The 576,716-nt window shown below is 41.3% G+C and overlaps 2 protein-coding genes, 1 non-coding gene and 1 pseudogene across 3 annotated transcripts; 3 read left to right on the top strand and 1 right to left on the bottom strand.

Annotated features, from left to right (window-relative positions):
• Window positions 1-51,111: 51,111 nt before the first annotated feature.
• LOC124557550 lies at window positions 51,112-51,229 on the top strand (annotated as a pseudogene).
• A 60,929-nt stretch (window positions 51,230-112,158) lies between these two features.
• Window positions 112,159-112,233, top strand: Trnaa-ugc. The gene has a single exon. It is a non-coding gene; the product is annotated as a tRNA-Ala (tRNA).
• Window positions 112,234-160,465: 48,232 nt separating this feature from the next.
• LOC124555340 (neugrin) lies at window positions 160,466-178,471 on the top strand. Its single transcript, XM_047129219.1, has 4 exons — window positions 160,466-160,827; window positions 161,308-161,500; window positions 167,379-167,553; window positions 177,974-178,471. Exons 1-4 carry the CDS (start codon window positions 160,592-160,594, stop codon window positions 178,192-178,194), a joined length of 825 nt encoding a protein of 274 aa, XP_046985175.1. The 5' UTR covers window positions 160,466-160,591; the 3' UTR covers window positions 178,195-178,471.
• A 43,440-nt stretch (window positions 178,472-221,911) lies between these two features.
• Window positions 221,912-480,262, bottom strand: LOC124555399 (dedicator of cytokinesis protein 7). The gene is made up of 39 exons (XM_047129295.1): window positions 480,141-480,262; window positions 454,946-455,033; window positions 446,691-446,869; window positions 432,762-432,978; window positions 421,740-421,922; window positions 421,336-421,457; window positions 412,278-412,557; window positions 411,297-411,465; window positions 403,146-403,339; window positions 394,486-394,666; window positions 390,213-390,338; window positions 388,049-388,187; window positions 387,795-387,936; window positions 380,768-380,956; window positions 372,454-372,554; window positions 359,157-359,325; window positions 355,158-355,342; window positions 354,949-355,046; window positions 353,178-353,307; window positions 349,520-349,688; window positions 347,769-347,927; window positions 331,753-332,009; window positions 328,458-328,639; window positions 320,287-320,420; window positions 316,994-317,170; window positions 304,807-304,933; window positions 304,295-304,488; window positions 292,111-292,245; window positions 287,799-287,951; window positions 284,119-284,277; window positions 273,806-273,982; window positions 272,627-272,887; window positions 271,232-271,326; window positions 268,366-268,537; window positions 249,173-249,353; window positions 240,874-241,019; window positions 240,188-240,314; window positions 226,850-226,976; window positions 221,912-226,697 (listed from the first exon to the last, which is right to left on the bottom strand). Exons 1-39 carry the CDS (start codon window positions 480,179-480,181, stop codon window positions 226,541-226,543), a joined length of 6,222 nt encoding a protein of 2,073 aa, XP_046985251.1. The 5' UTR covers window positions 480,182-480,262; the 3' UTR covers window positions 221,912-226,540.
• Between the last annotated feature and the right edge of the window lie 96,454 nt (window positions 480,263-576,716).

The raw sequence follows: 576,716 nt of genomic DNA, 5'->3' as shown, positions 1-576,716 counted from the left end.
TGTACCATTAATTGTTTTTTATCCCCTATTCGATGTAGTATCTCCTCGTTAATTATTCGATCTACCCATCCTGTCTTCATCATTTTTCTTCAGTTCTTAGGAACATCATCTCTACATTTTTTGAATCTTATTTCCTAATCTAATTCCCTCATCATTACATTCCATTATCCTTGTTTCACTTTTGTTGATGTTCATCTATTAGAATCTTTACAAGACACTATCCATTCCGTTCAACTGCAGAAATACAGTGTCATTGACAAACCTTAAAACTTGTCATTCTTTTCTCGGAACCTAAATCCCCTTTGGAGATTTCTCCTTGGATTCTTACACAACTTGCTCAGAGTTAGAATTAAATAACATTATGCAAACTCGTCTCACTTCCTTCTCAACTGCTGCTGCCTTTTGATGTCTTTCGACTTCTGTAACAGCACTCTGGTCTCTGTGCAAGTTATGGATAATCTTTTGCCCCCTTTACTTTATCCCTGCTGCCTTCAGAATTTCAAGGGGTGTTTCCCAGTCAACATTGCCAAACCCAGTACGGTCAACAGAAATGTCATCGAAGAGGAAATTTTAAATGATTCCATGATATCTGCTACAGATCCCACGAGTTCATAACTAAGAATATCTGTTGGGTATAATGTTAGAATTCCTAACCTCTAAACATTTTTTTACTGTAGTTTTGATGAAATTCCACAGAGACTCGATCAGATAGCTCCTTTTGTGAGCTGTACGTAAGTACTCCAAAATGACTGTTTCAGACCCAGGCTTTGAGTTTTTTCGTCATCAATGTACTTTACATCCCTTTTCACTCTATATTACTATTTTTTGTAGACTGATCAGACAGAAAATGATTACTACCGACCTCCTATCGATATAAACCCGTCCACGCGGTAGCAGCGTCATCTGGCGAGGAAAGACTGCTAGTCAGACACACACACGGTGCACGCAGTATCAGTCAGCGTGCTGTCTGCGTGTAGAATGGGGAAGGCGCACGATCTATCTCAGTTTGACCGAGCAACCGAGCAAGATTGTGATGGCCGGGAGGCTTGGTACGAGCATTGCTGACACTGCACGACTTGTTGGATGTTCGATGAGTGCTGTGGTGAGTGTCTTCAATATGTCGTGAAACCAAGGTGAAACAACGTCCAGTTGTCGTGGGTTGCGCGGCCACCCCTCGTTACAGATGTCGGACGTCGTATGCTGGGCAGACTGGTAAAACAGGACAGGTGGCAAAGTGTGGCGGAACTAACATCAGACTTTAATGCTGGACAGAGTACAAGAGGATCTGAACACAAAGTGCACCGGTCACTCCTAACGGTGGGTCTCTGCATCTGACGACCCGTTCATGTACCAATGCCAGAGCCGTGGCATCAGCAACTACAACTTAAATGGGCACGTGACGATTGGCAGTGGACGTTGGCGCAGTGGCAGTGCTTTGCAGGGTGTGCTGAATCCCGATACCTCTTTCATTATGCCAGTGGGAGATTGCGAACCCGCAGTCTTCGCGGGTAACAGCTCCTTGACATCTATATTGCGGGACGATAACAAGCTGGCAGTGGCTGCGTTATGCTCTGGGGAACATTCATGTGGGTACCCATGGGTCCGGTGGAGTTCGCGCAAGGCGCTGTGACGGCCAAGGAGTGCCGTACACTGGTTGCAGACCACGTACACCCCTCCATGACGATCCTGTTTTCCAATGGAAGTGGCATTTTTCAACAAGATAAAGTACCATGTCACAGGGCCAGGAGTGTGATGGAGTGGTTTGAGGAACATCGTGGCGAGTTTCAGTTGGTATTATGGCCCCCTAACTCGCCAGATGTGAACCCGATCGAACACATCTGGGATGTGACTGAACGTGGCGTCTGAGCTCATTGCCATCCTCCCCAGAATGTATGGGAATTACATGACGTGTGTGCGGATGTGGCGCCAACTCTCTCCAGCGACCTATCAAGGCCTCATTGCTTTCATGCTAGGACGCGTCGTCGCTGTTATCTGTGCCAAAGGTGGACATACCGGCTATTAGGTTGATCAGTCGTTGTTTAGCATGCTCAGAACTCTTTACCGGCGTATGCCAACCTATCTACAGTTATGTGTTATTAGTTGCAAGTGCAACGAACCTCAGTGAGCTCTACATACAATGAGGCTTTTCTAGCATAATACCTCGTTCGATGATCGAGAACAGTTACCCCAAGAATCGTATTTCATCCCATGTATTAATTCTCCATACGATCATCACCTTAAACTTTTTAACACATTCGTAGACTGCCGATGGCACACAAATAATCTGATTGCGCTACCATTTTCATAATTGAAGGATCAAATTGCGAGTTGAGTGAGTAACTTCCAATCTCTATGCACGCTGACCTGCGATGATGAGGGGTAGCTCTTTTACACCATAGCAAGGCTGAAGTCCCAGAAGATGAGACTGGTACGAATTGTTGACATTTAACTCAGAATTTACAAATACTGTACTCAGCTTTGGTCCGTTTATGTACTGGTGGCATTCCGTTTAGTTCACACGTTGCTGTCTAGGTCTCCTGACTCTGATTGTAACAGATTTGCCTAAATCTAGGTTCTCGAAAGTCCTCAGAAATGTAGCCCAGAAACTACCATTTTCAGAATGAATTCGAAGGTGCAGCACCGACGATCTTGTCTCCAACATATGTAATGTTGCATTTTGCCCATCACGTGCGCAACTACCTCAGATGGCGAGTATAAATTGCGACAACACAGGTTCGTGCTCCGCTGAAGTATTCCATTCATCGAACTGACAGCAACACATCGACACGGAAACTACCTCTAACTTACACGGTGATAATTATTGAACTATATTAAATAAAATCCTCATAACTTCTGAACGGTTTGTGTTAGGACGTTCAAACAGCACTGTTGACCACGGGTCATGATGGGAATTAGCTTGCATGCTTTGGTTTAGAAACGAAGCCCACTTTCATTTGAATTGGTTCGTCAATGAGCAAAATTGGTGCATTTGGGGGGCTGAGAATCCGCATTCAGCGATCGAGAAATCTCTTCATCCTCAGCGTTTGACTGTGTAGTGTGCAATATCCAGTCACGGAATAATAGATACGATATTCCTTGATGGCACGGTGACTACCGAAGGTGAAGGTTTTGGATGATGATTTCGTCCCCATTATCCAAAATGACCCTGATTTCGACAAGATGTGGTTCATGCAAGACGGAGCTCAACCCCATCGAAGCAGGAGAGTGTTTGATGTCCTGGAGGGTCACTTCGGGGACCACATTCTGGCTCTGGGCTACCCAGAGGCCACTGGCATGGGTCTCTACTGGCCGCCATGTTCTCCGGATCTGGACACATGCGACACTTCGGCGGGTCATGCTGAATTTCGCTATTCGTCTTCGCCACATCATTACCAATGATGGCAGGCGTATCGAACATGTCGTAACCTAATGAGAATATCTGTAGTGACGTTTATATGTTGAATAAGGTGTGGGCACGTCGTAGTTTGTAACTAATTTACGTTTTTTTAATATATTTCAGTAATTTTCACCCAGTACATGCTCATCGCTGTAATTACGTGAGGGGAGCCAGTTGAACGCATAATTACGTGCGGGGAGGCAGTTCAACACACTATTTTAACCCTGGCTTACTTCGTTTTCTGCTGAATTGGTATTAGTGCAGCACAGTGACTGCAATTTACTCTTCACTTAGTTATTCGAGACCGCTGTCTGTCAAACATTTTTTTTTTTTCATTCTGTAGAGATATATGATGCTGGAGTGGAAGTGCTGTCGTTCCACACCTCCTGTAATATGGCAAATTTTAGAGTTTTTTGCTTGACTATTTCTCTATAGCTATCACACCGTAAAACTAGTTAAATAGTGACTTAAAACTACGTTATTACTTTCGAGACCCCATGCAGTATATCGACTGGATCGCGGGCTTTGGGGTGTACCATAGTTAAAATACGCCTAAACTTCTCTGCTCGCCCAGATGGACTCATTAGTTACCTGTTGATAGTTTTATTTATTTAACAACTTTATGTACTGTTCTAGATTCTTCATTTCCCTATAGTCATTGACTACTTCTTTCATCGCTCGTATCAACTCAGTTCTTCGAACCTCTAGTAATTTCATACTCACTACAACATTATTTTTATCAGTCTGTCTACGGTGCCCAATGGTATAATGCTTTAAGAAGATTGAGTATCTCTTCCTTATAGTCTCGTCACATCTTAACGCCAACTTGCCGCAGTTCAGAATCAATAACATAATTAATTTTTCATTGGGATCATCGCCCCCTCAAACAAATGACACTCAACAAGATGCTGCTAAAATTCAACTTAAGTGTACGTGATGGTGTGTGTGTGGTAAGATAACTTTGTGTAAGAAATCGTTATGTGTTAACTTTATAGTTAAGCAACATTTTATACACAGATCTCTTTAGTCATGGTGACAATGATGCTAAGTATTGAAAAACAATGAATGACAATCGTTCACTATCACTGTTGGGGAGAAATATTTGAGGAATAAGTAACATGATTAACTCCTGATAGTAACGAGTACACACACCCACAATAGAAAATAAGAATGGAGTGGTGGGCCACAAATGTTTATAGGTACATTTAGCTCCCTGAGTACAGAGCCCACCCACACATATATACAGCAATGAAATTAAAATTATATAATGGTGGTAATTAATTCCATTCCAGAAGGGTATAAAATAAATATACAGGTGTTAGTCGTAAAAAATAAGACACGAGTAAAAGAAATACATAACAAGATACTGACTTGGGATTTCGGAGCGTCTCACGAAATTTAATCATTTCACTACACTCCTGTCTCATGAGTATAAAATAATTGAAACAAGTAAGGACCACTGGGGCGAATTCCTTCTAACAGTACTTAGAGGATGGCATGAGGGAAGTGGTAAGTCTGACAAAATGAGCTGGCCTGCCGGCCGCGGTGGTCTCGCGGTTCTAGGCGCGCAGTCCGGAACCGTGCGACTGCTACGGTCGCAGGTTCGAATCCTGCCTCGGGCATGGATGTGTGTGATGTCCTTAGGTTAGTTAGGTTTAAGTAGTTCTAAGTTCTAGGGGACTGATGACCACAGCAGTTGAGTCCCATAGTGCTCAGAGCCATTTTGAGCTGGCCTGTAGTCTCTTGAATTCGTCTTCGCTATCGCCGCAATCAACTTTTTGAGCACTGTCTCTCCTCTGTTAAACACAGACCCTTCGGTTCATATGCCGCAGACGCTAATGACTCTCTCAACTTAGTGACAACTTCCAAGATAACCCTTCACAGTCTCAACCTTCTTTATTTAACCGACAAAGTCCATGTGATAACTGGATGCATTACCGCTAGTAGGCTTCATGGCTCTGAAGAATGTAAAAAGTACATGAATGGTTGCTAGCAACCCAATTTGTAGAAAGTGGCCTCTAACGTGCTTGTGCTGAGTATCATTTTTATAACATTTAATAGAGCGATGCAGTTACCATGTTGTTGTACACAGAGCAAAGTTCAGGATAAGATCTTAAAATGGGTCACTGTAGTCTGGATCCTTCTGTAAAATTACGGAATATGGCTACTTTTTACTTGTAATTAAGAGTGATTTGAAAATGACATGGAATACAGATGTTACAAACGCGCTTGACAATGACGCTTAGTCGAAATTAGCTGATCGCACGACTAAATGAACATCGAGTTACAGCCTACTACGGACCCTATTTACGTTTATTAAGCATCTGGAAGCTGTTGATCCCCACAAATACAAAATTTTAATACACAGTTATTGTTTTACTTTAATACCCAAACAAGTTTCGCTACAGTTGTGGCATTCTCAGTGAGTTTTTCCTGAAATATATACATACATTTTATTTATAGTGAGAAATATGTTCCATCGGATTTTGTTGTTATTTAAAACTTTGTGCACTTTACCATTTATTTAAATTGTGTGTGTCCTGTGGCAGCAAATAGAAATCTGTCAAAGGTCTAAAGAAATACATCATGTCTTCAGCCAACGTAATGGACATTATGGTATCGACTGCACTGAATTTTCGCGAACAACGACATTAAGGCTTAATCGTCATGATTATGTATCAAGTAGCACCGGAAAGTCGTTATGGGTGAATGTAGAGCCTGATTTACCAGCTGCTATGTTGTGAATAGTGGAACTGCTAAGGGTACTGAGGTATTGAATACAGCATATTGTTTGGTGAGACGTATACAAGAGGGAGGGAGACCCTGACTTTGAACTGTGAATTTTCGTTAGTAAAATGTTATCTGACTTCACGGCGATATGATTAACGATTAACGTTTGTACACTGCAGATTTCCAGGTTAAGCGTGATCTAAGGTCATTTTATATCTTAACCTAAGGCTAAATGCTTTATACAGTAGATTGTTAATCAACAGGACTATGCTTGATACTACAGAACCTAAATTTCATTCAACAGCTAGTACGTCGGAGGTTACAATGTTGAATGTGACACAGCCAAAGCTGTATTGGCCACATGAACCTTTAGAGACATTATCCAAACAAAACCTTACCTTTCTTTATAACCCCTGGGAATCAAGCCTGGACCATTCACTACGTCGGATGATGGCAGCACAGGAGGGGTCGATCACTCTCAAAGTAATTGTTGCAACGTGTGGAACAGTATCAAGATGCTAGACGTAAGACAATTGTGACCTTTAGTGTCACAATAGCTCTGATTTTGCTCTGCCTAGTGCTTACGCACTTGAAAGGACAAGCTGAGCGGAAACCCGATTCAAGGGTAATTAGAGTTCCCACAGGCTATATTCCCTGAGCAAGGGATGAAAAATAGATTCACGAAGTTGAAGATTAATACAATATTTGTGTAGTAATTAGGAATAGCGAATCTAGTAGCATGTACCTATATTACAGAAGGTAATTTCAATAGCATTAGAGAACTGGGCTGAAGCGAGGCCCGAGGAACCTGGTCTTCTCCATAGAGGCGGTGGAGGGGGGGGGGGGGGGGGTAAGTGTAAGTGTAGTGTAGTATTGCTACCCAGTCTTCTCGTAAAAGTAATAAGTAGTGAGAAGGCCAGCGTGAAGTAGCATTAGCAAACGCAGGCCGGTAGTCGCAGTTTGACGACATTTGGATCAGAATAACGTACACATAAAGGGATGGAGAGACAAGGCTAGCAGCACTCAGCGGAAAATGGCACTGCACAGCGGTAATTACCCTGGGCGGATCCATGTCACCACACCGGGGTAAGTAAGTCTCATGTTACAGGCGACGTGACCAGGTGTCAGGTTTTGATGAAACAAATGCTCCTCAGAGTGATGTAAGTATTGCTGAATTTTGAGGCAGAAGCACTTCTCATCGCCGAGGTCCAGCAAAAAAAATGAAATGAAATGAGCGTATGGCATCGTTGGCCGGGAGGCCCCGTCTGGGATAGTTTGACCGCCAAGTGCAAGTCTTATTTCATTCGACGCAACATCGGGTGACTTGCGCGCCGGTGATGAGAATGAAATTATGATGAGGACAACACAACAAAAAAAAAAAAGAATGTTCAAATGTGTGTGAAATCTTATGGGACTTAACTGGTAAGGTTATCAGTCCCTAAGCTTACACACTACTTAACCTAAATTATCCTAAGGACAAACACACACATCCATGTCCGAGAGAGGACTCGAACCTCCGCCGGGACCACCCGTACAGTCCATGACTGCAGTGTCCTAGACCGCTCGGCTAATCCCGTGCGGCACAACACAACAACCAGTCCCCGAGCGGAGAAAACCTCCAACCCGTCTTCGAGTCGAACCCGAGCCCGCTTGCTTGGAAGGCGAGCACGTTACCATCCAGCTAAGCAGGCGAGGTCCAGCAGCACTACCACGATGTCAAGGCCACGCCAGACAGCAAGACGACTGGGCATCACCAGTAGCAGCCATGGGCTCCAGACCAGTCTGCACTTACAGCCACCATCACTAAGTTCCTGTCGCGGCTTTGTGCCACAGCTTCGTCAACCTGCCGTCTGCAGCTGCTGAGATCAACACTGAGTTACATGCTGAGGACTTAGTGCCACAGCGACAGCCGTCGTCTGACTCCTGCCAGAGAGCAGCGAGTCAAAACCCACGCGCAGCTGTTTCCGCAGCACCGCAGTGAATGTGTGCAGAGCCGAGGGACTGTCCCAGGTACCGTCATTAGTGCAGCAGCAGCGCGCCACTGACGTCATGCTCATGGCCTAAGGAGGCCACCGACCGTCCACGGGCCTCCCGTCAGCTTTGCGGGAAACCTATCTAGCATCCTCTCCTCAGGGCAGAAGCCGCACTCCGTACTTCAGTGCCGCTCAGGGTCAACAGGGTGAAGCTTGTTCTGCCTCGCTGAGCCATGACAAAGCACGTACTGAGATTGAATAAAAGTCTTGTTTATTCTCAGCAGTCATTCCACTGGGCCCTCCGGTTCGTCACCATCACCACTCACCTCTCTGAGTGCAACTGCATACATCAGTAATCAAAGGACTAAATTATTTCGAATTTAAAGATTAATTCTACGTCCAACAGAAAGGTCTCGCTATGAGATCATCCACAAGTGGCTTGCTGGAAAACCATAACAGTAGAAAGTAATATATTGGTACTGTTATGTTGATGACGTTATTTTCTTCGTAAATGAAACACAGGACCGGATACTACAGCTGCACAGAGACTTCAGTACCGCCCACACAAAAGTCCACTTCAAACTTGCAAACTGAAACGGACGAAAAATAAATAAATAAATAATTTCCTATCCATCACAATAGAGAGCGAAAACTAAAACACCGGTTATCAATATGCAAAAACCCACATCAGCCAGTATAATTATTCACAACAGGTCAATCTACCTGACAGCCCACAAACCGATTTTTTTTTTCTTTATTGTATTTCAATTCCCCATCGGGGCGGGCTGGCAGCAGCATATGCGCTGCTCTTCAGCCGAAAGACATAGAACAAAACAATAGAAGACATTTAAAAACAGCAAAGGAGAGAAGAAGGCGAACATAGATATAAAAAAGGGAGAACATCATGGAAGGCAATAGACAAAAAAAAAAAACGGGGTGACTGTAAAATGGAGATAAAAAACTGTTTAAAAGTAGCACACACAAAAAGCCTCACACTGCGACGATTAAAAGAACACAAGGCACAGTATGACTGGAGCATAAAGGTGTTGACGGATGGCATAGCACATAACGTAACACTGACGGCGAACCTCAAGGCAGTACACAATTAAAATCACACCTCTTGACGCACACGAGAAACAGCACTAAACACAACACTGATGTGGCACACTGATGATGATCAATACAGAGGATCTGCCAGGTTCTAGGAGAGGAGGGAGACCTGAAGAAGGGAGGGAGGGGAAGAGATGGGGGAGGGGAATGGGGGGCTCGCGGAAGAGGGCCAGGTAGGGAGGGATGTGGGAAGGAGAGAGGCAAGTATGGGGTGCAGGGTCTCAGGGGAGGGGGGGATGGAGGAAAATCCGCTCTGGGAGAAGGAGGAAAGAGGAGAAGGAGGCCCTGGGGAGGGGGGGGGGAACAAGGCCAGGTTATAGTTGGAAGGAAGGATAGATGTCACGGCGAAGTTCGTCATCCGGGAGGGGGAGGCGTTGGAAATTGCCCTGATGAAGGAGATGGAGGGTGTGGAGGTGGAGAGAGGGAGGGATACAGCGATAGAGGCGCGGCAACGGGCGAGGGTGGAGAGGAAGGAGGAAACCAGAGGGTGGGGGGGATCAACCCTGCGAACAATGTAAAGGATGCGGAGATGTTGGAGGAACAAGAGGAGGTGGGGGAAGGGGATCAGTTCATACAGGAGCCGTGTGGGGGAAGGAAGGCGGATACGGAAGGCAAGGCGGAGCGCATGGCGTTCAAGGATTTGGAGGGCCTTGTAAAAGCGGGTGGGGGCAGAGATCCAGGCGACGCTGGCATAACAGAGGATAGGATGGATGAGGGATTTGTAGGTGTGGAGGATGGTAGAAGGATGCAATCCCCATGTCTGGCCGGACAGGAGTTTCAGCAGGTGGAGGCGGGAATGGGCTTTCTGCTGGATGGTCAGGAGATGAGGGGTCCAGGTGAGGTGTCGGTCAAGGGTGAGGCCAAGGTATTTCAGGGTGGGGGTGAGTTGGATAGGACGACCATAAAGGGTGAGGTAGAAATCATGGAGGCGAAAGGAGCGAGTGGTGCGGCCTATGATGATTGCCTGGGTATTGGAGGGGTTGAGACGGATGAACCACTGGTTACACCAAGTGGTGAACTGGTTAAGGTGGGTTTGGAGGGTACGTTGAGACCGTTGAAGGGTAGGATAGAGAGCCAGGAAGGCGGTGTCATCAGCATATTGGAGAAGGTGGACTGGTGGGGGTGGCTGGGGCATATCAGCTGTATACAAGAGATAAAGGAGAGGGGAGAGGATAGAACCCTGGGGGACGCCAGCCATGGGATAAAAGATACGGGAGTTGGTGTTGTGGAGGGTGACATAGGAAGGACAGTGCGAGAGGAAGGAAGCGACCAGACGGACAAAATTGATAGGCAAGGCGTAGGTTTGGAGTTTAAAGAGGAGACCGGGATGCCATATACGGTCATAGGCATTTTGGAGGTCAAGGGAAACAAAAATGGCGGAGCGACGGGAGTTGAGCTGGAGGGACAGAAGGTGAACAAGGTTGAGGAGTTGGTCGTCAGCAGAGAAGGAGGGTCGGAAGCCACACTGGGTAAGGGGGAGGAGGTGGTGTTGAGCAAGGTGCCGATGGATACGGTGGGAGAGGATGGATTCAAAGACCTTACTGAAGACGGAGGTGAGGCAGATGGGATGATAGGAAGAGGCGGCAGAAGGGGGTTTGTTGGGTATGAGGAATAGGAGGACGCGGGAGGTCTTCCACAGGTCAGGGTAGAAGCCAGTAGAGAGGATGACATTATAGAGATGGGCGAGGACAGTTAGGAAGGAATAGGGGCTTTCTCGAAGGTGACGGTAGGTGACACAGTCGTGACCAGGGGCCGTGTTGCATTTGGACTGGAGGAGAAGTTTAATGGCTTGTGCTGTGATGGGAGTGTTGACGTCGGAGGGGGGCAACTGCCCCAAGTACTGGAGACTACGAGCAAGTGGAGCGACCGAGGTATCAGCACGTTCCATGACGGTGGGGAAAAGAGAATAATCAAAGTGGGGATCATCGGGGATGGAGAAGACCTCAGAAAGGTGGGAAGCGAAGTGGTTGGCCTTACTGAGGTTGTCTGGAAGGGGGCGATCGTTATGGAGAAGGGGTTAGTGGGGAGCGGAAAGGGAACCAGTAAGACGATGGAAGGTGGACCAGTACTTGGAGGAGTTGATAGGGAGGGTGGCATTGAGTCGCGTGCAGGTCTGGCGCCAGTCCCGGCGTTTCGTTGCTGTAATAAGGTTCCATACGTGTCGCTGTATTTGCCGGTGGCGTTGGAGTGTATCCCTGTCACGAGTGCGCAGGAAGGAGCGATAGAGGCGGCGGGATTCACGGAGGAGGAGGACAGCCCGCGGAGGGAGAGTGGAACGGTGTGGGTGGATGGTTTTAGTAGGAACATGGGCCTCCACGGCGTCAGTAATTACCGTCTGAAGGAAGGACGAGGCGCGGATGATGTCGTCAGGATGGCGATAGGTAAGAGGGTGGCTTTCGACCTGGGTGGAGATCCCAGTTGGCACGGCGATAGTCATGGACGACCTTGGGAGGGGGTGCAGGTTGCGGAGCCGGAGGGGGGCGGTTTGCAGACGTTATGGTGAGAAGGACAGGGAGGTGATCGCTACCTGTGAGGTGAAGGACGGCGACAGTGATACGCCCAAGGAGGTTGGCTGAGGCAATGACAACATCGGGGGTGGTGTTACTTTCGGGTCGGGTGTGCTGGGGAATGGGAACAAGGTCACCCTGGATTGTGGAGAGTAACTGATGCCACCGCCGAAGGGCAGCAGGAGTACGGCTATGGATGTTGAGGTCGGCGGCAATCACATAGGTGGAGAAGGTGTGGTCAATGTGTGAGATGAAGTCATAAGGAAGAGGAGCAGTGGAGCAGACATAGATGGTGGCACAGGTAATGGTGAGGGAGGGGAAGAAGACGCTAAGGATAAGGTGTTCAGTGGGGTCATAGAGGAGAGGTTGTGACCGGACGGGGATATGCTTAAGGTGGCCAATCGCGACTCCACCCTGCGCACGAGGACCAGGAGCATCAGTGCGGTGGAGGATATAGGGGGAGGTGCGGATAGAATGGTGGGGCTGGAGAAAGGTTTCGTTCAAGAGGAAGGTGTCGACCTGGTGGTGGGAGAGGGTGTGCATGAGGAGGAATTTGTTGGAGCGGAAGGAGCGAATGTTCTGGAAGAGGATGCGAGACTCGTGCCGCGCCATGACGGGAAGGAGGGGGGGAAGAGAGGGAAGGGAAGAGACTTAAACTAGGGTGTCGAGGCGGGTGAAGGTGAAGTGGGCTTGGTTGTGGGAGTAAGTGGCGAAGGTGTTCAGGTGGAAAACAGAGCGAGCAGCAAGGGATATTTGTTGGAAGGTGTGCGGGCGCTGAAAAGGGTGAATGTTTTGGAGTACAACGGTAATGAACCGGATGATGTCCTCGGCCGTGGAGGGTGGACAGAGGGAATTGTTAGGATGGACAGGAGGATCGACGGGACGAACTGGGACTGTAAGTTCAGGGGTGGCTGGAGGGGGTTTAGCTTTACACTTGTGGGAGTATGTGGGATGGGGGCCATTGCAGGTATTACAGGAAGGAGGAGCAGCGAGGTTGGGGCAGTTCTTGAGAAAGTGGGAGGCCTTGCAATGGGGACAGGTGGGGGGGTTTTTGCAGTTGGGAGTCAGGTGGTCATTGTACATCAGGCACCGCTGGCAACGGTAGGATTGGGGAGGGGATTTGGAGGCTTCAACAGGGTGGCGACGGTGGCATATCAGGGCACCCTGGGTGAGGAGATGGTCTATGGATGGGGCGGACTCTGAGAATACCCGCATGAGGTAGGTGGGACCAGAGGCATTGTGGATACGGCGGGCAGAGCGGATTTCCAAGTCCGGGTGGGAGTTCAGTTCTACCAACACTTCATCCTCTGTGACCACCGGGCTGAGCTTGGTGATCACAGCGGTGTAGGTGGGGGGGCGACGGGGAGGCTGGGGCTGACGAGGAGTGGAAGCGGAAAGGAAGGGTGTCAGAGAGGCGTGGGGGCCAAACATAACTCGTGAAAGTTTTCGCAGGAGGTCTGCGTGAAAGGATGGGGACTTGATAAGGACTGAGTCCCTGCGGGGAATGAGTTGGGAGATGGGAGCACCAGGTAAGTACTTTCGTATTTCCTTGGTGAGGGTACGAGCATCGAGGAACTTAGGATCGGGAGTTGACAGGACAAAGGTGTGGAGGGTGGGGGCCAAGGTAGGGGTGGCAGGAGGAGGGGTGGTGTCCATGGTGACAGCAGGGGGAGGGGGAGGTGGTGTTGATTTTTTGTGGGAAGTGGCGGGAGCAGAGTCGGTAAGGACGCGCTTTTGGGGTTTTTTGGAGACTGGAGGCTGGGAGGAGGGGAGAGGAACGGGGAGGAGAGGGAGGTGGCGGGTGGCAGATCCCTGTGGCGTAGTGGAGGCACCGGGAGAAGCAGCTGGTTCAGTGGTGGCGATGGTGGCTTGGCGACAACGTGATGCGTGCGGGAGATGCAGAAGACGAAGCGACGGGGTCGGTGAGAGAGGGGAAGCCAACCACCTGAGGGGCGGCAGCAGAGGCGGCAACAGAGGCGTACGTGAGGGCGGGGGTAGTAGTGGGAGCTGTTGAGGGTGTGGAGGCTGGAGGAAGTGTGTAGAGGTGTGGGTATACAGCAGGGGAGGAGATAGGGGGATGGGTAAGTGGGGGAAGGGAAGGGGAGGTGGAAGGAGGGAGGCCAGGGGCGGCACTCCAGGAAGTGACTGTGGGAGAGGGGGAGGGGGAGGTGTAGATGACGGTGGAGGTGGGAGTAATCATTGCAGACGAACGGCGACGGACAGACGGACGTGCAGCAGGCGGCGTCGGCATCGGCGATGGGCAGCGGTGAACAGACGGACGAACAGCAGGCGGTGTCGGCGTCGGCGGCGAACAGACGGACGAACAGCAGGCGGCGGCGGCGGCAGCGGTTACGACGACGGCGATGGACAGCCAGCAGGCAGGCGGACGGACGGACGGACGGACTAACAGCGACAGCAGCAAGCGGCGGGCAGACCGACAGACAGACAGACAAACACACACAATCTTCGAAGACGGAGATTCCACCCTGAGAGTAGCCCAGACTTTGCAATCTGACGCTTTCGAAGGAGGGGATCCAACCCTCTAGATGCACAAACCGATCGGGCTCAGAAACTTCATACAGAAACTGAACAGAATTCCAATGGACAAAGACATCTATATGGAAGAACTATACATAATCAGATTGCCACAAAAATGGTTACAAAATAAACGCTATACAGGGTGGTCCATTGATAGTGACCGGGCCAAATATCTCACGAAGTAAGCATCAAACGAAAAACCTACAAAGAACGAAACTCGCCTAGTCTGTAGGGGGAAACCAGATGGTGCTATGGTTGGCCCGCTAGATGGCGCTGCCAGAGGTCAAACGGATATCAACTGCGTTTTTTTTAAATAGGGACCCTCATTTTTATTACATATTCGTGTAGTACGTAAAGAAATATGAATGTTTTAGTTGGACCACTTTTTTCCCTTTGTGATAGATGGCGTTGTAATAGTCACAAACGTATAAGTACGTGGTATCAAGTAACATTCCGCCAGTGCGGACGTTATTTGCTTCGTGATACATTACCCTTGTTAAAATGGACCGTTTACCAATTGCGGAAGAGGTCGATATCGTGTTGATGTATGGCTATTGTGATCAAAATGCCCAACGGACGTGTGCTATGTATGCTGCTCGATATCCTGGACGACATCATCTAAGTGTAAGGACCGTTCGCCAGATAGTTACGTTATTTAAGCAAACAGGGAGTGTTCAGCCACATGTGAAACGTCAACCACAACCTGCAACAAATGATGATGCCCAAGGAGGTGTTTCAGCTGCTGTAGCGGCTAATCCGCACATCAGTAGCAGACAAACTGCGCCAGAATCGGGAATCTCAAAAACGTCGCTGTTGAGAATGCTACATCAACATCGATTGCACCCGTACCATATTTCTATGCACCAGGAATTGCATGGCGACAGCTTTGAACGTCGTGTACAGTTCTGCCACTGGGCACAAAAGAAATTACGGGACTATGACAGATTTTTTGCACGCGTTCTATTTAGCGACGAAGAGTCATTCACCAACAGCGGTAACGTAAACCGGCTTAATATGCACTATTGGGCAACGGAAAAGCCACGATGGCTGCGACAAGTGGAACATCAGCGACCTTGGCGGGTTAATGTATGGTGCGGCATTATGCGAGGAAGGATAATTGGCTCCCATTTTATCGATGACAATCTAAATGGTGGCGGTGTCTTCAAACTGCGACGTTTCGACGAGTGACATACTCATCATCTTCTGGCGAAGTGCCGAGACTTTGCGGATGCCGGTCCCTTTATACCTGCGGTGTGCCTCCCACCACCTGGCCGCGGGAGGCTGGGTCCAGAGGAGCCGGCGGGCGGGGTGGAGGGGGAAGCGGGTGTGCCGTTCGTGTCTCCGTCAGAGCATTCTGATCGCGTCTCGTGAGCTGGACGGTTCTTGTTGCGTTCCTGGCGTATTGCGGCTAATGCTGGATTCCAGGCCGCGCTCAGTTGATAGCCTTCGTCCCTGTTCACAAGATTCTCGTGGACCCGTATTTCTATTGATTCTTTAATGACGCTATCCCAATAGCTCCCGGCTCGGCACAGCACTCTGGTGTTTTCGAAATCAAAGGTGTGGTTTTCTTTGATGCTATGTTCAGCTATAGCAGATTTCTCTATCTGTCCAAGTCGAACATGCCTGATGTGTTCCTCGCACCTTTTAGAGATGGAGCGCTGCGTTTGACCAATGTACTGCACACCACATTCGCAGGCATTGCTGTATATACCAGGTGTGTTTAGTTTGAGTGGGTCTTTGGCTGAGCCCAGCAGCTCTTTCGTCTTCGGCGGTGGTCGGAAGACGGTATTTATGTTTGATTTTCTTAATAGCCTCCCGATTTTGGCTGATGTGGGCCCCAAATATGGAAGAAAGGCGAGTCTCTTGTTAACTTCCTCTTCCTCTTCCTGAAATTTGTCGGCCTGTCTCCTCTTGAAGGCCCTGCCAATCTGTGTTTCACTGTACCCGTTTTTCCGAAATACCTCTCTTAGGTGGTGTAATTCGTCTGAGAGGCTTTCTTTGTCACAAATGACGTGCGCCCTATGTACCAAGGTGGTCAGTACTGACTGGCGTTGCGCCGGATGGTGGCAGCTGGTTGCATGGAGTTACAGGTCTGTGTGCGTCTTTTTTCTATATACTGAATGGCCCAGCGTGCCATCCGCTTTCATCCTGATCAGTATGTCCAGGAATGGAATACAGCCATTCTCTTCTACTTCCATCGTGAAGGTGATATTCTTATGTATGCCGTTTAGGTGGTCCACAAACTCCTCCAGTGCCTGCCTGCCATGCTGCCAAATCACGAAAGTGTCGTCCACATAGCGGAAGAAGTGCCTGGGTTTACGGTGAGCAGTTTGTAGTGCCACCTCCTCAAAGTGTTCCATATAAAGATTCGCGATACCTGGAGCAAGGGGAGATCCCATGGCCACTCCATCCACTTGTTCATAATGCTCTCCATTGCACTTGAAGTAGGTGGTCGTAAGTGCATATTCAAAGAGCTTCACTGTTTCAGGCTCGAAGTGCTGATTAAGGAGCGCCAAGGCGTCCTGTAGCGGTACTTTCGTGAACAAGGAGGTGACGTCGAAGCTCACGAGTAGGCCATCACTCTGTATTCGGATGTCCTTCAGTATTCTAACGAAACCTGCGGAGTTTTTCACGTGATGAATGCAGTGTCCCACCAGTGGTTTCAATAGTGTCGCCAGGTATTTGGCCAGTCCATAACTGTGCGAGTTGATAGTGTCCAGAGTCGGCCGTAGAGGCACCCCATCTTTGTGAATCTTGGGCAATCCATACAGGCGCGGTGTCGTTGGCGCTCTGGGATACAGCCGTTTCTGCACTGCCTCTGGTAGATCTGAGTCCTTCAGTAGCGTCACGGTTTTCCTGGTCATCGTCGATGTAGGGTCCTTGTTGAGTTTCCTGTAGGCTGGGTCTTGCAGCAGAGAGCAGATTTTCTGTTGGTAGTCGACTGTGCGAATCAGCACCGTCGCATTTCCCTTGTCTGCTGGGAGGACCATGATGTCAGCATCATCCCTCAGTGCGCGGATAGCCTCTCGCTCCGGCGCAGTAATGTTGGCTTTAGGGAGTCGTGACTTGTCGATGATCCTGCAGGTCCCCCTTCGGATCTGCTCAGCTTCCTCCTTGGGTAGGCCCCGGATTGCTTCCTCTACGCTGCTGATGATGTCCCGTTTCGGTATGGTCCTTGGTACAGGTGCAAAGTTCAACCCTTTCGTGAGGACAGAAGTTGTGGCTGCATCTTCCACCTTATCTGTCAAATTTACAATAGCTCTGGTGCTATTTGTCACCTTATGGGTGACACGTATTGCCAAATGCATTGAGGTTGACGGACATCATTTTGAGCATTTATTGCATTAATGTGGTATTTACAGGTAATCACGCTGCCGAAATAAAATGTTCAAACGTACCTACGTTCTGTATTTTAATTTAAAAAACCTACCTGTTACCAACTGTTCGTCTAAAATTGTGAGCCATATGTTTGTGACTATTACAGCGCCATCTATCACAAAGCGAAAAAAGTAGCCCAACTAAAACATTCATATTTCTTTACGTACTGCACGAATATGTAATAAAAATGGGGGTTCCTATTTAAAAAAACGTAGTTGATATCCGTTTGACCTATGGCAGCGCCATCTAGCGGGCCAAACATAGCGCCATCTGGTTTCCCCCTTCAAGCTAGATAAGTTTAGTTCTTTGTAGTTTTTTCGTTTGACGCTTATTTCGTGAGATATTTGGCCCGGTGACGATCAATGGACCCTGTAGACAAACTTAACTATAACATAAGAGCATAACTGATACCAAACACACACAACAGTATTACAGCACAACATACCAGTAACAACCACCAACAGAGAACACACAAAAAACGCAAGACGAAGAAACTACAGTCAACAGGAAAACATGGCACACAGTGAAATTTGACAACAAAATAGGAAGCATTGTGAGAAAACAGGGTACAAATATAGCATATAGAACAGACAATACTATGCAGAAAAGATTAAAAATATCTAACACCACCATAGATGAATACGACTAACCAGGTATATACCAACTAACTTGCAGAGACTGTAACTGAGTACACGTCGGACAGACATCTAGAAATTTCAGGATAAAATACTCACAACATTTGAGACCTCTGAAAAGTGACAGCACACTCTTCACATTTGCAGACCACTTCATCGAAAAGAATTAACACCCCAGTGGCATAGAAACAGACCTCCAGATCATAAAACACAGTAATCAACTGTACCATTTTTTAACAACATAAATAAATTCCCCACGATGACACGATGAATCATGGACCTTGCCGTTGATGGGGAGGCTTGCGTGCCTCAGCGACACAGACAGCCGTACCGTAGGTGCAACCACGATGGAGGGGTATCTGATGAGAGGCCAAACAAACGAGTGCTTCCTGAAGAGGGCAGCAGCCTTCCCAAAAGTTGCAGGGGCAACAATCTGGATGATTGACTGATCTGGCCTGTAACATCAACCAAAACGGTCTTGCTGTGCTGGTAATGTGAACGGCTGAAAGCAAGGAGAACCTGCAGACGTAAATTTTCCCGAGGGCATGCAGCTCTACTGTATGGTTCAATGATGAAGGCATCTTCTTGTGTAAAATATTATGGAGTTAATATAGTCCCCCATTCGGATCTCCGGGCGAGGACTACTCAAGAGGACGTCGTCACCAGGAGAAACAAAATGGCATTCTACGGATCGGAGTGTGGAGTGTCAGATCACTTAATCAGGCAGGTAGGTTAGAAAACTAAAAAGGGAAATGGATAGCTTACAAATAGATTAGTGGGAGTTACTGAAGTTCGGTGGCAGAAGGAACAGGACTTCTGGTCAGGTGAATACAGGGTTATAAATACAAAATCAAATAGGGGTGATGCAGGAGTAAGTTAAATAACGAATAAAAAATAGGAACGTGGATCAGCTACTATGAAGAGCATAGTGAACGCATTGTTGTAGACACGAAGGTCACATCCAGCACAGCAGCACAAGTTTTTTCCAGATAGTTCAAGGGCACGAAGATTTAATAGTTATGGGGGACTAGAATTCGATGGGAGGAAAAGGAAGAGAAGAAAAGTAGGTGCATACGGACTGGAGGAAAGGAATGAAAGGGGAAGCCGCCTGGTAGGATTTTTCACAGAACATGATATGATCATACCTAACATTTGGTTTAAGAATCATGAAAGAAGGTTGTATACGTGGAGGAGAGGCTAGTGGAAATCCACGGGAAACACAAGAGATATTGAAATTAGCAAATGAAAGGAGAAAATGTAAAAATGCAGTAGATGAAGTAGGCAAAATGGAATATAAACGTCTAAAAAATGATGTCAGGAAGTGAAAAATGGTTAAGCTAGAGCGGCTAGAGGACAAATGTAAGGATTTAGAAGCATATATCACTTAGGGAAACATATATGCCGCCTACAGGAAAATTTAAGAGACCTTTGGAGAAAAGAGAACCACCTGTATGAATATCAAGAGCTCGGATGGAACACCAGTCCTAAGCAAAGAAAAGAAAGCAGAAAGGTGGGAGGAGTATATAGAAGGTATATACAAGGGAGATGAACTTGAAGGCAATATTATAGAAATGGAAGAGGACGTAGATGAAGATGAGATGGGAGAGACGATACTGCATGAAGAATTTGACAAAGAACTGAAAGTTAAAATAAGGCCCTGGGAGTAAACAACATTCCGTTTGAACTATCGAGAGCCTTGGAAGAGCCAGCCATGACAAAACTCCTCCTTCTGATGAGCAAGATGTATGACAAAGGCGAAATACCCTCAGACTTCAAAAAGAACATAGTAAGTCCAATTCCAAAGAAAGCAGTTGCTGACACGTGTGGAAATTACAGAACTATCAGTTTAGTAAGTCGTTGTTGCAAAATACTAACGCGAATTCTTTGCACAAGAATGGGAAAACTGGTAGAGGCTGACCTCGGGGAACATCAGTTTGGATTCCGGAAAAATGTAGGAACACGCGAGGCCATACTGATCTTACGACTTATTTTAGAAGGTAGGTTAAGGAAAGGCAAATCTACGTTACTAGTCTTTGTAGATCTAGAGAAAGCTTTTGACGATGCTGACTGGATAACTCTGTTTCAAATTCCAAAGGTGGCAGGGGAAACATATAGGGAGCGAAAGGCTATCTATAATTTGTACAGAAACCAGGTGGCAGTCGAGCGGCATAAAAGGGATGCAATGATTGAGAAGGGAGTGGGACAGTGTTATAGCCTGTCCCCGATGTTAGCCAATTTGTACATCGAACAAGCAGTAAAGGAAACCAAAGACAAATTTGAAGTAGGAATTAAAGTCCATGGAGACGAAATAAAAACTTTCAGGTTTGCCGATGACACCGAAATTCTGTCAGAGACAGCAAAGCACCTGGAAGAGCAGTTGAACGGAACTGGCAGTGTCTTGAAAGGAGGATGTAAGATGAACATCAACAAAAGTAAAACGAGGATAATGAAAAGTAGTCGAATTAAATCGGGTAATGCTGAGGGAATTAGATTAACAAATGAGACGCTTAAAGTAGTAGATGAGTTCTGCTATTTGGGCTGCAAAATAACTCATGATGGTCGAAGTAGAAAGGATACGAAATGTAGACTGGCAGTAGTAAGAAAAGCGTTCCTGACGGAGAGAAATTTGTTAACTTCCAGTATAGATTTAAGTGTCTGGAAGTCTTTTCTGAAAGTATTTGTATGGAGAGTAGCGATGTATGGAAGTGAAACATGGGCGATAAACAGATTAGACAAGAAGAGAATACAATCTTTTGAAATTTTGTGCTACAGAAGAATGCTGAAGATTGGACGGGTAGATCATGTAACTAATGAAGAGGTACTGAACAGAAGTGGGGAGAAAAGAAATTTCTGCCACAACCTGACTAGAAGAAGAGATCATTTGGTAGGACACATTCTGAGACATCAAGAGATAACCAATTTCGTACTGGTGGGATGCATGGGGGGGGGGGGGGGGAGGGGGTAAAAATCGTAGACGGTGACCAAGGGATAAATACAGCAAACAGATTCAGAGGGATGTAGACTGCAGTAATTACTCGGAGATGAAGAGGCTTGCACAGGACAGAGTAGCATGGAGAGCTGCATCAAACCAGCCTTCAGACTGAAGACCACAACATCAACAACAGAAGGAAATAACCACATCCCAAGACCTATGACACAGGGCAAGAAAATCATCAATGACCAAACAGTACTCTGCAACAAATTTATTTTTCAGTGTATTTTTCAACACATTCAATACTGTCAAACAACACACACACACACACACACACACACACACACACTCTTACAGGAGAACCGCAAACGAGCGGGACAAATTCAAATTTTGCGGCCTTCAATCCAAAACTAAACAGTAAAACAAACGACTGTCAAAGGTGCATCAAAAATCGTAAATCGTGCAGTCAAATATGTGTCTAAGCCACAGCAACGTAACAGGACGCACAATACACCAATGAACAGCAAAAAACTTGAGTAAACGGTGCTACAATACGGAATATAATCCATAAATAATCAAACCACATCAAACAAGTTCCCCATACCAAATCCGCAAAAAAATAAATAAAAACGGATTACCGGTATCGACATGTCTTTCTAAACACACAAACAACAACAAAAACACCGTTGGCGGAAAAATAAAAACCAGACACAGCACAGGCAAGCCAAATACATCAATGGTAAGGCTAAAGAGGTGCGTCTGTCACGATTGTACCGGAATATGTATTTTAAAGTATGTGTTTCTAAACGAAAATTCAGTGCAGACAATACCACAACATCCCCTATGTTTGCTGGTAACATGCTGTATTAATTTAGACCTGTGGATGATTTCAGTATGTGGCCACAGGACACACACACAATTTACGTAAAAGGTAGAGTGCGGAAGTTCTTTAAGTGACGACAAATTCAGATGTAACGTATTTCTTACCCAAACTAAAATGTATGTATGAATTTCAAGATAAATAAAAGAAAAACCCCAATAAGGATGCAACAGCTGTGGCAAAATATGCTTGGGTATTAAAGCAAACAGGAGCACCCATCTTTAATTCATTATTATTTTTCCGTAAGAAAAGGAACAGAGTTTACAATTCCAGTATGATATAAGAGAAACGTTTCAAAGGAATGCCCATCTCAGTTTATCCAAACCTCAAGGAAAATAAACGTCGTGTCCCGGTACAAGTCATTAATAACATCATCACTAAAAACATGTCAAAGAAAATCAATTTTCAGAACAGTGTGCATTCTAGATCATCCATCCGTCATCCACGCGCCGACATTGTGCTACAATACGCAAACTAGTAGACACAGGTAGCGTGTAGCGATTCTCATTTTGTCGTCCTACGCACAGGAAAAACGGCAGCTTCCAGCCTGCCCCCTCCACAGCAGGTAGTAAGGATCCGGTTAAGCAACGCCTGGACACAAGTTTCCTGTGCATTCTCGTGTTGCTGGGCAGGCAGGGGTCGCCCTTGGGAGTGCCACACGGCTACTACGGACGTCATTCAGTCAACTGGTACATGGTTGCCAGAGGCAGGTGTGAGAGGCATCGCTATCAGCTGGTCACTCAAAAACAAGATTCACGGCGAGAGTCAGGCGGTCGCTGGGTTGCGTGCCGGAAAGTGAACGCCCATTCCGCGTCAGCTTTTTTACTCCGCTCGTCGCTAATCTGGGTCCCGTGACATCGCAGGGAGGTCGTCTCAGGTGACAGCCCGTTGTGTAACCATATCTCAGGCTCTCTATCTCTCAACTCCTTGGACTCAACGCTATTACATGAAACAACTTATTCCTATTTGACACTCTGCTGTGGTTCAAAACACATCAAATCAGAAATGAAGCTCTAAACCTCATGTATACGCCTAATCGAAAAGTTATTTACTTTACAACGCTTGTACAATAACACTGAGTTAGAATATCTCTAACATACATGTGCTCTCCACAGATAGGATGAGACTCACAACAGTGTCTGTACATACAGATAAAGCCAAATCTAAGTACTGTCATGTACTAATGAGTGCTTCTCTCCTCAGAAAGAAGATAAATGGTATGGGAGGGTTAGGAGAGATTTTGGTCTGCTACTATTTACTCACTTTCGTGCCACTAACTGATCCCCGTGCATCTAGTCAAATGCTACCATATGTCCGCTGACACAGGCATGGGCATCCCGATTCAATAGATACATGTCCACAACTGATCTCTGCTAATCAAACAAGGCTACCACAACTACGACAACAATCAGTATACACTACTGGCCATTAAAATTTCTACACCACGAATATGATGTGCTACAGACGCGAAATTTAACCAACAGGAAGAAGATGCTGTCATATGCAAATGATTAGCTTTTCAGAGCATTCACACAAAGTTGGCGCCGGTGGCGACACCTACAACGTGCTGACATGACGAAAGTTTCCAACCGATTTCTCATACACAAACGCCAGTTGACCGGTGTTGCCTGGTGAAACGTTGTTGTGATGCCTCGTGTAAGGAGGAGAAATGCGTGCCATCACGTTTCCGACTTTGATAAAGATCGAATTGTAGCCTATCGCGATTGCGGTTTATCGTATCGCGGCATTGCTGCTCGCGCTGGTCGAGATCCAATGACTGTTAGCAGAATATGGAGTCGGTGGGTTCAGGAGGGTAATACAGAACGCCGTGCTGGATCCCAACGGCCTTGTACCACTAGCTGTCGAGATGTCAGGCATCTTATCCGCATGGCTGTAACGGATCGTGAAGCCACGTCTCGATCGCTGAATTAACAGATGGGGACGTTTGCAAGACAACAACCATTTGATCGAACAGTTCGACGACGTTTGCAGCAGCATGGACTATCGGCTCGGAGACCATGGCTGCGGTTACCCTTGACGCTGTATGACAGACAGGAGCGCCTGCGATGGTGCACGCAACGACGAACCTGAGTGCACGAATGGCAAAACGTCATTTTCTCGGATGAATCCAGGTTCTGTTTACAGCATAATGATGATCGCATCCGTGTTTGGTGACCGTGATGGCATGGGCATGCCATTGGTTACACGTCTCGGTCATCTCTTGTTCTCATTGACGGCACTTTGAACAGTGGACGTTACATTTCAGAAGTGTTACGACCCGTGGCTCTACTCTTCATTCGATCCCTGCGAAACCCTACATTTCAGCAGGATAATGCACGACCGCATGTTGCAGGTCCTGTACGGGCCTTTCAGGATATAGAAAATGTTCGACTGCTGCCCTGGCCAGCACATTCTCCAGATCTCTCACCAACTGAAAACGTCTGGTCAATGGTGGCCGAGCAACTGGCTCGTCACAATACACCAGTCACTACTCTTAATGAACTGTGGTATCGTGTTGGAGATGCATGGGCAGCTGTACCTGTACAAGCCATCCAAGCTCTGTCTGACTCAATGCCCAGGCGTATCAAGGCCGTTATTACGGCCAGAGGTGGTTGTTCTGGGTACTGATTTCTCAGGATCTATGTACCCAAATTGCGTGAAAATGTAATCACATTCAGTTCTAGTATAATATATTTGTCCAATGAATACCCGTTTATCATCTGCATTTCTTCTTGGTGTAGCAATTTTAATGACCAGTAGTGTACATCGCTCTACAGTGGGGCTCCCAGGCTACACTATCCCCATCATACCATCTTTCTTTTTCTCGTCTTGACATGATTTTTTTGTCGACGTCTTTGGTGAGACTCCTCAAAACGTCTCCAGCAAATCACCTTAACAGAATCTCGTAATATTATCTGCAAGTTACCGCATCATTCAGGGTCTATTCAGTTATTGTTAATTTGTCTCCTGTAACATAGTAACATCCTCATAATAGCTGTTGAAAGAAAATTATCATTAGATTGATCCCTAGGAATAACATTCGTTAATACATATCACCGTTCATCGTAACATTCAACAAAACATGTCCTTACCCAACATGGTAGCAGAAGATTGGCTACTCTTCTTACAATCTTCCAGAACCTGACATCTCTCGTCTTTGTCATTCCTTGTGGCAACCTGGGCTTTAGTTTACTGGCCATCTTCACTTCTATTGTCAGCCATCGCTAGTCGTAGTTGATACCCTCATCTCATATCACAACTTTATTACTCACTGTTGACCGTGATTTTCTCCATGACATTTATTCTGCTAATGACAAGAAATCATCAAACATTTCCGAACAGACACAAAGCCTCAGCACAAGACTCAAAAACCGCATAGATCCTAATACACATCTATACACTCGTCTCAGGAGGTACGTTCCTCAGCTCAAAAATTAATCTGCTTCTCCACCTGCACATAGCATAACTAGCAGCTGGTAACTTTAATACTCCACTCTCACAGCTCACTTCAGTCTCTGTGGCATCAAAAAAATATATTTATTTACTTATGCCGCAAAACTTAAATCTGTCTTTACACAATATTCATACTTCATAATCTCTCTCGTTCTTCTTGCCCTGTAGTTACTATGATACCTTATCCTTTCAAGTTTCTGATAATTCACATCAGTAAATGAAAAGGATCTTTTTTCAAAACTCGCTTTCTGCAAAACTGGCCAAAATGAGTTTTTTACGATATTTACTATTTACTATTTAGCCTCTCTTATTCACATAACAGTTTTTTCAGAAGCCAATTACTTCCATGGTTAGTAGCTGCCAAATGTCCTCCATTATGAAAAATCTCGTGTTCTACCACGGAACTGATATAGCAAAACTCGCTTTCTGTTGCTAGTTTTTGTAGGGAGATTAGTATTTTGATTTTAATAATGCCATTTTCAATGTTCGTGTTGGTCCTTTGTGAACTGCACTGCAACCTTGGCTGTCTCCACAGCGACGAGTCCTTCACTGAGGATGTTGGTCCACTTGAAATTCGGGTTGTCGATGTAATCTCTTTTGCCATAACACACATCCCACTCGTAAATTATATTAATTTCACGATATTCTCTAAGATTTTCCATAGTTTTTCCGAAAATTGAATTATTCATTAACTTGTAAAGATATTGTTCTGAGTGGCACGTTGCGAGAGCCCTACTTTCTGTGGTTACGTAAATGTACTTTACCAACTAGTAAAGCTACTTGAATGAAATGTCGCGCGCCGGCCGAAGTGGCCGTGCGGCTCTAGGCGCATCAGTTTGGAACTGCGGGACCGCTACGGTCGCAGGTTCGAATCCTGCCTCTGGCATGGATGTGTGTAATGTCCTTAGGTTAGATAGGTTTAAGTAGTTCTAAGTTCGAGGGGACTGATGACGAAAGAAGTCCCATAGTGCTCAGAGCCACTTGAACCATTTCTGCAATGTCGCGGGTGATACTAACATGTTCCATCCCTAACCTGTGACATTTCTGGGGGCTTCTGTAGTGCAGAACACATGCTGCTTATTCTCCAGCGTTGTCAACAGCTTCGGGGTGGAAGCATTTCGCAGGACTAGGAACTTCGGACACAGCGACAGATTGCAGTTGGTCCTGTATATGAATGCATCCAAAGAATGGAGGTCAGCAGCCCTGCAAGACAAAAGGATGGCTCTGGAGCTAGTAAGCCCAACAATGTGTCCACAAAGTATTTTATGAATCACGGTGATGGCAGATGCGTATATTTCTGCGCAAAATCATTTCAAGCTATCACAAGAGCATCACGAGATAGGCTTTCTCGTACTGCGCTATGCTTACTAATAAATAAAAAAATCCTGGAGGGAATCGCAGCGGTTCCCGAGTAACAACAGAGAGAATGGAAACTACACAAGCAGTTATAAATCACGTAAAGAAGTGCGGACACTCTCATTACAGTCGTAAGAAGTACACACGGAGCATACCTGCCTGCAGGTCTTAACTTAAATAACATACACGCTCAGTTCAGCCAAGAGAGAACATTGGGAAGGAAGCATGAATGTTCATTGTCAAAGGGCAAGCAAATTTTCTGTAATAAATTCAGTTTGGGTTTTGGAAATCCCCACTCTGATATATGCCCCACTTGAAAAGAATATTTGTCAAAAATCAAGGACCCCAAAAACAATTAAATCAGGAGGAAAAGGCAAGAATTGAATGCATACTACACAAATTAAGTGCAATCATTTTTTTAATTTTGTAGGAAACAATTGAGACTAACACTGATAATAGTATTTGATATGCAGCAAAACCACCCCCTTCCTAAGGTTTAAGTATGACAAGTATTTTATCTGAGGTAGATGTGGTTGTACAATTTGTGTATCAAGACCAATGAAACGCCAGTGGATAAGGCCAAAATAATCTTTTACACATGGGTGAAAACACAAATAGTACGTGTAGCTAATGAATTTGCCACAGGGGAGAAGGACTGCGTTGAACGCCTGGAAAATAATCTTCGAAGGGGAGGGGTTCAAAATAGATTTCTAAGTCTTTCCTCTGATTAATGTATTTCACAAAACAAGACCAGTATTTTAATGGTAACTTTATCAAGATTCCTTGAAATGTCATTACTTCCCAATCCGGGGCACAGTTATTTGGATCCTGAAGGGGTGTTCGGTAATATGCGGAAAAATACACTCCTGGAAATTGAAATAAGAACACCGTGAATTCATTGTCCCAGGAAGGGGAAACTTTATTGACACATTCCTGGGGTCAGATACATCACATGATCACACTGACAGAACCACAGGCACATAGACACAGGCAACAGAGCATGCACAATGTCGCCACTAGTACAGTGTATATCCACCTTTCGCAGCAATGCAGGCTGCTATTCTCCCATGGAGACGATCGTAGAGATGCTGGATGTAGTCCTGTGGAACGGCTTGCCATGCCATTTCCACCTGGCGCCTCAGTTGGACCAGCGTTCGTGCTGGACGTGCAGACCGCGTGAGACGACGCTTCATCCAGTCCCAAACATGCTCAATGGGGGACAGATCCGGAGATCTTGCTGGCCAGGGTAGTTGACTTACACCTTCTAGAGCACGTTGGGTGGCACGGGATACATGCGGACGTGCATTGTCCTGTTGGAACAGCAAGTTCCCTTGCCGGTCTAGGAATGGTAGAACGATGGGTTCGATGACTGTTTGGATGTACTGTGCACTATTCAGTGTCCCCTCGACGATCACCAGTGGTGTACGGCCAGTGTAGGAGATCGCTCCCCACACCATGATGCCGGGTGTTGGCCCTGTGTGCCTCGGTCGTATGCAGTCCTGATTGTGGCGCTCACCTGCACGGCGCCAAACACGCATACGACCATCATTGGCACCAAGGCAGAAGCGACTCTCATCGCTGAAGACGACACGTCTCCATTCGTCCCTCCATTCACGCCTGTCGCGACACCACTGGAGGCGGGCTGCACGATGTTGGGGCGTGAGCGGAAGACGGCCTAACGGTGTGCGGGACCGTAGCCCAGCTTCATGGAGACGGTTGCGAATGGTCCTCGCCGATACCCCAGGAGCAACAGTGTCCCTAATTTGCTGGGAAGTGGCGGTGCGGTCCCCTACGGCACTGCGTAGGATCCTACGGTCTTGGCGTGCATCCGTGCGTCGCTGTGGTCCGGTCCCAGGTCGACGGGCACGTGCACCTTCCACCGACCACTGGCGACAACATCGATGTACTGTGGAGACCTCACGCCCCACGTGTTGAGCAATTCGGCGGTGCGTCCACCCGGCCTCCCGCATGCCCACTATACGCCCTCGCTCAAAGTCCGTCAACTGCACATACGGTTCACGTCCACGCTGTCGCGGCATGCTACCAGTGTTAAAGACTGCGATGGAGCTCCGTATGCCACGGCAAACTGGCTGACACTGACGGCGGCGGTGCACAAATGCTGCGCAGCTAGCGCCATTCGACGGCCAACACCGCGGCTCCTGGTGCGTCCGCTGTGCTGTGCGTGTGATCATTGCTTGTACAACCCTCTCGCAGTGTCCGGAGCAAGTATGGTGGGTCTGACACACCGGTGTCAATGTGTTCTTTTTTCCATTTCCAGGAGTGTACATAGAGAAAGAATAAATTATATCACCTAAGCAGTATCATGACATCCTCTGAAACCATGGTGCCGTCAAAGCATTGCAAAATGACAGGAATATGTATAATCTCAAATAGAAGTATAGCAGTATTTTAAAGTCCACATTGCCTTTCAGCACTGTCAAATCCCGAGTTATTCAGTACAAAAAGCATTGCAACTTCAAGCTTGAGATTTCTGTTAGACACACATATTGTGGGGAGTGAACTGTAGCAGGGATCCTCCAAAAGGAACAAAAATCATTTACAACCATGGACGCTGCCCAAAAAGTGAAAGCGATGGATCAAGTCTGTAAATAAAAGAGTCTAGATATAGCAAAGCTTCTGAGATTCACTGAAATACCCAATGAGTTCTATGAAAATATATTTAGGTCGAACAGTGCTGTGGATAGTGCAAATATAAGTGGTGTGATAGAAAAATGTAGATGTTGGGGAAACAAAGTACGACACTGGACTACAAACATATTAATTGGATTTACTTAAAATACTTAAATATTTGTCTCAATGTAATTACTGCATACTACGAAACTTCAGATGGTTCAGATGGCTCTGAGCACTATGGGACTTAACATCTGTGGTCATCAGTCCCCTAGAACTTAGAACTACTTAAACCTAACTAACCTAAGGACATCACACACATCCATGCCCGAGGCAGGATTCGAACCTGCGACCGTAGCAGTCGCGCGGTTCCGGACCGAGCGCCTAGAACCGCTAGACCACCGCGGCCGGCACTACGAAACTTCCTAACAGATAAAATCTGTATCGAACTCGGGACCTTTGCCTTTCGCGGGAAAGTGCTCTACCAACTGAGCTACCCAAGCACGACTAGCCGGCCGAAGTGGCCGTGCGGTTAAAGGCGCTGCAGTCTGGAGCCGCAAGACCGCTACGGTCGCAGGTTCGAATCCTGCCTCGGGTATGGATGTTTGTGATGTCCTTAGGTTAGTTAGGTTTAACTAGTTCTAAGTCCTAGGGGACTAATGACCTCAGCAGTTGCGTCCCATAGTGCTCAGAGCCATTTGAACCAAGCACGACTCCCGACCGCTCCTCAGAGCTTCAATTCTGCCGGTACCTCGTCTCCTACCTTCCAAACTTCACAGAAGCTCTTCTGCGAACCTTGCAGAGCTAGCACTCCTGGAAGAAAGGATATTGCGGAGACATGGCTTAGCCACAGCCTAGGGGATGTTTCCAGAATTCTACTGTATGCTACGTCAGTAATACTTAAAAATATATATTTAATATACTTGTTTACCGTGTTTTCTTGCCTGATAAAGAAAGTTGTACATCAATATGTTATGTAGAAAGCAAGTTTTGCAACAATTTGATATGTTCATGGTTCTTTTAAAATATACGTATGCAGATTGTTCTTCTGATTTATGGGAGTATCAATTGCTATTTGTAAATTAACACATTACGTATGAAGTTTGGAAAATTTTCATCCATATACAACCCTAAACAGTCTTTTGCGTTTCCTGCAAATTTACAAATTTACAAAAAGCGAGTTTTGAAAACACGTAACAAGAGTCTTCACCTTGCAATATTCTCAAAGAAAATGAATTCATGGCTAAATCGACTGGAATTGTCGCATGTACCAAGGAACAAGACACACAGTCACAGACAGTAGTTCACTAGAGCATCTCATATAGAAAGTCAAATCATTACCCATCTGGACATACACTTAATTTCATTTCCTAGGCTTTTTAACGCTGGAAATTGATTCCGATCCCTCGATCTCCTGGTTCTAAACATTACAATTTCAACGACGTGACGAATTATTTTCTTTGCGCAGAACGTTCCACAGTGACGACATCTACTATCATCTTAAGATTTACAACATAATTCCAGACGAAATGTTTCAGGTTCTTCCTCCTCAGCTTCCCTAGCTGGAGTAACACAGTTAAGAGTTGACCATCTCCACTCCCTCAGCACATAATGTTATCAATGCATGAACAAGCCAAAAGGAAAGTGTTCCTCGTGTCAAAATCCTACAACTAACACAATAAAAATTGCTTCTCGATCATGTAATCTAGTACTGTTACATACACAGGACAAATGGTTACCAATTATATAATTTACAGTTAACGTGACAAGAAAGTGATTCCCACGAACAGATAAGAACGACGCAGAGTAGAGTCATGATCATGACAAGTAAAGGAAGGCCCCTTAACTGTCATCAAAAACAGCTCCATTATCGAAGAATTGAATCTTAAACATAGAAATGCACAGATAACTGTGAATGAAGCAGGCAATCCTATTACGAAGGAAGAAACACTACCGTGCAAATATCATTAGAGGCACTGGCTCTGGCTCTGAGCACTATGGGACTCAACTGCTGAGGTCATTAGTCCCCTAGAACTTAGAACTAGTTAAACCTAACTAACCTAAGGACATCACAAACATCCATGCCCGAGGCAGGATTCGAACCTGCGACCGTAGCGGTCTTGCGGTTCCAGACTGCAGCGCCTTTAACCGCACGGCCACTTCGGCCGGCTAGAGGCACTCGTCACACCGCTGGACAGCAAAACACTCACACACTCACAGACTGACATTCTGGTTTTCATCGCCTCATATGCATATCAACTACACAACACTCTGACAAGAAAGGAGGAAATTGCTTAAGACATTTAAGAGAATTTGTTATTCTTCGTGTTTTACTGTCTACGTTAATTCACATCGATAAAGCAAATGACGCATTGGACTAATTTAGGACTGCTCTATCGAATGGGCATGTAAAATTCGATTTTACAAATCATTTTGTTTGCAGCCGGAAACAAACCATCGCTTCCCGTCGACACTACGCGTCGCATGAAGGACGCCGTGAGCAACATTTGCTAAGGCAAACTACTGCTACGCATTGCAAAAACGAAACTGCAAAATATCTGCCGAAATATAATAGCCAAAACATTATGACCACTGTCCAGTGCGAATTTGTATGCTTCCTTGTGGCGCAGATGGCACGTCATGCGGTAATAGAAGTAATCAGCGTAGCATATAGGAATGGGAAATCATTCTAGCGACGATAAGTGGCGCAAATGCGGAAATCCGCCGACTCAAGCGACTTTGACAAACGCCAGATTGTTGTGGTCCGGTGTCTGGGAGCGAGCATCTCGGAAACGACAAAGCTGAAAGACTGTTCGCGTGCTATTGTCGTGAACATCTATGGAAAGTGGCTGAAGAATGCTGAAATCAAGATTACGCGACAAGAAGTTGGACGTCTATACCACATCACAGAACGTATGGATCGGAGACTGGCCCTCTCTCTAAAGCAGGGTAGGCGGCGATCTGTGCCAGATCTGATTACGGAGTACAGTGCTGGTGCAGGCACAACTGTTTTGGAGCACACCGTTCAGCACACAGTGCTCAACATGGTGTTCCGCAGCATAACACCCCTAGGTGTTCCCATTTTGATCCAATAACATACTCAATTATGATTACAGTGGGCACGGAATAATCGAGATTGGACCTCGGATCAATGAAATCGTGTCGCCTGATCAGATGAATCACGTTTATTGTTAAACTAGGTCGATGGTCGTGTCCAGTCACGCTGCCATCCAGGCGAATGACTGCTTGAAACGTTTAGTGCGCCACGGACGCAGGCCGGTGGGGGCAGTAGTATGTTATGAGGGACATTCACCTGGGCTTTCATGAGACCTGCGGTCGTAATTGAATGAATCATGGCAGCTGTGGACTCTGTGATCATTATTAAGGACCACCTGTAACCTCTAATACTTGATGTCTTCCTCAACAGCGATGGCATCTTCCAGCAGGTTAATTGTTCGTGCTGCAATGATTTGAGGAGGATGATAGTGAACTCACGTTGATGTCTTGGCCATAAAATTCGGTTTATCTTAATCCGATGATATCCAACTGGGACGCTATCGGACGCCAGCTCTGTGTCCACAAACCAACCGCTCGTAAATTACGGGAAGCGTGTGACCTGTACGTAGGCATATAGTGCCACAAAACTCTGGAAACCTGTCACGTACTTTTCGAATGCATGGATGCATGGCGTGCAGAATCATTGCTGAATTGCGTTCCTGAAGTGGACCAACACGCTTTTAAGTAGCTGGTCACAAAGATTTGGCTTATCAATGTATAAGGAGCGTTCAAAAAAAAAAAAAAAAAAAAGAAAGAGCAGGAGGCATAATCACAGAAACCAGTACCTGTATGTTAGAAATATTGACCCTGGCTGTTGAGGCACTTGTCCCACTGCTGTGACACAAGGCCGTGAATGGCTGCCTCATAAAATTCCTGGGGCTGCGATGTTAACCAGTCCCGCACGTACAGCTGGACGTCGTCGTCAACACGAGTGCAGGAAAGGCCATGCTGACGTTGTTCTTTGACCAAGGTGGCTCCCTTCTGATTCACTTCCTGCAGCACGGGACAATAGTGAATGCCCAGCGTTACTCACAAACCTTGACCATCCTTTGCCAAGCGATCAAATCAAAGCGACCAGGCAATCTCACCAGTGGCCCCATTCTGCTCCATGACAATGCAAAACCTCATACGGCCAACACGGTCCCGGCACTCCTTCATAAATTCAAATGGGAGGTTATCGGCCACCCTCCATACAGTCCGGATCTTTCTACCTGTGAGTATGCCATTTTTGGTCCCCTTAAAAAGGTTCTGAGGGGCAAACGATTCCCCGCGGGCGACGACGTGTTCTGGCAACTTGACTGAAGTGTGTGGGTGTTCGATAGCAAACCACATACGTCCACGGACTGCAAGTGGCACCTCCTCCAGTAAATCCGTCAGCACTTCCCGGATTAACGTTGTATGCTGCCACCTGTGAGATGAGAGGGAAGCATGTAGGGGGCAGTCAAGTAATCGTGGACCATTCCGGCCCATATATTGATGGTGAATTTTTCCTCATTACCTCGTTCAAGGATGGCTAGGAGGTTCGCCTCCACCCACACTTGGAAATTGTGGGCGTTGAAGACACCCTAACGGTTTAAGGAGGCCTCTTCCGTGAACAACGCATACACTATGTAATGCAGCTACCCGCCGCGACGATGCAGAGACCACTGCTCGAACTCTAGACGAGGAGCAAAATCGAGGGTCAACAGTTCCTTTGTCTTCTGAAGATGGGATTGATATCTTCTTTCCTCATGCAGCTCCCACCAAGCTGAGTGGGGGCTTTTCATTCCGAGTGCCACAGCGTAGGTGCTTGCGGATGGGTCTGCGTCGATCCTATCTAGTACATCCTCCGCAAATCGTAGCGTGCGTACGCTTCGCGCGTGACCTCTGTCGTATCGATGATGTGTGATACCACCTGTTTCACCCAGACGCCGATGGATGGCCGCAAACGTGGAATTGTGCAGTTGACGCCTATTGGAATATCGTTGCCCATAGATACGTTATGCTGTGCGCCCATTGCCTCTCGTTTCACTACACGCAAAATACATATCGCGCTGCTGGGCACAGCTGAAAGTCTGAGTGATGCGGCACGCTCCCCCCGTCGGACGTTCGAGTCCTCCCTCGGGCATGGGTGTATGCGTTGTCCATAGCGTAAGTTAGTTTAAGTTAGATTAAGTAGTGTGTAAGCTTAGGGACCGATGACCTAAACAGTTTGACCTCATAAGAAAGAAATAAAAAATAAAAAAGTACAAATAAAAAATGATGCGGCACACCAGCACGCGACAAACTATCATTGAGCGCTGTGTTTCTACTACATAGTCTGTTGGTCCCCTCTGCCGTTACCGTGTTAGCGGTCCCTACAGTGCTGGTGCGACAGTCGTGACGACATTCAGCACCACCTAACGTCCAGACTGCTGTCAGATACACTGCTAGGCGCTCTGCTCGCGGTGCGTTCGCGTACAGTCACGTCTGCTGCCGAAGGGAAGGCGTAGCGGGAGGCGCCGGCGTCTGTTAGCTTCGACGTCCGGTAGCGTCGTTGGGTACCGCTTCCAGACACGGGTTCCTATCCTCATTTTGTTCCCCAAGACACCTTCTAAATCTCGTCGATTTTCGTCGGCGTAAGTTTGAAGCACCTTTGAATATACAGGGTCCTGGAATCCGTCAGCTTTGTATTTTAAAATGCGAACTCCCCCATTTTTGTTGCATTTTCGGATTCTCCACCAAAAAATACGTACGGTTTGCTCAACTCATTGTTTTCCTTTCGTGGTAAATGGTGCTGTAATCGACACTTTTTAAGTGCGCCTATTTTTGCAATTAAGAACCGACGCATTTCATTCTACACTCCCGGAAATGGAAAAAAGAACACATTGACACCGGTGTGTCAGACCCACCATACTTGCTCCGGACACTGCGAGAGGGCTGTACAAGCAATGATCACACGCACGGCACAGCGGACACACCAGGAACCGCGGTGTTGGCCGTCGAATGGCGCTAGCTGCGCAGCATTTGTGCACCGCCGCCGTCAGTGTCAGCCAGTTTGCCGTGGCATACGGAGCTCCATCGCAGTCTTTAACACTGGTAGCATGCCGCGACAGCGTGGACGTGAACCGTATGTGCAGTTGACGGACTTTGAGCGAGGGCGTATAGTGGGCATGCGGGAGGCCGGGTGGACGTACCGCTGAATTGCTCAACACGTGGGGCGTGAGGTCTCCACAGTACATCGATGTTGTCGCCAGTGGTCGGCGGAAGGTGCACGTGCCCGTCGACCTGGGACCGGACCGAAGCGACGCACGGATGCACGCCAAGACCGTAGGATCCTACGCAGTGCCGTAGGGGACCGCACCACCACTTCCCAGCAAATTAGGGACACTGTTGCTCCTGGGGTATCGGCGAGGACCATTCGCAACCGTCTCCATGAAGCTGGGCTACGGTCCCGCACACCGTTAGGCCGTCTTCCGCTCACGCCCCAACATCGTGCAGCCCGCCTCCAGTGGTGTCGCGACAGGCGTGAATGGAGGGACGAATGGAGACGTGTCGTCTTCAGCGATAAGAGTCGCTTCTGCCTTGGTGCCAATGATGGTCGTATGCGTGTTTGGCGCCGTGCAGGTGAGCGCCACAATCAGGAATGCATACGACCGAGGCACACAGGGCCAACACCCGGCATCATGGTGTGGGGAGCGATCTCCTACACTGGCCGTACACCACTGGTGATCGTCGAGGGGACACTGAACCTATCGTTCTACCATTCCTAGACCGGCAAGGGAACTTGCTGTTCCAACAGGACAATGCACGTCCGCATGTATCCCGTGCCACCCAACGTGCTCTAGAAGGTGTAAGTCAACTACCCTGGCCAGCAAGATCTCCGGATCTGTCCCCCATTGAGCATGTTTGGGACTGGATGAAGCGTCGTCTCACGCGGTCTGCACGTCCAGCACGAACGCTGGTCCAACTGAGGCGCCAGGTGGAAATGGCATGGCAAGCCGTTCCACAGGATTACATCCAGCACCTCTACGATCGTCTCCATGGGAGAATAGCAGCCTGCATTGCTGCGAAAGGTGGATATACACTGTACTAGTGCCGACATTGTGCATGCTCTGTTGCCTGTGTCTATGTGCCTGTGGTTCTGTCAGTGTGATCATGTGATGTATCTGACCCCAGGAATGTGTCAATAAAGTTTCCCCTTCCTGGGACAATGAATTCACGGTGTTCTTATTTCAATTTCCAGGAGTGTACATTTAATTTACGATGTAAATGTAAACTTTCTTGTTCTACGGTTGATATTAACGTTCGAAATTTTCTTTAGTGTAGCCAATTTGACTGCACAGTACAATATGGTTAGTTATTTCAATGCCCAGTGAGAAACTATGTTTAGTATGATCCAGGAACAACTATGTGGATGTAATAGTTTCCTGTTCCCATCGGGATGTTTAATATGGGTGAGTAACCTTGCATCTCGCGATTGGGTGCTTGCTTTCGCTGAGTATCCATGTCAGATGCTCCTGTCACTATCACTTCATGGGCATTTTGCCTTATTACAATGGTTGTGGTTTGCAACCTACCAGTAGCCACATAGCGGCCAGCGAGGTAATTACAGCGTTTGGATAGAAACATACAACGAAATTAGTCACCCTGCTGGCGTGGTCCGAGGGCGGCCACCGAAATCAAGTATTCCAGTGGTTTGGGGACTCATCACAATCAACCCTGTGGGGAAAAGAAAACTACATTACCATACAGGTAGCTTTCTTACCAGAAAAACCAATGTCTAGAGATATTATTTGTACGCCACTGTCACATTTTTAACACTCAAGTAACGTTTGAACATCAGTACCAACCGTTAGAACACAAAGATTTACATTTACATCGAAAATGAAATGAAAAGCCAAATGTATCGGTTATTAGTTGCAAAAACAGGCACACTTGATATTTTTTGATTACAGCGCTAGCTACCACGAATAGATAACAATGGTTTGAGTAAACTGTACGCATTTTTAGCGTGGAATCCGAAAATGCAATGAAATTTGGGGCGTTCTCATTTGAAAATATAAAAATGACCCCGCCCTCGCAGGGAGGGTGGGTATCAGGTAGCCAATTGCAGCGCAGATGGAAGTCCCATTTACCAGCATTAACCTTTCACTTAGAACAAGTTTTTCGTACGATGCCTCGTTTTGGAGACAGTTGTCTCAGGTTAGAGCAAGCTAGATCATTTTGTTTATTAAGGGGAATTTTGAAACTGTCACAGGCCCTTTCCGCAAGTGATACACGAGCCCTGAAATATCTAGTTGCATTTCGTGCTGCATAAAACCTCGAGAATCGCTAATAAAATAAAAGTTTCCGAGTATTAGCAGTTCACTAAAATTCCCACATCCCAATAAAAGTGAAATGTAGTCAGTCAAAACTGTGTTTAATTAGTATCTTCATACGAATTTCTGGTAACTTGTAATTAATTAAAGTATATATGTGTAAATAATTGGCCGGCCGCGGTGGTCTAGCGGTTCTAGGCGCTCAGTCCGGAACCGCGAGACTGCTACGGTCGCGGGTTCGAATCCTGCCTCGGGCATGGATGTGTGTGATGTCCTTAGGTTAGTTAGGTTTAAGTAGTTCTAAGTTCTAGGGGACTGATGACCACAGACGTTAAGTCCCATAGTGCTCAGAGCCATTTGAACCATTTGTAAATAATTAACACAGTTGGTCACAGAAGTATGCTGACCCAACAAATCAACTGAAATATTTTCTTTCACTTCACTTACATTCATCTCAGACATGCCTCCACAAAGGTACACAAAAGCCTAATGATGTGGTTTTTTTTTACAAAAACAGTATTTGCAGGTTCACTTGGACGTGCAACTAGTTTATTACATCAAAAAGTGATTTATGTCACTTCACAGATACTACAGACCAAAAAATAATTTTCGGAACTGAACTGACTTCTGTATCTAGCTAGAATTATCCAAACACTGAAGATAACTTCCAGTGGGAGCGCGCGCGCGAACGCGCGCGTACGCGTGTGTGTGTGAGAGTGTGTTTGTGTTTGTGTGTGTGTGTGTGTGTGTGTGTGTGTGTGTCGTGAACAAAGACACGAACAGCTGGTCGCTCTAGAAGTATCCGCAACATTCAGGAAATTGCATCACATATCGGAGGTGTTGGTAGCTTCATGTAGAATCTCCAACACTAGCGCTGTAAAACAGTTAATCGCGCTTTTACTTGCTTCACTTCCGTACAATGCGAGTTAGCTACACCCGGTATTAAGAGGTTCAAACATAAAATGAAGCCATGGACCTGCAACAGTGGACAAGTCAAGGACCACAATATGAATACATCCAGGAGAACTGTGGGTCTGAGATCTGCTGATTGAGGCACACCTTTTGTAAATGAAACAATTAAGTACAGGTAATTCATTAATTACGAAAAACCGATTAACGCATTACTGGAATAAGGACAAACTTCTAAGTGAATCAGTTTGGTTTTGTGGTAGAAGTACAGAATCAGACATGGTAGAATTCACAAAAATTGTTTGTTACAGTCGTATTTTTAAATCTTTCCAAGACTTTTGATGCTTTGACCGTCAGATTCTACTAAATGAGGCAGAAGTGTTAGGAATAAGAGGTGTAGCTAATGACAGGTGCCAATCATACCTTGCAAATAGGGTACTAACAGTCAGATAACACATACCTCAAATAGGTCTAGGCTTTATTAAAACACTTGTCACAACCAAAATACATTAATCTACCTCAGGGTTGCATGCTAGGGGGAACACTGCTCCTGATACACATCAATGACTTTCCCAAAAGTGTTAGTCATTGGGAAAAAAATCTCTTTGGTGATGACAGCAACATTGCAGTCAAGGAGAAAAATAGAGAACCCTTGTGGGGAAAGCAAATGAAACCCTCAAGGAAGTATACAGTTGATCAATATGCGATGAAGTGACTTTCAACGTAAGAAAAACAAATGCCATTAATTTCAATATGAAGAGGGGAAAATGACACTGTTAAATTAAAAGAAGATAGCACTTCTACAGATTGTGTAACAAACACAATTTTTCAAGGAATGGAACTATCACATAATCTTAGTCGTGGGTAATGCAGGTAGCAGACTTCGATTTACTGGTAGAATACTAGGGGAATGCAACCATTTCACAAAGGAGATTACTTACAAATCACTCGTGCGACCCATCCTAGAATAGTGCTCAAGTGTGTGGGTTCCGTATCAAATAGGGCTGACAAGGGACTGTCACAGAGATGTTGAAAGAATTGAACTGGTAGACTCTTGAAGATACACAGAACATAACCCCAGAAACTCTGTTAAAAAGTTTCAAGAACCGGCTTTAAATGATGATTCTAGGAATTACTGCAAACCCCTACATTTGCCTCCAATAGGAATCATGAGGACAAGATTAGATTAAGTGCAGCACACACAGAGACATTTAAACATCATCTTTCCCGTGCTCCATATGTGAATGGACAGGGGAAAGTCCTAATAAGTGGTACAATAGGACGTATCCACTGCCATTCGCCGCATAGTGGTTTGCAGAGTGTAGATACAGAGCTAGAGGTACATGTAAAATGAACATAGATTCTCAACTGAAGTGGTGTGAACACACAAAGGTACTTGCAGACAGTATGTCATCGGCATGTTATGCCCTTAGAGTCATGTGATCAGTATATAACAAGCAGCATCTTTTAGTTACGTGCTGTTCATATGTACACTCAGTTCTTAGCTGCGGAATTCGTTTCTGAGGAACAAACGCACAAAATATGAACACAGTTTTCAAACTACTGAAAAGAGCCATAAGGATAATAGCAGAAAATAGTAACAGAGCTCATTGTAAAGATTAGTAAAGATTACTTCAAAACACTGGGGATTTTGACTACGCGATGTGAGCGCGTTTATCAATTAGCTGTACTCATCAAAAATAACCTTGATAATTACTGCACAAACCTCTCCGCCCATGACCATGGACCAAGAGCTAGACTAAAATAATATTTAACAAGAAATAATAAACATAAAACTCAAAACAGCGTTTTCTACCAAATAACAAAACTGTGGAATAAATTGCCCAAGCAGATTAAAGACCACTAAAACAAACTTCATAAAAAGGCAGTTATAATACCTGTTAAGCAATACACTTTGTGCATTGAAGGATTACTTAGATAACACGGGGTAGGTATTTGGTAAACATTGTAGCAAATAAACAAGAATAACGATGATAAAACATATATCATTTCACACAACACTTTCACACTGTGTTTTTTCCTCCTTTTTTCCTTTTCTGGAAAAACTTGCTCTTAAGCCTAATCGTTGTATAATACTGACATCTTACGTTCTTTCTAAACTCAACAACTCACTCGTTATAGAGGGATCCAGACTCAGTTTTTGAAGCTGCGGTACACAGAAAGAAGGCTAGACATCTTCGTTGTGGTCCTGACATCAGCTGACAGTGCAAGTAGTGTCACATAATGAAACAATGTGTGTATAGTGTGTTTAGCGGGTGCATTGTCTGGAAGCGAGAAATGAATGAAGAGTGTAGCACTAGCATTTCTCTGTATAACGGTATTGTACACTAGGGAACCTAATGAGGAAGCAATATTTTAAACAGACTGGCCTTATATTCGGAAGGGTGCAGGCTCCAATCTTCATCCGGCCATCCTGATTCAGGTTTTCTATGATTTCCCTAAATTACTTGAAGTTAATGCCGGGATGGTTTCTGCTATAAGGCCAACTACCTGTCCCATCCCTGTCAAACTATACTTTTGCGTATGTAAATGACTGTATATATGAATTGCCTTATTTTTGTTGTACTTAAATTGTAATACCAAGACATGTCTTGCATCCTTGTAAAAGTGGTGTACGGATGAATAGAACTACTACCACTCTTGCTACTACTACGACTAGATCTCACTACCAAAATGTAACGTAAACATTTTACGTTTTTGCTATGATGAAAGGTTGCGTAACAAAACAGCCATCTTTCACACCTTAGGTAGTGAAGTGACGGCAGAAGATTTCGTGGGCAAAGAGACCGAACCTGTTCCATCCATCAAACGTTCGTGAAGACATGTCTCTAGACGACCTGTAACCGAATGTTTGGTGATATATGTTTAAGCGGATGTTCATACACATCCACGTGAAACGATTAACTGCGTAAATTTAAAGAAACGACAGATGCTTGCTTTTGTTCTTATTTCAGTCCTGACCTACAAGATCCCAAGCTGGAGCAAAAAGGACTCATCTGTTACATGAACATCTTCAACAGCAACCAGAGGTGTGAAGTGGCTATCTCATTTCCCAGTCCGAAACCAACAGAGCGGGACTGAAACGCTCTCAGGAGCGTTACCGCCCGCAGTCTTTTATCTCCAGTCCATTACCACTCTGAAGACAGCTTTCTGAGAAGAGTAACTTTCGCTTCCAATGGAGCTCATAGGCACCATCATCGATAGTATCATATATTACTGTAAGTCAAGTAATGCAGAGAGAACTAATCTCTCTCTCTTAACTGGTGTCACTTTTGAAATAAAAATGTAACTCATTAGTTCCTTGCGTTTCAAGCGTGAATTACGCATAGTCGAGATTCCTTAGTTTTGAATATATGACCTTGGACCTCTTATAAAACCCACTAGAATACGACCATGTTACAACAGATAAGTAATTTTTAATGATAGTTCTATACAATCCTCTTGTCGAAACATTAAGTGTTTATTGTGTTTGTTTTAATTAAATCATGACACTACTGCATTCATTTATGTGATTGCAGCCGTGAAATATTGTAATTGTCAGTTTCATTTTTCATTTCATTTTGTGCTTATGATGTCTATCTCCATGAGTTTTCTTTGGAAAGAATGTGTTAAGAGCAAACATGTGGCTGTCATCAGTAAGTTATATTTCTGCTGAATCTGTACCATTTCAGCTGTAATACCCAAAATTTCCTACTGAAGAATCATCATTTTGTTATTCTCTTACTTTTTGATTCAACTGCCTCGATATCTTCATGTAGTTTCTGTACCTCTTTGCAGAGGTTTTCTACCTCATCATCAGAACTGCTTAAGACAGAGACACCCATTCTAGACGAGTTTCGCTAAATCAGTTAAAGCAGGTGCCTGAGATTTTCTCATAAAAAAAACACGGCTCATTTCTAGCACCACTTTCGTCCATTCTGAGATAATCACCTAGTCGTCAACAGGCAAATCTTCTTTCCTTGGCCGCGCGGGATTAGCCGAGCGGTCTAGGGTGCTGCAGTCATGGACTGCGCGGCTGGTCCCGGCGGAGGTTCGAGTCCGCCCTTGGGCGTGGGTGTGTGTGTTTGTCCTTGGGATAATTTAGATTAAGTAGTGTGTAAGCTTAGGGACTGATGACCTTAGTAGTTAAGTCCCATAAGATTTCACACACCTTTGAACATTTTCCTTCCTTGTCTCTTCTAAGGTTCAACACTAATTCTGCATTCTTGTTGTTTTTTTTTTTTTTTTTATACTGTGTTATATGTTCCACAGTTAGGCCAAGTTTCATCCGCTTCAGTGTATAATTTTAAAGCTGTAATATTCGTGTATGACGATATGGAGGAGAAACTGATCGAAAAATAGTAACAGTAACTCAAGTTTTCCAAAGTCAGAGTCATGGACGAGCTGTTGTCAGCCGATGTGGCGATCAGTGGTTAACAAAGGAAATAAAAGTCAGTTATGCTGTATGAGAGTATGACGTTCATATTTACCAAACATGTCACAGTTGTATCTAGTATGGGAATATTAAACGTCTTACACCTAACAGTTTTCATTTTCATTTTATATTTTGCAGCTCTTATTGTGGAAATACGCTCGCGAGTAATCGGAGAGAAATTAGTTCAAATGGCTCTGAGCACTATGGGACTTAACTTCTGAGGTCATCAGTCCCCTAGACTTAGAACTACTTAAACCTAACTAACCTAAGGACATCACACACATCCATGCCCTAGGCAGGATTCGAACCTGCGACCGTAGCAGCAGCGAGGTTCCGGACTGAAGCGCCTAGAACCGCTCGACCACAACAGCCGGCAATAGGAGAGAGACTGAGTTCCTGTCACCATGATAAACAGAATAGTTATCTATGTATTCCATCACTCACGGATAACGGCATGTTTTCCACCACAGAAGATATCGACGTTATCGCGTCAAAGACGTTGCGGGCGTGGCAGTTCAGGGAAGATGGCGCTCCCGGTGAATCACCAGGTTTCGCCACCTAGACGCCAGAATATCTTTACAAGCTGTAACTGGGAGTTCCACAGTCAGTTCGTTCACCGAGTGAAGACTGCAGACGTCATCCTCATAACACGCAATTCGAATCTGGCTACTTGCTATGGACTGAACAACGGATTCGTATAGGGACTATTTATTGCTGTGATGATAACACTTTTGCTAGGACTTACGGACTTTCTGGTATCATCCTTCCACCACAAAGATTTCTCCTCACGTCAGCCCAGCTCTTTCAGGTTTTTCTGAATTGTAAGTTGTACTTCAGTTTTTTAAATTTTATATTAATAAAATCCATAACGTTGATACAAAGGAGTCGAACAAGTGTGTACAAAAGTGTGTCTCATGACTGGAATGTCGTCAGGCCTTACACTGATCGCTGGCGAACGCAATAAGGGTAAAATGCACAATTTCAGTGCGTTTGAGCGCCGACGGGCTATGGTTACCCAACGCATGGCAGACTCCATTTCTGAAGACATTCACGCGTTTGGCTCTTCTCGTGCCACCGTGTCTGTATCATCAGTACAGCAGTTTGGAGAAAACCCCCACCGCAGACATACCACACTGAACCACCCTCTCGCCACCGCACCGGGTACAGAATCCAGTCTCCCACAAGAATACCTCTGCTCTCAGCGCGTCACGGCACTTAAACGGCATGGACACAGGAACACTACCGATGGATGCTCAAAGCATAGAAAAACATTTGATGTATTGATTTCGATATCGTTAGTATTCGCTGCTAACAGTAATAAAATATGATTATACAAAAAATCAGTCCAGCTGTGTAATTGGATTGAAGAGTTCTTAGCAAACAAAATTCCGTGGGTAGGTCTTGCGCCTACGTAGCCGGCAACCAACATTACATGTGAGTGCAGCGGTCACAAAGCTCCTAGGTGCCAGCTTTCCCGCAGACAGTCGCAACTCTGCCACGGTCCGCCCGGGCACCAGACTTCATCCCAGGCGTTGACACAAACACATCCTGCGAGACCTCACTTTAGTGAAGACCAACACTTACGCAAAGATGGCAGTAGACCTTTTGTGTTAGCCATCATGCCGGTGTGGGCGTGGAGGGGTTCCAGTCTTCTTTCTTTTTTAAAAAAAAAGAAAGAAAGAAAGAAAGAAAGAAAAAGAAAGGCGTTGACAGACGTCGTGAGCCCCACAGATCCATTTTCTCCCTCGGGCCAGGTGACTGAAAGCAATACCTACAGTATCCTGGCGCCTGGGCTGTATATAGGCCAGCGCTCGAGCCACGACGAGAGTGTGTGCAGTGCGTCGAAGATCATCGTCAGTGTGTTCTGTGCAGTGTTTCTCCGTTCCAGTGCAATTGTGTCTCTTCAGTGTCCTCCATCGTTCGACAGTATACCCATTGTGCCTTCGTGTACGTTTGCACTTGCTTATGCAATTCACTGTCTTCAGTTCGAACGTCTTCGTTTTTATCATTATGTGTGTCACCTGTTGTTTCATGTCAATATTTTTTGTATATCTGTCTACATCTTATCTGTTCTATGGTTTTCTGTGGCCGAAGAGCGGCGTAGATAGGCCCCTGCCGGCCTACCTTTTGTACAAGGTATTAAAATAACAATAAAGGAAAAAAAACCGCGACGAGCAGTTCACTCCGAGTGGGCTTCCTGGGCCAGGCGCTGAATGCAGTCACATTCCATCAGTCACGAACTCATTTTGGAGCGCCGCAACTACAACGCCGTGCTTCATGAGTCATCAGCTAGTGGACTTGTAAGATTTCTTGTCTTTGTATCTACCCCGGACTTGACTGTTTTACCATACTGGACTGTTCTTCTGCAACTTTAACCCGTACTAAGTTTAAGAGCACAGAACTTTGACTATGAACTGTCCCACTAGGACTTGCATTTTGGCTAGTGTAGTGCACTGTGTATTTACTAGTTAGTGATCATTGCTAGCGGTGTTTTATTTTCTTCCTAAAGGCTTCAGACAATATTAATGTTTATTAGTTCTTCCGCAAGCAGTGACAGTTACGTTCAGGTCTTCGGCCTCTATATAAATACATTGACGGAAAAAAATTTGCAGCACTAAAAAGTAATTAATGTACAATAATTAAATTTCGGGAATTTGTGACCCTGTGACAGTTCTGCCAATGCAATGCCATTTTATATCTGGTGTACGCGATACTACCACCGGCACCGGCCGAGATGGCCGAGCGGTTCTAGGCGCTAGAGTCTGGAACCGTGTGACCGCTACGGTCGTAGGTTCGAATCCTTCCTTGGGCATGGATGTGTGTGATGTTCTAGGGGACTGATGACATCAGAAGTTAAGTCCCATAGTGCTCAGAGCCATTTGAACCATTTTTGATACTACCGCCATATGTATACGAGCGTATCGCTATTCCACGACTTTTGTCACCTCAATATAAAATGTCTACATGTTCTGACATGCCTACCCCCTAGGAGTGAACTCTGCAACTACGCCACCGCACGTCTTACGAATCGAAACTTCGACAGATTCTCTGTCTCCTTACATGGGTCATTTTTTGTACGTTTTGTGGTTTTCACGCGGTTGTCTTCTGGAACGTCAGAGGTACTTACGAAGAACGTGTACATAAATGACCTAGTGGATAACTTCGGATGTTCCCTGAGGCTTTTCACTGATGATGCTGTTGTATACAGAGAAATCGCAACTATAGAAAATTGTAGTGAAAAGCAGGAAGACATGCAGAGGATCTTCGCCTGGCGCAGGGAATGGTAGTGGGCTCCAACATAAACAAATGTAATGTCTTGCACATAAATTGAAACAAGAGCTCATTATATTATGATCACACGTTTGCAGAACAATCACTGGAAGCTGTCACATTATTAAATATCTAGAAGTATGCTTACTGGGCTATTTAAAGAGGACAGACTAGACAAAATTATGTGCAAGTAACGCAGATGCCAAACAGAGATTCATTGGAAGAATACGCAGAAGGTGTAGTTCACCCACAAAGGAAGCAGCTTAAAAACACTCGTTCGACTAATAACACTCGTCAGTATGGGATGTGCACTATGCAAGATTCATAGAGGAAATAGAGTAGATCCAAAGAAGAGCAGCGCGTTTCGTTACAGATTTATTTAGTAAGCGCGAAAACGTCACGAAAATGGTCAGACAACCCCAATGGCAGACCCTACAAGAGAGGCGTCGTGCGTCACACTCCTAGAGAATATGTTTCCAGAAGAGTCTACCAGTATATCGTTTCCTCCTGCGTATATCTCATAAAATGAATATGAAAGTAGAATTAGAGAGTTTTGAACTTATACTTTCTACCTAAGGACAATTCGCCACAGGAAGGGGAAACGGGTAAGTAACAATGGTACACAAATATCCTCCACCACACACCATGAGTTGGCTGGCTGTGTATAGATGTTGATGTAGCAATGAAACCGACATGATACAATGCATCTCGTTTGTCAACAGAGCAGAGTTGAGGGAGGTATTTGAGGTATTCCCGTGTGGGGGCTGAAATAGAGCCACTGATATATCTGCTATCGTCTCTCCCCGGCGAAGATCCTGGCCGCTCATGTGCATCCATTTGTTTCCCTACTGAACAGTGAAGTCGACCCGCAACTTCAGTAAAATAATTCCCCACCTAGTCAATCCCGAACTGTGTCCGAATGGGTTGAGGAATGCTGCACGGAACTGAAAATACAGTATGTATGCTGTCCACGTGGCAAGCTGTCTTCAGTCCTGCTAAAGACATCGGGGACGCCACTGAGCGAGATCTAAGGACTTTGAACCCAGCTGCGACATATTTCCATGATAGGGTGGTACCGGTTGAATGGTCATGGATCAGGACAGCTCCCCAACACATTCGGTGTTTTATGGAATCAGGGCGAAAAGGGTTACTAAATCCTACTAAATCGGTTTCTAATCCAGTTAATCGCAAGAGTAGTTGTTTGATAGATGTACACACCTCAAACCCAGCTGCAAACAATGTCCGTGAGTTGTGCCAGTGGTTGAACGAACATGTATCAGGATAACTCCCCACCATGGTTCAGGATGACTCGCCAACATAATCGATGTTTCATGGAGTTTCATATAGTCACACCGACAGGGAGTACTAAAAGCCACTACATCAGTGTCTAATTCAGTTATTTGCGAGAGTAATTGGTTGGCTCTGAGCACTATGGGACTCAACTGCTGTGGTCATAAGTCCCCTAGAACTTAGAACTACTTAAACCTAACTAACCTAAGGACAGCACACAACACCCAGCCATCACGAGGCAGAGAAAATCCCTGACCCCGCCGGGAATCGAACCCGGGAACCCGGGCGTGGGAAGCGAGAACGCTACCGCACGACCACGAGATGCGGGCTGCGAGAGTAATTGTTTTGTGGGATTTGATAGCGTAAGTAAGAAAGAATGCTCTAGATTAGATGCGCAGATTGAATAACGAAGACCTATCACTGCCAATGGCCTTACCACTTTGGATACACCGCTTCCCCTCCCGTCACCGAAGTTATGTAACTTCGGGCCTAGTTGGTACTTGAATAGGTGACAGTCTGGGGAACACCAAATGCAATTGACTGAGGGTCACGTAAGATACCGAAGTGGCATCCACATGAGGGACATGCACCAGGCCGTTGAGCCTCGTGGCGTTACTATTAGCTACTGAATCTAACTTAGCAGAAAACAAATTTATTGCACAAGAGGTGACTGTTTGATAGAATACATAGTGAGGAATCGGGGATAGTCAGTTTCACAACTGGAAGAGGGGGGGGGGGGGAGAAATATAGGTTAAAAATGGTTTAGGGAGGCAAAGTATAGATTACAGTGAACAGGTGCAAATGGATGTGGGTTACAACTGTTATGCAGAGGTGAAAAACCTTGCACAGAGTAGACTAGCATGGAGATGTGCATCAAACTAGGCTTCAGACTGAATATCACAACAACAATAATAAAAGTACATAATTATAAGGTTCAATCAAACACAACCATATTACCGGTGAGAAAAAAACCTGTAGGTAACTTAAGCTGCTCTTGGGATTGACCTGAAACGACAATCAGATCTCCTCCAGCTGCTAGAAACTATAGTCAACCACTTATTGGTAAACTATATACGTATCGTACATCTTCATTTTCTAACTAATCAGGTTAGGAAGAGAATAGTTAATCAACAGCAATGACTTTCTGTTGTTAATACCGCAACAATAACATCGAGTAATTTTGAATTATCTCTTTATTGCAGCGATAACTGGTTAACAAATAAACGTGCGAAACCGTTTTTAAAATGTGTGTATTGTGAACACGACTGTCAAAAATTTGATGAATAATTTTTGATTAATGGAAACTAGAGTATACAACGTCAGTCCAAAAATTTCATAGACTGATTTTATTCCTGGTGTATAAGCGGCGTCAGCGCAGTAACTGCGGTAGCAACTTGAAACAACAGATGTGCAATCGAGCAGTCAGTTGCGAGCAGGCGATGTTAAATAGTGGACATGTGATTGTAGAGTGTCAGAATTGTTCTGTCACAAATAGCAACACTTCTAAATCAAGTGTGCACCCCAGAACGATTTGAAGAAGAGAAAAGTGAGAGCAAAGTTGGATGTACACTCCTTGACTCCAAAACAAAAACGACACGTGGACACTTGCGTACTACATAATTGAAATGAAACATGTGGACGATTCTTTTCTGGAAAAAATTCGTTGTGGCTAAGAAGACTTACTGTTAGCAGCACCAGCATGATACAAAACAAGGTGCTGAAATTCTTATAACGGATCTCCACTTTGACGACATTACCGATATTCAAGTCAATGTGAAGCGCGAGTTGAACATCCCAAAGACGGTTTCACATGGCTGAAAGTGGGGGAAGACTACGTAAAACAAGTAAAGCCTTACAACCTCCACTCTAACGTTACCGTCTTTCTTATTAATCTTGTCTAGAAACTTTATGGACTGACAGGGTAGACCATAAAAAGTAATGGCCCTTTTATATTTCCCTGGTGCAGACACAAGGTGAAACCTATGTGTGGTTATGACATGCCGTCCCATCGGTGGCACGTGGCAAGAAGCGCGGACAGAGGGCAGCGAGACGTCAGCGGCAGGACACGCCACGCCAGCGAGGCGAGCGGCCGCGCCACGGCACAGCCGCGCCGGTCGATATTGCAGATTCAGACCGACCCTGCGTTCGAAGCCGGTCTGGCGCTGACAACTGCGGCAGCGCCGATACCGTCTGGATAGCCCGCCGGCACCATCCACTCGCGCAGTTCACACATGCTGAGCACACTCGGAGAGCCGTCTACCGATATACTCTTCCACCTGGCGGTGAAACGCCGTCTTCTTTGGTCAGAAACAAACATACGTGTGTGAACCCTATCAAACTCTTCCGGAATGAGAAGATGCCATCCCGGAAGTGCAGTTCTGGCAGGCTGCAAAGTATCCACTCACGCCTTTTGTAAACTCTTCACTAGACTCACAACGATTTCCAGTTACAACTTTCTTTTTCCATAAATCGAGTGAGCGGAATAAAGTGCCAGTCTACGAGAGGTAGTCATAAAATATTAATTATCGCCTTCAGAAAGTAAAGATACGTAATTAATTTTTTTATTGTTCGCAGGTACGTGTCTATCCTCCTGGTACACATTGGATTCCTCACGGCACAGTACTAGAGGAGCCGAAAACAAAATGGCGCAGCCTACCAAAACTTTATCAGCTAGTTCAAAATTGGTTCAAATGGCTCTGAGCACTATGGGACTTAACATCTGTGGTCATAGTCCCCTAGAACTTAGAACTACTTAAACCTAACTTACCTAAGGACATCACACACATCCATGCCCGAGGCAGGATTCGAACCTGCGACCGTAGCATATCAGCTAGTTCCGCCACTTCGGTTTTTCTTCTCTAGTGTCCTGCTACGGTACTGTGAAGTGGGAATTTCAAAATGTATCAGTAGTACCATCACCTGCAAATGTACAAAAAATTGATGACGAAACTTTATTTCTCAAAGTGATAACTCAAATTTTATGATTATCCTGGTAGTGAGTAGGGAAAATGTTCCAAGAAGTCGTTATTTCAGGTCCCTCAGTTTTCTTTCAAAGAAACCATCCCTAATGGCCTCGTTGTCGACGGGACATTAAACACTAGTCTTCCTCCTTCCTTTCAATAAAACACCATTAGTGATAATTACCTATCCGTGTTCATTTCTGTTGCAAACAAGGCCTCGTCTCGTGCAATTTTGCAGCCAGTGGGACCAGAGGACTTACATAGTATTTGCCACGTACTAGTTCATTCTTTGAAAGACAACCAGTAGGAAGAATCCCCACCGCATCTCAGAAAACACGGTCCATAATCTTTAAGGCGGATGAAATCTATTTCGCCATTATTTCGATGCGTCGGCAACGGCCTTGCCGCCGAGGATACAACGGTTCCCGTCAGATCACCGAAGTTAAGCGCTGTCGGGCGTGGCCGGCATTTGGATGGGTGACCATCCGGGCTGCCATGTGCTGTTGCCATTTTTCAGGGTGCACTCAGTCTCGTGATGGCAACTGAGGAGCCAGTCGACCGAATAACAGCGACTCCGGTCAAAGAAAGAGGTGTGCTGACCACACGGCCCTCCTATCCGCATCCTCAGCTGAGGATGATATGGCAGTTGGATGGTCCCGATGGGCCACTTGTGGCCTGAAAACGGAGTGCTTTATTATTTCGATGCAATCGACTCCTCCCCGCTGTCGTTGTTGCTGTTTCATTTGTGGTATAAGTGGTGAACTATCGCGTCATCCACAGCAACAGCTTTGCGTACAAAATTAGTTGGATTCTTCAAACATTGCTGATCGATTAATTTACAAATTTGCGAATGTTCGCCATTCTACAAATGCGACACACACTTTGCACAGTGCCTTCACTTAGGTGACTGGTCGTGTAAAAAATACCTTCTCGTATGCGTATGATGTCAGCGACTTCGTACACTTTTAACTGCAGATCATCCAAGCCAATATCGCGCGCTTTCTCGAGGTTCTCATCCACGGTTATAGTATTAGAGAGCTCTTTACGTGTATCATCTTCAAGAGAAGTGCAATCGTATTTTAATGCAGCCACTAATTTCATTTAAAAGACAACAGTGGAATGAGAAAAACAAGCTATACTACTCTCTGCTTTAGAGCGAAGTACACCTATTGTAAGACTCTGTCTACAAAAATGAAATGTCTGGCAGACGGAAGTAGAATTTTGAAATGCAAAGTAAGGTTCTCACACTGAAGACTTTAGTATGATACAGAAATTCTTGAACTAAAATAAACGGTCAACTACAGATCTGCAAACGGCCAATGTATAGGGAAATACTTATATCTGTTTAAAGAAACGTGTGAAACTGTTCTTTCGTTAACGCACAGCCGGCCGTTGTGGCCGTCTGGTTCTAGGCGCTTCAGTCCGGAACCGCGCTACTGCTACGGTCACAGGTTCGAATCCTGCCTCGGGCATGGATGTGTGTGATGTCCTTAGGTTAGTTAGGTTTAAGTAGTTCTTCGTCTAAGGGACTGATGAACTCAGATGTTAAGTCTCATGTTGCTTAGAGCCATCTGAACCATTTTTACGTTAACGCACTCTGCTTCATAACGTTTAAAGTGCATATTACTCATGGAAAAATCGGGCGCTGATAACCACGCAGTTGAGCGCCCCACAAACCAAACATCATCATCATCACTCATGGAAAAGGGAACTAATTATCTAAGTGGACTGTCATAGCACGCTTATTGGACCTACATTTTTTGTTCCGTAAGTTCCAAAACTTGGTTAATTACATCAGTCGTCCGTGGCCAAATTATCAGCCCAAAAAAATTCATTGCTAATCGCTCATGACCAAATGAGTATCCTTAACGTATTGCGCTAATAATACAGCAGTTTACGATTGCGTTAGATTAACTATCCTTACTGAACAAAACAGATGTCGCCCGGGGCCTTTAATTTCATCTGGTAGCAACTGCTATATCTAGTTGTGCAAGTTTCTTATGGTATTATGGATTTAATGGGTTCCAACACGAATTTCAAATTTACAGTCATAAAACAGTAGTGCAGCTCTTTTCTTAATAATCGTTTACCCAATGAATAACATGCAAGAATGAAACAAACTTATTACATTAATCTACATAAATAATGTTACATTGATCATCAAATTTTGTCTTACATGCTCAGTCAAGTCCTGTTTTTATTATAGTATGCGATTTATGTGTAAATTTTGCCACTTATAGTTGTAACCCGACCCCTGGGACCACAGTAATTCAACGGTCTTAATCAACAAGTGCATATTTCTCACAAGAAAAATTAATTACGTAAAATTGCCTGTACTGCCACGCGCGTAAAATTCAGAGTGTTTCACAGTTCCTATAAGAGATTCTGGAGTTTGTGAAGGGGACTTAGAAGATGCAATGTTAACATAGAACCCTTATCCGTAAGTGTACCGTTTGGCTGTAAAATATGTTTGAAGATCGGATTACTTTCCAATCTCCCGCGTCACGGTACGCCCACAGCAGTGACAATGAGATCTGACTTGTGCGTCCTTTAGGAGACCATGACATTTGCAATGTTTCGGGTACTCGTCGTCGGGTTCTCTTCTGTGTGACGAAGGACGTTCTCTTCAAAGTCGAGAGTGTGTCGCGTCCGTGATGCATCACAGTCGACCGCCATAGTTACAAACGTACCAGTTTCTCGTAACCGTTCTCGTAGTCGGACGGCAATGGCAGGTGATATCATGCTTAAAACAGCGAATGACTGTAGCGCTCTCTTCTTAGTTTTGTGCGCACCGTGAGGCACGTAACGCAATCTAAATTCACGTACAGTATTTTTCATACCTTTTCATAATTTATACGAGAAATTGCTCATACCAACAATACTCTTGTTTCAGGGGAAGCCATGCGACATATCTGAATGAACATACGCAATGCAGTAATTGTTAGTAGTTTTAAAGTGATCATTGATCGTGATATTGTAAGGGACGCATCTAAGGTTTAATAGTTTTCAATCAGTAAAATAAATATAGATATGAACAGGATCCACTTTGGGTTATCCTCTCAGCGGGCAAGGTGGCCTTGCGACGCCGAGCCCTTTGCAAAGCAATGGAAAAGACAGGCAGAGGGAGAGTCGATATCTGTTCTCACTATAGTAATGTTGAGAATTCTGAATTACTGCAACCAGTACTAATATTCAAAAGTGACAGGGGCAGATGTATGGAAAAATTCGTCTCTATTGTTTAAGTTGAAGAATGCAAGAGCTTACGAACTGAAATTGTTGACAACGTTGGGTGCACATAGAAAGAGTATAATGGCGTCAACGGGTACAGTGGTTTGTTACAATTTTACAATAATAGACAACGATACTGAGACGTGAAGACATCAGTTACCTGCCACTTCATCTCTAACAGCCGCAACTCGGAATCTACTTATTCAAGACAAGAAAGTTATTACGTTTATTAACCGTTTTCAGAATTGTCAGAGAGCTCAGTCAACATTTCAAAATATGTAATGCAGTTTAGGAAAATAGAGGAGGTTAAAGTAATTACTTTAAATTGTTATTCACCTTAGAAAGACCTGTTTTCTCTATTTGAGTAAATTTAACTAATAATAAGTGTTTTTACGACGTTTAGGATTATGATAAAAACTTGTAGTCATAAACATCGTAAGAACACGATATCGCACGCTCCCTCAGAGCTAAACAATAGTTACTACATTCAAGATCGCTTTTCTTATTTGACTTTGAAAGAATTTTCTAAAGTGACTAGTAATGTGACAATCTTTTTTGGTCACACAGCACGTCAGAATTTGCGTTAATAGCATGTGTACTACAATTACATTAAAGACAGCATATCCATCTCATGTTTGAGTTTTCAGAAAGATTAATGTAGAATACATAATTATTTCAGTTAAAAGTACAGTTTTATTTAAACAAAGAATTCAGATAAATATAAATTTAACAATTTAATTACATTCGCGTTTCCATTAGAAAAGTAGACTGACAGTTGCTCCATAAGAGCTGGCGACCAATCTCCGCAATTTCCATTCGATTTTCAGGGGAATTCTTAAGGTAAGTTACCATAGCTCTCGTCGAGCTAACTGCTGTTGCGGAAACTGATTGGAACCACAAACGCACAGAAGCTGTGCGTATGGTAGACAATGAATTTTTTCGAGTGACTATTAAGGCTTTGTTCTATCTTGGATCAAACCACCCAATCCACTCTGCCCTCTGGTGATAAAGTACGATAGTATAATGTGCCTTTTCAAATTAGGAAAATACATTTGGAATATCGGTCAAGAGTTCAATAAATATTTGATGACCTAAAAGGCGAGAAAGATTTTGTTTTGTTAAGTGTAGAAATACGCATAGCCTCAACTGGGCGAAGACAGGTGGAAGCCACAGGGCAGTGACATGGAGAAGGCAGGGCAGGCGGCTATTTCTTGTGACTAATGGTCGCGTGGCTGGCCTCAGCGGCATAAAAACGCCGGACGTGCCGGCAACGTTTGCAGTGTCAGACTACAGATCCTGTTAACTCCCTCCAAGGCAGAGAAAAATTCTTCACTTCATACAGTCCTATCAATGAACATGGCTGTAAGTGCACTGGCACGTAAGGCACAGTCGTTTCGTAGTGAGAAAGAGAAATAGTACTACGAAAGGAAAAAGGTGGTTCGCACTCTTTTGAACTTAAGACTGTTAACTCTTCAGGTATGAGATCACGTATGATTGATAGGTATGTGTGTATTCGACAACATGTGGCGTCACAGTTGTAAAGTTGCGATGAACAGTTCGATTTCTCGTGATATTGCATGAAAGGACTTAGTCAAATTTTGATTTAAGTAACCTTCAGTGTCGTAAATTTGGCCTTGTAAACTGGATACCAAAATTTGTAGGTTCATGGCGACAACCTGTAAAACAGTAGATAACCCAGTTCGAAACGTGGAGCAAGATATGCTTCGGCTATCAACTGAAACTGGATCGAATCTAACAATGGAGGCAGTACAACTGGAAACTGTTGCCGATTTAGTGAGTTACCAATCAGATGGAAACCAAAATGAAACAGTTGGAAACCGATAGTGAAGCAAGGAATCTGAAATTGAAAAAATGGAGTCAAGAATCAGATGAAGAGTGAACATACAAAGCTTTCTCGAAAAATTGATGCGAATTTAGCCAATTTGAAAACGCAAACACAGAGATAAGTAAATCAATAGGTAACATGGAAACTGAAATAACCAAAATTCAGACAAGGGTTTCCAAACTTGAGGAAAGGTTCGACTCTGAAATTAAGAGGGTAGAGGATACAGTAGAATCTCTAATTGATAGGAAATACTAGGTACCTGTAGTTAAGATAGAACTTTCGGAAGAAACTACTGCCAAATTTGAAGAGCTGTATATCACTGCGAAGAGTGTGCAATAAAGAGTAGGTTCTTGCGTACAGAAACAAGAAGCAACGAGACTTCGTAAATAGATCAAACTGTTACAAGTCCAGATTCATACACGTAATAGCACTTGAGTAAAGAGCATAAATTTCATAGTCAGGACAAATAAGTAAATTGGCATCCATTTGACTACATAAAAATGCTGAGCGTTGGGGACTGAACTTGGATATATACACTCCTGGAAATGGAAAAAAGAACACATTGACACCGGTGTGTCAGACCCACCATACTTGCTCCGGACACTGCGAGAGGGCTGTACAAGCAATGATCACACGCACGGCACAGCGGACACACCAGGAACCGCGGTGTTGGCCGTCGAATGGCGCTAGCTGCGCAGCATTTGTGCACCGCCGCCGTCAGTGTCAGCCAGTTTGCCGTGGCAGACGGAGCTCCATCGCAGTCTTTAACGCTGGTAGCATGCCGCGACAGCGTGGACGTGAACCGTATGTGCAGTTGACGGACTTTGAGCGAGGGCGTATAGTGGGCATGCGGGAGGCCGGGTGGACGTACCGCCGAATTGCTCAACACGTGGGGCGTGAGGTCTCCACAGTACATCGATGTTGTCGCCAGTGGTCGGCGGAAGGTGCACGTGCCCGTCGACCTGGGACCGGACCGCAGCGACGCACGGATGCACGCCAAGACCGTAGGGTCCTACGCAGTGCCGTAGGGGACCGCACCGCCACTTCCCAGCAAATTAGGGACACTGTTGCTCCTGGGGTATCGGCGAGGACCATTCGCAACCGTCTCCATGAAGCTGGGCTACGGTCCCGCACACCGTTAGGCCGTCTTCCGCTCACGCCCCAACATCGTGCAGCCCGCCTCCAGTGGTGTCGCGACAGGCGTGAATGGAGGGACGAATGGAGACGTGTCGTCTTCAGCGATGAGAGTCGCTTCTGCCTTGGTGCCAATGATGGTCGTATGCGTGTTTGGCGCCGTGCAGGTGAGCGCCACAATCAGGACTGCATACGACCGAGGCACACAGGGCCAACACCCGGCATCATGGTGTGGGGAGCGATCTCCTACACTGGCCGTACACCACTGGTGATCGTCGAGGGGACACTGAATAGTGCACGGTACATCCAAACCGTCATCGAACCCATCGTTCTACCATTCCTAGACCGGCAAGGGAACTTGCTGTTCCAACAGGACAATGCACGTCCGCATGTATCCCGTGCCACCCAACGTGCTCTAGAAGGTGTAAGTCAACTACCCTGGCCAGCAAGATCTCCGGATCCGTCCCCCATTGAGCATGTTTGGGACTGGATGAAGCGTCGTCTCACGCGGTCTGCACGTCCAGCACGAACGCTGGTCCAACTGAGGCGCCAGGTGGAAATGGCATGGCAAGCCGTTCCACAGGACTACATCCAGCATCTCTACGATCGTCTCCATGGGAGAATAGCAGCCTGCATTGCTGCGAAAGGTGGATATACACTGTACTAGTGCCGACATAGTGCATGCTCTGTTGCCTGTGTCTATGTGCCTGTGGTTCTGTCAGTGCGATCATGTGATGTATCTGACCCCAGGAATGTGTCAATAAAGTTTCCCCTTCCTGGGACAATGAATTCACGGTGTTCTTATTTCAATTTCCAGGAGTGTAGAACAAAATTTTCGGATTTCAGAATACATTTCTGGAAGAGTTTTGGTCTATCCAGAAGTAGGGCAGCTTGTGGTGCGAATTTGTCGTTGAAAGAATGCCAGAACATGAACACAGATCCATGAAAGGGTATTGCGACTTGTGCTTCAAGAGGTTGGAGTATTTGAAGAGTAGGAGGTCTGAGTCAGATATCGTATGAGAGCTTTGGAGAAAGCTGCCCGATGATTCTAAATGATACATACAGAGTAATCATCATACTTTTGATGCATTTTTGGAAAAAGTAGAGGACGAGGATAGATCTAAATCTATAGGGATACTCTGCAAATTACATTTAAGTGCCTGGCAGAGGGTTCATCGAACCACCTTCACAATTCTCTATTATTCCAATCTCGTATAGCGCGCGGATTTCCCTTATTTTATCATGGTGATCGTTTCTTCCTATGTACGTCGGCATCAACAAAATATTTTCGCATTCGAAGGGGAAATTTGGTGATTGGAATTTAGCGAGAAAAAAAAAAGTTCAAATGTGTGTGACATCTTATGGGACTTAACTGCTAAGGTCATCAGTACCTAAGCTTACACACTACTTAACCTAAATTATCCTAAGGACAAACACACACGCCCATGCCCGAGGGAGGACTCGAACCTCCGCCGGGCCAGCCGCACAGTCCATGACTGCAGCGCCTTAAACAGCTCGGCTAATCCTGCGCGGCATTTCGCGAGAAAATTTCTCCGCAACGAAGTGGATTTTAAGAATATGGAGCGAAACCCGCAACCAACGAGGGATCAGTAACCAAAACGGACTTGAACGAGGTGAAAGAGACGGACCATAGTTTAATATGAGAAGATGAAGAGGCCGAGAAGGTTATTCTTATCAGGGTAACAGGGTACAAGAAGAAGCAGAAAACAAAGTACCACGCGGGTCAAGGACCTGACACACGCAGGAAAGAAGAAATGGACTAGAAACATAATAGACACTATATGAAGTACTGGGAAAGAGGAAATAGGGGCGAGAATATCAAGCGTTGTTCGCATGAAGAGCAGTTTCGAAACCGAATCTATAAAAGCATTAACTTCGAGATACAGACGGTGGAAAGAGAAGAAGAAACAATCGCTAGTGAAGGGGATGAAATAGAAGTGAACACAGGCTAGAAGTAGAGGAGCTGAAAGATTCTAGGTCAGCAAGTGGAATTAGAGAAGGAGGTGCCAGTCAAGGTGCATGTGATTATAAATGACGTCAACAGAGAACGCAAACAGGGGAAGGAAGCGAGTGATGTTGAGAAGAGTAAAGAATTCGATCAAAAAGTCGAATTGCGACGAGGAGGAATCATAGGGATAGAGAAAGTTAGTAAAAATGTGCACGGTGCAGAGATACATGCATATTCAGAGATATATTTGCACAATATAATCATCATCTCCAGAATCAACTTGCTCAGAAACAGGAGGCTTTCAACGCAGAGATAGCGGAACAAACGCTGGTAGCAGTTACTTCTGTAAAATATCTGGGAGTATGCGTACGGAGCTTTTTGAAGTGGAATCTTCATATAAAATTTATTGTTGATAAGGCTGGTGCCAGGTTGAGATTCATTGGGAGAGTCCTTAGAAAATGTAGTCCATCAACAAAGGAGGTGGCTTACAAAACACTCGTTCGACCTATACTTGAGTATTGCTGATCAGTGTGGGATCCGTACCAGGTCGGGTTGACAGAGTAGATAGAGAAGATCTAAAGAAGAGCGGCGCGTTTCGTCACAGAGTTATTTGGTAAGCGTGATAGCGTTATGCAGATATTTAGCAAACTCAAGTGGCGACTCTGCAAGAGAGGCGCTCTGCATCGCGGTGTAGCTTGCTGTCCAGGTTTCGAGAGGTTGCGTTTCTGGATGAGGTATCGAATATATTGCTTCCCCCTACTTATACCTCCCGAGGAGATCACTAATGTAAAATTAGAGAGATTAGAGCGCGCACGGGGGCTTTCCGGCAGTCGTTCTTCTCGCGAACCATACGCACCTGGAACAGGAAAGGGAGGTAATGACAGTGGCACGTAGAGTGCCCTCCGCCACACACCGTTGGGTGGCTTGCCGAGTGCAAATGTAGATGTAGATGTAGAGATTAATTCTAACCTGGACACGAAGTTAGTAGGACCCATGATGATCTCAATAAATACTCGGTGATAGCAGTAGTACACAGTCACGGAAGTGAATCATGTAATAGAATGGAAGACGAAGTATCCGATATTGTAGAAACTTATAAGCTCGACAGTACTTTCGTAGACGTCTTGTACAAATTAGAACATCCACAGGAAGACAAGGAAGAAGAAAGCAGCAGTGAGAATGAGTTAATTTTTCTAGATAAAGAAGTAGACGGGACTGATTTTAACCTACGTGAGTTATTTAAAGAATAGGTGAGGCAACAACAAGTAGTAGACGACCAAGCATCATTATTGGTTCAAATGGCTCTGAGCACTATGGGACTCAACTGCTGTGGTCATCAGTCCCCTAGAACTTAGAACTACTTAAACCTAACTAACCTAAGGACATCACACTCATCCATGCCCGAGGCAGGATTCGAACCTGCGACCACAGCAGTCGCACGGTTCCGGACTGCGCGCCTAGAACCGCGAGACCACCGCGGCCGGCAAGCATCATTATCATCAGAGAGAACCACTAAAATAGTAGGAGAGGTAGAAATTTCCGAGACCGTGGCAGAGAGGCATAACCTGACGGATAAAGCAGAGGAGGATGTGACAGTAGGAAATGTAGAATAGTTCTACGAGAAAAAGTCGGTCAAGATGTTAAGATGAAGAGGAGAAAAGACCTCTGGATAAGACGTTCCGTGCAAAGACCAGACAGATATCAAGCCAATACCATGCAGTCGAAAACGGAATGTTTAGTGTACGAAGAAGAAGTGAATTCGTGTTTAGGATCTAGGCATGAATGGTATCCACTGAGGACTGGAAGAGGAACGAAAAGAGTCAGATCTACGAATAATGGCAGATCAGACAGTTTGTCGAATACCCAATAAGGAAAATAGCATCAAAGGCAGTGTATGAAAAGATGGTGAGATTATTCCATAAGCAGGGAACGACATATGCGGGAAATAAGCCGTTTATTTACGATCTATTGTCACAGAAACTGTAAGAAATAGGGCATTTACGAAAATGATTGTGAATAAATTATGTATTTATTAACAAAGGAGCGGCCAGACGATGTGGCCGAGCGGTTCTAGGCGCTTTAGTCCGGAACCGCGCTGCTGCTACGGTCGCAGGTTCGAATCCTGCCTCGGGCATGGATGTGTGTGATGTCCTAGGTTAGTTAGGTTTAAGTACTTCTAAGTTTAAGAGACTGATAACTTCAGATGTTAAGTCCCATAGTGCTTAGAGCCATTGGAACCATATTTTTGAACAAAGGAGTGCACTGGTTTCATTCCAGGAGAGGTCCTAAACGAAAGACGAACTAATACATTATTTAAGCAGTTACTTGAGTATCCTCCGCGGGATGAATTAGACATCAGTGTTAAAAAATCGATGCTCAAAGACAAGATGAAAAAGCAAGCTGAGGCTAAAATTCATCAAAACCACGAAATAATTAGGACGCCCAAATGTAAAATAGGTGATCTCGTACACGTATCAAGTTTTAACAGAAAATGTATACTGTGTGTATGTATTCAGTTCGTTTTTTCGGAAGTACCATTCATTTAAGCATCACACCCTAAAAGATTTCTCAAAGTTACAGAAAATGTCAAAAGCAGATTTGTGCACGTCAGTGTGAGAAACTGTGCTTCACGATAAGCCCTTTATACATACCGTGTAAAATACATAGTGCAATGGAAAGAGTAAGCAGAAGAAACACTAGAAAGCAGTAAAAGTAATATGAAAAGAGAAGGACATGCATAAAGGTGAAAAGACACTCATAAAGTATGTCGCCTGCCCAGAAAGTTCAACGATGAGTTGATGGCATTAGAGTATAAAGTGTTTTTGTATATGTGTGTAAAAATATGTGATTGAATTAAAGAGATTGAATTTCATACAAATATGTCACAGAAGGGGGAAAATTTCTGTTTATAAATTATTATATAAGAACTTTTATACAAGGTACACTTACGTAAATGTATAGAGGTAGATATTACTGGTTTTAGTATACAATTGTGGGAAATTTTTTTAGGGTGTGTTATCCTGCTAGAAGACGCCAACTTATAATTGTTGAGCTTATGATGCAAAGAGGAGTTATGAAGTATACTTCTTGCTGAATCATCCCATAAGCATACTTCATCAAGAAACGGCGCGTAAGTGACGTAATCTAAATTTCTGTGAATAAGTTTTCACAACAGTTCGTAATTTGTGTAAGAAATTTCTCATACCAACAATACGGTTGTTTCAGGGGAAAATATGTCACCTAGAAAGTGAAGTCATGCAACATTTCTGAATAAAAATATGCAATGCAATAACTGTAAGTAATTTTAAGTTGATCATTAATTTATGTTTTGTATCTCTGGTTTGATAGTTTTCTATCAGTAAAATAAATGCAGTTACGAAGAGGATCCACTTTGGGTCTTCCTTCCAGCAGACAAAGTGGCTTTGCAACGCCGGTCCATTTGCAAAGTGGTGAAAAATACAGTTGCTGAAAGACAGCCAGAGGCTGCGAACGCGAGTATTGCTCCGTCCATACCATAATGATTTTGAGAACTTTGAATTAGTGCAACCAGTGCTAACACTCAGCAGTGGTCATGGCAGATGATGAAAATGAAATGAAATGAGCGTTTGGCGTCATTGGCCGGGAGGCCCCTCGCGGGGCAGGTCCGGCCGCCATATCGCAGGTCTTATTACATTCGGCGCCACATTGGGCGACCTGCACGCCGGATGGGGATGAAATGATGATGAACACAACACAACACCCAGTCCCTGAGCGGAGAAAATCTCCGACCCAGCCGGGAATCGAACCCGGGCCCAGAGGACGGCAATCCGACACGCTGACCACTCAGCTACTGGGGCGGACACGGCAGATGATTGGGAAAGGCGTCTCTATTGTGTAAGTTGCGGAATGAAAGATTTTATGAACTAAAATAGTTGACAATGTTGGGCACAGCTACGAAGGATACAATGGTATCAGCAAGCACAGTGGCTTGTTGCAGTAATAGCACCATAATGAGATGTGAAGCGATCAGTCTCCCGCCACCTCATCTCAATAGTCCCAACTTACAAGGGAAGGTCACGGCCTATTCTTACATAGCACAGTTAATACAGCAATAAAATATACTACACCACTGCTATGGAGTAGCAGAACAGGAGATATCAATCGTCAAAGCCACGATGAAAATACCGTAAGTATGAATGATTTATTACACAAATGGATTATTTGAGACAAATAGTCAATAATATAACATGGAACACTCTATAATAGTGTTTAATTACGTGACTGTACTATCGGGCGCAAAAATATGTAAGTCAGCTGTAACAGCATGGTCAATGCATAGACAGTTCTCGCAGTGAGCATATTGGATGAAAGCAGGCTGGTCACAGTTCTCATGGAAACATTCTTCCGTTAACCCCTCTTCGAAACCATACTCCAAGGATGTTTGAAATATATCAAGAAAGTCTTTGGTGTAGCCGTGCTGGATAAATGCAAATCTGATTAAGTTGGGGAATCGTGCCGCCGAGGACTGGAAGTACACAGACGACCGAAGGCGTAATAAATGGTCACAACGCCGTATGTTAATATCATCGTCAGACGATACCATAATTGATCTGTGATAAATTTTGCAAAATTTTTGTATGGACAAAAGCAGAAAACGTCGGCAAATTGCACAATGCCTGTGCACTTTGCTGCAATCACCTTCATGAGCTGTAGAGTTATACTGTTTGTATATCTGGCCACATTACTCGTTCTAGGAAGACTTTTACGTCTCTCTTCGTCATATTAGCAGATTTGCTAGCAAACTCCTTAATGTCCGGTAAATTTATATTCATATTTGCAGGACAGTACGGGTAATGTAACTGATGATGATAAACAGAAGGCCGAAATTCTAAACCTAGCTTTCAAAAACTCGTTTACGGTAGAGGACTTCAGCGCCATTCCCCCTTTCAATTATCGAACAAAGGAAAGGATGGCTCACATAGTGTTTAGTGTATCTGGGATTGTAAAACAGTTAAGATCCTTAGACGCCAGGAAGGCATCTGGCCCAGACGGTATTCCCGTAAGATTTTATGTTGACTATGCTACAAATATAGCACCATTCTTATCCATCATCTATCAGAGATCATTGGAACAGCGGGAAGTTCCACGGGACTGGAAGAAGGCCCAGGTCATAGCAATCTATAAAAGGGGTAGAAAATCGGATGCACAAAACTACCGGCCAATTTCACTGACATCGATTTGTTGTAGAATCATGGAACATATTTTGTGTTCAGACATAATGACCTTTCCAGACTCTGAGAAGCTCATCTGCAGAAACCAGCACGGTTTTAGGAAACAGCGGTCATGCGAGACACAGCTGGCCCTCTTTGTGCATAATATACAACAGGCCCTAGATACCGGCTCCCAGGTGATGCCATATTTCTCGACTTTCGAAAGGCGTTCGACTCAGTTCCGCACTGTCGCTTGCTACAAAAAGTGCGCGCTTACGGTCTATCCGATGACATATGCGGTTAGATGGAAAGTTTTCTAACAGACAGGGAGCAGTACGTCGTCCTGAACGGGGTAACTTCAACAGAACCAAGAGTAACTTCAGGTGTGCCCCAGAGCAGCGTAATAGGTCCGCTGCTTTTTACGATTTACATAAACGATCTGGTTGATGGTATTGACAGCGGCATTAGACTGTTTGCCGATGATGCTGTAGTCTACAGGAAAGTAGTATCACACGAAAGTTGTGAACAAAGCAGTGAGGATTTGCAGAAATAAATGCGTGGTTTAATGACTGGCAGTTAGCAGTGTAGCCTACTGCGTATAAGAAGGCGAAAATCCCCATTCATGTACGAGTACAAAATAAATGCCCAGTCTTCGGAAGCGGTAACGTCCGTCAAGTATCTAGGTGTGACTATTCGAAATGATGTCAAATGGAATGATCAGATTACACAAGTAACGGGTAAGGCGAACTCTAGATTGCGGTTTATTGGTAGAATCCTGAAGCGATGCAGTCCTTCAACAAAGGAAATACCTTACAATACGCTAGTTCGTCCAGTCTTGGAGAATTGTTCGTCTGTATGAGACCCTTACCAGTTGGGTCTGATTCAAGAGATTGAGAAGGTCCAAAGAAGAGCGGCAAGATACGTGACTGGTACATTTAGCCACCACGAGAGCATTACAAATCTCATAGAAAGTTTGTAGTGGGACACACTTGCAGATACACGGCGCGCTAAACGGAAGAGGATGCTCACTAAATTCCGAAATCCGATCTTCACCAAGGATGTAGAGCATATATTATTACCGCCAACTTTCAAATCGCACAATGAGCACCATTCAAAGATAAGGGAAATTAGACCTCGTACTGAGGCGTTCAGACAGTTGCTTTTCCCTCGCGCGAGTGGAACAGAGGGGATGGGAGGGGGAGGGGGGGGGGAATATGACTTTGGCGCGGATTGTGCCTTCCGCCACACACCGCTTGGTGGCTAGCGGAGTATATATGTAGATGTAGATGTAGAAAGTGGCCAGTGGGCTCCGATACAAGGACATTCAATTGTTGCAGCAGCGTACCATCCATCACAGTCCCAGACACTATCTGTAAGAGTATGTGGTTGCCTCCATGGATCCAATCGCACCAAAGACATTCCCTTCTCTGCGAGAATCCGTCCAAATCGTAGATCTTTACCAAATCTTTATTGGTCGGCATTAATTACTTGATCTGGTGACAGACGTGTTTCTTCAGTGAGATGTCTGATATCTCTCACGAAATGATAAGCTTTTTGTTTAATATCGGCATCCCCTTCAACCAAGCACTTGATGACTTTGTGGGTTATTTTGCGACAGACAGTCTTATTCTTACATTAAATTTCTTTACCAACGTGTTTGAAGTTGTGAACTGCAGTGAATTGTGAGGATCAATTGTTTTCTTTATTTTCAGGGCCCCATGTCTTAATGTGCGGTCATGTATTGTACAAACTGATAACGTGCAGAATTTCTGGATTTGACGTATGACGTTGTATTAGCCTATTTTCAAAGATTACTAACACAATCTCGCTCCTTATTTTCCTTTTCTGTGCCAACACTGCTGTAATATTCAGGTTCGGTGTCATGTCAGCTGCTAACCCAGGGCGACACAGGTGGGGAATATCGACATTTCCATCTTTTTTTCCCTTGGTTGTTTTGACCATATCTTGTACCATAGGCCTTCTGGAAACTTTTTTCGTTTTCTTGGAGGTGATGACTGACAAGACGAACCACTGCTTCCCTGGAAATCCCCCCCCCCCCCCCTCTGTTGACGTCGCTTCATCCCTCACAGCCATGGCACTATCATTTTCTTCATTTGATGTCTTTTCATCTGATGCCTCTCGATCTCTTAAAAGTATAGTAACCTCTGCTATTACAGCATCCTCTTCTGTCAGCTGATGCTTTATTTGCTCATAAATAACACGCTCTTCTCTTGTAGGTATATTTTCTGTAACACCAAAATACTCCAGCAGCAGTTTCACAGTTACTACCCGTCTCATTGTCTAGTGTGAAACACTTAATAACACTAGATACACACGTCCACACCACAGAGATAATATGATCTACTCTAACAGCAAATACAAACCCATCTGGCATATTGTGACCACTTCTCTGCTTGCAGTGCGATACGTAAATGGGGGGGGGGGGGGGGGCTTTAGTGGAGAGGGGAAACCTATTACCGCCCGACCTATTCCTCCCGATCCTGTCAATACAGTTGCAACGTAGGAGCCAAAACTTTAGAAAGAGTTTTTCTTTCTAGCCAGTAACAAAACAACAGTTTTGTTCTTTTCTTCGAGATGACTACCCTGACCTTCCCTTGTCAGCATCTACGTATAAACTGTTACTTGCCTTAACAAGTTATGTTACTTCTATTTAAGTAAATTTAAGGAATAATTCTGAGTGTATAAATATTTTTCTGAAGTTTAATATTACCAGAAAAACTTGTCATCATAGACATTGTTAGAACACAATGATGAACTCTCTCTCAGGCCTAAGGAATTATTAATACATTAAGGGGTCGTTTAGTTAAACTCTCTGAGAGAAAATTTCAGTTAAAGTAAAGATCCTTGTCAGAATTTTCTAAAGTGACTATTAACACGATAAATTTCTTTGGTCACGTTGCACATTAAAATTTACTCTAGTAGCAAGTGTGCTACAATTACTTTAGTCAGCTTATCCATCTTTTGCTCCTGTTTGAAGGACGTTTAACGTAAAATACGTCATTATTTCAGTTAAAAGAAGTCATTTGACTTAAACAAAGAATTCAGATAAAGATAAGTTTAAAAATTGAATTACGTTTACGTTTCCTTTAGAAACGTTGAATAAAACTTGCTCCATCAGAACCGGCGACCAGCATTCATAGATTTTGTTCTATTATCAAGGGAATTCTTACGGCCAAGTTACCACAGCTCTCGTCGAGTCTCACTGAGGCTAACTGCTGTTGTGGAAGCTGATTGGAACCACAAACTCACTGAAGCTGTGGGTAAGGTAGGCAATGAATTATTTTGTGAAAAGATTAAAGCATTGTTCTACCTGGGGTAGAACTATCCAATCAACTCTGCGCTTTGATGATAGAGTTCTGTAATATAAAGTGCCTTATTAAACTAGAAAAATACATTAGGAACACCAGCTAAAAGTTCAATAAATATTTTGTGGCGTAAAAGTCGAGAAAGATTTAGTTTTATTAAGTGTGGAAATACGTTATGCTCAAGTGGGCGAAGACAGGTGGAAGCCATAGGACAGTGACATAGAGAAGGCAGGGCAGGCGGCTAATTTTTGTGACTAATGGTCGCGGAGCTGGCCTCAGCGGCATAAAAACGCCAGACGTACAGTGTGAGGCCGCAGATTCTGTTAACTTCCATCAAGGTGGAGAAAAATTCTTCGTTAGTACAATCCCATCAATGAATGTGGCAATAAGTGCGCACAGGCATGTAAGCTACTGTCTTTTCGTAGTTAGAAAGAAAAGCAGTACTACGAAAGAAAAAAGCGAGTTGCAGTTCCGTGAAAATAAAAACACTAACCCTTCAGGTACGAGTTCACGTGGGATTTGTAGGCATTTGTGTATCCAGTTACATGTGGCATTATAGTCGTAGAGTAGCAATGAACGTTTCGGTTACAAGCGCGAGCAAAATAAATTTTATATACAAACTGTACATTTCTTGAGACGTATTCCTTATCAAACTTTATCTAATAAGTCCCTTCTAGAACCTCTAGAAGCCTGTACTAGGAATTAGAAACACCCTGCATAACCGCAAGATCTGAATTTCTAGCTGCCCGACTTCTATGCAACTCACTCCCGAAAGTTTCCATATGGGTTTTCGAACCTCTTCATCGTACAGTTGTGTGACTGCGCAGAATTAGTACCACAAGACACCACCAGGGAACACTGCATTACATGGCAGTCGATGCATATGTAGATCAGTACTACCACAGTCCAATATACACAGTCTAATATATACAGTCACGACACTCTTGCTGATTTTTGTTATACACCGCTACAACAGCGCCCCAAGCGGTGGAGAAGTTACACTGCTGAATACGGTATTCAGTAAATGTAAACAGTATCGTTTATATTCATTTTTAAGATGGTTTACACGAAGGGCAGCGTATGTAGCGCAATCAATTGCACTGATAATAGGAAGAAGACACCACATTTGTCATTCTTCAGGTTTCCTAAGGACCTTGAGAGGTATGAAACATCACATTAGAGCGCTCTTTATTTACGATTTTTTTATAAACTGTATCGAAATACTGAATTTGTTCTTCTTTTTTAGGAGCAAGAAATGGTTTATAATAGTAGAAGACAGGACCTGCTGCAAAAAGATGTCCTTTATTTGCACAATAACGTGAAGTTTTGTGCGTTACATTTCGAGTCAAACCAGGTCATGAGCGCGGAAAGGAAGACATTCGTATGGAATGCAGTTCCTACGTTATTTGACGTGCCGAATAAGCCACAACTAGTGATAATGAAGAGAAAATTTCCATAGAAACGTGAAAGTGTTACCGCAAAAACAATAAAACTGTCTTCTGACACAGAAGAAACAACTACCACAAGTGTTACTACACGAGAGACACATATAAAATCACTAACAACGGAATCTGCAATCTGCAACACAGACATCTTTTGAAGATTACGTGAAATTATTCGCGTGTTGGAAAATGGTGTGAAATGTAAAAACGTGCAAATCATTAGACGTCGTACAAAATTACTACGTGACAAGGAAAGTGCCCATCGTAAGAATAAACTGCAACCACAACGTCACAGGACACAAGTAGAAAAGGACAAGCTCATTTTAAAAAGTATTGGTTCCAAGTACTTGAAAAAAGATGCTCTCGATTTATTGATAAGCCAAATCAGTATACCACTGAATGGAAATCGTGGTGCGAGATGGAAAGATGACACTGAATTATTTGCACTTGTTGTTGTTGTGGTCTTCAGTCCTGAGACTGGTTTGATGCAGCTCTCCATGTTACTCCATCCTGTGCAAGCTTCTTCATCTCCCAGTAACTACTGCAACCTTCATCCTTCTGAATCTGCTTAGTGTATTCATCCCTTGGTCTCCCTCTACGATTTTTACCCTCCACGCTGCCCTCCAGTACTAAATTGGTGATCCCTTGATGCCTCAGAACATGTCCTACCAACCGATCCCTTCTTCTAATCAAGTTGTGCCACAAACTTCTCTTCTCCCCAATCCTATTCAATACCTCCTCATTAGTTATGTGATCTACCCAACTAATATTCAGCATTCTTCTGTAGCACCACATTTCAAAAGCTTCTATTTTCTTCTTGTACAAACTATTTATCGTCCATGCTTCACTTCCATACATGGCTACACTCCATACAAATACTTTCAGAAACGACTTCCTGACTCTTAAATCTACACTCGATGTTAACAAATTTCTGTTCTTCAGAAACGCTTTCCTTGCCATTGCCAGTCTACATTTTATATCCTCTTTACTTCGACCATCATCAGTTATTTTGCTCCCCAAATAGCAGAACTCCTTTACTACTTTAAGTGTCTCATTTGCTAATCTAATTCCCTCAGGATCACCCGATTTAATACGACTACATTCCATTATCCTCATTTTGCTTTTGTTGATGTTCATCTTATATCCTCCTTTCAAGACGCTGTCCATTCCGTTCAACTGCTCTTCCAAGTCCTTTGCTGTCTCTGACAGAATTACAATGTCATCGGCGAACCTCAGAGTTTTTATTTCTTCGCCATGGATTTTAATACCTACTCCGAATTTTTCTTTTGTTTCCTTCACTGCTTGCTCAATATACAGATTGAATAACATCGGGGAGAGGCTACAAACCTGTCTCACTCCCTTCCCAACCACTGCTTCCCTTTCGTGTCCCTCGACTCTTATAACTGCCATCTGCTTTCTGTACAAATTGTAAATAGCCTTTCACTACCTGTATTTTACCCCTGCCACCTTCAGAATTTGAAAGAGAGTATTCCAGTCAACATTGTCAAAAGCTTTCTCTAAGTCTACAAATGCTGGAAACGTAGGTTTGCCTTTCATTAATCTAGCTTCTAAGATAAGTCGTAGGGTCAGTATTGCCTCACGTGTTCCTTTATTTCTACGGAATCCAAACTGATCTTCGCCGAGGTCGGTTTCTACTAGTTATTCCGTTCGTCTGTAAAGAATTCGCGTTAGTATTTTGCAGCCGTGAGTTATTAACCTAATCGTTCGGTAAGTTTCACATCTGTCAACACTTGCTTTCTTTGGGATTGGAATTATTATATTCTTCTTGAAGTCTGAGGGTATATCGCCTGTCTCATACGAGGTGCATTCAAGTTCTAAGGCCTCCGATTTTTTTTCTCCAGACTGGAAAGAGATAGAAACATGTGCATTGTTTTAAAATAAGGCCGCATTCATTGTCAATATGTCCCAGAGATGGCAGCAACGTACGGCAGATGGAATTTTACCGCCAGCGGTGAGAATGAGAACTGTTTTAAATACTTAAAATGGCGACGTTTTCCTTACTTGAACAGCGTGCAATCATTCGTTTTCTGAATTTGCGTGGTGTGAAACCAATTGAAATTCATCGACAGTTGAAGGAGACATGTGGTGATGGAGTTATGGATGTGTCGAAAGTGCGTTCGTGGGTGCGACAGTTTAATGAAGGCAGAACATCGTGTGACAACAAACTGAAGCAACCTCGGGCTTGCACAAGCCGGTCTGACGACATGATCGAGAAAGTGGAGAGAATTGTTTTGGGGGATCGCCGAATGACTGTTGAACAGATCGCCTCCAGAGTTGGCATTTCTGTGGGTTCTGTGCACACAATCCTGCATGACGACCTGATAATGCGAAAAGTGTCATCCAGGTGGGTGCCACGAATGCTGACGGACGACCACATGGCTGCCCGTGTGGCATGTTGCCAAGCAATGTTGACGCGCAACAACAGCATGAATGGGACTTTCTTTTCGTCGGTTGTGACAATGGATGAAACGTGGATGCCATTTTTCAATCCAGAAACAAAGCACCAGTCAGCTCAATGGAAGCACACAGATTCACCGCCACCAAAAAAATTTCGGGTAACCGCCAGTGCTGAAAAAATGATGGTGTCCATGTTCTGGGACAGCAAGGGCGTAATCCTTACCCATTACGTTCCAAAAGGCACTACGGTAACAGGTTCATCCTACGAAAATGTTTTGAAGAACAAATTCCTTCCTGCACTGCAACAAAAACGTCCGGGAAGGGCTGTGCGTGTGCTGTTTCACCAAGACAACGCACCCGCACATCGGGCTAACGTTACGCAACAGTTTCTTCGTGATAACAACTTTCAAGTGATTCCTCATGCTCCCTACTCACCTGACCTGGCTCCTAGTGACTTTTGGCTTTTTCCAACAATGAAAGACACTCTCCGTGGCCGCACATTCACCAGCCGTGCTGCTAGTGCCTCAGCGATTTTCCAGTGGACAAAACAGACTCCTAAAGAAGCCTTCGCCGCTGCCATGGAATCATGGCGTCAGCGTTGCGAAAAATGTGTATGTCTGCAGGGTGATTACGTCGAGAAGTAACGCCAGTTTCATCGATTTCGGGTGAGTAGTTAATTAGAAAAAAAATCGGACGCCTTAGAACTTGAATGCACCTCGTATATCTTGCTCACCAGATGGTAGAGTTTTGTCTGGACTGGCTGTCAGTAGTTCTAATGGAATGTTGTCTACTCCCGGGGCATTCTTTCGACTTAGGTCTTTCAGTGCTCTGTCAAACTCTTCACGCAGTATGATATCTCCCATTACATCTTCATCTACATCCACTTCCATTTCTATAACATTGCCCTCAAGGACATCGCCCTTGTATAGACCTTCTATATACTCCTTCCACCTTTCTGCTTTCCCTTCTTTGCTTAGAACTGGGTTTCCATCTGAGCTCTTAATATTCATACAAGTAGTTCTCTTTTCTCCAAAGGTCTCTCTAATTTTCCTCTAGGCAGTATCTATCTTACCGCTCGTGAGATAAGCCTCTACATCCTTACATTTGTCGTCTAGCCATGCCTGCTTAGCCATTTTGCACTTCATGTCGATCTCATTTTTGAGACGTTTGTATTCCTTTTTTCCTGCTTCATTTACTGCATTTTTATATTTTCTCCTTTCGTTAATTAAATTCAATATTTCTTCTGTCACCCAAGGGTTTCTACTGGCCCTCGTCTTTTTACCTACTTGATCCTCTGCTGCCTTCACTACTTCATCCCTCAAGGCTACCCATTCTTCTTCTACTGTATTTCTTTGCCACATTCTTGTCAATTGTTCCCTTATGCTCTCCCTGAAACTCTGTACAACCTCTGGTTTAGTCAGTTTATCCAGGTCCCATCTCCTTAAATTCCCACCTTTTTGCAGTTTCTTCAGTTTTAATCTACAGTTCATAACCAACAGATTGTAGTCAGAGTCCACATCTGCCCCTGGAAATGTGTTACAATTTAAAACCTGGTTCCTAAATCTCTGTCTTACCATTATATAATCTATCTGAAACCTGTCAGTATCTCCAGGCTTCTTCCATGTATACAACCTTCTTTTATGATTCTTGAACCAAGTGTTAGCTATGATTAAGTTGTGCTCTGTGCAAAATTCTACCAGGCGGCTTCCTCTTTAATTTCTTCCCCCCAATCCATATTCACATACTACGTTTCCTTCTCTCCCTCTTCCTATTACCGAATTCTAGAACCCATGACTATCAAATTTTCGTCTCCCTTCACTATCTGAATAATTTCTTTTATTTCATCATACATTTCTTCAATTTCTTCGTCATCTGCAGAGCTAGTTGGCATAAAAACTTGTACTACTGTAGTAGACGTGGGCTTCGTGTCTATCTTGGCCACAATAATGCGTTCACTATGCTGTTTGCAGTAGCTTACCCGCACTCCTGTGTTTTTTTCATTATTAAACCTACTCCTGCATTACCCCTCTTTGATTTTGTATTTATAACCCTGTATTCGCGTGACCAAAAGTCTTGTTCTTCCTGCCACCGAACTTCACTAATTCCCACTATATCTAACTTTAACCTATCCATTGCCCTTTTTAAATTTTCTAACCTACCTGCCCGATTAAGGGATCTGACATTCCACGCTCTGATCCGAAGAAAGCCTGTTTTCTTTCTCCTGATAACGACGTCCTCTTGAGTAGTCCCCGCCCGGAGATCCGAATGGGGGACTATTTTACCTCCGGAATATTTTACCCAAGAGGACGCCATCATCATTTAACCAATACAGTAAAGCTGCATGCCCTCGGGAAAAATTACGGCTGTAGTTTCCCCTTGCTTTCAGCCGTTCGCAGTACCAGCACAGCAAGGCCGTTTTGGTTAGTGCTACAAGGCCAGATCAATCATCCAGACTGTTGCCCCTGCAACTACTGAAAAGGCTGCTGCCCCTCTTCAGGAACCACACGTTTGTCTGGCATCTCAACAGATACCCCTCCGTTGTGGTTGCACCTACGGTAAAGCTATCTGTATCGCTGAGGCACGCAAACCTCACCACCAACGGCAAGGTCCATGGTTCATGGTTCATTGTTGTATTATAGTACTCAGGCATACAGTTTTTTATCACACTGTTTTAGCCTTCCATCAATACGTACCTTAAAAAGGTATGTGGAAGATATACAATTAAATTGTGGGATAAATAATAACAGATTTCGTATTTTAAAGCAGAAAGTGCAGCAGTTACCAGAAACTGATATAATTCTTAATTTGTCTATGGATGAGACTTCACTAATGGAAAATTTGATATATGACAGCTCTAGGGATCGTTTATTGGATTTGAAGACATGGGTTTCATACGTACGTCTGTGGTTGCCAATACTGCATTAGTTATAATGATTAACGGCATCTTCTCAAATTTTAAACAGCCATTAGTATATTATTTCTCCAAAGGACCAGTAGGAGCCACCCATCTGACGCGAATATTTTTTGAAGTTGTCAAAAAACTCACAGAGATTGGTTTGGTTGTAAAAACATGTGTGACTGACCAAGGCTCGGATTTTGTGGAGTGGAGGGACAGACTGGGTATCACACCAGTTAATCCATGCTTAGTACACGAAGGGTGTAAGATCTACTTTTTTTATGACACCCTACACTTGATAAAAAGCATACGTAATAATTTATTCAGGTATAAAATTATCCACACAACAGATGAAGGATGGATTGGCACTACTTCATGGAAGGACATTTGTCAGTTGTACTCAAGTCATTGTGAAAGGAAGCACAAGTTGGCCCCCAAGCTCACTAAAAGAGCTTTCCAACTGCCAGTATTTTCAAAAATGAAGGTAAGCACTGCAGTTCGTGTGTTGAGTCATTGAGCAGCAGGCATTGAGACACTTGTTACTTGTGGCACCATATCATCATCTGCTATTGCTACTGCAGATTTTTGCCAAAAAGTAAACGATATTTTTGACATATTTAATGCATATAGTGTTAACGGGCCTGTATCCTTAAGGAACTGCATTACAAGTGCCTCAAGACATTTGGAAATATTAAAGACACTGAAGCCATGGATACAGTCATGGAAATTTGTAGATGTTGATGGGAAAGATGTTTCAATTAGGATTAAGTGTGTTAAAGGATTTCTGGGTAACATAAGCGCTTTTAACATGTTTGTTGATGATGTTTTGGATGGAGCCAAGTTATATATATTAACATGCAAAATTAATCAAGATCCACTGGAAAACTTTTTCTCAGTGATAAGGCATAAAGGTGGTTTTTGTAGCAACCCATCACCATGACAGTTTTGTGCTGCATCCAGTAATTGTGCTTTAAGCAAATTAATGAACTCACACAGTGTGAGGGAATAAACTGGGGTCAGACAATAGTGGGTATGAAAGCAGCGCCCAAATTACTTGTTTCACCACTGTTGGGCGTCAGTGACACGAGTTCAGTGATCAGACTACCAAATGTGGAAGTCCAAACAGACCTCGGAAAGGCAAACAGCATGAGATACGTGTTTGGTTGTGTATTAAACTGCTTAAAATTCATGACTGTTATAAATGTAGGACAGTACTTGTAGATGGCAGCCAAGACTTAGACGCAAATGAGAAAGTTTATTGTCATTTTAAAAGTTATGAAGGCTACTTTGGAACCCTTATTTATTTGTACAGAAGATGTCAAAGAATTTTTAACTCATTGTGAGACTAAGATGACTTCTACTTTTGATGAATATGCTCACATAAGTAATTGTGGTGCTTTCTTTGTGAATATGTTGATGGACATCCCCAATTTTCCACCTGGGTGCTGTGCTGAAGCCACGCTGCTGTTAATAAGACTGTTTTTCAAAGTGAGACTCTTTTACATTATTAAATTCAGGAATCAAGACTTAGTCTGTAGGAGCAAGAGAAGAAATAAAAAAAGTTATGAAGCTGGCTCATTTGGGTTGCTAAAGTGTTAGGACTGACTCATTCATTTAATTTTATTTTCGTTAAATGTATCAATGGGATATAATAAAGTTTTAAAACAATCATGCTTTTTATTGAGATAACCTGATACCACAAAGAATAAGATGGAAATTGTATTTTTGGAAGCAGGCTTCCTGCAAAGCAGAACGTAATGAAAAGTGATGTGTCGCTTCATTTTTACACAAGGAAGAGCATCTATATACTTCATATGTGGGATATACAGTGTGTATTGTCTCACTTTCAGTGGAATAAGTGCGATTGTAAGCTACTTCTTAATTATTTCTTCAAGAATATGTTGCAGCTTATGTCACTTCATTCAATAGTTCGTGCTCTGTTTACTTATATTTCACGATCATTTATGTCTCTCGCTGTTCTCCTAACACTCGTGACGCAAAAATATACTAACTGTTTTGCAAATTAAGTACAAAACGAATTAAAAACAAACATTATTTTTACGTCGCATCTGCTGTCAGAGGAAGGCGAGCTTCCTGGCCTCTAGGGGCGCTAGTGTCCCTTGAACTGTCAAATGGTAACAAGTTTCACAGCAGTAAGTGTCGCGACTGTATATATTAGACTGTGATACTACGATATTGCAAACATCAGCAAACTCGTTTTTCTTGACGAAACTGTCTTTATTGCCTGTAAACTCAGTTTTCTTACAATTAATGATATTTCAAACACGTTACCACTCCGATCAAAATATACTGAAGTTTCGGAGAGAGAGAGATAATACCTGCAATTCTGCCACACAATTCATTCAGGACGCTTAGTCAAAACTACTTTTTTGTGAGTAAGAGATTTTGCAAGAATCTCTGTAATCTCGAAGTTCAGTAATAATTCGAAGTATTCCTGCTCTTTAAAAGATCTGATGCCTTTTGATGCCATTCCGGTTAAATTATTCTAAGTCTCTGTGCTAATAAAATTATTCGAACGAAAGAAGTGTACGCTCTGAGTGCAGTTTACAGCTGGCTGCACCACAAAAGACGAAACCGAAACTAGTGTGACTCTGTTGCTGTCTTCAAATTCATTCTCAGCACTTACTAGATGTAGTGAAACAGCGTAATTTTAATCGTACTCTTACAATGGACTAACAAATTCAGACGAAATGGCTCAAAATATTTGGGTACCATCATACTCGTAAAGAAAAAGATGAGGCTGCTTGAAATAAAGAAAGTAAAAGTGAGTAGTTCATTGCATTTACCTGTGGTGTGGTCTTAAACCAAGAGACTCCAGGAAGCACATTTGTTCTGTGCAGTAACTTTAATACTGAATTCCAGTACTTGCTATAAAGGTATTGCAACCAGGATTACCATGACGCATTTCTCATTCGAAGCATTTCAGAGAGATGAGGATTTTTATGAGATCGATATCTAAATGAGAAGCAGAAAACAACTACTCACCTGACGCTTCCATAAATTCCGTGGCTTAGGTAAGAACTGTCATGAGTTGCAGTAACATAATATAAAATTTATAGGCTTACATTCAGATTGTAGCAGGAAGATATTCCTGTTATCAACATTATGGTCTCTCTGCACTGAGGTAACTCTGCAGAAGCAGGAGTTAGGTAAGTGACTATTCGCTGGGTATGGAATGGTATGAGAGTGATCAGTTGATTCTACTACAATCCCGACTTGGTTCTTTAAATTAAAGTTGTGCAACTGGTGCGCAAAGCGTTAGCACGATGTGTGTCTGCGAAGTAACATAGCTGCATGAAACTTGGACCATACATAGAACTGCTACAGTATCCTTGTACAGAAGGTAACTGAAAAAAAAACGCAACGGGGAGAACAGAGATGACAGTTTTATTCGAAGACAATAATTACACTGAAGGCACCATGATTCATGCTCGTTCAAATGGTTCAAATGGCTCTGAGCACTATGGGACTTGACATCTATGGTCATCAGTACCCTAGAACTTAGAACTACTTAAACCTAACTAACCTACGGACAGCACACAACACCCAGCCATCACGAGGCAGAGAAAATCCCTGACCCCGCCGGGAATCGAACCCGGGAACCCGGGCGTGGGAAGCGAGAACGCTACCGCACGACCACGAGATGCGGGCAATTCATGATCGTCCCGTGGGCATTACAGAAGATGGGACATGGTTCTTAACAGGATTTGTAAACACCAACTATGGCAATGCGTGCTCTGCAACGTGCTCCCGTACTGACCAAAAGATTGGTAAAGAGTTCTTGTGGTGGGGCGTTCCATTCTTCCACCAGCGCGGCCGTCAACTGCGGATGGTCGTTGGTGTATGTGAACGTGCAGCAATACGCCTCCGCATTGCATCCCATAGCTTCTCAGTGGGATGTAAGTCGGTGTACGTTCAGGCCAGTCCGTTCGTCGAATATCCTCTCATTCCATGAGCTGCTCCACCTGCGCAGTCCGCAGCTCGTGGTCGTGCGGTAGCGTTCTCGCTTCCCGCGCCCGGGTTCCCGGGTTCGATTCCCGGCGGGGTCAGGGATTTTCTCTGCCTCGTGATGACTGGGTGTTGTGTGATGTCCTTAGGTTAGTTAGGTTTACGTAGTTCTAAGTTCTAGGGGACTGATGACCATAGATGTTAAGTCCCATAGTGCACAGAGCCATCTGGATCTGGCCACCTGCGCACTTCGATGCGGCCACGCATCGTCATCCATAAAAATGAGGTCAGAATCGAATATATATTTGAAAAGATGTACATGGGGAAGAAGCACGGTGTCACAATAAGTTGATCGGCGAGTGTACCATGTTCAGTGGGTTGCCGGTCAGTACGCCCATGCAACATTATGTCCCTCCACACCATAACACCTGGACCACCAAAACGATCTGGTTCCGCAATATTCCTGGGGGGCATCACGGGTTCCTACCTCTCGCCTTATGATGATACGAGCAGAATTACAACTCAGACTGAACCTGCTCTCATCCAAGAAGAGCACGCGACGCCTCTCCTCGTTGGTCTAATCTCTATACTGTAGGCAAAATCTCAGAAAACGTCGCTGATGTGTGAGTGTCAACGGAACACAACATACTGGTGGTCGGGCAGAGCACCCACCCCCATGCAGTCGCCACGCCACTGTGGAGCGTGAGAGTCCCTGCATGCAGTGAGGTTTAGAACGCACAGCCCAGACACATTAACCACCTATATTCGACGTCGACGATTAATAACCACTCACAAACGCACGTAGTATGACTAGCAGTGGAGAGTATATAAAGCGCGGTGGGGGAAAGCGGAAAACAATGCAAATGTTGTCGTAATGCGGAAACGGAGCCATTTATTTGACTTCCAACTTCCAAACGGGTATGGATTATTTATGATGAATTTCATTATCGAACATGTGCACTGGGACGCCGTAGTTAAAATGCCTTACTCGTTGAAGAGGTACCTACACGACGTCCGTGGGTGAACATCACATACTATTCTTACTGCTCGCTTTTGTACAATCAACGTTTTCTTACTAAGTGATGAGTTACCCTAGAAAATTATTCAGCACGGCGTAAGAGTACCAAACTTGATAGCATTAATGTCCATACTATGGGGTGCATGATTTCCATGTGTCACAGCGCCACCGTCCCGTTCTAACTATGGCCATCAGGTACCGTGATCAGTCATCTTGAGTCATCGTCTCACACACCTGACCAGTCGCAGTGCACTTGCTGGCGTGTCAACATGAGCTTGGACAAAAGGAGTAGGGAATTATTGGTGAAGTTGTGTTATCAAAAGCCGGCCTCTGTGGCCGAGCGGTTCTGGGCGCTTCAGTCCGGAATCGCGCTGCTGCTAAGGTCGCAAGTTCGAATCCTGCCACGGGCATGGATGTGTGTTATGTCCTTAGGTTAGTCAGGTTGAAGTAGTTCTAAGTCTAGGGGACTGACGACCTCAGATGTTAAGTCCCATAGTGCTTGGAGCCTGTTTTTTTGTTATCAAAACAACAGCAACGCTGCACCTGCGCTTCGAGAATATCGCCGGCTAAAAGGATTACGAAAGGGTCCTCTTTCCCTACCTGGTGTGCGGAGCATGATGAAGATGTTGGAATCAGCTGGAGAACTGGGCGTCGCTACGGAAAGAGGTCGACGACCAGTTGCACCACAGGTGGTTGATGAAATCGCTGTTGCTATGGCAGACAATGCTGCGAGCAATTCCTGATCGTCAGGCAGTGCGCGTGCTGTGTGACGACAGTTGTACATCCTGTGGTCCACTGTACGACAGGTGCTTCGAACCATTCTCAAACGGTATCCGTAAAAGATTCGTATAGTACAGCATCTTGCACCACAGGACGCACAACGATGTGTTGACTTCGCTCTCCACTTTCTCGCAAAGATTGGAGTTGATGAGGGCTGGCCCTGGACCATCCTATGGACAGACGTAGCTCATTTTTCTCTGACAGGTGAGGTGAACACATAGAGTAGCCGAGTGTGGGTATCTTTACCTTCAGTCACTGTGCATGAAGTTCCTCTGTATGGTGAACATGTCACTGAATGGTGTGGCTTCACGCCTAAGTTCATCATTGGCCCATTCTTTTTCTAATAGGCTGGCGCCCAAGGACCAAAGACGTGCAGTGTTACTGGTGAGGATTACTATATGCTTCGCTAGCATGTCATACGCGCCCTACAGGAGAAAGACACATCGAACTCATGCAAGATGGGGCCCCACCGCACATCGCTCGTGAATTGCACCTGCTTCTCCGAACCACTTTTGGAAACGATCGAATTATTAGGCAATCGTTTGCAAATGCTTGGCCGGCACGATCGCCTAATCTAACTCCATGTGATTTCTGGTTGTGGGGCTACCTGTAGGACAGGTTTTACCAGGGGAACATTCACAAATGTGCTGATCTGAAGCGCAGTATATCAAGAGAGACAGAGAAAATACCTACGGACATCCTTCGTTCTGCTGTGCGGAATGCAGTCCTTCGTTTTCAGACTTCTGGACACTGATGTGCGCCATATTGAGCCCCTTTTGCAGCAATAATAGTACCGGTATGTAATGGTATGACGTACCGAAGTACCACATTAAAAGGGTTTCAATTGAACTGTCCGCAGCTCGTGGTCGTGCGGTAGCGTTCTCGCTTCCCGCGTTCCCGGGTTCGATTCCCGGCGGGGTCAGGGATTTTCTCTGCCTCGTGATGACTGGGTGTTGTGTGATGTCCTTGGGTTAGTTAGTTTTAAGTAGTTCTAAGTTCTAGGGGACTGATGACCATAGATGTTAAGTCCCATAGTGCTCAGAGACATTTGAACTTTTTTTTTTTCAATTGAACTGGTTCTGTATTATTTCTCTTCCTCGTGTCCTTGACATTCATGCTATCAAGTTTGGTCCTCGTATGGTAATTAGTTTCTGTGTTATAACGTGTTAAATAGGAAAAGTTTAATTATAACCACCCAGTATATAAGGAATAGGAATGGATCCAAAACTGAACCCTGTGGGACTCCCTTCTTGATTTTTTACCACAGTCACTAAAATTTTCTACCTTTACGACATCGTCTTAATTATTCAGCACATCTTTTTGCATTATGTTGGTCAAGTATGATTCAAACCAACTGTGTGTAAAGCCATCAGTTCCATAAAAGTTTACTTTTCCTAGGAGAGTATCATGACCTACACCATCGAAGACCTCAGAGTGTCACAAAAAATACCAAGTGGCGATACACTACTATTTTAGGCTTTTACTATTTGATGAGTGAAAGCATAAACAGCATTCTCAGTCGAGCAACCTTTCTGGAATCCAAACTGTGACATACTAAGTAAATTGCTTCCACTTACGTGTGCGACTGTTCTTGAGTACATTAATTTTTCGAATATTTTGGGAAAAAATGTCAGTAAAGAAACTGGAAAATAATTGTTTAAGTCTGTCTAGTCACCTTCCTTAGGAAGCGGTTTAATATTTGCATATTTTATTCTGTCTTGAAAAACTCCCTGTGCCCGTAATGCACTGCGTATATCACTAAAGACATTACTTATTAAAATGAAACAACTTTTCAAAATTCTGTTTGAAATACCATCAGCCACACAAGATCTTTTTGTTGTTTTTTTTTTAATTTTATGGTTATATTAATTTCATTGACGGATGTTGGTGCTACTTCTGGTTGCTTAAACTTTTGTGGAATGACATTTTTAATACAGTCTCTTTCTCCTTTTGCTGTACCATTGAATCCTATATTTGCTGCTACGATTAGAAAGTGAATGTTAAAAGTACTTGCAGCTTGTGAATTATCAGTCCCAACATTGTCATTTAGATTGTTATGGAATCTTGTACACTGACTGGCTGTCTTGCCTCCCGTTTGTCAGTGCCCCATACTCTTCTAATCTTACCATCTACATTACACTGAAGTAACAAAAGTCATGGGATCCCACCTAATATCGTGTCGGATCTCCTTCTTCCCTGCGTATTGCAGCACATGGACGTGGCGTGGACTCAACAATTCGTTAGAGGTCCCCTGCAGAAACACTGAGCCATGCAGCCTCTATAGCCGTTCACAATTGCGGAAGTGTCGTCAGTGCAGGGTTTTGTGCACTAACTGGCCTCTCGATTATGTTCAACGGTATTCATGTCAGGCCCTTGAATTATCCAGAGTGTTCTTCAAACCAGTCGTGAACAATTGTGGCCCCGTAACATGGCGCATTGTCATCTGTAAAAGTTCCATCGTTATTTGAGAATATGAAGCCCATGAATGGCTACATATAGTCTCCAACTAGCCGAACACAACGATTTGCAGTAAATGATCGCTTCAGTTGGACCAGGGGAGGCACTCCATTCCATGTAAACACTACCCACGCTGTTATTGTACCACCATCAGCTTGCACAGTGCCTTGTTGGCAAACTAAGTCCATGGCTTCATGAGGTCTGTGCCATATTCGAACCCTACCATCAGCTCTTACCAACTGAAAACGGGACTCATATGTCCAGCATAGGGTTTTTCAGTTGTCTAGAGTCCGATCGATATGGTCACGAGCCCAGGAAAAGCGCTGAGGTAGATGTAGTCCTGTTAGCTAGGGCAGTCGCGTCGATCATCTGCTACCTTAGCCCATTTAAGCCAAATTTTGCCGCAAAGTGCCGAACGGATACGATCGTCGTACGTGCCACATTGATTTCTGCAGTTATTTGACGCAGTGTTACTTGTCTGTTAGTACTGACAATTCTACGCAAACATAACTGTTTTCAGTTGTTAAGTGCAAGTCATAGGTCACTGCGTTGTCCGTGGTGAGAGATAATACCTGAAATTTGGTGTTCTCGACACACCGTTGACACTGTGGATCTTGGAACACTGAATTCTCTAACGATTTTCGAAATGGAATGTCCTCTACGTCTAGCTCTCAACAACCATTCCGCGTTCAAAGTCTGCTAGTTCCCGTCGTGCGGCCATAATCACGTCGGAAACCTTTCCACATGAATCACCTCAGTACAAATGAGAGTTCCACCAATGCACTGCCCTTTTATACCTTGTGTACGTGATACCACTGCCATATGTGCTGCTTGTGTTTCTGTCCCATGACTTCTGTCACCTCAGTGTATTTCCTTGTGTCAGGACATACATTCTTCTGGACATTTTAATGACTTTCCTTGCAATGCTACAGTATTTTTTTCTGGTATATAAGTAACGTCCCATCTTGACTTAGATAAATTTCCCTTTTCTTCTTACATGAGAACTAAATTCCCATAGTTATCCACGGCTTTCTTGTTTTGTTAATGGAACGTTTGGATAATGTTTAGGAAACCAACTTTCAAATAAACTGAGTTTGACATTAGCACATCTTTCTGCATACACTATGTGATCAAAAGCATCCGGGCACCTGGCTGAAAATTTTAAAAGTTCGTGACTACCTCCATCGCTAATGCTAGAATTCAATATGGTGTTGACCCACCCTTAGCCTTGATGATAGCTTCCACTATTGCGGGCATACGTTCAGTCAGGTTTCTGGCAGGTTTCTTGCGAATGGCAGCCCATTCTTCACGGAGTGCTGAACTGAGGAGAGGTATCGATGTCGGCGTTCCAAAACATCCCAAAGGTGTTCTATAGGATTCAGGTCAGCACTCTGTGCAGCCCAGTCCATTACAGAGATGTTATTGTCGTGTATCCACTCCGCCACAGGCCTTGCTTTATGAACAGGTGCTCGATCGTGTTGAAAGATGCAGTCGCCTTTCCCGAATTGCTCTTCAACAGTGGGAAGCAAGAAGGTGCTTAAAATATCAATGTAGGCATGTGCTGTGATAGTGCCACGCAAAACAACAAGGGGTGCAAGCCTCCTCCATGAAAAACATAACCACACCATAACACCACCACTTCCGAATTTTACTGTTGTCACTATACACGATGGCAGATGACGTTCACCGGGTATTTGCCATACCCGACCCTGCCTTCGGATCGCCATATTGTGTACCGTGATTCGCCACTCCACACAACGTATTTCCACTGTTCAATCGTCCAATGTTTACACTCCTTACACCAAGCGAGGCGTCGTTTGGCATTTACCGGCGTGTTGTGTGGTTTATGAGCAGCCGCTCGACCATGAAATCAAAGCTTTCTCACCTCCCGCGTATGTGTCATAGTACTTGCAGTGGATCCTGATGCAGTTTGGAATTCCTGTGTGATGGTCTGGAGAGATGTCTGTCTATTACACATTACGACCCTCTTCAACTGTCGGCGGTCTCTGTCAGTCAACAGACGAGGTCTGCCTGTACGCTTTTATGCTGTACGTGTCCCTTAACGTTTCCACTTCACTGTCACATCGGAAACAGTGGACTTAGGGATGTTTAGGAGTGTGGAAATCTCACGTACAGACATATGGCACAAGTGACACCCAATCACCTGACCACGTTCGAAGTCCGTGAGGACCGTGGAGCGCCCCATTCTGCTCCCTCACGATGTCTAATGAGTACTGAGGTCCCTGATATCGTGTACCTGCCAGTAGGTGGCAGCAAAATGCACCTAATGAGAAAAACCTATGTTTTGGGGGGGGGGGGGGTGTCCGGGTACTTTTGATCACATAGAGTATACCTCATCCCATGTCACTCTTTTTAGCTTAGCATTAAAAGATTGTATCCAGTTCTCATTAATAAGCCCCACTGCTTTGTATGAACCTGAATGCGGATTGTAATATGGCATACTGTTTATTTTCTTTAATTGCGCATCATGATCAAGTAGTCCATTATCAGTTGTGTAGCCACTGTTTCAGCCTGAGCACTGCCTATAAAAATGTTATCAGCCGGTGTCGTACTATTTTGCTGCACACGAGTTGGAAAATTGGCTACTGAATTATATCGAAACACCTAAATAATAATTCCAGTTCGTTTCTCATGCGTTCTATATCCCCTTTCAGTTATAGTTAGTATGAGCGCCCCACGCTTAAAGATGTTTTAAGATGAGGCGCGCATGTAATCATTTTTAGACTTACTGTATTTTCCCAGTTTCCTGCCATTAAAGCGATCTCTGCCACCTGTCTTAACCTACGACTATGTGATCATTCCACTTCATATCCCCACAAATTGTTACACACAACTATTTGTAAGATTTGACAGATTCTAACTGTGTGTCATTGATAATGTAGTCATTTTTAGTTTTTTGTAGTGCATAATTTTAATTTTCTTTAAATTAAGTGCACGTTATCAATCTTTACTTCACTTTTAAGTCTTATCATGATTGGCTGAAATTTATGGAGTCTTTTTTCTAGACAGTACTTCAATGCAGGTAACTGGATTATCTGCAAAAAATCTGATGATACAATGAATATTGTCTGCCATGCCGTTCATACACAACATGAACAACAGGGGACCCAACTCACTTCACAGGGACATGTCTGAAGTTACTTCTACCTCTACGTATAGCTCTCCGTCCATGATAATTTGCTGCGTCCTTCTTACCAAGAAATTCTCAACCAAGTCACAAATTTTGTTTGGCGTACCATATAACCGAGGTTCTGTTAATAATCGTTATGGTACCGAGTCAGTTGCTTTCCGGAATCACGAAATACTGCATCCAACTGATAGCGTTGATCCATAGCTTTCAGGATGTCATGTGAGAAAAGCGCAAGTTGAGTTTCGCACGACCGATGAATGAGGTCATTCTGATCGGCTTTCTGATTGCCATCTTCTGTTTCGGTGCCGTTACGTTCAGTTAGTGGATGAATAGATGATTTTGATCCGTTTATTGACTTACTTAAGATCGAAATTTGTTAGAAATTTTTGTCAGATTGGGTGGCAAAATTAGACTTTAGAATTGTAGCGACACGACTGTTGAAGTCATGCAAGAGATATCTCAATAAACTCCACATATTCCGCCGCCTGATCTAGGGTGACACATAAAGTTCCGCAGCCAAGAAAAGCTGTGAAAAACTATGAATTCATTGCACGTGTTCCTAGACTGACTGCATCATGTTTGCTTTGAAATAGCTAAAAAATTCACTATACTTTTCGGGGTTAGGTTCCTGTATACTTGACTTAATTGTTTTGAAGACTAAATTTTGTATGTTCCCAGACCAGCCAATCACTCTACTTTAATAGTAACTGCAAGTTCCTGGTACACTACTCAAGAATTTATTGTCAGTGATAAATCCACTACAGCTGGAAAAAATATTTATTTCTGGAAAGGAATACACTATCAGTTTTTCGGACACATGTCCCATCTTCAGTTACATAGGCCAATTAAAATATGAATCGATAAATGATGGATAACCATGGTTAAAATAGGTTGAAATGTGTTAAAATAGTGCATCCTTGGTACATGGCATGCAAGAGAATGTCCTTTGCAATCTTAGGTCTGCCAGAAAGCCTCTCGCAGATGAAGACAACGGTCCAGTCTTAGGGGCGCGCCACACATTGGTCTACATGAAGACAGATAGGCGATCTTTCGAACACACTGCTGCGTAGACACCAATCAGACCAGCACGAAGCGCAACCTAAAGTTGAAATCAGCGAGAGGCTTTCTGGCAGATCTAGGACTGCGAAGGCATGCCATGTACCACGGATGCACTATTTTAACCTACTTTAACCTTAATTACCCATCCCTTGTGGACTCACATTTTAATATGCTCCTGAAGATACGACATATGTCCCGAAACGGCGTAATGCTTTCCATTTTAGAAATGAATAATTTTTACAACTGCAGCAGATTTTATCATTGACAATGAATAACAGCTGCGGATGTCCCGTCAAGAGAAACGTCTGTCAAGGATTTCTATTTAAAGTTCAGCTGTAATTTCACATGCAACATTCACAGAAACAGTTAGTAGCGAGTTGAACTCTCGACTTCCTGTTACTAAATCCTGATGTAGTCAATTTATAAACAGACAGATTTCACTCAAAGGTCAGCACGTTGTTATGCTCAGAAAAATACCACACAGTCATGTAGTTTCCAAGCGACTTCAGTTTAATACGTCACACAGTGTTAATAACTTAACTGAACCGCAATTAAAGTAGCATATCATAAACTTTTATATCCTACTGTACGTAGATAGAACACAATTTAGCCGGCCGCTGTGGCCGAACGATTCTAGGCGCTTCAGTCTGGAACCGCGCGACCGGTACGGTCGTAAGTTCGAATCCTTCCTCGGGCATGGATATGTGTCACGTCCTTAGGTTTAAGTAGTTCTAAGTTGTAGGGGACTGATGACCTCAGATGTTGAGTCCCATAGTGCTCGGAGCCAGCCAACACAATTTATGATCACTCGCATGGCGATTGCTGAGGTCAATGACGGAGGAGTGCGCGATGTGGACCGGTAGCCAAAATAAGTCCAGAGCGCAGTAAAGTCGTCACAAGAGCATACAACACTCTAGAAGAAGTCCAAATAACAAAAGAAAGACAAGCAAGGTCAGAACTCTGCTGTTCAGTGGCGCGTAACTGAAGGCTTCAGAGACTAACGGGACACTGTCTAGAAAGAGCCGGGCCACAGTATTTGCTGGCTTACTCTCGCCAGACGCCGGCTCCACGTGACATGCTTGCAACGGCAGCAGCGCTTCGTGCGGAAGGAAGTTGCGGCCTCAGTGTGTAGCCTAAGTGTCTCTGACGTGTCCTCCCTATCGATACTCAGGTTGAGAGGGGAATACGAATCACTATCCGATACTAAACCCTTCCTCCCTTTAATCGGCTCATAAGGCCAGATATGGCCCGACCTGTGTCGACTTCTACGAGGAAGGCCAGAGGAAGATGCTGAGAGCCCCGTAAAAGATTTCTGTGAGAGTTTCTCGATGTGATCGGCTGGACTGGAAGGTGGTGCTGTCTGTGGGAGTACCAGATGATCGATGGTTTCTGGCGCCTAGCTGGGGCCTGCTTGGAGAGGAGTGGGTGTCGGATATGGTGGAAATGGAGAACTGTTGCAGTTCAGCCTCCGTGGGCACCACAACCAGGAAACGTTCATCCTCCACCGATTGTGTAGTGAGGGGGTTGCCGATGTTGATGGGAGCCAGCTGTTGCTTAATGGTTGAAAGTAGTTCCAACTCCATTGGCTCCCATCGCTGGTCATTATCGACCGCCTGCCAACACCAGACATGAGGGCAAAGGCTGTAGCAGTATCAGACAGATTGTTGTGCAAGCGTCTCGTAGGTGTGGTTGTGTAGATCTTGCCCAGTTGGCTACTGAAAAGCCAGACTTAATGCTCCTGGTTGGCGACAACCTCAAGTATTTGCTGCATCCTAGTGCCAAACAGCCAAAAGTGAGAACTCGGATATGGGAGTGTAAGTTGGCCATGGACCTGCGGATATGGACACAGTAGGTCAAAAAGTGTGTGTAATCTGTGGCCGTGTAAAATGTCGACCGGACTTCATCCATTTGTAGGGGTGGACCGAGTAGAAAGTGAGGAAGATAGTGAGTCGGCTGTCGTCATTATATTGTGCATCTGCATTTTCAAGGTCCTAGCCATTTGATCTGCTTTGGAACTGGCTGCAGATGGGAAGAGGTGGTGGTCAGGTGCTTAATGCCATTGTTTACAGAAATCCTGAAATGTAGATACTTCGAATTGAGAGGTATTGTCAATAACCAGGGTGGAAGATGGCCCCTCTATGGGATATGTGATGGTCAGTGCACAGGTAGTAGTGTGGTAGTGGTAGCCATACGTATCACTGGTGGAAAGTTAGAGGGGACATCAACAACTAGCAACCTCATTGCTTCCCAGCATGACGCAGCAAAATCAAAATATTCTCTCTGGCAGAAATGATGAGGGCGTCGCCGGTGCTTGATACGATGTGCTGGGGCTGATTGATTGTGAGCGCTGGCCTGGTAGTTCCAAACAGAATGTTCTACCTGTATGACGGCGTCAACATCATGCCAATACGCATATCGCCGCGCCATTGCCTTCAGTACAGTACATTATGTACAGCAGACAACGCACTGCGTAGGAGCAAATCACAGCCCGTTTCTGCTGCCACTTTGCGCGCCGTAATCGGGAATTCGTCAAGGGTGTGTCGCTTATTTGTGTCTAAGACAAAACACAGAGCTGTACGCTTTACAAACCCTGTATCTGGGTCGCACGGCAAGCGCGGAAGTGTGTCAGCGATTAAGTGCTGCACGGGGGCCGATGACGGATCTGATACATAAAGTTACTTAGGAACAACGCCCCCCATTGCAGTCACTGCGCTGACTTACTATGGAGTTTCGAATGGTGACCGAACAGCAAAATTATGGGCTTGTGATGGGTGATCAGGTAAAACTTAGTACCATAGAAACACACGTAAAAGTTCCTGACGCTATAAATGATTGCCAACGCCTCTTTCTCAATTTGCGAATAATTCCTCCGTGCAGCATTTAATATTTTAGATAAAAAAGAACTGGGCTGTTCCCTGCTGTTATCACATTTTTTGTTCAGCGTGGCGTCAATGGTTCAATCTGTCGCATCAGTGGCAAGCGTCAAACGTTTACCCGGTTGAAACGTTGCTAAACAAGGGCGGACCTAAGCACTTTCCAAGCTGCTAGAAACTCTTCTGACATGCATCTGACCAGACAAATTTAACACTTTTTTTAAGCAGTTCATTTTGCGGGTGGGAACTCTGGGCCACACTGGGAATAAACTTAACATAATGATTAACTTTGCCAAGGAACAACTGAAGTTCTTTGAAGTTCCTAGGAACCTGTAAGTTAGTGTTTGAATCCACATGATCCTGCATGGGTGTGAGCCGGCCGTGGTGGCCGTGCGGTTCTGGCGCTGCAGTCCGGAACCGCGAGGCTGCTACGGTCGCAGGTTCGAATCCTGCCTCGGGCATGGGTGTGTGTGATGTCCTTAGGTTAGTTAGGTTTAAGTAGTTCTAAGTTCTAGGGGACTTATGACCTAAGATGTTGAGTCCCATAGTGCTCAGAGCCATTTGAACCATGGGTGTGAGCCCATCTTTACTTAATATATCCCAGGTACTTGAGAGTCAGCTCAAAGAAACTACATTTGTCGAGGTGGCAACGCAGACATGGACTTGGAGCCGCTCAGACGACATCTGTAGCTTGTACAGATGGTGCTTCTGCGTGGCCTCAGTAATTGTAAAGCTAACTAAATAATTAACGCAATTGGGGATATCTTGGATCAGTTGCTCAAGGTATCTCTGAAATATCGTTGGAGCGCTTACCACCCCAAATGGCGAACTATTATAACGATACATGCCGAACAGCATATTAATCTGTAAAAACTGTTTCGTCTGATCATCTACAGGCAACTTAATGTAGGGGTCAGCGAGATATGTCTTTGAAAAATAATGGCCCCCAACCAATCTTGCCAACATTTCACCTGGTCTAGGAACTGAATACAGATCGATATTTGCTTGGTCAAAATCACCCAAATTCTAAATGATTAATTTGGTTTCTTAACTGTGACCATAACCGCATACCACTGCCTGGCGGTAATTCCGACATATTTTTTTTAAAATTATTGGCTTTCGAGACGTACCCATTCAGCCATCGCAATAGTGGAATGTCAACTATGACGAAACGAACGTAAGGACAACACAATAGTCAATCCCCGAGCGGAGAAAATTTCCGACCCGGCCGGGAATCTAACCTGTGTCCCTACGCTTGGCAATCCGCCGCGCTGAGTGCGCAGCTACCGATTCGGACATTACTCTCATACTTCCCAGCCTATCTAGTTATGCTTTAATTTTCTCACGCATGGAGAATGACTCTGGACGATTTCTACAGAATTTAGACACTGCCGCTTGCTTTAAGGATACTTTTGCCTGGAACCCCATTAAACAACCTAATGTAGGGTCAAACAGTTGCTGAAATTGCACAAACACTGTATTAAGTTCTGTGAATGACAAAGCAGTTGAAATTATATTCATCTGCTCCTGAATTTGAAAACCAAAAAGAACAATAGTACCTAAGCCAAAAATGTTAGTTGTTGTCTAAGAATTGACTACTAACAAGGTTAACTGCTGAGCTACGTTTTCACACTTAGCTTGGACTATGATGCAACCCTACAACGGCCATTGTACATCACCACTCTGATCGGTGGGACCTCAGCTGTCGGGAGTCAACGCGACGGTACGTTTCCTCATTGGTCAGAGACACGGCCGTGCCTGTGTCCAACTGGAAATCCGCCATCTCACAACTAACGTCTACTTGCTATATGAGCCTCTGCATGCCGTCTGTTGCTGCTATGGGCATCAACAAGAGACTGTAGCATGTAGCGTGATGACGATCGATGTTGATGAATGCTGGCTGATGCGGACCATCGCTAGATGCTCTGGTTTGCGGAATGCAAATCAGATGATGCCACGGAAAGGGCAGCGAAGCTGTTGATGCCGTGGGCTGCAATCTGGAAACAATTTGATGACACGAACATTCTTGGTAGTCTTTGATAATAGTAATAATCTTTTGATAATAGCTTAGTGTAGTGACTGAAGCAGAATTAAACCGTTTAGTTTTTACCCATCAGAAAATTTCATTTTACACCTCCGGGATAATTACCCCCAGGTTGTAAACCACTACCTTAGATAGAACATATGGAGAAAATCTGGATACGAACGGTGGTTTTTGTCTCGGTAAGCTGACGAGTGAGCAGTGCTCTTCGTGTGGGAAGTGGCATTTCCCAGAAGAAACCTGCAGCTACCTCGAAGGCACACCAAAGTCAGGTGCACGTTTTCTGTCTGGTACTGCAAAGCAATGTGCCGTGATTTACGTCGATCCTGGTCATGCGATTTTAGTTACCAGCATCAGTCACTTCAATTTATATATTTAGTGATGCGTTTATTTATTCAGGAGTGATGGATAAGCGTACTACATTGCAGGAACACGTGCATAATAAGAAGAAGTGGTAAATGAAGAATAAAGAGCGTTCAGTTCTCTCTAACGTAATTCTAGCTAATCGACACAAAAAGAGCCGTTGGTCAGTTTGACAGTCCCAATTAAATGACTGCAATTTATACGAAAATCAGCTATGTCACAATAGGACATATCAGAAAGGAGAGCGAAAGTGGATGAGTTGGTTTAGTAGAATAGCCGAAAAGGAGCACTAAAAACATGGGGGGAGGGGGAGGGGGGACCCATCGTTACGAACAGCTTTACAAAGTCGGTAACTAATGAACTATGGATGACTTTTACATACATAAAAAAAACGTGATGCATTACACAAATTACTGTAAAATAAAAAAATCCATTTTCCTCGGCAGAAAGACGTTTTGAACAAGACACTACGTGAAATAAGGATAATCTGGGAGAGATATGTAAGTAAAAGAAAGATTCTGATAGAGAGATGGAAATTAAAGGAGCAAAGCAGAAAGTTCTTTTATATCGAGGAAACTTGGGTGGACAAGAACATTACATACAGAAAACGTTGTCATGACCCGGGCATTGATGGCAGTGTTAATGGAAGCATCTGGATTATTGTGGTGAATACTGGATCTAATGCTGGGTTTTTATCCAGCGCACAGTTAATTTATAAAAAGGGTTATGGAACAGCTCTTTTACAGCTGAAACTAAACTAAATATCTGATATGGCTAACACTGAACAGATACTTTTCGGACATCTTTACCAACACAATGAAGAAAAAGTCGTGCAAATCGCACAAATACAATATACAAAAGTACGAATTCCCTCTTACATTTTGAACATTTCTCATATATTAAGAAGGGTTGCATTTCAAAACACACTGTCAAAGAAAATTTCTACCTCTTAGCGGAAACACAACATAGAAATAAACCATATATTCCGCAGAATAGTTGTACTAAATTGCGCTGAATATGCTACCGGGCTCTGTCCATCCGTTTAGGAAGAGCTAGTAGACAAACGTGCATTCAGAGAAACAGGCATTCTGTTCTATATTTGTTCTACTAGTACTTAACACCCCAGAGCCACCAGCCTGCGTACTGAGTTTCAAGGGGGCTACCGTCCGACTCCCGCCAGGGGCAGCGAGTAGCACCCCAAGCAGAGCAGGCTCCACGCCCCGCAATGATGCACGAGCGTGGGCCAGCGGGACCGTCCAGAGAAGCCGATGTCATCACCGAGAGAAGCGGTGCGCCGCTGACGTCACGGCGGTGGCCTAGTAGGCTGGTGGTTGTCCACGGGCCTTCCGTCAGCATTTCTGGGCGCCGAAACAGCAATCCGTGTGGACGTTGGAGCCCATATGTCATCGCCTGCCAGCGCCAAACACAAGAGGCATGTTTGCCTCAATGAGCCTCAAAGCAGTGTGTACCAAAGTCAATAAAGACATTGTTTGTTGTCAACAATGTTTGTCCTGAGCCACTTGGTTCCAACACTCACCACCCCAGGGATCCTTCAGTAGCCTTGTCAGAAAGTTACTGCAAAGCAGAGAGCTTCATCACAGATTTAACCGAAATCAAAACCTTGCTGACAAAAAAAAAAATCGATGCCAAAATGATCTTATGGTGAGATACATGAGTAGCGATCAATGAATTCTGTGGTGTAGCTGTAATTAGTTCAGTCTTAGAAGCAGTTTGGTGGCTCTGAGGATGCTGTACAGAGAGGAGCACAAGTAGTTGTCTCCCATGAAGTGTAATCCGTCACCTAGTTTACTGCAGCATGCGAGCACATAGCGAGAAGCTAAACCATATGCCAGACTGCGATTCTGCTTTCGTTCGTTTTCGTGAGCTGAAGTTAATGAAACTTCGTCCTAAGCACTTACACTGATGTCCAAAATTATAGCAACAAAAGGAAATTTTGCAAGGTTGTGTTTATTTTGCCACAAAATAATACAAACAAGTGATAGTAAAGTAGAAGCAATGTGAAGAATACAGAACGCAAACAACAGAAACATATGTTTCTTCCAACTTAAAGGATTTGCACACACATTCTGACAACTGATTAATGTATTCAGTATGGGGTGTGACCCCTTCAACAGTACAGGCTTGACAACGACTGGGTATGCTGTGATTCATGTCATCAGTCTCATGTTGAGGCAGTAACGCCCAGTCTTCCTGCAGAGCTGCTCGCAGTCTTGGAGGGTGGTTGGTGGATTCTGAAGTGATGCAACCCGTCTCCCTAGTGTATCCCAGACATGCTCTACGGGATTCGATTATAAAGAGCGAGCGTGTCACGCCATGCGTGAACATCTTCCGCTTCCAAGAAAACATCTACCACCCGAGCTCTATGATGTCGAGCATTATAGTCCATGGCTACGGCGTCTGGGTCCACAGCACCACGCAACAACCACAAATGAGGTTCTAAGATCTCGTCACAATACCTGACAGCAGTTAAACCTTTGCCGATTCACCCATACAGTTTCATGAAGAGGGTTTCGAGTGGTAAACATAGTCAGAACCAACAGCATTAGGGATCCTCCTCGATCTTGGTCTCTTTCCACAATGTTTGGGCCCCGAAATCGTGCTCCAAGTTCCCTCGAGATGCAAACTCATTGAGAATCACTCTCCAAACAAAATCGGGACTCATCTGTGAAAACAACATTGGTCCACTGTTCGATCGTCCAGGTGGCATGTTGGTGACTCCACTGTAGACGTTCCCTTATGTGAAGACGCGCCAGGGGTAGACCTACAGCATGCCTCAAACAATAAAAGCCACTCTGCCGAAGCCGTCGGCACACCGTTTGTCTCTATACAACACATCTAGTGGATGCTGCGAGCTCACGTGCCAGTTGCCGCGCAGTACCAAGGCGGTAATGTGGTGCCCTTATAGCCAAATAACGGCCCTCTCTTCTGAAGACACACGTGATCGGCCCTACCCTGGTCTTCAGGATACAGTTTCAGTCTCTGCAAACTGTCGTCACATCCGAGGAACAACGGAGTGATTCACATTAAGCCATCGGGCCAAATGAGTTTGCTAGTGTTCTACTTCCTTTCTTTCTATAGCCCTCCACCACAGAGAGTGTGGTAAGCATCTCCTCTGTGCCACACTGCACCGTCTGTGATCATATACACAGCGATTGTGGATGTGGGGCTACCCAGCAAACACTACCTTGTTTCATAGGTGCCCTGATGTCATCGTTGGCGTGGTTGTCCGTTTACCGGAATGCCATTTTTCGTGCAGAACAGGATCGTACGGACATCTGGTTGACAGTTTGTATGATTATATCGTGAATTATAAACAGGACGGAGAAATAGCGGTTTGTTGCTTTAATTTTGGACACCAGTGTATATAGAAGTATGAATTTACCATATAGACAAGATTTGTTAATAGGTTGGAGGTATAGGAATTCCCTCAGACACAAAATTTTTAGTAGTTTAAAATCAAATTGCAGCTTTATATTATTAGAATGTATGTGGAAGGAATAGAAAGTGTACACTGAGGTGACAAAAGTCATGCAATACCTCCTGATATCATGTCGGACCACCTTTTGCCCGCCGTAGTGCAGCAATTCGATGTGGCATGGAATCAACAAGTCGTTGGAAGTCCCCTGCAAAAATATTGAGCCATGCTACTTCTACAGCTGGCATTAATTTCGGTAGTGTTGACGGTGCAGGATTTTGTGCTCGAACTGACCTCTCGATTATGTCCCATACATGTTTGATGGGATTCATTTCGGGCGATCTGGGTGGTCAAATTATTCGCTCTAAATATCAAGAATGCTCTTCGAACGAGTCGCGAACAACTGTGGTTCGCTGACATGAGATTGTCGTTTTGGAACATGAAATCCATTAATGGCTGCAGATGGTCTCCTAGTAGCCGAACATAAGCATTTCCAGTCAATGGTCAGTTCCGCTGGACCAGACGACGCAGTCCATTCCAGGTAAATGCAGCCCACACCATTATGGAGCAACCAACAGCTTGCAATGTGTCTTGTTGACAACTAGGGAGCAATGCTTCGTGGGATATGCACCACATTCGATCCTTACCGTCAGCTATTTACCAATTAAATTCGAGACTCATCTGACCAGGCCACGATTTTCCAGTCACCTAGGGTCTACCTGATGAGGTCACGAGCCCACGAGAGGCGCTGCATGCGATGTTGTACTGTTAGCAAAGGCACTCGCGTCGCTCGTCTGCTGCTATAGCCCATTAACCCCATATTTCGCAGCATTGTTCTAACGGTTACGTTCTTCGTACGTCCCATCTTCCTTTCTGTAGCTATTTCGCGTGGTGTTGCTTATCTGTTAGCACTGACAACTCTACACAAACGCCACTGCTCTCCGTCCGTGGTGAGAGGTAATGCCTGACATTTGGTATTCTCGGCACACTTTTGACACTATGGCTGTCGGAATACTGAATTCCCTAATGATTTCCAACTACTAACTGCATCTACTTTCCGTGTTCAAAATCGCATTGTGCGGCCATAATCACGTGCGAAACAATTTTCAAACGAATCATTTGAGCACAAATGAAAGCTTCGCCAGTGATTGCACTTCCCTTTTACAACTTGTGTACGTTATACTACCTCCGACTGTGTATCTGCATATCGCTGTCCCATGACTTTATCAACTCAGTGTATGTGAACAACTAATTTTGAATATGTGAGCAATTAACAATATAACTAAATAAATTTAAACTGCACAACTACATCGAATTTTCTTCGAACGGGTGTCAATGTACTTTTACGATTCCTTATTACTTCTGTGTGTTATTTATAGCATAGCTACTGATCGGTACGAGACGAGCGCATCTGTGGGTTTGCAGCTCTGACCTGGAAACAAGCAAGTATTCTCCCACTCATGCCCCTCTAAACGCTTAGGCTATTTCACTCTTTCTCCGCCTCTCTCACTCCCTTGAGACAAGCTGTCTTGCTTCCGAAAAACCGTGAGAAGAAAGAAAATAAGACAATGTAGATAATAATTGTGGTCATTATACGAAAACTTTTCGAGATCTTTCGAGATATGTCGGCCAGGGAATTGAACTTCCGATAGTACTTCTCTGGGTTAATATTCCTAACCTTCGATCTATATGAGCCCACAGTGGCTCCAAATACCTTCAGGGAAGGTATTGTCCTGCATAGGTTGTTTTTATTTTTGCAATGAGCATTTTATTTCATGGCGTGTATTCCATTTGATTTTCAGACCTTGGTCATGCCATGTGGAGTTTTATTTTAAATGTAAACGAGCGGATTTAGTGTGACTGACGCTGGCATGGCGACAAAGGCCCTCATAAGGGTTGCATTTTGCCATTTTACAGATGGAATTCACATCGGCGTAAGTAAATTGTAACGTTATTTGACAGTAATACCAAATTTAATGGATATTGTTATATTTCTTGTGTTAACTATGCTGACTCGTGATGTACATACATGTTGTGCTCGTTACTTTCACGAGCAGTGTCTATTACAAGTACCATCAGGTAGCGCTTCCTTCAAACTGATACGTGGAAAATAAGATATGTGATTATACACTGAGGGAAAAAATTGCAACACCAAAAGGAACAGAGCGATATAAACGAAAATTGGTAGGCGTGTTTCTACACGAGAGATGATGTCTATTCTAATTTCGCGCCAGCCGTATAAGAGTGGAGTTAGTAGCTCCACTATGAGCATGCAGACAAGGTTTGCTTTAAATACTCCTACGGTCGTGAACGTTAGTTGCCTTTGAGATTGGACTTTGTGTTTTGATGTTAGTCAAGAATGCCTTTGAGGCGAGAAAGACGCCGTTATCAACACCTCACTGAATTTGAACGAGGTTGTCTAATACTGCTTGGGAAAACTTGCAGAAAGACTTGGCAGGAATGTAGCAACTGTATCTGATTGCTGGCAGAGGTGGTCATGAGAATGTATAGCTGCAAGGACACCGGGCCTCGGGTAGCCATGTGACACTACCGAGTGGTGAGACAATGGTGTTCGGCGCATAGATCTGGCGCATCATACTGCATCTGCAGCAACAATAGGAGCAGCAGTTGGCACCTCAGCGACGCAACAGACTGTTTTGCAAATCGGTTACTTCAAGTAAAACTGTGAGCTAGATGCCCCGTAAAGTGCATTGCACTGACACCAAACCACCGCCACTACGCCTTCAGTGGTGTCAAGCGTGAGCTCATTCTAGGGCAGGGTGGAAGTCTCTTGCGTTTTCTGATGACAGCTATTTCTACTTCGGTGTCAGTGATGAGGGCAGGGTGGAAGTCTCTTGCGTTTTCTGATGAAAGCTGTTTCTACTTCGGTGCCAGTGATGGCCGTGTGTTGGTTAGAAGGAGGCCAGTTGATGGCCTGCAATCAACCTGTCTGCATGCTAGACACACTGAGCCTTCACCTGGAGTTATGGTCTAGGGTGCGATTTCGTATGACAGCAGTAGCGCTCTCCTGGTTATCCCACGCACCTTGACTGCAAAACTGTACTTCAGTCTGATTATGTGGCCTGTTGTGCTGCCATTCACGAACAGCATTCTAGGGGATGTTTCCCAACAGGATAATGCTCGCCCACATACCGCTGTTGTAATCCAGCATGCTGTACAGATTGTCAACATGTTGCCTTGGCCTGCTCGATCACCAGATCTGTCTCCAATGCTAGCACACAAGGGACATCATCGGATGACAACTCCAGCGTCATCCACAAACAGCATTAACAGTCCCTGTATTGACTGACCAAGTGCAACAGGCATGGAACTCCATCCCACAAACTGACATCAGACACTTGAACAACACATTGCCTGCACGTCTGCATGCTATCATTCAACATTCTGGCGGTTACCCTGTTTGCTAACGTACCAGCATTTCACATTTTCAACGACTTACCTCGCACCTGTCTTCTTGCAATGTTAATAACTGAAATATGTTACCTAGACAAATGTATTCCCGAAATTTGATTATTATGCATTAATTTTTTTAGGTGCTACGGTTTTTTAGTGTAGTTTTCCACTGTGGCGGAGGTGTATATGACGTTTTTGTGTACATTTCCGATTTTATTTTTCCATTCTTGAAGCTGGTGTAACTTTTTATAATTGTTTCACTACCAGGTTGCTTGTAAATGCCCAAGGGGACAAATTTTGTTAATAGAGGTAAATCATGAAATAAAGTGCTTATTTCAAAATGAAAACAGACTATGCAGGGCAATATCTTCCTTGAAAAAAATATACATAACAGTCATCACTGGTGAAATATGCGGGAGAAACAGGCGATTAATAACGGAGCCGGCAGCACTGAAAACAAAACTGCTCTGATACAAGAGATCCCTGGAGATACGGGAAAGTTGGTTACACTAGAGTCTGGTATATCGGGAGAAAGATAAATCTGAAAACAGTCAGTAATTATATCAGAAAAGCACTCTCTTTATGTCAGTCTGTAAGACGAGTCAAGATATGGTTATCTGAAGCATATTTGGCATTTTGGAAATAATATTTTGTCAGTTAACATAAATTACATTTAAAAGTTATGACTGATCAGGCAGGGGATTTTCTTATTTATATGGGGACAGGTACAATTCTTACCGGCCAGCGCCGTAATCAGCCAATCAGAGAAGAGCGCGTTCCCATGGTCTGGAGCCAGGCGTGACACTGCACGAGCTACAGAAGGGGATCGTAATTGAAGGTTGTGTAAGCAGTGGCTCGGGTGAGTATGTTAAAATGTTGCAAAAATGTGTTTTGATTGAAACCAGGAGATCTCGGCCTGCCAGTAGTATACATGTTTAATTAGCATCCGTCAGTGATACGGATTCCCGTCCGAGCTCGAGTATCGTTAGGAAGAGGGCGTCAGAGATACCTGGGCTACACACTCAAGCCGCAGCTTCCTTCCGCCGCCGCTGCAAGCATATCGCGCGGAGCCCACGCGGGTATGCTGGTAGATATCGCTGCCCGGCCCTTGCTAGCCAGCCTCTCGCTAGTCTTTGAAACCTGAGCGCCACTGAGCAGTAGAGTTTTTTATTATTTATTTTATGGCCTTCATTGGACCACTGTAGTCAAAAATACAAAGTTCTAAACAAGTTGTTACACATGGATACAATTTGGTTCGACAATAACTTAATATATTTAGGTAATATAATTATTAGAGGCTATTCTTATATGAAAGGTGTTTTGCTCTTCTGTCTGCCCAATATTTCTTCATTCTTTCAGATATTTTCTTTCTTTCTTCATCTGAGACAACTCTTCCTGTACTCCTTTTATTGATTTTCATTTGTAGTCTGGTTTGCGGGTCTTGCAGTATTCTGGTTTTCTCTGTCTTGTTTTTTAGGTCATCTACTGTAATTTGAAGTTCTTTTATATCTTCCTTAATTTCTGTGATCCATTTAATGTCGCTCTTGCTATTTCACAATTTTTGTATTATTTTTTTTACTGATTCTGTTTTCTGGAGTTCTCATCAGATGTCCAAAGAATGAGATGCGTTTCTTCCTGATTGTGCTCATGACTGGTTCTATTTTCTTATATGCTGTTTCAATTGATGCTATTCTCCAATACCCATTTATTTTATACTGTTTATTTATACATGTCCTAATTATTCTTCTTTCTATTTTTAGTATTCTGTCAATTTCTGCTGTATTAGTTGTTTTGAAGATAGTTTCAGCTGCATATGTTATTTCTGGTTGTGTAACTGTTTTATAGTGTTTTAATTTTGCATCTATAGATAGTTTTTTTTGTTGTATGTAGTTTTGGTAATGTAATTTGCATAGTTCAGTTTTTTTATTCTATTTTGCCATGATGGCTTCTCATTTAGATTGTATGTTATTATTTCGCCTAAATATTTAAATTTATCAACAATTTTGATTTCCTGTTCTCCTATCGTAATTTTCTTTGCAAGTGGTGGATCAGTTAGCATAATCTCCGTTTTTTCAAATGATATTCTAAGGCCTACTTTCTCTGCTATTTCCTGTAGTGTTTTCACTTGTTGCCTGGCTTCTTGAACGGTGTTGGCTAGGAGAGCAAGATCATCAGCGAATCTCAAGCAGTTTAAGCTAATATCATCTTTTACACTTCCAATTCTTATCCTCTTTGGATTGTCCTTGTACCATTCTCTCATTATTTATTCCAGTGCACAGTTGAAAAGTAATGGTGATAGGCACTCACCTTGTCTTAAGCCTGATTTATGAGGAATGGTTCCGAAATTTATCCTCTAAACTTCACTTTTGATTTGGTGTTGGTTAGAGTGAGTTGTATTATTTTAATTAGTTTTGGATGGAGTCCTAGATTTCTTAAAATTTTTAATACTGAAGGTCTGTGGAGACAGTCATATGCCTTCTTAAAATCTACAAATGTTATTGCCAGAGGTTTGTTCCGTTTCTTGTAGTATGCCATAATCAATTTTAAACTAATTATCTGCTCTGCACAGCTTCTCCATGGTCTGAAACCTCCCTGATATTCCCCTAACTCCTGTTCTAATTGCTCCTTGATTCTTTCATATAGGATCTTGGATAGAATTTTATATGTGCAATCTAGGAGAGAGATGCCTCTGTAGTTGTCTGGGTTGCTCTTATCTCCCTTTTTGTGTAGTGGGTGGATGATAGCTGTGGTCCAATGTTCGGGAAATTGTTCTGTCACCCAAATTTTTGTTAGAGCCATGTGTAAGGAGGTCTTGACTGTGTCACTTGCATATTTCCACATTTCAACAAAAACCTGATCTTCTCCACATGCCTTATAATTTTTTTGTAAGAATTTCTTCTACTTCTTGGAAAGTTGGAGGGTCTAGTTTGTTAGGTTTGGTTTTTATTGGCGTATTTATGTTGATTTGTAAGTGTTCTCTGGATTCCTCGCAATTCAGAAGTTTGTAAAATGCTTTTGCCATGATTTCTGCATTTTCCTTGTTACTGTGTGTCATTCTTCCATCTTCATCTTTCAGTATTAGTGTAGGGGCCTCATATTGTTGTAGTTGTTTCCCAAAGATTTTGTAGTAGTTCCTGGAGTTGGTTTTATCATAATTACCTTCTATAGACTTTATAAAATCTTTATGAAATCCACTCTTGATTCTTCTAATACACTCCTGGAAATGGAAAAAAGAACACATCGACACCGGTGTGTCAGACCCACCATACTTGCTCCGGACACTGCGAGAGGGCTGTACAAGCAATGATCACACGCACGGCGCAGCGGACACACCAGGAACCGCGGTGTTGGCCGTCGAATGGCGCTAGCTGCGCAGCATTTGTGCACCGCCGCCGTCACTGTCAGCCAGTTTGCCGTGGCATACGGAGCTCCATCGCAGTCTTTAACACTGGTAGCATGCCGCAACAGCGTGGACGTGAACCGTATGTGCAGTTGACGGACTTTGAGCGAGGGCGTATAGTGGGCATGCGGGAGGCCGGGTGGACGTACCGCCGAATTGCTCAACACGTCGGGCGTGAGGTCTCCACAGTACATCGATGTTGTCGCCAGTGGTCGGCGGAAGGTGCACGTGCCCGTCGACCTGGGACCGGACCGCAGCGACGCACGGATGCACGCCAAGACCGTAGGATCCTACGCAGTGCCGTAGGGGACCGCACCGCCACTTCCCAGCAAATTAGGGACACTGTTGCTCCTGGGGTATCGGCGAGGACCATTCGCAACCGTCTCCATGAAGCTGGGCTACGGTTCCGCACACCGTTAGGCCGTCTTCCGCTCACGCCCCAACATCGTGCAGCCCGCCTCCAGTGGTGTCGCGACAGGCGTGAATGGAGGGACGAATGGAGACGTGTCGTCTTCAGCGATGAGAGTCGCTTCTGCCTTGGTGCCAATGATGGTCGTATGCGTGTTTGGCGCCGTGCAGGTGAGCGCCACAATCAGGACTGCATACGACCGAGGCACACAGGGCCAACACCCGGCATCATGGTGTGGGGAGCGATCTCCTACACTGGCCGTACACCACTGGTGATCGTCGAGGGGACACTGAATAGTGCACGGTACATCCAAACCGTCATCGAACCCATCGTTCTACCATTCCTAGACCGGCAAGGGAACTTGCTGTTCCAACAGGACAATGCACGTCCGCATGTATCCCGTGCCACCCAACGTGCTCTAGAAGGTGTAAGTCAACTACCCTGGCCAGCAAGATCTCCGGATCTGTCCCCCATTGAGCATGTTTGGGACTGGATGAAGCGTTGTCTCACGCGGTCTGCACGTCCAGCACGAACGCTGGTCCAACTGAGGCGCCAGGTGGAAATGGCATGGCAAGCCGTTCCACAGGGCTACATCCAGCATCTCTACGATCGTCTCCATGGGAGAATAGCAGCCTGCATTGCTGCGAAAGGTGGATATACACTGTACTAGTGCCGACATTGTGCATGCTCTGTTGCCTGTGTCTATGTGCCTGTGGTTCTGTCAGTGTGATCATGTGATGTATCTGACCCCAGGAATGTGTCAATAAAGTTTCCCCTTCCTGGGACAATGAATTCACGGTGTTCTTATTTCAATTTCCAGGAGTGTATTTTGAGTGAATTTTTTTCTTTCATATTTTAGGTTGATGGCATTTTCTTCAGTTTTATGTGTTTGAAACTTTAACCATGCTTGGTGTCTATCTTCATGGAATTTGTCACATTCTGATGTCCACCATGCATGTTTCCTTCGTGGATTCAAGGGAGCTAGATTCTCTGCTTCTTTTTTAAGATTAGGCACTAGTTGTTCTAGATCATCTGGTAATTTGATGGTTTGTGTTATTTGTTGGTACTTATTATTTTTAATTAGCTGATGTGGGTCAAACCTCCTTTTTATTTTATTAGTTTTTCCGGTCCTCTTCTTTAAGGGTGTGAATTTGATTTTAATTTTAACCATATAATGGTCTGAGCCTGTGTCTACTCCTCTCAGTACTTTAACGTTGTGGATCTCCTTATGAAAATTTTTGTCCATACAGACATGGTCTAGCTGCCACTCGCCCTTCCTCCAGTCTGGATGTTTCCATGTTTTAAGTTTACTTGGCTTCCTCTTAAAGTATGTTGACTTAGATATAAGGTTGTGTTCTCTGCAGAGTTCTACAAGTCTTTGACCGTTTTTGTTTGTAAATTTATGTGGACTCCATTTTCCAATTATATCTTTATATTTCCTTTCTTTTCCCAACTGAGCATTGAAATCTCCCAATAAGATTTTTATATTCTTTTTATTTACTCTGTTCACAGTCTGTTCTAGAAGGTCCCAAAATTTATCTACCTCTTCCTTTGTTTTTGTTACACAATTTTTTTCATTTGTTGGGGCATGAGCATTTATTATTGTATAGGTTTTATTCATTGTTTTAAAGCTTAGAGTCGCAATTCTTGGTGATACTGCTTGGAAATCCGTTACTGAATCTATTATTTTTATGTTTACTAAAAACCCTGTTCCAAACTGGGAACATTGTTTCATTGCCCTCGGTCTTGGTTTCCCATTATAAATTCTGTATCCTTGTGATTCGAATGGGTCCTCTGTGGTGTTTCTCGTTTCTTGGATCCCTGTTATTAAAATTTTTTGTTTATTTAGTTCATCTGTGAGCTCCATGAGTTTTCCGGTCTGAAGTAATGAGTTTATGTTGTGTGTTGCTATATAATTTATTTGCTCATGTTTAATCTTCTTTTTGTGTTTTAGTGTGCATTTGGATGGTTGCAAACGCTCCGATTCGTTGCTGTCTTCTAGTTGACTACCCACCGAATCCGATGTAGCCTTTTCCTGCCTTTTTGAGCAGGACGGTGGAATTTTTTTCCTAAAAGACCTTTCCATTTTTGACTGTCGAAGGTTGTCAACCTTAGTTGGAGCAAGCTCCGATTTACAACTCCGGTTGTTAACCGCAGAGGGTGTGTTTGGTCCGCGAGTGCTATTTTATTTCACTCAAGTCCGCCAGTAAACCGGTGAGGACTTCCCTATCCGCCACCTGGGACGCGCCACGTAGGAGTATCACCTCTCCTCCTACTATGACAGCATAGTAGGTTCGTGGTGAGCAGTAGAGTATTGACCTTGCCTGTCTTACATTTGTTATATAGACTACTCCCTGGACTGTTGTATACACTTGGCGGCTTTGCTACGCTCGGGACTTGTTTTTGGTAGCCATTCATTTTGTGAACTCGGCGGCTATGGTCGTCAGGAACAGCCTGTTTGTCCCGCCAGTTTCTACATTACCGCCAGTGCGAGTGATCATAAACTTTACTCTACCTAAGCAGAGCAGGATAGAAAAGTGGCGATGAGAAGTTTCTCATGGTACACCTACATAAGTGAAGCGTGCCCACATTCCGAGTTTCTAAAGTTGTGGCATCAGCAGTTGCAGCAACAACGATTGCAACAACAGCACAGCACAGCAACAAAAACAATGGGACTTCCAGCCGCAACAACAATTGTAACACCAGCAAGAACCATAATGGGAATTCCACCAGCAACAGCAGAAATTGCTGTTACAACTGCTGCAGAACCAACAATAGCCGGCAGCTGCAGCTTCGTCGCCTCCCACTCCGCCATTCGCTTACTTCGACGAGGCAACCGAGAGTTGGGAGGTCTATTCACATCGTTTTGTTTTTTACTGTAAGACCAGTCAAATAAGTGACACCGATTGTCAGTGTGCGCTCTTAATATCTTCTAGTAATAAATTGTATGAAGTGGTGTAAAACCCAAGCCCACTGTCAAACCCCAGTATTTTCAGCTTTTCTGATGTTTGTGGTTTGCTGAGTATATATTACGGTCATCAAACCCACGTAGGTACAACTAGATACAAATTCGAACAATGTGCTAAGCTACATAAGTAATCCTACTCATCATGGGCTGCTATCTTGCAAGGCTTGGCGTACAAGTGTTGTTTTCAGTGTAAACAGTGTGGCGTATCGTATGTGGAATCCTTCATCCGTGATGTTATTATGTAATGAGTAAACAAAAGTCATGGCTAGCTCCAAATATCCTATCGGACCTCCTTTTGCCCAGCGCAGTGCAGAAACTCGACGTGGCATGGACTCAAAAAGTCATTGGAAGTTCCCTGCAGAAATATTGAGCCACGCCGCGTCCATAGCCATCCGTAATTTCGGACGTGTTAACGGTCCAGAGTGTTGTGCGCGAACCGACATCTCTGCTATGTCTCATAATTGGTCGATGGGATTCATTTCTGGATGACCAAATCATTCGCTCGAATTGTCCAGAATGTTCTTCTAACCAACTGTGAACAATTGTTGCCTGGTGACATGACGCTGATGTTTTGGAACATGAAGTCCATGAATGGCTGAAAATATTCTCCAAGTAGCTGAGCATAATCATTTCCAGTCAATGGTCGGTTCTGTTGGACTAGAGGACCCAGTCCATTCTAGGTAAACACAGCCCACTCCATTATGGAGCAAACCAACAGCTTGCACTGTGCCTTGTAGACAACTAGGGAGCATTCTTCGTGGGATATGCGCCACATTCGATCCCTACCATCAGTTCTTACCAACTAAATTCGGGACTCATCTAACTAGGCCACTGTTTTCCAGTCGCCTAGTGTCCAACTGATGTGATCAGGAGCCCAGGAGAGGCGCTGTTGTTAGCAAAGGCATTCGCGTCGGTCGTCTGCTGCCGTAGCCCATTAACGCCAAATTCCGCCGTACTGTTCTAAGAGGCTAAGAGGCAGACGGCTACTGTAAAGTTTGGAAGGTAGGAGACGAGGTACTGGCAGAAGTAAAGCTGTGAGGACGGGGCGTGAGTCGTGCTTGGGTAGCTCAGTTGGTAGAGCACTTGCCCGCGAAAGGCAAAGGTCCCGAGTTCGAGTCTCGGTCCGGCACACAGTTTTAATCTGCCAGGAAGTTTAAAAACCGACAAACTGCAGCAACGGATTCCTAACCGGAAATGGAGGAAAAAAGGTACTACGGACATGTCTGGAAATATACGGTGTGCGTGCAGTGACTACAAATCGTCCTGGAACACAGAACAGAGCAGCATCGCATGCATGTCAAAACGGTGTTCAAAGTAGCGTCCATGGGTTTTCAGGTGATAAGGGTATTAGCGGTTGTTATGCAGGACATACATAACCGTACTTTGGCTTACACCGCCACTTGCCTGGAGCTTGTGCTGGGGTTCGTCTCAGTAACAGGTAGAACTCGGTCCTCCAACTCTGGTGTACGCACAGTCTACCGCCTCCCGGTACGTTCGTCTGTCTGAAAGGAGCCATAATGACACGAACGTCTTGTGTGACGTGGTTGATGTCTGTGATGGTACTGATTTTGGTGCAGCCATGCTGCCTCTCGACCGTTTCCATCTGCTTGTCCGTACACGAACACCATCTCGGCTTGTTCCCGACATGAATATTGGACCATTCTGCTGCTTACAGCACGCTGCGTCAATCACACATACCGATAGGATCTTACCTACTCCATTTCCAGTCAGGAATCCGTAGCTGCAGTTTGTCGGTTTTATTAATGTTCACCCTGTATACAGTAAATGCAGAAATCTTGTACTCCGCCGCGCGGTCTCAGGCGCCTTGTCACGGTCCGTGCGGCTCACCCCGGTGGAGGTTCGAGTCCTCCCTCTGGAATGGGTGTGTGTGTTGTCCATAGCGTAAGTTAGTTTAAGTTAGATTAAGTAGTGTGTAGGCTTAGGGACCGATGACCTCAGCAGTTTGGTCCCATAAGACCTTACCACAAATTTCCAAATTTCTAACATCTTGTACTCCGCTTTCCTGTCTAGATTTTTTTCATATTATATGTGTAAGCGTATGTGCAAATTAATAAAGATTTTGCACAAGAAAATTTGTATTCTTATTGCATACCCTATCAGGAGTGGGCTGCTTTCTTTACCATCCAACCCTGATACAGATTCCCCTCCCAGACACAGCATCTACCAAGTCCTTCAAGGAACAATCCCTCCTCTTCTCTCTCCGAATGCCACCCTAAAAATCTGCTACAAACACACACAATGTTAACTGCCAAAGCCACCCCCTTACATACATTAAACACATGGAATGTGTTGGAGTATGTTACAGTGTTACTTATCTTAAATATACCTTCATGTTTACTGATTCTTACAAAATCTCGCCCCATGATCCGCCAACGGAAGTGGACCCAGTCTCACTTTCTCATATCCCATCAACTGCTGCTGTTATTGGCTCCTGCAAACAATGCTTTCCGCAGGTCTTAAGAAAAACAGCCACTGTGTTAAACAGATTTAAACCATTCCCTTAAACCATTTAGATTATAAAACACACACTCTCTCTCTCTCTCTCTCTCTCTCTCTCTCTCACACACACACACACATATATATATATATATATATATATATATATATATATATATATATACATACTTCTGTTGTAATTTAATTGATATATAGCAGTACAAAAACTCTCATGGGTCACATATTGCCGCTTCTGGTGTAGAGGGTGTCTGTATGAGTACCATTGCTCCTCCTGTGACATATAGCGATAAAAATTAGTTTATATGATACTTTGAATATGAATGGAGATTTAGGATTAGGTAGCCATCTTAGTCCTGCTAAAATCTATAACAGTGTCATTCATAACATATAGTGGCCACCACGCTAGAGCAACTTCTGACGTTAACAATTGCCTAGTGTTACCATGTCTTTTACTTCAGCTGTTGTATACTAATGGCTAAGTGAATTGTGCTATTGGCTTGATAGTGTTCTCTCGCTGAAGCTGATACTTTAATAAATATAAGCCGCTAAATCTCCTTCCTAAGCAGGTTTTTTGAGGTGTAGAGTAACACAATCCAGACAAAAAATGCATATTTGTTGCATACCTCATCGATCTTATTAGATGCCTCAATACACATCATCCTGACTAAAGAATATGTTAGTAAGCTGCAATTTATAATTCCATGGTGATGGTATTTTTCCTACAGTGCACCCCATCCCACATTCGTATCTATACATGTTAATAAATATACAATGCGAAAAACGTTCCTCCATATTGTCACCAAAATCGATATGTACAACAGATTCTTTTACAATTTATGATAGTATTCTCAGTTACAGATAAGCAAATGGGATTGTAACAATGTACTCCATGTTACAGCAATATTGTGGCTTCTCCTCTGGCACTAGAATCTTACTGTGAAGACCTATGGGGTATGTAGTGGAATAATACACTCGTTGCAAATTACAATCATTGTGTCGCTGTACTCTCATGGAAAATACATCGCAGTGTTATATGCACGATACAAAAATAAGTTGCATCACCCTCTTGTTTTAAAAAATGGGGTCATTGCTGGTTTTATAAGCAAAGAATCATTGGCAGGATGACAATGCTCTATAAATAATAAAGAGGGGAATGGTTTACTTCGCTTCTAGGAAAAAAACTTCAACGATACACGTTTTAAATGTGTGCTGCATAGTCCACAACACCGATCTGTAACCCCAAAACTCCGCACATCACGCCTGCACCCATAACTTCTGGGTAAGTACACCACCAAGCATACTTAAGAATTCTGGGTGGGTCACCGTATAAGGTAGATCAAACTGGGAAGCTGGAAACGCAACTGACTAATCCCTTAAGTGCAGAAGAAGAAAAAGTTTCAGGTGAACCACCACAGAGTTTATCCTCAAGCGTGTTGTCAGCCATTCACATTACCAGCACCACATATTAAGCTGGATGAGGTGATCATGACGTTGACAGTTCCCTGGGTGAGATGTAATGATTGTATATTTGTCTGGGGGTGACACCTCACTTTAAAATGACACTGAGGCTAATAATTTAAGATATATGACCACTTAAATTTTCACCCTAAGTATATGTAGAATAGTAGTGTGCATACAAAACAGATGCAGACCGATTGTCACAATATACGAGTATGGTCTCAGATATCTAACACGGATTGTAGTTATCAAAACATTGCAAGTACAAGGGTAATCCCAATAGTAAGGCCTCATATTTTTTATAAGTACACAGACCTGTTTATTACTACAATGGTTTACATCAGTTTACAGCTTGAACATTCAGCTATTTTTCGACATAATCACCATTTCTGTCGATGCAATTTTGTAGACGCCGTGGCAGTTTTTGTATGCCCATGTCATACCAGGTCGACTCCATGTTGTTCAGAAAGTTATGAACCTCTTCTTTCACCTCGTCGTCGGAGCTGACTCGCTTTCCGGCCAAATGTTCTTTTAACTTAGGGAACAGATGATAGTCACTGGGCACCAAGGCAGGACTATAGGGTGGGTGGGTGATTATGTTCTGCTGAAACTGTTGCAGGAGAGCCAAGATTTGCCGAGCTATGTGTGGGCGACCGTTGTCATGGAGAATGTGTACGCCCTTGCTCAACATTCCTCTTCTCCGGTTCTGAATTGCTCGTTCGAGTTTTTCAGGGTCTCTCAGTACCTGTCAACGTTAATTGTGATCCCAGTGGGCATAAAGTCGACCAACAATATCCCTTTCTGATCCCAAAAACGGTTGTCATGACTTTACCGGCAGACCATGTTTGTTTGAATTTCCGCGGCTTTGGCGAAGAAGGATGCCGCCACTGGCGTGACTGTTGCTTGGTCTGAGGTGTAAAGTGGTATGCCCAGGTTTCGTCACCCGTGGCAGTTGAGTCCAGAAAGTTGTCCTGTTCGGCTGCAAGGCGGTGAAGAAATGCGCGGGAAGCATCAACTCGTTGCCGCATGTGGTCCTCAGCATGCGTGGCACCCATTTTGCGCACACCTTCCGGTAGTTCAATGTTTCCGTTAAAATTCTGTGAGCGGTGCTTCGGGAAACCTCAGGAAGCAACGTACAAATAGAGTTCTGTACTTATAAAAAAAATAGGAGACCTTACTTTTGGGATTACCCTCGTAGAGTGTGGGGTTTGCAGTTATGTATCGCTTTGAGACATTATTCTCTACAGTACCGTCAAATAGCAGTATTACCAAATTATGATTGGTTCCCACAAATAATGTTAATCTGCAGGTCGCAGGAAAAAGAGCCAATATGTCAAACGGACTTACACCATTCCCTATTAAAGAAATTGCAGCTATAAGTGCAGTTAAAGCACTATGCATATGCAAAAGAAAAGTGAAGATGGAGGAGAGAATGAAAACTGGAGGATATGTGGAAAACAAATATCATAATGGAAGAATGTAAACTGCCACTGGATAAAGAGCAGGTCAGTTATGCTAAGCTATGTATAATTAGAGGCGCACCAACAAGCTCTCTTTGATCATAGTTCTGGGCAACTATTAAAATATCTTCCCCTATATTCTCACAATTAACAAATGTTCCAGTACAACTACAGTCTTGGAGAATTTAGTTTGTCACGCACGTTTTTTTAATAGTATTGGGTGGGCTATTACTGTCTAACCGTGTAGGCAAATATGTGGCGGACTGGGCACTGTACATCTTCTTATTCCATAGATTTTGAGAAAAGCATCCTAAACTGTTACTGTTCCCACAGATACTATTATTGTGCACAGATCTTAACATATTGTGCTGAAAATGAAGAAGAAATTCAGTACTCTTCTGTTACAATACTGCTGGAAAGAGAAAGAGTGCAGAGGGACCTGAAATGGAATGGATACTTGAAGTGACATGCCTGGCTGACAGATTCCTCAAGGAAATGTAGTTCATCAACGAAAGAAGTAGTTTAAAAAACGCTACTCAGTTGTTACAGAGACTGGCTGTAAAGAAAACTAATATACTGTGCATATATAGAAGAAGATATGAGTACTCTTCTATTAGACATTTGCTGGAAACGGTAACTATCCTAGAATACCCAGGAGTAAGCATCTAGAGAGACCCAACGTGGAATGGCTACACAAAGCAGCAGCAGATGCCTGTATGCTGAATGAAATGTAATTCATTCACGGAAAAAATATTTCACAAAATACTATTACTGATCAATCGTATTACTTCATTGGTTATGGCTGATCTGCAAGGCAGCCATATAATTATAAATAATCCAGTGGACAAATTTGGTAGCTCCAGCCAACACCATCGTATATTTGGTGTAAATCATAAGAATAAGATAAAAGAAATGATCATTAAATCAAGACCATAAGCTGTCGAAAGGCGTTGATATACATCAACGGGGACAGTTGAAAATGTGTGCCCCGACCCGGACTCGAACCCGGGATGTCCTGCTTACCTGGTAGACGCTCTATCCATCTGAGACACCGAAGGAACAGAGGATAGGGTGGCTGCAGGGACTTATCCCTTGCACGCTCCCTGTGAGACCCACAATTCCAACTTAATGTCCACACACTACATTCGTAGTGCCCCTGCCCATTACACTCATGTGTGTGTGGACATTAAGTTGGAAATGTGGGTCTCACGGGGAGCGTGCAAGGGTTAAGTCCGTGTAGTCGCTCTATCCTCTGTGCCCTCGGTGGCTCAGATGGATAGAGCGTCTGCCATGCAAGCAGGAGATTCCGGGTTCGAGTCTCGGTCGGGGCACGCATTTTCAACTGTCCCTGTCGATGTACATCAACGCCTCTCGACAGCTTAAGGTTCAGAATGGTTCAAATGGCTCTGAGCACTATGGGACTTAACTTCTAAGGTCATCAGTCTCCTAGAACTTAGAACTACTTAAACCTAACTAACCTAAGGACATCACACACACCCATGCCCGAGGCAGTATTCGAACCTGCGACCTTAGCGATCGCGTGGTTCCAGACTGTAGCGCCTAGAACCGCTCGGCCGGCACAGCTTAAGGTCTTGATTTAATTATAATTTCATTCTAGAGAGCTGCATGGTCACCGATGGTATCTGTGCATGTCCGAAAGTTCAAAGAGGTTAATGTACATACAGGAACATATAGATAATCATTTTTTTCCTCCATCGCTATGTGTGTGTGAAACAGGAACAAAAATCGATAGTACTGTTACAATGTACCCCCCCCCCCCCACCCTTCATGCAATGTATAGTGGCTTGCAGAATATGTGTTTACGTGTAGGCCATTGGCAGACGATGCTGTTTTCTAGGAGGACTGCAATACCAATAAGCTGTAGCGATTTACAGGAAGACCTGCAGGGAATTGGCGATTGGAGCTGAACATAACAAATGTAAAATAATGTATATAAACAGGCATCCGAACCAACCTAGAGTGTAATGCCCACATAAGACAAATAGTAGAAAAATGGGAGCCAAGCAGATTGGAATATTGTCCACGAAAGAAGTGGCTTACAAAACACTTGTTCGATCATTTTTTTAATATTTCACATCAGTCTGCGACCCTTCCTAGGTCAGACGAATAGAAAATGTAGACTAGATCCAATGATGGGTTATGTGCTTTGTCAACGGAACGTTTTGTCGACGCACGATGCTGAACAAACTACCGTGGCTGTTGCTGCAAGAAATGCGTCGCGTATACTGGAGAAGTTTATTGTTGCAAAAATCGGAAGAAATATGCTGTGGGTAATATATTATTCCTCCTCCATATGTCTCACGAAATGACAACAATGCATCGTAAAGTGGATACATTCTTGACGTAGCATAAAATCTGTGTTACACAACTGGCTTTCGATGCAGCCATGATATACTGCATATGGGAAAGCTGTATGGAGCGTGCAGTGTTATAGTATACACGTTCTGTTTAGTTAGGAATTCTCAAGCAGTTGTGTGGTATTAACTACACCTACGTTCTAAAAAGCGTTTCTTTGCTGGAAATATCATGGAGGATTAAGAGGCCCAGTTATAGCAATGAAGTGAATTGAAAACGGATTGCCCACTAACTACTTACAGTGCTCAGGTTGGACACCACCTTCGAGCTAGCAGCCGGCATGTAGAGACAAATGTTATCTGTTCTCCAGCATTGGAGTGGGGGCTTAAATGCTTATGCACAAATGTTCACCACAAACAAGGCTGGTTTATGGTTGTTACAGCGAGAGCATACCGCTTTGTAGGTGTCCCGATATTTTGATCATACAGTATATTCAGAACGCAAATCAAACTAAAAGCAGCTACAAGGGAAACAATTCCATGCAATACACTGCTTCAATAAGTTTTGTAGTTAGAAATGGCTTTGTTGTACTTTATTCTGTGACTATCGCCCTTAATTTAGATGCTGCCTTGGATGGAGCTGTCGACTAAAACAATGGGCTGTCTGTTCTTGCTATTGCTGGGTGGAGTGAGGCGAGATATTTTATTCATGTAGTGTGTGTCTGCTGGGAGTGAGTACTCCCAAGTGCGAATTTACACTGGCTATTATATAGTAGTGCTCGTTGTCGAAAACAAGGGGTGCAACACAGGACTGTCATGACATTGTGCACTTAGAATATACACTACTGACCACGGGAGAAACTCTCCCACATTTTTGTTGTTTATAATAAAGGTGCTGTGAATCGAATGAAACTACATGGTTTCAGAGATCTTTTCAAATCTCAGACATCTGTGACGTATACATGCAGACTGAAGCGATGAATGAAAATTTGTACCAAGGTGAGGATTCGAATCCAGGTCTCCTGATAAGTAGGCTGACGTCATTACTTTAGTCTGCATATATACATTATAGATATCTGAGACCTGGAAATGTCTCCGGAACCATATAGTTTCATCTAATTTGAGCACCTATGGGTGGGATTCAGGCAGGGCGTTTCGTTCGATACCAAGGTGATATTCCAATACAGTTGGAGAGACTCTGCAGTGCTGCTCGAGTTTAGAGAGAATACCAAGTAGGCTGCAGCATGAATCGGAATTTGGATGGAGGAGGGAGACGTGTTATGGTAGTCCACGCAGTTGTTCAAAATGGCTCTAAGCACTATGGGACTTAACATCTTTGGTCATCAGTCCCCTAGAACTTAGAACTACTTAAACCTAACTAACCTAAGGACATCACACACATCCATGCCCGAGGCAGGATTCGAACATGTGACCGTAGCGGTCACGCGGTTCCAGACTGCTGGGCCTAGAACCGCACGGCCACAACGGCCGGCCACGCAGTTGTGCAACGCCACTGTGCCAGAGGGTGACGTATTGGCTAGCACATCTCCCTAGTGAGCAGAAGACACGGCCTTGGTACAAATTTGCATTCGTCGCTTCGATCTGCGTATATTCAAGGGTGTTGTTGTTTTTTGTGTCTTATGCCAGTGGCGGTCGTGGTGGTGGTGGTGGTGGCGGCGGCGTTGGTGACAGCATGAGTGTGGAAAATTGTTTAAAAAGATGGAATACTGGCCGTCCGCAGTGGCCGAGCGGTTTTAGGCACTACAGTCTGGAACCGCGCGACCGCTACGGTCGCAGGTTCGAATCCTGCCTCGGGCATGGATGTGTTTGATGTCCTTAGGTTAGTTAGGTTTAAGTAGTTCTAAGTTCTAGGGGAGTGATGACCACAGCAGTTAAGTCCCATAGTGCTCAGAGCCATTTGAACCATTTGAACCATGCAATACTAGTGTAATTTTATTTATCAAGAGCGTATATGTTAAATAAATCACTGTGGTTGTTGTTAAGCATTAAATTTCTTGTATTATGTGTATATTATGTGTGTCTTTGGATGACGATCTTGATAAGCGGGTGTTTGGAAAACTGGCAGGAAATCGTCTAAATTGCAGCAAATTGTCCCAAAAAGTGTAACTAAGTGCCCCAAAACTGTAAATATAGAAATGGAAGGTGGTCAGTGGTCGGGGTGCTAGAGAAAATCGGCAAAATTGCAATAAATTACCCCTAAACTTTAACTAATAGCCTTAAAACAGTAAAAACTTGACAGAAGCTCTCCTGTATACCTGGTATGCAGGAGAGCTTCTGTGAAGTTTGAAAGGTAGGAGACGAGGCACTGGCGGAATTAAAGCTGTGAGGACGGCTCCTGAGTCGTGCTTGGGTAGCTGAGATGGTAGAGCACTTGCCCGCGAAAGGAAAAGCTCGCGAGTTCGAGTCTCGCCAGGAAGTTTCATCTCAGCACACTGCGCTGCAGAGTGAAAATCTCATTCAAGATTGTGGATATATCGAAACACGTGATCTTTGTCTAAACTCCCAATACCAGTCTGTGGTTATCCAATGGGAACACGAGTACGCCAGGAGCGGAATTTCTTTGCTTAAATAGAATGGATTGGTGATGGTTGTTTCTTTTTTTTTGTGTGTACCCTTGAACTACCTTTGTGTGCTTGTTTTAATGCGGTATCCCATCCTGTTTCCTATTCTTTGTTTCCTATTCTTTGAAAATCACCTTTTGTGCTAATTGAACACCCTCTGAGTAAAATTTTCTTAATTACTTCGCAATAGTAAATAAGGCACCAGCTTTGAGGCAGACTTAGCATGTGTTATACGTTTTATTGAACATTGACGAATTTTAAAATAAATATCGAAGTTTAGACTTACTTTATTTTTCTTTAATTTATTTTTCCCCATCATCTAATTACTTAAAATAATAAAATTACAAAAAAATGAGCTGATAGTGTGGGTGGCTGTTCCACAGATTTAAAAGTTCATAACAGTAGTAAAAATTTGTAAGTCACCCACGCATGCTTTCCACCCTAGGTTCGGAAGGTTTTAAAAGCACTGGGTTCATTATACATGGCGACCCTGCTTTTTGATTCCGCTAGACCTTGGAATTGCTGATATGTTGGATTGCGTAGGATGTACTAATCTAAATTTTTTTCAGCGCTCAAACAACTTCTGCGTTGTTTCTGAGCAAACTTTAGAAAGACTCACGACGTTGTTGAGCGGCGTTGTTGTGTTGTTGATTTTTTCTATAATTACGCGTCTTATATGTACGTACTTTGCTTGTAATTTGCACTGACTGGATGGAGGATATATAATCTTTTTTTTTTTCGCGTATGACAAATTGCGTACTTGGTTGTGTTAAAGGTGTACGTTTGGTGTGACTTGTAATTTTGGGGGGATATATATATTGTAAAATACGGTTTCGCGCAGCGAGTTTAAGTAGAGAAAATAGAGACGCGTAACCAATCTAAGAGTACACGGCGCAACAACTTAAGTAACATGGAACAGGGGGATAATTTAGTTTCTGACACTGACGCGGCGGAAGGATCTAAAAATACAATGGGGAGTACTTCGCATGTTATACAAGCGAACGAACAATTAATGAACCAGATTTCAGCTGTGCTGCCACGATTCTAAACTTAGAAAGTGCGCATACGGCTCCTCCAGCCGGGACTGAAAATCAAAACATTACGAACGGGGTCACAGCTAAGCCAGAAATTAGTTTTCCTCCAAGCAACCAAATTGATTTGGCAGAGATCATGAAAGTCTCGATGCGACAACTAGGTGAGAAATTGACGCAGCAGGCAGAAAAAGTAGATATGTCATTGCGAGAAAATAAAGAATCTTTCGATAATTCGATGCGAGAACTAGACGGGAAACTGCCGCAGCAGACAGAAAAAGTAAGTAAGTCGATGTGGAAACTGTCGGATAATGTCTCAAGGGAATTAAAAAAATCTGGCAGTTGAGATAAAAAAGGATATTATGATAGAAATAGGGAGTAAATTCGACCAAATCGATCAGCGTCTGGACGCTTTAGAAGCGAGTAAGCTGAGCCGCGATGAGGACGTGAAAGAGAGAGAGGGACAGCTGCTCGGGAAATTCCACGAGCTAGAAACGTGACCACGTGCAGGTGTTATCTAAGATTGAGGATGCTGGGACGCATTGTCCCGAGTCCATTAGCAGGGAGATGACAAACAATAGACATGCTATTCTCGTCCTTGAACAGGAGATGGAACAGCTGAAGCAAACTGGGGCGGACGAAAATAAGCAAATACGAGATGAAATCGCTAAATTAGTGGATATCGTAGGGACGATTACGATCGCAGAATGCGATGCCAAGACAACACCGATAGCGGCTGCAGAGACCAAAGAGGTGCGTTCGCTATTAAAATTTCAAAAGGAGACACAGAAATGTCACAGGCGAACTGCAAGAACGCGTGGCCCATCTGGAAAGACGGCTTGGGTGTGGCAAAGAAGTAAGCACCAGCACTAAAAAGAATCGTCCGGACAATACAGATAGGGACTCCGGCCACGACAAGGAATATGACGACAGGAAAGAATGTGCTTCAAGGGGCAGAAAAGGAAGAAGTAGGAACTTTCGGGAGCCGTCTCCCCGGGAGGAAATGCGGGGGCTTGACTTTAAACACTTCTTAACGGTGAGGAAATTCGAAATATCTAGTAATTCTCCAAAAGGGATAAACCCAAGGGCATAGCTAGACCAATTTCAATTTTTTCTTCTCCCCGACTGGGCAAGTTCCCATAAGATTGAAAACATGTGTGGGTACCTACAAGGCGAACCGGCAATACGCATGAGATCCGCAGCGCGACATTGCAACTCAACAAGAGAGTTTCAACAAGCGTTTCTGTCCGCTTGCTGGTCGGAAGCGGCACATGATAGGGTGAAGCACAGCATAATTATGCTTCCAAACTTAAATCAGTCCGGTTTCGGCAGTCCTGCACGTTTGTTTGACCACATGCTGCAGTCGAATCAATTCCTTTATGACCCGTACGGACCCGCGGAGTTAATTCGAATATGCGTCAAAAACTGCCGATGCATTTGCGCCACACCATCCTTGCGGGACGATGCAAGGATGACATGGAAGCCTTTAAAACATTACTTCAGGAGTTGGAATACGATACCAGTGAATGCCCACCTAATCAGGCTCAAGACTATTACGGGGCACGGCAGCGCGACAGCAGTCGCGGGCGAAGTAGGAACCAACGCCCTGACTGGTCAACGCGGCATGACCAGAATAATGATCGGCACCGACCGTATAGAAACTGGAGAAATGGACAAGGAAACAGGAGAACCAACGGCAATGAACGAGAACGCGGGCACTATCGTGGATGAAATAGCTATGGGAACCACAAACGGTACCATGGTGAACAGGGTGGAAATAGAAACGCAGCTGGTGCGCCACCCGAAGTAGAAACTAGATCGGCTAATCCATGGCACGACCAAGCAAACAGGAAAGAGCAAAACCAACAATGACAAGCGGTGAGTGCAGAAGGCGCTCAATCAGAACAAACGATCGAAAGTGCAAATGATTATGTAGGGTTTATAGAGAGGGAAGACATTAGAAAAGATTTGTTGCAAGAGACTTCCAGTGCTAGAATTCCGGCAGTAAATCCAGTCGTGACAGTTTCAATAAAGGAAATATGTCTAGGAGCCCCTTCTCGATTGTTAGCGAGGCAGCACTTCGAAAATGCGAGGGGACGGGGATTTGGCCCATTTTTCAAGTGCGAGGAATGAAGGTGAGGGGCGCAATCTACGGTAAGAGCGTAGAAATGCGAAGGCAGACTCGGCTAAATTTTACTTGCCAGGGAAGAGATTTTGAGTATAATTCTTTTACTCTCCCAATGATGAATGTGGCAATGATTTTAGGAAATGACTTCATGAATGCCCACTATGCATTAATTGATGTGGGTGGAGGAATAATGACAGTTCAAGTTGGCGATCGCCCCATTGGTGTAGTGCTTGACGAATGTACAGTATATTACGCGCCGAGTCGGAAATTAGCTGCCTCTGATTTCTAGCTCACACCGAGTCGCAACCTGAACTGGAGCTACTTGTTAACTATGTAAGTGGGTCGGGTTCTACGGCTGGCCAGCATGGGAGAGATGTTTTTGCTGATGTACTGAGACGAAGCATCGCTGGTGTTAGAACCATGGACAGTGAAAGAGAGAAATTATATTGCTAACTAAAGAATCACGAGTGGGTATTTTCAGAGACTCCTGGGGCGATAAAGGGATTTACCTAAATAAATAAATAAGATGTTGGAACAATGGATAATTGAGCGGGCAGTAAGCTCGGACAACTCACCCCTACTTGTCGTACCAAAACGCGACAGCCCGGTTCGTTTGGTATTAGACTCTAGAGAGATAGACACAGTTATTATGTCAGAAATGGACAGGGCTGAGAGCCTTGAGGAACTTTTACAACGTTTCCATGGGGTAAGGGTACTACTTGACCTGAGATAGAGTTTTTGGCAGATCGTTCTGCACTCGTCTTGCAGGCTATATATGGCATTCCTGTGCAATGGAAATTGTTTCCAATTTCGGCGTCTCCCATTCGGATTGAACGTCTCATCAGCTGCTTTTATAACAGGATTGAACAGCATTCTGCCTGATGATTTACAGCAGCGAGTGACAATTTACGTGGACGACATCTTAATTGTGGAAAAGTCGTGGTCGGACCATAATGACGTCCTGAACAGACTGATGGATGTTTTCGAGAAGGCAGGTGTAACTGTTAACCTAGAAAAGTCACAGTTCGGACGCGAGAACACCAAATTCTTAGGGCATATCGTCTCGGCAAATGGAATACAGCCTGACCCTGAGAAAATTGCGGCGATAGCGGGCTGTGCAATGCCAACGAGTAAAAAATAGTTGAGAGCATTTTTAGGCCTGTGTAATTTTTATAAGCAGTTTATGAATTTTAGTGTGCTTGGTACACCTCGTCTATGTGCATTAACAGGGAAGAACGCCTTATGGGTCTGGGACCAGGAGGGACAGAACGAATTTTGTAAATTGAAAAAGGCGTTGGTAGAGGCACCTAGCCTCGTGCATCCCGACCTGACAAATGAATTCTGTTTAATGACGGACAGTTCCTTGTCTGGACTGGGTGCGGTTCTGTTTCAAACTGATGGAGGTGATGACCCTACCTCTTGGAAGACGATCTCGTTTGGGAGCAGGGTGCTCTCCCGATGTGAAAAAAATTATTCAGTTACTGAGCTCGAGGCACTCGCGATGGTATGGGCATTCACGAAATTTATGTATTTCCTATTTGGGAGGACTACCAGGGTGTAAACTGACCATCGTGCACTCCAATTTCATATGAGCACAAAAATTACGCACGGGAGATTAGGACACTGGGCACTATACCTACAGGAAGGTAATTTTACTGTAGAATACATTCCTGGACAGAAAAATATAATTGCAGACGCTCTGTCACGCGTTCCTGTAGGCCTGGTTCACAAGGATGACCGAGCGAGGTGGCGCAGTGGTTAGCACACTGGACTCGCAATCGGGAGGACGACGGTTCAATCCCGTCTCCGGCCATCCTGATTTAGGTTTTCCGTGATTTCCCTAAATCGCTTCGCCCGCATCTCGTGGTCGTGCGGTAGCGTTCTCGCTTCCCACACCCGGGTTCCCGGGTTCGATTCCCGGCGGGGTCAGGGATTTTCTCTGCCTCGTGATGGCTGGGTGTTGTGTGCTGTCCTTAGGTTAGTTAGGTTTAAGTAGTTCTAAGTTCTAGGGGACTGATGACCATAGATGTTAAGTCCCATAGTGCTCAGAGCCATTTGAACCATTTGAACCTAAATCGCTTCAGGCAAATGCCGGGATGGTTCCTTTGAAAGGGCACGGCCGATTTCCTTCCCCATCCTTCCCTCACCCGAGCTTGCGCTCCGTCTCTAACGACCTCGTTGTCGACGGGACGTTAAACACTAATATCCTCCTCCTCACAAGGATGAAGGGGAACCCGGCGAAAATACTTTCAGCATCTTATACCTATAGAATGTTGCGTTCGAGAACTTTGTTACCGCCTCTCTGGGTAACATGGCGGACGAACAGGATAAGGACGAAATACTGAAAGATATAAAAGAGAAGTGGCATGATAAGGAGATGTGGCGATACGCCAGTACCACCTGGTGCGGAACAGAATCCTGTTCAAGAAACGAGCCCCGGACGACTCCAGATGGCTGTTGACGATTCCGGAAGAACTCGTAAACAAAATCATATGGTATGTACATTTCAGCTATGGGCTCTTTGGGGCACAGAAATATGTTGAGAAGCTGAAGGAAACGTGCTATTTTAACAGCATATTCCGGCGCAATCGTCGTGTGTGGACACCATTGCATCCGATCTTACCAAACAAACTTGGTGACCTGGCGGCCGTGGATCTATTTGGGCCATTAGCACGGTCTAGAGTAGGATTTGCATGTTTTTGTAGCGGTGGAGCTAACCTCCAAGTTTGTATGCTTGACCCCATTGAGACGAGCCACAGGAAAGGCAGTGGCAACTGCATTCTCAAAACAGTATATACATGAAGTTGGGCCTGTGAAAAGGGTTGTCTCAGATAATAGACCACAATTTAGATCGAGATACTGGCAGCGGATGCTTTAGAAAAGGAGAATCAAACCTATTTATATTTCTCTGTTTCATTCCAGTTCGAACACCAGTGAGCGTATTATGCGAGAATTAGAGAAATTATGTAGATTATACTGTAGTCGTGACCACCGATCGTGGGTCACACACTTAAAGACATTCCAGAATATACTAAATGAGTTACCTAATACGTCAACAAGGCTTCCGCCAGTCACTGTGCTGAAAAACAAGGAGCCCCCAAGCAAACTCAAGGACGTGGTGCCCTGGCCACCAGAACCGAGACTACGGCGTGCCGCTATTGTGGACCTAGCATTACGCAACATCAAGAGTGCTGCAGAAGCAAAAGTTAAGGCGTACAAGAAAAACGTGAGGAAGATAGTGTTTCATGTGGGACAAAATATTCTAATTAGATCATAAAAGTTGTCTAATAAAAGGTCAGGTGTGTGTAAGAATTTTTTTAATCTTTTTAACGGTCCATTTCGGGTAAGGAGGATCCCCCATGAAAATGCAATTGAAGCTGAAACCCTTCGATCAAAGAAATCGAAAGGGCTTCATCATGTATCAAATGTGAAGCCATACATTGAGTAAGTAGGACCATGATGAGAAAGAATTTTTTAGGTTTAAATTTTTAATATGCAATTAGAATAATATGTTTGTTCCAATACAGTGATGAAGATTCCAGAATGAGATTTTCACTCTGCAGCGGAGTGTGCGCTGATATGAAACTTCCTGGCAGATTAAAACTGTGTGCCCGACCAAAACTCGAACTCGGGACCTTTGCCTTTCGCGGGCAAGTGCTCCACCATCTGAGCTACCGAAGCACGACTCACGGCCGGTACTCACAGCTTTACTTCTGCCAGTATCTCGTCTCCTACCTTCCAAACTTTACAGAAGCTCTCCTGCGAACGCTGTGAGTACCGGGCGTGAGTCGTGCTTCGGTAGCTCAGATGGTACAGTGATGAAGATGTTTGTTTGTGACTATTTGAAGTGCTGTTTATGGGTTTTGTGGATTGAATTGAGTCCCTCCTGAGTGGAGGAAGATCTGAATTTGATTAACTCACATTATAAAACTCAGTGGAATGTCCGATCTGTGGATATTATGGGCCTGGCAAACTCATGTCCCCAGCTGTTAGTAGCCTTGTTTCCGATTTTCTGTTTTCAGTGCTACTATCTACCTATCACTATTCTCTGTCTGCCGGTATAAATGAGGATCTCTTACTATAGTATGCGTGCTATATGAGCGCTGATGTGCTAATATTGATGATAGATTTTTTTTTTTGCTTATGGCTGGATACGTAAAGTGCTGTCTGTGGATTTCGTCTGTAGATTGATTCCCTTCAAGGTGAAAGAAGAATTGTAGTTTGTGTAATTTAAGTAGCCTTCAAGTATTGTTGTGGTAATCAAACGACGAGCAGTTTTCTAGCAAATGGAGATTGGAACAGAAATATGGGTCTTTTTGTAGTCTTCATTAATGTTGAGCCATAGCCTGGAAGATTATTCTGCGTTAATTGGTGTCCAAGAAAGCTGACGTTTATGTGTTTTGCTGATGATGTGAGCATTACAGTTTATCGTTTTCGCTGGTGCGGGATGCACTGCAGACTATATGTATTGAATTTAAGAAATTTCCCTCTTGAAGATAGAGGAGGATTAAATAATTTTGATTATGGGAATGAAGCAAAGCTTGGTTTAATGTATTAAGGGTGAAGCAAAACATTTGTCATTCAAACTACAGGAGGATTCGGATCTTTTGTGTCAGTCGTAAGTTCATTAGGATGTTAAGATTAAATCGTTTTACAGAATAGAGGAGACCACAATTCTGCCATTAATGAGAAATGAATCCAGCATAACCATCACAGGTGTAATAACTGATTTGGAATCGAATGGTAACTTAAAGAAGTCAAACGAAGTGGAAGCAAAACGGGTCATAAAATGTTGTATAACCTGTATGATGAAAATATTTCTACCTTTCTCAGTCATCTGTGTGATTAATTGTAATGAGGTAAGTTTAGGTGAAATTTCTTACTGTTTTCCCTATAAACATATGAGTGTGGTAAAAGTATAATTGTGAGTCTCTTATCAGGTGTGTCAACTGGTATAAATGTTTTTACGTGTAAATAACCATTGTTCTTTTTACTATGCGTGTTTAAGGAAAGTTCCTCCATATTTACACTACTGGCCATTAAAATTGCTACACCAAGAAGAAATGCAGGTGATAAACGGGTATTCATTGGACAAATATATTATACTAGAACTGACATGTGATTACATTTTCACGCAATTTGGGTGCGTAGATCCTGAGAAATCAGTACCCAGATCAACCACCTCTGGCCGTAATAACGGCCTTGATACGCCTGGGCATTGAGTCAAACAGGGCTTGGATGGCGTGTACAGGTACAGCTGCCCATGCAGCTTCAACACGATACCACAGTTCATTAAGAGTAGTGACTGGCGTATTGTGACGAGCCAGTTGCTCGGCCACCATTGACCAGACGATTTCAATTGGTGAGAGATCTGGAGAATCTGCTGGCCAGGGCAGCAGTCGAACATTTTCTATATCCTGAAAGGCCCGTACAGGACCTGGAACATGCAGTCGTGCATTATCCTGCTGAAATGTAGGGTTTCGCAGGGATCGAATGAAGGTTAGAGCCACCGATCGTAACACATCTGAAATGCAACGTCCACTGTTCAAAGTGCCGTCAATACGAACAAGAGGTGACCGAGACCTGTAACCAATGGCACCCCATACCATCACGCCGGGCGATACGCCAGTATGGCGATGACGAATACATGCTTCCAATGTGCGAGCACTGCGATGTCGCCAAACACGGATGCAACCATCATGATGCTGTAAACAGAACCTGGATTCATCCGAAAAAATGACGTTTTGACATTCGTGCACCCAGTTTCGTCGTTGAGTACACCACTGCAGGCGCTCCTGTCTGTGATGCAGCGTCAAGGGTAACCGCAGCCATGGTCTCCAAGCTGATAGTCCATGCTGCTGCAAACGTCGTCGAACTGTTCGTGCAGATGGTTGTTGTCTTGCAAACTCCCCATCTGTTGACTCAGGGATCGAGACGTGGCTGCACGATCCGTAACAGCAATGCGGATAAGATACCTGTCATCTCGACTGCTGGTGATACGAGGCCGTTAGGATCCAGTACGGCGTTCCGTATTACCCTCCTGAACCCACCGATTCCATATTCTGCTAACAGTCATTGGATCTCGACCAACGTGAGTAGCAATGACGCGATACGATAAACCGCAATCGCGATAGGCTACAATCCGACCTTTATCAAAGTCGGAAACGTGGTGGTACGTATTTCTCCTCCTTCCACGAGGCATCACAACAACGTTTCACGAGGCAACGCCGGTCAACTGCTGTTTGTGTATGAGAAATCGTTTGGAAACTTTCCTCATGTCAGCATGTTGTAGGTGTCGCCAACGGCGCCAGCCTTGTGCGAATGCTCTGAAAAGCTAATAATTTGCATATCACAGCATCTTCTTCCTGTCGGTTAAATTTCGCGTCTGTAGCACGTCATCTTTGTGGTGTAGCAATTTTAATGTATCATGTGACAACACATATGCCGCGAGCATCAAGGAGAGGCCGAATTAAGGACAATGTAGTAGTGTTCTAAAAAATAATAATAATAATTTTAAAACACTGTGTTGAAGTAGCATGTTGGATTAACTAGTAGTGGATTGAATTAAAATTCTGAGTAATTCATGTGTATGGGTAGTTAGTAGAATAGACAACATGTGTGCATGTGTCTGTGTAAATAACATGTGAACCCTATGCTGTCCTGATCTATCCTTGCACAAGGCATAATCCTATTTATTTTAGTGAATAAATAATTAGTGTCTCATTTATTAAAATGGAACTGGAGTGTTTGAGTCGCGCCACATTAGTGATGTGGATTTACATAATTTTATATTGTCAATTCATTTAACTTTTATTTACGAATTTGTCTCACTTTTATTCTTAAAAAATGTGACAAACAGTACTAAGCGGTATAATGTTTGGCGTTTTGTAATCACATAACTATGATGAACAATTTCTGTGAATGCAGTTGAGAAGGAGAAGCGAACCAGCTGACTCTTACGAGACAGGGGGTGCAGCCTGACGAGGAATTAGCCGCAAACATATGGATTTCCCAGCGGGACACGCTGCCAGCCATGCCATTTCTGGACCGCGCTCGACAACAAATGGTTCAAATGGCTCTGAGCACTATGGGACTTAACGTCTGAGGTCATCAGTCCCCTAGACTTAAAACTACTTAAACCTAACTAACCTAAGGACATCACACACATCCATGCCCGAGGCAGGATTCGAACCTGCGACCATAGCGGTCACGCGGTTCCAGGCTGAAGCGCCTAGAACCACTCGGACGCTCGACAACAAAAGAAGGGTGCCGGGAACAAATTTCCCTTACACCTGCAGCTAATGATCGGCCTCTGTGGGGCTGATGACCTGAGACGGCGAGCAGTAGGTCGTGCAGAAATCCATATGCCGGCAGATCACCACGCAGACGCGGCCATGACAAGACGGCCGCAGCAGGTGAGCAAAAGATTGGTACTGTCACAGACCGATAATGAGTGGAAAATCGGCCGGAAAGTGGACGCGCACGACTAGGCTAACCGTCAAAGAGCACTCATAACAGCGGTGAAACGACAGAAGACTGGTGATAAAGGGGCGGGCAGCCCTTTGACAGGTATCGTCTCCAGGAACTTACAGACGTCAACGGTGCCTGTTAACATTTCTGCCGGATGCCTACTGTCAAGCGGCAGTAAACCCTTGGTCGATGTTCTCTGCTTCCACACAAAGAGCCTTTAAGTGCCATCCTTGCGCAGGAATATCAAAACCGGCGAGTCGAAACACGTGATCTTCGTATATCGAAACATGCGATCTTCGTCTAAACTCCCAATACCAGTCTGTGGTTGTTGTTGTTGTTGTTGTTGTGGTCTTCAGTCCTGAGACTGGTTTGATGCAGCTCTCCATGCTACTCTATCCTGTGCAAGCTTCTTCATCTCCCAGTACGTACTGCAGCCTACATCCTTCTGAATCTGCTTAGTGTATTCATCTCTTGGTCTCCCTCTACGATTTTTACCCTCCACTCTGCCCTCCAATACTAAATTGGTGATACCTCGATGCCTCAGAACATGTCCTACCAACCGATCCCTTCTTCTAGTCAAGTTGTGCCAGAAACTCCTCTTCTCCCCAATTCTATTCAATACCTCCTCATTAGTTATGTGATCTATCCATCTAATCTTCAGCATTCTTCTGCAGCACCACATTTCGAAAGCTTCTATTCTCTTCTTGTCCAAACTACACTCCTGGAAATGGAAAAAAGAACACATTGACACCGGTGTGTCAGACCCACCATACTTGCTCCGGACACTGCGAGAGGGCTGTACAAGCAATGATCACACGCACGGCACAGCGGACACACCAGGAACCGCGGTGTTGGCTGTCGAATGGCGCTAGCTGCGCAGCATTTGTGCACCGCCGCCGTCGGTGTCAGCCAGTTTGCCGTGGCATACGGAGCTCCATCGCAGTCTTTAACACTGGTAGTATCCCGCGACAGCGTGGACGTGAACCGTATGTGCAGTTGACGGACTTTGAGCGAGGGCGTATAGTGGGCATGCGGGTGGCCGGGTGGACGTACCGCCGAATTGCTCAACACGTGGGGCGTGAGGTCTCCACAGTACATCGATGTTGTCGCCAGTGGTCGGCGGAAGGTGCACGTGCCCGTCGACCTGGGACCGGAACGCAGCGACGCACGGATGCACGCCAAGACCGTAGGATCCTACGCAGTGCCGTAGGGGACCGCACCGCCACTTCCCAGCAAATTAGGGACACTGTTGCTCCTGGGGTATCGGCGAGGACCATTCGCAACCGTCTCCATGAAGCTGGGCTACGGTCCCGCACACCGTTAGGCCGTCTTCCGCTCACGCCCCAACATCGTGCAGCCCGCCTCCAGTGGCGTCGCGACAGGCGTGAATGGAGGGACGAATGGAGACGTGTCGTCTTCAGCGATGAGAGTCGCTTCTGCCTTGGTGCCAATGATGGTCGTATGCGTGTTTGGCGCCGCGCAGGTGAGCGCCACAATCAGGACTGCATACGACCGAGGCACACAGGGCCAACACCCGGCATCATGGTGTGGGGAGCGATCTCCTACACTGGCCGTACACCACTGGTGATCGTCGAGGGGACACTGAATAGTGCACGGTACATCCAAACCGTCATCGAACCCATCGTTCTACCATTCCTAGACCGGCAAGGGAACTTGCTGTTCCAACAGGACAATGCACGTCCGCATGTATCCCGTGCCACCCAACGTGCTCTAGAAGGTGTAAGTCAACTACCCTGGCCAGCAAGATCTCCGGATCTGTCCTCCATTGAGCATGTTTGGGACTGGATGAAGCGTCGTCTCACGCGGTCTGCACGTCCAGCACGAACGCTGGTCCAACTGAGGCGCCAGGTGGAAATGGCATGGCAAACCGTTCCACAGGACTACATCCAGCATCTCTACGATCGTCTCCATGGGAGAATAGCAGCCTGCATTGCTGCGAAAGGTGGATATACACTGTACTAGTGCCGACATTGTGCATGCACTGTTGCCTGTGTCTATGCGCCTGTGGTTCTGTCAGTGTGATCATGTGATGTATCTGACCCCAGGAATGTGTCAATAAAGTTTCCACTTCCTGGGACAATGAATTCACGGTGTTCTTATTTCAATTTCCAGGAGTGTATTTATCGTCCATGTTTCACTTCCATACATGGCTACACTCCATACAAATACTTTCAAAAACGACTTCCTGACACTTAAATCTATACTCGATGTTAACAAATTTCTCTTCTTCAGAAACGCTTTCCTTGCCATTGCCAGTCTACATTTTATATCCTCTCTACTCCGACCATCATCAGTTATTTTGCTCGCCAAATAGCAAAACTCCTTTACTACTTTAAGTGTCTCATTTCCTAATCTAATTCCCTCAGCATCACCCGACTTAATTCGACTACATTCCATTATCCTCGTTTTGCTTTTGTTGATGTTCATCTTATATCCTCCTTTCAAGACACTGTCCATTCCATTCAGCTGCTCTTCCAAGTCCTTTGCTGTCTCTGACAGAATTACAATGTCATCGGCGAACCTCAAAGTTTTTATTTCTTCTCCATGGATTTTAATACCTACTCCGAATTTTTCTTTTGTTTCTTTAACTGCTTGCTCAATACACAGATTGAACAACATCGGGGAGAGGCTACAACCCTGTCTCACTCCCTTCCCAACCACTGCTTCCCTTTTATGTCCCTCGACTCTTATAACTACCATATGGTTTCTGTACAAATTGTAAATAGCCTTTCGCTCCCTGTATTTTACACCTGCCACCTTCAGAACTTGAAAGAGAGTATTCCAGTCAACATTGTCAAAAACTTTCTCTAATTCTACAAATGCTAGAAACGTAGGTTTGCCTTTTCTTAATCTAGCTTCTAAAATAAGTCGTAGGGTCAGTATTGCCTCACGTGTTCCCATATTTCTACGGAATCCAAACCGATCTTCCCCGAGGTCGGCATCTATCAGTTTTTCCATTCGTCTGTAAAGAATTCGCGTTAGTATTTTGCAGCTGTGACTGATTAAATTGATAGTTCGCTAATTTTCTCATCTGTCAACGCCTGCTTTCTTTGGGATTGGAATTATTATATTCTTCTTGAAGCCTGAGGGTATTTCGCCTGTCTCATACATTTTGCTCACCAGATGGTAGAGTTTTGTCAGGACTGGTTCTCCTAAGGCTGTCAGTAGTTCTAATGGAATGTTGTCTACTCCCGGGGCCTTGTTTCGACTTAGGTCTTTCAGTGCTCTATCAAACTCTTCACGCAGTATGATATCTCCCATTACATCTTCATCTACATCCACTTTCATTTCTATAACATTGCCCTCAAGTACATCGCCCTTGTATAGACCTTCTATATACTTTTTCCATCTTTCTGCTTTCCCTTCTGGGTTTCCGTCTGAGCTCTTAATATTCATACGAGTAGTTCTCTTTTCTCCAAAGGTCTCTTTAATTTTCCTCTAGGCAGTATCTATCTTACTGCTCGTGAGATAAGCCTCTACATCCTTACATTTGTCGTCTAGCCATGCACTTCCTGTCGATCTCATTTTTGAGACGTTTGTATTCCTTTTTTCCTGCTTCATTTACTGCATTTTTATATTTTCTCCTTTCGTCAATTAAATTCAATATTTCTTCTGTCACCCAAGGATTTCTACTAGCCCTCGTCTTTTTACCTACTTGATCCTCTGCTGCCTTCACTACTTCATCCTTCAAGGCTACCCATTCTTCTTCTACTGTATTTCTTTCCCCCATTCTTGTCAATTGTTCCCTTATGCTCTCCCTGAAACTCTGTACAACCTCTGGTTTAGTCAGTTTATCCAAGTCCCATATTCTTAAATTCCCACCTTTTTGCAGTTTCTTCAGTTTTAATCTGCAGTTCATAACCAGTAGATTGTAGTCAGAGTCCACATCTGCCCCTGGAAATGTCTTACAATTTAAAACCTGGTTCCTAAATCTCTGTCTTGCCATTATATAATATATCTGAAACCTGTCAGTATCTCCAGGCTTCTTCCATGTATAAAACCTTCTTTTATGATTCTTGAACCAAGTGGTAGCTATGATTAAGTTGTGCTCTGTGCAAAATTCCACCAGGCGGCTTCCTCTTTCATTTCTTAACCCCAAGCCATATTCACCTACTACGTTTCCTTCTCTTGCTTTTCCTACTATCGAATTCCAGCCACCCATGACTATTAAATTTTCGTCTTCCTTCACTATCTGAATAATTTCTTTTATTTCGTCATACATTTCTTCAATTTCGCCGTCATCTGCAGAGCTAGTAGGCATATAGACTTGTACTACTGTCGTAGGCGTGGGCTTCGTGTCTATCTTGGCCACAACAACGCGTTCGCTGTCCTGTTTGTAGAAGCTTACCCGCATTCCTATTGCTTTATTCATTATTAAACCTACTCCTGCATTACCCCCATTTTATTTTGTATTTATAACCCTGTATTCACCTGACCAAAAGTCTTGTTCATCCTGCCACCAAACTTCACTAATTCCCACTATATCTAACTTTAACCTATCCGTTTCCCTTTTTAAATTTTCTAACCTACCTGCCCGATTAAGGGATCTGACGTTCCACACTCCGATCCGTAGAACGCCAGTTTTCTTTCTCCTGATGACGACGTCCTCCTGAATTGTCCCCGCCCGGAGATCCGAATGGGGGACTATTTTACCTCCGGAATATTTTACCTAAGAGAACTCCATCACCATTTATCCATACAGCAAAGCTGCATGCCCTCGGGAGAAAAATTACGGCCGTAGTTTTCCCTTGCTTTCAGCCGTTCGCAGTACCAGCACAGCAAGGCCGTTTTGGTTAGTGTTACAAGGTCAGATCAGTCAATCATCCAAACTGTTGCCCCTGCAACTACTGAAAAGGCTGCTGCCCCTCTTCGGGAACCATACGTTTCTCTGGCATCTCAACAGATACCCCTCCGTTGTGGTTGCTCCTACGGTTCGGCTATCTGTGTCGCTGAGGCACGCAAGCCTCCCCACCAACGGCAAGGTCTATGGAGGGGGGGGGGGAGTCTGTGGTTATCCAATGGGAACACGACTACGTCAGGAGCCGAATTCCTTTGCTTAAATAGAATGGATTGGTGATGGTTGTTTCTTTTTTTGTATATCCTTGAACTATCTTTGTGTGCTTGTTTGAATGCAGTATCCCATCCTGTTTTCTATTCTTTCAAAATCACGTTTTATGCTAGTTGAACCCCTTCTGAGTAACACTTTTCTTAATTAATTCGCAACAATAAATAAGGCACCACCTTTGAGACAGACTTAGCATGTGTTATACGTTTTATTGAACATTGATGAATTTTAAAATAAATATCAAAGTTTAAACTTACTTTACTTTTCTTTAACTTAATTTTCCCCATCACCTAATTACTTAAAATAATAAAATTTTAAAAAATGAGCTGATAGTGTGGGTCACTATTCCATAGATTTAAAAATTCATAACAGGAGTAAAAATTTGTCAGTCACTCACGCATACTTTCCACCCTATGTTCGGAAGGTTTTAAAAGCACTACGCTCATTATAGTCGGTAAACCAAACCATGCATGCGCATACTAAATCCCACCCGAGCGAGGTGGGGCAATGTTTAGCACACTGGACTCGCATTCGAGAGGACGACGGTTCAATCCTGCGTCCGGCCATTCTGATTTAGGTTTTCCGTGATTTCCCTAACTCACTTCGGGCAAATGCGGGGATGGTTCCTTTGACAGGGCACGGCCGACTTCTTTTTTCATCCTTCCCTAATCCGATGAGACCGATGACCTAGCTGTTTGGTCTCTTCCCCCAAATCAACCCAACTAATTCCCATCATGACCCGTGGCCAACCGTGCAGTTTGAACGTCCTAACGCAAACCGTTCACAAGTTATGACGATATTATTTCATATAGTTCAATAATTGTCACCCTATACATAGGCGGGGAGGGGGGTTCAACAAGTGGACATTCTAATAAAGTGGGTTTGTAATAGAACACAGAATGGCACGAAATATATACTGGGTGTCTCTCGTAAAAGTTGTCAGTTGCATTTTCTCTGGTTTTTTGGCAGAGATTTCCTATTACAGTTTTGCAATGTATAGCTGGAGTCAGCCCAAAACAAATACTGCTCATCAAGTCCTTGGTGCGAGGCCCAGTGTCGACAGAAAGTGTTGATTCGTTTCCCTTTACGAGCAAAATGATTATTGAAGGTGGATTTTATGTGCGCATTCGCTTGAGCGTTCCCAAATCAGTCTAGTGCGATATTTGTTTTATCGATCTGTATTGACAGCGACAGTAAAACAAGGAAAAAACCCTTATTCCAGCAACAGTTACTGAGCAGCACAGCTACGTTGCGATAGCAGTCAGCGCTGGCCAGAGTGGTGCCGTTGCTACTGGAGTACTGGTTATTTTTCGTGTTTTGTTGTCGCTGTCAATAGAGATCGATGAAACAAATATCGCACTAGTCTAATTTGGGACCACTCAGTCGAATGCGCACGTAATATTTCGATTAAAAAATCGTCTTGCTCTTAATAGGAAACAAACCGACGCTTTGAATATGTGTATTTACACCTAAAATTTAGCTAATAAATTATAACATTCATCATCGAGCAGAAATCAGACAGCAAAATTCTTCTGACGATGGTCTCTCCATGGAGATGGGTTTTGTATGGCACTAAACGTTGCTTGGAGATGGCAGTGAACGTCTGTGCATACGTATCGGCAATCCTCGTCTTTCCAGTAAGTGCTATAGTACCGAACAATAACGAATTGGTGAGCGGGCCAAACAGCACAATGCCCATCAAGAGAGAAAAGAATTTCCATCTTCCACACGTTCCACTTCGCAGGCCCATCGATCATCTGCTATGGTAAAAGTAAGGAAGTAAGCTTAATGTTTTATGTCTTGATAACAGCTATGGTTATTATTGTCGAAGCTTTGCTCTGATTTTTTTATTATTCGAGGGAAGGAAAGAGGCCGTTTCCTTTTCAAGGAACCATGCCGACATTCGGCTAGAGAGAATTGGGAATCACGGAAGACCTAAATCTGGATGGCTAGCCCTGGGGTTGAATCCGTCTTTCCCAAGGAGAGTCTCCACCCCGCTCATTGTTATGGTAGGGATGACAAAAAAATGGCTCTAAGCACTATGGGACTTAACATCTGAGGTCATCAATCCCCTAGACTTAGAGCTACTTAAACCTAACTAACCTAAGGACATCACACACATCCATGCCCGAGGCTTGATTCGAACCTGCGACCGTAGCAGCAGCGTGGTTCCGGACTGAAGCGCCTAGAACCGCTCGGTCACAGCGGCCGGCGGTAGGGATGACAGACGAAAATTATAAGGCTTCGTGACAGCGCAGAATAGGAACCTTAATGTTTAAATGTCGTACTTATTAACAGAAGCGCCTAGAACCGCTCGGCCACAGCGGCCGGCGGTAGGGATGACAGACGAAAATTATAAGGCTTCGTGACAGCGCAGAATAGGAACCTTAATGTTTAAATGTCGTACTTATTAACAGTTATGAAAGCATGTTGTAACAGTGTTAGGCGGCTAAGGTTTGCAATGGCCGTTTACTGCACGGACCGACAATACAAAGGACCACACTCGAAATTGCATGTCACAGTTATTAGGTGAAGAAAATTAGACTTTCGCCATCCAAAAATTAGTGTAGTTCTGGAAACAATTGAGTCACTCAAGTCAGCCTCTCATATGAGTAATCTGAGTTTTCCCCGATTTCTAGCCGCGCGGTTAGCGGCGTCTTGTCACGGTGTGCGCGGCTCCTCCCGTCGGAGCTTCGGCTCCTCCCTCGGGCATGGGTGTGTGTGTGTCGTCCTTAGCGTTAAGTTAGTTTAAGTTAGATTAAGTAGTGTGTCAGCTTAGGGACTGACGACCTTAGTAGTTTGGTCCCATAAGATCTTACCACAAACTTCCAAATTTTCCCCGATTTCTGAGTGGAACTTCAGCCGTGCTGAAGAGAAAACCACCGAAATTTCGGACTTTTGGGGTTTTCTCAGATTCTTCCGATATTAAGCGTTTAATCGAAAACATCAAAGTTAGCAAACAGCATCAAATTCTGCACCAAATCATCTATAGCGAGTTTACACGAACATTTCCTTACACATTGTGCTCTAGATTTACTCGTTGAGACAGTAATTAGTTGCGTGTTCGCTTCGAGTTCCTGTGTAAACCACTGTGATAGTCCTTCAGTAAAAATAAAGAAAACGTTTCTTGCGCCAATAAAATTCGGGGTAATTTTGCATTGTTTCATGAAAGATAACATTCTTCAAAGTAAATTGGTGCTGGATGCAAGAATAGAAGTATTAGTCACGGAAGAATATGCTCCGAATATTTCAGTCCCAAGGTTGTAAGATGGCTATAATTTCGCACCTTGCAGGCACTCATCCACATACTTTGCCGTGATCTACAACCACATTAGATATTATCCGATAGTTAGTACATTGTATATATGAATATTTAAAGTAGACTGACACTGTCACATACGCCTTGTAAATAATTGTTAACTTATTGCATGAAAGGAGACGGAGTGTCTTTATTATCATACTAGTAGAGGTTGGAAAGACACTGGAAGTGAAACGGCAGACGGAACTCAAACCCTGGATGGAAGGCCCACACAGGTGTCTTGGCCTCGCTTAAACACAGGAAATAGCAAGACGGACATCGTATCACCTAAGCGCTAGAGCACAATAGAAACGCGACCGGCGATATTGTGGCCGAACCGGAAGGATTGTACTTCGGAAACTACGAAAATCTTGGACGCAGGTGACAGGAACGAAGAAGCGGCACCTCGGAAACCACGCAGGCTGGGTTATTTCCAAGGATTTTTACTCAGAAGCGTACCATTGTACGAGTATAGGTTTTTCCTCGCAAACTTCCCGCGCTGGACGACAGAAGATTAAAAAATGGTTGGTCGGCGTTCGGAAGAATCTGTAGAGAGGGAGAATATTCCATGGTTTCGGGAATATAATTCGTTTTCGGAATTACGATGGTGGGAGCCGAACCTTGCTGGGAGGCCAGCAGTGGAGAGAAGAGCTCTTCCGTTGTGAGCGCCGGTGTGTGACAGTCGCCCAGTATCAGCTTTGTTGGTACAGGCGGTCTTTCTGTCTTTGCTCTCAGGAGTGTTTGTAGTTAGAACGGTTAGGCACTGTACTGTTGCGAACCTATACGATTCTGGACTGCACCTCCGGGTTGGAAGTCGTCGTTGAGTACGCGGCGTTCAGTAATTGAGAGCACCTCTTCAGCCTGTACTTACGTCGAGACGTTATCTGAACTCTGTCCTTGTGGCTGGGAGTTCGCGTTTCTGATCTGTAGAACACAGAGAGGAGAAGACAGTATTAGAGTATATTAGTCAGAGGACTGCCTTCTGCAGTCCTAGTGTTTGAAGGTGTTTATTTATGGCTGGAGTTCTTCCATCATCGCAGACGAGTACGAGAACCATCACTTCGATGCACCGGACGCAGTACATACGGTGATATCTCAAATCACTTCGGCGTATTAGGGCTATAAAAGATAAACAACTGTGATCACGTTATTTTATTCCCACTGAGGTTCCACACCACCGTAGATCATCTTTGAAAGTAGTGTCTTCTACTGCTTGGTACGTAGATGATGTCAGTCATTCCGCGTTATTGATATTAGATCGCGCAGTCATAATAAGGGGCAGAGTTGGCAATTGATTCGCAATTTCACTTAGGAAATGTAAACTTTGTAATATAAAGTTTTTTTTTAATCTACAGTAAATATATAAGCAGGATCAACGTTTATCATTTAGTAGTATTCATTGACTTAATCACTCATTTATGTTTAGGTTGTAATTTATATGTTAAAGTCCATTAAAAGATCCTAAGATCTGCTTCAGGAGGTAGACAGACAGGGCCAAATCTTCATTTTAGCGTTTATTATTTTCCGTTGCGCACATTCAGTTTACACCCACCTGGAGTAGCATCTTGGATATGACGAACCTGCCAGGATCCTACATTGAGTCTTCTGACAGTAGTCATAAAGTAGTTTGAAATCTCGGAAATTTTCAAATAATTTTTTTCCCCATTTAATGTTTAGGTGATATTGATAGTGATCACAGGTTTCAGTGTATAGTTTGTAATGGTAAAGTCGCGTGATAACATTAAAAATAATATTTGTGTCTTAATATATTTCTTTTCAGAGGAGTCGCGCTTCAGCCTGCAGGCTGCAACTTATTGATCTTGTAATGTTATTAATCACTGTATTTTGCTTGTATTGTAACGACACTGCTCGTTCACGACGTTGCCCTTAGTTTAGCGTCTTTGTTGTAGATATTTATCTTACTTGCCGTTACATAATAAATGTGGGTATTGTAAACTGAGTGTATTTTAAGAGAGAATTGCTATCAGGGATCAGTCGATGTTAACTAGGGTGAAAGCGAGCTTAGTGGCACAACACAGCACGAGTTGTAACAATATAGAAATGGCAGATACACGGGGTAGTCAAGAGAGCCTATGGGATGAAAAAGAGTTAGCTATGTTAGCGGCACAAGGCACAGGTAAGGAGAATACCGACCCAAGGGAGTTTTTTGAGGATGATAGACACATTCTAGCCCAAGGTGGGCAATCTGATAGCGAAGATGAGGAACAGAGACACACTGAGGCAATCGTAAAGATACGGGACTACAATGTAAGGAGTGCAAGTGAACGCAGAACAACTAAGAATTGTGGTAGATTACCGTCAGTGACATCGTCACGAGGCAGCATATCAAGGGCACGCGGCAATGACTTTTTAAATGCCAAGAAATGGAAAGGGAAACGGGCAGAAGATCACCTAAGAGTAGAGAAAGTGAAAGCCACAGTAGGAGGGAAGATTTAGATAACGCAGGTGTGTTGGACATCCTTTCATACTTCAAAGAAATGGGAAATTAAAATTCAAGGGGTCAGCTCTGAATTGGGAGAGAAAATAAAAAAGTGGAATGATGAAGTACGCCCTGAATTGGCAGATCAAATAAAAGAGGGAATCATGAAATACGCTCTGAATTGGAAGTACAATTCAAAACGTTAGTGCTGAAATAGGAAGTAAAATTCAAAACGTTAGTGCTGAAATGGAAAGTAAAATTCAAAACGTTAGTGTTGAAATGGGAAGTAAAATTCAGAACGTTAGTGTCGAAATTCGGTCAATAAAACATGAAAGGAGGGAAGCGAAAAATGAGGTAGTGACGCTCCGAACCAAGTTAGAACGAGAGATTGAGGAGGTCAGAAGAACCGCGAACGAGGCACGATTACTAGCGAGGGGCACAAAGCGGATTGCTATTGAAACATTAGAGAAGACAGAAAATACGACAAAGGTAGATAGATGTGCATTAACGAAGTTGCAGAGGCGCGTCAAACAAGCAGGAATAACGCAGCTGCAAAAGACGGAAATTGCACCAAATAAGGCATTGACCTAGGAGCTCTCCCAATTTAAACACAACATAAAGAGCGAAATTAAGCAGTTATCTCAGTAAGTCAGATCGCAACCAAGGCAAAAATCACCTCTCAGAAAAGAAGCAGTAGGCGATTTGGAAACAACAGAAACCGAAAGAGCCTGTTCAAACTCTACACGATCATGCCCAAGCCCAGACGATATTCGAATGTGCTCGAATGTAAGAGTTGCTCGTCAACTACAGACTGAAAGCGTATCTGCAGAGCAACGAAATATCGCTAGAGATATGGTCCCCGCATCTACACACGCCACGACTGGATCGCAAATTGTGAATACGGAGAACAGCAATGAAATATTTCATATGCATAATTGTTATCCGATAATGCACACAACGGTACATTTTTGCAGTGAGGAAATCGTGACAGGGAATAGAAGAGGGGATGCCCAAGGTAACGATAGACAGGGAATGTTAGCGCCAAGTGCGAATGTGATAGGCCGAGCGGGAAGAAACCCTAATGAAATTTTCGATTTTAAGCATTTTATCTCTGAACGAAAATTTCAGCATTACAGTACAGACGAGGGTAATGTTTTACACCGGAAAACCTTTATTGGTCAATCAGATTTATCATTACCTCCTCACTGGGTTCTGCTATACAAACTGGACTTCGTATGTTCACATATCGAGGGAACGACGCCTGAATGCATGCGGAACATTGCAAAAACGTGCACGTTATACGAAGAGTTTCGTGACGCATTTTTAGACAATTACTGGTTCAAGGAGACACGGGATACGATCAAGCAGGAAATAATTATGAGTAGAGACTTGGAGAGTTCAGGGTTCCGTAGTGCGGTGAAGTTTTTCGAAAACTTGACCAAGAAGAATCAGTATTTGGACGACCCTTGCACTCCGGCTGAGATCATAAGATTGTGTTACATGAAGTTGCCAATTTCCTACCATCAAACGCTCATCGGCCGATGTGGAAGTGATGTAGAAAGGTTCAAGGGTATCCTAAGAGAGTTAGAGTTCACTTTCAACGAGCAGCAGGCGCGAGAAAAACGTAGCCAGAGAGACGTGCAAGGTGAAAGAACGGAGAACAACGGAGGGAATAATAGAGGCCATAATTGCAAAACAATGTAAATCGTCCGCCTCACCAAAACATGGACCAGAGAGATCGTATCTTGAATAATGGTCAATGCAGGAACTATGACAGAGAATATAGGCAACAAAATGACCAGAGATGGGAGCCACAAAATAATGGCTCATCATGGGGCGACAATAAAGAAACGTGTCAACGGTGTGATCAATGATGCGGTGGAATGAATAGTAACAGGAATCGGGAACAATCGATTGAAATTAGACCACCTAACCCTGAGAGAGTACGCCAAAATAACATGGAAAATGAACAATGACCAGGCCAGACGACGGGCACTAGAGAAAATGCGCCTGTAAACCATCTCGGAACTAATAATATAAATATTATATTACTTGATGAAAAGGAAACGTTACCCAAACAGGAAATCTACCCGGTGGTAAAAGCACAAATTGAAGGAATTATGGGTACTGCTGTAATAGATAGTGGAAGTGAACTCTCTGCTATTTCAGATAGGCTGTTTGCTAAATGCAAAGATTCAGTTAATCCACCGGTGCTCACACTACATAAAGCAAAAGTACGAGGTGTGTTAGATGGAAAGGGTATGGAAATATCGCAGCAAACATATATAGACCTTGATTGCCAAGGACACCATATGACTGCAGATCTGTTCATATTACCGAAACTAACAGCTGATATAATAATCGGTGTAGATTTTCTTTCAGCACAGAAAGCTATCAACGATCTAGGAATGAATCTAGTGAATGAATCTTAAAATTTTATATTTCATAAATGTCGGTAATGTTGTGTTGTATATTGTATAGTATTTGTTGTAAACCGGAAACTAATTGTGGGCAATAGTGAGCATAGGATGCGCAAAAAAAAAAAACTTTGCGAGACACACTGGAAGGAACAACATGGCGTGCGGACGGAACGGGAGGCTAACGGGACGCCATATGTAAACCAAAGCCCGGTCGCAGACGTGGGCTATTCATCTGCTGCCTGAAGGACTCGGGTGGCGACAACAGAGCAGGTAACAAGCGACCATCGATAGCAGCCCTTTTGATCGGGGCAAGATGGGTGTTTAAACGGTCACTAATGACTTGTCTCCACTGTTGTACTACACGATGGAGACGAGATAAACCAATTGCACACATAATACAGTCAGTTGAGCCTACAACGGAACTGCTAAGAGCTGAAAAGGACTGTGAACTATATTTGCTTTTCTTCTGCAGTCCTCCGCCAGACAGAAGCATAATCTATAGCAGTAAAGAAGCGACATGAAGAACAGAAGAATAGGAACACAAACATAGAAGCATGAAGAACTGAAGACTAGGCACAATTACACTTCTCTTAGCCAACGCAGAAGAATTCTAGGTGACCTAAAACGATCTTACCTGACTGTACCTCCCTCATACTGTGTGCAAATTCGACGAAAACTTGGCTGTTTCAAATCACACACCCACTTACCTGGCTGTATAATCCAAGGATCCTTCCACATCATCAATTCTGCGAGAGACTGGTAACCTGACAAGACCAACAATAGGCTGAGGGTCCAAAGACTGACTAGTAAACGCAACAAATCCCATCTCAAATAGTCTTCACGTCCTAAACTTCACAAAAAAAAAAAATTGTAGCTTCCATCCCCATACACAAATGAAAGTGTGTTTTGAAATCCGAATCAGTGTGTGACTCTTGATAAAAAAAAAGGTGCATATTGTCGTGAAAACTGAACAGCTACACCCAAAAACTAACGGTTTCCGATATCTATCATCGTGTAAACTTTTTGTACTTATTTTTCTGAGTAGTCTTAAGAAAATATTTGTGTATGTATTCATGTAAAAATATTGTCTGATATTACCTTTGATAATGATGCAATGTCCTCCCTGTTTTTTTATATTTGTGTATTTCCATAATTGTATTTGTGTATGTATTTATGTAAAAATTATTGTTTGTCATTTCTTTGTTAATGATGCTATCGGTTTTTAATGTTTATGTATTACATTTAACACACTGTGAACAAACATATTAGTTAAAATTGGTGGTCGATCCGAACTCTTATTACAAATATTAATTGTCACAGTAAATGTAAATGCAGTAGGTCAAAGAACGCTTTAGAGCATAAGATTTTGGAAATGTTTCATGAGTATACACGAAACGGTAACACTAGACTTGGCCAATCAGTTTGTGAAATTATGTTTTTTTTTGTGATGTAGGCCAAGAGCAAAAATATGACCAAGTAAAAATTACGCAGACTGTATTAAAGAATTTTATATATTTGTATAATGAACAATAGATAACCTGTTGAATAATTGATGTAATTGCTTGTCTTGCATATTAATAGCTAAATGAAGCACATGTAATCTATTGGACGACCACTTTGAAAAGGTTAGAATACTTTACTTTAATATTCCTTGCCTCAACCTATGTCTTAGGGATGGATGAATAACAGAGAGCATGGGCCTTAAGTCTAAAGAAAGATGGGAATTGCCATTTTTGAAACAGCTTAAAAAATTTTGTAATGTTAGATAATTTCTTTTGATATTATATTTTCCAGTTGTCACGTCTCGGAAAAATGTCCCAAACATAAAGGGTAGACAGATTATAATAAACATGTAATGAGTAAATTTATGGCAGTAAACCCATGAATGAATGCAGAATGACTGTAGAAGAACATATCATGATTGAAGTGTTCCTCTGTCCTTGTGTGTTTATTAGTTCACTTATACAGACATTGACAGTCATATGATTTTGTACTGGATGATATAATACTAGAAGAATTACCCCATCCTAGTAGAAAATAGTTCGTTAGGTGGGGGTATTGTAAGGTGGCTATAATTTAGCACCTTACAAGCACTCATCCACATACTTTGCCGTGATCTACAACCACATTGGGTATTATTTGATAGGTAGTACATCGTATATATGAATATTTGAAGGAGACTGACATTGTCACATACACCTTGTATTTAATTGTTAACGATTATTGCGTGAAAGATGACGGAGTGTCTTTATTATCATACTAGTAGAGGTTGGGACGGCAGTGGAAATGAAACAGCAGTCGAAACTCAAGCCCTGGGTGGAAGGCCCACACAGGTGTGTTGGTCCTGCTTAAACACAGGAAATAGCAAGACGGACGTCGTAGCACCTACGCGCTGGAGCACAATAGAGTCGCGACCAGCCGAAATTGTAGCCGAACTAGAAGGATTGTACTTCGGAAACTACGAAAATCTTGGACGCAGGTGACAGGAACGAAGAAGCGGCACCTCGGAAACCACGCAGGCTGGGTTATTTCCAAGGATTTTTACTCAGAAGCGTACCATTGCACGAGTATAGGTTTTTCCTCACAAACTTTCCGCGCTGGACGACAGAAGACTAAAATATGGTTGCTCGGCGTTCGGAAGAATCTGTAGAGAGGGAGAATATTCCGTGGTTTCGGGAATATGATTCGTTTTTTGAATTACGATGGTGAGGAGCCGAACCTTGTTGGGAGGCCAGCGGTGGAGAGAAGAGGTCTTCCGTTGTGAGCGCCCATGTGTGACGGTCGCTCGAAATCAGCTTTTGTTGGTACAGACGGACTTGCTGACTTTGCTCTCAGTAGAGTATGTAGTTAAAACAGTTAGGCACTGTACTGTTGCGAACCTATACTATTCTGGACTTCACCTCCAGGCTGGAAGTCGTCGTTGAGAACGCAACGTTCAGTAATTGAGAGCACGTCTTCTGCCTATACTTACGTTGAGACGTTATCTGAACTCTGTCCTTGTGGTTGGGAGTTCGCGTTTCTGATCTGTAGAACACAGAGAGGAGAAGACAGTATTAGAGTATATTAGTCAGAAGACCGCCTTCTGCCGTCCTAGTGTTTGAAAGAGTTTATTTGCGGATGGAATTCTTCCATCGTCGCAGACGAATACGGGAACCACCACTTCGACGCACCGGACGCAGTACATACGGTGAAGCCGAACTTCCCCGGACGGGGCCTCCCGGTCAATAATGCCACATAACCATTTCATATAGCGAGTCGTGGAACGTATTTTGGAAAAACATATTAGAGGCCATAGGAGGGGGAGCGTTAATTGCAGTTGACGAGCATATTTTCTCTATTGAGGTCGAAGCTGAGTGTGACAGTGAAGTCATCTGGTGGCGTATAACAGTTGTAGATTAATTGTCGGACGTTTTTATCGGCCGCCCGATTCTACAGTGACAATTCTAGATTCATTCAAAGAAATTCTACGGTCAGTAGTGCGTAAATATCCAGATGATCCAGTACTGGTGGGAGGCGACTTTAACCTACCGAGTATAGATTGGGATGTCTATGCATTCATTGCGGGGAGGGGGGGTACAGACAAACAGTTATGCGAAATACTTCTGAGCACGTTTTCGGAGAATTGTCTTGAGCAGCTATCTCGGCAACCCACACGGAATAGAAATATCTTAGACCCTGTAGCTACGAATAGGCCGGACTTTATCGATAATGTCGGTATGGAAACGGGATTAGCAGTCATGATGTCATTATAGAAACTGTGATTACGAAAGTTAAGAGATCAGTCAGTAAGGCTAGGAGAATGTTTCTGCTAGATAGAGCAGATAAGCAGGTATTAGCATCTCGCTTAGACAGTGAATTGGCATCACTTAGTTCCAGTAAGATGGGTGTAGAGGAATTATGGGCAAAGTTTAAGCAGGTTGTAAATTGTGGTCTAGAGAGTTATGTGCCTAGTAAGTGGATAAAGGATGGAAACGACCCACCATGGTTTAGCAACGAAATTCGGCGGATACTGAGGAAGCAGAAGCTGTTGCACTATCGGTTCAAGAGGGAACCCATAAATGACGGCAGGCGAAGGTTAGTAGAGATTCGAGTATCGGTGAAAAGATCTATGCGCGAAGCATACAACTACCACCGTTACACCGAAGCAAAAGATCTAGCAGACAACCCGAGAAAATTCTGGTCCCATGTAAAATCGCTAAGCGGGTCTAAGGCTTCAACTCAGTCCCTTGTTGAACAGTATGACACGGCAGTTGAAGATAGCAAAATGAAAGCCGAAGTTTTAAATTTTACATTCAAGAAATCGTTCACACTGGAAAATCGTACAAACATTCCGTCATTTGACCATCAGACAACTCCCAAATGGACGACATAGTAATAACCATACCTGGCGTAGAGAAGCAACTGAAGCATTTGAAAGAAAATAAATCATCAGGTCCGGATGGAATCCCAGTTCGATTTTACAGAGAGTACTCTACGACATTGGACCCATACCTAGCTTGCATTTCTAAGCTGACTGCCGAATTATTCTACTGCCGGCAACATACATTGCGCGTAATGACCACGAAGATAAGGTACGAGAAAGTAGGGTTCATACGGAGGCATACAGACAGTCGTTTTTCCCTGGCTCTATTTGCGAGTGGAACAGGAAAGGAAATGACAACTAGTGGTACAGGGTTCCCTCCGCCATGCATCGTATGGTGGCTGGCGAAGTATGTCTGTAGATGTAGATGTAGAAGGACGGGGTTACCTGAACTTTCCAGCACTCCTGACAAACCACGTTCCTTCCAGCCTCAGTCCATATATTGGTACTAATATTGTCGCCAACGCGAGCTCATTGCTTTCCTTGTTCCTGTTGGGTACTACGCTACAGTGACAATACCCATGATGTGGAAAAATTGGAAATTTGTGGTAAGGTATGGGACCAAACCACTGAGGTCATCGGTTCCTAAGCTTACACACTACTTAATCTAACTTAAACTAACTTACTCTAAGGACGACACACACACCCGTGCCCGAGGGAGGACTCGAACCTCCGACGGGAGGAGCCGCACGGACCGTGACAAGACGCCAAAGACCGCGCGGCTCCCCCGCGCTACTCCCATGGTATGGAAACAGAAATTTTAAAATAAAGATTAAATTGCAATCTATTTTAAGATAACTTCTCCCTTTTTTTTAGCTTCGCCAATATTTCAGGTGAGTTTGAACCCAGATAACTCCCCCTCTGACTACGGTTATGCCCAGATATTCCTATGAGTTGGACAATTCCAACTGTGACTCATTGATATTATAGGATTCCACATTTTTTCGTTTTGTGAAGTGCACAGTTTTTCGTTTCTGAACATTTAGAGCAAGTTTCCAATCTTTGCACCACTTTGAAATCTTATCAAGATCTGATTGAATATTTGTGCAGCTTCTCTTAGTTATTTATTATAGATAACTGCTTCATCTGCAAAAAGTCTTAGGTCGCTATTAATATTGTATGCAAGGTCATTAATGTGCGATATGAATAGCAAGGGTCCTAACATACTTCCGTGGGACATGCCTGAAATTACTTCTACGTCTGTCGATGACTCTACAATCTACATCCAAGATAACTTGGCCCGTCCTCCCTACCAAACGATCCTCAATCCAGTTACAAACTTCACTTGATATCCCGTTCGATCGTACTTTTGATAATAAGTGTTGTTGTGGTACTGAGTCAAACGCTTTCAGGAAATCGAGAAATGCTGCATCTACCTGACTGTGCCGACCGCTGTGACCGAGCGTTTCTAGGCGCTACAGTCCGGAACCGCGCTGCTGCTACGGTCGCAGATTCGAATCCTGCCTCGGGCATGGATGTGTGTGATGTCCTTAGGTTAGTTAGGTTTAAGTAGTTCTAAGTGTAGGGGACTGATGACCTCAGATGTTAAGTCCCATAGTGCTTCGAGCCATTTAAACTACCAGACTGCCTTGATCTTCGTGTTTCAGTAAGTCAAGTGAGAAAAGTGCAGGTTGGACTTCACATAATCAATGTTTTCGGAATCACGCTGATTGACATAGAGAAGGTCATTCTGTTCCAGATACCTCACTACGTCTGAGCTCACAGTGTTTTCTAAAATTCTACAGGAGATGAATGCCAAGTACACTGGACGATATTTTTGTGAATCACTTCTGTTGCCCTTCTTGTAGATGGGTCTGACCTGTCCTTTCTTCCTTCCACTCTGCACAGTTCTTTTTTCGAGGGATCTTTGGTATGTATGGCCAAAAGAAGAGCTAACTCAGTCGCCAATTTTGTATATAATCTGATATAGCCCTAGAGCTTTGTTAAATATTAACGATTTCAGGTGTTTCTCAACACAATTGGCACTAGTAACCATTTCACTCATCTTTACAGTGGTACGAGAACTAAACTGAGGTAATAATCCTCGGCATTCTTGAAAACATTCGACAATATTCTGTTACAGTAATCATGAGGGCTTCACGCATTGTTCTTATGACAGCCAAAAGTCTTTTCTTCAGTATCTCTTAATCTGTAGTTCTTTGATTTGTTCTACAATTTTTATTAATTAGTCTCTATTTCTTTAGACGTTTCCTTACAATGACTATGTATTGTGGAGAGTCCTCTCCCCATCATGAACTGTTTTGCTGAATCCAAATCTAAGCAGCAAGATTTCAGGTGTTTCTCAACAGCATCCAGTACCTGTGTAAGCTCAGATAAACATCAGTCGATGCATCTCATTCCACTAATAAGGAAAGGAAAGGAAGACCTTCGAGGGATAAAGTAAGAGGTATCATGTTACACCTGAAGCAATTGCATTAGTTATCCTCAAGGTCACCCCCATCCCTGCTCCACCAGGAATGCTTAGTCTTGCCCACGCACTTGTATGTGTTACATTCAAAGGCACCCACCTCCTCTCCTCTCTTCCTCACTTGATAAATAAAAATTTAGCTGCCTTTCCCCTTCCTCACCCTTTTCTTACTGTCACAAATGGTAACAAACATGAATTACTCAGAATTTTACTTCAATCCATTACTAGTTAACCCAACAAGCTACTTCAACGCTACTTCAAAATAGTGTTTTATTATTTTTTCATGACACTACAACATTGTCCTTAAATCGGCCTCTTCTTGATGCTCGCGGCATATGTCTTGTCACATGATACACTACTGGCCATTAAAATTGCTACACCACGAAGATGACGTGCTACAGACGCGAAATTTAACCGACAGGAAGAAGATGCTGTGATATGCAAATGATAAGCTTTTCAGAGCATTCACACAAGGTTGGCGCCGGTGGCGACACCTACAACGTGCTGATATGACGAAAGTTTCCAACCGATTTCTCATACACAAACAGCAGTTGACCGGCGTTGCCTCGTGAAACGTTGTTGTGATGCCTCGTGTAAGGAGGAGAAATGCGTACCATCACGTTTCCGACTTTGATAAAGGTCGGATTGTAGCCTATCGCGATTGCGGTTTATCGTATCGCGACATTGCTGCTCGCGTTGGTCGAGATCCAATGACTGTTAGCAGAATATGGAATCGGTGGGTTCAGGAATGTAATACGGAACGCCGTGCTGGATCCCAACGGCCTCGTATCACTAGCAGTCGAGATGACAGGCATCTTATCCGCATGGCTGTAACGGATCGTGTAGCCACGTCTCGATCCCTGAGTCAACAGATGGGGAGTTTGCAAGACAACAACCATCTGCACGAACAGTTCGACGACGTTTGCAGCAGCATGGACTATCAGCTTGGAGACCATGGCTGCGGTTACCCTTGACGCTGCATCACAAACAGGAGCGCCTGCGATGGTGTACTCAACGACGAACCTGGGTGCACGAATGGCAAAACGTCATTTTTTCGGATGAATCCAGGTTCTGTTTACAACATCATGATGGTCGCATCCGTGTTTGGTGACATCGCAGTGAACGCACATTGGAAGCGTGTATTCATCATCGCCACACTGGCGTATCACTCGGTGTGATGGTATGTGGTGCCATTGGTTACACGTCTCGGTCACCTCTTGTTCGCATGGACGGCACTTTGAACAAGTGGACGTTACATTTCAGATGTGTTACGACCCGTGGCTCTACCCTTCATTCAATACCTGCGAAACCCTGTATTTCAGCAGGATAATGCACCATTGCACGTTTTAGGTCCTGTACGGGCCTTTCTGGATACAGAAAATGTTCGACTGCTGCCCTGGCCAGCACATTCTCCAGATTTCTCTCCAATTGAAAAGTCTGGTCAATGGTGGCCGAGCAACTGGCTCGTCACAATACGCCAGTCAATACTCTTGATGAACTGTGGTATCGTGTTGAAGCTGCATGGACAGCTGTACCTGTACACGCTGAAAAGTCCCCTTTGGAAAATTACGAATTACAGTGCTGTTAAACCTCTTAGGTCATTTGGTTTTCAAACAGCTGAGCAGAACTGAACGTATTCAGACATTTCTCTCATTACTTATTCTGATCAACACTAAACTGACACACAATATTTTTAGTGCAACGCAGTCTGACTTTCAATAATCGCTACAAAAGGATGGCCCTGACTAACAATAACCTATACCTTTCATGAATCACTTACCTCACAAAAATCTTCGTTACTCGAACTACTGCAATACAGCAAGCGCCAATACTGCCAGCTAAATAAAGGATTCTAACTACTGAATGCACTAACTACTGATAGGCATAGTTAGCAAACGAAAGATTTTGATAGAGAATAAACAATGTGTTTACCTTAATAATATTCAAAAGTCATCATATATATATCAGTTCATGATATACAGCATTACAAATTTCGTTTTTCTGACGGACACACGTCCAGACCGTCCGCTCTCAAAACTCTGCCATCTCTCTTCCCACATCCACCACTGCTCGCGGCTCACCTCCAACTGCGCAACGCTACACGCTGTTCACATCCAACTGCCCAACACTACAATGGCAAATATTCACACAGCACAGTCAGTGATTTTCATATAGAGCACTAGGTGACGTTACCAACATAAAAATCTAAACAGCCTACTTACATAGCCCCCATGCTCCCCACAAAAAATTTTACAAATTGTTTTGGGCAGTGGCCAATAATGATTTGATAAATTTTTTCATAATTACAATAACAAAGATATCAAATGCACACACTTATTGATGCAATGTTGGTCAAAAGCAAAAATTGATCTCATAAAGACAGTCCTGATCATTCATCACTATAGTAATTGCAGTTTTCTTATTTTTCTCAAAGTCTCAGCAGTAAAGGAAAATGCACACGGAAGTAGTGGATTTCCATGCAGTCTTGAAGAAGTAGTTTTGTCCTTCCAACAGAAAGACAGTGCTGTCTCTTGACATGCAGACAGGTAATGGGCCACAACCGAGCAAACCCACAACAGAGTCAGTTGAAGTTTTGAAGAATATTGGTAGGTAGGTCATCACAGAGCAGACCCACTGTAGTCCTGGTAGAGAGTATGGTATCGGTGGGCCATCAAAGGTGCATACCCACTTCAGTCCTTGTAGAGACGGCCAGCAGCCATCTGTTGCAACTGTGCAGGTGCACAATCACCGTCGAAGAGTCTTGCGGACAATATAGCAAGTCCGTAAACCACCACTTGTGCACCCACAAAGATTTTGGAATTGTCCTTAGAACCAGCAATGCTGTTAACCAGTCCCTCGCTGAATTATCAACACATGTGCGAGCACTAACAGTCCCTTTTTTTCACATATTGTGCATATACTATGACCAGCAGAAACGTGTGCAGTGAAATGAAACTTAATTTGAAGAACTGGTGTCTACACAATAATAAATTTACAACATAAGAATACAATTGCAAAGGTACAAAATACATCATTAAAGAACATAATAATAGCGATAACATTTGTAGTAATACGGGCCTTACAAAAGAATCGAAATAACATATACATCGGTGTTCCAGGAATTATGACATAAGTAAATACATAAAAGATCAGAATAACTTTCGAAACATCAACTTCACACATGAGCGTTAAAACAAAACAGAATAAATAATGTCTAAACATCTTTACAAAGTAAATAACATAATATTAGAAAAAGTTTACAACATAACTCGTATCAGATAAACACATAAAGACAGGAAGAACACAAATACACAAGGGTACACAAACACATAGCGGAATAACACAAAAGGATAGGACAGGGTTTGTTTTACTGCTGTATTTTGCAAATAAAACTTTCTTTACTTCTTGGAGATCTCCCTTCGTTCATCATTATTCCCAAAAAGTCCTATGTATACCTGCTTTCTGTATTCTATTCATATCCTCTTTCAATATAATTATTCTTCATTCTACAGTACATTTTTTTACAAACTTTTTTCATATAACTTCTCAATGCATTTTTTCCAACTCATCGCAACTCGTTCTCTTATATAGCCTACCCCCTCTTAAGCTAACTTAAATCTACTGAGCTCTTATGCATAAACTAACGGTTGAGGCAATGCAGCAGCACACAACAATTAACACAAACAGCAATGACAAAAAAATGCAAATTGGGAAAGCAAGCAGCAGTATATCTAAATTAGCAAAGCAAATGCAATATTACAACTAATATAAGGCAAAGTGCAGCAAACAAGAAAAATAAATCAGTAGCGAAACTGACTTAACAGAGTAATACAAAGTGAAATTCAGTAGCACTATGCCTGGCAAACAGCAGCAGCAAATGCAATAACTTATATCTAAACATGACAAACCCACAAGCAGAAAAAATAGTACACTAAAGACAACAATGCATATAAGGGAAATGTCTATTCACATCTTAATGTCTATGTCATTAAAGTGGTGCACCACAACAACTTATTCTACAAAAAAAATACCAAATACTTGAAAAGAGAATTATGTATGCCGTTACTGTTATTAGTCCCTTCTTATTGCTCTTTCCTTTCCAAGTGCTCTTTTTCTGAGGAATGTGGATCATAAAATTATTATTTAATAGATCTGTTGACAGAAAGTGTTTACATTAGCAAATGCATTTAATTTTGTTTTATAAAACCAATGCTGCAACACAGCTGGAAACCAGATATCAAATGAAATAAGCAACTATGTACAAAGCAAAGCATAAAAACATCATTCAATAGCCATGTGGCATTTCATAAGTCAGTAGAAATTCTCTCAACTCTCGTAGAAAGACACTTGTCATAATCAGGTGTGCAGATGTAAGAATATTTCCCATCATTTCATAAGCATTTCAGTAAGTAGAGCAAAGTACGAGCTGCAAAGTGTGATCATATGTTTCTAAGTAATGAGCGTGTCGTATTTGCAATACTTTCTACGAAGAAATGTCAACAGCGAGGTTAATGGCCTCTTTTTTTCTCCACCTAATGGCTTTTTCTCCAGGCGACTGGCGCAGCTAGGCACCCACAATGCATTATGTCAAGGTCACTTAACTTCCTTACCGAAACATTTACGACAGCAGCTCCACTACAGTGACAGTTTGATACCAACAAAATTTCACTGGTCGAAAAATTACAGAAGAAATGTGTAGAAACGAAATCTCATGAGTAGCAGTGTTGTGATAGATCACGCATGTACAAACGTTTCATATTTCTTAAAGTACGATTCTTGGTTTCAAACATCCTTTTTCACAAATCAGAGTCCCTAACCACTACTCATTATTCCTTACCTTATTTCACATATACATATTCGTCAACACTTCTTCAATATTTCATCATAATAAATACATAACATAATCAAATTCCTCATATAGCATCAGCTTATTGATCATAAACATACCTCAACAGCATAATGCACATCGTCGTCGTAATAATAACATCATAACAGATCAATCACATCTCAAAATCGTCGCAGCTTCTTTCAATAATTTCAAAACCTTCAATAAACTTCAAATGGCTCTGAGCACTATGGGACTTAACATCTATGGTCATCAGTCCCCTAGAACTCAGAACTACTTAAACCTAACTAACCTAAGGACATCACACAACACCCAGTCATCACGAGGCAGGGAAAATCCCTGACCCCGCCGGAAATCTAACCCGGGAACCCGGGCGTGGGAAGCGAGAACGCTACCGCACGACCACGAGCTGCGGACCCTTCAATAAAGTCATCTACCTCAAACGTACTTCAAAAATCATGATCCCTTACCAAATACAACATTCAAAGCTCTCATAGTATCACAATGGTCCCGAAAAAATATGAACAGTTCACAAAGTACAGACAAAATACAATTTCATAAGTGTGAAGTTATCCAACTGTGTAATTGCGTAAACATCTGTCACTGATGTAGAAAAAAAATGTTTGTTTCTCTGTGAAATAATCAGATAGCTGTGGAATTCTGTGTTAGAGAAATATGGTACTGATGTGTAAAGTTGTATAAGCAAATACCATATTAGCTAGGGCTCCTAGCGCCCGCCACACACTTAGCACACCAAGTAGGCGTGTACTCCCTGACGATTAATGTAATTATACCCTCAGGTGTTACAGCTTACATCAATCGAATGAAATGTATAACCGAAAACTTTCTTTGTATCTTTGTGATTCAAAAATCTTTAAAAATATTTTTTTAAGTACAAAAATTAATCACTCAAATGCGTATCCTTTAGTGCTAAATGTGCGTCTTGCTGTAAGATAATTCTGTGGAAGTGTCGTAGTTATCATCCTCCGTAAGGTAAGTTCTGCAGAAGTCAATGTACTTATCTCATCATAAATAAAAGTGAAATGCTTTGCGTATAGATATCATAGTTATTACGTATGTTACTGTCATCAAGAAAGTACTATACTGTAACGTATTGTGTTGCTACGAAAAAGGCTGTCTCATTGTAGCTATACCACAAAAGTTACTACTAAAACATGTTTTACTTTCCAGAAGAATTAAAAAAAAACTCTGGAGACATAAAACAGATACACTGCAAAAGCAACAATGTAAATTGTCACACATTAGTAGATTTGTGATTTAATTGTGTAGCTATCAAATAAACTAACCACTGTGTCATCTGGTATCTCTCAGAAAGTACTTTAAATCCAGAATGTATTTTCAAGTAAACCAAAATGTTGCATTAAAATCTCATTAGCAGTACCGGTATACATTCTAAGTATGTGAGACTTATAGTCGCTACAAAATCGTGCAACTAACAAGGAAGAATGTACACACAATAACACTGCGTCGTCTGTTCACTACAAAAATGCATTCGAAATTACTGTCTAAATAAGTTCCCTAGGTTCTTGCATGTATAGTTGACTTCAAAACATTGTTGTATGTTAATAGTTTCTAAGTGTGACAAAGCATACTAGTAACGTGAAGTGAAAAAGTTTATAGCAAAGATTAAGTAAAAAAGCAGATTATCTTTCAATAAACGGTTGTACATGTGAAATGTGATGCAATCCTTTACCCTTTCTAGTGTGCAGAGTTTCAGCTTCAAAGCAATTATCATGTTGTATACATCGGTAAGGAATGCTGAAATTTCGTCTATGTTATTTTTCTCTGAGCCAGCCGGCGCACGTGGATGCCTGCGGTGCGAATAATTGCCTGTCTCTTTGTTGGCGCGTGTCGTTATTAGGATTAGGAGACCTAACTTCTACAAATTCACCTTGTCGAGGGGGCCCTGCCCTGTTTGAATCCCGCCAGTTCCGATGACATTCAGGTCTGTCGTTATGATTATATCGTCTGTCGTCATCTCGGTAATTTTTTGTAATTTCTTTCTTGTCAGTCACGTGGTGGAGAACTTCTCCCAGAGTCGTAACTGCACAGTTGACCATTGTGTCTGAAGTTATTTTGTCTCCCTTGATAATAATTGGTTTGGTTCCCATATTGTCTGTTTCTGTGGTTGTCTCTGTCACATTCATTACTATGGAAATGTGATCTTTCTCTGTAATTATTTTTACTCTGCCAACGGTTGTCATACGGGTGGCGTCTGTTTCGATCACAATTTGAGTTGTAAGAATAGCCTTGTCGTGTCCAGTTATTATTTCTGTCATCGCGGAATTGTGACGAATGTGACCTGTAATGATTGTCTTCCTGTTTCCGCGTCCTGCAGTGCCAGTGTAAATTTCCTATTCTTGTAGCAGTCCTGAAAAGCTTCAATGTCGTCTTTGCAACGTCCTGCCAAAATAATATGTCGTAAATGTTCAGGCAATTTGATTAAGCAAATGCAGATGAGTTCTGAGGGGCTATATGGGTTTGACAGGTACTGATTCTTGTGCAACATGTATACAAAATATTTTACAAGACTGGAAAATTCAGATTGTTCATGATGCTATTTTTTACGCTATCTTGAGTAGCTTGAGACCAATATGCTGAGAGAAAGGCATGATAAAATTATCCTTCACTGTAGCAATCGTGAATGACCGATCACATTCTTACAGCTGGTTCATTCTCTAAGTAGCCACACATAAATTCTAATCTGTGCTCCAATGACCAGTTGCGAGGAAAACAATGAGAGAATTGATGAAGCCACGCTTGTGGATGAATGTCGTTGCCAGAATTCTTAAATATTTTGAATTTGCGTGTAGTAATGAACAGCTTATAGTCAAAGTCATTGTGTCGGCGAGTCGCATAACGGTCATTGTTACGTCGTGTCGGCGGTTCCATCTCAAAATTCGGTACACCCTGCCAATTTCTTTCATAATTTCCGAAATGTCCTGTGTTATTATTTTGTGGCTTTTCCGTATTTCTATATCCCTCTTCCCGTGTTGGAGAGCGGGTGTACTCTGAAATATGTAATTCTTGTATTACTTGTGCCCACTGATTTTGTACTTCCCGGATTTCTCTTTTGTGTTGCGTATTAATTTGATTCTGGTTTTGTTTGAATTTCCTAATTTGTTCATACTCTTCTGTATCATTAAAGACTACCGCTCTTGTGTCATTCAGATTATCATCTACCTTCGTAGATAAATTATTTAGCTGATCCGAAAGTTCAATTTTAGCCAGCAAGGTGTGATTTTCATGAACAATGGTTTGCAGTTCTTTTATGGCTGCTTCGTGATTCTGTAATGCATTTTCATGCCGCGAAAACATAGGTTGAAAATGCTCACAAATTTGTGTTTTTACGTCATTACAGACTTTTTGACATTTCGATTCGATGTTATGTAGCTCAGTAATTAAATCTTCACGTGTTTGTTGAAGTGTTTCTTTAATTTGTTTCTAATTTTGTTCCATTTGTTGCTGTGATTGTTTTTGATTTTGTTCCTTTGCGTCTAACTGTTGCTGTGTTTGTCTCTGGTGTTGTTCCATTGTATCTAACTTTTGAAGCTTTTGTCCCATTTGTTGCATTAAATTTAATAACAATGCACTGGTGTCTGAAACATGTTCCTCAATGCTATTCGGCAGTGCATTTGAACCGGCAATATTCGCATTTTGAAAAGCAGAAAATGTGTCTTGACTTATTTGAGAAAACAGTGAGGACGCAAAACCTGAATCTACAGTATTTGCAAAATTGTGTCCTGTCATTTCAGAATACTGAGGCGAGCTGTTGCCAACCGACTATCGATAATGCTTCCCTGTTCACTAATTGTTTCACTGTCTACACCATTATTTGCCGCCCGCTCCATTTCCCTCTGCACAATTACCAAATTACTACTTTGAATGTCTGTTAATTCATTACACGGTGGTGCTGATAAGCTACGCTTGCCGTCACTATCATTTCTCAATTTACTTTGGAGCCTAGTGTTACGTTTTTCACACGCCATAATTATCACGTATTTCACACGATACCATCATCTCTACAATTACGCTCTAGAAATAAACAATAGCTACACTAATTACATAAACTACAAGAAAAAATCATAAGATTCCAGTGAGGTATCTTCGGCTAAGGGTCGACATGTGAAACGTCCCCTTTGGAAAATTTAATAATTACAGAGCTGATAAACCTCTTACGTCATTTGATTTTCAAACAGCTGAGAAAACCTGAACGTACTCAGACATTTCTCCCTTTACTTATTCTGATCAACACTAAACTGACACACAACATTTTTAGCGCAACGCAATCTGACTTTCAATAATCGCTACAAACGAATGGCCCTGACTAACAATAACCTCTACCTTTCACGAATCACTTACCTCACAAAAGTCTTCGTTACTCGAACTACTGCAATACAGCAAGCGCCAATACTGCCAGCTAAATAAAAGATTCTAACTACTGAAGGCACTAACTACTGATAGGCATAGTTAGCAAATGAAAGCTTTTGATAGAGGATAAACAATGTATTTATCTTAATAATTTTCAAAAGTCATCATATATATATATATCAGTTCATAATATACAGTATTACAAATTTCGTTTTTCTGATGGACACACGTCCAGACCGTCCGCTCTCAAAACTCTGCCATCTCTCTTCCCACATCCACCACTGCTCGCGGCTCACCTCCAACTGCGCAACGCTACGCGCTGTTCACATCCAGCTGCCCAACACTACAATAGCAAATATTCCAACAATGCAAACCAGCCACAGACTTCACACAGCACAGTCAGTGATTTTCATATAGAGCGCTACGTGACGTTACCAACATAAAAATCGAAACAGCCTACTTACAACGCCATCCAAGCTCTGTTTGACTCAATGCCCAAGCGTATCAAGGCCGTTATTACGGCCAGAGGTGGTATTTCTGGGTACTGATTTCTCAAAATCTATGCACCCAAATTGCGTGAAAATGTAATCAAAATGGTTCAAATGGCTCTGAGCACTATGGGACTTAACAGCGGAGGTTATAAGTCCCCTAACTAACCTAAGGACATCACACACATCCATGCCCGAAGCAGGATTCGAACCTGCGACCGTAGCGGTCTCGCGGTTCCAGACTGAAGCGCCTAGAACCGCTCTGCCACTCCGCCCGGCTTTAGTTCACAGCCTTTCCCTCTTGGCAGCATTCGGCACATACATTAGAGCTTCTGAACATACCATATAGAAAAACCTTCGATAAAGTCAGCCATCAATATCTAAGGGGTGTTAACAGCATTTTCAGATTTCAACAAGCAACAATCAAGTTAACAATCAGTATTATCGCTCTGCATTTATCGACTTCAGCGTCAAGGATTACAGCCTTGTGCGTCTTTGGAATGCTGAGGGAGAATCGACAATACTGTAAATAGTTGTAGAGTGATGCGATCATTCGCCAGTTTGCTTGCAGATGGTACAGGCTAGAGTGTATTTGTTGTTAAATAATCCAGTGCGGAAATTGTTCAACTGGGGAGCAATAAATGCTTATAAGATGGTCATGTGTCCATGGCGTCACTTTCGGAGATGAATCCTTAAATTAGAATACATGATGACACTACTATTAAAATCACATTGTGTGATTCGCCGGTTTGTGATGTTTTCTTTGCATGTTATGTGCTCCCGCCCAATCGCTCTAACGCTACAAACGCAACAGTATATGTGGAAATGTGTTACAGTTCCACCAAGATACACTAATGTCAGTAAGCTGTCGAAAAAATACCTACGATTTCCATAAATATTAAGGACGAGAGAGAAAACAAATGCAAGGCTGCAGACGCTTACATCAGTAGAGGGAAGATAGGTGCTGCCTACAAGAAAATCACAGAGGTGTTTGGAGAAAACTGAAGCAACTGTATGAACATCAAGAGCTCAAATAGCATACCAGTGCTACGCAAGTGATTGAAGACGGTGTACTGAACAACATTACATCAGTAGTTACTTCATTTGCACATTAATAATTACACTATTAAAAGTCGTATGTTGTTAGGTTGTTTAGTACCTCCAAGAACATACGGCAGGAGCAAGCCATTAATGTTTATTTTCCCATGGGTAGCAGGTCAGGTGTTGAACTGTGAACGCGTGGACGCAAAAGGATTAGTATGTACTGACAGGCATAACACACTTACAAGGGAACACTCCAAGTGTCAGTAAACGATCTTGAAGAAACTAGGTGGGTGTGTAGTGGAGGCAAAATAGTGCAATATGTATCTTTCTGTTTGTGCCCAATGTCACTTGTAAGAGGTAGAACACACCCCAAAAGGTAATTTGTCATTTTAGGCTCAGAGGGAATATCTCCAAAACGATGATATGTAAAAAAAAATTTATTTATATGAAAGTTGAGACGTAATTAATGTTCCTGAAATCTGTATAATCAGCCTTTGTAATAATCTGAATTTCCTGTCATGATTAATATATAATTATTTGTCATTTTTATAACACGTTTCGGAAAATAATTCCGATTTTCAGGTGTGTGTTTCGTGAAGTGTTACTTAAAAATATGTAAGGTTATGGTAATTGCTCGTTATCCGAAGACCCCTACCAGAATGGATTGATAGATGTGGGATGTTCGTGAAGTCACTTTCACCTGTGTATCAGAACCCTTGATACTCTCACGATGAAAACACAACACATTTAGAACAGCAGAAAAAGGATTCGAAGTAAATCTTGACGTCCAGCACTATAAACCAGATGATTTTGTTATAGCAGAGGAAGAGCGCAAGGAATGACAATAAGAGCATCGTTATGTTTCAAAACGGTCCATCCCTCGTTACAAATTACCTGTCTAATACGCAGAACAGTATGTGTTACAGACTACCACGTCACACTACTGGTAATAAGCTACAGTAAATATACGTAAGTTTACCCACCTGGACCGATCTAAAAACTCGACTTATACATCACAGACATGACATGTTTCAGGACAAGATTCCGATTTTCAAGCGCGTTTTGTCGATATGTTACGCAAAATTTACAGTGGGTTACGAGAGAGTAAGCGCACTCAAAAATGATTGCTTAATAATCTACACCCTCGACGTCGACAGGAAGTTACAATCAATAATCCCTGCAACTGGAATTGTAAGCATACTATTAGTTACAAAGGTATGTGTTCATTAGGTTTTTTAACGATTTTCTCAAATTCTATTATTACGTAAAACTCACTGCTGGGTGTCAGGCCTACGCTTACTGTGGAATTTTAATAACACTTCATTTCTGGAAAGTATCAAATGGTTCAAATGGCTCGGAGCACTATGGGACTTAACATCTGAGGTCATCAGTCCCCTAGAACTTAGAACTACTTAAACCTAAGTAACCTAAGGACATCACATAGCCCGCATCTCGTGGTCGTGCGGTAGCGTTCTCGCTTCCCACGCCCGGGTTCCCGGGTTCGATTCCCGGCGGGGTCAGGGATTTTCTCTACCTCGTGATGGCTGGGTGTTGTGTGCTGTCCTTAGGTTAGTTAGGTTTAAGTAGTTCTAAGTTCTAGGGGACTTATGACCACAGCAGTTGAGTCCCATAGTGCTCAGAGCCATTTTTGACATCACATACATCCATGCCCGAGGCAGGATTCTAACCTGCGACCGTAGTGGTGGAAAGTATCCCCGAGAATTAGGGAGACTTGTAATTTAAAAAATCGGAGTGTTTAATACAGCTTGTTTTCTACTCTACCGTTGGGTGACTCGACTGATGGCATTCTCTGTGCCCTAACAAGCCTCTGTTTTCGATGGTTAGTGTCTGGTCTGCGATCACTGTTAATACCAACACGTGGGCGCTCCTCGCATTCTCCCAGCTACTGCATCGTTTTAACGCTCCCAGAACGAGCTCTGTCTGTTCTGGACACTGCCTGTTGTGACCGGAGACTCTCATAGGTGGGAGGGACGTAGCAGAGTGCTTTACAGCGCGGCATTCTGTCTCCAGCCATCTACTAAGCTAGGTCGCCCGAGCATTTCCTCTCCGGAGATCACTGCAAAGCGCCATGATACGGTGAGATTTGCGCACACTGCAGCAAAATTCAGGTTGCTGCTGTTTGGTCTTTGAACCTCAGACGTCCGTTGTTACGTTATATGTCGGGCGGAGATTCTTATGTGGGTGGAAGGCACATGTTGCAGTCCCACTACGTCATTGATAATAAGCTGCTGGAAACGCTAGGAGCAGTTATTTATCACTTGCATGACACGTTTCTAGAGATTTTTTTGGTGTGTTAGGTGCTGTCGACACCATATATCAGAGTCCTTTGTGATTTTGCAGCTACAAGTTCCTTGTAGCAATAGTTTTATCAGTTTCCTATTTACGATTATCTACGTGAACAAGTTTTGGATGGGAGGGGAAGTGGGTAGTTGGTTAACAAATACTAAACAGCAAGATATTAATTCGTATGAACGTCAAAGCGTATCCGACATTCCACCTCCATACTCATCGATAATTGTCTGTAACAAAAGAGATTCTCAGCGGGCTGTCTGCTCCACGTGCGTGGGACATGTGAGACGGAAAAATCAGTGATACAATGTTATAACAATTTAGCATATGTCCCAGAACGTATTTTAGTACAGTTAACTTAGATTCACATAATACCAGATGTCCACTAGTACTGGTGGACCAAATGGCATGTGGAGACAGGGATATATATTGAGTTATGGTTCTCCGAACTTAACGCGGTTACTGCGAACTTTATATGTAATGTACAAATTCACTTGTATGACTCCAGATGTCTTCCCATAAATTTCTTACATGTAATTCGATAGTAATTTTATATAAATGGCGACAATCCTCCGTTGTTTATTAGCTATAGATCTCACCGTATTTCTCAGCATCAAGAAGCCGCGCTTACTTTTATATATGTTTTTCTACGGTTGGCACTAAGCTCATTGTGCCTGGCTATGCCCTGTTATTGTCGGGAAATTGAAGCAAACTGTAAGCCTGTAGAAAGACAATCCTTTTCCAGCTGCCTCTAATTTCTATGTTCTTTCAATTAAAATGTAGTCACTAGTAAATATTTTGTTTCAGTTGTGTTGCACGCCGCTCAAGATCGCTGAATTTCACAAGGCTCGCTGTAGTTCTGCTCGCTTCGTTACCGGAGTCGGGAATTTCTAGAATGTAGTGTGATGTTGGACGCCCTGAATAAACAGTAGTGAGTTGATTCATAATATTTTTGTTATGGTTGCGTGAGATCTCAGTTACATACAATATGTGATTTCGTTGAAGAGTTCCAGACTTGAAACGGTATAAACAAGAGTAAAATTACTCTGATATGGCTCGCTTTTTGCAGTTAAAACTGTGGAAAAATATTTCGACTACGGTGCACATGGCAAAGAAAAAACACTTTCGTGAACTCAAAGAGTCGACGCCAAACAATCCTGGAGTGAATTTGAGACTACGGGCAATTTCGCAGGAAGAAAAGGGCCTACCGATGAATTTTGAAGATGATATTGATGATTTCGAGTTAGACGTAATGAATGCTGACAAAGCTTTTGATGACCATGAAAGGTTAGTTTATGTTATGAAACTTTGAACGTCCATCTCAGTTGTAAAAGTAACATTTGTAACTACTAACATACGCCACACGGTGTAAAGTGGTATACGGAGTCCATAGTGTGCGCAAATGTTGAGTGGAAACTTGGTGCTTGAGAATAGTGTGTTTTCATTTGCATTGTGTTGATTAGTTGACAAAGTTAATTTACGTTTATGTACATTCTCAACGTCAGTTTTAAGACTGTATATACCACACCGTTTTTCCGTGTTAGAAATTAAGCAAAATGTTTTTGAGTTTACAAAACAGGGTTGCCTTAGAATTGTAAAGCATTTAGTTATTCTTAGCATTCAGTATTAATATGTTGTTGATGCTAACCTGATCAGTGGACAAAGCGTTACTCGTAAAGCTTATTGGATTTTTAATGTAAGAATGTATGTGTACCTATAAATTTTCAGTACTGTACATTGTTTATTAATTGTATTTTCTTATTTCAGAGAGATCAAAAGACAGAAACATGTGCAGGCAATGAAAATTGTTGAAAGGAAGTATTTCAAGAAAGCCAAGGAACCAAGTATGGTGTTCTGGGAAGAAAAAGAACAGATGCGATATCTTCATAACAACAACCCAGAAGAGTGGGATGTTGCTAGACTCTCAGAAAGCTTTCCAGTTTCACAGACTGCTGTAAAGGTATGCTTGCATTAGATTATATGTGGATCTAGTGTATGATAAGAGACAGTGTGAGAATAGTACATGCCTGTTGCCATGAGACAGACTATTTGAGACTTCTATCCTGTGAAATTAAAAATTAACTTTAGGGTTGTCAGTGTGAATTATTAATGTCTTGTTATTGTGTATTGCCTATAAATATTCTCTTAATTAATACCAGATGTATCCCAACCCCTGAGATAACCATCCAAGCCCTAACAGCACAAAATATTTGTTATTCTCCTCATTGGCGCAGTTACCATTATATCAACTTTTATTTTTTATGTACATATTTATTTATATTGTTGCCTTCCATGATGCAGCAGTAGCAAAAAGCTTTTTGGTAGTGTAAAGACTTTATTCTCATTGCTCTCTCAGGACTAAATGGGAAGCCTAGAGCAGTAGATTTCGATGTAGCAAAACCATTACATTGTGTGTAAACTATTTTATTCCCATGTAAATTTGGAACATAGGGAATTGAGAGTATGACTATGCACAAGACTTTGAGAACTGGAAGTCAGCATGAAGCAGAGGTGGAGTATATCTCAATTGTCAACAAAAAGGCAACTTGAATCTGTAATAGTGTAATGCGGGCGGTAGGTTGGGCTGCGCAGGCTACTGTAGGGTTGTGTTACCAGTGTTTTTCCTGATTTCTACAATAATGTGTTGCCACTAACACTGACAAATAAAAGTTTAATAAAAAAAACTTCTAGTTAAATATGGCAAAATCATTGTTATGGAAGATGTGAAATTTTATGTAAATCATATTCCAAACATGAAAATCAACAGGAAAAAAAAATCAAGTTTAAAATTTTAATTCCTTGGTGGAAACCTTTGCTGTGTTCACCATCAGATTAGGCCTACTTATTTCTGTTAATGCAACTGCAAGGAGGAAGTGTGCTTACTTTCATTCTGGTATATGCTATGATAGAACTACTCTAAAATTATGAGTTGATAGGATATGAAAAACACCAATAAACAGAGAAAGAGTGTCTTATATCATATATCTCTGAACTTGTTGTATGTTGGTTGTCCATTGTCTAAGATTTAAGTTTGCGACCTTGATGACACTGTGCTAACATGGGAGAGCCAAAAAAACCACACCATTTTTGGAACTGTTGTCAGTTTTTTCTTTCTATAATTTCTTCTCTTTGCATTCTGTGACAAAAAGAATTTCAACTTCTCTTCTAGGGCATTAAATTTCCTTCAGCTTACACTAGCTATACATGTTTTTATATCACATGCTTACCAAGATACAGAGCTTTAAAGAATGAGAAAGTTCCTCAAATTATCTAAAGGACTGCAAAAGTGAAGATTTTAGCATCATAACTTTACTTTTGCAACTTTTTTAGAAGCCTAATCATACATACCTCCAATTGTCAGCATTTACCAATCCCTAGAATCAACCCCTCTCCCCACCACTACCTATCAGTGGGATGTATTTCTGCTTACAAGGAAAACTCTCCATCACACCTCTCTCAGATTTAGTGGTAAGAGGGCCAAGCAGACAGTTCATCAAAAACTGAACACAAATCAAGCATGAAAACAGGAAGTGTACTGAATTGTGAAAAAAAGCAGAATAGAAACAGTGAACGGTTCAAGGACAGGAAGTGCAATATAGAACAACATAAAATAGCGATGGTGTCGTGGTTCAGTGGCCACAGTGTTGGACTGTCAAGCAGGTGAGCTGTGTTCAAACCTCCATCCCTGCTGTTCATTGAATTCATTTTTGTGTCTGTGTTGTGGTGCAACATCCATTCGGAACTGTGAGGTGTAAGGAAGGGACCTATAATGACAGTTGATTCTGCACAACTATTCTATTGACAGCCGAAAGGAAGTGGCCTTCAAATAGGAACTGCAAACATTTGATGACAAGGCAGTAAGTCAACCAAATCCTCCACTGGAAAACACATCTGGTGTGTTATACATGGTATTAGTGAAAGTACGTGTGTTATATGATATAAGAAAACCTTATAGACATCACTAATTTGTGCACCTGGTAAGTGAGTGTGGTGTGCCTCCTTGCCCGATATAGGTGTCTGTATGAATGTGAATGTGCTCTCTCTCAAGGAAATGATGAAAATATAATAGTTTGTCACATAAGCTGCAACAAATAAGTACAACAGTTTCTCTGTACCCTGTCAAAATGTATGTTTTTAATGTTTTTGAAATTGTGTGCTATTTTGGAAGTTTTTACCATTGAATTCCTTTGTTATAACATAGTTCACACCCATTTATTTGTTGTTTTCATTTCTGTGAGACATCTGTGTGGTATCTCACCTGCTCTCACTATTCATCACATTTACTTGTGACAGTAACGTGTTCTTACAACATGACTCATGTTCTATAACCTCATTTACTTGTGACAGTAACGTGTTCTTACAACATGACTCATGTTCTATAACCTATCTCTAGTATGACAACTGCCAAGATTGGAGAAAGGGAAAAAAACATTTCAATGATGGGACGGACACTACGGAATGTTGTGGGGGAAAAAAAAAAAATAATAATGACATGAGTTAGTTTCAAAGATGGCTCACCCACTTTACACTCTACCACCGTGACCACTTAACCACAATGACCCTCCTCTTTCAGGCTGCTCTGTATTACATTTCTGTCCTGTTTCTATTCTGCTTTTTTTTCTCCCACAGTTCAGTACATCATCTTCCTGTTTTTATGCTTGATCTGTCTTTAGTCTTTGACTGGCTATCCACTGGCCATCTTACCACTAAATCTGAGGGGGGTGCAATGGGTAGTTTCCCTTGTTGCCTGAGAGAGTTGGCAGGTGGACTGATGTCTGTGCGATACTCAAATTAGTAAGGCTAAATGAATTCTCAGGAATTTTACAAGTTCATGCTTGAAGGCTGCCTCTCTGTTCATCATACTGAATAATTCTATTCAGGCAACTGGTTAAACATAGAGCATGTCATAACGAGGCCAGGAAGGGTTATGGAGTGCTGACTCATTGTTACAGCATAACATAAAGTGTGTTATCCCAGTGGACTTCAAGTATGCTACATCTCCAAAACCTTGTGAACAAATAGAGATGTTCACCGAGGCGTATTCAGGAGCATCTGAACAACATTTAGGTATGAGAAGTTCCTTGCAAACAGGAATAATCTTGACAGTGAGAAGCTTTTACATGGTTGTCTGAACATTTGCCTAAGGAGGCAGTGTACTTATCATTTTAAAAAAAAGTGCAGTGAAATTTGCGCATGAAACAGTTGTAGGTAATCCTCTTACTCTTTTCTGAGTTCGCATTTCCAAGCAGTATGATGACTGAGTGAGATAACTGTTCAAGTCTGAGCTTACGCCATTCCCCATGCCTATCTTCACTGAAGCCAGTATGCTCAAGGGCACAAAGCCAGCATTGTATGCAGCTTTTACTCCGACACAGGAAAAAGTGGACCTTGGCATGCACTAATGTGCAGTAATTGGTGAACACCTTCTATGTGAAGTTATTTGGAATATAATTACAAGAGCCACATTTGAGTCAGTTTGCAAGATGTAGGTGGATTATGTACAACAACACTTTCAGTGTAATGTCATAGTAATTTTTATGGATACCCTACTAACGCCCATTACCAAAGCAGCAGAACGATCTCTCTGGGCTTTACTCCACTCACCCACAGAATTTGTTGCCTCCAGAACAACAGCCATTACAGTGTGACAAGGTCTTTTTAATCCAGCGACACAAGCAGTGGGAACTTTATTTCAATGCCAATAACTGAAATGGCACCAAAGGACATTGTGATTAAACAGGAAATAGATGATGTCAGTGTGATGATAGTGAATGCACTATGTCAGAGGCTGCTGACTTCTTTAGTGTTATAATCACAAGTGAAGACATGCAGACAGTATTAGACACTTTCCAAAATAACATTTGTTTCCAAAAAAGTGTCCCAGTACTCTGTACTCGTCAACATCATGCAAATTTAATCCATGTGATAATCTTTTCCATCATGTAGCAGATAGGTGGGACACTACTTCAACCACCTTATGACAAGAAAAGAAGAAAATTTGCACCATTTTTGAGAAAAACCCTCCCATATCTAACTTAGTTGATGTTTTCAAACAGCCAGATGCAATAGCAAGTCAATTGTTGAAGCAGAAGAAAGTTGCAATGTGACATTATGCTGTGGAATCATGAACAGATATACCCTGGATGGTCTTTGCTACTGGCAGTTCTCTAAGTTTGTGAAAAAATTGTGGTTCCAACATGTGAGACAAAATGAGTCCATCAGTTTGGGGATGTTCATTACAATAAAAAATGCATCTCGGTACTCATTACTGATAATCTTTTTTGTGTGAATAGCACAGGGTGTAGCACAGGGGCCTGTGACTGCAAAAAAATAGGAATCCAGTGCTCTTCCATTTGCAAACATTCTTGCGGCCATGCATGGAAGAATCCACCTAAATGAGGAGGATACTGAGAGAACTTATGAGAATGGGGAAGTCCTATTTGACAACATCATTGGTGAGGAGGAAGAAACTGATGCTGTTTGACTTTCCATTTGGGTCAGACAACATGGCATTAAGTTTTTTTGTGTGATTTTGTGTTCTGTTACATCTTTTTTCATTCTCGGTACTTTCTTTTTTGTAAATGTACAGTTAACAACTAAAACTGACGTTGTGTTAGATGTAATTAAAATTTAGTTTTTCTGTATAAGTCAGTTACATACCTGCACTGAATGAACATCAGCAGGCAGGGAGTTGTCATAAACATTGTCAGTCAAAAGCACCTGCCATGAATAACTACTTTTTTTTTCATTTTTTAAACTTGTCCTTCACATAAATAAGTAGCCCATTGAGGGTAAGGAGGGCGGGCCCTTCTTGATGTCACATGTTGACCATTACAGACACCTTTTTAAAAAAATATGCAATTAAAGTTATAACTCTAAAACCTGTACTTCTTGCAGTGTTTTTGATAATTTGAGAATTTTGTCATTTCTTTGAAACTCTGTACCTTCAGAAGTATGTGGTGTAAAAATACCTTTAAACAGTGTATACTGTAGGAAATGTAACACTCTATGGGAATGGGCCAAGTGCATTTTCTCGTATGGAAATGGGAAACATGTTATATGGAAAAAACTAAAAAAAGTGCCTAAATTTGGTAGTTTTTCAGCCTCACCCAAGTTAGCACAGGTTCTCAAGGTCAAAAGCTCGGAATCTACATCATCAAAAACCTAAATACAACACTCTAACAGTTTGTAAAATTCAGACCTTTTTAAAGTCCAAAGTGTCCGCCAAATGAACTATGTGTATTTCCAGTTACTCCAAAAAAGAGACAACAGACTAATTTACTGTGTAGTGTCACGAGCTTAGAATAGTCCATTATTCAAATGTCTAGGCACTCTGATGCTGCTATCACAATAGAAATACTCTCTCATGAGAATTATAGTCAATAATGTGAGTGCTCTCAAAAGAAATTGCAGCACTCACTTACTGAGTACAAGGCAGCACAACTTCCAGTTGGACAACACATTTTTTTATTATTGTACTGAAAGCTGTGCATTATTTTGTGTGTCCTGTTTCAAATATTCTTCTGGCATATGTGAGAGCTGTACATAGTAAATCTCAGATTTTTTTGTATCTAAACTGTGAAGTTTCTTTTGTTGCACATTTTTTTTTTTAAATTTATTTTAAGAGCTGTTCCCTAGAATCATTTACTGTAAGTTGAAGTACTCATGTGTATATACTGTGATATGACCTCATACAAAGCAATGAGCTGTAAGAAATTCGAAGAAGAAATGCACTGACTGGTGAGCAAATGCTTCATGTAGTCAGTCAGGCCAGATGAAGATGTTCATATTCTTGACCAGTTTGGCCACTTTATAATTTTGATTTTCTTTTTCAGTAGAAAATTCTAAAGGCAAATTGGAGTCCACAAGATAGAGAGAGAATACTGAAGTACAATGAAAGTGTAAAAAGAAACTGGAAGCTGTTGGAAGACGGGAAACTAGATATAGATGAAAAACTGAAAACCCATTTAATGAAATTTATGTCGAGGGAAAAAGCTCAGCTTCCATCTTCTGGTAAGTTAGTGTGAATTACTGGAAAATATGCTCTTGTTTTATGTCTCTTTTGGTTAGTTCGAGGAGCAACATATACTTATAAAAACAAATTGGTGGCACACACCAATATTAATAATAATAGCTACTGACTTTGACCTTAAGATAAGTCCTATTGATCAGAGTAACTTCCGTAATTACCTTGACTGTAATTAGTGTTCCATAAGACTGACTCATTAGCTCAGTTAATTGATTGTATGAACAGTAGTATGAACTTCAGACTTTGTGGTGTCTGTGTAGGTTATAGTAATTACCTGTCAGTAATGCTTCAGTCGTAGAGCAGTGAGGAGCATTAGTAGCACTACCTAGTTTGTTTGCATCATGTAGTTTACTTGTTTTCTTACATGCCGCCAAGAAGTGAATTGTAACTGTTTATTTAGCTGTTTCTATAAGTTTTTAATTTTATTGTAAAAGTTTATGTATTTTGCAATTGTTAGTGTAGAGTGAGCTAACTTAGTTGTATAGTTACGTGCCACCATAAATGCAAGTGTTCCCTGATAATAATAATAATAATATCCAGCAACCATTAAGTAACATTGAGTACTGCCTCAGGTACTGTGCAGTCACTACTTACTCTTATGACAGCAGCTTGATTTTGATCTTGGTTTAGTCTTCATGTAAGCACAACCTAGTGTTACACTTAATTCCCCTAATTTTTGTCCTTGAAAGGGCTAAGTACACATGAGGATATGGCTAGGGATTGCGGCCATTGTGAGATCGTAATGGGGGAGTTGGCTTCTGTTCTTGAACAGATGGAAGCTGCATTGGCCGCCTTGGACTAGCATCATATGGCTGCTGTATGTTGCACTAGTGATGGAATGACAGGATATTCTCCCATTGTGGAGATGTCTCAGAACATACCAGTGTAGCTTTTTGATTATGTGAACCACAGAGAACCCCAGTCTGATGCCAGCTGGTCATCTGATGGTGGCTGGTGGGACGTACCCAGACATGGCAATGTTTCATGAGGAAGTTGTATGAGGTTAATGCTGAAAGGCTGTGACCTCCCACTACTTATGAGGCAGAGGCAGCAGGCCATACATCTCTGGCTCATAAGACAGTGGTCTCTTCTGTGTCATGGTCAGGTCATCCACAGACAGGAAAGAAAGTAGTGGTAGGGAGTTTCAATGATAGATGCACAGTGACCCCTCTTAGAGGAAAAGGATCATGGAAGGGAAACAGTCAAAATGCCCACATGATGTGTACTCTTGTAGGAATTGTTGACCAGGTGGAAGGAGCCGAGCAGTAATTGAGTGTGCAGGTTTCAGTCACCTGGAGGTCATCCCTTACATCAGAACTAAAGATGTCCCTCACATGAGTTTCGAGACCATTCCCAGTTATTTCTGGTGACATGGTGAAGACAGCTAGCCTCACTCATGAGGTATCTGCACAGCTTTTGTTTTGCAGCATTGTTCTGAGAACTGACTTGGGCCCTCTGGTCCAGAGCAAAGTCATTAGTGTAAACCAGAGGCTTCACTGGTTCTGTGATGAGATTTGTTGTAGATTCTTTGACCTACGATACACAGTGGAGACTTCTGAAGTTGTTCTGGATAGGTCAGGTGTACACTATACCCCAGAAACATCCACTCTGGTGGCAAGAAGAAGAAGAAAACCAGCACTGTATAAACTTATTTCAACAGACCAAATATAAAATGCATTGAGTGAGAGTGTTAGAATATAGAGTATATTCTTAGCTCAAACTTTATGACAGTCTGGGAGAAAATCGAGCGTCTCTCAATTAGTATGGATTCAAGAGAAACCACTTGTGTGCTGTAATCACACACATCTTGCTAACCATAGATGCAGGCAAAGAGGTAGATTGTGCCATCTCATATTTTTGAAATGTATTAGGCATGTACAACATCAACTACTAGCCAAGATATGATCATATGGAGTATCTTCACAAATATGTGACTGACTCGAGGACCGTTTGACTAATAAAATCCAGTATGTTGTACTCAGCTACAAAAGTTCTATAGCAATGAAAGCATAATAGTACCTCTGATGTTGTCAGTATAGATAAATGGTTTATCGTATAGGATCAGTAGACTGTTCATTAATGATGCTGTTGCCCACAAGAAAGTCTCATTATAGTACGATCATAAGGGAATGCAGGAAGACTTGGACAGAGTTATAACTGGGTGTAATGATTGGCAGCTCTTGAACTGTGAATAAATACAAGATACCGCCTGTAAATGAAGATTAAGAGCCTGATACTGTTTGACTACAAGGATAGTGGTGAACATCTTGAGCATGTCACATTGTATAAGTATGTAGTGTTAACTCCAAGGAGAAATTTGAAATGGTACAATCTTGTAAAATCAGTATCAGGGAAAAGAACTGGAGAGGTTGGAAGGGACCTGAGAAAGTGCAGTTCATCTTTAAAGGAAATTACATACAAGACTGAGTGAACCCAGCCCTGCTCCAGTGCTTGAAGTCCTTATCAAGCAGATGTGATAATAGAAATCAAATAATTTCAGAGACATGCTGCTACTAATGTAACAGGTTGATACAGCATATACAAAAATACAACACCAAGGAACTGAAATGGGAATCCATGGAAGAAAGATGATGCAGTTCTCGCAAAACATTGGTGGCTAAATATAGAGAACTAGTATTTGAAGAAGAGTCTGTGACCATTATGCTGTAACAATTGTATATGTCATTTAGTAAACATTAAAATGAGATAAGAAAGATTAGGGCATGTAAAGATGAATATAAACAGACATTTTTTCACCTCACACTAAAATAGTGAAATAGGACCTAAAATAGATATCATTGGTATGATGTACCCTCCACCATGTACTGTACAGTGGCTTGTGGAATATACACATACATCAGTCTCACCTAGGGAAACAATTTTCCATAAAAAGGCTATGTCTTAAAATAGGCAGCTAGTATTGTGGTTTGAATTAAGTGTTAAAATGAGTATTTTTCACGGTTGTCTTGATGAGTTAGCTCTTAGGTTGGTGGAATACAAGGTGAAAACACAACTAATAACCACCCTCAGTAGAACGAACCTTCCTTCAGGTTGAGAGTGGGGTGTCACAGTGGTTAATACACTGGACTCGTATTTGGGAGGACAGAAGTTCAAATAACTCCTCATCCAGCCATCCAGATTTGTTTTCTGCAGTTCCCCCAAACCACTTAGGGTAATGTCAAGATAGTTCCTTTTGAAACGACATTGCCAATTTCCTGCTCCCTCCTTCCTTATTCTGAGCTGCTTCTATGTCACGAATGACTACTCAACAGGACATTAAATCCTAATTTTCCTTCAAGTTGAAGACTATTGTTTTTTGTAATGTGCACAATCACTTTGTGTTGATTAAGCCTGTTCAACTTTGTGGATAATACCCAGCCATTTTATTTAGTCATAACAATTTGTAAATGATGTATATACTTTTATTTTCATCTGGTATTGTCACCCACACACAGTTCATAGTTTAAGTAATGTTTGAATAACTAACTGATTTTGTTGTCAGCAACAGACAGATTTTTCCCCCTGATTCCACCACTGTAATTCTTTAAAATATTGTGGAAACTATTGTTTATGCACCAACTTTACAAACAGATATTTGAAATCACAAAAACTGTACCACCACTCATGAGCAATACAGTAAACATCTGTTTATCTGAAATAGTTGGGACGGTGGCCGGTTCTGATAACAAAAATTTCAGATAAACCAAAGTCCCTCTGTTTTCACGCATGAAACACCCTGAATTGCGTTAATACCGCCAAATATGTTCATAAAATGTGTGTGGGATATGTAGAATGTTATTGATATGGTTGTGAATAAGCCTGCGTGTTTTTGACTGAAAAAATTGTGTTGATGTGTTAAAAAGGTGCCAAAGTATGATTGAAAACTCAGTTTTTAAATGCTGAGTAACAAAGCTCGTTTATTTTGCATTCTGACAGAAAAAATCCATCTTTTTTGGCAGCAGGAAAAACAGGACTTTTAATTTTATTACCTACTCTTTTGAATACAAAATAAACTACTACTCAAAGGAATGAAAAGTTTCTCTAGAGGAACTTTAAAGTAAAAACAACAACAAAAATTTTGCTTATGGACATTGAAGTTCTAGGACACTTCATTGGAATTTATTTTTTGGTAATAAAGCCTGTAATGGTTTTTTGTTTTTTGGCTTGAGAAACTTTTGTTGCAGCAATATATCTCCAATGTTGGAAACAAACACTTTCGGCATAAGTCTGCTTCTCCTGTTGGCTGATGTACTCCAGGGTGATTTGGATCGCTTCGTAACCAGCTGTGTGAGGAATCTTTTTCTCTGCTTCATCATCAGAGACATATTCCTCTGATGCTTTCTGATTGGTCGCAATTTCGATGATTTCTTCCTCTGTCAAATCAAAAAATGTCGTTTTCCATCCACTCCTCAATGTCTTCGAAGTTCGCGTCTTCACAACCAGGTAGCTTCTCCAGCTTCTCTCACAAAAATTGCATCATTTTCATCTGTTTCTGGCGTGTCACCTTGAGTTTCGGTTTTGCCTCCTTCTTCCCACCACTGATGAGTTGCCTTATGATGTAAGAGTTTTTTACAAGACCTAACGAGAGAAATTGCAGGAATTAGATTCCAAGCATCAGCAATCCAATTAATGACACTTAAACAATCAATTTTTTTTAAGAGCTTGCACAAAATCTTCTTGAGCATCAATCACACCGATGAAGTATTCCAGCAGCTTGCATCCGTAATGTTTTTTCATCGCCTCAAGAACACATTGGTCCATCATTTGACATAGAGACATGACGTTTGGTGGGAGAAACACAACTTTGATATCGCCACCTTGTAGATCAACTGGGTGAGAAGGAGCGTTGTCTACAAGAAGTAGCGCTTTTCAAGGAAATCCATTTTCCTCCACATATTTTTCTACAGCTGGAACAAACTTTGCCTGGAACCACTCTTTGAAGATGACACCGTTCATCCATGCCTTAGACTGACTCATGTGCCACAATGGCAAAGGTTTGTCAGCCGGCTGCCATCTAAATGCTCTTGATTTTTTTGGATTTGCCAGTTAAAGTAAGGCACAGTTTATGATTGCCAGTGGTATTGTTGCATGTGAGAACAGTAACTCTTTCTTTGCTTTTTTATATCCGGATGCTGTTTTTTCTTGTTTAGAGGCAAGGATTTTTGTTGGCAACATTTTGTAATTCATCGCAGTTTCATCACAGTTGATTGCCAGTATAACCTCCTTTGTCAATGATTGTGTGCAGTTTCTTCTTAAAATCAGCAATAGTGGCTTCATCCCCGGATGATTGCCGCTGTGAATCGACTCATAAAAAGTCATTGCTTTTTGTCGAAGTAGATGACCTGAAACTAGCACACCTTTGGCTCTTATTTCTTCGTGCCACAATAATTGTACTCCTACCAATGTTCAAATCCGCAGCAACTTTTGCGAGTGGCTCACCAGCATCAATTCTCTGCAAAGCACGAAGCTTTTGTTCCAACGAGATCACATTCTTCTATTTGTTACACGCATGTAGCCACGTTCAGCATTTTTTACTGACACTGTTGTCTCTGGACATTTTAAAGCCTGTAGCGTAAGTGTGAAATATTAAATTGAAAACACACAGACGCACGACTTGACAACACTCTAGATGCAATTTACAAAGCTTTTGACTTTTGAAATCAGGCTGTGGCAGCCATTGAATGAAAACACTCGATACATCTATCCCCTCTCCCTCCCCTGTCCTACCCAAGCCCACGTGGCAACACAACAGTGTGTTGTGCATTCACTGTTAAACTGTTAAATGCTCAGCTTCATCTGATGAACCGACAACAGGCGGAAAGTGTTTGGTGCCACACTGTCATTGTCGGTTTCGACAGGGTTGCGCCGCACTGCATAGAGCAGTACTGTACGTACTGTACTTTCAAGTAGTTCCAATAGATTGCAGTGGCATGAAACCACACAATACGTACAAGAAACACGCTAAAACTTCAACCAACATACACACGAATTGACCACATTTGGACTTTTGACAAGTGCCAGTGCAGTGATTAGCAGTAGGCTGCCAAAAAACACCAGTGAATGCATGGTTCCAAGTGCAGACAAGTTGAAACTTGTCAAGTGTCAGTCTAGGTAGCCGAGAGCATAGCTGTGCTGTGCATCAGACAGCGCCAATGAGAGCTGTGAAAATTGGAAAAATTTGTTCAGGTAAAGCGTATTTTGGATAAAAACAGTTCGGATAAATGGGAGTTCACTGTAGTTCTTTTCAAAAGTAAGGAAAAAAAAGATCAACACCAAAAGTCTGTTACAAAATTTCAAATAAATTTTATGCACTTGGTCTGCAATTTTCTGTTGAAATACATTTTTTAGAACAAACTTGGAGCCACATGGAGTTTTTGATGTCTAAATTCCAACTCATGATGTCTTTGCGATTGTTCACTTCATACTAATTTTTTGTCAAAGCCAAGTTACTGGTAATCTGAAGGAGCCATTTTTGAACTACAAAGGAAACCACACTGATTTCCCAAGCCATACTTCTTACTTTGTTCTGTTATGAAATATGTGTCACTTAAAGATGTGCCTTATACTACTGAACAATAGCTTAACAACATCCTTCTTGAGCTTCCCCCCCCCCCCCCCCCTCCCCCCCCTACGTCACAGAAACTCAAAATTCTCCCTATGGCTGTTGGTCTGTTTGTGCTCATACATTACTTCATCCTTTCCAAATTTTTGTCCATGATAGTGAACAGGGCCGGTTCGAGGTCATTTTTCCACCCCAGTGACTTATCATTTGAAACCCCCTCGTTTCGCTTTACTGTCATGCATTTTCAGCTGTTGTCAGTTTTCACTACTAATGTACACAAATCTTGCACCTAGGTACCCCTCTCAGCTTGGCGCACCAAGCAGCTGTTAGTTATTGTGGTAAGTCATGTATAGAAATCTTACAGTGTGGTAACTAAGGGGAGTGGCCTGTGAAAGCCTAATACTTGGAGTCAGTATTTCCACTCTCAAAATGTTTTCTCTAGTTCTTTACACTACTTGCATCTATTCAGTGATCACCACTGCACACATTCTGCGGTAAACAATAAAGATGTTATGAAAACTGTTTGAGATATTCAGTTATTGTGTACTGTTGAAATGGTATCTAACTGCGTGTCATTACCACATAATGTATAGGGCATACTTTTTTGTGCAAGTTATTTCACTATAAGTTCATTATGTCAGCAGCAGATGACGCCAGGTGCTGGAAAGTGGTTAGATGCGATACAGTATCATAATAAGATCTCAGCAGTGGGCAACCCTGCATGAATTAAGAGTTGGGAAGAGTGATTCTGTTTCAAAAATCTCTCTCACAAGGTACTGCTTCAGTTACCTTGCATGATGGACTTCAGTGAAGTCAAGGAAATCAGTTTGCAAAAGGGTAACCTGCAACAAAACTGAAACCTCACACTCTGCGTTAGCTGGTGTGCTGATATGAACCTGCTTGCAAGTTCAGATGTCAAGATCGTGGACTATTGAGCAGCTTGCCTTATAACTTCAGTCTCAGGTTTCTACCTGTTGTGCACAAGGAATGAGAGCTTCAGGAAAATCACTAATCGTCACTTTACTGTTTACATTGATCATGACATCACTAGGAAGAAAAAGTGTTTTAGAGTACAGTCATTCTGTCATCTGATAATTGTTTGGAATAAAGCTTAAATGCAGATACTAAGTGGCTTTTTGTAGTGGACAGCAAATTAAAATAATATTTTTTTTTAAGGAGGATCATTGATTGCAAAACACCTTTTATCACCACCTTGCCTTAATGCTTATTCATGATCTGTGTATCTTTTCACTATGTCTGTGATTTCACAGTATTCATTAATTGTTTCCATGTATTGTTGGGTGTCAGTAATTTATTTACCATACCTCTGAGCCTATTTTATCATAAATTCTCTTTTAATCAGCTTCAGAAAAATGGTAGTATACACTTCCAGATAATCCATAAAATCCTATTAGAATGTTTTACAGCACTTATTATCCAGTAAATATGGATGTTGTCACCACATAAAAGCAATGATAATCAGCAGCTTTGGTTTCAAACTACAAGTTGACTATCTTTAGTCTAATTGTACAATAAGTAGGAATGAACTTGATACTGTAAGTAAAACCTCTCTGTATTGAGAGTTGAAGAGTTCAACATTACTACAAGATGCCAGTTTGCTGGCCTCAAAATCCTTAATCCAGTTTTAACTGTTACTAATGATTAAAAGAAAAATGCATTTAATTGAAGTGAAAGCTGCTTCATCACAAATAAATAATTTTAAAAGAGCAAACTGTATGGTTTTATGGTTCATACTTATAAAAGGAAATAATTGTAATTTTCAATCGAAGACAGCCATATTACAGGGAGGAAAAAAAAAATGTGAAGCTAAACTGGTGAGGTATTGGCTTTCTTCTAGGCTTGACCTGAGTGAGTGAGTGAGTGTCACAATGCAGATCCAAAAATTGAGATGCGATCCCCTGTCAGTGCGCCTTATTGCTTCTCTGCCAATGATGTGTAAAAGTGGAAAATGCTAAGTTTCGCCATGGGTCCGAGTCTATATGAAACTGTAGGTTCTTCTGTAAGTAGCTGAGTACTCCATTCACATGTTGATTGAGGCCAAGGGTGTGTCACTTCCAAAGAACCATGCATAGTAAAAGCACTATAGTGTTCAAACTAGGGATGGCAACTTTTCTTATTGAGAGAAATATCCAAATTCTCAAACCTCATAAGGCCTCTCAAAGAATGTTGAACTGTGCTGCCCTCTATTGACTGGGTATGCAAATCAATGTACTTTAAGAATAAATACCACCCCCTAGGATTGCAAGTGTAGGGTTAAGCCCTGTATAGACTTTACATGTCTCAAACAGTAGGTAGCTCAGCCTCAAACATGGCTGTTAAGTGTGGAAAAGAGTCACATGTGGCAGTTAAGGTTTGGATTTGAAACAGTGGTACACAGCACACTCAACAGTGGCTTGCAAAGTATGGGTGTAGGTGAAAACAGTTCTCTCTTCCACCAGAACAGTGATACTAAGCATACTACCATGAACAGCTAAATACATTCATTGAAAATTTGAAATACATTGTAGTCTCCTAAATCAAAAGTGATTATGAAGCCACATCCAGAAGCCTAGGGTAAAATATTGACAATGCAGTCATCAAAATTGATGGAATCTGTTTTTGTGTTTTAGGTTTTATGTTCCTGTTTTTGCAAATAAATCATAATGCTAACACTACAATAGTAAATCACCTCAGCACATCATTCGTCATCAACTTGCCTTCATGTTAAAATACATTTCTAAATCTTAAGATACATTCAGTTCACGTTAGCCGGAGAAAATGACCATAAGGCATAAAGTTTTATTTTATTTGACATACTACGTCATTTTAAATTATTTAGCGTAGTTCATGTGTAAAGGAAAGACTATAGCAGCTACAATCTGCAGCACATGTAGTGTTAACACACTGATGTGTCTTCAAAACAAGCTCCAAATTTGAAAACTCTGTGTCAAAAATACATTTTATATTTAGTGTACATTATGATAAAACAAAATTACCTAAGTAAGGAAGTAAATTCATACGGCTTATAAATACTACACTTATGGCAACACAAAAGATTTTATTTGTAACAGACATCTTAAAAAAATTCATATGCAGAAAATGACAATGTACTGCTGTTATTCATACTTGCATTAGTAACCTACAAAGGAAAAGAGCTGTGACTGCCTTGAAAAATTTCATTATTCAAATGGTGTATCCTGTAAGTTGTATTTCTACTTTCAAAACTAATAGCAAGAACAAATAAGACATCACACTGCATTTACTATGACATCTGGGAAATATCCAGAAGTTCATGATGTCCTCTTTGCTTTCTTCACTACACACTACAGGCATTTGGGGCAGTGCTATCCCACTTACCCCAAAGGAATATCATCAATTTCAATTTTATTTATTTATTTTTCCCCCCTCCAGGATCCACACTTCACAACCACTGTTTGTGATGGGGGCGAAAAAGATGACACTTGTTAAACTACATTTGTTTATCGTGCTGATGCCTTGACTCTGAACATCTTTTTTTCTTAAATTAAGTGTAGAGTTTCTTGCAAGTGTTAGCTGTCCATTTCACAGCACTACATCTGCACCCATGCAGTTAGTTTGAATGTCTCTTCCCTCTCCTTACATTTTGTGATGTGGCCTTCTAACTCAGGTGACTGTTGGAGTATAATTTGATTTTTGAGACATTTTAGCTGTATTTCTTTATCCTAGCAGTTAAGTGTAATTTTCTCCAGTGCTGATAGTAATTGCATATATCTAGCTCTGTTATGTTCAAGTCAACATTTCACTTTTATTGAAAAGTATGTTTGATCAAAAATACACAAACATTTTGAATTCATTACTTTCAGCATTGAATCCTGGTACACTTCCACCAAAACAATTATGTCGTGGAGGTGACAAGATTGCAGACACTGGAAGACTGAATGCAACAAAACCGAAGAAGGAGCCACATCAAGACCAACAACACAAAAATAAGAGCGAATTGCCAGGAACATACAAGATAGGTGATTCTCATTACGACAGTGAAGATGGGGAGTTTTTGTTCCGTGTACCTGGAATGAATTCTTAGTGCATTAGATGTGTTGATAAACATAACACTGTGGCAGACTGGTACAAAATGAATGTTGAAATGTATAGCTTATTTTTAAATAATGCACTGATCCGATTAGAAGCATGATGAACTTTTGAAATACAAATTGCATAGGAACCCTATGGTGGTGATGTTTTTCTTTAATCAGAGCAACAACTTTTTTGTTGAAGATGTGTGAAGCTCGTAAGTATCACCATCAGTTATTGAGTGTATAGAGTAAGTAATAAATTTGTTGTTAAATACTGTATCCAAAGTACATTTGCATATTTTGGTGTAATTAAATCACTTTCTGATAACCCCTAAATTGCCAAAGGTAATGGCACAGCGTGAAAAGCACTACGATAATTTAATCAAATTCTGTGCCATTTAACAGTAGAAAATCTGGGATGGAATAACAACAATATGAATTAGGATAAATTGCTACTCACCACACAGAGGAGACATTGAGTGGCAAATATGCACATTTAAAAGGAGACTAAGCTGTCAGACAGAGTCGTCATTCCGATTTGCAAAATACACACACACACACACACACACACACACACACACACACACACACACACACTTTTTTTTTGGGCCTTGAGGCCCAACAGCAGTGAGTAGCAATTTTGGCTAGGGTTTAAGTAGTGGAGGTACAGAAGAAGGATGGGGAAAGATGCTGTAGTGCTGTTCGAAAGGGAAAGGAAAGGGAAGAGATGTGGCAGGGACAAAATGGTGGGCTGCTAGGTGTAGCATTGGGAGGCTATCCTGGAGGGAGAGGGGGAGGGAGGACTTGCAAGTGCATTGAGTTGGCGACAGAAGATGTGTTTTTGTGAGACTGCTGTAGGAGCTGGGAAGGGCATAGAGGCATGTGGAGGCCAGGTGTTACAGGAATGACGTGCTGCAATGAAAGTTTCCACTTGAGGAGTTCAGAAAAGTGGGTTCAGTGGTGGGAAAAATCCAGATGTCATGAACTGTGAAGCAGTTGTTGAAGGCAAAGACACTGCATTGCACAACATGTTCAGCAACTGGCAACTGGGTGGTCGACTTTTCTGTTGGCCACAATTTTACTGTGACCATTCATGCAGACAAATAGCTTGTTAGTGGTCAGTGGCATGCAGAACACCACAGAGTTGCTGCAGCCAAGTTGGTAGACCATATAACTGTTTTCCCAGATGGCCCTGTCTTTGATAGGGTAGTAGTCCTATGATAATACTAGAGTAGGTGGTAGTGGAAGGATATATGAGACTGGAGGAGGACTTTGTCTGATAGCTTAGTCTGTTTTTAAATGTGCCTGTCTCTCACTTAATGCCTCCTCTATGTGGTGAGCAGCAATCTGTTCTGTTTCATTTAAGCTACAATATGTCGTAGACTGTGATAAGACAGATATTGAGTAAAATATATTGTCAGACCCCCAAACTATTTGATTATCAAAAGGAGATGGTTTTGACCAACAAAGCATATTGTAAAGGTTCAACCAGTACTTCTCAGGAAGCACCTCACACTCATCTCGTAGCTGAACGGGGGCATGGAAGGGAAAGTGTGACAAGATCGAAATAGCATGACCGGGTAAACACTGGACAGGCCACAGTCATTATATCTCCCAGACCTTGGACGGTGATTAGGAATATTCCTCTCTAGGTCTCTACACCACAGAAGGAAACCAATGTAGGTCTATAGTAATGGAATATGCTGGTAGACAGAAAAATAAGCTAGGGAAAGCAGATACAAGGTACTGTATCCAAGCAGGGAAGGCCTTCAAAATGAATATATAAAAGTATCAATGAGCAGTGTAAGGCAGAGTCAGCAGAGAAATTGAAGAGTGCACAAGTAGGCGCAGCACCCAGCAGCATTGAGAGGGTGGTGGCTGCTGCTACTGGGACAAAAAAGACCTTGACTATGAGAAGAGTGTGATACTCTGGTGGAAGCAAATTCACCAGTTGGGTCAGTAGAAACCCTACCTTTTCATTGAATAGTACTGAAGAGTGAGAGCCTGTATCTGTTATTGTGTAGAATTTCAGTTGGTAATGGAACAAGTCATAGTTTGGTGCTTATCTCGTGGAAGATAAGACAAGGGCCCATTGATTAATTTGTGAGTTAAACCAATGTGCTAGTGATTCTGAAGTGAATGGAACAAGTGCTAGAAATGCACTTGCTGCTGACAGAGGGCGTTAAAACACGGAAACAAGGTTCTAGCTGAGTCTGTGGGCAGTTATATAAAACAGTGTACATAGGTAAGGGGCAAAGGGTTGGACATCTCACATGTCTTTTTTATTAATAGTTCAATAAACTGACTTAGAGGAGAACTTACGACTTTGGCAGACCAATGATGCCAAATTCCCTCTTGCTTCCATCACCTGGTAAAAGTTATTGTGACGTGTACCTACACAATGTTAATCTGCCAAGGAGATTCTACTCCCTCTCATCTCTGTTATAAAGGTTAATTAAGGTAATCAAATACCCACAGGGTCGTTAATGTCCTGATTGTGCCACAGAGGCCATACCAACCCCATATCAGTGAACTGGACCCGTGCTGGTATGTGACAGTTAATTTTGTGAGTGGTCTCTCCCATTTGTTTCTTTATTTTATTTTCATTTTCAGCTGCCCTTAACATATTCCAGAATGATCATAAATTTACAGGAAATCAGTGTTGAATGACTAATACAATGTTTTATACATTTATCATGTGAGTGATTAGTGATTAGTACATAACTAGTACTAGCACTTGGATGGGCGACCGTCCGGGTCTGCTGAGTGCTGTTGGCAAGCAGGGTGCACTCAGCCCTTGCAAGGCAAGTTGAGGAGCTACTTGTTGAGAAGTAGCAGCTCCAGTCTCTTAAACTGACTTCAGCCAAGAATGTGGTGTGCTGACCACATGCCCCTCCATATCAGCATCCAGTGATGCCTTAGGGCCAAGGATGATATGGCAGTCGGTTGGTACTGTTGGGCTGTCAAGGCCTGTTCAGACAGAGTTTAGTATATAATAATACAGGCTGTAAAATGGGTTTAAATGAAGTATATGATACTGCTTTGTCAATTCACAAGCAAACTGTCACCTTTCAATGTAACCTAAGAATCAGACTACACTACAGATCAGTCTGTCACCACTGGAGTCCTGCATGACCTAGTAAGCAAACACACAATGTGCTACCTGCACCAGTTATTGTGGCAGAGCATGGACGTTATGAACATGTTTATCCATGTGCGACTACAGCCAGTACGGGCTGCTGTGTATGTATGTGGTTATGCAGCCTGAGAAAGTAAGTTGCAGTGTAAAATAGGACTGAAACCTATGTATACTCATTTAAGAAACAGGAGGGTCCAAAAATAGGTATGTGGAATAAATTTTGGTTTGTTGTAGATGAAAACAGCAAGTCTACTGGGTATGAATGAATAGTGCATTACCTGTTGAACTGTATTACGTTTCTTGTCAGGAACAATTCATGTTAAGAAACACAGTTTGTAAGAAATCCGCACTGACATCTCCTTCAGGAATACCGGTAGCAATACAAGAATTCATTACAGCAAAGTGTGTTGCAATACGTGCTAAAGGTATAAAACTTTAGAATACTGTGTATGGTGAAGGTTTCAAATAACTATGCCAAGTATTAATAGATCTAGGTGCTCACTATGGAGAAGTCAGCTCTACAGATGCAATGCCGCATCCCTCAACTGTAAGTAAACGTGCCAAGAAACAGACTACTGCAATTCAAAACAGCATAATGCCTTCTGTACTACGGGAGTTATAAACAAAGCACAGTTGATACATGGACTGACTTAGTCACAGACTGGTCCCATGTGAATATTGTTTTATTTACCTCTAAATTCTGTGATGTTAAGAAAATCAAAGTGAATATTATGAAAGAAGTAGAACAACAGATGGTGGGCTGTAAAATGTTGTCAGACATTTTGCATAATTTTGTTTTGTCATTGGGCTAAGTGTCAATATAACAAAAGCTTTGAAAAATCATGAATGGCTTCCTTGTGCTGCTCGTTGAATTACCACTGTACTTAGTCACACTTTTGATGAAAAAACTTCTTGTTAAATTGTGCCCTGAACATTGCAATAACAATAAATACTGCAAAGTGCATTGTACAGTATGTGAAGAAAAGTGACCTCTGTTCTTTGAATTCATATCTAAACCAAGCGGTCAGTACTTGCTGAAACAACTTTTATACTATGTTTGTATTTACATACTCAGTATAATGAAGCCACTGCTGTACTGACAGAAATAATTCCACTCACAGATATGATAAATTAACTTGCAGGAAGAGTTATGGTTTTCCTGAAAAGAGGCCACAGATGAATTAGAAAGTGAAAAACAGTCGGCCAGCCAATTAGTTCTTTTTTTGTTTCACAAGCTTCCACAAATCTGCAGTGTGAAAGACAGTTTCTGCAATTACAAGTACAGTTTCATGATATAATGAAAAGATAGATTTGTAACTAGTTAGTCTAACTGACATATACTAACAGATATGTATTTTTCACCATGAGGTACAATGGTTTAAAAATTGAGTCCTGACTTTTCCACTTGCGAAAGTTGTCATTATTTCCAATTGTAAAGTTGTTACTTCTGTGGCCATCTTATCGTGATCTCAGTATGCTTGACATGAATGAAAAATGTGAAATTCCTAGCTGTGTGCAAGATATGCAGGTACAATATGCAATCCTTAATACATTTGTTTCCGTTGAGTTAGGGCATTGTTTCTTGTATCCAAATTGATTTTGTGTGTGTGTGTGTGTGTGTGTGTGTTCCATCAGCGTAAAACACTTTTTATTTCCGAGTAACTGAGTAAGCCTTCTAGGGCTCCACATCAGTTCTCTCTCTCTCTCTCTCTCTCTCTCTCTCTCTCTCTCTCTCTCTCTGTGTGTGTGTGTGTGTGTGTGTGTGTGTGTGTGTGTGTGTGTTTTTCATTCATTAACATAGGTCCTTCAATTGCCGTATCATTGCCATCCAGAAAAAAAGAGTGTTTCAATGAGTGGAAGAGTAGGAAGATGAAATACATCTCTATATTTTAATGCTTCCCAGAGGAGATGATGATGATGATGTTCAAGTGATGGAGCAGACATGAATAGAATCTGTCACGGCTGGGTGCAGTTGCAAGATGTCTTTTTATGTACCCAACAACAAGTGCATCCAGTGAATAGTGCTTTGGTGAAGCTGACATGTAACTAACAATTTGTGGAAGCCATTTAAATCCAAACCACATCAGTGGTCTACTGGTGATCAACATACTTATAAATGTTCTTCTCTTGCAAACAAGTGAATGAATGGTGTGAAGTGTTATGACTGTATAATGTTCTTTGAATGTTTTCTTTATGAGAGTAGTCCTATATGCCTGGTATGGTATTTTTTAAATGTGTACATAGTTTCCTATCACTAACAAGCAGAATTTATCTTCTCTTTGGGAATAATTAATTCCCCCCCCCCCCCCTGTGATTGTACTGAAACATTTAATTGTTTTCCACATAACCAACGAGAGAGAGAGAGAGAGAGGGAGAGGGGCTTGGCCTACACTTTAGCAAGAGGTTCCTATCCAGTCAAATATAAAGCAATGAAACTCTCTAGTCACCATAACCTTGATTTTGTTTTCACATTCACTGGCTTCACCTGCTCACAACCAAACTGTCACCTTCCAGTCTCACTTTGGCATTGGGTTAGCTACAGATCAGTCTGTCACCACAACCTTTATTACAGAAATGAACACAAGAAATGTTGGCAGTATTCTGTTATTTTTGTATTTGCACACATATGACATCACATGCCACAGCATCGTTACGTTACAAGATGAAGTCGATATCTGGTATTGGTTGGTTCAGTTGATCTGTAAAATGAGTTTATAGCTTTTAGTTGTCATTGCGCAATCTGCAGTGCAAGTACCACTTTTCTGTAGCTCAGCCTAGCAAATTGTTCGCCTTGGGGAAAACTACTGAATTTATAATGTATTTCAGCTACACTGCATTTGAGAAACACTCAGGCCTTTAATGTGAAAACCATCAAAAAAACTATTTCACCATAGATTAAAAGTGTTAATACACACCAACTGAAGTTTTTCTATTCAAGTGTCAAAGGTTTTTGAAAACCCTTTTAGCCTACCAGAATCATTCATGCCATTTTTACTGTTCTGTTTGTTTCTAGTCACCTAGTATAATCATTACTTCAAACAATTTATCATTTCCTTCATTGTTAACTAGATGTTTTTGTAATTCATCTTTTGAGTTGAACAAACATTGTAAGATATCTTGAAATGTACTCACAGTTCTTTCTTCTTTATTAGTTATGGCGCCATCAGCCACTAAATGATGAAATGTGGTGTAGATAATTTTTAATTTGTCCTTTATCATATCTTCTCACATCCTCTTTGAAGACATTTATAAATAGTTTTGTGTACCTATTCAATTTCTAAGCCACTGAAATTAATAGGGTATGTCACCCTATTCTTAAGTAAATCGTCATAATCTACATTTCTAATTTCTTGGCTGATGATCCTCGTCCTTTCTTTCTTTCTTTCTACTTTCTACTCTTGGATCTGTTATTACTGTTCATCTTAGGTTTTTACAGTCACTTGACATCCTAAAGTAGACTAAGACTGCCACATCCTTTACAATTACTTGGCAATCAGGACTTTTCCTTTCCATCACATTAAGGGCAGTAGCATATTTCAGATTCTGTGGTTAGGAAAGTTATCCTTGTTTTGCAGTTCGTACAAAGACATGTTGTGAGACCATGATTAGCGTGCCAAACTGAAATGACATGCATTATTTAAATAATTATATTATTAGTAATTATTATTATTACTCTTAGGTATATCCTTTGGTCGGTAACTACTTTCAGTGTGCAAGAGTATCATCACAACATTTACAGAAGAAGAGAACAAATGGGATAGATAGCGAGTTATAAGGCAGACCATACATGTTAGACAATTTTTATGAAATTTTTATGGTACCATTTCTAAGTCATAAGATTAGATATACTTTCCATTCCATAGTGAGGAGATCCTCAGTGATGTGCAGAACATGTAAATATGTTCTGTTTGTTCTAATTTTCTGACAACAACAACAAAAAAAGAGAGATACTAAAGTTCCTTCCAAAGATCCTAAGTGAATTGAAGCTCTTGGATGTGGAATAAATAAAACTCTGAAATATATTGTCATTTTACAAGGAGAGGTCTCTTGGGGTGGTATATACTTTTCGAAACCATCTATACGCTGGTGTGAGTGTAAGTTAGGGCCCCGGGTATCACGACATGAAGCCATACATCAAAGTGGACTTCATAAGAAAGAATAAAAAAAAAGCAAGTGAAAAATTTAATATAAACTGACATGAGAAAGGATTATAAATAAAAGAAACATATTTAAACCAATTAATTAATTAAAATAATGATCAAAGGAATTTCAAAAACATTTAAAAATACAAATTTCAAAGCACCTGAAGGGATTCAGACTCATAACCTTAGCCACATCAGGATTGTACCGTAACCATTACATCATGCCATCACTCGGCATAAACCTATTTATATTAAGGCTCTAGAGGACCATGTGAAATTCGTATTCATCAATTACTTGCAAATGAGGGGCCCACTTTTTCAGATTCAAGTGGAGACTTGACATACGAAAACACTCACCACGGTTGTCAGGCAGCTTAGATATTCTTCATATGTCTTCAAAAAACGGTAATGTCACCCAGATACCAAAGACACATTGACAATAAGAGGTACTGGAGCAGATTGTCCATCATATGTGTGGAGGTGCCTGGAATGTTACATAGTCCAAAGTGCATAACTTTGAACTCGTAGAGACCATCAGGAGTTACAAAGGCAGCCTTGCTGATCAGCCTTTTCAACCTCAATGTGCCAGTAGCCTGTATACATGTCCACAGTAGGGAAATACTTTGGTCCTTTCAGCCAGTCTAGGGTGTTGTCAATCTGCAGCATTGTACAGATCTCTTTTTTCGTGATTTGGTTAAGTTGTCAGTTGCTAAGTTGTCAGTAGACGACGCAGAAACATCATGATCACCAGGACCACAGGGTAGGACCAAGGAGTCTGTGAAGATTCAATGATGTCCTCTTGCAGTATCTTGTCCACTTCCTCTGATATTAATCACCATTCAGCTGCTGAAACTTTATGAGCACTAGCTAACTGGTGAACAGTCCCCAGTGCTGATACAGTATTTTACCATGAGCTACCTAGTCTGTCTTTTCGGCAGTCTTGATTTGAAAGCATCCAAAAATTTTCACAGAATGTGTATTACTTGCTGACATTGTTCCTCTGTCAGGTCAGATCCTACAGGCAGTTTGATAGTAGCTTCTTTCCCAGCATTGTCTGTTGTGATGGTGGAGCACAATTCGTTGTCAATGACACGAATCTGCCCTTCGAGTGGTGGTTTAGCCGTCCTTATGCACATGCCTTTCGAGATGGTGTATGGTTGCTTCTGACGATTAGTGGTCCGAAGTGCTCCTTGGCCATGTACAGTGCTTGTGATTGTCACTGGCAAGCAGATTTCTTTTGTGAGCTTGAGTAGCTTTTTGCAGTCAACAAAAGGTTCATAGTTTTAGTCATCTTAATTGATGACTGACACTCATGTCAGTGGGATAACCACATCTGGAATGGCAAACAACCACCCAGAGCCATCTTTGTAATGTGTGCCTGTTGGAATAACATTGTCAGTCTGGAGCTATGATCTTCCACAGTTTGTGACTGCTTGTGATATCTGGAAGATGTCCTGTAACATCATAACTACCTTTGCTCAAAATGATGAATTCAAAGGGCTGTGTTCTGTCATTGATAGTTATTCTTGCAGTACATGTTCCTGTTGGCAGGATGTATTTCCCATTTGTGATATTCAGCACAATCACTTTCATATCACAGAACATAGTCCTCTTTAGCTGGTGACAATAAGCAGTCGACATTACAGAAAAAGAAGCCTCTAGAGTCTGATAGCACTGGGACTGCTTGGCTGTTGATGGTGATGTTGTCGATGAGATTTCTTGTCATGTTGATAATTATTGTCCGTGGAGGATTCTGGGACTGGCTGGCCATTGATGGTGATGTCGATGAGATTTCTTGTCACATTGATAATTGTTGTCCAAGAAGGATTTTCATATTTTCCAGCCTCACTTCGATAGATGGTTGCCTTGCTAAGTTTTCCTGAATTTGGCAATTTGGTGAGTAGTTGACACCTCTGTAAAGTGATAAGGAGTGGCTATGGTTTGTTGGGGGGGGGGGGGGAGGGGTGACCTCGTCCAGGGTATGGTGAAGACGTCTGTCCACAGGTCGATAAAAAACTCACCTTTCTCTGCAGTAGTGCACAACATGTCCAGGCCATTCATAGTGAAAACAGACTGGCATGTTGTCCTCTGTCCTTCAAATGCCTGTTATTATGTGGTGTGTTTTACTTGGTGGAGTAGTTGGTTGTACCTGCGTTGGTCGGACCCTGGATTGTCATTTGATAGTGGTGGCTAAAGTCAGAGTTCACTCTTCATGGCATGTTCAACAGGTGGTGGAGATTGATACAGCTCTTCAACATTATGTATTACCCACGGGGGGGGGGGGGGGGGGGGGGGGTCAACGTTTATGGCTGATATCTCTTGTGTACTCATTTTGACAGTTCGGGCTGCCATAAACTACTGTCTGTCTTCCCTTAAAACCTGACTTATGAGAGAAGCGATGTCATGGCGGTCTTCCACAGCTGCCATAGGGACCGAATTCGAGAGAGAATTGTAGCTCTTTCATCCAACTCTTTTTCTGTTGCATTTCTTTGATGCACTGGCACCACTTCATTAATTCCTGTTGTTGTGACATCTTTACCAGAAGAGCTTGGTACGTGTGTTCTTTGATGCCTTTCATCAAATCTGAGATTTTTTTAGCTTGTGTCGTTTTTGGATTCACAATACTGTAGAGGGCCAAAACATTCTTTGTGTGACTGTCATTTCAACATGACTCTGTGCCCATTTCATGATTTGTTGTTCTGCTAAGTGGATTTGCTGTTGATTGGCACCAAATGTTTTCTTCAGCTCAACCTGTAATTTGTCCCAGCTATTGAACTACTCTTCGTTGTTCTCAAACCATCTCTAGGCTGTACCAACGCCTTACATCATCCCAACTATGGCATTTGGTGCTTTTTTTGAATTCTTTCAGCCATTTCTTTCTGCCCTGAACAGTATATCTGAAAAACACTGAAGGATGCTTGGACGCCTGATGTGCTGATTGGAGCCATAGTTGTGTTGATGTATTGAAGTACTCAGCATATCCACTAAACAATGTCATGTCTAAACCACAATCAGATCTGAGTCTGAAGGCAGGGTCATCAAAGAAATACAACACTTAGCACTGGAAACACGTTTATTATTGACACCTACATACAGCCAGAACAATTCTGACTTCCTGGCTGTAGAGTGCAGCTATTTATACAAACATTAAATATTATAGAATATACAAACATAACAATTATAAGCTATTTCAGAACCTTCCATATATTATAAGTACAAAATAACAAGTAATTGCTGGTGATTAGATTTGAACTGGCAACCCGCTGCACGCCAGGCAGAAATGCTAACCACTACATCACGCTGCACTGCAGGCCCCAATGGCAAATACTGGAACTAGCAGCAGCAACACAAGCTGCCAAGAGCCAAGGAGTGGGGAAGTCACATTGCCCCATGTGTGCAGGAGGTACAGTCTAATAGCACAGACATTGTTCATGGACACTACAAGCAGTGTAATTCTTTTTTTTGTTTTTTGCTAAGTAGAAAGAATGTACTCATGTACAGAAGAGAAATGTGAGGGCCTTAGTTTTCTATGTAAAGTCTATGCCTATGCGATAAACAGTACAAATTATGATAAGCAGTTGCAGGAATGACATACATAAAATCTTCCATACTAATGGATTGTTTCATTTCACAATGGTACATATCACACAGTTCAAGAAAAATACACTGTTGTATTGAGAAGAACAGTCTCTTTGACAAAAGACATGGTCAGGCGAGAGCTGTAAGAAATTGTTAAGGCAAATAACTTAAGCCTGGACAGATTAGAGAAGGAAGTGAATTTTTTTTGCTCTCTGATTACCTCCCTTCCAACACAGCCTGAATCCAACAAAGTTATTTGGAACATAATGAAATGAAACAGATCAGCAAGAAACATGTAACATTTGTCATTGAAAACTTTGAAACTGCCTAAAAGAAATAACTGTAGGAGACCGAGCAAAAACATCTTTACACTTTAAAAATATTTTTAAGAGAAACATTGACATTGTGATGGTTTAATGTAGCAGGGACTTGAAAAGGTTGTTATACAGCTTGGACTTTGAAATAGTGATGAAGAAAGTGACAGAGACACAGATATTTTCACAGACAGCTGACAACGTGTTAAATACAAGATTTGTTGTGTACAGTATTCACTAAGAAGCATTATTGATAAGTAATACAACTGTTCTGATGGCTTATAAGTATGCAACATGGCCCTAATATTTCCCTGATCTCAATAATCTTTTGAAACAAAGTGTATCTCCAGTTCCTCATCCCTCAGTGGTGGATAACCACAAATCCTACCACATTTGTTGCGAAGCATGAAAGATATTTCAGATGAAGTACACATTACTTCACACATTTTTAGTATTTTGATTCATTATGGCCATTCTTTTTGAGTGATTTTATAGTTTATTTATGCTGGTTGTAGTTGCTATTATCAGCTAACCTGTGTGAAAATCTATCATGTGAGAAAATACTCTACGCACAAATATAATATCACCAGCCCGACAATCAGCAAATGGGTTCAAGAGGTTTGAAGCAGCTTTTGTCAGTCCGTTATTGTCAAATGAGGGATTTTATAAGATCTGAGGATCCACACTCTTGTCTACTGTGGCTCTTGCAGTGATAGCTCTATTCCACAGAAGTGTAAATACACATATAGTGAGTCATACATTGAATTCCAATATTGTTTGTCAGTTCATGTTAGTTTTCACTAGCCGCACTCATGGAGAAGTGGTGGACAACTGGTCCATCCACAATGGGTAATGTGAACAAAATCATACCATACGTTTCAGTGTTATACTTATATACACTATTTTTAATGTGTGCTATGCTAAATGGTTTTTCTAGTGTTGCTTGGTTTCATTACAATGATGAACTATTCTGTACCTGTATGTATATCAAAGACAAGTTAATGAGTGGGAATTAGTGAAGTTTGGCAGCAGGCAGAACAGAACTTCTAGTCAGATGAGTAAAGGGTTGTAAATACAAAATCAGATAGGAGACATACTAATAATGAATAACAAAATAGGAATGTGAGTGAAATACTACAAACAGTGTCGATATTCAAGATAGACACAAAGCCAAGACCCAGCACAGTAGTATAAGTGTACAGGGTTTCCAAGAGGAATGTAAATATTCAAGGATATTTGTTTTACAATGTCTATTTGTTTTCTGAAGGGATAGATATTGTAAAAGAAGTATTTCAAGCCTAGACGGGCAAAATGATGATGATAACGTTTAACATGTAGTCTCATCTTCCGTACTGGGGGAAATCCAAGTAATGTTGTGAGCATTAGGAGAGTATGATACATGGAGATTTGGATCAGTCTGAGCAGCATGCACAGATAGCCAAAATGGCTGAGGCAACCACTCGCAATTAGCAGGAAAGCCAGGTTCAAATCCCAGTTCAGCACAAATTTTCATGTGTCAATAATAGATAGTATATATCTACCTAATACAGTTGATGTCAAAAAATTCATAATCGGCAAATAAATTTTGTAATATTTAATACAGCTGTGGACTGTCAGCTATGTCTGTTCCTTCAAATATGCATGCATATCTGAAGGAGCAGACATTATAAAACAAGTATGACTAGTGTAGACGAGCAAAATGATGATAGTAATGTCAGACACGTAGTCTCATTCTCCTTATTGCAGGACTTTAAGTAATGTTACAAGCATTAGGAAATGTAGACAGGTTTGACTTGGTCCGGGCAGCATGCATGAATAGCTGAGTAGTTAAGGCGACTGCTCATGATAAGCAGGAAATCCGGGTTTGAGTCTCGATCCGGCACAAATTTTCAGTTGTCTCACTAATAGGTAGTATATCTCTACTTAATACAGCTGACATCAAAGAATTCACAATCAGTGAATAAATTCCATAATATTCAGGGATATAACATGAGTGACCACTCAAAGCAAAAAAGTGCATTCATTAAAAGCTATGAGCACCTTTTCAGTAGAAGAAACATGTCTCAAGTTAGCGATGATGAACAAGTACTCATAGCTCTTAAGATATGTACTTCAGAGACAATATTTACTAGAGTTTTAAATATGCCTGCTTGGTTCAGTGGCCGTTTATAAAGTTGAACTAAATAAGCCCTCAGTCACAATTTTTAGTCTTTTCGACCAGGTTTCAACACTTCTAAGAGTCTCTTCATCAGAATTTAAATATTTAAAGTGGCATGTCACATATAAAATAAATAACGAGCCAGAAGCGCTTTAGTCACAAAAATTTTTGAAAAGAAAAGGCAATAGTGTCAAGCTGAGATTTTTTCAGGACTATGTGGCTGAAGACAGTACAGAAATACTCTGATGTTAGACTAAGGAGGTAAATAGGGTGAAGATAGGGAAATGAGACACTTCTTTGGTTTAAAGGCCTGCTTCTTCACGTGTTGGTAATGAACATGGAGAAGAGCACACACACTAGTTTATAAATGCAATCAGTGTAAAAGGTAGATTAGGCTTACTGGATTCTCCAAGAAATTACTGGAACAAATAGCCACCCCAGCCTTAGACTTTGTTGATATTTGGATATACACAGTAAAGTATGGTACCAGATACCACACACCATGGACGTGTCAGATCTTCTTGCTCTTAATTGAACCCGTAGGTTCAAGTACTCACCACAGTGAAAGTCACATGTAGACAAATGCACAATGGAGACCAATAACCCCAGTCCAGAGATACGTACATGCAAGCTTTGCAAGTCCTTCTTACTGTACATCTTAACTGAATACAATGCTCACTTATGTAGAATTTGCTATAGGCTATTGGTCATTGAAGGTTGCTCGATCTGGAAACCTTCTCAACGTGGAACTCTTGATGACTCGAAATCTGCCTTGTTTGGCATTTGAGGTCTTATATATATATAGCACTTAGGACTGTTTGGTTATCAATGGGATGTGACTGCATCATTTTTTACCTCTGATTCGCAGTGTGAAATCGGTGGTTTCTTAACATGTATGACCTCTTAATGAACTCATGAGAGCAGCTTGTCCTGTATGTCTCTACCTAAGTCACAAGGCTTACTGCAGATACTCATACTTAAATGATTTTTCTTTTTTCTGGCAGCCTTTCATGATTTCGTCACAACAGCTCCCCTACTTTCCACTTCTGTCTTACAGTAGTTACTCTGGTACATACATAAATGGATGGGTTTCTCTTTTCTTTGTCATATAAACATGAGTAGATTTTTCCACTAATAAAGTTAATACATCCCTGTAACACAAATATATACGATAAGAAATCACATCATCTCCATCCATTATCTGCAATCCTGTGATGAAACACTGGGGTTAGGAATAATTTCACTTAGGGGTTGCACTTCTTGTGAGATTTTCGCATGAGCTGGATCACAATTCACATGCACATGGTCACAACATACGCTTCTTTCCACTTCCTGCACTGGCTGCTGCATCTGACATGTCTAAGCTTCTGTTACATTTCTCACTGATATCTTCCTTCTCTGTCCTCTCATTCTGTTTGCTACTGCTGCAAGGGTTAGACTAATAGAGGCAAAGAGACTAGAGCATTGGCCCGTCTCTGAGGACTGATCACAGTGTCGCCCTCACCTGCACATGTTTGAATTACTATACATAAATATCTCTCTAATCAATTTTAAAGTAGAATTTAGCCTATTCTTTCTCCTTTATGTTTCAGAACACATCAACTCCACTTTATCTTAACCTCACTTGCATAAAGTTAAATAAACTCCTTTAATGTATTCACAGGTACTGTCATGACATCTTGTTAATTAAATAGAGTACTGTACTACATTTGGTTCACAAGTCCTTACGACACAAAAAGGTCCTCTCCATGGGCTTGTTAATTTCTTTGGCCACCTTCTTCTCAAAATTTTGTCATGTAATAATACCTTGTGTCGTGCCATGAATTCCTTGAAGTTTGGGGGTGCAATCATAATATTCATTATTGTTCTCCTTACATTCCTTATAAAAACTCCTTGCCATCCAACGCATCTAGTGCATCCCTTCCTTTAGTCTTATTACATAATCATCATAGTTACATTTTGGATGGATCCCACTGTAGGGTGCTGAGTAAGTTGCATACTCTCCTGAAAAATAACTCTAATGGAGTGAACCCAGTTGATGGGTGTGGTGTTATAAACAAAAGTGTCAGAATGCATCCATTCATTCAAGTTTTCCTGCTTCATTCCCACATAATAGTGTAGATATTCTGCTAGCGTTTGATCCACTCTTTCTAGTGCTCCGTTAATTTGCAGATGGTATGCACACCACTGAATCTTTTTGATCTTCATTTAACGATAAATCTTTTTTATAGTTTGCTCCTTGGCCACTCACTAATATTGATAGTATTCTGTAAGTGCATATTATTCTCTGTACTAACACTTGCAGTATTGTGTTGGTATCGTATTGTGCTATAGGCTCTGCTACAACAAATTTTGTGAGAATGTAACTGTTACCTTTCTCTGTTATCTGAAGTGGTCCAACTACGTCAGTACTGGTATCATGATCAAATACCCGCTTAAATATTTCAGTCAACACTAAGGGCATCTTCAACTTGTTCTACATAATCTTGTTCTTCCAGCAACTCTTGCAACTTTGAATGTATACTTCTGTGTCTTTTCTCATACCTCTTTATGTTCTGTGCCTTTTAATACAGCCATATGTGTGGTCGAATCGTTGGTGTCTACCAATTGGCGAATTGTGAAATTGCTTTAGACCAGCTCATATCTCCTCTTCACTAATTACTGGTTATTGGTCGTTTTCTTTTTCTTTGTTTAAGTGATCCACTGAAGCCTTTCTTTAATCTGCTAATTTGCGACCTTATCTCTTGGTCCTCTGAAACTATACCTCATCTGCGGCATTCCTCACCATCTCCCATGACAGGTACTGCTTCACCTTGGGACATCCCAATATAACTTCTTCCTCTGTGGTATTCAGTATACTTGTGATGAGTGTGCCTCCTTGCATGGTCACCAAGGTTACAGGCAAATAAATGCTCATTTACAACTGCTGGTTCCGCATTATCCTTTTGGTAAGAGCTGTGTTCTGCATGTTAACCTTGAAATCTTTTCTTCTCTTGGGCCTATGTATATATCTTCACACGGACACTTTCCCTTCCATCTGCTGCTTATCTTTGTTCCTTGTGTCTCTTTGATGTGGTGTTTTATCACTTCTTTTTCTTCTGCTTCCTCACTCTGGAGGCTTTTCTTCTCTCTCGGTTGTAAGTCAAATCCTACCTTTATTCGTACTGTTAGCTTTGGTGTCACATTTGCCCTTGCAACCTGTTTCTCTTAGCTACTTAATGCCCATTCTATAAGACACTGCTCTTCTCTTCGTGGCTCTATCTCCCACTCCTGCTCTGTCTGTTACCTTACCAATGTGCCCTTGACCCGCTTCATACCATATATCTAACTTGTCCTCCGCTATACAAAACTTGTGTTCCACACACACAAACACCATCTTCTACCCTCAGCATTAACATTGTGGCTCCATGTGTCTCTATTACTTCTTTAGTGTCCTGTTAAGTTTTATTCTTTCTTTGGCGTTACTGACCACCGTATCCTTCACTGCTGATTCCTTTATTATGCAAACTTGAACAGTGTTATCTACTATGAAATTCATGGTTCCTGTGCTTTCCTGGGCATCTTATATTTTCAAAATTGTTTCTGCCCTTGCAGTGTACTGAGTACAACTTTGCCATTCTTTCATTTCCTGGTTTCTGAGTCTTTGTGTTTGCTAGTCAGGCATCAGCATTACACTGTCAGGCTAAGTGTCCTGGTTCTTTACAAATGTAACATATCATGGGTCTCACTTTATCACATGACCTTTGATGCCCTTGAAGATCACAATGATGACACACCATCAGTTGCATGCCTCCAATTTCCCCGTGATTACCTCTGCATAGAATTTCCTTTATCCTTCTCGACATTGTTGGAGGATGTGTTGTCTCTTTCTCTGCTCCACCACAATATAGCTGCATGACTTCTATTTCTCTGCCATGTCTCTTCGTAGTCCAATTCCTCGCATGATGGCCTCCTGTCTTACATCTGAAACAGTAGTCTCTCGGGTGACTGGATTCACCAAACTTTTCTTTACATGAGATGATCGATGCTTCTATTGTTAATATTAGATCCACTGCTTGGGCTAGTGTCAGATCCCTTCCCCTTGCTTCCTGATGGTTTTAATCCTCCCATCTTCAATTCTTTGTTTGCTGCTTGCACCAGCTTACTATTTACAGCACGGCTTCCCAGAACATCTGATTCCCTCATCACTCCCTGGACAGCCTTTTGAAATTGCGTTGCAATGTGTCAAAGCGACTCGCTCATTCAGCCATACTTTCAGCCCTTTTCTGCCTACTAGAGAATAATAAACACACATGGTAGGTCAAAGACAGTTTTGACTAATAGTTCTCCAATAAAATTCCCTTCACCTCTGCCCAAGTTTCTGTAAAATTGTGTATGAGTAGTTTACTTCAAGTTGCACCCACAATCCTAGTTTTAACAAATTTTAATTGCACACTGTGACTATGGCTTGGAGTTTGTTCAAATGCTAAAAGCACCATTATTTCTATCAAAAACTCGCAGAATTAACTTAAACCCACCAAACCAACTATATGCAAAGTGAGGACCCCACTACCTTCCAGAGTCATATTAGGTGTTTCTGTGCTACATTATGATTCACTCACCATTTTTGTCTGTCAGGCAGCGGTGCAGTATTGGCATCTTGTGCAACTTATTGTTGGAATTCAGTGCAGTCAGCACACATGCTGCTGATTCAAGTGTTGGTGGCCCTGACCTTGAGTGTCATAACTGCTGCGAAAGGCATCCTCTCTTGTTTGCTGCTGCAGGTTGTTTATTGCGGTCTCACAATTCTGTGACACAGGACGGTGACTTCCTTTTCTTTTTTGATTCTCTCCTGCTGTAAACTACAGAAAACTGCTCTGCCTGTTCATTGTACATGATCTACCTCAAAAGCTCAAGCTGATTTGTCCTTAGACAGGCATTGCTAGTTCTAAGAGAAAATTCTGTTGTCAAACTCTAAGGCACCTTACTAGTTTGTAAATATACTCAGTCAGGAATCTAAACCTGTGCTGTATCAGCACTCTTTATCTACAACCACTACACACACAAAAATTAGGTTGACTGATAACTGCACACTGAATAATGACAAGGTTTGAGAAACATTAACACAACTATTAAAGGTCTGAGTACAGACTCCCATCACTTGCAACTAAATGCACACTGGTGCAGAGCCGGCCTGACTCAAGAACATTTGCATACAGTGGAGAAGATGCAAGTGGATGAGGCCCCACTGCAGCAGCCCAACATATTTGTTATTTACCAGCCAGAGGCACTGGTTGTGAGCAATGGTCATGTACTTGCTTTGCCTGGCCACACTGGTGCTGGATACAAATGCTGTGGTGGTGGAGTGCACAGGCACGCAACCACATCCCTCCCCTCTTCTGCATATGAAAAAAGAAGACATGTCCTCATGGGGATTGGCTGTCTGCTGTCTCTGACGTGGAGGGGTGTATACGAAGAAATGGACAGATGATGGTGCACTGGCCATGGTGATGACCCTGCACATGGAGGCTCTGTGGTCCATGTGGAAACAAGAGATGGAGGCAGTGATGACGGGGGAATATCTGCCCAGTGCTCCAATTAGTGTACAGTGTATGGGCAGCCACTGTCAGACACCAGTTAAGGGTCCAGGGCAAGCAGCAGCTCCATTTCAACATCATCAATGCCCACCACCACATACAGGAGCCTCCATGATGTCTGACCCCTGGAAGGCAGTAGCGTCTGCAGGGAGGTCTTCTGACAGTGTCTGCTGCAGCTGTGGCAGGTTGTTAACCCTCTGAACATGTAACTGATTCAGATGGCAAGATAGTGATGCCCCACCATTTGCTGACTGAAGGTATGCACTCAGATTGGATTGCCCACAGTATATTGTGAAGGGGGTGGCCATGCCACAGGCTGTGGTGGACGATAGAGCAGGTGTGACTGGGATTGTCAGCTGTGTAGAACCACTGCTGGGCTGAAGCCATTCAGTGGGGTGGTCCTGTATGTGCTTAGGAACAGAGGCAACACCATATAGGCAGACAAGTCTGCTAAGCACTTTGCCAATTGCTTCTTAAAAGTATGCACCATACATTCTGCCTCACTATTCGATTGGGGGTGAAATGGGGTGGACATGTGGTGAGTAATACCATTCCAGATGTAGTAATCTGATAGTGCATCCACCACTACCAACCACGTGGAATGACAAAAAGGACCTGCAAAATCAATGTGGACGTGCTCCCACACCAGATTGTGAGTGGGCTTATGGAGCAAATGTTCATGGGCTGCCTCTTGCTTGGCACACTGTTTGCACCCATGGATAAGCTTCTCAATCACTGAATCAATGCCAGTCCAATAGACAAAATGCCCCACTAGCATTTTCATCCGGATTATGTCCCAGTGGCCACAGTGGAGAAGTGCCAGAATCTGGGACCACAGGACTGGTAATATGACGAAACAGGCTTCATCCAAATCCATACTAAGGAGGAGTGTTCCAATACCCACTGCCAACTGATTGCAAAGAAGGAAGAAAATCACAGAGTGGGCCAACTCATTAGCAGGCAGTCAATCGGGCCCACCTTGCGACACCTGACAGAGCACTAGATCTTGCTGAGGGGCTTTCTCTATGCAGTTTGCTGTGACTGGGAGCCCAAACAAAACCTGGTGCACATAATCGTCAATTTGGAAACAGACATCTGTTTGTCAAATGCTGGGCCAGGACCAACAGGTAAGCTTAACAGTGCATCTGCATTGGCATGACAAGCAGTGGAACAATAATGAATCTTGTACTGATACGTGCTCAAAAATAAAGCCCACTGCTGTAGTCTTTGTGCAGTCCTGTCAGGAAGCCAAGAACGAGGGCAGAACAATGCCACTAGCAGTTTATGGTCAGTGATGAAATGGAAATTGTTTCCGTAAAGGGAAATGTGGAAAATGTGGACCACACTTCCTTTTCTATTTGCAAATAATTGCATTGAACTGCTGTCAACGTCTTTGAGGCATTTGCCAGAGGTTATTAATATGCATCAGCTTCCATGTGAGACAAAACCGTCCGAAGTCTGTGCTGGGATGCATTGTTCCAAGAACCAGCCGTTTACCCAATGTAAAGGTACCAAGACACAGGAAACACATTAGCAATGACTTGATATGGGCGAATGCCTTGTCACAGTCCACTGATCAAACAAAAGGAACACCTTTCTTCTGCAAGTTGTTAAAGGAATGAATGACATCTGCCACATTGGGAATAAATTTTGAATAATAACCGACATATTTTTTCAGAAATACTTGGAGTTCTTTCAGGTTTTGCAGTTTAGGAAGGTTGGCAGTAGCCAATAGATGATGCTGCATAGGGTGGACACCATCCTTCGGAAAAAAAAGCCCACGTATTCTAATTCTGCCTGAAAAAACTTCTGCAGGTTGCACTTAAGGCCTGCCTTGTACAGTTAAGTGAAAAAGAGTCCAAAGGTTATCAAGATGTTCCTGCCATGAGGACCATGTGACAATAATGTCATCTAGATAGTTTGCACAGTAGGGGATGTCACATATTAACTGTTCTAAGAATCTCTGAAAAATAGAAGTGGCACTCGCAATGCCAAGAGGCAAGCGTGAGTAACAGTATAACCCAAACAGGGTATTGATAACCATAAACTGTTGAAGTGGAATCGAGAAAAGCTGTAAATGCGCCTCTGCCACATCAGTTTTTGAAAAAATATTTGTCACCTGCCTGTTTCACAAGGATTTGGTCATCTGCAAAATCAGATAAGAATCCACCAATGACTGAGCATTGATGGTGGATTTGAAATCACCACCCAAATAAAGTCCCCTGAAGATTTGTGAATGACAGCCATTAGCTAAAGGGAACCAGTTAAATGATACCCAGGCTCTGCAACTTGTAAAATTCCTCCTTGACTGCTGATCTCAGGGTGAAAGGGAGAGGCCGAACATGTCAAAATTTAAATACAACTGTCAGTTTGATGGGGATGTATGCTTCAAAATCCTTTGCCACCCCCAGACATGGTGGAAACAAGAGACGAAACTCACAGCATAGGTCATCCAGTTCTGGAACAAAACAGAGTCAGAAACAAGATGGACTGCACCTTGAATTCGAAACCCAAAAGCTGTGACTGCATCGAGACCAAAAATGGTTTCCGATGTCACACTGTCTACTACCAAAAACAGGATTGCCCTCATAACGAGTTGATACTCAGCACTGATCATGAACTCTCTGTGAACAGGTGTGAACTGGTTTCCATAATTGGCCAAATGAAGATTTGTGGAGAAGAGTGCAGATAGACTCAGATGTTGATATGTTTCCAGGTTCACAAGGGACACAGGGGACTTTGTGTTGACCACGAAATGGAATGGTTGTTGCTGTTTCAACAGCATAATGTAAATCGTGCTGGGCACGTCAAGCTCACAGCCATGGACTCGTATAATACTATGCACTTCAGTGAACTCCACATCTGCGTCCAAAGCCTGGCTACATGGGGAGCTACAACAGACCACGGCCACATGGCTTCTTTTACGGCAAGTGGCACACATGGCATGCCTATGTGGGCAGCGGTTGCGGGAGTGTACCTGCAAGCAGTCAGGAAATGACGAGAAACCACAGTAAAAAACGGCAACATTGATTGTGGCCTGAATAAATTATTGGAACAATTTGAGGGTGTCTGGGAATGCTGCCAATGTTGTGCCAACAGAAGCACTGATGAAACATCCATGTCAACCTCAAACTGTTTAGACACATCTTGTGACACTTCAAATGCCTTAGCCATAGCCAGAACCTCCTCAACTGTTGGATATTCAAAATGTATACCCTCGTAACAGACCCCTTGTTTGGAGCAGAATGAATGACGTCATCATGAATCAGAGAATCAGGGTGGGAGTTTTTGGCAATGAAACCACCACGTGGGTTTGCTTAAGATAATAAGCACTAAGCAAGTCACACATTTCAGAAAATGACAACACTGATGGGTCTTTCAATGGGGCAAGTTTCTGAAGCAAATGAAACGTTTCGGGCACAATCCATGACAAGAAAAATGCTTTTTGCTATGATGGATCATCTACTTGAAATGCTACTGTAGATGCCCCAAGGATGTGTCCCAGTCTTCCTTTGCTTCTGGGAATGGTGGAAAAAGGGGGGCTGTAGCTCCCAGTGTGTTTGTAAATAATGGATGAAAGAAGCCCAACTGCTGCTGTTGTTGCTCAAGCTGTTGCCACTGTTATTGTAGCAATTGAACCAATGCTGGATCCATTTCACTCATGAAAGACATGCCCAGAACAAACTACTTTATTGCGATAACTGCTGTATGCATGCTCTATTGACAACCAATACATACATAAAAATTAAGTCAGCTGATAACTGCAGACCGGATAATGACAAGGTTAGAGAAACATTAACACAACTATTAATGATCCAAGTACAGAGTCCTATCACTGTCAACTGAATGCACACTGGCATGGACATGATCTGACTCGAGAGCAGTTGTGTACAGCAAAGAAGATGCAAATGGACGAGACTTCGCTGGCAGCAGCCCGACATGTTCATATTTGCTAGCCGAGGCACTGGCTGCAGGAGACGGCGGCATATTTGCTTTGTGCAGCCACTGCTGGTGCTGGATAGAAATGCTGCAATGGCAGATGGCGTGGGGGTGCTGTCACAGTGAAGACCCCACCTCTGACAGCAGTTTTATATGTCATAACTTGACATGGATCACAGCATACTTTTATAGATACTGACACTCAGCGGGATTTGGGGTCGTCCATTTCTTGATACACGAGCAATTGCAGACAAGAATCAAATGGCGATGAGGTCAAGCTGAGGTTTTTCAGATCTGTGTGGTTGGACGCAGTACAGAAAGGCTTGGGTGTTACGCAACAAAGGTAGATAGGGTGGTGATAGGGAAATGAAACTCAGGGTTTCCTGCTTTTTATTGTACAGACATTAGTTTGTAACTTAAGTCTGTGTAAAACCTAGATGAGGCTTATTAGATTCTCCAATAAATTACCAGAACAAATGGCCACTCTGGCCGTAGTTTGTTTTTGAAATTTGGGTATACACGGTAACATATGGGACTAGAGAACACAAACCAAGGAGGTATCAGATTCTGTTCTAATTGAACCCTTAGGTTCAAGTACTGGTATAATAAAAGTGACATACAGATGTAGGTTCATGTAGAAATATGTACAATGAAAACCAATAACCGTATTCCAGAGGTGCAGGTAAGCTTTATAAGACCTTCTTAGAGTACAAGCTTAACTGAAGATAAGGCTCACTTACAGGGTGACAGTTATTGAACTATATGAAATAAAATTGTCATAACTTCTGAATAGTTTGCATTATGACGTTCAAACTGCTAGATTGGCCACAGGGCATAATGGGAATTAGCAACGAACCCCACTTCCATTTGGATGGGTTCATCAATAAGCAAAATTGGCGCATTTGGTGGACCGAGAATCTGCATTTTGTGATCAAGAAGTCTCTTCACCCTCAATGGGTGACTCTGTGGTGTGCATTGTCCAGTCATGGAATAATCGGTGTGATATTCCTTGATGGCATGGTAACTACCAAACAGTACATGAAGGTTTTGGAAGACTATCTCATCTCCATTATCCAAAGTGACCGTGATTTTGGCAAGATGTGGTTCATGCAAGATGGAGCTTGACCACATCAAAGCAGGAGAGTCTTTGATATCCTGGAGGAGCACTCTGGGGGCCGCATTCTGGCTCTGGGATACCCAGAGGCCACTGGCATGAGCCTTGATTGGCCGCCATATTCCCTGTATCTAAACACATGTGATTCCTTTTTGTGGGGATATATTAAAGACAACGTGTACAGCAATAACCCCAAAACCATTGCTCAGCTGAAAACAGCCATTCAGGTCATCGACAGCATCAATGTTCCAACACTTCAGCAGATCATGCAGAATTTCTGTATTTCTCTGCTCTACATCATCGCCAATGACAGAAGGCATATCGAACGTGTCATAACCTATATCTGAATATCTGTAGTGACATTAACATGTTCAATAAAGTGTGTGTACACTGTAGTTTGTAACTAATTTACATTTTTATTTTTATTTTTCCATGTAGTTCAATAATTGTCACCCTGTGTGTAGGATTTGCTGTAGGCTATTGGTCATCCGAGGCTGCTCAATCTGGAACTCTTGAAATCTGTCTCTGTATATGGCATTTGGGACTGTTTGCTTACAGATGGGATATGAATTCATTGTTTTTTATCTGCTATTTGTAATCAAAACCAGATGGCAGTTATAAGAGTCGAGGGGCATGAAAGGGAAGCAGTGGTTGGGAAAGGAGTGAGACAGGGTTGTAGCCTCTCCCCGATGTTATTCAATCTGTATATTGAGCAAGCAGTAAAGGAAACAAAAGAAAAATTCGGAGTAGGTATTAAAATTCATGGAGAAGAAGTAAAAACTTTGAGGTTCGCCGATGACATTGTAATTCTGTCAGAGACAGCAAAGGACTTGGAAGAGCAGTTGAACGGAATGGACAGTGTCTTGAAAGGAGGATATAAGATGAACATCAACAAAAGCAAAACGAGGATAATGGAACGTAGTCAAATTAAATCGGGTGATGCTGAGGGGATTAGATTAGGAAATGAGACACTTAAAGTAGTAAAGGAGTTTTGCTATTTAGGGAGTAAAATAACTGATGATGGTCGAAGTAGAGAGGGTATAAAATGTAGACTGGCAATGGCAAGGAAATTGTTTCTCAAGAAGAGAAGTTTGTTAACATCGAGTATATATTTAAGTGTCAGGAAGTCGTTTCTGAAAGTATTTGTATGGAGTGTAGCCATGTATGGAAGTGAAAAATGGACGATAACCAGTTTGGACAAGAAGAGAATAGAAGATTTCGAAATATGGTGCTACAGAAGAATGCTGAAGATAAGGTGGGTAGATCACGTAACTAATGAGGAGGTATTGAATAGGATTGGGGAGAAGAGAAGTTTGTGGCACAACTTGACTAGAAGAAGGGATCGGTTGGTAGGACATGTTTTGAGGCATCAAGGGATCACAAATTTAGCATTGGAGGGCAGCGTGGAAGGTAAAAATCATAGAGAGAGACAAAGAGATCAATACACTAAGCAGATTCAGAAGGATGTAGGTTGCAGTAGGTACTGGGACATGAAGAAGCTTGCACAGGATAGAGTAGCATGGAGAGCTGCATCAAACCAGTCTCAGGACTGAAGACCACAACAACAACAACATTTGTAATCAGCAGTTCATCAGTGCACATGGCCTCTTAATGTAGCTTGCACTGTATGTTTTCTCCCTAAGTTACAAGGCTTTCAGCTAATATTCATACTTAGATGATTTTCTTTTTTTTCTGGTAACCCTCCAAGATTCACTCATTATGCTGGTGATGAACACATTTCTCCCAGGGAGAAACCAGTTTGTTGATTCTGTCACTGTAGGATTTTTGAACTTGTTGACGAAGCCACAATCTCACCTCTCCAGCAAAGTAAAGTCCTTGAAGGTATTCTTTAAGTTTTAGAAACAGATAAAAATCACATGTAGCCCAGTTGGGGCTGTATGAAGGCCGATCGATGATAGCAAATCCAAGGCATCACATTGTTGCAGACGTTGCAGCACTTGTGTCTGGTCTGGCATTGTCATGCTGAAGAAGAGAATGCTCCAAGTTGTGGACGAAGGCTTCAAATTTTAAACACAATTATGGCATGCTGTTTGTCATGCACTGGCATAGTTACATTACATACCACCATGTTACATGCTACAATTCAGAGCCTGTTACCAGCAGAGGGCTACTAATGTGTAGACATGAAGAATAAATATGTAGAATGTTAATAACATTTGATTTACTCAAAAAGCTTTAAGAGTTTTCACATAACAATTTGGGAGGCATTACCTTTCAGTGCATCCCTGTAGCTCCACTCATGACATGAGACTGAGATACTGTATGATGAGAGAAAACAAATTAATTAGTTCCTTGATGTAGAGAGAAATTTGCTTGTAGAGGAGGATTGGAATTTGGTAATAGGAAAGAGAACAGATGAAAAAATAGTTGTAGACAAGGTATCTTTTTTTTCATGAATGCATAGTTTTGCAGAAATATACACTGACAAAATTGCCTTGGGCTTCCAGCCATGTCAAGTGGTCTAAAGTCCATGAGCTTTCAGCCGAGTGCTCCTAGGACATTGTCAGGTGGTGACTGTTGAATGATTGCTGCTGTCATCCTTATGCAGCCGTGCTGCCTTTAGTGACATCATTGGTGATCACTCCAGTGCCATATATGCTAATGTTTTTGTTGTACGCTTGCCCCACCCACTTCAACCTTTTGATTGCTTGTATCCAAGCTGTGCTTAGCTGCAGGCCACCTTCTTTAGGGAGGTGTTATCAGAAATTTTTATCTCAATTGCTTCTTTTATGATGCTGCCCCAGAAACTATTAGTCCATGTAATAACAGATGTGTTGGCAAATGCGATACAGTGTCAATTTTCTAGAGCATGTTTGGCTACCATTGATTTTTAATTATATGGTAAGCAAAAACATCTCTTGTGTTCTACATGGCACTGTTCAGTAGTACATACAATCTGTATGACATGAAGTTGTCTAAACCAACATGGTATTTTATGTACTCCTGGCATTCAGGGGTGTCAATCTTCTTTCACACAGCTCATTAGTTGTTGAATTTTAGGTGGGACCCTGAAGATCAGATTGATTTTTTGCATCTTTAGGAGTCAGCTAATCTTTCCTGTTATTGAGCCACAGAACAGCAAAAATACAAGCTTCTTCATGTCCTTCTCAAGGGCCTTCTGCTTAAATTTCTTCAGCAAGGTGGCCTGCAAAATCTGGCAGCTGTTGTAGCCATTATTCTTGAATATATTTGCAAGTGGCTCAGTTCCTTCGGAAAAACATTGAGCATCTAAGATGGCTTCCACTCAATGTACCAAGGTCCTCAGAACAGAACATTTCTGTGAAGGGTGTTGATAGCTGGTATCATGCGGATATTGATCCGTATGGGTGGGTTTCTGGGAAACACTGTGGCTGAGACCCCATTATCTTTACGGCAGATGAGGACATCAAGAAAAGGCAGGCAGCATCTGTTTTTGCCTCCATATCATGAACTTGATGTTGCCATGGATGTTGTTGATGTGACCCAAAGATTCTCCCAGTTTTTCCACATCCATTAGACTAGAAAACAAACATGTCATTGATGTACAGTTAAAAGCAACTAGGCTTTGCAGGAGCCATGTCCATGACAAGACACATTGACCTAACTTTGCACATCTCAAAGAAGTATCTCATTCGTTGACATCATAAGTGTTGTGGAACAAGCTGTTTGCAAATTCCCCAGTGAAACTGCAGAAGAAGTTTGTTGAGAAATGAGCTGCATTGTTTCACAATCCGAGCTGCCACCTTTTAACATGACAAAAACTCAGGGTAATGGTCTTCTCAAGCTGTGAAATGATCCTATCATTGTAGTTCTGCCAGAAGACAAGGTCAATACAACCATCATTATGAAATGAGCTAACTATGATGTGAAGGTCCAGTTGCTGCTGGAAGAGGCGACACATTGAAAACTATCAAGGGACCCATGCATCCAGAATAATAATGATGAAGATGTTGGAGCTTTTCAAGCAGTCTTCACTGGAAGAAAATGTCATTAAAAAGCTGCTCCCTCGGACACCTCGACCACGTACATTGTATGGCCTTCCAAAGGTTCATAAGAACAGCACACCTCTACATCCCATCATGAGGACCATTGGATCACCAGCTTACTGATTTGCCAGCCCCCTTACAATAGGTATTGGTCACTGTGTGCACCATGCCAAGAATACAACCGACTTCATTATTCACGTGCATCCCTATCAAAAATTCTCTAGATCTTCTCTCCCAGTTATTTTACAACACTGTTGTGTGTTTATTTACACACAATATGATATCTTCATATTTTTTGTGTGGTGGACAATATTTTAACTAGATGGACGGTGTTGCAATGGTGAGCCCATTAGCTCCTGTTTATGGAGTACTTCAAGGACATCGCACTGGCCATGGCTCCTGCAAACCCTAGTTTCTTTTATTGTTATGTCAATGTCATGTTTACTGTCTGATGTCATGGACGCGAAAAGCTTGGAGAATTATCTTTGAGGAAATTGTAATTCCATCACATCAATAGATCACCTACGGCTCGGAGAATTCTTGGATCACATCAACAGCATCCATGACCTCAAGTTCACGATGGAGGTAGAGACGTCTTGTGCCTGACCTTTTCTTGATGTCCTCATCCACCATAAAGGAAACTGGGTTTCAGCCACAATGTTCACCGGAAACCCAGCCACATGGAACGATATCTGCGTGCTACCAGTCATCTCCACACTCCATAGAAAAGATCTGTTCTGTGAGGACCTTGGTACACTGAATGGAAGCCATCTAAAACATTGAAAAAGCCTTCCAGAGGAACTTTGCCATTAGCAAAAAGTATTCAAGGAAAACGACTACAATAACAGCCAGATTTTGCAAGCCATCTTACCAAAGAAACACAAGTAGAAGGCACCCAAGGAGGACACAAAGAAGCTTGGCATTATGTAGCTCAATAACAGGAAAGATTAGCTGGCTCCTAAAGATACATAAAATTAATGCGGTCTTCAGGGTCACAGCTAAAATTTGACAACTAATGAGGCCTGTAAAATACAATGTACATCCCAGTATGCCAGGAGTGAATAAAAGACCTTGTGGGTGTGGTAGTTTTGTGTCATATAGATTTTATGTATTACTGAACAGTGCCATGTAGAAAACTAGAGATGTTTTTGTCTGTGGTATCCTGAGAAATCAGGGGTTGCAGAAAATGCTCTAAAAATAGACACTTCATTACATTTGCAAGACATCCATTATTACATGGACTAATAGTTTCTGGGACAGCATCATAGAAGAAATGCTAGAGATAAAAAAATTCTGGCAACACCCTCAAAAAGAAGATGGCTTGGAACCCAGCCATCAGGAGGTTGAAGTGGGCAAGGCTAGTGTACAATGAAAACATTACCATATATGGCACTGGAGCAAGCACCAGTGACATCACTGAAGGCAGCACACTGTATAAGGATGGCAGCAGCAATCATTCAACTGTCACCACTTGAAAATGGCCTGGGAGCACTCGGCTAAAAGCCCATGGATTGTAAACCACTTGACATGGCTGGAAGCTTGAGAGAATTTTACCATGTTGTAAGGTTGTTAAGCACTTTGTTTTTTTTTTTTTCAGTAGGGTGCCCACTGCAGTATATTACATATTAGTTACCTCAAATGGGGTTAGTTGCCCCTCTGCTTTTACATGTATGAGGACTGTCATCTAGTGAGAGTTTTGTGGCAGGTGTGGGAACATCTGTGGCCTTTTAATGGGTTTTCAGCAAATAATCACATTCACCTAGTAATAACTGTATGGATGTCAAAACTCTAGGAATAGTATGCACATTGCAATAATTGTAGTGATGCAGAAGAATGCCCAGGAATTATCTGGAGGCCGATAAATATTTTGAAAATGACAAATCTGCAGCTGAATGGATTGCTACAACATTATTAGACACAGTGTTTGCTTGGGATATTCAATTCTATACATCAGCACTCCACGAGGCACTGTAGAGTTTGTGGTTAAGTGAATATAATATACCAATGTCACGTGTTCCATTTTTATTCCACAAATTATTAATGATAGCCTGTATATGGTTTTAATGAACTCAGATTTATTTCTACTTTGATCTTAATTATCTTTGTAGGGGATGCAGGAAGATGGTGTAGGTTATCTTCAATCAGAAAGATTCCCAGCAATTAGTAATAAAATGATATCCATTAAATGTGATGGGATACCCAATTTAGATGATGCTTTTTAGACATTGAAACTAGTACGAGTCCTCTAAAATATTTAAGTCCAGTCACCGTGCCTCTGAGCGACACCCACGCAGAGTCGAGCTGGCCGACAATGCCCATGGAGCCCAAGTCTCGGAGACAACAGCGAACACTGCAGCTGGCAGACTCAGTGGCAGTTGGAGACCACACACAATGTGGCACACTGAAGAGAACTGTCTGCCGTAGCTCAGCGCTCCAGTATTTAACAGGGAATCGACCAGTTGCTGTCCACACATGTGATGCCCATGGGCTGGCCAGCAGCAGGGGCTCCTGGCAGACAATGATACAGTTCATACAGCTGCGGCGCTATGAGTGTTTTGAGCATGGCTTATCAAACTGTGATGCGGTGCTCTCTTGAGTTGTGAGTAACGTCACCAAGGTCTGAATCATCTGACAGGTTCTTTTCTTGGAGCATAACTCTCTGTAGCCTGTTGAACATTTGTGTGACCTCCTCGTGCTGAGAAATCATAAAACTCTTATCGATAATGCTGTGTTTGTTTCAGTTGCTGACAGTTTTCCCATTGTTCAATAAATTATATTGGATAAGAATTCTAGAAATATAAACAGTACCAAACAATGGGTCAGATGAGACATTTATCCGAAATTGTCTTTGGTTTCTTCTAGTGGATTTCATTACTGTGTTTACTTTTTCTGACTTCACATTTAATGTTCTATCAGAAACCAGTGGAAACTTTAAGCAGTATTGTCTCACAATGACCGTATATTTATAACCTACAATGCACTCAGCAATATACAAAGGCAATCCCCGTGAAAAAGGTCTATTTTTTGGAGACGTAAAAACTGATTATATGGTCGTTGGTCATACTGTTGTTAGTAGTGCTGCCTATGCTTCCAAATAACAATGCACATGCTTCACTCAGGTCCTCAGTCTTGGCTTGACAACCATTCGAAATGGAGCTCTCATTGAATGCTAATGCCAAGTGCAAAGTTCACACAGTTATTTGATTTTTGTATGCAAAAGGTGTTAAACTGGATGAAGTGCATTGGCAATTCATGAATAGTAATGCATGGTCGTCAAAAATGTTTGCAAGTGTTGTGCAGACATTACAGCCAGTCATTGAAATACACAACAAAGTTTCAGTTTCCAATGAGGCAGTCGTGAAGATCGAGAAAACCGTGTGTAAAGTTTGGAGGATCGTTCTGGATGCTCTCTGTGTTTTGATTCCTGAGGTTTCCTGAAGCATTATCTACAGGATTGTAATGGGAAAGCTGCAATATGAGACAGTGTGTGCAAGGTGGGTACCATGTTTTCTGACAGAAGACTACAAACAGCAACTGACAGGTAGTGTGAAACACTGAAAAAACTCAGTGGGGCAATTCATAACTGTAGAAAGGTATGTTGGGCAAGGACATAAGCATTCTGTTGTAACCAGATGAAACTATTTTCATCTGACCATAACTGTGGGTTCTTTGATTGCTCTGGGAGAAGGCTCATCAAAATAAAACACATGAAATATTAGGTGCTTTATTACATTAATGAGTAAAAGATTTCCTTAACTTTGACGCAATTCTGTGGCTCAGGGGTACTGGATAATTTGCAACTGTCCCTGACTGGCAAAGCATCACTTGTTGCTCTTATTAACAAACTGTTCTGTTTAACTGTCACTGTTCTATGCAGCAATGTTCACTGCTGTAGCTGAGGTCTCGGCCTGGGCAGAGTGCTTCTAAGCTCAGCCCTATATTGACCTCTTATGTGAGGGTGCTGCTGTGCTGAGAGGAGGAGGTGTGCTCTTTGGGAGTGCCTCCCATACATTGTTGCAGACTGCAGTGAAACCTCGCTAACATGCTAACATCTATAGTATCGATAAGCATAGCCAACTTAGCTGTGGTGTTGCAGTCGCATCCCCCCCCCCCCCCCCAAACTCCACACACTCATAACATATGGTAGATGCACATGACAACACCAGGGGCAGGACTGAATACAGACGCAGATGAGGAGGGAGGGAAGGTAACTGTGGCAGATGGTGCCTCCCTGCCGGCACCCCAGTATTTACCACAGGGGTGACCAGGAACTCCAGCCAAAAAACCAGTCACTGGGTTCTTGCCCGCATCCAGAGACACAGACGCTGAGGTCAGCTGGATGGCAAGGGATCTTATGGAGGAGTGTGATGACCTTCTGAGGGTGTCTTGTCCCTGGACATTGGTTCGGGCAACTGGTGGAGGCCAGCCCCGGTGGTGTCAGCAGCAGGAGAGCATTAACCTTCGTGGGCACCACAGTGGACGGTGCTGGCAGTGGCTGCCGGACAGCCAGCTGCAATTGCAGGTGTGAACCCCTGCAATATGTTTGGTCTGCTGCAGTACCGACCAGTGACCACAACAACATGTCAGTGTTTAAATGTTGGGCAACAGGCCTGTACAACAACTCATAATAAGACAATCTCACAGTCCAACATTGCAGTTTTTGTGCTGTCTGAGGTGGGACAGACTTGGCAAGATTGACCAAGGCTCTCAAAGGCCGATGATCTGGCAACAAATAGAACTTCCATTGCTACGAATACTGGTGGAATTTCATAACACCATAGATAATGGCAAGCACTTTTCAAGCCAACTGTAGTTACACTGTGCTTTGTTAAGAGTGTTTTTTTTGTTTTTTTTTTAGATCTGTCAGAACAACCAGTGTTACAGGAGAGCATCGCTCCAATCCCAAAAGAAGATGCATCCACAGCTAGTATGATAGGCATATCTGGGTCAAAGTGAATCAAACATCTATGACTTAACAAAGCCTCTTTCAATTTCGAAAGTGCATTCTGGCATTTTTTTGACCATGCAAAGAAAACATTCTTCCGGTGCAGCTGGTTAAGCAGAGCAGCAGTTTACACAGCATTAGAATAAATTTTATTCAGCGAGGGTGAGCTTCCCATGACCGACTGGATCTCCATAATGTTACTGGATGCCAGCAGATCTCTAATTGCAGCCAACTGCGATGTAGTTGAATGTCTATGCTGTGCATTTAGTATGTGACTTGAATAGTTCAGTTCTTCCTGGAAGAAGGAGCACTTTTTCTTGTTGCACCTTAAGCCAGCTGCAGAAAGAACTTGAAATAAACAGTCTAAATTTACAAAATGTTGCACAGATGTACAAATCATGACAACAATATTGTCCAGATAGTACAAGAAAGGACTTCCACTGTTGGCTGTTCCAGGAACTGTTGAAAAATTGCAGGAGCTGAAGCAGTGTTTGAAACAGAAACAAACATAAGTGAATGTTTATCATAAAGTATTGCTTAGACTCTTCACCCACTTGTAACAATACATATGACTCTTGCAAATCTATTTTAAAAAAACATCTACCATGTCCCAGTCCATCCATCAATTCCTGTAGAGATGAAACAGGAAAAGAATCCACTACAGTTTGTTGTTTAACTGTAGCCTTAAGGTCAGCACACATATGTAAACTACCTGAAGGCTTCTTCAGACTGACCAAGGGCAATGCCCATTGCCTTGCAGAAATGGGTTTGATAGCCCCATTCTTTTGCCATTTTTGCAATTCCTGAGAAACTTGCTCATGTATTGCATGGGAGGCAGGTTAGGTGAGAGAAAATCACAACTGTGTGTCGTCATTCACAGGGATGTGAGCTTCAACATCTTTTGTCCTTCCTATACATGGTTCAAATATTTCCTTTTACTTACTACACAAGTCAGAAACGTTAGTGTGAGGCACAGAGACACTGATTTGCAATAGTCTGAGGCACAGAGACACTGATTTGCAACACATTGTTCTAAATGCGCAAGCTGAAAAAAATCAAATAAATCTGATAGAAATATGCTTGCACTGTTTTTGGAATTGAGTACATGATAAGTTACTGGCAAGCTAGACATGCCAAGGACTGGAATTTCTTGTCCATTGTAGGCAGGTAAAACAGAAGTAGGCTGTTGTAGCAATGGGCTACTGATTCTCTCATAAATATCTCTGTTTATCAGGGAAACAGAAGGACCAGTGTCCAAATGTAACATAACTGCCTTATGTTCCACTTTTAAATGAACAAAAAGTTTGTTCACCTGCCAGCATATTGCAGTGGAAGCTTTTTGTCATGCAGAAGTACTTGCTTCAGCTCGCGTCCGAGTGAGTGGCATCGCCTGCACTGTGAACACTTGTTGACGGCAAAGCTGTGGCCGCCAAGTGCTAGCACTAAGGCAGCTGTCACCCTGCCTAAACACACAGTGTGAATGTGACCTTCATGTTCATATTGAAAGCCAGGATTACAGCATGGACGGTCTTCCCAATGATACCTCAAAAACTTTCGAGGACATGATTTTCTCCCAGAGTTTCATAACACACATCTGCTCTCACTGCTTTTACTGTTTGAGCTCTATTCTGAACTACTTGAACTATTCTGTACATGAGACTAAGTGTCTGGTGCACTACAAACAACTGAAACACTAGGAGCCTCAAAATCAACCTCTGTTGAGTCCACAATTGTTTCAGATTCAACAACAAAATTTTTAAAGGAAGGTCTGGCAGTTTGAGAATTGCAGCACTAATGTGTGCATTTGATATTTTCTGCATAATAACATCATGCAGTATAACTGCTATATAGTTATTGCCACCAAAACACTATCTTGTGATGTCTGATGAGACCTCAGAGTCCTGCTATCTGCCGTTTGGCTGTCTGAGCAGGCTTCAGATGAAAAAATTTAAACCAAGCAGCTGCTACACAGATTTCACCGTCAGAAGTCATCTAACAATTGCACAAGGGTATTGTACATAACATTTTGGAAACAGTTCAACACACAGTTTGTAGACTTTGGAACCAATGATTACCAAAAAGTAAGCATTGAAGCATAGCGCTCCATACTCGTAATTCTGTAGGTGGCAAAGTGCACCTCTAATTGCACCTTGTAGTCCAACCATTCTTTGTCCTGGCTGTGGTATTGGCGAAATTTTGGGGCAGCTACTGGCGGTGGTGCTGCTTGTTTGTTTGTTCGGTAAGAACATCAGTTGTCTGACAGTGAGCAGCAAGCATTCAGTCTGCTGTGCCTGAAACTGTGTAATTTCAATTAAGACACATTTCCTGTGGTGGCCCAGACATGTTGAAAAATAGTACAGAAACAAATACAATTGACAAGAAGCAGAGAAATAAAATTTAGAAAAAAAAAAAAGACGTGCAACAGGCAGGCAACTAGCATGAATTACAAGCTGGTTAAACACTGATCATTGTCACCATTTGTCATGACTAGATGAAACTACTTTTATCCAGCAATAACTGTGGGTTCTTTGCCTGCTCTGGGAGAAGACTCATCAAACTAGAACAAACGAAATATTATTTCACTTTATTCCATCAATGAATAAAATATTTACTTAACTTTGACACACTTTCTTGCTGCAGACATACTAGGATAATTTATAAAAGTCACTTACTACTAAAGGATCACATCATGCACATATTAACAAATGGTTCTCTTGCAGTATAAAATGCAACATTTACAAAAGTACTTTACATCAGAAACTTTAATTGTCACTGTCCTACATGATAATGTTCATTGTTGTTAGCTGAGGTCTGGAACTGGGCAGAGCACTTCTGTGCTTGGCTCTGTTTTGGCCACCAGTGCAAGGACACTGCTGTGCTGAGAGGGGAGGCATGATCTTCAGGAGCACCTCCCATATGTCACTGCAGACTGCAGCGAGACCTCGTAACATCTGTGGTAGTAATATGTATTGCCCACTTTGGTGTGGCACGTGATCTCTGGATGATACACACTTTCTCCACAACACTCTCTCATGTGTCACCCTTTGAACTTTCAGTCTTCTGCAACACTTTGGTTGTAATGTGATCATCCTCCCACGACACAGTCTGGACTTGGCACTGAGCGACTACCAACTGTTCCTGAAGTTGAAGGAACATTTGTCTGGATGGCACTCCCACTCCAACAATGAGGTGAACGACGAGGTTCAACACTTTCTGAAGGACATGACAGCAAGCTGATATGACGTGGACATTGCAAAACTGCCACAACATCTACAACAATCCATTCACTGAAATGGTGATTACATAGAAAAGTCTAAAAATATAGGAGACCTTACTTTCAGGATTTCCATAGTATTATGTTCTTATCTATTTTTGTGCATTTTGTTGCACTTGCCTATTACTGAATATAAGCCATTGGTCCTTGTAGAAAGTAGGCCGGCCGGGTGGTTCTAGACACTACAGTCTGGAAGCACGCGACCACTACGGTCACAGGTTTGAATCCTGCCTCGGGCATGGATGTGTGTGATGTCCTTAGGTTAGTTAGGTTTAAGTAGTTCTAAGTTCTAGGGAACTGATGACCTCAGAAGTTAAGTTCCATAGTGCTCAGAGCCACTTGAATCATTTTTGTAGAAAGTTGCTTCCATAAAACTGCCTGCATTTCACTTTTTTTTTGTGATACCATGCCTCTGTACAGAACAAAACTGGTGACAAAAATAGTCTCAGAGACACAAGCAGCCTGTAATATATTTATGTACAGTATGGCTAGGCTATATAACATCATAATGTCTCCAAGTATGCAATGCTCTGTGTTTGATGATGTTTTGTCATTGACTTCTGTCTGCTAGAAAATACTCAAAACAGTAGCATTCCAGACACAAAGTGACTATATAAGAGAACAAAATGGAACTTTCTTGGCTCGGCATATTATTGTTAAAAAAGCAAAAACTCATTCTCAGAAATCCATGTTTTACAGGAAACTAAAAAATCTTTCTAATACATACAATTTTTAATTGATACAAGTCAACCTACTACAAACAGAAGTTGAATCATATATTACTTCACATTTTTTTCACCCAATCTCATATATTACTTAATCAAAATTAATGATTGAAACATCATTTCAAGATTTTTGTCACCAATTATGATGAAAAGTACACAAATAGTTTAAAGTTTTCAGAATGAGATTTTCACTCTGCAACGGAGTGTGCGCTGATAAACTTCCTGACAGATTGAAACTGTGTGCCGGAACGAGATTCGAACTCGGGACCTTTGCCTTTTGCGGGGAAGTGCTCTACCATCTGAGCTACCCAAGCACGACTCAAGCCCCGTCCTCACAGCTTTATTTCTGCCAGTACCTCGTCTCCTGCCTTCCAAACTTTACAGAAGCTCTCCTGCAAACCTTGCAGGACTATCACTCCTGAAAGAAAGGATATTGCGGAGACATGGCTTAGCCACAGCCTGGGGGATGTTTCCCGAATGAGATTTTCACTCTGCAATGGAGTGTGTGCTGATATGGAACTTCCTGACAGATTAAAATTGTGTGCCGGACAGACTCGACCTTGGGACCTTTGCCTTTCGCGGGCAAGTGCTCTACCATCTGAGCTACCCAAGCACGACTCATGCCCTGTCCTCACAGCTTTACTTCCGCCAGTACCTCGTCTCCTACCTTCCAAACTTTACAGAAGCTCTCCTGCAAACCTTGTAGGACTAGCACTCCTGAAAGAAAGGATATTGCAGAGTTTGGAAGGTAGGAGATGAGGTACTGGCGGAAGTAAAGCTGTGAGGACAGGGTGGGAGTCGTGCTTGGATAGCTCAGAAGGTAGACCACTTGCCTGCGAAAGGCAAAAGTCCCGAATTTGAGTCTCGGTCCAGCACACAGTTTCAATCACTTAGTTTAAAGTTATTGTTTTCAGTAATATTTATTCTGAAAACATTTTTATAAAAGCAATGTAAAAGGTGTCATCTATTGACAATCTGTTCAACTAACATGCATGACAGCTGTTAAGTTCTTAATGCAACCATAGTCTATCATGTGATTTCAGTCACACACGTCAATGTAAGTAAATTAGAAGGTGTCATCTACTGAAAATCTATTTTTACCATTTTGCACAACAGCAGTTGGAGCTGTTTACTTTCCAAGTAAGCGTTGTGCACTGTGTGAATAAGTTAAATTACATCAGCGTTCATCATCACAGGCACATACTGTTTACTTTTATAACTTAATTTATCAGCTAAGTAAATTGACTTTGAATTGATTATTACATTACATAGTTTGCAACATCATCTTACGCTACACTTCTTGTAACTCTAATACCATTAATCTGCATTGTCAACAAAGGTAAATCAATCATTTATTGCCAGTAATATTTATTTCTTATTAATTTTTCTTAACAAACAAATAATTACAAGGAACCAAAATCTGTCAAATGACTACTAACTTTTTTCCTTCTGTATTTCAGGTTTCCATGACACACTGAGAGGGAGACCTCCAAACTGAGGGTGCTCCACACCATTGGAATGTGTTGCAGACAGCAGAAGAATAAATGCCAGACAAAGTGAAGAACAAAGACAACTTCATCTTCAGCAGTATAGAGAAGCTCAGTGCAATCCCAGGCAAGACTGATTCAGTGCTCAGCAACAATTAGGGCAAGACAACAATTTTGGTCACCAACTTATCTGCTTCACCTCCCATCACAATATCAGTGTGAGACGATAACTACATAAACTTTGAAAAACATATTGTTCTGCCTGTCTTTTTCCTCAGGACACACAGTGCTGGTAGTATCGACCAAATGTGCATACATGGCTCTGCAAGGTTGTTTGCAGGGGAGTCCAGTGACAATTCAGCTAGCATGTGTTGCCACAAGTGAAAGGTTAACATAGAGCCCATTGAAGTTTGGGAAGAGCTTCAAAACCCCATACAGCAGTCTAATGCTTGTACTAAGAATGACCTAGAAAATATTACAAAATTTTACAATGCTTTGGATTTGTTTCAGTTCAGTTTAACTCAGGTAATATTTCTGGCAGTGGTGCATATTGTTTTAAAATACTTAGGCAGCTGTATCATGTGGAATGAAGTTTTCACCCTCCTCCAGGAGTGGCACAAACTTACTTTGGCCAGTTCATTACAGATTTTGATATTGCATTACAACATTTTATAGAGAATAAAGCCAGTAGAACTGGTTGCAAGAAATAGTGGTTAGATTGCCAGCATTCCTTGATACACACAATCTTTATAGCACAGTTGTTTAAATACATAAAAGATGTATCTCACAATATACCTGATTTTCAAATACAATTCACTAATAGCGATACATTTCATCCTGGAAGATCCAGTGCACCAACAGTCCGTGAGGAATCTGCTGTTATTATAACTGATGGCGGAACATCACCAGACAGTTTTGATTTTGTCATCTATTCTAAAAGAACACGTGCACTTACAACAATATCTTACCACAACCCACATTCTTATTAACTGTGCTATCCCCTGCTCTTTCTATGTGGTGATTTTGGGTGGACTGTAGGTAAGCCACACGCTCACCAAGCAAATTATTTCAACAATATATCATTAATTGTTATGTAAAAGTAGAAGACTTCATGTTGGGATTCATTGGCTTCCATCAAAGAGAACTCAGAGCTTGTAGCTACATAGGTTTTATGGACTTTCTTAACGCTGGTATTGAAAAGAAGACAAACAGTTAGGGGGAGCTGCTGCTGTTCTTGCAAGTTATATTGGCAACCTCCACAATATTCACAATTATTAATAAGCTATTTGGGGGGGGGGGGGGGGGTTGCGCCTGCTTAGGTAAGCCTTATCTGTTTCTCCCAATTACTAGCAGCACCAAGTGGACTGAAATTACCTCTCAATAGTCTTAGTTTCTAGGGTTTTTCATTTAAAATTGAAAGTGTTATTACATGACACCCCCCCCCCCTTTTTTTTAAGTACTAGGCACACTCATTGGTTATGTCTGTGTTACTGAATTTCGCAAGAAAGGTCTGTGTCCCTCATGCACCACATTCTGCTCGTTCTGTCAAATGAAGATAAAATGCATTCAACTGAAGATGTAGACTCTTTATTAAGTCATGCAGAAATTCTAAATAAAGAAACTGATTCTGTGATTCTGAACTTTTTCACATTATTCAGGAAAGTGTGGTACACAGACCTTGCAGTTCAAATGGCTCTGAGCACTATGGGACTTAACATCCGAGGTCATCAGTCCCCTAGAACTTAGAACTACCTAAACCTAACTAACCTAAGGACATCACACACATCCATGCCCGAGGCAGGTTTTGAACCTGTGATTGTAGCAGTCGCATGGTTCCGGACTGAAGCGCCTAGAATCACTCTGCCACAGCAGCCGGCAGACCTTGCGGTACTACCAATCAAAACAGTCCTTGCAGGCAAGAACAAAAATGTATCAAAATTTACCCAAATGATTTTGAGGAGGAAACTAATTTAAAGTGCAATGGCTAACCTAATTATAGGCATGCAGTAATGACATTTCAGTGACAGCTTATCATTTATCACTAATAATCTGTGGATTGTACCACACTGCAAGATTTCTCAACAGAAAATACTGCTCTCATGTCAGTCTCAAGCACTGAAACTCCCTGGTAGATTAAAACTGTGTGCCGGACCGAGACTCGAACTCGGAACCTTTGCCTTTCGCGGGCAAGTGCTCTACCATCTGAGCTACCCAAGCACGACTCACGCCCCGCCCTCACAGTTTTACTTCTGCTAGTATCTCGTCTCCTACCTTCCAAACTTTGCAGAAGATATCCTCTTGCAGGAGAGCTTCTGTAAAGTTTGGAAGATAGCACTTGCCTGCGAAAGGCAAATGTCCCCCGAGTTCGAGTCTCGGTCTGGCACACAGTTTTAATCTCCCAGGAAGTTTCATATCAGCACACACTTCGCTGCAGAATGAAAATCTCATTCTAGTCTCAAGCATTGTTCTTCAATCAAATCTGTTAAATATTTGTACAAATGTGTGTATAAAGCACATGACTGCATGGCTTCATACAGGAAGAACACATGGTGTACTTTCAGGTCGGATATGAAGCTGCTGCTAACCTTCAAAGAGATTCCAAACTCATGTCATTGTTTAAGTTTTGCAATGATAATATTATCGCCTGCAAATAATTTTACTATGAAATTCCAGAACATTTTGTGTGATCAAAAGGATAATGGATTATTCGCAAGAAAAACAACAAGTGCTTTGAACATATCTATACTGTCAATCCAGCTGACACCATAAGATATTACCTCTGAGTACTACTTCTTCACATCAAAGGACAGCAGTCATTTGATGAGCTGCACTCAGTTGTTGGGAAAGTGAGGGACTTACTCCAAGCTGAAGAATTACACCGAATGGAAAGAATGCTTAGAGGAGGCTGCTAAACACTAAATGACAATGCAACTGAGATGGCATTTTGCATCATCCACATATTCTGTTCTCCTGCCAGTACATCTGAGTTGTGGACAACATTTCAAGACATACTTTCAGAAGATTTTCGGAGACAAACATGTTACCTGAAGCCTACAACCTCTCACTGCTAGAACTGGAGGATGTTTGTAAATATCATGCCAAATCTTGCCAACAGTTCAACCTGCCGACCCTTGTTGCAATCATCACACAACACACAATAGAAGCTTCCAACATAGAAAAAGAATGTATGAAGAGCAAGCCAACTTATGAAAAATTAAATGAAAAAACAGAAAGAAATAGCTAGGGAAGTCTTGCATTCAATAAGAAAGAAGATTCCTAATTGTTACTTCATCAGTGGGGTGGGAGGTTACGATAAAACATTTGTCCATAATATTTTGTGTCACATTTTATGATGAGAAATCAATATCGTTTTAACAGTTAGATGGGCAGGCATTGCTGCCAACCTCCTCCATGCTTCTGATCTCATAATTTAGGACAAGATTTCAAAGGTTCCCAAAGATGCACGAAGTGTTGTTGATTGGCTTTTAGTGGACATAATGAATAATAATCTCCCTTCTGGAGGCAAAATAATTCTATTTGGTTGAGATTTCCATCAAGTATTACCCATCATTAGACATGCCAATAGAACAGCCATTGTCAAAACTACAGTTAAATGATCACCTTTATGGTGTCTTGTTAAAATTCATAAGCTGACTCAAAATAAGAGGGCGCATGATGATCCTGTTTCTGCTGAATGGTTACTTTAATTGGGTAATAGTGATTTAGAAAATTAAAGAGATTACTTGAGTAAACTGATTAAACCCCCTAAACATTGTTACTGTAATTACCACTTAAATAAGTTTCACCAAACTCCATCTGCTTAGTAATAGGTGGTGAGCAATTGACTACAGACACTTTTTTTTGTGCCAGAAAATGTAGTGTATGAGGTCATACAGTAAATAAATGGAAATGATGCTGCAAATTTGTGTATTAGCAACATATGTTAAATTAGTAATGCTCACCTTGAAAAAAACACCAGTTTGAGTCCTCATGTCTGTATTAATTCCTTCTCTTGCTCAAAATATTTCTGTATGTTGTTATCATTTAGGCTGTGGAGGAGATCCATTGATCTTGCCTTCTGGCATAGCAGAACAACACATCGGCAGTAAACTGATTGTCCAATTGTCCACTGCCACTGAGTTGAGGAATTTTTGGAGAAACTTACCACAGCCTAAGAACACAGTTCAAGATAAAAAAAAAAAAAGAATTTCCCCTACACACCATGACAAATAGTTCCTTAGCAATGTGAGTAGTCTTTTGAGTCGGCTAGTATACTGGAATGAACAGGAATCCTAAAATAAAATTCTTTATTTACAGCTAACCACTCAACTGTGTGGTTACAAGTAGCTGTAGGCCAATGGTTGGAAAGTTAACACAAGAAGCATGAAAGTGCATCCCACAAACTCCTTACATTTATCTCCACCCTAAATTACTGCTTAATGAACTGCACAAGATACTTTTCAAACAATACTTTTTGAGATCCACATTAAACTATGTCCATCTGTCATTTGAACAGTACCTCCATTAAGTGAAATGCAGGAAGATCTGCAGTGGATAGGCATTTGGTGTAGGGAGTGGCAACTGACCCATAACATAGACAAATGTAATGTATTGCGAATACATAGAAAGAAGGATCCTTTATTGTATGATTATATGATAGCAGAACAAACACTGGTAGCAGTTACTTCTGTAAAATATCTGGGAGTATGCGTAAGGAATGATTTGAAGTGGAATGATCATATAAAATTAATTGTTGGTAAGGCGGGTGCCAGGTTAAGGTTCATTGGGAGAGTCCTTAGAAAATGTAGTCCATCAACAAATGAGGTGGCTTACAAAACATTCGTTCGACCTATACTTGAGTATTGCTCATCAGTGTGGAATCCGTACCAGGTTGGGTTGACAGAGGAGATCCAAAGAAGAGCGGCGCATTTTGTCACAGGGTTATTTGGTAAGCGTGATAGCGTTACGGAGATATTTAGCAAACTCAAGTGGCAGACTCTGTAAGAGAGGCACTCTGCATTGCGGTGTAGCTTGCTGTCCAGGTTTCGAGAGTGTGCGTTTCTGGATGAGGTATCGAATATATTGCATCCCCCTACTTATACCTCCCGCAGAGATCACGAATGTAAAATTAGAGGGATTCGAGTGCGCATGGAGGCTTTCCGGCTGTCGTTCTTCCCACGAACCATACGCAACTGGAACAGGAAAGAGAGGTAACCACAGTGACACGTAAAGTGCCCTCCCACACGCTGTTGGGTGACTTGCGGAGTACAGATGTAGATGTACAAGTGTCAAACAACCTGAAAGTACATTTAAAAAAATGAACAAAGATAATAATTCTTTATTTGTGTGATTTATGAATTTACAAGAATAATACTTTCAAAAACTTCTGAAATGTCACAATGTTTATGCTGAGTTTTTATTTCCAAATCATATTAAACCATAATTTACAGTTCTAATCAATAAAATTATATTTGCTTTAAAATTGTAACGCACATATAATATATATATTTTATCACGATGCTATGAAATTACTTCACACAATGAATAGATTCTTAAATTATTTAAAAAACCATTATACTTTACTAAAACTGAGCCAGTTCACACTTCTATAATTGTCAGACAAAATAAGGCACATGAAAAAGAAACCTCTCTGTGTGTATATGTGCGCGTGTGCGTGCTCACATTTGTGCAAATACATCAAGCCCTGATGATGTATGGATAAGACAAGTCAGTTATTATAAACCTTGTAAATACGTGCACATAATTTGCAGTTCACTAAACTAATATGATATGTAAAAAAGCCACAGTTACAAAGTACAGAAATACTATTAAGAATATATAAACTTTCACATCCCATTTGCAATTCTATAAGCACAGCCCACAGAAACAAATTTTTATTTTAACTGCTAACAAAATTTAAAATTACATTTAAATGCAAAGAAAAACAGTTTCATTGTGGTCAGCTATCTTACGGTGATGGTTTTGCTGGTTACTAGGTTACTTTTTCATCTGCATATCTGCATACAAAATAATTTTTATGATATAATATAACCTCAGTTTAGTTTAATTACTTGCACATTCTGCGGAACATATTTGCAGTATCTTGCTGTGATGTAGAGCATCTTTAGAGTTACACATTTTCTGAGATAAATTACTTGATTAGCTACATGATAGGGTTTTACATTAATCTTAATCTACATTTACACAGTCCATTCAGAAATTCATTGATGGAGTGGGAATGATGTAGCAAAGATTTTATTTTTTCCTTGGGTTTCAATATATTTAATTCATTAGGAAATTGTCAAATATTTTTCGTGCCTGGACAATTATCTCCCTTCATGAAATTAAAAACCACAAATGATTAACAAAATTTTATAGCATAGCAATGTCATCATCAAGATTGCCACACAGAATCCTACAGAAACCACTGTGAAAATTTACTGCAATTTTTTTATCGGAATATTGGAAGGAATTATCATGAAGGGGAAAAAAGAAACTTTCAGCATCTTTTTGCCGCGTGTTACAAATAATAATACAAAATAAATTACTCTGAAGTCAAAAGAAGCAAGAACAACCATACTGCCACACACTGCTTTCCTTTTTCTGAAAGTTTTGATCTATATTCTTGCTTTCAAAATGTTTTCTTAAGATACTTATTGCATGTTACCAGCATTCTGATAAAAAAGGAAATGCAAGCTCTGATAAAGTACAAAAGAAATCTATTCAGTGTTGACTGTCAACTCATGACTACTTCTGCAGTATCAGCCATTTGTAAATGATATTCCTAGGTTAGACCTGTCTTTATGGTTATTTTATTGTACACGGTCATGACAATACTGAAGAAACAACTTTGTTCAAATTCTGCTTACATGTTGACACAAGAAACTTACTGCTAAGTGACAATAGAAAGAGGACATTATAAATAGAGAAAATGAAATTAAAATTGACTGCAAAAGATATATGTAACTTATAAGAATAAAATTATGATCTATTTCTGAAAAAGATCTTTCATCAGAAATAGTTGTATCATGGATTTTGATCTAATTATGTGTTTTTATTAATTTTAACACACACTGTAATTCGAGATAAATGTTGACTTAATGTTTTCAAGTCTTCCTTTTTGAACACTTAATAATCGAGTCATGATAACATGACATTTCTGGATGTAACACGACACGAAGAAAGTTTTGTTTCTTATGATACAAACACAAAGTGGAAGTAGCGGATTACAGGTATTAGGTATATACAAATCTGTCAATGTTCTGCAGCTTGCTGGTAGTATTGCCTATATGTTCAATAACTTATCATGTGAATACCGTATTTTAAAATTGTTCTGATATAAATTTTAGCTGATAAAATTTACCGCAATACAAAATTAATTACCTCAGAATCACATGGAACAACAGTAAGTGAATGCCACATCAACCTAACTAAGGAATAGTTGAAAAGAGATTGATATTTAGTGGTGTTGCCGAGCTGCAGGAAATTCATAAACTGCTTGAAAACATAAGAGCACCCCCAACAATTCTTCTTGACTGACTACAAGAGAGGATGCAGGGAACATATAACAGAAGTTCTACACCACACACAGATTGCTTTAGTTGGAGGAAATGAGTAAGCTACATTTCCCTAATGAAGTTCTACCAATTAAATATTCCATATAGACAATTATGATCATTTTATAAAGAGGAAGATATGCTTTATTGGTTTTACTGCTTAGAAGATATGCTTTACAGGTTTTACTGCTTATTACAAGTACCAGTCTTTACAAAAGATCATGTGCTATAACAACGTTTACCTCCAATCTAATTTCGACCCATGCTGCATATTTTTGTCAGAAGTTGCATCTGAAATTATCCCATTTTCAGTGAGGAGGGACAATAAATACAAACCCATAAAATGCAGATATGCTGTTTTGTCGAAGTCATTCAACTTTCCCCAATTGAGAGCTAGGAACCTTGGGTGCTAAGAAAATGTGTATAGTGTAAGATTGTAATGCTCTACTGGAAATGAGACAGTTCTGACTATGCAATATACTCACTGCCTCAATTTTGGATAAACCTCATGAAGATTTAAAAAAAAATAAATAAATTTGGAAATCATACAAAGCACAGCCTGATATATACACCATTTAGATAGACTAGGCCCATAACTACATGAAATTGGATTACATTTATATCATTTTTACCATGGAAACCATAACCATGGGCTGTGGCATTATACGCATCAAAGTCATGAATTGCACAAGCAGTAAAAAATGAAGACAATTGATTACTTCAACATTAACACAGGACTTTAGAAAATATATCTATCTAATTTTGACCCATGCTGCATATTTTTGTCAGAAAGTGCATCTGAAATTATCCCATTTTCAGTGAGGAGGGACAATAAATACAAACCCATAAAATAAAAAGGAAAGATTTTAAAAAATTAATGGACCTGGGATTTTTATTTTTGCCTCTTCTGTACTGGAAATTAATTAAACCAATATTTAGCATTCACCAGTTGCTTTCTTGATTGTTACACATCATATACTCACATCTGAGGAATACCAAGTCAACTAATTGGCAGATTCAAGTAAAGCAGAGTAAGGAAAATCTTGTTACAAACCACTGATCTCACCATAAAGATATGTGATATCACCCTAGTCTTTCAGATTCTGTAACTTCGGTGGAATAATTGTTTCAGAAAATTAAGACTCTGAAAGTAGCTTCAAACATAAAGAACAAAACTTTCTAATGCGTTAAAATTATACACCAGACAAGAACAGTGAATTGTGAGTTATTAGTTGACATACATTACTAAACATTTCAGTCTAATGCAGGAGACCCACAAAAAAAGTGATAAAACTAACAAGCAGAACATCACATATTATCCATCCTTATAGAGGACCAGACACCATATTGAATGCAATTTTGCCTTTTAATACAGTCTAAATTTTCATTTCTATATACTGCACAGTCTGAGCATACAATCTCAGTCAAATCTATTCCTTCAGCTTTCAGAAGCTATGGTCTTCCTGGCTAAAATATATGGTCACAACTTACAGGCAGACTCAAATATTCAGTTTGCAGTACATCTCTCACACTTGATTAACAAAGCACGCCAGAGAATCTCTGTGGAATTTGGAAAGTAAGGGGTTGGTACTGGCGGCAGACTGAGTGACGCCATCTAAAATACCTGGCTAACGCAGTAACAGCACTGTCCATGAAAAGCCTGAGCCCAGGTTCATGTCCCAGTGCTGTACAACATTTAAGTCTGTTAGGAACTGACAGTTTCATATATATATTGGCATTTCACCGGATCCTTCATGCAGATAGATGAAGAGCTGTAGGATTTCATACATGGAACTCAAAACATTACTAATTTTGTTCATAACATCAACAAAACTGTCTGAGATATTGATACAAGCATTTTTAAAGGAATGAACAGTCTAACGGCACATCTTACATCTCCTCTTCATGTAGACATTAAATAAATTCGCAGTGAGTACCCACATTACAATAATTACTATTATTAAATAATAATATTAAGACAAAACACTATCTAGCTTACAGCTCAAAATCATCAAAGGTGTCAGTCACAAGATTTAATTCTAGCATAATGCTGAAGTCTAATGATACTCTGAACATCACTATTATTATACGCATGAGCATAAATTAGTTATAAAATAGTAGCTTAATATCACAGATATTCATAGCAACACACTGCTCGTCATAGTATCGAGACAGAGTGAAGCATTTTTAGCTCTTTTATGCTGATTTAATGTCTGTGGCACACTATGAAACCAATCTTTCTGAAAAATCAATTTAAGTTATATAACACAAAAGTCTCACAGATCAGTTCACTGCTTGATTTTTATAACTTACAAAACTGACTGCACTGTATAATGTCCCACAAGAGATAGATAAAAATTTATCAACACAAGTAGAAATGTATAAAAAGTTAAAATTATGGTAACATTCAATTGTCAGTGTTTTTACTTTTTGTTAATCGAGGTTCGATGTGCATTGTTTACAGTAATAAGGGGAAGTAAGCGCTCAGTAAAGCAACTGTAATTTCTTTCAAGTTCACGCTGGTAATCTCTCTGATCTGCACCAATCAAGTTTCTATTCTTCTTCAGAGCATCATTGCACCTGTAGGAAACCCGACATGTTAGTTTATGGAAGTAGTATTTTAAGACTGCTATGCTACAAGATCTATGGAACAACAGAAATGAATCTGATTCTGTATACAATTTGCTTACATTACTTATAGTGTTTTCTTTTCACTCATGAAACCGACTTACTTTTTAGAAAAATCCTTGAAACAAAGGCGTAATTTGTTTTGAAGTTTATTTGGAGCTTTCTGTCCATTTAGAAGCTCAGAAAGGAAGACAACAGCTATTTCCATGGGCCCTTGATTTACAGTTGTACCTAAACAAAACAAGTGTAATCAGTTACACCATTTATATAAAGGTTCCGGCCTACTACAGTCTGCACACACACACACACACACACACACACACACACACACACACGATGAAGGTTAAATGATAAAATAACATCCTAAAATTATGGATTTGAAGTCTGAACCTTGCAGAAACGCCTTACAGTACACTGAGGAAAATAGTTCTTCAATTTACAGCACCAAAATTTTTAAATTTTCACCAAAATGGTTTATTTTTGCAATAGATACAATACTTCTTAAGCAAGAGTACTCAACCAAATGTTCAGCATTAAGAAATCATCAATGTAAGAAAAGAAGCACAAAGATAAATAGTCTATTATCAGTTAGCAGCTTTTCCAAAATTTGTACACAAGGGCCTAGTATAATGATAGATAAAAAATTTCTTACAAGGCAGCACACAGTCCTGGAAGCAAAATAATCATCACAAAAACATCTGTCATATATGCATCTGGGAGGTATTACTGCTGTTTACTACATATGACACAATAATGTCTTACACCTTACAAATCATTCTATCTTTTACTGATAGGTAGTCTCTCACAAGGACCTTTAGGTAATCCGAGATGAGTTACGAGTTTGACTAACAGAAGACTTGAACTAAATAAATGCTATTTAACATCATACCCCTTCCCCCCCCCCCCCCCCTCCCCCTCTCTCTCTCTCTCTCTCTCTCTCTCTCTCTCTCCTCTCTCTCTCTCTCTCTCTCTCTCTCTCTCTGTCATAGCCAATGGCTCTCCTCACCATGATGCCAGAAATAAAAATGCTGTGTCTCTCGAAAACTTTGGAAGAACAGGACCTCTCCCATGTCGCCATCATACTTGCTGATGGTCACCTGCAGTAGTGAGAACTGTGATTCACTCCTGAACACAACCCAATGCCATTCACCAGCATTCCATACCTCCCAGCCATAGTACCACTCCAAATGCAGCCGTTTCTGTTGTGATGTTAACAGCAGCCTGCACATGAGACTGTAATTCCATAGTCCAGCTGCTGCTAGTCTAGAACAATGGAGCAAGATGACACAAAATGTTTCATGGAGCCCATTACTTTTTGTTACATGGCAGGTGCAGTTGTGAAGGGGTTACAATGTGCTTGGTGCACCAAAAGGTGATGCTCCCTTGAAGTGGTCAAGATGTGGTTGACTAGAACCTTGACAAAGACGACGACGACTATGCCTGCCTTCACATTCCCATGCAGTCCAACATTAGGCCACTGTCACATCTGAATGCTCTACAAATCTGGATGTTGCACAATTTGACCAGCTGGCCACATGAAGATCCCTTTCCAAACTCCGTCAGGTGCTTATAACACTATCCCACATGGGTACATGGCAGGCTCTCCATGTCCTTCACAAAGTACACTCAACATCTGACATTTACTTACTGTACTAGGCCTAGTAACAACACAAAACACAAACAGCACTTATGCAATCTGAAGGGTGTTCTCTCTGTCACAGAGAATTTCAACTCAAATACTTTATATACCTGCCAGCAGTGTGGATATGCACAAAGTTACATTGACGTCTGACTAGATCTTCCGAGTGCTCCAATTTTTTTGTCACGCAGTGTATTTTAATATTTACTGTATATGTTGATATTGTATTAAATGTGTGCTTGGTGAAGTGCTGGTGAAGCTGTTGTTCTGCCTGTATCACCGAACACCATTTCAGGACAGTATACAAACTCCACATAAATTCTTCCACCATATAGTTTATGTTATGTAGTTTTGTCAACTATGGGATTTAGTTTTTGGTCTACGGTCACGGGTTATATTTGTCACCATCTGGCTCAACATGAAGGGGTATTTAATACAGAGGTTTGAGAAAAACATGGAAACACCACATGCCTGAACATAAAAGATGATGCTTGCGAAGTCTGCATAATCTATTTGACCATGAACAGCACCTGTGCAACGTTCTCAATATGTTGCATGCATCAGTCGTGGTCAAGACTGTGTTCTATGTAACTGCATTCAGCAAAAGCGGAAAATCATCATTCACTAAGTCACAATATGGACGAAAGGGTGTGTTGAGTGATCATGACAAACAGTAACTCAGGAGAATTGTGACGAAAAGGAAAAGGATGAAAGCTGCAAAAAGTTACTGCAGAACTAAATGTCCCACTCATGGACCCTGTCAGCACAAAAACAACACAAAGGGAGCTCTATAAGCAGGAAGCTACAGGAGGTGCTGGAACTTCAAAACCACTCGTCAGTAATGCAAATGCCCGTAACAGGAAAACGTGATGCCGAAGCCATAAAACCTTGACTATGGAACATGTTGCACACTTTTTCTAACTTCTGTCAGAGTTTATGTTCCAAGAGTGAAACATGGTGGTGGTTTGGCCATGATTTGGGCAGACATATCGTAGTACTCCATGAACCCCACAGGGATGCTATGTTTCAAGAGAAAAGGGTCGCTGTTCACACAGTTTTTGTCATCCAGGACCATTGGTGCAAGCACAAGAATGAACTGTTGCACCTCTCATGACCACCACAGTCACCAGATCTCAATATCATTGAGACTTTGTAGTATACTTTGGAGGGAAGGGTGCAGGATCCACCGCCATCATTGTTATCTGAACTCACCACTATTTTGCAGCAAGAATAGTACAAGATTCTCTTGAAAACCATACAGGACCTGTATTTATCCATTTTGAGATGAATGGAAGCTGTTTTGAAAAACAAAAGGTTTCCTATATTGTATTAGGCATGGTAAGGTGTTGGGTTTTTTGGTGTTTCCTGTTTTTTTTTTTTTTTGTCCACCCACGGTACCTTTGTTCACAAAGGGGCCATGTCATCTCATACCCAGAAAGTTTGCAAGCTGAGTTAGCTCACATAGCAGTGACATGTTGCCTGAAGGTTACAGCAAGAGGCAGATCAGATGCACTTTATGCTATCGAAAAGCAATGAATTGTGTGAGTGGTGAAAATAATGAGGTGGCAACTAAATTTATGTTCTTTTTACCTTACACTGATAGTATTTCCAACAAAAGGGTGATCTCAGTTTGCTTGCCTAAGGTGAGTGTTCACTGTATCCCCTGCAGTTGTGGCATGTCAAATATTGGTCAAAGCATTAGGACTGTGGAAGACCAATGTATTAAACATATGCATTGCACATGGTTACAACAGCCGAGCAAATATGGTATTGCAGAACATTGCCTTGGCACTGGTCGTTCTATGGAATATCACAACATACAGATTCTGGCATGCACTTGCAGCTATTGGGATTAGGATAGTGTTATTGGGATAGTGTTATCGAGTACAGATTCAATTAGTAAGTGAACTTACAAATAGAGGTGAAGGTTTTTGCTTATTGGTCACTGTCGAAGATGTCACATGGCCACATTGCCATACGCTGTTGGAACATTTTATAAGCTGGGAGAAACTCAATTTACACATTGTTCAGCCTATGTACTATTAGTGAATCTGCAGTTCCATTTGTAGTGATATACACCATTTGCACCGAGCGAGGTGGCGCAGTGGTAAGACACTGGACTCGCATTCGGGAGGACGACGGTTCAATCCCGCGTCCGGCCATCCTGATTTAGGTTTTCCGTGATTTCCCTAAATCACTCCAGGCAAATGCCGGGATGGTTCCTCTGAAAGGGCACGGCCGACTTCCTTCCCCATCCTTCCCCAATCCGATGAGACCGATGACCACGCTGTCTGGTCTCCTTCCCCAAAACCAACCAACCAACACCATTTGCAGCACAGGACACAAACTTCACAAACACTCTTCCATCATATTAAATTGTTTATGTTGTGAAGTGTTGCCAGCTGTGAGATGTAATCCGTGGCCTATAGTCAAAGATTCTCTCTCTCTCTCTCTCTCTCTCTCTCTCTCTCTCTCTCTCTCTCTCTCTCTCTCCCGCTCCCTCTCCCTCCCCCTCCCATCTCGAGATGACTGGGTGTTTGTGTTGTCCTCATCATTTCAAGTGGCAAGATTGGACTGAGCAAAGGTTGGGAATTTGTACTAGCACTGATAACTGCGCAGTTGAACGCCCCACAATCCAAACCAAACATCATCATCATCATCATCATCATCATCATCATCATCATCATCCTCTCTCTCATCTGGTCATTTATCAGTTGATTAGTCTCTAATTTCCAGGAATCAAGCACATACCAATTCAAATGCCACAGCTGCAAAGCACTGTATGTTGGAATGACATGCAGGAATTTTAGCACAAGATATAGAGAATAGATCAGATGTTGGCAGTATGACATTAATTACAACATATTTGTAGAGCATTTAAGACAATACAGTGGAAGATGTGAAAATTATAAGAATAAATAATCACAATAAATCTCATCCCAATACAAGAAAACTCTCACACTCACAAAGCCACAGTAGAGAGCAAGCAACTGATAAATGACCAGCAAGTGTCGTCACCAACAGTTCAGCAAGAGCACATGTAGAATAATATCAACATACACAGTACATAACAAAATATAGTGACCAAAAGGTGCCTCGGTCAGAGCTGTTAGTAACTTACAAATACTTGCACAACAGCATAATACTGTACGTAAGCTGAAAGTTCCGTATATGAAATTAAAAGTATTTGTATTTCAGGCCACAGCTGAAGGCCGATTAAACTGAGGCAAAACACACCCAGCAAAACCAATATTGCCTTTATTCAGTTGCAAACAGATGGTCCTAACATAAAACTCATTAATACAATATTAATAGCAACTGAATACTGACAGATCAACAATATTTAAAAAATTATAGATGGAGTTTAGTGACAATGGTTGAAAGACAAGGTCAGTCACTTCACCATAGTAAACAATCAAGTGCTGTGACATCAGAGTTGTTGAGCCTCATCATGCACAATGATGATAATGTGGGGGAGTAGATTGAGATGTGATGACAGAACGGAGGAAGGTGAGAATATTGGGAAAACTGTGTATGTCTGTGGGGATTGGGGCAGGAACTAATGGAGATTGAGGGCAAAAGGATTGCGAGAACAAAAGAAATGTTAGAAGGACCACTCCCATCTATGTAGTTGAGAAAATCTGGTGCTGGGGGAAGCATCCATATAGCACTTTTGGTGTAGCATCCACTAAAATAGAGTATTTTGTGTTCAGCAGCATGTTGTGCCACTGGAGGCCAGCTTTGTTCTTGGGCAAAATTTGGTGGTTACCATTCACTTGGGAGGACAGTTGGCTGGTTGTCACACCTGCATAAATTGGTGTGCAGAAATTGCAGCAAAGCTGCTATGTGACATGGCTGCCTTCATAGGTAGCCCTTCCTCTAATGGGATACATTAAGCCTGCGATGGGACTTAAGGGGCTGTGCTGGGTGAGTGAAGTGGACAGGATTTGCACGTAGGTCTTCTACTGGGATATGGTCCATGTGGCAAGCAGTTGGGAATGGGTGTGCCATAGGAATGGACCAGGATATTGTGTAGGTTGGGTGGGCTGCCGAATACCACTTTAGGATGGGGTGGAAGAAAGTTGGGTAGTATGTCCATCATTTCTAGATATAAGGATACATAGTTAAAGCCCAGGTGAAGGACGCTGTTCCAGTTGCTCTGGTCTGGAATGGTATATGAGATGTGATCAAAAAATAACAGGAACTTTTTTTTTTAGTTTCACGGGCTTTATACAGTTAATTTACAAAATTTTTGTTGATGCACAAGTTCTCGATGTATGTTTGCATTTTAGCTGTTTTTAATATTTTGTCTATTGTTGACAGTTGAAAAGGTTATACGTGTTTTCAAGTGCTTGGAAAATTTTTAGTTACAAAAAGATGGATCAAAAATTTTTCATTAAATTTTGCTTTGAAAAACGGAATAAATTGTAACACCGCACTCGAAATATTGACTGTGGCTTTCAGCAAATCTGCTATGAGTAAGACAAGAGTTTATGAGTTATGTAAACATTTCAACGAGGGTTGAGGAGACACTGAAGATGATGACCACCCTGGACATCCTAGCACATCAATTACTGCCGAATCACCATCAGGGAGGTTGCTGATGGTGTCAGCATATCCTCTGGCTCATGTCAAGCAAATGTGTAGCAGCAAAGTTCATTTCAAAATTTTTTAATTTCAAGCAAAAATGATGATGTGCAGAGATCGCTCATGAATTGCTCAATGAAGTCAACAACAATCCAGAATTTCTAAAGGAGGTTATAACAGGTGACAAAACATGGGTATACAGGTATGACATTGAAATCGAAGCCTAATCTACCCAAAAGAAACTGCCTGAAGAGCCAAAACTGAAAAAAAATTGGCAAGTTCAAGCACATGTGAAGGTTCTTCTTACTGTTTTCTTTGATTACAAGGGGATAGTGCATCATGAATTCCTGCCTTGTGGTATGGTCATAAAGTCAATAAAGAATATCAGCGCACGCTCTGCTGCAGAGTGAAAATCTCACTCTGTAAACATGGCTGTGGATAAGCCATGTCTCCGCAATATCCTTTCTTCCAGGAGTGCTAGTTCTGCAAGTTTTGCAGGAGAGCTTCTGTGAATTTTGGAAGGTAGGAGACAAGATACTGGCAGAAGTAAAGCTGTGAGGATGGGGCATGAGTCATGCTTGGGTAGGTAAGATGGTAGAGCACTTGCCTGCCAAAGGCAAAGGTCCCGAGTTCGAGTCTCGGTCTGGCGCACAGTTTAAATCTGCCAGGATGTTTCACGAATACTACCTGGAAGTTATGTGCCATTAACGTGAAGTAATCTGAAGAAAACAACCAGAACTGTGACAAAACTGGTTTGGAAATTGCATCACAATAATGCTCCCACTCACACCTCAATGGTTGTTTGTGTTGCCTCAGCCCCCATATTCACAGGACATGGGCCCCTGTGACTTCTTTCCATTCCCGAGGCTGAAGAGAACCATGAAAGGCCATCATTTTGCCACCATTGATGAGATGAAAACAAAAATGGCTGAAGACCATAATGAAAAGTGAGTTCCAGAAGCGCTTCCAAGAACGGAAAAAATGTTGGCACAAGTGTATTATATCTGAGGAGGAGTACTTTGAAGAGAAAAAAGTTGATGTTGATGATGAATAAATAAAGATACTTGAAGGAAAAAAAAATTCCTGTTACTTTTTGATCACACCTCGTATGATGATTGGGGGGGGGGGGGGGGGGGGGTGGCACCTTTGCAGCTGTTTCTTGGGCAGTGATGAGAGAATTCCAGTAGTGTCAGCATATGACACAGGGAACATGTTGATGGACTGGGTTTTGGTGATAGTGCCTGTCTGGGAAGGTCTGCACAAGATTTTCACCATACTAGCCCACTCAATGAAGATAAAAAAAATGTCAATTACGGGAAAAAGTAGTGAAGCCGGGGGGGGGGGGGGGGGGGGGGGGGGGGATTGTCTATAGGTCAATTTTTCATGTTGGACACTATTTTGATCCAGCAGCCGCTATGAATTAAGGCACAAAGGAATTGCAGACATTGGCTGTGAGTGGGAATTGATTTAAATCAATGGGGAAAGTTGAAAATTTGTGGTGGACCAGGATTTGAAGCTGGGTCTCCTGCTTACTAGACACACATCTTCAAATTTCCCCATTGATTTAAATCAATGTCCATTTGCAGCTAATGTCTGCAGTTCTTTTGTGTCTTAACATGCAACAAAATTTCACACTGGAAATCCAAATAATTTGAAATCTTGCTACGTATCTTTTTGAATCCATCTTTTTTACATCCATTGAAACCACAGACATGAGCATACAACATTGTGGGCCAGGAGTCCCCCATTTGGGGAAGTTCGGCTGCCGAGCACAAGTTATTGCATTCGATACCACATTGGGCGACTTGCACATCGAAAATGGGGATGAAATGATGAGTACCACACAACATCCAGTCCCTGAGTGGAGAAAATCTCCTGCCCCAGCCGGTAATCGAACCCGGGCCCCTTGGCATGGCATTCCGTCATGCTGACCACTCAGCTAACAGGGGTAGACTTGAAAACAGGTAAAGGTTGAATAAAACTACCTTTTGTTGCAACTGGTTGGCTATTTGGATTCAGTTACTTACCTCTAACCATTGCTGAAGTGCGGCCATGTTCAACATATTAAAATTAAACTACATTAAATTTACTACAAAAAAGTTCCTATTCATTTTTTTCCCTAGGACTAATAGTTTGCACTATATAGGGGATAAAAAAATTTCAGATTATTAAAAATATGTTTTAATGGTATAAAATTAATGTTCATCTTTATTTAAAGTTGTTAAAATACAAATATTAAATGTGTAGACCACATCTAGTGTGTAGAACTGTATTGAGGGACAAATTATGATCCAGCAGTGTAGCAGGTTGAAGTGAGGGGGGTGGGGGGAGTGGAGTACAAGTGCAAGGGAAGGTAGGTCGCTGGAATATGTTCATGCATTTCCCTCGTTCATAGTCTGCAAACTGAAGATCGAGTGGGTTGATTCCCCACTCCATCTGCCCCACTACATCACAAGAAGCAACTACAGCGTTCCATGTAGTCACACCAACACTCGCAGAGTGCCTTATGAATGACTGGTGATGCAGTGTGCAGACATGCCCAGGGATGTTTATTTTCTACAAAATGTGTAAAAATTACATGGAATGCAGATATATGTTATTCATAACACTAACACAAGAAATGCATATGGACAGATTATACGTAAATCCCTGCATACTGATCTACACTGCTAGAGGGGGAACTTAGTTCTTAGTCCACCTTGTATAGCAGCTAGAGTGTTCTTCCAAGAAAGACAACTTCCTCCACTACATGTCCAGCTCAATATTCAGTTTACAGAGAGACTACAGATTCCCAGCATTTCCTGTCCAGTCCAGTCCTCTTGTGTTAATATAGTGGATTTATTTGCAGTTTATTAAGTGAGTACTTATTCACAGTTGTTAAGTGAGCTATTATGCAAAAAAGCTCAACAGCTGGAGCTGTCTACCACAGTGAAGAGACTGTCACAAGTGTACAGTTACCAATTCAATTCCTTTCCAACCAACACTATGAAGGTCACTGACAACACCACACTTACAAATTAAACTTGTGTCAGCCACAGTTTACAGGAAGGTATTTTACATAAAACCTTACGTAACATCTGCAAAAAGTACTCATTTAGTAAACTAAAAATAACTCATCTATATTAACAAAAGCTCAGCGAAGTTGTTTTGACAACTCATATAAGACAACTGGACAAGAAATGCTGGTGAGGAATAGCCTGTGTGAAACTGAAAAGCGAGCAGTGCTCATAATGGGGGAGTTGCCTTTCCTGGAAGAACACTACAGCTGGTGTACAGGGTGATTAATAATCAACTTCCCCTCTAGAAGTGTACATCAGTATGCAGAGATTTATGTATATTCTGTCCATATGTGTTTCTTGTGTTAGTGTTAATAGTAAGACATATCTGCTTTCCATGTAGTGTTCACGCATTCAGTGGAAAATAAACAACCCCCGGACAAGTCCATGCCCTGTGTCGCCAGTCATTCTTAAAGTGCGCTGGGAAGGGTCGGTGTAACTAAGTGGAACATCCTCTAGTTGCTTCTCGTGATATAGTTGTGTAGATGGAGTGGGGAATCACTTGCTAGATCTTCAGTTTGCAGATCTATGATGGAGAGAGATGCATGAACACAATCCATTGATCTACCTTCCCCTGCACTTTTATCCCCACAATCTCCCCTCCCCCTTCTTACACCCCTAACACACAATGTATCCCTTAATACAGTTCTACTGTACTTAGACATGGTCCACACAATTAATATTAATAATGGCTCCATTTAAAGACAAACATGAAATTTTCTACTGTTAAAATAAAATTATTAATAATCAGTGATTTTTACATCCCATGCAAAACAGAAACTTTAGTCATAGACAAAAAAGTGAGTAGGACCTTTTTTGTATGAAATTTAATGTAGTTTAATTTTGTACTGAGAAACATTATCATTAGAAGACACTAATTTTGAGTTAATTGAGAAAAACATAAAAAAGTTACCCTTAAATGCCCCCTCCCCCACCCCAGCACTCACACTCCACTGGTCATGATTTTTATTTAGTGTGTTATTCACGACACTTGCTCTTATCACTGTGCAAAAATCTGCAACTGCATGATTTTATTCTCATAATTTCCCTTTCCCTTCGATGACTGGACTATACTGGGCAGATACGCCATCCATGGGTGCAGACAATATGGGAACAATTTTCTGGTATAGAAAAGATAACAGCTATCAAAATGCAGGTACTTTTGGTGGTCAATGGGCTTGATACAGACAGACGTGTGGATGGAGCCATCAGAGAGGTGAGGCCAATGTCCAGGGAGGTGGCATGTGGAGCTGAGGAAGATCACATGAAGATAATGGGAGAAAAGGTATTGAGGTTGTGGAGGAATGAGGATAGTGTCTCTCCACCTTCGGTTCAGACCATGAAGGTATCACAAATGAACCTGAACCAGACAAGGGTTTTGGGAAGCTATGAAGGTTTCCTTTAGATGGTACACAAACAGATTGGCATAACAGGGTGCCCTGCGGGTGCCCATGGCCAAGCAGTAGAGTTGTTTTATGTTTTCCACTTAAAGGAGAAGTCATCTACTACTAACTACTACTACTACTACTACTACTACTACTACTAGTCCTTGGCGCTACTGCTCTTGTAGGGCCTTGGTCTCACGGACAACCTCCACCCACTCTTTTCTGCTGGCTGCCTTGGCTCTCCATCTTTTCACTCTCATCCTTCTCAAGTCGTCCTCTGGTTGTCTAGCCATCTGATCCTTGGCCTGCCCCTTATACGACATCCACCAGGTTTTCCTTTGAAAATTTTCTTTACTGTGCTGTTCTCCACCATTCTTTCTACATGTCCCAACCAACGTAGTCTATTACTCTTTATTTCAGTCATGATATCTGGTTTTTTGTACAACTCTCTGATCTCCTCATTATTTCTGATTCTCCAAAAAACCCTATCGTTCACTGGCCCGTAGATTTTCCTAAGTATCTTCCTTTCCCATCCCAGCAACGACTCCTCATCATTTTGTGTCATAGTCCAAGTCTCTGAACCATACATCACCAGAGGTCTGACTACTGTATGATACACAGTCAGCTTCATATTCCTACTAAGGCTTCTTGCTTTAAACACTTTAACCAGTGAAAAGTAGCTCCTGTTACCAGCTGCAATCCTTGCATGTATTTCTTCTCTCATATCATTATTCTCAGTTACCAGTGACCCAAGATATTTAAAGCTTTCACAGCATTCATATTCTTTTCCGTTCAAAGTCATGCTTCTTTCTGCTTCACTATATCTTTAACTAGATGTTACCATATACTTGGTCTTTGACCGATTAACGGTCAGTCCCATCTCCGCACCTTATCTTTCTACTTTTTCAAGCTTTTCTTCCAGGTCCTGTTTCCTCCTGCATAACAAATCAATATCATACACATAAGCAAGCTCCTGAGTCATTCTATTAAACAGTGTTCCCCCAGGGTTGTTGTTTTGTGTCTTTCACATTACACTCTCCCAGGCGACATCAGACAGAATAGCAAAGAGCACATCACCCTGCCGCAGTCCTTAGTTAACTTCAAATGCCTTTGATAAAATGCCCTCGATTTTTACTTTGCATACTGTTCTTCTCAAAGTCATTTGAACCAATCTTATCAGTTTGTTAGGGACTCTTCTCTCTTGCATTGCCCTCCAAAATTGATCCCTTTTTATACTATAATAAGCTTGTTTGAAGTCAATGAACAGCTGTCTGATAGTGAAAATCTGGTCTGTAGTGTATCTATTAGTTCTGAAATCACACTGGTAGTCTCCTAGATACTCTTCTACGTATGTCCTTAACCGCCCAGCCATGATTTTTCCTAATACTTCATATACTACACAGAGTAGTGCAATTCCTCTATAATTCCTGGAGTCAGCTTTGTCATGTTTCTTGGGCATAGGGCAGAGTATTGCTGTACCCCACAGTTTCGGTATGTTTTCTTTGCGCCATATTTCCACTATAACCTCATGCAACACCCTTACTAGCTTTTCCTCCACCATATTTTATCATTTCTGCTGTGATATTGTCTTCTCCTGGAGCCTTATTGTTTTTTAAGAGTCTTGATACTAACTTTAACTTCTTCCACTGTGGGTTCTGCTACTGATCCCTGGTGCTCTTCATCTCTGTTTACTTCCTTCTCTGCCATACCGGCATCAACCCCACCTTCGTTTTCCGATTCTGCATTCAGTAGTTCACTAAAATACTCCACCCATCTGTCTAAAATCTGCTCTTTTCCTCCAATCAGATTTCCCTCCTTATCTTTACAGAAAACTGCTCTGGGTTGGAATCCTTTCCGCATATCTTTAACCCTCATATAGAATTTCCTTGTTTCTTCTAACAGATCACCCCACTGTTTTTCAAATTCTCTCTTTTTCCTCCTAGATTCCTTATCTGCTTCCCTTCTCTCCTCCTGGTATTCTTCTACCATACCTCTATCTCTCCTCTGCAGCTTTCTTTTTCTTACCTCGGTTCTTTCTTTTATCTTCCTCCTACAGGCTTCATCAAATCAGCTCTGGGTTCTCAATTGCTTCTTTCTCCTGAGTACAGTTTCAGCTGTCTCATATATTATTCCTTCAACCGTTTCCAATTTTTCAATATCCTCTCCTGTCTGCTCTTTGGCTTCATTAAGTCTATTTGTCAAGATAGCTTTATACTGTTGAACTGTATTTTCATCACTTTTTAACTTGGTATCATCAAACCTTGGAAAAGTCATTATGTGTAATTTGTTAGATGTATAAGCACTGAGGTGGTGGGTTTAGAGTCAGAAGAATGTTGGGAGAGACAGTGTTTGATAGCATCAAGGCCATGGGCATGGGGGATCTTGATGTATAAGGAGGTGGCAACAACAGTGACACACAGGAATCCAAGTGATAATAGGGGTAGGGATCACCGAGAGTCAGTGAAGGAAGTTGTTCATATCTATAATATGAGAGGCTAAGCTACGAGCAATTGGTTGGAGTTGAAATTCTTTCAGTGGGAGCATAGTAATCAGCCTACAATGGATGATGGGGCAACCAGGATTGTTAGGTTTATGTACATGCAGAAGGTGTGTGTGTGTGTGTGTGTGTGTGTGTGTGTGTGTGTGTGAGAGAGAGAGAGAGAGAGAGAGAGAGAGAGAGAGATGACTACCTACCTTTAAAATACTGTTTGAACACCAACACTAAATTTATACTCATATAAATGCATTAATGTTAAAACTATAAAAATAGCTCACCAATACAACCCTGTAGCACCATCTGCAGTATCTTTGGATCTGGAGGTTCTTGATGTGTTGACTGTGCAAGTTCCATTGTTTTCTTCTGAATATCTTCAATAGCAACTTCAATAGGGGTTAAAATAATCTAAAAGTAAAGAAAATCATGTTTATATGGCAAAACATTGACAGTTAAGGTACTTTAAAATATATTCACCAGCAGTATAACCATCATTTTCTTTTCTCTTTATTTAAATCTAAGTTTATTGTTACAGCCAAAATATGAACAATATTCACATTTGCAACTTGCAGATTTGGACCCTGCAGATGTTCACTTTTTAACAATTTAACTTATTCTTCAGGGAGCAAATATGCTTATTTGTCAAGGCACTATGACTTTCCCTTCTTTTTTTATATCTAGACCAATGTGATATTGACTTCTGCCATATTGACAGGTTTGAGAACATGTATTGCTATCACTGGCAGGATTTTTTTAAAACACCACTCCCTCCTATCTCTACTACTATAAAAATTGGTCAGTTATCATAATCAACCCAATATTTTACTATGAGCTGTTATTACACATTTCTGGAAAATTAGTTTTGAGATTAACTAGTTGGAATATGCAGGGCACATCACACAAGACTAAATCACCTAAAAGTGTTACTGCTAGTAATCACTAACAGAACACAAATAGTTTGACATACCTGTTTTCTATCCACTACTTGTATACGAGTTTTAATGTATGGAAAATGGTTTGCGGTAGTTAGTATAGTCTTGCGTTTGTACTGCTCATGAAGTTCCCCATGAGCTCTTCCTCGAGGTGTGAATGGAGTTGCGTAGTAAAATCTTTCTAAAATGCAGAAAAAATACAGGTTATATAGCTATTTTCATATGAATTTTCAGGTAATGTATAATGTTTCTATGTACAAAAGCCTTTATAAAATGTGTAAAGCATTTACATTTAATTCTGTTCTGAACTCTCAAACATTAACTTTAATTGTGCTGAATAGAGCATTATATATGGTATTTGGAACACCTTAGTGTTGGTAGGCCATTCAGCCATTTCATTATCATAACCCCACACATATTTGTACTTGCATGTGTCCAGGAAGGGCAGCTTAATGCCATTGATAAAGAACCATGCTGTGCTACCACTACAGAGAAAGTAGTGGAGGAAGCCACTTTCAAACTGCTGTACTGAATTGGAGTCCAGTTTCTTGTTGAAAGACCAAGGGAATTATTATTCTAGTCATAGCTGTGAGATATGGTGAATTCCAATATAGGGGCAAGCGATGATACCTCACAGGTTTATCTACAAACACACACACACACACACACACACACACACACACACACACACAAATGCACAAACACGGGAGAATAATTTCCTAAACGCTTCTGTGTGCATGGTAATTAGTCTAATTTTGTTGTCGTGATCCTTCTGGATGTGATATGTAAGAAGGTTGTATATATTCCTAGATTCATCACTTGAAGTTGCTCCCAGGAATTTTCTAAGTAGCTTTTCATGGGATATTTTGCATCTATCTCAACGCACCTAGCAGTTCAGTTCTTTCAGCATCCCTATGACACTCTCCCATTAGTCAAAAAATTCTGTGACCAGTTGTACTGCCATTCTTCGTATACATTCAATATCCCCTGTTAGTCCACTTTGGTAAAGATCCCACAGACTTTAGCAATATTCTAGGATGGATCACATGAGGGTTTTGTACACAGTCTTCTTTGTAGACTAACTGCATTTCCCTAGTATTCTAACAATGAACCACAATCAGCTGCCAGCTGAGCTATGTGATCTACATCTACATCTACATGATTACTCTGCAATTCACATTTAAGTGCTTGGCAGAGGGTTCATCGAAGCACAATCATACTCTCTCTCTACCATTCCACTCCCGAACAGCGCACGGGAAAAACGAACACCTAAACCTTTCTGTTCGAGCTCTGATTTCTCTTATTTTATTTTGATGATCATTCCTACCTATGTAGGTTGGGCTCAACAAAATATTTTCGCATTTGGAAGAGAAAGTTGGTGACTGAAATTTCGTAAATAGATCCCGCTGCGACGAAAAACGTCTTTGCTTTATGACTTCCATCCCAACTCGCGTATCATATCTGCCACACTCTCTCCCCTATTACATGATAATACAAAACGAGCTGCCCTTTTTTGCACCCTTTCGATGTCCTTCGCCAATCCAACCTGGTAAGGATCCCACATCGCGCAGCAATATTCTAACAGAGGACGAACGAGTGTAGTGTAAGCTGTCTCTTTAGTGGACTTGTTGCATCTTATAAGTGTCCTGCCAATGAAACGCAACCTTTGGCTCGCCTTCCCCACAATATTAACTATGTGGTCTTTCCAAGTGAAGTTGTTCGTAATTTTAACACCCAGGTACTTAGTTGAATTGACAGCCTTGAGAATTGTACTATTTATCATTTCATTTCATTTCATATCCTTACAAATTGTTACACCCAGGTATTTGTATGAGCTGACTGATTCCAGCTGGAGCTCATTGATATTGTAGTCATAGGATACTTACTTTCTTTTTGTGAAGTGCAAAATTTTACGTTTCTGAACATTTTAAGCAAGCTGCCAACATCTACACCACTTGGAAATCTGCTCAATATTTGACTGAAGATTTGTGCAGATTTTTTCAGACAGTACTTCACTACAGATAATCGCATCATCTGCAAAAATCTGGCATTACTAATATTATGTGCAAGGGTATTAATATACAACATGAACAGCAAGAGTCCCAATACACTTCCCTGGAGATGTCTCTCCATCCAACGTAACATGCTGTGTCCTCCCCACCAAGAAATCCTCAACCTACACTACTGGACATTAAAATTGCTACACCAAGAAGAAATGCAGATGATAAACGGGTATTCATTGGACAAATATATTATACTAGAACTGATATGTGATTACATTTTCACACAATTTGGGTGCATAGATCCTGAGAAATCAGTAACCAGAACAACCACTGCTGGCCATAATAACGGCCTTGATACGTCTGGGCATTGAGTCAAACAGAGCTTGGATGGCGTGTACAGGTACAGCTGCCCATGCAGCTTCAACATGATACCACAGTTCATCAAGAGTATTGTGACGAGGCAGTTGCTCGGCCACCATTGACCAGACGTTTTCAATTGGTGAGAGATCTGGAGAATGTGCTGGCCAGGGCAGCAGTCGAACATTTTCTGTATCCAGAAAGGCCCATATAGGACCTTCAACATGTGGTCGTGCATTATCCTGCTGAAATGTAGGGTTTCGCAGGGATCTGAAATGTAACGTCTACTGTTCAAACTGTCATAATGTGAACAAGAGGTGACAGAGACATGTAACCAATGGTACCCCATACCATCACGCCAGGTGATATGCCAGTATGGCGATGACAAATACACGCTTCCAATGTGCATTCACCGCGATGTCGCCAAACACACATCCGACCATCATGATGCTGTAAACAGAACCTGGATTCATCCGAAAAAATGACGTTTTGCCATTCGTGCACCCAGGTTCGTCATTCAGTACACCATCGCAGGCACTCCTGTCTGCGATGCAGTATCAAGGGTAACTGCAGCCATGGTCTCCAAGCTGATAGTCCATGCTGCTGCAAACGTCGTTGAACTGTTCGTGCAGATGGTTGTTGTCTTGCAAAGGTCTCCATTTGTTGACTCAGGGATTGAGACGTGGCTGCACAATCCGTTACAGCCATGCGGATAAGATGCCTGTCATCTCGACTGCTATTGACACGAGGCCATTGGGATCCAGCATGGCATTCCGTATTACCCTCCTGAACCCACCGCTTCCATATTCTGCGAACAGTCATTGGATCTCGACCAATGCGAGCAGCAATGTCATGATACGATAAACCACAATCGGGATAGGCTACACTCTGACCTTTATCAAAGTCAGAAACGTGATGGTACGCATTTCTCCTCCTTACACGAGGCATCACAACAACGTTTCACTAGGCAACGCCGGTAAACTGCTGTTTGTGTATGAGATATCGGTTGGAATCTTTCCTCATGTCAGCACGTTGTAGGTGTCACCACTGGTGCCAACCTTGTGTGAATGCTCTGAAAAGCTAATCATTTGGATATCAGAGCACCTTCTTGCTGTTGGTTGAATTTCGCATCTGTAGCACGTCACCTTCATGGTGTAGCAATTTTAATGGCCAGTAGTGAAGTTACAAATCTAACTTGACATCCCATGACTGGACTTTTGATACTAAGGACAGGTGTGGTAATGAGTGAAATGTCTTTCAGAAGTCAATAAATACTGCATCTACCTGACTGCATTGATCCATGGCATTCAGGAAGTCATGTGAGGAAAGTGGGAGTTGCGTTTCACATATTCAGAGTTTTCCGAATATATGCTGGTCTGCATGGAGGAGGTCATTCTATTTGCTACATCTCATTATTAAAAAAAAATATTTTTTTAAAAATGAAATACAAAATTTATGAGATGATATAAGTGTGGTACATAACTTAACCATTATCAGTATATCCATCGCATTATTAACATTAAACGAGTAATTAATAATAATATAACACAATGATAAAAAGTTCAACTATAGCAGTGAACATTTTTTATCCATATGAACATTTTTTTAACAACAGAAATTATTTTTAGTTCTTCTTGCAGAAAATTTTCCTAATGCTATGTAATATACTGTCTGAACTGCTTTTAGATATGGATTGGAGATATTAAACAGCAGAATTCCAACACTAGGTACAGGATTTAAGTTTATTCCTAAAATAAGAAATTCATGTGTATTACAAGAAAACTGACAAGAGATACTTATGTTAAAGATATGAATGATTTGTTCAAATTATTTGCAGATGAAAGTGATCTGTTCAAATTTTTTTACTTGAACTGCATACGGAATTACGAAATTAGAAGTTAAGTGCAAAACATATAACTGCCCTGTGTCACACTTAAAACAACAATATATCAATAAAGGGGGGCGGGAGGTTCTACTTTCTTTATAATGTATACTGATTTTCCAGTCTTTTTCCATCATGATTATGTTACTGACTAAAGTGCACTCTTTATCTCTTTGAGTTTTTGAGCTCAGTATATGTTCATAGATTGTACAAGAGATGAAAGTCAAGTATAATGAGTGGCAGTTTTGTGGTCCACATATGCTGCCCTTCTTGTAGATGAGTATGACCTGTGCTTCCTTCCAACAATGGGCTGCAGCCGCTTCACAGTTAAATTGGCCACGCACAGATATATATTCGATGACCGAAATTATCTTGCGATTTTCTCAATAACGCTTGAGAAGTGCATGCTACGGCTTACAAATTTTGTTGTCCTCATGGAGTACTACGACTACGATTGTATGAAGTTTGCAGTAAATCCGCGTTCCAAACGTCATTGCCTCCCCTTGTCAGTAGCAAATCTGATATAGAATCTGGCAGGGACTTCATCGGGCCCAGGAGCTTCATTTAATATGAACAATTGCAGCTGTTTCACAATGCCACTGAATGTAATATCTATTTCACTCCTCCTTGCAGTGTTACAAGAATTAAACTGGGCAATAATCCTGGATTTTCCTTTGTAAGGTGACATTTTAAAACAAGAGTTCAGCATTTCTGCTTCTGGTCTGCCACCCACAACTTCAGTTTCTGTCTCATCCATTAATGTATAGACACTAACTTTTGTGCTACAAAAATCCTTTACATATGGCCAGAATTTCTTCAGATTTTGAGAGAGATCTTTCAATAATATTCTGCTATGGTAGTCACTGAAGGCTTCAAGCATTGCCCTCTTGACAGCCTAATGTTTAATTCAAAATCTCTCTATTTAAAGCTTTATCTTCTTTCTTCACTTAATATTCAGTAGTCTGTCTCTTTAGCAGTTTCTTTACAATGACTGTATACAATGGAGGGTCCTCTTCATCATGAGCTGTTTTCCTGGGTACATAACTATACAGTACATGGCCAACTATTCTTTTAAACCTGAGTCATAGTTCCTCTACATGCTGGTGTTCTGGCCTAAAAGTTTAAAGTTTCTCACTGAGATACGACACTATAACCTTTTTATCTAGTTAACAGAACATACAAATCTTTCTGCTTGTTTTAGTTGTTCTTTGTCCTTTGATAGTCATTGTTGCTACAATCACTGAATACCAATTTCAATGTGAGCATTCTCAAGGATGTCAGGTCTATTTATTTCAATTGGATACAATATATTTTCATCATGAGTTGGGTTCCCAACTACCTGTGCTACGTAGTTTACAGAGAAGGCATATAATAACGTTATGCAGTATCTCTTTTTATGCTTACCACTAATAGAACTGTAATCATCCCAACTGATCATTGTGTAGCAGCCCAAAGCTCTAGTAGCATGGAAAGCAGCTCAGAACCAAAATCAGTTCACAATCATGGTGTGCTGCAGGTTGATGCCCCCACAAGCCTGCTTCTGCATCGACCTTTCTCTGGGTGCCAACAAGCTTGGATGTCAGGAAGATTCTGCAGTATGATTGACTATCACATGACAAATGCCAGACCCTGGTCTTTGGCCTCTGTTCCAATGATTTCCAGGTGACAAAGAGAGACAGCTCTTCTGCAAAGTCAGCATCAGGTGATCTTCTCAATCTTCTCTGCCAATTGCTGGAATGATCTTAGTATGACCTCGGCATCCAGACAATCTGCACAGTTTGTCCCAATGTGCACTACAATCGGCAGTTGGTTGCACTCTGGTCCCTCAATGTTTGCTGGAATAGACACTCTAACATGTTGAATGAGGCCTCTAATCACTTGGGCACACTTTTGTATCCATTTCACAGACAGCTTCTGGTTTCATGTCATTTATCTGCCTGAAAACAAAATATATAATCCTTTTGCCTGTAGAAATAGTAATGACACCCTGTAAAACATTTCTGATGGATTCTTCTGGAAGGCTTTGTGAGCATACAATTTGAGCCAAATACTTTGAAAAGACATGAAGAGAACACACTGAAAAAGCAGGACTTAGCATTACATCTACAAAACTTTTACAGTAACCCTTACAATATTTACTTTACGTTCCGGCCTAATCATTTCTACTTCTTGAAGTCCCTTTCATCAGCAATGTGGCTGATTATCATAATTTTAAGCAATTCACATTTTCCAATATTTGCAAACCACAGCAGAATGAAATGGGAACAACAAGAATGACAACGCATATGAGAATCACATACTTATTGACAAAATTAGACTCATGGTCAGCAGATGATAAGATGACAAAAATTCCGTATGCCTTGGGTTGATTATTAAAATGGATGTTAATCATTCCCTTGTAGCCAGTCTAGAAGACACTGGAAATCTTTCACATAAAGGGGGAAGAAACAGGGAAACATTTGTAGAAGTGACACGACCTAAAAACACCATTTGTCTTAGGACAAGAGGAAATAAAATAATTTACAATTTCTTCCTATAATACAGCTCATTATTCCAAACTGAGTAAACCTTTTTATACCATCTTCAAATAAAATGAAGAAGTCTACATTAGTTACATATAATGACAATCAAAACTAAAAATGAAGTACAGTAATTTTAAAGGTTATGTAAAATTAAACAAATAAACAAAAAATGAGATTCCGAATCAACAAAAGAACAATAAGAAGTTTTTAAAAAAATCACGAACTTCACAAAATAACTGATGCATGACACAAAAATGGGAATATTATCAGGGCACTGAAATATGAGGATAGTCTTACATAGTTAGGGTGTCAATATTTAGCACAAACTGTCCTAGATGCACAAAAGACAGATGGAAAATTTAACTGCAACAATGTTGTTAAGATCATGATCTCTAAATTGCACTTACCACATAGCATATGAGACGTATGTTGATAAAACTTGTGATGTATGTCAAAACCTCTTAGAAAATGACTTTTTTTCCCTACATGTCTGTCTCACTCTTAATATAGACAGCACATTTTAGTAGCTAAATATCAGTTCCTCATTCCAGGCTTGCCAGTTTCTCATTACTGTTGCCATTCCTAAGTACTTCAGTTTGTTAAAACAAAGTAGTTAATGAGGATTTCCCTAGTCTTCACAACATCCTGAGATCTGAGTGACCTGTCCTTTTTTTCAATCTTCCCAAACCCTTCCATCTCTCCTTCCTAAGGAATAAACTAACGGTTCCAAAAGCTACAATAATATTATCACCTTTGTATGTGTCTATCAGCAGTACTAAACATTTTGCCTGCTGAAGGACATCAGTTCTGTCTCAGTTTATTAATTTTCCCTACTCTCTGTCACTTGCAAATTAATTTTGCAGAGTTTAAAGAAACAATTCACATTTACTGGAATTTTTCACATTAATGGAACACTATAAATAGCCATGATAACGTACATCCTTGCCTCTTATCAGAGGCACTGAAAGTATTGGAGAAGCAGAAATAAGAAATGACAAAATTTTTGCCACATGGATGTAATGGGAACAATATCCAATTTATTCTGTAGTCGATTTTGGCATGTTCTGCTATTCTCAAGTGGTTTTAAAGCGCTTTGAGCATGGCCATAACCTAAAAGTGAACCACAATACACCAAAACATTTGACACCATCATAGTTCATGACCATACATTGGCTCATCAAATGAAGCATGTCATACATCTTCACTCACAATGTGCAAAATACTGTTATGAAGGTGAGAAAAACAACATATTGATTAAATTTGTACAAGACTATCACTGAAGATAGACTCACATGCTGTACTTGATGATCCTAGGTGCAGTTATAAAATATCATGATGTCATGTATTTTTCCACATTGCAGTTTGACTTTGGTTTATGACGTGTTCTTGGGCACATTGAAACCACCTGAGAATGGCATCGAAGCCAAAATCATGGTGGAATAAAGTGGCCATCCTGCTTCTTACAACCAGGTGAAAAAATACAATTATTTCATAAAATCAGTGAAAGTGTGTTGCCAATCAGAACAAAAACAGAAATGAGCAGATATTGTGTAACTTGTTAGCTACTCACTGATGTTAAAATTTCTGTCGAAGTATGTTACTCGGTATCTCATTTCATAAGACTCAAAATAAGGCTCCACGTATGTTATCTGAATATAAGCTTTTTCTGGGTTCAAACTGCTCAAATCTACAGATTTTGAGTCTTTTATAATGACAATGTTTTCAGATCCAAATCTTTCAGCATAGAAATTCTGAAACAAAAAGAAATTAAAAACCTATAATAAAATTTATTTCACAAAAGTGCAATAAAAAATCTTAACATGCAGTTTTTGAGGTATGGAAATCAGCTGGATTTGGTTCAAATCTGCATTCCAGATAAACATGCTTGGCAGACTGAGTATGGTTTTCACACAGTTTTTCTGAATCTATTTGGGCAAATAGCAAGATGCTCCATCCTACAATAAAAAAAAAACAACACAAACCATTATAATACAAATATTCATAGTACTAATTTGTGAGAACAACAGGGTGGTTCCTACCTATAATCGAAGAAAAAGCAAATTGTTACAATATAAATATGCACAGTACAAAATTATAAAATACTCCCTTAGAGTAAGTGACAACTGCTCTGTGAAAGGAAGGCCATCTGGCTGCAAACTTTAAAAAAAAAAAAAAACACACACACCACCACAATAATTGCCATAACATTGTTGGAATCGTTTCCTATTTTGATAGTACAGTTTTACAGTGCAATTAAAGGGAAGAAATGTGGAAAAGAAGAAATGAACAATTGGAGGATGTAGCTACTAAGAACAAAACATCACTGCATGGATATGTAGAGAGGTAGAGCCACATAACAATACTTTACACAGCTATATGATGTTTTGGTATGGTTTACTAGTATTCGTCCATTTCTAATCATACTGAAACTCTAGATATATTTTAGCTTGTGGAGCTCAAAAATTCTTTCCTTTCCATCTAGTGGAATGAAATAGATAAATACAAAACTTTTTTTTCCACCACCACCATTTGCAGTTCAAGGATTAGGCAACATAGCCTGTTGTGAAAAACATTCACAGATAACTGTAATGTAATTGAGGAAAAACTAAACTAAGTTTACAAGATAAGGCCAGCATAAGTGTGTCAAGTGGGAGCAAGTAATGATTATTTTTGAAAGAAAAATGACAAGTTGTCAGAGTTTCTTAATGTTATAATTAGCTTCCTTTCATTTTATTATTCTTTTTTTTTGTTGTTGTTGTTTTAGGGCGCAAAACTGCTATGGTCATTAGTGCCCGGTCTGTGACTTAGGAAAAGGTAAAAAACGAAAATGGAAACCAGCAGCAATGGGAACGAAACTAAAAAAAATTGGAGAAACTAAAAGCAGAAGGAGACCTTAAAAAACCACCACAGAAAAGGGTTGGTTGTCCCCAAACAGAGCTTCAAATGACTGACGTCATCTCACTGGCACTAATAAACTCGAGAACGCGATCGGCTGAGCGCGTGTCATCTGCTAAAATGGACGATATTTCAGGCGACAGCTGTAGACGGGCACGTAACGGAGTAAAATATGGGCACTCAAGTAAAAATTGTCTTACCGTCCACAGCTGAGAGCAGTGGGGACAGAGTGGGGGAGGATCGCCGCTTAAAAGATGTTGATGGCTAAAAAGACAGTGCCCTATCCGGAGTCTACTTAAATTACCTCCTCCCGACGACGCGTTCGGGAGGAAGAGGTCCAAGTACAGGGAAGAGCTTTCACATCCCGCAATTTATTATGGGGAAGTGTCGACAAATGTGCATGCCATAAAAGAACAACAAGACGACATAAAACACTCCATAGATCGGCGAAGGGAATCGTGCGAATAGCTGGCCGAAGAAGAGAGATTGCAGCCTTGGCCGCTATATCGGCCGCCTCATTTCCACAGATACCAACATGTCCTGGGATCCAGAGGAACGCCACCGAGATGCCCCCCCAAGTGGAGCAAGCGTAGGCAGTCCTGAATCGGGTGGACCAGAGGGTGGACAGGGTAGAGAGTTTGGAGACTGAGGAGAGAGCTGAGAGAATCTGAACAGATAACATACTGTATCCGCTGATGGAGATGGATGTATTGGACACCCTGGAGAACAGCGTAAAGCTCCGCAGTATAAACCGAACACTGGTCGGGAAGCCGAAATAGAGTTGGGGTGTCGCCAACAATATAGGCACTCCCTACACCAAATGATCTTTTTGAGCCATCAGTGTAAATAAATGTGGCATCCTGCATTTGTGCACATAGAGCAGAAAATGCCTGACGGTAACAAGTGAAGGGGTACCATCCTTGGGAAACTGACAAAGATCACGGAGTAGACAGGGCCGGGGATAGAGCCAAGGCGGTGCTGTACCCCAAGTTGTCAAGAAAGTTTTAGGAAAGCAAAAGGAAAGAGAATGGAGCAGTTGACGGAAGCGGACTCCCGGTGGTAGTAGGGAGGAAGGGTGGCCTGCATACCCTAAATCCAAGGAGGCGTCGAAAAAAATGTCGTGGGCCGGATTAGCAGGCATGGAAGACAAATGGCTAGCATAATGACTTAGAAGGACAGCTCGCCGATTGGACAGCGGAGGTTCAGCAGTCTCAGCATAAAGGCTTTCCACAGGGGTGGTGTAAAAAGCTCCAGACACTAAACGTAATCCACGGTGGTGGATAGAGTCGAGATGCCGAAGAATAGACGGCCGAGCAGAGGAGTAAACTATGCTTCCATAGACCAATTTCGAGCGCACTAAGGCGCGATAGAGGCGGAGAAGGACCACTTGGTCCGCTCCCCAGGAGGTACCGTTCAGGACACGGAGGGTGTTGAGGGATCGCAGACAGCGAGCCAAAAGATAGGAAACATGGGAGGACCAGCACAGTTTTCTGTCAAACATAAGACCCAAGAATTTAGCGATGTCCGAAAATGGAAGGTTGACAGGTCCTAGATGTAAGGAAGGTGGAAGAAACTCTGTATGACGCCAAAAATTAACACAAACGGTCTTACTGGGAGAAAAGTGGAAGCCTGTTTCGATGCTCCAAGAGTGGAGGCGATCGAGACAGCCTTGAAGATGTCGTTCAATAAGGCTGGTCCGTTGAGAGCTGTAGTAGATGGCAAAATCGTCCACAAAGAGGGAGCCCGAAACATCAGGAAGGAGACAATCCATAATTGGATTTATGGCAATGGCAAACAGTACAACACTTAGCACGGAGCCCTGGGGTACCCCATTTTCTTGGGAGAAAGTACGGGAGAGAGTAGTGTTCACCCGCACTTTAAATGTGCGCTCTGCCATAAATTCGCGAAGAAAAAGGGGCAACCGACCGCGAAAGCCCCAAGAGAACAGTGTGCGGAGGATGCCTGTCCTCCAACAGGTATCGTATGCTCTCTCCAGATCAAAAAATATTGCTACTGTTTGGCGTTTCCGGAGAAAATTGTTCATGATATAAGTGGAGAGAGCAACAAGATGGTCAACTGCAGAACAATGCTTTCGAAAACCGCATTGGGCAGGTGTTAAAAGACTGTGGGACTCCAGCCACCAAGCTAAATGGCAATTCACCATACGCTCCAAAACCTTACATACACTACTCGTGAGAGAAATGGGCTGATAGCTAGAGGGGAGATGTTTGCCCTTTCCAGGTTTCAGAACAGGAACAACGATAGCTTCCCGCCATCATCTGGGAAAAGTACTGTCGGTCCAAATTCGAATATAAAGGCGAAGGAGGTAACGCAGACTTTGGTATGATAAATGCAGAAACATTTGGATGTGGATACCATCCGGTCCTGGGGCGGAGGAGCGAGAAGAAGAGAGTGCATGTTGGAGTTCCCGTATGGAGAAAACAGTATGTAGCTTTCGTGATTTTGAGAGGAGAAAGCAAGAGGTCACACTTCCGCTGCACATTTCTTCGGGAGAAACGCTGCTTATAGCGGATACAGTTGGCCAATGTAGGATTGTGTCTGAAAACGCGAAGAGCACGTCGCCGCTCATGTATTGCAACACGGCATGCCTCGTTCCACTAAGGAACTGGGGGGGCGTTGGGGAAATTCGGAGGTGCAAGGTATTGAACGTTCCGCAGCTGTAAGAATAACGTCTGTAATATGAGTGACCTCATCGTTGACGCTAGGAAAGTGACGGTCATCGAATGTCGCTAGAGACGAAAAAAGTGTCCAATCGGCTTGGGCAAACTTCCAGCGCCTCAGGCGCATATAGGGCAGTTGTGGCTGCAATCGAAGGACACGTGGAAAGTGGTCACTCGAGTGTGTATCAGTAAGGGTGAACCATTCGAAGTGCCAAGCTAGCGGAACAGTACCGACCGAAAGGTCCAAATGAGAGAAATTTGTCATGGACGCAGACAAAAATGTAGGGTCCCCAGTGTTGAGGCAAACAAGATCCGCTTGGTGGAAGACGTCGAGCAATAGTGAGCCACGCGGACAAGGATGTGGAGATCCCCAAACCGGGTGGTGGGCATTGAAGTCCCCAACCAGCAAATAGGGGGGTGGAAGCTGACCAAGAAGATGAAGGAGATCAGCTCGTGCCATTGATGTGGACGATGGAATGTATACAGTACAAAGAGAGAAGGTGCGTCCAGAAAGAGAAAGACAGACAGTGACTGCTCGGAAGGAAGTGTTTAAGGGGATTGGGTGATAATGGAGAGTATCATGGAGAAGAATCATGAGTCCTCCATGTGCTGGAGTGCCTTCAACAGAGGGGATATCAAATCGGACTGACTGAAAATGGGGGAAAACAAAGCGGTCATGGGGACGCAGCTTTGTTTCATGAAGACAGAAGATGACCGGCGAGTAGGATCGTAAGAGGATCATCAATTCATCGCGATTGGCTCGAATGCCGTGGATATTCCAATGGATAATGGACATAGGGTGGACAGAAAATGGAAGAATGTGACCAAGGTTGCCGTTAACTCAACGACTGCTCAGAGCTTGCGACCGACAGCATGGAACGGCACTCAGCCGAAGGCAGAAGATCCTGATCCATAGGTTATTCACGAGCAGCTCCTACCACCAGCGATCGGCCGGTTAATCGGCCGCCAGCGGTGTGCCTCAGCGACACAGAAGACGGCCGAGGGCGGTTACTGCCAGGTGGTGCTGTAGATGAGACACGCCGTGGCGGAGAAGGAGAGGAACTGGGTTTCTTATTAGCCTTCTTGGAAACATGATGTTTAGATGAAGGAGGAACCGATGGTTGTGAAGTTGGGGTATGTAAAATTTTGGAAGTCCGGGTGTCTGACTTTTGGGACCGAGATTTAGCAGAAACCGATGAAGGGTGAGCCATAGAGTGAGCAGGCGAAAGAGGGGAGGTTGAACGGGAGATCTTTGCACTGGCCGATCTGACGACCGTGTCACTACAGGTGAGATCACAAGTCTGCGTGGCCGCCTCCTTAGTTGGCCGAGGAGAGGCAAGGACAGTGCTGTATTTTCCTGTCTGAGGCACAGTGGGATTTCGACTGACAAATAATTTTCGAGCAGCAAAGGTCGACACCTTTTCCTTCACTCTGATTTCCTGAATCAGCTTTTAGTATTTAAAAATGGGTCAATCTCAAGAGGAAGCAGCGTGGACACCCATACAGTTGATGCAACGAGGGGATGGAGGTGGACAAGCACCCTCATGGGCATCCTTGTCACATGTAACACATTTGGCCGGGTTGGAACAGGACTGGCTGGTATGACTGAACCGCTGGCACCGATAGCAACGCGTAGGGTTTGGGACGTAGGGGCGAACGGAAATTATCTCATAGCCCGCTTTTATTTTCGATGGGAGTTGAACTCTGTCAAATGTCAAGAAGACAGTACAGGTTGGAACGATGTTCGTGTCAACCCTTTTCATGACTCTATGAACAGCCGTTACGCACTGGTCAGACAGGTAGTGTTGAATTTCCTCATCACACAATCCGTCGAGGGAGCGTGTATAAACGACTCCACGTGAGGAATTTAAAGTGCGGGGTGCTTCCACCCGGACAGGGAAGGTGTGGAGCAGTGAAGTACGCAGCAATTTTTGTGCCTGGAGGGCACTGACTGTTTCTAACAACAAGGTGCCATTCCGTAATCTGGAATGAGACTTTACAGGACTTGCAATTGCGTCGACACCTTTCTGAATAATGAAAGGGTTGACTGTGGAGAAGTCGTGACCATCGTCAGACCGAGAAACAACAAGGAACTGTGGCAACAATGGAAGAACTGTCTGTGACTGAGACTCAGTGAACTTACGCTTGTGAGCAGACGTAGTGGAAGATTAGGAAACCATTGCGGAAGAATCCCCCATGATTACCGGCGTCTCCAATGGCGCGCTCCTCCTTTGTGGGGGCCCTCTCTGAGGGCACTCCCGCCTTAGGTGATTGTTCACACCTCAGGTCACACCTCCCGAGAAATGGACGGAGGGACCAATCGGCACTTTTAGAAGGTATCAGCTTGGGTAATCATCCCTCCCTGGGCCTGGCCGTTACCAGGGGGTCTGTACGTGTCCTACCTGTCTACCCGGGGCGGGGAATTACGCATTACCCCATCACCGGCTACGCATGGAAATGCGTGGGTCGGCCTTCAGACACACACAGGGAGGAAAAAAGAGAAAGGGAAAAACAAAGAAAGGGAAAGGAAAGAAGAGAGGTCTCAAACGTTGCAGCGGAGTAAAGGGTAAAGAGAAGAGGTAAGGAAAAGAGAAGGACAAAGGAAGGACGAAGACTTGACAGCAGAGAAAGCGAAGAAAGCGTTACACTTTTGAGCGTCCGTCTCCGGACGTAGGCACAAAACATACTCCCAGAGGGGGAGAAAGGGAAGGAAAGAGGCGGAGGTGAGGGGAGGGGGGGGGGGGGCGAAGATGGGGGATGGGGAAGGATGAGGAAAAGGAAGGTATGCAGCCCGGAAAGGAAGGAGGGCCACTTTAGCTCGGGGTCCCGTGCTCACTACGCACGTATCCACAGAAGAGCTGTGGACCCCCTGGGGGGTCATTTTATTCTGTTTTGTCATCACGTGTGTGTGTGTGTGTGTGTGTGTGTGTGTGTGTGTGTGTGTGTGTGTGTGAGAGAGAGAGAGAGAGAGAGAGAGAGAGAGAGAGAGAGAGAGAGAGACTTCTTTGTGAATAGTGCCTTCCTTGTAGCATCTTAGATTCATTGGATTTGTTAAATGTTTGTGATGCTCTTGTGATGACTAAACAAAAATTCAACATATCTCTCGGTTCTTGTTTGCATCCTCTCTCTCTTCCATTGATCTGACTTTATATGTGTCTCAACCAACAACGCATAAGAATTAAGCAAATGGGAATTTTGTAGGTGAAACAGTGTGTGAGTAAATTACACGGTTTTTGGATGATTCTGCTAAATTTTAGTCTCATATCTGGATTCCCTACAGCCACATTTACTAAGTCATATCAACTTTATACAGTCTCCATAGAGACTCCTAAGAACCTTGATAATTGGAGTCGATTTCAGTGACTGGCCACTAAAAATGTAGTGAAACGATATTTATGTGCATTACATTTATTTATTCCATGTGTCAATTACCAACCTTTTCATCACTAATAAGTACCAAATAATAACAATAATAATAATAATAATAATAAACACCACATATTACAGTAAGCATATTATTAAAGATCCCAGTACCACAACAGATAAATGCAGACTTTGCACACAACAAATAGAAACGGTAGATCACATCACAAGCAGGTGTACAATACTAGCAAATACAGAATACCCCAGAAGACATGACAATGTAGCAAAAATAATACATCAACAGCTTGCCATACAACATAAACTTATAAAACAACACATTCCCACATACAAGTACGCACCACAAAATGTACTGGAGAATGATGAATACAAATTATACTGGAACAGAACCATTATAACAGATAAAACAACATCACATAACAAACCTGACATCATACTCACCAATAAAAAGAAGAAATTAACACAACTAATCGAAATATCCATACCCAATACAACAAATATACAAAAGAAAACAGGAGAAAAAATTGAAAAATACATCCAACTGGCTGAGGAAGTCAAGGACACGTGGCATCAGGATAAAGTTGACATTATACCAATTATACTATCAACTACAGGAGTCATACCACACAATATCCACCAGTACATCAATGCAATACAGCAACATCCAAACTTATATATACAGCTACAGAAATCTGTAATTATTGATACAAGTTCAATTACCCGAAAGTTCCTAAATGCAATATAACATATACTGTACAGTTAAAAGGAAGTCACGCTTGATCAAGGTCCACGTCACTTTCCATTTTTGACCAGACATAACATCTGAGAAAAGAAAGAAATAATAATGTTGTTGTGGTCTTCAGTCCTGAGACTGGTTCGATGCAGCTCTCCACGCTACTCTATCCTGCGCAAGCTTCTTCATCTCCCAGTACCTACTGCAGCCTACATCCTTCTGAATCTGCTTAGTGTATTCATCTCTCGGTCTCCCTCTACCATTTTTACCCTCCATGCTGCCCTCCAATACTAAATTGGTGATCCCTCGATCTCTCAGAACATGTCCTACCAACCGATCCCTTCTTCTAGTCAAGTTGTGCCACAAGCTCCTCTTCTCCCCCCCATTCTATTCAATACCTCCTCATTAGTTATGTGAGCTACCCATCTAATCTTCAGCATTTTTCTGTAGCACCACATTTCAAAAGCTTCTATTCTCTTCTTGTCTAAACTATTTATCGTCAACGTTACACTTCCATACATGGCTACACTCCATACACGTACTTTCAGAAACAACTTCCTGACATGCTGAAGATTAGATGGGTAGCTCACATAACTAATGAGGAGGTATTGAATAGAATGGGGGGGAGAAGAGGAGCTTGTGGCACAACTTGACTAGAAGAAGGGATCGGTTGGTAGGACATGTTCTGAGAGATCGAGGGATCACCAATTTAGTATTGGAGGGCAGCATGGAGGGTAAAAATGGTAGAGGGAGACCGAGAGATGAATACACTAAGCAGATTCAGAAGGATGTAGGCTGCAGTAGGTACTGGGAGATGAAGAAGCTTGCGCAGGATAGAGTAGCGTGGAGAGCTGCATCGAACCAGTCTCAGGACTGAAGACCACAACAACATTATTATTTCTTTCTTTTCTCAGATGTTATGTCTGGTCAAAAATGGAAAGTGACGTGGACCTTGATCAAGCGTGACTTCCTTTTAACTGTACAGTATATGTTATATTGCATTTAGGAACTTTCGGGTAATTGAACAAGTGTCAATAATTACAGATTTCTGTAGTTGTATATATAAGTTTGGATGTAGCTGTATTCCGTTGATGTACTGGTGGATATTGTGTGGTATGACTCCTGTAGTTGATAGTATAATCGGTATAATGTCAAATTTATCCTGATGCCACATGTCCTTAACTTCCTCAGCCAGTTGGATGTATTTTTCAATTTTTTCTCCTGTTTTCTTCTGTATATTTGTTGTATTGGGTATGGATATTTCGATTAGTTGTGTTAATTTCTTCTTTTTATTGGTGAGTATGATGTCAGGTTTGTTATGTGGTGTGGTTCTATCTGTTATAATGGTTCTGTTCCAGTATAATTTGTATTCATCATTCTCCAGTACATTTTGTGGTGTATACTTGTATTTGGGAACGTGTTGTTTTATTAGTTTATGTTGTATGGCAAGTTGTTGATGAATTATTTTTGCTACATTGTCATGTCTTCTGGTGTATTCTGTATTTGCTAGTATTGTACACCCGCTTGTGATGTGATCTACTGTTTCTATTTGTTGTTTGCAAAGTCTTCATTTATCTGTTGTGGTATTGGGATCTTTAATAATATGCTTGCTGTAATATCTGGTGTTTATTGTTTGATCCTGTATTGCAATCATGAATCCTTCCGCCTCACTGTATATATTGCCTTTTCTTAGCCATGTGTTGGATGCGTCTTGATCGATGTGTGGCTGTGTTAGATGGCACGGGTGCTTGCCATGTAGTGTTTTCTTTTTCCAATTCACTTTCTTCGTATCTGTTGATGTTATGTGATCTAAAGGGTTGTAGAAGTGGTTATGAAATTGCAGTGGTGTAGCCAATGTATTTATATGAGTGATTGCTTTGTGTATGTTGCTAGTTTCTGCTCGTTCTATAAAGAATTTTCTTAAATTGTCTACCTGTCCATAATGTAGGTTTTTTATGTCGATAAATCCCCTTCCTCCTTCCTTTCTGCTTAATGTGAATCTTTCTGTAGCTGAATGTATGTGATGTATTCTATATTTGTGGCATTGTGATCGTGTAAGTGTATTGAGTGCTTCTAGGTCTGTGTTACTCCATTTCATTACTCCAAATGAGTAGGTCAATATTGGTATAGCATAAGTATTTATAGCTTTTGTCTTGTTTCTTGCTGTCAATTCTGTTTTCAGTATTTTTGTTAGTCTTTGTCTATATTTTTCTTTTAGTTCTTCTTTAATATTTGTATTATCTATTCCTATTTCTTGCCTGTATCCTAGATATTTATAGGCATCTGTTTTTTCCATCGCTTCTATGCAGTTGCTATGGTTATCCAATATGTAATCTTCTTGTTTAGTGTGTTTTCCCTTGACTATGCTATTTTTCTTAAATTTGTCTGTTCCAAAAGCCATATTTATATCATTGCTGAATACTTCTGTTATCTTTAGTAATTGGTTGAGTTGTTGATTTGCTGCTGCCAGTAGTTTTAGATCATCCATGTATAGCAAATGTGTGATTTTGTGTTGGTATGTTCCAGTAATATTTTATCCATAATTTGTATTATTTAGCATGTTGGATAATGGGTTCAGAGCAAGGCAGAACCAGAAAGGACTTAATGAGTCTCCTTGGTATATTTCATGCTTAATCTGTATTGGCTGTGATGTGATAGTATTTGAATTTGTTTGGATATTAAGTGTGGTTTTCCAATTTTTCACTACTATGTTTAGGAACTGTATCAATTTAGGATCTACTTTGTATATTTCCAATATTTGTAGTAACCATGAGTGGGGTACACTATCAAAAGCTTTTTGGTAATCAATGTATGCGTAGTGTAGCGACCTTTGTTTAGTTTTAGCTTGGTATGTCACCTCTGCATCTATTATCAGTTGCTCTTTATATCCTCGCGCTCCTTTGCAACAGCCCTTTTGTTCTTCATTTATAATTTTGTTCTGTGTTGTATGTGTCATTAATTTCTGAGTAATGACTGAAGTCAATATTTTGTGTATTGTTGGTAGGCATGTTATGGGGCGATATTTAGCTGGGTTTGCTGTGTCTGCTTGATCTTTAGGTTTCAGATAAGTTATTCCATGTGTAAGTGTATCAGGGGATGTGTATGGGTCTGCAATGTAACTGTTAAGCAATTTAGTTAGATATGAATGTGTTGAGGTGAACTTCTTTAGCCAGAAATTTGCTATTTTATCTTTTCCAGGGGCTTTCCAATTGTGAGTAGAATTAATTGCTTGGGTGACTTCACGTTGCAAAATTATCACTTCAGGCATTTGTGGTATCATCTTGTATGTGTCTGTTTCTGCTTGTATTATTATTATTATTATTATTATTATTGTTAGTTATTTTGTATTTGTGTTGAACTGCAGTTGGGATCGAGTCAGCTGATCTTTTGCAGATTGTATTATTGTATCGTTTTGGTGAGTCCAATAAATTGCTTTTTGACTTGTGTTTTCTGCATTTCTACTCTGTTAGCGCAGATACTTAAGTGGCTACGAGTTGGTTTATGAGTTTCCCACATTTGCTCGGTTGTTGTCCGCTATGGTGCAAGGTATTCCAGGTATTGATGAACACTCAGCACGAGTCATAGCACTGTTGGAACGTATGCAACAAACGAACAAGCTCATTATTCAGCATTTACAGGTGATGTCCACGTTCCCTGTTGAGGTGCCTATGCAGGGGTCCCACCCAGCTTCCTCACTTCTGGGCCTCCGTGGCGTGCCCCCTGCGTTTTCCAAGTTCGACAAATCCATTGAGCCTTGGGGCAACTATGCGGCTCGTCTGGAGCAACACTATATTGTTCATGATGTCACTGGAAGCATTCAGCGTCATGCATTTTTCCTCACCTATGTGGGCCTGGAAGCTTATCACCTCATGCTCTCTCCTATGAAGTGTTGACTTCTAGCCTATTGAATTATTTTGACTCTCAGGTCCATGTGGCGGCAGGACATCACAAGTTGTTCTGTTGTCAGAAGCTTCCCGCACATTCATACAGGGAATGGATGGCTATGCTGCAAGGTCCCTCCGGTTATTGTCGTTTTTTCTGAGGCAACCCCCATTGCAAGCAGTCTTATGGTTCGGCACTCATTCGTGATATGATTCTTGTCCATGCCCCCCATGATACCTTAAGGACTGATCTTCAGAAGCTGAAAGATCCCTCTTTAGACACCTGTTTATCCATTATCCGCACTCATGAGCAGCCCTTTTGCTCTGCTTCCATGCTGCAATTCCCGGCACAGGTCTTCGCAGCCCGCAATACCAGTTTCCATCACCGCAGCCGCGTTGGGGGCTCACTCCTGAGGCCGTGCCTGCCCTCCAGAACCAGGGCACCAGTCCCCAACTGTGTCAACAGTGGCTGCCGCCGCCGCAGCAGCAGCAGAATGGTTGCCCTCCTGTAGTCAATGCTTTGTCACACATCAGAGAAAAGATTGCTGCTTCCGGAGGGTGACATGTTCGGCCTGCGGAAAGCAGGGTCACAGAGCCGAGGTCTGTTGGTCATCTTCGGTGATGGCCATGGACCACACTGCTGTCGACACCTCCAACTCCGTGGTGGATTAGACGGACCCGGCGCCACCAATTTCCTTCACGCAGTCAGTTTTTCTGCACACGACGGCAGCGATCACACTGACTGTGCGGTTGAATGGCACTCCTCTCCCTTTTCAAATGGATAGTGGAACCTCAGTGACCATCATCGATGGCGATTCCCACCGTCAGTTGGGTTCACTGCTACTTCGTTCGTTGCATGCTTCTCTGAAGAGCTACACCAACAAAGTCATCTGGCTACAGGAGTAGTTCTTGGCTCGAGTCCAGTACCTCACTCACAACGTCACAGCCCGGGTTCTAGTCCTCGCTGCTCCCAAGGCCACAAACTTATTGGGGATGCATCTTTTTCCCTTACTGAGTCTCGAGATACATGACTTTGAACCGGCCATCCAGTTGTTGTTGGCAGACAATCACTTGCAGCAGCTTCTGGAAGATTTCCCAGACGTATTCTCTGCCACATCTCTGGGGGTCTCCGGGTTTGAAGGTCATATCAAACTCCTCCCCTCAGTGATCCTGAAGTTCCACAAAGCTCGCTCAGTACCATTTGCCCTCCGTGACATACTACAGGGGAAGTTTCGTCATCTGGAGGCTGTGGGCATCCTGAGCCCAATCCACCATAGTCGTTGGGCTGCGCCCATCATAGTCCTTGAGAAGCCAAATGGATCTCTTCACATTTGTGGGGATTTTAAGGCCACTGTCAATGCTCAGTCTGTTATTGACTCCTATCCCATACCCAAGGTTGATGACACCCTGTCCCGGTTGGCTGTCGTCGGCAAGGTGTTTGCCAAAATTGATCTGCGGAACACCTACCTCCAGTTGCCTTTGGACAAGTCATCAGAAATGATATTGGTAATCAATACCCCTTTTGGGCTCTTCCAGTACAACCGCCTCCCGTTTGGGGTCGGCAGTGCTCTGGCCATCTTCCACCAATATTTGGAAACATTGACAAGAGTCATTACGGGGACGGCTAACTATCTTGATGATGGAGTATTGCTGTGCGGTGTGGGATCTACACTACGGCCGCCACTCCCACAAGGGGTGCTCACCGCCTCCAGTGCTGGGCATTCATTGTTCCTTGCGGAATATTCCTATGACATCTGTTTTCAGGCCACAGCTCTCCATGTCAATGCTGATAATCTCTCTCATCTCCCAGTGGGCGCTGACCCAAAGTTCGATACTGACCAGTTGCCCATTTCCTTCTGGATGATGCAGCTGTCGAGGCAGTCACTGATTTTCCACTGGATGCCAAGCTAATCGCACGTCACATGGCAGACACTTAAAAGGAGCAGAGCAAATAGTTGACTAGAGTAAAACAGACTACAGTGGTTGATGAATCAGGTAAAAGGTCAACCACTCAATGACAAACAAAGAACCTCCAGCTGGAAAGCGTTGATAGAGGTACCAACACAACTTGTACCATAAAAGACACTATTTTGGTATCCACATCACAATTAAAAGTCACTGGAGTGGGTGTAGCCTGAGAAATCATGCAAGAGCGCCCACACTAGAGTGAGTGATAAAACCCAGCTGCACGGATAAAACGTAAAACTGAGTCAGCTATAGAGGCATCATCACCTAGAATTAAAGGAAGTGTAGCTGGTAATTTAAAGGACTGCCGCAAGGGGGCTAAAAGGGGGCAGTCCACCAGAAGATGGACCACTGTCAGTCCTGCATCACAGCGACACTTGGGCAGGTTCTCACGGCGAAGGAGATAGCTGTGGGTCAACCGCATATGTCCAATTCGGAGATGGCAGAGAACAACAGAGTCCCTACGCATGCTCCTCAAGGATGAGTCCCATACAGCCGTGGACGACTTTACTATGCGGAGCTTATTCGGCGTGTTCAAGGCAGACTATTCAGAGCTCCAGACATCGCGGACCTTGCGATGCAGGGCTGACCAGAGGTCTCTTTCCACGAGACCAAGCTCCAGGGGTGGCGAAGTGGTGGCCTGCTTGGCCAACCGATTGACACGTTCATTTCCTGGAATGCCAATGTGGCCCGGGGTCCACACAAACGTATCTGAACGACCACACTCGATGAGAGCAAAAACAGCATCTTGAATACTGCGCACCAAAGGGTCCCACGAAAAACACTGGTTGAGTGCTTGCAATCAACTCAGGGAGTCACTGCATATGACAAATGACTCCAAAGGGCAGGAGGAAAGGTGAGTGAGTGCACGATAGAGAGCAACCAGCTCTGCAGTGAAAACACTGCCCCCACAAGGCAGGGAATGCTGCTCAAAGTAGTCACCGTGGATGAAAGCAAACCCAGTGCGTCCATCTGCACATTGGTCATTGGGGGATTGTCCTGATGAAATGGCTTGCTCGCCAGCATTTCTACTAGAGGGGGCTGGATGCCGCCATCACCCGCATGGTGGCCTCATGTCCCTCTTATCAACAGCACCATTCAGCGCCTCTAGCTGCCTGTTCCCGTGGCCTCCTCCTACTTCTCCTCGTTCCTGTTTGCACTTGGATTTTGCGGGCCCATTCCTTGGCTCCTCTTGGCTTATGCTTGGGGACACCGGCAATGAGTTTTCTTCTATCTCCTGCATGTCCTCCATGACCTCCGCCCATACCATCCAACATCTTTCCCACACATTTGCCATTGAGGGCCTTCTGGAGTCATTGGTGACCAACAACGACCCTCAATTTGCATCTGCTGAATTTACCTCCTCCTGCACCTCTCAGGGCATCCAGTTGATTCATACTGCTCCCTTTCATCCTGCATCTAATGGATTAGCTGAACAGTTTGTCTGGACATTCAAAGTCCAGATGTTGAAATTGCGTCCCCAACACTCCCTGGACAATGCTCTTACCATCTTTCTTTCCTGCTACTGTTCCACTGTTCAAGATGGATCATCCCCAGCAGAAAAACATCACGGCCGTCCTCATCGGTCCCCCTTATCTCTCCTGTTTCCATCTTCTCCCCACCCAGCTCCTCCGCGTTCGAGACAGCCCCGTTATTCTATTCATGATTCGGTCTGGGCAATGGTGTTGTTTACCCGGCATCGTTACCAGTGGGTCTCCGCCAGGGTCTCGCCGTTCATCAGCCGCGCTATGGCGGCAGTCACCCTCGACAACGGCACAGTTTACTGGAAGCATACCAACCAGCTTTGACTCCGGTGTGGTCCACAGCCGGCTCCTCTGCTGTCTCCAGGGCTGTCGGCCCTCAGGGATGACAGTGCTCCTCTGCCTGACTGCCGCCTCTGCCATTGCTGCCGGTCACACCCCAGGTAGACCCTCCGGCAGAGGGGCCTAAGCCCACGGAGGTGGATCCCGCACATGCGACCACATCTGGTCTCCTGTTGCCCACAGCTCTGGGGCCTGACAAAATGCTAAGTAGTGTCTGCAGGAGAGTTGTTGTATGACATGGCTGTTTTCACAGCTTGTGATGGAGTAGGTGCTGTGGCCATCCACTTCGGACATCGTAGGGCCTACTGTATCGGCATCCCACTTTATGTCCAACCATCACGAGATGCCTGCATCACAGGGTGTATATTCAGCAGGAGAACCTACGTCATCTGTGTTGTCAATACAAATACTTATCAGTGGCCACAACACAACACAACACCAGGTCACTACCAATGGCTGCCATGGACCGCTGCCTGTTTGTGGAGCTTGCAGAACGGCTTCACCAGAGGTTGCAGCTAGCTTAGGAACTACTTTGCTATGCCAGGCATTTGATGGCAAATAGTTCCAGCAGATAAATCTGCCAAAGGGCTTTATAAGAGGGCGCACTGCTGGCAAAAGGCAGTTCAACGCATGGCTCGGAAGGATACAAAGCTGCTGCCCCGGCAGCCTTGGCCACATGCCTCTTCTAGCTGGCCGATCTCATGGTATAGTTGACAAACCTCTTGATGTAGTAGAATTGTTTGTGTTCGCTCCCCGTGAAGAGTTGGGTCTTTTCTATTATTATTATTATTATTATTATTATTATTATTATTATTATTTGTTATTTTGTATTTGTGTCAATCCACAGTTGAGACTGAGTTGGTTGTTTTTTGGGAGATTGTATTATTGTTTCATTTTGGGGAGTCCAATAAATTGTTTTCAGACTTGTGTTTTTCGCATTTCTATTCTGCTAGCACAGATACCTCAGTAGGATGTCCCTCATTTCAGGGCAGGATGACAGATAATCGAAGTCCTGCCAAAGGATATGGTTCAGTTGTTCCAGTCAAAGGTGATACTGGCAAATGAGGGAGACACACCTTTGTAGGGGGGGTTCTTTGTGGGTGGTGGGAGGATTGCGGGTGTGTGAGGATATGTCACGAGAAATCTGTTTGTGGACTAAGTTTGGGTGGTAATGCCTGTTTCTGAAGGCCTTTGTGAGGCCTTCAGCATACTGGGCTTGTCACTGCAAGTATGTTGTACCCAGTGGCCAGGCTGTATTTTTTGGTGTGGAAGGGATGGCAGCTGTCAATATGCAGGTGCTGTTGGTGGTTAGTGGGTTTAATGTCGACAGAGGCGTGGATGGAGCCATCAGAGGTGTGGATGTGAATGTCCAGGGAGGTGACACACTGGGTAGAGTAGGACCAGTTTACGTGGATGAGGAAAGGTGTTGAGGTTGTGGAGTAATGTGGATATGCCATCTTGGCTTCAAGTCCAGATCATGATGTCATTAATGGACCTAAACCAGGTTAGTGGTTGGGAGTTTTGGTAGACTAAGAAGGTTTCTTCTAGATGGCCCATAAACAGGTTGGCATAGGACAGTGCCCTGCAGGTGTCTGTTGGTGCGCTGCAGATTTGTTTGTAACCCTTCCATTAAAAGGAAACGTGGCTGTGGGTCAGAATACAGATGGCAAGGTGTGTAACGATGAGGTATTGGGTTTGGAGTCTGAAGGATGTTGGGAGAGAGAGTGTTCAACAGCAACAAGGCCATGGGCATGAGGGATGTCGCTGTATAGGGATGATTGGGTTGGGTTGTTTTTGGGGAGGAGACCAGACAGCGAGCTCATCGGTCTCATCTGATTAGGGAAGGAAATTGGCCGTGCCCTTTGAAAGGAACAATAATGGCATTTACCTGGAGTGATTCAGGGAAATCACGGAAAAGGGATGAGGCATCAACAGTGACGAGTAGTGATCTAGGATGTAAAGGGGTGGGGATGATGGGAAGTCCATGTAGGAAGTGGTTAGTGTCCTTAATATAGGGGCTATGTTTCACACAATTGTTAGAGGTGTTGATCAACAAGAGTGGAAATTCTTTCAGCGAGTGCACAATAGCCAGTGGGGCTTACAGGATTGTTGGGTTTGTGGATTTTCGGGTGCATAAAGAAGGTAGATGTGTGTGGCGTTATTGGGGAGAAGAGGGAGAGGGGCTCAGGTATGAGGTTCTGGGATGGGCCTATGGATTTCAGTAGGGGCTGTAGGTTACATTGGCCTTCCAGGATGGGATCACTGTGGCAGAACTTTTAGGCAGAGGACTCATACAATTGGTGGGGGCCATCCATGAGGTAGTCACTGCAACTCACCATGACAATGGTGGAGCCTTTGTCTATGGGGAGGAAGATTAGGTCTGGATCTGTTTTCACGTTGTGTGTGGCTGTCTTTTCTCCTGCTGAAAGGTTTGTGCTCTTAGGAAGGGAAATGGGAAAGGAGGTAGGGAATGCCTGAAAGCTGACCAGGGAGTGCTTAGGTGGGGGGGGATTGGTGGCAAAGAAGTGTTTCCACTATAGGGATTGTGAGAAAGAGTGTGGGCCTTTGATAAGTTCAACATGGTTAAATTTGGGGGGGGGGGGGGGGGTTAGGGCTGAAGGTTAGACCTCTGAAAAGGAGTAAAACTGGGTGCTGGGTTTTGTGGGGTGCTGGGAGGGAGTTTTGGAGGATGTCGTAAATTGAAGTGGTCAACTAAGTAGGGTATGGGCTATGAGAGGTCGATGAGGGGGTTCACTGGGAGAGGGATGGGTTTTAATGGATAGTGGTGCCCATGGTGGGAGTAGGATCCCCTCAGGTTGGACAATTTATGGAGGTGCTGTCTGCAGTACTCCAGCAGGTGTTCAAGTGCAAGGGTTTCTATTTTGGAGATGATGTGTATGTAGTGAGGACTGAAGAGTAACATTATCTTGCAGAGGGAATAGAGGTTGTTCTGGGGTGGCTGTGCTGTGAAAAGGTGTTTTTGCAGCACCAGGTTCATGAGGGATAGGGACTGGCAGAATGTGAAAAGGTTGAGATCGTCTTCCACAGTTGCCATTCTGGCTTTTCAAGATGGATAAGTTTATGACTAGAAATGCATCTAACAAGAAAAGTCAGCATTACAGCATTTACCAATGTCTTAAGTATGCACGCATTGTAGAGATATGGACATGTACTAATATCAGAACGGCAAAAAAGCAAAAAAAACAAATGACCAAGCTGAAGATCAAGGAAATGGTGCTGAAATCTATAGCCAGAAAATGTGATATACAATTTATGTGACAACATGGGCAATGAATTTGTATTGTTGAGAAGAAAAAAAAGAGGGGACAGGGCACGTTTGTGTACACTCATAAAATAAAAATGGAAAATGACAATGCACATTGTTACATTGATTAAATACATACCTCAAGCCGACTAAAAATTTCAGGCAGTTTTGTTAATGTTGGTTCTTTATAGATAAACTCTTCTCCATTCAGATCTCCAAATTTAGTTCCATAGAAACCAACACGGAAGTATGTTCCAAAGACACGCTTTCCCTGCAGCTGGTCAACTCTTGTAAATGCATCATGTAATTTCCTGAAAGATTGAGATTATCAGTGGACATGTTCACTTAAAGTGATGTATATCAGGGCAGTTTAACATTTCTATTTCATTAATTTTAACTTATTTTGAATTCTGTTTGGCTTTTGTATCTTAGAACTTTGATTTGGGAATACAGAAACTGCAAAAAGTCACACGTAATTTTATACAATGGATGAATGAATGAATATCAGTAACAGGTCATATAACAGCACTTAAATGTGTCTACAAAAAATGCAGTACCGAGAGTATGGTGCAGTTGATAGCTAAGAATACACATAAGGAACAACCCTGGCATTTGAATGATTTACGAAAAACAGGAAACATGAATTACAATGATCAGATCATCCTCTTTGTGTAGGTTGAAGCAACAAAACTGTCACATATTCTACACGTGAAATCTTTTGCTGAGATGCCAATCAGTTCACACAACCCAATTGCAACATTTCCTGTGATACCAGATACTTTGGTTATTTCTGTATGTGGCTACAAAACATAGTCATCCTTGGGATCCTCACGTACATGTACATCTACACTGATCGGCCAGAACATGACGAACACCTACGTATTAGCCTGTGTGTCCACCTTTGGCACAGATCACAACAGTGACAAGTTGTGGCATGGAAGCAATGAGGCCTTGGTAGAAGGTTGGACGGAATTGGCGCACACAGTTCACCAAATTGCTGTAAATTCCAGAGGGGGGGGGGGGGGGGGGGGGGGGGGGCAATGAGCTCAGATGCCATTTTCAATCACATCCCAAATGTGTTAGATCGGATTCAGATCTGGCGAGTTAGAGGGTCAGCACATTAACCTAAACTAGCCACTGTGTTCCTCAAACCATTTCTGGTAAGTGACATGGTGCATTATCTTGTTGAAAAATTCCACTGCAGTCAGGAAACATGATCGGCATGAAGGGGTGTACGTGGTCTGCAACCAGTGTACGATTCTCTTTGGCCATCCTGGTGACTTGCACAAGCTCCACCCCACAGCATAATGGACCCGCTGCCAGCTTTTCTCTGTCCCACAGTAGAGATGTCAAGGAGCTGTTCCCCTGGATGGTGATGGATTTGAACCCTCCCAATGGCATGATGAAGAAGGTATTGGGGTTCATCACAGCATGCGAAACAGTGCCACTGCACCAACGTCCACTACTGGTAGTCACATGCCCATTTCAGTCAGAGTTGCCAATGATGTGGTGTGGACATTAGCATGTTCATGGGTTGTCAGCTGCAGAGATCCATCATTAGGAATGATCGGTGCACTGTGTGTTCAGACACTATTGTACTCTGGCCAGCATTAAAGTCTGATGTTAATTCTGCCACAGTTTGCCACCTGTTCTGTTTTACCACTCTGCCCAGCCCATGACGTACAACATTTGTAATGAGGGGTGGCTGCCCAACCCAACGTCGTCTGGACATGGTTTCACCATCTGTTGAAGACACTCACCACAGCACTCCTCAAACACCCAAAAATTTGTGCAGTGTCCGAAATTGTCATGCCAAGCCTCTGGGACATCACAATCTGCCCTCAGTCAAACTCAGACAGATCGCACACCTTCCCAATTCTGTACACGGACAGCATGCTCACTGATACTACATGCACTGGGTGTGTGACTGACTAGCAGTCATTCCTCGCCAAGTGACACTGCTATCATCTGGGTGAGTTTATATCAATAGTAGGTCAGTGGTCATAATGTTCTGTCTGATCAGTGTATATCTACATTTCTACCCCGCAAGCCATGATACAATGTATAACAATATTATACTAAACTTCTTATTTAGTATTTGGATGGTGCATGTGTAGAAAGACTACCAATATGCCTTCATATAAGCCCAATTTTTTATTTTTTGTACACGGGGGAGAAACAACATATTTCTTGATTCACTTAAAAAAATATCAAGATCTTAATAGGAAGCCTTTATGTGATACATATAATCTTTTTCCCCAAGTTCCAGTGTTATCGGCCTATACATTTGCCACTTTTCAGTCTCTGACAATTGAAATAGACAATTACAGCAGAATCCTCTTCAGTGAAACAATTTTGTATGTCAATTTATCACTTTACCATTCACCATTTCGGAGCTACTTGATCAATGAGCAGCTGCGAGAGTTTGCTTTCAAATTTATTTAACACTTCTTGCTCAGGTGTTTTTACTGTCATGTTTGTTTATATTCAGCTTTTCTTTGTCAGCAAGGTGATGGCTTCATTTGAATATGTGATGAAAGTGCTCCATTTTCATAGAGACTTGTTAACTTTTATATCGACTCATAGAGGGTCTTTTCTATTGCACAAGATTTTGGGAGTTTCTTGCTTCTCTCTCTCTCTCTCTCTCTCTCTCTCTCTCTCTCTCTCTCTCTCTCTCTCTCTCTCTCCCCCTCCAACCCCCCCCCCCCCTTTCTCACCACTACTCAGTGACACATTTTCATGGATCAGGAATTTGATCACTATCAGAAATAAAGTTATGCTGAATGTGTGACAGAGAAATGTAGTACAATCACTGATGGTTGAAAGAAGTATAAATGAGTGATTGTAGGGGATTCGGTGGAATGAGACAAAAGAAATAATCTACAAGAAACTTACATTACTTAACAATGTATGTTAAAAAGTGTTTGCTAAGTTAGCTAATTGAAGTTCTGATTTTTTTGACTTATAGATTTCTCTCATACATACAGTCAAAAGTCTATACTAACCCATGAATATTTGACAGTTTTTTGTAATCTCTATTTGCTTCTGCAATAGGCAACAGAATTTTGTACACATCATTCATCGCTTCATACATGCCAGCCTGAAAGACAAAACATACATTTGTGACAAATACTTCGTTGATGTAATAGAATTTTCTTACATTCCACATACTTGACAATAAAGATGCAAATGCCTTTTTAATGAAACACAACCTGAAACAACAGTCAAGATTTTCTGTAAGTGTGTTTATTACTTATTTTCCATTTCCTAAATACTTTTTTAATGCTTCCCTTGTATATGCATGAAGACCAAAGATTCCAATTATATACTCGCATGACTAATAATAATATGGCTGAGTATGAAGTCCTTCAAAATGATGGAACACGGCAATCTGTTCCTCAACAGATTGCTGTGCTCCACCATTTCAGGTTTTATTAAAGCAAATCTAGATTTCGGCTAGTGCCTAGCTATTATCAATGCACTATTTCATAGTTCCAATACATGTCTTAGTACATCAGTGCCCTGTCGTTAGGGCCCAAACAACAGGAGATTGACATTGTAGGACATGTATTGGAACTACGAAATAGTGCATTGATAATGACTAGGCACTAGCTGAAACCTAGATTTGCTTTAATAAAACCCGAAGGAAAAGGACGACTGATTACTGTGCTCCATCATTTTGAAAGTAATATCACAGTCGTTGAGGGCATCTACATTCCTAATGGGAGGTAACTTGATAAGAAGACATCTGTGACAGGTTAGGCAGAAAGGTGCCTACATTTGATTACTCATCTAAACAGTTTGTTTTCTTATCTGATTATTAAGAAATTAGTACTACATAGAAAAGTTATGGTGGCCACCATGCCACATTTGCCACACTGTCCTCATATCTGGGCCGAGGAAATCTACAGCTAATCTTCTAATCACTAAGATGCAAAAATTGCACATCTGCTTTATTTGTTAAGAAACAATAGACAATGAATGACAGATAAATCATGTAGATATAAGAAATAATTTACTATACATACAGTTCTAAAGCACCCACTAATATTATTGTTCAGAAGACCATACAAAACTAAAGTCATTTTTGGCCTGTTAACATTAAGCAGTTTTGTTTTGTTCATTTTGTTCCAAAAAGTATTATGTTCAAGTGTAACAGTAACTATACACGAAAAAAATTGCAATGCAGATTCTAGTTTCATTATGATGATAATGTATGAAACTAATATTTAATTAACTTACAGGTAAATGAATATCAGTATTTCACGAGTTAGATTGTAAACTGCAAGAATAATACTTCTGAATCTCAATCAACACGTAAATAATATTTTTTCCTTTGCATTTGAAACAAATAAGTTGAATACATATTACATACATCATATACAAGACATATACTGTACCGTATGAAATGAGTTTGCAGCATGTTCTAACAACCCAACTAGTCCACTTTCAGTAAAATCTTTCCCAAGACATACACCTTCTTCCTCTGGACTCAATACATCATCTGAGACAGCACTCTCTTCCAGTACATTGGGTGTTATTCCTTCCAATCCTACAGCACCCGGTGGCAAGTGTGGCAGATCTTCAAGCATATGAAGATATTCTGATACCAGTGCAGCACTGTGCACAAGGCACATTGCTGCCTCTGTGTGGTTATTGCGCTGAAAAGGACAGTACATTTGCATTAGATCAAAATAATGTTATCACAAAAATTTTACAAATCCTATATATACTACACTAAGTTCAGAGAAACTGACAAGGGAATTACAATACACTGATTAAAGAAAATGTTAGAGTTTTTAACAAAGAAATTGGAGCTCAACAACTGCTACATACTATACAATTCGTATATTATCTCTTATCTCCCATAAGAGCATAACATGGCTTTGAGATGTGATCTGTGGTTGCCTAGACAGGATCTAAGCTGCAATAGCATACATTAAATTCCTGATTTTATCATTCTGCTATGGCTATTGCTGCTGGGAAAATAATTCCAAGTACCACAAACATAAAAAATCTGGGAAGTTGATCACAGAAGGAAAATGGATGAGGCTCACAAGGGGAAAATGGGCTGACTCAATTTTACCATAAGCACTTATGTGAAGTAATCTGACCTAGAAATAATTATTACAACACTGGTGTATTAATAGAAATTCTAGGATAGAAACAATAAATTAAAAACAGTGGTTTTTGCAATCATTCATATACTCTGTGTGTGTGTGTGTGTGTGTGTGTGTGTGTGTGCGCGCGCGCGTGTGTGTGTGTTTTATTAAAACGATAATACCTAATAAAAATCTGTGCATAGACTACAATTTACTCTCAAGATAAAGTACACAATGACAGAGAGGCACATAAATAGGAGCAATGACTACTTCCTCAGATTTTTTAAAATCTTGTTCTGCTTCCTACTCTTAACAAAACAGAGCTCAAATGCCAAAGCAAACCATTTTTCCCCTAATATTTATGTGCTCATGTGCCATTTTGTATTTCACCTTAAAAGGTGAGAGGTAAACAGATTCTCTCAGCTATTGATAACTTACAAATAAGGTATGTATACAATCCTATAGTCTAGAGCTCACCTCCATGTGTTTTTGAGCCATATTTGCAAGCCAAGTAAGCCGCAAATCTGGTGAATTTTGGTACCCTTTTGCTATACGGTACATCAAATCCAACAACATCTCTGGATCTTCTTGAAATTCTTTCATTTTTACAGTATCAGAGAGAATCATGTGTAGATTAAAAATAAGATCCTTAACCTGAAAACAAATTGTAGTATCAGTTCTAGACTTCAGAACTTATATCTGGACAGAAAGCTGAAATAAGTGCATTCTGCTACTTAGTGAAAGTAAAGTGATCACAATTCTGATATGTTAGTCAAGGTGCAGAACTTCACTGGAACTGAAATTTTCACAACCCACTATGCTACACAGAAGCACTCTGCAGTGTTGACTATAGGAACTGGAAAATGAAACCTGTCACAGAATTTCAACCACGCCAAAACTATTTCTCCTCACATGTGAATAGAGTTGTTTTCAATTGTTCTTCTATACTAAGTACCAGGTGATCAAAACGTCAGTATAAATTTGAAAACTGAATAAATCACGGAATAATGTAGATAGAGAGGTACATATTGACACACATGCTTGGAATGACATGGGACTTTATTAGAAAAAAAAAATACAAAAGTTCAAAAAATGTCCGACAGATGGCCCTTCATCTGATCAGAATAGCAATAATTAGCACAACAAAGAAAGACAATGCAAAGATGATGTTCTTTACAGGAAATGCTCAATATGTCCACCATCACTCCTCAACAATAGCTATAGTCGAGGAATAATGTTATGAACAACACTGTAAAGCATGTCCGGAGTTATGGTGAGGCATTGGCGTCGGATGTTGTCTTTCAGCATCCCTAGAGATGTCGGTCTATCACGATACACTTGCGACATCAGGTAACCCCAAAGCCAATAATCACACGGACTGAGGTCTGGGGACCTGGGAGGCCAAGCATGACGAAAGTCGCGGCTGAGCACACGATCACCACCAAATGATGCGCGCACGAGATCTTTCACACATCTAGCAATATGGGGTGGGGCACCATCCTGCATAAACATCATACGTTCCAGCAGGTGTTTATCAGCCAGGCTGGGGATGATGCGATTCTGTAACATATCGGCGTACCTCTCACCCGTCACGGTAGCAGTTACAAAACCAGAATCACGCATTTCCTCAAATAAAAAAGGCCCGATAACGGTAGGTGTGGTAAATCCAATCAACACCGTGACTTTCTCATCGTGCAATGGAGTTTCCACAAAAGATTTTCAGTAGCCCAAATTCTACAGTTGAGGGCATTGACAGACCCTCGGAGTGTGAAATGAGCTTCGTCGGTCCACAACACGTTACTCAACCAATCGTCATCTTCCGCCATCTTTTGAAACGCCCACACTGCAAATGCCCTCCGCTTCACTAAATCGCCAGTTAACAGTTCATGATGCCGATGGATTTTGTATGGATAGGGTCGGAGGGTACGCCTAAGTGCCAACCAAACAGTAATGTATGGAATGTCGGTGCGACATGTGACTGCATGAGCGCTGACTTCCTCGTGCATAGACGAACCCGCTACAGTCTCCATTTCTTCCGGAACTGCCTCAGCAGCATTACACCTTGTGCTCGGTCGGCCACTATGGGGTCTATCGTCTAACAACCCGTGGCTTCAAACTTCCAAATCATTCTCGCCACAGCTGCATTTGTCAACGGACCTTTACCTGTTCGAATCCCCTTCCTATGGTGATAGGATCATAACGCTGAACTAGCACATTCCCCATTCTGATAATACAGCTTCACTAAAAGCACCTTTTCAGGTAATGTCAACACGCTGCGATTGCTGGCGCATCTGATTCTCTCTCTCATTACAGCTCCTTTTATACACGATTGTCATGCGCAATCACTGACGTTTTGCTGTCCAGTGCCATCTTTCCGACATTTTGTGAATTTTTTTTTTGGTTCTAATAAAACCTCATGTCATTCCAAGAATGTGTGTCAATTTTTACCTCTCTATCTACCTTATTCCGTGGTTTCTTATGTTTTCAAATTTTTACTGACTTTTTGATCACCCGGTACATTGGTGCTCCTGTCTGTAGTATTCTCAAGTATGGGCCAGACCACTATGAATGCCCACGAAAGGTCGAAATCAATGTTCTGACTATTTTGTAATTACTGACTTAGGTGGGAAAATAAAATGATGTTGGCAAACACCTTACATCAAAGAAGCACTCTGCTCACCACTGGGAAAATGCTGCTGTTCTCAGCAGAGACAATCATTTGCTAGAAGCTTAAATAAAGTCAAAAGAAGAAAACTAGCAAAGATCATTTTGGAAAGAAACTGTTGGAGTTTTTGCAAAAGTAAACATTCCAGTCAAAAAGCTCCTCAATCACCACTTTTTAACAGGAAATTTCAAAGTAGTAAGGCTTTGTCTTCAGGCACATAGCATGACAGCCTTTTAAATTTGTATTTCTAATCATTTTAAAAAATCAATGGTGTAAATTTTGTCAAAAACAGATGCTAAATTTTCAAGTTTCCAGTCATGTGATTGATTTTTAACTAGACTTGCTGAAGTTAAACTGTATCCCTAACCTAGGAAAACTAGTAGCACTGCATTTCAAAAATAGAATGTGTTTACTAGTTCATTACCCTGGCCCAATGGTGCAACATTCCAAAACACAGTCCCACATGCCTACTACATTCTTCAATTTGTATACCGTGTACCATTCTGTACACCACTACAGTGTGTTCAGGAGTGGTACCACATTCCACTTTGGGTGAGGTGATCCTCCAAACACTTAATGAAGTAGACTTCCTCTGTGATAATGGGAGAGGAAGACAGCACACTGACATGTTCTACATCTCTTGCCCAGGTACACATACTTCCACATTAACTTTTGCATCACTTTATGTATTACCTTAATACAAATTTTTTAGAGTTTACAAGGAAATATTACTTCAGTTTGTGTTTGAAGTTAATTTTATTATCCATTAAATTCTTTGCATCACTGGGTAGACAGTCAAAGATTTTTATGACTCAATATCTGACTACTTTCCATGCCAGACTACAGGTGAGTGATGGATAAGGTAAATCATTTCTCCTTCTCGTGTTATATTTATCAATGTTACTGATGTTTTCAGACTGTGACTGATTGTTGACAATTAACTTCATAAGGGAGCAAGTGTAAAGTAGTTCTCAGTATGCACAACAGTTTAAAGAGCTGTCTATAAGAGATTCTTGAGTGGATACAACATATTATCTTTATTACTCACTTATGTGCAACAAACACTTTCTTCCTCAACGACAAGTTATCCCTAAATATGATGCCACTATACGTTAGTGAATGAAACTGGAAAAGCCACCCAATTTTTGAAACTTTCATCTCCAAAATTTGATGTTATTCATAGTGAAGTAGTTGCAGAGCTTAGACACTGAAGATGATCTGTAACATGTGACTTAAAGGTCAGGTTCTTATCACTATAAACACCTAAGAATTTAGAATACTCTATTTCATTCATTAATTCGTCCTTGAGCATTATTCTAAAGGAATTGTCATGATTGTGCAGCACTGAATAGCGTGTATTGAGTTTCATCAAAATTCAATGACAATACATTTGCAGATAACCAGTTATTAATCTTCACAAAAAAAAAATATTTTTATTTTTGTGTATTGTAGTTATTAGGTTTGATTACAATACCTGAATTATCAGCAAAGATAACTGTTTCTGGTTCTTGGATATATAATGGAAGATTATTTATATATAACAAGAACAAGAGTAGACACAATATTAATTCCTGTTGTACACCTGTGGTGTTTATTCCCCTTTCTGAAGATGCTGTTTCATTGTGTGAACCCCAAGTTCCTTAATGCATTATTCGGCATCCATTTAGTTACGCAGGATGAAAATCAGTTACCAACATCATCTCTGATACCACTATATTTGAAATTCTGAAGAAAATACTGTGAACTACACAATCAAATGTTTTTGGCAAGTCACAGAAAATAACAGTAAGCAATATTTTGTCATTCAGAATTTCTATTATCTTATTTTTGAATTGAAAACTGGCAATTTTTACAGAGAGACCCTTTTGAAATCCAAACTGTGACTGTCTAAATGGGTCATTTTGAGAGAGTTGTATTACGGCTTTTGCATAGATAAGTTTTTTCAATACCATCAAGAATAGTGAAATTGGTCAGTAATTTTTAATATCTGCCTTACTACCTTTCTTGTAAAAGGGTTTGACTACAGCACATTTCATCCTGTGATAATGATGTGTTGCATATGAGACTGCATACATTGCGCCCGCATCTCGTGGTCGTGCGGTAGCGTTCTCGCTTCCCACGCCCGGGTTCCCGGGTTCGATTCCCGGCGGGGTCAGGGATTTTCTCTGCCTCGTGATGGCTGGGTGTTGTGTGCTGTCCTTAGGTTAGTTAGGTTTAAGTAGTTCTAAGTTCTAGGGGACTGATGACCATAGATGTTAAGTCCCATAGTGCTCAGAGCCATTTGAACCATTTTTTTGCATACATTGCATATATGTCAACAACAGGATTTTAGTACTTTACTTGAGATACTATCAACTCTGTGAGAGTTTCAGGTTTTGATGGGATTAATTACATTCTTAAATTCTATGACAGAACTTGGAATAATTGTAAAGCTTCCATTCACTTCCTTATTGACCAGTTTGGTGTGGCAGTTGAAGACAGCAAAACGAAAGCCAACGTTTTAAATTTCATGTTCAAGAAATCGTTCACACAGAAGAACTGTGCAAACATACCATTATCTGACCATCGGACAAACTACTGTATAGACAACACAGTAATAAGCATGCATGGCCTAGAGAAACAACTGAAAGATTTGAAAGCAAATAAATCACAAGGTCCAGATGGAATCCCAATTCAGTTTTACAATGAGTACTCTATGGCACTGGCTCCATAGTGTATAAGAATGGTAAAAGAACAAACCCACAAATTACAGACCAATATCCCTAACTTCAGTTTGCTGCAGAATCCTTGAACATATTCTCAGTTTGAATATATTAAACTTTCTTGAGACTGAGAAGCTTATGTTCACGAATCAGCGTGATTCTAGAAAGCATTGCTCGTGCAAAACTCAGCTTGCCCTTTTGTCATATGACATACTGAGAACTATGGATGAAGGGCAACAGGCAGATTTCACATTTCTAGATTTCCGGAAAGCAGTTGACATGGTGCCCCATTGCTGGCTGTTAATAAAGGTACGAACATATGGAATAAGTTCACAGATTTGTGAGTGGCTCAAAAACTACATCAGTAATACAACCAGTATGTCGTCCTCAACAGCAAATGTTCATCAGAGACAAGGGTATTTTCAGGAGTGCCCCAGGGAAGAGTGATAGGAACACTGTTGTTCTCTATACACTTACATGATATGGCAGAGAGGGTGGGCAGCAATCTGCGGTTGTTTACTGATGATGCTGTGGTGTATGGTAAGATGTTAAAGTTGAGTGACTGTAGGAGTATACAAGATGACTTAGACAAAATTTCCAGTTTGTGTGATGAATGGCAGCTAGCTCTAAAGGTGGAAAAATGTAAATTAATGTGGTCCTGCTTGACGTAGTGAAGTCATTTAAATATCTGGCCATAGTGCTGAAAAATGATATGAAATGAAAAGAGCATGTGAATTGTGGTAGGGAAGGCAAATCGTCGACTTCAGTTTATTGGGAGAATTTCAGGAAAGAGTGGTTCACCTGTAAAAGAGACCGCATATAGGACACTGGTGTGACCTATTCTTGAGTACTGCTTGAATATTTGGGATCTGTACCTGGTGAGATTGAAGGACGACGTCGAAGCAATTCACGGGCAGGCCGCTAGATTTGTTACCGGTAGGTTCAAACAACACAAGAGTGTTACAGAGATGCTTCGGGTACCCAAATGGGAATCTCTGGAGGGAAGGTGATGTTCTTTTTGAGAAACACTACTGAGAAATAGATCTGATATAATTACATTTTCTTCAAGATATTTGAGTCTCACCTTTATCTACAATAATGATGGAAGCTGAAGAAATGCATTAAAATTTCTGCCATGGCCGGGGCTTGAACCTTGGTCTCCTTGCTTAGTAAGGTTCAAGTCCAAGCCATTATACAAATTTTAATTAATTTCTTCGGCTTCCATCACTATTGAGAACATTTAGAGAACAGTCATTTGAAGCTGACTGCCACACAATTCTACTGTTACCAACATACATTGTGCATAAGGATCATGAAGAACAGATATGAGAAATTAGGGCTGACATGGAGGCATATAGTCATTTGTTTTCCCTCTGTCTATTTCCGAGTGGAACAAGGAAGGAAATGACTAGTAGTGGAACAGGGTACTCGCCGCCATGCACTGTATGGTGTGACTTGCGGAATATCTATGTAGATGTCATTACCTAATATGTACGGTGCATTGTTTCTTGCATATATTCTACTGCTTCATCTCTTGAACTGTTCAGCTCAGGCTTCTGAACTACTTTAAGTAAGTGATTGTTAAATATATTGGCTACCTGACTTATTTATTACTCGTCTGTTTTCTTTAATAACAAAGTCCTTACAATCCCTTATCTGATTTCCCAAATTCTCTTTTTACTACTGTCTATACACATTTAATTTTGTTATACGAATTCTTGATTTCAGAAATGTAGTAGCACCACTTGACATCACTATGAAAACTGAATAGCAGCCACAACATTACAGTCAATCCCTGTCGCACCATTACCCAAAGGCATTTTAAACGAGGAGCCTCCTTTGATGAGACCACGACAGAATCCTGCAAATAAGTATGCTCAGGGCCAGTCTGAGTCAGTTATGATGTGACCTAGTAAGTGTGCAATAAGTGTGTTGTCAGTCTGGCTAAGGCATTTATATTGTGGACTATAATTGTCATAGGCAGAACTTTGATACAGCGTAATAAGGTGAAAGTGTAGGTCTTCAACCATGGGATACAACTACTTTCAGGTGCAGTACGAGTCCTCGGATGTTTACTCTGAACGCATATAACCTGATTTCCCTGTACGATGTTCCTTGGGGTCTTCCAGATAGTGAGTAGATTGGGCTACACCAACTTTTGTTGCTATTTTCTTACTTGAATAGCCCTCCTGATGCAGAGCTACAATTTCAATTCCAACTCATTACTTGCACACACTAAGGTGACGATTCCCGTAAGAGTGGATGGGCAAATATCTACTAGGTACATTACGTATGTAGATTGTGGATAGTTGGGAATGTGGGTCTCACGGGAAGGGTGTAAGGGATAAGTCCCTTCAGTCGCACTACTCGTGTGTCCTTGGTGGCTCAGATGGATAGTGTGTCTGCCATGCAAAGCAGGAGATCCCGGGTTCGAGTCCCATTCGGGGCAAACATTTTCAGCTGTCCCCATCAAAGTACATCAACACCACTTGTTGGCAGCTGAGGGTTTCAATTAATTATCATTCATAAAAGAAGTGTTTATTTTTATCTCCTCTAGCAACTCTATGGAACTGTATAAATACTTTTTTTTACGCACATTGTTTTGTAGGCTATCTGTCACAGGTGGAATTTTGATATGGAGTGGACTTGACTTCGCTGTGGAAGACAGGCTTAAGACAGCTTGTATTGTTTCCTGTGTATATCTCTCCACTATATTACATTCTTCTCGTGAATAAACTGGGGAAGCCCGTGTGCGTGTGCGTGTGTGTGTGTGTGTGTGTGTGTGTGTGTGTGTGTGTGTGTGTGTGTATAGAGCTTTTGATTTGTTTGATCACTTTCCTTAAGACAGCACAATATTTACTGAAATATGTTATCAGCCCTACATCTCTGTTTATCCTAATCACTTCAAACAATTTTCTTTTCTTGCACATGATACTTTGATTTCTTTTGTAATCCAAGGGCTATTCTAATGTCTTATTGTTACCCCATTTTATTGTTTTCTTGGGAATCCTGTAGTTTGATAGCACCAAAAAATCATTTCTGTAAATGGAAACTGAAGTGAGAGTGCAATAAATAATTTTCTTATACTGTTATTCAGTTAGAGTGTAGGTTTCCTGTGGTACTTCATTCCAAATTCATCATCATCATTATCATCAAACTGTGGCACATAAAATGGAATGAATACTTTCCATATAATCAATAATTCCTTTTTCCATGATCTTGCAGAAGCAGGAACTCTGTATCAGAGCCATTGTACACAATCTTGCTAATGACAAGTTGATGGTACTAAGTTTTTCCATTACTGTACATTTTATCATGCTTTCTACCACAAGTGAGCCTCTTTGAAGCAGTGCAGCACATGTTATACGATTGTTACAGATGGTATTGAAGTGTACATTCTTTGACAGTTTTGATCCTCAAATTTTAACCACTCTACATCTTTTCAAACAAATTCTCATACAGCAAGGTGGTTGATTTTTACCTGTTACACACAGAATGAGAATTTCACAATGTATTTAGATTTCAAACTTGATTTAAGGGCTTCTAGGAAATCACCTTTCTTTTTTTTCCAAACGGGAGAGTATTCTTATATGCCGGGTGGTTATAATTAAACTTTCCCTATTTAACACATTATATCATGGAAACTAATTACCGTATGAGTACTTGACTTGGTAGCATTAATGTCCACAGTATGGGGTGCATGATTTCCATGTGTCACATTGCCCACCGTCCAGTTCCAACTATGGCCACCAGGTGTCGTGATCAGTCATTGTGATTCATAGTATCACCCAACTGACGAGTCGCAGTGCACTTGCTGAGTGTCAACATGAGCTTGGACAAAAGGAGCAGGACATTATTGGTGAAGCTCTATTATAAAACCAACAGTAATGCTACAGCTGCACTTCAAGAATATTGCCAGCTGAAAGGATTACAGTACGGTCCTCTTGCTCCACCAGCTGTGCGGAGCATGATGAAGAAGTTTGAATCAACAGAACTGAGCATTGTTCCAGGAAGAGGCTGATGACCGGTTGCACCACAGGTGGTTGATGAAATTGTTGATGCTATGGCAGACAACACTGCACGCAATTCCCGACTGTCAGGCAGTGTGTGTGTGCGCTGTGTCATGACAGTTGAACATCCCGTGGTCCACTGTATGGAAGGTGCTTCAAACCATTCATTATCAAATGGTACCCATACAAGATCCATATCATACAGCAGTTTGCACCACAAGATGCACAACGACATATTGACTTCGCTCTCCACTTTCTCACAAGGATTGAAGTTGACTAGAGCTGGCCCTGAACTATCCTATGGACAAACGGAGCTCATTATTCCCTGATGGGTGAGGTGAACACACAGAATTGCTGAGTGAGAGAATCTTCACCTCCAGTCACTGTGCATAAGTTCCTCTGTATGGTGAACGTGTCACCGTATGGTGTGGCTTCACGGCTACGTTCCTCATTGGTCCATTCTGTTTTGAACAGGTTGGCACTCAAGGGCCAAACACATGCAGTGTGACTGTGATATGCTTCGGCAGCATGTCATACTCACCCTACAGGAGATAGACGCATAAAACTCAACAGTTTTCATGCAAGATGGGGAGCCACTGCACATCACTCGTGAAGTTCACACGCTTCTCTGAAACACATTTGGAAATGATCGAATTACCAGAGGATCATTTCCAAATGTGTGAGCATCACGATCACCTGATCTAACACTCTGTGATTTCTGGTTGTGGGGCTACCTGAAGGGCAGGGTTTACCAGGGGAACATTCACACATGTGTTGATCTGAAGCGTAGATAATGAGAGAGGTAGCCAGCATACCTACCGACACGCTTCATCCTGCTGTGCAGAATGCAACCCTGTGCTTTCAGACTCTTCTGGACAGTGATGGTTACCCTATTGAGCCCCTTTTGTAACTGTAATGGTACCTGTATGTAATGGTATGATGTACTGTAGCAGCACATTAAAAGTATTTCAATTGAATTGATTCTACATTTCTCTTCCCCATGTCCTTGACATTAATGCTACCAAGTTTGGTATTCATATGGTAATTAATTCCTGTGTTAAATAGGGAAAGTTTAAATATAACCAGCTGGTATAAAGCTATCAGTTCACTTCCTTTTTTGTAAAAATAATTCTGTACTGGAAATTTTTTGACATAATTTTAGCCATTACAATAAAATACTCTATGATATACTAAAATCACATTAATAAACATTTATAACAACACATCTAAATTAATGTCATACTTCCCATTAAACTGTATGAAAATGTAAATTGAAACGCATGACAGCTGCTGTTATCAAAATACTTACTAGTTATATCGCATAATACAAAAGTATACTATAGTTGTCCTTCTAAATTTTATCATAAAAGCAAGGAACTTAATACCTTCAACAGCTGCGGTGTCATGACTAACCTGCTCTGGAAAAGTTGTTTCCTGCAATTCAGTGTCTTCTTCTGCATAAACGAGAATTGTCTTCAAAGAGCGCCGCAATGACTCTTCACTAAATGAAGAGCTGGTTCCAACAAGTGAACTGAGAGACATTGTCACCTGCATTTTTACTCTAGCAAAATTCTGGAAAATGAATTTTTTTTTCTATTCAGTCAGAGATGTCAGAGATTAACTCATAATTCATTGCACATAGATTTATTCCTGAATCTCCAGGAGCACAAAAATGGTGACAGATTCTCATTATTAAAATATTTTAGATTCAATAGTCATTTACAGTGATTAAAACAATTACAGCATTGTGTGTGTGTGTGTGTGTGTGTGTGTGTGTGTGTGTGTGTGTGTGTGTCTGGGGGGCGGGGGGGGGGGGGGGGGGGGGGAGATGTTTGCTTGCTTTATGAAGTTGTTAAGTAACTAAACTTAAAAACACTTTGGAGGACCATGGTAAAGCATATTATTAAGATAAAATTATGCTAGTAGTTTATCTTACAGCATTTCACTTTCTTACTTCATTATTTTTTAATTTATTAGACATACAACAAGAGGTGGCCAACACAATATGAATTTAACACTTTTCGAACATCAATCACAGATTATATAATACGGAGACAAAATTTTAATTTGAGCTGAAACCACACATACATAGGTGTACAATCAGATACTGTAAAGGTCACTGAATATAATTGACAAAGGTGCAATGTAATTCGTGTCGGTATAGCTTTACACAAGTTTTACACAAATTGCATAGTTCAGAAATAAATGAAGTAACTACTTTTACCATGCAGTATGGGCTCAGCATGAGTAGACAAAACTGGTTTTCACATGTTTGGCCTGGATGCAGTGCAGCTATGGAAAACTTACAAAGGGATATTTTACCATTTCATATTAATAGCAGCCTCCAGTTTTCAAATAGGTGTTGGAGGACAGGCTTAGCTGCATTATTTCTACCATACAAATCCCTTGACACAGTTGATAAACTCTGAATCTGGCAAGCAAGTTGATTATGGTATTTGTGTTATGTACTCTCTCACACTGACCTTGATTTTGTAGCACACTGAGCACCAACTGAGTTCTATGAAGCCAAGCATTATCAAATAAATAAATAATAAATGATCACACATGGCACAGTAGAATTAAAGGTCAGAGTATCTCACCCCTAAAATCTTGAGCCAACAAGGAATCATACTGAACAATTTAGAAGTTTTGATCACAACCGTGTATTAATTTTTCATTACTTCTCATTCCAGAAATAAATGCACATACAGTCAAACTTGAAACTGGATTATTGCTGTTTACATAACTAATTGCAATTCTGATGGGCCCTAATGTTCTCAGAGGACATCCCATTGTTTGATGGATTCCATGTTAGTTAAATTACACTGTGGGACACAGTTATGGCAATCGCTACCTCACACTGTGACTTCTTAGCTATTATCCTACTAATGGCTCCTAGGTTTCAGTGAATTAAACTACTTAACTATTACACCATTTTCATTCAAAGCAAAGTGGCTCCCAAAAATGAACAGCAATGACTACTGTATCCCACGTACTTGGGGAATGTCACTTGATTACCATATTTGTGTGAATATAGGCTGCACCTAAACTCTTGACACAAGGTTATAGTAAAAAGTAAATCTCGAATACAGGACACACTACTAAATTTACCTCTAATTACTAAGTATTGCTACTATGTACCTGATGCAGACACTAAATTATATTGGGAACCCTAATAACAATTGAGCTACTTCAAGTTATCAGCTACACATTATGCAAAGGAACATGGACTTCATAAGATGAAAAAAAAAGTTTGTAGGTGATGTGCAAGTGAACAGAAAGTTTTAAATAGTTTGAAAGGTCAGTGTTCATTCTGAGGACTAAAGTGCAAACATTGAGATGTGGAAAAAGACTTGCTTGATTTAGTAGTTCAAAACAGAAAATGTAGAAATGCCACTACAACTGAAATGATTCAAATTGAACACTGCAAAATAGCACGTAAAAGAAACATTTTGCCAATGGAATTTAAAGTTTCTTATTGGCAGGTTCAATCATTTATGCAACAAAGTAATTTATCTGTTTATTTCAGAACTACAATTGTGCAAAAATTGCCTCAAGTTTATGAAAACAGTTGCATATCATTACAGCATTGCATGGTCTAGCTTTGATGCAAAAATTTTTATTTACAGTCCCATGCAGGTCTCGATATGCTGAACAGCACTACATCAAATAATGTAGGGGAACATAGTGTGCAATTACATACGCGGGGCGCTGAAAAGCAACAGTGCAGTAATTCCTTTTTTAAAGAAAGCTTTCATGGTTTATCAAAGTAACTTGCAATGGTATTCATTACAAGATACATGCACATGTCATTTTGAAATTGATGACTTATGATCTAAGGGGATTATAGGTCACACCATGACTTTTCATTGCCAAAATTTAGGAAAAAAAGTATGACTCATATTCATGCATATATGGTGTCTAGTTGGTATACCTAAGCATATTTAACAGCTTTCTCCTCCTCCTACGACCAAATTCAGTGGCTGTATTTCAACCTACTACCGACACAATATTTGGCCCACATCGTATCAGGATATCCTCAAATCGTTCTGCCCAGTTTACACTGCAGTGACACACCAATTTACAAACACAATTACATGAAATGCTTACATTTACTACTAACATTCCATACAGAATGAGGTCATTAGGGATGGAGCACAAGCTCTGATGGGGGAGGGGTGGGAAAGAAAATCAACCATGTTCAATCCTAGCATTTGCCCTAAGCAATTTAATGGAATCATGTAAAACCTAAATCTAGATAGTGAAACAGGGATTTAAACCACCGTCCTCAATCACAAGTCCAGTGTCTTACCACTGTGCCACCTTCCTCACTTGGAGTGCACAGGTGATGGAGTGCAGACTGCACCCTTGTTATTACAGAAACCAAACGTATCCAGTATGCATGCTCAGTCGACAAGCAGTTTAGTTGTCAGCATTTTCTCACTAATACAAGTACCAGTGTTTGTTGAAATAAAACTATTTCACTATTACAATAAACATGTCAACAACAAGTGCAGCAGAATTTCAACACTTAATCACATATTCACACAATATGAAATAGGAGTGTTCTAATTTTCATCCATAGATTCCTTAATTTCATTGGTAACATTAATTCAGTGGCTTTCATGCTTCCTTAAATGTGAGATATGGTTCAATGTAACATTCTCAGAGTTAATGCTTAATTCATAGGTAAATTAATAATTCCCTCAATGGCTTGTCTTAGCCTCATGGGGATTGCAGCAAACTTCCATTACTACTGCACTACTTTCAGATCAGCTGGTGCATTTTAACAGTCAAGTGAAACATCTACAATTATTTTCATTTAATCAAGCTTGGTTGTTCCTGTCTTCCTCTGTAGAATGAACTCTTGAGCACTGAATGGCCAGAAGTTCTTTCTTTAAAGAAATTGCAGTTATGTATAGGACCACAATACAATTAATGCTAGTTATCTTTTGTATATTTTTCGAGTTTTTTCAACTAAATTGTAAACACACACACACACACACCCACACACACACACACACACACAAAATGACAAGGAAAATTATTTATTTAAAAACCAATGGAAAGAAATATTTAATGACATTACTCACATTTCCTATTTCAAAGTTTTGTCTCATTAAAAGATAGAGTGATGCAGATGCCTGGGATCGAACACTGCCCATATTTGAACTACAATGTTTCAGAAGTTGTAAACAGAGATCAGCACACTGCTCTGTTTCTTCATCAAATAACAGATTTGGGAACTGAAATAAAAAGTTATTATTACAAGATATTGGTATGTATCTGCTCATTGCAACTGAGTGCACGTTGTAGGACTTACTTTCTGAGGAAAAAAAAAAAAAAAAAAAAAAAAAAAAAAACAGAAGTATATTTGGTGCCCCATCAATATTACAAAAATTATTGACAGAAAATGCAGAAAATAGATTTATTGAAAATTCTCACTGTTGAATACCGATTGTAAGTAATATGTTTTGAAGATTACAAAGTCTACGTATTTTATTGACACAGTGTAGGTTACATTTATATTAGTTATAAACAACACAAGTGTATGTGTGGCTGCTAATATAGTGTGATTTCACCTACTCACTTTAATTTATATTTACATGATTTAGTTAAAAACTGCTCCCCACAAAAGAGTGATGTGACAATAGGAGGAACGATAATTAAACACATTATGTTCTGATGACATAGTATTACAGTGTGAAAATGAGAAGGCAATCAAGAGAATTGAGCACCAGCTATGAGGAATATCAAAAGGTGATAAACATGAAGATTTGTGATGAGTTATTGAGACAAGTTAACTTCAGGTACCTACAATGCAAAATAACCAGTAACATGACATGTAATAAAGGGATAGAAACAAGGATAGTTATAGCTAAAGAAATCAAACAATGGAAAATCCAGGATGGAATGTAATAATAATGGCTAAAGAAATGTTTTACATAACGAGTAGTATTTTCTGTGGTCCATTAAATATATAAATAAGGAAAAGATTAGTGAAGTGTTTTGTATTGAAAGTTGCACTGTAGGGTGTCAAAACACGAACACCGTGTCAGAGAGAGAACGAAGTGCTTAGAGGCTTTTGAGATATCGATTTGGAGAAGTATCAAAGGTGTGAAATGCACAGGTAAAATTCGAAGTAAAGTTTGGTTACACAATGTGAATGAGAAAAATAAATACAGATAACAAATAAGATAAGGAAAAGAAACTGGCTGTGACACCAGATGATAAGACATAACATAATAAAAGTTGCACCAGAAGGAATGGTGACTGGGAAGAGGATGAGGAGAAGGGCAAGGAGAAGGAGAAGGAGGAGTCACGGTCTGTGTGGGCAATCAGCTTGAGTGTAGGTGTTCTAGCTGTGCACTTGGTATTCAAGTCACAGAGAAGCAAGGAGAGACAGCAAACACATTTAGATGGCATTACATGTCACATTATCATTGGTAGATTAAGAGGTTCATCACAGCAAGTAGAATGGAGGCCAGGAATTTATTATTGCCCATAATGACACTTCATGGCTCGTGAGGAGACCTGAGATGGAACCAACATTCAATACAAGTGAAGGCAAGGTTTACCTTGCCCTACAAATCAGCACCACCATTATTACCTTGTCTAATGTGCTTTAAGGAATCCAAACAGCACACCCCTTCCCTGACTAGAGACTTCAGAGCACCTTCATCAAACTGCATAGGCTTCACAATATTATCCTGCATGTTCATCAAGTCTCCAGATGCATTGCTATCACAAAAAGGTACAGCCTTGCTTTTGATAAGTGACTCAGGGAGAAAGGATGAGTTGTAGTTTAGATTCGAGAGTGATTTTCTTCATCTGATGCATAATGTCGAAAGGGTCCAATACGGTACAATACCAGAGTAGGCAGTTCAGTCAAACTCTTTAAAAAAAAAAAAAGGCAGTAACAGATGTTGGAGCGACAAACATTGCTACGAGAAAAGTAACTACAATGCAATACTTCAACTGATCAACAAAAGAAGGAATTACAAAAATGTTCAAGGAAAGATAGGAATAAAGCAAAACCAGTCACTTAGGAATGAAATAAATAGAAAGTGCCAGGCAGGCAAGGTGAAATGGCTCCCAGAAAAATGTGAAGAAATCAAAAAAGAAATGCTAACTGAAAGGACTGACTCAGCATATAAAAAAGTCAAACAACCTTCAGTGAAATTAAAAGCAAGGGTGGGAACATTAAGAGTGCAATGGGAATTCTACTGTTAAACATATAGGAGAGAGTGGATAAGTGGAAAAGGTACACTCAAGGCCTGCAGTGTTACAGACAGAATTTAAAAGATCTCCGTAAGATTTGAGATCAAATATGGCAAAAGGGATAGATAACATTCACCAGAATTTCTAAAATTGTTGGGCAACAAAATGAATATTCAAGCTCATGTGTAGATTCTATGAGACGGGCAACATACAATCAGACTTTTGGAAAAATATCGTCCACACAGTTTTGAAGATAGCAAGGGTGGGTACAAATGAGAACTATTGCACAGTCAACTTAATAGCTCATGCATCGAAGCTGCTGACAAGAACAATATACATAAGAATGGAAAAAAAAAATACTGAGGATCTGTTAAATGATCATCAGTTTGGCTTCAGGAAAAGTAAATGCACCAGAGAGATAGATATAATGTTGCATTTGATGATGGAAGCAAGATTGGAGAAAAATCAAGACACGCTCACAGGATCTGTTCACCTAGAAATAGCATTAGACAACGAAAAATGGTGCAAAGTGTTCAAAATTGTTAGAAAAATAGGAGTAATCTATAGGAAGAGATGGGTAATCCACAATATGTACAAGAACCAAGAGGGAACAATAAGATTGGAAGATGCAGGCTTTTGCCCATGCTGTTCAATCCATACATCAAAGAAGCAATTATGGGAAAAAAAGTTCAAGAGTGGGATTAAAATTTTGGGTGAAAGGATATCAAAGATAAGGTTTGCTGATGAGACTGCTATACTTAGTGAAAGTGAAGGAGAATCTATTGAATGGAATGAATAGTTTATTGAGTATAGAATATGGATTGAGAGTAAACCAGAAAAAGACAAAAAGAATTAGAAGTTGCAGAAATTACAATAAAGAGAAACTTAACATTAAAACTGGCAATCGCAAAGTAGATGAAGTTAAGTAATTCTGCTGTCTAGGAAGTAAAATAACCCATGACGGATAAAGCAAGGAGGACATAACAAGCTGACAAAGAGGGCATTCCTGGCCAAGAGAAGCCTACTGGTATCAAATAAAAACCTTAATTTGAGGATGATATTTCTGAAAATATGCATTTGAAGCACAGCATTGTATGGTAGCAAATCACGGATAGTGGGAAACTGCAACAGAAAAGAATCTGAGCATTTGAGATGTACTGCTACAGAAGAATGTTGAAAATTAAGTGGACTGATAAGATAAGGAATGAGGTGGTCTGCTGCAGAATTTATGAAGAAAGGAACATATAGGAAACACTGACAAGAAGGGACAGGAAGACAGGACATGTGTAAAGATATCAGGGAATAATCTCCATGGTACTACAGGGAATTCTAGAGAGTAAAAAATGTAGGGGAAGTCAGAGATTGGAATACATCCAACAAGTAATTAAGGACGTGCATGTGCTACCCTCGAATGAAGACACTGGCACAGGAGAGGAATTCATGGATGCATCAAACCACTTAGAAGATTGACGATTTTTCAAACAAACAAAAATGTGGTTAAGGAAAATTTATGCCACTGCCTGTGTTTCCTAGGGAGACATCCAACACCAGTGAGTACGCCTTTCTCATGGTGTGCATAGACATGGGTCAAATCCAATGGACAATCGTCTAAACAATAGCAGTAACAAAAGCGCACATCCTGGCAATGGGAGACACTGACACATCATATACTATGAAACTTCCTGGAAGATTAAAACTGTGTGCCGGACCGAGACTCGAACTCGGGACCTTTGCCTTTCATATACTAAATGGCCTGGAGCACAGTACTGTGAGCAGTTGTGTTGCCTATTTTGCCATTCAAAGATATCACACCCTGTACTGACATTTTGTTTTATACCAGTAAAGGGATGGTAAGTGCATCCAGTGCCCATGGATTGTTTTCTAATATACTTTGCATCATTAGCACCATGCCACATGTGTCAATGTTGTCTTCCTCCGATATCATACTGTTCTGTGGAGCTAAAACATCCCTTAAAGACACAATGGTGTGTTTCAGCATTCTTTAGCATTTTAACTGTTGCAAAGGCATAAGTACTACTGAAACAAAATATCAAAGGCAGTCTCTACACATCAGTTGCATTTTTATGTTGTTACAGGAAATTATTGTTGAGAAGTAAAATACAAAATTTAAACATAGTTATAATTTTATAATGATGCAAAGACAAGTTGTTGTTATTAACTAACCTTAAATACAAGGGACCTCTGTGTTGCAAACATGTTCTGAAGAACTATAGTGCTCTGATTTCTTGAGAGAGCATGTAACAAAACTTTCAATACCACTCCAAGTAGTCCCTGCAAGTTATCTGTCTGTGATGCAACCTGAAAAGAAATTGAGTTGTGACTGTCAATGTATTATGAACACTTATGGGTAAAATAACTCATAACTCCCTCCCCCCCCCCCCCCCCCCCCCTCGTCATTACAGAAACACTACTGCATTAGTTTAACTGGCTATAAGCCACTGATACAGAAAATGATACATATTTAATAACAAAATGCAGTACAGCACACTTTCATACAAGAAAAACAGACATGGGTTCTCAGTAATGGTTTAACCAAATATTTTTCTTATCTGAGGAAATGTAATTTACAAGAAAAATAATAGGGTTTAAAATCTCATCAATTATGAATAACTAGTGATGGACATGGACACTTCTGTAAGCTTTGCTGAATGGAATGACCCACATTATAGCTTAGAATACATGTGTTAGAATTTCCAATAGAGAAACAGCATGTCTAAAAAACCCAGACTGTCAGTTAATTGTCTTGAAAGGAGAAATCACATGAGAAATTGGTAAAACTATAAGGAGACAGAATGGTAGGCCCGAATTTACCTTCCACAGGCCCCGAGCTATAGTACAGCCAATTGGGGGGGGGGGGGGGGGTGCAACTATCCCTAACTTTCAGAACAGTAAGTTGTTTTAACAGGGAGGAAAGAGAAATATGTGTGGGAAGACTGAGATTAGATTAGTTTAGATTCATTTTTCGTCCCACAGACCCAAAAAATGAGATGATTTTCGTGGGTGCGGAACATTCCACAAAGTATAACATAAAACATTTGAATATAATACTTACTACCCTGGACATTTGTCAGGAGATTGTTGAAATAGGTGAATGCAATGCGGTAAACTGTAACAGCTAATATTTACAGAATTAACACGCTGTCAGAATGAAACATTGTTATGCACTATTAATAAATTTATCATACACAAAATATCTAATCCTGACTGTTGTGACCATGTGCTGTCGAAACCGAAATCTAACAGACTTTTTACTTAAGCTGGCTTAACCGTCTCTGTTAAGATATTCATCTATAGAGTAGAAGGAGTTGCCTATCAAAAAGTCTTTCAAACTCTGTTTAAACCGTGCTTTATCTGAAACCAATTTTTTAATGGTTGCTGGTAATTTATTGAAAATGTGTGTTCCTGAATATTGGACCCTTTTTGGATCAAGATAAGTGATTTTAGGTCTTTATGAAGATTGTTCTTATTCCTAGTATTGATACTATGTATTGAGCTATTTGTTGGAAATAGATATCTAATATTTGCAACAAATTTTATTACGGAATAAATATACTGAGAAGCAGTGGTTAGAATACAAAGTTCCTCGAGCAGGTTTCTACATGATATTCTTGAATTTACATCACAAATGATTCTTATCACAAGCTTTTGTGCCCTAAAAACTTTTGCTCGGCTTGATTAGTTACCCAAGAATATGATCCTGTATGACATAATAGAATGATTGGTTCAAATGGGTCTAAGCACTATGGGACTTAACATCTGAGGTCATCAGTTCCCTAGACTTAGAACTACTTAAACCTAACCAACCTAAGGACATCACACACATCCATGCCCGAGGCAGGATTCGAACCTGCAACCGTAGCAGCAGCGCGGTTCCGGACTGAAGTGCATGTCTTCATATGTTATACACATGCTGGAAGGAAATCTCTTACAGGTTCTGAACTGCGTATAGTGGGCTTTCTCAAAGTTTAATGACAGTGAATTAGCATTAAACCATTTATTAATGTTAGTGAAAATTTGATTAGCAGCCATTTCTAAATCTGTACTTGACTTGCTACTTATTGCAATGTTTGTATCATCTGCAAACAAAACAGACTAAGCATCAGGCAATGTAACAGACGAGAGGTCATTAATGTACACAAGAAAAAGCAATGGAGCCTAGATGGAACCTTGAGGAACACCACATGTAATTATTTCCCAATCAGATGAAGACTGACTGCTTACCGCACAGGTATTTTGCAACGACACCCTTCGTTTCCTGTTACACAGATAAGACTCAAACCATTTCGCAACAATGCTGGTGAACTTTTAAGAGGTTTGCAACACTACATGAATTTGTTACCAAAGTCTCATTTATTTTTAGAGCTATCTGTTTCTCTTCCCTTTTTGGCCCCTCCTGTCTCTGTCTCCACTATATCCCACACAGTTTTTATTTTGTTGCCTGATGAAATTATCGTTTTCTCATAATAAAGCTGCTCCGATTTCTGGATTACTTGCCTCAATATTTTGCAGTATTCTTAGTAATGCAATACAATTCTAACATCAGAGCTGTTCCCAGATAGTAGATACAGTCTCCTTTTTGTCCCACATGATATCTTTTTTCCTTGTATATGCCACGGTTTACGTTTTGACTTCTGTGATATTTGAGTTACCTTTAAGGGAAAACAATTTTCAAAAGAGAAGGTAACTTTATTAATGGATGCTTCGTATTTTCCATTTCAGTTAGAAGTATTATAAATATCTATCCACTTGAGCAATTTCCTGAATTTCTCAATTTTTTTATCCTGAGAAGTTTCAACATTTAACCCAAGATGCTGCATCAGATAGCCCATTTACTAGGGGTTTTGTGATATGACTTTTTTCCCTAGATTTGTCTACAAAGGTCTTATCAATAGCAGTCTCAGAGCATTTGCATAGCCTACATGCAAAGTTCACAGTAGGAATTAAATTGAATGACAGTGTTACTGATTGCAATAATTGTTCAATGACACAGCTTTTCAATAAATCCACATTAAAATCACCAGCAACCATTATTTCCTTGTTTTTTTACCATGAGATGGGACAACAGAGCTTCCAGATTTTTTATGAAGAGATTAAAATTTCCTGAAGGTGATCTATATATCCCTGCTATTATAAAGGACTTACTACGAAATACTACTTCTGTTGCACAAGCTTCCAAGTGCTGCTCTGAGCAAAACTTATTAATATCAACATTCTTTAAATCAAAAGAGTTTCTGACAAATGTTGCAATTCCTCCATTCTCCATATTTTCTCTACAGAAGCAAGAAGCTATCTTGAATCATGTAACATTTGACACAGCTATACCAGTGGTCACATGATGCTCAGAAGGGCAGATTATTTCAACTGGTTTGCTCAACTCTAATTCTTAAATACAAATAAGCAACTCATTAAGCGTACCCTCGTGTCAATTTTTGAGTATCTGTAGTTTCAATTAAGGCTGTCTGCATGAACTGAGTACACTAAAATTTGGTTTCTGGCTGCCTGTTTTATCAATCTGAATGTCATTTTCAGCCCGTCTCCGAACATCTTTTGTTTCTGCCCTCCTTACCCTAAAAAAAACTGCTGTTCTGTCACTTGTAACCACTGGTACTTTATCAACTGTGACAGTGTCCCCCCCCCCCCCCCCCCCCCCCCAAAGTTATTTGCTATTAGCCCAGAGAGTTTTCCCTTCCCTGTTGAGGCGAAGGCAATGCCTAGTATAGTCCCACCTGCTAACAGAGTCAACAGAAACCACACCAATGTGAGACCCCATACCTGATCCAAGCATCCGTTCCACCTCTAAATTAACTCTCCTAACAAAAGAGTTTAAATGAGGCCAGTCATGGTGCATCAGAACAGACACAAGCTCAACATCAGTATGTGGAGATGGAGGAGAAAGTCATTCAGACCCAGGTTGAGAGATATCAACTGGTTGTGAATATTAGGGAGACAAGGTAAATGAGGAAATCTCATAAAGAATACAAGGTCAAAGATAGTTCTCTGTAGTTGCTTAATACACAGTAAAGGTTGCTGAAAAATATATGAGACTGCAAGGAGATATGACAAGATTATTAAATGGAGAAAAACAGCAGCCAAATAAGGGAAATGGCAAACAGGCATTAAGGAATGGTAGCCAGAGAGAGAGAGAGAGAGAGAGAGAGAGAGAGAGAGAATTCAAGAATGAAAATAAATTGCCAAACAATGAAAACATATCACTAAATCTGAAATAGATTGGTAACCAAAGAGAAAAGGCAGAGCTACTTGAGAAACTAGACATGTCATTTACTAATTTGCATGGATTCACAGTCTTTCATTTAAGAACGATCACCACTAAACAAAATTAATATAGGAATGCACACAGAAATGCTGTTTTCTTGGGGACACCCAGTACGCAGTTACTGAGAATGCTCTACAGCATGCCTGAAAAGACCTGAGTGTTTGGTACACCACACGAGCCATTTGGTTCCTTGCACCCAACTTTAGTTTCATTGAACTCTGGAGATATTTACCTGTTACTCCAATAGTTTTTCATATCAAACTACCCTCCTCAGCTCAACTTCCATTAATAAACTCTCCCCCCCCCTTTTTTTTTACATTGGTTGTGCCAGGTTATTTATTCAACATTATGCTCTATTTCTTTTTTCTTCATTTTTTCCTTTCTCTTACCTTTTTTCTTCATTTTTCCTTTCTCTTATATTTTTTCTTCATGTCACCTGTATCTTTTTGGTCTCTCCCCCCCCCCCCCCCACCCCCCACCCCATCTATTCTGCTTCCCCATTAGTTATTAACTGTACTATTCATACCACCACTAATCTCTTTTTCTCAGTCGATATTTACTTCTCACTCTGTCTTGTCTACTCTGGACCAACGCTGACATAGTGCTTACTTATGTAAAATCTTTGACTTCTTATTCTTTGGCATCTCCCCAGTCACCTTTGTTCTCCTTAATCTTCTCAATAAGAGGATTCCTCTCAACTTGGAGTCTGGGTGACACTCTTCTGTTGCCCAACCTTCCAGCATCTATTCCTATTTCCTCCTTAAAGGAAATAATAGTTCTTGAAGGTAGGGATAGCTTTTTCCTATTATGAATGTGTTTATTGGCAGTACTGGAATTTTGTATCCAGAAGTCAAATACTGACCAACCATTATCCCTGCCTGTAATTTAAAAAAATAAACAAGTAGTCTCGTGGTAAGTTGAGCTCTAAACACTGTGGAAACCTATATATTTCCAAGATAACATAATTGTGACTGAGGAAAATGTGCACTTTTACAGCCCCTGGAAATGGGATCTGTATACTGCAGCAAGTAACTTCTCATCACTGTTGTACTACATTGGCTAAGTATTATTTGTAAGGACTTTCATGAATGCTCTCTATGATGTAATATTTTATGAACAATGCCTCTTATTTGACAAGTATTACTCCTCTATCAAAGAGTCTTTTGACTGGTGAAATATGTCTAGCTTTTGTGCACACTGACAAGAAGTCAATGATCATGTTTAGCACTTAAAGAATTTTATCTATACTCCCAACTATTTTGCTAACCATGACACTTTTTGTTAGTTGGCATTATCAGATCTGTACGCAAGAGGAACACATATAAGTATCAGATCAAATTAAAATAGTCCAATGTACTAGGCTGGTTAGCACTTGATACCTTACTATCTTACTCCTACTGCTCTTGTGAAGGGATCCAATTAAGGCAGCTGCAGAAATGAGCCATGAGGAAAATTAAATGATAAGCTTACCAATCTTGTATACTATACTATTTTAGATTGATATGCTTCTTGCACTTGTTCCTCTTGTGTACAGATCTGATGCTGAATGCAGTTATTAATATGAGTCATAAGAAAAACTGAGTAATGAAATAACTGGTGGTCTAGACAAAATTCATTGTTTAAGGGCTGAACATGATTGTTGACTTCTTTACAGATTTTCTGTTCTACATTGTGGTTTAATATATGTTAGCAGTTTATGTGTATGAACTATGTATAGTCTGTCAGATAACGATCTACATTACACAGGTGACAAACATTATGCACACAAAGAATGAGTCTCCTTACCAATTCACCCAAAAATCTTTTACATGTTGAAGGTCTCTTTATTCTGCCTTCATGCAAATGAGAAGTAGAAAAATATTGCATTAAAGGACACATAACATATTACCATAGCATTAAAAAATTACAAATTATAAATACCCGTATAACTGTCTGCGTAAGTCAATTCAAAGGTCAGAAGGAGGCAATGGCACACCACCTCCAACAGGACCATGCATGAGAAAACATTGTGGTGTTCACAACAGCCTTCGGGTTCAGATGAGGCTTATTAAAATTAGATATCAGCTTCTTTGTATGGAAGTGTTGTGATTCCCAGGGTTAACAAAAAACTTCTTAAAATACAAGTTACATGATGGGTACTTAAAAGAGTTGAAGATGTCAAAAGGGCAATACTTAAAGCATATAATCTTGTGAGAACTTTGGAACTTTGTTGCAACTGTATCAGACATATGAAACTGACAATGTTGTTCCATCTATGATGGTAAATAATATTTATTAGTCCACTGTTAGCTAGCAGGTAAAGGAAAGTTATCAGAGCCAAGTCTCCAAAATATACACTTAAAAGTTTTCAAACTGATAACCACAAACATGTAAGCTAAAAAGGACAAAAACACCAACCATCAACACTGAAAACACCAATTTAAAAATCACAATCAGTAAATGATGACTACCATATTTACTCGAATCTCAGGTGCACTTTTTTCCGGTTTTTGTAATCCAAAAAACCGCCTGAGGCTTAGAATTGAGTGCAAAGTAATTGGAAGTCCTGAAAAATGTTGGTAGGTGTTGCCACAACTAACTTCTGCCGTCGAACATATGTAGCGCTACAAAGGCATGCTTTGCAGGCACAAAGATAAATACTGGCGCCAAAACCTCTGCGTCAGTAAATAAATTAAAAGAAAAGGTAGAAGAATGTAAACATTATGCCATTCATGTTTGCTGCTATTTCATTTAAATCCTGTCTGCCTAATAAACTACGAAACTAGAGTGAGACAACAGCAAACGCAGAAGAATATACATATCATGTCATGTTTATATTCGTGTTATGCTGAATAGTGATACAGTCAGAGATGAAGCATGGCAACTGACTAGATTTATAAATCTAAAATGACTCTTATTTATGTGCAGAATGTAATGTACTAAAGAGGTGTCTGCAAAGATGTTCGAACGGAGAAAATTTTTCGCTAAACTCTCGTTCAGAATAACTTCTATCATATGCAGTGTATTTTTTGGTTCTTGTTGATCATTATCAAAGAAAGCAGTGTAAGTAGCAACAAATAGCAGTCTCTTGCCATTGTTTCGCTTATGAGACAATTCCTCTTTTTTTTCTTTTTTTTTTTTTAATTGTAAGCCGCAGTAGCGAGCACAAAAGCAAGCCATGCCGCGAGCGGTGATAGGTCGTAAACACTCATTATCAGAATGCGACAAACAATGCATGACACAGTACAATAATGCATTTTCAGCTTAGAGTGACGTAAACACCTATAACAAAGAGAACGACACTTATCAGATCAAAGCAAAATAAGCAATCGATTCGAGCGAGGTGGCACAGTGGTTAGACACTGGACTCTCATTCAGGAGGACGACGGTTCAATCCTGCGTCCAGCCATCCTGATTTAGGTTTTCCGTGATTTCCCTAAATCGCTCCAGGCAAATGCTGGGATGGTTCCTTTCAAAGGGCACGGCCGACTTCCTTTCCCATCCTTCCATAATCCGATGAGACCGATGACCTCGCTGTCTGGTCTCCTTCCCCAAAACCCACCAACCTAAGCAATCGGTTCAAACAGACGAAGCATGTGAAAAAGTAAGGGTACCCGACGGAGTGGCTGACACATAGCAATGGCTACTTGGTAAAGCTGAACTGTTAAGCTTACGACTCAAACCATACTACTGTAGCTGTATCTTCATCCATTCAACCTAAATTGTGTCTCATGTTACAATGGACCAACCTTGTTTCGATTTGGAGGTGCGGTCTAAAACTTTTCTCTCCCCTTGAATTTCGAATATCAAATTTCAGGTGCGGCTTTAGATCCAGGAAAATTTTTTTTCCTTGGTTTCGAGTTTCATTTTTCATGTGCAGCTTAGATTCAAGTGCGGCTTAGATTCGAGTAAATATGGTATAGCATGGTAGAAACATATACAGATGAAACCTAGTACTTTCATAAAAAAAGTCCCTCTTTGGTTCCATGCTGGAAAAGAAAGATATGAAACATTTGTACTGAGAAGGCAACACTATTCAGAATCCTGGTTTAAGAATGAATTTCTACATATTTACTAGTCTTGCTATAAGATGGCTATCACTCAATCTTAGGGAACTTATCCTTCCAGTCAATAGTATCCAATGACTTTTTCGGTTCTCTTTTTGTATCCAATTTAGAGATTAAAAGTAGTTTTTCAAAAGAATCAAGTGTGATGTGCACTTTCACATGTTCCTTTAAAAAATGAAAAATTTTGATAAATATTACTTATATTATCTCAAAAGGAGAAATCCACAAGGGTGGAATTGACTTTTTGAAACCACATATGTGGTGGTGCAGCTTAGGGTTCCAGGTATCACACCCTGCAGCCATTCGTCAAAGTATGGCCCCATTTGTGAGAAATCGATGAAAAAAAATTCAGAATTTCACATGATGCTCTAGAGCCTTAAAATGTTAGTATTGCGTAGAGCTGTGGTGTAATGTAGTGGTTAAGATATATTCCTGACGTGCAGAAGGTGCTGGGTTCAATTCCCATCAGGTGCTTTGAAACTTTTTTATTTTTAAATCTTTATTGAAATAACTTTGATCATTATTTTTGTTCAATGAACTGGTTTAAATATTTTTTTCTTTCTTTTTTCCCTTCTCATTTCTAATCCTTTGTTACATCATTTTAAACACTGCATTAACTTTTCCATTTGCTCTCATTTTTTTCTTCCATCATTTTCTTTTATTTGGAATCTTTATCCAAATGTTTTTCATTACTTACATGTATTAGCTTTGATTTCATTTCTTCAGTTTTATCATCCTATATTTTGTCCACGTTATTGAATCCATTATTTCTATTCCTGATTTTGGCTCAATTATGTTTACTTTATAATCTCTTTTTTTTTCATTTCAATCATTATCAGAATTATTTTATTCATAGTGCAATAAAAATTTACATTTTAAATGTTTTTGTGATGATTACAATACAAAAAATTTACATCTTTTAACAAAAAACAGTTCTGACAATTACACAACCAACATAAATTATTTCATTGTTTGTTTTTAACTGTTATATGCCAGAAATTTCAAATCTTTAAATATTATGACAGCTAAATGAAAATAAATAAACAGATTCCATATGAAAAAAGAAGATAGGAAAAAAGTAAGAGCAAAAAAAGTCAATAAAATAATGAAAATGCTGCAGCAAAGGATCAGAAATTAAAAAAAATTACATTTCAGCCAATGAACAGAATAAAAATAATTATAAAAGTCATTTTGATAAAGATTTAAAAATAAAAAATTTCAAAGCACCTACCAGGATTGGACCTACAACCTGATGTGCAATCAGGGCGTACCTTATCCACTATGTTACACCACTACTATGCATAGTAAAATTATTTTTAAGCCCTAGAGCAGGGGCGGGCAAACGTTGCACGTGGCTCATGAGCGCACAGCGTTGCACGTGTGCTGCTCGCATGCAATCGTCGAATGGGGCAGTGGCGACAGCCGGCAGGTTGTGGCAGTGTAGTACCAGGCTAAGCTACGGACGTTGATGCAAAGCGACCACTACGTAGTGAACGTTGTATTTGAAGTATCGGAAAATGCAGAGTGAATCAAGGAAACGGAGAAATGGAGATTTGCTATCTTTTAAAAAGAATGGGAGAATCAATTTTTCTTTGTACAAAAACGTGAAAATTCAAAATGTTTAATATGTGGCAGTATTCTCGCTGGTCAGCGGAAGTTTAGTATTGAACGCCATTATAATAAATTTCACAAGGACGAGTACAATTTGCTGTCGGATTCTGAGCGGATGGGGAAATTGACTGAACTTAAGAAGAGCGATCTGACGATACTAGATGAATCTGATGTAAGTTGCTGTTGTCACGAGAGATCTGCGACTTTCTTTCGTCGTGTCTCTCATCTAACTGATTTTACATTTTATGGAGCACTGTTTTCAATTTTTCAGGACGACAACAATGATAGCCCAGCGGTATGTGCAAGTTATAAGATTGTGCTTAATATAGCGAGAACTGGAAAACCATTTGCTGAAGGTGAGTTTATAAAGGAGTGCATCAATGACGCTGCTGATTTACTTTGCCCACTGAATGCAAATCAGTTTTGAGCTATCACTCTTTCTCGGCGGACTGTAAGTCGTCGTATAAGTGCCATGGCAGGTGACGTAACCGTCAATTAAGGAGTGCAGTGCAGGAGTTTATTGTTTTTTCTATCGCACTTGATGAGTCCACAGATATTTCAGACACCGCGCAATTAGTGATTTATGTCCGCGGCGTGGACACTGCTCTGCACATAACAGAGGATTTTTTAGATATGATATCTTTAAAAAGCACGACCACCGGCGCAGACATCCTAAAAGCCGTTGAAGAAGCTGTCGATTCAGCTGGCTTAAACTGGGAACGTTTGGTGTCAGTGACAACAGACAGAGCACCTGCAATGAAAGGGGAACAAATGGGATTTCTTGGATTACTCAGAAAAAAACTACAGCATACAGAAGAATCATTGGACAGCATCCACTGCATTTTGCACCAAGAAGTACTCTGTGCAAAAGCAGCAAAACTGGGGGACATCATGTAAGTGGTTATTCGGGTAGTTAATTATTTAAGATGCCACGGGCTTACACATAGACAGTTTCACGCATACTTAGCTGAAATTGGGGAAGAGTATGGTGACATACCATACCACAGTGAAGTCCGCTGGCTTAGACGCGGTAATGTACTCAAAAGATTTTTTGAGCTGAGAATACCAATAAATCAGTTCTTAAAGGACAAAGGAAGGTACGACTCCAAGTTAGAAGATCCAGAGTGGGTTGCCGCCCTTGCATTTTTAGTGGACATTAAGGGACTCATGAATGTACTGAACACAAGTTTACAAGGAGCGAATCAGTTAATTTGTGAAATGGCTGAAAAGGTGCAAGCTTTCACTAGCAAGCTTGATCTGTGGGAAAGACAGCTCTCGTCAGGAAACACAGTCCATTTCCATACTCTGTCTACTGTGCGAGAACAGAATTGCAAAGAATATGTTTCCGTACTTAATGCAATAAAAGAGGAATTTCTCAAGCGATTTGGGGATATATCATATTTATCCCAAGCATTTGAATGGTTCTCGAGACCATTTGCTGTTTCTGTAGATGATATTCATCCCAATTTGCAAATGGAATTAATAGATCTACAGTGTAATTCACGTCTGAGAGACAAGCTCCTTTTGGCAAGACGTGTAATAGACTTTTATCACGATTTTCCACAGCAAGAGTTTCCTCGTCTCCATCGTGAAGCCGCGAAGATAATGTCAGTGTTTGGCTCGACATACGTTTGTGAGAGATTTTTTTTCTGTTATGAAAATTAATAAGTCTCGGTTAAGAGCAAACATCAGTGATGAAAATTTACGTAACTGTTTGCGTTTGTCTGTATGTAGAAATTTTGTTCCAGACATTAAACGTACTGTAAACTCTACCTGTGATAATTAAATAAAACCTATCGTAGGTAAAAGGCACTCTTTCAAACCATAATTTCTTTCAAGCACTTCTACTACCCTTATTCCTTCATTCAGTAAAGCAAGCTAGGAAACAAACCGCATTACAGAGGAAGGAGTGGAGAGACAGTATGGTGGGGAGGGGAGAGAAGTGGGTGGCTAGCTTGCCCCTGTGTGCACGCAGAACACCTGTTAACTGCACGCATGCAAGTGCACCACACACGTGCAGGATTCCTGCCCACCCCTGCCCTAGGGCATCATGTTAAATTTCAAAAAAACATTTTTTTACTGGTTACTCACAAATGAGGGTTCACTCTGACTGATGGATCCAAGGTGTGATATCTGGGAGTCTAAAATACAACACTATATATATGGTTTCCAAAAGTTAATCCAATCCCTGGGAACCTTTCCTTGTCAGTGAGAAAATCAGCACAAATAAAGATGGAGTTCACATCAAATCACATAATTGTAGTGAAAGTTGAACATATTTAAAAAGCTAAAAAACCAGTAAAAAGAACTTCCAGTGAAAACATGTTTCAGCAACCTAAACAACCTCCAACTATTTCAGGCTGACTTTTTAACAAATAAGAGGGATACAATTATTGTGCTGATATTTAGTACGCACCTGAACAATTTGCTCCAATGTATCTAGAATAACAAAGCTGACCTCTGTGGCCAGATTTCCTTCTATATGAGCATCTGTCTCAACTTCAGCCCTTGGTCGTTCTGGCTGTTCTGCAGTGGGACGGTATGCCATTTGTTCTTTGCGCCATCGTAATCGATCACCTGGCCAACCAGGAGAAGCTGGAGGATTCTTCTCTGCATGGACAAGGAGAATAATTACATTAATATATGATTCTACAGGGTGTTCCATTTACCTGATGACCGCACAAATGGGAGTGTGTTGCCATCCACCCACCCACCAGAGCCATGCAGGCCTGTCGAATGGGCAGCACTGCATGTGATTTGCTGGGCAACGGAGCGCCCACCGCCCGCTATCTAGAGTGCCACTTGTGCAGTCATCAGATAAATAGAATACTCTGTGTACAAAGGCTTTTCTGGAACTATAAACAAAACACTTACATATGGGAGAACAAAATTCCATAGTTTTCTATTATTATCAACATAAATGCATACCTTTACGTCGCATTATCATTTCACTTCGTGCTGACCCCTGTCCTAGAATTACATCTTCCAAGCGAGATTTGATGTCAGTTGTTTTACGAAAACTTTGTTGTGAGAATCTTTTAATAGCTTTTTTGCCCTGAAACATAGAATGGGGTAAAACAGTGCAAGCAGATAGGGACTTGTACTTATAAAGTCAAAACATCAGTGGAAATCAAACAATGGAAAATCCAGGATGGAATGTAACAATATTAGAGAAGGAAAGTTGCTACTCACCATATAGCAGCGATAGCACACAATTATAGCTTTTTGTTGTGCCTATCGTGACTCAGCATCTCTGCTATATGGCAAGTAGCAACTTTCCTTCTCTAATACTGTTACAAAACATCAGTGGTATTGATTCTATTTACTAAAATGCAACTGACTTGAATCTGCAAACTCTTGCACATTATGCTATATGTACAGAAAAGAGTAAATAACAGAAATGTATAAATGAGTAAAGTAAGGTAATAGGCTATACTCTAGAGAAAGTTAAACTTGTCAGTTAAATTCTAGAACTAAATGTTTTGTTTTGAGATCTAATGGAAAAAATGAGACTGTGAAAGATGGTGGAAGTTCTTAAAATCAGGACTATAGACATCCATAACAGAAAGAGATAATTATCTAAATAAGTACTATGCATTAAGCAATACAGTGTTGGCAAAATAAAACTAGGCTATAATTTTTTTAGAAATCTTACAGAAAATAAAACCCCCAAGTTAATGAATTACATAACTGCTCTTTACAGGAAATGACCACTGTTGGTGGTATTGCAGCACTCTGTATGATTCACAAAACTGTAACATACATACAGTGGCTCAGTTTAAGGTATGACAGCAATAGAATTTTCAGTGTTCTGTTGTAGCTCTCTGAGAAAGTGGCTGTTATTTAAGTATACCTAATCCTTCAAATTTCCACCCAGATAAAAATCACAAGGAAAAAAATCAGGTGCTCTTGAAGGTCATTCAGGTGATTTAGAGAACAGGAGAGTTTACTGCCTTTGCTGACTGCCCTCTCCTCTCCTCATCAAACACCTCATGAACTCATGTGAAGGCTGCATGTGCAGTTGTTCCAACTTGCTGAAAACACAGATGCACTTGTTCTTGGGTGATCTCTTTGTTGTTGAGACTGCATTGTCATGAAATTCCAGAAATAATTTTTGGTCAGTTTTATTTTGATCACCTTGTATCACAAAGACATCTTCAATTACTTATATGCCCATTTGAAAAACTCCTTTAAATCAAAGAAACTGGTTGTGACATCTCCGGTCAAATCAGGATGTCAGTTTTACTGGAATATTACTCAGACATTCTGTACTCTCTGCTAAAATTACTTAGTCTGTTTTACAGTATATATTTACAGGAATTAATTGGATCTGTTTAGGTCCTAATAAACCAATATTTTTAAGGCAGTAGACAGAGTTTTTAACTAATGAAATACATATCTTCTACTGTCTCTGTTTGCTAAATGAAAATAATATGGATTTTTGAAGATATTTACATTAAGTTTTTTATATATTTAAGTTAGGGCATTGTCCTAGCTTATGTAAGAGATTTGTCAAACATCTTTGACAGTGTAATATGGGCCTTAGAGACGGAGAACATGCTCAGATTAGGAAGAATGGGAAATGAAATCGGCCATGTCTATTTCAAAGGAACTATTCCATCATCATGTTTCACCTTACAAAAATAGTAAATTTATTCAAATATAAACTTTGTTGTGACCCATCATTCATGGCTCATAAACAACTGTTCATAATTTAATAGACAAATAAATCTTTTGTTAAGGGCACTTATCATAACTGAATCCACATGAATAACTAGCTATTCCACCTCCTCACTCAGCAGCATAAGATTAGTCTATCTGTTTTCATTAAGGCATATTTGCTAGGCTATGGTTACTTTGGACTTATTCACATAATATGATGATTATTGCAGTAGCCACCAGAAAGATCGCGGGAGGCGCACATTGGCACAGCGTGTCACGCACGGTAGTTGCCGCAAGTAGAGTCCCGTCCACCAGAGGGCACGCGAGAATTCGGACGCGACCTCTGCCGGCATAACAACAACAACAACAACAACAACAACAAGAACAACTCCGGCAGCATGGGCCATGCACACAGTTAACATCGGGCATGCCTAGGACACAGTCCCGATCTACGCTAAGTGAAGTGCGACGTAAACGTGAACAGTGTTACTACACAATTGCCGACGAGTAGGGTTGTTCATTCGCATGTTGCGTCGTCGTTCCGGTTTCGCAGCTTCTCCACGGCATGGAGGATTTGGTGCGGGTTTTGGTTGCGCAGCAGACGGAGCTCATGGCCACCATGAAACAAGAGCTTCCGGCGTTGCACTCCACGCCGTCTGCTCCGGCGCAGTTCCCTCCTCCCATTCCCCCGTATGACGAGACGGCGGAGGATTGGGACGCATATGAACATCGCCTCTGGCAGCATTTCCAGGCGTTTCATGTTGCCAATGCGGAGGTATGTCGTGCTCTCTTCTTGTCTTGGATATCTCCCTCGCTGTATCAAGTTTTGCGGCAGCTAGCGCCGTTGCAGGAACCCTCGTCCTTGTCTTTTGACACATTGTGTTCATTGCCGTATTCATATTATCGCCGCCGCACGCATGTTGTGGCGGCTAGGGTCGAGTTCTATCAATGCAAGAAACAGCCCCATCAATCTTACCGGGCGTGGGCCGCTACCCTGCACGGTCTTAGTCACAAGTGTCATTTTGTCACGGAGCAGTCGCGAGAGTCGTATGCCCACGTTATGGTACGCGACGTCATTGTTCGTTCGGCCCCTGATAGGGAGGTCCGGCAACGGGCCCTGCAGTTAGAAGACCCTTCCCTCGAGGAAGTCCTGTCCATTGCTCAATCATATGAAGTCTCTCACGCACCAGGTCAACAGCTGGAACCGTGGTGCGATGTCGCGGAGATTCAGGGCGGCACGGCCGCGTCTACTGTGCCCGGGGTGGACGACGTGCGAGCGGTACAATCCGTCCGTTACGGCCGCTCCCGCACGGCGCGTAAACAGAATTCCGGCCGCCGGCCCCTGTTGACGTCCTGTGCGTCGTGCTATATACATCATGATCGGTCTGAGTGCCCCCAGCGTTGGGCACTTTGTCGCAAATGTAATAAAAAAGGTCACATTGCTAAAGCTTGCCGCTCAGCCTCAAAAGAATTGAAGGAAGCAGGTACAGAGGATATGGACGTTGACATTCAGGAAGTTTCATCGGGCCAGGCTCCCGATGCATCGGCACGCAAACTCTTTATGGAGGCGTCGGTTCGGTCGCGCCGGTTACAACTGCAAGTAGATACAGCCATGGCAGTTTCGTTGTTGAATGCACGAACTTATTCCGACCTTGGATCGCCCCCATTGGCGCCAGTTTACCGGCATCTACGCGGTTATGGTAAACAGTTCATTCCCCTACTGGGTCAATTCACTACCGACGTGATTTACAAATCAATCACTCGACCTATTACTTTTATTGTTGTCAGTGATGCGAGCTTCGCTAACCTTTTTGGCCTGGATGCCTTTCAAGCTTTCGGTTTTTCTATCGCTGACAACATACAGTTGGTCTCTGAAGACGTTCCCTATCAATCATTGGAATCTTTGATCTCAGACTTTCGCGATATTTTTGAGGAGGGCCTGGGGCATGTTTCAGATTTTGAAGCTCACTTAACGTTGAAGGCGTTGGCTCGCCCGCGTTTTCTACACGCGAGGCAGATCCCCGTGGCTCTCCAACCTCAGGTAAAGGAAGAGCTAGACCGGCTGACAGCCCTAGGGGTTCTTCCCATTTCTTGCAGTGAGTGGGCTTCGCCCCTCGTTATTGTAAGGAAGCCCTCGGGAAAATTACGTCTTTGTGGCGATTTCAAGGCCACCATTAATTCCCAATTGGTGGTGGACACCTATCCTTTGCCTCGTGCTGATGAATTGTTCTCCGCTGTGGCGGGAGGCCAATATTTTTCGAAAATCGATCAGATACCACTTGATGAGGACTCCAAACGGCTGGCGGTCGTCAACACCCCGTTTGGCCTTTACCAATACCAGCGGTTGGCCTTTGGAATATCCAGTGCCCAGGCGATATTCCAGCATTATCTTGAGCATGTCACGTCGACAATCCCTCATTGTATTAATTACCTGGATGACATAATTGTCACAGGCCGCAGCACGAAGGAACACTTGCACAACCTTCGCACCCTCTTTCTCAAATTCAGGTCTGTGGGCTTGCGTTGCAACCTGCATACGTCAACCTTCTTCCAACCGTCCATTGAGTATGTGGGCTACACTATCTCTCGGCACGGCATCCAGCCACTAGGAAGTTTGGTCCAAGGTATCGTCAACCTTCCTCGGCCCGCTTCGCTGAAAGAGTTACAAGCTTTTTTAGGCAAGATAGCCTATTACCACCGGTTCATTCCCAGGGCTTCCACTATAGCCCACCCCTTGTACTGCCTTCTGCACAAGGGTGTTCCTTTTGATTGGTCGCCTGCATGTGAGCGAGCGTTCACCTCGTTGAAGGGCCTCCTCACGTCAGCCCCTTGTTTGGTTACTTTTGATCCCCATAAGCCGTTGGTCCTGGCTACAGATGCTTCACAGTATGGGGTGGGGGCGGTCCTGGCCCATCGCAATGCAGATGCTTCCGAGCAACCACTGGCGTTTGCGTCTAAAACTCTTAGTCCCACGCAGGCCCATTACTCCCAGGTGGAAAAAGAGGCTTTGGCCATTGTCTACGCTGTTACCAAGTTTCACCCTTTCTTGTATGGCACGAAGTTTCAGTTAATCACTGACCATAAGCCGTTAATATCGTTATTTGGCCCCGCCTCTCAGATTCCGGATAGGGCGGCCCACAGACTACAGCGCTGGGCCTTGTTCCTCTCTAAGTACCATTATGACATCATTTTCGCCCTACAGGACAGCATGCCAATGTCGACGCTCTTTCCAGTCTTCTGGTGGGTCCGGATCCTACGTTCAATCGCGAGGAGATTATGTGTTTTCATTTGAATGTGGCGTCCCGCCAAGCGGTTGATGGCTTCCCGATCACTAGTTCTCGAGTCGCCAGGGAAACGGCAGCTGACCCGGTTCTCCGGCAAGTAGTTCGCCTCATTCAGCAGGGGTGGTCATCCCGCCCTCCGGGCCGGGCCTCGAACCCTCTTCGTAATTATTTTCTTCTACGGGACCGCCTCTCGGTCTTGGAAGGAGTTCTCCTTCTGGCTACCGATGATACAGCTCCTCGCGTGGTTGTTCCTGCAAGTTTACGAAGGGAGGTCCTCACGTTATTACATGCGGGGCACTGGGGTGTTTCCCGTACTAAAACCTTGGCACGCAGACATGTGTACTGGCCCGGTATTGACAGAGAAATTGAGCACTTGGTGGCCGCCTGTTCCCAGTGTGCGAGTCAACAAGCATCTCCCAGGGCAGCGTTCTCTTCATGGCCGCCGGCAACCCAAGCATGGGAACGTGTTCACATCGATTTTGCGGGCCCGTTTCTCAATGGCTTTTGGCTCATTGTCATTGATGCTTATTCCCGATTCCCATATGTGGTTCGCTGCTCCTCAACCACTTCAGAAGTTGCAATCCAGGCACTAGCAAAAATCTTTTATGTGGAAGGTCTGCCACTTTTATGTGGAAGGTCTGCCAATCACCCTGGTCTCGGACAATGGACCGCAGTTTATTTCGCAGACCTTCCAGGATTTTTGTAGGCGCTTCGGTATTCGGCACGTTTGCTCTCCCCCCTTCCATCCACAATCGAATGGGGAAGCCGAGCGCATGGTGCGCACATTTAAGACGCAGATGAAAAAGTATGTGCACGAATTTCCTGCGGAGGAAGCATTGACGTTTTTCTTGACAGCATACCGGACCACACCAATGGGAGAACGCAGCCCCGCAGAGCTCCTCCATGGGCGTCAACCTAGGACTCTGCTGCACCTCCTCCGGCCTGGTCCTCGCCAGTCTTCACAAAACGGAGTACCTGGCTTTCCACTGGGTAAGTTGGTCTGGGCCCGTGAGTTTGGTCGCAATCCATGTTGGATACCGGTGGTGGTCCTGTGCCGAAATGGCCGCCGGCTCTATACCTTGCAGGCGGGGGACCGGGTGGTATGTCGTCACCAAAATCAGCTACGTCCACGTTTGGGCACCCACCCTCCACCCTCTCGGACACCGGCTTCCCCATTGCCGGCACCTGTGTTGGTTTCACAGGGGACGTTACCTCCACTCCCCGCTGTGACTCTGCCGCACTATGATGGTTCTCAGCCTTGGCAGCCTCCAGTAGCTCCAGCACCGGCATAGCCATCGTTCGAGATGCCCCAGCGAGAGCCGGCCCCCCTAGCAGGCCCGGTTTCTCAGGAGGCTGGTTCACCTGTGGTCGTCCCTTCCCCTTCGTCCCCACCACAGGGTCTTGCCCCTCCCAAGGTGGAACAGGATACGGAGTTCGACAGCTTGTCGCCCGTTCTGTCCCGGGCCCCGGTTGTGGGACGACGGGGGCCTCTTCGTGTGGGTCACTTCCAGCCGTATTCGAAGGTTCCGGCTCGAGGGTTGGCAGATCCCCTCAACTCTGGCCATCCAATGGATGTGGAGGTCATCGCTCCTGCCCGACGCTCCACCTTCCGACGCAGTGGATCACAGTGGCTTCATCCCCCCGAAGGAGGAGGAGTGCAGTAGCCACCAGAAAGATCGCAACAACAACAAGAACAACTCCGGCAGCACGGGCCATGCACACAGTTAACATCGTGCATGCCTAGGACACAGTCCCGGTCTACGCTAAGTGAAGTGCGACGTAAACGTGAACAGTGTTACTACAATTATAAAAAGCTATTACAATTAAACTGGCAAATGTAATTACTGCCAACTCTTACGTGTGTTGTAAAATTTGGTTTTTCCAGATGAAATGTGTTAGTCTGTATGACCTTCACTGTAGATTTACTAAAAATCTTGAAGCATCAAGAAATCATAAATTTAGTAATGGAAGAAAGTGATGGGGGATAAAAATTGTAGAGGGTGAACACAAACAGATACAGGGTGCAGTAGTTACTGTATACAGATGTGATTCGAGTTACACAAGATAGATTAGTGGAGAGGAGGGTCTCAACCAAAGGCTTTGTCAATCCTGTGACAGTCTTGGCTTCAGGTTTGCTTTGTCAATCCTGTGACAGTCTTGGCTTCAGGTTTCTGGACCTGTGTTATCAGGTGGAGAATTATAGGTCTCCCATTGAAAGATCAGGTGTGCACTACATAAAGGAAGCAGCTACTTGGGTAGCAGAGTACTCGTGGAGCGTGCATGGGTTTTTTTTTTATGCTAAGCAGCAGTTTGAGGTACTATGATGAATAAAAAAATGGCTCTGAGCACTATGGGACTCGACTGCTGAGGTCATTAGTCCCCTAGAACTTAGAACTAGTTAAACCTAACTAACCTAAGGACTTCACAAACATCCATGCCTGAGGCAGGATTTGAACCTGCGACTGTAGCGGTCTTGCGGTTCCAGACTGCAGCGCCTTTAACCGCACGGCCACTTCGGCCGGCTACTATGATGAATACTCATCAGATGACATGTACCAAATTCTACTGTGTATTCTTTCAGAATAAGATACAGAGCTCTCATTTATGGTGTTCCCAGCAGTAAATTAAAGTGAGATAAAATGACTTGTCATATGTGAGATCTGTTACCCATTTCAGTTACTATCGTATCTCATACTTTGAAGCTTTCTAGCATACACAGTTTCACTCCACCTTTCAGTTGGCAGAAACTGGCAAAAATCAGAATCCTTCAGTCAAATAGCATATTTTCTTCAGCACCCACTTGCCAACTTTTGGTACCCTACAATACCGCTGCAAGCAAAGTGCAGCAAAAACTCCATTGTTGAATATAAGTTAACTGTGTAGGCAGAAGCTGTGTGAACCATGCACACTGATGACACGATCCGAGTTGTGCCTATCTAGCAGTAGTCTCTACATCATCATGATACTTAGACGCAATGACACTGTCACAACAACACACATTTACAGCCTCAGGTTGAGAGGAAGGCTTCTTCTCATAGGCAGAAGACAGGAACATGAGGAGTACAAGAACTCATGTATCTCTCCCGGTTCATTATTAAATCATTTTCCTGTTTGTTTATTCCTTTTTGGTTAGTTTTTGTCCCCCCCCCTCCCCCCCTCTCCCACCTGTGCCACTGGTGGGGGCCATCCTCGCCATGGTCTCAGTACGGTCCTGGGTATACCACAGAAAGTCCTAAACATAACTGAAGACTGCATGATGGCTACAAACATTGTGTACTCCACAAGGGAAATCTTACAGTCAATAGAGACAAAAACTGAAGTCGGGCAGGGACATATTTTGTCACCAACACATTTTCTACTTGTCCCTGACTCAGCTACAAGAAGATTAACAGCAGGCACAAGAAGAGGAATCCAATGGGGAATCCATGAATGTCTGTAGGATTTGGACTTCACAGACTGTTCACTCAATGGCTGACAATATGAAACATGATTTAAATTCTCTAAAAAAAAGAAGCAGAGCTTACTGGCCTCATGATAAATATACATAAAACACAGGAAATGAGAGTAAATTCTGGGAACATGGAAGAGCTTCTGTTTACAGGGGAGCAGGAGGTGGAGACTGTGAACTCATTCCTGTACCCAGATAGTGTGGTGACTTAAGGTGGTCTAGCTGGAGAAGATGTGAAGAAACACAAAAAGAAATTCTGTCTTCATACAATTATATACAATACGGTGAAACAGAATCATCACATAGAAACAAAAATTTATATCTTTAATAGAAATGTGAAGGCTGACCTCCCGTATGCCAGTGAAATTTGGGCCATACTCAGAATAGACCATCATCACAGTTACAGAGTTTCATACATAGGTGTCTCTGGCACATCGCAAATAGCTGGCAACTAGAAAAACCAAGTAACAAAGAGTTCTGGAGGAAAACTAACCAGATACACATAGAACAGTGGTTTCCAAAATTTTTGCGCCTTTGGCACCCTTGACCTGGACATAAGCATTTGTGGCTCCTCTTGAATATGACATCTGACTCAAAGTGTGGGATAATTAAAAAAAAATAGTGATATGAATAGTAATTTCTTTATTAACTGTTGGCATGTCATATATTAATCAACTTTTAATATTATTACATCTTATTCTTGTAACAAAATCAATGGAAAGGATGAACTTACATCTTCATCATCAGTTTTTCAAAACTCGGTAAAAGACTGGACACTGCGACTCGCATCCCTCTCTTTCCATTCATTCGCAAACTGTATTTTATGTTCATAACTGTCAATGCCAAAAAACCTACCTCATGTAAGTAGGGAGATATCAAAACCCTTGGGATCTTTTTACCTACTTGCACATACTCCTGCGTCACCAAGTACCAAAACACAAGCAGTGATGAGGAATGAACTCTGGTTTCAACGTGTAGTCTGAAGAAATAGCAATCAACTGCTCTTGTTGTTCAGTGCTGATGGATGTTCTATACTGTAAGGGTCTTCGATCTAGTTATGTTGGCCAACTTCTTCTGGAAAGTACTTCAGAAAGTAATAACTGACTTCAATTACATGGTCCACAAAAACAGACTTCAGATCTTTCTTCAACTGAAAGTCATTGTCTTCTAAATCCATGCAAAGATCAAGCAAAACATAATGTATATGTGTATCATCAAACTTTTTCTTCCACAATAGCTGTTTACTTTTGACAGCCGAAATTTTATCCGACTGTTGCAAAATGTTAGTCTCATTAGCCTTTGGAGGAATTGTAGCTTCTTTAGTGACAGCTTTTTTCCCTCAGTGATTTCTTTTAACTTGTGGGGAAAGTATTCTCTTGGTTTGCTTACAGCAGTACCATAATTTGACTCAAAATGTTATCTCATTTTATTAGGAAGAATGCTTTCAGTAGCCAGTACTTCGAAACAAATGATACGAGGAGTGTTTGAAAAGTCCATGCAAAATCCAAGCGATGGCACCACCGGCACGTATCGAGGTCATGTTTAGTTAGTAGCATCTTTGGAAAGAACGCAAACCAAGTTTCAGCCATATTGGTCTATTTCTTTGTGTTTGGCATTCGTGTGAATCAAGGCAGTCGAGTGATTGTCAAAAAATGGACGAAAAAGAATTTTGTGTGGTGATAAACATTACTTTATGAAAGGCAAAACGTCTCAGGAGACTAAAGAGAAGCTTGATAAACATTACGGTGACTCTGCACCTTCAATTATAACAGTTTATAAATGGTTTCAAAATTTTTGGAGTGGCCATATGGGCACAAGTGATGCTGAATGTTCTGGACACCCTGTGGAGGTTATGACTCCAGAAATCATTGATAAAATCCATGATGTGGTGATGGATGACAGAAGACTTAAGAAGTGTGAGATGTTAGGGCTGTAGGCGTCTCGAATGAATGGGTACATAATATTTTGCATAAACATTTGGACATGAGAAGGCTATCAGCAAGATGGGTTAAACGATTGCTCACACTTGACCAAAATTGGAATCATGTGAAGTGTTGCAAGGATGGTTTCAGCTGTTCAGGAAGAATCCACAGGACTTCAAGTGTCGCTTCAACACTGTGGATGAAACATGGATATGTTACTATACTCCTAAGACCAAACAACAATCTAAACAATGTGTTACCAAGGGAGAATCTGCACCAAAAGAGGTGAAGACCTTTCCTTCGGCCAGAAAGGTTATGGCGACTGTCTTCTGGGATTCGCAAGGGATAATCCTCATCGGCTATCTGGAAAGGGTAAAACTATTACAGGTGCATATTATTCATTGTTATTGGATAGTTTGAAAACTGAGCTGCAAGAAAAACACCAGCGATTGGACCACAAAAAAGGTCCTTTTCCATCACGACAATGCAGCAGCACACACCTCAGCAGTTGATGTTGCAAAATTATTCGAAATAGGATTCCAACTCATTTTACATCCCCTCTATTATCCAGACTTTGCTCCCTCGGACTACTATTTCTTAACCAATTTGAAGAAATGGCTTGCGGGACAAAGGTTTTATTCAAAGGAGGAGGTGATTGCAGCAACTAATAGCTATTTTGCAGACTTGGACAATTCCTATTATTCGGAAGAGATCAACAAATTAGATCAGGGTTGGATGAAGTGTATAAGTCTAAAAGGACACTATGTCAATAAATAAAAAAGGCTTACCCCAAACATGTAAGTAGTTTTTATTTTTGCACGAACTTTTCAAATGCCCTTTGCATACTGCAGTCGTTCTTTATTTTCAACAATAGTACATGTAAAACTGAAATTCAAGTAACTGCCGCCATACTTCCTGCATGTTTGTCTACTCACCTCTTTAGAACTGCACGATACATTTGAATTAATGCATTTTGTATTTACACATAAAAATTTGTTCATGTTGACAGAGAAACAAAAATCAATGAATACAAACAACATTAAAAAAAACCTCTGCATTCAACAAAGCTAATCTTCAAACTGATTATGGCTGAATAAAAACAAATGAGCCACACAGTGCAATTCGAGTGCCATCTGTAGAACATTGCCATGGTAAGAACACCTACTTGCCACCTGGCTAGATATCACTAGTAGCGTACACATTGTTTCTTTACACAGAAAGCAAATAAACAAAATAATTATGTTTATGAAGCTTCCGCAATGTCACTATTATGAGGCTATAAGGCCACTGGGAGCCAGAACACACAGTTTGAAAACCCCTGGGACAGAAGACCGGATATGTGAGAGAAAGTGGAGACAGATGGGAAACAAACTGATGAGGTCAGATGGCAAAACTGAAAAGAAGACACTGGAATGGAATCCCCGGGTAACAAGGAAGAGAGGTACGCCTAGAGATACAAGGAAGAGGATGATGGGAGGGGAAGCAAGGAGAGTTGGCAAGAGTTGGTTGGAACTGACTGAAATGATCAAAGAAAGAGATGGATGGAGAGTTCTCCTAGATGCTCTATACCCCTAAAGAGGCCAAAGATTGATTGCCTGCCTGCTTTTGTTTTTAAATGTCACACAAATATGCATTTATTTGTGATTATCGAACAGCTTCAAATCTTTAATGCCACAAAAATAAAATATAATAGTTGCCCTGCTTGCACATGATGATCATTTTACAACAATTTATTGTGTTTCCTTAGTTCCTGGATTACATACATCTGAAACATTTTGTGAGTAAATCTTCAGCCTTACCTTATATTCAAAGCAAGAAATACAAATATTGAGCACTTCTAAGAGCTGATGCAGTCTCTGTGAAGGCAGCTCTGTCCACCAATGCTTCAAAACGGTTTTATCAACATTTTTTATTACCCACAGAAAGCAAATAAGAAGATTACGTGTTGTATCAGAACTCAAGCCACATTTCCAATTCTGAAAAAGAATGAGGATTAAAATGTAGACACTATGACAGGGGAAAGAGCTCAATGAACATCAATTGTATCATTTTCTTCACAGAACTAAAAGAATTGGACATGAAACTACTAAACAATGGTTTGAATCATACCAAAAATTTGATAAGTGAGAGTACAAGGTGCATAAAACATTCAAAACAGTATCAATTTTAAAACACTGCTGGTAAACAAAAAATACTATGACACAATGGGACACAGTGTTAACAGAAAGTTAGGAACACTCAATTTTATCTCCATGCCACTGTCACCATGTGAATTACTGTGAGGGACTGACGCATAATTTTATGAGCAATGTATATATAATGTCTAACCTCCAGGCCTTTTCTGTGAAGCTAAACCATCTTGGAAGCGTCTCTTACTTAAATGGTTACTATGAGCAAAAAAGTGCCTTAATTTTACTTGAGGTTCAGTGCTAGATTTAATAAGGTCCTACCTGACAATCTCTGCCACACAAACACTGCTGCATCAATAACCACAACAGCTTTTATATTTGATTTTAGTTTTTTGATGAGCTAGTCAACATACCGTACTAGCACAGTTTCACAAACTATGGGTGTACAATTTCATTATGTGTACATTCCTGCTAGTACTTTGCCTCAGGAAGGGGTGCCATAAAACTGGATATCGTGAATTTCAATCCCTGTGCAAATGCTTCATACGAAGACGTGACAGCAACTCATGTCACGTCTTTGTATGAAGCATTTGCACAGGGATTGGATTTCACGATATCCAGTTTTATGGTGCTATACGATAAGTTCGTTGATTTGGAAAAAAAAAAAAAAAAAAAAAAAAAAAAAAAAAAAAAAAAAAAAAAAAAGCATATAGGGCATGAAGATGGCAAAATGAATTGCCGAAACTGGTTGCTTTCAGAATAAAATAAAATATCTTAAAGTGTACGACTGTTGGTAAAGTTTATTGACATTGAAAAGTACATACCAGCCAATGTCCCCTAGTTGTAATGGAGCAACAGAGATTAAAAAGTTTGATAATGAAATCAAGATCCTACGCTGTTGACAGGCATTGATACACATCAACGGAGACAATTGAAAATGTGTGCCCTGACCAGGGATCTCCTGCTTACATGGCAGATGCTCTATCCATCTGAGCCACTGAGGGCACAGATGATAGTGCGACTGCAGGGATTTATCCCTTGCGTGCTCCCTGTGAGACCCACATTCCCAACTTAATGCCCACACACTACATTCGTAGTGCCCCTGCCCACTACACTCATTATTCATGGCAGACAATCTGACCGAGTCTCGTAAGAGTTTGGGCAATGCGTGTGCATCTGCACAGGAGGAGGAGGTTATGGCCAGTTAGCCTGAACTATATATGGAGATGGTATTCGTTTTTTCGGACATGTCCGAAAGAACAGATACCGTCTCCATATATTAAAAAGTTTACTTGTGCACATCCAGTGTGCACTCAGTATCCCCTTGACTGTCTTCAATACACTTATACTACACTGTAATTCTATGCTTTCTAATTTCCTGATAAACTCTATGATGCAGTAGTGTTAGTTATGAAGCTGACTTGCTCCACTTCTCTGGCCACTTCTTATAGATACTGAATTTTTTTAGATGTAATATCCCTGCTGTTAAGACAGGTAGCCACTGGTGATTTAAATGTTAATTTTCTGCATAGATATATTGGAAACTCTAGGAAGCTGCAGAACATAGATTTTTTAAAATAATACTTAGGAGTAACTTTTTCTATGAACCCTGGAGCAGATTAAATATGGTTTACAAATGTGATACATCTCAGAGAAGAAGGCTTAGTGGATCTTGTAACTGTTTTCATTAAATAATTTGATATTAATCTTGGCCCCCCCCCCCCCCCTTTAGGTGCTAATGTAAGAAAAATCATGTAATAAATCTACATACATACTCTGCAAACCACCGAACAGTGCATGGCAGGGTCACTGTTATAGTGGTTATTTATGTAGTTTCCCACAAACCTTCTATGAATGTGTTCTTTTGGAAGTTTTGATGATGGAGATGCCATTATGTTATGCAGTCTCCTTTAGTTAATTTACACACACCTAACTTCTTGCATGTTCCGACTTTTGCTTGTTATGGTCTCCATTAGTCAAGTGAAAAACTGAGATCTGATAATGGGACATTACAGACATTCTTCATACTTGTGATATCGCCAGTGCAATACTGAACTTCTGTCACTATTTACACTTATCCCTCAAAAATTTCCCACTCAGCTCTGAAGTAAATGTATTCACCTCTGACAACTCCTTGTCCCTGGATTCTGTTGTTAACACATTTTCAAGTACTGCTTTCCAATTGCTGTAATTTTCTCTTCCATTTTTTTTTTCTTCACATGTTATTCATTTTTTAATGAAAAGTCCTTGGTGGAATACAGATAATTTAAGAGTAAGGTCGGTCTCTCTCTCTCTCTCTCTCTCTCTCTCTCTCTCTCTCTCTCTTCTCTCTCTCTATAAGCATGACTTAGATGACAAATTTATAGCTCCACAAAGTAAGATGTGAAACAATATGGCAATTAAGAAGCAAATGCAAAAGAAAAATGACAAATGGGAATATATCAATATGATGTACAAGTGTCAGCAGCAAAACTAATGAGAACTTAAGAATGATTCATGAGAGTATAATTACAAAGAATCTTCTGCAGTGGGCAGTCAATCAGAGCTTCAAAATCTGAGGGTGTTAATTTGGAATTTCTCACGTTATACATCTATGTTTTTGTACAGAGTAGTAGGCTCTGTTAACATTTTGCAGTCTAATTTTCACTTTTACTTGCCTCTGATTTTGTTCATCTATCAATACAACTAGAAATTTGAACTGTTCAATGTGTTCAAATTTATGTTTGCACAGTGTTAGATGTAACTGGTGGTCTTGTTCATCTCTACATCTTTGACTCATCATCTATTTGGTTTCTGATCATTTACTTTTAGATCAAGTTTGGATGCTGCTTCTTTGAGTTCCATAAATAGCCATCTAATCTCTACTTCACTCTTTCCAATAAGCACTAAACATCTGTAGATGCTAATGTCTCCAGCCAAATGAGGAAAACTTAGCATAGGATAGACTATGTACAGTACTTTACCTGTTGGCCTTGAGGATTATCAGGACCAACTGACTTTGGAAACACTGTTGTACCAGCAATTGCCATTGCAATAGAATGATCAATACCATTTTGAGGTTCCATATTATCTGAGCCTGGTACCAGCAACATACGACCTGTAAATGTTATTCATACTTTATAAATTATTTATTCTAAAGAGAAACACAGAAAAAATTATGTAAGTACACAAAACAATAATTTTAATTTAAGAAAAAGTACAGTACTAAAACAATGCCACAGCTGATATCTTTACAGTTACTCAATAACCTCTCCACTACCCGAAGCCCTGCACAAAAGTAAGTTAAAAAAGATCAGCATTGGCTATCTTACGTGCCATGACTTCATTAATATTCTGGAAATGTACATCATCCAACTAACATCAATATTTTAGTGAAACTAAAATTCTCATTCTTATTATTTGATTTTTATGGCAAATGGTAGGCAATTACACAGTTACGTTTATTGTTCTACATTTCTACTGGTTTCTGGCAGTATGCTAAATACGTAGAAAGCAAATTTAGCACAACAGTTGCACTCATCATGTAATACAAATATAAATTATACTGCCTTGTTACAAAGAATAAAAATTTCATTAGAATAACTGTTTCCATTCAATTTATGGAAATATTCTGACATCAGCTCTTCATGTTTTTGGTACAAATTTAAATCCTTCAAAATCTACATTTGTATCTACAACACATTTCTCATGAATTATTTGTGATCATATTTTGGGGTCAAGGCTTAAAGCATATCATTGATGTAGCTGGTAAAATATTCCTCTAAAATTCACTCATGATTTACCAAACTTGTGTGGTTTTGATATGAGTCATGTTGCTTTATATCAAGACATTATTTCTTTCGAACTTGGAGAAAATAATATACAAGGTCCTCACTGAAGCCTTGTGTAATCCCATTCACAGACAGCAACACTTGAAAAGAAAATAATTTATTTTAGACTGATTCCTCTGTATGTTGTTATAAGCATATGAACATCAATAAAGTGTAAGAAACCAAAATAAATTTTTCCTTCATGACACACTCATTCATTAACCTTCACAGAATTGTTTGTTTCTTCAGTGGCACACCACCTCACAAAATGTATTTTACTAGTTCAGTCCCAGTTGCCCCTCTTGCCACAAGCAGTGCTTAGAAATTTAAATGAAGGTCTGATTCCAGAGTAGTGGAGTGCTATCAGGCAAAAATCTCTCATTTGCATGGGTCTTTATCTATATGAAGCTGTGCAAAAAGTGACTGCAATATTATTTGGTATGTGATAAGTTATTTGAATGGTCACAAAATGCATTACTCGGGCTTGGAACTATTAAAAAAACTAGCACAAAGAAATGACAGAGGTGTGTTTTATTTCCCCCGTCAAGAGAACAAATTAATCTGGCAGTTAAAGAACAAAAATCCACACACCTGTTTTGCAGAAATTACAGATTCTGTAGTTCAACAAATGGTTTTAGTATATCTCTAATGAGGCTCATGTACATGAATTAACAACTAAATTTTAGGCACACATCCAGGAGCTATTCTGATCAAACATCACTCTAACCGCTACACAGAGCTCGCAGATACTGATTTATCACCTCACTCAATGGCTTTTCACATACACTCAGCATAATAGAAGTCATGTAACCCAGGGACCTACACAAGCACTCTGCATTAATAGTGCTCCTCAAATTATTCGTACATGATTCAGAAGCAACAGTGTGGAGCATTATTATCCTGGTGACTGTACAAGTTGCATGCTAGGTGCTGTAGGCAAACAAATGTATGCAACTGATCAAAAACTGGTTCCTGTACTGCTTGTCAGTTGGTGATGATGGCAGAGAAATGTTCAAGTTTCTATCCCATGTAAATATGCCCCCCCCCCCCCCTCACACACACACACACACACACACACACACACACACACACACACACACACACACACACACACAAAATTACCTTCTTCCATTGTCGGAATAGTGCCCTGTTGGCAAGCAGCTTGCACTTTCACTGGGGTGGATTGCAAGTCATCAGTTCGAAAACATTGCTCTATGCTTCAAGTGTTCAAAGTTCTTGCACTCATACCAATCTCTGTGGCCTGTTATGTGCTTTGAGGGAAAGGTACACATGTGGGATGGTGGCTTCTACATCCCACAGGAAGGAAGTAGTCCTCCATATTACAGTCAGTGATTAGGTGCACTGTGGCCCACCTGTCTCCTGCTACAATGCACAACAGTCAATGGTGACCCCAGTAAGCAACCTGTTAGTGCCCAAAGCAGTTTACTTTCTTCACAAGGTACACTCTTAACATAGTTGCATGTGAAAAGCTCTGTGCCTTCATAGTAACATGCTCAGAGTACTTATAATCCAGCTATGATGACATTCACTGACACTTAGTCTCTTACTCAGCATATTTTTTATTGTCACACCAACTGCCAGTACAAAGTGACAACATCCAAGTCATGTGACATTTTGAGAAAGAAGAGCAGTCTCTTCACCACAGCAGCTCCATCTAATCTGATTGCTTGTAAGTCACTAAGAGCGCATTTTCCTTAGTGATTTCAAATTTAAAATAGGAAGCAATTAATTAAGCTATGACATACTTGGCTACTATGTAACTTAATATATGAACTTACGATGTTTAAAAGCAAATACGAATAAAAATTCTCTCTCTCTCTTTGTTTACAGTTACAGAAACAAAGAAGCAACTTTAAACTGAAACCGTGTCAGAGCAGGCACAGTAAATGTAAGTCAAAACCACAAACAGTAGTTGTAAAATGACTGAGAAAGAGTGAAACAGAGCAAATGCTACTTTAGGAAATAGTTAAAAACTTTTAATATCAGGTAAATGCTGTCTACAGGAACAGACAAAAAATTGGTTTGATTTTAACACACAATTACATTCCCTTTGATACAAATTTTAGCCATTACATTAGTGAGCATTCAGTTTTGTTCTCAGTCTCTTATCTTGTTCCAAAGTTTGCATATACAACATTCTTGTTCATTCCTCATCTACCTACAGCATCCAGTCACATTAATATGACTATCACAAGCCTGAATAACCACCTTTTGCAGTGTGGACCGCTGCGAGACGTGCAGGAAGAGAGTCAGTAAGGTTCTGGGAAGTACTGACAGGGATGTGAAGCCACACTGATCCCTGGCCTCTGGCCAGCTGCACTACGTTTCACAAGGATCATGGAGCGAACATCCGAACAAGGTGGTCACACAAGTTCTCAACTGGGTTTAGATCCGGGGAGTTTGGTGGCCAGGGGAGTACAGTAAACTCATCCTGGTGCTCTTTGAACCATGCAAAGAGTTTGGGCAGAGATGTCAGTTGAGGCGGAAGTACAGAGGCAAAGATGTTGTTGAAAGACAGGTGAGGTATGAGCGGCGGCAAATTGAAATTAGAAATTAGCGGAGATTGAGGCCTGGCGGATAATGAGAAGAGAGGATATACTGAAGGGCAAGTTCCCATCTCCGGAGTTCTGACAGGTTGGTGTTAGTGGGAAGTATCCAGATAACTCGGACGGTGTAACACTGTGCCAAGATGTGCTGGCCGTGCACCAAGGCATGTTTAGCCACAGGGTGATCCTCATTACCAACAAACACTGTCTGCCTGTGTCCATTCATGCTAATGGACAGTTTGTTGCTGGTCATTCCCACATAGAAAGCTTCACAGTGTAGGCAGGTCAGTTGGCAAATCACGTGGGTGCTTTCACACGTGGCTCTGCCTTTAATCATGTACACCTTCCGGGTTACAGGACTGGAGTAGGTGGTGGTGGGAGAGTGCATGGGACAGGTTTTACACCAGGAGCGGTTACAAGGGTAGGAGCCAGAGGGTAGGGAAGGTGGTTTGGGGATATCATAGGGATGAACTAAGAGGTTACGAAGGTTAGGTGGATGGCGGAAAGACACTCTTGGTGGAGTGGGGAGGATTTCATGAAGGACGGATCTCATTTCAGGGCAGGATTTGAGGAAGTCGTATCCCTGCTGGAGAGCCACATTCAGAGTCTGATCTAGTCCCGGAAAGTATCCTGTCACAAGTGGGGCAATTTTGGGGTTCTTCTGTGGGAGGTTCTGGATTTGAGGAGATGAGGAAGTGGCTCTGGTTATTTGCTTCTATACCAGGTCGGGAGGGTAGTTGCAGGATGCGAAAGCTGTTTTCAGGTTGTTGGTGTAATGGTTCAGGGATTCCGGACTGGAGCACATTCGTTTGCCACGAAGACCTAGACTGTAGGGAAGGGACCATTTGATGTGGAATGGGTGGCAGCTGTCATAATGGAGGTACTGTTGCTTGTTGGTGGGTTTGATGTGGACGGACGTGTGAAGCTGGCCATTGGACAGGTGGAGGTCAACGTCAAGGAAAGTGGCATGGGATTTGGAGTAGGACCAGGTGAATCTGATGGAACCGACCCCAAAGAAGATCCCAGCAGATGGGTTTAAACATTGAGATGTAGAAAAAATATACCACTCAACAAAAGTTTATAATACTATTGTAGAATGTAGTCTGCAGTACCAGAGGTCTCATTGACCTAGGCACTTCATGCATTATCCAGTTAGATACCATATACTGGATGGTCTTTACTATTGGCATGCTTTGTGGCCATTTCCCTATCATGTAAACATACCGCTGCGACAGCAGCACATGAAGAGTAGGCCAGTATCTACAACAGCTTCATTCAGTTTGTGTTCAGCACTGTAGCAACATGCCACGTAGGGGCAAACAAAACTTTGACAGAGTCAGGATCGTGGCTTTACTTTCAGCACACCATATACACTGCAAGATGATGCCAAATGGTTACATGTCAAAGTGTGGAGAAAGTCTAAGGTGTGGAGAAAGTACAGAGATATGGGAAACATGGACGACAGACCTCACAGTGGTTGTCTTCCTATGGCAACACCAAGGCAGGATCGTTTGCTCCAACTGTTGGCTTGCAGGTGCCCAGCATCAACTGGAAAAAAATATTGGAAATGACTCCTCCTGAGCAAAAGAGATTTGTATCTCAGACCAAACATTGTGTAGAAGATTGCATTAGAGTGGTCTTCATTCCAGAAGACCATTGATAAGTTTTGCACTGAACCAATGGAACTGACGCAATTGAAGGACCTGGGCTCTTGCACACCAAAACTGGACCATCGAATCTTGGAGTAATGTCATACTTGCTGACAAGACCAAAACTGGTTTGCAACCGGACACTAGACATGTTATGGTTTGGAGATGTACTGGATGACACCAGGAATACAGATACGTTCAAGGAAGTTCATCCATCTGCAGGTGGAGGTTTAATGTTCCAGGCAGTAATAACAATGGGATGGCGGACCCCTCTAATTCCCATCTATGGCAATAGGACTGGTCAATAATACCTCCAAAACGTGCTAAAACCAATTGTAAGGCCCTACAGACATGAAGTTTGCGTCAACTTCATCCTAGTCGATGACAATGTACTGTACTCTAGCAGTGTCTTGGTATCTTCAAAAATGCAACATCAACCAAATTCATTAGCCAGCACAGTCCCAGACATGAATGCAATTGAGCATGCATGAGGCCTGTTGAAGGCAGGCATTCCACAGCGTTCGAATCCATCTGACAGTCTTCATGACGTCACCGAAGCTGCCATTGAAGAGTGGGAACTTGTACCCCATGACAAACTTTAGGTTCTCATCAAGAGCATATCTCAAAGAGTGGAGGAACTCATCTGTTTGTGAGGAGGACATACTGTTAAAGACTGATGTTCATCATCATCATCATCATGAGATAAAGATTTTGACTGTTTTTGTTTTTTCAATATGTACAATTAGGAGAGAGCCTGCTTTGTTTTGTTTTTTGTAACTAACCAAAATTGTTCTTGTTTTCAGAAGGAATCATGTTTCTTTTGTTAATAAGGTACTGTAAAAACCTAAATGGGTGTACTATAAGAAGTCATTGTAGGAAGCACTATGATATTCCAAACTTTTGTTGAGGTGTGTATGATGCAGACTAACAAACCAGAAGATTTTGGCTTCAACTTCAGATTTTTTCTCAAAATTACCTTAAAATACAGTATCAATGCCATTTTCAAGCTCCCTGATCTTTCATTTCTAGTTCTGTACTTACACACACATAAAGAATTGCTTAGGTATTGGATCCAATCCAGATAATTCAATAAAGCACAGAAACATATAACTTCTTATTTTTAAAAAGCTAAGTCTGTGTATACATACCACTAATATTAACACAATCAGTACAAAACAATGTTGCTTGGATTTTGTGGAGTACTGTACTTACTTACGATGTCAGTTCTCGAACATATCAGTCAGTCAGTCAGTCAGTCAGTCGTTTTGCCATCTTCAGTCGTTCTTGTGCAGTGAAGTCTCACATCTGCTTCATGGTAAGCTGCTGTATATGGTCACACTCAGGCTTCTGCTCCACACATGTTAGCACAGTGTCAGAATATGGAAATGTTTCACCAGCTGATGATCCTGCAGCTGGTTCGGTGACAACGCTGCTTCTCTTTCTTCCTTTTCCTTTTCATGCTGCTTCTTTTCATCTTTATTTTTCTGTACCTCATCTGTGATCAAAATGCCTTTCAATTTATTCCAAGTTCTTTTTAATGTGACTATCTGCAGCAAATACTATGCTTCCACCATTATTTAAGAGCAGTCTTTTATATTCAATTTTTGAGATGAGCCACAATACCTTCTTCAATTCCATCATCTATCAAACAACAACTGTCCTCAACAACTGTCTTCCATAATGTTACTTTATAGTTTTGATAATCGACTTGTCAATTGGCAATTTGGTGGTATGAAGAGTGTTTTGAAACATCCATCTCTATAAAGAAGCTTTCTGTGGGGTGGGTGGGTGCACTGTCCAGAATTACCAGCACCTTCTTTCCCTATAGCCTTTCGATATTCTTTTACTTCAGGTATGAAAACTGAATTGTACCATTTGCAAAACAAAGCAGTAGTCATCCAGGTGTGTGGTTGATTCTTGCAAAAGGAAGTCTCTTAGTATTTTTGATAGCGCAGGTTTTTTTTCGATTTTCCTATCAACAGAAAGGGTATTTTGTGTTTTCCTGTAGAGTTAGCACAGTTCAGCATGGTAACACAATCTTTACTAATCTTATAGCCATGAGCACTGGTTTCCTTTTTAGAAGTTGACTGTTTCAGACTAAGCCTTCCAAATAAGGCCAGTCTCATCTCCATAGTATAAAAATTCAGGGTCATAAGATTCTGTTTCAATTTTGAATTTTTCAATAAATTTTTCTGCTGCTTTTGGGTCTGCTGATAGTTTTTCATCACTTAAATCCAATTCATGAATACTGAGCCTTGCCTTTAAATTCTGTAACCAGGCATTGCTCGCTTTGAATTAAGACAATCTGTCGATTTTCTCGGTGAAAAGTTTTTCTTTTACGCAAACAATTGGACCTGAAAGGGGGTTTCCTGATGCTTGGTGCTGCAAGAACCACTTTAATATGGTCTCTTCAGGTGCCTTGTTTTCTGCTGTTTTCATTGCTTTTTGCAACAAACTCCTATCTTCAGTCTCAAGAACAGACACAAAGTTTACAATTGAAGACTTGTTTCTGCTTGTGTCTCATTAAACATCTCAGCTAACTGCCTACCACTCATGCCTTTGTCTAATTGCTCAAGGACTTTTATTTTGTTTGTCAATGATAAGACAATGTGTTTCCTTATAGAAGACATATGCCACAGAGTAAATTAAAACATACATAAAACAAAACAAAACAAAAAAGACGTAATTTATAGTAACAAATCAGTGTAAATGTTAAAGTAACTACACAGACTGATGTAAGCTGCGCTGAATGATAGGCACTACAAACACAAGCATGCACATATAACAATGTGCATACAACAATGTGCGTACTGTATTCACTATTCACTGGAAGATTTTGTCTTTTAATACATTCGCTGCGGATTGATTTTACAATGATAAGAAATGTACAGTGTACCGTGTACTGTAATAACCATCAAACAAAACAAACAATTTTAGTCATACAGTACAAATGTCTTTCCACAAAGTGATCCTGATAGTTGCAATTCGGATAATTGGAGTTCTACTATACTAGCATTCGTTACCCATGATTATTAGTTATTAAACAGTCAGCCTACAGATTATTCTCAAAATAGTTACTGAATTTATGTGTACACAATCTGTATCATACCTCTAGCTCCTGGGAAAAAGCCATGAAGTTGTGGTAAGGCATCCATGACAATACCCAGAAATGGCAAGTACAGGGCAGCCACTCGTGCTCTACATTCAGGTTCTGCAAATCGTGGGTCACTGTCGTGATACGTCAGCAAATTACGCACAAGGTTGACCACTTTAAAATGAAGGTTAGGATTCCTAAAAGGTCAAATAAATAAACAACAATTAATTCACATGTGAGGGAAAAGTGTTACACAAATTTTCTCAGTAATTATTAAAACTGCTCTGTCCATTCCATCTGATTCTGTTATGTATGTAGTACCTAGGCATTCATTACAAAACTTAAATGTACCAATCATCACATTGCAATCAGAAAATAATTTTTGAAGAAGAACTATCACTGGAATATCTGGTAATATCCTTTCAACTCTGCTAAAAACACATGAGAAATTACAAATTTCGAAAACAAACAAGAAGAGGCCACTGTTCAAGATGTAGAGATGCACCAAGTAGTAGATAGGCACATAAACAATTGATTTGAAACTTTAGATAAGTTTTCAACCTCACTACCTTCATCAGAGGACAACATCTGCTCCGTAGCCCCCACCCCCTCTCCCTACACACATATCCATCTACATACCACACATTTATGTACGATGGAGGAAGTGTGATTTAGAGTATAATGTCCTGTTGATAATAAGGTCATTAGAGATGGAACCAAAGTTCAGGTGGATGAGGGAGAAAATCACCTTTTGCAGAAGGAATCATCATTACCTTAAAGAATTAGAAAAAAATACTGGAAACCTAAATTTGGGCAACATGACAGATATTTGAAACTTCATCCTCCCGAATGCTAGTCCTGTGTCTTAACCACTGTGTCACTTTGCTGGGTTACTTACATAGGAGAAGTGTGTGTATGTACATGTGTGCACACTCTGATGAAGAATGTAAGTACACATGCTGAGGTACTCTTTGTTCACAAGTCTATCTACTAATCCAGGGGCGGGCAGACGTTGCACGGGGCTCATGAGCGCACAGCGTTGCACGTGTGCTGCTCGCGTGCAATTGTCGACCGGTGCTACGTAGTGAACATTGTATCTGAAGTACCGGAAAATGCAGAGTGAATCATGGAAATGGAGACATGGAGAGTTGCTATCTTTTAAACAGGAATGGGAGGATCATTTTTGATTTGTGCAAAAATGTGAAAATTCAATATGCTTAAGATGTGGTAGCATTCTCGCGGTCAGCAGAAGTTTAGTATTGAACATCATTATAATAAATTTCGCAAGGACGAGTACAATTTATTGTCAGATTCTGAGTGGATGGGGAAATTGACTGAGCTTAAGAAGAGCGATCTGATGATACTAGATGAATCTGACGTAAGTTGCTGTTGTCATGAGAGATCTGCACTTTCTTTCATCATGTCTCTCATCTAACTGATTTAACTTTTTATGGAGTACTGTTTTCAATTTTTCAGGATGACAACAATGACAGCCCAGCGGTATGTGCAAGTTATAAGATTGCGCTTATGTAGCAAGAGCTGGAAAACCGTTTGCTTAAGGTGAGTTTATAAAGGAGTGCATCAATGACGCTGCTGATTTACTTTGCCCACTGAATGCAAATCAGTTTCAAGCTATCACTCTTTCTTGCCACAGATATTTCAGACACCGCGCAATTAATGATTTATGTCTGCGGCGTAGACACTGCTCTGCACATAACAGGGGATTTCTTTTTTAGATATGATATCTTTAAAAAGCACAACCACCAGCGTGGACATCCTAAAAGCCATTGATGAAGCTGTCTATTCAGCTGGCTTAAATTTGGAATGTTTGGTGTCTGTGACAACAAACGGAGCACCTGCAATGAAAGAGGAACAAATGGGATTTCTTGGATTACTAAGAAAAAAAGCTACAGCGTACAGAAGAATCATTGTACAGCATCCACTGCATTTTGCACCAAGAAGTACTCTGTGCAAAAGCAGCAAAACTGGGGGACATCATGCAAGTGGTTATTCAGGCAGTTAATTATTTGAGATCCCAAGGGCTTACACATAGACAGTTTCACACATATTTAGCTGAAATTGGGGAAGAGTAGGGTGACATACCATACCACAGTGAAGTCTGCTGGCTTAGCCACGGTAATGTACTCAAAAGATTTTTTGAGCCGTGAATACCAATAAATCAGTTTTTAAAGGACAAAGGAAGGTACGACCCCAAGTTAGAAAATCCAGAGTGGGTTGCCGACCTTGCATTTTTAGTGGACATTACCAGACACATGAATGCATTGAACACAAGTTTGCAAGAAGAAAATCAGCTAATTTGTGAAATGGCTGATTTGCAAGTTTTCACTAGCAAGCCCAAGCTATGGGAATGACAGCTCTCGTCAGGGAATGCAGTGCATTTTCCTACTCTGTCTACTGTGCGAGAACAGAATTGCAAAGAATGTTTTTCCGTACTTAGGGCAATGAAAGAGGAATTTCTCAAGCGATTTGGGGATATATCATATTTATTCCAAGCTTTTGAATGGTTCTCGAGACCATTTGCTGTTTCTGTAGATGATATTCACCGCATTCTGCAAATGGAATTAATAGATCTACAGGGTAATTCTCATCTGAGAGACAAGTTCCTTTTGGCAAGATGTGTAACAGACTTTTATCACGATTTTCCACAGCAAGAGTTTCCTCATATCCATCGTGAAGCCATGAAGATAATGTCAATGTTTGGCTCAACATACGTTTGTGAGAGAGTTTTCTCCGTTATGAAAATTAATAAGTCTCGGTTAAGAGCAAACATCAGTGATGAAAATTTACATAACTGTTTGCGTTTGTCTGTATGTAGAAATTTTGTTTCAGACATTAAACGTATTGTAAACTCCACCTGTGATAATTAAATGAAACGTATCGTAGGTAATAGGTACACTTTCAAACCATGATTTCTTTCAAGCTCTTCTACTAACCTTATTCCTTCATTCAATAAAGCAAGCTAGGAAACAAAATGCATTACAGAGGAAAGAGTGGAGAGACGGTATGGTGGGGAGGGGAGGGAAGCAGGTGGCCAGCTTGCCCCTATGTGCACGCATAACACCTGTTAACTGCACACGTGCAGGATTCCTGCCCACCCCTGTACTAATCAGTGCTTCCTCTACACAGTAAGAGGTTGTTTCTCATCATAACTTTATTTGTATCTTAAGTAACAGTTTTCTTTATTCTGTTAAAAAAAAAAGAAACAGTAGTAAATATTTTTTCCAGGATACAACACACACGTAGAACAAAAAGTTGAAGGAAAAAAGTACAGTTGGAAATATGAACTTACTGTAATTCCAGGACTGTAGCCAGGTCTGTGAGAACAAGTCCAATCAGGAAATGTTGTTGTCGAAATGCAGGTGACAGATCTGCAAAACTCATTAAATCACCTCCAACAAGTGTTGACACAAATGATGACTGGCTTGTAGATGACGAAATAGATGGGTTTGGTGATGAAGGAGCAGAGCTTGGAGTAAAAGGTGTCCCAAAAGGTAGATTCAACGCTACAAAATGTTCATGGCTGCAAACAATCCTTAGAAAGTCCAACTGAAAAAAGAAAGAAGGCAGTATTAGTGGCACAAAGAATTCATTACAGAAGTCACAAGAAGAACAGGGAAATTTATGCAGTGTTCTAGCATTTTAGTGAAACCTGCTTTTAAACTGTAATTCCTGTTTAATAATGAACTGAATGATCAGACATAATAATGTAATCTATGTAGTAGCTGCTTTACAACAAAAGAGGATTCATATATCCGCATTCCTCTCTCCTGTGGACTACTAAAGGAATACAAGCACGTAATAATGGTAAGGGGTATGAGGAAAGTAAAGACATACTTCATATGAACTGGCATAGTTCATACCTCAACACAAGAGTGTTATAAAATCAAGTTGAACAAATATATTTCTAGGATGACACAATACATGTAAGTCACAGATCGAGTAAACAAAGTAAGACGTGTGTACACAGAAACAGTCAAATCAGCACTCAGTCCAAGTGTAGCGGCTGCTGGCTGGCTGGCCGCTTAGGTGGCGCGGCTGCTGCATGGCTGGCAGACAGCGCCGCATATAGAGGACGCGTGTAACTGCGCGGTGGCACTTTGAAAGATCGGCGAGTCACAACACTTTTCCCCCCCTTTGAATTTTTTGCGCTGGTCTTGATGGAGGTGGCCTGTAGATTGCTAACGTCCATAGGTATTGTTTGAGTGGCCGTAAAGTCTCAATGAGGAGGCTTCCCATTCGGACGGAAGTGTCCCTGATGACAATGGGTCGAGGTGACAGGAGACGGGGTCGAATCTGCTGGGGCCTCGTGCCCCAATCTACCCGTTGCGGTAAGTCCGGTTGTTATAACAGGAGACATGGGTGATGTGTCGGCATCCGTAGGAGGAGGAGGAGGAGGAGGAGGAGGAGGAGGAGGAGAGTAGAGTTGCTCCGACAGATGATGGTCATCTGGTTCCTGCATGGGCATGTCTCCTGGTGGCGTCAGTTCTTGTGCTGGCACCGAGATGATGGTGAGAGGAGTGCGTTGTGAGTAATGAGAGATTCCAAGATCCCGAGCGTCAGGTAGAGCCAAAGGTGGTGTAGTGGCATTCGGAACAGGCGTTGCCAGCACACAAGGCCAAAGCTGGTCTGAATGACGCACTGCAACACCCGTGTCCATCTGGATTTCATACAGGCGTCAGCCACGGTGTCGTAAGACGCGGCCAGGACTCCATTTTGGCCGCCTGCCATATCCCCGTACCCATACAAGGTCGCCAGCGGTGAACCGGCCAAGCGAAGGCACCTGCGGCCGTGAGGTGGAAGGTCACAGAAGATGAAGTAGCGTGCGGGGCTGTCGGCCATGTAAAAGCTCAGCCAGGCTGTGGTCGCCCATTGGGCTGAAACGGTAAGAAGCCAGAAACTGGAGAAGTGCATCATCAGCAGCAGAAGAAATCAGGAGTTTCCTCATCTGAGCCTTAAATGTGCGGACCAGTCGTTCAGCCACACTGTTTGACTGTGGATGGAACAGAGGGGCTGTGACATGCATGACGCTGTGACGTGCACAAAAATCCGCAAAATCAGAAGAGGCAAATTGCGGACCATTATCAGTAACAAGAGTAGAGGGAAGGCCTTCCAAAGAGAAAATGCGAGCTAGAGCATTGGTGGTTGCAGCGGTGGTAGGCGACGTGCAATGGATAATGAAAGGAAAGTTAGAGTAGGCGTCAATAACGAGAAGCCAATAACTACCTAAAAAAGGTCCCACGAAGTCAGCATGAATACGCTCCCAGGGCTTCTCAGGCGAAGGCGACGGTGACAAAGATGACTACGGGTGGCGGCCTGTGACGAACAAGGGCCGCAGGCAGCAACCATGTGTGCGATTTCAGAGTCGATGCCGGGCCAGTACACATGACGGCGAGCCAGAGATTTTGTGCAAGACACACCCCAGTGCCGTTGGTGAAGGAGGTGCAAGACCGAAGCACGCAAAGATGCAGGTATCACAACACGCAGCGAAGCATTTTCGGTGGAGAGGAGGATAACACCATCCCTAGCCGTGAGGCGGTAACGCAAAGCGTAGTAGTTCCGCAACAGGTCGGAAGTCTTAGTGGACGGACGATCTGGCCAACCCTAATGAATACAGCGTAAAACTCGGGAGAGGGTAGGATCAGAACCCGTAGCAGCCACCAGCCAGTCCCCAGTGATGGGGAACCCGTCCACAACCTGCTGCTCGGCAAGATCCAGGTGGAAACACGAAAGTTCGTCCCTATCGAATGCCAGATCAGGACCCATGGGAAGGCGAGACAGTGCATCAGCATTCGCATGTTGAGCCATCGGCCAGAAATGAATCTCATAATTGAAACGAGACAAGTAAAGAGCCCAACGCTGGAGGCAGTGTGCAGCCTTGTCGGGAAGCGACGTTGATGGCTGAAACAAGGAAACAAGTGGCTTGTGGTCCATAACAAGATGAAATTTGGATCCATAGAGAAAAACACCAAACTTATGAAGAGCATAAATAATGCCAAAGCTTCTTTTTCAATTTGAGAATAATTTCATTGGGAATCCGTGAGCGTTTTGGAGGCATAAGCAATGGGTTGTTCAGAACCGTCAGAAAAACGGTGCGCAAGGACTGCACCAACCCCATATTAAGAGGTATCCATGGCAAGAACAAGATGCTGGTCAGGTCGAAAAGTAGCCAGGCATGGGGCCTCTTTCAGCATAGTCTTCAATTTCTGGAAAGCCACATCGCATGACGCGGACCAGTGAAAGGGCACGTTTTTATGCAACAGGCGATGCAACGGCTGAGCCACCGAAGCAGCAGACAGTAAAAACCTGTGATAGTATGCTATTTTCCCCAAGAAGGCCTGCAGTTCCTTAGCAGATGTAGGGTGAGGAAGAGCATCGATCGCAGCGACAGTTTGCTGAAGCGGACGAATACCATCCCGAGAGAGTTGAAACCCCAAGTATGTGATAGATGCCTGAAAAAATTTTGATTTCTGAAGATTACACTTAAGACCAGCAGTCTGTAAAACATGAAAAAGTGTGCGGAGATTCTGAAGATGTTCTTCGGTGGTGGAGCCAGTGACAACAATGTCGTCCATGTAATTTATACACCCAGGGACAGGGAGCAATAATTGTTCCAAGAATCGCTGAAAGAGAGCAGGGGCGCTGGCAACTCTGAATGGCAATCGTTGGTATTGATAGAGGCCGAAAGGCATGCTAAGGACCAGGAACTGTTGGGAAGCAACGTCAAGAGGAAGTTGTTGATAAGCTTCTGACAGGTCAAGTTTGGAAAAATACCGGCCTCCAGCAAGTTTAGTGAACAATTCTTCAGATCGGGGCATAAGGTAAGTGTCTATGAGGCATTTAGCATTTACAGTGGCTTTGAAATTGAAACAGAGATGAATATCACCATTGGGCTTAGCAACGACAACGACAGGAGAGGACCACTCACTGGAAGTGACAGGAAGCAAGACCCGTGAAGCAGTGAGACGATCCAGCTCCCGTTTGATCCGATCACGAAGGGCCACAGAAATGGGCCGAGCCCAAAAAAACTTAGGCCGAGCAGTGGGTTTGAGCATGATATGAGCTTCAAAGTCGTTTGCACGGCCTAACCCAGGAGAAAAAAGGGACGAAAAGGTCATCGACAAGGAATCCAATTGAGCATAAGGAATAGCATCAGAGACGATATTGACAGAGTCATCTATGGAGAACCCAAAAAGGCAAAAGGCATCGAAACCAAAAAGATTCTCCGCGTTACTATGGTCGACCACAAATATGGGAACAGTGCGAACAACAGATTTGTAAGAGACCTCAGCATCAAATCGTCCCAAGAGAGAAATCTTTTGTTTATAGTACGTCCGTAATTGCCTGGTGACAGGTGATAGGATTGGAGAACCCAACTGAAGATATGTCTGAGAATTGATGATAGTGGCAGCAGAACCAGTATCCACCTGCATGTGAACATCCCGACCAAGGATTTGGACAGTGAGGAATGACTTCCCTGAAAGGGAAGAAGTACCATTGGCAGACAACACTGAAGCAGAATCAGCGTCACGTTCATGAACGTCAGGTATGCGGTCGGATTTGCAAACGGATGATACATGACCCTTCTTTTTGCATTTGTAACACACGGCCCAACGTTGGGGACAATTCTCCCGTGAATGTTTCGTAAATCACCGCGGACATGAAGGAAGTTGCCGTGGGTTTTGCTGCAGTTTCTTAGAAGTTTGTTTATGGTTAGGCCGAGGCCACACTTGGGAGCATACTGCGGCCACGTAGGCCGGCGGGGACACGCCGCACACTTCGTCAAGAGCGCACAGAGGTTGTACTTCCCCGACGTCATCCTATGCCTCTATTTGCACTACAGCGGCACGAGAAATTTCAAAAGACTGAGCGATGGATAGGACTTCATCTAGAGTCGGATTTGTCAACTGAAGGGCACGTTGCCTAACTTCTTTGTCAGACGCCGATCAGATAATAGCATCCCGGACCACGGAATCTGCGTAAGATTCTTTGTGAACTTCAGTAACAAATTGACACTTTCTACTGAGGCCTTGAAGGTCAACAGCCCTAGCGCGATAGGATTGATTCGGTTGTTTTTGACAACGATAAAAGGCAACACGAGAGGCTACCACACGTGTCTGCTTTTGAAAATAGACAGACAGAAGTGAGCACATTTCAGCAAAGGACAAAGACGCAAGATCTTTCAAAGGAGCCAATTGCGACAACAACTGATACATCTGAGGTGAAATCCATGAAAGGAACAGAGACTTGCATGTTTGTTCGTCCGCGACATGAAATGACAAGAAGTGCTGTCGAAGACATTTTTCGTATCAGACCATTCTTCTGCCGTCTCGTCGTAAGGAGGGAAAGGAGGTAGAGACAAGGACAAGAGACGCCCCGCATTGGACGCCACGACGAAATCACGAATTGCAGATATGAGAAGCGTTTGCTGTTCAATGAGACCTTGCAATAGTTGCTCTAAAGTAGTCATGGAAACCTGTGGGTCAACGATGAAAAAGAAAAATTCACTACCTCGTTGCCAATTGTTATACTGTCAAGTTGAACAAATATATTTCTAGGACGACACAACACATGTAAGTCACAGATCGAGTAAACAAAGTAAGATGTGTGTACACTGTAACAGTCAAATCAGCACTCAGTCCAAGTCTAGCGGCCACTGGCTGGCTGGCTGCTTAGGTGGCGCGGTTGCTGCATGGCTGGCAGACAACGCCGCATGTAGAGGATGCGCGTAACTGCGCGGCGGCACTTTGAAAGATTGGCGAGTCACAACAAAGAGCATAATACGAAGGCATGCTGAAAAGAAATGTGTCTGAATTTATGTGAAAACTCTTATAGTATTTTAAATACAACAAACCTTATTAACATTCTACACCTTCATTCCTCAACACAGACACCCTGGTGATGAACACATTTCTCCCACCAAGAGACCACTTTGTTGATACCACCACTGTAGAATGTTTCACTCTGTTGACACAGCCACAATCTCACCTCTGCTTGGACTGCTTCACCCCTATCAAAGTGAAGTCATTGAAGGTGTTCTTTAAGTTTTGGAAACAGATGAAAATTGGATGCGGCCATTGTGGGACTGTATAGAAAACAATCAATGACAGTGAATCCAAGGCACTGGATAGTTGGAGATGTCGCAGCGCTCGTGTGTGGTCTGGCAATGCCATGCTGAAGGAGAGGGTGCTCCATGTCTGAATGAACTCTTCCAATTTGAAACTTGATTACAGTATGCTGTTTCTCACATACCGACATATACATGTTACACACCGCCTTGTGACACACTACAATTCGGAGCCCTCTAGTGGCTGAAGGCTGCAAAAATGAACTATGGAATGGGAAGACAGTACGTCACAGCTGTATCCTGGTAGGCATAAGTTGTCATTTTAACCCAGGCACACGAGAATAAGAGATTTTTTAAGTATTTTTTCACTACCAACACTTTTGTTTCAACTTCTGCATTAAGGTAAAGGTTATATGTAGATATCTCACTGCTGTATCAGACATTTGTTGTTAATATTTGTCAAGGAAGAGGAATCACATGGAAATAAGGGATGACTAAATGTTTTAAGCATGTCGGCTTCCCTCTCCTTTATACTTTCTCACAAGAATTTCTAGTGACTTACATCTGAAAATGGGCACATTAATACCAAACATTAAGGTAAAAATCTGTCAGTTCTATGACACAACAAATAGCTAAAAGATATAGGTCTAAGTGTATTCCATGACAAAAATTTAACAAAAGTTTTGATTACATCCACCACACCAAATTAAAGCTGAAGCATTCTATGATCACAGCCACTATCTTCATCACATGACAAAATCAAACTGCCAATCAATAGACATCTGCATATTAGCAAAGACCCTTACTATCATTGTTAGACTTTTGACACTAGCCCATTGAAATAGTTTCCAAAATGTTTTTTAATAATGCTAAAAAATGACAGACAGGACCTGACCCTCTCAGTTTTATGATTGTACATGCTGTCTTATTGTAACTATTGTATAACTGACTAAAAAAATCATAACATCAATCAGTTCACAGAATATCATGAGATGGATGTTTGTAATTCAAATCGTAAGATTTGCATTCTGTTTCCAATGGCTATATGAAACATTTAGTATGCTATGGCCTGAGTGTGACTGATAGTAGATAAATACTAATGTTTAATCATCATTTCTGAGAGTTGATGAGATGCATCATTTTATAGTTTGTGGCCTAAAATATGATTATTTAAATATTTTTTATGATTTTTTTCAGTTAAAATCACAACACTGTCATTGCAAGGAAAGATTTCCGCAGGGCGTTCGATACAGTTCCCCACAGTCATTTAATGAACAAAGTAAGAGCATATGGACTATCAGACCAATTGTGTGTTTGGTCTGAAGAGTTCCTAGATAACAGAACGCAGCATGTCATTCTCAATGGAGAAAAGTCTTCCGAAGTAAGAGTGATTTCAGGTGTGCCGCAGGGGAGTGTTGTAGGACCATTGCTATGCACAGTATACATAAATGACCTTGTGGATAACATCGGAAGTTCACTGAGGCTTTTTGTGGATGATGCTGTAGTATATCAAGAGGTTGTAACAATGGAAAATTGTATGGAAATGCAGGAGGATCTGCAACGAATTGATGCATGGTGCAGGGAACGGCAATTGAATCTCAATGTAGACAAGTGTAATGTGCTGCGAACACATAGAAAGAAAGATCCTTTATCATTTAGCTACAATATAGCAGGCCAGCAACTGGAAGCAGTTAATTCCATAAATTATCTGGGAGTAGGCATTAGGAGTGATTTAAAATGGAATGACCATATAAAATTAATCGTCAGTAAAGCAGGTGCCAGACTGAGATTCATTGGAAGAATCCTAAGGAAATGCAATCCAAAAACAAAGAAAGTAGGTTACAGTACACTTGTTCGCCCACTGCTTGAATATTGCTCACCAGTGTGGGATCCGTACCAGACAGGGTTGATAGAAGAGAGAGAGAAGATCCAACGGAGAGCAGCACGCTTCATTACAGAATCATTTAGAAATCGCGAAAGCGTTACGGAGATGATAGATAAACTCCAGTGGAAGACTCAGTAGCTTGTTATGGGCTTTTGTTGAAGTTTCGAGAACATGCCTTCACCGAGGAGTCAAGCAGTATATTGCTCTCTACTACGTATATCTCGTGAAGAGACCATGAGGATAAAATCAGAGAGCTTAGAGCCCACACAGAAGCATACTGACAATCCTTCTTTCCACGAACAGTACGAGACTGGAATAGAAGGGAGAACCGATAGAGGTACTCAAAGTACCCTCCGCCACACACCGTCAGGTGGCTTGCGGAGTATGGATGTAGATGTAGATGTAGATTTTGATATGAACATTTCACTGATTATGATAATGAACTGGTGAACTCCTTACATTGAATAAACATTCCAATTTACAAACCTCAATGGCAGCACTGATAAAAAAAGAGGCACTTAAAGTAAATAAAGACTCTGGAATCTATTACTGGCCACGTAATTTTGGTAAAATAAATTTACACTCTGATTAAACTTACTTTGCCGTTGACAGACGTCAATGTCAGGGGGCAGTGTTGCCAATGTGCAGCCAGCTATGCTTCACAAGGTACCGCACATACTTACAAAACAGTCGTCACAGTTAGCATGTCACACTTGAGAAAAAACTACAACTGGATGGCACTGGCCCCTACCATTCTACTGGCCAAAATGTCAGTGCCAAATAATAATAAGAATGTGATAAAATATGTTGCTTTAAACAAAACCATTAGGCAATATCTCTGGGAGAATGTGCGAACAACCAAAAATAATAAGCATACAAAGAACACAAAGCATAAGCTTACATTGGGTGGACACGACACTTCATCAGTTAAATGGGAAATGGTACAATAACCAACAACAAAGAGAAAATGTATGTGCAATCCAAAGCTTCTTGAAATGTCTGTATATTTCAAAAGACAAACCAAAAACACAGGTAGTCAATAATGAATATAACAACATCCCAAAAAATGCCAAATGAAGTACACAAAGCCATTCCGGATATGAAGAAAGGATGGATGCCAGGAGACAAGGTTATTTCAACAGAAATGATTAAATCTGGCAGAAAAGTACTACAAAAAGAACTTACAAAATTATTTAGAAAATGAATGCAAAGTAAGACAATTTCCAACAATGCTGTACATTTTCTGCTTTACAAGAGAGGTAACAGACAAGACAAAAAAAGACTATAAATTAATTAGCTTCCTACCTGTGATGAACAAGATCTCCATTAATTCCATTATCTGTCTCACAGAAGAGGGAACATCAGATTTTTAAGAAGCAAAAGAACAAGTTGGCTATATAAGTGAGCAAACCAAAATGGGCAATTTGAAACCCAAGAGCCAATTACAGAATGAAGCAGTGCGTACCTATTACCACTTTGCCAAATTTTGGAAAGGTTTTTGAGACATTTTAAACAAAATCTGCCCTAATAACTGTTATGAAACAAGGTAATGAATCAACCTATATTAGTATGCTGAAGAAATATATACATTAACAATACAGCTGTGTAGACCAGTAATGGCTTGAACTCAAAGAAATAGTATCAACAGCAATTGAGAGATTTATATCAAAAAAATTATCAAACGATGGAACTAATCCCCCTTGGCACACAAAACATATCCAAACACTGTTGCAGAAATAACAAAATAGAGCATGCCAAACTTAAATGAGAGCAAAGTCTCTATGATTGGCAATCTTTTACAGAAGCTTGAAATTTTGCATGGATTTCAATGTGAGATGCTTATACAGGGTGTATACGTGGTCAAGGAAAAAAAGTTCCCGGATTTCTCACAGATTTCCCGGTTAAAAATACACTTTCTCCTGGATGAAAACACACTTTTTCCGTGTTATTAAGTGACGGTATATTTTCCCTCACAACTGTAAAACTTATCAATCCTTTGAACGGTTATGGTTTTATACACGGGCGAAGAATTTCCTGGCACTTTAGAAAACGAAACTCAGGGAAGAAAACTCCTTTCGGAAAGATTTTTGATGTGCAGCAACATGTACACTGCATATTTTCATATTACAAAAGTGTAAATTCGAATTCCACTAAACACAGCAGGTTACTTTCCGAACCATTGTACTCGAGATTGCGATGTGGTTTTGTAAGCCAGTCATAGCTCATGTCATGTGATATCGCCAGCCGATGACAGCAGATATTCAGACCACAGGACACATGATGTAGTCAGCTAATAGCAACATCACTGTTAAGTAGCGCGGATACACAAAGAGGAAAAGTTAATGTTTTAAATTAATATACATACCGTTGCTACAAGAAAAGCAAAGCTTTCACATATAACATTGGTCTCTAAAGCCAATAAGCTGCAACAGAAGCTAAGCTTTCCCATATATCACACAAATGTGCCAGTAAAATTTTTATCCGTAACCAGTGACTTGCCCTCAAAGTTTTCCACAAATAAATTAGCTACAGCAGAGGAGAGAGAGCTTCCCATAGCACTACATCAATTTGCTCATAATAACGACATGAATGATCTTCTGGGCTCGAAATACTTCTAAATGGCTCGTCATCAAACACTCTGCGGTTTAAGAAATTTATTGTACATTCTTGCACATAGTTCAACTTGCGTAAAAGGAAATTTACTTTGAAAGTAACGCTTTTCAAACCACCATTTGCAATATTTTCCTGCAACCTGTTAGAAATAGGCTCATTTCAGTAGTCATCAGAGAGCGTCAGATAACAGGCGCCACAGCACTTCGGCAGCTGCTATGATGCAGGAAGCCTGTATGTTCGTACGTGTAAAACATCAGAAGATCCTATATTATGTCATAAAAGAAAAAAGACATCAGAGGATACTCCAAGAGTATCGGAATTTTGTGAAGCATACTAAAATGGCACATTTAAAGTGCATACTTAAAGAGTACATTCGGCACAAATGGTCATTTTTATAATACGACAGAATATAATTCACGAAGGCCAACATAAAATGCCTATTAGGCCTACTACAAGCAAAAAGGTTTATGTTACAAAATAGTTTCACATTTCATTCATACGCTGAATTTTCTCGAGCATGAGATCGAGAAGTAGTAATTTGAGATTTTTATATAAATTTGGAATCGTCATATTCTTCCCTAACTTGTGCACTGTCCCCCTTTCTTCTCCTTCCCCTCTCTAACAAACAATTTTGTCATGACTAATCCTGGAACTATTCCTGCCTTTGTCAAAACTTATTCACCGGTTAACTTCACTAACACTGCCAGAATCACCGGTTTAGTTATCCCTGATTATTCTTTGGTTAGGCGTTATGTTTGTACAAACCATTTTCTGTGCTACTTCCAGAATAGAAATTAAGCGGCTGCTAGACGGGGACTGTACAACTTGCCCATACTACTGAAGCGATTTAGCCAAAAATTTTCTGACAAAATTTCATTTTTCAGGATACACTGAAGATAATACGTAATCTTTCTTACCTGTTACTCCTGTTAGTCATTTATTTCCACTCTGGTAGTCGGAAACTATGGATTTCCCTAGTAACTATAGCAATGCTGATCATTTGCAAATCCAAACAACAGCATAACCAGAATGCCATTGGTGTTCACTTGTTCGGCTTTACTCTGCTCAGCTTGTATAGCCTGGTCCCCTTTTGCCTGCAGGGAAGTTTACTTCTAGATGCAACGAGGATTCCCCTGACAGACATCACGTACACTATGCACACATTCAAAAATCAGTCTATGATTTGTTTTTGCTATGGGACCAAACTGCTGATGTCATCAGTCCCTAGGTTCACACACTACTTAATCTCTTAATCTAACTTTAACTTTCACTAAGGACACACATACACCCATGCCCGAGGGAGGATTCGAACGTCCGGATTGGGGGGGGGAGGGAGGGGGAGGGGGGGGAGGGGGGGGGCGAGGAGGGGGGGGGGCATGAACCGTGGCAAGTCGCCTCAGACTGCACGACTACCCTATGCAGCTTATGATTAATTCAGAAAACAACTTACAGAGTGTGTTCGAAAAGAAACAGGGATGCACATCTAAATCATATGAGTAGTCGATAGACCAATGTATGCTGGATGCTAGGCGCTTTGTGAAATATGAATTTGACCCCCCCCCCCCCCCCCCTCCCTCATAGATACGTGCCCGGTGCGCATGCGTGAATCTGGCAGCTTGGGTGCAGCAGTAAAATTTTTCCCGGTAGCATCGAGCTGCTTGCTGCGACTGCTTACACAGCCAACAGCCACATTTCTGTAGCCAGAAATGGGAGAAGGTACTACTCATACGCCACTCAACTGCGCATGCGCATGAGCCCGCTCGCTACTGCTAAAATGAATCTAATGTAAACAGTTATGACATCAAGCTCATAGGAGGCAATTTGTTGTTATGAAGCATTGCACAGTCTTCCTAAGGGCTTTGACACATTTTGCTGTTGGCAAACCCTTGTATGAGCACTGTGTTTAGTAGTTGTATATGGCACATTTCCTTTGCAATTTATGGTTTATTTTCATTTTGTTTTCTCACTCACATTTCATTGTTGCAGCATTATTCTACTGTAGTGGGATACAGTGATATCCTCTGTTAAAGTATCGATTATTACCAATCAAAATTACAAAAATTTAACTGAAAACTAACACAACAAAAAATTCCCGGAATTCTAAAAAATTCCCGGGATTTTCCCGGTTATCTCCCAGATGAAAAAATTCCCAGGTTTTTCCCGGATCTTCCAGGTTGTATACACCCTGTTAAAATAGTTTTCACAGTGAAACATTGTTTTGAAACCTGGCAGAAAATCCAAAGGCATTCTGGTCATATCTAAAAAGACATAGTCAATGCCTTCTCTGCGCAATAGCAATGGAGATACTATCGATGACAGTGCTGCCAAAGCAGAGTTATGAACACAACGTTCCTAAATCCTTTCACCAATGAAAATGAAGTAAATATATCAGAATTCGAATCAAGAACAGCTGCCAACATGAGTAACTTAGAAGTATATATCCTCAAAGTAGCGAAGCAACTTAAATCACTTAATAAAACCAAGTCTTCTGTTCCAGACCATATACCAACAGGGTTCCTTTCCCAGTATGCGGATGTAATAGCTACATACTTAACACTCGTATAAAACCATTCACTCAATGAGAGATCCATACCCAAAGACTGGAAAGGTGCACAGGTCACAACAATTATTCAAGAAAAGCATTAGGAGTAATCCATTAAATTACAGGCCCATATCATTAATGTCAATATGCAGCAGGATTTTGGAACATATATTCTGTTTGAGCATTATGAATGACCTCAAAGAGAATGGTCTATTGATACACAGCCAACACGGATTAAGAAAATATTGTTCTTGTAAAAACAAAAACAACTAGCTCTTTACTCACACGAAGTGTTAGTGCTATTGACAGGGGATTTCAAATTGATTCCATATTTCTAGGTTTCCAGAAAGCTTTCGACACTATACCTAACAAGTGGCTTGTAGCCAAATTGCGTGCTTATGGAATATTGTCTCAATTATGTGACTGGATTCGTGATTTCCTGTCAGAGAGGTCACAGTTTGTAGTAACTGACGGGAAGTCAATGAGTAAAACAGAAGCGATTTCTGGCGTTCTCTAACTGTTCATTATCTATACAGGGTGTTACAAAAAGGTACAGCCAACCTTTCAGGAAACATTCCTCACACACAAAGAAAGAAAATATGTTATGTGGATATGTGTCCGGAATCGCTTACTTTCCATGTTGGAGCTCATTTTATCACGTCTCTTCAAATCGCATTAATCATGGAATGGACACACACAGCAACAGAACGTACAAGCGTGACTTCAAACACTTTGTTGCAGGAAATGTTCAAAATGTCCTCCGTTAGCGAGGATACATGCATCCACCCTCCGTCGCATGGAATCCCTGATGCGCTGATGCAGCCCTGGAGAATGGTGTATTGTATCACAGCCGTCCACAATACGAGCACGAAGAGTCTCTACATTTGGTACCAGGGTTGCGTAGACAAGAGCTTTCAAATGCCCCCATAAATGAAAGTCAAGAGGGTTGAGGTCAGGAGAGCGTGGAGGCCATGGAATTGGTCCGCCTCTACCAATCCATCGGTCACCGAATCTATTGTTGAGAAGCGTACGAACACTTCGACCGAAATGTGCAGGAGCTCCATCGTGCATGAACCACATGTTGTGTCCTACTTGTAAAGGCACATGTTCTAACAGCACAGGTAGGGTATCCCGTACGAAATCATGATAACGTGCTCCATTGAGCGTAGGTGGAAGAACATGGGGCCCAATCGAGACATCACCAACAATGCCTTCCTAAACGTTGGAATGAAGCCTCATCCGTAAAGAGAACATTTGCACTGAAATGAGGATTGACACATTGTTGGATGAACCATTCGCAGAAGTGTACCCATGGAGGCCAATCAGCTGCTGATAGTGCGTGCACACGCTGTACATGGTACAGAAACAACTGGTTCTCCCGTAGCACTCTCCATACAGTGACGTAGTCAACGTTACCTTGTGCAGCAGCAACTTCTTTGACGCTGACATTAGGGTTATCGTCAACTGCATGAAGAATTGCCTCGTCCATTGCAGGTGTCCTCGTCGTTCTATGTCTTCCCCAGTCGCGAGTCATAGGCTGGAACGTTCAGTGCTCCCTAAGACGCCGGTCAATTGCTTCGAACGTCTTCCTGTCGGGACACCTTCGTTCTGGAAATCTGTCTCGATACAAACGTACCACGCCACGGCTATTGCCCCGTGCTAATCCATATATCAAATGGGCATCTGCCAACTCCGCATTTGTAAACATTGCACTGACTGCAAAACCACGTTCGTGATGAACACTAACCTGTTGATGCTACGTACTGATGTGCTTGATGCTAGTACTGTAGAGCAATGAATCGCATGTCAACACAAGCACCGAAGTCAACATTACCTTCCTTCAAATTGGGCCAACTGGCAGTGAATCGAGGAAGTACAGTACATACTGACGAAACTAAGATGAGCTCTAACATGGAAATTAAGCGTTTCCGGACACATGTCCACATAACATCTTTTCTTTATTTGTGTGTGAGGAATGTTCCCTGAAAGTTTGGCCGTACCTTTTCGTAACACCCTGTATAAATGATTTAGGAGACAACCTGAGCAGCTGTCTTAGGTTGTTTGCAGATGATGCTGTCATTTACTGTCTGATTTAGAAAAGATATCTGTATGGTGCAGAAATTGGCAGTTGACCCTAAATAAAGGAAAATGTGAGGTCATCCACATGAGTGCTACAATGAATCCGTTGAACTTTGGTTACACGATAATTCAGATAAATCTAAAAGTCTTTAATCCAACTAAATGCCTAGAAATTACAATCATGAACAACATAAATTGTAAAGAACGCATACAAAATGTTGTGAGGATGGCGAATCAAAGACTGCATTTTATTGGCAGAACACTTAGAAGATGCAACAGATCTACTGAAGATATTGCCCACACTATGCTTGTCTGTCCTCTTTTGGAGTAATGCTGCACAGTCTGGGATCATTATCAAATAGGATTAACGGAGTACATTGAAAAGTTCAAAGCAGCACATTTTGTATTATCAAGAAATAGGGGAGGCAGTATCCATGACATGATCCAGTATTTGGGGTGGACATCATTTTAAAAAAAGGCATTTCTCATTGCACCAGGATCTTCTCATGCTATTTCAATCACTAATTTTCTACTCCAAATGTAGAAATATTTTGCTGACTCCAACCTACACTGGGAGAAATGAGCATCATAATAAAATAACGGAAATCAGAGCTCACACAGAAAGATATAGGTGTTCGTTTTTTCCATGCACTGTTCGAGATCGGAATAAGAGAGAAATTTTGTAAAGGTGGTTCAATGAACCATCTGCCAGGCACTTAACTGTGATTTGCTGAGTATCCATGTGGATGCAGATGTATTATTTATGGGGCACAATTTTTTTTATCATTTCTGAAGCCTTCCGGTAGTGACCAATCAGAATGATGGTAACTAATGGTTATTGTCTCACAGTGGACATCTATAAAGGCAACAGAATTTTATATTTTTACCAGAACAAATATTATACCTTGAAGAATCACAGGTTTCATCTACATGTAATGCTTTACTATACTTCATAACAGCTAAACAAGCATAGGAAACTTGATATGCAACCTGCCAATGTGGCATAAAATCAGTAGGTTTTCACCAGGCTGTGAACTACATGACATTTATGTATTTATAACTAAACACAATATGAAATGAAAGAGAATAAAATAAGGAAACTGCATACATGTAAGAATATACCTTCAAATTAATCAAGCAAGCTGCATCAGACAGAGATGAAATTTTTGAAGACATCTGCTTGCAATAGTTCTTTATAAGAGTAAACACGAAACCTCGATCCATTATAGAAAGTAAATCAAAGAGGAAAAATGCTAAGCTTGCATTCAGGTTCTGCGACACCTGTAAAAAGAGAAACAAAAATGTTATCAGCAGAGGTATAAAATATCCTACACCAACAGGTAGGCTCCATAATTTCTTAAGTTAGGCTAATACTTAACCGTGTGTCAATAGAGGATCATAATTTACTGATAGATATCCAGTTATTCAGTAACAATCAATTTAGTAGAACTTATGGAATATTTCTCCAGTTCTTGGAGGAACGTACTGTGTCATATGGATAAACTGGTGAATGTTATGAACAGGGCTGGAGGGGGATAAATCTATGTAATATGTATGTAGAACAGTTATAACAAGCTCATTATCTAATGGTGAGAGAAATAATAACTGGCTGCTGCTACTTTAATAAGAATGAGTAGTAGAACTGAGTTTGGTCATTAAGACTTCTGGATCATTAAAATGTGTATTCAAGTTATTAATTCAGTATGACTGAAAATAATCACATGTATTGATTAACAATTACTCAATACAATCTAAAAGCAAAATATTCCATATGAATACTCAATCTCTCACCATTAATGCTTCTAAAACACAATTTGGCAGTCAAAGACAAAGGACAAGCTCAACAATACAAAACGTCATAAATAGCCCAAAGGCTAATTAGGAAAAAGTAATTACTAGAACTGTGAAAACTATGAGGAGGGCAATTCTGCCCACTTCATATAAGTGCTACTATGGAATTTCAGCAGAAGAAAGAGCCAAGAGTGCCTTTAAGAAACAAATCTTAATAATTCCTTCTAACAACACACTAATTTCAGAAGGAGAAGTATTGTGCAGAGCATATAACAGAGGGACTGGAAGAAAGGAATGTGGTATCTACATAAAGAATTAAATTCATAATAGGAAACATATAAACTCACCCAATTGCACTTAACGGTATCTAAGGTGTCAGACAACACACAAAATTACTGTATATTCTACGATTTTACAGCAAGTAAGAGCCCAGAACTAGTTTTGACTGTTATAGTTGGAGGCACCCACAAAATACAGACTGCACTGGACATGTAAGTAATGTTTAAATGAACGAGAGAGAATATTACATGTACTGCTAAACAACATCAAGTAAATCTAAGAATGTGCACTCTAATCTGATGATTGCTAAACTACATTACCAGTTCTTTTGTGACTTGTTTTGTAAATAATCAATGAGTTTTCAAGAGTGCTAGTTTTGTAGACTTGTAACGATTGGTATCTGCGTAAGCCTGCTTAGAATGCAGCAGAGTCATATAACAGCAATCTGCTCACATGTGGCAGTCATGGAAACCAACTTTATGTGCATCTGAATGACCATAGGTGCAAACAGAACTAATGAAAATAGTTATATCAGGGCCAGAAATCTCTCAGTCACTTTTAGCAATACAATAAGTGGAAGTGTGTCACAACAGCACAGACCATTCTAGTTTTTATGTAACAAGAAATAATGCATCAATTGTTCAAGTTATAAACTTATTTTTAACAGCAATTCAACTGGATTAAAATACAAAATTCAGAACTCTTCTAGGTATCAGCTGGAAAATGAAGAGGTATGTACACCAAACTGAATACTGAGAGGATCAAAGAAAGCTGATAAAAACAATCTGTCAAGTAGCGCTTACCTTTCCATCTCTGTTGCTGTGGGAAATTATATCAGAAGTGATAGTGGATACTAAGGTGGATATATCATCTGTGAACTGTTCTGAAAATCTGATTTTTCGTGGAGTATTTAAGCTTCGAGATGTTGCCAAGTATTCTGCCATGCTCCTCGCTATCAATTCAGAGAAAAACCTACAAATGTACACAAAATTAAAAATTATTAATGGTTGGAAAATAGAAAGTTTATTAATATTAATGTGAAACCTTATAGAGAAAATACACTTACTATCTTCACCGAAGTGGACTCAATTTATATACATGCTCAACATACTATGAATTGTGTGGAAAAGAAATTCTTTTACAGATTTCCAGAGATGATACAAGTGCTCAAAGCCAACTAATTTGTACAAGAAAGCATGAGACATGAATGCTAGTGATTTTTATAGGGGTCTTAGATCTTGGTGGCACCTTTTCACCAGAGTTGATACCAGTGTGTCAACTTTCCACTGTCATGTGGAAAATGTGATTTATTCCAATTAGTTTTTTGTAGCCTATACGTGATTTTACAGATATTGGGGTATTGAGTCCCTTGAATCTCAAATAATTCTTACACAAATAAGACCATACAAGAAAAATACAACTGATTCTCTTAGCTAAAACATGTAACCACATCTTGATACCTTAAGCAGTAACTGTTGAAACAAAAACCCACCACATGCTGTGGTCTACATAATTTCTGAGAGCCTCACTCTCACTTATCAAATCTACAAGGCGAAATGAGCACAAAAAGAATATTTTAACAAAGCAAAATAAATGAACTACTCCAGTGGAGAAACATCTTCAACTATTGTTAAAGGACAGTAGACTGTAGGCAATGACACAAACTAATTCTTGAATAGTCTCCTTCACACTACACTTCCCAGCTCTTCCAAAGTGGCATTCCACAATCCATCAAGCCTATGTAGTATCCTTAGTTGTTCCTTTGCTTATCCTGTTTCCAGTCCCAGTCCCTTTGGCCATATGCCTGTGGAACAGCCACGCATAGGCTCTGTTCTATAAACCACACCTTCACCTATTCTAGTCCTCGTTGGTGACAAATGTTAAGCCATCAAAGCCAGGGTTATCTGTGAAAGCAGCCCCATTATCTATTAGTTTCAGAAAAATTATTGACACAACTCTACTAGCCACCATGATAAGCTGCCACAGGCAAATTGCAACCAAGGGTCAACTGCGCAAAACTGTTGTGGAACAAACTTCTTATCCTAATGCATTTGGTTTTAACAGATACCTCGCAACGCATTCCCTCAGGACTTCCATGTTTAGTATCCCTGCCAGTGGAAATCGTGATGGAAGCAGACAAGTACCTGCACCGACAGTGCAGTGTAGTTGAGTTGCCACATTGTGACACCTGGTCCTATATCAGCTTGTATTCCTTGGTGGCATCAATCATGGTGAAAAACTGGCTGTAAATATGGGTGCTTGCAGCACTATCTACAGCCAATAATGCGGTCAACAAACACACACATTTGACTTCATAAGTTTTACTTCCATGAATGTCAGACCCCCCCACTGAATTTCTTATGGCCTGTCCATGTCTTAATTATGTAATTCAGACTCATTTACTGGGTATGCACATACTGCACCTTCTAATTATATGGCAACTGTCACCATGTAATATAACCTAACTAACCAAAGACAGTCTTGCTCAAATGAACAATATGTTGGCACTTTCATATTAAAGTTAATCAGCAATCATTGTTAACTGTCCGACTTCACTATCTGTCTTTTATTCACAACACATCACTGCACCATTACATTATTACAGTACAGATTGACATGGGTTCCACACTTGGAATTTCGGAACAGACTGACTTAAAATGGCTCCAGGCCCAGTACTTATATGGCTTTGCAAAAATGGCTACTAAAGTTTCACACTATTAAATATGTAATTTTGATAATTCACAATTATAATTTTACTTATCAAATTAATTGAATAGCATAGAAAAATTGATTTTGGTCTGAAATTTATATTACAATAAGAATTTCGACTGAAATAAGCCTTCTTGATGACGATACTGCAAAAACAGCTAAATAAACAATACCATATATAAAAGTGTTAATTACCCAGAAAACAATTCAGTGCTGATGTTCCTACCATGTGTTGGAAATAAGATACATGAATACATTATGGATTTCTAGGGGTTATCTTCCTAACTTTATCAGTAATATAGTAATTGCATCTGTTTATATGTTGACAATATGGCTGGAATAGGAAATAATTACTGTTAGTTAACTGAACTAAGCTCTAGTAAAACTAGTTACGTGAAATGGTTAAAATTAATTAGGAAATCATTCTGACTAATGTAATTTAGCGAATTTGGACTTGGTCTTATTCTCAGAATTACAGAATGACAGCTGTATCTTATGGCACATCTCTCACTAACACAAATAATTTTTTTAAAAAAGAAAATATTCATTTAAGGAGGCAAATAACAAAACAAAATGAGAATGGGTCCTTAGTTTCTCTGCTACAATGTCAGTGCAGATAATAAACCGTGTAAACTAGATTTTCTGAAATGAGCAAGTTTGAACTGTCTGTTTAGCGTATCCCTTGTTTTTGCAACCCACTGACAATAATCTCTGCCATTCCCAAGCCTCCACCTGCCTCTAAGCCCACATTGGTTCCCATCCACTCTGCCCTCTAGTCTCTAAGCAAGCTTTGCACTACCCATGGTACATATTCTAGCCTTGTTCATCCATATTTTCCTTTTTTATTTTCTCTGAATCCTACACCTTCTCCTTATACTGGTTTCTCATCAATTCTGTACCCTGCCTCGAATTTTCCTCTACAGATGCTCACAGTTTCCTCGAGGACATTTGCACGTTTTGCAAAACCATTGACAGTTCTTTGCTCTTCCTCTCTCTCCCCACCCTACACAGTTTTCATGTCCGCACCACGAATATCAGCTGATCAATTAAGACTGGTAATTATTCTAATCAGCTACATGGCTGGGAATGTCTGTCTGTCTGTCTGTCTGTCTGTCTATGAGCCTGTCTGCTGCTCAGTGTTTGATACATACCAAACTTTGTCCTCATGTGGATAAGAATAAGTATGTAAATATCAAGCAAAGCTTTGAAGCAAACAGTTACTTCCTACGGAGAAAATTGTATTAACACAGCTTGAATTGTACAAATAATCAGTACAAACATTGTTACATTCATGAGTATTATTAAAAAGTGATTAGTGATAGCAGCTCAAGCTCCATGACACAAAGATAATTATGTTAAGGCTCCAAAACAGTTTTCTCGTTTGTGCTAGAAACTAGCCCCTATGTATTAAGTTTCCACGAAACTTATTAGCCAAATCTGAAATGATACAGGCAAATTAGTTTCTTGAGTGACTTGCAGTTAGCTGTAACATTTACTTGGCAGTTCACTGTTTTACAAACACACGTACCACGTCATATGTCTGAACATACTGAAATTATAGTATACCACTTACAGTAATAAATAATACAAACTGATAATAACAAAAACTGGAAAATAAAAAAAAAAGTCCAAACAAAGAATTTCTTGACTAAATAAATTTGTAAAGAGCAGAAAACTTCAACCAAACACTATACAACTATCACACATTGTCTCCTGTTGCAATGGAGAAAAAACAAATATACTGCTACACACCATGAATTTGTCATTGCAAGTTCTCTAGCTATTCCACTAGACATCACCCACTGCAGCGCCAGTTCTTCATGAAGCAATTTACGTGGCTGATGAACATTGGAAATATATGCAAAATTTTCTTGACCTGGGCCTAGAAAAAGCATAAATGTGTGGCAGATTACAAATAATCGTAAGATTTATGTATAGGAATTACAAACAGTAGATTTAGATTAAAAATAAACAATTATCATACTGCCAAAGATCACCATTGCCAGTGCTGTATGTGTGCACATTCCAAATACTATAATGCTTCTTACTACTGACATCACTGAGAAAATACTTATAAATGCCAGTTTTTTGCACTATATTTACACCAATATTGGCTTTAGTGTCATTATTCAGTAGATAATATTGTCTCTTATACAACAGTATGTGTTTTGTTGACACTGTGACAACCATCATTTATTTAGGCAAGAAACTGTTCAGTAAACATGCACGGACACAGCAGTATCTGTAAATGAAATATCAATGCAGATAGCTAGCACACCACAGAAGAAATATACTTTTCATATTCTTTAGGTCATATTGGGTTTCCTGCAGGCTTCCTTTTCTATTATATCTGGTCAGATATTTCCCTCAAATTTATACAAACAATGGTACTCAGCAGAATGACACACACTTCAGCTTCCGTTGCAGTATAAAGAGGGAATCAACCATTTTCTCTGCTGGTTGATTTTAGGTTACAGTGAGAAATGTGCAGAAAGCTTCAGGATTTCACACATTAGGGCAAAGCTAATCATCTCTGTACAATTACCACTTTATTAAATGCACTACCAAAGCAATACGTGTTGTGCTCCTATCAACAAAGCTCCTCTGCTAAGTATCATGCCATTAGCATCAATAATAAGTCGGCTATTCAGAAAGTAAGATCCAATTGGTCATGAAATGCAAGCAGTGAAAATCCAAAGAAGCTTTGCACAGATATGTTGGGCTGTGTCTCTAGTATGTCTTTCAAACATGTCACAACACTCTTTTCAGTTCTGAGCACACAGTGAGTACTTAAAGATGCTTAGAAGAGTAGTGTCTCCTGCCAAGAATGGATGCCCACTGGAAGGTTTCAGCTGATTTCATGCAAGTGCACATAATGTACCTGCCATGCATTGAATACCATGGTACTTTACTAATGGTCCTTTTGGAAGTGGTATACCTTGCCTTTTCTGACTTTCATAATGACTCACCCAGCGAGTTATAGTGGGTCAAACAGTGTCACACAGTCTCCAAACCATGGTGCAGCTCAGCATTTTTCATACACACAAATGACTGACAGATGTGAAGTGACAACAAGTGGCTGAGAAAATTCTAGAACCTCCTGGGGACTGAACACTGGACCTTTGGATTTGTAGTTTCACACCTACTCACTGAGATGGATGACTCACCACCTCAACTATTTGGTGAGCTGTTACTCCTACAGGTTGACCTGCAGCTCTGGCAGCCAGGACAGTGTAGCCACACAGGTGTATGTGCGCTCTATAGATCAGAAGGATGATTCGTCTGAAAGCTACCACAGCACTGAGTCCTGTTTATGAGCATATCGACAACTCAGCACCAGAAATATTCACGAGTTGTTACCTTTGCTTCTCAAATTATTTATATTCCATCAAGGAGTCTCCAACCATACTAATGTGCTTATTTGTTATTACAATGGACTTAATTCTATAAATGTGGAAATGATTGTTTCACATAGCATAATGTGTCTCACATTTCATAAAACCTTAATTTAGTAAATACATACCACTCCTCATACTTGATGTACGATCAAGTCCTCTGGCTAATGAATTTACCTCATCATCACCAGTAAGAGATGCATACATATCAGGATTGCTACTGCTCCTACAGGAAAAAACCATTTACAGTGAAATACATGCAAATTTTACCATAAAAGACCACAAACTTATTGAAAGTAATAATTAATACCACAGATCCAATGATAATTAAATATACCTTAAATGTCTGCTTCTGAGTGGAGGGACTGTAAACTGGTGGGATGTGTTCTCAGGACTCTGAGGAGGACAAACATTGTTCTCTGCATACATATCTGCACAGTGTGGCAACATACACTGGTAACTGATATATGTGGTAAGTAAACTATGTCGCCCACCAGGTCCACAATGGCCCTCCTGCAGAACCTACAGAAGCAAAGCTCAATTTCAAAAACAAACTGAAGAATTACAGTCAGAGCAACATTCATTCAGTGTTCTCCAGGCTTAAGAACATTGTTTTAGAGCATACGCACAAAGCACAAAAGTTTTACATGAAATAGATACAAACAATGAAAGTTGTTTTAATTATGTTTTACACTTTTTTTAACTGTATGTATCATTGTAAGAGAATGAACGCACAAAACAAGTGCAGATTTGAGGGTGATAAGGTGGTGATGTGCAACTGGGAGACAGGCAGGAGTATACTGAATTTGTTGAGAACAAGTAGCTGATGCGACAAAAGAATGCACCACACAACATGTTTCCGATTTCAGAGGGGCAAACTGCAACACTGGCAAAGAGAAAACACAGGAGACAGATAGTGTGACAAGTGCTTATATCTCTAATGTAATGATCAACTCCACATTCAACAATGATATCCCATGAACTGTCACTCACAACATTCTGTCTAAAGTATTATTTTTTATAATAAATTTAGTGGTGACATCTCTTATTATACTGCTATGCAGTGTCTACACATCACCTAGTAAATCAAATTCATGCGATGTTAGTTCCTGCCACCTACATATTGCGCAGTGACCCTGATGGTAATTAGAGATATTCGATCTTACACAGACACACAACAAAAAATTCACCATCCATTTAAGGAAAATGGTGATGGATGATGCGTGAGGGGTTTGAGACTGAATACGGTGTACGGGGTTTGGGGTTAAATATAGGGAGAGAGGTGGGGGCAGCTGGGTTAGATATTGGGAGATCTCAGATGAAGCATTCAGAGAACAACGTGGGATATATTATGTGTGAAGGTGTCTAAAACTTTAGAGTTTAGCATTATGTTGAAGTAATTTTTAGTGAAGATAGACTACAAACTTGAGTTGGGCAATGATGGAGAAAAGAAAAAATCAAGCAACAATGTCTTTGGATGAACCATTTCAGCATTAGCATGCAGATTCAATGGAGGGAATCAGAGAAAGTGGAAACAAAATGGAAAGAAGATCTGCATTTAGGGTCTTATTGACAATAAGAAAGTTAACCCTAGAGCATGCGTGCCTATTTATGAAGTATGCTAACCACAACCAACATTGTCTTGTACCATTCCATTATCCCTTTACAACTGCGAGTCCATACGTATCCCTTCACTATTGCTTCAGCTAACACGGTGCTCAGTTCTGAAATCATACATCCAAGTAAGAAGCAGTAACATAAAATACACTGCGAGCAAAGTGAGGAAAAAATGTACAATCCGTGCAAGAAAATAAGCTAGATTAAAAGCTAGTGACACAATCCCACAATGAGGCAGTTGCCTATGGGACAGTTAGCAATCGAATATGCAGCTGGCTGTGATCTAATGCAACTGAGCTGTTTAACATTTTGAGTGTTTCATCACTGGGGGTAACACTCGTACGCTGCATCAGAGTGATAGAATGAAACTTTATTTTATTATTGTTTAATTAAGCAGGGATTTAGCTCATAAAATGTGAGTTTATTTTAATGTTGTTTAATTAAACTAAGAATAAATTGTGATTTTTCTCAAACATATTTACCTTGGTAACATACAGACAGCTATTCTTTATATGTGTACAAAGTATGCAATGAGCCAACTTGTGGGCTAAAGACAGAATGCAAACTTGGATAGGATAAAGATTAAGGAGGAAATTTTTTGCCCCTTCTCAAAGAAACCATCCCTGTTTTCACTTATATGTTTTAGAGAAACCAGAGGAAATGAGAGTCTAGGTCACTCAATGTGCCACATTTTCCAAGACCAAATCTCCATCAAGGATTAAATACCATAAGTGGCATTTTACCACATGCCTGACCTAAGAAATATCTTTGTCCATCCTAATGCCATTCCTGCTTCCACCCACTTACCACGGGAGTCTCACTCACATGAAAGACCCACGTGAAGGCATTTCCTGATTAGCCACGTAGAACATACCATTTATTTCCTGATAGTGTTACACTCTGTGCCACAAGAGGCAGGGCCACCTCCACAAGCAGCTATGCTATCAACTTCACACTAATCACTGCCTGGTTTTTTTATGTATGCACTACTAATCCACAGTTCACAAACACATGAATGGCCTCTGTCAAATTGGGAACAAGCACACTTTATCACTAAGTTGCAATACGAACTGCTCAGTAGAATGTCAAACTCAATGGTGGCTTCACAGTCTGTTCCAACTAGACACCTCCCTCCTCACATCTTTGCCTCCCCCCCCCCCCCTCCCAAAAAAAGTAGAAATAAAATTAAAATGATCTGAATTGAACACAGGGACTCTGTTTCGTCATAGAGATCCTGCACTGCCACAGTCATCTCAGTCTCTGGTAGTTACTGCCCTTCTCAATTCCCCACTTCTCTATTTTCTACTCTGACATGGTGTTGTTCACAATTTGAGTTATATTATCATAAAAACAGGGTTATCCATTCAACATATGCTTGTTTATGCATGAAGGGGACTTTCTTTAACGATTTTAATATATCTTCTGTAGGATGTATTTCTCCACTTCCAAGGAACTAGTTTGGTAGGTGATACTATAGTACATAAAATTATTCTGGAACACAAGTCTGACTGCCTCCAGGAAACCATACCTAATGTTGCAGAATAACATTAAACATGACAAAGAATAAATAGAGTCTCAGTGTAAAATGCCAGTTTTTAAGTTTTGGTTCTCACTCTTAAAGGGAATGTTGTGGAAGTAATCTAATGATTTGTAGGCCTCATGAAAGTCTACAAAAAGCAATTTAAGAATGTAAACAATAATTGTTAAAATCGATTTTTCCACAATTCAGTAAAATGATTCTTGTTGTTGTTGTTGTTGTTGTTGTCTTCAGTCCTGGGACTGGTTTGATGCAGCTCTCCATGCTACTCTATCCTGTGCAAGCTTCTTCGTCTCCCAGAACTTACTGCAACCTACATCCTTCTGACTCTGCTTAATGTATTCATCTCTATGATTTTTACCCTCCACGCTGCCCTCCAATGCTAAATTTGTGATCCCTTGATGCCTCAGAACATGTCCTACCAACCGGTCCCTTCTTCTTGTCAAGTTGTGCCACAAACTCCTGTTCTCCCCAATTCTATTCAATACCTCCTCATTAGTTATGTGATCTACCCATCTAATCTTCAGCATTCTTCTGTAGCACTACATTTTGAAAGCTTCCATTCTCTTCTTGTCCAAACTATTTATCGTCCATGTTTCACTTCCTTACATGGCTACACTCCATACAAATACTTTCAGAAATGACTTCCTGACACTTAAATCTATACTCGATGTTAACAAATTTTTCTTCATTCTTACCATGTTAAAAATACAAAGAATATTCCATTTTAAAGTTAGAGACCTATATTTTTCATGAGACTAAATCTCATTTCAAGCACTTTAAGAATACACAATAAAAATGTAAAAATAGAAATTGAATGGGCACAATTTTGAAACCAGTAAAGACACAATGTACATAATAAAATAGATATTCACTTTGAGGTGAAATGAAAAACATTAAACACAATTTCTGAGATATCATAACTTAAGAATGTTTTACTGTGTACTTTTGTACATTTTTTTCTATTTGTTTTGTTAACTTTTAAAAAATTTAACACTTTTACAATATTATTTTTCAGTTTCTCAGAAACATCCACAGACTTCAGCTGCAGTAAACCCTAAGACCAAAAAATCATAAGAATGAAATAAATATCTGGACTACATTTTGAAACTATTTGTTGGTTCTGCACAGGTTCATTCTACATCTTAAACACATACTTAAAAGAAAAAATGAAATACATACCGAGATATTTCTTACAAGCATTGCCATTGCTTCAAATGAAGTATGACCGACATTTAGAATCTGCCCAGCTACTGTTGGAGGTCTCACCATTAGCAATAAAAGTTTGTTGATTACAACTGGCAGGAATTTGACCAATGGTTCAGACTTTGAATGGGTAAGTTCCAATATGCTAAAACAAATTAAGCAGATTTTAGTGAAAACTGCACAATAAAATGTAAAACTACAAAACACATGTAGCCATAGAATGAAGGTAGTGCATAAAGTTTCCCAGGCTATTTAGTGGCTCTCTCAAATACATCACTTGCAGCTGTAAAATAACAGATTGCACAAGTGGTACACACTATCAATCACTGCAGCAACAATCTTTGTTGTTTAACACGTGAACTTTGCGAAAAATTGTGAAATTATTACAAAACTGGACTGAAAATCACGTCAGCTATCTAAGAAACTACACTTGTCACCAAGCCACCTTGTTCTGTTCCTGCAGCAGAACAAGCAAGTACAGCGTTCTTTTGTTAATTATTTTTATGATCTCCAAACAATAATGACTTATGTTCAATTACCTGTGTGGTTAATAATTTAATTCCTAAATTTCTTGCAACATTGAGCGTTCACTAGGTACAGTCTCACATTTTAATAACTGTGCAATGTAGAATTCTACTGGTTTTAGTGTGGATAGGGACTGTGATTGCTGTGTTTGGATGAAGGCCGTGTTGGTGACCCTCCGCTCACAGCTCCAGGTGTTACTGGCTTCAGTCACACAGCTTGAGGCTGTTGCCAAAGGGCATCACAGTGAGGGGGGATATGTAAGGATCTAAGGGATGTCCAGCACACCTTACATATCTTGTGACTGGACCACTAGGCCGTGTTGGTGACCCTCCGCTCACAGCTCCAGGTGTTACTGGCTTCAGTCACACAGCTTGAGGCTGTTGCCAAAGGGCATCACAGTGAGGGGGGATATGTAAGGATCTAAGGGATGTCCAGCACACCTTACATGTCTTGTGACTGGACCACTACTGTTGATAACCTGGTTACTGCCCAAACTGAGACTGATCCCTCACTCTTTGTTGACTGGGAGGCTGTCCCAAGGTGTATCAAACAGCAAAACACTTTCCAGGGGGCCAATTGAAAGGCTTCCCAAATTGTTCTGACAAACAGGTTGTAACATATGTAGTTGCTTGTCCTGTTTTAGAGGAACCCTCTCAGCCTGCAAAATCCGGGCAGTCACAGAGGGTGGGATTATTGGTAGCTGGGAGCTCCAGTGTTACACACATAATGGAACCCTTTTCAGTGGGTACTCTGTGAGCTTACTGGGGGCAGTCACCACATATGTGTAATTGGTCCTTCCAGATGCCATGAAAAGCACACTCTGGTTTCAATTGGCTAGCTCAAATGGTAAAGACTGACATTCTTGCTCATGGGTTAAAGGCAGGGCTCACCATCTGTAGCATCATCAACGGGACCAACTGCAGACCTCTGGCACAGAACCAAGTGGAGGGTCTAAATCAGAGGCTGAGATGGTTCTGCAACCATGTAGGCTCATGATTACTTGCCTTGCACCACACAGTGGTGGGGTATCGCGTCCCATTTAATCGGTTAGCAGCCCACTACACACGTCAGGCGGCTACAAGGGTGGCGAGGCTGTGTGGAATGGACTGAGTGTGTCTTGTGTTAGAATGTCTTGGGAAAAACAAAAAGGGTGTTCTTGTGAGTTAGTATGGGCAGAGGTCATTCTTGGCAACCGGAATAAAATAACAATTGGATCCTTTTACCAACCTCTAAACTCAGATGATACAATTGCTGAATGGTTCAAAGAAAACTTAAATTTAATTTCAAAAGTGTACCCGACTCATACAATTATAGTTGGTGGTGATTTTAGTTTACCCTTGATATGTTGGCGAAAACACACATTTAAACCCAGAGGTACAGACAAGACATCATCCAACATTGTGCTAAATGCATTCTTTGAAAATTATTTCGAGCATTTAGTTCATGAGCCCACACGAATAGTAAATGGTTGTGGAAACACACTTGATCTCTTAGCAACAAATAATCCTGAGCTAATAATGAACATCAAAACGGACACAGGGATTAATGAAGACAGGACTGTCATTGCGAGACTGACTATTGTAATCCCCAAATCTTCCAAAAATAAATGAAAAGTACACATGTTCAAAAAAGTTGATAAAAATTCACTTGATGCCTTCCTGAGAGCCAATCTCCACTCCTTCCAAATTAACAATTTATGTAGAGACCAGACATGGCTTGAATTCAAGGAGATAGTATTGACAGCAATTGAGAGATTTATACCAAATAAATTATCAAACGACAGAGCTGATCCCCTCAGTATACAAAACAGGTAAGAACATTGTTGCAGAAATAACAAAAAAAGCATTCCAAATTTAAAAGAACACAAAATTATCAAGATTGGCAATCTTTTACAGAAGCTCGAACTTTAGCAAGACATCAATGCCTGATGCTTATAATAGTTTCCACAATGAAACGTTACCTCAGAACATGGCAGAAAATCTGAAGAGATTCTGGTCGTATGTAATGTATATTAATGGCAAGACACAGTCAATGCCTTCTCTGCGTGATAGCAATGGAAGTACTATCGACGACAGCGCAGCAAAAGCAGATTTACTAAACAACAGCCTTCAGAAATTCCTTCACCAAAGAAGATGAAATAAATATTCCAGAATTTGAACCAAGAACAGCTGCCAACATGAGTAACTTATAAGTAGATATCCTCAGAGTAGTGAAGCAACTTAAATCACTTAATAAAACCAAGTCTTCTGTTCCAGACCATATACCAATAGGGTTCCTTCCAGGGTATGCGGATGTAATAGCTCCATACTTAACAATCGTATAAAACCACTCACTCAATGAGAGATCCATACCGAAAGACTGGAAAGTTGCACAGGTCACACCAATATTCAAGAAAGGTACTAGGAGTAATCCCCTAAATTACAGGCCCATATCATTAACGTTGATATGCATCAGGATTTTGGAATACACATGGTTGTTCTAAATGATGAACCCACTTTCAAAAGCTCGTATTTATTCAAGCACAAATCCAAAATGAACTAGTTTCATACCAATGAAAAGAGGAAGTTTCAAAGTTTTTTCCCCATGAGGTTTGATATCAATTTAATAAATTTAATAATTTGTAATCAATTAGTTTTAATTATTATTTAATAATGAGAAATGTGATAAATGTTCAATGTGGCCACTATTGGCAGTGCGGCAAACATCGATGCAATAGCCAAACTCGTCTCACACATGTGAAAGCATATCTGCTGTTACTGAGTGCACGGCAGTAGTTATCCGGTTCCGCAGATCATTCAGTGTGGTTGGTAGAGACAGGACAGAAACAGCTTCCTTCACACAACCCCATAAGAAATAGTCGCAGGGTGTTAGATCAGGAGATCTTGGTGGCCAAAAGTGTAGAGCCAGGTCCTCAAGTCCCCTGTGACCGATCCAGAGCTGAGGGAAGGAGTCATTCAAAAAGCCGTGTACATCATGGTGCCAATGGGGCAGAGCTCCATCTCAATGGAAAATGAAGTCCTGGGAATCTTCCATAACTTCCAACCTGTCCCGGTGCTTGATTCCTGTTGCAGTTCTTTCTGCAAAGAAAAATGGTCCATAAATCTTTGTACAGGATACGGCACAGAACACGTTGATCTTCGGTGAGTCTCTTTCATGTTGGAATGGTGAATATGGATTTTCCAAACCCCATATGCGAACACTGTGTCTGTTGACTTTTTCACTAAGGTGGAACATTGCTTCATCGCTAAAAATTACACGCTGTAGAAATGCATCATCCTTCATCTTTGCAAGAACTTAACCACAAAATACGAGAAGTTTCTCTTTGTTATTGGGGTTACGAGCCTGCACAAGTTATAATCCATATAGTTTGTATATCAAACACCATCTCAGAACTTTCCATACAGTCGATTGGGGTATTTCAAGTTCTCAACTGGCTCTATTGGTAGACTTATTGGGACTGCGCACAAAACTTTCTTGAATCCGCCGGACATCATCCTCCAACACACGTGGTCCGCTTGTGTTTTTTGCTTTGCACACACTCCCAGTCTGTTTAAACTGCTTAAACCTATGGCTACCACTTATGTGAGTTGGCAGTTGAATACCGAATTTGGTACAAAATGCCTGCTGCACTGCAATTTGCAACTCACTGTTCACGAACTCAAGAACACAGAAAACCTTGAGCGCCACAACCGCCATCTCACTCACAACTGACAGTGAAACAGAATGATGGCCCTATTACAGCGCGAACTCTACTGGCCGCTTCTGAAACCATCACCACCTGCCCGCCAAAATCTTTGAAACTTCCTATTTTCATTGGTATAAAGCTTGTTCATTTTGGATTTGTACTTGAATACAGGTGAATTTTTGAAAACGGGTCCATCATTTAGAATAACCCTGTATACTGTGTTCAAACATTATGAATTACCACAAGGAGAACGGTCTATTGACACATAGTCAACACAGATTTAGAAAACATCGTTCTTCTGAAACACAACTAGCTCTTTACTCACGTGAAGTGTTGAGTGGTATTGACAAGGGATTTAAAATTTCATCCATACTTCTAGATTTTCAAAAGGGTTTTTGATACTGTACCACACAAGTGGTTTGTAGTGAAATTGCGTGCTTATGGAATATAGTCTCAGTTATGTGACTGGATTCCTGGTTTCACGTCTGAGAGTTCACAGTTCATAGTAATTGATGGAAAGTCATAGAGTAAAACAGAAGTGATTTCTGGCACTCCCATAGGTAGTGTTATAGACCCTCTGCTGTTCCTTATCTATATAAATGTTTTAGAAGACAATCTGAACAGCCGTCTTAGGTTGTTTGCAGATGATGCTGGTGTTCATTGCCTAGTAAACTCATGAGAAGATCAAAACAAGTTGAAAAATGATTTAGAAAAAATATCTGAATGGTGTGAAAATTGGCAATTGACCCTAAATAATGAAAAGTGGGAGGTCACCCACACGAGTGCTAGGAGGATTCCATCAAACTTCACTTACACGATATATCAGTCAAATCTAAAGGCCGTAAATTCAATTAAATACCTAGGAACTACAATTACGAACAATTTAAATAGGAAATAACACATATAAAATGTTGTGCGCAAGGCAAATCAAAGACTGCATTTTATTGGCAGAACACATAAAATGTAACAGATCTACTAAAGAGACTGCCTACACTACTCTTGTCTGTCCTCTTTTGGAGTACTGCTGCACAGTCTGGGATCCTTACCAAATAGGATTAATGGATTACATTACGGAAGTTCAAGGAAGAGCAGCACATTTTGTATTATCGCAAAATTGGGGAGAGAGTATCACAGACATGATACATGATTTTGGATGGACACAATTAAAACAAAGGCGTTTCTCATTGTGGTGGAATCTTCTCATGAAATTTCAATCACCAACTTTCTCTTCCGAAAGCGAAAATATTTTGTTGAAGTCTGCCTACATAGGGAGAAATGATGATCACAATAAAATAATGGAAATCAGAGCTCACACAGAGAGATATCAGTGTTCATTTTTTCTGCACACTATTCAAGAGTGGAATAATAGAGAATTATTGTGAAGGTGGTTCAATTAATCCTCTGCCAGGCACTTAAATGTGATTTGTAGAGTATCCAGGTAGATGTAGATGCAGATCTCAAAGGATGCAGGTCAAACACAGGACAATGTTGATCTAGGAACCATAGGTATTATAGTAGTAAATTTTGATAGCAGAGTTTAAAAAAAACCAGAGCTCAGGCACTAATAGAAAGCATTGAAGCACCAGTTATTATATGTACTGAAAGCTGACTAAATCTGGAGATAAGTTCAGCCAAAATTTTTACAAAGGACCTAACAGTGTTCAGAAAGGATGCATTAAATACAGTTGGCAGTGGCATGTATGTTGCTGTTAGAAGTAGTCTATTGTGTAGTGAAATTGAAGTAGATTGTTCCTCTGAGTTTAGAGGTTGTACCTGACAACCGTAATAAATGATACACGATTCCTTTCATTGACTTCCCAACTCAGGTGATACAGTTGCTAAGAAGTTCAGTGGATACTTGTCCCATTTCAAAATTTCAAATAAGTACCCCACTCATACAATTATAGATGGTGGTGACTCCAGTCTACCCTCAATGTGCTGGTGAAAATGTGTGTTCAAAGTCAGTGTTAGGCATAGATCATCATCTGAAATTGTACTAAATGCTTTCTCTGAAAATTATTTTGAATAATCAGTTCAGGAGACCATCCAAAGTGTAAAAGGCAACAAATAATCCCGAGCAAATAGGGAGCATTTGAAGGATACAGGTATCAGTAACCACAAGGTCATCGTAGCAAGACTGAAAACTGAGACACTGAAACCCATGAAAAATATATGCAAAATATATCTATTTAAAAAAGCAGATAAAAATTTGCTTGATGCCTTTCTAAGAGACAGCCTCCATTCCTTCCCAACTAACTATGAATATGTAGAGCAGATCTGGCTTAAATTCAATGAAGGGTATCAAGAGCAATGGAGAGATTTATACCAAATAAATTAATAAGATATGGAACTGACCACCCATGGTACACAACAGGTTAGAACACTGTTACCGAAGCAACAAAAAAGGCATGCCAATTTTAAAAGAATGCAAAATCCCAATATTGGCTATGTTTTACAGAAGTTTGAATTTTTTTTACAAACTTCAATGTGAGACATTTTAATAGTTTCCACAATAAAACTCTTTCCTGAAATCTTGTAGATAATACAAAAAGATTCTGATTGTACGTGAAGTATATCAGTAGCAAAAAACAGTGTGGTGGTGATGATAATGTTATCGATGACTATGGCACTAAAGCAGAGTTACTAAATACTGTTTTCCAAAATTCCTTCCCTCAGGAAGATAAAGTAAATATTCTAGAATTCAAAATTAAGAACTGCTGCCAACGTGAGTAACTTAGAAGTAGATATCCTTGGTACAACAAAGCAGTTTAAATCAGTTAATAAAGGCAAGTCCTCTGGCCCAGATTATATACTAATTAGATTCCTTTCAGAGTATGCCGATATAATAGTTTCATACTTAACAATCATATACAACTGCTCACTCAATGAAAGATCCATGCCTAAGGACTGGAAAGTTACAAATGTCGCACCAATACTCAAGAAAGGAAGTAGGAGTAATCTGATGAATAAAAGTGAAGTCACATGGCATGAATGGATGGGAGACCCTGATCGGCAGGTTCAGCTGCCTAATTGGAAAGGTTTTCCCTATCCTTCATGCCTGCAGGTACCTTTCCTTTGCCAAGTATGAGAGCTGTGTGCGTAAGTGTATCTGGTAAGCATAAGTGACTGCAGTGGGAGTATGTGTGGTCTATCATCATGTTTGTGTTGGAGAAGAACAGAGAAGGGAGAGGGTGAAACCTGGTGTCAGCACATAGCTTACTCCTCTCAAACAGAACCAAGGAGGCAGCTGAGCTTACATCTCCATCTGAAGGATAGATGATTACCAACAGTGTCACATGCCCTCACTTTATGGGACACTGTGGGGAGGTTTGGAGTTGAATCCAGGACATCTGGCACAGGAACTGGTCATCAGAGACTCCACACCACTACCCCTGCTGTTTCCTCTACTACAAAGGAAAGGGCAAAATGTCAACAGCACACAGCTTACCTGGACAGTCACCCATCCAAGTATTGGCAATGCCTGACAGTGCTTGTCTTTGGTGATCTGATGGGAACCAGTGTGTCCACCTCAGCATGGCCGTTGATGTCCAATGAATTAGAAACCCATATCATTGACATCAATTTGCAGTAGGATTTTGGAACATATAATGTGTTTGAACATTATGAATTATCTCAAGGAAAACAATCTGTTGACATACAGTCAGCATGAATTTAGAAAGTATCATCTAGTGCAACACAACTAGCTCTTTATTATCACAAAGTAAGGTGTGCTATCGAATGGGATCTCAAACTGATTCCATATTTCTAGATTTCCAAAGGACTTCTGATACTATTTTTCACATGTGTCTTTAAGCAAATTTTGTGCCTAGTCATGCAATGGGACTCATAATTTCCTGTCAGAAAGGTCAAAGTTTGTAGTAATTGGCAGAATGTCATGAACTGAAACAAACATGACATCTGGCACTCCCCAAGGAAGTGTTTTAAGTCTTCTGCTGTTCCTAATCTATAAAAACCATTTAGAAGACAATCAGAGCAGCCCTCTTAGATTGTTTGGAGATGATGCTGTCATTTATTGTTTAATAAAATCATCAGATGATCAAAACCAATAGCAAAATGGTTTAGATGAGATATCTGTAGGATGTGAAAAGTGGCAATTGACCATAAATAATGAAAAGTCTGAGTTAATCCACAAGTCCTAAATGAATCCATTCAATTTCAGTTACAGATAAATTACACTATTCTCAAGGCTGTCCATTCAACTAAATACCTAGAAATTACAATTACGAACAATTTAAATTGGAATGATTACATAGATAATGTTGTGAAGGAATGTGAACCAAAGACTGTGCTTTATTGGCAGAAGATGCAATAGGTCTACTACAGAAAATGCCTACACCATGTTTGTCCATCCTCTGCTGAGTACTGCTAGGGCATCAAAAAATTTAAAAGAAGGCCAACTCATTTTGTATTATCACAAAATAGAGGAGAGAGTGTCATGGATGAGATGGGGTGCCAATCATTAAAACAAAGCTGTTTTTCATTATGGTAAGACATTTTCATGAAATTTCAATCTCCAATGTTCTCCTCTGAATGGAAAAATATTTTGTTGACACCACCCACGTAGAAACAATCACTGTAATAAAAAAAAAGAAATCAGAGCTCGCTCGGAAAGATTTAAGTGTTCATCTTTCTGCATGCTGTTAGAGCCTGAAAGAGTAGAGAATGTATGTGAAAGAGCTCTGATAAACCCTCTGCAGGCATTTAAGCATAAACAGCAGAGTAGTCATGTAGATGAAGATGCAGAAGCACAGACAAAACAGCAAAAATGTGGGACACTGTACTAACATTTGAAAGTTACAGAGAAAAATTAATTTTAGGTTGAAACTTTGAGTTGGGCTGTGACATGTAAAGGCAAAATAGAACGGGTGGTGAACTGCCCATAAAAAGTAATGATCTGAGTGTCATTGCAGTCTGAAGCATGGTTTTAGCTTGTTACAAATGTTGAGAAACATATTATCTGTCATGCGGCTATGAGTAGCACGACAGTTAAAATGATTATGAATAAGGCTTTTAAAGGTGATATGAAACTAAAAGCATATAAAAGATAAAAGGTATGAGATGAGACAAAACAAAAAAAAAAAACCAACAGAATGAAAAACCTCCCACAAGCCCCAAGAACCAGCGTACTAAGCACCCCCCCACCCCCTCCCAAAATCACCAAATATCATCCTGGATTGGAGCAGGACTTCAACTAGATATTATTGTGCCAGCTAATAAGGAACCTAATACTCAACTTCCTTCACAACCTTCCTAAACTGATATTTCACTGCCCACTCAACCTATACAATATCCTAGTCCATCTCTATGTCACTCTTACTCCCATCCCCTTACCACATAGGTTTTATCCCTGTGGAAGACCCAGGTGCAAGATCTGCCCAATTCTCCCACTCAGCAAATCCTACTCCAGTATCGTCACAGGCTTTTCCTACCCCATCAGAGGCAGGGCCACCTGTAAAAGTCATACACCAACTTTGCAATCGTTTCTACATAGTATTTTATGTGGGCATGAATATGAACCAACTGTTGACTCAAATGAATGGCCACTGACAAATAATGTACAAGAGCAGGGTAGGCCACCCATTGGCACAACATGCTCTATTTCCATGGGTGCTCCACACCTTAATCTACACTATCCAACCCCCCATCCTCTACCCTACAATCTCCCTTTCCTCTGTTCTGTCACATCATCCCAATCCACTCCAACATGTCACCATCATCATGTGCTACATGAAATCACCGGTTCAGGCATTTGTGTTTTACATTCCTATCCTGTGTACCTGCTGCCTCTTGCCTCTTGAACTGTTGACAGGTACATGAAGAGGAATGAAAACTTTGCTAGTTTTCAGATAAATCCTTTTTTGGGCTAGAGTGTGTGTGTGTGTGTGTGTGTGTGTGTGTGTGTGTGTGTAGTACACACACACACACACACACACACACACACACACACACACACACACACACACTCTCTAGCCCAAAAAAGGATTTATCTGAAAACTAGCAAAGTTTTCATTCCTCTTCATGCACCTGTCAACAGTTCAACTATTCCACTATTCAATGAACTGTTTCACTCCTTTCACTTCTAAGCTACAGTGAAACCCCGCTTTTACACTTTTCAAGGGACTTAAAAAAAAAATGGAGTAAAATGTGGGAAATAACGTTTTAAGCTGTAAAAGTTATGAATAGGATACCCCCTTGCATTTTTGACCTTATGTATGATATATGTAGATAACAGGCATCAAACAACTTGTCAGGGGCTTTTTTATTGTCTCATAAAGGTTTAATACCTAATAAAAACCACTAATGTAACTGGAACTGATAATTGTCTGGGAAGTAGGAATGTTCGACCCAGTTTCATACATCATAATCTACGTTTTCGAAAGCTTGTAGTTGCCATTCATTATTTAAATAATGAAATACTGCACTAGTTATGTATTTTTTTCATGCGTAACACGACGCATTTTGAGAATTTTTTTCTCATTGTCAAGTGCAACTATGTACATAAGTATAATGTGTGGTGTTTGAATATGTGTTATTCTGCATCTCTTGCATTGTAGTCATGTTATTTGAGTTTATCAGGTTCTGTGCCTCCTCAGTTATGTGGAAAACCACACACACACAAATTATCACTCACATTGTTCGTTTATGTAACATCACAAAAAATACATATGTAAATACTGCACTTGACAACAAGAATAAATTCTCGAAACATGTTTTGCTCAGAATGAGAAAAGTACATAACCAGCACTGTGTTTAGACTAAAAAAATTTGAGCAACGCAAAGTGAATGACGATATCAACTAGTGCTCCAAGTGGCCAAATGCCAAAACATGCTAAATATGGTTTGACAAAGGTTTCACGATGATCACAACAATCATGAAACTGCATTTGCACTGTACAGACAGTTTGAAAATGGTTGTGAGTGGTCATGATATCTTTGTTCGAACAAACCTAGTTATTCTTTATCAGCCACTCTGCCAAGTATAGATTGGCAATGGCGGGAGATACAGCATGAATTGTTCCAACTTTTACACATTTACTGGTTCAAATCCACTGAGTAGAGTGCCATGGTGTCAAGAAACTTAACCACATAATATTTGTAAACACTACTGGATGGCCAGCGTCATTTTTTTCTCCACATACATTTTTTCATAATGTGTAAATCATGGGAAAATTATAAATATGTTGATGCAAAATCAGATGCAATTTAACATTGTGGACATAGGAAATTTGATGCAAATGATAAAAAAAATGTCGTAAATGGTGGGAAAACATTAAATCCAGGAATGTAAGAGTGGGGTTATACAGAATATAAATACGTCAGAAGCTTCCATTATATATTTCAGGGGAAAAAATATCACTATTAAGGCAATTTTGAAGCTAGACCTACAAAAATTGGTATTTGGTTTCTCGGTCAGAAATAAAGAAATACATGTTTCAGTATTTTCGGAAACTCAACCACTAAGGGGGTAAAATAGCAGACGAAAGTTGTTTGAAAATAAATAATTACTTAAGATCTACTAAAGTATTTTTAAGGCTACACCTATGACAAGTAGAATTTGGCTTCTCGGTTAGAAACAAAAAAAATTACGTTTCAGTGTTTCTGGAAACTGAAGCCCTAAGGGAGTGCAACAGGATTTGAAAATTTTTAAGCAAATTTTTGTTATATTAAAAATGTTTTAAAGCTAAATTTATGAAAATTGGTATTTCACTTCCTGGTTCAATATAAAGAAATATTTTTTAGGGGATGAAAGTTGCTATGGAAATATCTCCACAAGAACACAAAAAGAATGATTAACCAAAACTATGGTGTCCAGCTACCAGAATCACTGTTTGGTCAGAAGTAAATTTGGAGAAGACCATGTTTATATGGCCTTAATTAATGTGAAAAGCTTAGAAGTTGTTGCAATTTGTGAACAACATAAAAATTCGATTAAATAAAAACAAAAAAATTCTGCAGGCCATACAGCCTATACAAGTGAATCAGCAGACACTAAGCTAGTTTAATAATAATAATAGAGCAATAAGTGCAAATCAATTGTTTCACAAGCCATATACCTTTTTTTAATTAGTACATATATGTGATATGAATGGAACAGGAAGAAACCCTAATAACTGGTACAATGTGATACACCCTCTGCCATGCACCTCACGGTGGTTTGCAGAGTATAGATATAGATATAGATGTAGATGTATGTAGATGCCAGCAAACCTCATACACAGCAAGATTTGACAGAGGGTGCTTAATTCGACAAAGGTTGATCGTGCAATCAAGAGCTATGCACATACCAATCTTGGTATAAACACAGTGAACTGAATTAGCAATCTTCAGCTGTAAATGTCACTTGAAGATGGCTGCTTGGTTGTCAGCCACTACACTGAGGTAAAACGTCAATATCGTCTGGCTTCAATCCCAAAATCTCTTGGCACATCTAACTTATCTTTCAAGTTTCCCCGCAAGTTATGACAAGTGATCTTACTTTCTTTTCCACACAGTCTATGTCAATATGTAGCATCAACTCTCTGCACAGTATCTTGGTTTTTATTCTTATTCTTGTACTATTTGCTTCATATATTCCACAAACAGTCTTCAGTCTGCTATAACGATAACAATTTGACAGTCTGCTGCCTTGTCCACTCCATAACCCCCATCTCTTTCTTTCTGGAAAAACTTAATACAGCAAGTGAAAACATAACACCTAACAGCTCTACACAGCAGATGGCACAACACAGTACATAAATGTATACTACTGCCGTGCAGCGGTGACATGTGGTAGCTGCTGGCTTGAAACATTGTTTCTTTTGATCTGTACTGCCACTGCTATGGATAACTGTTCCCGTATTTTGAAACATGTTTTCAAGCAGTAGCTGTAAACATGTTTTGAAAACATCTTTCAAGTTCAGTGTGTACATGGCTGCAGAAGTGATGTGTTTCCACCACACAGTCACTCTTTCAACAAATATTTGCATTTTGAAGTATAGTTACTGAATAAAAACAAAACAGATTAAGACAAACAATTAAATAACTCTCCTTTCTAGCAATTACCTTGATTTTAGTTCACTCTCTAAATTTTCACCATATCGCACAGGAATATTTCTTTCTTCTATAGCACTACACAGATTCAAGAACCTGTCTAGGTATTTATCCTGTAACAAAACCAATACACTCCTTAAATAAAAACTGTTAACTTCATGAAATTCATTGTCATCTTACATTTTAAAGAAGGCAATATTCAGATATACATAATCAGTAATGTAGTCACTAACAGTAGAATGTCAGGCATTATCCTCCTAAAATAGTACTAATATCATTTCGGTGTTTTCACTAAAACATTCTCTGTGTGTATTATTATTCTATATTATACAAAAGAAACATTTTAGTTCTTATACACTTTCTTCTAACGAGTTCTGCACTACATTCAGAAATAAACATACTGATAATGTACTTAAAATGTTGCAGTAACTCAAGGAAATTGTTATAACCGCTCGTTGCACAGGTATGCATTTCTTCCACCACAGAGAAATAATTTCTACTTCTTTCAAAAACAGAGCTATTCACATGCCAAATACTTAGTGCAGGTTTCTGACATATAGTTACATATTTTTGAACAAATAATTACACAGTGGAAAAAAACATCAATGATTTAGGTGATGAATTTGTATAATGCAATGTAATAGCTTAATGAAGAGTGATTATCGTTTATTTTCATAAAATACAGGTAACTTTGTTACATAAATGAAAATTGACTAGCTGCAGTTCATTAATAAATAATTTCTTATGTTTTGTTGGGAAAATAATGTAGGTAGTTGAACAAAAAGCACGATAGTATATTAAAGAAACAAATTTTCAATACTTCAATGATTAATACTTTTGAAATTGAAGAAATTATGAATGAACTACAAAATAAAAGCTCACTTGGTTGTTGGTTGGTTAGTTGGTGGGGCTAAGGGACTAAGCGGCGAAGTCGCCAATCTCTTGTTCACAGGTAGCCCATCTGGAATTATCAGCTAGAAATGTGATCGAACTGTGATAGTATGTAAGACTGATAAAATCAAGAAACTAAAAGCAATATTCATGCCAGAAATATGAAACAATTGCAGGAAAGATAAATGTGGGTTGGGTTGATCTGCAGACCAGAAAGCAGACAAGCGTTCCCTAGGACTCAAATGTGGCTAGAGGCACCTACACCACGCCCGATCCCTTCTGCAAGCCGATGTTGCAGTTAGAGAGTAACAGAATAAGTAATTCCCTCTACCTGGCTGGAGAGGAGACCCATGATTGTAAAAGTGAAAGGGCTAGATACATAACAAACACCAGTAGTGCCAACAACAGTAAAATAGGGTGAGGGAAGAAATCAAGTCATTAAGTGGGTAGATGCAACCTAATGTTCCCCAGGGCTTAGCATGCTGTGGGAGGGGTCTCTCCCATAACTGTTCCACCATCAGTCCAATACAGTCATCAATGGGAATAGAATCTTCTCTCTCTGAGAAAGCGCAAGGACTTGTTTAACTGTTCTTTCAACACTGACTAGTATCACAGATAACAAAACATTAAGGTCTTGCCTTCACTGAAATGTTATATGTGGGGCAGTCCTAAAAAAATTGAAAGAGAGTGCAGTAGAAAAAAAGGGGCTTACCACATTTACGAGCAATTAAAAGCACAGTAAAAAGAAGTATGACCAGGGCAACTGACAAAGGAGGCAAGGTTGAGGGCAACCCAGACCTAATGTGCAATGTGAGGCATCCCAACCATGTCAGCCCAGCCTTGAATGCTGTTTAAAACATCAGAGCTGAGAATAATATCACTTCCTTGGAGGACACAAAAAACCAGTCTAACTGCCCAAATGTCATCCACCAACATTACAGGCAAAAATCAGGAGTACTATGCTTGGCGTGGAGTGTCAGGAGGAGTGCGCATTCCCCCAGGATGAGAGAGACTGCCTGTTAAAGGCCCTCTACACGCAACATTTATTGTGCAATAATACTGTGTCAATACACTGTACAAAAGTGCAAGGCCAAGAATGGCACAATATTACTGCCCAGTATTTATGTCCGAGACATGTCAGTTAGAACTGTCTTCATAGCGAATACATTGGCACTTGAAGACGGGGAACTCTTAGGTATTGCGATTTAATTGCTTGCTTTGAAAAACGAATGCAGAAATTATGTAGAATGGACGGAATAAGTCATAAAAGCTTCCAGTAAACATTTCAATAGACTGGGGTATCACTCACTGCAGCACAGATTCGTAAACTACAACAACTAACTACAGATTAAACAAATGAAATGCATAATTTATTGTGTATATGTGCTGTTTTCTATGTACAGAATTTCTCTACTGCAACAACTGTTGCAAATTAAATGCAACAATTATTTACTAAGCACTGACTGAAGGCTTACATAATCTTAGTCCTTGATGTGACAATCTTGGGGAGGGGGGAATGTATGTTCAAACAAAATGTATGCTCACTGCACTACAGACCTGATCTTATTTGCCAATTATGAAAACTGCTACAAATAAAATAAACTCGGCGAAAGAAACACTTCATGCTCCCAGCAACTAATGTTGGTCATGACTGGCATGGACTGCAAAAGTACATACCGTTCTATCGTTGGTTTTAGAGCCGTCAGAGTAAATGATGGTAGACCACTGATACTCATGAACAACTGAAAGCTGAAAGGAAGAGATGCCAAAAGGTCATGGTGATGACTAACTTTAGGTCCTCGGAATAGATTACTGACATCCGTCTGAACCTATGTACAGAGCCCTCCAGATGCTCTCTCGGGGCTGGTACTCTTCTAACAGACATAGAAACCTCAAAGAGTTGGAGAATGGTCATCAGTGTAATGCATTTCTTAGAGAGCCACACAGATCACAGAATAAGACATTAGTTGTTGCATTTATGGCATATGACAGGATACCCAATGCAGTCGCACTGAATTATCAAGAATCACGTTATGGATATCCTTTTCTATGCAACTAATTTAGAGGATCAGGTTATCTGTTGTGTGGTTGGAACTGAAGAGGAGTGGGTAGTCCTTGGACTCGCAGAGAATGGCACCTTCAGTCACTGACTGGTGATGGGTAGGTGGTCTGTAGATTTCCAGGCAGAGGGTTTCCTAAAAGGAGCACTGTCACATATAGATGCCAGAGGAGGATACTGCTGCTCTGGACAGGTGTAGGGAATTGAAGTCCCCGAAGAGGGTGCTGCAGGAACCACAACAGAGCAAGGCCTATCTCCCATAAGGATTAATTTACTTGAGTGACTACCAGTGATCGACACTGAGGAAATGGAGGGAGTAATTAATCTAGGTACTGCAAATGATCTGGCCACAGTAGTGACAAAATTCAAATACCATTGGCACAGGATATAAACAATTGCACTTTTTCCTGGCTTCATTCTATGAGAGATGATCAGAGCTTAAAAGTTCCTGGATGTTACATTCCTCAACTAAAGTAGAACACTTTGGAGAATGGTGAGGTGTTCATCTCTGCAACTGATACAGAATGGTGGTTGCTCACATGGCGGGTTTTCATGAAGCAGCCTACCACAGTCTATACAGACTAGGTTGTTCATAAAACAGGAAGATGTGTCCAAAGCATTGGCATTTCAAGCACCCTATCAGGGGTGGGAAATATAGTTGCACATGTTGATGATGATGATGATGATGATGATGATGACTACGATGGTGGTGGTGGTGGTGGTGGTGGTGGTGGTGGTAATAATAATAATAAGTGTTCAGAACATTTGTTTTCTGATATAGCGAGTTGTGGGGAAAAGATTTTATGGAGAATGCACCAGCTAAGAATACTGGGAAACGAAGAAGATCTGGCTGGAAATGAGGATGTACATGGGTAATGAGTGCATACAGGGACAATGGTAGTCACCAGTCTTCTGAAGCTAGATATGTTATTCAGTTCTTCAATATAAGAATTGGGTTCCTGCCACTTAAAAGGGCCTCGAGAAAGTGGCTGCACAATTGAGTGGGACAGAAAGGATTTTGCTCTGACAGGAATGGGTGTTTCTGCCATGTTGTGCAGACAAGAGCGCTAAGGTTGAGCAGAAATATGAGGGACAGTGTATACGGACAAGACATAGGAGAAGACACAGGCTATGGAAATCTCTGCACCTGTCTACACACAGCCAGGATAGCTGTGCATATGATGGTGAAGTATGATCAAAGAGTCATACGTCACAGATATATTGAATACAGGCATTCATAAGCAGTGCCAGGCACCATAAGCTTTCCTGAGAAAGACCCTGCAGGATAACATTGTTGTAATCAATGATTGGAAGTATAAGTGTTTATACAAGTTTCTTATTCAGATCAAGAGTGCAGAGCTTCTTATATTTTTGTAGGGCATGGAATGATGCTGAAGTCTTCTTGCAACCTGCAGTTACGTACTCAGTCCAATTTAGATATTAATCTATTATTACTCTTGGACTCTTTGCTGAGGGAGAGAACCTAATATATGTCCCATTTAGAGTTAAAGATAATTGGGATACCTGATTTTCAAGCTAATGGACTTAGAATTACCAGCCGGTCTTGATTTGGTTTTGGATGGTTGAGCTTTAACCTTATGTTCTGTACCCATTTTGATAGTGCACACAGGCCAGTACTGAGATTTTTGATGGCTATCTTCAGATTTATTGGTGTTGCACTTGGATAAAACTGCAGGTCATAGCATACATATGGTATTTGCAGTAGGACGAAACTGATGACACATCACTGACATATAATGAAAAGAGGATAGGAACCAATACCAAACCCTAGGGGACACCTGACACTACATGCCACCATTGTTACTTCTTGGTGTCAGATATAACGCATTGCTGATGAGATGTGAGGTATATGCAAAATCACTATTGCAAGTAACACACTTTAGATAGAAATTTTCATGGCTACAGTCATTTACTCCCATGTAGTAATCAAAGAGTCTCTATTTCATTTGCGGTTCAGATGTGGTTATAGGTAATGTGAAGCACCGGTTCAGTTCTTCAGCTGTGTCCCAGCTTGAGGGATCTCATTTGATGTAGATGATATTATTTAATTTAATACTCATGAGATTCCCTCAAATAATAAGTCAGGTCTTATACTAAATATTTAAAATATCCATAATGCAGAGTAATTTTACGGACTTCAAAGTGTGGCAAGCAATTGATGGAATCATATTTAACCAATAAAATGCACAAAGTTGAGTTAAAAGAAAGTGAGGTATATGGTTATTGTTGTGACTTGGTAAGACAGCCAAGTCACAATGAGAGGAAGCCGAAAGGCACGCGTTAAGCTCACGCAGATTGGCGTGAGGTCTGGAACAGTTAAAGGAATTAATAGTAACAAATAAAGTACGTAGTTGATGTAATACTTAACTTTAATCCACAACTGTAGAACATCTCTCTTGACGGTACATGTTATAACCACAATATAAAATAATATCAAATGCTATGGCGCCTTGCTAGGTCATAGCAAATGACGTAGCTGTAGGCTATGCTAACTATCGTCTCGGCAAATGAGAGCGTAATTGTCAGTGAACTATTGCTATGAACGTCGGCTGTACAACTGGGGCGAGTGCTAGTAAGTCTCTCTAGACCTGCCGTGTGGCGGCGCTCGGTCTGCAATAACTGACAATGGCGACACGCGGGTCCGGCGTATACTAATGGACCGCGGCCGATTTAAAGGCTACCACCTAGCAAGTGTGGTGTCTGGCTGTGACACCACAGTTATGAGTGGATATGTAAGGCTCAATTGCCTAAGTGTTTGGGTGCATATATAGGAGAAAATTTAAAGTAGGATAAGCACAGTACAGAGATTTTTGAACGAGGTTCAATAACTTTAGCACTTCATTCTGCAGTAAGTCTTGGAGGTGAACAATGTCTTATGCTATAAGATCCAGGCACAACCCAACATTCAGAAATAAAAATCTTCAGTCTAGTAAACTGAACAATATTAATAATGACACACTCATTTATCATCATTTTTTAAATGTATGTTTAAAGAGGCCAGTTTTTAAATGCAGCTTCACAATACATCTTATCTGATATAAAATTTTGTTATAAATGATTTGCCACTATCCAAAAGCAATAATAATACTTACTATACAATAACGGATGGAAAATGACCTTCATTGCTCTTCCCAATAGTTTACTTTGATAAGTCAAAGTTTTTGAATTTACTGCATAATGGTGTAAAATGTCTGACAAACAAAATAACTTCAAACACAAAATGAAAATGTTTCTTCTTGACAGTTACCCACCCTCCACAGAATACTGATTAAATTTTTAGATTATATATGCACTGCCTGACAAAAAAAAGTGAAGAACTCAAAAGGAATGGTCAGATGTCTATGTACATGTTAACATCATTGAAGGGTATGTAAATGATTAAGCACTGCAATTCTGTGTGACATGTAAAATAGCCATCAGAGTGCATTTGTGATGTTTATGTTTAGTGTTATTAGCAGTCAAGTTGCGTGAACTATGTCATACATGTGAGACAGTGTTATCAGCACCCGACATAGTTTCACAGGAAACTCATTGTGGGTCTCCATTTGACCAGCTGGTCAAACTGTGCAATATACAGAGTTGTGGGACATTCAGATGTAAAAGCGTCCCGTGTTGGACTGTATGGCAATGTGGAGACAGACATTTGTCACCAAGGTTCCAGCTGACGGTGTCTGAGCACTACAGCGGAGGATCGCCATCTGAAAAAAAGTAATGGGCTCCATGCAGCACCCCGCATCATCCTGCAACATCAGTCAGAGACTAGCAGCAGCTAGACTATTGAATTAGTTCCATATGCAGGATGCTGTTAACTTGGAATGAGTTAATGTTTCGTAGAAGCACAGCAGTGTTATTCCTGGCATTAGTGTGTGGGAAGGCACTGGTTATGACTAGGTCAAAGATGATAGTGACTGGGTGAACTCAGATGGCACAACGGTATGTCATGGAGACCCTGTGTCCTCATGTGTTACCTCTCACGTGACACTGCCATGGTGCCATTTTTCAACAGGACAACGATCGTCCACACACGGCAAGTGTGTCTAAGAATTGTCTGTGGGATGTTGAGGTACTCCCATGACCAGCAAGAGTCTCAGATCTGTCCCCAAAATGTGTGAGGAACCAGCTCAAACGTCAACTCCATCTCAATTCCTGTATCCAGGATATCAAGGACCAGTTCAGTTACAGAAGATGAGGGCCAGAAGAGGATACAATGTCTGTGTGACATTCTCCACAGCTGGTGCATTCATCGAGGCCTAGGGCGTGCAACATCATAAGTGGGCTCATACTGCCAAGTTCTTTGTAAATTTGACTCAAGTTTGTTATCACTGAAATAGCATCACGTACCCTCTCAACCCATGAGGTTTCCTTCCATTTCCTCCTCCACCTCTGGGTGATTCACTTTTTTTTTTTTTGACAGACAGAAAATTACTTACACACACACACACACACACACACACACACACACTACTGCAGTAGAATCATTCCACTGCATTTTTCTACAAAACACAAGTGATGTACACAACACCACCTAACTAATATATTTAACATTATCTTTCGTAAACATTTAACTTGGTCATTCTTTGCTTTTCTTACATGAATCATCACGACTAAGAACGTTATTTCCACAATCTTTCAAAAATTTGCTCAATAATCTATAACATATACCAAAAAACTGATCTGAATATTACAGTTTTGTAGGTTTAGGAAATTACTGGGAACCATTTGCGTATATGAACAGGACACAACCCAAAGTTAGTGAAGTATAAGCAAAATAAATCTTGTAATAGTTTTTTAGTAAGATCAAAATGCCAACAGAAATTTACATCAGTGAAGATTACAAAATTATCTCTGTCTCACTTCCACCATAAATAAATATGTGAAGAGCCCTCTCTGCCAGGTCAGTCATTCCGCTTGAACACAGTACATATAGATCTATACGACCAGCGAATGAAGGAAAAAAAAAATTGCTGAATTATGTGAGTATGTTAGGCTGTGTGCACTACCATTGGTGTGGAAAGCAACGAAATAAATTCTGTGATATTTACTCACTAAATAAATTACTAGACCAAACTACAATGAGAAATATGCATGCAAGGGAACAAATGCTCTCAAACATTCATTGCCACATGATTATTTGCTCATTATGTATCTCATGTTCATCTCATTATTTGCTTACATGTACAACAAACTCCATGATCTCTTAACTATCAGACAAATACTATGAAGTATAGCTTTGGATGTACTCATTTACTTAATATGTAACTACCTAAAAGTTAATTAATTTGTTTGTAATGAAAATTCACATCAAAGATAATGAAATCTATCATTAATATCAAATGCAGTATAACTGTGTGTTACCTGAGTATGAACCGAAGAAACAGCTTCTAAAACAACACTAAAGATGCCCTTATGGTTATCAACCCATTTAGTACCAGGTAGAAGCACGTCAGGTGGAATGTAGGAATATCTAGGTGGTGGATGTTCCACCATTACTGGAAGACAAAAATCCCCAACTTGGAGCCGGCCATCTGGGGACAATGGAAGCCACTAGAAGGGAACAAAACAGCAAAATAATTAGTGTTCTCCAAACACCACACCTAAAAGAAAATCACATGGAATTTAAAATATTTAATGTCGCATCTACATAGATTAGCTACTGATGTATTTTGGCTCAAATATAAACTGAGATGAATAAATATACTCACTGACCATAGAGTTCACACACTGAGCAGTATATAACATGGATAAATGGATTAAAGAAATTCCTGCTGTCCACATCTACTACTAGTGAAACTACTACCAAGGAAACGGGTATCCATCAATTCAATGCTGCCACTATAAAATGAATGTTCATCTTTAACCATTCCATTGTTAACAAGAGTTGTTTAGTTTGCATCTCCTACAATGGGATGGACTGATATAAATGGCATAAATGAAAGTTATGAGACATTAGTATGATGCTGATATGGTAATACTAAATACGCCTGTGCCAGACTGCAGTCCAACTGGTGTCAGTGCTTTTGTTGAGTGGAGTGGACGAGGGGAGAAAAAAGGAGGGCAGTGGATGGGAGGGCTGAGTAAGGGTGGCTGATGACTGAGAAGAAGAGGCAGCAAGTGCAGTGGATAGGAATGTGGCACTAATAAGCTTTTTCTGGTCACTGGCATGAGAGTTGTGAACAGCACACTGTGGAAGGGAGAGGATTAGGAGGGAGAGATTGGGCAGAGACAGAGACAGAGAGAGAGAGAGAGAGAGAGAGAGAGAGAGAGAGACTGTGGAGACGAGGGTGTGAGCGAAGGATGAGTGAAGTTACAATCATGTGACAAGGATGAAGGTGGATGTCGGGCACAGGCTAGCTGAGATAAAGGCCAGGAAGATTACAGGTTTGAAGGATGTTATGCAAGGACAACTCTCATCTATGTAACCTACACAAGCTGGTGCTGAGTGAAGGATCTAGTGGCATGCGCTGTGGAGCATCCATCGAAGTCGAGCATGTTGCGCTCAGCCTGCCACTGTATGCTCAACTCTGCTCTTGACCACAGTTTGTCAGCGGCCATTCATTTGGGTGGACAGATGGTTGGTGATTACGCCCATGTAGAACACTGTGCAGAAATTACAGTGGAACTGGTATAAAATATGATGGTTTCATAGGTGGTTCTCCCTCTGATATGATATGCCTGTGACAGGAATGGAGTAGGATACACTGGACAAGTCTTGCACCTGGGTCTTCCGTAGGGATATGAGCATTGTGGCATAAGGTGTAGACTGGCTAGGCAGTGGAATACCACTTTGGGAGAAATGGGCATGATTATTGGTAGAATGTCCTTCATTTCCAGGCACAACAATAAGTAGTGGAATCCCTGGTCAAGCATATGATTAACTTGGTCCAGTTTGAGATGATAATGGATGATGAACAGGGGGATGGGGGTGGAGAGGGGGGGGGGGCAGAACACTCTTTGTAACTGATTCCTGGGGATGGTCAGAGGATTAGGGGGCACATGTGGATCTGGCACAGGAAATCTATTTACTACCTGAGTGTGGGAGTAATGCTTGTCTGTGAAGGGCTTAGTGCAACCTTCTGAGTACTGGGCAAGGTGGTGTTTGTCACTGCAGATTTGCCATCAATGAGAAGCCAGTCTATACAGAAGAAACTTTTTAGTGTGAGAGGGATGGCAGCTATCAAAATGCAGATACTGTTGATGGACATAGGTATGGATGAATGCACCTGAGAGATGGAGATCAATATCCATGAAGGTGGCACACTGGACTGAGGATGACCAGCTGAGATGGATGGGTGAGAACATATTGAGGCTGTGGAGAAATGAGGTCCAGATCATAAAGATATCATCAATAAATCTGAACCAGATATGGGCATTGGGATTTTGGGTGGCTGGAAGGAGGAGGGGTTCCCTAATGGCTGACAAACAGGTGGGCATAGAAGGGTGCCATACAGGTTCCCATGTGGATTTGTTTGTCTTTCTTCCACTGAAATAGGAAGAATTGTGTGTATGGATGTGATTAGAGGTATAAGGAATGAGGTGCTGGAACTGAAGTTGGGATGACATTGGGAGAGATAATGCTCAATAGTGGCAAGACCACAGGCATGGGGGTGGTTGGTGTGAACACAGGTGGCATCAGTAGCGATGAGTAAGGGGTAAGGGGTGTGGATGGTTGATAATTGATGAAGGAAGTGGTTCACGTTTTTGATAAGGGAAGACAGTCTGCAGGCAATTGGCTGGAGGTGCTGGTTACAAGTTTTGTTAAACCTAGTGCAAGTCTGGGTAATGTGGTAGAGGATGTTGGCTCACTTTGCAAAGACTTTACAAAGGAAGACACTGTGGTAATAGTGGTTGGGGTGGGCAACAGCACAGACTTGGATCCTAATTATTCAATTGCAGGTGAACTGGTAAAGATCGTTTCAGCAATGAGACATACTGGTGTTGGCTTGTATCAGTTCTGAGGTGCCATGACCAGCCTCATTTAAACTCTTCTGTTAGGAAAATTAATTTAGAGGGTGAATGGCTTCTTGGATCATGGGGTCTCATATCGCTGTGGTTCCTACTGACCCTATCAACAAAACAAAACTATATGAGATATAGTTAAGACAGAGACAGGCGGGGCCAAAAAGGAAGAGGGACAGATAGCTCTAAAAATAAATGAGACATTGCTAACAAGTGCATGTAGTGTTGCAAACCTCTTAAACAAGTACTTCATTTCTGTTAGTGACAGCTTGGGGTTACGAGTAAACATTGCAATGGTGTAGCTGAGACCTGTTTTCACAAATAACTTCAGTAAAATGTAAATGACACTGACGTCTCCCAAAGAAGTAGCATCCATCTTAAAATCCTTAAAATCTAAGTATTCTAGTGGTTATGATAATATATCAACTAAGTTAATCAAAGAGTGCTCATACGAGTTGAGTTCTATCTTAAGTTATTTGTGTAATCAATCTCTTATCAGCAGAACACTTTCAGACTGGCTACAATAGGTTGAAGTTAAGCCTCTTTAGAAGGAGGGGGATAAAGAGATACCACCAAACTATCAACCAGTATCACTTTCGCTGGCTTTTTCACAAATATTTGAAAAGGTTGTGTTCAAGCCTCTCCCTAAGCATCTGACTGCATATAATATATCGTCCAAGTCACAGTTTGGGTTTCTTAAGGGTTCTGATATGGAGAAAGCTATTCACATATACAGCGAAAATGTACTTAATTCATTAGATAACAAATTAGAGGCTACTGACATTTTCTGCAACATGTAAAAAGCCTTTGACTGTGTGAATCACAGCATTCTCTTAAGTAAATTAGAATATTATGATGTCACCTGCAGTGCTACAAAATGGTTTGAGTCTTATTTAACTAACAGGAAACAAAGGGTGTCATTGCGAAATACCTGTGCAGTAAGCAGTCAGTCTTCATTTGATTGGGAATTAATTACATGTGGTGTTCCTCATGGTTCCATCTTGGGTCTGTTGCTTTTTCTTGTGTGCATTAATGACCTCTTGTCTGTTACATTGCCAGATGCTAAGTTTGTTTTTTTTTGCAGATTATACAAACATCGCAATACGTAGCAAGTCAAATACAGATTTAGAAATGGCTGCTAATCAAATTTTCACTGACACTAATAAATGGTTTAATGCTAATTCACTGTCATTAAACTTTGAAAAGACCCAGTGTATGCAGCTCAGAACCTAAGAGGTTTCCTTCCAGAATGTGTATAACATATGAAGACATGAAGATGAAAATGGTTGACAGGTTAAATTTCTGGCATTACAACTTGATACGAAATTCAATTGGGAAGGGCATACCACAGAGCTTGTTAAAGTGTGTAATAAGTTTCATTTGTGTTGTAAATTCAAGAACATCAAGTCGAAACCTGTTCAAGGAACTTTGTATTCTAACCACTGCTTCTCAGCATATTTATACATTAATGAAATTTGTTATAAGTGATATATCTCTATTTCCAAGCAATAGCTCAATACATAGTATCAATACCAGGAATAAAAGCAATTTACATAAAGACCTAAAATCACTTAGCTTGGTCCGGGAACACACATTTTCAATAAACTGCCAGAAACCATAAAGAAAACTTGGTTTCAGATAAAGTACAGTTTAATCAATGTTTGAAAGACTTTTTGATAGGCAACTCCTTCTACTCTATAGATGAATATCTTAACAGGGAACATTAGACCAGCTTCTGTAAAAATGTCTGTTAGATTTCAGTTGTGACAGCACTTGGTCACAACAGACAAGATTAGGTATTTTGTGCGTGATGAATTTATTAAAACTGCATAATTATTTTTCGTTTTGACAGAGTATTAATTCTGTGAATATTAGCAGTTCCAGTTTACTGTAATGTATTCACCTATTTTGACAGTCTCCTGACAAATGATCAGGTTAGTATCATATTCAGATGGTTTATGTTTTTTTGTTATACTTTCTGACCTGCTCCACACCCATGAGAATCATCTCATTTTTGGGTCTATGGAACGAAAACTGAATCTAATCTAATGTATATAGGGAGAGAGAGTGCTCAATAGCAATGAGGTCATGGGCATGGGTGTGGCTGGTATAAAGGCAGGTGGTATCAACAGCAATGAGTAAGGGGTGTGGATGGCTGAGAACCACTGAAGGAAGTGAGTCATGTCTTTGAGATGAGAAGGTAGTCTGCAGGCCACTGGTTGGAGGTGCTGCTCAAAAAGAGCCTGGATTCTTTCCATGGGAACACAGTAAACAGCTTCAATGTGGCATCCAGGATTGTTTGGTTCATGGGTTTTGGTAAGCATGTAGAAGGTGTGTGTGTGGGGGGGGGGGGGGGGGGGATAGATGGTGTGAGGAGGGAGGTTAATTCAGTGGAGAGATTCTGGGATGGGACTAATGATGTGAGAATAGGTTGAAGGTTACAATGGACTTTTGCAATGTGACAGTGATCTCATCCCAGAAGTCCAACATAACCTTCCATGCTGTGTGCATGCTGTCTCTGCCAACAGCCATCAACCATCCTTTCTCAAATCACCTTCCCACTGTCCTCCACCTTCCTCCATTCATCAACACAACCCCCTGACCCCAGTCAAGTCACAACGCTGATACAATGTAGTCATCCTGGACAATGTAGTCTTAAGGGCGCATGTGTGTGTATTTGCACTGCAGATGGATTCACCAAGACGCTAGTGATTTCTCAGCCTACTTTATGCGCCTATTGGTGACTCAGAAACTAAACTTTTGTGAAATTTGTCACCTTTACCCCTTAAATATTAGTATGACACAGGGAAGTCCCAGGTGGAATGCAATTAATGGAAGGAGTAAATGTAATATCTCTGTGTAGGTCAGGTGATGAGCAGATGACAGGCACATAAACAAGATTGAAAATGTTGCTGAGCTTTCTGACACTGTCTTCCTTCAGAGCTTTACACACACACACACACACACACACACACACACACACACACACACACACACACACACACACAGCATTGTCTCATTGTTGCAGCCCAACTAGGACAAGGAGGTTGATTGGGTGGGGTGGATGAGAGGAGAAGGGAGGCACGAGGAAAATGGGACAGAGGAAAGGGAGGCTGATGGCTTAAATGGGGATGCAGTAAGGGAACAGGCTAGGAGTGTGCAACCGGTGAACCTGTCCTGGCTCAGGCCCAGGAAATTTCATGTGTCACACACTGAAGTGGTGGGGGATAGATCAGAGGGAGAAGGAGACTGTGGAGATAAAAGAGTGAATGTAAATTAATAGAGTGAAATGGGCCACTCAAGGACAGGGATAGAGGTGGATGTGGGATGGAAGCTAGCAGAGATTAAAGCCATGAGGGCTGCATAATGGAAAGGTGAGTTTCAAGAATCACATTCATCTATGTAGTTCAGAGAAACTGATATTGGGGAAAGGGGAGGGGACGGGGAGGGGGGAGGGAGAGAGGGAAGTGTCTAGATCCATGAGTTATGAAGCAGTCACAGTCATTGAAGTCCCACATGTTGTGCTCAGCAGCATGTTCTGTCACTAGGTGATCAACTGCGCTCCCTGGCCACAGTTCGGTGGTGGCAATTCATTTGGATTGACAGTTGGTTGTTAGCCATTCCTGTGGCTGACAACTACTTAACAACTCAATTATGAACTGAAAGTTTAACTTTTTTCTGATTCCAACATCAAGTGATGTTAGGTAGTGCATTTAACAAATGTATAAGGATACTAGGAACAACACGATATTTGATACCTGACTATGAGATCGCTCTTGAAAACATAAAATAGAACAACACAGTTTGCTAAAAATAAACAAACAAATAAATGTTTAAATAACTAATCATGTACAACATGATTATTTGCAGTTCAAACTTACAATACAGCAGGTCTTGGAGGCTTATACACTAACTAATTAAGAGTGTGTGTGTGTGTGTGTGTGTGTGTGTGTGTGTGTGTGTGTGTGTGTGCGCGTGTGTGTGTTTTTAACAGGCAAAATGGCTCTGAGCACTATAGGACTTAACTTCTGAGGTCATCGGTCCCCTAGAACTTAGAACTACTTAAACCTAACAAACCTACGGACATCACACACATCCATGCCCGAGGCAGGATTCGAACCTGCAACCGTGGCGGTCGCGCGGTTCCAGACTGTAGCGCCTAGAACCACTCGGCCACCCCAGCAGGCTTTTACAGACAAATTCATATGTAAGATTTTAAAAGGCACTGTAATCTTGATTCTTCCTTAGTTACAATCAGTAACTTAACAGTTACTGAATGTGCATAAGTTACACAGATTGCTTTAGGTGTGACTAAAAAAAAACTGTATTTTTTCAAAATTAATTCGCAACACACACTACAATCTTGCTGACTGCAGCTTTTATGTCTAATAAATTACACAAATTTCATAAAAAGAAATAAACTTACTGTGTAGCCTATGGGAGTTTCAACAACCGGTTGTTCAATTTTTCGTTGACAGCTGATATGGTAAAATGTAAAAAGTAAATGATGCTGTGATCCAAGATTGGCTGGAAGTTTCATTTTTATTTCATCATAAAAGTCAGGACACCTGAGAAATTCAAACAACACATTATACATTTACTCATTACAGGGTGGCTAGACAATGGCATATTGATGAAATGAGAAAATATAAGAGATAATTCCCAAAAGCTCCAACATACTTGTTATGATAACTGACGACCGTATATGCAGCTGACATGAATTCAGGGCATGATGATTTACCAAATATTACAGGTAATGCATGTCGTTCTTCCTCTCCACACATTAACTGAACTTTGACAGCAATATTTCTTGCTGATCCTATCAAAAACAGAGCACACATTAGATTACACAACTACAAAATTATAGGTTAACAGACCCTCCACAAATTCCTCCTACTATAAAGTCCTTAGATGCCTCTGATTTATGCTTCTTATCCTGTTCTTTTTCATATTAAAATGTGATTCCTCTGGTAATAGCAGCTCTGTGTTTCATAAATCCTTCAGTTATTATGCGTATTAATTATTTATGAGTATACAGTAGAGAAGAAAAAAATTCTGAATATTTGCAGACAATAAAATACAGGGGTTTCCAGAAATCTGTAACATATCGTAGGGTGTTTCCTAGAATCAGAACAACACAAAATGTTCCTATGAATATGTGACACACACACACACACACACACACACACACACACACACACAGACAGAGAGAGAGAGAGAGAGAGAGAGAGAGAGAGAGAGAGAGAGAGAGAGAGAGAGAGAGAGAGAGAGTTGTTACCGAGTTAAATACAACAGTGTCACAGGTCATGCACATGCAGAGGCCACATCCCAGAAGATGCTCTAAGTGCTGAACATGAACAGCAGTGCATGTACGGCAAAGCCACTGGATGATACCTGAATCTGGTCAAATACATGCCTAGGCATTAAGCAAGTCAAAAAGATGCTTTCATGATCCGTTACCCTACTTCCAGACTGATGTTCTTGCTGATGAGTAAGTTCTTTCTCAAATTAAGTGAATTTTGGCCTGTTGTATCTCCTCACGATTTCTTTCTGTCTTCTACCATCCTTCATGATCCTACTTCCCAAATACATAAATTCTTCTATTACTTTTAGAACCTCTCTTCCAAATTTTATTCATGAAAGCTGATACTCTTCTTCAGTACCGCATACCATCACTTTACTCTTTCGCTCATTCATTCTCATACCGTACTGATTACAGAAAATCCTTTCCACTGTGATGATGACCTTCTCCAGATCATCTTGTGCCTCCAGGAACACAGCATACCATTGCTGTAACACAGCATGTCTATATTCTGCATGTCAATTTTGATTCCCACCTCAGTAGTTTCACAAACTTGGTCAAAAGGCACATGGAGGTTAGTGCTGAATATAAAAGGAAAGAGAACACATCCATATCTCATACCTTTCCTAATTTTTGCTTCATGTTGAAAATTTCTAATCATGGCCATTCTTTCTTATAGAAGCCTAGTATCACCTCCATGTCTTTGCATTTTAGACTTGCTTTCTTCAGCACTCTGGACATCTCTTGCCAGATAACATTATCCGCACACATTACTGGATCATACCTTCTGTGTACTGCATGTCATTAATGTTAATGGCTACAGGTGCCACTTATATATTGTGTACCAAGATGTATTAGTTTTGTACTCTATGTTGGGTGGTACAGCTGTCTTTCCAAAAACAAATGCATCACCACAGTACATTTCAGTAGGGCTACATGTTACAATACTTCATGCAACACATTTATCTCAGTATCAAAGTATTGCAGGACTCAAGTTTATAGAAACAGATTTCAGTTATGTCCACTCCTACTGCTTGCTTTCTCATTTTGTGTTTGACAATCTGTAACTGCTACCATACCAATCTATATAGATCACAATATTCTTGATTTATTCACATCAAAATAGACTGTTTTGACATACCGGTGAACTTCAAATGGCACTTAGTTTGTGTACCACCTGGACCAAATTTACATTGAAAACCAATTTAAAGCTGAGATTTTCCCAGCACATGAATGTAACTAAAGTGCCACATGCTTGAAAAGTGCAATGCTGCCAAAAATGTGTGGTGAATACAGAAAGAAAGATTCAAAAATCTTTTGCTGCAGCAAAAGCCAATAGGACAACTTAATGTATAGAAGTCACCTCATCAGATAGGAGGAAAATTTCCCCTCAAGATGGAATATGCCCACAGACCAAGATAGTATAGATATAATAACAATAATAATAATAATAATAATAATAATAATAATAATAATATGATGACTTTGAAATATTTTTCTTACTGATATTATTCAGCACAGTTATTTAAACAATAATCTTACCTGCTCTGCTTGCAAAATTCAAGTCTTTAGGATATACATACAGAAGATTTCTGTATGTATAATGAGGAACAAATACTTCTCTAGTAGGAAATTCCAATATTTCTTTTGTTGGCCGACTCATTTCATCTGAAACAGCACAGAAAACAGAAGTTACTAAATACAGAAAATGAACAACACACTTAAGTGATGCAAACTATAACAATGAAACTACAATTACAAGTACACACTACGAGAAAACAATAATTGTATCAAACTGTGCTGTGGAATTTGGAGTGGAGGGACAAGAAACTTTTCATATTTAACAATTACTTTTCAGTAAACAGACTACAATATTTAAATTGGTTCAAATGGCTCTGAGCACTATAAGACTTAACTTCTAAGGTCATCAGTCCCCTAGAACTTAAGAACTACTTAAACCTAACTAACCTAAGGACATCACACACATCCATGCCCGAGGCAGGATTCGAACCCGCGACCGTAGCGGTCGTGCGGCTCCAGACTGCAGCACCTAGAACCCACTCGGCCACCCCAATCGGCTATACTATTTATAACACTCTGCATCAACACCTAACTGTTCTCAGTAGTCTATGTTACATCATCTTCCACAAATGGCTCAACAGGTCCCATGGCGTACGGTGTTTATGACTTCATATGATGATTCAGCTCAGAAAACTAGTACCCCAGGAACTACTACTGAATATTGCATCATAGAGATGCCTTCTTGTACAGCACATTCAGATTCCTCACACATTTTCTGTTGGGTAGAGATTAGTTGATGCTGCAGAGCACTGGATGGTATTCATGGCCTGCCAAAAGTTTCGCATGACAGCTGTGCAAGACTGAGCAAGGTATCAGACAAGGTACCTCCGCACAAATTTTGCTGGACATTTGTGCTTTTACAGGGACAGGACTCATCAATGATCACAATGTAATGCCAGTTTACATGTGTTCTTGACACCACTATGTAATAGAGAATATTTGCAGATGTTGGTGTGTTTTCGAGGTTGCGGGAGGGGAATTAATATAAAGGTCAAAGAGAGGATAATGGTGAGTCTTCTATCAACAGCACAGTTCTGGTGTGATGAATGGCAGTTTGCTCTAAATGTAGAAAAATTTAAGTACATGCAGATGAGTAGGTAAAATAAACCCATAATGTTCAAATACAGTATTAGTGGCATGCCGTTTGAAACAGTAACATCATTCAGATATTTAGGCATAACATTGCAAAGCAATGTGAGATGGAATGAGCAGGTACGGTCAGTAGTAGGAAAGGTGACTGGTTGACTTCAGTTTATTGAGAGAATTCTAGCAAAATGTAATTCATCTGTAAAGGAGACCACATAAAGAACACTAGGGCAACCCACTAAAGAGCCGCTCATATGTTCGGGATCCTTACCAGGTTGAATTAAAGGAAAGTGTTGAAGCAATTCAGAAACACACTGCTAGATTCCTTAGTGATAGATTCGATCAACATGCAAGAATTACAGAGAAGCTTCATGAATTAAAATGAGAATCTCTGGAGGGAAGACAACATTCTTTTCATGAAACACTATAGAGAAAATTTAGAGAACCAGAATTTGCAGCTGACTGTAGAAAGATTCTCCTGCAGCTAACATACATTTCATTTAAGGGCTTCAAAGACAAAATAAGAGACATTAGCAATCATACTGATGCATACAGATAGTCATTTTTCCCATTCTCCACCTGGGAGTCAAACAGGAAAGAGAATGTCTAATAGTGGTACATGGTACCCTCCACCATGCACCATTTGGTAGCTTGCAAAGAATTTATGCGGATGTGGCTGTAGATGTAGATACAAATGTAGATGGTTCAGTTTGTTGTATCAAATTCAATTATTGCTGTTCTCTATGTCAAAGTAATACTTAAGGCATTTTTGAGGATTGTGTATTTGCATGTTCCAGAGACTTCTGCTCAAACAGTGTGTTCTTTATCTCATCCACAGCTTCCAACATCCTAAAATGGTTACATATATTCAAGTATCAGATTATTTTATCAATTCCTCAAACTACAACTGATTTCTGAGTAAGAATGTGTCTTGTAGATCACAATGATAGATTCAATGAGAAATAGAAAATTCTAGTTTTGTGAAGCAGACATTGGTGGAAGTAATGAGATAACGTAAGGAACCAAGCAATTGGTAAACTATATAAAGTGGTGAAAAGTATTGCTAAAAACTCTATTTGTTATAATAATTATGTGGCAAAGTTTTCACACAGTATGAGCTTGTAGCACTTTTAGTCACTAGAATTCCATATACGGTAAAGTGACTGTGTTATAATTCATTGTCAACTGATTGTACATTGTAGTGAGCTCTGAGACCACCGATTTGCTGTTAAATGTATGTTATTCTTATATCCATCAAGGATTGAAGAAGACAACTCACTGAAAAGCAGAAGTGTTGAGTTGTCAATAGGGACACACAAAAGCTGGCACCATGCAGGAGCCCAGTCATGTGTATGCACATGCTTATGTGTCTGAGAGCGTGCATGTGTGTGTTTTACACAATCTCATCAAGGGATAAATCCAAAAGTTAGTAAGTTTATTTTCTTTTGAATGTGCTTATTGACAACTCAATGCTTCTGCTTTTTGGTGAGTGGTCTTCTTTAATCCTAAGGTATTTACATTCGACAAGAACTTTCCACGACCTTTATTATTATATTCAAAATTTTCATATGTTTGTGAAATTTCTTTTGGTATGACTAAATGCTCTGACAGTGATAATGTTAATGTAAGCACTCTACATTTCGCCATTTTTGTATCTTCTGAATAAATAATGTCCTAGTAACTCACACATCATTTTACCTGCGTTCATGACATTCAGTTGTTACCTGACAATGACCAAAGAAGCCTAAAGCTGGTCTTTGAGCTAATAAATTTAATTTTGCAGAACATTAGGAAATGATTCTTATTTAATATTTTTATCATGTTCTGCAAGGCACCAACTGAAAATTCACCTAATGTTACTATCTTACTTTCATTAACATTCCCGTATTCTACAGAGAAAAGCCTCTGTTGACCAAATTTCAGTTGATACTTTTTGTTCATTGTTGGTCTCTTCAAACTGTTTTGAACTGAATACTCAGGTTTGAAACACATTTTTGTTCTTATTCTCCTTATTGTACAACTGCAAAATCTAAATCCTGAGTACTGAAAACTATTTTGTGGGTAAATTTGAGAACAGCAATAATTGAATTTGATACAACAAAATAACATATTGAAATTTTCTAAAAAACTGATGTTCAGAAACATTAGCTGAACAACACTGTAACTGATGGATTAATGAGCTGGAAACAGTTTAAATTTCTACCAAATTTGTGCATATGTGTGTCATTGAATAGTGTGTTGTGCTAGTGTTGGATACAAAGAAAGAGAAACGTTCATTTTCAGCATACTGAAAACTGTAATCTCTCTCTCTCTCTCTCTCTCTCTCTCTCTCTCTCTCACACACACACACACTCTCACACACACACACACACACACACACACACACACACACACACACACACACACACACTTAACTCCTTAGTGTACATGACTCTATGAGACCTGTTGTGTAGTAAGTTTTAACTGCAAGTAATCATGTTGCACATGATCAGTAGTTGTGATGGTGTAGCAGAATGTGGATTACAAGTACTGTATCGGTTCAGTGTCACCCTCCCATCAGCACTGACTCGTCCCCAGTAAATCGTTAAATTATACCTACTAGTGACAAGCAGTTTTTCTTCTAACCAAAAACTGGATACAAAAATATGAAGTGCTGATAACGTGAGTTCGCATCTACCATGCCGACCAATGGACTGCAGCGAGGAGCACATGTGCACATTACAATGATGCTGTGTGATGGTATTTTGATGTATGGGACCCGTGTTGAGATTAGATGTGGGTAGGCCCACAAGATAGAGGTAATGACTGTCTCCCATTGTGTTTAATGAGAATACATCATATTTCAAGTGCACACTCACAGTGACCTTAATTATTGCAAAAAACCTATATTCCACTAGTATAATAGCAGCCCGGAACCTGTTGCAGTATTCCCTGTACCCATACTAATCAGCTTAAACCATTGGGTTATGGTCACATAAATCAACAGGGATGTTTCGGTCTCATACAATGGAATGTAATGATTCTCAATAAATACTACAGATAACTTTTCTCCATACACCATCAGAACTAAAGTGATTATACAGGAAACAAAATAAGTATTTTTCTACAGTGAACTTAATACAAAAAGAAGAACTGCAGTAAAAAATACCTGGAAATGGTTTAAGTTTTGCTAATTCTGGAGTCAGACAGTTTTTTAATTCTTCTGGGCATGGCGAAATATCAAGTTTCAATGTCCCAGGTATTGATTTTAACTTTTTAATAACAGAACATGGTCGTTTCAAATCTTGAAGAAACTTGTACAGGTCTTCATCCCTCAAGCGATCACTTTCCTTTAACCAAAATTACAATAAATACAGATGACAAAATACATCACAATATAAAAGTAGCTCCTATACTAGTAGATACATGACAGGAAAGTACAACAAATTGCAACAGAGATCAATTAACATCAAAATTGCTCAAATTACAGCAATTTACATGCTGGCCAAATAAAATGACAACTATAGGTATAGTATCTCTACATGTCAATTTTTATTGTGTGTGGTGTATGCCCTTATGGTATGGTATTCGCCTTCATTCACATTATGTATGGTGAAAAAACATAAAGGACAGCTGCAATATTCAATATGCCATCATCAAATGAATGGTGAGTACGCAATTGCATTAAGCTATCTGAAGGTGGGTGAATATCTAAAATACTGGGTGATTATAATTACAGTTAAACTTTCAAAACGCTATAGAAGTAACACCACTGGTCAGAATGACGTCAAATTGCAATGGAATATTATCGAAAAAGGGGGAAAATGTATGGCAGAAGAAAAAAGAAAAATACAGTGTAAAAATTGATCAATAGATGACGCTGTACGTGTCAGAATATATAAATGAAAATAACTGTCATGCGCACGACCCACTGAAGTTTGTAAACGGCTTTTCCTCCTTTTGCGTTTGCGACGTTTGCCATGACTGTCTCAATGCAGGATCGCGCTCTGCTTATAAAGCTGTATTACAAGACTGATGGCTGTGCACATTTTGCTCTGCAGAAGTTCCAGACACTGAAGGGTTTGAAAAAAGGTGTTGGTCCCATGACTGCCATGGGTCTGGAGAAAGTGATTTGGAAATTCGAAAAGACAGGTTCTTTTGGTGTGCAATCTGGTAGAGGGAGGAAACAAATTTATTCGACATCGGTGGAAGCAGTGGTTACAGCAATGCAGGAGGAGACGAGTGGTGGTGTGCAAATGTGTAGGGCTAGGAGAATTGCCCAAACACTGGATATACCCTTGAGCACGGTCCGTAAAATCCTATGAAACATCCTTCTTTGCTATCCATTCAAAACTACCCATGTGCATGAGTTGCTTCCTGTTGACCTGCCAGCAAGAGAGACCTTTGATTTAGAATTTCTTGCTCACGTGGAAGTGGACAATGACTGGCCATGAAAGATTTTGTGGACAGACAAAGCCCACTTCCATGTGACAGGATATGTCAATACACAGAACTGTCGAATATGGGAAACAGAAATTCCACACGCAAATCAACCATTACCATTTCACCCTGAAAAGGTCACTCACTGTGAGGCATCATTTATCATACGGCCATATTTATTCGAAGAGACAGGTGCTTCCGGTCCTGTTACCTGTACTGTCACTGGTATGCGCTACAAGTGTCTGTGCAATCACATCATTCCCGCTCTCCAACAGCATGGATACGTGGATGGGATCATTTTTATGAAAGATGGCACACCTCCATACATTGCAAATCCAATTAAGCAGCTGCTGAAGCGCCATTTCAGAAATGCTAGAATTATCAGCCGCCATTTCCCCTACAGCCTGGCCGTCTTGATCCCCTGTCCAACTTCTGGCTGTGAGGCTATCTGAAAGATGATGTGTTCAATGCTCTGACTGAAAACTTAGCTGCATTGAAGGTATGCATTGTGCGACACATTCTGAACATTACCCTGGAAACAGTTTGATCAGTTGTGCAACACGCTATTTCTTGATTTCAGCTTGTTGCAGAAAACGGTGGACAGCATTTTGAACATGTTTTGCGCCAGTCACAGGGACATAAATAACCCGATTTGATTTTGATTGATGCTTTTTATGCAGTTATTGGCCTCAGGACAATTAAAAATTGATGTGATTGATGCTTTTTATGCAGTTTTTGGCCTCACGGCGATTAAAAACCAATGTTATTGATGCTTTTTACGCCGTTTTTTTGTCTCAGGACAACTAAAAACAGATTTTTCCCATCCGATGTGATACAACCCTGCTGTGGTGGATGGGCTTCTGTAACTAACAGTATCACATCAGTACACCCATGCACACTGGGTAGTACAATTTGTTTAACGTCAAATGTACACGTTAGGCATTGTTGGATGATTCATTTGTCATTTGTAGTCTACCACTATTAAATTATGATGCTTACAGCACAATCTATTGTTATATTTTGTGACTCTTTATTTTTCTTCTGCCACACATTTTCCCTCTTCTCTGATAATATTCCATTGCAATTCGATGATGTTCTGACCATGGTGTTTTTTCTACAACGGTTTAAAAGTTTAATTATAATCACCCTCTATATCATGGCAGAAAGAGTGGCTAGGTACTGTAGTTCATCAAATGATTTAATCCACAGCTGTAGTTCTCAGTCACCATTAGCATGGATAAAATAATAAGCATTAGAATTGAAGAATTGATCCTCAAGCTCAGAAATGAATGACATAAGTAAACTTTCATTCCTCATCTAACAAGGGAACCTCCCCATCGCACCCCCCTCAGATTTAGTTATAATTTGGCGCAGTGGATAGGCCTTGAAAAACTGAACACAGATCAGTCGAGAAAACAGGAAGAAGTTGTGTGGAACTATGAAAAAATCAGCAAAATATAAAAACTGAGTAGTCTATGGGCAACATAAGCAACACCAAGGATGGTGAGTGGTCAGGAGCGCCGTGGTCCCGTGGTTAGCGTGAGAAGCTGCGGTGCGAAAGGTCCTAGGTTCAAGTCTACCCTCGGGCGAAAAGTTTACTTACTTTATTTTTGCAAAGTTATGATTTGTCCGTTCGTTCATTGACGTCTCTGTTCACTGTAATAAGTTTAGTGTCTGTGTTTTGTGACCGCACCGCAAAACTGTGCGATTAGTAGATGAAAGGACGTGGCTCTCCAATGGGAACCGAAAACATTTGATGCAGGAAAACACGTCTGATATATTCTATACGACACTGGTGACGGCATGTGCGTCACATGACAGGAATATGTTGTTGACCCACCTACCTTGCACACTTGGCGTATGGGTAAAAAGATTCTTCTACCTTGCCCGATTTAGGTTTTCATGCGGATGTGATAATCACTCCCAAAAAAGTGATGAAAACATAAGAGTTTGTCACATAAACTGCAACAAATGAATCCAACAGTTTCACAGTCGCACAGTTTTCTCTGTGCTCTGTCAAAATATGTTTTTAACGTTTTCAAATTTTTCCGTGTGTAGACCGTCAAATCCTGCGTATGTCCAAGCAAATCTGAACATGTCCTGGAATTTTGGAGAGTGAAATTGATTATGTGTGAGTGCCTGAACTCTGGTAATTGTCAGAAAATAAAAATTTAAACTTTTTACTGGAGGGAAGACTTGAACCAAGGACCTCTTGTACCACAGCTGCTCACGCTAACCACGGGACCACGGCACTCCTATGCCCAGATCACTCTTGATGTTGCCTATGTTGTTCATGGACTACTCAGTTTGTATATTTTGCTTATTTTTTCATAGTTGCACACAACTTCTTCCTGTTTTCTCGATTGATCTGTGTTCAGTTTTTCAAGGCCTATCCACTGTGCCAAATTATAGCTAAATCTGAGGGGGGTGCGATGGGGAGGTTCCCTTGTAAGGACCCACCCAACAAGGTTACCCATATTAAACAGTTGCCAATATTAACAAATAATAACACACTTAACAAGATAAGAAAATCAGAATTTTTAACTGTTTTCTGTGTTGTTTAACTTTGATGACAAAAAATTAGATTTAAATAATGAACGAGAATGACGTATTCTCAAACCACTTGAGGAGGTTATAAGAACTATGAAGTGTTCCACTTTTGGCATACAATAAACAAAGGAGATGTGGCTGACAATAGCACAATAGCCCACATACATATTTAAAGAAAATTCAAATTATGTGGCACAGTGAAAATTGAATCATTACAAATGTAACTCAGAAAAACAATTTTGCCATCATAAAGACAACATATCATGCACGCAAATACATGCACAGATATATGTATTTGGTCAGTGCACAATTTGGTAATAGATTAGACATATGTTGAACACTAAGGTGGAGGTTGCCTGTACAAGGTATTTGACATCACTTGAAAATGGCTGTGTGTGAGGCCAAAACTGGTTATATACGAGGGGCATTTGAAAAGTCCGTGCAAAGTCAGAGACATGGCATCACCGGCACGTATCGAAGCCATGTTTACTTAGTAACATCTTTGGAAAGAACACTCACCAAGTTTCAGCCATATTGGTCTATTTCTTTGTGTTTGGCATTCGTGTGAATCAAGGAAGTCGAGTGATTGTCAAAGAATGGACGAAAAAGAATTTTGTGTGGTGATTAAACATTACTTTATGAAAAACATCTCAGGAGACTAAAGATAAGCTTGATAAACATTATGGTGACTCTGCACCTTCTATTAGAACAGTTTATAAGTGGTTTCAAAATTTTCAAAGTGGCCATATGGGAACAAGTGATGCTGAACATTCTGGATGCCTTGTGTAGGTTATGACTCCACAAATCATTGATAAAATCCATGATATGGTGATGGGTGACAGAAGAGTTAAGGTGTGTGAGATTGCTAGTGCTGTGTGCACCTCGAATGAATGGGAACATAATATTTTGCATTAACATTTGGATATGAGAAAGCTATCCGCAAGACAGGTTTCACCATTGCTCACGCTTGACCAAAAAGGGAATCGTGTGAAGTGTTGCAAGAATGGTTTGCAGCTGTTCAGCAAGAATCCACAGGACTTGAAGTGTCATTTCATCACTGTAGATACATTACTATACTCCTGAGACCAAATAATAATCTAAACAATGGGTTACCAAGGGAGAATCTGCAGCAAAAGAGGCGAAGACCATTCCTTCAGCCGGAAAGGTTATGGCGACTGTCTTTTGGGATTCACAAGGGATAATCCTCATCAACTATCTGGAAAAGGGTAAAACTATTATAGGTGCATATTATTCACCATTATTGGACTGTTTGAAAACTGAGCTGCAAGAAAAATGCTGGCGATTGGACTGCAAAAAAGTCCTTTTCCATCACGACAATGCACCAGCACACACCTCAGCAGTTGTGGTCACAAAATTAATGGAAATAGGATTCCAACGCATTTCACATCTCCCCTATTCTCCAGACTTGGCTCCCTCGGACTACTATTTGTTCCCTAATTTGATGAAATGGCTGGCAGGCCAAAGATTTTATTCAAACGAGGTGGTGATTGCAGCAACAAATAGCTATTTGGCAGACTTTAACGATTCCTGTTATTCAGAAGGGATCAACAAATTAGAACAATGTTGGACAAAGTGTATAAGTCTAAAAGGAGACTATGTCAAAAAATAAAAAAGATTTATCCCAAACATGTAAGTAGTTTTTATTTTTGCACGGACTTTTCAAATGCCCCTCGTACACTAAGAGTACGGGAATATCATTAATATAGTAAGCAAATTAGTTGTGATATGGGATCATCATTACAGATAGCCTGTTGAAATGGAATATAAGAAGAGTCAATCTTGTTAATAATGAATACTAAATGACATATGCTTTTAAGTTTTGTCAATGTACATATAGATACCAAGAATTAACTTACATTCTAAGAAACAGGTCAGTAACTGTAAACAAAGGCAGCGATGAATAGGAAAAGAGAAACTAAATTTGGAGTACAATGGGTAAGTGGCCAAACTTTTTTTTTAATATGCCACCCCTTTTGTGCCACACACAAAGTATTATATTTATGAATGTTGCAGCTTTTTTCAAAATGTGACTTCTGAAAATGAACTTTTTAAGGGAGTAAAGGTACTGTAAAGCTGTTGTAGGTACATCCATTGTTTAAAGAACTTTCTACATGAGGTTTTGGTGTAGGCAACGTGTATTATCCTTATTACATGCATCTGTGCAACAAACACTTGCATTTTCAACTTCATATTACACCAGAATATGAACCAAAAGACACTAATGAATGAAAATAGGAACTGTAAGTCAACTTTTTGACATGACAAATCCCTCAGATATAGTTGGGAAAAACAACTGGAAAGCCAAAGCAGCATCCCCTTGCTTCAAATTGTCAGCATATACCATATTAAAACTGAGACATGTAAAAAAAGGAAGATGAAATATGGCCTTAAAAGTTAAATCTGGAGTGCACTCCTGCATTAAGTTAGTCAAACATGAAATAGTCCTGTACCTCTTAAGAAACCGAGATGGAGATCTACTCCAAATTTAGTGTACAATTTTGAAATGAACTGTATCAGTTAATAATAGGCAGTCCTTTACATGGATTCCAAAAGCTCATGTTGGTCATGGCCGATTACAGAAATAACACTCCGTCAGTGGGCAGCAATGGTATGGTGTGCAAATATCTATCATGTGGCTATTGTCTGATAGGTTTGCCAATCACAAAGCGTTGCCACCACATGCTAAGTGGCAACTCATTGACCTTGGTGCAGAAGTGTGGACTAACCCTGATCCTAAAGCCTTCGATAGCCTGCCTAATTCCCACAAGGTGCACCATGTAAAATATTTTTAAATAGGTGGGTCCTGCAGTCCCACACACCATAGTGGAGTTTCAACATGGGGAGACTGCCGATACTGCAGATATTATGGCTGCACTAAAATGCCAGTTCCTACATATCATATTAGCTGGGTGGTCTGAGATGCCAATGCAACAACTATGTCATAGGGAGAGAGGTGTTATCATTCTGGTGACCACACGCAACTAAGTAACGAAGTGTAAGCCAGATGCAAGAGTAACTATTCAGTATCCTGATGCTACAAAATACACCAGCCAGAGTACCTGAAATGTAAAGTTGGGACATCACCGAGCATTCAGGAAAGCTTGCCAGATAGGAAAAGCAGGCCAAGTGATGTCACTTGCCAATGGTAGCATAATGAACATGGGCCAGTCTTGCATAAATACTACACATTTCCAGAGGAAGTATCTCAGTTTGCAGTTGACCAGCCTGGAGGAGGGTCCTATGCCAGTCTTCCAATTGCTCATCTATCCTATGGAACAGCAAACCCCATCGTGGGAGTCTCAGATGCTGTAAGATGCAGTGCCACCATAGATGCTGAGTCTGATCACTGGGTCACTTGAGGGTCCTACTACAGGCGCCTTCGATTCTGATGGTCTCCAGTTCCTGTGTGGGCATGAGCAACCACTCTTCCATCATTGTGGGGGAGTGCAGTCTCAGCTGCCCACCTCCTGCTCCTGAGAGCAGACTCTGCTGTCACAGTCTGCATTTCCAGTGTGCTGTCTACAGTGTGTGCACACATACTCCATCAACCACATCTGAAGCTGTCAGCCACCTCGGACAGTGCGATCGTCGTGGTGCGATAACTTTGTGAGGTCAGTGTCCTTATGATGAGAATGGTGCTGACACCACTGACTCAGGCACCATCACAGCGGCTGCGGGTCAAGTTCTGGTCAGCACATGCCTCGGTGGACACCTGTTGCTGGCACACCTGCCAGCACTAGCTGTCTGGAATGTCAATAAATCACTGATTGTATTTTATGGACAATAAATGTTTGATGTCTTAGCATTTTTCTACTAGTGCCCTGTGCTGAGCACCTAATAGGCATCAATCCACTCCACACTGCAACCAACGAGAGTAGAGAGCCCACACCCAGCATTGACAGCCCACTTCATTGAGTACTGTAATGCTCCAAAATGGTATACCCATCCTTTTGGGAAGGCTTTCAGATGAAGAACTGGAAATCAATTCATTCCCACTAAAATAACTGAAGCAGCCGGTGCCCCAGAAGTTTTCCACTAATGACCATTTTGCTCATCGCCAAGATTCCCTTTTGCACATAATTAAACTCAATAAAGACTTGTACATTGTCATGGTTGAAGTGATCCAGCTAAATACACCTCTCTCCCTGACACACATTTCACCACTGTGTTGTATAGTGGTCACTGAACATGCACAGAACTTGTGGTAATAGAGAACAGCCATTTTTCCCTTGATCCATTAGTGAGTGGAACAGGAAAGCAAATGAGTAACAGTAGCACAAGATACAGCCATTGTGCACTGTATAGTGGATTGTGGAGTATGTACGTGGATGTAGACGATTGAGGACTGGTGGTGATGAACAGTGCACAGCTCAAGAACCTGTATTTTTCAAATCCAAATCCAGTTATCATTTCAACTGTTACAAATTACTTTTTTATATACTATTTTTGAAAATAATCAATCACTCATTAATTTCCAGAATACTTTGCAAACATTTCATTACCATCCTTATTTCTTTAGAGAGAGAAACTGCGGCGGTGGATGTGGGGTGAAGGGGCAGGGGGAGGTAGAAAAGGTGGAGGAGGGGATTATAAATACAGCACAAACCATTCTCCCGCATTCCTGCACTCACTCTCACTCTCTCTCTCTCTCTCTCTCTCTCTCTCTCTCTCTCTCTCTCACACACACACACACACAAACACACACACACACACACACACACACACACACACACAAAATCACTTACATTGGTTTTCAATACACTGAACACCAATAACAGTACTTCCTCAGTTCTGACCTAAAAAGTATTTGGTACTGACCTGCTTAAAAAAATTAGACACAGTAATGGTGACTGGACGAAAAGTATCAAGATTGGAACCAAAGTCATCAGGAGACCAACTACGACGCTTTTCCAAGTTGCTGCGCCTTTCTAATGATCCTCTTCTTGTTAAAGACCCCATATCACTTGCACGTTTTCTGAACTGGTCAAAGCTGTTGCTGCTAGATTTTCGGTCTGTAAAAAAAAAAAAAATCACAATTCTTTTGCATGCTGTCTTAAGTAAGCCAAAAGACTTAACAGAATAGAGAAGTGTAGCTCTCAGTTAACAAAACAAGAACTTTTCCCCTCCTTGGAAAGTAATCATATCGTGCAGTGTCATTAGCACGTCATTTCACACGATTTTGATCTGCTTTTAGTGTCTCAGAAAACAGCTTGATCAATAATTTATAATGACGAGAGGCATTAATTGATCTAATGTTACACGTCACTGATGTTGAAATCAGGTGAAAATATTTGTTAGTAGTGACAAACTGTCACACAATTCTCGACAAGAAAGGAAACAGGAAAGCACTGAAAATAAACACTCTGCAGCACTTTTTGCATGTATTTTTATTTTCCTGTTTTCCTTTATTTTGTCTTTTTCCATTCAGCTACTAAAAATGTACATTCCTTTTGTACCACACGAGACAGAAAATATATCCTAGCAAAATCTAACAAGAATGTGATGCTTTTGGATTGGCACTCACATCAGTTCCCAAGTTCATCCTTTTATCAAAGTTATCAGACATTGGCTATGTGTCACAGCTGGGAATAAACAATACAAATGTGGAGTTGAAATAACGAATCCAAACCAAATAGTTTGCAGTACACATGAGCTGAAAAAATTTTCCAAAATTTTATGATATGCATAGTCTCTTTTCTTAGCAGCTTCATCTTCAGAACTTCAGTTAACCACTGAAGGACAGCCTTTGCTGTGTCAATATGAAAATACTCCTATATATAAAATTATAGTAAATTTTAATTTAAAAAAATGCGTAAAATTATGGAAAAAATACATGAAGGATTTTAAGTATGTTTCATTTAATTGATAATGTTGCTCCTCCTCCTTTGCCAGTTAGATCACAACAAAGCTTCTTAAACTAATTTACTGATATGCATACTGAAATGTTGCAAGTGATCAATTCTCATCATTCCCCATTGCCACTGCAAAATGTGTGTATTACTTAATGGGCTGTGGCTTCAGCTGTATTACATACTGAGGTGACGAAACTCATGGGATAGTGATATGCGCATATACAGATGCCGGTAGTATTGTGTACACCAGTTATAACAGGGCAATGCATTGGTGGATCTGTCATTTGTACTCATATGATTCACACGAAAAGGTTTTCAACATGATTACAGCCACATGATGAGGATTAACAGACTTTGAACAGAGAATGGTTATCTGAACCAGATGCATGGGACATTCAGTTTCAGAAATCATTACAGAATTCAATATTCCGAGATCCACAGTGTCAACATTGTGCCAAGAGTACCAAATTTCAGGCGCTACCTCTCACTAAGGATAATGCAATGGCCAATGGCCTTCACTTAACAACTGAGAGCAAAGGCATTTGCTTAGAGTCTTCAGTGCTAATAGACAAGCAACACTGTGTGAAATACCCACAGAAATCAATGAGGGACATACAACGTATGTATCCATTAGGACAGTGCTGTATGGTAACAGCACAACATTGCTTGCAGCGTCTCTCCTGGGCTTGTGGCCATATCGGTTGGACCTACACGACTGGAAAACCTTGGCCTGGTCAGATGAGCCCCGATTTCACTTGGTAAGAGCTGATCATAGGGGCCGAGTGTGGCACAGACCACATGAAGCCATAGAGTTAAAGTGTCAACAAGGCACTGTGGAGGCTGGTGGCGGCTCCAGAATGGTGTGGGCTGTGTTTGCATGGAATGGACTGGGTCGTGGGGTCCAACTGAACTGATCATTGATTGGAAATGGCTATGTTTGGCTACTTGGAGACCATTTACAGCCATTCCATGGACTTCATGTTCCCAAACAATGATGGAATTTTCATGGATGACAATGCACCATGTCAGAACATTGGGTTGGACAATTTGAGCGAATGATTTCGCCATCCAGATCGCCCGAGATGAATACCACTGAACATTTGAAGAATTTATTTAATTTCTTTAGTATTCTGGTGCATTTATTTTTAATCTATTCATTGAAGTAGTCTAAGAATGTGACATGAGAAACTTGTGTTTTTAAATGGTTTCAAAAATGTCTAGTTTGAGATGTTTCAGATAAATATGTTATACCTTTCAGTCTGTTTCTATGTAGTCCATTTTGTGGCATTTTTCTGCTAGATAGTCTGTGATTGCTAACTTCTTATGTTTTAAATGGAATGCAGCAAAGTGTTCTTTGAATCTAGTATGAAAAAATCATCCAAGCCTGAACTACACATAAGCAGTCACAGTTCTGGCAGTTGACTCTATATAGTCCAGACTGCTTGAACTTACTATAGTGATTTGGTTTACTGAATAACTGTTAGGTCAGTTTCTTTATTGATACCTGTATTGGTATGATACTCCTTTATAATAATTGTTTTAATATTTCAGTTTCTTTGACAAAATTTTCGTGAGACAATGAAAGACAAAATAGTATCATGTATAACCATTTGGAAATTTGTTTAGTGGTTACTTTGTCTTGCCTAAAATGTAAGTTGTGTTGCCATCTTTGACAATTGCAAAGTTCATTTACATTACAATGCTCTTTTGACTTGTAGTGTAACCTTTAAGAATAGTGTGTGTGTGTGTGTGTGTGTGTGTGTGTGTGTGTGTGTGAAGCAGTAGGTCATCAGCATAAAGCACCAACAGTGCTTCCTCATCAACAGATACAAAGAAGGACAATAATTCAACAAGGATGGTCACATTGCACAGCACACTTGTTGAGAGTTTGCTACCTGGATATATGTAACAATAATCGTAATATGATTTGTTATACACTGCACAAGACCTCTCTTGTAAATACATTCCCTGTCTTGGGACTGAACTGTAACTTCCATTGGGTCATTTGCTTGGGTTTATTCCAACTGCATCTTACCTACTGTCTTCACATTTCTCAGTATTGAGCCTTACCTTGTCACAGCACACAGAAAATCTTGTGTTCAGTGATTAGTTCTTTCATATTCACTATCTTCATTCAGTTTTTGTGGTTCTATGCAATGCCTGTATTGTTCTTGACTTCTTTATAAGGATAAAATATTGTTGTCCATTCTAAAACTGTCTAGGTTTATTTTGATGAAGTTAGAACAAAACTGGTGATGAGGAACTGGGAACCTAGCAGTGTTTTTGTTTGTCCTCTTGCAGAGGTTTGTGCAGATTTCACCTTCAATAAGGTACAGATTATTCTGAATTCAGAGCAGAATGAGTATCAATTGTCCTTGTCGTTTCTTTAGCTCTATTTACTTTCATAGCTTTCATGGTATTTGACTGTGAGCAGGAATAGTGGAAGAACTACTCCATATGGAGATGTCGCTACTTAGTGGTAGCTCAAGTAACAGATGCCAATCAGTAACACTATAATTTCCATGAAATTTCACAAAAACTTAGCTCAGCACTAGAGAGTGCATATAATGTCTAAGCATGTTCTATTCTCCAACTGTATGAAAAAAATCAGGCAAATCTCGTTAAGAATGGACTACCAAGTTGCAAAATATGTCAACTTTGGTGTCCCATCTGCTCCAGACCCAGTGCAATCACTTATATGCAGACATTATCATAAGATATCACCTCAAACAATATGTGCTGGATTCATTTAACACTTTTCAGTTTATTGCAGTCAATTCAATATGGGTGTGATCTGATGTTATATAATTTAACAAAATAAACATAAGCATAAACTTCCCTTCCCTGTTGCAATAGGACCTCGAAGGCACAAAAAATTTCGAGTGTTCATACCTCCTTTCTTGTTAATGCCATCCGACCTTTGTCTAGGGTACATCCTGTAACATATACCGTTCACAACATGGTTTGAAAGACATTAAATTAATTCGTAAAAGAGAAACTATGTGAAATTCTGTCCACTATTTGAGCTGTCAGAATCGTAGTAGTTGTTAAATCAGACTGTTCTGTGCAAATCTATGGCAATCTCAAGGCAACTTTCCAAGTGCAGTCCATCACATATGCTTATGTTTTGTCATGTTCAGAGGAGTTTTTTCCTGTACGACAGGCAGTTGCTACTTCTCAGAAATTAATTCAGTTGAAGGAAAATTTTCAGTTATCTCTAGATCAAGAATCGTAGAATTTGATAACCATTTACATTTCGTTTTGGCTTCTGCTAATATTGTACGCTGCCCTTCACTATTGCAAGTGCACTGCACACTTCCCAGTATTTTCCAGAAATGATTTTACGAGGGTAAGTCAATTATTATCAGCAATTTAGTTCTATTTTTGTTTATTTTGGTAGAACTGCCATTTTACATTGATGATGCATACTTTGTTTATTTGTTGTTGTATCTTTGCAATTTTCAAGCTGCTAGGTTAATTTTGTTGTCGCTGCCGTGCTGTTAATCATGGCTGCTCCACTGTCTATTTGCACCAAAGAAGAGCAACATTCAGTGATTTGTTTTTTTTTGTGGTCAGAAGGTGTATCAGAGGCCGAAATTCATCGAAAACTTTCAGTACAGTACAGGAACAGTGTTTTGCCACAACAGAGTGTCTACGAATGGATTGAAAAATTCCTAAATGGTTGCACAAGTGTCACACATGATGTAGGAGCCGGACAACTGTTTACTGCCACAAATAAAGAAATCATTGAGCATTAACATGAAATAATTCTCTTAGACAGACAATTAACTATTGACGAAGTTGCACATCGTCTGCAAATTAGTTATGGTTCTACCTATGAAATCATCCACAACAGAATTGGGTTTCATAGAGTTTGTACAGGATGGGTCCCAAAACAACTCACACAGTTGCATACACAAACGTGCTTGGACATCTGCAAAAAACATTTGGCTTGCTATGGTAACAAAAGGGGACAACTTCTTAGACAGGATATTACTGGTGACAAAACATGGATCCACCATCATGAGCCGGAGAGTAAACAGCAGAGTATGGAATGGAAACAGCCAAATTCACCATAAAAGAAAACATTCAAGACCCAACCACTCACAGGAAAACTGAGGCTTATAGTTTTTTGGGACGCACAAGGTCCAGTACTGGAACATTATGGGGAAAGGGGCACAACAATAAACAGTGTACATTACAGTGAGATGCTTACTGCCAGGCTAAAGCCTTCAATTTGAAGCAAACACCAAGGATTGCTGTCAAAAGGTGTTGTGTTGTTGCACAACAATGCCCGTCTGCATACTGCTGCCCACACTGCTGAAATGCTCCAGAAACTCAAATCTGAAGTACTGGATCATCCTCCATGTAGTCCTGATCTTGCCCCTTCTGACTATCACTTGTTTGGTCCGCTCAAACAGGCATTAAGGGGGCATCGATTTGCCTCAGATGAAGCAGTGAAAGAAGTGGTGCATTCCTGGCTCGCAGCTCAACCTAGAACCTTCTTTTATGAGGCCATCACGAAGCTTGTACAACGATGGACCAAGTGCATTGAAACACAAGGAGACTATGTCATAAAATGATGTTCTTGTAAGTTTCCTATTTGGTTACAATAAAATTTTATCCCTACTTTACGGCTAATAATTGACTTACCCTCATATGTAATGTACATCAATGTATAAAATATCTCAATAACATCATAGTTAACTAGCACAATCCTTGCAATATTTTCTTCTTATATAACTACTGCAGACAAGTCTGTGTTGCAACATAGATAAGTGACAGCTTATCAAGCCAGCAGTCAAGCACTTGGACTCTATTGTCAAAACAGGATAGGATGTGGTCAATGAATTTCCATTTCATGACCATCCAATAACTGATGGTAACCCTCACCCTCACATCATTATCAAACTACCTAGAAATTTCATTTCAGGTGGCACAGATGTTAATAAGATTACCACTCAAAGAACCCTATGGGGCAAAATCCTCTTGACAGATATTAAATACTTTTCCATGAGATTTTAAGATCACATCCAGACGAAGTTGATATCTTGCCATGAAATTTCAGCTGACAGCCATTCAGCCATCTTCAGGAGAGTGTTTGACACAGAGTCACTCATCTGAATATGACTGAATTGTTGTCAGCCAAAATACTGTGGCAAGATGTTGACATCATTGTGCTACAATCCCACAACTTAATGCATTACTCATTGCACCAGGAAAACTTCACTTCTATTGCTTTAATTCATCATGTCATTATTAAGCGGAAATCTTGTAGAGTACAGTGATGACAATACTGCTGTAATGACTTAAATGAACTATTCACAGGTTGGAAAAATGAGCATTAGCATAAAATCCCATAATTATATTTTTGGGGAGGAAAATTAAGAGCTTAATGCGCCATCAACAATGAGGACATTGGAGATGGAGAACATCAAGGAAAACACAAATCTGGGTGGCTGGCCAGAGACTTGAAATATCTTTCTCCCAAATGCAAGTCCAAAGTGCTAAACGCTAGGCCACCTCACACGGCGATTATGTTTACAGGGCACTTGTCACACTGATTACAGATCACAAGCTCCTCGTGCATATTTTTGGATATGGCTGACATGTTACGGAGACCACAATACTACAGCTACAGCTTGAGGCATTAGTATTAAGTAACTACAACTACAGCAATATTCTCAATCCAACATCTGTCACACCAATATTAATACTTTGCCCCACATACTGGTGGTGCTCTAATGCCAATTTTGATTGCTCAATGGACATTGTCAGTGAGATGATCAACCACGTACAGTCAATCCATTAAATGCCCAATGCATCATTTACATAAAAGTAGTGGACCACACTCTGCAGTGCATTTATAACTACAACAAGCTCCTGACTGAGAGCAGATTATCTGTCCATAGTTAGGTGATTTTTGAAAAACTAAAAAAAAAACTGACCCTGAAGTATTCTGTAAGAATCATAGTATTATTTATAATATTATTTTTATTTAGAATACACTATTATGCAGGTGCCTTCTGATTTCCCACTGGACATCCCATAAATATTTTTAAGTTGCTTCCCATTTGTCCTCCGATATCTGCAAGGACTCCACCCCTGTAACCTGTCTGCAGCCAGATTCTTGTCTATATGTTTGCCAGTCCATTTTCTGGAAGCTAAAATCTGATACTCTCCAATACACTGTTTCTGGCCAGTAACATCAAGTAATGCAGTGGTTTTCGGATGTGACAGGTAGCACATTTTGTAAAAACACAAAATAGCAGTTCCTGGAAAAAAACATGTATTTTGCATTATTGTGTTTTTTCAGTTATTCATGCTGTCTCTGATGCACATTAATCCGGACAACTGGGAGCTTACCGTATGTGCAAGATGGCCAGTCTCACAGCATTCTCCCAATGTCCCTAGAACCCCAGAGCTTATTTCCATCTTCTAATAATTGTTCAACGCATTCTCTTAGTTTCTTCCTGCAAATGGGATCAGGTTGTCATCTGCATCAGGTCCTAACCATTATCTGTAAGGTACACTGGGGATGTATTCCATACATCTTGCAAGTAGCTGCATATACTGACCAGTAATGAACACACACTATTCCAGTCATCTCACTGATACAGCCCATCTCTTCACAAACATTTGAAAGCAACATACCTAATCCATTACAACTACTGCACAGCTTTTTATGAGGGTCTGTATAGGAATCATCTGTAGACCTGTATGCATGGCTACTACTGAACTGTGGGCAAGGGAAAGATTGACCACCCTTGGGTAGCACATGCTGCTGTGCACAACATAGTTAACATCTATGGCTGCTTCACAGTTAAGGGAGTAAGAGAGAGAGATAGAGCCAGAGAAATTCCTTTCAATTGTCCTTATGAGAATTCTCTCATCCAACCCATCATACAGTCAAACAATGTAAATGTTTGAAATGAATTATTTTTGTTGCAGATGAATTCTTCATTATCATAATCATCATCATCATTGTTTTCTTCAAGAGTCAATGAACATCTAGCTTGTGATTGGGAATCTTATTACATTAAAGATAAAATGGCAGATAATGAGATATTTGTTTGGCAGAATGATATATTTTACATTAAAAAGTGGAAAAAATTACCTAAGCTATATGATCCTGTGTTTTCTCTGTCACTTCCGCTTTCTCTTTCTAAACTGTTGACACCATCAATGACATTCATTACATATATCGCAGTCCATGCAAATGGCATCCTGTACTTCCCTAGACGTTCACAAGCAGTAACAGCATTGGTCTTCAGTTTCTCACGACTCTGTAAAGGAGGAAGACAGCAGGATTACAATAATTCACAAACAGCCAGTATTTCATGCTTAGAGAAAAGTTTTGTTCCACTGGCTAACGTAAGATTGGGGCATCTTAGAAGACTTTTCGTTTCCAGTAACCATATCTGCTCTGTTTGATAATGTTGTTTAGAGTGAATAACACTATCAATGACAGCACTCAATCAACATGTCAAAATTTTCATAAATATTTATTGTTTTGAAACTGAGAAGGAATTCACCCCTCTCTCCCCTTTTTCTAAAAAAAAACCACTACCAAATTCTACAGCCTGGCAAACATGAATCAAACTGATGCAATGGAGGATTTGAATCTCAGTCACACATAGTATGAATCCAGAAATGTAATTACTGTGTTACCTCAGCTAGTACAGGTAAAGGAGACTATCTTACTTCAAACAAAAAGGGCAGCATAAATGGTATCCATGTACAATGAATATTAAATTCTTAGCAAACAAAGCATGGCAATGTTTACAAATGCCTTGCCTATTTTTCAGACCTCTTAAACAGCCCATCAAAAGTAGTGTCTAGAGTGTTATATTGCTTTAAGCGATTTAGAAAAAGAATCAGCACTGATCATATTTTGAAGCACAGCACAGCAGATGTTACCTCCTAGAGGCTCCCCCTTTTCCCATTCTACAGAGACTCACACAGAGCTTAAATAAAATCAAATGAACAATAAAATTAACGAATCACTTACATTCTATGCAGTGGGAACAAGTTAATGTAGTCGTCAATTTATTCAAATACAAGATATTTTTAAAATGTTGCCACACGTTTCACTCACCTTGTCATCTTTTATATAGGGTTCAGCACAGTCATTTATGTCACCCTGTAACACCTTCTCTAATTTGATTACAAAAAACAAATCAGAAGAAGGATATGTGATATCAAAAACACACGCCCTGCTAAGAGTGCTTGTGTCACTGTAGGGAATATGAGAAGACAGCATGTGCTTCAGACCTTCTGAATTCATATCAAAATAAAAGTTTTCTGATACTTTCTTCTTTTCTTTGGCATCATACAAGGCAATTGAAGCAAATATTGGTTCAACTTCCAGTTCTAGCCTGAAAACAAATCATGACAGTATCAGCATTTACTCAAAAAGGCAAAGCAATGATATATACTAAGATAACTATGCCCTAAAACAAGAAAAGCAAAAGAGCTGTGGTCTATTGTGGTTACTATAAATATAATCAATTATATTTCTTAACAACGGTCAAAATAATTGTTTTTGTTCCACATTTATCAGCCTTTCAGACATACAAAGAGTCTTCCTGAGCATGACATTAAAAATAAATAGTGGTTTCATTTACTTGTAAACAGCAATTATCAATTTACAGTTGAATGTTACCTTTTCACATCTCACAGGATCATGTGCAGGGGAAGATATTTCCTGCATGTGTTCATGAGAACAAGAAGTCATTTATTACATTATTACGGAGCCATCTCAGATGTCCACTACTGAATTTTAAAAGAACATCAAATATTGCAAATCTTTGCACATTTCCATTCTTTAATGTAACAGGAACAATATTCAGTGGTAACTTGCAATATCAAAAGTCTAGAGTACATACACATACCAGTTGCAGACAATTTGGCAAACTAAATGCCAGGCTCACTATATATTTGGTCACATAAGAATCATCAATAACTATTTGTCATCATTTAGTAGTAACAAGAAATATAGAACTTTTAATCACTCTAAGCTCCAAAATTATTGAATTGCCCTAATTATTGCAAAGAGCAAGTTACCAAACAAATACAAAGTTCGAGGAGGTATGTTCTGTCTATGGAACTAATTTAAGGCAGTTTGTTTATTCCCACACGTGTTTTGCTTCCTTCTTTTATTTGTGAAGCATCTTCAGTGGTGATTTCCAGCTGTTAGCTTATTTGTGTAGTCTTGAAGATGTGTTCATTAGTCTCCACGCTCCAGTTGGCCAATTACCAGCATTCTTTCACCCACATTTGATGTGTGTGATGTGTTGAATCAAATGTGGTTGAAAGAATGCCGGAAATCAGCCAACTGGAGTATGGAGGCTAATGAACACATCTTCAGGACCACACACATGGGCTAACAGCACTGAAAATTGCCACTGAATATGCTTCACAAATAAAATAAGCAAAACATGTATGGAAATTAACAAACTTCCTTCAAGTAGTTCCATAGACAGAGCATACCCCCAAAAACTTTCGAAGCAACTAAGGAACCATGGAAAACAGAAAAAAATGATGAAAATACAAGGTTCTTATATAAAGCAAAAATAATTTAAGTTCATACTGAATTGCTTTTTATCTTTGGCATTTTACATAGACAAATATTTGAACAGATAAGGAAGGGGTGTAGTGTATGTTGGTATATGTTTAAGTGCAAGAGTAGGTGTGCTTGTGCTCCTGCAAGAAGGTTTTCCAAAAACAAGGCAAGCTGAATGAAGCTTCTGCTTCTAATATCACACCATTCCAGCGACATGGAGGAAGACTCTAGAGAGTGGCAATAATCTCAGTGTAGCAGATAGTTCTGCTTTTGGCAACTGCAACTCCAGTGGTCATGCATGGTACGCAAGTCACATGAGAATATTTGTTGGCCTGCAATATTAAACCAATATCCAGCTTGGCAGGTGGACCTGTAGGTTTACTGTAGTCACAGCAACTGGGCATTAGCTCCAGTGTGGTGGAATATGCCACGATCACATATGCATCATAGATGTGTCACCTGTAGGAGGGAGAGGGGGGGGGGGGTAATCAGTTTACAGGGACTCTGTGCCAGTTGATCATTTGGACCAGATTTTGTTCTTGCTCTAGCTCTGCTGTTCAATACCTAGCCATGTGTACCTACACTGTGTGGACCTTGTCTCTAAACTGTAGTCAGATCCCGTATCCTCAAGGGTTTGGATAGACTAACATTGAAGCTGTTCAGCTGACATTTGTTTTTCATACTTCCAAATGTCTGAATTTCAGAGACGAGTTTCCTAATTCCAGAACTATCTAATTATCTACCCTCTACATAACTTCTTTGATGGACCTCCCTGCTTACTGTCGTAAAATATCCAGACTGATTGCTTGAGGCAAGAATAAACAATATTTTATGGTGTCAGGTGTAGGGTGGTTGCTGTTGATGGTTCAATTAAGCAGCAACTACCTGCTACAAATTATTGGAATAGGTCACAAATCTCTCAAAAATATCAGTTCAGCCCGACAATAGGTAAAAGACACCAGGGCCCTTTCATTCCAATAACAATGTATGCTGGCTTGCAGAGGGAGCAGAGCAAATGGGAAAGAAAGAAGAGAGAAGAAAAAGCCAGAACAATTGCTACAGTTCAATGAAGACTGTAGGCCAAGGTAGTTATCCTAGTAGCTGCATATCTTCACACTACGAGTGAAACAACCTAGGCGGAGTGTCACAGGACAATCATAGTAATGCATAGAACAGTACAGACAGGTAAGAGGCAGCCAGTAGGCAATATATTAGTTTGTGGGAAGGACTTAAGTTAATGTTGCATTTGACAGCAATAAAAATGTTCTGAATGAGTTTATCAACAACTGAGCTTGTAAATCCAGAGTAACATGATTTTTATTTATTTATTTATTTTTTGTTGAGATTTGTGAGCACCAGGATAGCCAGTTCAACAGGTAAAAAACTGCTAGTTATAGATTTAAGTGCCACTTGGTAAGATGCGTGCGCTAGTCTTGTGAAAAACTATTTGAGTAATGGTGCTCACAACTCTACACATGTACCACCGCTTTAGAGAAGCCATTCAAGGCACACCGAAAGAGCTGGAGCTGGTAGGCAGCACTGCGCTATTCTGGAAGCCAAATAAAGCTGTATTCATTCATGGTATTTATAGCGACAGAATCAAAACATTAGTGTATACTCATTAAGAAAATTGAAATTAGCAGGAGAAACAACATCAATTTTGACGGAGGCAAGTGCAACAGCTTCAGAAAGGGGAAAAAAAGTATGCAAAGTGGCAGTGCGGCATTACAAAATGAAAATAAAGTGATGAAAAGCTTCAAGCAAGGAAGACAGAGCCAGCAGTAGTGAGGAATAGGGTAGATAATACACGAGTGATCCTACCATTTTCTACAGGAACTGTAGAAAAATGGAAGGACCGCAACATAGTAAGGTGCTCCCACTGGTACTTGCCAGGGCACATAAGCTTGTGTATGTGATTGAAGCCTGTAACATGCTTCAAATACAAACAAACTGGTCACTATGGAAGAGCTTACAGAGTGTGCATGGCAGGCACAGAGAAAGAACAAAATGCAGAGAAACTACGTAAGTGGGTTATACCTTGTCTGGGAAAATACTGACAGCTGACTATGGCAACAATAATCCCCTTGCAGAGCTAGAATGTCAGGAAGGCATAAAGTCTCAGATGAAATTTGTTATCAATAGAAGAGTGTAGATGAAGTTTGGTGCAAAAGAGTGTGCTCTTTTAAAATAGGATTGTATGTGAAACAAATGGCTCATAGAAATCCAAAATTAGCTGCCAACCTACAATACAGGCAGGTAACAGAGTCTGCAGCACAGAAAATAAAAAGAAGTGATGAGAAACATGTACGAGTAAAAGGGAAGCTGATAATAGGTCCTCCAGAGAAATGAGTGTGTAGAATGAGAGGGGTGAAAGGTGCGACTATCACTCCAAAACAGGAAACGAACAGAATCAGGCTCACGAGGAACGAGTGCATTGAAAACTACAGCTGAGAATGGTTCAGTAAAATTCCCACTACCAGCCATGGAACCAATGCCAAAAAAGAGACTGTTGCTCTGCTGCTGCTGCTGCTGCTGCTGACAATGATGATGACTTTTGGTTTGTGGGGGCTCAATGGCATTGCCTATACAAACGCACATTCCAGTCTTGCCATTTTCCTGAATGATGATGAAATGATGAGGACAACATAAACACCTAGGCCCCAGGTGGAGAAAGTCCATGACCCAACCAGGAATTGAACCGGAACCCTGTGATCCAGGGGCAGCAATGCTAACCACTAAATCATGAGCTGCGGACAGACAGTTTGGAGAATGTCATGTCAGTATGACCAAGCCACAACTAAATGTTCATGTAAGAAAGCTGAAATAGAATATTCATGTCAGTTAATTAAAAGTGTGTGAAAAGTGTGAGTAAGTACACTGACAGAGATTATTCATGTCAGTTACTTAAAAGTGTATGAAAACATGGTCATTACTGAGCTATGCAGAATGTTCAGCTATGTGTTCCACTTGACAGGAGATACGTTACCACAAACATAGGCCATCAAGGTTGGACTCAAACTGCTACCCAAAGTGGAAAGCAAATTATCTGTTTGCATCTCTAGAGAAGACCTCAAGTGCAAAAAGAAGTGCTGTAGCAGGAATTTGAGAAAATGTTGGAACATGATATAATAGGATCCAGTAAAAGTGAATGGAAAATTCCACTGACAAGGATTCTGACAAGATGAACGAAAGTGAAACTAATGTACAGTCACTGACTACAGGTGCCTATACGAACTTTCCTTAAATGTATTCTATCCATTGGTGAGTGTAGATGACATCTTCGACAGTTTTAGTACAGGCAAATACTTTTTGACTCTTAATATTATGATGATGATGATGATGATGATGATGATGATGAAGTCCCATACTCCGAGACGGAGCGTAGGGGAACGATGCGGGAGACCCGCACCGCCGTACTAGGCAAGGTCCTAGTGGAGGTGGTTTGCCACTGCCTTCCTCCGACCGTAATGAGGATGAATGATGATGATGATGATGATGATGATGAAGATGAAGACAACACAACAACACCCAGTCATCTCGAGGCAGGAAAAATCCCTGACCCCGCCGGGAATCGAACCCGGGACCCCGTGCTCGGGAAGCGAGAACGCTACCGCGAGACCACGAGCAGCGGACACTCTTGATCTAGCAAAAAAAAAAAAGTCTGTAGTCAGATCCTACTGAAGAAAATCAAGAAAAAGATGGCTTTCAGTACACTATATGGAGAATAACAAATGTAAATGTATGCCCATGAGCCCAAAATCAGCTCAACAAACTTTTCAGAAATTAATAAACTGTTTTCACAGGGCTACAAGGCAACAGACTGTTCACTGATGTAAATGACATGGTGGTATTTAACTCTACCTTAGAGAAACACAATATGTGGCTAAAGGAAATTTCTGAATGGCTTATATTCCACAATATACTTCAAAATTACCCATTGATAAATGTGAATTCTTGCAAAAATAAATGTCATTTTTAAGCCATGCCCTATTGGCAAATGGATTCTAGACAGACTGACAGAAGATCAAAGATGTTAGCCATAAGTTGGGGAGTGAAATACTTCAGATTTTACATTAATGGCGGAAGATTTCTGACATGTGCAGATTTAAATCTTTAACTCGGGTAGATAACTTAACAAACCCACTGTCAAGACTAATGAAAATTGGGCTAAAGTTAAAACAGTATCTACATCTATATACATACTCCACAAGCCACTGTACGGTGTGTGCCCGAAGCGCTGTACCACTACTAGTCATTTCCTTTCCTGTTCCACTCATGAACACAGCGAGGAAAAAACAACTGTCTATATGCCTCCATATGAGCCCTAATTTCTCATATCTTATCTTCATGGTCCTTACACGTATGTTGTTAGCAGTATAATTGTTCTGCAGTCGGTTTCAAATACCACTTCTCTCACTTTTCTCAAAGTGTTCCTCAAAAAGAACATTGCCTCCCCTCCAGTGTTTCCCATCTGAGTTCCTGAAGCACCTCCATGATACTTGTGTGTTGCTCAAAACTATTAGTAACAAATCTAGCAACCCACCTCTGAATTTCTTAGATGTCTTTCTTTAATCTAATCTGATGCAAATCCCAAACACTCGAGCAGCACTCAACAATATATTGCACTAGCATCCTACATGTGGTCTCCTTTACAGATGAACCACACTTTACTAAAAGTTTCCCAATAAACCAAACTCCATTTGCCTTCGCTAATCCGATCCTCACATGCTCATTCCATTTCATATCACTTTGCAACATTAAGCCCAGATATTTCAACGATGTGACTGTGTCACACAGGACACTACTAATGCTGTTTCTGAACATTAAAGGTTTGTGTTTATTACTCATCTGCATTAACTTACATTTTTCTACATTTAGAACTCGCTGCTATTTTGCATAATTCATCTTGTACCCTCTACAGTCATTCCACAATGATAGCATCATCATCATCATCATCAGACAACCACAGATTGCTGCCCATGCTGTCTAGCAGATCATTTAGAAAATAATAGTGGTCCTATTACATTTCATTGGGGCACTCCTGATGATACCTTGTCTCTCATGGATACTCACCATTGAGGCCAATGTATTGGTTTCTATTACTCAAGAAGTCTTCAAGCTATTCACATGTCAGTGAGACAGTATCAGATAATGTACAAAAGTAGCAAAAATCTGGTGGACAATGCCGCCCCCCCCCCCCCCCCCCAAATGGAAGAGGAGGCACTGGCTGTGACAGCTACGTGTTTTGGGGACTCTCAGGCCAGCAGAAATAATGAATCAGTTGATGTTTTTATTAACGGGGTACATACTGCAGCTGGTGGGTAAAAAAATGAGTAGGAACCAGGGAAAAAACTAAATGAGTGTGCACAAAGGCAACAATAATAAAACTGTATCACAACCTTAGTGTGAGGACATCAAGACTTGGGAGTGCGTGTGAACGCAAAGAAAAGTAGCAAGTGTGAACAAGTATCTTTGAGCCAGACTGACCAAGTAAATGGATGTATTTTTACATTTCAGTACGCTTTGAATAAGTCCATATTAAATGGTAGGATGCTGACATCCTAGCCCAAGTGTTGGTTGAGAAAATTATACTTGGATATGGAACTCTGTCACTATGTAGGACATATTTTCATACAGGATACCATGAAGAGAGTAAGTAAACTGTAGTGAATTGAAAAAGTACATTCTCCTAGCTATCAACCTCAAACGAATGGTGCACTGAAGAAGTAGCATCATACATAAACTGAGATACTGAGACATTATGTAAATAGAACACAAACAGACTGGAACATTTGGGTTCCATATGCAGTTTTGTGTATAATGTGAAACCACACAGAGTAACTGGATATGTTCAGCATGAAGAGGCATAGTTAAAGAACCATATGAAGGAGATGCACGAAAGTGCGGAAGAAGAGAACGCTCAGAGCAAATTAAAGAACAAAGAATATTACAATAAGTCACTAAATCCTAAAGAGTTCCACTTTGGTGATAAGGTTATGTTGTTTGACAACAGCTTACAAGGTAGAGGCAGCCAACAGTGAGGCCCAAACACAGTAATAAATGAAAGGACATATATAATAATCTGTCTACAGAAAATTAAGTACCTTACAGTTAATGCCAACAGACTGAAGGTGTTTTTCTAGTTCCAGATGTTTGTTTCAGACATTAATCTCCTACTTGTGGGAACTGAGTCTGCTGGAGAACACTTATGTATGCTGCTAATGAAGCTGCAATCACCACTTGGACTGTATTATAACATAAGGAAAATAACAATTTATAGTGCAAGATGCACAATAGTAATAACAAAGGCAGTAGCAAGAGAGACTGAGTTGACTAACAGCTAATCAGCAAGACACCTTAATCAATTTATCAGATCTCGTATTCTCAAAGTGTTTGTGCAGACAGACATTAAAGCAAATCAGCTAAAATTTGTTGTTGTTTGTATTCCCCTTTATCTGAATTTCAAAGACAGAGTTTCCCAGTTCGATAACTAGCCAATTATCTAGCACCACATTGCAGGTAGTTGGACGAAACTCCCCACCTAATCTTAACAACAGCAAAGAACACTCACAGGATGTGACGCCAGGTCAAACTTGCTGGCACTGAGACCACTGTAATGTATTTTCATTAGTAGTATAAAATTTACAACAATCTGTATTTCTAATCTGGTATCTGTTACAGGTTGCCTACCTAACAGCTTCGAGAAGCAACAAAAGTTTGATTTTCAATATTTTGAATAATTATTGACCAAATTTAAAAAATTTTAAATGCTGTCATAATCTACAAATTAAGATGTATAATCTTATGGTAAAAAGTAACAGAATAAGAAAAGTATTACAAAAAGAAACTGTGAGTGTCTTGAGGCAGTGTAACTGACAGCATGCACATACCCAAACTATATTCATCCAGTATTTGTGAATGAGAGCACTTAGCAACCTCCAACAAATTTTAAGCTTAATTTCAAACTTTTCTTATTTTGAGGCAATCAGACCTGTAAAGCTGTTTTATACACGAGAGTTTGATTCTTTAAAGAATCGAGAGTTTACTAGTATGAATTTAGCTCAATATATTACCTACAAGACATGCCTACAGAGTGACTCTTAAACTACAAATTAATTATCTGTTTCAACCAGTAAAATGTATAAGTGATTTTTATAAATTGTGTGGACTAAAACTGTTAATGGGTGGCAATTTATTGTCCCAGGTACAACTGCTGATAATTCAGCTATGCAATGATAGCTGGTTGTGTAAGCTACACAGCATTAAAATCTGCGTGACACATATTCTCTAATAATGACAATAATGTATAAAGTTAACAACTGTAATATAACTAACATAAATTTCAACTATAGAAGAATTTGTCAGATTTTAATGATGATGACGCTAATAACTGAAACACAAAATTTGAAAATGAGTGACTACAATTTTTGAAGTGAACCTTCCATATCCTGTGAACTGAGTTTCACAACTTAGAACATGACTTTATAAAATAAGCAAAATTACTAGCACTGGCAATGAGCACCATTAAAAACCTGACAAGCTCATCCTCGCACACAATTTTCATCTCATGAAGTTCTAGAAGATTAAGTACCTGAGCTGCAAACACCTGACTAAAATCCTGTGTCCCATGTGCTCGTTTGGTATTTCAGCAGGGATTCGCTTCTCAATCATCTCTTCTTCATCTTGAACAGGATAAAGGGTGAACAGTCCATCCTGCAAAATAGTTAATACTCTCTTTTTCCCATCAGACTTCAGACACATCGTTTTATTTTCCAATTTTTTGAAGCCAGATTTTCAAATTTTTAATGTCACAATCATATAACCTAAAACTTTACTGCAGGTAAAATTGATAAAGCCACATGTACCAGTGCCCACATAATGTATATCAAGTAGAAAAAAGAATTGATCTAGCAGTTCATGTTTTGCAACAATATTTCAAACACACTGCAAATGGTGTTGAGATCAAATTGATACCAAAAAGGATAAACTTGTTACCTGTCTGTTGTCTTGTCTTTTTGCCTCATTCAGTTGATCAATTGTTTCTGGAGGCACTCTCTCCAACAATGAAGGTATAAGCATGTCACTAACAGAGCTTCGGAGATCAAAGCTCGCCCAGCTTGCACGTGGTGTATCAACAGAGTGGACTGACTGCTGAGATGACGACAGTCCAGACTCAACCTATGAACAGGAACATTAGAAAGATCAGCCAATAAAATATTTGTGGACATTAATCACTGGTTCCTAGCCAATTCTTTGTCACTAAACTTTGAAAAAACACACTACATGCAGTTCAGAACTTGTAAGGGGTGTCCCAAGAGTATATGTCTAACATATGATGACAAGAAGATAGAAGAAGTGGACAGTGTTAAATTCTTGGGATTACAGCTTGATAATAAATTCAATTGGGAGGAGCACACCACAGAACTGCTGAAGCGTCTTAACAAATCTCTGTTTGCAATGCGAATTTTGTCAGACGTAGGGGATATAAAAATGAAAAAGCTGGCATACTATGCTTACTTTCATTCCATAATGTCATATGGGATTATTTTTTGGGGTAATTCATCAAGCCAAGCTAAAGTTTTCCGGGCACAAAAACGTGCAGTAAGAATTGTATGTGGTGTGAACTCAAGAACATCCTGCAGAAGCCTGTTTAGGGAACTAGGGATACTAACTACAGCTTCCCAGTATATTTATTCCTTAATGAAATTTGTCATTAAAAATATATCACTTTTTCAAACCAACAGCTCAATTCATGGAATCAATACTAGAAATAAGAATAATCTTCACAAGAATTTAAAGTCACTTAGTCTTGTACAAAAAGGTGTGCATTATTCAGGAACACACATTTTCAATAACTTGCCAGCAGCCATAAAAAGCTTAACAACCAATGAAATTCAGTTTAAGAGAAGCCTAAAGGATTTATTGGTGACCAACTCCTTCTACTCCATTGATGAATTTCTTAGTAAAACCAACTGATTTGTATATAAGTACAACATAACTTCTGCACAATTTCAGTGCAGTAATGTGTTCACTGAAAATTTGTGTGTGTGTGTGTGTGTGTGTGTGTGTGTGTGTGTGTGTGTGTGTGTGTGTGTGTGTAAGTATAATCTAACTTCTGCACCATTTCAGTGCAGTAATGTGTTCATTGTAAATAAGTATTACAGTAGTTGTATTACATGTTTATTACCTTATAAATAAATAAAAAACGTTTTTTATTTTAAATTCAGTGCATTAGTATTTGTAAAATGACTCTTAGTGTTCATTAAAAATGACGATCATTCCACTTGGGACCTGTGGAATGGTACATTAGTTTATTTGTTTTAGTTGTAAATATTTGTCATGTATTGTTGTTTTTCTGACATGTTCCACATCCAGGAGGACCTCCTCACTACGGATCAATTGGAATGAAAGTAAATCTAATCTAATCTAATCTAATCTACAGTCCAGATTTATTGCAAACTAGATTCAAGTGGAAACTGGAGTTGCACAGTGTAGTACACTTTCTAAATGTTAATCAAAGACTGGCAAACTCAATAAATTCAAAAGCATACAAAATACTCTCTCCTGTGAATCAAACAAATCTGTAACAATTTATGTTGCCCTTCTTTGTATATATTGAACATCCCCTGCTAGGCCTGTTTCATGTTAAGTCCCACACACTTGAGCAATATTCTAAGATGGGACACACACGCATATAGTAAGCAGTCTCCTTTGTAGACTAACTGAATCTTCCCAATATTCTATCAATGAACCCAAGTCTGCTATCTGCTTTACCTACAACTGAGACTAAGTGATAATTCCATTTCAAATCTCGGCAAATTGTTGCACTCAAGTATATATAAATTAATTGATTCAAATTGGGACTCACTGATATTAGAGCCATTGCATTTGCATTTTGTGAGCTGCACCATTTTTATTTACAAACATTCAAAGCAAGTTGCCAATCGGATGATGATTTATGGGCGAGGGTGCTAAACAGCAAGGTCATCAGTGTCCTTCCATCAATGATATACAGATTAGTGTGGTGAAAATCTACTAAACATAGCGATAAACTGGAAAACCAAGTTGCATTCTTCCACAAGAGCTGAAAGGTGGCTGAGAAGGTGAGCAGCAGAAAAGCCCTTATTAAAATTCCAATGAAACACAGCTGAATAACTAGCTAAAGTCAAGGATAAAATAGCAGCACAGACACAGTTAAAAACAGGACATATGACTGTGACTGGATGACTACTTAGAAATAATGAAGGACTGAGCCATTCTGTGACACATCAGAATCTCACACCCAATACATTGGGGCAAATTCCAGACATCATAAAAAACTTAAAACACACAATATAGATGGCAGGTTCTGTGGGAGACCCAGATCAAGTAGCAGATTGTCACATAAAAGACACTCAATTAGGATATGTTGTACTAATAGCTGTACCCCACATCTCCGACAATGGGGCCTCCTTGTGATCTAAGAGAAAGTCACGTGTCATTGGGCAATGTCTCACTCTAAGCTACTTCTTCTACTCATCGTGATTGGAAGTACGTTAAGTCATGGTTGCACTGAAGATTTTATAGAACAAAGATTATTATTCCTCACTTCTAGCAACTGGGCCTCCTACTAACACAAGGTGGTCTTGGTCACAAATGAGGTGACAGTCTGCAGGGAGAATGAACAGCGAGCAGGACGTGGAAGGGAGCAAGTGTACCTTGGCAGCCACATGAGTGAGTTCGTTTTCCCGAATTCCTGTGTGCCCTGGGATCCAGCAGAAAATTATTTCCTTGTCCTACCTTAGCAAGAGAAGGAAAGCATCCTGCACTTCTTGTGGCATCCGATCTGTTCGGTACATCTGACCAATAGTGGCATGGGCACTTTGGGAATCTGAGCAGATGAGGAATTTCTTGTCATGACGCTGTCTCATCTGCTCCACTAACCTCACAAGATAACAAACAATTCTGCACAATAAATTGGTAAAACAATTCTGCACAATAAATTGATAAAACAATTCTGCACAATAAATTGATAACTGCTCTGGGAGTCTTATCCTGAGGAAAATGTCAGAGAACACGACAAGGCAACTAATAATATCTTCCTACTTAGACCCATTAGTGTAAACAGCAACAAAATATGGGTGGTGATGCAAAATGAAATTGTAAAAATATATTCTTAGGCACAATTCTTCCTGTAAGCAATCAGTTCTAAACGTAGCAGCCATTGGGATGTCCAATCCCATCCCTGGCTTTGAACCCGAAGGCCCCCACATGTAGGAGCTCGACATTCTCCCACGGACAAAGCCTCATACGCTATTGCCAATCTCTGCACCACTTTGAAACCTCACTGAGATCTGAGTGTGTATTTGTGCAGCTTCTCCAGATAGTACTTCATTATACACAACTGCATAATCTGAAAAAGTCTGACATTACTATTATTGTTGACTGTCAGGGCAATGACGTTCCGTTATTTACAACCATGGTCAGCAATAACACAACTACTTGTATATTTATTTTACTCCACTATTATTCTTTCAGTTTATATCTTCTTCAGGAGCCATCTCCTAACAATCTTATACGTTTGTTTACTAATCATGGTGATATTCAAAACATTCCCATTGGATAATTTCACCCTGTTACCACAAAGAAATGACAATTCCTTGTTTGTGTATTTGCAAAATTTTAATTCCCAATATATACCATATAATGAGACATGACCTGCAATCTACCACCTACCTCTTCCTCCTCCCTTTCTTTTTTCCCCCCCTGCAGCTCCATGGGAGAGAATTTATAGGTCTACAAGTAAAAAACAGTAACACTAAAAGCATGTTCCAAATATGTTTGCCTTCGTGCCAAGGAAAGCCAGTATTGTCAGTTGCCAGCACAGCCACCACACAGCACAAGTCAAAGCTTGTCTTCCACCAACAGAACTTTGACAGCAAACTCCTGTGGAAGATCGTCTCCACCACCAGGCCATCACACAACACTAGCGGTGCCCATTGGGGTCACCGATAATTCAAAACTATTTCCTTCCACCAGATCATGTGCTGCAAATAGTTCACTATGTATCCTCACACACAGTGATTATTTAGGCCGACACTATCACAGTGAGCCGGTTCTGTCAAGGTGAGTGAAACTGGCCACGAGCTGAGTACATTAATACTTCTTCAATAAGAGGCTTGCTTTCGATCTGCCATCACCTGTACTAGAGGATCATCACACCACTCACTCCAGAACTTTGACTTTGCTAGGCAACATGAGTCATATGACAATGTTTTTCTTTTACTCACTGTTGTCTCAGCAGACTAAGAGGTGATTTGTGATTCAATGACTTTAGTCAAGTGCACTGTGGCAGTGTTGTAATTTCTGAAAATTGTTTATTTCTAAACTGTGTGTTGCTCCAGATATGAGGCACCACGAGTAAAGTTTTGTTATATTGTTTCCGTTATTAAGGTTGGGAGTTCTGTTTAGTTGGTACTTCACACAAAGACATGAGGAGCACAAACTTTCGTTAATATACTTATTTGTTCTGGATCTTTGCAGACTTTGAATAAATTTTCAAGTTTTGTTAAACGCCACCTGGGCTTCTTTTGTGAGAGTATCCTCAGTTGGCAGATATTTTTATGGATGATGAGGACTCTATAACCAGCTTTTCCATGCGCGGGTCTTATCCCACATTGTCAGAGTTGCAGTTAGCTAGGCTGTAAGCATGGCTGAACAATCTGATACAGTGAACATAAAACATCTGGTCTTAATTTTGCTTTAGAGGATGCAGCACACAGACAGACTTATTTTGGCACCCATCACGGCATCAGAATTGGAATTCATGGGTCATCTGTTCCACGTTGATTCATCAGTTTAAAACATCCAAATTTACTCAACCATTTGACACAAATTTTTAGTTTCTAAAAACTCGGTGCTGAATCATATCATGAGTGGATGGCTCAGCTTAAGGACTTTACACGAGAGTATGATTTTCAGTGTATGAACAGACAGTGAAAGTAATTCTATGCATCATCCTTGGTATGTGAAATGATTCCACAGAACAATTAGTGGGTTCTTCAGACCGCATCCAAGTTCCTGCCCGACCCCACCACAACCATCCCCCCACCCACCCACCCCCCACCCCCTCCCCTGACATCCTGGAGCTATCCTCCATGGACACTTTAGTGGCTAGCATTGCTGCCTCTGGATTACGGTGCCCCAGGTTCGATTCCCGGCTGGATTGTGGATTTCCTCTGCCCGGGGACTGTGTGTTTGTTTTGTCCTCATCATTTCATCACCACCACCACCACCACCATTCAATCATTCATGACAATGGCTAGATTGGACTGAGTAAAATTTGGACTATGTAAAAATAGGGACTTTGTACGGGTGCTGATGACCGCGCAGTTGAGTGACCTACAAACTGAACATCAACAGCATCATCCATGCACGCCCAGCCCAGGGCCAGATGCCGGGTGTTGCATCCAACCCTATTGGTTGTGGATTCCAGGCCACTCCCATCCCCCCATCCCACCAATATGGAAGGCAATAACATCTCTGAGACCTTCAACACCAGCCTCTGCCCCACCTCATTTTTTGGGTGGGTGGTAGGGGAGAGGGTTGGATTGATCTGATACCAAGAAACACCAGCACTTTAAGATACTAGAATAATCACGACACAGAATGAGATATGGCTTGTCTTCTGCTGACAGAATTTTGACAGCATAGTACCGCAGAAGATCACTGCCACTGCCAGGCCATCAGGCAACACTAGCACCATCCACAGAGGTTGTCGGGCATGTATAATTATTTCCTCAAGCAGATCATGTGCCACGCATCCTGACATCCAGTGACTATTGAGACCAATGTACTACCCACAGTGGGCCAGTTCCATTGGAACAAGCGGACTGTGCCATGCACCGAGTGCATTAGTACCTTCTCAATCAGGGGCTTGCTCCCGACATGCCAAACGTGCCATCACCCACATAGAGGATCGTCATGCAGCTCACTCCAGCACTTTGATTTTGCTAGGAAATGTGAGGCTTATGACACACTTATTCTTTTACTCACTGTTTTATTGTTAAATTGTCAGGTGATTGCAAATCAACAACTTCAGTGAAGTGCACTGTGGCTGTGCTGTATGTCCCCATAATTGGTTTTATTAAATTTGTGTGGTGCTCCAGACTTGAGACACTATGAGTGAAATCTTGTTATAGCGTTTCCATTATTAAGATTAGGAGTTCCGTTTAGTTGGTATTTCACATAAAAACATGAGAACTTTTGTTGTCGCTGTTATTTGTTCTGGGACTCTCCCAACTGTGAATAAATTTTCAGGTTTTGTTAAATGCTACCTTGGCTCCTTTTGTGGGTGTGTCTTCAGTCAATAGACACTTCAATGTTTGTTAGTGCAATTATGAGTTCAACCTAATTTTGCATGATTACATTTTCTTACTATACGAGTTCTCAATATTTTCTCGATTTGCTAATGTCATCGTACGTTGCTTATAGAATTCCCAGGTGGAATGAGAGGTAATGTAAAAAATTAATAATATTTCCTTGAATTAAGTACTGAATTATTTTGAGGTGTTTATTCAACTGTAGAGACCTGCTGACTTGAAACCTGCAGGCACTCACATGTGGGGATGAGTGCCAATGTCATCCCAGAGGAGCTGATAACCAGAACCCATTGCTTGAGCAGTGAACCTCATACCATATGATGTTTGGCACAGAAAGCATGCTTGCATGCTAAAGACCTTGACACATGCATCTTGGTCAGTTTTTAGCTTGGTTGTCATTTCAAGGTCTTGTCGGCATATTTTCAACAAATTCCTTCATCTGTGACAGGTGAAGTCCTAGCACCACCAGGATCTATACCCATGCTTTACTGAGCTAATTTCCTACATTTCTGTATAATTTGCTCACTATGCATTTCAACTTTCTATTTAACCCTGTGGTGCATAGCATCCACTACAGGGGATACCTATAATGGTCCCTGTTTCTATCTGTCCTACAATAGGCACTCCCTACTGGTGTTGTGGCCTGCATGCACTTGCAGCCTCAAGACTGACTGAAAAGGCAGAGAGGTGACCATTAATGGCTGTCCACTGCAAAGAAAATAATGCAGCACAGAGTTAATTATGAAGTCACACCAGGTAAAGGGTGGCAAGAGTATCTTAACTTTTTCATCCTTCATATTGTGTCCCACATGTATACACTGACCTACATCATCATATTTTTCTGGTTGATCTAGTCCTGTGCTACAGTGATGTTCATCATAGCTATCTTTAACCATGTAAAATGTTTGGCAAATGTATGGTTTCCCATGCTGATAAGGAACCTCTCACCCACTGATGTACTTAGGTCAAGATGTCATGTACAAAACTAACAGCAGAGAACGCATTTGATTTGGGGCTTTCTGGAAAATCCTGCCACATTTTAAAAAGAGAAGCCAACAAAGGCAAGAAACTATCCCAGCTGAATTCTGTACCTTCTGGCTGCTATCGTTGTTTAATGTGTGTTGGTCAACACACATGATGAATCTGCTTCTCAGAATACCCATTGTGAATAAAAGCAAGGTGGCTAAGCTCTGCTGACAACCTTTCAGAATCTGATATATTTTGTTCTATATGAATAAGTGTCCACAGCGTAGCATCACATTCAGTTGGGTCATGGCAGCAGGTAGATCTGAAATACAAGGCAGTATGTGTTGGCTTCCAAGACACACTGCAACCAGAACCCCTGCCTTTATTGTTATTTATTTATTTTATTATTATTTATTTTATGGCCTTCATTGGACCACTGTAGTCAAAAATACAAAGTTCTAAACAAGTTGTTACACATGGATACAATTTGGTTCGACAATAACTTAATATATTTAGGTAATATAATTATTAGAGGCTATTCTTATATGAAAGGTGTTTTGCTCTTCTATCTGCCCAATATTTCTTCATTCTTTCAGATATTTTCTTTCTTTCTTCATCTGAGACAACTCTTCCTGTGCTCCTTTTATTGATTTTCATTTGTAGTCTGGTTTGCGGGTCTTGCAGTATTCTGGTTTTCTCTGTCTTGTTTTTTAGGTCATCTACTGTAATTTGAAGTTCTTTTATATCTTCCTTAATTTCTGTGATCCATTTAATGTCGCTCTTGCTATTCCACAATTTTTGTATTATTTTTTTACTAATTCTGTTTTCTGGAGTTCTCATCAGATGTCCAAAGAATGAGATGCGTTTCTTCCTGATTGTGCTCATGACTGGTTCTATTTTCTTATATACTGTTTCATTTGATGCTATTCTCCAATGTCCATTTATTTTATACTGTTTATTTATACATGTCCTAATTATTCTTCTTTCTATTTTTAGTATTCTGTCAATTTCTGCTGTATTAGTTGTTTTGAAGATAGTTTCAGCTGCATACGTTATTTCTGGTTGTGTAACTGTTTTATAGTGTTTTAATTTTGCATCTATAGATAGGCTTTTTTTGTTGTATGTAGTTTTGGTAATGTAATTTGCATAATTCAGTTTTTTTATTCTATTTTGCCATGATGGCTTCTCATTTAGATTGTATGTTATTATTTCGCCTAAATTGTAATAAACTATCACATACAGAAAAAGAACATTCTCCATTTTTCTTGTCTGTAGTGAACAAATGTTAGAATTGAGAGTGTTTTCAAATTCTACGAACAAAAATAGTGTTGCAGTTACATGTGCGTAGACTGCAAAAGGTATCATCTACGTATCTAAAAAAATGTGATTTTCAGGACTATCGACTACAGAACAATCCTTGACATCTTACACCCACATATAGCAGACGAAAGGTTAACCAAAGCTACACCACAAATTTATTCAAAATTTTGAAGAAATGTATGAGAATGTTTTCCAGCTTAGCCAGTTTTAGCCAAGTTTTAATGAATCAAATAAAAGTGCTCTGAAGAAAATAGGACTACATGGAAACTAACTAAAATCTCTGCCTGACATACAAGTTCTTGAGTCAATGTATGAAGTTTTCTGAACTGTCAATGTTGTCTTCACGTTTGCTAACCTGAGGACTCAATAGAAAAGCCAGATGTTTCACCAGGTATTATGTTGGACCACAATATTAATAACAATGGTACAAACTGCAGCCCCTTCTTTATGTGTCTTTGATAAACCATAAAGACTTGGTGGAACTGGTGCTTGTATTCTCAGGATCTTTAAGACATGGTCAAGGAACTGGCTGGTCTTAAGGAGGGAGAATGTCTTTCATGGTATTATTGGAATATTATCATTCAGGAGAGAATAATATGCAGAAATCCACAATAAATGCATCATTTTGACAACATAAGTTATGTTGGAAATAACAACAGTGGTGTTGCTCTTGCCAATAAACATAATTACTAAGTCTGTGTCATCTTTTAAAGTTGTAAGCGTTGTCCTCTATTCTACAATGAGATTTAGATGTCTCCCTGGCAAGTTTCAGGACACCCTGCTCAATGGAATATATACAGCAAACAAATTAATATGAATACTGAATGTAATATCAGTAAAGGGTGCAAAAATCAGTAAGTTGAGGGAACCAGTACTGGAGGCACCACCAAGGCTGGAATGAAAGAATTCTGCAATATAAAATACCAATAGTGGCTTGAAACCAGGACAGCTTGAGTTGGCACTGACAACTGCAACTATCCAGGTGCATTTGCCAGCACTTTCATCTTCACTTCTCAAATATGGGCAGGGGACGGGGGAAGGTCTGTATGTTATTTTCCCCTATGATGACATTGCTCCCCTTCCTCTCCTTCAAGCAGCAGCATATTTGAAGCTAGTTATGGCATACATTGCACTTCTTAATAGGCAAATCAGTTGCTGAAGATGACAGATCACTGCCTTGTGGAAAGATTGTGCAGTTTCTACTTTATCATATAACACCAAAGCCAAGAATTTTGTAGTAAAATATTATTACATCAAACAGCCTGAAACAACTCATTATATGCTGTTAGATACTTCTGTCTCTCACAAAACAGTGAGAGTATGTGCCAAATTAAATGTACTCCAATAACACGAGAAATTTTAAATGTAAAAATGACGGATAACGTTCAATCACGCACAATAGATATGTAAGCTGTTGGCTGAAATCTTGGGGGAGCACTACATGAATATCCCCTTAGGCCAAACATTTGAGTTTAGGTTTCTAGGGTAAAAACAGACAGTTAACTTTCCCTTTATATCTTGCTCTTTAGGCAGAGCAACATAATCCAAAAGTTATTGGAAATTTACACCCACCAACTGCAGATTGAATGGTCAAATAAGTAATAGAGCACACATTTTATGAACTATTTTAACCTGGTAGCTTGGAGCTATATTTTATGGGCCATCCTAGATCAGTTCAACTCTAAGAACAGAAGAAATGAAAATCAAAGATACTTGTAAATAACAAATTTGTAGAACAACCTAAAATAATGTCTGAAATGACCTAAACACGTTATTAGGGATTTACAAATGTGGAAAGAACTTTCATGCTAAACCAAACACCATAGTGCTACCATCCTATTTGATATTAAACTGTTGACAAACTGCAGCTTCATCCTAGACTTAAGGTATCACTGGATAGCAGCGTGAGCACTGTTGCTGCTAGATTTTTGAAAAAGTAGTAACTACTTGTCCTCCAAGCAACTCTTGTTATCCTTATACAGGAAGTGAACCAATTCTAGTCATCCTAACAAGAAATGATTCTTAACGATCAAATCAGGATCCTCTGTCTTACAATTAGGCAAGCTGAGCACACAGTCACAATGATGGAATTTTAAATGTAATGCAAAACAAAACAAAACAAAAAAAAGAATCACTGTTGTGTAATGTTTTATATGTCAAAAGATGGCTCAGTTTTTATAAATGTTCTATATATTTTCTGCAGAAATTAAAAAAAAGACTATTTTTACTGCAAAAAGAAGCAACTATAACTGACAATGAAAAATACACACATCATTAGTAAAACTGGATAGGTACGCAAGCTTTGGGTTAAACTGGAAAGTTAATTATTCAAAAGGACTTAACCAACTCAAGATGTCAGCTCATACTTTACCCTGAATACTTCCTCATCAGGAGTACTAGAAGTAGTTGGTTCTTCATAGTCAATTTCAAATTCTTGATGTGGAATTCCTTGAACAACACTCAAACGTTCACCACAACGATCTCGTATGGAACAACTGCTTGAATACTGCCTATAGTTATGTTTCACAAAAATGTAATCAGATGTGTAGCAACGAACGCAGTCACGAACGTGTGGCGACAGCTCATCCCTGAAAAATGGTACATCAATAATTTGCTTTGCTTACTACAAATTGTAACAATGGTGCAGAAATAAATTACTCATAAAACAGTAATACACAGCATGCAATGTTAAATCAAAGAGCTCAATTGGCATCATTTAAAAAATGGAAGGAATTACAAGAAATAATTTCCTACAAACTCACATTATGGACACAGTTTCTATTTCTATATGGTGTAAGTATGATTTCTCAAGTTAAACTATGAATTAAATAAAAAGGAAACAATCACTCAGACAGACCGTGAAGTCTTGCTCTGCACTGGGTGTAAACTATGGCATTATGCAGATGATCAGTATGGTTTTATACTTGCAAGTGGTATGTTGTATCACAGCTGTTCAAGAAGCACTTGCTATTATGTTTATTTCAAATTCTGGCCACCACACTGCATTTGAACACCTTGTTTTGGCTGTGACCTAAATATGTATGCATGTATGGTGGTTTGTACACTGGTGTGCAAAACTTAAGTACAAAAGTAACTTTTTCATGATGTGTCACTGCCAAGTAACATAGATAGCTTGATGAAACTTGAACCATGCATAGAAAGAACTGTTACAAGTATACTACAGTAGGTAAGTAAAAGAAATACGCTATGTAAGAAATAGAAATGATACTTTTATTCAAACACAATAAATAAACTCAAAGCACTATCATTCATGATGGTAGGACATAACAAAAGGTGGGACACAATTCTTAATGCGGTGTGTGATCACCGTGGGTGGCAATGCATACTCTGCAGTGTGCTCCAATGCTGGCCACAAGGTTGATAAGGAGTTCTTGTGTAGGAAGTTCCATTCCTCGACCAAAGTGGTTGACAACTGTTGAATGGTCATTGGCACACATGGACATGCTGCAATATGTCTCCCCAACACAACCCACATGCGCTCAATGGGATGGAATTTGGGGAACAAGCAAGCCAGTCCATATGCAAATATCCTCTCATTTCAAGAGCTCCTCTATCAGTGTAGTCTGATGCAGTCATGCATTGTCGTCCATAAAAACTCAGTCAGGCCGAATTGCACTCTTGAAAAGGTGCACATGGGGAAGGAGCAGAGTGTCACAGTAATGTTGATCGGTGAGTGTACCACATTCAAAGATTTAGAGGTCAGTATTCACATGCAACAATATGCCTCCATAACACCTTGACTAATAAACACCATAACACCTTGACTAATAAACACCATAACACCTTGACTAATAAAACAATCATATTCAACAATCTTCCTGGGTGCATTGTGAGTTCCCACCTCCTGCCATATGAGGGTATGCCCTACACCAAGAATTCCTTGCCAACCCTGTAGCCAGCATTGGCAGCACACTGCAGAGCATGCACTTCTGTCCATGGTGATCACATATTCTATTAAGAATCTTGTCCTGCTTTTTGTAATGTCCAGGGGACCATCATACCTCTCAGTGACTGCAGTGTAATTGCTGTCTTTGAATAACAGTGTCATTTCTGTTATCCTCATTATGTATTTCCTTCAGTTACCTTCCATACCATACTATAGCAGTTCTTTCTATATATGGTCCAAGTTTCATCGAGCTGCGCTCTTGGCAGTGACATGTCACGTGAAAGTTACTTTCGTTCTTAAGTTTTGCACACCAGTGTACTACACACTTTAAAAATGGCTACACAGCTGAAACTGTACAGTAACGGAGAAGGAAAAAAAAAAAAAGGATATTTTAATTCGGCAGAAAAATTATCTCCTGAAAGCTAGCAAAAAAACTCTCCAGAGTTATTACAAAAAAGAGGATTTCTTTCAAAAGCATTCTCATTTATGACAAAATCTGGAAACCTTGTTTCATGGGGAAATTAGAAATAATGATCCACAACAGTTCAGACCAATCTTGTTACCTGCATAGTTTGTTTCTGCTGGGATACACAATTTCAGTGCATCATTTTGAACTATTTACTACCCTCAACACCCGGAAAGTGTTATTTGTTAAACAAAACATACTGTTCTATTAAGGGATAATCAGTTTCTTAAGGACCACAACACAACTTGCACTCTCACACAGTCTTTCCTCTCACCAATTTAGCATACCAGTAATTGTGAGATCATTATAAACACCTCCAGTGGACAGAGAATAAGACAACTGTTACATGGCAGAAATATATTATGGGCAAACGTAAAATTTTCTCAAAGTTCTCTCCAGACAGGACAATCCAGGCCAATGTCCCATGTAACAATCAGATCGACAGACAGACAGAAAGCTGAACGAATAGCAGAGCAAACTCAGAAGATATTGTTTCACCTCGCACGAGCAAGAGGTCTGACTCAGCAACATGAACTCAGTGAGGAGATGACGTAATATCATTCTAACAGCACAGGTTGATTTCACATGAGAGAGTAAAAGTTTCACAAGAATATCTATAGCCCTGATGATGGCAGACAGGTAATAAGCTGAAGCTATGAAAGCCATTCTTTTGATACAGAGGGGTGGTGGTGATCGCTGAAGAGCCCTGAAAAGTAGGCCATGTCAGTCATTGCTGGCTGGGCATAACTTCACTGCTTCAGCAGAGAAATAATAAATACTCAAGCTTCCGCATCTTCCCTTCAATTACGTTGCAGTACACCAGCGATGATGCCGACCCTTCAATGTGCTGCTACCATTCACCAAAATGTCTTCTGCTTTCAAAACTGCCACCTGTGCGATCTGATGTACTAGGTCGCTGTGAGCTGCTGACCTCTCAATCATTGATGAGAAGACTTGGGAGAAGCCTACCTCCAGCATGCTAAGCAGAATTAATAGTGTTTGGCACAATGTTCCCTGTCACAGAATCTGGGAGGAGTGGTAACCACTGCTGCCCCGACTAGTAACTGTAAGCACACATCGACATCCCCAGCCTTCTTAGGTGGAAGAGCTATGCTGTTGTCCTCCTCCACACCGTGCAGAGCTGCTGAGACCCATGCACACCCCTTCAATGTCCATGAGAGTGCTCTGGAGATACACAGTCAATGTCCAGGGCAGCGATGCCTGCTGCATGGACTACTCCAGTCATTAGTGAGACAAGCCACCTACCTGACACCATGTTTATGTGAATGTACACTGTTGGGGCAACACCTTCAAAAGATTGCTGAGACAGTGTCAGCACATTCGGAAATCATGTACTGCACTGTTGCTGGCCTGGGCACCACCACACAGAAGAATCATGATTGTAAACTTTAAAGTAATAAATTCGTGTTCCACTAATGTTGTATCATTATTGAAAAGTCTGCCAACAAGCCTGCTCCACCACACACTGCACTTCGTCATCCCAACAACAGTATCTGTCATTCCAACAACAGTACTGGTCTCAACCCATGCACTTAAAATTGGTGTCAGGAGATTTTATGTAGTCTGCCACCATCATAGCAGAACAAAGTCTACAGCACCATTGTCATCACCATCTGGACATCCATCCTGACACAATGCAGTGCAGTGAGTGAGCATTTTCCTGACAGCCTTTCCAATTGTGTTATTGTTTGTGGCCATGTCAAATCGTACTGATTAATTCTACTCTCAGAGTGTCGTTTGTTAAACTGTGGGAACCTGCAAAGTTGCCATTGTTTATAGGAAATACCAGGGAAATGTATTTATAAGGTCCTGAATTGCCTTGGATTACAACAGTAATCTATCAGTTTAATAAGTCACAGCTGCAAAATACTAACACGAATTCTTTACAGACGAATGGAAAAACTAGTAGAAGCCAACCTCGGGGAAGATCAGTTTGGATCCCGTAGAAACACTGGAACACGTGAGGCAATACTGACCTTACGACTTATCTTAGAAGAAAGATTAAGGAAAGGCAAACCTACGTTTCTAGCATTTGTAGACTTAGAGAAAGCTTTTGACAATGTTGACTGGAATACTCTCTTTCAAATTCTAAAGGTGGCAGGGGTAAAATACAGGGAGCGAAAGGCTATTTACAATTTGTACAGAAACGAGATGGTAGCTATAAGAGTCGAGGGACATGAAAGGGAAGCAGTGGTTGGGAAGGGAGTAAGACAGGGTTGCAGCCTCTCCCCGATGTTGTTCAATCTGTATATTGAGCAAGCAGTAACGGAAACAAAAGAAAAATTCGGAGTAGGTATTAAAATTCATGGAGAAGAAATAAAAACTTTGAGGTTCGCCGATGACACTGTAATTCTGTCAGAGACAGCAAAGGACTTGGAAGAGCAGTTGAATGGAATGGACAGTGTCTTGAAAGGAGGATATAAGATGAACATCAACAAAAGCAAAACAAGGATAATGGAATGTAGTCTAATTAAGTCGGGTGATGCTGAGGGAATTAGATTAGGAAATGAGGCACTTAAAGTAGTAAAGGAGTTTTGCTATTTGGGGAGCAAAATAACTGATGATGGTCGAAGTAGAGAGGATATAAAATGTAGGCTGGCAATGGCAAGGAAAGCGTTTCTGAAGAAGAGAAATGTGTTAACATCCAGTATTGATTTAAGTGTCAGGAAGTCATTTCTGAAAGTATTCGTATGGAGTGTAGCCATGTATGGAAGTGAAACATGGACGATAAATAGTTTGGACAAGAAGAGAATAGAAGCTTTCGAAATGTGGTGCTACAGAAGAATGCTGAAGATTAGATGGGTAGATCATATAACTAATGAGGAAGTATTGAATAGGATTGGGGAGAAGAGAAGTTTGTGGCACAACTTGACCAGAAGAAGGGATCGGTTGGTAGGACATGTTCTGAGGCATCAAGGGATCACCAATTTAGTATTGGAGGGCAGCGTGGAGGGTAAAAATCGTAGAGGGAGACCAAGAGATGAATACACTAAGCAGATTCAGAAGGATGTAGGTTGCAATAGGTACTGGGAGATGAAAAAGCTTGCACAGGATAGAGTAGCATGGAGAACTGCATCAAACCAGTCTCAGGACTGAAGACCACAACAACAACAACAACAACATCATACAACAGTACCAGCTACGTATGGCACTTGTTGCAGCTACGTGTGACACTTGTTGGGTTTGGGCAATAGGTGTAGCACTGTTCAGTCGCATTGGGTCATGATCAGGTGTAAAAACCAATTTGTTTCATTGTTGTGTGTACAAATTTGTACTGTTGCCCACGGGACTGTCTTCTGGAGCAACCAAGGATCATCACTCATTGTATTTAAGTATGGGGTAGTGATTATTCATGAGTAGCCATGGTGGTGGAACGTTAAGTTGTAAGAAGTCTTTGACTGTAGTGTATCTATGTGTCTGCATTGTTATTTTGTGCTGTTCTCTTTTGTTGGGTTTTGTATAATTGTTAGTAGGTCAACAATGTCATTGTCGATTCCACAGATGACTACCCTGGAGGAAACACTGATAATTTTATCAGATGCAGTAATTCATTTAAGGATAGCACAGCAACTCACGAGTACTAGCATATGCTTCAAATAGTGAATGCATGTAATGCAGCTTTTGAGTTAAAAAAAAAAAAACGATAAAGAAAGAGGAAGTATATAAGTAAGAGGAAAAAATGGAATGGTTGGTGGGAGGAAAATGGTTAGTCCAGTGTTAAAACAAGCTGTCATTGAGAAGAGACATGAATTACATTTGAAAAGTAATCATCTGAGACTACACTATGCGAACAGGTGTCAGGAATCAAAAGTTGTTGATGCAAAGTAACATAGATTAATGTAAAAGTATCAGCTTGAATATCTTATGAAACTGTGGTGTGTGAAGTATCCACAGTGCTAGATGAAGTAAGTGTGTGCTATATGGAAGCAAATGAGTATAAGCAAGTATTGGTTTAGGTGCAGTAGTATCTATGCCATTTGGTGATAATGGTGGTTATTTTGAGGCTATGGGGTCTGCACCCAGTGTACAAGAAAGTACATGTGCCACTAACTTTTGCATTGTGCAGACAATGATTTTAAGGTACATACTATGGGGAATGACAATATTAGATCTGTTGTGAATGTTCTGGACAGTGGACTAGTACAGACACGTTTATTTCGGAAGGATGCAGATTTGTCACCACTTAGATTGGCACCACTATCTCCAAAGGAAGGGAGGAGGAGGAAGCAGAGAAGGAAAAATGCTTGCAACGTTACATATTGAGTCGACAAGACCAAATCCATTCAGGAACATGTGCCTGACGATCACAGTACATTTTATGATACTTGCAACATTATAGAAAATGAAGGTAAGAATAGATAATGTTTAATTGTTCTTAAAAGCATAGTCAAATTCAGAGAGACAGTGTTTCAGCCGAAGGAGACAGTTGTAAGTGTTACATTATCACGAAAGTATAGTCACGAAAGCAGAACCACCCAAACTGTACATGGCATCACTAAGAGTCGATGCGCACAAAGTGCTGAAGAGCACAAGGAAGTTGGTTGTAAAAAGAAAAGGTACAAAAAAGCATCACATTGCAAGGCATATCCAATCTATAAGTAACTGTAGAATACAAGAGGTAACCAGCTACGTTGACCAGTATGTCGTATGTGGTAGTACTATGAGTAGCAGTTGTGTAAGCATAGTCTCAGGATGTGTGTGTTGAGAAAATGTAAGGGAAACTTTTGAGTCAAAGACAAAGTTCCACATGATGTAGCAAAGAGTGGTTTAAAAATCCACCAGACTGACACCTTCCCTTGGCAAACATGAGAAATAAATAGTAGTAATAAGGAATACAAAAGTGGATTGTAAACTTTTATTAGAGAATAAGGACTAAACAGAGAATATAAGATTAAGAACGAACAGAACAAAAAATCTTGTGAATAAACTTTTCAAAAGTTTCAATAAGAGAACATTGTAAAGTTGTAATCATCTACGCAAAATGCACATTTCAGAGGCAAACTAAGAAAATTTTGGGGCAAATTTTTAAAGGCGAGGGAAATGTTACACAGCAGAAGCATATTATGAGAAAATGTAAAATTTTCTCAAAGTCCTATGAAGCCAGTGCAAGTCAGGCCAATGGCCCCTGTCATAATCACAAACAGGCAAATAGCCAAAAATGCAAACAGCAGAGTAAATCTAGAACACATCGTCTCACCTCCCATCGCCAAGAGGCCTCAATTGTATACTCAGCAACATGACCTCAGCAAGAAGAAGACATAATGTCATTCTAACAGCACAGCTATTTCATAAGAGAAAGTAAAAGTTTCACAAGAACACCTATCAGTCTGTTGATATGGTGGAAAAGCAACAAGCTGAAGCCCTGAATGCCATTCTGGTGAAACAGTGGGATGGTAAAAACTGTCGAGCCACGGAAAGTAGGCCAAATTTAGTCATCATCAGCCAGCCATAAAATCAATGTCTTAGCCGAGCAGCAATAAATACGCAGGCTTCTGGGCTTTCCCTTACATTACATTGCATTACACCAGATACGAGGCTGAAGCTGTGATGTGCTGCTACCATTTGCCAAGATGACTTCCGTCTTCGAAACTGCTAGCTGTCTGGTCTGACGTACTCTGTTGCTGTGAGCTGCTGGCCTCGCAACCACTGATGAGAAGACTTGGAGCTTCCACCTCCAGTTTGCTGTGCCCAACTCATGGTGTTTGGCACACTGTCCGCCTGTTACATAATTCTGGGGGGTGCACTAACTGCCGCTGCCCCTGAAAAGTACCCGTAACCAGGCTTCGATATCCCCGGCGTTCCTCGGTGGAAGGGCTATGCTGTCGCTTACGTCCACACCGTGCGTAGCTATCGAGAGATTACCAGAGCACACCCCTCCGATGTCCACAAGTGTGCTCTGGTAATACGCGGTCACTGTCCCAAGCGGCAACAATTGCTGTATGGGCTACGCCAGCTGCCACCAAGACCAGCCACCCAGCCGACGGTGGATTTACGTGTACAGATGCTGCCGAGGAAGTAATCTGTGAAGATTGCCGAGACAGCGTCACTACGTTCCGAGGCCACGTGCCGCACTGCCACTGGCTCTGGCAGTGCCACAGAGAAGGATACGTGATATTAAACTTTAAATTAATAAATTATTGTTCAACTAATGTTGTATTATTAGTGCCTAGTGCACCAACTGGCTCGCTCTACCACACTCGACACACTGTTATCCCAAAAACGGACGAGGTATCGACCCAGGCCCCTACGTAACCAATAACATAATGTGTTCGATGGAAATCGTGTAATACCTAAATCGTAGTGACTTGACACTGATTTCTATTTGGCTTCTGACAAATATGGGCAACATCATTCACATAGCTGCCACAAAATTTGATAAATTCCAGGACCCTCACTACACATAGCACGAACCTCTGTACAGAACACATTCCTCTGTGATATGTCACGTTTGACCTCTCAATAGCTTTGAAATTTTAAGGGCTATGTACATCAGTGCTTCAGGTACATCAGGCGCAAACTTTCATTAGAAACCAATAAAACTGAATTACTATCTGTGATGATGTATTACCTTTGTAAGGTTTAACACAAATGAATACAAAAGAAGGTTGGATTTAGTATTAAAATGATTAAGAAGCAGACTGCTGAGCTCGGGTATGGTTATGCATATTCTGAAGGTGACAAAGGCTCTGTGTCTTCATAAATCTTTTCCCTAGACTGGTGTTGCATCTTTTCAACACTAACCAAATATTCATCCTAATGAACATCACTCAATAACTGTTTAAGTAAGAGTTAGTTTCTCCAATACTCTGTAACAGTAGACGAAAAAATTGATTCACAATTACATGCAACAGAATGGTGTTCAGACTACTTCACAAGTGTAGAACGATCAACAGGTAGTATTAATTATTTTTGGTTGTAATGGCTATGTTTGCGAACTGTGACTCTGTGGGATAATTATTATGTTAGATTAAACATAAAGCAAATAAAAGTGACTGGTAGCAGAAATTACAAATAAATAGGTAGTATTAAACTTCACTACCAGACACATTAAAGGATATTGTTCAGCCTGAAACACATATATCTGAGAAAGGAGGAGGTTCACTTCCATCATGACAAGCCCCAACACACATCCCAACCATTACTGCAAATTCACATAAGCACAGTAACTAATACACGATTAATTTCTTATTATTGCTGTTGAAACTGTCGAATGCAATGCTAGGTCAGATGTATAATATTCCTTTGAATATAATTAACAAATTTTATAGACCACTTTTAGGATAAACCATAGTTTTACGCTGGGTTAAATGTGTTATAATGCCATATAAATCATGCTCATATGGGTATTTTCATTATTTTCATAGACAGCTGTGTATAACAAAAGATATTGTTACAATTTTAGCCCCATTTAAAAACAGAAAAAAATTCTAGGCTGGTATGACAGACACACAGATTTTGCACAAATCTTAACTTAGTCATAGTACAGAAAATTCAGGATTGAATATGACAATATTATGAAAAGAACACAGCATACAGACGAGATGTTGGGTTGCAGACAGGCACACCAAAAAAGACTGCTAAACATGTCATCTTTAGGCCAAAATGCCTTTTTTGAAAACAGACAAGACACACATACATTAATGCAAGCACCACACACACACACACACACACACACACACACACACACACACACACACGACCACTGCCTCATGTTACTGAGGTCAGAGTGTGAGCAACAGTGCATGATGGGGGAAGCAGTCTGGGTAGTGGCGATAGGCCGGGGCGGGGAGGGAGAGGGGTTGCAGGGTAGGTATGGGGGATGGTTAAGTGCTGCTTGTGGGACCAAGCAGGGACATGGTGGTGACAGAGTAGCCCAGTTAAGCGCAGTTGGGAGGTTAGATAGGGGGTGGGGGGACAGAGCTGAAAAGGATATATGTAGAGGAGGGAGCATAAGGGGCGGGGGGGGGGGGGGGGGGGGAGAGACTGTGGGTGTGTTGGTGGAACAGAAGGCTGTGTAATACTGCCAGGGAGCAGGAAAGGGGGTAGATGGGTGAAGGACAGGGACTGACAAAGGTTGAGGCCAGACGGGTTACAGAAATGTACGATATATTGCAGAGAAAGTTAGCACCTGCGCATTTCAGAAAAGCTGGCATTGGCAGGAAGGATTCAGAGGGCACAGGCTGTGAAGCAGTCACTGAAGTGAAGAATGTTGTTTTAGGCAGCACAGTCAGTGACTGGGTGGTCCAGCTGTCTTTTGGCCACAGTTTGTCAGTGGTCACTCATGGGGACAGGCAGTTTGTTGGTTGTCAGGCCCACATAGAATGCAGCACAGTGGTCGCAGCTTAGCATATACATCGCATGACTAGTTTCACAGGTATCCTTGCCTTTGATGGGATAGGTGACACCTGTGATTGGACTGAAATGGGTTGAGGCATTAAGTCTATTACAGGCATACGGTCAGTGAGGCAAGGGGATGGGAACAGGGGTGGAGCAGGGATGGGCAAGGATCTTGCTTAGGTTTGGTGGGCAGCGGAATACCACTGTGGGATGGATGGGAAGGATAGTAGGTAGGATATTCCTCATTTCAGGGCACAATGAGAGGCAGTCAAAACCCTAGAGGAGAATGTGATTCAGTCTCTCCAGTCCTGGATGGTATTGAGTCACAAGAGTAGTGCTCCTTTGTGACTGGACAACAGGACTCTAGGAGGTGGTGGGTGACTGGAGAGAGTGGGCATGGAAGATCTGTTTCTGTATAAGTCTGGGAGGGTAATTCTAGTATGTGAAGACCTCAGTGAGACCTTTGGTATATTTGGAAAAGGACTGCTCATCACTACAGATGCAACAGCTGTGAGTGGCTAGGCTGCATGGAAAGTACTTCTAGGCATGGAATGGGTGGCATCTGTTGAAGTGGGGGTATTGCTGGTGGTTAGTAGGTTTGATATCGACAGAGGTTACTGGTGCAGCCATCTTTAAGATGGAGGTCAACATTGAGGAAGGTGGCTTGTTGGGTTGAGGTGAAGTGAATGGGGGAGAAAGTGTTGAGGTTCTTGAGGAATGTGCATAAGGTGTTCTCACTCATGACCCAGACCATAAAGATGTCATCAACAAATCTGAACCACATGAGGGGTTTGGGAATCTGGTTGGTTAGGAAGGATTCCTCTAGATGGCTCATGAATAGGTTGGTATAGGATGGTGCCATGTGGGTGTCCATTGCCATACCATGGATTTGTTTATAGGTGATGCCTTCACAGATGAAGTAAGTGCTGATGGCTATATAATTGGTCGTGGAGACTGGGAAAGAGGTTGTAGGTTCGGATTCAGTCTGGAACTGGGAAAGGGGCTGTTCCATAGCAGCACGGGCATGGGCATTAGGGATGTTAATGTAAAGGAAGATGGCCTCAATAGTGATGAGGGGGGCACCATGTGGTAAAGTAACAGGGACTATGGAGAGTCAGTGGAGGAATGGTTGGTGTCTTTTATGTAGGAGGGTAGGTTATGAGTAATAGGCTGAAGGTGGTGGCCTACGAGAGCAGAGATTCTATAAGTGGGGGCACAGTAACTAGCCACAAAGGGACCTTCTGGGTGGTTGGGTTTATGGACTTTAGGAAGCATGTAGAAAGCAAGAGTGTAGGGAGTGGGTGGGGTGAGGAGAGGGAGGGAGGGAGGGAGGGAGGGAGGGAGGGAGGGAGGGAGGGAGGGAGAGAGAGAGAGAGAGAGAGAGAGAGAGAGAGAGAGAGAGAGAGACTCAGGCGAATGGTTCTGGGATGAGCCTAAGGATTTGAGGAGGCCACCAACTCTCCATAGTTCTTGTTCCTTTACCATATGGCACCCTGCCCATCATCATTAACATCACCTCCCTGCACGCTAACACCCTAATGCCTATGGCCTTGCTGCTACTGAACACAACCCTTTCCAATGCCTGCCTGATTCCAAACCTACAACCTCTTTCCTGTTCACCATCACCAACTACATTTCACCCACAATTACTTCATCTTTTAAATGTATCGCCTATAAACAAATGTGTGGTACAGCAATGGGCTCCTGCATGGCACTATTCTATAGTAACTATTCATAGGCAATCTAGAGGAATCCTTCTGAAGCACTCACAATCCCAAACCCTTCACACGGTTTAGAATCATTGGTGATATCTTCATGATCTGGAAGACAGGTGAGGACACCCCATCGACATTCTCCCAGACCCTCAACACCTACTCCCCCCCTTCATTTCACTTGGTCCTCCTCAAACCAACAAGCCACCTTCCTTGATGTTGCCCTCCATCTGAAAGATAGCTACATCAGTACCTCCATCCATATCAGACCTATCAACCACCAGCAAATACCTCCATTTCAACAGCTGCTGCCCATTCCATACCAAGAAACCCCTTCTGCACAGCAAAGCTACACATGGTCGCCATGTCTGCAGTGACGAGCAGTCCCTCTTCAAATATACCAAAGGCCTTGCTGAGGCCTTCACCTGACTGAAGTTACCCTCCCAACCTTGTACACAAACAGATTTCCCATGCCTTATCTTTCCCATCACCCACTATTTCCCAGAGTTGCACCATCTGGCCACAAAGGAGTACTCCCCTTGTGTCTTAGTACCACCCAGAACTGGATCAACTGGAACACGTTCTTCACCAGAGTTTCAACTACCTCTTCTTGTGCCCTGAAATGAGAAATGTCCTACCCACTATCCTTCCCACCCCTCCTACAGTGGTATTCCATTGCCCATCAAACCTACACAATATCCTCGTTCATCCCTACTCCACCCCTGCTCGCAACCCCTTGTCTCACTGAACATACCCCTGTCATAGACCTTGATGCAAGACCTGTCCCACCACCACCACCTACTCCAGCTCAGTCACCAGCATCACTCATCCCATCAAAGGCAGGGCTACATGTAAAACTAGTCATATGACCAATAAGCTAAGCTGCAACCACTGTCCTGCATTCTACATCGTTACAACTGATAAGCTGCCTGTTGGTATGAATGGCTACCGACATACTGAGGACAAAAGATGGCTGGACCACACAGTCATTGAGTGTGCTGCCCAAAACAACATTCTTCACTTCAATGACTGTTTCACAGCCTGTGCCATCTGAATCCTTCCTACCAATGCCAGCTTTTCTGCATTATGCAGGTGGGAACTTGCTCTGCAGTATATCCCACATTCCTGTAACACATCTGGCCTCATCCTTTGTCAGTCCCTGTCCTTCACCCACCACTTCCCTGCTCCCTGTCCAGAACTACACAGCATTCTGTTCCACCAACACACCCACAGTCTCTCTCTCTCTCTCTCTCTCTCTCTCTCTCTCTCTCTCTCTCTCTCTCTCTCTCTCTCCCTCCCCCCCTCTCCTCTTCTACTTCTCTCCTTCTTGGCTCCCCACCCCATGTATAACCTCACAACTGACCAACTGCACCTAACTGCCTACCCTGTCACAACCACGTCCCTGCATGCTCCCACAAAAAGCACTTTACTGTCCTCCACCCCCACACGCCTATCTTTTCCCCTTACCATCCCGACCAACCCTCCCCCTCCAGATTTCTTCTCCCATCATGCACAGTTAGTCACAGTCTGGACTCAGTGGCCAGAGACAGAGGTCATGTGTGTGAACTGTGCTTGCATAAGTGAGTGAATGTGTGTGTGTGTGTGTGGGTGTGCGTGCACAGACGTGTGTGTGCGCTCGCACGTGCGTGTGCACGTGCATTTTTGATTTACTTTCAAAAAAGGCATTTTGGCCGAGAGCTCACATATTTAGCAGTCTTTTTGGTGTGCCTGTCTGCGACTCCACATCTCCTCTACATGGTGAGAAGCAATCTATCCTTTTCATAATACTTTCATCACACATATAAGTACATTTTACAGTTACTCCTGAAAGATATGATAATATGGTGTGTAGCTTACGAAGGCTCCTCAGGTACTACAGGATCCACTGTCCTAATTTTTCGAGGTATTACTACCACCTCAATATCATTTTCTGGAAAATCCAGGACATGGTGCAATGGATCCCGTTCCAGAAGCATTTGATTTAACTGAACAAATTCTTCATAATCCATTGGCTCCACAACGTCATACAATGATGCCTGTAAATAAATATTGAATATTTAAAAAATATGCACTCAGTTAATATCCATAATTGTTTCATGGTCTTGCAGGATTAATAAATGTGCATGTTCTCTCTCTCTCTCTCTCTCTCTCTCTCTCTCTCTCTCAACAACAACAACAACAACAACAACATGAATCCTACAGAAGATAATGTAGAAGAATCTATTCCCAACAAACAAGGCTACTGGGTTCTGTGATTATTCCTTATTAACTACATTTATAATCACAGATTCTTCTGATGTACATGTGTTAGGAAACGGCATACAGAGGGCACTGTAATGTATCTTATAACAGGTATTTCAGTTTGCTCAATTTTCTGTATTCACATGCCATCCTTCCTAGACTGTCATGGAGGAAAGGCGAGGTTTCAGTGTTGTCAATTACTTCAGCAACAGAGTACTTTTGGTGAACAACTGTAAGAACAGTTATCAAATGTTGCACATATAAAAATCAAACATAACCTTATAAACAAAGGCAAAAAAATCTGATAAATAGACTTTGGGGAACAATAAATGGTAGTTTTACTGCAGGAAAATGCCTAGCTAACACAGTGACAAGCTAAATTAGCAGAGACATAAAAGAAGGGGCAGGGAAACTGGCCAGATCTGAGTAAAATCTGAATGCTGGATTAATTACTGCTGGATGATAAACTGGGCAGCCATGGTAAGGTTGCCAGACAGATTCCCAAACATGTTTAGAACAATGTCATGCTGATTTCCTACCTCCACCTCACAAACATACAAACAGTGTAAATACGAAAATACACAGAGTGAGTTCACATGATCCACAGGCAGATAGTGTGAAAGACGTTCGTGCCTTTAGGATTGTAAAGTGCAAATACTATTTATTCAACACAAACTATAGTTAATTACACTGTGTAATCATTAACTGCAAAGACACTGTATATCTCATTCATTTGTTGGAAGTTCAGGGACAAAATGTATCAGACAACTTACTAAGTCAGCTCCCCCTCATCCCCAAGTTTCAACGATATTTGCAGTTGAAGCACAGGTGGCACCCAAAATGAGTTGAGACTGGAGGTTTAGTCGAAGATACAGATTGTGAAGGCACAAGACCAGGTACATCCGGTGCCCTCGTGGTATTGGATATAGGTAGCATTTCGATGTTACCTGGTGGCCCTGAATTGGTGAGACTCTCAGTTGGGTTAAAGGCTGGCTTCAGTCTGTCGACAGGTAATGTGATGGAAGAGCCACTGATGTCAACATTGAATGTTCTATAGTGGTGCCAATACCGTATGTGGGCCATCGTACAGCGGTTCGACATGTTCTCAAGTGGCATTACGTCATACGAAAACCTGTTTGCAGGACTGTAGGTCATAGAGAACAGTTGGTTGCTGGTTAGAATATTCTTTTCAAACAGCCAGACAGAGATTGTGAATCTGTAAGCATATAGCAAAGTCTGAGGTTTCAATAATATTATTTGAATCTGCAAGAGACTGATGACCTCAGAAGTTAAGTCCCATAGTGCTCAGAGCCATTTTTTTTTAATCTGCAGGAAAATCTAAAGAGATTCTGGTCATATGTAAAATACACCAGCAGCAAGGCATAATCAATATCTTCACTGCACAATAACAATGGTAATGTTACAAATCCAAGTGTCAATGAAGTGGGGTTACTAAACACAGTTTTCCAAAGTTCCTTTGCCAATGAAGACAAAGTAAATATTCCAGAATTCAAATCAAGAACAGCTATCAGGCTGAGAAACTTAGAAACTGATTTTCTTGGCACAGTGAAGCAACTTGAATCACTTAATAATGCAAATCTCCCAGCACAAACTGTTTACCAATTAGTTTAGTTTCAGAGTATGCTGATATAACAGTGCCATACTTAGCAGTCAGTTGCCAGCTGAAAAATCTGTACCCAAAGACTGGAAAGTTGCACAGGTCACACCAGTACTCAAGAAGGGTAATAGGAGTAATCCAATGAATTACAGACTCACATCACTGACACTGATCTGCAGTAGAATTTTATAAACTGTGTTCAAACATTATGAACTACCTCGAAGAATACAGTCTATCTACACAGTCAGCATGGATTCAAGAAATATTGTTCTTGTGAAATACAACTAGTTCTTTATTCGCACAAAATAATGAGTACTATCAACAGGGAATCTCAAACTGATTACTTATTTCTAGATTTCCACAAGGCTTTTGACACCATTCCTCACACAAAACATCTAATTAAACTGTATGCCTATGGAATGTTGTCCCAGCTGTGTGACTTGATTCACAATTTTCTGTCAGAAAGGTTACAGTTTGTAGTAATCGAGGGGAAAGTCATCAGGTAAAATAGAAGTGATATCTGGTGTTCCCCAAAGAAGGTCCTCTGTTGTTCCTAAGCTACATAAATGATTTAGGAGACAATCTGAGCAGCCCTCTTCGATTGTTTGCAGATGATGGTGTCATTTACTTGGCAACTGACTCTATATAAAGAAAAGTGTGTGGTCAGGTTATAATAGAGGGAAACATTCCACGTAGGAAATATATATCTAAAAACAAAGATGATGTGACTTACCAAATGAAAGTGCTGGCAGGTCGACAGACACACAAACAAACACAAACATACACACAAAATTCAAGCTTTCGCAACAAACTGTTGCCTCATCAGGAAAGAGGGAAGGAGAGGGAAAGACGAAAGGAAGTGGGTTTTAAGGGAGAGGGTAAGGAGTCATTCCAATCCCGGGAGCGGAAAGACTTACCTTAGGGGAAAAAAAGGACGGGTATACACTCGCACACACACACATATCCATCCACACATATACAGCTGTATATGTGTGGATGGATATGTGTGTGTGTGCGCGCGAGTGTATACCCGTCCTTTTTTCCCCCTAAGGTAAGTCTTTCCGCTCCCGGGATTGGAATGACTCCTTACCCTCTCCCTTAAAACCCACTTCCTTTCGTCTTTCCCTCTCCTTCCCTCTTTCCTGATGAGGCAACAGTTTGTTGCGAAAGCTTGAATTTTGTGTGTATGTTTGTGTTTGTTTGTGTGTCTGTCGACCTGCCAGCACTTTCATTTGGTAAGTCACATCATCTTTGTTTTTAGATATATAAAGTGTGTGGTCAGTCACATAAGTACTAACAGAAATCCATTAAATTTTGGTTACACAATAAACTCCACAAATTCAACTCAATAGCTAGCGATTGCAATTATGAACAGATTAAATTGTAAGGATCACACAGAAAATGTTACGCGAGAAGGTGAACCAAAGACTGTGTTTTATTAGCAGAACAGTCAGAAGATGCAACAGGTCTACTGAAGAGAATGCCTACACAATGAATGGCTATCCTCTTCTAAAGTACAGCTGCAAAGTATGTGATCCTTATCAGACAGGATTGATGGAGGACACAGAAAAAGTTCAAAGAAGGGCAGTTTGTTTTGTATTATTGCAAAATACAGGAGAGTGTGTCACGGATATGATATGCAAGCTGGAGTAGTAATCATTAAAATGAAGGCATTTTTCATTGCGATGACATCTTTTCATGAAATTTCAATCACCAATATTCTCCTCTGAATGTGCCCACCTACATAGGAAGAAATGAGAATCATAATAAAATAAGAGAAATCAGTTCTCACATGGAAAAACTTGTGTGTATGTTTTTTTCATGCGCAGTTCGAGAGTGGACCAGCAGAGAAATAATCTGAAGGTAGTTTGATGAACCCTCTGCAGAGAAGTGATGTAGATGTGTTGGTGAAGAATTCTCCAGGCAATTAAACTGTTTGTCCAATAATAATTCAGCAATTGTCACATTAAACATCATCTTTGAAAGCCATTTGGGAGGCCCAGTACAAAATAGGGATGCCATCAATCCATGTGGTGTTGCATCTAAGTGAGGCCTTTAATTGTTGATGCAGCAATTCCCCAAGACCATTTGTATCTGAGTGGTAGGCACAGGTGCGAATTTGGTTGATGTCACACAATGCTGAAAGTGCTTTAAAAAGATATGATTCAAACTGGTTTCCCTGATTGATAGTGATGCAGAGGGATACACCAAAGCATACAATCCACTTACAAAAGGAGGTAATTGCTGCTTTTGCATCTTTAATTCGATAGGTTTCATACCAAAGAAAGAAACAGTCAATCACAGTCAGGCAGTATTGATGTCCTCCTTATGGTGGTAAAGGTCAAACAATGACAATGTGGACATGTTCAAATTGTTGACTGGTTGGGTTGGAAGTACCAAGTGGAGCTGTAATGTGTGGAGTTATTTTTTTGTGGTGATAGGTATTGCACTGGTGGACAAATTCCTTGTAATCCTTCTTGACATTTGGCCAAACAACTGCCTTTTTCACTATACATAGAGTAGCCCTTACTACTGGATGGGAGAGGATGTGGAGAGAGGAAATTGCCTGCTGGCACAAATCTGCTGTAATGAAGGGTCATGCTTGTGAGATTGATACATCACAGTACAGTGCTATTTTAAAATACGGTTTCTGATTATATCAAGAGCTGTAGCCTGACAATGTTTTGAGGAATGTTTTTAGTTTGTTTTCTCCTTCCTGGGTACTGACAAGTGCTACAAAGTCAAGTTCCCATGCAACGGCATCAGCCTGAGAATGTGCATCAGCTGGTCCATTCTGCTTGCCACCAACAGGTCAAATATCCACAGTAAATTGTGCAGTTAAGTCAAAATGGCGTGGTGATGCCTCACCTGGCTTCTGATAGAAGGCAAACACAAGTGGCTTACGGTCTCTGAATGCGGCATGCTGCACAGAGCTCACAGTCAAGTACTGGCCAATCGCCAATCTGCTTGTGAAGGAATTATTTTTTTTTTTTTTTTTTTACTGAATAAAGCCATGGGTTGCCAGTTATGTTGTACATGTTGTAATACAGCTCCAATGGCAGTTGTTGATGCATCCATCATAATTGTGAGAGGTGCTACAGGGAGAGAATGACTTAATAATGCAGCCTCTACAATGTCAGCTGTCACTCTTGCAAAGGATGCTTCCTTTTCTTTAGTCCGGTGCACCATGTCTTCAAGTTTAAGTGAACCTTCTAGGAATTCATTGAGAACTACTGCCAACAATGAAGAACTGCACACAAAACAGCACTAAAAATCTGTCAAGTCCAAGAAACAGTGTAATTCACATATTTGAGTGAACTGTGGAAACAGAGAAATAGCATCCACTCTGTCCTGCAGCATCAGCATTACTTGTGTGTTGATAAGGTACTGTAAAAACTTTACTTCTATGACTCCAAAGACACATTTTGATGGGTTAATTACTAAGCCATATTCTCCTAGTCTATTGAACATTTGCTGTAGGTGTGGTAGATGCTCTGCTTTTATGGACAACACATTACAAGCACATCATCAACTTAGACATATCAGAACTAAGTCTCTAGTTATTTCACCTACGAAGTGCCAGAAAGTCTGAATGGCATGGCACTGCACAATCTGAATGGTGTGCAAACGGTAGTTTTGGGAATACCTTCTGGGGTAATGGATGTATGATAAAAGGCACAGATGAGATCAATTATGGAGAAAACTTTCTTGCCAAGAATGAGCATAGCAAAGTCTTCTGTATGTGACACAAGGTAGCAATCAGGTATCATTCTGATATTAATTTAACAACAGTCGCCCCAAGGGTGTCACTTATTGGGGACAATATGGAGTAGCAAGGCCCAGCTACTGTCTAACGGGCAATAGATCCCTTGCACTAACATGAAATAGCACCCTTGCTTAGCAATTTTGACTTTGGAGGCAGATGAGGTGGCCACGAATGGGCTGGTGGTTCCCGTATGGTGACAATGTTACATACCGTTTAATTTTTACCAGTGCTGGAGCAGGCAATAGATGAGTAAATCCAGGGAATTAACAAAGCAGGTCATTATATGTGAATCACCAGCAGTCACTTTCACACCAACAGGGTTCCAGAATGAGAATTTCACTCTGCACCAGTGTGTGCACTGAAATGAAACTTCCTGGCAGATTAAAACTGTGTGCCAGACCAAGACTTGAACTCCGGATATTTGCTTTTCGCGGGCAATGTCCCGAGTTCGAGTCTTGGTCCAGCACACAGTTTTAATCTGCCAGGAAGTTTCATATCGGCGCACACTCCGCTGCAGAGTGAAAATCTCATTCTGGAAACATCCCCCAGGCTGTGGCTAAGCAATGTCTCCGCAATATCTTTTCTTTCAGGAGTGCTAGTTCTACAAGGTTTGCAGGACAGCTTCTGTAAAGTGGAAGGCAGGAGACGAGGTACTGGCAGAAGTAAAGCTGTGAGTACCGGGCGAGAGTCATGCTTCGGTAGCTCAGATGGTAGAGCACTTGCTCGCGAAAGGCAAAGGTCCCAAGTTTGAGTCTTGGTCCGGCACACAGTTTTAATCTGCCAGGAAGTTTCATCAACAGGGTTATTGGCATGGCACAAGGTGTCAATGACTTGACAACTGTGTGACACAGTCAAGCAGGCATTGATGGTGAAGATGTGGGGGGATGCTGTAAACTAATAAGAAATCTGCTCCAACAACTGGGTACAGCAGGTCTGTGACAATGTATCTCCGTATGAATTCATATTGAAGATTGAAGTTTAGATGTAAAATGGCAAGGGAATAGGTCTTGGTGGAATGTCCACTGGCAGCATGCAAATGATTGCCTTTGGTATTTCACTCTGCAAGATGAGAAGAAGAGTAAACCGAAGATCCTACACCTGTATCAATGAGGAATTGTAGCTTAGTAAAGTGCTCTGTTACGAGCAGATGACGGCTGCCCAGACAAAGTGGCCACTGCTGTTACTCATTTCCAGAGGCATTTTTCCCTGTCACAGGGTGGTCAACACGGCCGACCTGCAGCTACAAATCTTCTGTGATACTGACAGCCTGGTGGGTGAGATGCTTGTTTTTGCTGAAAGAGTGTCACCATCACGATGCTCGTGCGGAGTGCCATATTTGTAGAGCTGCACCTTGCTTAACTAGTTCAGTTACTTGTGCTTACAATGCTTCCAAAGGACTGTCTGTCCTGACAGAGATGGTTGATGCACTGGGAGAGACATACATTTGACTATTCCGTCAGGTGTTTGAGCGAGATCATTGAGGTTACCAGTGCAAACTGTACTGCCTGTGCATCTGCAGGCAAGATAACAGCCACATATTCCATAGAATATTGTTGTTAACTGCAGTCCCTGCCAGTGTGCAAAAAGGACAAAGTAGCTGAGATGGTGTGCAGTTATTGAGTTCTTCAGTGCAAAGCAATTTACCAAGTCGTTTGGCTTCTGACTGCAACAAGCACATTATAAGCACATGTTTGATAGAGGTAAATTTTTCAGTGCTTGGCACTGAAGCTAGGATACATTGTACTTCCATACCCATTTGTTTGCTAAGTGCAGGCACCACATAAATGGATTTAGTTTTGTCCGAGGTGACGTGGCCCAAGACAAACTGGCTCTGAAGTTGGGTGAACCGCAATATAGGATTACCTGACCAGAAGAGCACGGCTTTTACTGCAATTGGACTAAGGAACATGTTTTATCACTGATAAGGCAGGGCTTGCAGGACTATATGTTAATTGTGGTAGGCATAGATTGTGTGATACAGTAAGTTGTTCACAAGTAGTCCTGTGCAACACAGTTGATGCAAAATTTTACATTAGACATATTTTATCATTTCTGCGTGAGACTCAATTTTTCTGTGTGTTATGCAACCTTTATGGCACACGATTCGGAAACTTATGGTCGCCAAATGTTGTGTGGAATCAAAATTTATTCCACACAATATGTAATACTTAATTGCATTGCATAATCATAAACTTCAAAAAACATCTGTACATCATTCATTTGTTTGAAGTTCAGAGACAAAACAAACAAATCAGAGTGTCTACATGACAAACAACATGTATCAGACAATTTACTGCCCACAGACTAAAGCATTATTTTAATTCCAGACAGGCCAGTCAGTCTCACAGATAAATTACTGATCAAAAGCAAGCAGAGAGTCATTAACTATAGATGTTGAAACTGCAAGGTAATGCTGACAAATCTGAAGCCAAAGTATAGCACACCATCAATCGTAGCTAAAACACTAATATTAAAAGATATACTCACCGAAGAGAGTGATAAGAGATTCTGATTCTTAGAATCCTGACTGTAAGATGATGATGCAATTTGTCTTCTAACTTCTGCAGCATGTTGCCTGTAATTAAATGGATATCTGGTGAGTTTCACGAGTCTAAAAACATCAAATCAACTAGGGGATAGTGAAAAATTAACACCACAGAGTAAGGTTCCAGCATTAATTATGTTATAATCACGTATTATACAATGGACATCTATACATACTATAAATTGAAGTCCCCTGCAGTGTTTTTCTGTCTGCGTGTGGAGCCTCATGCCGGGAATTACTGTAGGAATTTTGATATGGGGGCATGTCACTAGTTGTTTGTAATCATAAACACATGGCTGTACACCTATGAACAGATTTTCTTTAACAATAACTTAAATATTTTGTATAGTCTCCTCTAGCTACAATGCAGCCTTGCACAATCAGGCATACAGACTATCACAGAGGTACCAGATGTCATGTGGCGAGATGGTGTTTCACATTGCTTTCACATTTGTTGCAACTGGTTAAGGGCTGTCACAGGCAATGTAGAATTGGTCAGATGTCATCTCACACATACTCACTGTTAGAGAGATCTGATGATTTTGAAGGCCTGGTGAGTTGATGAACAAATTGGAGCACATGTTGGGTAACATTAAAAGGGTGAATTCTGGTCCTGCAACCTCAACTAATACAAAAAGGGTACATCAATAATTATATGCTATGGCTCTCTAGAGTTAGTCCTGTGCATTGCTATGACACTCGATCCCAATTTGTGTCAGAGTCACCATGTGATAGGTGAAGAGCTACTCATGTGCTGCCCATGTGATATGTGTATCCATATGTTGCCACTGTCAAGAAACAGCATGACAAGAATGTGCACTGTCTTTGTACCACAGACACCAATACTGATGCTTCATCTCCAATATGTTTGGCAATTCTCCTGAACAATCATACATCCTCCTACTGTCCCACAATACAACATGGTTGTAATCCAGTCAATTGCATGAACTGTGCTTGTTATCATCCTCACACGTCTCTAATGTTCACCAATCCGTACGATGATCCCAACAACAGACCATTCTTTTAGCAACACTATAACAGTAGAAATGGACAAAGAAGTTTCATGCTGAACATGTGGTTTTTACTCCATCTACATTGAAGTACTTTGAATTGTTCAGATGGACTGCAAGATTGTACTGTAAAAGCATTAGGGTGAAAGTCGTCTGTATCCTTAGAAGGAACGAGCCTGGAATTTGGGTTTAGTGAAGACACAGAAAACATAAATTTGAATTATCGATTGGGGATCTTAACACTGCTCTTCACAAAAGCCAATCCAGTCCCTTAACCACACTATCACCTTACTTTGTAAGGAAAAGACCAGAGCTTAATCTCTCATTAACAGTGACATCAATACACAGAGCACTGGTTCAGTTTGTTAAGGTTGGTGAAGGCTATGCTAAACGAGTCACCCAGCAATCATCTAGAGCTATTTACAGAAACCACAGGAGACTTCAATCAGGATGGGTAGGCCCATGACTAAAGATTGCTTCTTTACCACTGATCCATCATGAACAGTGAGGAAAAGTTGACCCGATGAGTTGAATAATGACGTTAGAGCAAATGTGTACTCCTGAAATTTCTGGTTCCCAGTTGTAAGATGGATCTTGTGTAACTGAAGTATAAGCAGTCCAACCAAATTATATTTTTTCTGCCACTACTGCCATACTTGGTCATAAAATATGGAACAGAACATGTCGGTGGTTTTAAGGAATACAGATTATGTTCGTGTGAACCGATTTCTTTAAAATGACACACACTGTCATTTCTTTGAATTACAGGATGAACACAGAGCATTCAGCAAAGTACAGAAACAATACAGCCACAAATACTAAACAATGATTCCATGGATGATGAAGGACAAAGGAGAAGGATCTAGCTCCTCTATGTTTCCTGGAACTAAAATATTGGTGGTGTTTGTAAATTTTTATTGTTATTAGTTTCAAACATTTGAAGTTAGACAATTATGTTAATCTCAAAACTAAGGCCCAGAAACCCCACCAAGAACCTACACTTGAAAACAGTGCTTCTTGATTCGGGTTAACTAAAACAACATTGCAGTTAATTCAAGTGTACCATCCAGACCAAGTGCTATCATTACAATAAACTTGATCAGTGTGCAGATTACTAGACTTTGAATTCTGACAACAATGCATGCTGCAGTAGTTTGTAGAGTGAGTTCTCTATTAACGAAATGGTCCTTTGCTATATGAGCCAGTGATATTGTGGTATTGGGTAATCCAGTGCGACAATTTTTTTGCTTGCATTTAGAAAGTATGCCAAGATATGGGTCTAATAAAAGAGTGAAGGTAATTTATTTCTCTCTGTGACATGTTCATAACAACAATTCTATAAAAAAATATTTTGCAACAGAGATATTTGTTGACGCCATATAAAATAAAACTCACTCTCCATAACTAAACAATAGGCCCTACTTCCTGCAATGTGGTGGTCACAGCAATTTCCCATGTGGTCTCTCCACATTATAGCGATAATCTCTAGTCTCCACAGTATACCACTGCTCATCATCATTTTGGGAAATTTAAAGCATTTTCTATGAAAAAAGTAATGATGAAAAACAGAGAGTAATGTACAGTGCTTGTTTGATGGAGATGTGGCAAAACTGTCCAGACAGACATATCTATTTTCCAGGTACCTAGCACAAGAGAGAGTGAGAACAGTGACAGGAAATTACAGCACATGGACAGCAAAATTACTAATGCAAGATGTTGTGACTTGGCGAGACAGCCAAGCCACTATGAGGTAGCCAAAAGGCACGCGTTTTAGCTCACTCAGGCTAGCGTGAGGTCTGGAACAGTTAAAGGAGTTGAGTCTAGTAAAAAAAGTACGTAGCTTCTGGAATACTTAACTTTAATCCATAATTGGTGAACATCGGTCTGACGGTACATGCATCACAAGATAAATAGCAAATGATAATGGCGCCTTGCTAGGTGGTAGCAAATGACGTAGCTGAAGGCTATGCTAACTATCGTCTCGGCAAATGAGAGCGTAATTTGTCAGTGAACCATGGCTAGCAAAGTCGGCTGTACAACTGGGGCGAGTGCTAGAAAGACTCTCTAGACCTGCTGTGTGGCGCCGCTCGGTCTGCAATGACTGACAGTGGCGACACGCGGGTCCGACGTATACCAGTGGACTGCGGCCGATTTAAAGGCTACCACCTAGCAAGTGTGGTGTCTGGCGGTGACACCACACAAGAACAGTTCATACAGAACACAGGATGAGATACTTTAATGGATCTACCTTTCTGATTAAAATTGATCCAAAAATTTAATTGAATTACACACTTATCCCAATTAGCTTGTGATGAATGTTTATCTTAACAAAAGAAACGTAATTGCAACATGATCTTGTCTAAAATGCCTTGAAGCCATTAGATATTATACACTTTTGAATTTGAAACACACTGTGACCGCTGTGATATAGGGAAAGCATTTCAGGACTACAGGAAAAAAGTGTAAATATGGCTATGCGAAACCCAAATTACAAATTATCCACCACTGAGCAATACCCAAACAAAATGAATACTCGCAGTATAGAACTGGAAATTACATCAGCTGATGCAGAAACAAACAATGAGTAAATGTGCAATTCTGCAGTTTCATATTTTTGTACCTCAACACCTTGCACAGAGAAACTATACTATACTGCTTTCTCATGAATTTTCTTCTAATTAATGCATCACTCAAATAACTAAATGTCAGCAATTTTATGAAGTGCACAACTTTGCATTTATTTATATAGAGATAGTTGCTATCCTTCATATCAGAGTAATATGTTATCAAAATCTAATTTGATATTGCTGTCAATTTTAATGGATAGAATTTCCTCATCAATAACTGCACTTTTTGTGCAAAACTTGGAATTGCAACTAACATTTTAGCTAAAACATTAATGTATAACATGAGCAGCTAAAGTCCAATTACACTCCCCTGGGAGACAGTAGACATTGTTTCAGTGTCTGCAGATGACACTAACAAGTATGTATTTTTCTGTCAGGAAATTTCTGATACAGTCACAGATCTGGTTAGATATCCCATAAGCACATACAGCATCAGTGTGGTACTGAATTAAAAACTTTTTACGAGTCTAAAAACATCAAATCAACCTGGTTTGCTCTGTGTGCAAATTGTGGAACTCATACCTATTTCCATTGAGAATATAATCTTTTGGTCCTGGTAGAGCATAATTTTTGAACTTGGAATATGTTACAGTATTCTACTACAAACAGATGTGAGTGATAACAGATGATAGTTCTGTTGATTAGTCCCCCCCCCCCCCACCACCACCACCACACCATCACCACCACCACCACCAAATCTTTTTTGCAGATTTCCGTGTCCTGTCATCACTTTCAGTGACAGAGAACACATCTCTGCTCAAGCTATCTGCAGTAAATTGCTATCAACAGTTGAGCAAATACTCTCACAAAGTCTGTGAATAATTTTACATGGACTCATTACTTATTGCTACAGCACTTATCTTAGTAGATGTACAGCTATTGAATGATGACAACATTTTTGATTTTGCTTTTGTGAAGGAATGTTTAAAGACAGAATTTAAAACTTTTGCTTCTGTTTTGGTATCTTATATTTCTTACTTTCTCATCTCAATGACAGCCCTACCATTACCAACATTTCTTGGAGCTTTGGGATAGATTCTGTGATAGTATTTTGCTGTATAAGTTATTTAAGGCTTTTTGTACTGCCCTACTTGTATCTGAACAGGTTTCAAGTAATATCTTCCATTCTCTGGATTTAAGCTTTGTTTTGCACCTATTATGGTTCAAGTGGCTCTAATCACTATGGGACTTAACATCTGAGGTCATCGGTCCCCTAGACTTAGAACTACTTAAACCTAACTAACCTAAGGACATCACACACATCCATGCCCAAGGCAGGATACGAACCTGTGACCGTAGCAGCAGCGTGGTTCCGTACTGAATCGCCTAGAACCACTCGGCCACAGTGGCCAGTGCACCTATTATGTTGTAAGTTTTGTTTCTTAGGAAGCTTCCTGACACTGTCAGTACATACAATAGGATCTCTGCCATTTTTAATTATTCTGCTAGATAAACATTTTTATATAGCTTGGTGAACTACGCATTTCAATCCAAGTCCCTACATGAGCAGATGAGAGGTCTGTCTGTTGCCAACAAGTCTACTTTATTTCCATCTCTTGCAGTAGATGTTATCCGAGGTCTTCAGATATGAATGTTGTACCACTCTGCATGTGGTACAGTTGTACACAAGTTACTAGTAGATCCATACAGAATCCATGTGGAATAATAATGGACAGGAAGCTGTTCTGTCCAGTCAGGTGTGTTTAAATATCTAGTACCTTTACTTTCAGATCCCTTATGTGCTGGAGTCCACTGCATTTTTCACCAAATGTGAGAACCAGTGGCATCAGCATATTTTTGAAATTAAGGTTAACATCTTTCAACTTTAATACAGATGCATTAATAAGATAAATGGAAAGATTACAAATAAACATTTCTTGGAAAGGATTCTAAAAGTGGTAGTTCCTAATGCTACTTTCAATCTCTCTCAAGTTGCTGCGACTGACGAGCAAAGGTTGTGTACAGGCACAGTTAAGTAATGGAGTGAATACATGTCTGGACTCTACATCGCAGATGACACACTGTTAATATCCACAGCATAGAAAATCAACCTTATAAAGAAGTATTAGGAGTTCTATTTTGAGTCAAAGTGCAAGTTCAGATCACATAAGAACGAGGAATGAACCACCCTGACATTCAACCAAAGTGACTTCGGGAAACTGTACAAAATCTAAACATGGATGCCTGGACAGGGATTTGGAAACAATCTCTTCTGAACAAGATATCCATGAATTAACCACTATGGTAAAGAAATATGAAGGTATGTCACAAACTCCAAAGAGGAAATGGCACACTGTAAAGATGTGTGATACAAGATTTTTGTTATATCCTTGGAAATCTACTCCTGTAAATGCTACAATATGATGCACATTCAAATGGCATTTTTGTCATTTTCCAGACTGAGGAATACACAATGTCTAGTTTGTGTCAGAAACTCATCTGTGTTAAATGCTTCTGTTTGGCTCACATTATCAAGTGTACAGTAATACCTTCAGAACTAAAACTAAGGTGGGTGCAAAACAGGTGAGGTTTGAAGCACCCAAATCATAACATACAGAGGATCATATTCTGGGTACAGCATTCCATGGTTCTTGAAGCTAGATAATGCAGAGGAGCCTGAGTGGCATTAGTAGGTGGATAAAACTGTAAGGACTAGTGATGGTGGACCTGGAAAGCTAGTTAAAAACAAGATACATAATGGAGAGGTAAAATGAACAAATAGAACAACCAAAATCAAATCATCTTCACCATGCTGCTACAGGGAGTAAAGAGTAGAATGGGTTCTATTGCCTGTGCTGTACCTGCGGAAAAGGAAGATGATAAACACACATTAAATCATGAGGTGTTAAAAAACTGAAATTGCATTAGAAAACAGTTTGACAGAGAGAGCACAAAGTGGTGTGGGGCTATTGCTTAAAAGACAGTGCCCAGTAAATAATCTAGATAGAATTATCTCCTCACAATGACTTGGATAAGTTCCTGAAGCTGTAAGGGAGGGATTAATGTCCACAAATTTGGTCCCATGAAGAGATGACCATTGTTAGTGCCAGACCAACAGAATGTTCCTACATATAGCAACACACAGACCATCCAAGGGAACAAAATAGCTTAGAGGATTAGATACTAGAATTGCAGACTTAGCAGCATACTCATTCCATGTATATGTAAAGGAGAACATTGTGCCACAATGCAGACCAGTAGCAATAGTTCGGACACTCTCAAACATGCACACATAACTGGACTGTTGGGGAACACACCAGTGGTCAAACAGATTTTGCAATGATGAGTCATGTTAAGTTGATTTAAAACTGACAGTCATATAGGTCAACATACACTAATCACCATAAAAAGAGCTGTGCCCACAGGGGCTCGATCGACCCACTACAAACTGGGAGAGTATCTCACACACTATCAGCTACATCGTTGATTAAGTTTGCACGCTCAGCCATGCACTCGGGGAGTGTGAGTGGGGCCATGATGTCGTGCCCACTGGATGACATAAGAGGGCCTGAAACACCCATGCTGACCAATAAGACAGTGGACAGCATCTCTAGAGCATCACCCGCACATGCACCATGGCCAGGAAACACGTTCGACAATGGGTTGCCCAGCTAGACTAGTCCAAGAGGAGCCAAATCATGTGGCTGCAAGAGGCTGGGTGGTCCTATCATTGTACTGCTTGCCAGGCAGGTCATATAAAAACCACCGTTGCCCATTGTTAGCAGCAATGGATACAGGAAGGAATGTATCCATGACACACAGGATATGGATGTCTGGCCTGCATCACAAGGAGGGTGCATGTGTGAACAGATCCAATGGCAATGATAGGGCCATACAATGGGCTGTTCTGCATTCTATACAAAATCTCGTAAGTGTTAGTACCACTGCCAGTAGGTTGCATGATGCAGGGCTTATTGCACAGTGATCTTTATGATGCCTGCCATTCACACCAATGCAGAGTCCTGCGCAACTCATCTGGTGTTGGCAAAGGCAGACGTGGGACCCTGAACACTAGCAGTGGGCCACCTTCAGTGACGAGTTCCACTTCTGCTTGTAAGGCGATGACCATTGGGTCTGAATCTGGAGGTGCAAAGGAGAGCACCACCAAGAAGGGTTTGTAGTCTCTCATCACATGTCCCACCAGCCTCGTGCGATGGTGTGGGGATTGATATCCTATGGTGCCCATTCACTGTTAGCTTTTCTAATGGGTTCCATGATGGCAACAAAGTACATGGAGGAGGTCCTGTGAGTGGTGGCTCCACCATTCGCAAACACCCACCCCCATGCTCAATTTCAACTCGTCAATGCTTGTCCCCATACTGCTGTCATCTCCCGAGTGTGCCTTGCAGCTGGGGACACACTGCCATGGCTAGCCACATTGCCTGATACCTCCCTGGTCAAGGATGTGCAGAGTACTATAGACCATGTCATCAGAACTCCACCTCCACCCACCAATTTGTGGGAAGTGCATGCTCAGGTGCCATGTGATGGAGTGTAGCAGGACTACACCCGAGACCTGTATGACTCCATCCCATGACGTGTGGATGCTTGAATTTGCAACCATAGGGGACCTACGCCACACTAACATGCACATTTTGTGGCTGTGAAGAGCAGTAAATGTTAGTCTTTCAAAGTTAAAAGTGTAATCATTTTGTACTTGTGGTACAATCTAGCTGCCTGCCAACAGTGATCACAATCTGCCTTGTCCTTCTAGGTCCAGCTCTTTTTATGACAATTAGTGTACTATACACATATAGTTTAGCACTGAATGGACCAAAAGTCGATACGAATGAAAAAGAACTGTCCAGTTTGCTCCCATGACGTGCCACTTAAAATGTGTAGGACATTCTGAAGACAGATACAGCATGCTGCCTGGTAAGATAGATGTCAGAAATGATTCTGACAAATGGAACAGCAGAAGAACTGACATATTAGGGTGGTAGAAGTTATTGAATATGCTCCATTGATAGAGATGTTTGAGACAGCACTGAAGCTGCCAGTCAAGTAAACAGGTCCACTGAGAGCTGCAACAGACTGTGAAACCACAGACAAACAGAGTGCCTGAGATGCCTGACAGGAGATGATCCAACAATAAGGTTGACTGCTATGGCAAAGAAAGTTGGTTGGTTGGCGGTTAAAAGACTAAACAATGAGGGGTCACCAGTGACTTGGTCAAGAGCTAGTGCATGTGGAGTTAGTGACATCTGCGAAAGTTTGATTAGATTATGAAAGTACAGGGGTTGGACAAAAACATAGAAAAATCACAAGAAATGTATGCTCGAACATAAATGCACATGCTAGCCAACTCTGCAGGTCGTGCTGTTGTATTTGACCACAGACAGCACCTGTGCAATGTCCTCAATATGTTGCAAGTGTCAATCGTGGTCAGAACAGTGTTCTGTGTAGTTGTGAGTGCATTATATTGAAACTAAGTGAATTTGAATGTGAGAAAACTGTTGATGCTCATATTGTGGGTGCTTCTGTAATCAAGGTGTTTCAAGAGACAACATATTGAAGATTTATACTGCATACAGGGAAAGTGGAAAAACATCACACGCTAAGTGTGTGTTGAGTGACTGTGATGGATAATCATCAAAGAGGATTGTGACAAAAAATAATACAATAACAACTGCAAAAGTCATTGTAGAAATGAATGCTGCATGTGTGAATCCTGTCAGCACCAAAACAACATGAAGGGAGCTTCATAAACAGGGCATTGCAGGGCGAACTGGAATTCCAAAACCACTCATCAATGATACAAATGCCCATAACAGGAAAATGTGGCACCAAAGCCATAAAACCTCGATGGAAGAAAGTCATTTGGTCGGATGAGCCTTGTTTCACACTATTTCCAAATTCTGGTACAGTTTACACCCCAAGAGTGAAAAAAAATGGTGCGGGTTCAGTAATGATTTGGGCAGTCATACTGTGGTAACCTATGGGATCCACAGTTACTATGCAAGGTTACTTTACTGCCAAGGATTATGTGACCATTCTGGCTGATTAGGTGCATCCCACTGTACAACGTCTGATCCACAATGGTGATGCTGTATTCCAAGATGACAAGGACCCTGCTCACACAGCTGGCGTCATTCAGGACTGGTTTCGTGAGCACAAGGATTAACTCTCACATCTCTCCTGGCCACAACAATCACCACATCTCAATATTATTGAGCCCTTCCCATCTACTTTGGAGAAAAGGTGTATAATCACTGTCCACCTGCATCATAACAACCTGAACTTGCCACTATTTTGCAGGAAGAATAGTATAAGATTCTCTTTATAACCATGCAGAACTTGCATTTATCCATTTCTTGAATGACAGCAATTTTCCTACAAAGTATTAGGCATGGTGATGTGAAGTGTTTGCGGCATTTCCATATTTTTGTTCACTCCCTGTATGTAGGAGTGGTAAAACTGAGACACTAAAAGCAATTTAGGTGCCAGAACTGAGAATAAATTCAGAAGTACCAGTACAGAGACAAGGGGTGTCCCAAGGCTCATCTGCGGTGAGAGAAACCTCACTCATAACTAACCCTGCCCAACCTACACAGAGTACGCGAAAGAACTTGCCCCCCTCCTAACAGCAGTGTACCGCAAGTCTCTAGAGGAACGGAAGGTTCCAAATGATTGGAAAAGAGCACAAGTAGTCCCAGTCTTCAAGAAGGGTCGTCGAGCAGATGCGCAAAACTATAGACCTATATCTCTGACGTCGATCTGTCGTAGAATTTTAGAACATGTTTTCTGCTCGAGTATCATGTCGTTTTTGGAAACCCAGAATCTACTATGTAGGAATCAACATGGATTCCAGAAACAGCGATCGTGTGAGACCCAACTCGCTTTATTTGTTCATGAGACCCAGAAAATATTAGATACAGGCTCCCAGGTAGATGCTATTTTTCTTGACTTCCGGAAGGCATTCGATACAGTTCCGCACTGTCGCCTGATAAACAAAGTAAGAGCCTACGGAATATCAGACCAGCTGTGTGGCTGGATTGAAGAGTTTTTAGCAAACAGAACACAGCATGTTGTTATCAATGGAGAGACGTCTACAGACGTTAAAGTAACCTCTGGCGTGCCACAGGGGAGTGTTATGGGACCATTGCTTTTCACAATATATATAAATGACCTAGTAGATAGTGTCGGAAGTTCCATGCGGCTTTTCGCGGATGATGCTGTAGTATACAGAGAAGTTGCAGCATTAGAAAATTGTAGCGAAATGCAGGAAGATCTGCAGCGGATAGGCACCTGGTGCAGGGAGTGGCAACTGACCCTTAACATAGACAAATGTAATGTATTGTGAATACATAGAAAGAAGGATCCTTTATTGTATGATTATATGATAGCGGAACAAACACTGGTAGCAGTTACTTCTGTAAAATATCTGGGAGTATGCGTACGGAACGATTTGAAGTGGAATGATCATATAAAATTAATTGTTGGTAAGGCGGGGTACCAGGTTGAGATTCATTGGGAGAGTCCTTAGAAAATGTAGTCCATCAACAAAGGAGGTGGCTTACAAAACACTCGTTCGACCTATACTTGAGTATTGCTCATCAGTGTGGGATCCGTACCAGATCGGGTTGACGGAGGAGATAGAGAAGATCCAAAGAAGAGCGGCGCGTTTCGTCACAGGGTTATTTGGTAACCGTGATAGTGTTACGGAGATGTTTAACAAACTCAATTGGCAGACTCTGCAAGAGAGGCGCTCTGCATCGCGGTGTAGCTTGCTCGCCAGGTTTCGAGAGGGTGTGTTTCTGGATGAGGTATCGAATATATTGCTTCCCCCTACTTATACCTCCCGAGGAGATCACGAATGTAAAATTAGAGAGATTCGAGCACGCACGGAGGCTTTCAGACAGTCGTTCTTCCCACGAACCATATGCGACTGGAACAGGAAAGGGAGGTAATGACAGTGGCACGTAAAGTGCCCTCCGCCACACACCGTTGGGTGGCCTGCAGAGTATAAATGTAGATGTAGATGAACCTGATTAAGAGGAAAGACAGTAAAAAGTAAAAACTACTTTCACAGAGAAAATGGAGAACCATTTCAATTGTCCACAAGTTATCCTTCAACATCAGAGGCGAAGAATCCAGGAGGTCATGCTTAGCGTGGAGAGCTAGAAAGGGGGGGGGGGGGGGGGGGGGGGGGGGGACGACATTCAAGCATAATGCGAGCTACTGTTTGTTAGGCTCCACAACATGCGGGGTGGCTCACTGCATAAAATAAAACTGGAGGTGACTGATTCGAAGGCACAATAGGGTGGTGGATTCCTTCTGGTTGGACTGGATGGATGAGTCCCATGCAGTACCGGTCTCCCTTATAATGCAGAATTTATTAGTACAGGTGGTAGACCACCAGATGTTCCTCCATCTCTGAAGAGACATCTTATTTGCAACTGCAAATCTGTAACTGGGATCATAAAAGCAGATGTAGGGTGAGTAATTGCTTCTCTAGCCAAATGGTCAACCAGTTCATTGCATGGGATACCCACAAGGCATGGGAGTCAGAGAAATACAACTGAGCTGGTTGCACAACTAAGGACAGAGGGAAGAGTTTCAATAGCAGATATTGTGGGGAGACTGGGGTAATATCAATCAATGGACTGGAGATGATTATTGAGTCACTATAAGTTAAATCATGACTGAGTGAACACTGCTTAATAAAATGTAGGGCTCTATTAATTACTATGAGCTCTGCTATAAAAACACTACACATTCCCGGCAACAAATGTTGTTCCTGACTGGTGGGAAATGTAGAAGCATATTCTATCCTCTCCATTGTTTTAGAGCTATCAGTGTAAATGACAGCAGCATCCTGACAGTTCTGAAAAACAGGAACAGAAGCCACAAGGTCATGAAGGAGCTTGAAACAGACTGGTCCTAATTAGTGGTCTGGGTAATAACCCTGGCCAGGGAGGGAGGGGGTCACGGGGAGCACATATGGTTGGAAATCTTGGCAGAAGGCCATGAAACACAGTCCAACTTTAATCCCACCCAAGGGCGGGCGTCAGGGGTTGATGTACACAAAAAGAATGTGATACGATGGATGATTAGGAAATTGTCAGATGCTGATGGCAAAAGTGAGCAAGAACTGGTACCACAGATCCTGAAGAGGGAAGACCCTACTTTGGCTAAGAGACTGTCTAAATGAATAGTATGGAAGGTGCAAGTGCCAATGATGGAATGTGTCCAGTGATTTCCAAGCTGAAGGGACCAATGAGGCATAAACCTGACAACCATAGTCCAATAAGCATGCAACCAGGGCTCAGTAAATCTAGAAGAGAGTAGCACAATATGCACTCTGAGAAGTGTGGGCAGAGCGTGTTAAGCTTTCATATGCAACTACTCTTTAGTTGATGAATATGGAGCAGCTATATCAGGATTATTATTTTTTTTTTTTTTTTTTTTTTTTTTTTTGTCGAAGAGGAGTCCAAAACTTGGCACTGAGCAACAACATCTAAGTGTTGGGTACCCAAGTAGAATTATACGTCAAGACATACCATGGTACAATGACAGAATTGTATGACTCACATTTTTTGTGGAAGAGAATTGGAAGTCATTAGAAAGGATCCAAGTGGAGGCCCTTGGATGGTGTGTTGGAGCTGGCATTTAGCCAAGGCTACAGATTTGGGGCTATACCAAATGTAGAACTTGTCAACATACAGTGCAGGAGTGACCAATGGTCCTAGGGAGGTCACTAGTCCATTGATGGCAATGAGGAAGAGAGTAACAGCTGTGTGATGTATCAACTCTCTTTTAATTCAAATCAACTGGTGGGGTAAAAATTGGTGAACAAAAAGTAGTAGGGAGTCTCAAAAGTCCCAGTCATGGAAGGTTTGTAAAATGTGATGGTGCCAATCAATGTTGTATGCCTTATATAGGTCAAAAGAGACCATTGGCATTTAGAAACATGATTGTCAGATTGCTGTTTCCTACCTAACCAGATGGCCAGTTGCGTATCATACCTCCCAGAAATGACACTGATAAGGAGCCAAAGATCCCAGAGGAGAATTCAGCATAATCAACTGGCTACCATCCTTGAAGAGCACATTGGTGGGGCTAATCAGTCAGCTGCTGTTGATGGAAGTTGGGATTTTGTCTGGATTAAGGACTGAGGCAATGATACTATCTCATCATTGCAAAGGGAAACCACCTTCTAGCCAAATACTGTTTAAGCCACTGAGTAGATGGAACATTTTAGTAACATTCATTCAGATGTTGGATCATTTGGTTATAAACTGAATTGTGACCTGGGATCATATCATGTAACAAGTCAAGAGCCTGAAGCATTTCCAGATCAGTGAAAGGTTCATTAGATAATTCAGCCTGGCAGGAGGGTAATTCCTTCTTAATGTATTTACATAGACAGCAAGTCTTAGCACGAACCCACTTGAAAATGAGGAAGGTGGTCTGTGGAGAAAACCACCTTGGATGTTGCAGGACCCTTTGAGGATCTTGACACTTTGTAATGTCTTTGGTCCACCATGACATCAACAAGTGGCAGAAGGCACCTGCAGAAAGGGGAACAGCAGCTCCAGCAGTGCAGGTAATGGCATCGATGACATATCCCACAACCTTGTGGACACAGCACAGGTGTTCAATTGCCACTTGGCTCTTTGAATAGCACAATATGGTAACTGGTCCATTGGGCAGTAACAAGGAAGGTAAAGGCTCACCAAAATGTAGTCACTTCTGCAAAAATTGTTGGGTACCTACAATACAAGATTGGGGGAGGGGATTGTCATGTCAATACCTGAAAAAGTGACATGGGTGGGAGTACTGTCACTGAGGAGACACAGATCAAAACCGGAAAGTAGCTGGTGAATCAGAAGGCCCCTACCAGTCAAATTAGTATTACTTCACAGGGGGTGGTACACACTGAAATCCCAAAGTAGGAAAAAAGGTGAGGGAGACAGCTGTTGGATTCAGGTGGTCATCGCAAAGTAAGTAAGTGCACTGCATGGAGGCAACTCAACATTATAAATGGTGATCAGTAGTGTCATTTGCATTCCCAATGCAATTCCTTTAGAAATAGTATGGAGGGGAATCCACTCGCTGACGAAATCAGTGCAAACCAATGTGCAGACTCCACCTGCCTCAGGGTCAGTACAGCTCCAACACAAGGCATAGTAATCTCATAGAGCGTGGGAATGGTCATTAGTGCAGTGTGTTTCTTAGAAACTGCAGAACAGGAGAAAATTAGAAGTTGTAGTTACAGCAGGTGAAAATAATACCCATTGGTGTACCATTGGACCATAAAGCTGAGGGTGTCCTGGATAGGCATAAAGGGGCCAAAAGGACAGATCACACACCAGGATCACTGTCTCTCACCAATGGATGTGGAACATCAACAAACATTGGTTCAGAGCTTGACAGCGCGAGGAGAGTTGGTGCCTCTGGGGTCCCAGAGTAGCCAAGATTCCTTCTTCTTCTTCTTCTCCTCCTCCTCCTCCTCCTCCTCCTCCTCCTCCACCACCAACACCACTTTTCATGGTCAAGTTTGTTGTGAGGGCTTGTCTACTGTGACTGCAGAAACAGAAAAAAGGCTGTGCGACCCTGGAACCCACTGTCCAAGGCTCTTTCAGGCAATGGCTGGTGTTAGGTGTATGATCTGTGATTTCTGGAGAGAGGGTTCTCAAGAGTCATCCTTGTCACCAGTAGATGCTGGAGGAGGAAGTTGCTTCTCCAGATGACAGCAGGGAGTGGTACCCGAAGATGGTGCTCCATAAACCATGTGAATGGCAGGCCTATCAGCATCATAGTCAAGTTTATTTGCACTATTACCATATGTCAATGTCAAGAGAATAAATATACCAGATACAACTGATGACCTGGCCACAGTAGCAGCAAAGTTTGATATCACTGAGATCAGATACAAATGATCATATTTTTTGAGTTTCAAAATATCAAAGATGATTTGTGACTTCCAGTTCCTGTATTTTGCATTCCTTTAGTAGGTTAACACAGTTTATGGATTGGGGAAGGTGGTCATTCCCATAACTGATACAGAAAGGTGGTAGAGAAGATGGTTAATTTTCATAAAGTGGTTAGCCACAGTCTCCACAAATGAGGTTGTAAGTACACCAGGAAGTTGTATGTCCAAAGTGTTAGCATTTAAAACATTGCATCAGGTGTGGGAAACATGGCTTCACATCACAGCAGTAACACACGATTTTGATCTTTTCTGGGTGTGAATCCCCTTCAAATGTGAGGAGAAATGCACTGTTGTCTACCTTGTCAATCTAGTGGGCCACAACGTACACAACATTCAAAGTGGATCCCTTGTCTCTTTAAGTGTTTGCACAGTTCTTTGTTTGTCTACAGCATAAGGTCCCAGTGAAAGATGAATCCCTGTATCATATTAAGGTTCTTATGGGGTGTGATGGTAACAGGTGCATCACCAAATTGTTTATACACAGTAAAGGCCAGGACTGTGTACAATTTGCTGTCTTAATTAAGATGGAACTACTTTGCAAAATCCTAAGAGAAGAGAGTTCACCAACTATGTTTTCAATTTTCTCCACAAAACACATTGGTTTAGTAGAGGGGCAGGACCAACCATTTGTTTGGGTTCAAATCAGTAACTGTTCACAAGTAGTTTGGTTTCGTTTTCCTCCCATAGCACAGTCAAGGAGGTAAAGTTCTAGGATCATAAGAATCAGCACTAAATTGTGGTCTGTCTGAAGACATTGCTGCGACCTCATGGCCACTGGCTGATACCTTTGCTCGTTTCATGATCCCAAATCTCTGCCATGATGCTGCCTACTCCAAATGAGAGTTCTCGCCACAGATGTCATCCAGCCAGAGCAAAGGCTACCTAGCAATATGGCCAATGCTTGAATTCACATGCCTGCGAATGAACAGGCACCACTGCTCGGCACACGTGGTGTGGTGTCAGCTTGGGCATCAACAATGCAATCCCTGTGTAGTCAATGGGCTACCACTGTACGAGTATGTAACGACCCCACCTACATGGATTCACTACCATGCTTGGTACGCACAACCTTCCTCACATAGCCTACACAATCTGTAAAAATACTGAAAAAGGTGGAGGTAAACCCAGAAGTGGGAACTGAACACAAATTAAAAGAAATAACTGGCACAAAATTAAGGAACAATGTGGGTCAAATTCGAATTGACATCCTATGAGTTAGATACGCTGTCAGCAGGGAACTTGTCCTAGAGAATTAGTCAGAGAGGAGATATAGTCAGAGAGTAAAACTGCAGCACAAGAAAGGAACAAGTCCTCCAATGGCTTGGGACTACACTCTTGCCACACACATACAAGAGTTGCGAGACCCCTGTGGAGTATGACAAATAATGTTAAGCTCAGCACAAGCCTTGAGGTACATCATTCTGAATAAAATTCCTCAACAGAGCTGAATATATGCGTACATTAAAAAGACTCCAGTCTTTTAAAAACTCATGAATGAAATGAGGCAGGCAGCCTCAGAAGCCTTATCTGTGTGTTATATGGATGATACTCGTATTCCAGCACGGTCTTAGGCCTTTCCCACATCAAAACGTACAGCTACAATGTTGCACTGCTGCAGAAAGTTTTACAGAGCAATGCCTATGAAAACCACATACGATATTTGTTAGCAATTTCTGAGACTCAAGTCACCTTACCAGCAACCCACTGATCATTTGTTTCGTCACTTTGCAGACACTACTGGAGAGGGACATGGAATAGTGGCTGCAAGAAAGGTACCTATCCTTACCAGGCTTAGAAACAGGGATTATGGTGGCTTCACACTAATGTATAGGAAATGTGCTGTGCTTCCAAATATGATTGTATGTATGGATGAGAAACTGCTTGCCATAAGGAGATAGATGTTACAACACCTGAATGTGAATTATATCTGGTCATGAGTCTTAGGGTTGTGTTAATGAAAGAGCACGTACCAGCTTCCTTCCAGTAAAAATTGTGTTACAGCATTCACAATTATGACAACTGAATGAGATCTCCTGAGCCACTGCTGCTCGTCTCTGAGGTATGAAGGCAGGAAAGTAAAGTGTGGAGTTTAAGATGCCAGTACCAACCAAAGATGTTCATTATATTGACAGAATCCACAATGATATCCTTAGAAATGGTCATATCGGGTATAGCAGAAACAATTTTTTTTTGTCAAAAACACAACAAAATTTCCCACACAGGAGTGGGAGTAAAATTAACAAGAGTGATCCAAGTGGTTGTTTTGCTGTTTCTGATAATTCAATGGCTCTCTGTACACATTTATTGATAATGGATTCAGTTCCGCACTGTGTGGTGTCATTAAAAAGCACACAGATTTTGTCTCTGCATGTGAACCATGACTCAGCATTCCTTAGTCCACTGGACAAGCAAGGTTTGTTGCAAAACTTTCATCAGCAATAAAGATCACATTCGTAAAGTACTCTACCTGGTAATCACTGCTGTGGAATTGTTGTTTCTCAAATGATGCCAATGAGAAACAGAGCCAACTTTAGAAATCTGCCATCATCTTATGTATGGAATGTAAGTGAATTACACACAGGGAATGGCCTCTTGAGTGTGCATCTGAAACAATAGAATACTCTAGACAGAGGACAACCTCAGGAGGAGATACCCATGTGCGACGCTGAATGAGTAGAAGCTGAAATAGATGTTGGATGTGGTTTCGCAAGTGTTGAAAAGGAGAATATTAAGCTGGTCCACAATATATGCGAGGAGCATGGCTCACATAGACCTACAGGCTCTGGGAGAGCCCCAAATGGTATGATGGGCACTGCAGTCACTGTGCAGTAAGAAAGGTGTCAGGAGCTGAGTGATAAGCCGTAGTACATCCGCCCTGATGAGAAGCGATATGGGTGTCTAGATGTCACACAAGAACATGTAATACTGGAAACAAAATGTTGACAGCAACAGCTTGTAACTGGGTGTTCAGTTGAATGATTTAACCATGGATAGTGTTTAAGATGAGCATCATTGCACCTCTGCAAGCAGAAGTTCCCTCCAAGATACATAAAGTTCCAGAGTGAAGCATAAAAGATCAGTGCGGTCTCAAGAGTGTATTTTCGTAGGCATAAAGCAGCTGAGGATTGTGAATGTAACAGCAGGTGCAGCTCCGCTCTATGCAATGTGCAGCCACATACACTCCACTGAAGGACAGCCATATTTCAGGATGAGAGATGTACAATGTGGTAGTTGTAATTACTGTGGTAGCTTTGGGGTGCCTCAATTTGTATGCATTCAACTACTGGATTGAGGAGGAGGCGGATCATTCTGCTCCACTATTTCTTCAGAGGTGGGGTTTTCCTCCCCAGGCTTATTAGCTGTATCTAAGGTAGAGGATCAGTTGGTAATTCACACCAATGAAGTGGACGTTGGCTGCACAATGTCTTTGCATGGTGCTGCCTTTGAGGAGTATCTCTGAGATAGTGACAGGGAAGAACATTTCTCTCTGCCTTTTCATTTCCTCCCACGCTTGTTGGGCAAGGGTCTGCACCTTTGCTGGGCTGCAGTAGGCAAAAAATTCGTCTCAGTACTGTTCCATCTTAAATTTACATTCCTCTGTATGAATCATAAGAAACTTCCTGTGTGTGGCTGAAGGTTGTACAGAATATTGTGAGGGTACAACAGTGGCAATTGAGAGTGCTACTTTTGCACTTAGGGATTTTACAATTGTGATACTACACTGGAGGCTGCAGATGTGTATGTCAATACCTATGGTGAGTGACCTTTAACAATGAAAAGTATAAGGTCCTTCACATGAGTACTAAAAAAACACATTAAATTTTGGTTACACAGACTTAAAGGCTGTTGATTCAACTGAATACCTAGGGACGATAATAATGGGTAACTTAAACTGAACCATCATTCAGAAAATGATGGAGTGGCAAACAAAAGACTGTTTCATCTGTAGAACACTTACAAGACACAACAGATCTAGTAAAGAGACTGCTTACACTACACTTATCTGTCCTCTTCTGGAGTACTGCTGCACGGCAAGAGATCCTTACCAGAGAGATTCGATGGAGGACATGGCAAAAGTTTAAATAAGGGCACCTTTTTTGTATTATTGTGGAATAGTGTGAAGAAAGAAAGAGAGAGAGAGAGAGAGAGAGAGAGAGAGAGAGAGAGCACACATGAGGTGGGGTGGCAGTAATTAAAACAAAGGCATTTTTTGCTGTGACAAAACATTTTCATGGAATTTCAATCACCCTCTTTCTCCTTTGAAAGTGAAAATATTTTGTTGACTCTCACCTACACATAAAGAAATGACCATCCTAATAAAATAATAGAAATCACAGTTCAAATGAAAACATTTGTGTGTTCATTTTTTCCACATTGTTCAGGAGTGTAAAAGCAGAGAAATAAGGAAAATGGTTCTATGAACCCTCTGCCGAGCACTTACATGTGAATCACAGAGAAGTCAGATGTAGGCCCTGTTTTTGGTCACAGCGTAGTAAGAATAGTGCTGTGAATGCCAGACAGTGGTATGGAAGGCTTTCGTTTGACAAATACTTCCCAAGCAACAGTGAGACCTTTTACCTTTATGTAGCCCATTCATTGAGGTAAAAAGTAAGACAGTCATCAATCTAAAGATTGTTTTGAACATGCCAGTGCTTTACTCAGCATCGTCCTATTGGAGGTGGTATGTCACTGCCTCCTTCTGATCTTCAAACTTACTTACCCAGCCAGCCACAGGGAGATCTACAGTTTAACACAGATTCTGAACCTGAGTATGGAACTTTGCATTTTTCACATCAACAAACACTGCCAGAGGCAAAAGAAGGGGTAAGTGACAGATAAAAATCCTAGGATTAATTGGCGACTCATAGTATACACAGGAAAAAGTTACATGGTCTCCTGTACAGTTAATGTACTGGGGGAAGGGAGTGGGCAATCTCCTTAACATGCATCTCTCCCAAAAGTTAGTTGCATTTTTAAAGGACATGTGAGTACGGCTGAAACATTACACTGATAGCAATACATCGGGTTTGGTATACAGGATCTTAAACTCCATGGACTGCCTTGAACTTTGATGAGGGTTCCATCGTGCAAGAGTAACGAACAGGGTGAGGGTAGGCACTAATTTATTATCTACCTTCTTCATAGCCCATTGTACTGCTTTTATGCCCTGATTGAAAAGGTAACCTTGGATTTCCTCCTTGGTCAGACTGTCAAACCACTGGGTAGTAATAAACACACATGAGTAATCTAGTGTGTGATGGACCTCTACACGAACAGGGCATCCACATAGGATAGTAGCTCGCAATAGTGTTTGAGCCTAAATGGCACTGTCTGTGTCAATTAACATGGTTCTACTATACAGGTGGGAATATGACTTCAGTGAGCCTGAAATTGTGTCCATTCCCTGCTGAATGACAAACAAGACTGACTTTAACAAAACTCTAACCTCCTTCCATGTGTGACACTATGTACTAACTGGATGGTTCATCATTTCCTTGGGTTAATTACAGTTCTGTTTGTTGGATGGAGGCTTACTAGATTGGTTTGATGTATTCATCGTGTTTTGGACCCCCACAATTGCTAACATCTCTGGAGTTGTATTCCTTCATTCTGGGATTCGTCACATAGGGGTACTAAACCTTCTTAGATGAGTGTTCATACCAATTGAACTTCAGACAAAGGGATCAACTGGGGACTGGAAAGACACCACCTCAGACAACCACCCTTCCCTTATTACCATGGAATATGTGTGAGCCATGTATCAACCCAAGAGGTGGGAATTATACACTCCTGGAAATTGAAATAAGAACACCGTGAATTCATTGTCCCAGGAAGGGGAAACTTTATTGACACATTCCTGGGGTCAGATACATCACATGATCACACTGACAGAACCACAGGCACATAGACACAGGCAACAGAGCATGCACAATGTCGGCACTAGTACAGTATATATCCACCTTTCGCAGCAATGCAGGCTGCTATTCTCCCATGGAGACGATCGTAGAGATGCTGGATGTAGTCCTGTGGAACGGCTTGCCATGCCATTTCCACCTGGCGCCTCAGTTGGACCAGCGTTCGTGCTGGACGTGCAGACCGCGTGAGACGACGCTTCATCCAGTCCCAAACATGCTCAATGGGGGACAGATCCGGAGATCTTGCTGGCCAGGGTAGTTGACTTACACCTTCTAGAGCACGTTGGGTGGCACGGGATACATGCGGACGTGCATTGTCCTGTTGGAACAGCAAGTTCCCTTGCCGGTCTAGGAATGGTAGAACGATGGGTTCGATGACGGTTTGGATGTACCGTGCACTATTCAGTGTCCCCTCGACGATCACCAGTGGTGTACGGCCAGTGTAGGAGATCGCTCCCCACACCATGATGCCGGGTGTTGGCCCTGTGTGCCTCGGTCGTATGCAGTCATGATTGTGGCGCTCACCTGCACGGCGCCAAACACGCATACGACCATCATTGACACCAAGGCAGAAGCGACTCTCATCGCTGAAGACGACATGTCTCCATTCGTCCCTCCATTCACGCCTGTCGCGACACCACTGGAGGCGGGCTGCACGATATTGGGGCGTGAGCGGAAGACGGCCTAACGGTGTGCGGGACCGTAGCCCAGCTTCATGGAGACGGTTGCGAATGGTCCTCGCCGATACCCCAGGAGCAACAGTGTCCCTAATTTGCTGGGAAGTGGCGGTGCGGTCCCCTATGGCACTGCGTAGGATCCTACGGTCTTGGCGTGCATCCGTGCGTCGCTGCGGTCCGGTCCCAGGTCTACGGGCACGTGCACCTTCCGCCGACCACTGGCGACAACATCGATGTACTGTGGAGACCTCACGCCCCACGTGTTGAGCAATTCGGCGATACGTCCACCCGGCCTCCCGCATGCCCACTATACGCCCTCGCTCAAAGTCCGTCAACTGCACATACGGTTCACGTCCACACTGTCGCGGCATGCTACCAGTGTTAAAGACTGCGATGGAGCTCCGTATGCCACGGCAAACTGGCTGACACTGACGGCGGCGGTGCACAAATGCTGCGCAGCTAGCGCCATTCGACGGCCAACACCGCGGTTCCTGGTGTGTCCGCTGTGCCGTGCGTGTGATCATTGCTTGTACAGCCCTCTCGCAGTGTCCGGAGCAAGTATGGTGGGTCTGACACACCGGTGTCAATGTGTTCTTTTTTCCATTTCCAGGAGTGTATGTTACCCAGTGATCCTTTAGGTGTCAAATACATCAGCCACCCATCAGTAACACACAGGAAGGAAGATAGGCAAAAAGGAAACTAAATGGCAAAGTGGAGGAAGAATGTAAGAAGTCAGTGAAAAAGAAAAGAAAGACAGCCTGTGCATAAAGAGAGTACAATGTGGTGTCACAAGTGAGCACAGAGGACCTTGCAACAAAGAAGGAAGCAGAAAAGTAGGTCTGACATGGGGAAGGGGAAGCAGTTTATTAGCTCCTTGGGGAGGATTTAGGGAAATTACAGAAAATCTAAATCTGAATGAAATTTCTTAAATGCACCAAAATGAATATGTCAATAGAGATCAAGTCAATGAAAGTGCAATGATATGAAAACATGCAAATACAAACTTTTTAGGTATGCTGAACCTGCTATGTAATGATTATGTAGTGACAACTGAAAATTGGTGTCAGATCAGGACTTTAACCCCGATTTCTCACTTTTTGTGAACAGGCATCACAACCATTAGGCCACCATGGTATGTCTAAGCATGACTCACCATTCAGCCTAGGACCTTTTCTATACAACAATGCAATTTAATATGATGCTTAAGTGGTTCGTAGTCAAAGTCAAAGACCTCTTCTCATAAGAAACAATGACATGATCATCTGTGATAAAGACAAAAACTGAAATCAAATAGCTCCAAGTTTTGTTTATTTCACTCCCACAAATGACTGCTAGGGCAGTCCATTAGGCTCATCTTTGGATCTACTGAAAAGTTACATTGCAGAGTGACATGGACTTCAGACATGTTGCTCGGTAACAATTTTTTCTTTCTTTCTTTGTTTTGTGAATCTTAAGTTGGGTATAATAAAAAAAAAGTTGTGGATTGTGATTGGTTATGCTTGGTACACTAGAAAAAAGCACACTCACATCGACTGAACTGTGTGACAATATAAATTATGTAACTGATTTATACAGATTCAGTCTAAGCCAAAAATATCCTCATTAATATATTGATTCTATGGGTGGAATGGAACATTTAAAGTACTCTCAGCAATTGAAAGCCATTTTTTATATATATTTTTTTTTTTTGTGGGCTTCAGCATTTGCATTTTAGAATCCTGTGAAATATTGAGACAAAGATTGAATTTAGAGTTCCAGGACTATTTACATGTATCTGATAGTAGGCTGCAACTCATCATTCACCTATGGGAAAGGATGTCTTTTAATGTGACCAAGATGTCTAGGAACTAACACATTTGAAGTGAAATGGTTTACAATAATGGAGTCTAGCCAGTCACAGATGCTACCACACAGATCAAATATAGTTAACTGTCATAGAACAAATTTTGGGTAAGAGAAGAAAATCAGTTGGTCTTTTCAGAGGAACCATTCTGGCATTCGTCAGACTCATTTGAGGGAGTCGCCAGAGAGGTAAGAGAAGACTAGCATGTATCACTGTTTTTGAAAACTGCTGTTTGATACTTTAACCTCAAACATTCAGAAAGCTTGCCTTAAAAAGACTGCAGCTAGCCACTAAGTAAACATATCTCGTGAAAACATTTGCACATATATCTTAAATTTACTTGGAGTTTCAGGTAGTAAAAATGAGACTCAATTCATTTTATGGTCTACAGATCCAACAGTCTCAGCTTCAAGCCTTGGACAGTCCATGGCTTTACTCCTCTGTCACTTAGTGCTTCTTTCAGTTCTGAAAATGAACTGTGTGTATAAAAATGCCTCATGAAACCTTGGCTTGGTGTCCATATCAATCAGCATATCCCCAAACAACTGGCACAGTAAATCAGTTCTAAGGTTGAAGGATGACATGGGATACAACTTCCAACATGACCATGTACGCACTACAGCATGAGGGCCCAAGCAAAAATTAAATACACTGTCACTGAACTGGAAATATCTATGAAAGAATAAAGAGGTTGACTTTCAATTAACAGAATCTGGAAGACTGTCTAATATAAATGTTACACTACTTCTAAATTATGACTAAGTAAGAGGGATAATGTAATAGGCGACACAACTTCTAGATTATGACGCGAGATTTCTTAAAACTGCAACATACTTGTCCTATATGTTATGTGATGTTTATTATGGTATATCGTGTACTACATTTTAACACCAACTTCAGTCAAGAGAAATAGGGCATTTAAATAACACCGAGGTTTTAGAAGAAAATTTAGGGTGTATAGTTAAACATCCACATAATAGTTATGAGCATTCGTGAAAGTTAATGAGATCGCTGACTGAGTGAAATTACTTACGATATAGACGCAAGTGTAATATAATACAAGGCGAAATGTAGAACTACAAACTTCATTAACAAATTTGTTTGCAGTCATTCTAGAGTAAACTTACTTTGACAATTTCTGTGCGAATGCCCGCTGAACACATGCCATGTTGTACTACACGCGAAAGAAACAATGAACATCCCACTCTCAATTCGTGAGCGGCATATTAAATAAACGATGACGTTATTTCCCGTATGAGTTTATATGATTTACACTAAACTAAAGCACAATTAAAGTGAGAAGTTGCCAATACGAAAAACTCTTTACGCGACATTCCTAACTTTAAAAAAACTGTGGCTGCACAACCATTCAGCAAACCAGCGTCCCCAGTACCTCGCCCTTCTGTTTATATCACGCCCACAAACCAAACAACAGAACAGATGTATCTTTGTATATGATCTTTGACATAAACGCTGTTTTGACAGCATATATATTATTTGTAACATTCGTCCAAAGACCACTGCGTTCGTAAGATCGAGGTGTAGTAAATATCTTCATGCCTGATCCAGTCAACCAATGGTCTGATCTCAGATCGGCAGTTTTAAACACTATCTTCCGAACTTCCTTATAACCATCAAAGTCCTATATCTGATCACTAGGATCAAAACCACTCATATTAAGTTAGGCCAGCCATGATAACATCAACAACAGCGAAAAGGCCGATTCACACTTGACGGAATGCTACAACAGAGCGTTCGACAATGAATTTCAAATGTCGTTCGCACCCCGGCAGCCGACCCGAGAGGATGTCTATGCGTCAGCAGGTCATTAGCACCGCGGCAGCCGAAGTGAGTGGACGGCCGTCAGCTACTAGCTGCGAGCAGCAGCAGCAGCAGCATCGGATCGAAGCAGCGGTAGCGGCAGCAAGGACGAAACAGCGGTGAAAGCAGCCGTGCCGTCCGAAACAGTAAAACTGTCGTAAAATCTACTGAAGCACTCTTGAGCTCAGCGGAAAAGAGCATTTGACTCAAAGCTCCCGCACCCTCAGTTACACATTCTCCAGCGGGACTCTCTGATCTGTGGTAGGGCACGTCAATGCCAGAGGCCTGATCACATAGGATAAGGCTTTTTTCTTCTTCCTACGCATTCTTGCACCGCGCATTGTACCTCGTTCAGATAAGCCGAGGGGACTCCCCACTTCTGTAGGATACACATTACGCCTTTTCCCCTCAAGGAGAAAAGCAAAAGTATTGTGTATCCCTAAAAAAATCCTTACACCAGGGAGATGGCGAATTCCTCCAGCAGATCCCATCCTACCACCTGCAGTATGATGCATGCAACACAAATGATAGCGGTACCTGCTGTTCCTGTGAGCATCTCTGTCCTGCTCGCCACTACTCAAGAGGTCATGGCCCTGGAATGGAAGTGCATTGTCCAATTGATGGCTGGCGACGACAAAGCTCAAACTGTAACACAACAATCACACACACTAACTACTCCAACACTAATGAATATGCCCTCTATCTCACCAATGAGGACGCCAGAGCCTGAAGAAGAAGAAGAAGATGATGATGATGATGGTTTATGGGGCGCTCAACTGCACAGTTATCAGCGCCCGTACAAATTCCCGACCGTTGCCGTTGCTTAGTCCAATCTTGCCACTTTCATGAATGAGGTTCACTCAGCTCCCTCCATCAGAGGTTCGAGTCCTCCCTCAGACATGGGTGTGTGTGTTGTCCTTAGCGTAAGTTAGTTTAAGTTTGATTAAGTAGTGCGTAAGCCTAGTGACCAATGACCTCAGCAGTTTGGTCCCATAGTCCTTACCGGAAATTTCCAAATTTTCCGTGAATGAGGATGAAATGGTGAGGACAACACAAACACCCAGTCATCTCGAGGCATGTGGAAATCCCTGACCCCACCAGGAATCGAACACGGGACCCCGTGATCGGGAAGCGAGAACGTGACCGCGAGACTACATAGCCTGAAGAGCTCACACCGGAGTTCTCAGTGCAAACAGAAAAACACATACTTGAGACACCACCTGCATCAATTCTAAAACACCCACTCTCACTGATTAGGTCCCGGGAACTAAAATCGCTGGCACTGAAGACCTCAGAGGAAGAACAGACATATGAAGATGAACCATTGTAGGTCGCAGGTTCAGAGCGCAAACAGAAGAAAAACGCACAAACAGGTGAGCCCACAAACTTACAAGGCATCTGCCAAGTGCTCTTGCCAATACCCACAGTTTCAGCCACTAGCACAATACACATAAGGAGTAACAACATGAACTACACTGTGTAAGTGCAAAATAACCACCAGTCCGCCACTGCTGGTAACAAAACACAGATTGGTTTTCCTCCAGTCATCATTCACGACTATGAGGACCAAAGTACCTTCAACAAAGCATTCGCGAGAAGACACGCTAACACAAAATTCTATGCCAACTTTCAGAGAACAAAGCCTCACTGTATGTGGCAACAAAAGCTGAATACAAAGATCTACTTGACTTCCTTAGGGAACGAAAGGACACTACTACATGTTCAGAGCTGGCGAAGAAAGAACACAGCAGTTTGTGATAAAGAGAGCGGACATATGTATCCCAAATGTGACAGTACAAGAGGAGCTCATTGCCCTTGGGAATGCTTAAGCACAAGCCTCATGATGGGCTTCTGGACACATAAAAAACGTACCCAACTGGCAGACATGGCCCACTCCTGCGACCTGCAGAAGGTATTCCATTCCACATGGCCATGACTGTAGAAGTACATGAACTGCCACAGCTAACCTAAGAATGCCACAGCTGCCAGCCCAGCGATTTAGTCATGTGGCTAAATACTGCAGTCTGATACTCCATTGCCGTAAATGTGTGCACAACCACACAATACAGCAGTCCACACAAAGCCAAACAGACCAATGCAAATGTGCTGACTGTGGCAGGCAACATGTGACCAACTACAGAGTCAGAGGGTGTGATGTGTACAAAGAGGCGCTGAAGCGCAAAAACGTCAAAAACATCCAAGCAATCGTCAGACCAGCTCTAACACCCCCCCCCCCTTCCCATGCCCAGTGAGAAGTGGCGTCTTCTTAACTGGTACAGTTGCTGGTACCAGTGGTGAGGGGAGGGCAGTGGACCCTCAGTGCCCACCACAAACACAACCAACACCCCCAGTAACAAACAAACTGTCTGTTCAGACAACACAATTCACTACATCTGCACTGGTTACAACACATGCACCTGAACATAACACAACCCCACTCCCTGTAGTCACAGACCGTGACACACATGCAACCACACAAAGCAGATGCACCCAAAACCCAGAGAAGGAGAATTGTGTGATGTCCTTAGGTTAGTTAGGTTTAAGTAGTTCTAAGTTCTAGGGGGCTGATGACTATGGCTGTTAAGTCCCATAGTGCTCAGAGCCCAGAGAAGGAGAGGGGGCACCAACAACAGAAGAGGGAACACAAGAACATCACAACAAATACATCAACAACAGGCCAACAACACACAAGCACACAGTCAAGCAGACAGTAAATCTCTGACCCTGACTACTCTCGTGCCACAAGCAGACACATGCACCACGAACATTCAAGCTGGCCCATCCACCACACCAACACCAGAACCATCTGCCAACAACATGCCTGCTGTCTTACTGGCCAACAAGAACAACGCCCTAACAGCAATTGGTGGAGTAGGGGAGCCACTATTTTCCAGCCAAGCATTCCTTAAAATTCTCATCGGGGTCTTAAACCTTGTCGCCACACTGTGCACCACACTGTGAATGGCTGTCATACAAACTTCTCTCACAGCACTTATCACACTCTTTCATGGATAATACACCACACCCACCCCATTACACAAACAACAGAACTCTGACAAAGACCCTGTTTTGGGATGTTAAAGGGATCTACAACAAAAGAACTAAACTAGTTGCAGTCATGGAGCAAAAAGGCATCCAGATCGCTCTTTTGAATGAGACACTACTCAAATTGCACAGAAGCCTATGCATTTCTGGTTATTGTGTCCATTATACCGACCGACTGGGTGGCATGGAGGGACGCGGCACAGCGATCATCATACACAAAGACATAGAGCATATGATCATAGAGCTCTTTGAACTCGAAAGGACAGAGGCTATAGCTGCCTGGGTTAAGTTCACTGAAGCATGCATCACTCTGATATCGCTATAGAATTCGCCACAGAACACTATAATATGTGATATCAGCACATTATTCAACATAGCACTGCAAGTAATCGCTGCTGCATATCTTAACGCAACAGATCGAGACTGCAACTCACAAATACGCAACACTAAGGGCAAAAAAGTGTACGAACACTCAATAGGCCGCAACTCCATCATACTAGTAGTGCTAGATGTACCCATGCTCATGCTCACACAGAGACAACAGAGGCCAGACGTGAAAGACATAGCTCTCATCAAGGGTATCACAAGCACCCTCAATGTCGAAGTTGAGAACAATCTGGATCCTGATCACCTACCACTAATACTGCACGTGGAAGAGACACTGCAGAATATTGAACCACGCTAGAAACTAAACTACAAGCATACGAATTGGACCCAGTTCAAGGACATGGTTGATAGTCATATCCCAGAGACACATGAAGCTATGCACGTCTATTGAAGAACTCAATGCTTCTGTCCTGGACGAAACGACTCACGCCAATCCAGTTCTTACACCACCACAACACTCAATAGCCCCGCCCCAGGAAATCCTGGGCCTCATCTCAATGAGAAACCATCTCAAAAGATACTGGCAGAGTAACAGGGGCCCATTGTTCAAACTGCACATTAACAGGCTCGAGGGAATTATATAGGAGAAAATACAAACATTTAAAACTACATAATGGGACCAGAAACTCGCTGGGCTGGATACCACTTGACCAGGCGCGTGGAATCTCGCACTACACAAAGGAGAAACACTACTTGCCTACTCTACAAGGACCGAACAGCCCTGCATACTCCGTGGAGGAGAAGGTAGAGCTCATGGCTAGAACACTTGCTGCGTCATTTATACCGAATGTGGGTCCCTCAGACCCAGAATTCGCATTTGAAATGGACCAGGAGGTTACTCAACTTGTAGCCCAGCCTGCACTAGACGTTATGAGACATATTAGCACACACAAAATTACGTGGGCTATTAAGCACACCACGCCTCGAAAAGCTCCTGGTCCTGATGGCATTCAAAACTACATCGTCCAGTAATTCATAGACAAAACCATAGAATGTCTTATACACATCACAATGTCGTCCTACAACACTAACACTTCCCTGCCTGCTGAAAGGCGGCCAAGGTCCAAATGTTCAAGGAGCCAGGAAAAAACCACCCCTTCCCACAAAATTACCGATCCATCAGCTTGCTAAGCTCGCTCAGCAAGATTGTTGAGAAGGTAATATTGAAATGTCTTACTAGGCAGTGTATCAACAATGTCACCTCGAGACCAGAGCAATTCAGCTTCAGGAATCATCACTTTACAACACAACAACTCATCTGCGTAACAGAACGTATAACAAACGGCTACAATGCCAACAAAACAACATGAGCAGTGCTCCTAGACATCGAAAAAGCCTTCGATCAACTCTGGCACACTGGCCTCATACGCAAAACTTGGCGATGCTGGTTTCTCCGATGGACTGGTACATCTCATATATTCATATTTCTCCAACAGATGCTTCAAGAGTGACATTCAGGGCAAACAGTCAACATGACGTGGTATACAAGCTGGAGTACCCCAAGGGAAAATCCTGGGGTCCCTCTTGTTTAACCTCTACATAAACGATCTACCATTTACATGTAATACGATGGTTGTCATCTATGCAGATGACACCGCCATCCTAGTGCGAGACTGGAAACCACATCAACTCACGACTACGGACTGCACTCAGAGCAGCTGAGACTTGATTGGAATCGGAGCATGTTAAACATCGACAAGTGTGAGACAGTGCTGTTAACTCGCAGACCGAAACAACTGCACGAATACAAACATTGCTGACAAATCACACTACACACACGCCCAATACCAATACGTTTTCGTGAGAGAGTCAGGTACCTAGGCATCTGGGTGGACCGAAGCCTAACATGGGGATGGGGGGGGGGGGCATTACGTCGCCAACGGAGCACAGGCGAGGCTCAAACAACTTTACCCAATGCTCAACAGACAAAGTGACAAAGTACACTGAATATGATGGGTTTGAGGTCCATATACGTTACACTGCTTAGATTCTTTATGATGTATGCAGCCCCAGTCTGGGGACAGGCAGCTCCAACATGCCTGCGTCGCCTGCAGGCTGTACAGAACAAGGTTCTACCTATCACAAGCAATGCTCCATGATACACAAGCACTGTAGACCTTTACAATGAATACCACTTCGAGACTCTCTCAGAGATACTAAAAAAACATTGTGCATGACTATAGAGAAAGTCAAGATACTCAGACAACCCCTTCATCTGAATCTGGGAAACTACGACCACAACCATAGGTGGAAGCACAATCGTCCAAAGACACTCTTTAGTAGGGACACTTAACCTCCTATGACAAAGTAAGCCACACAAACAAAGCAAATAATGGTGAACCCCTGCATCACAGTAAAGCTGACTGGCACAGTCAGATGAATCACAAAGTCGTTCAACCGATCGCAGCAGGGAAGCCAAATCCTGCACACTAAACACAAACAGAACCCACACTACCGCCTACAGTGTGCGATCGATTCTGTGACCAATTGACCACTAATATGACGGCTATGGCTTTTTCAGGTATGCAGACAGTGCAGCTGGCCTAGGAGACATCGTCAGTGCCCAGCCCAGCAGTACCTCACGTCGATTCTGGTTGATACTCTATGACGAACCAAAGCTATGACACTGGTACCGAGTGTAACACGACACCCAATCACTAACTAATCTTACCCACACGTGATCTGTTGCAGATAGCTACGAAACCCTCTACTGCTCTTAACACCCATCCAGACTGTTGCAGAGATTTTTTTCCCTTGGCACTTGTCTAGGCACTTCTTTTCCTCTGCCCTTAAACCTCTATTAATCATAGCTTTTCGTCCACTTCTATCACCTCCATGGGCCCATGTTAGCATGTAATCGTACCTAGATGTGTGGACAACATCACAGCCCCACATCCAGTAAATTCATCGATTTGCAGCTGAGAATATGGATGTGACAGTACATCTACAGTCACCACATTGGTGTGTGTGGGGGGCGGACCCTCCACCCATAAAAAACCTAATTGCGCCACACTCACTACTATTACAGTGGTATGACTTAGCTAAACATCTCGCTTCTTTGGTGAGACCGTTAGTGCACAAATGCTCACATCACATCACATCTGTAACTCAGCTGACTTTATCAATAGACTGGGAGCTCTCAATCTAAGCAGTTATGACCGTTTTGTTAGCTTCAGTGTGGTATCACCTTTTGCTAAGATCCCTCTCACAGATTCTTTGGCACTAATTGACAAAAAATTCCAGGTGGACATCACTACTTTATCCAAAAAATCAAGTCATCATCGTACATTAGATAAAATTAAGTTACTAGAAAGAAAAATTAACTTATTAGATTCGACAGTTAATAAGAGTTTAGACGAATAAATTGGAAAAAGATTTAAAAGTACTGAAGTATTTAGAAACAAACAATTAGAAGTCAATTAATTGTTTTTTTATCCTATACAGATGACGAACGATATACACATTTCTGGTTGAAGTCCAAAATGTTTACCGAAACACTTCATCCTCATAGATTAACACTAAAAATGGAAAACAAGGAATTGAAGGTCTTTATTCAGTTTGTAAAACTAAAATGAGTAAATTCGTTAAAAAAGATTTGTAGGTGAATCTTTCTTCTAATTTGGTTCCCAGACCACAAAGCTATAGCCTGGAAGTTGCATTTAGAATGGTAATTTGTTAGTTAAATTATTAACTAATCCTTTTCCATATTTTTCACTTTGCCTAAACGTGTGTGGTAAATTATTTATAAAATCTGATTAAATAAGCAATTCCTTTTGGATCATTAATAATAATATCACTAAATTTGTCAACACATTAATTATTCCATTTTTCATTACAAAAATTATTAATTCCAGCTAATTCCTCTCAGTGGATTACTGCTAATCTATTGATTAACTGGCCAACATCACTCATCCAAACATTTACGATTAGTTTTTCTGAATATTTTTTTACTAAACATTTACCAACTTTTTCTAATGTGTGATTAAGATTTCTTTCTGAAAAGTAGGAAAATATTCTTCAACAATTGTTTTAATCAAATTATTATATTTATTTCCTTTCATTAAGTTTATTTTATTTGAATTACTTTCAGTATACATTGCATTTGAATCAAATAAAATTTTTGAATAATTTTGTAAATCAAAAGAATCGAATTCTTTTCCTAGACCATATCTTGTTATTTGTTTTCTAGTTAACTGTCTTATTATTCCATCTATTCCTTCATATCCATTTTCACTAACTTTTGGTTTATCACCAGTGAACTCTACTGGTTATTTTCCAAAATATTTAAATCACCCAACAGTTATTAATCCAAATACGTGATTAACAAATTATAACTTTCTTTCACTTATATTCATTTTTAACAAATTTTTTAATGTTCTTTCTTGAAATACACTCCTGGAAATGGAAAAAAGAACACATTGACACCGGTGTGTCAGACCCACCATACTTGCTCCGGACACTCCGAGAGGGCTGTACAAGCATTGATCACACGCACGGCACAGCGGACACACCAGGAACCGCGGTGTTGGCCGTCGAATGGCGCTAGCTGCGCAGCATTTGTGCACCGCCGCCGTCAGTGTGAGCCAGTTTACCATGGCATACGGAGCTCCATCGCAGTCTTTAACACTGGTAGCATGCCGCGACAGCGTGGACGTGAACGGTATGTGCAGTTGACGGACTTTGAGCGAGGGCGTATAGTAGGCATGCGGGAGGCCGGGTGGATGTACTGCCGAATTGCTCAACACGTGGGGCGTGAGGTCTCCACAGTACATCGATGTTGTCGCCAGTGGTCGGCGGAAGGTGCACGTGCCCGTCGACCTGGGACCGGACTGCAGCGACGCACGGATGCACGCCAAGACCGTAGGATCCTACGCAGTGCCGTAGGGGACCGCACCCCCACTTCCCAGCAAATTAGGGACACTGTTGCTCCTGGGGTATCGGCGAGGACCATTCGCAACCGTCTCCATGAAGCTGGGCTACGGTCCCGCACACCGTTAGGGCGTCTTCCGCTCACGCCCCACCATCGTGCAGCCCGCCTCCAGTGGTGTCGCGACAGGCGTGAATGGAGGGACGAATGGAGACGTGTCGTCTTCAGCGATGAGAGTTGCTTCTGCCTTGGTGCCAATGATGGTCGCATGCGTGTTTGGCGCCGTGCAGGTGAGCGCCACAATCAGGACTGCATACGACCGAGGCACACAGGGCCAACACCCGGCATCATGGTGTGGGGAGCGATCTCCTACACTGGCCGTACACCACTGGTGATCGTCGAGGGGACACTGAATAGTGCACGGTACATCCAAACCGTCATCGAACCCATCGTTCTACCATTCCTAGACCGGCAAGGGAACTTGCTGTTCCAACAGGACAATGCACGTCCGCATGTATCCCGTGCCACCCAACGTGCTCTAGAAGGTGTAAGTCAACTACCCTGGCCAGCAAGATCTCCGGATCTGTCCCCCATTGAGCATGTTTGGGACTGGATGAAGCGTCGTCTCACGCGGTCTGCACGTCCAGCACGAACGCTGGTCCAACTGAGGCGCCAGGTGGAAATGGCATGGCAAGCCGTTCCACAGGACTACATCCAGCATCTCTACGATCGTCTCCATGGGAGAATAGCAGCCTGCATTGCTGCGAAAGGTGGATATACACTGTACTAGTGCCGACATTGTGCATGCTCTGTTGCCTGTGTCTATGTGCCTGTGGTTCTGTCAGTGTGATCATGTGATGTATCTGACCCCAGGAATGTGTCAATAAAGTTTCCCCTTCCTGGGACAATGAATTCACGGTGTTCTTATTTCAATTTCCAGGAGTGTATTTATTAACTGTTATATATGTTTTTCCAAAATTTGGATGTTCAGTTCCAGTTACAGACAAAACAGGTAAAAATACAGTTTATTCTTTCGAAAAATTATTTACATCCTTAAAACCAAAAAAATTGCAAGCAGATAATGCTAAAGAATTTTGTAATAAAGAATCTCAAGAACAAAACAATTTAACATTAATCATTATTCAGCTTTTAGTGACTTAAAAGCAACTGTCATTGAACGATTTTATAGAACATTGAAAGAAAAGATTTGGAAGTAATTTGCTCTTCAAGGAAATTATAAATGTGCTGACTTAGTTTTGAAATTAATTCATGAATATAATAATACAAAACATTCAACAATAAAAATGCAACTGAAAGATGTAAATAAATAAATGGAAAATATTTTACTGAAAACTGTTTACATAAAAAATTTGTTACATATTGAACTTAAATACAAAATTGCTGATACAGTAAGAATAAGTAAACTTAAAGGAATTTTTGAAAAAGGATATGTAGCACATTGGTCAACATAATTTTTGGTAATTGAAGTTTCTGATCCTATTACTTATAAAGTGAAATATTTAAATGGTGAAGAAATATAAGGAAATTTTTGTGAACTGGAACGATTTAAAAAGAGTTTTCCAGATGTTTATCTTCTTGAGAAAGTTTTAAATAAGAAATTTAGCAATGTTAATAATTAACACAAATGTTGGGGAAATAAAACTAATGCTATTTTTTAAATATAAATAATTTTTTTGTATAAATAGAGTTGGTTACTGAAAATTTAAACATGTTTGGTATTGATATAATAACCATTATGCTTATTGTTTTGTTAAAGAAGATAAAGTTTATTTTGATATTCAAATATAACTTAACAAAACTGATGCAATGTCAAAATCGTTTGAGAACTTTAAATTGAGTGGTTTGAATTATACTGTTTTAATAAATTTAGTGTATTGGATGCATAAAAAATCATTGGATGTTTGTTTACGAAAAAGTACTTGGAAATTTAGTTTTATATTCTAAGAAACGATTGTTAGATAATTTATATCTCCATGTAATTGTTGTCATGAATAACTTCCAAAGTACTAAAATAATTTCGATGGCAAGCAATTCATAAATTTCCTTTCATTATTTGATATGAATTTCCTGAATTTGTACATAAATAATCCTGAAATATTCTCCACAATTTGGATGCCTATTTCTGATATAATCTATTTGATTTTGTACATTTTTAAATAGTGTTTGAATAACATAAGGTTCATAATTAAATAATGTTATCCTGATATAAAAATAGTTTGTTTTAAATTAAATTAAATCGTACTAAATTAAAACTTAATTAAGGTACAACATATGCTAATATTTGTTTCTCTTCCAATTATTCATTTCTTCATTTCTTGTTTTCATTTTTCCTACTTTTCTATGACTTTTTTCCAAATTAACGATGTCTTAATTCTTTGTTTTTTTTTAGTTGTTCTATAAAATAATTTAATGGTTTATCTGATCTTCATAAAAAGTGTTTATCTTATATTCTCCATATTTTAATTGTGAGTAAAACTTGTTCATTAACCCTATCTTGACAATTTTCTGCGAAAGGTTTATGATTTCGTAACTGAAGAATATAAAGCAGGTTCATTAATAAATCTCGCGTGTGTATGAATATTTTTAAATAGCATGGTTTGAAGTTCTATTGAAATTTTCATTTGTTTTACAATATTTTGGTGTAATATATTCTTAGATTTGTAGGATGTTCATCTACTAAAATATCAGCAACTTGATTTGTGTAGAACTGAAAATTATTTTTTCATCAATGATTACTATAACTTGTTTGTTATTAAAGATAAGTTTATTATTTCCTTAGATCCACAAGTGATTTCATTTAAATATAACAAAATTTATTTTTTTTAAATTAGATTAAATTTAATTCTTATAAATGGAAAGAGAAAATAAAATTGTTTGTCTAGTTTAATGTCAAGGAAAAAATCATAAAGAAATTAATATAATAAGACGCAATTTTCCTCCAAAATGAGGTTGTAAAGATTGGAAGAGGAATAAACAAAGAGAACTTCTTCATAATTAGCATTTTGAAAGACTTTTTAGAGATAAATATGTAAAGAAAGTTAAAAACTCTGCTAAATATATCTATAACTGTGATCATTCAAAATATCATATATAAACTACAAAACATCAAAAAATAGAGAAAGCAGCTTTCATTATTGAATATTTTTCTGGAAAATTTGTTTGTAAATTTTATTTGAAAAATTATAAAACATTAGCGTAACATGAAAGAATGTTACAAAGTATTTAGTTTTTCATTTTTTATTTAATCTCCTGTACAGTTGTATAGTTCTCATAAGAAATCATGTTTATCACCTTTTATATTATTTGGGTTTAATTTATAATGACCACAAGGCAATGCATTAATTCCATTTTATAATACAACATGTTTACCATCATTGGAACTTTATTACAGTCAACTGCATATAATTCATGTTTGACTGTTCTAATCAAAATCATTTTCCTCTAGTGGTTTATTTTGGCAGTTAAACATACTCATCAAAAGTAATTTGATTTTTTCCAACAGGTTTCTTAACTCCTTTAGATTTTTTTCTTTTCTTTTTCACTAAGTTTATAAGTATACATTTTTGATCTTAAGCTAAGTTGTTCTGAGATAATTTTTCCACAATTTTCAAGTTTAATTTCCTAGGAGTTCCTTATTTACCTGTGCAAGTACATAAATACTATATTTTGGTAATCATTTGTATGAACTTGAGTTCACATCTTTATAAAAACCTTCAGTTCGTATATCATAAACAAAGGAATCAGTATTCATATAACATAAATCAATATTTTAACAATATTTTATTTCATAAGATTGTAACGAGTATGATACATTTTTATTTTCGATATATATAGGGCATTCATTCCATTATAAATTTGTTTATTAAACATAATGAATTGCTAAATTTTCTGAAAATACAGTAATATGTTCATAATTTGGTTTTGAAATGTAATTCACATATGTTATTGGATCTATTATGATTTTAAAAATTCGCCTATTTTTAATATTTTCTATGGTTTTCCCAAACAGTTATTTATTACTTATGTTGTAGAAACCTTTTTCAAAATCGTTAGTTCCCTTTCTTCTCATTTCTATAGTAAAATCTATTCATCTTTAAAGCCAATCTGATTGTTTGAATGATAAGGTTCTATGAAGTCTCTTTGATTTTAATCCAAGATTTAAATATTGTTTAAGATTCCTAGAATGCGAAACATATTTTTCTTTATCATTTAATGTTTTCATAATTTGTTTCCCCCTTTAGGTGCTAAAGGTAAATCTTTATGTAAATCAACATATCTTCTTCCAAATACTAAATCAACATCTAAAATAAAACCATATTTGTAATTCTCTTACATTTTAAGTATCTATACAGCATTAAATCATTTTGGTTCAACCCAAATGAAATTTTTAAATGGTAGAAATTGAGATAGTGCCTAACCATATAAATCATTTGGATCTAAATATGCAATATAGTTTGATTGTTTCATCATCTTAAAATTTTTCACATATTGTTGGTTGATGTAGCATATCTTTTAATACTTTAAGCAATTCCACCTCGAATTCTTTTTTTAAGAAATAAAATCATATCATAATCGTGTAATAAAGCTAATCTAGCTTTTGTCATTTTTAACATAGAATCTCAAGATACTCCTTGAACTTGAAAATACAAAGATGGATCATGTTTGTATGATTTAATACATGTATCTCTAATATTTTCAAAAATATCTGCCAAAACCGAAACATCATGTTTTTTATGTAATTTTGTATATTCATCTAAGTTTAATATTGAATTTTTCCCAAAGTGTTTTTGGTGTTTCATAATCTGCATCAGGAATATTACATTTATTAATTTTTAAATAAGATCATTAGTTTTAGGTAATTTATTTTCTTGTAACTTTTCTTCAGAATACATATACGTGTAAGGATAAACTCCTTTTTTAATTATTAAACCTAATTGTTCACCTTTAAAATATTTTGTTGCTTCTGTAAATTTCTCTTTTGTAAGACTGGAAGATAATTTATCAATACCTGATGCCATAAATTTAAATGTTTCTAAATCTAAAAGGTAATACATCTTCAACATGTTTACTAAAATAAATATTTCTTGTTTAATATTTGGAATGGCGTAATCAAATGCTAATTATTTAATACACAAATGAACATTGTAATTTGTTAAATTATGAATATAAACTGAAATAGATTTAGGATTTTGGTAATTAAGATTGCATTCTTAATGTGCAACTCTTTGATATTTTACTGTTAAATGGCAATGATCTCTTTCTTTCTTTTCGCCATCAGTAAGTTCTTTTCACAAATATGACAATGATTACATCTTTTTTAGTAAATTTCATTGGAATGTTTCATTCATTTACTCTAGGAATTTCTCTTGATTCTTCTCTTAAAATCTCAACAATTTTTTTTGATGCACCTTTACCTGTATCAGTGACATTATTTTTATAATCATCATTAGAGTATTTACCATAAAAGCTGAATGAAATTGTATAAGGTTTTATGTGTTGACATACAATTTTTCAGTCTTTGGTTGACAAGGTTGAATATCTTTTAATAAACATTTCAAATCTGCACAAATTCCAAGCAAAACTCATAGTCATTTACTATCATTTTTAAATTAAATGTTTTGACCTTTAAAAGGCATATCTATTTTTACTTCTTTATGGAATTTTCAATCGTTTATATAAGTACCTAATTTTAGTTATGAATCAATAAAACATATCTTAAACATCGATCACAAAGATAAAATTGATGTCCATTTTTAGTTACTTGTGAACTAATTAATCCAGGAAGATTTTTTATTCAACAATAATGTGAATTATTTTCATTTCGAATTAAAAGGAGATTTACATGTTTTTCTTGTTTATTTTATGTTTCGGTAAATAGGATATACAATAATTTTTATCTTCTTGATTGCTTTCATATGCATAAATTGTAACTGAAATAGTTGAGTACTTTTTAAATTTTGTTAGTACATGTTAAATGAACAGGAAAATTAGTTTCTTCTTTTCCAAAAATGTCATCCATTTCTAATTAAATATTTTTTTATAATTATGTACTCTTTCATGTTCCTTTTCTGGTTATATAGCTGATTTTATTGAATAAATAAAACATTTTTCATCTTTGTTTTTCATACTAACTACAGCTTTTTATCATTAATTACTTTTCGTACTAAGTATAAGAAGCACCAAAAATTGGATTGTGTTTATTGACATTTAATTCTAACTTATCTATTTAAAATAAAAACCAACCAGATTTTTTCGTTTGAATTTCTTCCAGTTCAGTTAATAGTCTATGCCTTGATTTTTTATATTTGATTATTGTTTGGTTGCTAGTAGCTGATTTCAGTTTTCGTGTTGGGGATTTTCCGCCTTTTTTTCAGTTAGTACATTTTCATAAATGCAGAAAAAAACTTTTTTTATACTAACTGTTTGTCAAAGTATTTTTTCTTTTGACTACTTCGTGTTGTACAAATGAAATAGAGCAAATGGGCCTTAAGCATCTCAATGAAGGCATACAGCGAGGAAAGGTGTCTATATGAACCACTGTGTCGTAATACGGTACATTGACAATCGTTTCCTTCTGAGTAATATGTGTATAATGTTACATGGTGAGTTTCGATTTGTATTGTAATGCCTTAGCTTATGAAATTTCATGTTTCATGTGATTGCATGTCTAGCTTTATTTCAGCATACCAGAAAAGAGAAACTGTCAGTGATGGCGAGAAAGTCCATGCAGTTTCACCCAGTGTGGCAGACAATGACTGCAAAACTCTGAGTAGCACATTGCACATTGCATTCCATTTTCTAAACCTGGAGAAATAACGCAAGTTAACCTTTAAGTACTGGTCCTTTAAAGTGTTGCAAATTGTAGTGCATACACCCACAACAACTTCTGAAATGGTGGGCTGTGCTATTCTCTGGCTAAAAGCTGGACTCTTAAAAAATTCCACAGTCGCTAGGAAACGTAATGTTACAACCAGTCTGAAACATAACGGGGTGTGTACTGGTATTTTATCAGTGATCTGGGTTGGTATGATCACAAAACATATAAATATATGATTTAATTCTTACTTTCAAGAAGGTGAGATAGCCCTGCTCATGACTGTGTCACTTGCAAATTCCATCTTCTATCATAGACAGCACCTTCTCGAAACAGGCCATGTCCATCCTGACGAAGTCCCGAAATTCTTGCTGATCTTCAGGCCTCAGTTCTTTCATAAGCAATATAATCCCTGCCATCACTCCTTCTTTTCAGCCAGGGTCGAACTCAACAACATCTGGCTTTTCGTTTTCGTCGTCGTTGTGCCCTAATCCGAAGATTTACTGTCACTGCCAGGGAAATAGCTCGAAAAACAAGTGGGTCTCCCATGTGCAAAATGTAAATTTAGATGTAACTGTACCTGTGTAGCTAGGTGTCGTAATATAAAACTAACAATTGAGTCTGTAATTCAGGACAGTAGTAGCCTACATAATAGAATAACAATTACTTAATAAAAATGATAATTAACAATTTCTTATTAAATATAAACCTTGAGCTGACATAAATAATTTCAATGAATGACGTTTCACTATGTCACGCGGTCCCCCCTGTGTTTCGCATGATAGAACGAATTACTACTACTGCGCATGTGCGCCAGGTATTCCAGCATGGATGGTGTAATAGGTCTCCGAGGACCAGTTTGTAGTTATACATATGCACGCTTGGGATGCTGGTACATAGGTGTCCGGTTTACGTGCATCATGTAATAGGGGCTTAAATAGCATGACATTGCTTGCATCGCCTCCCCTGGGCTAGTAATCATATCGGTTGGACCCTACACGACTGGAAAACCATGGCCTGCTCACATGAATCGCCATTCCAGTTGCTAACAGTTGATAGTAGTGTTAAAGTATGGCGCAGACCTCACAAAGTCATGTACACAAGTTATCAACAAGACACTGTGCAAGCTCCATAATGGAATGGGCTGTATTTAAATGTAATGGACTAGGTACTCTGATCAAATTGACCTCATCATTGACTGGAAACAATATGATAGTTGCAGTCCACTGGACCTCTGTGAGTAGCTACGCTTTAATTATAACCACCTAATACTGTCAGCTGCTCTGACGATGCAGGACACATGTTTTCTACTTGGTGTTTCTCCTGCTGAGAAACTATTCATTACAGTAAGGTAAGTTGGTGAAAATGTGTTCATGACGTTAAAAAAGCATGAGAAGTTAATTTTTTGTAAGGCTGCCTATTATACCTAGTATGGAACTTCATTTAGCGTGGTACACAAATAAATAATGGTTATATATTGACAAAACTAGAATGGTGTTTATACAACTGTTCAGTTTCACAGGGTAGTATATGATTCAGTTGGTATGATGGTATGCCATCCACGCTGTAAAATTAGATATTCATGAAAACGATTGCAAAGAACATAAAGAAGTAAAAATAGATACGCCTTTTAAAGATAAAAAAAACGGAATTTAAAAATTATAATAAATCACTACGAAATGGTATGCCATTCACGTTGTCATTTGCCAAGCCTTAATGTGAGTGAACAGTATGTCAATCGAGAAGAGAGAATGGTGTTTATACAACTATTCAGTTTCGCAGGGTAGTATATGATTCAGTTTGAGGAGAATTCAGAATAAGAAAAATCCTGAGATGTTCTCATTGTATTCATTCAGCGGCTCGTTCAGAAGTAACAGGAATTCAGCTTCCAGTACTCTTTTACGCCTGTCAAAAGTTTCCTGAAATCAGAGGGAATAGGCTCACAATCACCCAGTCAGCATCACCTGCTGATTACCTACCAGCGTCTGTTTCATTTCAGTAAGTTTTCATTTTCCAGCTTTAGTTTGTATCAGCAGCAAATGAAAAAGAGAAACAAGAGACAGCTCTCCACTCAGCGTAGTAGGTGGCAGTCTCGTGTATGCTGCATAGCTGCCAGTCTCTCCTTGGACAAGCTCAAATATTTTCGCGACAGTAAAAAGAGGTATAACTCTCTTTCCACAGTTAAAAATGATTTCATTATGTTAGCTGTATTTCGTATGCGGCACTGTATGACCTAAAACACAACAAAAGTAAATCAGCCAGCACCTACATTCTTCACTGCAGACTTTTCAAAATATGTATGGTGTGTGGGAAGAGAGATAGGCTACAGAGTGGTGCTCAAGCTTTCATTGTAGGAGAGCTTGACAGGATCAGGAATGATTAGCGAACAAATTAACAGAAATTTTACTGAACAAATATTTCTCCAAGCATACGAAGACTCATTAAAACAATGCAACAAGAAACAGAGTTCAGATCTCGATATCAACAGGGAAGTGGCTCTCTGAACTAAGCACGAACAATGGTGTCAGAGCCGCGACTGGACATCGTCTACGTAGCGAAGAGGCTCCAAGCGTAAATGGCTCTCTGGCTACTGCCAGCTTCCTATATGGTGGCAGTAGAGGGCACTCGTAATCCAGAGCCGCTGGAGGCGTGGCACAGCGGGCGTGCGTCATTGGGTCCGCTGAATCCCACATGACCACTCCTGGCATCTTATGGAAACATAATTCCGTTTCCAACTTTGATGTCTGTGGGGTGGCACTGATCTGTCATACCACACAGTGTTTTATTTTACTTCAAAGTATCGCAATAACTACAGGCAATAAGGAAAAGGAAACCAGTTCATTATCAAGATCCGATTTCAGACTACAAGATACAGAAAAATAATTCTTTTTCCGACTACTTTCCTCGAAATCGAATGAGAAACACTACTTAGCAGAGAACACGTGGGAAGTCCAAAATAGTATTTGTTAATTTTTTACGAAAAAAGTAAAAGTTTTACTGAGAAACTAACTACAGAAACGGATGTAGCCACATTGGATGACTTGAAATTTTCTTCCCCGTGTATCGTACGACATGCATGGAGCGACCAGTAATCAGTGTCACGCCGGATGATACAACAAAGATAATTGTCGGTGTTGTACCACTGTCGTTCCAGTGCGAACCAGTTAAGTTGCTTCCGGTAGTTTGCTATTCGCTCCACCGAAGCAGGTTCCTTCCGCGTCGCATCGCAATTCGCATTGCATATCGTATCCCCTCAGTGTGAACCGCGTCTAATAATAACCATAATTAAATCCTCGTGGACTTCTTTCTGCATAAGATCACAATGTGAGAGAGATGTTTCGGAAAGGTTGCACTCTCTATCTTCTGGCGAGGACACAATATCAACCTCGTGACAGACGAAGTTGGAAGAGGTGGAAATACACTCCTGGAAATGGAAAAAAGAACACATTGACACCGGTGTGTCAGACCCACCATACTTGCTCCGGACACTGCGAGAGGGCTGTACAAGCAATGATCACACGCACGGCACAGCGGACACACCAGGAACAGCGGTGTTGGCCGTCGAATGGCGCTAGCTGCGCAGCATTTGTGCACCGCCGCCGTCAGTGTCAGCCAGTTTGCGGTGGTATACGGAGCTCCATCGCAGTCTTTAACACTGGTAGCATGCCGCGACAGCGTGGACGTGGACCGTATGTGCAGTTGACGGACTTTGAGCGAGGGCGTATAGTGGGCATGCGGGAGGCCGGGTGGACGTACCGCCGAATTGCTCAACACGTGGGGCGTGAGGTCTCCACAGTACATCGATGTTGTCGCCAGTGGTCGGCGGAAGGTGCACGTGCCCGTCGACCTGGGACCGGACCGCAGCGACGCACGGATGCACGCCAAGACCGTAGGATCCTACGCCGTGCCGTAGGGGACCGCACCGCCACTTCCCAGCAAATTAGGGACACTGTTGCTCCTGGGGTATCGGCGAGGACCATTCGCAACCGTCTCCATGAAGCTGGGCTACGGTCCCGCACACCGTTAGGCCGTCTTCCGCTCACGCCCCAACATCGTGCAGCCCGCCTCCAGTGGTGTCGCGACAGGCGTGAATGGAAGGACGAATGGAGACGTGTCGTCTTCAGCGATGAGAGTCGCTTCTGCCTTGGTGCCAATGATGGTCGTATGCGTGTTTGGCGCCGTGTAGGTGAGCGCCACAATCAGGACTGCATACGACCGAGGCACACAGGGCCAACACCCGGCATCATGGTGTGGGGAGCGATCTCCTACACTAGCCGTACACCACTGGTGATCGTCGAGGGGACACTGAATAGTGCACGGTACATCCAAACCGTCATCGAACCCATCGTTCTACCATTCCTAGTCCGGCAAGGGAACTTGCTGTTCCAACAGGACAATGCACGTCCGCATGTATCCCGTGCCACCCAACATGCTCTAGAAGGTGTAAGTCAACTACCCTGGCCAGCAAGATCTCCGGATCTGTCCCCCATTGAGCATGTTTGGGACTGGATGAAGCGTCGTCTCACGCGGTCTGCACGTCCAGCACGAACGCTGGTCCAACTGAGGCGCCAGGTGGAAATGGCATGGCAAGCCGTTCCACAGGACTACATCCAGCATCTCTACGATCGTCTCCATGGGAGAATAGCAGCCTGCATTGCTGCGAAAGGTGGATATACACTGTACTAGTGCCGACATTGTGCATGCTCTGTTGCCTGTGTCTATGTGCCTGTGGTTCTGTCAGTGTGATCATGTGATGTATCTGACCCCAGGAATGTGTCAATAAAGTTTCCCCTTCCTGGGACAATGAATTCACGGTGTTCTTATTTCAATTTCCAGGAGTGTAGAATTACAGCTTGGCCAAATGAATTATGCTCTTGGAGGCAACACTGTGCCATGCTGTACTGTGGCGAGGGAAGTAGCTAGATGAGAACTCAGTGGAAACAGAAAATAAGCGATTTATTGATAGGGAAATGTCGGAATATGAGTACAGTAATAGTAAAGTTAAACGTTTAACGATTGTTGCTTCACGTTAATGCAATACAAAGCACTCAAAAGTGATGCTCAAAACGGCCTCTGCAGAGGCAGATCGCACACAGACTGATACATATCATAATTCTAGATGACACCACACAGATTGAGATACTCCACGGTGTTAAACAACGGTGACCACTGCCATCCACACAATTTCGTTTTTATATAGATTTCGTTAATGAATCGCAAAACAAAATAACTACACATTTCAAAATAATACTTATGGTAGTAACACAGATACACACCGAGCGAGGTGGCGCAGTGGTTAGCACATTGGGATCGCATTCGGGAGGACGACGGTTCAATCCCGCGTCCGGTCATCCTGATTTAGGTTATCCGTGATTTCCCTAAGTCGCTCCAGGCAAATGCCGGGATGGTTCCTTTGAAAGGGCACGGCTGATTTCCTTCCCTGTCCTTCCCTAATCCGATGAGACCGATGACCTCGCAGTCTGGTCTCCTCCCCCAAACAATCCAATACCATCCAGAACGTCCATACCACAAAGACCAAACTGACGATATTCAGAGGAATTGAACCAATCTGGGCTAATACCGTTATCAGCAATAAAATAGTAGACCAGGTCAACAAGTTCTTATATCTAAGAAAAAAAATGGTTCAAATGGCTCTGAGCACTATGGGACTTAACATCTGTGGTCATCAGTCCCCTAGAACTTAGAACTACTTAAACCTAACTAACCTAAGGGCATCACACACATCCATGCCCGAGGCAGGATTCGAACCTGCGACCTTAGCAGTCGCGCGGTTCCTGACTGAGCGCCTTAACCGCGAGACCACCGCGGCCGGCTATATCTAAGAATGAGCTGCAATGTTATCTATACATAACATCATGACACCACTTCAAAGCTAAAAAAGTTTCAGTTTTTGTGTGGAACAGTGAAGTGGAACTTACAGAGCAGCAGCCAGGAGGCACTTCTAAATTTTTACAATATAACGGCGGTGTAAACATTGCTTTCTGGAAGTTAATGCTGAATGGATACCAACAACAAGACATCAGAAGAATAGAAAATGAGGGTATGAGCAACCTTAGATTCGTGGTGGTCTGTAACTCACTGGTTAGGAACGGAAGTGAGGACGTTAGTAGACATTTATCCAAACTGAAAAAAATAATAAAATAAAAAGGAAATGAAAGCAATGAATGAAAATTTGAATCAGGGCCGGGATACTAACTTGTGTACTGTCGCTTCAGTCTGTATATATACATAATAGATGTTTGAGACTTGAGAAGGTCTCTGGAAACATATAAGTTGATTTGATTAAAGTACCTATGCCTGGGTCCCAGGCAGGATCCCCTGTTTCGTTCGATGCTGAGGTGCTAGTCCGGTACAGTCTGAGAACCTCTCAAATACAGTTCGACTTTTGGGGGAATACCATATGGGCCAAGGCATGAATGAGAATTTGGATTGAGGAGAGGTAAGGGTAGTCCGTGGAGTTGTTCAAAGCTGCTGTGCCAGGGTGGTGCAGTTTTTAGTGCATGTGCCAAGTCAATGGGAGACCCGGGTTAAAACCCCACCCTTGGTACAAATTTCATTCTTCGATTCTGTCTCTGTATACACATTTTTAACGTCATATATAATAACATATTTACATTCGCATTTTCTTTTTCCAAACTGGCAATACTAGTCGACTTATAACCAAACCCGATATCATTTAGCGCCAAAATTAGTTCTCGTGAAATGACAGGGTATGAACAAACTTACCTGCTCGTATAAAGAGCAATGTGCTGGAACCCCTTCTGGAAAATTACTGCCAACAGTACACGAGAGTACTGGCTCATTTGGACAGAGGATTCAAAAATCGGTGGACGAGTACACGGTAAAATTAGGAATGTCGTCATTACTTCATCAAATAACAACAGTATATACAAAAACTTTTTGACTTGTGTGATGAAGCCCTAGGTGTAGGTGAACAAATTTCTTCTGTTAACTGACTCATGCGGGCGACAAACAAACCCAAAACTATGCGACGAGATTTTTAAAGACGAAAAAGGATTACTATCGTCCAGAATTAAAATGATTGTCCCCAAAATGCACTCTGCTACTGCAACCCATCGCTGTCTGTTTTCATCGCCGGTAAACAATATGATTACAAAAAATTTTAAAACTGATCTAATCGAAAAAAGAAACTGCACCAAAATATATTCCACTGTATATCACCAGGTATCCTCGTCAATATTTGTCGAAATGATGCATTGCGCGTGATTTGCTGCCAAACTGCGCTATGAGAGAGAACCTTTTATGAGTGTAAATTATGTTTGTTTTTCTATAGAATCTAAAACAATCAAAACAACTGTTCGAGTCTCGGTGGGGCACACAGTTTTAATCTGCCAGGAAGTTTCATTATTCCGATTAATTTACAGTGTAAGTAACGCAAACATTGAAAACAAATGAATGTTCCCGTATAGGGGCTCAACCCCTCTATCCTCTTATCACCATTCAGAATATTTTCCGCTGTGTCAACGTCTAGCTGGGATCCACGCTAACATACATTGTAAGAAAAAAAAGTAAAAACCGACGCACCATGAAGGACTTATTTGATTGGGACGGAAATCGGTATCGGTAGATGTGATGTACATGTACAGACAGACAAATGATTACAATTTCAGAAAAACTGAGATTCACAAACTGAGCAAGTCAATAACGCGTTGGTCCACCTCTCCCCTTGGGTAAGCAGTTATCCGGCCTGGCACTGATTGACAGAGTTGTTGGATGTTCTCGTGAGGTGATTGGAGGGCCCTGCCCATAATTCTCTGAAATTTTTTGCAGCTGGGTGGAGATTCGGGGACCTAGCTGACCAAGTTAGGGTTTGACAAGCCGAGACAACCAGCAGAAAAGCTCGTCGTATGTTGGCGGGCATTATCTTGTTGGAAGGTAAGTCCAAGGTGGCTTGCTATGAAGGCAACAAAACGGTGTGTAGAATATCGTCGACGTACCGCTGTGCTGTAATGGTGTTGCGGATGACAATCAAAGGAGTTCTACTGTGAAATGAAGTGGCATTCAAGACTATCACTCCTGGATGTCGAGCCGTTTGGCTGGCGACAGTCAGGTTGGTATCCCAATGCTCTCCAGGGCGTCTCCAGACATGTCTTTGCTGGCCGTTGGAGCTCAGTTCTAAGCGAGACTCATCACTGAAGACAGTTCTACTCCAGTCAACGAGACTCTAGGCCGAAGACGTGTCTGCAGATGCTCCAGACAGCAGTAGGATACCAACCTGAATGTCACACGCCATATGGACCGACATCCAGGAGTGATCGTCTGGGCTGCCACTTCATTTCACACCTTTGGTTGTTATCCACGGCATCCTTAAGCACAGCGATACGTCGACGATATCCTACGCCCCGTTTTGTTGCCCTTCATGACAAGCCAACCCGGGCTTACATTTCAGCAAGATAATGCTGCCCACAAACGGCGAGAGTTTCTAATTCTTGTCCTCGTGCTTGTCAAACCAAACCAAGGTCGCCAGATCTCTGAAAACGTTTGGGACATTATGAGCATGGCCCTCCAACCGCCTCGAGAGTCCGACTATCTAGCATGCCAATTGGACATAATTTTGCACGATATCCCTCAGAAGAACATCCAACAACTCTGTCAATCAATGTCAGCACGAATAAATACACGCATAAGGACCAGAGGTGGACCGATGCGTTCCTGAGTTGCACATTTGTAAAGCTCGTTCTTTTGAAGAAATCAGCCATTTTTTTCTGAAATTGTAATCATTTGTTGATCGGTACATGTACATCACATCCACCAATTTCCGTAGCATTCTTTAGTGCGGGCGTCGAGTTTCTTTTTATTGTCTTAGAGTGTTTACGCTAGGCCATTTGGAGCCCCCACTTCTGTCAGTTTAGTTTCATTTGTGGCCAAGTCATGCATATACTATCAAGCTGAACGAAAGTTGTGATGATGAGTAGGAGCAGTCCCTTGTCAGTTGTCTTCCTTTCTGATATTTTCTTTGCAGTTTTCATTTCTTAATCTGAACGCAAACAGCAACAGCAACAGCATTAAAGAATTTCGCCTACTTCATAACCACGGTCCTTTACTGAAAGTACGTCGCAATTTATGGGCACAGACCACTGCACGAACTGGCGATGCAGAGCTGCAGAGTCTTGTACGTTTCATATACACTGAAGAGCCAAAGAAACTGGTACACCTGCCTAATATCGTGTATGGCCCCTGCGAGCACGCAGAAGTGCCGCAACACGACGTGGCATGGACTCGACTAATGTCTGAATTAGTGCTGGAGGAAACTGACACCATGAATCTTGCAGGGCTATCCACAAATCCGGAAGAGTGCAAGGGGGTGGAGATCTCTTCTGAACAGTACGTTGCAAGGCATACCAGATATACTCAATAATGTTTATGTCTGGGGAGTCTGGTGGCCAGCGGAAGTGTTTAAACTCAGAAGAGTGTTCTTGGAGCCACTCTGTAGCAATCCTGGACTATGGGGTATAACATTGTCCTGCTGGAATTTCCAGAGTCCGTCGGAATGCATAATGGACATGAACGGATGCAGATAATAAGACAGGATGCTAATGTACGTGTCACCTGTCAGAGTAGTATCTACATCTATCTGGGGTTCTATATCACTCCAACAACACACGCCCTACACCATTACAGAGCCTCCACAAGCTTAAACAGTCCCCTGCTGACATGCAGGCTCCATAGATTCATGAGTTTGTCTCCATACCCATACACGTCCATCCGCTCGATACGATTTGAAACGAGACTCATCCGATCAGGAAACATATTTCCAGTCATCAACAGTCTAATGTCAGTGTTGAAGGGGCCCAGGCGAGGCGTAAAGCTTCGTGTCATGCAGTCATCAAGGGTACATGATTGGGTCTTCGGCTCCGAAAGCCCATATCGATGATATTTCGTTGAATGGTTCGCACGCTGGCACTTGTTGATGGCCCAGCATTGAAATCTGCAGCAGTTTGCGGAAGGGTTGCATTTCTGTCACATTGAACTGTTCTCTTCAGTCGCCGTTGGTCCCGTTGTTGCTGGATCTTTTTCCGGCCACAGAGATGTCGGAGATCTGATGTTTTACGATTCCTCACTCATGAAATGGTCATACAGGAAAATCCCCACTTCATCGCTACCTCGGAGATGCTGTGTCCCATAGCTCATACGCCGACTATAACACCATGATCAAACTCACTTAAATCTTGATAGCCTGCCATAGTAGCAGCAGTAACCGATCCAACAACTGCGCCAGACACTTGTTGTCTTATATGGGCGTTGCCGACCCCATCGCTGTATTCCGCCTGTTTACATATCTCTCTATTTGAATACGCGCGCCTATACCAGTTTCTTTAGCGCTTCAGTGTAGATTCACGAGGGAAATTAATGTTTCCAGGCCCACAGTCGTCAGGAGTAGCTATTTCCGATACTTTACTCACTCTCAAATGTCACCAGATTGGCGTTGCGATCGTAATACTTGATCGTAATTACATTGATAAATATTTGGCTGGTTCCCTAGGACGACTTTGCCTGGAAACCGGGTGCGTGACGAAGGTACGCGATTTTCGGGGCAACTGGGGATTTCCAGCTAATGGCGCGAAGGTGCAAATCACAGCTAAGACTCCTGAACTGCCCAGGTGGGGTACACGGATGCAGTTGACCTCAACTGTGTCATCATTTGGCCTGGTGCACTGCATAACATAGGGGCATGAGAGTGCATCGGTGTACGAGTGTTCCAGCGATCTGCGACAACTACGGTCGCAGATTCGAATCCTTCCTGCCTCGGGCATGGATGTGTGTGATGCCCTTAGGTTAGTTAGGTTTAAGTAGTTCTAAGTTCTAGGGGACTGATGACCTCAAATGTTAAGTCCCGTAGTGCTCAGAGCCATTTGAACCATTTCTTTGATCTGCGACGTTTAAGCATGACAACTGCTACTACGGAATAGAATCTGGTTTAAGTGTATGGTTTTTACTGCATCTCGATACAGTCCAGTGGACTCGGTCTTGCAGCAGAAAGATGGGAGTGGTATTCGTATGTGCTGCATTCCTCTCACGTGGTAGACCGTTCCTCTTCCTCATCCTCCTCATTCTTCGTCCTGGCGTAGCTAAGAGAACCAACTTAGGAATTAGACAGCGATTTAGAAACCAATAACAATATAAAATTGCCGTTTGATCAATTTATTGTTGCCAGTAGTGGTATTGCAAGCGCATTACAGTCAAATCGCTGCCGCATCTCCTGCAAATTGTTTGAGGACATAGCAGAATATAGCTAATATTTTAAATTCTCCGCTATCTCCAAGGTAATGGACTTCCTGCCAAACGACCCACCTGTGGCAGTATCCGCTAACAGGATACAAGAAAAAAATCTGGAAGGGGGAAGAGTATGGTCATTAAATCAGGCAGCTGCGGTAGTAAATCCTGGAACTCCCCACTACATATATCACTTCTAGTATCCACCAATATGATTCAAGGAAAACCTGTCTGAAACAGAGAGTATTGAGTTGATTAATTAGTCGATCAATGTAATAGAATGGGGACCTATTTCCACGACACACACAGCCCAACATTTTCAAAAAGGCTGGGGGTTTCTTAGGTATCTGTTGCTTTGGTCAGTGCACGGGTAGGGTTAGTGTGCTTCTGGTGACACACAACAGGCACTACCTAGTTCTTCTGGAAGTCCTTTGCACCATCTGCTGCAGGTTTCCATAGCGCTGGAAGCAGGAGAACAATGGGAAATATCAACAACCAGCGCTAGGTCTGCATGAGTGGTGGAGAGGGTGGGGGTAACATCCTGATTTGTGTGTGTTTGCACACGTTGACTGACTTACAAACGGGAAGCAGCCACTTGAGAGAGAGCGGTGATGGATTCATAGGTATCAAATATCAAAGGTTTGCCGCCACCTGATGGTTTGTTTGACAGGAAGTAGGCACATAAAATTGGTTGATGCAAGTGCAGACATCCAGTCCTGCCCTGGTTGGCAGGAGTGGCATGTGCTGCAATCACAGCGAAGTGACTGGGTAGGGGGTAGAATAAAATGGACAGACAGAGAGGAGATGGAGAAGGACATAGGTAGGGTAACGAGAACATGGATAGAAATAGGGGTGGGGGGAAGTGGATAGAAAGGAAAGAGGAGGATATGTACAGAGACAGGGGAGAGAAGGACATGGCCAGAGAACGGAAAGAGCAGGAGATAGACAGAGATGGGGACAGGGAAGAGATGGACAGAGAGAAGGATATGAGGAGGAGGAAATGGACAGAGAAAGGGGAGAGGAGAAGGACAGAGAAAGGGGAGAGGAAGAGATGGACAGAGAAAGGAAATATGAGAAGGTGGACAGAGAGAGGTGACAGGAGGAGATGGAGAGAGAGAGAGAGAGAGAGAGGGATGAAAGAGATGGGCAGAAAGAGGGGGAGGAAGAGATAGAGTCATAGAAGATTGGAATAAGTAAATATCTCAGCAAACACTGGATACTCATCTGGTGTGTAATAAAATGGTGAAATCAGTATACTACGGTACAATTTTCCCATTTGTAAATTATGGGATACAATTGTGGCGTTGTGCTGCTGATACGCACTTAAAGAAAAATTCTACAAAAGAGAGATGTTAGGTTTACACATGGTCCAGGTAATAGATGGTGGTTACAGTTCCACTACTTGAGAAAGTGTTGACAGGAAACTACACTAACGGAAGAGAATCGCAACACCAAAAAATAATTAATGTAGAGTAATGAAATTTCGCGAATATGTCTGTCTAGGTAACATATTTAAGTGATTAATATTGCAAGATCACAGGTTAATGTAAGCTCGAGTTATGCCCCTGTAAATGTGTAATGCTGGTACGTGAATGATCAGTGTAACCGCCAGAATGTTGAATGCAAACATACAAGCGTGCATGCATTGTGTTGTACAGGTGCCGGATTTGAGTTTGTGGAATAGAGTTCCATGCCTGTTGCACTTGATCTGTCAATACAGGGCTTGTTAATGCTGTTTGTGGATGATGCTTGAGTGCTCGTCCTGTGGTATCCCATATGTGTTTGACTGGAGATGGATCTGGAGATCGAGCAGTCTAAGGTAATATGTCGACACTTTGTAGAGCACGTTGGGTTACAACAGCGGTATGTGGGTGAGCGTTATCCTGTTAGAAAACACCTCCTGGACTGCTGTTCATGAATGGCAGCACAGCAAATCGAATCAGCAGCCTTATGTACAAATTTGTAGCCAGAGTGCATGGGACTGTCAGATGGCAAGAACTTTGCCCCTTACATGAAGTCATTAAAGCTCACCAAACTCATGTTGAGCGAACAGTAGGGCTGAACAAAAATGACTGACAAGGCACAATGCATCTTGTAGAGGGTATAGTATGGACGTATTGGAATAATTAATGTTGGGTGATGGTTTTAAAGTAATTCACGCGACATGAAAACTTTGTGGAAATGCGTCGATTTACTGGAGGCCAGTTTATCCCAGGGAAGTATTCAGAGTTGACCACAGCCGGGTGGCGGCGCGCAGCTGGGGAGCGGCGAAGGTAAGCGACAATAGGCAGCTTAGGGTGGCTCAAACTCTGAGAAAGCAGTAATGGGATGCGGCCTCCAGTTGCCTTAAATGGTTCAAATGGCTCTGAGCACTATGGGACTTAACATCTGAGGTCATCAGTCCCCTAGAACTTAGAACTACTTAAACCTAACTAACCGAAGGACATCACACACATCCATGCCTCAGGCAGGATTCGAACCTGCGACCGTAGTGGTCGCGCGGTTCCAGACTGAAGCGCCTAGACCAGTTGCCTTAAGCTATCAGTCCCCTAGAACTTAGAACTACTTAAACCTAACTAACCGAAGGACATCACACACATCCATGCCTCAGGCAGGATTCGAACCTGCGACCGTAGTGGTCGCGCGGTTCCAGACTGAAGTGCCTAGACCAGTTGCCTTAAGATGAGTGGCAGTGAGGGGGTGGTTGATCCCATGCAGGTGTACCGGGAAGCAGACAGAGAACTTGTACGCTTGTTGATAAATGTCCGTCATCCTGTTTTCAGTGTAACATGCGAGAAAGCTGTGTAAAACTACAGTGGAGCGGTCAACAGAGGCCGAAATATGCGTGTTCGTGACTATAGCAACTTCACGCTGAATTCACAGTCCAAAGAGTCTGAAGTAAATCATGTGTAGAGAGACAGAGTGAAATACGCCAGCCTCCAATGGGAATGTAGGACCAAGGAATTTGAAGTACTCTCCTGGGAGTCAGTATTCCGTAAAAACTGGTGGAAGGGAAATTTTGTGGGAATTTGTTCACTTCCCAGAGCAGATGTTGGTCGGCGCTGGGAAGCGATGCATAATTAACGCGACTTGTGCTGCAATTGGCGTAAGTGATTTTGCTGGAGGGGAAACTGAGGCGAAGAATGGACTGGCAGAAGTCTCTGTAGAGGTTTTTCCATTCCCAGCTTGCCTAGAGTGCAGACGTGGCGCTCTTTACTCAGCTTGGCTGAGAGAGAGTGAGCATCTTGGCAGTTTAGGACTTAGCAAACGGAACTAATGAGCTTGGAGATAGGAAGTTTTCGTTCAGCTATGTACTAAGAAAGATAGCTAGGAGTGAATAGACAAGTGCAGCCTTGCAGCACGAGGCCGGCCGACGTCCGCACAATGACGCCGCCCCTGCCACACTGAATTCAGTGATATTGCGCCCACTTCGGCTTGAGTTAGGCCACTGATTAATTTGTTGGATCACATCGGCAAAGTTTCCACAAGGGTTTCATCAACCATGTATTGTAGAATTCTTCTCGCACTTCGCATTATGCCTGGGTCAGTCGATAGGAATTAATTTTTATTTATCGCGCTTTACTCCACGTAAACGCAGTTTATTCCCACTGCCTGTTAGGACAGTTATGTAATGTGATGATTGCAGGTTGTGAGTTAAAATAAATTTGTGCGAATCGAAAAATGGTTCAAATGGCTCTGAACACTATGGGACTTAACATCTATGGTCATCAGTTCCCTAGAACTTAGAACTACTTATACCTAACTAACCTAAGGACATCACACAACACCCAGTCATCACGAGGCAGAGAAAATCTCTGACCCACCAGGAATCGAACCCGGGAACCCGGGCGCGGGAAGCGAGAACACTACCGCACGACCATGAGCTGCGGACTTGTGCCAATGGACTGCATCTGTTTTCAATCAAGTAGTTGAAATGCCAAGTCACTTTCTTAATTAATTTTATGTTCAACATTTACATTTGGTGTTCGATAGCTGAATATAACATCAATGTGCACCCCTTTTTAATTAAAAGGGATCAATTCTGAATCAATTAATGTCAACACTGCCACCGCAGTTCAATCAGGAGTCACAGGGCCTTATTACTTTCTTTGTGTTATCCGATATTGCGTCAGTTTTGCACTCTCTGTTGATCTGTTAGTCAATTAGCTGGGGTGAACACACGTCAAAACCAGATAAGTGACGGGTGGGGTGTTACAGGACAACCGTGAGAGTTCTGCTGCTGCCATGCGAAACCGCACCCCACAACTTAACTCCAGGTGTAGATCCAGTGTGTCTATGACATAGATAGGGTGGTTGCAGGCCCTCAAATAGCCTCCTCCTAATCAACACACAATCAACACTGGCACAGAGGCAGAACCAGCTTTCATCAGAAAACACAACAAAAAATAGCTCTGAGCACTATGGGACTTAACATCTCAGGTCATCAGTCCCCAAGAACTTAGAACTACTTAAACCTAACTAACCTAAGGACATCACACACATCCATGCCCGAGGCAGGATTCGAACCTGCGACCGTAGCGGTCGCGCGGTTCCAGACTGAAGCGCCTAGAACCGCTCGGCCACTCCTTCTTGGTGTTGCGATTTTTTGCGTCAGAGCTGGAATGACGTTCAGACTCTGGGCTGCAGGATTTGCGTTGTTAGTAACGTTTGTGTCACGACTTTCCGTTTGGCGCCAGTATTGGAACGGCGAAGATGGGGCGAAACACAAGCGTCAGTGTGCATTGCATTTGCAGACAGTTAGCATAGATCTGGACAAGGTGAACAGAGCTTTATTCCTAAAGCTGTTTTATCAAAGCAGCAGCAAAAGTGCTGTTTCCCTTTGCGAGTACCGACTCATTAAAGGGATACAGAGAGGTCACCTTTTTGCACCAGGGTTGAAGAACATGATTCGGAAACTCGAATTAGCTGGCGATTAGGGAACTGCTCCTGGGAGAGGCCGACGTCCAGTTGCGCCACAAATTGCTGAAGTTTCTATCATGGCTGAGAATTCTGGGCGCAATGTGCGATCTTCAAGCAGTGCACGAGCTGCGTCACGACTGCTGAACAGTTCATAGTCCACCGTTCGAAAAGTGCTGCGAACAGTTGTGAAATGGTACGACTAGTGCGGTTCCAGGCTATCGTGGTTTCAGATGGTCGTCACATTTTGCAACTTTCGTAACCTGGAACGTAAACATGGTACGCAATTAACGAATTTTACCCTCTCATGTAGAAATCAAAATTTGTTTCTATAAATGATATATTCGTTATTTCTCTTCCTCATGTCCTTATAAATGTTTCCACAAAGTTTCACTGTCTTAGAATCACTTGTTTTTCATGGGGATCCTCTCAGGTATCGAAAGTTTAATTATAACCACCGTGCATATACTGACTGATAAAAAAAGTGATCTATCTGGAAAGGGGAGAGGAAGGTAAATTTCACAGTTTGAGAGGATATGTGATGTTATTTAGTGATTACAAAGTGGAGTCAAATTTACAAAGAACCTTGCAGTATGATCCCACTTATCAGTGAGACGTTGCATCCACTACGGCCTGGATGCATACACTGACTCTGTTGGGAAGGGTGTCATAAAGCCGTTATATCCTCTCCCGCGGCAAACTGAACCACAACTGTTGTAACTGTATGTCAATCCTTTTCACTGGAGGTCTTGGCGATCACGGCCGTTCACTACTGTAAGAAAATGAAACGCCTACGGCCCTCCTTATGATCTAATTTATTGTGTAGCTACCATTTCAGCGCTTCAGTGCGCCGTCTTCAGGCCTTAGTCGACGCATCAGTGGCCAACATAAGTAGTTTACGCAGACTACGTGTAACTGGTAACTGTGATGTCAGTACTCCAACTGTCAACTGCCAACAGTTGGCAGTTGATGATTGGAGTGCTGACATCGCAGTTACTGTCAGTGTGCGTAAATCCGTTATGTTGGCCACTGATGGAGCGTTTTATTTTCTTACAACTCTTGTAACTGGTCCTTGATATCCTGAATACTAGCACTGGGACGAGGTTGACATGCGACCTGGCCCCACACAAGTTCTATTGGAAGAGATCTGGCAATTTTTATGAACATGGAAGTACTTCAACACGACGCACACATCTCACAGAGACAGTTGTCATGTGTGGATGAGCATAGTCCTGTTGAAAAATGGCACTTACTGTCAGTCAAATGGGAGACAACACATGGGGATGCAGCCTGTCATTTGCGCCATCAAAGTTTCCCCAGGCACTACCAGTCGTGGCCAGAAGACATACCCGATAGCTCTCCACATCATGACGGCAGGAGCAACGCCGCTATGCCTCTTCAGAACATTGAAAGAATGGAATCTCTCCCCAGGTCGTCCCATACTCACTGAAAATGGTCCTCCAGGATAGTGCAGGTCCACAGTTCATCGCTGAACACAATGTGAGAGGCACCCACATGCCTTGCTCATACTGTGGCATCAAGCAGTCAGGCCTGCAAGATGAGTGGTCTGCCAAGCGAGTGGATTCGTTCTTATTTATCGAGTAACATGAACTCTCGTACTCACAATTTAGTTACAAATTATCCTCCTATATAATTAATACGCAACGGAAACGCATATCTGACTATCAGTGATTTACAGAACTCTGACTGTTCACTACGCACTGGCAATACCACATTTTACTTCTGTCTTTTATTTAACGGCTTTTATCGACACGTGGCCACCGCACTGAATATGAATGGCGCACACATTATAAATTCGGGACATTATTACAACATACAATTCGAAGGAAAAGTCACCAATATTTTTCTTTTCACTATCTTATTTATTCCGATAAATTCTCTAACCTAAACACACAAATTCTACAACCTACAACAATAACACATAAGAAATTCCGCCCAGTGGGCATGGCTTTACAATAGTGAATCTCTATATTATGGTCTCGTAATTACTTTTAACGCTACAGTGCACTTTCTGGATAGGATGGTGGATCTTTTATTATACCTCACGCTTCGACTCTCACAATCATCATCACTAAACCTTCCTCCAGACCGAGCGGTACCGAAGGAACAAGCATAACCCACTAATCTTTTGAAACTACCTCGCTACTCTCCCATGCAAACCACACATACCCAAATTACATGACATACACCACACTACAACATGAAATACTACACAGAGAATAGTCACAACATTATCACTTTCAGCTTTCCCACTTCAATTAATATTTATCCCAGTTTCACACGACACTGCCCCACTTTGTAATTCTACTTTCCTACTGTGAACTCTGGAGATGTATGCACGTCTTCCTGTGCAATGCAAGCCAAGTGGCGTTGCTGGATAGACGGCCGACTCACCTTGATTCTCTCTCAGAGTTTAAATCTAGCGTCACACGGAATCATATCACACAATTTAACATTAAGAACATCACACACGCAAGTCCTCAACTGATACCATGGACGAGTACTTCTCTTTATCCTTTGTCTCATACACCGATTGAGACTCGCACAGTACTCACCACGTGGAAGTACTCGTCTCTAATTTCAAGTCCTGCACACGCCATTTCTTAAATATTTCAACATATGGTACACACGCTATTTCTTAAATATTTCAACTTATTGTACACACGCTAGTAATTCAGCTTAACTTAAGCACACGGAAGTATTTCAACTTATTGCTACACGTGGTTTCATTGTGACCGTTGGTCACTTCTGAAGATTACTACAATCCCTTTAATATTACCTGCCTGACATTTTAATTCTCCCCACAAAAGTTCCTGAAATAGAGAAATTAATATTTCAAACTACTCTTAAATATTCCACATGCATACCATGTCTCCACTCTTTCGTCATTACGGAGCACAACTAAAACAGGTCTTAACAGCACAACATCCAGCGGCAGAGTGCCGAAATATGGCCGTTCTCGAGGTGCTCTCGCACCTCTGTCGAAGTGGGGGGAGCACCTTCTTACCGTATTCGTCAGCCACAATTCAGACGCTCAAAGCTGTGGTAAATTTCATCTCTTTGGTCCCACCAAAGGTGGCCAAAGGATCGACTCAAAGATGATGATATATTCACATTCACTATCTGCGGTTAGCAGACAACCATACCTTCATTCATTTCACAGATCTCACCAAACTGGATGTAGGGATTTACTTTGTGGGAGTGCACATGTGATCAATTAAATAAATAAATTGTCATTCTTTCCCACACTGGTATCCGGCTTCGCTGTATTAATTGAAATTGAGTTATTTTACAAAAAAAATGTGTTGTTCTGACAAAAATAATGAAGTATTTCGTACCTATTTTCAATGTCGGGCAGTACTATACCCTTTCAAATGTAACGCCATTCATTGACAATCCTTGCTTCTGGGTCATGGCACCAGTCCAAACGCGGCCCTTTGAGTTGTGATCTTAATGGCAACGTACGCATGAGAAGTTAATTTCCCAGTCCAGCTGCTTCCGTTCTCCGACCAGTGGAGGCAGATGACACAGAATGTTGCAGGAAATACATTACTTGCTCTTGGCTGGCAGGTACAGATGTGAAGTAGTTGCGACACAACTGGTAAGTAATATGGCGATTCTCCCACATGGTGGTCGGACGACGGTTATGCCTGCTCTCGCGTTCCCATGCAGTCCAACATCGGGCCACTGTCACATTCGAACGCTCCACAAATCTGAATATTGCATGATTCGACCAGCCGGTGGAATGCAGACTCACAGTCCGGCCGCTTTCAAACTTTGTCAGATGCTGATAACTCTGTCTCATACATGTACGCGGCATGTCCGTGTTCTTCACAGCGTTCACTCCACATCTGCCGAGCCGAGCCGCGATATGTGGAGTCCTAGAACCAATTCGCCAAAAGTCCGAAACTGTAGGGTTCCATTTTTTGTAGCCGGCCGTTGTGGCCGAGCGGTTCTTGGCGCTTCAGTCCGGAACCGCACTGCTCCTGGGAGAGGCCGACGTCCAGTCCCATAGTGCTCAGAGTCATTTGAACAATTTTTGATTTCTAAGTCTGGGGTATCTGAATGAGGAAGTTACAACGTCTGAGAATTGTTGTAAGTGAAATCAGGAGGTTGCTAAGAAGTCGAATTTAGCGAGGATTAAAAGCGATTTGACAGTTCAGGATCATCCTGGAGAGTTTGAATGTGGGATTGGGTGGCATTTGACCTATTGAGCTAATGAGATGAAAGGGCGGGGACTGTGTTATTTCCTAGAAGTTTTGGCCTTGTTATGAATAATAGTGTGTATTTTTGTAATTTAGATGTCTGTGTGAATAACAGAGTTCGGTAGAAAGTGGGGAGTATCAATGTCAGTTCTTATAAATTTATTCTGGATGATTTGTACTATCTTCTAGTTGGTTGCTGTTAGAGACCACATTTCGGAACCGTAAGTGATTGTGGGAAGGAGAAAGACCATGCATATCTGACGTTTCGTCTTGATAGTGAGAAACTGACTTTTGAAAAATGGACGCATCTGGTAATGAAGGAGAATGGCTATGGAGTCGATAACAAGGTCTGGATCTTTAACGATAGATTTCCATGGCGCGGCAGTACTTGTATAGGTAACTTCAACATCTTGAGATATTCTTTTGTTGATGAAGATGATGGATTAAGATTTGGAGCATTGATTGTTGTGGTCAGAGGAACTTTCATCCATCAGCGTCAGCCACCGTGACAACGTCGCATTTCAGGATACATGTTCATAGGACTTTTTTCCTCCATTTCCAGTCAGGAATCCGTCCCTGCAGTTTGTCGGTTCTGTTAATGTTCACCCTGTATATGAATACCACACTGTGCTTTAGTGCTGTACCCACATCACACACGTGTTTTGCCTATATGCAAGTTCAGGAGAACGGAGAGATGCTTTATCAGCAGAACCTGCCATGTGAGTAAATTTCATCTGTCTCTTTCTCACCCCCCCTCCCCTCTCTCTCTCTCTCTCCCTCTCTCTCATTCGCTCACACACACAAACACACACACACACACACACACACACACACACACACACACACACACACACAGGCGGCCGAAGTGGCCGAGCGGTTCTAGGCGCTGCAGTCTGGAGCCGCGTGACCGCTACGGTCGCAGGTTCGAATCCTGCCTCGGGCATGGATGTGTGTGATGTCCTTAGGTTAGTTAGGTTTAAGTAGTTCTAAGTTCTAGGGGACTGACGACCTCAAAAGTTAAGTCCCATAGTGCTCACAGCCATTTGAACCATTTTGGAATGTACATCATAGAAAAATACAAAGTACATGGCAATAATTACATCATTACAGTTAAGTCCCATAGTGCTCAGAGCCATTTGAACACACACACACACACACACACACACACACACACACACACACACACACAACACATCTGTGAAAAGAATTAGGTGACACAATATCATTTCTCCATATAAAATGTCTGCAGTCTCTATCAAAAATTCGTAAATATATTAACAATACGACAAGGCCTAGTAGAAACACCGGAGATACTAAATTTAACTGATGAAAGGAGAAAATAGAAAAATTCAGTAAATGAAGTGGGCGAACGGAAACAAATGTCTGAAAGGTGAGACTGACATCAAGTGCAAAATGGCTAAGCAGGAATAGCTAGAATAGGTAGAGGACAAATGTAAGAATATAAAAACATACATCACCAGGGGAAAGATAGATACCGCCTACAGGAAAGTTAGAGGCCTTTGGAGAAGAGAGAAACAGCTGTGTGAATATCAAGAGGTCAAATAGAAAACCAGTCCTAAGCAAAGAAGGGAAAGCTGAAACGTGGAGCAAGTTATACAAGGTCTATACAAGGGAGATGTACTTGATGGTAATATTATTACATATATTAAACACAATATATATTAAACAACGCCCTGGGAGTGGACGACATTCTGTCGGAACTACTGATAGCCTAGGGAGAGCCAGCGATAATAGAACTCTTCTATCTGGTTTGCAAGATATGTGAGACAGGCGAAGAACCCATAGACTTGTAGAAGAATATAATAATATATGTATATATATATAATTCCAATTCCAAAGAAAGCAGGTGCTGTCAGGTGTGAATGTTACCGAACTATCAGTTTAATGAGTCATGATTGCAAAATGATAACACAGATTCTTTATAGAAGTTTGGGAGAACTGGTAGAAGCCGAATCGGAGAAGAACAGTTTGGATTCCAGAGAAATTTAGGAACACATGAGGCAGAACTGACCCTACAACTTCTCTTAGAAGATAGATCGAGGAAAGGCAAACCTACGTTTATAGCATTTAAACTTAGAGAAAGTTTTTAACAATGTTTACTAGAACACTCTCTTCGAAATTCTGAAGGCAGCATGGGTAAAATACTGGGAGTGGAGGGCTATTTACAACTTGTACTGAAACCATACAGCAGTTATAAGAGTCGAGGGGCATGAATGAGAAGTATTGTTTGAGAAGGGAGTGAGACAGAGTTGTAGCCTGTCCCTGATGTTATTTAATCTGTACGTTGAGTAAGCTGTAAAGGAAGCCAAATAAAAATTTGGACTAGGAATTAAAATGCCAGGAGAAGAAATAAAAAACTCGAGGTTTGGTGACGATGCTGTAATTCTGTCAGAGACAGCAGAGTACTTAGAAGAGCAGTTAACGGAATGGACAGTGTCACACAATTTTCAGTCACGATTTTACAAATATAAAAATAAGCTGAAATAATTTCTCTCAATCTCTTCATTTACATTCTCTATCAACCCGACAGGCGAGTGTTACAACCCATCTGCCATGGTGTTTTTTTCCTCAAAAAATGTTCAAATGTGTGTGAATAGCTAATGGATCAAACTGCTGAGGTCATCGGTCCCTAGACTTACACAGTACTTAAACTAACATATACTAAGAACAACACACACACACACACACACACACACACACACACACACACACACATGCACCGAGGGAGGACTCGAACCTCCGGCGGGAGGGGCCGAGCAATTTGTGACATGGCGCCTCAAACCGCGAGGCCACTCCGCGCGGCAGTTTTCCTGGTGCACATGTGATAGTAAAGTTAAATTTCTGGAGGTAAAGTCCCCATCTCGCTACTCTCTCATCCTTCAGTTTTGTTGTTAATACCAATTCCAGTGCTTTACAGCCAGTGAAAATCCTGCTATTTCTAGAAAAAAAAGTATAAACTTCTGAAACCCCTAAATGACAGCAACAGCCTCCAACTCGGTGACTGAATAGTTCTTCTCGCACACTGTTAAGATTCCGCTATCAAAAGCAACCGTTTTATGTAACACATCCATTTTCTTCATACTCTTGAAAGATCACAACGCCCAATCCGGCATAGGCACTGTCACTGGCCATACAGAAGTCCTGCAATAAATCATGGTGTGACAGTATCAGTGCTCTTATTAATGCTGATTTCAGAGATTAGAACTCATGTTCTGAAACAGCATCCCAAGCCTATGGAGGTTTCTTACCTGTAAGTTAGCAGAGTCGAGGAGTTGCCAGTGTTAATTATTCCAAGGAATCCTCTTAATTGTTTCTATGTGGTCAGCATCACAAATCCTGCTATGTCCTCCATCTTATCTGGGTCAGAGATATCTTATTTGCTGCAGGCTTGAGCTCTACCCAAGTGGGAGAGCCTTGTCCCCTGAAAACTGATTAAATGAATAATACGCATCAATATATTATTGACATTGATTCGAATTTCGTGTCATGAAATCCTTTCTCTCCAGCACAGAGTGAGTCTTTTTCCCACCAATTTTTTCTGGGATAGGTGGTGAGGGAAGGGGCGTGGGGTGGGGGAATGTGGTATCCTTTGGTGTTGGCAATGTGCACTAGCTCAGTCAATCCTTACATGTCAAGGTGAGCACACACACGAAAATTTTCCAACAAGACAACGCCTCCAATCAACAGCAGTGTAATTACTTGATTAGGACATTTAGTTGCTGAGTGTGAGCTTTTTCCGCCAAATAAAGAGATTCAGCTCCTGAAAATAAAATTATATAAGTAAATAGCATATCCTTTGCTATGTAATTGAAATTCGTGTCGTGCGATCCTTCCTCTTCAGCACAGACTGAGTCGTTTTCCCACCAGTTTCCAAATGGTGGATGGGAGGAGGGGTGAGGGGGCGATGTTGGGGTGGAAGGGCTGGAAGGATTTCCCAGGAGGAGGAGGGTGTAATTAATTTATTGATTTGATTAATTAGTAACTTAATTTGATATCAAAGTGTTTGTGTCGGTGAGGCGAGTTCCCAGAGGGGTGGGAGAGGAAGAGGTGGAGGGTTTGTCAGAAGGATGGATCATCTCCAGGGGGTTATAAATCAAATCTCAGGAGGTCATAAACCACTTAGCTGAGAATAGGTTAAGGTCATAATCAAGTTTGCCCTTGCATGTATGATTGCCCCTGAATGTTTGCAACCCGCACTAACGAAAAGTGATCATAGCCCTGTTACCCCAATATTTACCACATCTTTGGTTCAAATGGTTCTGAGCACTATGGGACTTAACATCTATCGACATCAGTCCCCTAGAACTTAGAACTACTTAAGCTTAACTAACCTAAGGACATCACACAACACCCAGTCATCACGAGGCAGAGAAAATCCCTGACCCCGCCGGGAATCGAACCCGGGAACCCGGGCGTGGGAAGCGAGAACGCTACCGCACGACCACGAGCTGCGGACTACCTCATCTTTCTTCGAACCGAATGCAAACAGAGATTACGCACTGACTGACATCAAATGACGATTTTTTTAAACCTTAGGCCACTCCACTCAAACAACACACATTTCCTTGTAGCATGTCCCCTGTTTTGTAATTATTGCTGTCCAAAATTGGGTGATTCTTTTTGAAGCATCCTGTACCGTATAATGCGTGTATAAACGCAGATGACGATACATTCAATCCAAAGGTATGCACTTAAATTGGTAACACCTACCAAACGCTAGGAATGCCATGTACTTTTTGCGCTCCAGATGCAGTTCTGTCTGCCAGTAACTGGGTTGCAAATCAATAGATGAGAAGACAGTGACTCCGTGAAAATTTTGCAAAAGTTCTTCAATTTTCTCGGGACTATCTGTTTCCAGGTGTATTATTGTATCTTCCATGAGTCTAATACACGGCAAAGGAAACCATCCTTCTTCTCAGTCACCCTGAGGGGCCTATTGTATGTCGTCCTGGCAGGTTCGATTACGCCATCGTCTAACATCCTACGATTCTTGAGGAACACCTTGTACCTATAGGCAACTGGAATGACGTATGGTGGTACGAAGATTTTCGTGTGCTCTTACACTCTGCATTTGTATTGCAGATTCCCTATGGTGCTGAGTTTTAGAAATAAATGAGTCTGCAGTTTTCAACAAAAGTCTTGTGTAAATCCTCTCTCTTTATACTTGGTGTAGAAGTATGAAACCGGAATTGGGTTGTAGTAATTACACGTATATTGTTTGAAACTGATAAATAATATTTTATTCAAAATAATCTCCATTGCTTTTTATATACGTATTTCTCCCAACTCTCCGGCAAGTTGTGGATGACACAACAAAACAAGCGGTTCTTCTTTTGAAGCGAGCCATTTTTGTACATTTTCATACGAACAGAAGCGTTGTTCAGCGAGAGCGTGTCCCAGTGCAGGTGACAATCGGACGGAGCCAAATCCGTAGAATAAACCGCATCCCATGGTATTTCCCAACTGAACGCCTCGATCGTTTCCCTGACCCGTTTTGCTGTGTGTGATGGGGCGTTATCGTGGAGCAATATGACAGAGTTGCCTTTTTCCATATTCCGGTCGTTTTCCGCGTAATGCTCGATTTAAATCGATCATTTGCTGTTGTTAGCGTTCAGTGTTAACGGTTTCACCAGGTTTTAGCAGCTCGTAATAGATGAAATCTTTCTGGCCCCACCAAACATAGAGCATTGTTTTCTTTCCAAAGCGATTTCGCCTTTCTGTGGATGGCGATGGTTTGCCTGGGTTCACCCATGATTTACGACGCTTAGGATTCTCAAAGTCCATCCATTTTTCATCATCTGCCACTTTTCGATGGAGAAACGACTCTCTTTTGTATCTGGCGAGCAGACAAGTAGTCTTCCAAGTTGCTTGCTGTCTTTCATTCAGTTCATGCAGGACCCATTTTCCCATTTTTTTGCTCCTTTCCCATAGCTTTCAACCAATGAGAAACGGCTTTCTGCATCACATTCAATTGTTCCTCGAGTTCCTGTTGAGTTTGAGTATGATCTTCATCCCATAACGCCTGCAATTCGTTCTCTTCGAACTTTTCGATGGTTTCCCACGCTCGTCGTTTCTCACGTCAAAATCACAACTTTTGAAATTTCTGAACCACTCGAAACCCAAGAGCATGTTCGCAGAAAGCTTCGACAAGCATTCGATGCGATTCTGCAGCAGTTTTCTTCAAATGATAACAGAAAACCAATACTGTCCGCAAATCGTAGGGCGTAGGCACAAAACTCGACATGTTTAAAGGTTTGAAACAGATACCGATGTATGGAACTTGGGTTTCTGTGTGTTGACATTCGTCGTCAGCCGTTACAGGAAGCAGATGGCGTTGCAGACGCGGTCTCACGGGCCCTACACTGACGGCTATCTCCATCTATAGGTAAAATCCGGTTTCATACTTTTACAGCTGGTAGGTCTAATGTCCTGCAGGATATATATCTTCTCTTCAGTTGCATCATTTACTTCTTTCCTCATTTCCTCCTCCTCTTGCACGCAGTTTTCTTGGTTGTACTTTCTGGAACTGCGTTTGTCAAGCCGGCCGGTGTGGCCGAACGGTTCTAGGCGCTTCAGTCTGGAACCGCGCGACCACTAAGGTCGCAGGTTCGAATCCTGCCTCGGGCATGGATGTGTGTGATGTCCTTAGGTTAGTTACGTTTAAGTAGTTCTAAGTGCTAGGGGACTGATGACCTCAGATGTTAAATCCCGTAGTGCTCAGAGCCATTTGAACCATTTTTTTGCGTTTGTCATCATCTTCACTGTAGCGTAACTCAGCTTTAAACGGTGGGATCGAATCTCTGAGGTCACCGGTCCATAAGCCTACACACTACTTAATCCAACTTAAGCTAACTTACGCTCTGGACAACACACACACTCATGCACGAGGGAGGACTCGAACCTCCGACGGGGGGAGCCGCATGGACCGTGACAAGGCGCCCTAGATCGCGCGGCTACTCCGCGCTACCCTCATTTGTGTTGTGTGATCTTTGCAGTCTATACAAATGGCTGAACCCTCCTCCAGTATTACTTCCCTGTTGCAGCATCTAATATTTCTTGGTGTTTTTTCAGAAAATTCATGCCAATGATGAGATCAGTTGCTAAGTTTGGCACGACCAGAAAGTTTCCTTCAACTTGTATCCCCTACACATATTCCGAACGAGTCTGGGGGTTTACTTCTGTATGTTTGCCTACTAATACCCCTTTGATTCTTGTCTTCTTGAGCGACAGTGTCAGCCAACAACGATTTTGTGCACATCTTTGTTATGCCGTCTCTGATATGGTGGTGATATGGCTGCCGCTGTCAAAAACCCCCTTCAAATTAACTTCTCCTACTATGACTTGTATCATAGGATGTAGCTCCTATCGTATAGCTTCATACCTTTCTTCTAGTACCAACTGGCTATATCTTCATAGTCCAATGTGATGATTCGACTCATTCCGATTACTTCGCATTTTCTTAGCTACCGACCTTTCCATGTGTCTGCAAATAAACTCAAATTTATATCTGAGTTGCTAGGATGGTGCTATTGATCTATCAATATCAGCGATCCAAGCCTTTGGATGCGGTGTATTCACACTATCCTGATAATTTTTAAAGTTCTGAGCCAACATAAAGTCGGGTGTCGAATGTCTTATTCCCATTCCAGGTACTCTTATTTCCTCGAGATGGTACGTAACGCCGTGACTCGCGTTGCTACAGTTGTGGCCTGCATTATTTTCATAAATGACATGCGCGTCACATCATCTGAGTGGTACAAAATTGTACAGTTGTTCAGCCTCCGTTTCATGTCTCGTGGCTTGTGGGCGATACACACGCATGGATCGACCTATTGGAAACTCTACCACATGCACCGGGTCTTTTAGGTTAGATCGTGATACTCCCTTTCTTATAACCTGCTCCACACATTTTAGATGGTCATTTTGTCTTCGTATTTTTTTACACTTGATTTTTCACCGTCTCTACTGGACCTCTCGTTTCTTTGTCATCGTTATGTATTTCTGCTCGCTGTGCATCTATCTTCTCTATTCTTCCTAAGTTCTTCGATATTTCTTCCTGAGTTTTCTCGAATATTTTCAGACCCTATTCTTGCAATGTGGTTATAACTTTCTTAGTTTGATTCACGGCACTGCGGGCTAGCTTTGCATATTTTCTGCCTGCTAGCGCCAGTTTCTTGGCTCTGTTCACCTCTATCCTGGCTACTCGCGCATCTTTCTTACATTCGATTGCTACTTATTTCGCTTTAGCTAACATCTTCTTAACTCTCGTTAGCTCTCCTATGATTTTGTTGATTTCTTCTATCGATCTTTCTACGAATTCCTTAAATTCCCTATGCCTATTTCTTTATATGGCTTCCATGTTTTCTGTCTCCCTTTTCCAAGTTTTTAGTTTCTCTCTGTCTCCTCATCTTTGATGCATTAGCTTCTTTCTGCCCCCTCCCACCTTCCTTCTTTAGAATTCTAGGATGGTGTACACATGAGTATTTTTCCTCATAGTAGATTCTGGTGTCGAGACCCAAGAGTAGCACTTTGGTGCTGTGACCAGCCTACTGTAATTCCCTACTGGAACGTTTCCTATTATTACCGCAACATCAATGTGTCAAAAATCGATTGCATATTCATCTCCACTTACATTGTTCGCTTCATCTAGTTTCCTGCAATCTGTCTCTGCTCTCTCCATATCGCCTACACTTGTACCCGACCGTTTCGTGGGATAGTTAACCAACTCCTCTCTGAACTCTCCTTCGTCTCTATTCTGACAAAGCTCCATCTCATTAAAACATTTGCACTGATCGTCCTCTGATACTAAACTTGCTTTTTTCTAGTTCTCATTCATGTGGCTATTTAACATATCAGCACTTAAATGAAATCCTGACGCAACATATTCATGCATAATCAGTCTTTCCAAAAATTATACCATGCTGATATCGACGCTATTACATTAAATAGACATGGAACCAGAGAAAGAATGGTGAAATAAACGTGCATATTAGTTATGAGACGCCAGCAGTCATACTACAACTTCCGTGGATCTAAAAGGAAATCTTTAATACTTTAAAGATAAATTTTTAAACCAATGCAAGAAATGGAAACCATGACCAAAGTTTTATCTGACTGTGAATCAGAATTTTCTGATTTGTGAAAGATCCTGGCACAGTGTCCATCAATTCCTACACAAAGCCTGATCGTATGGTAATGTGGGAATTACCTGCGGTTAATTTCTGCCTTACATTGACCCTCCAAACAGAACCATACTTAAGGAATACCACTGTAATCTGTGCACAACGGACTCTATAAACGAGAATTAATAAAGTGTGTGCCAATAGCACTGAATCCTAAGTTGGCAAACTTGTGATAAAACAATAAATATCAACTAATATTCTACAGAGAAAGACCAAACTTTTTAAGTGATCAATGTATACTGATTTATACGAAATGAAAGGTTATTCGTCATGACTAGAGACCGGATTATATGCATTTGCATGTTGCATATGCATCAAGATATTTGGCTCCTTTCCACTGGTTATTACATATTTCAACTAAAAACTAGTATCGATGCATATTTTCGCTCTATGTATACAAAATTTTAAAACTTTTGACGGGCGGTCTCTAGATCGATCTAGTTTTGATGTCTCGCAGGTTGACCGCGACGTAGAACTGTGTGCAATCGCTAAACGAGAGGGCACTGCCTAGCGAAATCATTGTAGAAAAGGAACAGGAAAATGCACACAGAGTCAATGCTCCTGCGCCCGCGCCCCCGGTTAATCCCCTCCGCTGTCATACCGTACGGGCGGCAACAGTTAAACTACTCCCATTGTTTCAGTTTACCATTCTATTCAATTCTACACAGTTGAACGTGGTTACGACGTGTAGTGTGTAACGGGGCCATGTCGTCCGAATAAAGAAACGTCGTTTCGTGGATTGCTGACCATCCTGGAACATTTACATATGACGGAATTGTTTTATATTGTCGAGTTTCGAGAAAAACTTTTGGTGCAAAAAATGTTTCAAATGGACCAGCAGGTCAAGACAAGTCTTCATATTGCAGGAATGCAGAAGAAAGGACCGCGACAACAACTTCTGACTAAAGCAAGTTGCAGTAGCAGAGATTTGTCCAAAGACAACCAGAAAAGTCGGTTTAACATGGATCTATGTGAAGCATTCATTGCAAGCAATATTCCTCTTCACAAACCTACAAATCATATCCTCAAAGGCTTCCTACGCAAATATTGCTTAAATCAAAATATACTAGATGAAACTAACATTGCATAAAAATTACATGCCGATAATTTACGTAAATGTTCTGGAAGAAATACACAGTGAACTCAAGGACAGCATTTTCTGGATTTTAGTTGACGAAACTACAGACACTTGTGGCCGTTACATCCCAAATTTAATTGTTGGTGCTTTAAAAGAAGAGCCTTCTTCTTCCTATTTAGCGGCCTGCAAAGAACTTGAAAAAGTAAATGATTCTAAGATCGCCAGATTTGTGAATGAGGGTGTTAGAAAAGTATTTTCAGAATCTTCTGCAGATGAAACGGTGTCTGTGTTTACTTCAGATACTGCTCCCTACATGATAAAAGCAGGAAAAGCCCTCCGAGTATTTTATCCGAATTTGATTCATGTGACGTGCGTTGCTCATGAAGTACATCGCCTTGCTGAAGAAGTACGTTCCATGTTTGTGAATGTAAATAAACTGATTTCATCCAAAAGAAAGTGTTTCTAAAGGCTCCTGCTCACATCAAGACCTAAAAAAAGAAAAACTACTAAATTTGACTTTACCTCCCGAACCAGTGGCAACTCGTTGGGGTACGTGAGTCGAAGCTGTGTTGTTTTACAATGAACATCTCGAGGCCATTAGATGGGTAGTAAACGTCTTCGATAGTGCAGAGGCTCTGGTAGTTTGCCAGTGCAAGGAAGCTTTTAATGATTCCAGTACTAAAAACGACATTGCTATGATTAGCGCTCATTTTCCCACATACCTGCAACTATTAAAAAGCTTGAAACTCATGGTTTGGCGCTGAATGAATCTATTCGGTTACTGAATAGAATTATTCTAGTGAACTCCTCATTACCGGAGGCATTCCCAAGAAAACTTAAAGAAAAGTTTGAAAACATTTCAAAAAGTAGCCCAGGCTTTGAACTCTTGTGTCAAATTGATAGTTTTATGGGTGGGACGGGTGCACTTTTACCAGAAACAATAAGTGCCAACATAGCTTCCAAATTCAAATACTGCCCAGTTACATCAGTTTATGTAGAACGGTCCTTTTCTGCTTATAAAAATGTTTTGAGTGATCGAAGATACAATCTTACTACCGAACATTTGGAACAGTACTTGGTCGTTTATGGTTGAAATGGCTCTGAGCACTATGGGACTTAACATCTGAGGTCATCAGTCCCCTAGAACTTAGAACTACTTAAACCTAACTAACCTAAGGACATCACAAACATCCATACTCGAGGCGGGATTCGAACCTGCCACCGTAGCGGTCGCGCGGTTCCAGACTGAAGCGCCTAGAACCGCTCTGTCACACCAGCCGGCCGGTCGTTTATGTTTACAATAGTAGAAAAATGTAAAATAAATGGTAAATGATGCTTTGGTTCAATAGTATTAATTACAAGTTAATGCTGTTCAAAAAATTCATGATTGTATGTTGTTTTTTAAATAAAATATTACGGAGTTTTTGAGCGTGCGATATATCTCGAAGTTGGTCCTGGACATATAGACTGTTTCGGTGCGACTCACTCGCATCGCATCCACTTGTTACCGACAACAACAGCAAAGAAGGAACAATTCTTGAAACTCGGACTGCATTCCAATTTTGCACATTTTTAGAAAATAATCCCAGAAAGGCCCCCTTCCTAACCTCTACCGGAAAGTATTCAGAAAATGATATCAACATTCTAAATGTAACGATTTTTCGCGTGGCCGGCGCTCTTCCTCGTAAATGATATGCACAGGTTCGACTTCGAAATATAATGCACTTATTAACTACCATGTTTTTTTACTATTTGATATTGCATATTTCGACACTTTTCATGCATTTTTAAGCATTTTTCAAACATATTTGCATGCATATTTTAAGGTTTTTATGATATTATCCGGTCTCTAGTCATGCAATGGATTTATTGAATAAACTGTGGATGTAATTTGGCATTAAAACACCAAACCAGAAAAAACACATTTGGAGCTGAAACACCTACTGAATATAACAAAATGATATAAGTGCCAATGAGGTTGAGTAAGTTCACATGAAGGGGTGGAACTCTCTGCATGACGGCTTCCCTTTCTTGAGCATCAACATTAATGCTGTCTGATTGTTTCTATACTGATCGACAGTGAGTGCGAGCCACTAAACTGCAAAAATTCAGTACACACGAATAGTGGAATTTGCGCTTATATTTTATACAACTCAAGCCTTTTCCTGCTGTTTTGTTGCATGAACACGGTTTATTCCATGTCTCCTCACATATTTCATAAATATTATTCGAATTTTCGGAAATGGTGGCAGTCATTGTGCACGAATTAGTCTTTCAACACATCGCTGACCTCTAGTTAAACGAGAAGCAGATAACATTCTGTATGTATAAACTATGATGTGTTTAGCTTATGTTCTTTAACCTAGCAAAAAAACTTTTTTTATACACAAGACTATCAATATACTCCCATGCCAAAAACATTCATTCCCTTCTCCTCCATTGTAGATATTGCTAGAAGAAGATATTTCCAGAAGATTAACAGAAAAGGATAAAAACTCATTGAACATGGTCCTGGTGTCTGTTCTGGGGCTACATACTGATCAGCTATTTCAATTACGCGGTGCAGGTAGTTCAGATACTTTTGAATGTGATGCCTACAGAGCAAGATGGTACCTCTGGAGTGACTTATATTTTTGAACATGCCAATAATTTATACAGCTCATGTGAATCAGACACTTTTGAATATGGCGCCAATTCAGGCAGTTTTAGTCGTTTGGGTGAGTACATTTGAACATGCACCAGTTTATGCGGCCGAGGTTGTTTCGATACTTTTAAACACAGTGCCAATTTATGCAATTAAGTCGTTCACATACTTTTAAACATGGCCAATATGGTGCCTCTGGAGCTACGTACTGAGTGTTTCATTTACACAGTTCATGCCATTCAGATACTTTTGAATACGATGCCAACTTACGTAGTTCAGACAATTTGAATACATTCGAACATAGCACTAATTTACGCAGTTATGGTTGTTTGGCTGCTTTTGAACTTGGCACTAGTTTATGCATTCAGGTCATTCAGGAAATTTTCTCCCTCATACAAATTAACACAATACATTTCATTCGCATTCTTTTGAAAGTTACCAAGTTGGCAACTGTGGTGCTATTTGCTGATTGGCTGTTTCGTTTTAATGGCTGGCAGAATCATAGGCTGTGATGGGAAGATCTAAATGTGTGTGTGTGTGTTGCTGAGGAATCTTATGTATTTTTGATAAATAATACAGGAGTTTGAGACGTGGAAATACTGCAGGTTAGAACTGTATTATCAATATTGTTGTCGCAGTGATGTCCAGTCTGTCTGAAGAATGGTTTGATGCAGTTCTCCATGCTACTATATTCTGTGCAAGCCTCTTCATCTCTGAGTATTTACTGCAACGTACATAATCCTTATGAATCTGCTTACTGTATTCATCACTTATTCTATCTTTCCCCTAGTGATATATGCTTCTAAAACCTTACATTTGTCCTCTAACCATTCCTGCTTAGCCACTTTGCACTTCCTGCCAGTCTCATTTTTACTATTTTCTTAGCTCCCTCTCTGAATCCGCTACTGGGAGCCAATAAGAACCTATGACACTCCTGCCCCGCTCCACACAACCACCATCCCAGAACTGAAACCTTGAAACCTGAATCCACGTCTGTTAGTTACCATGATTTTTGTTCCGGCAGCAAGGCCCACGTTAACTTCACAGATTTTACTTACATTTATACAGCTCGAGTTTAGGTCACAACAGGATCTTGGGGATGAAACACACTTCACCAAAGCGTCTTCTGGACATGCAAGTAACGTAAGATTTTTATACAAAATTCTCTGTATGTGAGAAAAGTGAATATACTGATTTCAAAAACTTTCTCCTCATGTAACGTGCGCTTTAGGTATAGTACTCAACTGCTGAGCAAAACTGACTGTTGGTTGGCTCTTTCTTGAGCATATGAATAGTTTTGTGAAATAAAACTCAGTGCTGAAGTACATTATGCACTTTGCATGATATGAAGTGCAATGTTTGATCTGAAATATCCACAAAAATTAATTACTGCTCTGCCTGGAAGAAAATTACTGATTGATATTACCAACACTGTTCGCTGAAAATTGATCTTCTTGCCAAAACTTCATCTGACAAATCCTAACTACAACTGTTTGCTAAAGAATGCAAGGTGATCTGTCCTGAAATAAAAGTGTCTTACCTCTTCCTCGGCATGCTGTTTTTGTGTCTGGAGTACTGACGCTCTTGAAAGAAAATACACGTCGGCAGATGCAGCAGCTAAAGGAAAATAGACTACTCACTACTAATTTCTTTCTTTTTGCATGTTAGAAAAAATCTGTGATTTCGTTGTGCAAAATATTCAGAACTTTACTATGAATCATAGAGATGATTTCTACTTTAAAGAAAATCGTTCTTGAAAAATTAACCTCTGATAATTGACAAAAATGACTGTACAACATAAGAAGACTATAACGATTGCGAAATTTGCTCAATACAAAAATTACAGGCAACTCAACTAGTGTATAATTTGTGACGTAATGAAAACAAAGAGATCGAATTAGCACTAACCATAAAAGTTATTAGTTACCTGATGGACAAAGATTTTCTTCAATTATTAATTCTGACAAACAAACATTTCATTCTTGTGCATGCCTTCGTTACCTTTATAATTCCTCCAAAATCTTCTCCATCAATATAAGTAACAAGAAAGTATTATTAATGAGTTTACAACTCCATAATAAAGTATTCCCAATGGTTTCTCCCAGATTCGCAAATAAGAGATCTCCTTCACAGAAAAACTATGCCTCAAAAGTGAATGCCACAGCACTGCAGAACTAATTGACTAGCACGGCAACCCCCGATCAAACTAAACACAGAGTCAAGGATGTTATTCACTACCCATGCAGCGCACTCATTCAACTTTGACCCAGCACAGTAAAGGTGATGATGATGATGTTTGGTTTGTGGGGCGCTCAACTGCGCGGTTATCAACATCCGTGCAAATTCCGAATCTTTACACAGTCCAATCTCGCCACTTTCACGAATGATGAGGACAACACAAACACCCAGTCCCCAGGCGGAGAAAATCCCCAACCCAGCCGGGAATCGAACCCGCGACGCCGTGATACAGAGGCAGCGACGCTATCCACTAGACCACGAGCTGTGGACACAGTGAAGGTGAATCATTTCGTGTAGCCGAAAGCGCATGTCTACCTTACGGTAAGTCTAGCTTGATTTCGAAGTACGTTATTGATGAGCTTGTACGGATGCAAGGGGGACCTACCTGTAGCTGCGCCACTCATCCTTTAGCTGAAACTGTTTGTAATAGAACTGCACCTCTTAATAAATAAAAAGAGAAGTTATTTTTAAATGTACACACGAAATCACTTCGCATATTTATTTATGGAGTTTGATTTCTATCGCTAAAGACCAGGCCTCATTACAGATCAAAAATGTTTGTGCAGGTTTTCTTGTACTCACATTTGATAGATAACTTAAAGTTATATTCCGCCAGAAGGATGAGAGTCATGAATTAATTGGCACGTAAAGTAATTTTTCCTATAGCAGATCAACAAATTGTCTACAAGGCGCACGGAATAATGATAATGGTTCGTTAAGGTGCAGTAGCATGTTTATAAATGTACTTATTAAGTATATCACTGATTCTAGTAGTCACTGATATCCTGGAATAGTCCCGAGGCTCGTTCAAACAACAAGTTACATACTGACCAAGACTCGACTCCAAGAAAAACTAGAAGCGTTACGACAGAATTGCGTGCTTTTCGTCCTTATATAGACAGGCGCTAGAATATTGTATGATTTTGGTTATTTGATTATTATTAGAAATTTCCTTAGGGTAAATTATTTCTTTTTGCTGACTTTTAGGTATGCCATTCATATTGATTATTAAAATTTGGATATTAAAAATAACGCAATTCTGAATTATAGCAGTTACATATTTGTTATTGGTGCCGTTGGGTTCAGAAAATGTTAACATATTCCAAAAATTTATAGTGGTTTGGTCATAATATGAGCTGAAAGTTTGGGCTGGTTAAAATGTTTAATTAATTATATTTCCTGAATTAATTAGGTTTGAACTGAAATTAACACGTCTTTGAAATGAGCAAACATTGGTCTACAGTTTAGAGATGGCGTACTATTCTGAATCTGTTTATTATCTCATTAGATCTTTATGGATGTCTTCTAGATTGAAAACTTTGAAATAAAGTAACTTTTAAAATACCTCATTTCCAGCAAAACTAATTAATAAAAAACATTTAGAACAGGGAATCTGGAAGAATAACAGCAAGAAAAGAAAAAAATCTAGTGTGGATCGTACCTGTCGTATATAGGAATATAAAATACAAAGTACGATGGTGGGGGCAAAGCCGCTTTGTCACAAGCTGGAGTTAGAAACTACAGAATATTGAGACCTATGTTTCAACGCCTTCGAAACGCCTTCCGCCATATCAAGCTGTCGTAGAGTTCAGTTGAAGGGGGAGAAGGATTATTTCTACAATGTCTGCGATGACTGCATCTGAAAAGTTTACACACATTGGCCGCACACTCATTTGAACCTCACGATATAAGCATTTTGTGTCACAAGCGGAAACTTTTAATAGCGTAGTGCTCTTCGAAAATTTCAGAAAATAGGTTTTTTGTGGCTTAAAATGTTCTCTGGTATACTTGCTTTATTGTACTGTACATCACAAAATCGCTAGAAACTCTGTAATCGAGTTACAAGGCGATCTGTCAAAAAGTGTCTCCGAAAACCATTCACAGCGGGGGCCAGTGTGGCAGTACGTAATTTCAACGACAGCCTAACAGGGGTTATGGAAATTATGAATGCGCTCGAATTTGAGATCGGACCAGCCTGTTACAACTTCTGCACAAAACGGGACGAAAACCGTATTGACCAAGCAGAACATCGGATGACAGAAGCTGCCAAAGAGGCCCGCAGGACCACCGTGGCCACGAAGAAGATGGAGGAAGACTTGGTTTTGGATCCGGTTAAAATTGCTGTATGGTCCAGGGACCACTGACTGGAGATGTGTTTAACTTAGCTACAAAATAATTTAGACGGGTTTTTCTGGAAACCGTATTTTTCAAATTGGTGGGAAACGTAACTTGAGAACGGTAATAAGACTTTGATCGGAATTTGATGCCGACATTAGAAATTGACTTTCTATCACCGTACACAACCACTTTGCGATATCTTCAAAAGTCTCTTTTCGGTGCACGCTTTGTCTTGATTTTGTAGGCGAAGAAATCGACATTCGTTTCAACAGCTCACCATTTCATTAGAAGTTAATATTTTTCTGTTATTCTATGCATGCTGATAGAAAATGTACTGAAAATGATTTATACTAGATTATTTTGTTACAGGTCCAACAAGAGAGCTTCGCCGAAGACCAGTGTTCCGGCTGCAAGAGATCTTTCCACCGGTGCAGTGGTTACACGGAGCGTCCAATGTGAACAGAGAAATGATTTCTTAAAGATAAAAGTGGAAGGAATAAAACTGTATCATCATATTTAACATTACTTTTTATTTTAATTGAAAAATCACGAACATCACCTATTTTTCATGCGTTCAAAGAGGACTACCCCTTAAGTTAATTTATAGAGCCGTAGCCACAGTATGAATTAGACATGACTCCAATCTAGGGGTGACCTTTGTATCGAATCATGTCAGGGAAATACAAAAAAAGACGAATTTGTCATAATGGGAACACTGACCTTCGGAGGAAACCTTTTGATCTTCTCTCAATAGGCACTGCTGCAGCCAAACTTCAACATACCACCAAACAGTTCACGGACCTATATTGGTCAACGTATTACCGAAGCCAACGGCCACGATTTTTACCGACAACAGTCTTTTCTTTGCCTGGAGAGAAGGCGCTGATCCAGTAAGTGTTCAGGATAGAAACACTGGTCCCTGACACGTTACAGAATCTACGACAGACTACTGCGAATGATGGGGTAGGTACCTCGCTTCAGATGGTCTCTGCTGAAAGGAGAACCTCCGGAGAAATTACAGCTCTGGACAATCACAAAGCGCGCTTTAAAAAAAAAAAAATTAGGTTGTCCAACAACAACATTGGGAGTTTGGTCTGCATTCACTCCGTTATGACTCACCTTTACTATAAGAGTCTATGATATACTTCTTCGTCTCGATGGATGTCAGCTGCACATTGAGTTACCCCTACACCCTATTCTACTTGATGGTCAGCATCACTTCACTCGTTTCCACTACCAATAGACTCATATTAGCCTTCAACTTTTTATAATACCCCTGAATTTTTCTGAATTGAGAATGGAATTCTAGATTCCGAGGGTTTGCTAGACAATCAAATATGTACTAAAGCGCGGTCAGTTTCGTAACATTATGAAGGCTTGTTTTGGTCATGACAAAGAGTCTCTTGTACCAGTTGAACGATTCTCTCCATTGATACTGTTCGGAATCACTGGCAAAAATTTTTCTCGTCTAACACGGATAGTATGCGAAGAAACTGTATATTTATCTACCGGGCGCTAATAACTGAAGTGCGGCTACTCACAGAGGTCCAGCGTGAGCTGTAATCACCGTACGCCAGTAAAACTTGGTAGATATTCTAATGCGTTAATGCAGAACCGATATATTCCGAAAAAATAGTTCCAATTTTGGCCACCACATGCAAATCTGGCACTCTGAAAGCAAGGAAGATGTATAGAAAGGTTTCCATATGAAACGGATTAGGAATGGGACGTGGGCAGAAAAAGGCAAACAAGTGAGAAAAGCATAATGTTGATTTTATCATTAACCGCCGCTAATACAGTTTGCTCAATATGAGCACCGTAGTCATCGACGAGATGCTGCATCCGTAAAACGACGTGATAAACAATTGCTCGCAGAAGTTCCAGTGGAATGTGAGCAATGTTTAGATCAGTCAGAGACCGAACGTGCTCCTGGTAAACGCGTTCTTCTAGATATCCTCAGAGCTAAGAGTCACATGGATTCAGAATAGGTGATCTTGCAGACCATGCATCTGAAAAACCTCTGGAGATAACATATTCGTGGAAGATTGCATTGAGCAGATCTTCCACTCAGCGAGCGACATGAGGTGTTGCCCCGTCTTACATGAAGACAGTGGTTTCCTTACCGTTGCGGTCTTCCAAAGCTGGAATCACATGCTGTACAAGGAGGCCTCGATAACTTGCACACTTGACAGGCACTCTGGGTGTATTCTACCGAAAAATCAAAGGACCGATAATGAAGGCGCTTGTGAATCCACACAGTCATGTACAGCGAGTGCAGTGGTTCCTCGTGTACAACATGCCGTTTAACAGTGCCCCAAATTCGGAAGTTCTGTGTATTCACTGCCCTCTATAGGTTAAAATGTGCCGCGTTACTCCATAGGATATTGACAGGCCACATGTCATCAACTTAGATCCATGCCAAAAACTGAAGTGCATATTCAGAACGTTGCTGCGGATCGTGAAGTCTCAGTTGCTGCACCGTCTGGATCTTGTAGGGGTACCAGTGTAAAATAGACCGCAAAACTTTCTTTTCTGTTGACCATGAGACGGAAAATTCTCGCGACGCCGCACGATCACTAGCACTACCTGGGGCACATGCTGCATGGTTAAAGCAAAAACTGGAAATTTGTGGTAAGGACTATGGGACCAAACTGCTGAGATCATCGGTCCCTAGGCTTACTCACTAAGTAATCTAACTTAAACTAACTTGCTCTAAGGACAACACACACACCCAGGCCCGGGGGAGGACTCGAACCTCAGACGGGAGGAGCCGCGGGAACCGTGACAAGACGCCCCAGACCGCACGGCTACCCCGCGCGGCATGGTTAAATCAACAGCAACCACGGCAATAACTTGCACTGGGATAGGAAGCCTTCCCCTTCCATGTGCCACACCAAGATCGCTCGTGTTTTCGAATTTCATTATCATCACTTTTGTACCATTTAATGACATCGGACCTCTCCTCAGATCTTCCACTTGGTGATTCTCTCTCAATGTAGCATTGTAAATGCTGCCGTTCACATAAAACAGTTTCACTAACAGCACATGGTATCTCTTCTCGATAGACATATTGTTCTCTGGTGTTATGACTTTTCAAATGAAAAGGATGTCATACCGTCGTACAAACAGTGTACAAGGCCAGATTTGCACTTGGTGGCCATAACGGAAAATAATTTTTTTCCAGCGTAAATCGGATCTGTATTAACGTATCAGCATATCTATTAAGTTTTGCTTCTATACGATAATTACAGCTCACGCTGAACCTTCGTGAGTAGCAGCACTTTAATTATAACCACCCAGTACATCTTTACTCTGCAAACCTTTGTGAAGTGCATGACAGAGGCTACGTCTTGTTATGCCAGCTTTTAGGCCTTCTACCCACTCCAGTCACGTATGGAGCGTGGAAAGAAATTAACTGTTTACATGGACAAAAATGTGGGTGCTATATCTGGAATTGTATTCAGATTCCTTCAAGCCCTGCAGAGGTCTGTAGAAAGACACAGAGCGCCCAGCACAGTTTACGTTTACGAGGCCGGTACGTTTCACTCCCCGCACGCGGAACTGATGGAGTTCTAGCTGTCAAGCAACGCACTTCAGTATAACGCTCAGCAAGCTACCACTTGGAAATTCACATCTACATTCACCGTTGATGGCAAGGGTGATGGGGAGCGAATCAAAGGATACATCGAACACTGCTTGTGGGGACTTCAAGATGATAGCAGCTGGACGAAGATACCGCAGCACAAGCTCGGTTAACCTAGAAGTCACACAAAATTTCAGAGGAATTACAGAATGGGAAGACAAGCCTGAGCCACTGACACTTACGTATTTACTTGTGCGTGATCGACTCACAACGTAGCAGATGTATCCAAAGCCATAAGTTACGAGGGACTGCTTCAAGAAATTCCGAGAAGAGTAGAAAGCCACCAAAGGCATCTGGAGCTAATGGAATAAAGAGTACGTAATTTTGTTCGAAAACTTCCTGGAAGTTTAAGAACCAGAGGAGATTTCGAATGGTTGTTTTCCTACGATGTTGTGTGCTCGTGATACAGGGTGCTTCCGTGATTCTGGTGCAAACTTTCAGGGATGATGGAGAAGGGAAAATGTATCAATTTGAGGTGACGAAATTTATATGTGAAATTCGTTCTGATACTTCTGACAGACAATATCAGTGTTCTTGTTGCTACTATTGCAGGATAGTACAACCACTGTCAGCGGTATCAGAACAATTTTCGCTTATAACTTTCGACTCGGTTGTTTCCGGACCACTGCCCCTTACCTCAAATTGATACATTCAACTGTCTACATCATCCCTGAAGCTTTGTAACGTAATCTCGGAATCACCCTGTATATGTGGAGGGCGGTGCGGATAGAAGAGCTTCGTGAGAAAAGAAATGGGGAGATACGAACAGTGATTATGCAAACTTCGCAGGAACCCACGATTTATCGTTCAATGCAGCTAATCAGCGCTAATTAGTGGACTAGGATAGGGAGAGTGTTTTCCCACGATGCATTCTTGTTGAATTCTCTGACGATGTATGCTCATTAGTTTCTGTAATACACGTTTTCTGGCCTAAATAAAGTCCCTTTACTGTTGGAAATACTGTGATTTCTGTCAGTTGATTGATTTCTCTGTCTGCATCTGCAAGACTGACGGCCCAACATGTTAAAATCTGCCGTGTTTTTCTGGTAGTATGGAGGGGGTGACAGTCTACTGAAAATTCATAATTCAACGCATATTTGCAGACACAGGCTTTCGTGCTACCTTCAGAAGAACCAACCTGTATTGAAGAATCAAATTTCATAACTGTATTTTTGGACACAGAGCTTATGAGGAAACAAATAATGAGACCATGGTAAAGTTCTCCAATTTATGGTTGTAGTATTTTGTGACCTGTATTGACAAGTTTTCTTCTCTTCACTAGATATTGGATAATCTAGACTATAAGTGGGGAAAATAGCGCATCAGTTTATACACACTTTTGACAAAGAGACAATGTCCGTACGTCTAGTACGGTTTGGCCTCAGTTAGTGCTATTTGGCTAACTCTTGCATGATATGGTAACATTTCCATAGGACTGATGTTTGAATCGCCTTATTAGACCGCTGTACTAAAAAGTGAAACTTCATTCTAAGGCGAAAGAATCCTCTCCATGTGTGCTCAGGCAACAATGTGTAATTAAATATCAGAAAAAACATGATTTTTTTTAGTTCACTACTTACCTTCCTTACCATACTTCGCACTTGCATTATACCCTCTCATTCTCATACTTCTTTCAGGTTTTGAACGCCTTTATTCACTAGCCCTCCAAAGGACACAACGCCCTTACTTAAAATCGGGATATTGTGGGATTCCATCAAAATTGGGTAGCCTCTAAGTAATACAGTTTGGAGTCATTCTGCAGCTTCAAGGTGAGTAGATGTTACTTAGTGTGCAATTTCTGAATCGGTTTGCTGACTTCGTTCTTTTCGCTATGAAATTAGCAGAAAACGTTGTATAAATTACAGCATCGAAGTATACAATCTATCCTGTCTGTTGTCATACTACGAATGGCACAAAAAAATGTGACACTGCCGCTGGAACATAACGAGCCCCTGTTGCAAAAATGTTTTCAAAGTGATTACTACAGTTTAATCTGTACTTTAGGGGTATATATCAAATAATTATGATGTTAGGAGTGACAGAAATATAGTACTATTGTGTTTCAGTAAGCAGAGGTAGACTACGTGATCAAAAGTATCCGGACCCCTGGCTGAAAATGACTTAAAAGTTCGTGGCGCCCTCCATTGGTATTGCTGGAATTCAATATGGTGTCGGCCCACCCTAAGCCTTGATGTCAGCTTTCACTCTCGCAGGCATACGTTCAATCAGTTGCTGGAAGGTTTCTTGGGGAATGGCAGCCCATTCTTCACGGATTACTGCACTGAGGGGAGGTATAGATGTCGGCCAGTGACGCCTGGCACGAAGTCGACGTTACAAAACATCCCAAAGGTGTTCTGTAGGGTTCAGGTCAGGACTCTGTGCAGGACAGTCCATAACAATGATGTAGTTGTCGTGTAACTACTCCGCCACAAGCTGTGCATTATGAACAGGTGCTCGGTCGTATCGAAAGACGCAATCGCCATCCCCGAATTGCTCTTCAACAGAGGGAAGCAGGAAGTTGCTTAAAACATCAATATAGGCCTGTGCTGTGATAGTGTCACGCAAAACAAGGGGGTGCAAGCCCACTCCATGAAAAACATGATCACACAATAAGACCACCACCTCCGAATTTTACTGTTGGCACTACACACGCTGGCAGACGACGTTCACCGGGCATTCGCCATACCCACAACGTACCATCGGATCGCCACATTGTGTACTGTGATTCGTCACTCCACGCGAGGTTTTTCCACTGTTCAGTCGGCCAATGTTTACGCTCCTTACAGCAAGAGAGGTATCGTTTGGCATTTACCAGCGTGATTTGTGTCTTATGAGCAGCCATCGGCCATGAAATCCAAGTTTTCTCACCTTCCGCCTAACTGTCATAGTACTTGCAGTGGATCCTGATGCAGTTTGGAATTCCTGTGTGATGATCTGAGTAGATATCTTCCTATTAAAAAATTACGACCCTCTTCAACTGTCGGCGGTCTCTGTCAGTCAACAGACGAGGTCGGCCTCTACACTTTTGAGCTGTACGTGTCCCTTCACGTTTCAACTTCAATATCAGATTGGAAACAGTGAACCTAGGGATATTTAGGAGTGTGGAAATCTCGCGTACAGACGTATGACACAAGTGACACCCAATCACCTGATCACGGTCGAAGTCCATGAGTTCCGCGGAACGCCCCATTCTTCTCTCTCACGATGTCTAATGACTACTTAGGTCGCTGATATGGAGTACCTGGCAGTAGGTGGCAGCACAATGCACCTAATATGAAAAATGTATATTTTGGGGTGTCCGGATACTTTTGATCACATAGTGTAGGTTCCGGAAATCTTGAATTTTGTGCTAATATTTCTTAATGACGCGTTATAAGACAGAGCTAATTCATAACTGGCCAAAAAAGTTTTGCACCATCTGTGTATCAGTGAAAATGTGTGGGCTCAGGTTCAAGACGAGATAGGAATGAAACAATAAGTCTTATGATCTAAAAAGAAATAACTCTATTAAGAAATAAAAAGAAAAAATAACCAAAATAAAGGCAGTTTCTTTCAAAGTACACATCTTTACACATCTTTGAAATAAAAATCTGTTGTTGGGTAGTATCCAGTTCCATGTTGTTATGCGTTGGAACATGCTTTGATCCTCCTTGAGATGTGATTTCAATCTTGAAGAAAGGTGGCAAAAGCTGAGCCTGCGAATAATTTCACTAATCCTAGTACTAGCCAAAGACTTTGAATATACAGGGTGTTTCAAAAATGACGGGTATATTTGAAACGGCAATAAAAACTAAACGAGCAGCGATAGAATTACACCGTTTGTTGCAATATGCTTGGGACAACAGTACATTTTCAGGCGGACAAACTTTCGAAATTACAGTAGTTACAATTTTCAACAACAGATGGCGCTGCAAGTGATGTGAAAGATATAGAAGACAATGCAGTCTGTGGGTGCGCCATTCTGTACGTCGTCTTTCTGCTGTAAGCGTGTGCTGTTCACAACGTGCAAGTGTGCTGTAGACAACATGGTTTATTCCTTATAACAGAGGATTTTTCTGGTGTTGGAATTCCACCGCCTAGAACACAGTGTTGTTGCAACAAGACGAAGTTTTCAACGGAGGTTTAATGTAACCAAAGGACCGAAAAGCGATACAATAAAGGATCTGTTTGAAAAATTTCAACGGACTGGGAACGTAACGGATGAACGTGCTGGAAAGGTAGGGCGACCGCAGAGGGCAACGCGCAGCTAGTGCAGCAGGTGATCCAACAGCGGCCTCGGGTTTCCGTTCGCCGTGTTGCAGCTGCGGTCCAAATGACGCCAACGTCCATGTATCGTCTCATGCGCCAGAGTTTACACCTCTATCCATACAAAATTCAAACGTGGCAACCCCTCAGCGCCGCTACCATTGCTGCACGAGAGACATTAGCTAACGATATAGTGCACAGGATTGATGACGGCGATATGCATGTGGGCAGCATTTGGTTTACTGACGAAGCTTATTTTTACCTGGACGGCTTCGTCAATAAACAGAACTGGCGCATATGGGGAACCGAAAAGCCCCATGTTGCAGTCCCATCGTCCCTGCATCCTCAAAAAGTACTGGTCTGGGCCGCCATTTCTTCCAAAGGAATCATTGGCCCATTTTTCAGATCCGAAACGATTACTGCATCACGCTATCTGGACATTCTTCGTGAATTTGTGGGGGTACAAACTGCCTTAGACGACACTGCGAACACCTCGTGGTTTATGCAAGATGGTGCCCGGCCACATCGCACGGCCGACGTCTTTAATTTCCTGAATGAATATTTCGATGATCGTGTGATTGCTTTGGGCTATCCGAAACATACAGGAGGCGGCGTGGATTGGCATCCCTATTCGCCAGACATGAACCCCTGTGACTTCTTTCTGTGGGTACACTTGAAAGACCAGGTGTACCGCCAGAATCCAGAAACAATTGAACAGCTGAAGCAGTACATCTCATCTGCATGTGAAGCCATTCCGCCAGACGCGTTGTCAAGGGTTTCGGGTAATTTCATTCAGAGACTACGCCATATTATTGCTACGCATGGTGGATATGTGGAAAATATCGTACTATAGAGTTTCCCAGACCGCAGCGCTATCTGTTGTTGAAAATTGTAACTACTGTAATTTCGAAAGTTTGTCTGCCTGAAAATGTACTGTTGTCCCACGCGTATTGCAACAAACAGTGTATTTCTATCGCTGCTCGTTTAGTTTTTATTGCCGCTTCAAATATACCGGTCATTTTTGAAACACCCTGTATCATGTATCAGCAAACGTATGTGTATCTAGAACAGAACAACGTGTTAAGTACTTCACAGTTTGGTTGCAGCAAGAAAAAATCAGCTGTGTATGCCGTAGCGCTCTTAGTGAGGGACATTTTATTAATGTTTAGGACTATGCTCACACAAAGGTAACCTTCTCCGATCTGAGTAAGGCCCTCGACTGTAGAATCCACTCCGCTTTCCTCTCTAAAAGTGAGTACTATGGATTTGTGGTGTAAGTTTAAAACTAATCAAATTATTCCTCAATAAAAGCAAGCAGGTGGTGAGTTCAGGAAGTCAGCTACCAGACACACTTAACGTTCCACACGGGGTGCCACAGGAATCTAAATTAGGGCCTCTTCCATTCTTTGTACAAATAAATGACTTAACGGAAAACACTAATGTAGAGACGTACATGTACGTAGATGATAAAACTTTCTGTCTGTAAGCCACGCCCCCGTATTTGAAGACCTTGTCAGCAGTATGTATTCGCTGAAAGTGAGTGCAGTATTATGGTTTAATTCAAATGGTTTACTATTAAAAGTAAAAAAGACCTAGAATATGTGGTTCAGTCTATCGAAGCCTGAAAAAATAGAAACAAAAAAAATACAAATTTTTAAGCAATATGGGTGACAACAACTAACATGGAACTTCCATGTTCAACACATAACAGTTAAGTTATCAAAAGTAATACATTTGATGAAGATTGTCACATCGGGACATGAAAGGACAAAGTATTTTCTGCGGAGACATACAGCAGGGTGGAGGAATCCGCCCTGATAATACACAGCCCTCTCATTATCCTAGCTTGTGATGAGAGTCGTATGAGATTTGTACATGATACCGATCCAAAATATGACTGACTCTCCTTTATATAATGAACTCATGTAACTGCATGCCTGAGACAGCATTACTACGCGACTGCTTCCAGACTCTTTTACGGCGGTCGTATGGCGTCAGAAAAACCTTGCGCTCTCAGAATAGGGAGTCTGACGCTATTAATCAAGATTCAGCCCGTCTTCTTCGCATCCCTAGATGTAATAGACGCCAAGAGGCGAAATTAACCATGTTAAAACGGTTCCGCGAAGTCTGATGGACACAACCCTCCCACTTGCCTTCAAACAGGCAGTGTTAAGTTCTGTTACATTTTCCTAGGCGTATCTGCGAGATGTAATTTCGGTATAGTGGTCATCATGTGTGGTTCTTGACCGTTAGCGACCGTTACAAGACAGATTTTCTATATTTTGTGTCTCATGACAACGACTGAATTTTCTAGTGACATCGCTATGGTGTAGGCTAATTCGCCGGATAGTTTACCGTGCTGACACAACGATGTAAATGTTAAATTATGCTTTGAGACATGTTGACAGACTGAACAGTGTATTGAAACCACACTGTACCATCCATTATCGGAGACACAGTGTACTCTACTGAACTGCGTTGAAAATACAGGTATATTACACAGGTAGATTTTCTGAAGACAAAAAAGAACTGAGAAAAGAGGTTTGTAATAAAAGAAAGACAATAATGAAAGTCGTGAGGGTGGTATGAACTCTTTTGAGGACTTTATATCAAACAAGGACACCAATGAGCCAAAACATGTGAATAGCGTGTAGTTCCACTTTTCAAACACAGCACAACAGAGATTCTGCTTGGCATAGATTAAAATTCCTTGACAGGATTCCAGAAGTACATGGCACCAGATATCTATGCACGGGTCAAGCAATTCCCACAAATTACGGTATGGTGGTTCACGGGCACACAGCTCGCGCCTGATGTGTGTTCCAATGGGTTCAGATCAGGCACATTTGCTGGCCAAGACATCAGTGTGAGTTTCCTGTAATGTCTCTCAAACCACTGGAGCGTAATACTGACCGTGCAACAGGGGAAGTTATCCTGCTCGAAGATGTCATCGCCATAGGGGATGACTTCATGCATGAAGTGATGGAGGTGGTCCACAATAATGTTCATGTACTTCACTGCTGTCACGATGCCTTCGATTACCACCACAGGGGGCTTGGAAGCCCGACTCACTGTACCTCATAGCATAGTTCTGCTCTCTCCGGCTTGCATCTGTGGTGTGTAAGGACCCAGTCATTGACCTGCTGTAACAAGAAACGTGATTCATTCGACAGGTGATACGTTTCTATTGATCCATTGTGAAAACTCGGTGATGCTGTGCCCACTGCAATCATATTTGACGATGTCGTTGAGTCAACACAGGAACTTGTAGGGGTGGTGTGATGTGGAGCTCAATGTGTGCTGAACGGTGTGCTCCGAAACATTTGTGCCTGTACCAGCATTGTACTCTATCGTCAGATCTGCCACAGATGACTGCCTATCCTGGAGCACACAGGAGAGTGGTGGGTGGGGGTGGGAGGGGGGGGGGGAAGGTCCTCCGACCTCTGCATTTTGTGATAAAACGCAATTGTCCAATACCATACTGCCTACTCGTTATTTCACCATTCTTCAGCCACTTTGCGTAGGTGCTTACGACAGTAGTACGTCACCAGGTAACCAGTTTCACCGTTTCGAAGATTCTCGTTTCAAGCCGCAGCGGCACAAAAATATGCTCTTTCTCAAAACCGCTTATGTCATTGGATTTCCGCATTTGTAGCCTGTTTCTTCGCTATAATGACTGACCGTTCGTCTCTCTTCCGTTTACGTTCTTTCCTTGCAACGTCACGTGCCCACAACACCACCAAAAGACATTCAACCTCGTGAGGGCAGTAGTCATAATGTTTTGGTTCATCAGTGCATATGCACCAAAAGGTACAATACGCTCAGAACTCTCCTTTGTAGTTTAGTTCTCAAAGCCTATCATAGAATTGGTCTTCAGCAAAATGTTTTTACATGTTTCTGGGAATCGGAAAACCACTTTGACGACAAACAATACCACGTGTAAGATAGACGTGACTTCTTATATCATAAATTTCTCTTTCAGAGATTGATGCATTATGCTTCACTTCTCTGCAAGAAATAAGAAAAAAATGAGAACATTAAATGAGTATTCAGATGAAAACTTTGTGGAAATGGTGTTTTGAGCCCACATAAACTTTTATCTAACTATTTCTGAAAACTGGAACTAAATTGTAGTTCTACTGTCTTCTCCCCTGAAGTAGGTCACTGGTTTATTCCTCTGTTGATACTTAAATTCTTTATACTGCATTACTAGTTTTTAAAAGACTTAACAGGCTGCTATATATTTAACAAATATTGCTTCTTTTTGTGACAGACTGATAGTAAGATGACTATAAATCAACTGAGATGAACACATAGTTGCTACAGGCTTAGCGATTACAAAATTTCAGTTGAGGAAGGAAGTTGCATATATATTGCTGACATTTGAAAAACTCTGAGAAATTATGTTATTCCAGATATTTTAATAACACCAAATAATGTGTACACTTAACATTCACATGCAAATAATATATTATATAATAATTATATGTTTGTGTCAGAATAAGCAATAGAAAATACAAAATAAGACGATTGATTTTCTCACACATTTTACATCAATATTCACAGTAAAGTATATCACAGAAACATTGTGTACATTCAAGGTAGCATCTTTAGTACTATTGACACCAAGTATCTTCATATTATTAAAGTGAAATGTTAAATACCATACCATTTCACAGAGAATACAATTGATGTTCACAAAAGACAATACATCTAAATACAACAACAATACATGGATATATAGAAATAAGAGGGAGTCTGTCTCTCAGGATAATATGACATCAAATTTTTCACAGCATATTTCATACATGCATGTGATTATGACACAGCAATCATGCAATTATTCTATAAATATTTTTCCTAGTTTTCCTGCTATTCAGCACAAAAAGTTGCCATTCTTATAATACAATAGTAATGATGATATCAACAGCGACAATAATCCATAAAATCTCTGCAAGGGAAACTGAGAACAGCTTCACATGTTGACATGCAGTCTGAATTCAGTTACATATTAAGGAACAGTGAGGAATAGGTCACATCAGTGATTATATATGAAAATTACAGATGCAAGATATGCATGAGATCAGTTATGTACTTAGACTTTATTTTACATGTTGGCATTAAATAGTTGGCAACAAATAAGTCATGTTGATTTTCTAAGAGAATGTAAACAGAATATTAAAATTTGTTATGAGTACATCAACTGGACTAACAGCAGTTAGTCAGAAATAAGGATTAAGGTAATAAGGATTAAGATAATAAAAACTGCATAGTAACAAATAATTGCACTATAATCATACTTGCAGCAAAGGTCTATAAGGAAGAAATAATGTAACAAAGATATTTTGGCAGTCAATGCATATGAATAAACACTAAATTTTTCTCAAAGTCCATCAGCATTAAAAATAATTTCCAGAAAATGGCAATGGCTAGTTAGAAATGCTACCCTACTACTTAAATGAAGAATACTGACTTTGTTTTAGTTGATTGTCTTTATGTGGACTAAAATCCATCAAGTAAAAGAATGAGGAACAAACACTGAATTTTTTACCCTGAGTATAGGCATAGTAATGTTGAGGCCAATATCAGGAACATTTTAATTCATCCATACCATTTAAACTAACTTGAGCTAAAATGCTGCACATGATAGGGCATGGAATTAAAACTGATAATTCAGCTGCATTATTGCTGTACAAAATAAAGTAGCAATTAATCTGAAAGTAATAAATATTTTATAAAATGATTAGCTGGGTTTAGATGTGACTCAGCGTTTAACATGGCGAGAGCGTACTTGAATCTGGCTAGGCAGAAAGATAATTTCATAAGAAGCTGTTCCAAGGCCAGAATGTGAATAATAAAAGTTACTTTAACACCATTCACACCATAGCATCAGTAAATACAAAATTTCATCTTTGTTGTAGAATGACTCTTGATCATAAATGAGTAGAAATTTTTTCAGACATAACAGTGACATTTCTTGCATTTGTTGACCAATATCAACTTTGTTTTTCACACATGGTGAGCAGATATGACAGTCCAAATGCCTGTTACGTTTCAAATATTAATTTTAACACTTACTAAACAAACATTTAGAAATTAAACTGCAAACCGATGTTTCTTACATAAGAACAGCAAAAGCTGCCTTGTGTCAGTGAATTTATTTGTATTCATAGCTAATTTAAAGCTCAATTATATAGAATTCTAACTAAGACTGTCAGGTATACTTGAAAACATTATTATTCCACTCTCATATAGAGGTTTTACATATTTTCAGAGTAACTTGTCTAAATCAATGTATGCATAAGTAGTCTGTATAATGATTTGATGTCTACTAAAAACTACAAAAAAGAATAGGTTTTACATTCAGTACATGGAAAGCAATAATCTTGTATTACATTTCAGTTTACTAGAAATCTGACAACCATGATATTCAATGAAGAATGTCTTCATAGTTGTAAAAGATTACTGCAGTGATCAGTTGTTAAGTTAATTAAATGTGGAAAAAGAGACAAACAAAAGACATAAGCCACCAGATATACTATCTGTAAATTTAAAATGAGTTTCAGTTATTACTGTATTATCTTTCAGTTCACAAAACACAAACTGTTGCACTGTAACACAGTTTAAAATTTTGAACTTTGAATCAAGGTATCAGTATACAGATAAAGGATAGTGATAATGAATATTAGTGCTCACTGCCTCAGTGGAAAAATGGTTAAAGAAAGAGTTTTTCTAGAACTCTAAGTGTAGTTTGCACTTATTAATGACTTTATAATATTCAGTACATTGAGCAATTTTCTTGTTCCAATTCCTCAAACAAATTTCCACAATTGTGAAAGCATCTTATTTATTTCTGGAATCATGTTCAAATCAGCTCTTTGATGAAATGGGAAGATAACTCTTACTAACGAATTTAGGTAGTGATGGAAAATGGTTGGGGTTTGCCACTGTCTTTGACTGACCTCTGTGTGAATATATCTGACACATAAGAGTAATATTTAACTGACTCTGATAAATTCTTGCATAAAGTAGTATTCTGCTTGTGTTTTCATAGATAAGTATAAAATAGAAAGTACATAACACATAGACTGGCAAATGGCTTGCTATAGGTAAAAACACTGAGAAACTGCATTGCATTACAGCCCCATGCAATAACCCAAGAAGATAATCTAATGAGGCATGAAATGTAATCAAAGATATTGGCGCCAGAACTGATAATTGTAGATGTTATACTCCCATATCTGCTCTCTTCACTAGCCAAATTTTTCTGATGAAAATTGCATCCATCACTAGTATTCTAACCTGCTAATTATGCTGCAAATACCATCCATTATTGCAAGTTTTGACTCTTGATATATAAAAAGATTACAGTATTGTAGCTCTGGACTGCCAATCAAGTATAGGCCTTAGTGAGCAACATATTAATTGTTCTAAATACAAACTCATTGCCTGCTGTTGCAGAAAAGCCTTCAGTCTCTGTTATACTTCTAGGCCATACCTTCTTGGCATACTAACATTCAGTATATTTTTATGACTTTATTACTTGACATCCAAAAGCTGAATATTTGTATATTGTTTCCTGAAGCTCCATTTAATTCAGTATGAGTGATACTACAGAATATGTGCCATTGTTTATTTATTTAATTTTTGTTTCTCATTCTTGTCTGTCTGTTTTGTTATTAAATTTTACTTCACGTCAGTGTGTCTCATTCGTGGCTGTTCTAGATTACCCTTATTCATCCTTATTTTCAGTATTATGTTTGACTGTTTTACACTTTCACTCAATGTAATTTGGGTGCCTGCCATATATCTCATTCAGTCAACATGGTGCACCTGCTTCTGTGTTGTATTTTCATTGTCATGATCGAATATTTCTTCAGTTACCCCTGATACTTTTCCTGCTTGCAATTATACGCTATCATAGCTATTGTTATTTATTCACTTACTCCTCATCACTGTGCTTCATCTACCATATGTTTTTCTGGTTACAATGTCTAAAAATATGGAATTCACACTTTCCTCTTCATTCTGTTAATGTTCTGTCTCCTCATACAGTTTCACTTATTTAAAATTTCAGCTTCCATTTCAACATTAGTAGATTATGGTCTGAGTTAATATGTCTCCACAAAGATGTTCTTCATACTTTAGTATCTCTTTCTAGGTGCAATGGAGTATATACAGTAATTACACATTTGACCTGATATATTGAATGTAGTGTTGATTATCTCCAGCAGTTTATTCATGGTATATTCTGAATGACAGAGCCAAAATAAAAATTAGTACCACATTTGTTAATAGTGCATGAAATCAGAGACACATAATAGCACATGCTATTAGAGACACACAAAAACAGAAAAAAAACTGAGGAACCTGTTATAATACTGATGAGTATGAATGATTCAAGAAGATTCACTGAGAAATAGAAGAAGAAAGAATAATTTACTGTTGGTTGTCAAACAACAGTACTGTGCCTTTATTATAAATCACAGATGATCAGCTGGAAGATAAAGTGTGGATCCCTAGAATAGGAAACAAAGAAAATAAAGGTAACAAAGATGCTGATGTCAGGCAACAAGTAAACTGAATCTGAAAGTGATGATGTATAGATGTAAATAAGACAAAAGAAAGTGTCTCTATAAATAGAAAGAAATGTATCTGCTGATCTATTGAACTGGCACTTGTAATATATTATTGGATGAGTATTTTAAAAAATTAGTCTAATAAATGACAAATCAGTTATTACTGTACAAAAGATATCCATTACTTGAGTTTAGTGGATACGTAAACAATTTAATACAATTGGTAAATCTCAGTGCTATAGAAATGAGTCATTGTAAATAACATAACTTTATTTATGTGCATTTTTTTAACCTAAGAGTGAAGCTAATTACAAAGCAATAGATCTGATACAGCCAGATATAGTTCCAGTCTCAATTCTGTCTTTGTTGCTATGGCCAACAAATAAACAGAAATCTTCACTTTTGTTTTAATGAAAGGATGACTGTCTGCATCATGCAGAGTTTATGTCAGTTGTATAATTCCTCTAATTAGTATATACAATCAGCACATGTGCAAGCAGTTAGCATAATATTATTTAACCATATAAAAATATGTCTACACTTACAAATATTAACTGAATAAAAAGCAATTACATGTAATATACAGCTGTTTACAATAGACTTAGGGCTTCTACCTATTGTACATGTATCCACATGAAGAGATAAAAAGAAAAAGTGCATAGAAAAAATAGATGACTAATATATGTGATATTTTATTAGCCGTTCAAAGAGTTAAATATATTTCAGCTAGCAATATTCCAACCCATTTGTGTCTTAGTTACACTTTACAATTTAGTTTTCTGACAGATTCTCACACAGTAATATTGAAGCTGCCCTCTGTATTGTGAAATGTGTGAGCATATACAAGAATCGTTGTGAGGAGTGTAGGCAAAATAAAAAAAATATAGATCATCAATAAGCCCTGTTCCAACCTAATACTAACGTTTAACATCAGTGCACCTATTGATCATGAGCAAAACCTGTATCCTTGAAGCACAAATTAACTGTTCAGGTCCCTATAGTCAATTTCTGTTGCTGTTTTTATCAGCTGCTAGCTTAAAATGTAAATTATGTCGTCTTTTTTTAAGAGTAGTTGTCTGTAAGTTTATGAACGGTTTTCCACTTAACAAAATGTATCGAAAATACTGAAAATTTATAATACCTCAGTAGTTAATGTAATTAGGTACTGTAAGCACCTGAAACACTTTTTCTCCAATGTCATCAGCGCTCATACCTGAAAATAAGTCGTAGATGTGAAATATACTGTTTGAAGCTCATGCACATGTCTATCTATACATATATGTCTATACAAAGAGGTCAGTTATGCAATTTCTGCATTCACTTCAGCAAAGATTATCACTTAGTTCATTCACAGTAGCTTGTATATGTGTCAAGAAACAATTGTCACAAATATGAGTCTGGTCTTAGCAGAATCACTCATTTTATAGTATTGTTTCAATACACACACAATGCTGTAGCAGCCATTGCAGCTGCATAATGCCCATAGATTTCATCTGACTGCACACCACCTGCAAAAAAAGGCAGTTAATTAGATAAGAGAGATGTCTTATGAGAACACAAAAACGTGGACACGCAATGGTGCAGCACTCTAGCACTACATACATTTACAGGATTAGTAAGGTAAGGTATTTTCTGGGTAGCTCACAAAATAATAAATGAAAGGAATATTTACTTGGAACATTCTTGCTGCAGAGTTATGTAAATAGTTTATTTGGTTGTTTTCCAGAGAGTTGCAGTAACGAGTTATAATTTTTTAAATAGAACATAATTTTTTCCTGCCATGTAACTGATTTATTTAAACCAACTATGTACAAATTAATTTACTTCAATTCTTTATCAATTTTAGATAATGAGCTGGAGGCCTTCAAAGTTTTAGGTGTGGATTCAAAATGCTGTATAAAACTGCCTGTGTTCATATGGATGTCCTGGTGGCAGAACATTAATCTAAGTGAAGTGTTTAAACTAGTGTCCATTTTCCTGAATGCACAACCATATGCGCAGTCTAAACGACCTGTGGACGAGACGCAAAGTTAATTGCGTCATGGAGCGACAATCTTCCTCACTACGCTGTTTGAGGTCACGTTAGGTTAGAATTTTATTTTTACACTTTCGTATAGAAGGCAGATCTAATACCACCAATAAACTGTATTCGTTCTACAGTGGATACTAACGTGGGATAAACGTTGAATACATATCCAACGAGTATACTGACATGTTGTTGATGCTCAGTGAATGGCGACATGATGCCGATGAAGCAGCACATAGCAAATGTGAAATAGCATGGTCGAAAAGCATCACCAACCACTGCGTTCTTTCGCGCTGAAAAACATCTTCGACAAGCAAACAGTTTGAAAAAGCTTGGCGGCAATAGACGAAGACCAGAAAGAGGCGAAAATATGGAAGAGTTTGATACCAGTGACTGCTTTTCATAAGCTGACATACGGATCACCTAAAACAGCCTCACAGCTGTGTAGCGAATAATGCATGGTCACAAGTTTCACATGTGTAAGCTGTCACTGTCGCAGGAGCTGGATGGAAAAAAAAATCAGTCAGAGAGTTATTTTCTCCTAATTAGTTGTGAAACGCATTAAAAAGTATTATATTCTCTGATGACTCCATGTTAACAAATTATGGTGCAGCAAACCGCCATATTATACATCAGTGAGACAAAGTACATCATGTCGATGGGTATATCATGTCAATCATCAAAGGAGGTCGCATATTTATGTGTGGTGCTCAGTTCTTGGAAATGAAATCATCGAGCCACACTCCAACATGTGACATGTATATAGCTCCTGTTTTCGACCGTTAAGGTGTTATCTGTGAAACTGCCAGTCTAGACATTAATGGCTGTATGTGGATGCACTACAATCATCATCTTCTGGCAAAGATGATGACTGTGACACTCATCGCAATGTCTCAAAATTTCAACGCAGCCATCTGGATGGAAGCATTGAAGAAGTATCAGATAGAGCTGCTAGAACTGTTTTAAATATAAAGAAAAGCATTCCTTGGAAATCATACCTGTGTTTTCACTAATCATGCCAATATTCTGTTGAAGAGGTAAAAGACTCCTACATAAAACTGCATATACATAGATTAAATCACATACCACTGCAAGATGGAGAATTGATGCAAAATCACACTCCTGGAAATTGAAATAAGAACACCGTGAATTCATTGTCCCAGGAAGGGGAAACTTTATTGACACATTCCTGGGGTCAGATACATCACATGATCACACTGACAGAACCACAGGCACATAGACACAGGCAACAGAGCATGCACAATGTCGGTACTAGTACAGTGTATATCCACCTTTCGCAGCAATGCAGGCTGCTATTCTCCCATGGAGACGATCGTAGAGATGCTGGATGTAGTCCTGTGGAACGGCTTGCCATGCCATTTCCACCTGGCGCCTCAGTTGGACCAGCGTTCGTGCTGGACATGCAGACCGCGTGAGACGACGCTTCATCCAGTCCCAAACATGCTCAATGGGGGACAGATCTGGAGATCTTGCTGGCCAGGGTAGTTGACTTACGCCTTCTAGAGCACGTTGGGTGGCACGGGATACATGCGGACGTGCATTGTCCTGTTGGAACAGCAAGTTCCCTTGCCGGTCTAGGAATGGTAGAACGATGGGTTCGATGACGGTTTGGATGTACCGTGCACTATTCAGTGTCCCCTCGACGATCACCAGTGGTGTACGGCCAGTGTAGGAGATCGCTCCCCACACCATGATGCCGGGTGTTGGCCCTGTGTGCCTCGGTCGTATGCAGTCCTGTTTGTGGCGCTCACCTGCACGACGCCAAACACGCATTCGACCATCATTGGCACCAAGGCAGAAGCGACTCTCATCGCTGAAGACGACACGTCTCCATTCGTCCCTCCATTCACGCCTGTCGCGACACCACTGGAGGCGGGCTGCACGATGTTGGGGTGTGAGCGGAAGACGGCCTAACGGTGTGCGGGACCGTAGCCCAGCTTCATGGAGACGGTTGCGAATGGTCCTCGCCGATACCCCAGGAGCAACAGTGTCCCTAATTTGCTGGGAAGTGGCGGTGCGGTCCCCTACGGCACTGCGTAGGATCCTACGGTCTTGGCGTGCATCCGTGCGTCGCTGCGGTCCGGTCCCAGGTCGACGGGCACGTGCACCTTCCGCCGACCACTGGCGACAACATCGATGTACTGTGGAGACCTCACGCCCCACGTGTTGAGCAATTCGGCGGTACGTCCACCCGGCCTCCCGCATGCCCACTATACGCCCTCACTCAAAGTCCGTCAACTGCACATACGGTTCACGTCCACGATGTCGCGGCATGCTACCAGTGTTAAAGACTGCGATGGAGCTCCGTATGCCACGGCAAACTGGCTGACACTGACGGCGGCGGTGCACAAATGCTGCGCAGCTAGCGCCATTCGACGGCCAACACCGCGGTTCCTGGTGTGTCCGCTGTGCCATGCGTGTGATCATTGCTTGTACAGCCCTCTCGCAGTGTCCGGAGCAAGTATGGTGGGTCTGACACACCGGTGTCAATGTGTTCTTTTTTCCATTTCCAGGAGTGTAGAACAAAAACTATGGAGTAAGAAACTGCTGATTACGAAGCAGAAATGTCAGAGGTCATACAAGAATAGAATTTGCTGAGAAGGACGGCACATTTATTCTTAATACCAGTAGAAAGTAGACTTGGCAAGGATCGAATAACACCTAAAACAAAATTAAATGTATTTTATTAAACACTAAAGAAATTGTACTGATTGTGTCCTACACTACTAAGTAATCATATACTAATAATCGAGCAGTAGAAATAAGTACAAAGCTAAAAGAAACGAACACATCAGCCAGGAAACCAAATTTGTACGTTATATTTAAGGATAAGGAGTTATACCAGAGAAAATTACGAGACAAGTTGAACATCATAAAAATGAAGATTAACTCAACAGAGACAAAAAGGGCAACTGTGTAACAACGGTACTAAGGCAAACAGCAAAAGATACGGCAGATTGATAGAAGACAAATGAAAAGAAAAGTCAAATAGAATGAGGCAACAATTAAAAAAGAAATAAGATTTTCAAGCAGGAAGATCATAGAACATGTCGTGTAAATAAAACTTTTTGGAAATATCTTGAATACGATGTGAGATATACGTGTAACGAAAATGTGGTTTGAGAAAGAACTGAAAACAATAAATGTAGAAGTAACACAAACCAGAAAGTTATGTTAAATAAGTATCACATTTCACAAGTTAAGTTAGAGGAGGACACAGAAACCAACAATGGAGGAAAATTGTACAAGCATTCAAAAATTTCTTTAAACGTTAATAAAGCCCAAAAGATGACTCAGAAAAACATATAAATTGTAAAGTTATTTACAAAATATTTGCTATTTCATACAATTCCTTGAACTGAAAAATGTTGCAATTGTCCACTGTACGAGAAAGGAAACAGGTAGGATGTAAAAATTGCTGTACCTGTCAACCTTTTTTCTGTAATGTACACAATATTCGCCAAACTTATTACCGATTACACAGAATAAACAATGGATTTTCATCGAGCAAAGAAACAGAATGGCTTTAGAAGTTGATGTAGGTACATTCGTCCTCGACCGATCAAACGTCTTTGGCACTGGTAATGTGGAAGTTCTTTGGGACGGCACAACGCGGCTTCAGTGCGAGCTGGACAATGGGATTGACTAAACACCCTGTACTCTTGTTTGGTTTAAGGGGAGTTGGAACGCACTATCCCGACAATGTTAAATTTGGTGTCTTGGCTTCCATGTGTTTCAGGAACCACTGTAGCCATTGACATGAAACTTTTACGGGACATTAAACTGTATGTTCTGAGTCTACTGAACTACAATAATTGCATTTCAGCCACTGATTTCGGAAATACAATTTTTTAATTACACGGTTAAAATTTTGTGTCCTTTTTGTGCGTTATCCTAAATAATTTTAATTATGCATAACATTATGTTCTTCTTTCAATTCGGTAGACTCAGGATATGAATGTTCTTACTGAAAATCTGAATACTCTACTAGAAGTGGTTTCTTAGATTTAGGGAAAAACAACAGAAATTGTAAATTTTCAGGAACGGCTTCTAAAGTTTCAAAAGATCGAAACTCACTTAATATATGCTAATTTTTTTAAATTTTAGTCACTCAGAAGCACTCTGCACCATACTGTATATCATCCTTTTGATGTTTAACCAAAGTTTTTCTTCTTCTTCTTTCTAGACTCCTTAGTGGCCAACGGTGCTGCGTACTCTCCTTTATCAATGAGAGCCTTGTCCATCCTTTCAAGTTCTCTGATGCAGTTTGCTCCAGGATTAATTCCCGTATTCTGTAGCACTTTCACCCTACCAATGTTGCCATCATTAAAAGCAAAAACAGCCTCACTGACCTCCCACTTTAGTGTCTTCATTCCAACAAAAACATTTTTTGGTAAGCGAATACATACAATATTAGTGAACGACTCACTGGGATTTTGAGTCTAACCATGTATACACTTCTTCAGTAATTCAGGATTTGTCAGGTCTCTGTAAATAGGTTTTATGATATCCATGACTGCTGCTGGGATGGAATGTTTATGGCTGTATGAACTGTTTGAGGACTGGGCATTGCGGTAATTGCACCATGAATCAGGTCCTGGAGGGCAAAGGTGGTGTACTGGTTTTTCATCAGTTGGCAGTGTGTGGAAGAAGGTAGCCCATACTGCCTGCTTCATTTTCAACAAATCCTCAGTATTATTTCTAATGGCCGTCCCACAATACTGCTGTAGTTCATCAAACATTTTGTTTGTCAGCCTGCCTCTTATAGTTTAACCACCCGAAAGTTTCTTGTTTCTCAAACTTTGTTTCAACTTCCTCAACATGGTGCCCATCCTCACGTAAGAAACACGTAATTTAACCTTTATAACATAGTAATCTACAACCTTCCATACAAAAAATTACCGATTTTATTAGATCTTGAAGTAATGCGCGTAAAAATTTTAAGATTTTCAACCAGTGTAGATTATATTTAAAAAATAAAATAAAATACTTCTCATATGAGTTTATAAGTAATGTATATATCATTTTATTCGGAAAATTGCAACTTTCGTAATGAGATAAAAATCCGAAAGCGTCAAAAAAAAAAAAAAAAAAAAAATCCGTTCTAGCTCCCCTTAATATAGTATTCTAGTTATCTGAGTGTGTCGTCTCTAACGGTGACTTTCTACTATTGTAGTATTCCATTTCCTGCAGACAATTTGTCAGACACTGACAGAATTATAGGATTGGATAATGAGTATTAATTACCAATGTGGGAGACATTTTGACAAATCTTTCAACAAAATCTATGTTCACCGTGCCTGGGAAACAGCACATTGGTTTGATCTATTTTAGAATACTGAATCAGTGCTACAGATCGTGTTTCCCTTCTTCAGGATACTGGGAAATTCAAAAATAAAGGAAGAGTCCGAAAAGGACCTCCAGTATCCCTAGGTGCTACTGAATTTGGTAAAATGGAAATGGAACACGTCTTAATGGAGTACACCGATAAGCCAAAACATTATGACGACCTGCTTAATAGCTTGTCTGCCTGTGTTTGGAACTAAAGATTTAAGTGATTCTGTCTATTAGTGATCCGATAGTTCATTGGTAGGTTCGTGAAGGTACGTGGCATTAGGTGTCTATGCAAAGATCATGTAATTCACGCAAATAACGAGCCGCTGATTTGTGAACGCAGTGATGGCGCCCGATAACGACACAGATGGGTTCCATAGGATTTACATCAGGAGAATTTTGTCGCCGAGACATCAACGTGAGTTCACTATAATGCTCCTCAATCCACTGTAGCACGGTTCTGGCTACGAGACACAGACAATTACACCCCTGAAAGATGACATCGCCGTCGGAGAGGACATCAAGCATGACGGGATCCAGGTGATTCGCAGCTGTCAGCGTGTTTTCGATTACTACAACAGGTTCCATGCAAGCGCAGGAGAATGTCTCCCATAGCGAGATACTGTTCCCACCAGTTCGCGTCCGTGGCGAGCTGCACGCTTCGAGCCGCCGTTTACTTCGATGACGGCGCTTGTGGAGACGACCATCGATGTAGTGCAAGAAAAATGTGATTCACCCGAAGAGCCGACACGTTTCCATTGATCAACGGTCGAATCCCGATGGTCCCGTGCCCACTGCAATCGTAACTGACGATATCTTGGGTCAACATCTGAAGACATAGGGGTGGTCTGCTGCCAGAGTTCCATGTTCAACAATACACGATGAACGGTGGTGTGCTCCAAAACACTTGTGCATGCACCGGCGTTGTGCTCTTTCGGCAGAGATGCCACAGATTACCATCTATCCTGTTTTACAGAGCAGACAGGCCTCCGAACCTCCCATTCTGTAAAGAGTCGTGGACGTCCAACCATTGAACGCCTAGTAGTAGTTTCATGGCCCTTCTACCTCTTCCTGTGTTTTCTAGATACTCGTACACAGGGTCTGCATAATAAGAATCTGACTTTTGTCAAAGTCGCTTACCTCAATGGATTTCCCTATTTGCAGCCCGTATGTAGGCTAGGGTGATCCTCGGTCCGCGTCTCCTCCCCTTACATACTTTTGTTACCGCGTCACTTCCCCGCAGCGCCACCAGGCAGCATCCAACGCCGCGGTAGGCAGTGGTCAAAGTGTTTTGACTGATCAGTGTGTATCAGAGCTACTTTAGTTTTGCTGATGACACTGCCATGTTTGTTTGTAGTGTAGATAACCTTCAACAACTACAATGAGACGAAGGAAAGGCATAATCAATAAATTGTAAAGTAATGAAGTCATAGAGGCAGTTAATGAGTTTTTGTATTGGAGGAGCTGATGTCAGGTTCTGGAGAAAAGGAAAAGACATAAATAGGAGAATATAAGTCATCTGCAGTGCTTTTGATAAACTAGAAAGAGTTCTCAAAAATAATCTTCTGACGTGTCTGTAATGGCAAACTTTCAATCAGTTTGTGTTTACTGTTTTGACTTACACAGTGAGACAGAGACCTTAAATGTGAAAAACTTTCATATATCGGTGGTTATACAGCGAACAGTGGATAGATGTACGATGGGAATAACTCCGAAGAATACATAATGAGACAAATCGATCATGGAACAGACTGGATTGGAACACATGTTTATGACAGTAATGAAATTTAAGTGGAGGTAGATAGGACACGTAGCCAGAGAAATTGATAGTAGGTTGAACAAGGAAGTTCCTTACTGGTTTCCAGATAAAGAAAAAGAGTAAGGCGACAGTGGAAGGTCAGTGGGTGATATCATGCAGGAGCAAAAAGGATTTGTGTATCTGAAGACCATAATGTATGGAGAAATATGGAGGTGGTTTTTATTCAGTAGTGGATGTCAAATGGCTGATTATAATCTATTAGCATCAGCTATTCTTTCTGTTTCTGGGTTCATACTATCATTAATTCCAAGTATCATTGTGTACTAACAGGATGTACACTTACTGCATATGTGTTGGTCACAGCCGCGAAACATTTGTGGGCTAGAAACCTTAATTATAGGCAATACCAGTTGTTTGTGCTCGTACATTTCAAAATCCCTTTTTCGTAAGGAGTGGTCAAGGATCTACACATTTCATGGATTTTCAAAGATCTGTAAGCTCCCAGTTCCTTATCTCACATTTGCAAGGATTGTACCTGAAGGCATTTAAACAATATGAAGCGCAAAACAACAACTCATATTTATTGTAAACGTATCAACGCAACGAGAACAATCTGAAGTGGAAGGCAAACTTAATTGTGTATCTTAAACAACAAACATACAGATACCGGTTCTATGTTTAGTTTTCTATTTGTGTAAACACTAGTGATTTTTAAATGCTTATTTGCGTCTGTATGTCTCTGCAGCGAGAAAGTATTGCAAGACAGATAATTTAATTGCTTCCACGTTACATATTATGCTATGAGGTCAAGACGCTGCTCTGTTCGATTACATTGTTTATCACAATAGGCCTATTTCGGCGTGATGGACATCTTCAGGTTACATCAGGTGGCCTTGATATGCATATGACATCGATGTCTCAATTGCTACCACATTACTCTGACATCATACACCTACTAGAGCTCCGACAACATTAAAGGAGCAAATTTATACAGCAGTGTGACAGCAACTGAGACATCGACGTCATATGGATAACCAGACCCCCTGATATATCCTGAAGATGGCAATCACGTCGAAATAGGACTGTTGCAATAAACAATATAATACGAGCTTCCACATTAACTAATTACTTTGTATACTCTTTCAGACCTGTCAATATGTGGGGAGAGAACTGTATTGATATGAATAGTACTGAGAGTGAACTGGTAAATGTAGCCGTGCGTACGCGATATAACCGCCGTCTGCATAGGTGCACATCGGTATCCTACGACTTACGTCACTTCAGTATATGGCTATGCTCACAATGTGCCTCTTTGTTATATACACTCCTGGAAATTGAAATAATAACACAGTGAATTCATTGTCCCAGGAAGGGGAAACTTTATTGACACATTCCTGGGGTCAGATACATCACATGATCACACTGACAGAACCACAGGCACATAGACACAGGCAACAGAGCATGCACAATGTCGGCACTAGTACAGTGTATATCCACCTTTCGCAGCAATGCAGGCTGCTATTCTCCCATGGATACGATCGTAAAGATGCTGGATGTAGTCCTGTGGAACGGCTTGCCATGCCATTTCCACCTGGCGCCTCAGTTGGACCAGCATTCGTGCTGGACGTGCAGACCGCGTGAGACGATGGTTCATCCAGTCCCAAACATGCTCAATGGGGGACAGATCCGGAGATCTTGCTGGCCAAGGTAGTTGACTTACACCTTCTAGAGCACGTTGGGTGGCACGGGATACATGCGAACGTGCATTGTCCTGTTGGAACAGCAAGTTCCCTTGCCGGTCTAGGAATGGTAGAACGATGGGTTCGATGACGGTTTGGATGTACCGTGCACTATTCAGTGTCCCCTCGACGATCACCAGTGGTGTACGGCCAGTGTAGGAGATCGCTCCCCACACCATGATGCCGGGTGTTGGCCCTGTGTGCCTCGGTCGTATGCAGTCCTGATTGTGGCGCTCACCTGCACGGCGCCAAACACGCATACGACCATCATTGGCACCAAGGCAGAAGCGACTCTCATCGCTGAAGATGACACGTCTCCATTCGTCCCTCCATTCACGCCTGTCGCCACACCACTGGAGGCGGGCTGCACGATGTTGGGGCGTGAGCGGAAGACGGCATAACGGTGTGCGGGACCGTAGCCCAGCTTCATGGAGACGGTTGCGAATGGTCCTCGCCGATACCCCAGGAGCAACAGTGTCCCTAATTTGCTGGGAAGTGGCGGTGCGGTCCCCTACGGCACTGCGTAGGATCCTACGGTCTTGGCGTGCATCCGTGCGTCGCTGCGGTCCGGTCCCAGGTCGACGGGCACGTGCACCTTCCGCCGACCACTGGCGACAACATCGATGTACTGTGCAGACCTCACGCCTCACGTGTTGAGCAATTCGGCGGTACGTCCACCCGGCCTCCCGCATGCCCACTATACGCCCTCGCTCAAAGTCCGTCAACTGCACATACGGTTCACGTCCACGCTGTCGCGGCATGCTACCAGTGTTAAAGACTGCGATGGAGCTCCGTATGCCACGGCAAACTGGCTGACACTGACGGCGGCGGTGCACAAATGCTGCGCAGCTAGCGCCATTCGACGGCCAACACCGCGGTTCCTGGTGTGTCCGCTGTGCCGTGCGTGTGATCATTGCTTGTACAGCCCTCTCGCAGTGTCCGGAGCAAGTATGGTGGGTCTGACACACCGGTGTCAATGTGTTCTTTTTTCCATTTCCAGGAGTGTAATTATGGAACATGTTTGTGGTCACGTGCGAAAACTTTTAAGAAGATCGAACAACTCCTAAATAAGAATGATTACAGGTTTTGTGATAGCAAATTGCGTAAAACACAGTAAAGTGGTACGGTGGAAATACACTGGATTCATTTGCGGTAGGAGAGTGGTTGAAACATTTAGGTTTCCCACACTTTCCCTAAATCGCTCAAATCAAATGCCGGAACTGTTTGAAAAGGAAAAGAATAATATGGATCTGCATCCATACCCAATTTGAGTCTGTAATCAGTCTCTAATGACGTCTCGTTGACAACGAGAAGTTAAACCTTAATCTTCTTCCCTTCTTTTATATAAAACACAGTTCTCCATTATTGTATCTCAGAAATCTGCAGACAACGTAGACAGCATATTGTGGATAGATATCGTATTATTTGACTCCTAGAAAATCTACGATACACTCCTGTATTGTGTCCTGCTAAACCAAGCAAGTAACAGGAATACTGGAGCACTTAAACGATTGTTAAGGAAGCCTGGAGTGCTATTAGGAGATCATTAGAAGCGTACCTCAAGCGCTATTTCTTGTATACTGGCAATGAAGAAACGCTGTCTGAAATTTTCGACCTGCCAACATTTTGAGTACAAATGAACGTCAAAGAGTGGCAGTTTGGCAACACTGAAATCGCAAGTACGGCACGTAGAGTAATAAGTAAAATATATATTAAGCAATCTAGATGCCATTGTTGGCAAACAATCATGTAAATACGACTATGTGAAACACAATTCACGCTGTTTATGCAGGATCAAATGGTTCAAATGGCTCTGAGCACTATGGGACTAAACGTCTGTGGTCATCAGTACCCTAGAACTTAGAACTACTTAAACCTAGCTAACCTAAGGACATCACACACATCCATGCCCGAGGCAGGATTCGAACCTGCGACCGTAGCAGTCGCGCGGTTCCGGACTGAGCGCCTAGAACCGCTAGACCACCGCGGCCGGCTATGCAGGATCCGTCAGTGCTGGAGGTGTGAATCTGATACACATAGTCTTCGTATTGTTACGAGTCACGTATGTAGCAGTCGTTTTGATAGGTAACGACCTGTGAAAATCATTTAATGCTTAATATATGACTAACTAATTTGAGCTTGTGCTGAATATACACAGCTGGAAAAAAAATGGTACACCCATTTAGAGGTTTCGAATGCACTCAAGATTTATTGTTGCAACAGCGCATATGGTGTACATGAAACAGTTATGTTTACAGATCAATAGCACAAGCGGTTCTAAGGTATCAGACATCGCCACATGCTGAAACACCCATGCTAGTAAATGGTGTAGCCTCCATGGGCGCAACCCAGGGGCTGACTGGCATCCTGCCGATCGTACAGATGGCAAGTACTGTCCTGGGATAAGTCATGCCACGCCTGCTCCAACTGTTCACGGAGTTCTGTAAGAGTTGTTAGTTGACGAATCACACGAGTAGTTTCTTGCCCCATCATATCCCCACACATGCTCAATGGAGACAAGTCTGGAGATCATGCTGGCCAGGGAAGTTGCTGTACGTCTTGCAGATCACGTTGAGACTCAGGGGCAGTACGTGGGTGGGTATTATCTTGTTGGAACAACACATCACCCAGTGGCAGTAGGTGGGTGGGTATTATCTTGTTGGAACAACACATCACCCTCCTGTTGCAAGAATGGCTAAAGAAAGGGGTCTAACAACATTCTGCACGTACTGATCGCTAGTCAGCGTCCCCACCAGAAACACCAAAGGTGTACGAGAGTTGTAGCTTATTGCAACCCAGAACATAAGCCTGGGTACGGGCAACTGTGTCTTGGACGAATGTAACCTACGAGACGGCGCTCGCCAGGTCTATATTGCACGCACAAACGACCATCACTTACGTGCAAGCAGAACTTGCTTTCAACATTGAAGACCACGGGGCGCCAATCCAACTTCCAAGTGATCCCCTGACGGCGCCAGTCGAGCTGTGCACATCGATGCTGTGGTGCTAGTGGAAGACGGGCTAGAGGCTTCTGTGCTGTGTGGACGTCCAGAACCTCGTCGAAGGGCGTGAGAATGTTTACCTGACCACTGATACCAGCATCGGTGCACAGCTGACTCAGCACGTCAAACTCCTGTGGCAATTCTCCGAAAGGACCACCCGTCACTCAGAAGGTCACACCTGGACCCCTTTCAAAGTCGCTCAGTTGGTTGTAGGAAAGACGAGTGCGTCTCCGTGGCGTGGTTGCCTGCTTGCTTCACACGTTTGCATTACACAGAGCCTTCTGGTTGTGAGCATTCGCAATTAAAGGGTAGCCATAGATAGCCACTATGCTATCTGTTGGCGGACGACGCTGAAACTATTGTCAATACATCTACTATCCACCAGGTGGCACATGGTGTCATCGGACATCGTCTTTCCAGGTGTACTAATTTTTTTTCCGGCAGTGTATAATGTGTCAGCAATGTAGTGTGTCAAGAAATGAATGCAGCAAAATAGCAGACAGGGTCATTTCTCTAAAGGTTACGTACCAAGTCGAAAATATCAAACCTCACATGTTTTTACCTAAGTGCTCGCATTTAGAATCAAACCAGTCAGAATAAAATTTGATGGAAAATAACTAAATAAATCAAATCTTACATTGCAGGTAAGATGAGGGAGAGTACAATAATCTAGTATCTAATTTAAACTGTTAATGCTGAGTGAAATAAAATCCACAGAGACTAGTTAGTAGAAGGTGTAAATTTTCTGACATACTACTGAGAATTATCCTTCAGTAAAAGACGCTGCAGCTAATCACAAAATCAGACATATAGATACATTTATGCTTGTAATAAGAGGGTCAAAGGAAAATTAGAAGTTACTCTGCAGCAAGCCTGACGAAGAACAGCCTCTAGGGTAATCTTATAACGACATGTAACACATTTTTTCATTTAGGAAACAATTTCAACTAAGGCAGTATGCATAATTAGTAAATACTACTGTAGAATTTAAAGTTAAATGAAAGTAGTATTTGTAATACTAATATAATGGAGGGTCTGGTGGTTTATACTTCGGTTGGTCTTACACAGACGTATGACAAAGCTACAAGAATACTAATGTAGTCTCCATTTGTACCTGTAGAAATTACTAACAGCTCTACACTACCAGAAGCGCTAACCACATTGCTTTTTGAGCAATCATCAGGCATCAAATATCAATCGACATCTAATAGGATATCACAGACGGAAATATAGAAAAGAAAGAAGTGAAAATGTGACTGACATGCTTCGATATTTCATAAATGTCTCATGTGTGAGCTTTATATCTCAGGTCACAAGCATCTGAAAGCGGAGATAGTCGGTTTCTCGTGAGTACAAGTTTACATCGTGAGAACTGTATATTCTGGAGAGTATAGAACTTGATCGTTTGGTAAAGGATTATGAGAGATGTTTTGTGTAAAGATCTACTTTTTTTCTAAAATTCTATGTTGGTTTGCTGCATAGATAAGTGAGCCTGTTAGATTCATATGCGAAAGATGCAACGCTACTGAAGTTCATTTCTCAGTCTGCAATTCATTCAAAATTTTTAACATCGCTGACACGTTTTTAACAATACTAGAAAAGATATTTAAAAGATGCGTAAAACATGTACAGGGTGTCCCAGGAAGAATGGTCAATATTAAGGAATATGACAGGAACGATTATTCAAAGTAAAAAAGTCTACTAAACATGGCTTCTAAAATGCATACCTTATGAGCTATCAGCATTTCTTTATCCTCTATAGTGTGAAACAAATTTCATCTACTGCAAGCTCTTTGTGTTCCATATTTGGGGAGGAGGTAGTGTGAATCAAAACAAGAAAAAATTGCGTAGTACGTATGGAATCTAAAATGCATATCTTATGGGTTATAAGAACGTGTTCAGTGGAAGAGGTGTGTTTTGCAGCAGCGAGGGTGAAAAAGTGCTCATAGTCCTTAAGGTATGCCTGTGTTTACTAGACGTTTTTGCTTCGAATGATCGTTCCTGTCATATTCCTTAATATTGCCCATTCCTTCTGGGACACCCTGTATAGAAGACTAAGATGAAATACAAATCTTATGGTAGGGCGTTGATGATCACGCTATTTAGCGTGCTGACGCACAAATCATCAAAATCGAATTGTATGGCATGTATGACTGTTTCTTTACCGTGTCAAAAAATGCATGACTGTATATGTAGGTGAAAGGAGATTAATTACGCGTTGAGTGATGTACAAACAGTCGAAAGGACCGTCTGTAACTAGCGGTTGTTAAATGACAGCGAACCAAGTGCCATGTAAAAGGAAGCGTGAAAATCGCCACGAATAGCCTGCGCACTCGCATCTCATGTTTGTCTTTATTTATTGTACTGAAAATGAGGTTAGTGTATTCAACCAGTACCAGAATCTGCAAGGAATTAGGCAGAACAAGAAGCTGTGGTGGAAGTTATTGACTGTTAAGGATGCTGAAGGACAACAAATTCGGCGTCACCTGTCTCTCGCGGGAAATACTACATGTTGTATTCATATTTAGTGGAGTTGTATTAAAGGTTTCGAAAGCCTACCAATGAATGCTTGTTTGTTCCCTGCAGTGTTTCATTACATCACTGTGGTCGGTATTACTGAGAGTGAGGACCTAGGCACTTGTAACCCATATGAAAATTTTTCTGTGTTGCAAATGGTTTGTATTCCTACTCGTAGGAACATGCAAGGAGCCCTCCACGAAGAGCACGTGACTATAGTATTCGGCTGTCCCCTAAAGACGATGGTTACACTGGTTAATCCTTTCGCGTCAGAAGCAGCTGTCAGCATGACAAATGTCTCTGAGCACTATGGGACTTAACATCTATGGTCATCAGTCCCCTAGAACTTAGAACTACTTAAACCTAACTAACCTAAGGACATCACACAACACCCAGTCGTCACGAGGCAGAGAACATCCCTGACCCCGCCGGGATCAGCATGACAAGATGAGCAAGAAAACGAAAGTTATATTTCAAAGCCGACTGTAACGCTCATTTTCACAAAAATTGAAAGCATATATGTCCTCGCAGTCTTCCGCGGCTTCATGTCTGAATAAAATCTTCTCTGTTTTCAAGTCGCGTCAATTCGAATAAAATTCTCGAGCTCTCGGTGGTTATCTCCGCCATCGAGATCAGGAGTAAAGCTACTGACTGCCAGGGCTGGAACGATTTTCCCCTTATACACCCACGATTACGGCCGCTAGCATCGAACAGTGAGGGCCGAAGCGACGCGTCGGAGGAAGGTGAGTTGGGCAGCTCATAGCAGCTCCGGCCAACCACGGAACCGAGTGACTGCCGCTCTCGTCTCCCTACAAGCGTTGGAGCATCCGTCGTTGCTTCCTTCCGACGTCCAGAGCCCGTCCCCGCGCCCTGCTCAGTGTGTGCCCCTGGCCTCTGTTAAAACTGTTGCTGTTCATTCTGATCTCAGCCGTCTCTTTTATAACGGAATACTAGTACGTTGGGGCATGAGCCAAGACTCTCGTGTTCTCAAACTATACTTTGTGTTGTGACTTGGAAAGACAGCCAAGTCACTATGAGGTGAAGCCGAAAGGCACGCGTTTAAGCTCACGCAGGATGGCGTGAGGTCTGGAACAGGACAAGGTAATGAATATAGCCAATAACGTACGTAGCTGCTGGAATACTTAACTTTAATCCATAATTGGTGAACATCGGTCTGACGGTACATGCATCACAAGATAAATAGCAAATGATAATGGCGCCTTGCTAGGTCGTAGCAAATGACGTAGCTGAAGGCTATGCTAACTATCGTCTCGGCAAATGAGAGCGTAATTTGTCAGTGAACCATCGCTAGCAAAGTCGGCTGTACAACTGGGGCGAGTGCTAGGAAGTCTCTCTAGACCTGCCGTGTGGCGGTGCTCGGTCTGCAATCACTGATAGTGGCGACACGCGGGTCCGACGTATACTAACGGACCGCGGCCGATTTAAAGGCTACCACCTAGCAAGTGTGGTGTCTGGCGGTGACACCACACTTTGTGTCCGTTTTCCAGGCAATGGTTAGCTATGGCCGACTTGTCGGCAACTGTGCGAATTGTCTGGCCTGTGAAGATGCTGCCGCAGTCGAAAGGGACACCAAACGCAAGGGGTACAGGAAGTGCTATGTCGTCTTCAAAAGGGCGCAACATATCTCTTATCTTGGTGGCGGACCGGAACACTGGTCTAACTTGCTGCTCGTTGCCCCACAGTATGGCAGGAAAGCGGCGGCTGAGATTAGAATCAACAGCAACCATTTTAACAGAGACTGGAGATACTCACTGAACAGGGCGTTGGGGCAGGCTTTGGATGTTGAAAGGAAGCAACGACGAAAGCTTAACGCTTGTAGGGAGGCGGGAGCGGCAGTTTCAAACGTGGCGTCGGCGCCTCGCGCCACCTGACGTCACTAAGGAACCCACTGCGGGCCGGCGCTACTATGAGCTGCCCAATTCACCTTCATCGCAAGCGTCGTTTTCGCCTCTCTGCCAGCGGCCGTAATCGTGAGTAAATAAACGGAATATCGTGCCAACCCGACAGTCAGTAGTTTTACTCCTGACGACAATAGAGGAGACAGCCATCAAAAGCTCGAGAATTTTATATGAACTGACACAGCTGTAACACCGAGAAGATCTTATTCATTCAAAGCATGTCAGCTACAAAAGAAGAACTGCCGCATAATTTGTGCAAAAGCAAAAAATGAGATGTACTGGGCGTACAGGGAACACGTAATCAACAACGAGAAAAAAAGTGACACGTATTAAGCTAATCAAAGGAAGGCCACATTCTCAGAGTGGAAGTGATATTTTTGTGGTGCCAACTATTCATATGAATAAGATCTGCCGTATAGATGGGAATGACGTTGAGACTGTCTCATATGGGGCCGCAGTTACTCTTAATCACCGATTTCGTCCAAATTTATGATATATGCAGGACTTGGTCGGAAATTAAAGAGACACAAGTGGATGCTCCATATGGTCAAGCGTTTAGCGAAAAATAGCATTTCTGATGCGGGTCGGACGAGGCATGAGCTATTCACGTAAGCATAATTGCTAAACAGCGGTTGGCGCAGCAGTAAGAGTAATTAGAATTTCATGAGTTCGAAAAGCTTTTTTATTTTCAATTTTTACATTTGTCTTTATTAATATTTGCATAAATGGCATGGAAAGGAAAGCCAAAGGCAAATCTGGGATTGCAAATAAACTTTCAAGACATGATTAAAAGGATTGTACGTACAGCGTCCACGAGGACTTACAAGTAACTTTCCGAGAAGGGCCTGTAATTAAAGCGTTCGTTTCATTTTGACCTTCGAGCAGCACTCTGTATTGCACGCGAACAACAGGTTCCCGATGCAGGTGAGATCGACCCATCGGGAGAGAAAAAGAAATAATGCTCCATCAGCTATCCTCGCCAATATTTGGCGAAATGATGCGTAACGCGTAGTTTGCTGTTCTACATCTACATCTACGTGATTACTCTGCTATTCACAATAAAGTGCCTGGCAGTGGGTTCAATGAACCACCTTCAAGCTGTCTCTCTACCGTTCCACTCTCGAACGGCATGCGGGAAAAACGAGCACTTAAATTTTTCTGTGCGAGCCCTGATTTCTCTTATATTATCGTGATGATCTTTTCTCCCTATGTAGGTGGATGCCAACAGAATGTTTTCGCAATCGGAGGAGAAAACTGGTGATTGAAATTTCATGAGAAGAACCCGTCGCAACGAAAAACGCCTTTGTTTTAATGATTGCCACTCCAATTCACGTATTATGCCTGTGGCACTATGTCTCCTATTTCGTGATAATACAAAACGAGTTGCCTTTCTTTGTACTGTTTCGATGTCATCAGTCAGTCCCACCTGATGCGGATCCCACGCCGCACAGTAATACTCCAGAATAGGTCGGACAAGCGTGGTGTAAGCAGTCTCTTTAGTAGACCTGTTGCACCTTCTAATTGTTCTGCCAATGAATCGCAGTCTTTGGTTTGCTCTACCCACAATATTATCTATGTGATCGTTCCAATTCAGGTTATTTGTAACTGTAATTCCTAAGTATTTAGTTGAATTTACAGCCTTCAGATTTGTGTGACTTATCGCGAAATAGAAATTTAGCTGATTTCTTTTAGCACTCATGTGAATAGCTTCACACTTTTCCTTATTCAGGGCCAATTGTCACTTTTCGCACCATACAGATATCTTATCTAAACCATTTTCCAAGTCATTTTGATCATCTGATGACTTTACAGACGGTAAATGACAGTATCATTTGCAAACAATCTAAGACGTCTACTCAGATTGTCTCTTATGTCGTTAATATAGATCAGGAACAATGTTGTTGTTGTTGTGGTCTTCAGTCCTGAGACTAGTTTGATGCAGCTCTCCATGCTACTCTATCCTGTGCAAGCTCCTTCATCTCCCAGTACCTACTGCAACCTACATCCTTCTGAATCTGCTTAGTGTATTCATCTCTTGGTCTCCCTCTACGATTTTTACCCTCCACGCTGCCCTCCAATACTAAATAGGTGATCCCTTGATGCCTCAGAACATGTCCTACCAACCGATCCCTTCTTCTGGTCAAGTTGTGCCACAAACTTCTCTTCTTCCCGATCCTATTCAATACTTCCTTATTAGTTATGTGATCTACCCATTTAATCCTCAGCATTCTTCTGTAGCACCACATTTCGAAAGCTTCTATTCTATTCTTGTCCAAACTATTTATAGTCCATGTTTCACTTCCATAGATGGCTACACTCCATACAAATAGTTTCAGAAAAGACTTCCTGACACTTAAATCTATACTCGATGTTAACAAATTTCTCTTCTTCAGAAACGCTTTCCTTGCCATTGCCAGTCTACATTTTATATCCTCTCTACATCGACGATCATCAGTTATTTTGTTCCCCAAATAGCAAAACTCCTTTACTACTTTAAGTGTCTCATTTTCTAATCTAATTCTCTCAGCATCACCTGACTTAATTCGACTACATTCCATTAGCCTCGTTTTGCTTTTGTTGATGTTCATCTTATATACTCCTCTCAAGACACTGTCCATTCCATTCAACTGCTCTTCCAAGTCCTTTGCCGTCTCTGACAGAATTACAATGTCATCGGCGAACCTCAAAGTTTTTATTTCTTCTCCATGGATTTTAATACCTACTTCGAATTTTTCTTTTGTTTTCTTTGCTGCTTGCTCAATATACGGATTGAATAACATCGGGGAGAGGCTACAACCCTGTCTTACTCCCTTCCCAACCACTGCTTCCCTTTCATGTCCCTCGACTCTTATAACTGCCGTCTGGTTTCTGTACAAATTGTAAATAGCCTTTCGCTCCCTATATTTTACCCCTGCCACCTTTAGAATTTGAAAGAGAGTATTCCAGTCAACATTGTCAAAAGCTTTCTCTAAGTCTAGAAATGCTAGAAACGTAGGTTTGCCTTTCCTTAATCTTTCTTCTAAGATAAGTCGTAAGGTCAGTATTGTCTCACGTGTTCCAGTATTTCTACGGAATCCAAACTGATCTTCCCCGAGGTCGGCTTCTACTAGTTTTTCCATTCGTCTGTAAAGAATTCTTGTTAGTATTTTGCAGCTGTGGCTTATTAAACTGATTGTTCGGTAATTTTCACATCTGTCAACACCTGCTTTCTTTGGGATTGGAATTATTATATTCTTCTTGAAGTCTGAGGGTATTTCGCCTGTTTCATACATCTTGCTCACCAGATGGTAGAGTTTTGTCAGGACTGGCTCTCCCAACGCCGTCAGTAGTTCCAATGGAATGTTGTCTACTCCGGGGGCCTTGTTTCGACTCAGGTCTTTCAGTGCTCTGTCAAACTCTTCACGCAGTATCGTATCTCCCATTTCATCTTCATCTACATCCTCTTCCATTTCCATAATATTGTCCTCAAGTACATCACCCTTGTATAGACCCTCTATATACTCCTTCCACCTTTCTGCTTTCCCTTCTTTGCTTAGAGCTGGGTTTCCATCTGAGCTCTTGATGTTCATACAAGTGGTTCTCTTATCTCCAAAGGTCTCTTTAATTTTCCTGTAGGCAGTATCTATCATACCCCTAGTGATACATGCTTCTACATCTTTATATTTGTCCTCTAGCCATCCCTGCTTAGCCATTTTGCACTTTCTGTCGATCTCATTTTTGAGACGTTTGTATTCCTTTTTGCCTGCTTCATTTATTGCATTTTTATATTTTCTCCTTTCATCAATTGAATTCAATATTTCTTCTGTTACCCAAGGATTTCTACTAGCCCTCGTCTTTTTACCTACTTGATCCTCTGCTGCCTTCACTACTTCATCCCTCAAAGCTACCCATTCTTCTTCTACTGTATTTCTTTCCCCCTTTCCTGTCAATTGTTCCCTTATGCTCTCCCTGAAACTCTGTACAACCTCTGGTTCTTTCAGTTTATCCAGGTCCCATCTCCTTAAATTCCCACCTTTTTGCAGTTTCTTCAGTTTTAATCTACAGGTCATAACCAATAGATCGTGGTCAGAGTCCACATCTGCCCCTGGAAATGTCTTACAATTTAAAACCTGGTTCCTAAATCTCTGTCTTACCATTATATAATCTGTCTGATACCTTTTAGTATCTCCAGGGTTCTTCCATGTATACAACCTTCTTTCATGATTCTTAAACCAAGTGTTAGCTATGATTAAGTTGTGCTCTGTGCAAAATTCTATCAGGCGGCTTCCTCTTTCACTTCTTAGCCCCAATCCATATCCACCTAATACGTTTCCTTCTCTCCCTTTTCCTCCACTCGAATTCCAGTCACCCATGACTATTAAATTTTCATCTCCCTTCACTATCTGAATAATTTCTTTTATTTCTTCATACATTTCTTCAATTTCTTCGTCATCTGCAGAGCTAGTTGGCATATAAACTTGTACTACTGTTGTAGATGTGGGCTTCGTATCTATCTTGGCCACAATAATGCTTTCACTATGCTGTTTGTAGTAGCTTACCTATTTTCCTATTCATTATTAAACCTACTCCTGCATTACCCCTATTTGATTTTGTGTTTATAACCCTGTAGTCACCTGACCAGAAGTCTTGTTCCTCCTGCCACCGAACTTCACTAATTCCCACTATATCTAACTTTAACCTATCCATTTCCCTTTTTAAATTTTCTAACCTACCTGCACGATTAAGGGATCTGACATTCCACGCTCCGATCCGTAGAACGCCAGTTTTCTTTCTCCTGATAACGACATCCTCTTGAGTAGTCCCCGCCCGGAGATCCGAATGGGGGACTATTTTACCTCCGGAATATTTTACCCAAGAGGACGCCATCATCATTTAATCATACAGTAAAGCTGCATGCCCTCGGGAAAAATTACGGCCGTAGTTTCCCCTTGCTTTCAGCCATTCGCAGTACCAGCACAGCAAGGCCGTTTTGGTTATTGTTACAAGGCCAGATCAGTCAATCATCCAGACTGTTGCCCTTGCAACTACTGGAAAGGCTGCTGCCCCTCTTCAGGAACCACACGTTTGTCTGGCCTCTCAACAGATACCCCTCTGTTGTGGTTGTACCTACGGTACGGCTATCTGTATCGCTGAGGCACGCAAGCCTCCCCACCAACGGCAATTTCCATGGTTCATGGGGGGGGGGGGGGGGGGGTCAGGAACAATAGAGGGCCTATAACACTTCTTTGGGGAACGCCGGATATTACCTCTGTTTTACTCGATGAATTTCCGTCTATTACTACGAACTGTGGCCTTTCTGACAGGAAATCACGAATCCAGTCCCACAACTGAGACGATATTCCGTAGGCACGCAGTATGGTTGGAAGACGCTTGTGAGGAACGGTGTCGAAAGCCTTCTGGAAATCTAAAAATATGGAATCAATTTGACATCCCCTGTCGATAGCACTCATTACTTCATGATTATAAAGAGCTAGTTGTGTTTCACAAGAACGATATTTTCTGAAACCGTGCTGACTATGTGTCAATAAATCGTTTTCTTCGAGGTACTTCATAATTTTCGGATACAGTATATGTTCCAAAATCCTACTGCAAATCGACGTTAGTGATAGAGGCCTGTAATTACTTCAACTTGCCTTTTGGGGTATTGGTGTGTTTGTATATAATTGCTAAATATGGACCTATTTTATCAGCATACTCTGAGAGGAACCTGACTGGTATACAATCTGGACCGGAGGCCTTGCCTTTATTAAGTGATTTAAGCTGCTTCGCTACTTCTATGTTTTTCATCCCGGCAGTTGTTCTAGATTGGAATTTAGGAATATTTACTTCTTCCTCTTTGGTGAAGGAGTTTCGGAAAACCGTGTTTAATAACTCTGCTTTTGTGGCACTGTCATCCGTGACTTCACCGGTGTTATCGCGTCGTGAAGGTATTGATTGAGTCTTGCCCCTGGTGTGCTTTATGTATGACCAGAATCTCTTTTGGTTCTCTGCCTTGTGGTCGCTAATCCCTGTATTCGTCACAATACTCACTATGTGGTCAAGATTATTTGTTGCTAAAAGGTCAAGTATGCTTTCGCAACCATTTACGCTTCGAGTGGGCTCATGAACAAATTGTTCAAAATAATTTTCTGAGAAAGCATTCAGTACAATATTGGATGACATTTATGCCTGCCGTCGGCTTTAAACGTATAATTTTTCCAGCGTATCGAGGGTAGATTAAAGTCACCACAGACTATAATTGTATGAGCGGGGTACTTATTTGAAACGAGACTCAAGTTTTCTTTGAACTGTTCAGTAACTATATCTTCTGAGTCGGGGGGTCGGTAAAACGATCCAATTAATAGTTTAGTCCGATTGTCAGGTATTACCTCTACCCATACTATTTCACACGAACTATCTACTTCAATTTCGCTACAAGGCAAACTACCTCTGACAGCAATAAATACTCCACCACCAACTGTATTTAATCTATCCTTTCCGAACACTCTTAGATCGTTTGAAAAAATTTCGGCTGAACTTATTTCCGGCTTTAGCCAGCTCCCTGTATCTACAACTATTTGAGCTTCAGTGCTTTCTATTAGGGCTTGGAGCTCTGGTTCTTTCCCAACACAGCTACGACAATTTACAACTACAATACCAATTGTGATTCTTGAGTTTCTCCCGGCGTATTTGATAATCAAAATATCCACGGGTGTTCTGCCGGTCTACAGTGTTCAACGGGCACAATATTTCGGAGAATATACATGTCGCCATCACCAGGTGAACTGACGGACTGAGCTCCTGTGAACGTGCCGGCACGGAGATCCGTACGCTATGGCTGCTCAGCGGGAACTGGGTTCGGTCGCGGCGGCGGCCGATTTAAATACCCTCCGCCCGCGGCGCGCTCCTTCCGCCGTCTGTGCCCCCTCGCCACGGTCGCGCGGTGGAACAGATTGCGACGGCGTCTGAGATGACGTCGGTGTGATGGCTCTGTCCGCCGTGGTCGTCACAACTATACGTTTGCTCGATTTACTCTTGATTAACCCAATCGCTGGTTCCCAAGCCTTGCTAAGATTATAGCCACAGTCACGGTTTATGAGGTCGTCATTGGTGCGAATTTCGATAGCCTCCCTAACAACGCTGTCCCAGTATCTCGACGCCTGTACCAGAATCCTTGTGCGTTCATAATCCATAGCGTGATTTTCCGACAAACAATGTTCAGCGACCGCCGACTTGCTCGGATACATCAGTCGAGTGTACCTCTGGTGTTCACGGCATCGATCCTCGACGGTACGCATCGTCTGACCAATATACGACTTGCCACATTGACACGGAATCTGGTACACGCCGGCCTTCCTGAAACCGAGGTCATCTTTGGCGCTCCCCACCAGTGCACGAGTTTTATTCGGAGGACAAAACACAGTACCGACCCGGTGTTTCTTCAAAATGCGGGCGATTTTCCCCGAGAGTGCGCCTGTATGCGGAATAAACGCAGTGTCTACCTCCTGCCTCGTGATTTCATCCATCTCCACAGCACAACCGGTTCGCAGGAGAGCTTCTGTAAAGTTTGGAAGGTAGGAGACGAGATACTGGCAGAAGTAAAGCTGTGAGTACCGGGCGTGAGTCGTGCTTCGGTAGCTCAGATGGTAGAGCACTTGCCCGCGAAAGGCAAAGGTCCCGAGTTCTAGTCTCGGTCCGGCACACAGTTTTAATCAACAAAAGTTTATTTATGTAGGGGAAAATCCACAGCTCGCCAAAGCGCATTCATAAGAGAACGTTCAACAAAGTATTGTACGTCGTCCACAAAAGTCTACTCGTCTTGCTAGCTGATAGTTAATCATCAAAAAATGGTTCAAATGGCTCTGAACACTATGGGACTTAACTGCTAAGGTCATCAGTCCCATAGAACTTAGCATTAATTAAACCTAACTAACCTAATGACATCACACACATCCATGCCCGAGGCAGGATTCGAACCTGCGACCGTAGCGATCGCGCGGTTCCGGACTGTAGTGCCTAAAAACGCTCGGCCACTCCGGCCGGCAGTTAATCATCTATCACGTGTCTGTTAGCGTGTTTTGCGGCGATGTGACCCAAAACGTAAAATACCCAGTTGTTATAACCGCTTAGTAATGCATCGAAAAACAACATGTAGAATATTGTTAATTGCTTTTGGGCGCTGGGAAAGAAGATATCAATTTTCTTTCCTTTTTAGTGTTCAGTGATGAGGCTACTTGCCATTCAAACCGAAAAGTGAACAGCTAAAAAGTATGAACGTGGGGAACACAGCAGCCACATACCGTAT

The sequence above is a fragment of the Schistocerca americana genome, chromosome X, assembly GCF_021461395.2.
Source record: "Schistocerca americana isolate TAMUIC-IGC-003095 chromosome X, iqSchAmer2.1, whole genome shotgun sequence".
Classification (NCBI taxonomy): Eukaryota; Metazoa; Arthropoda; class Insecta; order Orthoptera; family Acrididae; genus Schistocerca; species Schistocerca americana.
The sequence above is the reverse complement of the archived record's forward strand: the minus strand, read 5'-3'. Positions and strand labels throughout refer to the sequence as shown.

What these genes read in the sequence shown, in the direction of transcription:
- LOC124555340 (XM_047129219.1), top strand. Translation starts at nt 160,592, where the DNA reads ATGGCTCGCTTTTTGCAGTTAAAACTGTGGAAAAATATTTCGACTACG. An exon ending in TTTCACAGACTGCTGTAAAG is followed by an intron (nt 161,501 to 167,378) that starts GTATGCTTGCAT and finishes CTTTTTCAGTAG; the next exon opens with AAAATTCTAAAGGCAAATTG. An exon ending in AGCTCAGCTTCCATCTTCTG is followed by an intron (nt 167,554 to 177,973) that starts GTAAGTTAGTGT and finishes CATTACTTTCAG; the next exon opens with CATTGAATCCTGGTACACTT.
- LOC124555399 (XM_047129295.1), bottom strand. Translation starts at nt 480,181, where the DNA reads ATGGCATGTGTTCAGCGGGCATTCGCACAGAAATTGTCAAA. An exon ending in TTCGCACAGAAATTGTCAAA is followed by an intron (nt 455,034 to 480,140) that starts GTAAGTTTACTC and finishes ATTTAATTACAG; the next exon opens with GCAACATGCTGCAGAAGTTA. An exon ending in AAACTCCCATAGGCTACACA is followed by an intron (nt 380,957 to 387,794) that starts GTAAGTTTATTT and finishes GTTCCCTTCTAG; the next exon opens with TGGCTTCCATTGTCCCCAGA.